The following is a 535,807-nucleotide window of genomic DNA, read 5'->3' as shown; positions in this document are numbered from 1 at the left end:
ATATATGGACCACATCTTCTTTATCCATTCATCTGTTGAAGGGGATCTCAGCTCTTTCCATAGTTTGGCTATTGCGGACATTACTGCTATGAATATTGGAGTGCATATGGCCCTTCTTTTCACTACATCTGTGTCTTTGGGGTAAATACCCAGGAGTGCAATTGCTGGGTCATAGGGTAGCTCTATTTTTAATTTTCTGAGGCACCTCCACACTGTTTTCCAAAGTGGCTGTACCAACTTGCATTCCCACCAACAGTGTAAGAGGGTTCCCCTTTCTCCACAACCTCTCCAACATTTGTTGTTTCTTGCCTTGTCAATTTTTGCCATTCTAACTGATGTAAGGTGGTATCTCAATGTGGTTTTGATTTGAATTTCCCTGATGGCTAATGATGATGAACATTTTTTCATGTGTCTGTTAGCCATTTGTATGTCTTTTAAGAAGTGTCTATTCATGTCTTCTGCCCACTTTTTGACTCGATTATTTGTTTTTTGGGTGTTGAGTTTGAGAAATTCTTTATAGATCTTGGAAATCAGCGCTTTGTCTGTAGTGTCATTTGCAAATATCTTCTCCCATTCTGTGGGTTGCCTCTTTGTTTTGTTGACTGTTTCCTTTGCTGTGCAGAAGCTTTTTATCTTGATGAAGTCCCAAAAGTTCATTTTTGCTTTTGTTTCATTTGCCTTTGGAGATGTATCCTGAAAGAAGTTGCTGTGGCCAATGTCAAAGAGGTTACTGCTTACGTTCTTCTCTAGGATTTTGATGGATTCCTGTCTCATATTGAGGTCTTTCATCCATTTTGAGTTTATCTTTGTGTATGGTGTTAGAGAATGGTCGAGTTTCATTCTTCTGCATGTGGCTGTCCAATTTTCCGAGCACCATTTATTGAAGAGACTGTCTTTTTTCCATTGCATATTTTTTCCTGCTTTGCCGAAGATATTTGACCATAGAGTTGAGGGTCCATATCTGGGCTCTCTATTCTGCTCCATTGGTCTATATGTCTGTTCTTGTGCCAGTACCATGCTGTCTTGGTGATCACTGCTTTGTAACATAGCTTGAAATTCGGCAACGTGATGCCCCCAGCTTTGTTTTTCTTTTTCAACATTTCCTTGGCGATTCGGGGTCTTTTCTGATTCCATACAAATTTTAGGATTGTTTGTTCCAGCACTTTGAAAAATGTCATTGGAATTTTGATTGGGATGGCATTGAAGGTATAGATTGCTCTGGGTAGCATAGACATTTTAACAATGTTTATTCTTTTGATCCATGAGCATGGAATATTTTTCCGTCTTTTTGTGTCCTCTTCCATTTCTTTCATGAGTGTTCTGTAGTTCCTAGAGTATAAATCCTTTACGTCTTTTGTTAGGTTTATTCTGAGGTATCTTATGGTTTTTGGTGCTATTGTAAATGGAATCGTTTCTCTAATTTCTCTTTATACAGTTGCATTGTTAGTGTATAAGAAAGTGACTGATTTTTGTGCATTGATTTTATATCCTGCCACATTACTGAATTGCTGGATGAGTTCTAGTAACTTGGGGATGGAGTCTTTTAGATTTTCCACATAAAGTATCATGTCATCTGCGAAGAGGGAGAGTTTGACTTCTTCTTTGCCAATTTGAATACCTTTTACTTCTTTTTGTTGTCTGAATGCTGTTGCTAGGACTTCTAGTACTATGTTGAACAATAGTGGTGAGAGTGGGCATCCTTGATGTGTTCCTGATCTTAAGGGAAAGGCTCTCATCTTTTCGCCATTGAGGATGGTATTCGCTGTGGGTTTTTCCTAGATGGATTTTATGAACTTGAGGAATATTCCCTCTATCCCTATACTCTGAAGAGTTTTAATCAGAAAAGGATGCTGCATTTTGTCAAATGCTTTTTCTGCATCAATTGAGAGGACCATATGGTTCTTCTCTCTCTTACTAATGTGTTCTATCACATTGATTGATTTATGAATGTTGAACCACCCTTGCATCCTGGGGATAAATCCCACTTGGTCATGGTAGATGATCCTTTTAAAGTATCATTGGATCCTATTAGCTAGGATCTTGTTGAGAATTTTGGAATCCATATTCATTAGTGATATTGGTATGAAATTCTCCTTTTTGATGGGGTCTTTGCCTGGTTTGGGGGGTAAGGTAATGCTGGACTCATAGAATGAGTCTGGAAGCTTTCCATCTGTTTCTATTTTTTGAAACAGCTTCAGTAGAATAGGTATTATTTCTTCTTTGAATGTTTGGTAGAATTCCCCAGGAATCCATCAGGCCCTGGACTCTTGTTTTTTGGGAGGTTTTTGATCACTGCTTCAATCTCGTTACTGGTTATTGGCCTATTCAGGTTGTCAATTTCTTCTTGTTTCAGTCTTGGCAGTTTATAGGTTTCCAGGAAGGCATCCATTTCTTCCAGGTTGCTTAATTTATTGGCATATAGTTGTTGATGATAATTTCTAATAATTGTTTCTATTTCCTTGGTGTTAGTCGTGATCCGTGTGTGCTCGAGAAGAATGAGTATTCTGTTGTTTTAGGGTGGAACGTTCTGTAAATATCTATGAGGTCCATCTGGTCCAGTGTGTCATTCAAAGCTCTTGTTTCTTTGTTGATTTTCTGCTTAGGTGATCTGTCTATTGCTGAGAGTGGAGTATTGAGGTCTCCTACAATTAACATTATCATCAATATGACTCTTTGTTTTGGTTAACATTTAGTTTATGTAGATGGCTGCTCCCATGTTGGGGGTGTAGATATTTACAATTGTTAGATCTTCTTGTTGGATAGATCCTTTAAGAATGATATAGTGTCCCTCTGTGTCTCTAATTATAGTCTTTAGCTTAAAATCTAATTTTTTTGATAAAAGAATTGCTACCCCAGCTTTCTTTTGAGGTCCGTGGCATGGAAGATGGATCTCCATCCCTTCACTTTCAGTCTGGATGTATCTTTAGGTTCAAAATGAGTCTCTTTTAGACAGCTTATGGATGGGTCCTGTCTTTTTATCCAATCTGGAACCCTGTGCCATTTTATGGGAGCATTTAGGCCATTCATGTTGAGAGTGATTACTGAAAGATACAAATTTATTGTCATCACGTTGCCTATGAAGTCCTTGTTTCTATAGATTGTCTCTATAAATTTCTGTTCTATATCACTCTTGGGGTCTTTCTCCTTTTATAGAACCCCCCTTAGTATTTCTTGCAGGGCTGGCTTAGTGGTCACATTTTCTTTTAGTTTCTGCTGGTCTTGGAAGCTCTGCATCTCTCCATCCATTCTAAATGACAGCCTTGCCAGATAAAGTATTCTTGGCTGCATGTTCTTCTCATTTAGTACACTGAATATGTCTTGCCAGCCATTTCTGGCTTGCCAGGTCTCTGTGGAGAGGTCTGACGTTAGTCTGATGTTCCTCCTCTGTGCGTAAGGAACCTCTTCCTCCTAACTGCCCTTAAGATGGTTTCCTTGCTTCTAAGATTTGCGAGTTTTACTATTGCATGCCAGGGCATTGGCCAGTTTTCCTTGATCTTGGTAGGGGTCCTCTCTGCCTCTAGGACACGAATGTTTGTTTCATTCCCCAGATTAAGGAAGTTCTCACCTATGATTTGCTCAAATATATCTTCTAGTCCTCTCTCTCTCTCCATCCCCTCAGGGATCCCAATAATTCTGACATTGGAATGTTTCATGGTGTCACTTATTTCTCTAATTCTGTTTTCGTGGGTTTTGAGTTGATTCTCCCTGGCCTCCTCTTTATCCTTCCTTTCTATCAATTGGTCTTCTAGATCACTAATTCATTCTTCTGCCTCGCTTACGCTAGCTGTTAGATTATCTAGATTAGATTGGATCTCATTGATAAGATTTTTAAGTTCTGCCAGTTCAGCTTTCATTTCTGCCCTTAGAGACTCTTTGTTGCTATTAATCGATTTCTCCATTCTAGCTATTGTCTTCACAACTGCTACCCTGAATTCCATTTCCGACATCTTGGTTATATCTGTATCCATTTGTAAATCTGTGGCAGAAGTCACAGTCTGAGTCTTTTCCTATTTTGGGGGTTCCTCCTCCTAGTCATTCTGTTGAGGGGTGGTTGAGGGAATGTACAGAATCCAAATTATTGACCACAACCCAAGCAGGATGCACCTGTTTTATAGGGGCCTTAGTGTTGTCGGCCTCTTGTTCTCCCAGCCTGCCTTCTGGAGGAGGGGTCTGCCACGTTGTTACTCAGGCAACCGTGTTTGGGCAGAGTTGCCCTGCCCTCTGTGGGAGGGGATGGGCTCAGTGAAAACCGGTTTTTTTGGGGCTTTTGTTCTCTGGCGGCTTTCCCTGGTGGCTATACGTGTCTCTTCCGAGAGTCAGAGCAGAAGAGATCGTTTTCAACCCTCTGCCTCAGAGCAGAGAGATTGCTGTCTGTTCTTCAGTGAGCTCTCCAGGCAACACTATCTCTGTTTCTGTCTGTGCTGCTATAAACTGCAGCGTCCTAGGTTGTGCACCCCTCAGCAGGGCTCCCAGTCCTTGCCTCCAGGTCAGGGCACGTCTCTGCCCTTTGTGCTTCTAAAACCTCCAGCTGCCCCCAGTTGGCACAGTGGTCCTGCCAGTCTGGGTTTCAGTCTGGGGGGCTGCCCTAAAGTCCTTTCCCTGCCGCTACTGGTCTGCCACTACCAGTCTGTGAGTCTGTGCCTGGTACCCAGGGCTGGAGGCTATCGCTCACAGTGGTGTAGGATCCCAGCGGCTTGGCTCCCACCCCATTCTGTTTATCTTCAGATATGTGCCCGCAGAATCTTGGCTCCCTGCTTCATACCTCAAAACCAACCGCCTGCAGTATTCTGCTTGTAGAGATCCAGATCTATCATCTTACATCCCAGGCTGATTTCGTGGCTGTTCAGAGTGGTCTGGAGGATATCCAGCTCAATCCCAGGACCGGTTGGAATAGGGTCTCCTACTCCTCTGCCATCTTTTCCTCCTGCATAGGTTTTTCATAGACATCTTTTATCAGGTTGAGGTTTCCTTCTATTCCTAGTCTGAGAATTGTTAAAATTGTAAGTATGTGTTGAATTTTGACAGTCTTTCCCATCTCCATTGTGGTGGCCATATGTTTTTCTCTTTCATTCTGTCATTGTGATTAATTACTTTGATTTTTAGTTATTGAACCAACATTGCATTTCAGGAATAAATTCCACTTAGTCTTGAAGAGATTTGCTAAATTTTGTTAAGGATTGCTTTGTGTTCATGTAATAAAAGATACTAACCTTTGATTTTCCTTTCCTGTGATATCTTGTTGAATTTTGATGTTAAGGTTATATTGGACTTATGAAGAAATTATTGGGTTTTCCTTTCCTCTCTATTTTTTAAAAGGTTTTTAAAGATTGTTATTCCTTCTTCCTTTATATATTTGGTGGAGTTGACTGGTGAAAGCATCTGAGCATGGAGTTTTCTTTGTGGTAAAGTTTTTTTATTATTGATCCAATTTTTAAAATAGATAGGACTACTTCCATTTCCTATTTCTTCTGTGTCAGTTTTAATAAGTTATGTCTTACTAGGAGATTGTCTGTTTCATCTAAGATGTTGCATTTATTAGGATAAAATTTAACCTTATTATCCTTTTAATATCTGCAGAATCTGTAACAATATCCCCACTTTCATTCCTCATGTTGGTACTTTGTGTTTTCTCTTTTTTTCCTTGATCAATCAGCCATCAGTTTATCAATCTCATTAATCTTTCAAAAAGTGATTACTGGTTTTGTCAGTTTCCTCTATTATTTGACTGTTCCTATTTAATGATTTCTGCCCATATTTTTTTTTTTCCTTTTCTGTGGTTTTAGTTTGCTTGAGATAAAGACTTAGACCATTGATTTTAAATCTTTCTTCTTTTCTAATATAAGCATTGAAAGCTATAAATTTCCCTCTAAGTACTATTTCTCCTATACCTAACAAATTTTATATATTATCATTCCATTATCATTTAGTTCAAAGTATTTTCTACTTGTGATTTATTTTTTTGACTTATGAGTTATTATTATCATAATAACTTATGAGTTATTAAGAAGTATTGTTTAGTTTTAAAATATTTGGGGGTTGTTTTTTGTTGTTGTTGTTGTTACCAATTTCTAATTTAATCCATTGTGGTAAAAATATACTTTAAGATTTCAATCTTTGAGATTTATTGAGACATTTATGGCTCAAAATATGACCTATATCTTTTTAACAATGTGTATTCTATTTTTCATTTTGGGCATAATATTGTATAAATATCTTTAAGGTGAAGGTAGTTGAAAGTGTCATTTATATCTTCATAGTCTTACAAACTTTTATCCAGTTGTCCTGTCCATTATGATAGTGGAGTATTAAGATCTCTAAGATTAACTTCTTTATTTCATTTTGTTAGGTTTTACGTTACGTATTTTTAAGCTCTGTTATTATGTTCACATACAATTACAATTCTTTTGTCTTCTGATGAAATGGTCTTTATCATTAGTTAATGTTTCTCTTTATTTCTGGCAATACTTTTTGTTTTGAAATCTATTTTCCCTGATATTATGCTTATGCTTACTGTTTGGTGTGTCTTTCTTAAAAAAAAAAAAAAAAAATTCTTTTTATTTATATTTGAAGTGCATCTCTTTTAAATAGCATAAACTTGGATCTTAATTTTTATACAAACTATTAGAGCCTTTCTAAGTCCCTCAAATTAAAACACTGAATTCAAGACCTTTGCTTATTGTACTCATGTCAATAAGTTTGTCCTGGCCTAATATTATATTCCTTCCATTCTGATCCAAACTTTTAGGTTCCTTTTTTATACATGTTGCCCCAGACTTTTTATTATATAGTCAACAAATCTTGGATTCATTTTCTGTGTTATCTCCTTATGGGTCACACTTTGAGATGACTCCTTGGGGACCTGATGGGACTTGAGTCTGGATATAGCTCTAAAAGTGATGCGTGGTTGTAGGGATAGTCTTGAGGAGGATCAGCATTGCCCTGCAAGACAAGAGATGCCATCACAGGTTCTTCAGGGAAAGGAAGACTAGGGCAGATAGGGCAGAACAGTGTGCTGCCAGTAATAGGAAAAATAAAAAATCTTGCAGAATATGAGAGTTCAACATCCTTGGCTTCATTTGAATCTATTCCTATATCACCATTCCAAATATTGGTGCCTTTATTCTTTCCAATTAATGCACTAAATTTAACATAAGAGATTCTGTGAGCTTATAAATTCAACTTGCATGGTAATTTGGCTACCCACAAGATTATACTTTGTTAAGTTTTCAGATATCTCAGCTCCAAGCTGTAAGATAAGTCACTCGTCATAGAGATCATACCTTACACAATTATGGGAAGAGTTTAAGAAATGAAGATGTGGAATGGGAAGTTAGAGGCTCACAGAAGGAGGCACTGATATGTGTAGACAAGTAAGAGCTTACAAGGGAAACTAAGAAACCAAGCATGATAGATGGCCAGAGTGGGACTGTGTAGAGAGAAACTTGTGGAGGGGGAAACTGGGAAGCCATTGCTTCCATACCGACCTCTGGGGGTCTGCTGCCAGGAGGCTGGATGTGGGCTGAGCTGGTTGTTGGCCTGCAGGACTGACAGTCCGGCAGAAGAGCTGGGTATGGAGTGAAGGAGAGTGAGGACAAGCTGGAACTTGCTAGGCACCTCTTCTGCTTATCATCATATCAAACTGCAAAGAGCTTCAGAGAGTAATGGCTGCTGCTTCACTTTCAACTCCTGAATTTCATGCTTGTTCTCTTAGCAACTTTTTGCCTTTATTTGGAACTAAATGCTCAATGGCACATGTACATACAGTTAACATTAAATTTAATCCATCAAAACCTATGATCTGAAACTTCTAGCATTCTAGGCATTACCATCTGAGTTCTTAATTTTGAATTTTATTGAGTAGATCAATGACTCTTTTTCTGTACTTCTTCCTCTTCTCTACCTCCTCCTTTCATTATGTTACAAAGAAAAAAGCTTATTTATTTTCATAGTTGCAACCCCTCCCCTCATCCCTTCATATTCTTCTTTACATAAGTGAAAACATTAACCTTCTCATTTAATGAAAATCATGGCCTCGAGGCTATGGCACTGGACAGAGGCACAGCCAGCCTTAGGAAGAGGCACAGACTGCATTGGGATTGGCTGCCTCCAGCTGGATCTGTGCACTCTAAATCTCCACAAATCAGAGCAAAATGCCTGGCCTCGTGAAATGGTATTTAAATTTGGCTACTGGGAAAGAAGGGTAAAAAGCTAACAACCGTGTCTTGGTTTCATCTTTGGGTTGGAGGATGGGGATATGGGTTTCTATGCCCCTTGGGGAACAAAGGAGCTGGGCTGGCACTTAATTTCATCATGGGATCATCTACTACGACCATCCAGGGGCCTGTGCCCGCTGGTCCCATTCCTCTGACTATATTTAGTCCATTATGAATATGGAATAACACTGAAGATGATTCACATCGACATCCCTCTGTCTAGCCTAATAACGTCAAAGTCATTAACAACAACGTAAGTTCACCCTGACAGTGTGGTTTGCAAACCTAGCTCTCCCCAGGGCCCTCCTCTGCTGTCTTGATGTCCTGGACACAAGAACCCAGCATGCATGCCCTTCCACTCCCCAATCACCTCCCTGCTCCAGCGGGGGGCGGGGGGGGGGGGGGAGAAAAAAGATATAAAGGCCACAGAGAGAAAAGAACGCTGTTGGCTATATGGACTGTGGGTAAAATGTGGAGTCAGCGGGAGGCGGGCCATCATCACAGAGAGAGAGGTGAGGGTAGAATGGGAGTTAGTCGAGAGGCCTTTTCTCATTCTCTCTGTCTCTGCCTTTCATTCTCCCTACACATCCCACCTGAGCTGCTGAGACTCCATAATCCCACTGTCACTCTCTCATCTGTCAACCTTAATGTCTTCATTATTCTTGTTTCTGGTCAGGATTTTCCAACAGAGGACTTCTCCACATAGTACCTCACATGTTACTCCACTAAGAATAACTAAGTGACTGAGTCCTCTGTTCTTTGTCTTAATAGTATTCATCTAAATAAATATGTTTTCCTCACCAGCATGGAAGCTCTGTGAGGGCAGGGACTCTGGTTTGCCCATCATTTTATAGGCCTGGAGCAGTGACCATCATATGGTGGTATTAAAGAAATAGCAGTTAAGTAAATGAATAAAAGAAGAAGAGGAATAAAGTGGACCCGTGAGGTGGGGGTGGGGAGAGAGAACTTGAGAGAGATAATTAAATATTGATTTCATTTTACGGTAGGAGAAACAGAGGTACTGAGCTGGTAAGCCATTTCATTCAGGCCTCTTGGCAGAATCCATATGTGTTGCTGCATTTTCATATTCTGGCTTTGGGGTTCCCATCCCCACCCTGAAACCACTTGTTCCTCTAAAATTAACAGGAACTATGGTATGGGCTCAACTGTGCATGCCGATCCCTGCTTGGCCTCTCTCTGGTCTGTGACAGATCGTGGCGGTCAAGTAAAACCTAGATAACTCTGGGGTGGAGGTAGAGTACCACACAGAGACAGAGTGAAATCCTGAAACCCTTTCCTTTGTTTCTGGTGTGGACTGTCATGGGGCAGTTTATCCAGGCTCTCTTCAGCTATCTTCACAGCAAAACTCCCCAGCCTAATTCTTGCAACACAAGGCTAAAATAGGTCTCCTCTCTTCAGTTTTGTTGCTTGGCATTTAACAGAGAGAAGCTCATAGTGTAGCTTTATCTACTTGTGTTGAGTTTCGCTCCTTTCCTACCTCACACCCAACACTCGTGCTCAGAAGAAGAGTCTGTTCCCCAGCCTTCCTGGCAGGGACTGAGTAGCACTCTGCCCCTTTCCCCAGCATTACTTTATCTTCCTAAACACAGAGAAATGGCTCAGGAACATGAGATCAGTTGGTCCAAGGGTTACTTGCACTCTTTTGAGAGTATAGGTGCAGGATTCCCACCTGCAACTGAAGAAAAGATTTGGGGGAAAGACTCATATAATTTCCTTCTTTGGTGCTCCCAGTGAGGACCTGAGAAGTTCCTCCCAACTGTTCAATGTTGAGGGGAAGAGAAACTTGCTGGTTTCCTTCTACTTCCTTCCTTCTATTTCATAAAGGGAGAGTGAAGAAATAAATCATTTTGTCAACTAAACTTAATAGATATTCTGTTCCAAGTTAAATTAACAAATTGGACTATTAAACAAATGTGTGTGAATACTTAGATAAAGGTATGATTTTCCCTAGGAATCAGCATGAGATCATCATGGACTCATCATGTCAAACCCCTTCTTTAGGGAAACCATATTGGCAGACTGGGTGCATGCCATAGACAGGGTGTAATTTCTTCTCACACATGCACCAAGCTCAGATGGAAGAGCAAATATGATGAATTATGGAAATAAGATTGAAGATCTTAGAACTCAACAATTTCTAAGTTCCTTTAGTATCAATAATGTTTACTAAATATTTGTTTTTTCCTGTGCTTGGTTCTCCACTCAGATTTTCAATTCAATTTTGTTATTGTTGAGGCATACTTTATATGCAGTAAATGTTCTCATTTGGTTTGATGAGTTTGGACAGATAAGTACATCCTTGTAACCAGCACCATAATGAGGATGCAGAACTTCAGTGCTTTTTTGATATTATGGTACAGAGTATTAACTATATCCTCCACCGTCTGTCAGTACCTTCCACCATGGTCCAGAGACAGAAATAAACTGGATACTTGAGATGAAAAATATTTATTTGCACATTTATATTTTAATTGTGTTAAAATACACATAACATAATATTTATCATCTTAACCATTTTTAAGGTCACAGTTTAGTAGGATCCAGTATATTCCCTCTGTTGTGCAACCAATCCCCTGTACTTTTTCAGAGATGGGAAGTAATTTTGAATAACCTTTCCTTAAGTTACTGTATTGAGTTTATTGGGCATTCTTTAAGCTCCCAATAAGCCAGATCGTAAGGGAGACACTTTGGGTAGTGATCAAGAATGTCAACTTTGAAATTACATGACCCAGCTTCAAACCCAAGTCCCACCACTTAACGTATTGTATCATCTCTAAGACACCACCAATCATAAGATACATCATTATTATTTTAAACACTACGAAGGAAAACAATGTCACCAGTTAAACTAGGAAGCAGTGCCTTAATAATCGTTCTACATGGCACCCGCCTCAGTTCTACTAATGTCTTATTGCCTTAGAATTTCTTTCTTCTTTTTCAAGGATTCTGGCCATTCTTTACAGTGCCCCCCTTGGCATGTGATAAGCAATCCTTTTGCACATATCTCAGGAATAAAGAGAAACAGCTTTAGCTATTTATGGGCATCTTCCTTTTTAGGTCTCGCAAAGGATTTGGTAGTCGTTTTGCTAGAAAATAAGGAATTGTCATTCCTTCAGCAATAAATATTTGCATCTCAAATATAAAATTTACGATCTGCTCTGTTGTCTATTTGTGTACACAACAACTTTTAATTTTATTTACAAGTCATAGACTACGCTTTTGAAAATATCTTAAACAGCTGTGAGGTACAGTCCACGTAACTCGAAGGAAGCGATAACACCATGAACGGCAATGGCCAAGGTCACAGGCGCACACAATTGCAGTTGTATTAAACTGCTACCTCGTTGCCAGCTGGTGAGACATCATGGATTGTTAAGAGGCATCCTGATTTCAGAGATGGTAAATATGAAAAAATATGCCTAGTATAATCCATGAAATACAATGCTGTCTGTGTCCTTGGGCAGGATATTTAACTTGCTTATGCCTCAGCTCTTGATCTATAAAATGAAGTTAATAATAGTGCTTGCCTCAAAGGGTACGTGTGAACATTAAATGAAACATTTAGCACAGTAAGTGATGTATAATAAGCATCCAATAAATATTATCCACTGCGATTATTAATATATCATCTTAGTTGTATCCAAGTATATCAGGTATCTGTGGCTGCATAATAAATTACCTGGAACTTGATGGCTTCAAACAATAAACACCTATTATCTCACATTTTCTGCGGATCAGGAATTTCGAGCGGCTTAGCAGGGTGGTTCTGGCTCAGAGCACCTCATGCGGTTGAAGTCAGGAAGTCAGCATGGGCTACAGTCCTGTGTAGGTTGGGCTGAGGTTGGAGAATCCACCTCCTAGAGACGAGCTCCCATGGCTGTTGGCTGGACTTTCTGACATAGCAGCGGGCTTCCCCCAGAGCCGTGGGGGATCCCACAGACGTGATCCAAGAGAGCAAGGGGGAGCTCACAGTGCGTTTTATGACCTAGTCCCTGAAACAGTACACTGTCACCTTCACTTTGTCCCGTCACTGAGTCCAGCCCACGCTCAAGGAGGGGAATTAAGGGAAGAATACTGAAGAATACTGAAGGGAAGAATACTGAAGAATTTGTACATGCAGAAGGGAAGAATACTGAAGAATTTGTAGACATGTTTTAAAACCACCACGCTGACAACTTCAGGTCAAAATAACGATCATTGGCTCCTCTTTCATCTTCTCAGTTGTTGGTTACCAACTATATTGGACAAGAAAGAGATGGCACGTTCAAATTCGGATACTTGGAGAAGGCTTTGTTACAGTGTGGGGGCAGGTGTGCAGTAACGCAGGAACCTGGGGCAGGCAGACAGAGCGGTTACTCCCATAGGCCTGAAGGATGAGGATGGGGAGTCTAGCAAAACCCATGAGGAGAGAGTCATATAGAACAGGTTCTCTGGAGAGGAGGAGTGATCTTTGGTCAAGGTACATAGCCAGCTTGAAACAACTTCACAGGGAGAAGCCAGGGGAATAGGTATCCTGACGTCACTCTCTTCTGCCAGCCTTCGGTTTCATGCTGGAGATGCCCAATTAGCTGAGGCCAGAGGCGTGTAAGCCCAGTTGGATGTACTACTTAGAGATGAGACTGCTATAGGAGGAGGCAGGGGAGAGAAAGGTGGATCCAGGATCTGGGTAAGTAAACAGGTGACATTCAGCACAATCCCTTCCCTTTCCTTCCTTAGCATCTCAAACAGAGGACTCAGTCCCATCAGCAACTTCTTCATCACGAGGAGATGTCAGGTTAATTACACTCCCCCTGAAGCTTACAACACGAGCCGCCATTGGGTTCATCATTTAAACTCCTAAGGGGAAAATGAGGAGAAAGAAAACAGTTAAGTACCCTTAAAAAACTGTTACAATCTCTGCCTCTGTGGCATCATGAGGTTTAAGTTGGAATTCATAGCAGCCTCTTCCTCCACCAATTTCTTATTCCCCTTACCCTTTGCCAGCCTCTCAGATGGACAGGGCTTTTTACTTTATGGGGATAATTAAACCTTAATTTCTTCAGAAATGGAGTTCTTGATGGCCAAGTCTTTATTTGGTTCCCACAGTATTCTATTAACCAGGATTATGGAGAAAGTGGTGCTAAAAGCAATCCAGTGAATTCCTTTTGGTCTCAGTCTGGTCTTTCTTACTGCTTCTGTACAGAAGTAACCAAATTTCTCCTGATAACTGGAATTAACCACCCCATACTGTAATCTCCCCTGCTTGATGGTTTGGAGGTAAAGGAACCCAAAATGGACAGAAGGCAGATGTAGCTTCCAATTCATCTGAAGGATCATTTGGTTCCTTGGTAGAAACTTTTCTCCATTGGGTGCTAGAATCTCCAAAAAGGTAACTGAGGTTCATAGGAACAGGAAGGAGAAATTCTTCCAGTAGGTTATTAGATATGATAGTGAGAGAGACCTCCCCCAGTTCCAGTTCTTGACTCCTGAACCCATGTATCTTGACTATGGGAAGGTGATGTTGGTTTAAAGCAGGTCTGACATCTGAAAAAGGGTAGCCCAATTGTGTAGGGTGTTATTTCTCAGCTGGGACCATAACAGAACTTTCCATAGGCCAGGTCACTGCTTTATCAAGCCAGCTGCCTCTACAAGTTGGGGAATTTGATAAAAACCACTGAATTCTGTGGTTGTAAAATATGTCATTATTTTATAAAATATGTCTACTGCCCTTGGGCACTGTTGTGTGAGATACCATCATGATGGATGAGTCATTTTTACAATTTACAAATAATGATGCTGACCGAAACACTTCAGGTAGGAAAAGCAAATGTGTGTTTATTCCTGTGAAGACACGGTACTATCTACTTTGTAATAAGCAGAATCCAGTGACACCAACCTGTAAGCTGACAGGTCCCTTCAGGGAATAGAGCCACAGAGAGGGCTCAGCACGGGTTTCTGCTGTTGGCCAATTGGTCGCTCAACCATAATGGTAGCTGGACTTGCTTTGCTGGAGAAAGGCCATGGTGTTAAGCCCACATGGAGTCTTCTTCGTGCTTCCAGGGCCACTTTGTACATGGATCCATTGAATAAGCACTAGGGTGGCTGGGGACAGAGGCTGATTGTCATCTTTAATAGGTCATTGTGCCCATGTATTTATAGGGAGTCTCCTTAGCTGTGGATGCCCTCTAGTGGGCATTTATCAGCATAATCTCTTGATTGTCTATTCTCAGAGTGCCATTTAAGTACACCTTGTCATCAGTTTTCCAATTTTGTCCTTTCCAAAGTCCTAATCAGCTGGCCAACCCATTAGCCACTGTCCATGAATCGGGAGAGATATGTAACTCAGGCTATCTTTCCTTCCATAGAAAGTGTGTGATAGAATATACTGCACACAGTTCTGCCCTGTTGTAGGATTTCCCTTAGTATTACTGTCTTTCAGAGCCACCCTTGAATGTGAATATATTGTGGCATCTGCAGAATTTTGGCTGCTTACTGTGTAGATGTGTAGATCTATTCATGAACCACACCACCAGTGTTTTTTCTTCTTCTGTTAATTGGTCACGGGGAATACCACATGAGGCCATAGAAATAGGCTGAGGAAGAGGCATTGAAACACAGCGGACAGTAACATAGTAATCTGGGTTATCCCTTTGTGCAATCACCTGTGCCTTCTTGACCATTTTGGGCTCAATCTTTCATATACAACTTCCTTCTTATAACAAAACTGATTCTGTGTATGTGTGATTTTGTGGTTCTGTAGATAACACCCAGGTCTTATGGGAAGTTCAGGTCACATAGTCACTTGGTGACCCATTGTCAGGCATTCAGTCTACACCAGTGGCAAGTCATAAGCTACTCTCAAATGCGGATTAGTTGTTGACAGATCCTACCTTGGCTTTACTCAGGGGCTACGCTGTGGTTTTCCTGTTGGGCCTTCCAGAGGCTCCATGCTGCATCTGTGTGCAGCATAGATGGTTCCTATATAAATGGGTCTTCTGGGTCATGAAGGCAGCTCGCATCATAGCTTTCATCTGTCACAGAGCCCTTTCTTCTAGGATTTACTCTAAATAGACAGACTTAAAGATTACTTGGTAAATGGGTCAGAATAGCATGCCAAGGTATGTATATGTTGTGTCCCCAAACCAAAAGGCCACTGAGGCCTTGTGTTTTGCGTTTGTGATAGGTGGTATAACAACTAGTCTGTCACTTTAAAAGGAGTATACCAACATGCTCTGGACCACTAGTGGACCCTGAGATACTTCCAATTGTGGCAAGACTTTGAACCTTTGTGGGGTTTAACTCTCACCCTTTGGCATGCATATGTCTTACTAGAGCATCTAGGAAGTTTATTATTCCATGACTAACAGTTCTGAACAGCAGAATGTTATTAAATGACATTGATGCTGAACAATTGTGTTGCAATGTTCTATAGGGTATCGGAGCAGTTATGACAGACCAAGACACTTGGAACTCTGAGCAAACACTGTAAAAGTATATTAACACTGCCACACAAATGCAAACTGCTGCAGATTATTCTTACCAATTGAAATGTAAATAAAGCATTTGCCAAGTCAATAGCTGGGCATCTGACCTCAGGGATGGTGGTTCCTTTGCTCTAGTGAATGTAGTTCCTCTAGAGTTGCAACTACAATTGGAGTAACAACATAATTACGTGTCCATTAATCTATTGCCATTCTTTATTACCCATCTGGGTTTTGCACCAGACACATAGGTAAGTTTATCAAGGATTTGGAAGGAATTTTCAACTGTGCATTTCCCAAGTCTTTGACAGAGCTCCTATTCTCTGCAGTTTCCCTAAGTTTATGGTACTGATTTTGTTTTACTATTTTGGTAGGTGTGGAAAGAGGTCAGTTGCAAGGGCTTCTTCTTGGTCCTTCTTAACAGAAAAGCCTTACTTCAAGGGATGGTAATAATGTACAGAATATGCTTTTTACCTAGTATTTCTATTTCTTTAATCCAGTCTGGGACCAGTGGAACAACCCCAGATGAGTCTGCATGGGCCCATTGTAAGATGAGCTGGGCCAAGACTCCATCTATTATCTGATCTCTACTATAATATAAAGAGCTTAGGCCAAGACCCCAACTACCTTCTTACTTCTGTAAGTCCCTACTTGGCAAGTGCACCACAATGGTATTTTGAGTCTCTGGACATCAGCATTAGTTCAGAGCCAGTATCTAATAACCCCAGGAAATTGATTATTTCCCCTGTTCCAATATACGATTACCCTGGTAAATGGCCTCAGATCCCCGTGATGAAAGTTTTATGGTTTACAAGTTACATGGTATACACATATGGCTGTATTACAGGGTCCAAACTCAAAGGGATCTAGCTTCCTCCTCAGTCAAGGGACTCTGAGTCTGGGAACCAGCTTAATTCTGGGAACTGGTTAAAGGATTGGGAATCCCCATTATAGCAACTTAGGTTAGATTTCTGTACATCAGACCTAAAACATTTCTCTTGTATATGTCAAGCAACCTCAGTGGACAGCTTATCTATATTACATCTAGGGACCCTGTGATTAATCACCATTGCACATTAAAACACTCTGATTATTATTTTGTCATTGTGGACTGTGATAGTAATTGCCCTTCTCGTCTCTGATAATTAAGTGATACCACCTGGCCTATACCAGTGCAAGGATCCCATTGGTGCCATTTAGATCAGGGAACCCAGATCTATTGCATTAACCCCTACCAGTTTCCCTAGACTGTAGAGGACAGCCACCACAAGAGCCTGCAGCAGGGCTGGTGCCCCATTCCCCAATGCATTTCTTAATTCCTTGCTGAAGGGAGTGTTTTTTGGGCCTTCCTCCTTGGAGGTGGGAGGACAGGGAGAAGTATATTTAGGGAATATCTGAGCAGAGTGCATATAATGGATCCATTCCCCTATTCCCATTTCCTGAGCCTTCAGACTGCTCTGCAGAATTTAGTGAAGTCCTGCCATTTTGATCTTTTTAATTCAAGGCTATGGTTAATGATAGGTTTTGAGTAGCCAAAACACTAAACCCCCAATTTGGGGAAGGTGTACCTAGGTCAGTGAAAGCAGCTTGTTTGAATCCAATATTTATTCCTCCTTGTCTAATGCCCTTATAATTCATCCTTGAGCTTGCCCTACTCCAGTTTGGGGAGGTCTCATAATTACTTTTATGTATAGGCTCCTCCTCATGGAGCAGTGCTTCTATCTCTGTAACAGAAGTAGCCCTTACTCTTGGGCTGGAGGCAGTAAGAGCTGCTGGTGGGGTGGCCTGAGGAGGATTGGCATCAGCTGGAGAGTAAGTGCCCCAGGTGCAGTCACTGGAAGACTTTTATCCAGAGAAGGGCGAGTTAGAGGAGAAAATGGAGGGAGAGGGGAGCGGGGATGGGGTGGGGGGACTGCTTCCTCTGACAAGAGAGATTGAGGGATTTTAGCAGTCCAAAGTTCTCAGCCCCATCTATGTCTTTCCAAACATTCACATCCCACATCTCATGGTTCCATTCCTCTCCACAGGGCTCTTCACATGGCCTGGAGGCAGTTCATTGGCACTGAAACATTTCAAACTTTACAAGACAGTGTTAGGGCCTGATCCCCAGCCATATTTGCCTTCCAACTATTGGAGGTGGGGGACTCTTTAAAGCTGACATGGCAGCCTTCCAATTGCATACAGTGTTCTCAACTACATAGTCACAGTTTTTAACTGCATTTCCCTAGATTTGCACTCTAGGGCAGTACACACAAATTGGTGCCAACAGAATTCTTCATTCCCTTCACTAAAGTCTACACCAGCCCTAGTCTTCCCTATCTCGTTCAATGTTACTAGTACCCACCCAGTGGCTCAACCCCAAATGGAAGGTTTCTCTCCTTCCTCATCTGCATACCCCACCTCTTAGTATGGATTGGCGTGACTCCACCTATCTTGAAAATATGCTCCTGTCCACTTTATTACCTCTGTTGCTACAACTCTAGTCTCAGCCACCCTGTCTCTTGTCAGTCTCCTAACTGGTCCTCTTGCTTTCACTCCTGACGACTTATTCTCCACCCAGAACTCTGAGTGATCCTTAAAAAAATACAAGTGGAATGGTATTCCTCTGCTGTTTAAAAACTCTCCAATGCCTTTCTATCATTCTACCGTTAAAACGAGGAATAATCTTTTTATCTTGTTTAAAAGCCACACATGCTCTGGTACTTGCTTATTTCTCTGTTTTCCTCTATTACTACTCTCCCTAGATCACTATGTTTTAGCCACACGGGTCTTTTAATTCCTTGAACATGCCGGCTTCCTCCATCTTTGAACTTTTGTCCCAGCTGGTCCCTCTGCCTGGATTATTTTTCCTTCTGATCTTTGAAGAGCTGGCTCCTTGTCATTCAGATTTCAGCTGAAATGTCTTCTCCTCAGAGACCTCTGCATAGCGCTTTTACCAGCTAACATTCTGTTAATTACTCCCTTATTTTTCTGCCTATTTATCCTCTCCCTTTAAAATAGAAGCATGTTCACTAATCTGTCTCTACATCTAGAACCAGGCACAGAGTAGTAAGTAATAATTGAATAAATATTTGTTGAATTTCGCTAATAGGATTTCATGTAAGGGAAGCCATGGAGCACATGAGCCATTAACTAAACCCTAGGGGGCTATGTAGATGCCATAAATAAAAGGATATATTATGTCTAAAGAACTTGATTTTTTTTTTAAGATTTTATTTATTTATTTGAGAGAGCGTGAGAGTGTGGTGGGGGGGAGCAGAGGGAGAGGGAGAAGCAGGCAGGAGCTGGGCCCGGGGATCAATCCCAGAACTCCGGGATCATGACCTGAACCACCGGGACACCCCACCTTGTGTTCTTTGAAATACTCAGGTTATTCATGACAGAAGAAAACCAACAGCAGGCATATAGGAAATTATTTACTTATGAGAGACTGAATATACACATGGAAAATGACAAGACTATATGACCCCCAATCTGCAGCAAGAAGTACAGGAAGGCAGCCTATTACCTGCAGTAACCAATCCAGGAGGCCAACCCACTATGTATAGAACCAGTCCAGGAAGCCACTTAATAACTCCTATAGCAGGTGGTCCCAAATAGCCAGGGCTTGATTAATGGAGAGCTTTCCCCAGTTTTGCCTCCATTTCCAGCTTTGGACCAACTGGAGAAAGCCAAATATGCACCCAAACCAATGACCTAGAGTGCCTCTCTTCTAGTTAGCTTGCTTACAGCTCCCGCCATCCCAACAGCCTCCGTTCAGGACATACCTGAAGCCTTCCCTTTTCTTCCCACTATAAAAGCGTTCCCACTTTTCTGCCTATATTTGAGTCTCTGCTGAACGCTTGTGATGGTGGCTGACTCCCTTGCTATACCAAGCTCTGAATAAATAGCCTTTGCTTATTCTCTTATAGGTGCTCTTTGTTTATTTTCACAAATACGCCAACATATCTAATACCTAGGTAATTTGGGATAATGAAAGGATTCAGCATGAATTTTCCAGATAATTTTGCTGCATCGACCAGACCTCTGAGATTTGAGATGGACTTTTGAATTTAAATGCTGTGTATAGCACACCATTTAATGCCAGAATAGTCTAATGAGGTTGCCCCGTATTGTGTGATGTACATCCCCGGGAGTATTGACTTGCTAGATCATTATGCAGTCACATTGCCTTCTCTCTTCAAAAACAGAACAGGAAAAATGGGGAAAAGAGGTTGAGTTTGAAAATAGTATAAAGTTCCCTTTCTTCAAGAAATGTCTAGCAAATTAAATATATATAATTATGTATGGTTATTTATCTTTAATGGATGTTTCTGCCACAGAATTATAAGGGAAACTACCTTGCTGTTGTGGTTGCCTGTTTGGGTACTGCGAGCTGGAAAGAAATTGCTTTATTCAAACCATTAATGAAATGTCACTGTCAATCCACCTCTAACTACATCATGTGCGTTTTATTCTTTGTGTTAAAAATAAAGAAATAAAGAAGAAAATATTTTCAGATACCATCTTATTCTCGTAGAAGAGAGCTGTGTTCTAACCCCAAGCTTTATACTTATTTCCTGCTTATTTATAAATTTCACCATTAAAAAAATCAAACATCCAAATTTAAGAACATAAAAAATATCATCATGAAGAATTTTCCCGTTGTATATTATTATTTCCAGTCACATCCTCTAATTTTTCTGATGACTTAGTGAAATGTTTTCCCTCCCTTTCTCTCTCTCTTATCCCCTCCCTCCCTTCCTTCCTTTCTTCCCTCCTTCCCTTCTTTATTTCTGTTGTTTTTATTTTTGCAAGGACAGAAGCAGAGTCTCTAAGTTACCTTTTCTCCCCGTGACCCTACACTTTCTTACTCAGGCCCCTGATATGTGTATGCTTAACCCAGATTTTGAAAACAACATATTCTTAAGAGACCATAATAGGTTAATAATGGCCCTCAACTCCTGATGTGGTCCTAGGATAGAAGATGAGGAGTAATATGAAGCGTATTTGATAAAAATTGCTCTGGGTTTCCTATGGCATCACAGGCTTGGCTAAGATAGGACTAGGCGGCGTGTTTAATGGAATCCTTAATACTAAAGATGTAGTATTTCTCCTGGATAACTTGGAATCACAGCAGCCACATTCTAGTCAGTCCTGGCTCCCTCAAATTTCCCAGCTCCCTCAGGAAGATACTTGGACAAAACTAAATCAAGACAACTAATGCTTTTCGCAAGCAATTGTATTGCTGGGGTAAGAGGTTACCTGCTATAGGTGAGTGCCATGACTCAAACTTTTGAGCCCGGTTTTTGACACCTCTGGTCAAGGTTGGATCTGATCAGCCTGTTGTAGGAGGGAGGATGGTGCTGGAGGGAACACAGAATTGGAAGCAAAAAAAGGGTCAACAGTGGCATCTTTATTGCAGACTTTCATTTATTTCATTATATTGGACGGGGGAAGAAAGGGATTACAGGGACATGTCTTGGCCCCTAGACCCAGAAGCAGAGATTAAGTGGACCTGACAGTATCTCTCTTACTGGGCACAGTGAACTGCTTGGGAGGTGGGTGAAGTCATGGGTGGAATGCGGGACCTGGAGTCCCCTTATTACGGAGTTTAGTTTTGTGTCTGGCAAGACTCTCAACTGCCTTTGGCATTTAGAAGCACCAATAGCAGGACCTAGGGCTCTGGCAATTAGCCATCTTTGGAACTTAAGCACCAATGGCATTGAGACACTTTGCACTTTGGCAAACTGGCTCACGTGCCCGCAGCTATGGTGTTAACTAGCATGCCTTGAATACTCGCCTTGGTGCGCAGCAAGCACAATGCAAAGGGCAGTATATATGTTATTTCCTTTAGTCTTTGATACAACTTGACAAGGGGGATACAAACAATATCTTTCTTTTGCAAAGGATGAAACTGAGGCTCGGGGAGCTTAGAGGCTGCCCATCCAGCGTGTGTGAGGTGGGGATCGAAGATGTACTTGATGCATAACTTACAGGTCTACATCCATGATATCAGTTTCCCTACTATCTGGGAGAAATAAGCCCACCAAACTACCCCCTCTCTCTTCTTCCTTTTGTGCTGGCTTATCGAAAACAATTTCCCTGGCTCTAAGAAGAAATGAGAGCATTTCTCAGCTTTCTGGATGGGACTAAAGCAAAATGGGGTCCACGTCTGACTCAGCACTGGGGTCTGGGGTTCGTAGTTATGCCATCACACATGTCCCAATTCTTGGATTTTGGACTCAATTACATATATATTTTTTTCTTCTGGGGTCAAAAGATAAAAATGCCTGGCCTGTCACCCATTTTATGTCCCTTCCCTTTTCCCAGTCCCCGATTCATCTTTTCCTAATGATCACCAACTGTTAGGTAGTCCGGTGATTCATTTGGTACCCTTTCCATTTATTTTCATAATATATGATGTGCTCCTGCTCATGTTCACTCCTCTCCAGCCCTTGTCGTCATAGCTCCCTACCTCCCCCACCCCAATTTTGGAACAATCATCTCTAGCCATTAACCGACTTAACAAATCTTTCTGTCAGTGGGGTACTTTATGGAAATTGAAAACTAATTAACGTTTATCTCAGCGGCTAATCACATAAAATCTACTGCCTTCCTATCTCAGGTTCTAAAATAATGATTGCCCGTGAATTGAGCAAGGAAGATCTTGATGAGTCCTGACAGGGCGCAAGCTGAGATGAGAGGAAACCGGTAGGTTTCAGCCTCTTCCACTAATGAGGACCACAGGGGCCACGGCAGCGAGAGCCTCTGGGAAGGGGTGGCTTCTCCGCTCGGACAGTCAGTAACCCAGACACACAGCTTGCGTCTGTGCACGCAGCATACACAGAGGAATATCAAACCCCCAAAAGTTGTTGATTTTAACATTTAAAAATAATCCTCTTGTAAAAAAATACTTAACCATTTATTCATCTATTCATTCATTCCATAAGCATTTATGTATTACCTATGCTAGGCATTTTTTTGTTCTATGTACTGGCAACTAACATGTGATCTTGTGTCAAAATTTAAGTTATAAGCCCCAGACAGTCAACAGAGGGAAGGAAAGGGATGTCCAGGGACATGTCTTCAGCAGAAAACAATCAAATAGAAAGAAGGAAAGAAACTGGTTCTCTTTCAATTTGGGAAACAGAGTTAAGCCATGTTTTCTGAGTCAGCCTGGTTTCTTTACTGCAGGACTTCTCTGAGACCTTAATATGTTAATATGTGTTGTTAATTGTGTGTGTGTATGTTTGTGTATGTCTGTGATATTTACCATATAGGATCAAGTTTCTTAGAATGTATTTTAGGCAATTGTGGCTTACAGTGAAATCCTTTAAGCAAAAGAATTAAGATGTTTATGTGGTGGTGGGGCCTTGGGAAGGACACTATTAAAAGGATGGTGGCAGATGTTGAGCTGGCCTGGAGATCGTGTGGCATGGGGACTGCGATCACATGGTCATCACTCACAGGACTGCCGCTGGTCCATCGCTGTCCGAGAACAAATTCGAAACCAACACCCCTCCTCTGGGCTGATGCATCCTGGGGCAGTCAAGGCTTCAGCCCCTACGCCCTCCCCACTGGGTGCCCTTGGGCAGAATGCAGCTCACACAATGGAATGTGGGTACCTAGTCTGGAAACCAGGGCTCTCCTTCATGCTGACCTTAACTGAACTTCTCAAAGCCACATTTCGGTCTTCCAAACAGTAAATCAACTATCAACGCAGAATCACAGCAGAATCAACTGGCAAGTTGTTGAAAATCAGGATTTCAGGCTCATCCCCAGACCCACTGAATCAGAGACACCGAGTGGATCCCTGGAGTGTGTGTTTTTTTTTTTTTTTTCTTAAAGATTTTATTTATCTATTATTTGAGAGAGAGAGGGAAAGAGCACGAGTGGGGGGAGGGGCACAGGGAGAGGGAGAATCTCAAGCAGACTTCCTGCTGGGCATGGAGCCCAACGTGAGGCTTGATCCCAAGACCCTGAGATCATGACCTGAGCTGAAATCAAGAGTCAGATGCTTAACTGACTGAGCCAGCCAGGTGCCCCTGGAGTGTGTATTTCTGACAAGCATTCCAGGTTGTTCTGGAATGCTTGGGCAGCCACTTTGGGGAACATGTGTGAGAAGAGCCACCTTGATTACATTTAACTGGCAGGAGAGAGAGCAATTTTGACCTGAAACTGAGGCATTCTGTTTTGTCTTAATAACAGGAGGTAGATGGAAAGTTTCGATGAGAAATAGAATAGAACCACTATAATTAAAACTTACTACCTAAAATTAATTTAATTAGGTTTGTTAATTAAGCTGTCTACCTGTGCATTATCTATTAGAATTTCATTTACATCACTAAAGTACTTTCTATTCTAATAAAGTGCATGCTTAAAACAGATGGGTGCTTCCAAGGGATGATATTAGAGGGGTTAGCTGGTCCAAAGTTCAGAGTCTCCAGCAGCTCCATCCCCCAGGTCCCCTTGGGCTGTGGTAGGAGAAGGGGCCCTAGCTGGATACAAACACCCTGAGTGGATTTACTGTAGCTGAGTGAGATGCAACCAAATATCTTACAGAAAAATAAAACAAATAATGGTTTAAAAAAGCAACTTGCCTTCATTTTGTCAAAGGCAAATTTGTTGGAATTCAACTCTTATTAATACTAAACCCATCAAATCATGTGAATAACCTTCACAAAGTTCATGGCGTATAGTTAGTGCTGGGTAGATAGAAGCTTCTCAAGTATAGGCAGAGCATCACATTTACTTTGGGACCTCCCTGAACCTAGCATTCATTAAACAAATGCATTCTATTTATCTTTTACTCAGCACATAACAGGTGATTTGTAAGTATTTGTGGCATTAATAAACATTTTATTTTTAAAAATATTTCAAAATATTTTTTTCAAGTGGTTTAAATTGGTTGATGTGAAAGTCCAGTCGCAGGCTTTGCAAGATCTATTTTGGATAAAGTTCTTGTAGTTACAGGGAACATAAACTTCACTGAAATAAGAAATCCGGGGTGACTTGAGCAGGAAACATGGCGGGGTCTCAGGAGGTCTGGAAGCAGGAATTGGAACATCCCCAGGTGCTCTGGCTTTTTGCTTCTCTCTCTCTCTCTCTCTCTCTCTCTCTCTCCCTCTCCCTCTCCCTCTCACTTCCTCTCTCCCTCTCACTTCCTCTCTCCCTCTCTCTCTCTCTCTCTCTCCCTCCCCCTCTGTCCAGACAGCTTTATGGGCTTTGCTCTTTGACCTTTGACAAACATGGTTTCCCAAGGGCTCCCAAATTTATATGTCCTCAGTTCAAATGGATACATCAAATGAGTCTCTCAATCCCAACTCCAGATTCTCAGGGGAGAGAGTCTGATTGGCTCATTTTGAATCAGCATCTCACTCAAAGTCAAATCATCCATAGCTATACATGGGGGAAAGAAGGGCATGCCATACAAACATGGCCAACTAGACTCACACGTGTTGTACATTCTCAGATAAGAGGGGTATGAGTGGGGAGGGTCTCTGTAAAGTCATCTGCTATAACATCCCTGTACCATGTCCCTTGTAATCTGTACCCACTGCCACCCTGCTCCATTTTTAGGGAGTCTTCATGCTTTGCCATTATAAGGGGAATTTGTCAAACATAATAGTTGTGTCAATTAAATTTTAGTAAATGGGACATGACATTTGGATTCTGCAGAGAGTGAGTCATTTCAAGGGATCTTGTGTGAGTACTTTTAAATTGAGAAACAGCATTCGTTTATATGTTCTCTCAGGGAAGGTTTGTGCTGTTTAGATTTTCTGAAGGCAAGAACACCAACACTGGATTCACATTACTCCTTTTCGTGCACTTCATTTTCCTCACAGAACCAAACACAGCATTTGAATAGAGCACTTAGGGGAAGTAACACCATGATGAGTAGGATTTCCACTCAACAGAAAAAAAATCATTTCACTAAATCAAGAACAGACATTTCTAAAGACCAAGATGGTATTAACATCCTAAAGATAAATATTTCAAAGTGGTTAAAATTATATTATTGTTAAGTTTGGATAAAGGACAAAATAATTATGATATATGTGAATCTCAAAAAAAAAGTCAACATGTCATACTTATTATGATCCCAACTATGTAAAATATACATTTTTTGGTAAGAAGAACCACCAAAATACTAAAAGGAGTTATGCATATGAATAACTATATAAAGGCTATTCACATGTTTTTCCATATATCTTCCTATATTTTCAAAGTGACATAGCTTACTTTTTTACTGGGGGTTGATGTAGTCTTTATTTAGTTAGTTATTGTAGTTGTTGTTGTTTTTTTAACAATAGGCTTTATTTTGGATTTCAGCAATTTTCCCAGTCCTGTCCTTTTCTATCCCAAGATCCGATCCAGGATACAGTGTTTCACTTAGTGGTCATGGGTCCTTAGTCTCTCCAAGCTGTAACAAATTCTCATTCATTCCTGTGTTTAATGGCCTCAGCATTTTTTAAGAGCACTGGTCAGGTATTCTGTAGAATGTTCCTGCATTTGGGTTTGTCTGATGTTTAGATCGGATTTACATTTTTTTTTTAAAAAAAGACTTTAGTTCTTTGAGGAGTTTTAGATTTACAGAAAAATCGAGCTGGGAGTACCAACAGCTCCTGCATGCACCTCTCCCCTGGTGCCCTCAACAGAAAATACTTCTACAGACTCAAGAGCTGGTGGAACCTTGTGGATTATGGAATTCCAAGCCATTGACTTCACTGATGAGAATATAAGGCTCAGGACACTGAAGCAATTTGTCCAAGGTTACACGGTAGTGGCCCTACTTACAAAACACCCATTTTTGGTCTGTTTTTCAACTACTTCTAAGTTAATTCTCTGTAACCTAAGGGATGGCTTTGTCATAAAAGTGTTAAACTCAGAAAATTTTGTACAGCGCTTTTTTTTAAAACTTATTTTAATTACAGAACTTGGAGACCACCTTGCCTTAAGTTTCTCTCAGAAACAATGCACACTGACAGTCATTCTTCCAGCAGAGGCAAGGAGAGCCAGCATCTGGTTTTAAATCTGGTTAGCACAATAGAATGAAGACCCTGCCGAACGCATCTAGAACGTCACTGTTTACACAGTCTACCAGGGCCTTCGGGATGGCTTTTTTTCTTCCTACTTTTTTGGGGGAGGATCAAGAGACAGACATCTTCTGAGCAGAGCATCTTTGTCTTGGACAGTGGTTTTCAAAATTGCCAGGAACTCAAGGGGTACTTGGCAAGTGAAGTTCAGCTTTAGGTTGTCTGCGAAATTATTGTCTCTGTGGTTTTTCCATGGTTTTGTGTGAATGTTACTTCTGCACCCGATGTCTTTCTCCTTGTTTGGTCTGCAAGCTGTGCCCTCTGCCTCTTGCCCTAACAGAGCACTGTTCCCAGGGACTGTCAAGGAAATGGCCAGAACTCAGGCATCACAGGTACGACAGCTTCGAGATGCAAATCTTACTACATTTTCCTTACCGTGGCCCAGATGAAAAGCAACAGCGAGATGCCTCAAGTTTTCCTTGGCTCAAAACCCTGATCTTCCTAGAATATAACAGCAGAAAGAAAAATCACGAGCTCAGGTTACAATCAGAGGAATGTTTGGTTCCCAGCCCACACTTGGTTCGGTGCAAGATCTTGCAGACACTTCGGCTCTCTGACTTCTCCCCCGACGGGTGCCAACCTTCCACCTCCGCGAGCAGTCCTCAAGGCCACACAGACCCAGTGTGATGCTGGGTTCACCACCAGGGCACCGTGCATTGTTGCTGGCACCCCAGCTGCCATCAGCCCTCTGGGAACCACAAAAGAAAACATAATTTCCCTCAAAGGACCACCCCTCTTTGAGCCCCAACATCAGGGTTTCTTTTATGCATCCACGCGTACAAGACTTCTTCCCTTCGTCAGCTAAAGACTATAGCGAGTTCACTTTTGAGGGGGTGCCTCACCCTTCCCTGACTGTCTCTCGCTCAGCATATTCATATTATTCTCAAGTGAAGAGGGCTCGTTCACATTCCAGCACACTCATACCCTCTTCCCTACCCTGGCAGGGAGGTAAGCATCACCTTCCTTTTTTGGTTGACAAGCCCCTAAGCTCCAGATGTATTTTTTGTACTTTCTGCCTTTTTTGGTGAACTGAGAAACCACTCAAAAACAAGACTTTGGTATTCTGCTGTGATGTTGGAGAGTTCCTATATTCTGTAAGCAAATCAGACCCTGACTGTATGCTCCTGAAAGTCCCTCATTTCAGTAGGTTTGGAAACCCCCGTAGACAGAAAAGAGATCTTGAGTGTGGGTTCTTTTTTTTCTTTTTTTTTAAGATTTTATTTATTTATTTGACAGAGAGAGACACAGCGAGAGAGGGAAAACAAGCAGGGAGAGTGGGAGAAGGAGAAGCAGGTTTCCTGCTGAGCAGGGAGCCTGATGTGGGGCTCGATCCCAGGACCCTGGGACGATGACCTGAGCTGAAGGCAGACGCTTAATGACTCAGCCACCCAGGCACCCCTTGAGTGTGGGTTCTAATGAAAAAAACTTACCATTCCTAACTCAGTTTCCCCTTTAAATTGAACATAATTATTTTTGTGTAGGCAGAGCCTGCTCTGGGGACCTCTTGCCTCTTTTTCTGGATCTTTTGCCTATCTCCTGCTGTCCATTGTTTTGTTTAAATGATACCAAACATTTGGATAGTTAGCTGGATTTTTCAGTTCTGCACCCAGATGTTTGGAATCCTGTGGACATTGTCAAAGGTTTGTTTATTGTCATCCAGTCTGTAATCATGCTGGGTCTGCAGAATCTTCATCTTCCAGATGAAAATTGAAAAAGTCAGTCAGTCATCCAGATGCTTCCAAATGTCTGGGTGTTTGTCATTGCCAAAGAACATCTGGATGGCTGCAATTGTTTTTTCCAGTTTTTATTCATTTCTTTGGCACAGACACAGTCTGGGGTTTAGTTGCTCTGGATACAGTACAATAAATAGCCTTAATGGGATGGGTAGATATTTAACAGAGATATAGTCACTGGGCTTCTCTAGTTAAAATGCCAGTCTTTGGTCTGTACAATTGGAAAACCATCTGCACCTGAGAAAGTATCCCAGGGAAGTGACATGGGGCCCCCACCCCACCCCAGTGTTCTCTCTAGAGGCCTGCCAGCATCGGGGGAGTTAGGATACTGTGCACCATCTATTTATATGCAGAGAGCCTCCAAGGCTGGAGATACAGCTCGGGGAAAGAGAAAGAGAAAACAGACCTTGGCACCATTTACAGCCCAAACATAAAGCCCGAAAACAACCACCCATTGTAAATAGAAGCAGCTATCTAAAGAAATCTTGGGAAAATGGTTTGCCTTTTGGGAAAACTTTTAAATGAAGGTGCTGGATTAGAAGGTCACCAAGTTCTCTTCCAGCTCTGACAGCTTCTTGTTTTATAAAACCTCTGTGCCCATTGCACAAAGGAGGGAAAGCTACAGGATGCAGAGTGGGTGGGTGGTAAGGGTTATGACCTTCAGGGTCAGGAAGACCCCATTCACATCCTGGTGCTGCCCCGCCCTGCCCCATGAATGCAGGCAAACTCCTAGTTTCTCTGAACCTTGCTTTTCTTGCATTTCCAAGCGTAATAATTTGGAGCACTGTTGTAAGGATTAAATAAGACAATGTATTTGAAGAGCTTGCATAGTGCCTGCTGTACCACAAAACTCTAGGAAAGTAAACTCAAGGTAGAGTTAAGATTCATCCTTTAATTAATGTCTAGAGTAAGTCTGGAATTCAGAAAAGGGGCCTGGCTGGAATCATAAACAAGGAGTCAAATGGAAAACACCAGAAGAAAGGGTAGAGAGTGAGGAGCAGAGGTGGAGGCTCAGAGCCTAAGATACTCCGATATGAAAGGTAGGGAGGAGAAGGGTCAGCCGGTGAGGTGAGGGTGGGGGGACCGTGGGAAGTGAGGTGTCCTGGAAATCAAGAGATAGAAGAGTTTTTGGGAAACATGGAGTGACTTTCTGGGTCTCACACTGATAATTGGTCAGTGAGCAAAGACAGGGAGTTGTGTTAGCATAATGGAGGTTGTCTTAGTTGGGTTCCTTCAGAAGCAAGCCCAGAAACAAAGATTCAAGTGTTAGTCGTTTGTTGAAGAGGTGATGGTGGGGGTGTAGGGAAGAGAGACAAGGAAGAGAAGACAGCCAGCGGCATGGGGGCAACTGATGAGGAGCAGTTCCTTTACCACTAGGGGAACTGGAAGCCAGTGGAAAACCACACCTCAGCGGGTGGCTCCACGGCAGGGAGCTGTTTACACATCAAACCTTCCCTCACTGGTTGAACTCTGCCAAATTCCAGAGGACAGGGTCTTTCCCACAGCCTCATGAAGGGAGGCTGTGTTTCCCCTCCCATCCCATGTACCCCAGAACCAGGGTGGGAACAGGTGTCCTGCTCACCACCGCCAGACCTGTCATTTCTCCCTGCCTCTCCAAGTCACAGTTTCCATGTTCTGAAAGACATCTCGACATTTTCCATCGTATCATTCATTCATTTCTCTGCAGCATCTATTCTGCTTTTTTTCTCCAAAAGGAATTTCAATCCCGAGTTTTTGTTTTCAGTTCTGTTGGACTCATTGCTTATCTCATTTATGTCTGTTTTCACCTCTGGTCATTGCTTTTCCCCAGTTCTGCACCCTATCACCTCAGCCTTCAGTCTCTTCTGTTCCTATTTCTCAGAGGCCATCCCTTCTAGACCTCGATTAAGGATGCCAAGCAGTTTGTGAACAGTTGCCTCCATATGCAACAAATGGCTAATTTCAGAGAAATGATCTCATTCTGGGTCTTCTGGAGGCTTTTCCCTTGCTCTGACGTATTTGTTCTCAGTCCCATTTCTGGTTATTTCTCCTTAGTAATTTTTGAATAAAGCAGCATCTTTGTCCACATTTGTTGCTTGTAGTGAAGGCATCGTTTTGGCTCACATCTTGGCTTACATGCTTCATCTCCCTTTCACTTACACCACTGAAGGGGCAGTAGACGGGCTCCTAATTTATTTCTCAGTCTCTGGACAAGTTTCAGTCAGTGCACCTCTACTCTCCTGCTTTAGTGTCTAGTATGGAGAGGCCACGTGGTACCTTACAATCTATTACTGACGGTGCGTCTGGCTACCAGGACTCTAGTAGTCTCTTCCACCTACAGCTTTGCCTTATGTCTAACTCAGCTCTTTCCTAGGATTTCGGCCCCTTGCCTGAATGAGAATGGTCTGCCTGCATTGGTAATGGTCCAACTAGGGAAGAAATGATGTTGAAGGAAAGATATCTTCCCACGTAGACTCACACCAACAGGGAGGAACTGACTGTCCAGTGTTTAGCTGGTGACAGGAGATATCTATATGGGAAAGGGTTGTAAAGCTTTAACTTGTCCTTGTTCAGGAAGCCTCTGGTCCACGAAGTGAGGCCAGGTTATGCCGTACACCAAAGTCCAGTCAGGGTTTTCTCCATCCACATCTGTTGGTGTTACTATTAGTAGCAATTACTCCCCGTTTCCAGCGTTGGGGGCGTCTGCCATTCTGGTTTTTCACGATGTCACTTTGTTTTTCCTGAATCCTCTGTGACACTTTAGGAACGAGGTGAGAGAGGCTGATTTGGGGCTGCTAAGTAGATTCACTCTGGATCAGCAGTTCCTACCCTTTGGGGATGGAAAAGGCCTGGTGGCTGAGGGTCTCCTGAGGGATAGCATGCTGGGGAGGAGAGTCAGGGTTGCAGCTGGACATATCTGCACCCTGGGTTTGAAGACCAGCTGCCATTTTATACCTGCATGGTCTCTTGTCTGTTAAATTGGGCTAATAATGTTGACTTCGGAGGTTTGTAAAAGAGTTTGATAAAACAGTGAAACAATTGTTAAAATGTGAAACATCTAACCCAATACATGACTCATTATTATGACTCACATGGCACGTTGCAGAGGTTCTTGTAACCGGTGTTAAGGAGCATAAGAAACCAGACCACCTAAGTTATACCACTAATAACTAACTTTCTATTGCATCTTTATAAAGTCTGTTTTTTAATCTATATATTTTTCACTGACTTTTCATAAGAACCTTGTGAAGCAGGGAATATTGCCTTCACCTGATCTTACAAAATGAGCCGTAGAGAAGTGAAGTGAATTCTTCAGTAGCACTTGCTAATTTAGAGCCGGGCCTTGCACCCAAGTTCCCTGCTTTGCAAACCTGGGGCTTTCAACACGACCCCTCAGATTTGACAAAGCATTGGTCGGGCACCTGTCTAAACAGCCCCATTCCCAGAGAAGAACTTCTGCCCCACTGCATGCTGGAAAAGCAGACAAGCTTTCCTGAGGTTCGTCTCGAGGACCTAAGAGAAGCATCTCCTCTGCTCTTAATCCCACCCATCTCAGCCATACACGTGAAGGCACAGCTACGTGAGATGTTTTATAAGGTGTCATTTGTGCCTCTTGTAAGAAAAGCTTTCCAGTGAACACACTTAAGGTACCACGATTTGTTCTATTATTAATGGAGACTGAGCAGCAACTTTACCCCATGGCAACGTTGTCACTTGGATCATTTATGTCTTATTTTTAGACTAAAAGTAAATTCACAAGCAACTGAGAAAAATGAATAACTGCTTTAACAAAAAATTTACCATCTTACAAATAGAGCTACAACTGAAAGTGTATAGGCAGGGCCGGAGAGAATTCTCGGTCTTTTGGATTTTGTCTCTGCTTTTTTAGATAGAAGATACACCCAAACTGTAGCCTTCCCTTTACTTGGAGTGGGAAGGGAAGAAAGGGGTCAAAAGGAAAACTTTCTCCCACCAATTCTGATGTTTGCTGACATAATACAGAGGGACTGAGAACAGTGAGTAAATTCACACTTAGTCATTGTTTCTTTTCCATGGACGTTTACAGGGACAAGGGCCTTTGGGCATTTTTGAATTAAGGGCCTATAAAAACAGAATTGTGTGGACATTTTCTCAAAGAAGTGCCTGTACATTTGTTATCGAATAATTCAAAGGTATTTGAACTTTCCCATTCAGTTTATAAACGGTCTTGATTTTATTTGCCCTTCTAAGCCTTGTAAAAGCTACTGTGATGCTGCCCACAAGGCAGAAAAGTCGTGCTCAGCTGTGGCTGGTACAGAGAACGTATGAGCAACAGCACCAGAGAAGTAGAAATCTTCTCCAGAGGAAATGCAAGTATATGATGAAACCAAGAGATGAAAACAGGGCAAGAAGAACCAGAGTCTAAAGACCTAACAAATCTTGACCTTCTGACTCAAGTCCCAAATGGACAAATGGGACTATATCAAAATAAGAAGCTTCTGCACAATATAGGAAATAATCAGCAGAGTGAAAAGGCAACCTACAGAATGGAAGGCATGTGTCTGATGGAGGGCTACTATCCAAAATACAAAAGGACCTCCTACACCTCAGTAGCAAAACAAGAACAACAACAAAACAATTAAAACATGGGCAAAGGACTTGCAAATACATTTCTCTAAAAAAGCCATACGGTGGTCAATAGGGACATGAAAGGATGCTCACCATCACTCATGACCAGGGAAATGCAAATCAGAGCCACAACGAGATATCACCTCACCCCTGTTAGGATGGCTGGGATCAAAAAGACTAGAAATAACAGGGGTTGGTGAGGATGTGCAGCAAAGGGAACCCTTGTGCGCTATTGGTGGGAACGTAAAATGGTGCATCCACTATAAGAAAACAGTATGGAGGTTCCAGAAATATCACTTCTGAGTATCCAAAAGAAACAAAATCACTGTCTCGAAGAGAAATCAGCTCCCATGTTCATTGCAGTATTATTCAAAATAGCCAAGATATAAAAATAACTTAAATGTTCACGGGCAGATGAAGGGACAAAGAAAATGTGGTACATATGTACAATAGAATATCACTGACCTTGAAAAAAAGAGGAAATCCTGCCATATGTGGCAACGTGGATGAACCTGAAGGATATTACGCTAAGAGAAAAAAGCCTGTCACCAAAGGGCAAATACTTATATGAGATCTCTAAAATAGTCGAAGTCATAGAGACAGCAAGTCTGATGGTGGTTGCCATTGCTGCTCAGTGGACATAAAATGTCAGTTATAAAAGATGAATTAGTTCTAGAGGCCTATTGTATGACATTGTGCCTGTAGTTAATAAAATTGTACTGTGAACGTAAAAATTTGCTAAGAGTAAATCTCACGTGTCCCACAATTTTTAAAAAAGAAGAAAAAAAAGCTTTCATGTGCAAAACACCTAGAGATCTTGTTAAAAAGAACAAAGAATTGCAAAAATGAAAAAAAAATCAATTGATCATAGACATGGACTTTTTTTTACCTTCCTCAATTCCATTTCATCAATCTGTATTTCTATTCTTATGTCAATACCACACTGTTTTGATTACTGTAGCTTTGTTTGAAATTTTGAAATCAGAAAGCAGGAGTCCTTCCTTCTTCCAACTATCAGCTTTCCTGGGTCACTTGCAGAGACTTCCTTTGCCTGAATAATGTTTCTTGTCTGGGAACTGTATCCTGATCCCTGAAGCATGATAACTCTTCAGTGGTCCCCAGGGTCTTCAGTTAAAATCCAAACTCCTTAATATGGTTTCAAAGATAATTTTCAGCTTTCACGTTCATGAAATCACAACTGCACCACAAGAAGAATGCAAAACAAGCAATTCCAGTTCAGTATGATGAGTGCTGTCAAGGTTGAAGCAGTAGGTGCTATGGGAACACATAGACAACATTCCTAACCCAATTTTGAGTAGTCAGGGAAGGGCTGCCTAGAGGAGCTGACATCTAAGAAGACACACAGAGAGGCACCTGGGTGGCTCAGTTGGTTAAGTGTCCAACTTTTCATTTCAGCTCAGGTCATGATCTCAGAGTCCTGAGATCAAGCCCTTTGTCAGGCTCCACACTGGACATGGAGCCTGCTTGAGATTCTCTCTCTCCCTCTGCCCCTCCCACTGCTTGTGTTGTTGTTGTTGTTATTTTTTTCTTTCTCTCTCAAAATAAAAAATAAAAAAATAAGATGACACACAGAGAAAGAGTGGGCCTAACCTAGGTAAAGAGGCATGAAGTATAGAAAGTTGTTATTTGCTCCTCCCCACTGCATGCCCTTCTTCCGACTGTCTGAAAATAGCTCATTAGCAGAGATCAGGTGGTATAACTTCCTGATACCAAGCAGGAGCACAGTAAGTACTGATTGTTTCATGTAAGAACATTTATGGAATTTAATTAATCTGCAAATACTCAGGGCTAATTGTAGTTTTTATAGGCAGCCTGAACTCTCAGTCCTCCTACACAGAGCTTTCCCTCTGCTGAGAACCGAGACCAGATCAGGGGAGAAAACATGAATATCCACATTATATGGATTTAAGCCAGAGAAGAACTTTTGGGGGCCCTATAAAGCCAATCCTGTCATTGCATGAATATGAAAGCTGAAGCCTAGAAAGGTTCTGTGACTCATCCCCAGCCAAAGGAGTGATATTTAGCAGAACAGGAATGAAAATATCAATCTCCTAACCCCCAGTGTCACCATCTGTGCACACAGCTGTGTGGCCTTTTCAGGCCAGGTCATAGGAACACTCGTCATAGGACAACTAATGAAGTCTGCCCACTGACTCACCATATAGGCACCAGACCTCAGATGATTTGAGAAAATGGGAAAACTAAATGTGCCTTTTCTTATAGGTAATAATCTCCCTCCCGGCAAGACTGGGCTGGCACCACCATGAAGGCAGCCTGCTGAGCTGGGCTTTGTAAGGCCCAACGCTTTCTTCCATGACTTCCAACAGGGCCAGCAGACCGTACTTTATATAATAAGCGGATTATTTAAAAGAGATTATTGGAAAGGAAAGCCTACTGTCAGGCATTTTGTGTAGCCTAAAAGATGTTTATTCAAAGAGCTCTGCAGTACTGTCTTTAGTGAATAAAAGCAGTGATTGGGCCAAAAGTCTTTTAATCTTTTTCCTCTCACTGAGATTTTATGAGTGTGTTGATAGCATAAATGGTCACTTTTCCATTTCTTTGCTTTTGGTGAGCCTGGATTCTTGGCTGGCAAATGTGGAAGGAAGGAGGACCAGAATAAGCTGAGCGTTCACTATCTGCCAGGTACCTCCTGCTCAATAACATCACATCACATCACAATACATCACATCACATCACATCACATCACATCACATCACATCACATCACATCACATCACATCACATCATATCACATCACATCTCTACTGATATTTCCACAAGGTCTGAGCTTTACTTTACAGATAAAGCTTCTGAGGTTCAGGGAGATTGTGTGACTTCACCAAGGCAGAAGGCAAGTTTGGCAGGCTCTACATTGAAACCTTGGTCTGTGTGATGTCCAAGCTGGAGGCAGACTCTGTAGCCCTTTGGGTCACCTGGACCCCCTCACAGTTTGTTTAAAACAAAGTACAGTTCCACTTTGGTCCTATTTGTTACCACTGCACAAAATTGTAAATGATGCGATCCTAAGAGGGAGTTTAAATAGAATAGAGAAACCTGGCTCCAGGGGCTCCTTCTTACCTTTTAGAAGAACCACCTCTAGACTGTAGGCTATCAGTGTTTTCTTCACCGGGGATATCATGGGTGGCTGCAGTAACTCACTTGCTCAGTCTCCCAGGACTTTTTTTTAATGTAAAGTTCCCAAAACAAAGGGGTTTACTCAGCAATATTTAAATATAGAGAGGGAGAAATACAGACTATTTCTTAAAGATGGCACCCCAGATTGAGAAGTGGGCAAAGCCGGCCAATCAACTGACCAGAGACTGATCCATTTTGAGGTTTCCATTCTTTAACCAACTCGGCTACTTTCTTTTTATGACCTAGGCTAACTGACGAGGAGTTTACCTTATAAGCATGACCTGAAAAGAAGTCGTATGGGACAACTCATCCAGGGTTATGGTCAACCAGTCAACAAGAATGGATTAGGAGTCTGCTATGTATCAGGCATTGTCTAGGGACTAGAGAAACAGCAGTGGTAGAATATCTGACCCAACAAATTGACATTCTAGAGGGTGGAAATAGATTATGTAAACCCATAAATACACAAAATATAATTTTGGATACTGTTAAGTGCTGTGGAGAAACTAAAATGGAACAATGTGACGTGGAATGACCAAGGAAGATGTAGGGTGGGGGTAGGACTACAGTGCGTGGGGTGGTTGGGGACGTCCTCTTTGACAAGATGATACCTAAGTGATGTGTAGAGGCAGCCATGCAAACATCTGTGAAAAAAGAAGCATTTCAAACCGAAGGAGTAACTAGTACAAAGGCCCTGAGAAGAATAGAATCTTGGTGTATTTGGGGGGCAGAGAGAGAATTGGCATGGTGGGGGTACCCAGTGAGTGTGGGAGAGTAGAGAGTGGCAAGGGGGGAAATAGGCACAGATGGTTTGACCTTGTTCTGTAGGCATAGAAAGTGTGACAAACACCTTTGGTTCTTTCCCCTCTTTATGATCCCCTGCCTTTTCAGAAATAGAACTACAAATGTACTCTGGGAAGGTATGCTTTTTTCCCCTTCTCCAGTAAATGAATCATGATTGACTAGGACATTTCTACTTACCAGTGATAACTTAGGGCTAGTCATGTAACTCAGTTTGGGATCTAACTTTAGAGCATTGGTGAAAGATTCTCCTCCCTCCTAATAAAATAAAGCCTTCTCTGTCCTTCCTACTCTGCAAAATTGTTATGTGAGGATGTGATACTTGGAGCCACAGCAGCCATCTTGCACCCATGAGGTGAGATAACACTGAATCGCTGAAGATTACAGATCAAAAAGATGGAAGAGATTATGGAGTTCTAGAACCAACCTTGGAGCCACTGACCTTTGGCATTATTAAGGGGTAAAATATAAAATTACTTTCTGTTGGGTATTTGTGACTCTGAGTTAAAAGTATTCTAATTAATATAGTTGGAATATTGGACTTTATTGTTATAATGAAAAGACATTGAAGATTTTTAAGCAGAGTAGGATTATACTTTGATTTATGGTTTAAGAGATTTCTCTGGATGCTGTTTGGAGAATGGACCAGAATGGAAAGTAGGAAGCACAATTAAGAACCTACTACAGTAGTTCAGGATTGGATAGGGCCATGATATGGAGATGGAGGAGAATATTTGGATTGGGGATGTACTGTGGAGATAATATTTGCAGGACTTGTTGATGCGTTGGTTTAGATGTAAAATATGAGGGAGAAAAGGATTAGAGGATGCCTCCTGGATTTCTGTCCTGAGGAAATGATAGGTGATAATGGTATTTATGGAGATGGAGAAGAGTTAGAGAGAGTATGGAGTCAACGGTTCTATTTGATCAAATTAATTTTTGGTTGTTTATTAAAAACTCAAGTGGACATGAAGACATTGTCCAGTAGACAAGTGTACCTACAAGTCTAGAGCTCAGGGGAAAGGTTTGGGATAGAGACATAATTTGGAGTCATCAGCATTTAGGGGGTACTGGATAAAATCACCTGGGAAGAGCATAGATAGAAGTGAAAAGGACCAATGGCAGAGCCTGGAGGCACTTTAATGTTTGGAAGTATGGCAGAGGATGCCGAGGGAGCAAAGGAAAAGGCTAGCGAGGAACACTGGCAAGGAATGGACAGTGAAGTAGGAAGTAAACCAGATAAGGGTGCTATTACCATACCCCAGACAAAAGTAGTTCAATAATGTGGGAATATCAAGTGTAGCTAAGAGCAATGAGGGCAGAACATTGGTCATTTGCTTTGGGAAGATCTAAGTCCATGTTTTTTGATCTTTAATGAGCATAGAGATTATCTGGGGCATCTTATTAAACTCATATTCTGTGGCTGGGCTCAAATTCTGTTTCTGCTGCTGGGTGATGCTGAAGCAACTGGTCCTTAGATCACACTTGAATTTCAAGGATCTAGGTCATCGGAGACCTTGACAAGAAGTAAATTTCCAGTGGATGATGGAAAGGCATATTGGAGAGAGAGGGGGGTTTAGGGAGTGGAGACAGAATGTGGACAATTGTCAAAGATACAAAAGGTCTCTCTCTCTCTTTCTCTCTCTGGCTGGCTGCTTGTTTCATTTGCATCTATGTGTGCCTGCACAAATTCATCCTTCTGCTTATCAGCCCATAAGATGATTGCTATGATCCTTGAGAGAAGATCAGATTTGCCCTGCACAGCCCAGTGACCAGTCCCCAGGCTAGATCCTGGAGTGACCCTGGCACTAGAGAGGCAGAGCACATGACCTTCAAGCTGCCACAACCTTTGTGTGTTTGCCACACAGCTGAAGGCCTCACAGAGCCACTCATCAGACTGCTAATCATGACATTCCTTTCCAGAGGCCCTCCCAACACAGTCTTTTCTTTGTGATGGGATATTCTAGGGAAAATGCTACATATAAATATGTTATTTGTAAACTATACATTTTTTGTTACAAGACTATCTTATGGGCTTTTTTTTTTTTTTCTTATAAAGGACATTCTACCACCCACATGTCCCCAAGGTTACCAGGATTCTCATGTTGGACTGCTCAGGTTCAAAATCCAGCTCCAACATTAATTAGCTAGGTAAGCTTGAGCAGATTATTTAACTCCCCTAAATTTCCATTTCCTCACTCATGACGGATAAAAGTACTCAGCAGCTTTGTTGAGAGAATTAAACAAGGTAATAAATATAAGTACCTAGCATAACACCTAGCGCATAGTAAAAGCTTCATAATTTTTGTGTAGTATTACATAATTTAATGCATAAGGCAGAAATTGGACCTTTATTAACTATCAAATTATGTTGACTTTACAATGGTTTTATAGAATGATTAACAAGGAAATGTTTATGATGAATAAAATATCATTTTATCTCCAAATTAGGAAATGTAAAAAAGAATTATGTGTGGTAAGCAAAATACCACTGAACAGCACAATAATTTCAGACATTGCTTTATTTTTTAAAAAGACATTGTTCGTTCTGCTATCTGGCATTCAGAGTCAAGTTCCTGCTCTGCCCTCCTCCTTCCACCTCAGAATCATAGGACTTGGAAGGCAAGCTATCTCTGAGACTGACCTATCTGAGGACCTCTATACAAACACAGAAACAGGGCTCCCCCATTTGGGCAGCTCACCCAGAAACAAGGCTCCCTGATTTGGGCAGCTCACATAAGGTCCCACTGTCCACAAATAAGTGAAAGAATTCGAGTTTAAATAAAGGTCTCCAGATCCTTTCACCAATGTTCTGGGATCAGATGAGTGAAGAGATTAGCGGGGGAAATATTTGGGGTTAAATAATTCAGAATACTTCTATGGCAGCAGCCCGAGATGTGAAGGGGCAGTCTGCACTCCACAAGCAGGAAGACACTCAGAAGCAAGGCCAGCAAGAGTGCCCCCCTCCTGGTATCTGAACTGCACATCCCTGTTGCCCATCCCTGTTGGTTCTGATCTGATGCCCTGCTCGTGGCACTGCCCCCAGGGGGGGGGGTGGTCTACTGGGGTGTCTGGGGTCTCACCTTTCCTGACCTCAGGAGTTGAGGCTGGGCATATTTGACTCACTTACACCTGTTAGACCGATATCCAGATAAACAACTTCAAATAGGATCAACTGAGAACTGCTGTATTTTGACGTTTGTTTGAATATTATCTTGATGACCTTGGGCAGGATGGCAAGTGGCTTTCATTTTGTGGGCTAACTCCAAATAATTGGTGAAGGCTGACTAGAATGTTCTGATGACAGTGGTCTGGGCTGTGCCTTACCTTAAAGGAAAGAGTAAAAACAGGATAAGCATTGTAACCAGTTAGAAAGTTCTGCCATGGGCAATGGAGTTGGGGCTTAGGGCTCACGTCTGCCTCTTTCCAGTCTCTGAATGGCTGACTGGGCATTTTCTGGGACCGGCTTTCTAGATGTCCTTGGAGATTGGAAGTTTTTCTCGGATCCTCAAGTAAGAAACTTTATGCCTCTCCACCTTCAGGGGGATCACACCAAATTTAGAGATTTTGAGAAGGTTCTAAAGAGAGGAAGGACATTAAAATTTGCTGAAGGCTTACTGTGTCCTACATACTTTCATGTATGTGACCTTTATTAAGTATTAAAAGAAAATACGTGTGGGGAGGGAGTGGTTTGCCCTGACTCTGAAGCAGAGCCTGCTGACAAGGGTCAAATGTCCCAGCTGTTGGAAGAAAGAGAGCTAGGGGTCAGGGAGCCTACAGGCCCTGATATTTTTGATGTCACATTGTCATGGTTAAGTGTCAGAGAAGCAGAGAGGCAACACCGAATAATGAGAGGAAATAATGGGAAGTCCATTAGCATATTTTGTAAAAACTAATAACAGACTTTTCCTCAGTGTTGCACAGTGCCTTGAGATCCCCAGCTCTGCCTTGGGTAGCTCATGTCCCCCATCACCCATTTCCCAGCTCTGGTGGGTGGCTCTGGAACTCCTATGGGTGGAGACCTCATCCCATTTGAGAACACGCCCAAGGGGGGGTCCAGGGCTCTAGGGACTTGGGTCCAGGTTTTAGTTCTACACGTCTGATTGAAAAACATTAGGTACCTCCTAAAACCTAAAGCCATTTTCATTTCCCAAAACTGAGAAACGTTCGCTCCATTATATACTTTAAAGGTTGCAATGACTCTCTACTAAAAGTGCTGGGAACTTCCTCAAAAATGGTGTATACCTGGAAGATGAAACTTCACTTTTCTGACCAGGTTACCCCAGGTTTATTCTCTTGCGGATAATGAGGCCCTATGAATTTGAATAATGTAAATTTCATGTGCACCTGCTTGCGGGGGCCACTGTCCCCAACATGCATGCGCGCGCGCGGACGCACTCGTATTTCTGGCACCTGCCAGAGATAGTTCCTGTGTATCCCGGGAGTAAATCCAGTCGGCTACCGTGGGCTCTCCTCCCGCAGTGAGCGTCGCCGCCTCCACTAGGCAGTGCTGATGTTCCACCACACTCGGCAACCTGCTGCCTCAGCTGGTGCTGCTACCTTTGCCAGGGAGACTGCTTGCTCTCCGGCTGGATGCCCCATCTCCTGCCATTGGTTCCGCTACTTCCTATAAGGTCCCACAGGTCCCTACCAGACCCTTCTGCCTCCCATGCATCACCGGTGTGTCTCCTCTCATCTCCAGCCAGACCCGGAAATCTGCCAGGAATTTTAATTAAGTTCTTCGGGTAACATATCTGCACAGTGGGTTTTGGTTAAATCAGGACACTATCTCCCTCAGTGCCCTTTACTGAAATGGGAAGGGGAATATTAGATTCACTCATCTATTTATTTGTTCGGTCCGAAATTCAATTCACTGGGCCTCCTCTGTGTTCATTGCGCTGGGTGCCAGGCCACTGTCATAATACTGCTCCTCTCCTGCGGTGCCACCTCTGATGACCACAATGTCCACCACCGTGCCCCGGGCTCCTGCTAGACTCCATACACCATGAGGGGTGCCTCATTTACCCTGTTTTATTCAATCCTCAGAACAGCAGGGTCCGGGGGCCAATTCCATCCCGATATTGCAGCTGAGAAAGATAAACCTTGTGAGATCGAGGGATCTGTTCAAGGTTTTCCACTAGTGACAAGTACCAGAGTCAAGGGTTGAACCCAAGCCTTTCTGCTGCCAAAGCAGATGAAAAGTCACTACCCTCCAGTGTCACGCAGTCTTGTTCCTTCTGATATGAACACACTGGGATGCCATAGAAACATGAATGCATTACAGTGCACATACAAACAAACACAGGTAGGAATATTTTGTGACTTTGTGGATCTCAGAAATGAGTGGAACACCTATCATGGTGGACACTCACATGTGTTCTGTAAGTCACGCTGACTCCATGGGTTCTCTGATGCAGTCTCTCCTGCTTTGTGCACCCCCCCCGCCCCCGCCCGGCCCCAGCCCTGTCTCAGGGTAGTGCTCCTGTGGAGGGTGAATATCTGGCCCTGGGTATTCTGCAGTGATCTGGAGAGCAGAAAGAGCTGCTTTCCCCCTCCCACTCACACAGTTGGGCGTCTCTCTTCCTGAGCTCAGCAGGGGAAAACTGGAGTGCTTCTAGAAAATGCCACCCTAGCTGCACCATGGGGTGCTACAGAGCAGTTTCACATATATGGTACAAACCGAGGGCACAGCGCTGTTCTGGACCGGATGGGGCTTCCCCAATTCTCCTATTTGTTGAATAAGTCCTTTTTACTTAAAAGATACCTCAAATAGGAAGCGTCCTAGTTGGAACATAGTGATTTGGGAAACACTTTGGTAAAGTACTCGCAAGACCCTGCTCTCGAGTGACTCAGTTTCAAGGAAGTGCTGAGGATGAGTCATTATCAAATTAAATGGCAGACCTCAGTGTGTCCACTCTTCGAATAAACCACATTTATTACCTTACGAAAGTGACATTTTCCTTGACGCTAAAACCATAACATTCTAAAGAAATAATTGTCCGTGACATTGTTTGTCACAGGCATGGCGAAGTCATTCCCAGGCATTAAATTCGAGTGATGTCTTTGATGATGATTATCCTCATAAAAAGAAGGACTGGGCTTTGTTATTATGGAGGGAGAGGAGGAGAAAGGGTGCTTCCCAGGATCCCTCTCTTGCAAGAACTGAGATTGGAATCTGAACACGTAGGCTACAGTGTACAGAGACTTATTCCAAGATCCCCAGTCCATCCTGTTGAGATGGGCACCAAGGAATGTCCCCTGTTCCCTGGGGAAGGAACGATCCTGAGCTTACCTTTACTCTGGGGAACTAGAATGGGAAAAACATCAACAACAAATACAAGTCAAGCTACACAGACAATGTGCTTTTCTTTATCCGTTGTCTCCCAGAAGCCCCAGGGTAAGCAAGGAAATGGTACTGTTGACCATCTGTGTGACATCGAAGTTTACAGTCTCTTCACATGAATTGACCCACTGTATCTTCCAATAGCCCTGTGAATTAGGAATTAATATTCGCATCTTATAGACAAAAAAAGTGAAGCTCAAGAAGGGAGTTGAATCCAGTATTTTATAAAATCACAGGTTTCTGGACTATGAGGTGTAGATGGCATCTAAGAAACAATCTAGCTGGAACTCTTGTTCAAATTAGTTTAACATAACTTGATTCCATTGGATCAAAACCCTGCATGTATTACCTGGCTGTGCTGAGCACTGGGTCAGACATGGGGTATAAAACATGGGAATTGGTCCTGGTGTCTGTCCTTGAAGAGTGTATCTCCTGTCGGGGGAAACAGCATGGGAAACAGGTACCTCTCATACCGTGAAGTAAGTGATGCCCAGAAGGGGTGTGTGTGATGCAGTCTGGGGGAGGGGGCAGGACTTTGCTGGGGAGGACAGCCCAGGAGGGAGCTTTGAGCTGAACTCTGAAGGAGGAGGAGGAGGGTCTCTTCTGGAGGACCAGCGGGTGAAGAACCTTGTTGGGCAGCAGGGCAGGGCTACGCAGGTGAAGGGCACAGCACGGGCAGAGGACAGAGGGCTGCCACAGAAAGTTGGCAGTTCTCTGTGGCTAGAACATAGTGCTGTAGGAGAAAGGTAAGGAAGTTGGAAAGAGAAATTATGATTAGAACCGGAAGGACTTTGGAGCACCCAGGTGACTCAGTCAGTTAAGCGTTGCCTTTGGCTCAGGTCATGATCCCAGGGTCCTGGGATTGAGCCCCGCATCGGGCTCCCTGCTCAGTGGGAGGCCTGCTTCTCCCTCTCCCTCTGCTCCTCCCCCTGCTTGTGCACATGCACGCATGTGTGCACACGCTCTCTTTCTAATAAATAAAATCTTAAAAAAAAAAAAAAACCTGAAGGACTTTAAGGACCATGTTAAGTAAGATTTGCTCCTATAGGAAATAGAAACTCATCAAATATTTTAAATACAGGAGTTTCATAATAGTGACCACGATAATAGGTAATATTTATTGAGCATTTTCTATAGGCCAGGCACTTTGCTCGGCACTTTATAAGCAGTATCTCGGTTCATCTTCTCGAATACACTTTGAGGTAGGAGCACCTACAATGCCCATTTTATTGATGTGGACACTAAGATGAGTAGCCTTTTGTGGTGGGGCCAGATCTCCAGCGATGACAGGCTCTGGCGGCAGTGTTTGTGAGAAGGGTTACTAAAAGCAGTGTGCAAAGTGGGTGTCGGTGGAGAAAGGGGTTATCCTGCACAGACAAGTGTGAATTAGGCCCCCTGGCAATGCCCTTGGTTTCTGAGCTGTAGAGGGAAAGGCTCCTCTCCTTCGGTGCTGGCTTCATTCCCCAGGAAGCCCAGGGAGGAGTGTGGCCCTGACCACCCAGGCCACTGGCTGCTGCATCCTGCATGTCCCCCTCCACCAACACACACACATTTGCACTTTTCCTTGGTGACAGCTCTGAGATCCATCCCTGTGGCCCAAAGGTCGTTGGTCAAATCAAAGCTGTTCATCCCAGGAAGTGAAGGACAAGCAGGGTGGGGAGCTACCTGTGGTCCAGGATAGGCTGGGGAAGGCAGGATGAGCGGAGACCTCCATCCCATTAGCACCTCCCAGAACGGTCCCTGGAAACGCTCCGATTCCATGCCAATTAAATGTGGGTAATATAATTGTGATTGCATTGGTTAAAGAGAAGAAAATGGCTGAACTGTAAATCAGTTTATTGAAATGCATTTTTGTGAGAGCAGAATATAGGCATATCATTAGCTTGTAAATGTGTCTAATAAGCCTGTCTTCACTAATATGCCAAAAAGAGCCTAATTAACTTTTTTTTTTTCCTCCAGTTAGGCAGTAGTGTGAGAGTCCCTGATCACATTTCCACACTATCTTTTTAGCATCAGCAAAGCGGCACTAAAACAGCCCCTGTGACATCTATAAAAATGCTAGTTTATAATTAGGACGATCTTGGCTTGAACAATAATGTCGCAATTTGTAGTGATGGCTTCTGTTTCTCTTTAATTTTAACGTATTAGCCTACAATGCTCTGGAGATTTCTACGCAGACCAGCCTGTTGCTGTTTCCAAAACTGCTGGCATTCTGTGCTTTAGCTTAAGCAAAGAGAAGCAGCTACAATTTGGTAGGGTGGTTTTTGTTTTTAATGAATGCAAGAGCAGAAGGAAGACTGAGGAGAAAAGCGGAGGACAGTGTCACCATTTATGCTTAACTCATCATCTGGACGTGAGGACCATGTCTTGGAGACAATGTTGATGAGAACCAGACCCAGAAACCACAAACAACAGAATCCTGGTGTCTTCCGATGGTCTCCAACGCGGGGGTTGTCATCCTCTTTCCATCAGAGTCCTGGAAGCCTACAAAAGTCTGACATGGGCTCCACAAACAGAATTTGGGAAGGATGACCATGTTCCTCTTTCAGTCCTGTAAGTCTTCCTGGACTCCACTGCATGCTGAAACAAAGTGCCAACATCACGGTCAGGACCACATCACTGATGCCCGCAATGGCTCTCTCAGGTCCAGGACACAATCGCCCCTGTTGCCTGAAGTTAGGGTTCTCAATCCTGGAAGAGAGGGGGCCCCCGATAGGCTTCAGGAGGTGTTTGAATACCCAGAAATAGAATGTAATTCTGACGAACATCAGAATTACCTGCAAGAGATTTTACCCATACCTAACACTTGGGTTTCACCATTGAAGAATCTGATTCAGGAGATCTTGGGTGAGATTAGGTGATCTGTACTAAAAAAAAAAAACAAAAACAAAAACAAAAAAACCAGATAATTTTGATCATTTAACTGGGGAAATTTTCACAACTTTTCTCAGAGCCTCAAATAAATGTGTGACTCCTCAGAAGAATAAGAACTACTGGCCTAAAGTCTGGCATTCCAGGCATGCTCCTTCATCTGGCCTCCTCTTCGGTCCAACCCTGTTCTCCTACTGGGGATTGAGGGACCCAGTGACCAGAACCACTCTTGCCTGCCTGAGTTCTCAACCAATTGAGAAATAAGACAAATGAGGCAGAAGGGAGATGAACAGATTACCTTTATTTCCTAAGTGGCTGATAGTGAAGAATGTGACATATAGACTCAAGCTAGTGGACTTGTCAATACTAAAACCCTAGGTTCTACCCACTCAGTCTCAAGCAGTGTTGGACTGGGGTAGGCATCCCCCACCCACTGAAGCAGAAGGTGCCCCTGAAAACTTAGGACACCGAGGAGTGGAGTGGTACCCATGTTTCCCCTGAACAGCTGGCTCCTGAGGGGGAGAAAGGCCAGGGGCTGGAAAGCACGTTTAGGTTCTCTCCTATATATCCCTAGGGCAGCACAAGTGAGGGGACAAGGGAAAGTAGGACTTTTCTCCAACAGAACCCCCTCTAACAGGACGGAAGCATCCAGAACTGTCTCTACTTACTCCTTGACTAACATTTCCCATTTTTCTCCAAAATGCCATGTATTTTCCTGCCTCTGTATCCTTTTCACACCACTTATCCTACCTGAGGTGCCGTTCCAATCATCATCGTTCATCTGAATTTCATTTGTCCTTAAAAGCCAGACAGAGTTTGATTTCCTCAGTTGAATGTTCTCTGCTTCCCTGGGTAAGCTTTCCCTGTGCCAACGGTGCACCTGTTCTGAGCTTCCACGGCAGTCGCCCTTAGCCTGATTGACCATCAGAGTTACCTGGGGGAGACTTTACCCATAAGAGCCTGGGTCTTGCTGGTGGAGTATCTGGTTCCCTAGATCTTGGGTGGAGTTTAGGAATCTGCATTATTTAAAAAGTCCTCCTACATAATTCTGATAATCCTCCTGGTCTAGAAAACACCATCCAGTCATTATTTGATGACCCATTTGGTGCTCACATCCTGTGTATGAGAGGGCGTGTTTCTCATAAAACAGAGGGGCCGCAAGTGAACATGTAGTGTACAGAGGAGCACAGGTAGGATGAGCATTGTGGTTAAGGATCTTAAACACTTGGGTGAGACAACACTTGGGTTGTGAAGAAGTATTGGGAACGTTTTCTACCACTCTGCCCCCTCTCTGCAGCTGAAATCACCTCAGGGATCAGGGGGCACAAGAAAATTATTTGACCATTATCTGTAAAATGAGTATCATAATAATACCCTTGCAGAGTTGTTGGGTAGATTAAGGGAACAAAGTATATAAAGTGTATAAAGCACCTAGAATAGTGCCCAGAATAGAAATGATAATTAATAAATAATACCTAAAATTATTTTTAAAGACACAGTGAATACAACTTAGAATATGACCATAATTCAGATTCATTTATGTACCTGTAATACTTTTCTGTGGGAAAGATACAGGATGAGTAATCACAAAAGCATATATGAATAGGAGAATTGACACTGATATTCTTATTTTGTTTATGTATTGTTTTTCCTGATTTCCATTCATTTTTTGTCCGTGTTTTGCCTTTGCTCTTTGAGCATATTTAAAACAGTTGTTTTAAAGTCTTTGTCTAGTACATTCAATGCCTCTGCTTCTTTAGGAATGGTTTCTGCCAATTTCTTTTCTTCCTTTGACTGGGCCATGTTTCCCTATTTTGTAAAGCTTGTGATTTTTTGTTGTTGTTACTGACATCTGGGCACTTGAAATAACAGCCACCTCTCTGAGTCTTTGCAGACTGGCTCTATGGTGGGGCAGTCCTTTGCTGATTAGCTGGTTGTGCTCTGAGGCTGGGGACCAGCCCAAAGGGAAAGCTTAAAGTCTTCTCAGGTCTGTTCTAAACATGTGTCTTAACTGGGCCCGTGTGTGGCTCTTTCAACCCCCTGTCCACATGGCTGCTTTTGCATCTCCTAATTTCCCAAAGGTCTCACCTCAGCCTCTCCTTGGGCCTGAGATGGTTTATTGCTTGTCTCTACTGTAGTGTCCTGCCACGGGCTCTGTAGGTCTATAGTCCCCTGCAGCTTTCATGAGTTACCCACCACGTCTCCTCAGCAGAGATCCACCTGAGGGAGGACAGAAGCCAGTCCTTCATGTAGCCCCCAGCCAGGTTAGAACATCACAGATAAGGTCTGTTCTGCTCCCTCCAGTTTGAGGGAGGGAATTGGAAACTGGGTCACCACCTCCTCCACACTGAGGAGAGGGTGGGACAAGGGCAAGGAAAAAATGCCACAAAACTTCCTATCAGTTTGAATGTGGCTTTTCTTGATTGGAAGTTCCCTTGGTTGGGGTGTCTGGGTGGCACAGTCCATTAAGTGTGTGTCTTTGGCTCAGGTCATGATCCTGGGGTCCTGGGATTGAGTCCCGCATGGGGCTCCCTGCTTGGTGGGGAGCCTGCTTCTCCCTCTCCCTCTGCTGCTCCCCCTTCTTATGCTCTCTCCCTCTCTCTCTCTCAAATAAATAAATAAAATCTTTAACAAAAAAGAAGAAGAAGGAGGAGGAGGAGAAGGAGAAGAAGGAGAAAGAAGTTGCCTTGGTTGATGTGGACTTTTGACTGTCTTCCAGAATTCCTGTAAGGTTATCTTAGCCAGTTTCCATTGCTTTTTGATGTTTCCCTGGAAGAACAAGGGATTAGAGGACTCTAGCCCATCATCTTTGTATCAGACTTTGTGGCCATCCCTTAAAGTGTGCTCTCCTAAGACTTTCAGGATGTTACCACTATTTTTCTGACAAGTTCAGGATCACAAAAGTAACATTTTAAAGAATAAAAAAAATATCGAATTGTTAGAACAGGGATGGACTTCAAAAACCATCGTTCCCAAATTCTTCATTATTTTTGTGAGGAAGCGAAGGCCTCCCCTGGAAAGAAGGAACTTTGCTGCAGTCCCAGTCAGACCCAGCTTTTCTAGCTCAGTGGCCACTGCGATCTGCTTAAGAGATACACATGCGCCAGGAAAGTGTTCAGCCAGCAGGATTTAAGCCACACCTGCCACTGTCCCCTCCTCCTGCTTTGGCTCCGCCCCCTTACAGAGGCCCTTCTCTGTTGCAGGTTGCAGACCCCATTGCTAGGTCTCCATGTTGGTGTGCTGATAGGAGGTGCAGAGCTCTCTGTCTCTCTGCAGGTATTGCCTCTAGAAGCCTCCCCAACACCTGTCCAAGAGTGCTGCTGGCCCCAGGGAAGACAGAGTGACGAGTGGTCCACACTCTGATCTCAGGATGCTCACCCATTATTATGTGATTGCTCTTGCTATCAGGCTCAGAGATTTGGGATCTGCCTAGAACCTGGGACAGGCTCCTCTATAAAGCTGTTCAGGCCACCTAAAAATGACTTTAAGGACATTTTTCATTGGCAACTATTCTCCTCCAAAATTATATATTAGATACCCTGCGTGGTGTTCATTTATCTTATTACTACTGGTAGGGTGGTAGTACCAGCAGTAATGGTTCTTAGCTACGCAGTGAAATCTTTGAGTCCCCGTTTTGTAAATGTTTTGTGGATCACTAGTCCTTTGGGAAGCTTACAAGAGCTCCCATGGAAAACGTACATACAAATAAACACACGATTATCCATGCAATTTGCAGGGGCTTCACGAGCCTCCTGAAGTCCAGACATCGGATTCAGAAACCACGTAGGCAGAAGGCTGGCCTCGGGAGTCAGTGGGGCCTTGATGGTATCATTAGCTTATTTGCTGTGCTGGTTTGGATAAGCCAATTTTTCTGGCTTCTATTTACTCATCTGTCCAAATGAGAATGGACAGTGTATTCATAGTTGGAGAGAACAAAGTTAAGAGCAGAAGGCCATGCCTGGTGCCATCTCGGCCACTGGAGTGGGCAGATGTGGCGATACCCAGGAAAGGGAGGAACAGAACCTCTTTGGGGGAGGGATGCAAGGGGATCCTGCGAGAGGGACAGGTGACATGCAATAGGCTGGCATTACAGAGGTCCACCCAAAGGAATAGGTTGGAGGTGGGGGGATGGACAGGTCTCAACAGGCAGGATACTCTGGGAGCAGACAATTTCATAGTTCCTGGCAGGAACTGTCAGCACCAGGGACGTTTGGATGAAGGTAGCAGGAACTGCATCCTCAGACTGGGATCAGGGGCAGAAGTGCAGTCCCTGGGAAGTTAAGTCAGAGTAACAGTCCAAGAGCAAGTGGAATGTGGGCAGATCCTAGAAGAAACACTCAGGGACAAGAACCAAGAGCCATCTAGCCACAAATGGGGGGCTCAGGACTGGGGCTGAGACATGAAACAAACTGTCCGTTCATAGAACTGGACAGATGAAGGACAGACACAGGTAATTGACAAAGAAAGAATATAATTAATCAGTACAGATATAAAAATGTTAAACCTCAATAGTAATAAAATAATTGCAAGTTAAAACAACACGAGATACCATGTTTCACTTATCAAGATAGCAGTGATTTTTTTTTAAAGCCAAAAAACAACTAGGTTAGGGAGTAGGGAAATGGGTATACACACTGAATGCTGGGCAATTTGATTGGTATAATCTCTCCAAATTTGAAAAAAAAAGTATGTCAAGAAGATATGCACATATTTTGGTCCAGTGTTTTCACCGTGATAAATTTATACTAAGGAAATATTTAAGAAAATGCACACCATTTAGCTATAAGAATGCTAACTACAGAGAAGTCAGATGTGCAATGATAAGTAACTAGTTAATACATCACACAATATCCACATATTGGCATACAGTGAACAACTGTAATTGATGGTGTTATTGGCATAGGAAGATGTTCATGACACATTGCTAAATACAAGAAAATATCTGGTTCCAAATATGTGCATTTGGTGTGTTCTTGACACATAGTATACTCAAAAATGTGATTTTTTTTCAAAAAAAATTTTTATTTGAGTACAGTTGACACAAAATGTTACATTAGTTTTGGGTGTACAAGACAGTGATTCAGTTTCTCTGTACATTATGAAAAATGTGATTCATTGATATGATACATCTCTAACAAGGAGAACACATGTCAAAATATCCATAGTTATTATCTGGGGTTAGTGAATACTGAGAGATTTTCTCTTTTTTCTTTTTTTCTTTCTTTTTCTTTTTCTCCTCTTCCTCCTCCTCCTCCTTCTTCCTCTTCTTCTTCTCCTCCTCCTTCTTCTTCCTCATCTCTTTTCCTCCAATGAACATTGTACTATTTGTATAACATACAGAAAGTGGAAGTTACTTATAAAAAGTGGAAATCACTAACTAGATGCCTCCTTTACCAGAGGTCTTTGTAATACTACTTAGCATGCCCTGATCCACAAGTCAGGCTTAGATGACGTCCCTAAGGCCTGGCTACAGGCCACCAGGCCCAGGTGTAGAGAAGGCGGGTCTATGCTTCTCCCATCCTCATTCCCTCCCCACACCCTCACACTCTGCCCAAAACGAGGTCACTATCAGGCCAGTAGCCAGATCCCAAATGCTCCTGGAACACCCAACCTCACTGGAAAGAGCTTCTCTCAAGCTCCTATTTACTAATTACGCAACTATCAAGTAAAAACCTCCAGCAAGATGGCTAATAGGTCCTTATTGCATGCTGCGTTATCCCCAATATCTGCAGCACAGGGCTTGGCACATAACAGACACTTGATAAACATTTGAGTAACTGATACAGCATAACTCTTACAAAATGTTTGGAAAAGAGAGGAAAGGAAATAGAATTCGATTCTATGAGTACATTTGGTAGGCCAGACGCTATTCTAGGAATTTTTTATGACTCTTAATAGTCAGTACAGCATGAATGTCAGCGACACAAATGGAAACTCAAGATGCCTTGGGTTTGAATCCTAGTTCTGCTTACTAACTCTGTGGCTGCACCACCCGAGACACCCTTAAGTGACAACGAGCAGAAGAATCTCCACTGAGCCCTATCAACTCACAGAACTGTAGGAAATAATAAAATGATTGTGTAAGGCCCCAAATTTGGGCGTGGATTATCACACAATAGATAACAAAAACCCAGAACAATTGTTTTTACCTTTTAGATAAATTACAATCATGCCTATAAAACAGATGGAGCATAATAATTGCTCAGTACATGTCCATTAATTGTGTAGTCTTTGCAAACAGTTCTGTAAGGGAGGCATCACCAGCACCTGCTTCCGTGATGGGAAACCTGCACCAGAAAACCGAAGGCAGGGTTAGAGACAGGATTCAAGGAGCAGTGTCACTTCAATTGCAAAAACCTACCTTCCCCTTAGTTCACGGCTGTGTCTCTAGTGGAGAAGTGGCAACTTGCCCCGAAGTCTTAGGAAATCTACAACCAATTTTTGCATATCCAGTCCCCTTAGTGATACCCAGCGAGGGAAACGAGGATGAGTGTGTGTGTGGCGGGAGGACCCGTTGCTGCCTGGTCTCCCGCGCACGCGGATTTCAGCTGGGGAAACGCACCCCAGGAGTGGCTGCCCCCGGAAGCCACCACGCTCTCTCTCCTAATGCAATGTAGTGAAGGAAGTTAAGCTACAAATGAATGAGAATAGGGATGGAATATTTTCTAAAGATAACGCTTCCTGCATCTCCACAGCACTCTAACGAACACCATCAGCCGGCAGAATGGGAACAGCAGTGTAAGTGCCACTCCGTGCTAATTACATTTAAATGTAAATCTAAAGGCACCGGGCTCAAACAAGTCATTTTTAATAACACCTTATCCTGGGCTATTAAAATTTTTATTTGTCACCATCTAATTGATTTGTGTCTGTTTCAGTTATTTGTTTACTTTATGCTAGTCGCTTTCCTGGGCCAGTGGGAACAGGTGGCCAGCAACCTTCATCTCTTCCTCTACTGATGTTTGTCCCCATCAGTGTCTGCCATCCCAAATATCTGACACTGGACCTTGTCAAAGTACCACTGCCCCTTGGACAACTTGGGTTTGAATGGCGTGGGTCCACTTATACATGGATTTTTTTCGATACATACAGTGCAGTATTGTAAATGGATTTTCTCTTCCTTATGATTGTCTTCACATTTTCTTTCCTCTAGCTTGCTTTATTGGAAGAATACAGTATATAATACGTATAACATAAGAAATATGTGCTAATCAATTGTTGATGTTATTGGTAAGGCTTCTGGTCAGCAGTAGACTATAAGTAGTTAAATTTTTGGAGGAAGTCAAAAGTTATATGGGGACTTTTGACTGTGCTGGGGAGGTCGGCGCCCCTAACCCCTGCATTGTTCAAGGGTCAATTGTAGTGCACTCTGCCTGCTCCCTGACCTTGGGGTCATGCTGATTAATTCCTCAGTCCTTACAACCCAGCTCCGAAGTCAGCCCAGGGAGGCTTCCCCACCCAACCCTACTGCCCTTCCATACTCACTACTCAATAGGATCACTGGATCCTAGTCATTTTGCCTTTTAGGGTCTATCACCCAACTTGTGTATATGTATGTTTTGTCTCATTTGGCATCTACAAGCTCTTCAGGGCAAAGTCGTGCTTACTATCTTTCAGGTCAGCTGTTTTTCATAATGGGCAACACACACACATACACACACACACGCCCTATAGCAATATTCTGAGCCCTAGTTCCTCTCATCCAGATTCGCCCATCATATGTTCCCCCCCCCCCAATTCTCTCAAGTCTCCTCCAAGGGGCCAAGTGTGATGATGGTGTAGTTAATGACATGAAGGGGTGCTAATGTGTGAGTTCTCTTACATGACCTTTCCCAGATAACAATATGCTCTAAATTAAGTAAAAATGCATGTATCTCCTTAAGATGAGAACTGAGTTCATGGAGGAAGGAAGGAGCAGAGGAAGAGGGTAGATCCTTTGAGACAGGGAGACCTTTCTGGACCCTCAAATCATATCCGGAAGCCAGTTGCCTATTGTGCCCAGCCTTTGAATGCCAGGTTTGCAGCAACTCTGTTTTGTAGACCTGATGGGGGCTGACATTGTAATTGGGGCCTTTAGGGCCCCCCAACCCACCTGCTAGATAATAATAAGCAGAGGGGATGTGGTACCCAGAGATGCAGGGCTTTGGGACAAATCTAGGACAAAGGCAGCAGTAGGGGTAGAGAGGGGCATGCCCCCCTCCCATACCCCAGTTGCATGCATGTCCCCTCCTCACCCTCCCCCACACCATCCTTCAAGCTCAGCCAACATGCTCATGCCTTTGAATGCCTCCATCTCAGGGCATGATATATTTTCCACAGCAGTACGAATCAGAGTAGACATGGCTTCCAAAGAGCCAAAGGGAATGGCATTCACCCATCACTGCAGGGACAGGCACCGGAGGCTCCAGCAGTTGACAATATGTTTGTAACAGATCACTGGGCAATTTTCCAGTCTGATACTTCCACTCTGCCTGTGTCCTCCAAAGCACAAGGTATCAGGGAAGTTGGCAGTCTAGTGTGATGAAGGCTTTGAAACACAACCCCCAACACACACCGCGGCTGGAAGTCATCCAAGCCCTAGTACCCTGTAGGATTCATGTGCAAGTCTCTGAGCCCCAGGTTAATTGTACCAGACAATGGCCCTGACCCATCAGTACAAAAGGAAGGCTGGCAGGCTCACAAGTGTCTGTTCATTTAACTCACCCTTCTCAGTGTCAGGGTACTTACATGGGCATGTGCATAGGTGGTAAGCACAGGAATACGTGTGCTGGTGCCTATTCACACAGGTGTACCTACACAAATAGCCACACGCACACATACACATAGATTCACGCACATAAACACGCATGCACGCACACACACACACAATGCAAAGGAGGTAAATCATCCATTGGGCTGGCTCTTGAGTCAAGCCAACTGGACTTGGCCTTCTCAGCCTGCTCCCAGAGCCAGAGAGCACAGCTCTGCAGTGCTCTGAGTAGGACGCACCTTCTGGCTCCTGACAGCTACCTGAGTCTGAACACCTCTCCCCAGCACAGCCTGGCCACTTCACTTTGAAAATCAGCAAGTCTGCATGCCAGCCATGAAACAGAAGGCTTTCCACGGCCACCTGACCTGTGTCCAGGATACCACTGACTCCTCCTCCCACTGTGAGGGCGGCCCAGAGGCCCCACCCTGGCTCCCCTGGTCTTGCAGCTCTGTCTCCTGCCACGTGACTCTCCCGCCCCCCCAACTTCCAGTGGTGGCTTGGCTGAGGAGCATCTGTCCACTCTTGCAACCCCCCCCATTACTCCGGGTGGAGGTCTAGCTGGCAGAGCTTGGTGATGATGCTGATGCCCGCTTACCACACCCCTGAGGGCTTCCAGCCGTACCGTAACCGAGTGTAGGCGGGAGAGCGAGGACACAGAGAAACCACTCTGGGTCGAATTGCTACATTTTCTCATTCGGTCCTCCCAGGCCAGGGTGCTAGCTTTTATCGGACCCATTTTACAGATGGAAAAATCCGAGGCCCTGAGAAGTTGGGCCATCAATTCGAAGCTTTCTGGCCACAAAGTTCCACGTGTCAGAATTAGGGCCCAGATCCCTTGACTGCAAGGACGGTTTCCTTTGATTTCATTCTTCCACGTGTGTGTAGACAGCAGAGAAGCCTCTATTTCTCCTCCAAAACTCACAAACGAAGCCCCGAGGAACAGGAAAGGTGGTAAATAATACATGTATGCATTCAAATACATGGCATTTTCTTTCACTCTCTGGTTCCAAAAACCCAAGAAGGACACCAGATGTCAGTTGTGCCGAATGGACCCGTACTTAACACAGTGATGCGTGCGTAGATGAAGACGGGCTTCCACCAAACTTTCTGATGTAGTTTGGAGCCACGGCAGAGCTGAGATCCCAGGGAAATCCACTGGCGCCGCATCTAAGCAGAGACAGTGCCTGTAGGGAAGGAAGAAATGCAGAAACATGCTCACCTGGGGTGGACACATCCGGCCACCGGTAACAAGGATTCTGCTGCACCAGCGGACAAATCGGTGACCAGGAGCAGGGCTGCGGCAGGTGGGAGCGCGTGACGCCCCCTAGCGGCTACGGAAATCGGACCCGTCAGCCCTCCTTGCAGCCTCCTTCTCTGCAGCATACCTCACCCGGCACTCACAGAAAAGACCAGAAGAGCCCAGAGGAGTGTGTGTTGTGCTGCAGACAGTGGGGAGAGAAAAAGCAGCCACGGGGAGGGACAAGAAACTCACCGAGATTGTTCTCTTTTATTTCCACATAGAGCAAAAACTTTCATCTTTGGGGAGAAAGGCAATACACACTCTGGCCTTAGGACATTAGCAAACACTCATTTCAGCTGGGAAGGGGGAACAAAGAGGAAAATCCTACTCCTGGAGGGAATCCTGACAGACACCACCTTTAGTAAAACGATGGAGGCTACATCACTAGTAATACGTATTGCCACCTGGTGCCCTCTGATAGGATGCCCTAAGGGGACACCTCACCTCTGTGGCATCCTGCTGATAATGCTTCATCTCAGTCTAATTGTGAAGAAATATTGCACAAATCCAGTTGAGGGACATTCTATAAAGTAGCTAACCAGTGACCTTCAAGAGTGTCAAGGTCGTGAAAGGGAAGGAAAGACTGAGTCACTGGCACAGATTGAAGGAGACAAGGAGACATGATAATTAAATACGGTATGGATTGGACCTGGATTGGACCCTAGAAGGGGTCCTGGATTGGACCCTAGAAGGGGAAAAAAGGACATTAGTGGAGAAACTGTTGAAATATGAAAAAATTCTGTTTTAGTTAATAATATTGCAGTAAGGTTAAATTTCATAGATTTTATAAATGTCTAAGATGCTAATGTGAGGGGAAGCTGGGTGAAGGGCCTATGAGAACTCTCTATAGTGTATTTTGGAATCCTGCTGTAAAGCTAAAATATTATTTCACATTTTAAAAACAACTATTAAAACACACATGTGGGGCGCCTGGGTGGCTCAGTTGGTTAAGCGACTGCCTTCGGCTCAGGTCATGATCCTAGAGTCCCTGGATCGAGTCCCGCATCAGGCTCCCTGCTCGGCAGGGAGTCTGCTTCTCCCTCTGACCCTCCCCCCTCTCATGTGCTCTCTCTCTCATTCTCTCTCTCTCAAATAAATAAATAAAATCTTAAAAACAAAACAAAAAACAAAACAAAAAACAAAAAAAAACACACATGTGAGGTGGATTTTACTTTACCACTGATTGCCATTAGGATTCCAGAAACCTGTGATTTGATTCTGATTGTTCTTTAAGTACTGACTATAACATGCTGGTTTTCTATATCTCTATCCATATCTCTGTCCCCCTAAGACTCTGACAATTATGTCATTGTCTGTAAACAAACACATAATTTTACCAGTACACGTTCCAAAGAATCTTGCATTGACTTTTTCCAAATAAATGCTATCTTTTGCAAACTTGAGTTTCCTCCAATGTGTATGCTTTAGAAATTTTACTTTTCACATATCAGACCCCGTCAGTTAATGAGTAGCTACCAAAGTGAACATACTATGTACTTTCACACCTCAGTGCCTCGTTCTCACTATTTCCGTAGCTGAAATGGCCTCGCTCCTCTTCTCCATGAGTCCTTCTTGTCATTCAAGAAGCAGCGCAAATGACCTACTATCCTCCTATTGTGCTTCCAGAGTGTGATCACCTTCATGGCTGTGATACTCAAGACATTGAAAGGCTGGCACATCATAGGCATTGACCTGTCAGAACTGACATGGCCATCAGCCTACAGCTTGGTCACCCTGGTACCTACTTGTTGAATATCAGCTCTTCCTTTCTGGTTGCACATTCCATTGAGCCTTGCGATCTAGATAGTGTTTGAAAAGGTATGTCTAACTCTGCCCATTGAACTATAAAATCACTAGGAGTAGCTTCTTTATCTTTGTGTACCCGCAAGATTTAGCACAGTGCCTTTCCCCTAACACTGGTTCTGAGGACCCAGAGAGGCTTAGTGATGGAGCCAGAATTTGAACCCCTGTCATTAACTCCAGTGACTGCAAATTCTATACTCTTTGTGATATGCCTCTCCTATATGCTGTGCTTGTTAGGATGTGCTTGACTCCAAGAAACAGAATACCAGTCAACCATAGCTTTGACAATGAAGAAATGCGATTCTCTCACTTCACAAAATTTTGGAGATGATAATACCAGGTTTATTGCAGAGGATCAACGTATCATCAAGAACCCAGGCTCACTCTGTCTCTCTTCTCTGCCATCCTCAATGTGTTGCTTTTTGCCCTTTAGGCTTATTGCCTGATGGGGACAAGATGACTCCAGATACCACCATCACACATGATGGCATCTCACACAGAGAAAGAAAAGGTGAAGAGAAGAAAATCCTTGCACCCCAAGAGACCTTTCTTTATGCCTCACTATTCAGAAGAAGTTCATATACATAACCCTAGGCCAATCACTGGCAATAAGAAGTGGTATGTCTATGACTAGCTTAGACCAATCTAGTTCCTTCCCTGAACTTGGAGAAGGGTCCTACATTCCCAGAGCATATTGTAATCTGTGTCACATCTGGGCAAACTTGGGGTTCCATTAGGAAGAAGGAAGAGGAGAATGACTGTTGGATAGGCAACTAGCATCTGTCACATACACTAACTTGAGTTTTTCTTTATTTCTTATATGCATTTATACTGCCCCTTTAATTATATTCATTATGTTCCTGATAGCAAGAATCAAGTCTTAGACTTATTTTGCATTCTCCAGAAAGCCTGGTCCAGAGATGAGCTCTATAAATATTTGTTGGTCAGTTGGAGGAAAAATTTAAAAAAACAACCACAACCCAATGTTAAAGAGGTGAAGACCGCATCATTCACCATGTCTCCATATTTCCATGCTAGCTTTTCATGGGTCCCTTTGGTACACTTGCAGAAGATGCCAAGCTGGAAGAAGGGCACCAGGACTTCTGTGTGGCAATATTCAGTTCATTGGCTGGGCATGCACACATGCCAAATTATACACCAGGCAGACATTGGGACACCTGCTTTGACAAAGCATGTCTATTATGGGATTTGTGTAACTACTAATGCCAGCAGCAGAGTTCTCCACATTCATCATGTTGTGTCTCATTTCCATATTTTTGCTCATGCTACCCCCCACTTCCTGCAATGCCTTCTGCTCTCCCACTACTCTTTCGCCTGGCTGAATCCCTCCAGGAGTCTTTCTTCCCAGATTCTTCCCATCAGGTGGGATTTGGAGGCTCCTCTTCTGTGGTCCTGGGTGGTTATCCTCATAATTGCACATAATACTATTATATGTTATGTATTTATGATAGTATTTACAATTTACTGAGTGCTTCTTATCTTTAAGGCTTGTGATAAATGTTTTAAATATATGATCCCAATCAGGAAAAACCCTGTGATGCATTAGGGGGCTTACATTCTGGTTTGAAGTATAGACGATCAAATAATGACAGAATTAAAGGTATAGTTACAAACCCTGAAAAATGCTATGAAGGAAAACATACAGGGCCATGAAAATATCTAAGAGGGCAAGCAGACTTAGTCCATCACAAAGAAACAACATTTAAATGAAGAGCAACAGACTAAATGAACATTAGCCAAGTCAAGGGAAGAGGGAGTTGGAGCAGAGAGCAGAGCACCTGTAAGGCCCTGCCCCGGGAGGGAGCATGACAGAGAAAAGGAGAAAAAGGTCCATGTGAGTGCCATAGAGAGTGAAGGAAAGAGTGTTCAAGGCGAAGCTGGAATGACCAGTCCACATAGACCCTAGTAGGCTATACAAAGGGTATTGTGTTTTTCGTCTAAAAGCCACTGGGATGGTGTTCATTTTAACTAGTCTTGGAGAGAGTGACTGTGGGGGGCAGGGTGGCCAGGAATCACCTGGTTGGGTTTCTGTCCAAAGAAATGATTCAGGCTGCAGTGTAAAGACCTCATAGAAGATGAGGCAGATGGGGTGTGGAAAGAAGGGCTAAGGAGCTACTTCACTGGTTCAGGAGAGAGATGGCAGGGGCTTAGACTAAGGTAGGGGGCCATGGAAGTGGAGCAAAATAGATGGATTCAAACTGTATTCGTTTTCCATTGCTGTTGTAATAAGTGAGCACACCTAGTGGCTTCAGACAACACACATTGAGTATGCAGCAGTGGGTCAGAAGTCCTGGCACAGAAGAGCTCCACTGGGCTCTCCACTCAAGGCCTCCTAAGGCTAAAGTCATGATCCAGCCAGCCAAGCTCTTATCTAGTGACTCTGAGGCTGACTCTGCTTCCAAACTCACTTCAGGTTGTTGACAAAACTGAGTTCCTTGCAGTTGTAGGACTGTGGCTTCTATTTCCTTGACACATGACCCCCTTCATCTTTAAGCCAATGATAGTGCATCAAATTTTCCTCATGCTTGGAATCTCCAACGTCCTTTCTGCTGCATTTATCTGTTTTTTACCACATAATATAAGCATAGGCATGACATCAGAGGTCAAAGGCCATGGGCACCAAAATTCTGCCTACCACAGAAGCTTACTAAAGAGATAAAATCAACAGTTCTTGGAAATGGATTAGAAGGGACAAGAATTATACTCTTCTTCCAGGCAGACAGATAAGAGTGGAGAGAAGTTAGCCCCCTATCAGGTGACAGGTGACTATTATTTGTTAGCTAGTACCATCAGATGTTTTGCATGTCTGGCACCTAATCGTGAGTGACGAGACCTGGGTCAGAGGAAGAGTGGCCTGAGCAATAGTCCCAGCCCCGTGGGTCTTGGAGCAAGCCAGTCTACCTCTGGGGGGCTTGGTTTCCTAATTTGTAAAAGGAAGGAATTGAACCAGAGTGTCCCTTCCAACTGCAAATCTCTAACACTGAGTTAATCATGTTCATTTGTCTTTTCTTCCTGCTACTTGATTGGGAATGGGCCAGGTGTGAGGAGGAGGTGCCATGGAACTGCCTGCAAATGCTGAATTCATCATGTCTTTTCATAGAGTGTAATGCCAACAGATGTTTCTGAGTCAGAATAAAAGGTTAAATATTTTAATAAAAAAGACACATGTTGAAGGTGATTTGGGTTTCTGTTAAACTCCCCCATACCCACCATTTTTTCCTCACATGCAAATGAACTGGAAGCTTATTAATGAGATAAGAGGCTGAAGCCTAATTAGCAACAGGACTGGGGAAGCTTCTATTTGCTGATTCAGCAAACTAACTGGATAATTACTGTAGCTGGACTTTGGCAGCTTCTAGAAAAGCTTATTAATGGAGCTCTCAGAAATTGCCTTGATTATGGCCTCTCAACCTAAGGGCTTAATCCAGGCCATAGACATTTTATGGTTATTCTGTGCAGGGAATCACTGTCTTCCATCATCGTTAGTGGGCAAGCAGAATGCAAACCATCTCCTGCTAGGTCAAAGCTTTATCAACTTGGAGACCCACGGGGACTCTGTATCTGCTGCTGACCCAGTCTTTCCTTGAGCCCCATCTTCATTTGCTCCATGGCTCTAAGAGATATACCTGATGATACTTTTCACATTCATTGCCTTTTTGAGACTAGGAGGTCTAGTATTTTAGATATTAATTTTTAGTTTTTAAAAAACCCATTTATATGGTTGTTAGCATGGCAGGCACAGTTCTAACTTATGCTTATGAAGCCTCATTTAATCCTCACAAAAATGCTATGGGGTACATGTTATTAATATCTTCACCTTACAGATAAGGAAATGGAGGCACAAGGTGACTCACCTAAAGTCACAGAGCCAGTATATGAACCCAAGAAATTTGGCTCTGAGATCCAGACTCTTAGCCACGTCCCGATGATAGCTTTGTAGCTTGACATGGGAATAGTTAAGAGGAAAAACTGAACAACAGGAAGAACTGGGCTCCCAAATTCAGGCTGGCCATCTCAAATAGTGGTTTCAAAACCAGAATATTAACTATTTTGTTAGAATTATTTAATGCCATTTGACTTTTCTCAGATCTTGTTTTCTTATTAAACGCTCATTTCTCTGTTTATGACTTCAAACATGGGTTAACCAAATTGCTTTCAAATTACAATTATTTTGCCTGGTTTTTGAAGTTCAAAGTTAACTGGCTCCAACTTACTGGTCTTGTCTTAGTTTGTATTACCAAAACTGTTCCCTTGAGCTACTGCTTCAACCTGGGGTGCCCAGGTTCTCATCCAATTGAAGGCCTTAGCCCAGGTTACTTATACTAATCTCTACTCCACTGAAACATTTGTCCCTTTGTCCTGGTTTTTCTGCTTTCCACTGAGTTTAATTTCTTAATCTCCTGCTCTGTTCTCTGCACCACTGAGCTGAAGGTTAGAAGTACAGAGAAAAACAGGACATGGTTCTTGCTCTTATATAGCCTAATGAAGAAAATAGACCCCATCTTTAAAATAAATCTATAGGGGCACCTGGGTGGCTCAGTCGTTAAGCGTCTGCCTTTGGCTCAGGTCATGATCCCAGGGTCCTGGGATCGAGCCCCGCATCGGGCTCCCTGCTTGGCGGGAAGCCTGCTTCTCCCTCTCCCACTCCCCCTACTTGTGTTCCCTCTCTCACTGTGTCTCTCTCTGTCAAATAAATAAATAAAATCTTTAAAAAATAATAAAAAAAATAAAAATAAAAAAATAAAAATAAAATAAAATAAATCTATATAATATGGTGTGTGGAGAGAGACATAAACCTGGAGTTCTCTGAAAGATTAGAGGTTGAGATGAGTCTTGAAAGATAAGTAAGAGTTAGGAAGATAAGAGAGAGGGCAAGTGAACACAGGGGGTGGTGCCAGCTGAGAATGGTGTATACAGGGAAATACAAGCAGTGGGATGTGGAAAGTGACACGGAAGGGAGCCACTGTGAGAACTGAGACTGGGGAGATGGTAAGCCCACATCATGGAAGATCTTGCATGTCCTGATCATGTGCGGGGGCTTATTCTGTAGTTGATGCAGACATCTTAAAAGGCATTGAGCAGGGTTGTGAATAGGCCTCTAACTGCAGGATGTGGAATGGATTTAATGGATTGAGACTGGAGACAGGGAGACCAGTTGAGCTGTTTTTGCAGAGATACTACTTGTAAATGACATCTGGTTTGCAGCCCCAATGTCTTTGGATTGCAACATTCCATCAAAATAGCTATTAACTCATCAAAAACAAAGACTGGTAGACCACATAATGACAGAATTTTTGAGGACTCTTTACTGACTAAAAGTACAAGGGGCTGGATTAAGAAATTTCACATCACATGAAAGAGATCCCCATAAGAAAGGGTGGGAAGATGCTTCTTACCTCTGGGCCAGGGGTCTCACTGATCCCCACAGTCCTCTTCAGGGTTTTATTTTTCTTCTCCTTCTTGGGAGTTATACTTCTTGGAAGAGTTGTGTTAACATGCTGTTACCTTTTTCTCAACTTCCCGTTCTTCAAACCATCATAACATGACTTCTGCCCTCATGCTCCACCAAAACAGTCCTCATCAAGGCCACTAGTGACGTCCCCGTTACCAAATCCAAGGGACTCTTCTTTGTCCTTATCTTACTTAAACTCCCAGAAGCATTTGACCCAGTCAACACCACTCTCCTTCTCTGGTGACTTTCACGAAACCCTTCTTTCTTGGGTTACCTCCTCCTTCACTCAGAAAATGATAGGACTTCCACAAGGCTCCATGCTAGGCTCTTTTCTCTTCATTCTCTTCCAAGATCTCAGGCTTTCCCATGGTTGAAATAACATTTTTTCAATGATCGTGGTTCTCAAATGTACCTCTTCAGCCCAGATAACTCCTCTGAGCACCAGACTCATCCCCAATATCTCCACTTGAAGGTCTGTCTCACACCTTAAACATTACATATCTGAAATGGAGCTCTTGATTTATGACTTCTACCCCAACATGTATATGCCTGCTGAGTACTCGAATACTTGAGCCGAAAATCCCCTTGAGTCCTTACCCGTGCATTAATCAGCAATTGCATGTGGGGAAGCTGCTCAAAGGCTGGAGATAGAACTCCTCAAAAGGATTGGGGGAATGATCCCTGGTGCTCACACAGGGCTGGGAATTATGTCTGTTCCCACCAGCCAGGGTGAGAAGCCTCATCATTTACAGGGCATTGCGTAGAGTGCTCAAAGGGTTTTGCCTCAGTAGAGGGGAAAATTAACCTTACACAAAACACCCTAGGCTATTGCACTAAGTAATCAAATTACAGATAAAGGAAAACAGCTTAAAACCAAAAGCTGAAAGGAGCAAACTATTTCCAAGCAACTAAAACAGAATCCCAAAACAATGCTCAAGGATAGTTATAGGAATACAAAAATATCCAGTATCCAACAAGGCAAAATTCATGTCTGATATCCAATGAAAAATTACCAGGCATGCCAAGAAGCAGGAAAATACTACCCACAATGAGGAGAAAAATTGACCAGTTGAAATTGACCCAGAATGACACAAATAGAATTCATGGACAAGGACATTAATAATGCAGCTGTGACTGTATTCTATATGTTCAAGAACCTTGAGAAGAAAAACATATTGAGTAAAATATAAAATAGGAGATATAAAGCACACTAGATGGGTTTAATGGCAGATTATGCAGAGCAAAAGAATAATGAACTTGAAGACTGCAATAAAAACTTCCAGAAATAAAACACTGATGGAAAAAAAAGACTAAAAAGAAAAAGAGAGGAGGAAGAAGAAAAGAGATGTGGAGAGACTTCAAGCAGCCTAGTAAACAGGCAGTCAGAGTCTCTGAGAGAGCAGGGAACAGAAAAACAATATATTTAAGGAAATAATAACTAACACTTCTTTAAAAATTTGATGAAAACCATAAGGCCACAGATCCATAGAACGGAATACTACACAGAAATAGTAATGAACTACAGATACATGTGGTAATGTAGATGAATTTCAAAATAATTATGCTGAGTTAAAGAAGACAGAGCCCCTTACTTTCAGCCCCCAAAAAAGAAAGAACATACTGCATGACTATGAGCATACATTATATGTATGACGAACATTCTGTATGGGAACATACTGTATGTATCTATAAAATTCTAGAAAATGCTAACTAATCTATAATGACAGAAGGGAGATCAGTGGTTGTCTGGGTAACCAGGGGTGGGAGTAAGGGATTACTAAGGGGCATGAGGAAGCTCTGGGGATGATGGATGTGTTTATTATCTTGACTGCAGTGGTGGTTTCACAAGTGTGTATCAATTTCAAAACTTATAAAATTGCCATTTTAAATACTGTAGTTTATTGTATATTAATTATGATTCCATAAAGCTGTTTTTAAAGAAAACTTGATTGATCACCCTTGGTGAAATTTTGTGAACCACTCATTATTTTGCAAGTTAGTGAATAAAGGGGAAAGAAATGAAGGGAATAAAATGAACACTATGTCCTTCCTTTCCTGTATGAACTGTACCACTGGGTATCCAAATGATAGATGGAGGGAAATTTCTCATATAGACGTTTCCCAGCTTGAAACAATGACAGAGGAATGAAAGAATTGAAATTTACCATTTTCTAATCCCTAATGATGAATGGGTCTAGGCATTGATAATCAATGACTGCTAAGTCATTGACCAAAAAAAAGTGAGGACCAGACATTATGTGCTACCTTATGTTAGAATACAATATCACCTATGAATTAGTCTTGCCAAAAAAAAAAATTATACCTACATATCCAACAACTGAATCATGGGAGACATAGAGGACAGGAGAACATGTTAAAAGATACCAAGGAGGCGCAATAGGCAAAATCTAGTCTGTGGGAAGCCCTACAGGACAAGCCATTGAAGTCTTCAACAAATAAATTACAAGGGGAAAAAACAGATCAAGAGAATTTATAGATTAAAAGAAACTTAGGGGCGCCTGGGTGGCTCAGTTGGTTAAGCATCCAACTCTTGATATCAGCTCGGGGCTTGATCTCAAGGTCATGATTCAGTCCCTACATTGGGCTCCACACTGGGCATGGAGCCTATTAAAAAAACAAAAATACTTAAGAGGCATTTCAACTAATTGCAATGTATACAACTTATTTGCATCTTGATTTAAATAATATGTAAGAAAGTGATACAATTGATATAAAACTGATTAAAATTGAAAGTTGGGACACTGGGTATTAGAGGGGATGAAATAATTAACATCAATATTTTAGCTAAGAAAATATTATCTTTAAGACATTCATATATTTTATTTTAAGAGTTATATACTCAAATATTTGCAGATGAAATAATATGAAGCCTGGAATTTGCTTCAAAAGAATATGGGGCTGGGTAGTGGGCAAATGTATAGATAAAATAAGATTTGCCACAAGTTCATAATTGTTAAAGCTGGAGGATGCATATGAGAGAGCTTATTACATTATTCAATGCATATAACTAAAATTTTTCATAATAATTTTTTAAAACAATTTTATCTTGGAAACCTGAGCTTTATTTTTTGTTTCACAAAGCTAAAGAAAACTACTTTAAATAATGTGGAATGACAAGACCTAATGAAAAAAATGGAAAGTTAAAAAAAATTTGTTTTTAATTAGATACACAACTAGTTTCAAGGATAGTAATGGCACCTGGATAAAGGAGAGAAACCTGCTTGTTTATACCCCAGGACGGAAATTAGGGTATTTGTTTATACCCAAACTGAACAAATCTGACACTGCGAGAAACCACAGACTTCCTTACCAGCATGGTTGGCAGAAACCCCTGCCTCAGCGGGGTGCGCGCATCCAGATTCTTGGATGTTCATCAAGACCAGATTGAGTCTTTAGGGCTTCACCCATCACCAAGCAGAAGGATGTTTCATTGCTTTCCCCATCACATATGTCACTGAAGATTAGGATTTCCTAGTTAAAATCTTACCGAGGTAGTTGTTGGGAGCACACCTCATTTACTTAAGGCCAACGAATAGATCAACCTCAGAACCATAACACATTTCCCTTTCCAACAAAGGGATGCCAGTCTTCCATGTTGTTGGTTCTCGGCACGCAATATAGCTTCAGGAGCCTGTACATCTCTTCAGCATATTTTTGCATAGTACTAAGCCTCCTGACCAGCTTTGAGTTCAAAATCTCTGCCGGGATAATACCGTGCAATACAGGCCAGTGGGTGACTGCTCTGGAAAAAGAGTTGTTCTCAGAATCCCCTAGGAGAGTCAGTCCCACAGGAAGAAGGGTTTAAATAACTTTTTGTCTCTTTCAATGTCATTCTGCTGTAGTCAGGATATGCCAGGGATACTCGACCCTGGATCTGAATTAGAATCACCACTTGTGGATCTGGCAAATATACTGATGAATGGACCCACTTCTAGAGACTCTCATTATCGGTGTGAAGCAGCCTCAGGCATCAGTACTTTTTTTAATGGTTGTCCAGATGATTCAGATGTTCAGTAAAGGCTGAGTATCCCTGATTAGAAGGCCTCAGCTAATAGCAATGAGGATGTGACGCCCCGCAAACAGAGTTTCTGAATGTTTATCATATGCCTCCTCATGAAGTCGTGTGGGGGACAAAGGAAGACAACAGGAATGGCCTTAAACATACCAGATGTTTTACCTGAACTAAACTTGATCTGTGTTTTCCACTTTTACATCCTCCGATCAGTTCAACAGGCAGAGGGCTCTGTGGTCCAGCTCCTCCATCCACTTTAGTCTATTCCTGCAACTCTAGCATTCATGGATGCTGATGGCAAGTGTAAACAGCACAGAAATGGGAGTCAAGGAGATAGGCTCTAGCCCTAGCTTGGCCATTATCTTGTTGAGTAAACTGTCTGAACCAGAATGCACCCTCAGGCACCCTCTCTCTACCTGTGGGCATGGCCAATCACCCTGTAACCCATAGTGGTGGTGGTGGTGGTCATCTCAAGGAATTGTTGACCTGTACTTGGCACCTGTGTGCTTTGTTTTGATGTGTCCCAGCTTCCCATTTCATCCCATGGCCTTAAAGTTCATCTTTGTTGTTTTACCTAACCCCTAGGGACTTTAGCTTAATTCAGTTCTTATCTTAGTTTTACTACAGACTCTGCCTTTCAGGTTTCCCCAGGCTCAGATCAATCCAACCTCACTCCTGACACAGCTCATCCTATTAGAATACCTGTCCCCCATCTATAGTCTTCATCCTCACCCCTGCCCTGAGATTGGCCCCCTAGGCTACCACTCTTCCAGGAATTCTGGGCTTCACTGGAGAAAACCTAGTATAGAAAGTCAGTGGGCTTTGGTGTTGTCAAAAATTTTTAAATTTAATTTATTTAAATTAAATTAATTAACATATAGTGTATTATTAGTTTCAGAGGTAGATTTCAGGGATTCATCAGTTGCATATAACACCCAGTGCTCATTACATCACGTGCCCTCCTTAATGTCCATCACCCAGTTACCCCATCCCCCCACCCAACTCTCCTCCAGCAATCCTTGGTTTGTTTCCTATAGTTAAGAATCTCTTATGGTTTGGGGCACCTGGGTGGCTCAGTCATTAAACGTCTGCCTTCGGCTCAGGTCATGATCCCACGGTCCTGGGATCGAGCCCCACATCGGGCTCCCTGCTCAGTGGGAAGTCTGCTTCTCCCTCTCCCACTACCCCTGCTTGTGTTCCCTCTCTCACTGTGTCTCTCTCTGTCAAATAAATAAATAAAATCTTTAAAAAAAAAAAGAATCTCTTATGGTTTGTCTCCCTCTCTGATTTCATCTTATTTTATTTTTCCCTCCCTTCCCCTATGTTCATCTGTTTTGTTTCTTAAATTCCACATATGAGTGAAATCATATGGTATTTGTCTTTCTTTGATTGACTTATTTCACTTAGCATAATTCCCCCTAGTCTCATCCATGTCGTTTGTTGCAAATGATCCTTCATATTTTTTGATGGCTGAGTAATATTCCATTGTATATATATATATATATACCACATCTTCTTTATCCATTCATCTGTCGATGGACACCTGGGCTCTTTTCATAGTTTGGCTGTTATGGACATTGCTGCTATAAACGTTGGGGTGCAGGTGCCCCTTCAGATCACTACGTTTGTATCCTTTGGATAAATACCTACGACCTGGATTGTAGGGTAGCTCTATTTTCAACTTTTTGAGGAACCTCCATACTGTTTTCCAGAGTGGCTGCACCAGCTTGCATTCCCACCAACAGTGTAGGAGGGTTCCCCTTTCTCCGCATCCTCACTAACATCTGTCATTTCCTGACTTGTTAGTTTTAGCCATTCTGACTGGTGTGAGGTGGTATCTCATTGAGGTTTTGATTTGTATTTCCCTGATGCCGAGTGACGTTGAGCACTTTTTCATGCGTCTATTGGCCATTTGGATGTCTTCTTTGGAGAAGTGTCTGTTCATGTCTTCTGCCCATTTCTTGACTGGATTATTTGGTTTTTGGGAGTTGAGTTTGATAAGTTCTTTATAGATTTTGGATCTTAGCCCTTTATCTGATAAGACATTTTGGTGTTGGCCAAATTTTGATTTGAATCCCTACTCCCTGCTTACTAACTCTGTGACCTTTCTTAAGCTCTGTGGACCTCTGTAAATTGTGCCTGATGATATTTATGCATTAGAAATATTGCAGGGGATAAATTAGATGATGTCTGTAACATACCTATCACACAATAGGCAATACATACCGTCGTATTGTCTTTCGCTCCAAATCCAAGCTTCATTGTCTACTCCATGAAAATGGAGATGGGCCCTTTAAATATTCCCCCTTTGTCAGCCGGCACATGGGGTAAAGCTTTGTCAGTGGAGGATGCTAGAAGGACACTGGTAGAGGATGGAGTTTTTCTTCCTAGTTCTTTGTGCTTTCTTGGCAATAGCTTAGAGCAAATGCTGCTTCCTCAGTGCCTGATTCCTGCAGCGTGTTCTGCAGGCCAGATTCCTGCAGCACGCCCCCCCTTCCAGCACCCAGCTTCTACAGCATGCATGGCAATCCCGGCATCCAGAGGCCACGCACAGGCAGCCCCTCCAGTGCCTGACTCCTGCAGCATGGACAGATTCTTCTGAGCCTGGTTCCTGTGGCAAATGGCTTCTCCAGCGCCTAGCTTCACAACATGCCTCACGGCCAGTGGCTTACTCTAACACCCCCACTCAAGCATCTTCCTAAAACAGCACACTGGCAAGGCACCTCCCATCATAGGTTTCCCTGGCTTTTCCTTTGTGGGATTTTTCAGCAAGTGCTGAGGCACAGGACTTCCCCATCAACAGCTTTCCCTGGCACCTGAAGGACAGATTCCTAGCATAGTCCACCTGCCTGACACCTCAGTGACTTTTTCATCGTCTCTTACCCTCTCTGGATCTCAGCTGCAGGGTAGGGGAGAAGGGCATCTTTCTTGAGCACTCTACATCAGCCTCGGTGTAATGGCTGTTCCTTCTATCTGCCATCTGATAGGCCTTAGAGAGCTCTTTGCTTCTTACTAGCCAATCCCCCGTTACTACAATCCCCTGTTATAGTTCATAGTAGATTTTCCCTGTTCAGGTTATTGTGTGAGTTCTATCTCCTGACTGATACAGGCACTCAATTCATATTAGGGAAGCCCTAGACTGAAGAGATTGGCCTACATAATCTCTTGTATTCCCTTTCCAGTTCTGAGACTTAAAAAAAATTTATTCCATAACTGGTGTTTCCTCTTATGATAATAAAAAGTATAGTGCATACATTATGAATTGATATCTGACACCTGATATGGACCCATATTAGGACATGGCCAGACTCAGGCCCTAGCAAGAGTCCTTTGGTGATCCGTATCTCCTGTCTGAGGACCTTTGTTCTGCACTATCACACTCTCCTATCTTGCCATCTGAAGTATTATTAGAGAAGAGATTCTATCAAGGAGTGTGTTCTTTTCTGGAATGTCCCTCCGTATGATTTCATGGGAAGGGGTGGATTAGTTGAGAGATGAGATTGTTTTTCTCTGGAAAACAAAATGTTCTTAGGACCTCAGGAAAATTTAATGGAAAATTGTCTACATTAGTGATTGCTTAGAGAAACAGAACAAGAATGAATAAAGTTTGGATAACAAAGGTCGAAGTGTTAATTGTACTACTAAGCTGGTAGTCATTTTAATTTCCTGCCAATGGGATATTGTTGAGAAATTTGACTTAAAATTAAAGGCAGCCCCTTTCACAATGAGTCACTGGTAATTGGTGCCTTTGAAAAGACTGAACAGGACTTATGACTTGAGGTTTCTTTCTTAATTTGCATTTTTAATTAGATGGGATCTCCAAGGGTTTCTGAGCCTTTTCTCTTTTTGCCTTTTGCATTGCCTTTTTTGGATTGTTGCTCTGCAATTAGAATTTGTAACAAATGAGTCGCTGGCACATAAATGTCAACTCTGAGGTAAAATATTGTTACTGAAGGACTTAGCAGGGTTCTGACCATTACTTTTTAAATGAAAGCACTTTTCAAAAGGTTAGCACATTCCTTCGATGAGAGAGACATCAGTGGGGCTGGAAGAAGGGATGTCTGGATTGAACTCTGGTTCAAGTTCTTCCTATGAACTGTTTTCTCCATGTATATTTGAGTAATTTCTGAAACATCGCATGCACTCCCACTTCAGAGAACATTTCCTTCTTGTTCAAGAGCCTGTGTAGAATCAAGCGGACAAAGTTAACAATCCAGAAGAAGGGAGGTGGACTCAGTAATTCTTCAAAGAGCCTTCTGGCCAAATGGTGCGCATCTGGCCAAATCTCGTTTTACAAAATGGACTGTAGGAAAATAACCACGGGGCCAACATCTAACCAGCCGCAAACCAGTAGACTGTATTGGATCATCACTAAATCCTTTTATCCAAACTCCCGACTTCCATTCATTCCTTCACATTCCCAGAGCCGGTGTTCTCTGTCCGGGGCTGGCAGACAGGGTAAGGCGGTCCAGCTATCAGAAGTCTAGCAAAGGTACAGTCAGACCTCCAAGAGGATGTGAAATGCACGACAGACACAGGCAAGGCAGGGCATACGTCTGCCGTTCCAGGCACAGATCATCGAAGCTATTTTTAAAGGCTTCTAAAGAAGAGGATTCTGTAAACTCCCATGACAACCTATCTAGCACACTGCCAGGAACCACTTCCTCATATCTAGCCTAAGCCCCTCATTCTAGGGGTAAGCCATTATTCTCCGGTTCTGCTCTCAGCTCAGAGAGAAAGCAGCTGCTCCCCATCCTGCTTAGGTGCGCCTTTTATAGACTTCAAGACAGTGTCTGCCTTCTGTCTCCTTGTGACAGGAAAGAAACTGGGGCTGCCAACGAAGATAACAATAATAATTTTCACTTGGAGATGGAATTATTATTGCTATGGTTACTAAAATTTTTTTCCAAAGGGAAAAAAGGCATTTATTCAGCACTCTGCCTCTGAGAAGAACAAAGTGCTAATAAACCCTGGTTTGTCTGCTTTGTGGATTACTCAGAAACATCAAACGGGAACTGCCCGAAATATGTCCTGCTGCCATTTGGACTCTGGTGGAGAACTTGATGAAAAGCAGTCCTTCCCTCCATTTCTGAGCAAAAGTTCAATGCTGAAACCAAATAGAATCTCCCAGTTTATTAAATCAGGGTAATTTCAAGAGGGGCTTTGCAGGAAGAAACAAGTCGAGTGTGACTTAGAAGTTACTATTGTCATTAAGAGAAAAGGGTTTGAACAGCTTTCTTTTTTTCTTTCTTTCTTTTATTTTTTTTAACTGAAGAAACCCCTGGAGAAGTCACAAAATGGTCAGGACAGGCCTATGTGCAGTTAACTGCCTGGTCTCGTGCTTTGAAAAACGCCCGTCGTAACTCACTATCTTCCCTAAACCTATCCCCTGGTGGCCAGCCAAGGGCCCACGATTCTCCCATTTGTCATTTCTCTAGGTTTAGGCAGGAAAGTTCAAAATTAAAGTAAAATTGTCTTCTGGGACAAATAAAACATGTAGCCATTATCAGTACTTGACTCTTGGGCTCAAATTAGGTTGTTGGGTTAGTTCTAGGCAAGAGCAGAGTTCTCAGAGAATGGATCAGGACAACCGTGAGCTGTCTGGGCTGAGGGATTGGGGAAGAGGAAGGGCTGAGTTAATGCCCTGGGGACACTGGCCTCAAGATGGAAAGTTTGCTGGGGGCAGGGGTGTGGGAGGGAACAGGGAGGGCCACTGGAAACACACTTACCAACTTCTCAATCTTCATGGCACTCTATATAGAGAGACCACACCCGTTAAAACACCATACCTTCTTTTTTTTGGTAAACCCAATTAAATTCAATAAGCATACATATTGGGGTGCCTGGTTGGCTCAGGAGGTTAAGCGTCTGACTCTTGATTTCAGCTCAGGTCACAATTGCAGGGTCGTGATATTGAGCCCCGAGTCGGGCTCTGGGCTGTAGCAAATATTTTTTGCAAATGATAAAATATATTCTTACACATTTATTCATGATTTAAAAAAAAATGACTTGTGGCTTGAACAATTAAAAGTTAATATGGAAAAAAATAAAAGTTAATATGGAATGCATTAATAAAGAATTAGAAACTGAGTCTAGTTGTACAGAACCCCAGTTGTTACCATATTAAAGATATGTATTTGTTCAGCTTTTTATTTTATCACTTTTTAAATCTTCCCTGAAGTATGACATAAAAATAGAGAAGCATACATAAGACAGAGCTAGATGTTTTATAAAGTAAATACATCATGTAACCAGCACCCAGATGGACAAACAGGACATTCCAAACATCCCAGAAAACTCCCCTGTTTCCTCCCAGTTACTACCTCACTGCGTGTGACAACTTCCCTGGCTTCCAGTAGTAGAAGTGATGTTTCCATTATATTTTATATAACTGGCATAATACTGTATATATTCTTTTTTGGGTTTTTTTGGGGGGATCTGGCCTTTCTTGCTCTCAGTGTATTTGTGAGATTCATCAGTATTCTATGTATGTTTATGAATCATTTATTTTCATTGCTAATTAACATTGTGTGAACAGACAATATATTTATCATTCTATTATTAATAGACATCAAGGTAGTGTCCAGATTGGAGTTTTAAAAATATTGCTTTGAACATTCTATTATATGACATTCGATGAACAAATGTACTGATTTCTGTTGGTAAATACTCAGGAGTAGAATTCTCTGGTCGTGGGGAGTGCATATGTTCAGCTTTTCAATTTCCATTAAAAAAAAAGGCCTAGTAGGATTTTGAGTGCAACTTCATTAAATCTATAGATTAATTTGGGAAAATTGACATATGCTGCATTCTCCAATCTGTGAATATAGTACACTCCTCCATTTAATTCATTTCTCTTAGTAATATTTAGTTTTCAGTGGAGTGGTCTTGTATATCTTTCACTAGATTTATTTGTAAGTATTTGATATGTTTTGATGTTACATATTATAATTTTTTATTTTATCATTTTTGTTGCCAGCATACAATTAATTCTTTTATATTGGCCTTGTATCTGCAACTTAGCTGAATTCATTTATACTTCTAATAATTTGTTGACTATTTTTTATTTTCTAGATAAACAATCATGTCATCTATGAAAAATAAGAGTTTTCTTTCTTTCAATACGTATGATTTTTTTTTTTTTTTGAAAGAGAGAGAAAGAGCACGCACATGGAGAGGGGCAGAGGGAGAGGGAGAGAGAGAATTTTAAGCAGGCTCCACACCCAGTGTGGATCCCAACATGGGACTCAATCTCACAACTCAGAGATCATGACCTAGGCCAAAATCAAGAGTTGGACGCTTAACCGACTAAGCCACCCTGGTGCCCCACTATGTATGCTTTTTATTTCTTTCTCTGGACTTATTACTATGACTAAAAACTACATCAGAATTTTGAATAAAAGTGAGGCTAGCAGGAATTTTTGCTTCATCTCCAAACTCAAGAATTAAGTTTTCAATATTGTATTATTAGCATATTATTTGCTGTGGTTTTTTGTGGATTATATTTATCACATTAAGGAAGTTCCATTCTGTTCTTCCTTTGCTGTGAGTTTTTCATGAATATTATTGGATTTTGCCAAATGATTTCTCTGCATCTATCAAGATGATGTTTTCTCCCATTATATGGTAATATTTTCTCCCTTTTTCCATTAATGTTGTCAATTGTACTAATTAGTTTTCTAATGTTAAACTACCCTTCCATATCTAAAATAATCCCATTTGGTTATATTAATCCCCTTTTTATATTTCACTGTATCCTATCTGCTAATATTTTCTAAAAGAATCTTGAATCTATATTTATGAGAGATTGGGTTATAGATTTTCTTCCTTGAAATGCCACAGTCAAATTTTAGAATCAGGTTATGCTGATCTCTAAAAAGATTAGGAAGTGTTCCCTCATTCTCTGTTTCCTGGATGTATTTGTACAACAGTGGTATTATTTCTTTCTAAAACTTTTGGACAAATACTTTTCTTGTCTGAAGAATCAGGCATTTTCATGTTGGGTGGGTTTTTATTATTATTATTATTATTGTTGTTGTTTTCCAAGTTAGGTTGTTTTTATTTATACCAGGTATCCATTTGGTGTAGGAGTAGTGGATGCTTTTGGAGTGTTTCTTTAACTTTCAATGAACCTCTTTTCTTCTGGACTAGTGAAAGTTCTACCTCCAAGAAACTGGGACTGAGAATTGACCCCACTTTGGGGGCCATAAAGTCAGGAGTAGGGAGTAGGCATCATGTCTCCTACTGTGTGGCCTAAAGAAGCAGAGGGGAGTGGCCTGCAGAAAGACAGAGGGAAGCAGACGCACAGGAAAGAACAGGGACAAGGGACAGAGAGCAATTCCAGATGACTTTCTGGTTCTTGGGTTCAGCTTGTTCCAGAGGCTCTGAGGTCTGGGTTCTGTGAGACCTAACTGTACCTCGTGGTAGATTCCCCTTTCCTGCATAAGCTAGCTCTAGTGGGTGTTGTTACTTGTCACCTAAAGAACATTAGCAAATACAGTTGCAGATACCTGAATTAGTCAGTTAGGAGAAAGCATTATTGGCACATTCTCATCACAGAGGTAGTCAATCAGTTAGGGTTAGGTATTGCTACATACAATAGGCCAACAAAAGCACCTTAGCCAAAATAAGATAGAACCTATTTCTCTTTTGGATAAAACAAGTTTAGAGGCAGGAAGTTCAGGGCTGATACGACAGGTCTTCAGTTTTCAGGAAACTAGAATCCTTCATCTTTCTTCTTTGATACATTTGGCTCAAAATCCATCCCCCCCAAACCCCCCCCCACACACACACACACCCTGAGATTGCCTCGTGGTTCAATTTGGCTGCTGAAGCCCTGGCCTTCATGTTCAAGTATCAGGTCTAAAAATGGAGGAAAGACAGAAGGGCAGAAAGGAGCTCCCGGCTCTCTCTCTCTTTTATGGTGCTCCCACAGAAGTTCCTCTGAGCAGTTCCATTTACATCTCAATTGCCAAAATTTAGCCAACTGGCCACTCCTTGTTCATAGAGGGTACTGAAAATGTCTTTTACTTGGCACATTGCTAGTCCCAAAGATTTAGGGGTTTCCTTAGAAAGAAGAATGAGAAAATGAAGGATGGGTATAGAACTAAAGTCCCTGAAAGTCACATGGTGCATTTATCATATCCACAAGAATATATCTAAAAGCACACGAATCTGCTCAAGTTAGCTGAACTGATGGTCTATCAAAATTCTCTACAGCAAGTGCCATTAAGCAGGCAGAGGCAAGAGACCACCAATCAGATCCACGGCCACTATCCCTCAGGAAGGGGATGAGGGAAGCACAGGCATGAGGTGATAAAAATTTCCTCCCTTGTTCATAACCCAGCCGTTGTTTTAAGGGGCTTAAATTTCCCATCAGCATCATAAATTTCCTTTGAGATATCCAATATCTCTCCTGCTTCCTCCTGTAGAGATGGTGCATATTGTGTCTCCCAGGAAGCATGCAAAATGGGTTAGTTGGCAAACATCTAAAATAAGTTCTCTGGAGGCTCTTTTAGTCTGTTAGTCTTTTTAGACAGACACAGTGTCTGTATGAGGCAATCTGCAGACAAAATGCATCCTTTTGCAACTGAGCAAGAAGTCCAAGTATCTGGAAGGGTCTCTCCAGAGCCCCCATGTGTGCTAAGCAAAAGCACAAAGGTGAAAAGAGCAGAGGGAACTGGAAGAAGATGAGGAAAGAGTAGAGAAAGAGGGTCACACTCTCGAAAGTGAGTGCCATATTTTTTTAATGTCAGATCCTTGCCTGCAAACTGCTGGCAATAAAAAGAAGATACCAGCTCACCTTGGGACGTGCAGATACTTCTGAATTTATGAGAAAGGACATCTGTGGAGCATGAACAAAATACATTGAAGGCAGAACAACTTTCAGAAGTTCTCTAGACGGGGAATTGAAATTTCACCTGGCTCACAGTGGGGGCTTTCTACACCTTGTTCAGCCTCTTGAAAGGCCCTCACCCCAACTCCACCACTGCTCTTTGTTCACGGTGTGAAACCACTCAGGCCTGGGGAGAAGGAAACTGTTTCCTCACTCACCCAATTTGCCCCTTAATCACTGGGATGCTTTCTGGAGCGGTGCTGTGGGCCATAGGGTTGATCCGCAGCATTTCTTGTTACCAGATTTAAGTTGGGATGTATTTTCCCTTGTATCACAACACGTGCCCCGTCATGGGTTTCCGGAGGTCATGGTGAACATTATTTGTGAAATATGCATAATCTTAATTACATTTCAGGAAAACCTCAGGACTTCTCAGAAGCAGACATGAATTTTGGAAAAGAGAAGTAGTTGCAATTTTATCTTCTAGCAAAGTGTCAAAACTCAGTATAATGGATAAAAGCGTAGGCTCTGGGGTCAGAATACGTGGACTCAAATCCTAACTCAACCACTTAGCTGCTATGGGCCTTTAGACATGATATTTGGCTTCTCTGGGTCTCTGTTAACACGTAGTAGTATTAATGCAAGCGTTCAAAGCAGAACTCCTAAAACAATGCTAAACCTCTATAAATATCAGCTATTATCATGAATTATCAGGACATCATTTGCTACTCAACAAGGTCACTTGTCCAAAGGGGATGGGGAAAGAAGTCTCCTGTGCCTGTTCAGTATTAGCTTTCTCAATGCTCTCTCTGATTTCGGGAACACTAATACTGAACAGGCAAAGGAGACCTCTTCCTCCAACACATTTGGACAGTGATACACATTTAATCCACATATTCTTTAGTTATTGTTAAGAATTCTTGGGTAGAACTCCCTGTTTTTGATGAGTACTCACACTACTGATAGCCCCTTTCTCTTATTAGAGAAAATGTAAAGCTAAATCTTTATTTAAAAGATAGTAACAGTGTTATGGGCTGAAAGTTTGTGTCTCAAAGGTCATAGGTTGCAGCTTAATTCCCAAGGTGATGGTACTAGGAGGTGGAGTCTTGGGGAGGTCATGAGGTCATGAGGGGGGGCGCCTCACGAATGGGATCAATGTCCTCATAGAAGAGGCCTCAGGTACCTCTCTTGTCCCTTCTGCCTTGTGAAGTCACAGTAAGAAGACAGCCATCTGTACACCAGGAAGCAGGCTCACAGTAGACACTGACTCTGTCGGCACCTTGATCTTGGACTTTCCAGCCTCCAGAACTGTGAGAAATAAATGCTGACTGTTTCAGTATATGGTATCTTTTTATAGAAGCCTGAACAGACCAAGACAAACAATTACCTTTAAGGGCCCATCGGATTCTCTCAACTTCCTCTGTCTCTGACACCCTTGGCTGTGGCAGTGGACACACTGGTCTCATGCCCTACCTGCTAGAGCAGCTTCTCACACTTGTTCATGCCCAGAGTACTCTATGCTGCTCCCTTTCACCTCCTGCCTCTGGGCTTCTTTGTTAACCCCCCAATAAGATGAACCTATATCTAATGGGAGAAGGGAGCCAGCGGATGGATTCTTCTCCTTTCCTCCACCTGGATGGAGTAGCCTAAGAAGCCACTATTCATCTGGTAGCTCAGGAGATGGTCCTGAGAGACCCAGTGGTCACTTCTACTTGACACCAACAGCAAGATGGCTTGGAAACATGCCCTCGAACTGCCTCCTCCTTCTTCCCTGTCTCTTCCCCATTTCCCCTCCCTTCTACTTCCCTAAGATGACACTCCTAATAAAGCGGTAGGCTTTTGCCCTTAGGCTTTTGCCTCATACTCTGCTTTCTGGGGGAACCAGGCTATAACAAAATCTATAGTTTTTAATTATAAGTAAGATCAGTTCTTTTTAAAACTACGCTCATTTATTTTGCATGTTTGCATATTAGAAGCTCCTATCTTGTGTGATGCATTGATTCTTTAGAGTGGTTTGAATCTTGATACCAAGAGGTTTCTTCCTTGAAGTTCCAGAGATTCTTTAAAAATATTTCTTCTTTGCAGAAGATGAAGAAATCTTAGATATAGAGCCACTTCATTGAGATAACACAGACTAAGGATCTGAGATGGTCATCTCCAGTCTTGGCCAAGAGCTATCATCCCTAAACCCACCCCAAATTCCTAACATACTTTCAGGGTTCCTTGTCATAGAGACCTCATCACTCTGCTCTGCCAAGCATCTAACAGTTTCAGATCCACTTCTGCAAATGACATTAGGTATTCTTACCTTCTTTACTGCCCTTAAGTTAATAGGCTAACCTACATTTCTTTAATCTCACTACAGTGGCATTGCTCTGCCCCCTACCCTCACTCCTTGCAACTAATTCCAGGACCCCCCCCATCTACTATCACTGCCTTCAGTATTTACACACTTATTTATACATACTGAGTGTGACATGTAATGTGATATGATATGAATTTGACTAAGGTGTATTAAGATAAAGCCTTAGCTCAATATTATTCACCAGGAAGCTATTATTGAATTATGTTTATGACTGTATGGCTATATGACAAAATAATACCTACTAAAAGACCCAGCACGTTTAAATAGCTCTTTACTTTCTCCTCTTTCTCCCCTGCTGACTTAAGCCCTTTCCCCAATTTTTCCTCCTTCAGAGTGGTTAATTCTTGAGAAAGAGAGCACCCCTATTTCTACTGTCTCTGGATTGTTCTGCCTTTCCTTTAGTGATGGTAAAAAATTTATGATGATGTCGGAGACTAGTTTGAAGTATTCACCTACCACCTTCCTTGGTAAATAGTCCTACCACCTTTATCCCTCCCTGACTCAGATAGCTGTGAAGTATTCTTTACTCACCACCCAGGATGCAGAAGTGCAAGGGAAAAGGGGGAAAAAAAGTTCAAGTTTGGCTTTTGTTCTCTTAAATAGACCTTTGTTATGGACTGAATGTTTGTGTCCTCAGACATTGAAATCCTAACTCCGAATGTGGGGGTATTAGGAGGTGGGGGCTTTTGGGGGTGATTAGATTATGAGGACAGAGCCCTCTTGAATGGGATTAGTCCCTTATAAAAGAGACCCGGGAGACCTCCCTTGCTCCTTCTGCCCTGTGATGATAGTCTATGCACAAGGAGGTAGGCTCTCACCTACAGTCCAGGATCTGCCAGGACTTTGATCTAAGAATTTCTAGCTTCCAGACTGTGAGAAATAAATTTTTGTTGTTTATCAGCCACCCAGACTATGGTAGTTTGCTATAGAAGCCTGAACAAATGAAGACATACTTTTCAAACTCATTATTTTGGCGGGGGGGGGGGGAGAGAAAATGTAGAATGTTTTGAGTTCCAGAAAACTGGCTTTTGAGTAATAAAAAGTAAGATTCTTAAGGATATAGGAAATAAAAATTGGGGCACCTGGGTGGCTCAGTCGTTAAGCGTCTGCCTTTGGCTCAGGTCATGATCCCAGGGTCCTGGGATAGAGCCCTGCATCGGGCTCCCTGCTCGGCGGGAAGCCTGCTTTTCCCTCTCCCTCTGCCCCTGCTCGTGTTCCCTCTCTAGCTGTCTCTCTCTCTGTCAAATAAATAAAAAACAAACAAAACAAGAAAAGGAAATAAAAATTATGTCATATAAATGGACTTAGAAGACATATGGAGCCCATTTTCTCTCATATGGGAGATCTAATTTCCCTGGGAAGACAGAGGAGAGCCAGAGAGGAGAAGGATAGAACTGGACATTGCTATGCATCCCTAAGAAGGGTCTCTGCATCCCAGTCTCCCCTACTCCCACTCCTCAGGATATAAAGTCACACCCCTGAAAAGTTTTCTTGAAGTGCCCTTGTGCCATAACAGCAGAAGAAATGGTAGCATGTCTTCTCTAAGAGGAGACTCTGCAGTCATCCTATCAATTTTCCTGTGATCTCATAGTACTTCTGGAGAATAATCAATGCTGTCTTAAGATGCTAATTGAGAGGGTCTTTGAGGTACCTGAGAGAGTCAGCAGACCTGAAGAAGCCTCATGGTTGGGTTCTGAGAAGGCTGTGGTTTGCCTTCTGTGGACTAATGACAAGATCAAACATCACCATGGATGCCAGGGGAGGTTATGGATGCCATGGACTAGGTGAGTGGCCTGAGGAATCATAGCCACTATATGTATTAATTGGGATTATTAAAAAGGAGTGTGCTTCAAAGGCTCATGATGGGTTGAAGAGCTACTAAGTGCCCAAGATCGTCATTCTCACCGAATGTTGAAACTTTAGCAGACCTACCTTGGAGTTGGAGGCTAAGTCTCTTAGTTCCTTGGAGCCCCCTCAATGGTATGTGACCCACACCCACCATTTACAGCCAGCACCATTATAGCAGTAGGTGGAAAAGTCACTGGCCTCAAGGCATTTAGAATCCCCTGTTTAGCTGCTCACCTTTCCGTTGCCAGAAGACATTGTGCTCTCTCTCCATGGTGCCTTTCTTCAGCTTATTCTTCTGTAAAAGGAGACAATAATATTTGCATCCTATTTATAGAAAGATGGAAATAAATTAGGTGAACATATGGGCTCTAATGGACTCTGAGTTCTTTGGGAAAAGTTGCTGACCAAGGACAATGCACTTTTTTTTAAACTGACCATTCTACATAGTCAGTTATTCAAAGCCACTGTGTCCTTTCTTTTCTTTTTTTTTTTTTTCTACAAGATGTCATGTCATGTCTTTGCAACACTTCCTGTGAACAGGAGGGCTCATCAATTTCAACCTAAAGCTATTAAAATGTTACTTTGTTAGCAATAATTAAGGTGTGCAGCCAGGGCTCCCTATAGATCACACTTGGAGTCAGGGTCATATTTTTCTCCTATTGCACCCCAGGTGTCTTAAATTGTCAGGTAGTCAGGGGAGGAAGGGTAAGCTGGGAGCCGGGCAGGCAAGGAGAAAGGAAGGAAGATGCTTGCCTTACAAATAAAGGTGGAAACAACAAATGAAATCTTTTTCTATGAGCCAACCTTCTCATAAGAGTTTTTAAAAATATTTCCTCAGATTTAAGCTGTTGAAATGCTTCCAATAAAAATTTGATCAAAAACATTTTCTAATTAGATTTTTTCAATCATCAAAGGCATTCACTAAAATTTCCCTTTGACTTTGGCTGACAAAATATCTGACAGGCTATGAATTCTATAGCATGAGATCAAGACACATCATGTCCTCTACACCATCTTTTCTTTGTGGTCTCATTTTCCTTCTTAATCTTATTTCCCTCCTCAGAATGGATATTCAGCTGTGCAAGAAAACTCTATTTATTTGCTCTTTCTATGCTCTTGGCCACACCACCCCACCCCATCTTCTGACATTCCAGCAAAATCATAGTCTCTTGGAAGTTAGTCAAAGTGATTTTCCTGTAGAAAAATTAGCTTGCACAAAATTTTAAGGACATAGGTATGGAAAGGAAGGCTAATGGAAATTTGGAACTCAAGCTATGGGGAAGTATTAGAAGCAAAAGAGACTGGAACTTTGAAACCTGATAAATAGAGCTAGCTAATATGGGTGAAAATATGTTCTTATGTTTCTGTTACTCATTCCCCCTGGGTGCATAAGGACTTTAGAGTATTTATCACACTGTGCATTGGAGAGGTTATTGATTATGAAAGATATCTGGATCCCACTTTTATGAACCGATGGTCTAGAAGTTTGATGCAGTGGAAAGAGCTTCAAATTGGAGATGAGAGACCTGGGTTTTATTAATTATGTGACTTTGACCTCAATATCTAAAAACTTCCTTTCCTTCATCTGTCAAATGGAGACACCTCCCACCTCAGAGAGTTTTTATGAGAATGAAATGAGATAACATATGTAAATGAGCATTATAGACCATAAAGTGCTACACCAACATTATTTTTGCTAAGTTCTTTAGTAGATTGAATTCTTGACCCCAATTCTTCACCCTTCCTTGGATCCATGACCGTGGTCATGTATCTCGCTTTGGCAATGGAATGTGGGCAGACCCTATATCAGTGGCCAGTTCCTCATCTAAGCCCTAAGAGATGTCACACGTTTCTGTTCCCCTTCTTGTGCCTCTGCCATTGTCCTGGCTAGCTGACTGGTCCAAGAAGGATGAGAGATCTAATCTGCAAATGAGAGCAATGGTTCTTGAACTTTAGCATCAGAATCACCTGCAAAGTTCATTAATACAGAGATTGCTGGGACCTACCCCTAGAGATTCTGATTGAGTAGCTCTGGGGTGGGGTCCAATAATTTGCATTTTTAATAAATTCTCAGGTGATGCTGTTGCTGCTGGTTCAGTTATTCCCAGAACTGTCTTTCTTCATTCCTTTTATCCTTCTTTCCATCCTTTATTTCTTCCTCCCTTTCTACCCCGCTTCCAGTATGTACATCATCCTGGCATCACAGGTCATATTATGTTCTAAAACAGACCAACAAGAGCAATTTCATCCCATCAATGACTGGTGCAGCTGCATTTAAAATTCACTCTCAAACCTGTTTCTGAAGAACAGAACAACTGAGCCCAGCCTGTATCAGCCAACTTCCAGACAGCCTGAGCAAGTGCGAGCAAAATAAATGCTTATTGTCATCCACAATTTTGTGGTTGTTACACAGCAATAGCTGACCAATGTAAGTAATTGCTCAGACAGATTATAAATTAAGGAATATATGTTTGTCTTCTCAGTAACACAGCTTCTCAAAGAGAGGTAAGTGGCAGCTCCTGAATTATGAGGAGCCTGCAGGACTGTCTTTAAAATGCCATGTGTTGGTGATCTTTCCCAGGGAACAATCCTTCACCCCAACATTTCTCATGTTTTCCCACTCCATTCTGCTCCCTACTTTATTTCTCTGCTCTCTATAAATGTTCCTGGAAACTCATGAAATGTGCTTCAGTAGCAGGTCTGAAGGTGAACTCTAAATGCAGCCATGCCAGCTACCAATGGAATGAACTTGTCCTGTTGGTCTATTTTAGAACACATTGTGACCTACAAAACAAAGGTGATGTACACATTGGGAGGGAGAGAGGAAGGAGGAATTTGCAGGGCCCCCTGGAGTCTGATGAACTCTCTCTGTTCAATGACCCACGGATGCAATTTTTACAGACCTCCCTGATTTATGCTTGGGGGACAGGAGAGCCAATGGGACTGCACCTGCTACTCTAGGCTCCATCCTGTGTTTGAGGTACTGTTTGCCCAGTGTGCACATGTAGCAGATAATATTTCCCTCCAAATTATCAGCTCCTCAAGGGGGGAGATCTTTGTTTTGTTCACCGACATAACTCAAAAACCTACAGAAATGCCTGGTACACAGTAGGCGTTCAATAAATATTTGTTGAATTGAAAATGAATTGAATTGCCCTGAGGCCATGTGATGGACAATTTCCGGGAGCAACAGGTTGCTGGGCAGATGGACCATCCCTGCTGTCCTCACCAAGCTGGTCACACTAGTTCTCAGTTCCCAGTACCTAGCCCCTGCAGTAGGGCAACACCCAATCACAAGAGCCGTATATTCCATTTACTATATCCAGCTACTTCTTTTTCTCTTAAATCCTTTTTATTAACTCGATCATTTCCCACTCAGCTTCATTTCCTTTAAGTCCATGCCCTTCCATTGTTCCTTACCATAAAACCATTATCACTTGGCAGTTCTGGAGTTTTTTACTGTTTATAGAGTATTCTGTTTGCCCTTTACAATAACAGTGGAATGGAGATGGCATTGGAATTTTACACCTTTCGAAACTGAGGCACAGAGAAGGGGAGTAATTTGTAGGACAGAGCTGAGACTTGAATTCCCTGAGAGGACCCTTCTCCCTACTGCTCCACGATGCCTGGAAGATGTTTGGCACCTTTCTGGGCCAGTGTTAGATGCAGGCAGCGAGTCTGATAAAGCCTATCTAGGTGTCTTGGCCTATGATGCAGAATGCTAACTACTGTGGTACATTAGGGCGACAAGGAATTGTCATGCTTCTAGAAGACTCTGCAGCCTGCAAAGCACCTTCGAGCACACAGTCCCCTTTGATAGTGAAGGACTGTCCCTGGTTCAGGTGATGGCTTTCTTGGCAGATTCCCTGCCGTTCTGGAAGGGAAAAAAAAGCACCCATAGCATCGCAGTGATAAATAATGTTCTATCGGTGCAGCACTTTCCCAGGGCAGCAGCTGTGGCCCTAAAGAAGCAAAGATGAACCTCTGGGTCCCAAACTGAAGTCTGGAAGGGGGGTGCCCAAAAACGGAGCCAGAGTAAGGATCAAGAGGCAGCAAGAATGGGGACATCTCACCACCACGGAGGCAAATGCTGACGGGAGCGTGCACAGTAAAATATTTTACTACGAAGCAGAATTACTCCAAAGACTGATGGGCCCGCTTGCGAGGCCCACTCACATTTATGAAGGTCATAAGTTACAGACGCCCAGCCAGCTCACAGGAGTGCAGCCGGCACCTTTTATGGGTGAACCTTCCTGCAGTATATTAAACTCTCCAGGAAACAGACAAGGGGTTTATGGCAAACGATAACTTTAATGCTTAGAAACCATTCGGTGATTTTGGGAGGATTATTAGTAACAAGGGCAAGATGCTGAGTTGTTTCCAGGCACCAGGCCCTGGCTCTCCTGCCTGCTCACACCAAGCCCCCTCTCCCTGCATCCCAGCCAGAAACATGGACCCTGAGTCCCACCTGCGCTGAACAGGACTGTGCGGAGGACAGACTCTTATGGGGTGAAAATAATTCTATCCCAAAGAGAAGAAAGTGCCTGTGGGGATCTTTAGGTTGCAGCGAAGACTGTCGTTGGAAACCCATCAAGGACAGGGGGACAGGAGACATCTAACATCACTGCAACTCGTTACAGGTAATAAAGGGGGTACCTGTATGAAGTTACCCGCTCACTTGGAGGAAGTCATAAAAAGGACCAGGCTAGGGTCATCTTGAATGCTTTGCTCTACATGATTTAGAGGAATCTGAGAGGGTCCTCCCCACCAAAGTCTGATCACGCCGACTTGGTTTATTCCCTGCCCTGCTCATGAAGCCGTGGAGCTGGAGCCGATGGGCACCATCAGCCCGCGGAGGGGTTGCTGGAAGCTGGACCAGCAGATCTGAGTGAGGAGGAGTCTGCAAAAGCATCCAGTACAGCAGCTCAGAGGGGCAGCTGCCCCTGCCTGTGGCATCCCTCCCGGGGTCGGGGTCGGCAGGGGCTAGAGCACTGGACTAGGAGTCAGGTGTTATGGGTTTGAAATCACATCCTGGGACTGCAGACATGTCATGGCAACTCTCTTGACCTCCGTTCTACTGTTTGTAAAAGAGATGGATAAGATGCTCCCTGGAGTCCTTTGTCTTCATCATCTCTGACTGGGGGTTCTTGCCTGGGCTCCGGCTGAACATGCCCTGGAGGCACTCGGATGGTGTTTAGTTTTCCAAGTGGTATTTAGACTTTTTTGTTTTCCCCATGGACCTGCTCTTAAAAAGCACGCTCAGATCATTCTTAGGGACTGAGCATCAAATTTCTGCATCACAGGAGGGGAAGGGACAGAAAGGGGAAACGCAGAAAGTGCCCTGTAGTGAGAATACAGGTCCTGGATTCTAGAGCTCATGGAGCCATGAACCGGCCGTGCATCCCTTCCCACGCTGAACTCCCATTTCCTCCTCTATACACTGAATAGCACCAGATAACAACTGCTTCCATTTATGACTGCTTGCTATGGACCAGCCACTGTTCTGAGTGCTTCACAGGTGCAAATTCAGTTCTATGGGATAGAGATTCTCATTATACCTATTTTACAGGTAGGGAAATCAAGGCACATAGAGGTTAATAACTTGCCCAAGGTCTTACGACGAGTAAGAGGCAGAGCTAAGATTTAAAATTCAAGCAGCCTTGCTTCAGGATCCCACATTATGCAGCTGTGATTTTTTTCAAGCTGAATAAAAGTTCTAAGAAAACAATATTGTTCTTCATCAGTATCTGTAGATTCTCTTTTAAAGCAGTAGCAAAGGTGGCTGCCTTTGCGAGAGATCAAAAGGCAAGGCAGCATCGGAAAGTGTCTTTTAACAGAAAGTTAAAAATATAAATGGAGAAGATCTGTTTATATCTTTTTCTTTCAGAAATTCCTTTTTCCTGCCTCCCACCATGTAAAAGGAAACATTACACTTTCTGCTCTCATGACTAAGGTGACAAGGGTTCTAGAAGAACCTTTCAAGATTCTCAGGAACATTCAGATGGGGGCCGTTTCACCTAACTCAGACCATATGGAGGCAAGCAGGTCCTCTGCTCTAGCTCAGCAGTTCACGAGCACTTGTGTGTTTATGTATCATCTACAAAGCTTCTAAAATGTTCGGGTTCTGTATCTTCTTCTAGGGATGCTGATTTAATTGTTATGGGGCAAGTCCCAGGATGCTGTCTTTGTATCAAATGCCAGCGGAGGTAGTTGGAGACCATGACTTTCTGAGAAACACTGTTCTAAGGTATCTCCAGGTATTTTAGGAGACTATTTGGGGAGTTAGGGACAGATTAATGGGGATAGAGCATCTCCCTGTCTTTGAAGACCTCACCGTCCAGTTAGAAACCCCAACACAGAGCATGTTACAATGCAAGGTGGCCTGGGACATTCCACCTTCCCCCAGGCTGTGACCCTTTTGATCCCATCCACATGACTCAAGCTCCATCTCTAGCACCCTGGGACATGGGCCCATCTCTGGTTCCTGGAGTCCATAACTGGTTGCTGCCTCTCTGCTCTCATGACCTTCAGCTCTCAGCACTGTCCCGGGCCTCCCCTGCAGCTCCAGGACTGGGGTGCCTGATGTCTACAGAGAGTCAGTGGAGGGGCAGACATGAAGCCCACTCTACTCCCTTTCCTGCATGTGAGTGCAGGCTACAAGGGCCACTGCAAAGCCATTTGTACCCCGAGGGGCAACCTGTAGCCAAGGTGGGTGCTTCCTGGTCACCTCTGCTTAGGGAAGGAGTCAGGCAGATGATGACTTGTTTCTTTCTCTGATTTATGAAGAAGTTGTCCTTCCAGTTGCTTACAGAAACTTGAGTGTTCCTTCTTGCTTTCCTCCACTGCATGTAACTCACACATGAATGACACGCCCACTGTGCGGTACAGATCCTCCCTCACCTGGCATCTGAACCACACACCTGTGCCCACAGGAAGCCATCACAGTTTCCACACGGATCTGACTGTGGCTGGTTTGTGGTTAGCTCTAAGGGCGTCTCTTCTCCCATTATGCCTTCCTGTCTGTCTGTCTTTAGTTTCAGATCCACCATTCCTTGAGGGCAGGTGCTGATATCTATAAACCTCATTGTGTAATGCTCACTCAGGTTCGCGTGGATGTGGGCGTGGGACACAGACATTGCTCCCAGGTGAGGCTCATTTGATGCTTACTTAGGCCTGTGAATCCACCTGGTATATGTTGAAGTGTCTTGAAGCAAGTCACAGACGTGGGAATGGCTTTACTGTGTTGGACATCCTATCATTTCACCTTAGTTTTGGCTGTTGGCTTGGAAGTTGTGCTAGTTCATGGGATTTTTCACACTGGGCTCCTGAAAGCTTTGGGATCCTCCCAAGGTCCCTCCTCTGCCCCACTGGCCCCACCCCAGCTCCCAAGAGGAGGCAGGGTGAAGGGGGTCTCGTGCAGAGACTGACCAGGGCTCGAAGACCCTCCAATCCAGGCAACTCGCCTTTCACCTGTTCACCCACACCTGCTTTCCAAAGCTTTTCTTGAGGAAAAGTTTTTGATGCTTTTAGGAATGTTTGAAAATCACTTAACTTTTCACAGTATCTTTGATGTAAATAATCCAACAGGGTGTTGTCGTTCCTACTGTTCTGCTACCCAAAAGGTTTGCTTGGTATTCACTAAATCCTTGCCAAAAATATTTAACCAAATGGGGCTAAGCCCATCACCAGAGACTTCATGTAAGTTAATAAAAGTGAAAGGACAGGTGAAGTACTAAGTGCATAGATAAATATTGCCTATGATGAACATTATAATTATTATTAGAAACTGTCCTCCATTATTAGTATTAGTCCCAGAATGTGTATTTTTGACTAGAGTTTTTCAATAAATTCATATACCTGAATTCCCAGCCAATTCACATGTCTTCGTCTTGCTTACAAGGATATAATTTTAAAAACTGTCAAATGTCTTGCTTTTTGAAACAGACATATACAGTATTCTGATCTGTCGGTTTAATAATCATAGTAAAATAAGGACAAGAATTCAGGGTGTATAAATCCATGCTGATCCCAGAGATCACTCCTTTCTTTTTTAAGTACTCATCATTGGCAAATTCTCTATTTGATAATCTTCCTTAACAGGACACATCTATTTTATTAGTGTGCAGTTTCCAGTTGAATCTGTTTTTTTCCTTACCAAAAACTTGAATTGGATTTTATTCTTTCCTACCTCATATTTTGTATGGTTTCTCAAAGATCTTTATTCTGTGTGGAGTAGATCTTTATTCTATGTGGAAGCTGACTATTTTTTTTAAGATTTTATTTATTAACTTTAGAGAGGAGAGAGAGAGCAAGCACAGAGGGAGAGGGAGAAGCAGACCCCCACTGAGCAGGGAGCCCGATCCGTGGTCGATCCCAGGACCCTAGGATCATGACCTGAGCCAAGGCAGACCCTTACCAACTAAGCCAGCCAGGCGCCCCAGAAGCTGCCTATTTTCTATCAAAAGGAGAACAAAGTCCTCTCACATGGACCTAGGCACTGGGACTCCTGTAGAGAGCTGAACTGTTCTACCATCTGCACAACCGATTTGGGCTTTCCTTTCGGCTTTGAGGATCCTCATCCTTGAAGAACAATAGGGGAGTAAATGAAGAGTTAGAAATTGTGTTTCATCTTTGATCAGGTGTAAAGGAAGGTTTGTCAGGGTCCAAGTGTCCTGCAATTGACCCATGACCACACAGAATGAGACCAGTGAAGTATCTCTCTGAGCATCAGAGGAAAACTTCATCATCCTCACAAATGTGGGAGAAGGAGCTCCTTAAATTCTGATATGTCATCTTTCCTGGAATATTTTGTTTCAAAAAAATGTATGATTCTTTCATCTCGTGCAAAATTGCACGTGTTCCTATAGAGGCAGAGGCAGAAGCAATCCTTGGACTTTTCGTTTCAATATGCCTGAATGATCTCTCTCAGAAAAGGCGTTCTAGTATCTAAGCCTAAATTCCTGTTACTAGAGCTTTAGGTTTATGCCTTCTTGTTCCTTCTTCCGTGAGTTGGGGGACAGCTCACAAAAACTAATACTCTTACGTGATATGAATCTGCTTCATCTAAAGCGACAATAGATACTGGCAATCTGCTGGGTGCTAAGAATTGTGCCAGACACAGTGGGATGAGCGTGGCCATCGGATCAGATGGTGCTGCCTTTAAATCCAGAGTTGGGCTCATAACCGATGCTTAGCCCTGGACAAATGATCCGCTCCTTGCAATCTAAGTTTCTTCATCTGTCAAAACGGGACTTTTAAATTCTATTATACCTATTTCACAGGACTATTTTTTTATCAAAGGAATATGGTGTGAAAATAGTCTTTCTCAAACTTTGCTGCACACTGGAATCACCTGGGAATCTTAAAATGCTGATGGCTAGCTCCCACCTCTGAACATAGTGAATTAATTAGTACAGGGCATTAAGAGTTTTAAAGCTTCCCCAGGTGATTCTAATGTGCAACAAAGTTTGGGAACCACAGCCTTAAAGTACTAGACACAGAGCAGGCATCTGTTAAATATGGACTTCTTCTTTCCTTTCTCTTTAAAGAAAGAGCATCTAACAGCTTCCCAGAATACACAAGCTGGGTGTTCTATTTTCTTGATTGAACGGGATGGGTCATTCTGGTTGGAATTGATGGCTTGAACAAGGCAATGCCCTTGACCTCTTGGGGCTGACATTCTCATGGAGCACCTTTTCATGTAAATATTACTTCCAGAGTCATCCCTCAAGTTTAGGCTTTTGAGTTTCCCAAAGAGCTGCAGACCTTGCTCCTTTCTTAAGTCAGAATGTGCTCCTCTCTTCAATCCCCCTTCTCTGCTCTCCCCTCCTCCCCCCCACCTCCAGTAAACACACCTCTGGCTAATACCTATTTCTAGCTTCCAAGTCCCTCAGACCGGGGAGAGCTACTATCAGGAGGAAGAGGCACTTACCAACAGTCTGTCACAGTGGAGAGCCTGCACCTGCCCCTGACTCTTGGGGTAATTCGCTATTTCTGATTGTCATTGACCTGCAGCATCTCATGAAGTTGCTTCTGGGACAAATCCTCCCTAATTTATGTAGGTAGGTGCATAGGAAAGATCTGAGTGGCTTCCTCTCCAATACCAAATTGCTTTCTGGAAGGTCCTTTTGCCATTGTCTTAACTGGACCCAAGTTAGGGATGGTGACTTCTAAAACCCAGGCCACAGGGCAGGTGGATGGTGCCAGAGATGGCAGATGCTGGCATTCCACTGGACTTCAAGCTCCAAGACAGCTCCGATGCAGTGGTTCTCGGTAGAAGTAGGAAGGATTACCTGGAAACTTTTCAAAAACATTCCAAATCCTCCACCCCCATTTTATTATATTCTGGTTGGCTGAAGGGGAATCCTAGTATGTGTATTTGGGCAGAGAAAATGCTTCTCCACCTAATCAGTCATTGCAGCAGCGACTTCATTATCACCACATAATTAAGAATTACAGATTTAGTGATGAAATATACCTGTCTCTATAAGCAGTTCTTTCAAGTGTCAGTTTGATCATTAGAGTCACAGGTGAAGCTTTTACAGAATACAGATTCCCAGGTCCTGCTCTACCTCTGCTAAATCAGAATCTTTTCAAATAGTGCGAGAAATCTATAATTTGACAAAAGGCTCAGAGGTGTTTGTGGAATCAGCCAGGGCTAACAACCACTGACACGGTGAGTAGGAACTTGGAATCTGGACTCAAATGTGGAATAAATCTTTATAGAGGTAGCAACATCCAACCTAGCTCTTAAACTAACGTCTTGGATGCCCAGAAATAATAATTGAAGGTCGCCATAACTGAGCACCTATTCTAAGTAAGTAATGCACAGGAGTTTTGTACATATTATTTCATCCTGTTTTCACGATCATCAATGTTATATTGAAGTTCAGAGACATTAAGGCTGCATGAAGCAGAATCCATGCTGAGACCCTGGTCTAATTCTAAAACTCATGCCTATTTCCCACCACGTTCTGCCCTATCCCATGAGGGGTGACTAGATGAATTGCCAATATTACAGCCCTTTCTTGGGCCTTAGTCTCAAATGAACAGTCAGCTGCCACCTCCTACAGACACCTGAAATTAATACCCACTTAATCATGTGCACACAGATGAGAACAGAACCAATTTCATGTAAAGGCCTGTGCCGGAGCTTTTGGGTGGCCAAAAATGATCAGATGTCCTCTGAATTTTAAGTTTTAAGCACCCATTTTCTTGCGAGAATGTATGGAGCCTTAGACCCAGGCTGGTTAGAAAGGGCTGGTGTGTCCAGAGTTTAAGGGGTGAGATTTAAAGTTGGAAGAAGGTGGCATTAGGAAGGATTCTAGTGTGGAGCAAACTGCTTGCTCACCCACCCGTGCTTTTTTCCCTAGACAGTGTTTCATAAAGTAGACAATCTTAATGGCCTTGAGCGGCATTTTACGATTAACCACAGGTCCCACGTATTGGTCTACACATGAAAGTAGACATTTGGTGTTAAGATCCCTAGAGGGGACAGATACTGTCAGGGAGGCAGATGCTAAAGTCAGAGAGCCAACTAAGGGAGGAGGCCAGGAGCAGGCGAGGCCCCTGGGCCTGTAAGTTAAAGAAGCTGCTCCAGGGAGGAAACGACACTGGGCTTGGCTGGGTGTGATGAGCTCTGGGCTCATGGGCCATGGTTGGAGATAGAAGGCTGTTAGGGGCCATTGAAGCACAGTGGGCAAATTGTGAGAACTTTTAGTCACTGCAAATGACCCGTCCGCTCTGGATACTGTAATCAACCCATACCCCAACTTAGAGAATCTCCTGGTTTCCAGGTGTAGGCAGAAGAAGAAGGTGTGGAGGGGTGGCTCAGATGGTTAAGCATCTGCCTTCAGCTCAGGTCATGATCCCAGGGTCCTGGGATTGAGCCCCGCATTGGGCTCCCTGCTCGGTGAGGAGCCTGCTTCTCCCCCTCCCTCTAGTGTTCCTCCTGCTTGTGCTCTCTCGCTCTCTCTGTCAAATAAATAAATAAAATCTTCTTAAAAAAAAAGAAGAAGAAGAAGAAAGTGTGGATCCACAGCTCTACCTGTCTCTGCCATATGCACCTGCACAGGGACACATGAGCACGCGCATGCGCACACACACACACACCACCTCCCTCACCCAGCCGCTACTTTTAGGACGTGCCCTCATCTCCAGATTTTAAGATCCCTAAGGAACCCTGATGTGAGTGAAGATTCAGTACCTCTTTAGCCAAAGCCAAAGCTGGAGTCACGTGATGTTTGCCATGACCAGTGGTTTCATCGGGGAGTTTAGGAACAGATGAATGAGAGTCCAAGGGTAAAGGACACATCTTCAGGGAGGCAGCTGTCTGTTCAGAGATGCAGGCAGGCAGCAAGTCCTTCCAACAAAGGACATTCCTCCCTTTTAGCTCATTCCTGGTGCTGTCATTGATCCAGAAACTGAGTCTTAACGGCTCATTTGCTGAGAAGTACATCTTCCCTTGATTGGGTAAACGGTGCCCACTAATACAGTGAGACATTCACAGGGAATGTGTCGCCTCACATTGCTTTACCTGTTAAAAGGCCCTTACTTCATTTTAATTAAAAATAGTGAGCACCTATAGCTGGGAACATGCCATCGAGTTTACTTGTCCTGAAGAGAGCAGGTTCACAGACTTGATAACAGATTGGGAGCAGTGGTGGGATGAAGGGGAAAAAAGTGGTTCAGATAATGTCCTGAGTTAGGCAATAGAGGCGTGTGGTTATAAGGTGGCATATTGTGCTGGTCGAAACTGATTTTCCAGGAGGACACTCACTCTCTTATTGACCCTCTTCTTCCCCACCTGGATCTTTCATCTCCACCTTCCACTGCCTTCCTTCCACCCCTGCTGGCCCCTTAGCAATCTGACCCTTCCTCCTCATTCTGCTCACTGTCTCCTTATAGTTCCCACCATTAGTGCTGTCACTAGTAATAATACCTCAGGCTTGTGTGGACGGCATCCCCAAATTCCTCAAAACACCTCTACGTAGATCATCTCATTTTTCTCTGCAAAACAACCCTCCTCTTTCACCAAAAAGTCACATCCACAGCCTTGCTTTGAAAAGATAAAACACAAAGACTGGTTTTTGGCTGCTTCATTTGTGTGTTTCTTTCTGTTCATTGTTCTAGAGTCTCAGTATATCTGCCTTATCGTTGCTTATTTTAGATCCTGCATGACTTACTGACCTAGTGCACAGCATGCCCGAAGCAGCAAGAGCTGAGAGGGCCAGAGCCTAGTGATGATGTTCCTCGCCAAGGGGTGGAGTTAACTGTCCCAGAAACTTCCTGACAATGGAAGTAGCTCCCTAAGGAGGCGGTGCCTCCCTCACCACTGGAGTTGTTCAAACAGCAACAGGATGGCTCTTGTAACTACTGCAGAGTAAACTGGTGGTTAAAGTAGGGGGTGAGATGGAAATCCCACATACTTCCTGTCAACTCCTCTGATTTGCCTGTTACAAGAAAGACAGGGCTTCATTAAAGCCGATCTCACCCACAAGAAGTTTTCCAGCAAAGATTCTCTGAGGATCATATTTTAAGTGAAGCCTTCTGTGTATTTAAATTCTGATAGGCCCTCCCTCCTCCCTTCAAAGCAGCGTTGAGTAGAATTCTTCAGACTTTTCCTCCCATTAACATGACACAGTGCCCACCAGGTCTTAGAGCAAACACCCTATTCACAGCTTTTGAAGGAATAGGGCTGAACTCCTCAGCCAGAAGCTACTGAGGCAGGAGAATCAACTTGCTCTTCATGCCCTTGGGCTGGTTTCTTCTCCCTCCTGCCTTTCTTTTTAAATCTCCTGTGGCATTTTAAAAATGATTCCTCAGCATCCTCCCAGGCTTCTCCCCCAAGCATGATTTGATCTCAGAGAATGCAGACCATTTCAATGTTAGCCTAAGGAAGCATTTCCCTAAGTGAGATTAGAGCAACACTTACTCCTAATAGGTACTTCAGGGAAACAGGTCCTTGTGTTCAGTATTGCTGTTTGTCCTCTTTGGAAACCTTCAGTGGGTATTAGCATGTTGAAAGTTTTGAGAAATCCTGCACAAAGAAACCTGTTTCACTTGTTAATCCAGAGTTCCCCAAACTTATTTGATATGGAAACCCTTTCCTAGAACATTCATTTTGGAGGGGAAGAGGAGAACTGACCCCTGGAAAATGAGTTGGCACCAGAAATACCTGCCAAATGTGGCATGAAGAGGGCAAAAAGGTCCTCAAATCATTCATGATCAGAGGGATATAGGGTTGTTTTCTGGAATATGCACTGTTTGGATTGATTTGTGCCTTGGTGCCCACTTCCGCCTCCAGCCATATTGACACAAATGTTGGGTCTTTCAACACCAGCAAGTCCCTGGCACCTCCCTTGGGAATCATCTTTGATGCATGCTGTTGACTTGGCTCCAAGTCACCATCTGGAGCAAGACGACCTTCAGCTTCAGGGCTGTGACCAGGTCGTGTCTGCAGTTTCCTCCAAGAGTAAGTGTATTTCATCCTCCAGCACCAGGGCACAGGTCCTGCAGCACCTGGAAGAGAATGATAATTCTATCATGGCCATGGGATGTTCCCAGTAATTCGGTTGGCAGGAGCGAGGGGCCCAGAGGCTCTCTTCACAAATCTCTAAGTCAACTGGCCATGCAGATGCAGGAGCAGCACCAGCTGTTTCAGAGGCAAAGGCCATTCATCTTCTGCCTTTTATTCTTTTGTTTCTGGGAACGTGCAAGAGTTGATGTCTCTGCCACAAGGCATTACCTGCCCAGGCACTCAACTAAGGTTTCGCGGGGGACTATAGAATGTGCTAGGTGCTTTCAGAAGGCTTCCACATGGAGGGCCAGGTTCTTTTATGCAAAGGGCTTAGGATCATGAGGGTTCTGTCTTAAAACAGCTCACGGAACGCAAAATTCCTGTTCTGCAGTTTGTGTTGGCACTACTCGATACAAACTAGGTATTTCCAGTGCCCAGCACTGTTCTCAGAACTGAAGGAGGTCCAGAAAAAGGTACAAGCTGATGGATCTGACCTTCTGGTTAAAAAGTGCTCATAATACCTAGGAAGGCTTAAGAAGGGAGCACTAATTACCCCCCCTCCCCAATAATCTCCATTCTCCCCTGAACACTCCAAATAACCATGAGATCAGCTGGAAAAGAAATCTTGCCTGTTTAAAATGGCTCTGCTTCTCCACGTGGATGTTTAATAGATACCACACACTCACCATGCCCAAAACTCAACTTCTGATCTTCATTCCCAGCCTGTGCATTCCCAGCCTTCCTCATCACAGTTGAAAGTAACTCTATCCTTCTGGAGACAAAAGTTGTGGAGCCATTCCTGAGTCAAGTCTGACTGTTCTCTGTTGGCAGGTGCATTGGCTCTGCTTCCAGAAACAGCCAGAATCTCGTACCCTTGACCTGTTACACCCTTATGTAGGTCACCTTCCTCTTTTACCCCATTTACTGCCACTGTAGCCTCCTGACAGGTCCCCAGTTTCTGATTTTACCCATCTGCAGTCTATCCTCAACCTAGTGGCAGGAGTGATTCTTAAAATTTTAAGTCAGAAATTTTAAGTGTCATTCCTCTGTTCAGAGCACTTCACTGTCATCCCCTCTTACTCAGAGCATAAGCCAGAGTCCTTTGGTCATCTACATGGTTCTCCATGGGCTCCCCCATTGCCTCCTGATCTCATTCCCTACCACATTCCTCTTTCCTTCTGCTCCAACCATATTTTTCCAAAATCCCCAAGCATGAACTTCCTCAGTACTTAGTAATTGTTCACTGTCACTTTTACCTGGAGACTTCTTTTCTCAAACTATCTGCATGGGTCAACCCCTTACCTTGCACAGGTCTTTGCTTAAGGCTCTCTGACCACCCTGACATAAAGCACTCACAATCTCCTTCCACTGCTTTATTTTTCTAGCACTTACCACCGTCTGCCATAGTTTATAGTTTCCTTTTATGATCTTTCCCACACCCACTAGCATCTAAGTTCTTCAAAGACTGTTTGCCTGTTTGATTCACTGTTTCATGGACTAGGGACAGACACATGGAAGGCGCTCAACAAGTAGACCACCCCCAAGGCAGGGGCTACATATATTATCTCATTCAATCTTCATTCCTCTGTTAAAGGTGAGGCACTTATCAGATTTAGAACTTAACTAATCAGATTTAGAACTCAACCTACCCACCTCCTAAATCCATGTCCCCAAACACTCCACAGTTCCCCTGTGAATCCCCCAGGGCAACCAGAGCTATCGGGATTCAAAGGAAGAGAAATGGGTTGTCACTGAGGGGGGCCTGGGAAAGATTCACCCATGAACTAGAATTTGATGTGGACCTTGGCAGATGACACATTTCTATTAGGTAGAAAGAGGGTGGCATTCCAAGCAAGAAAAGTATGAGGGCACAGAAGCAGAATAACTCAAGATTTGTTCACCCAAGAGTGACTTAGAGTGGGTAAGCTGCTTGTCCCAGGTTGCCCAGGACATTACTGGTTCTGCACCAAAGATCCTACGTTCTGGTAACGCCCTCAGTCCTAGGCAAACTGGGATTGTGGGTCACTCTATGGGACAAATGTATCTGTTTTAATAGAATGGAGTGTTTGTGCACATTGTTGAGGAAATGTTGAGAGTAACAGCAAAAAATGAATTTTGAGGCTGGGGGAGAGTTTGGAGTTCATGGTGCAGGTAAGGGGCAGCCTCTGGAAGTTTTTGAGTAGAGGCCATTGTGTGGAAACAGAACAAGCCCACATAAAACAGGAAAAGGCAATTTGAGCCTAATAGTGGCAAATAAAATATAGCATTGCATGGGGGTAGACCATGGATGCCAGAGTAGCTCATAGCAGAGGAAGGCTGATCAAATCTAGACTCATTTTTCCCAAGTTCTTTCACATAGCTGCTCCTTCTTGAAACTGGCACTTTTTCTTCTCCTTATAGTTCTTCAATCCGTGCTAACATCTGTTGCCAACGTGAGCTCCTGGGAGTGGATGGAGATTGTCACCCCCCATGCCTTGCATCCAAAAAGAACTTAGGGACACAGGGAAAGCCTGTCTTGGCTCCGTTTCACATTTTCCCATCCCCTAAAACTTCATCTCCTCCAGCATGGACCCACAAGCTGCTTTTCTCTAGAGTGTCAGGGCTTGTGATCAAGATCCTCTAGGATCCCTACACATTTTGCCTCTATATTAGCACTTTTCATCATGTCTTTTGGGAGTCTTACACTTACTAATTTAGTGGAAAGTCCTTATTGAAAGAAAAGTATGAGTGCAGTGCCCATGCGTATTTAAATAGATGAGAAAGAAGTACCAGGGAGCCTATAAGTGCCCTTAATCCTTGGAGATATCCAGGATCATCTATGAAAATTGCACCAAAGGTAGTGATGTTGGATAAAAACCACCAAAATAAGTGCATGTGATAGTTTCTTCCTCACTGTGGTGTGTTTAATATCAAGTACAACAGTCTTGCCATCAGAGGTCCTCAGCACTTCATGAACCAAACGGAATGGGAAGTAAGGCCTCCAGCAAACTATGCTCAAATGAGATAAACACACTAGGGTTCTGGGTTGAGCTGAAAATTGCCCTCTGCTCCCACAGATATTCTGGCAGGAAGATCGCGTGCGCACGTGCACACACACACACACACACACCCCTGTTTCTTGTTGTTCTATTTCCAGAATAAATGAAGAGTTTTGTCTTAAAAATACAAGTTCCCCAGAAGTAACTGGCTTCGGTGCCTAGGAAATTGTTTTCAGTTCTTTTCAGGAGTAAAGCCAGGTTTTGCCCAAAGGTCAGAAAGCTCAACCTTCCTAGCTGTACCTCAGAGCCTCAGAGTGAGTTTTCTGGATGAGTCGAAGACAGTGCCCTGCAACTGCAGCTGGAAGGAGGCTCTTCCGGTGGAGCCATGGTCTGCACGATGAAATAGGTAGAAATCAGCCAAACTCACCCTCAATCACACGGTGCTTTTTTGAGTCAATAAGGATGGAGACAGAGAAAAGAGTCTCTGGTGTTCTATTTGACTACATCAGCAGTGTCAGAGTAGGCCACTGCACCCTTCTTTCCTCTTTCTTGCACATTCTCCTCATTTCAATGTTAATTTAGATTTAGATGAAGTTGAATTCTGGATACCTCAGTTATTACCGGTGTGAACTGTGTAGGGGCCAAGGGGAGGCTGTCCCCAGATGTTCCACTTTGGTATATTGATTATTTTGAATTTAAAGTTACAAAATAATTCTTAAAGTAAGAAACAGCCAGTGTAAGAGGAACACTCTTACCTGCCTTTGTCTCCAGAAAACAGGAAATAAATCTCCTGTGGAAAAGGTGTCTTCCCTGCACCAGGAGGAAAAGAGACATCCTTATCACCAGAGACAAAGAGCTCAGAGCTGAGAAGGCTATATAAAAAAACCTTGTTACTTTTACTAATTTACCAAATTCTGTTTAGAATTCCTTACTAACTGAAGCTCCCAAACATATGTTTGCTTTGTCCTGTCAATGTCTCACAGATTTATTTTTTCTTTGTCTAAAATGCATTGAAACTGTCTTGGTCATTCCTTTGGGTCTCGATTTTATTATTGGTCCTCTGTGCATATGCAATTAAACTGTATTTTTTTTCTCCTGTCAGTCTGTCTCATGCAACTTCATTATTAGACCACCTAGAAGAATCTTGAAGGGTAGAGGAAATTTTTTCTTTTCCAACAACTGGATATTTCATTTAACTTATAAGCTTAAGTTTATTTGTCTGTAAAACAGGGGAACTCCTTTCTTGGTAATCTGAAAGTTGCCATAGGGTTGTTGCAAGAAGTTACCAACAAAGTGCTTAGCACAGTAAGAGGTCATATACAGTAAGAGGTAAAACAAGGTAGCTGGAGTTATTATGCCTTCAGCACTTTCTCCATTTTCTTGCTTCCTCTACTCCTTCTTCTCCTGCTGACTCATTTCATACCCCAACTTCAACTTCCAACCCTGGGAGGGCAAATTAATGCCTGTTTTCACCTACCATTGATTGATTTGTTAGATGGGCTGCCCCACAGAAAAATTCTTAGGAGCTTAACTGGATTTGAAATTTAAAACTCTCTCATATTCATGTGTAGCTTAGACATTGCTTCAATCTGACTAGTTCAAAAAACATTTTTTTTTTTAAAAGATGGATATATGTTTAAAAAGCTCACAAGTTCTCTTGGGCACCAAATGGCTCTTTGGAAAGAATCCTGTGACAAGTTAAGTGTAAATGAACCAGAAACATAGAGATTAAATTCCTCCTGAAATACTCTTGGGTATGGAAATTAAGGAAAAAGCAATTGCAAGATGTCTCCCGTTTTGCAGACCTGCATTCAGCTGGCTTCCCTTAAGGATGCCTGCTGAGCTGTGGGAAGAGCTGGCTGGCTCAATCTGGCCTCCAGGGTACCTCCAGAGCCATGGGGTTACTTTCTCCCGGGCGGGGCAGCCGAGGTGATTTGATGGGGGTAACTTTCATTCCAGTCGCTCTTCCGGCAAAGCTCCTCTCTGGGGACCTCAGATGGCACCTTTCACCATTGTTAAATTCACTTAAGATAAAAGCGACACCAGGCAAATGACAAGGGAAGAGCCATTAAGGGATGAGCATAAGCAGTGACTGACAGGCAGGCTCTGCTGAACACTCAGCTGCCAGCCCAGCCTCCACTGGAATCACTCCTGAATGCCTGCCCAGCCAGCGCTTGACAGATACAGGATGCAATCCAAGCTGGTGGGCCCAGCCTTTGTTTCCCAGAGCTTCAGCCTCCCAAGTCCCTTCATCCACACCCACCAGCCCTCTGACCCAGGGACAGCACCAGCGACCACATTGAGAGGAGATGCTTGCCTGGTGAAGGTGAGAGCCTACCCTCTGTCTTCCCTCAGGTGGGTGCCTACAGTTGGTGGGCCATAGAGTGTGGACAAGGAATCCACTCATACTGCAGTTAGGAGAGATGAAGACTGAACTCAGCCAACTAGGAGAACACATACTCTGTCAAGCCTCTCTTTCCTCCAGTTGTTTTTTGGTCTTAATTTAAAGTCATGTTGGCTGTGTTGATCTTTTCTTGGGATTGTGTACAAGGGGACCCATTGGGGCTCTCCGCTAGGAGATGCTCACCACCCAGTATCCCAGGAGTCCTGCAGCACTGAGTCTTATTGACTTGCTTGCTTAATACTTTTTATTAAGGCGATTTATTGGGAAATATTTGAAAAATACAAAAAATTAAAAATCCACAAAGAAAAAGAAAAATAGCAATCATTCAGAAAACCCACGATTGTTAACATTGTTGCAAGGTTTTTGCTCTTCTGTGCTTTCCTTTTCTCATCTATAAAATGAAGACAAGTACAACACCTACCTCATGGAATTGTGAGCATTCATAAGTTAAAAACATGAAGCAGTCAGAAGAGGGCCTAGGGCGCTGTAAAGACTCAACGAAATAGTAATTGTTGTTATCAGGCTATGATTTTCACCAACCCTGATTGCAATTGCACTTCCAATAGATCAGTGGTTCTCTGCCTGGGGAGATTTGCCCCCAGAGGACATTTGACAATATCTGGAGACATTTTTCTTCACAAAGTAGGGGAGGGGTTATTACTGGCATCCCATGAGTAGAGGTCAGGGATGCTACCAAACATCCTGCAATGCACAGGATGGTCTCCACAACAAAGAATGATCTGATCTCAATTGTCAGTAGTGCTGAAGTTGAGAAACCTTGATCAGGTTAAGCACATATTGTGACAGATCCCAGCCCCTGCTTGCTCACCTTGAACTTCAGCTCTCCTTCAGGGAATGTCATAGTCTTTTCTGGGGGTCCTGGGTGATGGGGTCTTACATATGCTTAGGAACATGCCTCTCCCCCACTCCAGCCTCCTTTCCACATGTACTGCTGCCCTCCATGACATGGATGCGCACCGCTATACTCTGCAGGTGCCATCCTGAGCAGAGTCGGAGGCTGGGGATATGGTGGGCCCGCGGCCTTATCCCAAATCTCTGAAGTCTTGTTACCTAGATCCCAAAGTGGCCTCATGGATGCCCAGAGGCTGGCGTTTTTACTAACACAGCCTTCAGCTCCTTTCCCTCACTTTTCTCTCAGTTAAGTCTCAAAACCAGACTCTCCACCTGAGTTTTGGAGCAGAGCCCATGTCACTGAAATCATTCTCATCTCCTTTTCCTTCCTTCTCCTTGGGTATCTCCATCCCCCAAACATCTTTCCCTTCCATCAGCCCAAAAGATAAAGATCTCATACATGTCACAGAAGTCTTATCAGCTCATGCAAACAGATTCTCAGGGGCAGTAAGCCAAGGAGGTACATATTTCAGCAATACTTGCTAGTACACACAAGCTTACAGATACATAACTTTTTATTTTTTTATTTATTTTTTTTAAAGATTTTATTTATTTGACAGAGAGACACAGCGAGAGAGGGAACACAAGCAGGGGGAGTGGGAGAGGGAGAAGCAGACTCCCCGCAGAGCAGGGCCGAAGCAGACCTGAGCCGAAGGCAGACGCTTAACGACTGAGCCACCCAGGCGCCCCGATACATAACTTTTTAAATCAAAGTTGTGATTTTACCATTTCCTTGTTCCTTAATATTGAAAATGAGAAGATAGTGCTGCACTGAATAGCGTTATAAAGCAGCTTTGTACTCTTGTCCACTGATTTTCTTAGGATAAATTTCTAGAATATAACTTAAGGGTTGTGAAAGAAAGGATTTAGGAACTTTGTCTTAGGCAACAACATCTGCCTGTCATAAACACATCAGAATAGCCATCTAATACCCAGCATGGCTGGGAAAGTGAAGTACTTAGTCATTGGAAAGTTCTAGTTAGTGAAGAATTCCCCCCCCCCACCCGCACTAATATCATATGTGGAAAGATTCTTTCTAAATAATATACCTGACACTAAATGACACAGAACAAAATTCCCTTAATAATTCAATAATGATCCCTTAATAATTCAAAGGGCACTCATATTGTTTCAAGGTCATTAATACAACCTCATTTCTCACTGTAGAGTTTCATATGATGTATGTAGAAGCTCTTTGTAAGTGGCAAACACACACACACACAAAGAAATATGAAGGTTTATTATTTCAGTTTTTAAATGGGGAAAATCTGTATTGACCAGATTCACCAAGAAATGACATACCTTGGAAACTTCTATTTTGGATAAGTTTCTGACATCAATTTGTTTATCTGTCATTTACCCCTTCCTCATCAAAGCAAAATAAAGAATATGTAAACATTCCTTTTGCTTCAGGTTTTGTATTATATTCCAGATGAATATGTTTTACCATAATCTCGGTATCTCAAAACATTTTTCAGTCATAAATTCTTCCCTGTCTGCTCCCAATAATAAAAATAGGATAAAAAAAGTACTTTCTACTACCTGTGCCTTCATTAAGTGAGGAATCTACAAGTAAGCCCAGTATTTCCCTTATCTATCTCTTGTAGCCATGAACTTGGGCAAGTCAATTATCCTTTCTGGAATATGTTTTCTTCATAGATAATGAAAAGACAGTGATTTCTAAGACCTAAAACTTCTGTGATTTTATGATTTAGCTTGCTCCTTCTGAAGGATTTGAAATTCTGTTCTCTAATTTTCTTGAAAAAAAATCTTGAGCTAAATAAAAACAATTTTCTTGGAAAACAGGATGTTGAAGGCAATTTTGCCAGCATCTTGGAATGTTGGCCAAAGCCCCAAAGCTGAGAACAATGGATGAGAAGTAACTCCCCATTTTAAAGAGAGGAACTAGAAGCATACTACCAAAATGTGCTCAAAGGAAACAGGACCTGCCCAGCACCCATCAGCCCCATCAATGCCCAGCAGTAAATATAAGACCAGTCTAGAGATTCAAATGGATGACTGAAGAGATTCATCGAAAGGTTTTTAGACTAGCAGGGAGGACTGTGATATCTCTTTTCTCCATTTACTTTCCTTTTCAAGGGTGCCTTCCTCCAAATCAAGTGATGGGGACTCAAGAGAAATACTCACAGAGGTTGAGAGTGCATGTGAGAAGCACAGAAGGGTCTCTCACTGCCCCCACTGGATATTTAGGGTCTCTCACTGCCCCCACACCTATATTCAGCTCCAGGGCCGAAGGAGGGAGATGGGGTGAAAGAGTCCTTCTTTGAGATTCTATGTGAAACTCACGACTGGCGCCTGGTTCTCCCCCTTAAGTTCAGGAGATGAGACCAGCTGCAGCCATGCACAATGGTAGGGTAAGGAAAAAGAACAACAGTGAGGAGCTACATATATTAACACCCTTTGGGCTGGCAAGGATGAGCAAGTTTCCTATGGCCAAGTGGATCCTGTGGGAAGTCCCTGGGCTTCAGTTACCATTCAAGAAGGCGCCCTGTTGGGGCAAAAGTTTTTCAGCAGTAAGAGGTAGGAGGTGAACAACCTGACAGCCAAGATTAGCCGAGAGAGGATTATAGTGGTACCAGTGACATAAAAGTCTTCCCCTCTTCATCTAATCACCCTTCCCCCTACTCAGACCTCAGGATATGCAGAAGGCAAAGTGGGAAGGTGGCGGACAAAGAACAAAAGAGCCTATCATGCATTTTCCTCAACTGTAGGTGCTTGATGAACAGGCACGGGTTAAAGAGAGGAAAGAAGTTATGGACTGGATCTGAGATTAAAGTTTCTTTTTTAAAAGATTTTATTTATTTATTTGACAGAGATAGAGAGCACAAGTAGGCAGAGCGGCAGGAAGAGGGAGAGGGAGAAGCAGGCTCCCCGCTGAGCAGGGAGCACGACGTGGGGCTCGATCCCAGGACCCTGGGATCATGACCTGAGCCGAAGGCAGCCGCTTAACCGACTGAGCCACCCAGGCGCCTTGAGATTAAAGTTTTAATGTTAGACTGGATTGGACCTTTTCCTTTAAGGGGAGCAATAATTAGACCCTATTTATAGCAGAAAGTAAACAAATACTCCAGGATCTGCCTAAGATTCTACGAAGGGTTGGGAAAAGGAGGTATAACTAAGCAAATGTCATGAGTGGTGGACTCCAGCTGAGTCAACATGAAAATACCGTCAATATGTCTGGGAATAACTGTGTGTTCAAGGACCACTATGTTTTGTTTGTGTGTTTTTATAGCTGAGAAAACCGAGACATGGACAATGATCCTTTAACCAAGACTCTGCTTCACCTATCCTAACAGTGTGTGGTTGTTTTTTTTCAAAACACATTTTTCTCTTCTATGGCCTTCTTTATTTTCACAACCACAATATTGCTCTAAAGCAATAATTCTATAGTAACAGCAAAAATCAGTAAATGTCATTTCTTCATCAGATATATAGAGGAAGGTTTAAGACAAGGTAGTGAAAAAAATCTGTCTATAATAATGTTATATTTTAACCACAGAATTGTTACTTTCAGTGACTTCCTTCTTGAGATTTAACAAACAAGCAATGACTGTTCCTTATTTAGTTATACCTATATAAGCTACGTAGAAAAAAATCTATACTTTTCAGAGAAATTATGTTATAAAATTGGGTTCATGGAAAGTTATGGCCTTTGAAGATAGACAGACTTGAGTTAAATTCCTGGCTCTACCACTTACTGACTATGTGACCTAGGGAAAACCATTTGGTCTTTCTGGACTTCCACTTCCTCATATGTAAAGGGGGACTATTAATATTTATTTCATTCAATTGTAATGATTAAATGAAATCACATATACCACGCATTAACCCAAAGAACACGGACAATAAATTTGTTTCCTGCCCTTCCTCTGCTCCTTAGTCCTAAACACAAGTTTGCCTAATTTTATTTATTCTAGTTTGATTGATTGATTGATTTTTACATATATTTATTTTTACATATATATGTATTATATATGTATATATGTACACACACCTATATTCTACTTACATGGATTTTCAATAATTACAAATGTAATTTGTAATCTTCATTACAAGTCAAAGAGAAGCATAATAAAATGTTTAATGACCTCACCACCCCCAATCCCAGCCTCTTGAAATACCGAATGTTAGTAGTTTTGAGGGACACTCTTCCATACTCTTCTCTTTGCTCATACAAACATCCTTTACACATCACTCTGAAAATTCCTTTTTTCCCTTAAAAATATATATTTGGGACACATCTCAGGTCAATACATGTAATTCATGTTTATTCTTTGGTGTAGCTATATAATATCCCAGAGCCTGCTGACCGTATTTTAACTTCTTTTCATTGACATTTTGGTTGCTTCCAACTTTTTCAACCATAATGCTGCCATGATGATTACCCACATAGGGGAATCATGCCCACTGAGGTTTTCATTTACAGAATCTGTAATCCCTATTGAGGAACTGCTGAGGCAGTGTACATTTTTTTTTAGGAATATGTACATTTTTTTTTGAGGGAGTGAGAGAGTGAGTGTGGGCATGTGCTCGTGAGTGCAGAGGGAGAGAGAGAAATCTTAAGCAGGCTCCACACCCAGTGCAGAGCCCACATGGGGCTTGATCTCACGACCCTGAGATCCTGACCTGAGCCAAAATTGAGTCAGACGCTTAACTGACTGAGCCACCCAGGCACCCCAGGAGTGTGTATATTTTAATGTTAATAGGTATTGACCTATATTGTAAATGTATTGCATAAGTTCATTATATGAGAACAAAACAAAACCAACAAATGACTCAAAGAAACAAAATTCAGTGAATTCTATAAAGCAAAGGCAACTTTCTATGTACCAAGCCTTTAATTTACTTGTTTGGTAAATTAAATTGCTTTTTCTTTGAGAAAAAGAAAACTTTCCATACCAGAATGGGTGTGGTGAAGGGCTCAAGGGAAGTTTAATAATGCATTGTCAATTTAGTGTCCAAGGCAGAGCTCTGGTCCTCTGAATCATTTCATTTCCTCTGGCCATCAGCTCTTGTGAGTGGGATGTGAGCTACTTGCTGCACTGGAAACTGCTCCTGATGTCACCATGCTAGCTCTTCCCATTTAGAACAAATCCAATCTCTGGGTCACTAGAAAGTCACATGTCACATGTCACAGACTGTCAGCTTTTGTCTCCCATCACTCCTTATTACTTAAGGGTGTTGGCTGAGATCCCAACATCTTTATTTCTTAGGGGGTTGGAAGCCCGGGCAGCTTCTGTACCTCTCTCTCTTCTTTCTTCCATATATTCCCTATATTCCCTATATCCCTCTACTGGGTCATAGGCTTTTAGGAAGTTCTTGCTCAGAATTCTCTGATCTTTGGAGATCTGGATTCCAATACTGATAACATTAATACCACTGGGATTAATGCGGAAAAAAAAAAAACCCTATCTATGTCTGCATCCAACTCTCGGCAGAATATAATATGGGCTGGAGGGGAGGAGCAAGATGGCGGAAGGGGAGGAGCAAGATGGCGGAAGAGTAGGAGACCTAATTTTCGTCTGGTCCCAGGAATTCAGCTAGATAGGGATCAAACCATTCTGAATACCTACGAACTCAACAGGAGATTGAAGAAAAGAATAACAGCAACTCTCTGAACAGAAAAGCGACCACTTTCTGGAAGGTAGGACATGCGGAGAAGTGAATCCAAGGTGCTATTTGGGAAGATAGACCGCAGGGAGAGGGAGCCTCCTCAGCCACTACCGACAAGTGATAGAGCAGTGGAGCACAAAATCGGAACCCTCACTGGGACAGTGTGGTCTCAGGACCCTCGGGGTCACAGAAAGACCGGGGTGCCCGAGTGCGGCAGAGCTCCCAGGTATCAGAGCAGGGAAGCCGGCTGCAGAGACAGAGCCGAGGAGTGGGCTCTCAGGTCGGGGTTGCCATAAACCATGATCCCCGGCATAGTTGGGCCACTGCTCTTCCAGCAGGGACCCAACAAGCGGCAGATCCAGGCAGACTCCCCTTCCTCCCCTGGGAGGAGCAGCGCAGGAGCGCACTGCAGGGATCTGCTGGGTTTGGAGACTCCACACAGGGTCGTGTGCCAGAGACAGAAATGCTTGGTCACAGGCCGGGTGAGCACGAAGTGCGGCCGGAGACCAGGGAGATGGGAGTGATTGACTGCTTTTCTCTGGGGGCTCACTGAGAAGTGGGGCGCCGAGTTCTCGGCTCCTCTGGGGTGGAGATTGGGAGGCCGCCATTTTCACTTTCGTCCTCCAAAACTGTATGGAAAGCTCACAGGGAACAAAAGCTCCCAAGAGCAAACCCCAGCAGATTACTTAGCCGGACCGGCAAGGGCGGGGCAATTCCGCCTCTGGCAAAGACATTTGGGAACCAAGGCAACAGGCCCCTCCCCCAGAAGATCAGCAAGAACAGCCAGCCAAGACCAAGTTTACCGATCAATGAGAATGGCAGAACTCTAGCGCTAGGGGAGTACTGCACATAGAATTCATGGCTTTTTTCCCATGATTCTTTAGTCTTTCAAAGTTAATTTTTTTAACTTTTTTATTTTTTCTTTTTCTATTTTTTAAAATTTTTCTTCTTTCCTTTTTCAACCAACATATTATTTTATCAATTCCTTTTTTAAAATCATTTTTAATTATCACTTTTACAGTCATATTCTGTCCCTTCATTGTATTTAATTATATTTTTGTATATATATAAGTTATTCTTTCTTTAAAATTTTGGGATACAGTTTCTTCTAACAGACCAAAATATACCCTAAATCTAGTGTATGCTTTGTTCTAGTCTCCCGCTTGATCGCATTCTCTCCTTTTTTTTTTTTTTTTAATTTTTCTTCTTTCTTTTTTCAACCAACTTCTTATCAATTCCTTTTTTAAAGTCTTTTTTAATTTTCATCTTTACAGTCATATTTCATCCCTTCATCGTATTTACCCTTATTTTTGTATATATATGTATATATGTCTTTCTTTCTTTAAAATATTAGGAAGCAGTTTCTTCTAACAGACTAAAATACACCCAAATCTAGTGTGTGGCTCTGTTCTATTCAGCAGCCTGATCATATTCTTTTCTTTTTTTTTCCCCTTTCTTTCCCCCCAGTTTCGGGTCTCTTCTGATTTGTTTAGTGTATATTTTTCTGGGATTATTGTTACCCTTTTAGCATTTTGTTCTCTCATTCATCTGTTCTTCTCTGGACAAAATGACAAAATGGAAAAATTCACCTCAAAAAAAAGAACAAGAGGCAGTACCAACTGCCAGGGACCTAATCAACGTGGACATTAGTAAGATGTCAGAACCAGAGTTCAGAATGACGATTATAAAGATACTAGCTGGGCTTGAAAAAAGCATAGAAGATACTAGAGAATCCCTTTCTGGAAAAATAAAAGAACTAAAATCTAACCAAGTTGAAATCAAAAAGGCTATTAATGAGGTGCAATCAAAAATGGAGGCTCTAACTGCTAGGATAAATGAGGCAGGAGAGAGAATTAGTGATATAGAAGACCAAATGATGGAGAATAAAGAAGCTGAGAAAAAGAGAGATAAACAACTACTGGATCATGAGGGGAGAATTCGAGAGATAAGCGATACTGTAAGATGAAACAATATTAGAATAATTGGGATCCCAAAAGAAGAAGAAAGAGAGAGGGGGGCAGAAGGTATATTGGAGCAAATTATAGTGGAGAACTTCCCTAATTTGGGGAAGGAAACAGGCATCAAAATCCAGGAGGCACAGAGAACCGCCCCCTCAAAATCAATAAAAATAGGTCAACACCCGACCTCTAATAGTAAAACTTACAAGTCTCAGAGACTAAGAGAAAATTCTGAAAGCAGGTCAGAACAAGAGATCTGTAACCTACAATGGTAGAAACATTAGATTGGCAACAGACCTATCCACAGAGACCTGGCAGGCCAGAAAGGACTGGCAGGATATATTCAGGGCACTAAACGAGAAAAATATGCAGCCAAGAACACTATATCCAGCTAGGCTGTCATTGAAAATAGAAGGAGAGATAAATATCTTCCAGGACAAACAAAAACTAAAAGAATTTGCAAACACGAAACCAGCCCTACAAGAAATATTGAAAGGGGTCTTCTAAGCAAAGAGAGAGCCTAAAAGTAACATAGACCAGAAAGGAACACAGACAATGTACAGTAACAGTTACCTTATAGGCAATACAATGGCCCTGAATTCATATCTTTCAATAGTTACCCTGAATGTAAATGGGCTAAGTGCCCCAATCAAAAGACACAGGGTATCAGATTGGATAAAAAAGCAAGACCCATTGATATGCTGTCTGCAAGAGACTCATTTTAGACCCAAAGACACCTCCAGATTTAAAGTGAGGGGGTGGAAAACCATTTACCATGCTAATGGACATCAAAAGAAAGCTGCGGTGGCAATCCTTATAGCAGACAAATTAGATTTTAAACCAAAGACTATAATAAGAGATGAGGAAGGACACTATATCATACTTAGAGGGTCTATCCAACAAGAAGATCTAACAATTGTAAATATCTATGCCCCTAACATGGGAGCAGCCAATTATATAAGCCAATTAATAACAAAATCCAAGAAACACATTGACAATAATACAATAATAGTAGTGGACTTTAACACCCCCCTCACTGAAATGGACAGATCATCTAAGCAAAAGATCAACAAGGAAATAAAGGCTTTAAATGACACACTGGACCAGACAGACCTCACAGATATATTCAGAAAATTCCATCCCAAAGCAACAGAATACACATTCTTCTCTAGTGCCCATGGAACATTCTCCAGAATAGATCACATCCTGGGTCACAAATCAGGTCTCAACCAGTACCAAAAGATTGGGATCATTCCCTGCATATTTTCAGACCACAATGCTTTGAAACTAGAACTCAATCACAAGAGGAAAGTTGGAAAGAATTCAAATACATGGATACTAAAGAGCATCCTACTAAAGAATGATGGGTCAACCAGGAAATTAAAGAAGAATTTAAAAAATTCATGGAAACAAATGAAAATGAAAACACAACTGTTCAAAATCTTTGGATGCAGCAAAGGCGGTCCTAAGAGGAAAGTATATAGCAATACAAGCCTTTCTCAAGAAACAAGAAAGGTCTCAAATACACAACCTAACCCTATACCTAAAGAAGCTGGAGAAAGAACAGCAAATAAAGCCTAAACCCAGCAGGAGAAGAGAAATAATAAAGATCAGAGCAGAAATCAATGAAATAGAAACAAAAAGAACAGTAGGACAGATCAACAAAATTAGGAGGTGGTTCTTTGAAAGAATTAACAAGATTGATAAACCCCCAGCCAGACTTATCAAAAAGAAAAGAGAAAGGACCCAAATAAATAAAATCATGAATGAAAGAGGAGAGATCACAACCAACACCAAAGAAATACAAACAATTATACGAACATATTATGAGCAACTATATGCCAGCAAATTAGACAATCTGGAAGAAATGGATGCATTCCTAGAGACATATAAACTATCAAACTGAACCAGGAAGAAATAGAAAACCTGAACAGACCCATAACCAGTAAGGAAATTGAAAAAATCTCCCAACAGGAGCCCAGGGCCAGATGGCTTCCCAGGGGAATTCTACCAAACATTTAAAGAAGAATTAATACCTATTCTTCTGAAACTGTTCCAAAAAATAGAAATGGAAGGAAAACTTCCAAACTCATTTTATGAGGCCAGCATTACCTTGATCCCCAAACCAGACAGAGACCCCACCAAAAAGGAGAATTACAGACCAATATCCCTGATGAACATGGAAGCAAAAATTCTCACCAAAATACTATCCAATAGGATCCAACAGTACATTAAAAGAATTATTTGCCACGACCAAGTGGGATTTATTCCTGGGCTGCAAGGTTGGTTCAACATCCACAAATCAATCAATGTAATACAATACATTAATAAAAGAAAGAACAAGAACCATATAATCCTCTCAATAGATGCAGAAAAAGCATTTGACAAAGTACAGCATCATTTCTTGATTAAAACTCTTTACAGTATAGGAATAGAGGGTACATACCTCAATATCATAAAAGCCATCTATGAAAAACCTACAGCGAATATCATTCTTAATGGGAAAAACTGAAAGCTTTTCCCCTAAGGTCAGGAACACAGCACGGATGTCCACTATCACCGTGCTGTGTTCCTGTAGTACTAGAAGTCCTAGCCTCAGCATCAGACAACAAAAAGAAATCAAAGTCATCTGAATCGGCAAAGAAGAAGTCAAATTCTCACTCTTTGCAGATGATACGATACTTTATGTGGAAAACCCAAAAGACTCCACCCCAAAACTGCTAGAACTCATACAGGAATTCAGTAAAGTGGCAGGATATAAAATCAATGCACAGAAATCAGTGGCATTCCTATACACCAAAAACAAGACAGAAGAAAGAGAAATTAAGGAGTCGATCCCATTTACAATTGCACCCAAAACCATAAGACCTAGGCATAAATCTAACCAAAGAGGCAAAGAATCTGTACTCAGAAAACTATAGAATACTCATGAAAGAAATTGAGGAAGACACAAAGAAATGGAAAACATTCCATGCTCATGGATTGGAAGAACAAATATTGTGAAAATGTCTATGCTACCTAGAGCAATCTACACATTTAATGCAATCCCTATTAAAATACCATCAATTTTTTTCAAAGAAATGGAACAAATCATCCTAAAATTTGTATGGAACCAGAAAAGACCCCGAATAGCCAGAGGAATGTTGAAAAAGAAAAGCAAAGCTGTTGGCATTACAATTCCAGAGTTCAAGCTCTATTATAAAGCTGTAGTCATCAAGACAGTGTGGTACTGGCACAAAAACAGACACATAGATCAATGGAACAGAATAGAGAGCCCAGAAATGGACCCTCAGCTCTATGGTCAACTCATCTTTGACAAAGCAGGAAAGAATGTCCAATGGAAAAAAGACAGTCTCTTCAACAAATGGTGTTGGCAAAATTGGACAGTCACATGCAGAAGAATGAAACTGGACCATTTCCTTACACCATGCACAAAAATAGACTCAAAATGGTTGAAAGACCTCAATGTGAGACAGGAGTCCATCAAAATCCTTGAGGAGAATACAGACAACAACCTCTTTGACCTCAGCTGCAGCAACTTCTTCCTAGAAGCATTGCCAAAGGCAAGGGAAGCAAGGGCAAAAATGAACTATTGGGACTTCATCAAGATAGAAAGCTTTTGCACAGCAAAGGAAACAGTCAAGAAAACCAAAAGACAACCGACAGAATGGGAGAAGATATTTGCAAATGAGGTATCAGATAAAGGGCTAGTATCCAAAATCTATAAAGAACTTATCAAACTCAACACCCAAAGAACAAATAATCCAATCAAGGAATGGACAGAAGACATGTACAGACATTTCTGCAAAGAAGACATCCAAATGGCCAACAGGCACATGAAAAAGTGCTCAATATCGCTCGGCATCAGGGAAATCCAAATCAAAACCTCAATGAGATACCACCTCACACCAGTCAGAATGGCTAAAACTAACAAGTCAGGAAACAACAGATGTTGGCAAGGATGCAGAGAAAGGGGAACCCTCCTACACTGTTGGTGGGAATGCAAGCTGGTGCAGCCACTCTGGAAAACAGTATGGAGGTTCCTCAAAAAGCTGAAAATAGAGCTACCCTATGACCCCGCAATTGCACTACTGGGTATTTACCCCAAAGATACAAATGTACTGATCTGAAGGGGCACGTGCACCCCAATGTTTATAGCAGCAATGTCCACAATAGCCAAACTATGGAAAGAGCCTAGATGTCCAACAACAGATGAATGGATAAAGAAGATGTGGTATAGATATAGATATAGATATAGATATAGATATAGATATAGATATAGATATACAATGGAATATTATGCAGCCATAAAAAACGAAATCTTGCCATTTGCAACGACATGGATGGAACTAGAAGGTATTATGCTAAGCGAAATAAGTCAATCAGAGAAAGACAGTTATCATATGATCTCACTGATACAAGGAATTTTGAAACAAGATAGAGGATCATAGGGGAATGGAGGGAAAAATGAAACAAGACGAAACCAGAGAGGGAGACAAACCATAAGAGACTCTTAATCTCAGGAAATTGAGGGTTGCTGGAGTGGTGGGGGGTGGGAGGGATGGCGTGGCTGGATGATGGACATTGGGGAGGGTATGTGCTATGGTGAATGCTGTGTATTGTGTAAGACTGATGAATCACAGACCTGTACCCTTGAAACAAATAATACATTATATGTTTAAAAAAATGCAGATTCTAATCCAAAAAAAAAAAAGAATATAATATGGGCTTAGCCATGGAAGTTGGGCCTTCATGTTTGAAAGAATCATAAAACCATTGTCCTCTCTGACTTCCTGCAAGCATAAGGATCTAATATCTGGGAAGTGATTTCTTCTTAGTTTTCTTCCTTTAGAATAATAATAATTTCAATTACATTATAATAATTATAATTACTATATTTTATATAATTTATATTATATAATAATAATATTAATCATTTCATTTCATGAATGCTTCCGATGTACCAATTTCTTTGTGAAGCACTTCTTGTACTTTAATCCTTACAACAGGGGCGCCTGGGTGGCTCAGTTGTTAAGCATCTGCCTTCAGCTCGGGTCATGATGCCCGGGTCCTGGGATCGAGCCCCGCATCGGGTTCCCTGCTCGGCAGGAGGCTTGCTTCTCCCTCTCCCACTCCCCCTGCTTGTGTTCCCTCTCTCGCTGTCTCTCTTACTGTCAAATAAATAAATAAAATCTTTAAAAAAAATAATCCTTACAACAACCATTTTGGATGAGGAAAATCATATTTAAGAATGTAAGGTAACTTTGGAAATGTATCACAACTATAAATGGTAGAGTTGAATTTGAACCTAGAACCGTCTTCCTGTGAAACCCATGTTCTAATCTAACCGCCACATTATGGTATTAAAAGTCCTGAATAGAACTAATGTAGGTAGAACAAGGTGGCACTGGGTTTCCCAATTACCCTGACCAGGAACGTCATGAGGAGAAGTTTCTTTTATATGCATAATTGGGTAAAAGTGTTGCATGTTATGTATGATAGTGTGGACAATATTTATCACGTAACTTCTACTACTGAATAATCAAAGTCATTAAAAAGATCAAAATATTTTTATGCTAAAACAATGATGACCTTATTTCTCTATTTATGAGGAACATCAGTGGCATAGGTTCTTGGGATCAGAGATATTTAGTACTCAAAAGTAGAAGAGACTTGAGCGGTCTTTTTTACCCTTTTACTCGATTCTTAATTTTTCTATTCCACATCCTTGAAATATGTCCTAGATCATCTGGTGGGGACACACTAGCAATGGCGATATCATTTTCACATGACAGAGAAGAAGAACCAGACAAGTAGACAACTACAATCAAATTTGATGAATGCTCTGAAAGAGCTGTGTACAAGTTACGAGGGAGTGTAAAAAAGGCACCCGGCTTGGAGGGAAGGCGATTCAGAGAAAGGTTTCTGAGCGAATATGACAGTGTGTTGGTTCTTAAATGAAAGAAGCAAGTCTGACAAATGGGAGGGATGGTAGGGGAGTGAACAGAGATAGCTCAGATAGCTGGAAGTGAGCAAAAGCAACAAATACTTAGCAAGCATGGGAATCGTGCTACAGGTATCTTAGTGTGGCTGGAGCATGGACTGTGGTTGGAAGAGTGTTGACAGATAAGGTGAAGCCCAGACTGGAAAAGTGTATCCCATGCTAATGAGTTTGGATTTTATTCTGAAGAGGGAAAGGGAGTCATTGAATGTTTTAAGGGAAAACGAAGATTTTAAAATGAACACTAGAGGGCGCCATTGGGGGCTGTAGGTTAGAGGATGAGCCCAGGATCTGGATGAGGAAGCTAGGGCAGAGCTGGACAAAGATTAGCAATGACAGGGGACAGACAGCAGTGGATTCCATCTTATTTAGTACCTAGGGTTGAAAGAATTTGGTGATAACGTGGGTGTGGCAGAGGTCTAGAGTGGGAGAAGTAGAGAACGATGTCCAGGTTTCTAGCTTGGGTAGCTCCGTATGTGGGAAAAAGGACATCCAGTTCCATCCCAGCATTGGTAAGCTCTTGGTGTAAAGCAATTCTTCTGGTATTGAACTACTGTTCTTTAATATTCTTTGCGTTGCTCTTAATCTGACCTCCATCGTTACAAAGAGCAATGGCCGTTACTTTGTAGATGCAAGTAAATAGAGATTCCTACTTGATAAACTGTTTAATAAATCAAATCTTATTATCTGTCCCTGAATATATGCATCTTTATATTATGTATTTATGTTTTATTTATATTTATTAATATATAATTATATGTATGTTTCTTTGAACTTCTAGGAAAACAAGAATTAAATCATTCCAAGGGTTCATTCCCCCAGTTATGCTTAATATCTGAAAAACAAGGTTATGTTCTGAGTTTTCATAAGGAATAAGTAAATAAAAGTTCAGCGAGCACATACACTGAGAGGCAGTGGATAAATTGTGAAAGAAGTAATCGAGCCCCATCTTTCCCTTTACCCACTGGCCTTTTCATGGCCAGGTGTTATATGTATTGCCGTTTATTCCACTGTAATGACTAGGGGGCTGACTGCATCTCTGCTTCCTGTTTCACAAAAACCCTTGGGATGAGAGAATCAAATATAAATTTGCGGAAGGTCACAAATATCAGCAGTATTCAGCTACCCAAGTCCAACCTAATGACATTCATTTAAATCTGGGATGTCAATGATGCCATTCACCCTCGATGACAGCTATACTGCTTTTTTCTTTTTCCCATCCAGACTTTTTTTCAAAGGGAGGATATCTTTTGGCTTGGTCAGCTACTAAACTTCACTCGAGGAAGATGCATGAAGAATGAAGTGGTTTTGTATAGAGACACAGTTTGTGAAGGTTTTACCAATTCCTGGCTGGGCCAGCATGCCTCTCGCTTATGAAACTGTGGGACCTCAAACTGCACGGTCTTTTCTTTCTTCCCAGCAGATCTTTACTCATGTAGCAAAGTCCCGGCCTTGTCTTATTTTAATAAGAGTAAGGGCCGGTATTTCTCATTCTTCTATTGAGCCAGTGTCAGTTTTTTTTTCAAATATATGAGAAAATACTGTGTTTATTAAATACAATCCTGTTAAATTAAAAACTGCTGTAAAACATCACCCAAGGATGTAGACTTGGGTAGACAGTGGAGTAATAATATTTTCATTTAGCTCCTCTGCCTTGAAATCTGCTAATCCATTGAAATTAATTTTGAAAAAATGAAAGAATAAAAAGGAGAGTAAGCTTCCTCTTTAATGAAATAAGAAAACTTCACAAACCCAAACCACAAAGTATAAACCACATCCACCTAATAATATTAAGTCTGGGATAAGCTATTGGGAAATGGGGAAGCCAAATACATGACTTCTTAAAACATGAGTAATTTACAGATGTCCCTAAGCCACCTCGCCAAGGAAGCCTCCCTGTGGACCCTGGGTGAAGGAGGGAGAGCAGCTAATTGACAGATTGCAACATGAAATGTCTGTGAGTTAATCAAGAATCCTCTCCCATTTTTCTTTTGGAGAACCCAAGTGTTTTACAGATTTATAAGCACCCCGCTAAAGATCTTAACCTTTTGTCTGTAATACAGATGGAACACCTTCTTCCAGAACCTTTAGTTTATTTAAATTTTGCATATCGTTTATTCGGTTTTGATGTTGCTTTTATTGGGAGTGGGGAGAGAGCAAAGGATACATAGCCAGATGTATTCTTTCCCTACCTTTGGTGGTATGTTTAGAAAATCTTATCCATCCTGATATTTTTACCGAAAGGTTAGTTCTTCTGAAATTTATCTTGAAGTTTTTCTTTCCCAACAAATGTACTATTTAACCCAACAGTGAATAAACCAGCCCTTCCACTGTCTCCTTTATCCCATATTAACTTCTATATACTCGTGTCTGTTTTTTACTTTTGAACTTAGTTTTGTAGCTCTTTAAAATGGCGGTGCCAGACTAGGGACTGTTAATGAATAATTATTAAATCTGGCGGATGTTGAAAATGGCATTATGCTTGGGTAAAAAGTAAAGGTGGATACTAAATTATTTAGGGGTGTCTGAAATGTCCTTTAACAAAATTAAAAGCGGTTAAAAATAAAGCAAGTATAGAAAAAAAAATGGATAGCCATTGAAGCTGGATGATGAACAATGTTGTACTCTGTTCTTGTGGGCATATTTGGAAATGCTCATAATAAAATCTTAAAAAAAAGAGATTAGGTTGACCCTGTATGGCAGCCATCTTGGATTCTCTGTGCTCTCCAATAACGGAAGACCTGCTCTTTTTACCTCCATCTCTGTTATAGCCTCTCATCCGACTTTGCCCTTTTTCTCAGCTATGGTAGCCAGGAATCCCCTGGTTTCACCTTTCTTGCTCTGGCCTCTAGGCAAACTGCTGCTGATGCCCACAATTCAATGGCTTGGGCCGGCTGGTGTGAGGTCAGCTGCTGCCTCGTGGGCTGTCCCCCCAGAGAAAAAAAAGGAGAAATTTCTGGAAGTCCCTGCTTGGCCACTTTCCCGCAATTGTCCCACCACCCCTACCCTTCACCCCCACTTCATGGTCAGACACAGACATAAAGGTATCCTTTCAAATATTCTTTATTACTTTTCTCCACTTATTTGGAGAAAACAAGAAACTGATTTTCTATGAATCATAATTTTGTGCCCTCTTGTGAATATACGTAGTCCATACTTCAGTTATCCTTCTGCCCTCTCCTTCAAGTTTCCCAAAACAAAATTACACCCCTGTAAGAGTTCTGATGAGTCTGTAGAATTTACTAAGGAAATTCCTAGGGCAGAACATTGCACTAGAAATATGTCCAAGTGGAACACGTTGCTTCTCCCAAGTGTACCTTCCAGTCCACCAACCACCAACGTCTCCTCTTCCTTCCTTCCCTCTTATTATCCTAATTTAACAGATGGCAAATAAGGAAACATCATAAAATGGTAAAACTCAAGTGATGATAGATCAGAACTTTCACATAATAACACCAAGATCATTTCTTTCTCCAGGCCTTTTGCAAACTGCTTTGCATGCATTTTCATTTAATCCCCTAAAATACTCCATGTCGTATATATTATTATGTCACCACTTTACAGAGGTAGAAACTGAAGACCCGGGAACATGAATAAAATTGCCCAAGGCCACGCAACTCATCAGTGTCAGGGCAGAGACTCAAACTCAGGTCTGTCCAAATGCAAAGCCCATGCTATTGAAGGCCACCTAACACTGCTTCACAACTCCTCATGTATTCAGGACTCACATCAATATTAAACACTCTTCATCCCCAGCTAGACCTCTCCCTTGCTGCTGGGTGAGTGACTGTGCTGTTAGTCACCATTGTGGAAAGAAACCTTTGTGACAGTTAGTGGTCTCCATGCACATAGGAGACTCAAAATAAAGCAGAAAAGCCTATTTGCATAAGTACAATCTGCTCAAATGTCAGCAAGCACAAGGTAGCAAGAAATCTGTAGACAAGGCAAAGGAGGATAAGGCATCGCCACTTGCCTCCCGCCCATCCTTGTCCCTGCAGCCTCCGTCCTGGACCCTGGGACCTGCCAGGGACTGCATCCTGTCAGACAAGCCCCGACCAGACAAACACTGTCATCTGACTTGAGCAGACTGTTCTGGTCCAAACCAGCTCCCGGTGCAAGCTTGATACCCAATCATGAGTGGAATTTGGTTTGACCCCTATAGCCTCATACGTCAGGATGTGACATCCCAGGTGTCAGCTGCAACGCCGAGCACGCAGAGCGGGAGGTAGATGCCATACCCGGCAGCGGGACCGGCCTCCTGCCTCGGTGGGGGGAGTGGGGCTCACCAGCTGAGTGTCAGGGAGGCTGGGTACCATGGGGTCTGAAATGCCGCTGCTGGAATGTTCCCTGTGCTTAAGCATTATACTCTTCTCCTGAACTCTGAGTTGTTCGGTGTGAATTTGGATATCAGCTAGCGTTTTCCCTGGCCGGAAGAACCCCAGGGTGGAAGCGTGTAGACACGAGGGCACAGAAGACAGGACAATTCACAGTTTTGCCTAGGACTGCCCCTAAAGCGGAGACAGAAACGAACACTGACTGAGCATTCAGTCCTGAATTAGGAGCTCCGTCTGAATTATGTGTATTTCTCTTCTCCTGAGGCAGGGAGAGCAGCGACAGGTGCACCCACTGAGTTCTCGCTGCTGGGCCTTCTCTCTCCTGTCTGGCACCCCAGAAATGGGAAGGAGTGGTCAGATAATAGAGTCAAATCAGCCCATCCACTTGCCAAGCCCCCAAGGTCCTGTGACAGCTGCAAGGCTCCTGTTCCTCACAGACATCCTGTGGCCCCCCTGGGGCTGCACAGGGTCCTCACGATGAACCAGGCAGGAGCTTTCAGTGGCGCGAGGGCAGGATCTCACCCCCGTGGTGCTGAGGCTGATGCTGGGTGGAGGTTGATGATGGCCGCCCGACAAGATGGCGATGCTTGCAGGGACCTCCTGCTCATCTTTGCCAACACTGCTCACAACGATGTAAGTGGCATCATACAGTGCTGGGTTCCCAGCCTGGGGATTTTTAATTTTTAAAAACATTGAGGCCTGTCATATAAGTGCCAGTGTTTTATTTTGCTGAGCACATACATAAACCACCCCCAATTATTACAACTATAATTTCATAAAGAAGGGACCTCTGTGAGAAATGTAGGAAAGACATCATCTCATCATTAAAGACGGGCTTTTTCAAGGAAGGAAGTTGGTGAGCTATGTTGACCTATGTCTAGATTTCATATTTTGTTACAGATGTATGAAAATATTCCCAACTGCACGATCCTTAGACAGACGTGTAAGCACCTCTGATTCAGGTGGAATAACCCTGGACTGAGGTTCAAGGGTAACTGGGTCAACCCTTGTCCTCACTACTGACTGTCTATGTGGCCCTGAGCAGGTGGCACCATCTCCCTTGTACTTAGCTTTCTGCCCCAAGGGATGGAACAACAGCACCCATGTCAGAGGGCCACTGTGACGATTAAATGAATAATGGGAACTCATCTGTGAAGTCAGGAATTAGATGAAATGAGCTTTGAGATCCCTTCCGACTCCCCATGACTCCAGGAAAGCAGCCCAGGCCTCCTCCAGCATGTGCCTCAGAGAGAAAGTACATTCTCAGAGTGAGAGTGAACCTCAGAATGAAAGTAGCCCCTAAATCCTGGGGCAGATCAAATTTGGGGTGAATCCTGGCAAATTCTCAGCCCCAGTTTCACCCATGGTCTTTTCCCCGGTCTTATTCATACATAAATGAGAGCAGCAAACACTTCTGTTTGTTGCTTTGGCAGAAGTGGGGCCCCGGAGGTCCCCATGGTGGGTTGACCACCTCAGGAAGCTGGTCAGGGTCAGGAGATAAAATGTAAGGGCATGAAAAATTAAATAACAAAAGAATTCAACCCAGACCATATAATTGGCCCTAAGTTCACCATTTCAGGACCCCTAAATCCTATTCCTGCTCACTTCCAGACCGCGACATTCTCAAGAGCATCAAATCTCAAGCTAATGCGTGGGAAGAAGGTGGGCACAGGGCACATGTTGTGTGCCATGCTCATGCCCGGGAGTGGGAAGGAGGAGGCAGGGGGATGTCTTTGCTTCTCCCTCCACTGTCTTTCCACCTCTGCCTGCCTCAGGCCCCATCCACCTGAGACCCACTAGGAGCAAGAGGCCCCACACTCTTCCTGTTTGTCAAGGGGGCGGTAGCCTCTGACTTATGCTCGCTTGCTCTCCCTTACATGAGGGGAGCTTTACACGTTAGGTGAATGAGGCCAGATACAGCTTAGGCAGGAGACACATTTTCCAAAGTTCAAAGAATGATTTAAAAGCACTATAGGCTCATTGCACCGAGCACTGGGCTGGATGCAGGTGCGTTGGTGGCACCTGCATTTGCCTAACTATTGGACTTCATCCTGTCTCCGGACCCCATCGTCACAAAACCTGGCCCAAGTCCAGCCTCATCTATACAGAGCGTATTTACAGATAGTCCTGCCAGCCCCAGGAGGTTCTGGAAGGCTGACCATCACATGTAGAAGACTGCGTGTGTGTGTGTGTGTGTGTGTGTGTTCATAGAACCCATCAAGGAAGAGTGAGGGCAATCTGGATGCAGCTTGCAAAAGGACCCCAAGTATCAGCATGTTATCAGATAATGTTGTAAAAGTCATCTTCCAAAGTCAAAGTTCAACTGAAGGTTAGTATGCCCAAGGGAAGTGGCATTAGAAGCTCTCACTAAGAAAGAAAGCCTGAGCCAAGCTCACTTCACATCCTCACCACTAACGTCCCCCAAACCCTTCACCAGCCCAAGGAAGCTGCATGCAACAGTTCCAGTGATTGGAAATACGGGTGAAGCATCCCAGGGATGCCTGTGGAAATGGGAGAGGACAGCAGTGGAGGTTTGAAACAGATAACGGACCTGGACAATGTTTCGTAGCTGCCAACATCAGCTTTCCCATCTGTTCTTTTGAGGTGGCACATCTAAGGGGGCAGGAGGCAGGTTTCCGAGCTCTTGCCTTACCCGGGGTTTCTCCTTTTTTATTATTTGCACATGTGAACCAGAAGCTTTCAAACAAACTCAGCAAGTTTTATTGCCTTTTTCTGAACAACAGAGATAGTTTCTGTAAGAGCCATCATATGTAAATGGCATCCAAAGAGTCATCCGTACAACAATAGAATAAAATAATAAAAAGGATGAACTAGTTCATGTGGTGTACAACCCATGGTCCCCTCCCCCATCTCGCGCTTCCCCCCTTTTTCCCCAAGAAGAACTGACTCTTAAAACACTGCAGGTCTCAATAGGAAAATTGCTGAAGAGGCAAGAGCAAAGTTTAATAGGGTCTGCTCTGTGTTGGATCACCTCTCCTCCTGGAGAACACCCAATACTGGAAAGAGTGACAGGTCGTGTAAAAAGAGAAGGGGAAGGCCAAGGGTGAGCATCCCGGGACAGTGAAACTCCTCCACCAGAGCAGGGAGGGCTCTGCCAGGAGCTGCCAGGGCTGAATTGTAGCAGAAAACCCCCCTCTCCTGGGGTGGATGTGGGGGACAGGCCGAGAAGTGGCTTTGGGCAGGTTTGTCATAAGCCAGAAAAGGATGTGTGTCACACAGAAACTGAGCTGGGGCTTATCTCTCAGGCATTGCCCAGAGCACTATATTAGGCAGGGTTCTCCAGAGAAACAGAACCGGTAGGAGGGATGTGTGTGTGTGTGCCTGTGTGTGTGTGTACGTGTACATGTGTATGCGTGTGTATATGTACACGAATCCCATGTTTGAGGGTGTGGTGACCAGAACCACTGACTGCTAACTGTATTCTTCCCCATTCCAACTGGTAAGAGCAGCACTATCTAACCAGGGTCTGCTTTCCTTACTTGCTGGTCTTTTGTCACAAAGAGCCCAACATGCCCAGAAGCAGCTGCAGCTTAGAGCTCAGTGGGACTTGCTCCATCTCTTGGAGGAAGACTTCCTTCTTCGTGAACCAAACTTCCAGACCCACAGAGACCAGAAGTATGGGAAAGGAGGACACAACCCCCCCCCCCCCCACCACCACCACATAGGTCACTGGGAGTCATGGAAGTATGGTCACTTCGACTTCTACCTCTTGGTCTCGGATTCACGTATTCTACATACCAGGGACCCAGCACCATATCATGACCATTGATTTAGGATGTACAGTGTGTTCTGGAAAATGGAGCCCTATCATTGCAAGGTATCATCTCCAATTTGGTGCTGTTTTCAGAAATCCATTTTATCATGTCTCTCATGCTAGTAGCATCTGGAGGCTGTTGAATATCATACGAAAAGTAGACCCCAGGGTCATGTGCTTACTGCCACCCCTCCTTTGCTATGAAGTGGGTTTCTTGGTCCAATGCAACATTATGTAGAATCCTGTGTCGACAGATTTTAGAAGTTGTCAAAGAGTGGTACTAGCTAAGGCCTTGAAGGCAAGAAAGACAAACCCAAATGTGGGATATCTGTGGATTCCAGTCAAGTTGAATTTTTGCCTGTTATGGAGTGGAAGGGATCCCAGGTTGTCAAGTGCTACCAGATGGTTGATGTGTCTCCTTGGGATGGTGCCATTTGGGGGGAGGTTGGAGAGGAGTTCAGTTTGGTCAATGTTGCTGCATAGACATTTGACAATGGCAATATCTAGATCAAGCCTGGTGGATGGAAGCTCATGCATGTTCCCTGCTACCATGAGCATTCCATTTATGGGCCCATTGTGCCAACACTGGGGTGGCCAATGAGATAAACAAGCTGATATCAACCTTCTCAGTCATTCTGTCTAATTGGCTATTTAGTGCTTCTTCTGTGGTGGATCCCTTCTGGTAATCATTGAAGAAGGCTGCTTCCACTCCCAAAGTCCATCCACATATGTCTTCCAAGATCTCCTTATCTCTGATCTTAAATCTTTCTTCTTCCAGGCTCCTGAACACTAGCCATGCCATTCACCACTGCCCATGGGTCTCTATGTACTTTACTTCACTCCTTTTTCCACACAAAGCAGAGGAAGAGAAATTTCAGAGACTTGTAGTAGGTCTTCCTCATTACAATAACTCTTACCCCACAGACCAAGAAACTGTGTGAGGTTTCTATCAACTACCAAGTATATGCATTCCAATTATTTATTTAGGGGCTGAGGAAATTACCAAGGGTGGGTTCATGGACCCAGCAAATGCAGTAAGACCCAGACCTAGGACCTCTACTCTAATGATAAGTCCGTGATATTTGTCTCAGTCCCAGACATCAACATCAGCTTTAGATCTGTGTCTAACAGCCTTCAAATGCTTTAGTAGTCTTTCTCCAGCATATGCTTATCTGAGTAGAGCCAAGGACCTTTTGGGGAAGAAATGGGAGAATCATTACCATATATACGTACTATAATATTCGAGCACTCTTTCCACCTGGGCCTCCAGCCTTTTCTTCTGTCAGTGGGTTCTGGGTCTGAAAAATGACTCACATCTGGAAGCTGGATATTAGACTTTGACTTTTAGTTGGGGTGGCTGTGCTCAGCCTCCTGATCACGTATCCTTGGTTTCTTTGATTGTATAGATTCAGTGACATTCTTATTGGCTATCTCTCTATCTTGCCCCTAGAGATATCATGTTTTACCAACCATCTCCATGGTGTTCTAAGTGTGCAATCTCTCTGGCTGTATTCCAACTTGTCACTCATTAGAATAATTATACCGAGGGTCAGTGAGATGTGGTTATCCAGCTTCTAGGAGATCTTTAGGCATGAGCAGTTCACTACCTCCTGAGACAGCTTATATCATCATTACACATCCAGTTTTGTGGAAATCCTTTCTTATGAAGCAGAAATATGCTTCCTGGAATTTCTAGCCCTGTGACCACACCTTTAGCTATTTGAGAGAGCTACCATGCAAATCCTCCTTTTTTTATTAATTTCCCCCACAGTGGCTAATTCCTCTTGCTTCTAGACTAATCTAAACAAAGTCAGGCCTTCACATTACCAAGGGGATCAGAATGCTCAGCCCAGATTATCTGGAGGGGAAGAGAACACTGAAGTGTGGCAAAGTTATAGTAAAATTGTAATGAAAACAGATACCATGTGTGGAGTGTTTACTAGTGCCAGGCTCTGTGCAAAGCATATCATCCCCACGACAACCAGTCATGTATGCAACAAATATTTATTAAGCACCTAAGTCATTCTAGAAACTGGAGATACAGCAGTAAAGAATACAAAACACCCTGCCCTTATAGAGCTTACATTCTAGAGGTAGGAAACAAGCAATAAATAAGATAATTAAGTGCTATATATAGTATGTTAGGTGTTAAGTGTTAAGGAGAATAATAAAATGAGGAAAGAAGACAGGAAATGCCAGATGGTTTGCAAGTGTAGGTGTCACGTTCAAGGAAAGTCTCACTAAAAAAGTAAATGGAGTGAAGCTCTGGAGGAGGTAAAATCATGACCTCTGTGGATAACTGGATAATGGTAGACCATTCCAAAGAGAAGGAGGGATAAAGGCAAAGACCCTGAGGTAGGTATTATAATGTCCATTGTACAGATGGTCCAGTGACTTGCCCAACAGAACACTGCTTGAATGTGGGGCCAGGATTCACACTCAAGTCTACCTGACTTCAGAGCTAGTATATCTTAATACACCTGCTCGGTGATGGAGTGGGAGCAACCTTAGACAATCCAGAAACGCTCTCTGTTACAGATGGTGACACAAAAGCCTACAGGAGGGAAGCAATGTGCTCAGACGAACACATGCAGACGATGGCTGAGCTGAGGCGGGAGTGCTGTCATTTCTGCTCCACCATCCCTGCCTCCAGGATCCAGACATTTACTCTCTGGCCAGAGAAATCCTTCCCAAACCAATTACTGGACTTGGTAAACTTTATCAATGTATTTTACTGAGAGGCATTTTAAAGCATCTTTCCTGACCCATCTACCCAGATGATGTCTCCGAGCTCTGATTTCTCTCCGTGGCAGTGGGTTAGTAACAGAGCACAGACTGTGGAGCTAGACACATCTGCACTTGAAAACAAGCCCCACACTTTTCTCGCCACGTGACCTTGAGCAAGTTATTAAACATCTCTGACTCCCAGCATCATCATCCGTAGAACAAGGATAAGAATGCCTCTCAGGGATGTGGTGGGGACTAGATAATCTAACACACATACAGCACAGTGCACCTTGACTGGCATGTGGGAGATGCCCTAAATGTGTTCATGGTCTTCTCCCCATGGAGTCCGTTGCATTTTTGCATGCACAACTCTCGCTTTCTTAATGTGTCATAATTTTATTGAGGGTGGAGAAGTTGTCTTCTATAGCTAGGTACTCACCACATTTTATATTATATGGCGGTGCATAGTAAATGCTTACAAGTGATTATTTGATTCCTGGATTGGTGGAGAAGAGAAAGAAGAGTGATTATTGCTTTGGGATTCTGTTGATGCGACAGCCATCTACTCGCAACATCTGCTAGCCTGCTGCTCACCAGAGATGTTCCGGCTGATACGTCTGGCCAGCGTGGATCCTCTCACTCCTTCAAAAGTCAGTATGTGTCATTCGGGAAGACAGACCACTTTCCACATAGAGGAAGACATTTCTTCAGTCAAGAGAAGAGGGGTAGCTGTCACCACCAGGACATCCAAACGATCAGTAGGTTCTTGCAATTTCCTGGTAAGAAGGCAAAATTCCAGTTTAACTCACAACTTTCAACATCCTCTGTCCACAAATCTTTCATCAGGACTGCTATCAAAGAGTCAAATTGACCGATTTTGGTTTTTATTTCTTTTGCCCACCCTCTGGCAAGATCTCAACGAGCAGCTAACTAGCTGAAAATAGGAGGAGAAGGAAAAGGCCCAGACCTAGATGATGCAGGAAATGGCTCATCGGCCATCAAAAATGGAAGTTACTTTTTCATTCGTATAACGTGGGGAAAAAAATTCTCCGTGATAAGTATTAGGAGGAGTTCGGTGAAGTAACTGTTTATAATTTCTTCTTAAGGAAAACACATGGGTCATTTGTGTAGCCCTTTCTCGTACATTAGCTTGTTAAATCCTCATAACAACCCTGTGAAAATTATTGTTACCCGTCTTTTACAGATGAAGCATTGATCAATTGCAAACGCAGAGCTTGAATCTATGGGGTCTTACTTTGAGTCCAGTGGTTTCCCTCTGCACCTCATTTTTATGTTTCCATCTAAAGACAATTGATAAAGGATATTCTTTTCTGACCCTATTATATGTCAATGAAGGTTGAGAGGGAGCATGACCAAACTGTCTCCTCTTTTAATGAATCTATGTATGCATAGAACCTGGCTTTAATAACAAAAGTATTTTCAGAGAATGAAAATAGTTTTGGGGGCACCCAGCTGGCTCAGTCCTTGGCATGTGTGACTCTTGATCATGGGGTTGTGAGTTCGAGCCCCACATCAGGTGTCAAGATTGCTTAAAAACAAGATCTTTAAAAAATAGTCTTTTCAAAAGTTAATAATGTTTCTAAAGTTTAATTTGTACCTGTCTCTGAATAGCTGATAACACCCCACAGACATGAAGCTTTATCCCCAGTCACTACAGGAGGGGACGAAGGGCGTCCATGTTTGACTTGGTGGCCGGGGGATCAAGAGGAGAGAAAGAACATCTAGCCAAGTTGAGAAAAGAACAAACGTTTTAACATCTGAACTCATTTGTTGTCCAAGCTCAGCCTGACAAACTTTTTGCAATAAATCCACCTATTGATGAATTGCCAAAACATTAATTACAAAAATATATATGCACACAGTGAGAAGACTATCAGAAAATGAGTATTACTGTCTTAGTGTAATAGAATTATAATATTTTCCCACTTTTACATTTTGTGCAAAGATTTCGTGTTATTTTATACAAGGAAGATAAAGCAAGAATTATATTCTTTTTACTGGATGCTATGAGGGTGTCCATTTGCTCAGGGCTAGGCCACTTCTTTCCATCAAATTCCCAATATAACAATTGATTGAACTGATGCTCTTGGGGGACGCACTGATAGCATCTTCTCAGTGACATATTATGCATGGAGTCAGCACCCCACCCCGGTGAGCAGTGGTGGCCTCAACTTCCTCTTAGCACATCTCATAATGAGCACAGAGGGAGAACTTGATTTGGGGAGACTTCTCTTAGAACAGCTTCTCTAGCAAGGTTTTTTTCCTTTTATCTTTATCTTAAGGGCTTGGACGGTTTTTTAAAATCAATTATCTCAGTGAATATACCCAATTCACTAACTTGTAATTTCCCACGGAGTTCACTAGTGTTTATAATTCCCCATTTAGCTTTGAATGCTAGAACTTAAGGGAGAAAAGACAGTTAAACTTTCTTGTCTGCAGATAAAGAAACTGAGACTTACAGAATGTACTTCTTTTTTTTTTTTTTTTTAAAGATTTTATTTATTTATTTGAGACAGAGGGAATGAGAGAGGGAGAGCACATGAGAGGGGGGAGGGTCAGAGGGAGAAGCAGGCTCCTTGCTGAGCAGGGAGCCTGATGCGGGACTCGATCCCAGGACCCCAGGATCATGACCTGAGCCGAAGGCAGTCGCTTAACCAACTGAGCCACCCAGGCGCCCCAGAATGTACTTCTAAATTTAAAATAAGTATGGGAGCACCTGGGTGGCGCAGTCAGTTGGGCAACCGACTCTTGATCATGACTCAGGTCATGATCTCACGGTCATGGGATCGAGCCCCATGTCGGACTTTGTACTCAACGGGGAGTCTGCTTGAAGATTCTCTCTCCCTCTCCCTCTGCCCCACCCACTCGTGCTCTCTTTCTCTCTCTAAAATAAATAAATAAATCTTGAAATTTAAAGTAAGTATGTATCTTATAGCACAGCATATATGTTATTTTTCCAATTATAATTCTAGGCTGCTTTATAAAATAAGTACAGCTGTTCTTCTCCTTGATATCACTGGCCTCCTCAATGGTAACATTCATTAGTTCAGTAGAAAGTACTCCAGCCCTTAGTGTTGAGGGCTTAAGAATGAACTTGATTTATAGAAATTCCATATCTTATAGTGAGAGGTAGACACTATGCTTGTATGAACATACACCTGGACAACTGTAATAATAGGTTTATATTTCGCTCGTTTTCTCACAGGACGATGTTATCCCATGATTTGGAAAAATCTGAAACAGAATCTACCAAATCAAAAGAAAAGGGAGTTATCCCTGTTCCATCTGGGGGAATCCCAAGGCTTGGATAAGGCTGATGTCCACCCCCAGATTTCTGCTAATTCAAGGTAGGCATAAGGGAGGTGTGGCCAAGAGGGCTGTTTGCCATGGTCTGTGCCTCTCAGCCTCATAGAGACTCCTTAAATTTTATCTTACACCATTTCAAGGCCAATGTAAAATTTAACCCCTTCTTCAGAATTAGCAGCCACCATCATGAGGAAAAGTATCCATTCCCAGTATTTGAAAGTGTAATATCTTTTGCAGGAGAATTCTGGGCAGCCAAGGTTGGGAGGAATCACATCACCCAGTATCCAGGACTCCGCTATCTGTTCCTTTCTAGGCTCCCTTTTTGTCTCCCTTCTTCCACTTCTCCTCCTTCCTTTCTGTTATCCTGAGAGCTCCAAGTTCACCTCCCTGTAGAATAAAGACCTGCATCACCCTCCCCCCTAAGACTTCACGCCCACCTTATAATGTTGATACATTAAAATTGACACTTATTTTTCTCCAAGAGATCATTCTCTCTTTAGTGGCTTCTTTTAAGCTTATAAACATTTCCTCCATTTTAACACTGACAAAATGCAAGCTCCTGAACTGGGCACAGGGGGAGGCAGGGCAAGGCATAAGCAAGGCGCAGTCAGGTAGAGATCGCCAATAGGAATATGCTGTGGAAAACAATTTGGCAGCATCTCCAAAAGTTAAACATAGAGTTACCATAGGACCCGGCGGTTCCATTCCTAGGTATATACCCAAGAGAAATGAAAACATGTATGGACACGGAAACTTACCTGTACATGAATGTTTATAGCAAGATTATAATAAAAGCCAAAAGGTGGAAGTAACTCAAATTCCCATCAGCAGGTGAATGGATAAACATAATGTGGTATAACCATGTACTGGAATATTATTCAGCCATGAAAACGAACAAAGCATGGATACATGGTATCATATAGATGGACCTCAAAATATTGCTAAGTGAAAGAAGCCAAACACAAAAGCACACCTTTAATAGTCTATATCCATAATAGGCAAATCCATAGAGACAGAAAGCAGATTGGAGGTTAGCAGGTGGATGGGAGGTATGGGGAATGATTGGTTATTGAGTATGGGGTGTCTTTGTGGGATGGTGAAAATGTTTGAAACTCGGGAGAGCTGCTTATTGTACAACATTGTGAGTCCTCTAAATAACCCTGAATTGTGTACTTTAAAATGCTTAATTGTATCATATGTGAATTCCAATCAATATTTTAGTACACCCCCCAAAAAAAGAAAGAAGAAAAAGGAGGAGGAGGAGAAGGAGGAGGAGGAGAAGAAGAATAAGAAGAAGGGAAGGAGGAGGAGGAGGAGGAGAAGGGAGTCATGAAAAGGAGGGAAAGTGATGAGAACTTTCCAGGCTCTCATGGGGGATGAGCAGGTGGGATGCCTGGAGTTGCCTTCACTTTCTGACAAGGTGCACAGTGAGCCCTGTATTTAGGCAGCATGAGTTCATTGCTTTGGAAGCCTGGGCTCTAGCCCTGGATCTGCCAATTATCATCTGTGTGACTTTGAGAAAATCAGTCAATCTCTCTGGTCCTCAGCCTCAGCCGTCAGAGAAGGGGGGTTGGACTAAACAATCTTTAAATCATTTGGATTGCATAGAATAGACTCTTGTTATTTATTTGAGGCAGAAAAGGAATGAATCGGAAAGATATCAATTGGCTCAGAAAACTTTAGGAAGTGTAGATAATCAGTCCTGGCAGAAGACAGAACCAGGGCAGCGTGGCGGGCAAGGCTGAAGGTGGAGGCTGGTGGTGGTGGGAGGTTCCGAAGTTTAGGGGGCAGGTCTCCTTGAAGTACTGTTCCTAAAGTAAATGAGCTCCTGGCACTTTCACCTTGCGTCTTTCTACTCAAGACCTGGAGTTCTAGGATGGAGGCTAATGGCATAGGGTGGATCCATGTGTGCAAATCTCACCTAGGATAGCAGCCAATTTAATTACAGCTTCAATAAGACTGTCCAGAATGGTGGAGAGGCTGTTAGCAAGGAGCAGACACTGGGAAGTAAATAGTATTGTCTTTTAGGACTTTTCCTCCTCCCTCTTCCTTCCTTCCTTCCTTCCTTCCTTCCTTCCTTCCTTCCTTCCTTCCTTCCTTCCTTCCTTCTTTCCTTCCTTCCTTTTTCTTGAGGGCTCTTTGCAAATATCAATTGGCTTTTATACAATAGAGAATTTCGATTTTAGCAAACAAGGGTGAGCTGTTCTCTCCCAGAAAAATCCTCACTTCTCTCCAGACTCCCAGGAAGACGGGCTCACGGAGTGGGGAAAAGGAAAGGTTTGCCCTGGCTGCAGCTGGGTATTGGCAGGACCAGAGCCAGAGAGGGCTGCGAGTCCTGAGCTCGGAGCAGATGGCCAGGAGAACAGACTACCAAAGACCCCCAGGTACCGCTGCTAGTCTGGGGGGTTTCATTTCAAAGTGTTCCCATTAACACATTTTCTTGGCTTTAGTGTTATGGCTGCTGGGATGAGTGGCTTTTTTCCTTTTCCAAACTGTCCTTATCAGTAATGCAACAATAGCTAATTTAATTAGCTGACCTGAAAGGCAGCTAATTTGGTTTTGCTAGCTGCTCCCTGGTACGTACAGAGCTGATAAGCATACTTCCCTCCAGACAAACAGTGGGCGTTGGGAGGGGCTGAGAGAGTGATGGTGGCCCCTCCAAAGTCTGTCCTACACCTATGGGATTTAGCACTTGACCAAAGGCAAGTTATTCTTGAGTCAGTATTCCCCAAGGGCCTGTCAAATTTGTCAGAAAGAGATAAAATAGACAACCAGGAAATTGCAAAGGCAAGGTGCCCAGGATGAGAGTGCCGGGGAAAACGTTCCCCTTAGCAGAAAGAACTCTTGGCCAAACGATCTGGATCTCAGCCACTGACTGCCCTTCCCCAAGTCATTCCACCTCTGCATCTCAGCTACTGATGCATAATAACCATCATCACTGCCCTACTTCCTTCACCCGCATGTTGGAGAATGCCAACAATCTGATGTAGAGGACAGCTCTTTGACACATGCAAAGGACGACACCAATGAGATGGTTTTGATCGTTAGCACACGATCACTGAGTCTCCTCTTTGCTTCTCAAGGGCAGGGACCAAATACCATTCCTCTTTGTGACCCTAGCACTTTACATGGAGTCTATGCATAGAAGATGCTCAACATGTGTTTGTTGACCGAATGATAGAAAAATAGGAGTATGAGGAGATGTGAAGCAATGGTTTAAGGTAGGAAGAGGTCAGCACACAGCTAAAAAAAAATCATAAAAACAAGCCTTCTTTTCAGTTCAGTATCTTAACCTTTTCCATCCTTAACAAAAACGTTTTAGGAAGACACCATTGTTTATGCCAGCTTTGTATTTAATGCAATGAAGTAGCTCTTCTATCCCACCTGCACCTCTGCCCAGCATCCACCACCCGAAGTTCTTCCAGTGCTTCTGCCCCAACTAGCAGGTAAAGGACCACACCCAGGGCAGTCTTTTATGTTCACTTTGGGGTCCTTTTCCCTGCCATCCAATGGGATACAGATTAGAGTTTGTATCTATTCGCAGGGAATAAATAGTGTATGCTGAAAAAAGTTTTGAAAAAGTTGGCAATAGGAAAGATCTATATGATATATTGTCCATTCCCGTGACTTTAATATGCTTTCTGATACTGTATTTGGCCAACCTTATTTTCACCTTCATGACCACTGTGTTGACCATCTACTTCCATTCCACACACTGTCCCAGGGAGACCTCATCCACTCCTGTGGCTTCATCCACATCCTAAATGTTGACGACGCACACGCCTTTCTCTTCAACCTTGACCTCACACCGGAGGTCAGGATCCAGAAACACAACTAGTCATTGGAAGTGTCCACCTGGATCTCCTATTACACCTCGGATGCAAGATGCCAAAAATTGCCCTCATCACCGATTTTATAAAATCTGTGCATCTTAATTCTCTGTCTTCGTGAGTGGCTCACAGTTCCCAAAGCCAGAACCCTGATCTTTCCTTCATGCCTCCTTCCAGGTACACACACAGTCCATTGACTCTGCCTTCTAAATATCCCTGGAATCCAGGCCTTTCTTAACACTGAAATTTATTTGTATCTTTCATTCTGTATCACCTACTCCAGACAAGACTATCTCAAAAGCAGAGATTCTGTGCCTATCAGACAAGTAAGAAACACTCATTCATCTGAACTGAATTAAAATGTCCCTCCTTCTATTAGACCAAATTCCAGATCCTTAGTGAATATCTGTTACTGTGCTTAATGTAACTGAGTTTCTCTATTCTACTGTAACAGGTATTCCAGTGGGCTCTACATTGACAGCCCATCCTCAAACTTGGGGTGAGTACATCCTGCTCAGCTGGGACCATGCAGCTACATTGCACACTCAGTGATGGGGCTACCCTCTGGGCTGGCTTTAAACCTGAGGCTCGAACATAGAACACGTGGTAGTTTTTCCAGCATTTCTGGTAAAGACAGCACCGGCTCTGGCTGCCATAGTCTCTTCTTTATGGATTCCTTGTCTTTGACTCACTTACAGGGAAACCTAGAATCAGGTGCAGATCACCATTCACAATTTCAAATTACAAGTATATGCCTAAGTATTTGAAGCATTTGGTATCCCTTAATGATAATTGGTGTCCTGACTACCATTTTGTTCTTCCATTAGCCATTTTTCCGATTTTTATTTAGTTACCGATAGGGTCTTCGTATCTAGTTATTTTTTTTCCTAAAATGTGAACCTTCAGGGGTGCCTGGGTGGCTCAGTCTGTTAAGCATCCGACTTTTGGTTTCAGCTCAGGTCATGATCTCAGGGCTGTGAGATGGAGCCCGGCGTGGGCAGGGAGTCTGCTGGAGGTTCTCTCTCTCTTTCCCTCTGTCCCCCCACTCATGCTCTCTCTCTGTCTCTCAAAAATAAATAAATCTTTTTAAAAAAATGTGAATCCTTAGTGTTAGTGGATGATGTCATTGCAGACCAAAAGGCAGCCAGATCCTAATGGAAAATAACACAAGGTCTTGAGCCGGACTGCCTCAGTTCAAACTCTGATTCTACCACCTACTATCTGTGAGATAGAAAATGACCACATCTCTTATCTCTCTCGGTTTCCTCATCTCTAAGTGGGCATAACAAAGTACTCACATACTTCACAGGTTTCTTGTGAGGATTACAAGAGCTAATTTACATGTCACAGTTGGTCTTCTTGCCTGCTATTATCCTCTTACTTGATATTGAAAACCTAAGAGGTGTCAAAGGGATTTGGATGAAAATATTGTTTCTATCATTAAAAATTTCAATTTGAATTGAAACAACAAGTGCTTACCATGTACAGATCCTGTGCTAACCACTTTGCCTATACTACCCCATCTAACCCTCACATGGACTCCACAATGGTGTGTTTGTTACACCCATTTCACAGACGAGAAAACTGAGCCATGGAGAGGTTAAGAGACTTCACCCTTGACACACAGACAGTGACAGAACTGGAATTTGAACTCTGGACTGAATCCAAGGCTAAAATTAAATTAAATACCTATGAGTTATTCAAAGTCTTTATGCCTCTGTAAATAAAACAAAGGAAAAGAAAACACTTGGATGAATCTCAAAATAATTATGCTGAGTGAAAGAAACCAGACCCACAGAAAAGAGCATATACTGCATGATTCCATTTATATAAAACCCTAGGAGATGCAAAAGTACAATAGTGACAGAAAACAGATCAGTGTTCCCCAGGGAGGGTATCAGGCAAGGAGGGGTGGGAAGGATGGACTACGAAGAAGGAAACTTTTGGAGGAGATGGATATGTTCATCATCTTCATTGCAGTGATGGCGTCACTGATGCTTATGTATGTCAAAACTAACCAAATTGTATACTTCAACTATGTGCAGTTTATTTTATGTCACTTATGCTCAGTAAAGCTATTTCTTAAAAAAAATCAAACACTTGAGCGACTTTTATGCCCTCAAAATCTGACACATTAAACAAAAGGTAATTAATCATTAATAAGAACATAGCCCAGTGACGGGCCAAAAAGAAGCAAATCCCCAAGCATCAGGACCTCTGAGTTCGCCCAGTATAACAAGATTACCACCACTTCGTCATTGACCAACCTGGTGCTCATCTCTTCCCCTTTGAATAGCCGTCTGACTTTTGGGGAGTTACTTACCCAAATCTTCATGTCCTTACTTAAGGGGAGGACATTAGAGGCAATAAATCCTGTGTCACAGGGCCCCCGTGAGAATTCAATGAGATGCTCTGCGTGAACCCCTCAGTGGAGTACTTGGCTCAGGGTAACCTTTTATCAAGGTCTGCTGCCAGTTGGGAAGGGGCAGGAAAGGTTTGCAGCCCCCGGGGCATCAGGTCCACAGCTAGGGGCGAGGAGGAGCAATTATCCTGGGTGTGGCCTCAAAGGAGCTCGGATGTGTGCCCTGAGAGGCCCCAGCGTTTGGGGGCTGTGACCAATCAATGGGTCAAGCTTTCTCTGATTCCCTGGGCGACTCTCCCCATCTTCCGGATCCTCCCGTTGGCCAGAATGCAAAAAAGGAAGCGCCACCACTGGGGTCAGGCTTTCTGCTTTTCTACAGAAAACAGTAACGCATTCTGCTTTATTCCACTCCTCTATTACCTTAATGTGCTGGCCTGGAGGATAAATGAGATAATAAACAGAGCACTGAGCACAGTGTCTGGGTCACAGGAGGCAATAAATGCTAATTCCCTGCCCCCATCCCTCTTGGAGAGGAGCCCTGACTTCTCAGAAATGCAAATCTGCTGGCACTCACCGGAGTCCACTTTCCCTGTCACTGCACGGGAGCCTTGTCCTCCCCCCTCCCCCCCTAGCCGGCCAGCAGCCCTCTCCTCTGCTAATTGTCCCACAGAGGCCAGAGGAGAAGGCAGCCACTTGCGAGGAGGCCCGAGCCCCCCAGCAGAAGAGCCCGTGCTCATTATTGAGCTCTGTGAGCCCAGACCTCATTCATCTTCACAGACGTTGCTGCGCCATCCATTTTAAACGACATAGAAGCCGACCTGTTTATCAAGATCAGCATACTACTATATTATTATGATTATTTAGCATTTGCATAACACTATATTTGCAAAGTGCTTAATAATAATTTATTTAATGCTTCGTCTAACTACTCACTAATGGAAATTCGAGGGGTTGTCCTGAGTTCACTGACCTCCAGTCTGGAGACACCTTAGGCCATTTCCAAGAGCTCGCCCAAGTGCCCGCTGTAAAATATTTTCATGAAAAGCCATCTGGCATATATACATATATATATATTTTTCCTTTTTGGCATTTGTCATGCATCTATTGAGACAATACTCCTACTTTACGAGGAATAAAAATAAGCATTACTATTATTATGAAGTTACCAAAGTCCTATCCCTCCAGAACAGATAGGGAACCTACAAGAGCAAATTCGAGTTGTGTGGCAGACATAGATGTGCGCCATTTGCTCACATATCCCTACAAGGAAGGGCTCACTGCCCGGCTCTGAGGCCGGGGGTTGGCTGGTCGTCTCTGGAGGTTAGGTCCTTCAGGGTCCACACAGACAGTGACTGAGCATGGCCGTGGTCCACAGTTTGGCCATTTCTGCCCCATGTGGGGCTCATTCATAGGGTGATCTTTGTTCCAGAGCTCCCCATTGGGTTGGCTAAAATGTTTTCGGGTCTACATCATTATTTGCTTCTTCTCTGCCTAATCACGTGTCCTTCCACTTTTTCCTTCACAGATGTAATCCTCTGATAAACACTTTGCAGTCTTAACTTTACCTCAGCAACTGCTTCCCAGAGAACCCAGCCAGCATAAACTCTGACAAGACGCCATGCCATTTGAGGCCAGTGTGTCTGGACGGAGATTTTTTTTCACTAATATATTGGGGTGGATGGTTTGAATTCTCTCAAAGGTCTTTCTATTCCTTCCATTCTGTGATGCCTGTGAATGCCTATGGAATAGGATATGGTATAAATTCTGAGTGTTTAGTCTCTACATAAGGGAGTTTTGTGGTGAAAGAGGGTTTTGAGGAAAAAGCTCACTGCTCCGGAGCCCCCCACTTTCCTACCAACAACAATCTGTAATGGTTCTACCTCTGTCAAAATGTTCGTAGAAAGAGGATTATGAGTATGGATTGATATGTGTGAAAATTATACAGTAAGAAGTTATGTGTATGTGTAAAATAATACATTTAACATGTAATACACAACAATGCACATATATTCAAAAATATCATAAGTGATCTAATACATATACATAAAAAAATCAGTCAAGACAGGGATTTCACAGCAGAAAAAAAATGGGTAGAGCTGTCTCACTGATAGATGGGGGAAGAGAGGACTATACTCCAAGAGGACTATACACCTAATACCTGAGTCTTCTGTCAAACTACATTCAATAGGAGTAAGAAAAAACCCAGGTGATCCTCCAGAGAGAAAAGTTTCTTGGACAGTGCACACCTCAGAATTCTGGGGGATGCAGCCCTCCCCGCTGCTTACCAGCTGCTTGGACTTATCATCCCCAGGGATTTTGTCTGCAAGCCAAGAATCAGAACAGAAGATGTGGTCCCTCTCCTTTCTGTCCCAATCTTTTGTTTTTAAACAAACTTTAAAGAAAGTCTGGTCTGTGTCTTTTTTGTCAGTGGTCTCAAATCAGAGATGTCTGCAACATTAAAAAAAAAAAAAAAACTGTTAAGAAACTTAGGGTTTGGGGCACCTGGGTGGCTCAGTCGGTTGGGTGTCTGCCTTTGGCTCGGGTTGTGATCTTGGGGTCCTGGGATCGAGTCCTGCATCGGGCTCCCTGCTCTGCCTCTGCCCCTCCCCCAGATTTGTTCTCCCTCTCTGTCTCTCTCTTTCTCTCTCTCAAATAAATAAAATATTTTTAAAAACTCAGCATTTTGCAATTAAAAGCCAACAAAAATTTATTTATTTCTGTAATTAAAAAAAAAGAAGCTGTCATCAGAAGGCCCATGCAGGTCGTCATTGGCCATTAGCTCTGAGAGTCACAGATGTAAATGGAAGTTTATAATTTAAGAGGTTGTACGGGCTAAGATTTCAAAGTCTGTTCCGTGAGGTCTTGTGTAAATTCAGGGAGGATGTACAAGTCCTCAGGACGGGTCCGTGGGACTTTGGGGAGAGTACCAGGAAGGGTATCTTTGGCTCTCCTTTGCCGCTGCTCTCAGAGGCCTGGTTAAAGAAGGTCGAACCCCCCGACTCCCAACTAAGAAGGTTCAGCAACGTTCTGGGCAAGACTGTAGCCTCAGTCCTTAAGCAACTGTTTCGGAGCATGTAGTAAATAAAGGAAGCCGGGGCTCTCGGAGGCCGGCATGCATCTACCCACTCCGAACCGCGCCGCGCTCCATCCTTTACCGTTCGGGAAGGAGGCTCAGGGAACTGCACAGAATCACCGTAACAGCGTTTCTTCGCAACAGTGGGCCAAGTGCCCCCTGCTGTTCCTCAGGATCAGGTGGCACCGTGGGAAGTCGCGTGCTAGGCGAGGGGAAGGAATCATGATGAAGGAAGCAAGCCCCGGCCTGAAGAGCTGTCGTGCTGGCGACGAGGCCGGGGCCCGGCCTGCTCCAAATGTACTGAGCTGGACCAAGGTAGCACAGCGGAGCGGGGCTGTGCGTGGCCTTCGGGGTCAGACAGCGTGGGGTTCGAATCCTGATTCTACCTCAGCCCGGCTGTGCGTCCCCGTGATGAGGGAGCAGAAGGCTCGCTGAGGACAAAGCAGAGGCTGGTGCCCTACCCCCGCCCCCCACCCGCAATGTGGGGTGTGTGTGACATTCCTCAGGCACTCCGGGCTGCCCGAAAGGAAAAACAAATGGTTAACTGATAGACATCACAGTCCTGCAGGACAGGAGTCTCCCTCAGTTTACTTACAAAAGCCTTAGCAATAGCTTCCGGAAGGAAATGTAAATAAAATTGAGTTTCTTCTGAACCTAAAGCCCACTGACAAGGACGTGTGATAGGAGGAATGTAACATCCCTCCAGGAAACTCCCAACTGTCTTCATGTTAGTGCCTCATTAGAGGGGAAAACAGCCTTGGCTTGACAATCACCAGGCCTCCAGGATCCTGAGAGTCTTTGGCATATGACAGTCCTTCTGGACACCCCCTTTTGTCCTCACCTCCCCAGCTTCCAAGTATATAACCAGCCACCCCTCACAGCCGCAGGGCAGCAGCTCTTGCTGCCCCAGGGTCCTGTCCCCGCTTTAATAAAATCACCTTTTTTGCACCAGAGGTGTCTTAAGAATTCTTTCTTGGTCGTCGGCTCTGGACCTCACTTATATTCTAAAACTTCATCACGCAGACAAGCACTTACCCTTTCTTAGTCACAGGGTGCTTAACTACCACCCGGGGATAGCACGCACCTCAGAGCTGAAGTGAGGGCAGAGCGAAGTAATGTGCTGTGTGGAGCACAAGGTCTGTCGGAGAAATACTCCAAGATGGCAGCTCTTTGTCGTGCAGTCAACGCGTCGCCTGTGAGTAATGAGCTCATATGTTGGATGACAAAATCAGAATCCAGGAAGGTCTCACCAGGCTGGACTCAAGGGCCAAATCTAATAGGTCGGCCTTTAACAAGGATGAATGTAAAAGCACGGCAGTTAGGTGTGGACGGCAAGCTGCCCTCAGGCCCAGTGGGGAGACAGGGCTCACGGACAGCACACCTGGACGACGCCGGGGGCCATCACCTGCCACAGAGCAAATGCAGTCTTCAGCACCTTAAAGGCAAGGCCACTGTCTGGAAACAAAGGGAGAAATAGCGCCGGGTATCCGTGGCCCCTGTCTGGGTGTTCGTAGCAGCTTTCCAAAGACAGAATCGGGATAGTGAGGGGGCCTAAACTCCATCAGAGCGAAGAGCACCGGAGGCAAAGGAAGACCAGGAGGCTCAGGACGAGGGTCCACAAACGGCAAAGCAGTCACAGGCCAGATGATGAATTAGGGCCCTTGGGACACCGATTCCCGGCTCCTTCCCTGCTTGAAGGTGCTCAGCCGGGGGCTAGGACAAGGGTGGAATTGGTAGGGGAGGCTGGTAGGCAATACATAACAATGATACATCTGACCATTAACACTGTCCCCACGTGGGAAGGGAGTGGAGGCCAATCTCCAGGAATGTCCCGGCTGAGGCAGCAGGATCGTCCCTGAAGGATGCCCCTAGAGCAGAGCTCCACGCACAGCCCCTGTGCCCCAGAAACCATTTGCACAATCCTGTAAGTATGTGCCGACGGGCATTCTTCTCTAGGGAGAGGCTTCGTGGCCTTCTTCAGATCCTTTATGGAACCTGAAACTCCCCAAACTATTCAGATGCACTGAGCTGGTGTATCACTTGCATTCAATATTCATGGAACAGCTAGTGTATGTTCCTAGGCTAAGTATGGAGGACAGAGACAAGGAGGCTGTTGTCTCCGTCCTTGTAAAGGCAAACTTCAAGTCTGGTGTGTTCTTTCCAACACACAAGTATAAAAATTCCCTCATCCGTGCTGTTGGGGATGGTATCCAGTAGAGCAGCAAGGAGAGAGTGGTTTATTCTGCTTGCGAGGAGCTTCCTTCCAACCCTGAGATTCGGGGATTCTGGAACAGGCCGTAGCAAAAGGCCCACTGGCCTCCTTCGCCACTCTGTCAGTAGAAGTTATGCTCACAGACTCGCCAGGGACACCAGGGGCTGGATGTGGCAAAACAGCAGACGTCCTGGTAGCCCCTGAGAGGCCCAAGGAATCTCCTATCTATCTGCAAACCTGACCTTCCCACCACGATCCATCCCATCTGTGTATGATGCGGCAGGCCCTCTAGGATGTCCTAAGATGAGAGGCCATGAAACCTGTAGGAATACGTTCTTGGTCAGCTCATGAAAACCCAAAACTCTCGGTGCCTGTGAGCGCACATTAAACTGCCAACCTGCTTTACCTTTATTTACCTACTACGTAATGCCTGCTTTATTGGGCCAATAAATTGGAGGCAATAATATCCACCCATCAAAATCTTACCTGGCTTCGAAGGCCTGGCTGTCACCCTGCCTCCTTCAGAGGTCTCCCCAGGCCCTCTGCCTCCTGAGAGCACTCTGTTCTCTGAACCCCTGTAGCTCCCACTGTGTCCCTCTCCTTAGGCACCGACTGTTCACCACTTTGTACTGCTATTCAGCTGGTCCTCTGAGTACATTTTGTCTTGTTTTAGACTAGACAAGTTCTTGCCTGACAAGATCATCAGCTCTCCAGGGAGGGAGAACCTGTCTTCTGTCCTTCTTCTTTGTCTTCCACTGAGCTTTTCCTAGGGCAGAGCACGTCAGAGGGGCTCAAGTAAATCGGATGGAATAATGATAATAATAATTATAAAACCAGAGTGTTGAAGATAATCAACTTGATCTGGTTGATAAGCATTTGGGAAAGGAGGTTGGAGGTGGGATTTAAGACCCCCACAGAGAGGTAGATCAATCTTCTATACCTCTGATCAGTCCCTGCACCTGAACTAAATAGGAAATAGGGAGCAACGTCCTTCCGGTCTCTCATTGTGACCTTCCAGAGGAACGCTGACCAAGGAAGGCCCTGGAGATGGGCCCTTGCAATGCTAACAAAGAGTTCCCCTGATTTACTTTTAAATTTAACTAGAATCACAGAACGTTAGAGCTGGAGAAAAATAGTAGAATTCAAAAGTATAAACTCCTCATTTTACAGGTGATGAAGGTTGACGGAAGTAATTTTCAGGTGAGAATTATTTAAGTTACTTGGCAATAGAGCTTGCTAGGAGCAAAACTGAGACTTGGACCCCAGATCACCTGAGTTCCAGATATGTGCTCCTCTAACTAAACCCTCCAGAGCTTCTTCCTGTCTGCCCAAATAGAAGCTATGGTCCCGGCAATGGCCTCCGGGCCCCTTAGTTCCTCCACCCACCGCTGTCCTCTTGTCCCTCCCCTCCAGGCATGCTGGCCTCTGTGCTGTTCCTTGAAGCACCAGGCATGCTTCTGCCTCAGGACCTTTGAACATGCTGTCACTGCCTACTTTGCTTGTGTCCCACGTATCCACATGGCTTGCTGCCTCACCTTTTCTCAGTCTTGTTCACAGGTCACCTTCTTACAGAGGCCTTCCGTGGCCATCCCAGCAAAGATCACATGTTCCTCCAGCCTGCCCCAGACAAACATTCACTCTCTTCCTCCTCTGCTAGCCTTTTGTTTTAGCCTTGACCGCTAACATTCTCAATATGTTCCTTATTTATTTCGTGTAGGCCTCTCTCCTTTATTAGAATGTGTGCTCACAAGGTGGAGGGTTTTGGTTGGCTTTGTTCATTATCGATCTCCAGGACTTAACACAAGGCCTGGTACATGGAAGGTGTCTAGTGAATTCTCATAAACTAAGTGATGGCAGTGCTCACCAGGACAAAAAAAAAAGAAGCGAGAGCTCAGGAGTTTCATTCAGGTGACTCTCAGGGACACGAAAGCCAGGGGCTGGATAGTAGCCATATTCTAGTTCTCTAGTTTTTCCGAGAAACCTGCCAGAGCCACAGAGAGCCAAACTGGGGAAGTTAGCTTGCCTTCCCCTGTCTGTAGGAGCTGTCCAGCCTTCCTGACAAGCAGGACAGAAGGAGGCAGATGGATCTCATGGGGTTTTAACAATGGATTTAGAATTGTGGTCTTCGGGTTTTTCAGTGGACCACCCTGCCAACTGTCATATAGCATCTAACTAAACCTCCACAAACATATAGAGTGTCTGGGGCTGTTTGGGGTTAGGGGGCGCGTGGGTGGCTCAGTTGGTGAAGCATCTGCCTTCAGCTCAGGTCATGATCCCAGGGTCCTGGGATCGAGCCCTGCTTCGGGCTCCCTGCTCAGCCAGGAGTCTGCTTGTCCCTCTGCTCATGCTCGCTTTCTTTCTTTCTTTTTTTCTTTCTTTCTTTATATCGCTCAAATAAATAAATAAAATCTTTATAAAAACAAAGAAAGCCAACATTCAAACGGCCAGAGGCCGATTAGCCAGTGGCCAGGAGGACCCTTCTCATGCCCCAACGGCACTAGGAGACCCGAGGTCCTAGGAGAGGGCGTGGGATGCAGAGCCAGAACGATCACGGTCAGGAGCTCCCCGCGCCAGCAGCGCCTTCCCCTCTCAGTCTCAAGGTCATAACCAGCTCTTAGATGGACTCAAGCCTCTGAGTCATGATCCACACCTGCTCCTGACTGGACATCCCTGGGGGAGGAGGCATTCCAGGCCCACAGAATCCCAGGGCCTCTGATGTGAGCCCACATCATTGACTCCCAGCCACTGTGGATTCGTTAAGGGCCAAGGAAACCCAGGACAGAATTCATACTCAGTGACCTAATTCCAGCCATTTCCAAACATAAAGTCAAAATGTCATAGGGTTCTTCCTTTGGCTCCACCCACCCCTCTCCCACCTTGTTTGCAAATCAGCTAGGTTTCAGAGCACAAGGCTTTTCGCTCTCGAAGGTGGGGTTCTTGCCTGCGGGGTAACCACTGGGACTCAGGTCCAAGCACCTGCTCAGAGCAGGAAAAGCCTGAACCCTTAACCATGAACCCTTAACCTGAATCCTTAATCACTGGCCCTCCCAGCCTTCCACCCGGTGATGCAGATCAGCTTGGTCTCAAGCCCTTCTGGAACCTGAGGCTCCACCGAGGGAAGGAAGGACCCCTCGGTGCAGACTGTTCCCTAGCTGTGAACATGGCCTCCCTCACAAGTCCGCTCTGGTTCTGGCTGAACTGGAAACCAGGACACCATCAGCCGCCTTCTTAAGCATCTGTGGGACAGGCTTAGCAATCTGAAGCTGGCTGCAAGCTTCCTCTCTCCTTTCTTTCTCCAGATTCTCTTCCTCCAACACAAATGCTGGGGGCCCACCTGAGACCTAACATTTGTCTGTTTTGAGAATAGATGAGTACTTATTAGAATTAAACAGCTGGGGGCTCTGTGATATTTAGACGGGCATTAGGAGGAGTGTACGAGAAGAAGCTAATGCTGGGTCTTTTTTTTCTGTAAACCAGCCTGGGCTTAGTTACTGAGGGGATTTCTGGGGTCTCCTGTGAGAGCCAGATACAGTTAATTTCTTGCAAAAGCTGCGGGCTGGGCCGCGCTGATATTGCAGTGTTATTTAGAATAGAAAGGTCAGGCCTGAGATTGAATAATCATTGACAAGAACTCCACGGGGGATACGGAGCAGTTGGTGAGCAGTGACTGAAACCGAGCCTGGCTCCTCCCCCCTTTTCTTCCTTCCAGGTATCTGGCTGATCCTGGGTTTGCTTATTATTCTTTCTGCAAAATGCTTTCCGCATGCTCAGAGCTAATGGGCAAGGTGAGGTGGGACAGGGAGAGGGGAAGCTTTCAGGCCACATTCAAGATGGGACACTCCACGTCACCCATTTGGTAAGCCTGCTCCGGGGCCACCGCTGGCCCATTTTGTCCCCAACAGGGCATTTTTTTTTTCCTGCATGGTCTCCGAGATAGAATCTGCATGGCCCAATTTTGTAGCCTGTCCTGGGTGTGACGTCAGATCCCGTGCACCACAAAGGCTCAAGGGCAGTGGGATGGATGGAGCACGTGCTACGTGTCATGTGTGTGCTGTGCCCTCTGCATAGAGGGTCTCGTTAATCCCGGCGACCCTGAGATCCCTGCTGTACAATGAAGCAAAAGGCTCAGAAGGCTCAGAGAGGTTGAAGAACTTGCTCAAGATCTCCCAGCTCCTAAGCAGCAGGACAAAGGTTTTAAACAGGGGGCTCTCTGTGCCACGTGGTCTCCTAAATTTCCAAATCTCCACTGTTCCCTGAATGCTGTTCTCCTTCTCTTTAATGCGGTCACCCTAGAGGAGTTCTCAGAAACCCCGGTGTTCAATAAAAGTTTCTCTCTTGTTGAAAACCATCAGCAGCCACTATTTCAGAGGACAGACCCCACAAACTGGATGGCACAGGGTTGTGTCTGGGTGGAAAAGAGAAGAAATAGGCCATGGGATTTCCGAGGCCCCTTTTGAATCTCAGATGTCATGCAATTTATTTATTTAATTATTTTTTTAAGATTTTATTTATTTGTCAGAGAGAGAGAGAGAGAGCACAAGCAGGGGGAACGGCAGGCAGAGGGAGAAGCAGGCTCCCTGCTGAGCAAGGAGCCCAATGCGGGGCTCCATCCCAGGACCCTGGGATCATGACATGAGCCGAAGGCAGACGCTTAACTGACTGAGCCACCCACCAGTTGTCCCTATTTATTTTCAAATTAGATTAATTTCTTAGACGTGTGGCCTTGGAACAATTCTTCAAAGCATAGTCATCTTGCTTAATTTGTGACCTTTCAGGGCACAGATATTAAAATACTCAATGCATGATCTACCAGCTATCGACTGAATTAGCATCCAGTTATGGTTAAAGTTATTCTGAGGGTCACGACTGGAGCCAGGTGAGGGTGAGTGTGCATGGTTCTTGTTAGAGTAAGGGAAGGTCTATGGCTGTAAGGTCAGGATCAGGGTTAGATCTCTGGATAGCTCATAATCTAGGTAAGACTATCAGTAGTGAAGGTCACTCGAAGATGACTTCCTGGCACAAAAGCTTTGGGCCACAGCTTGTCTGATGCTGCCCTGCATTGTCACAGAATGTTCTGGCATCTGATGACCCTTCCTGTGCTCTCTGAGACTCCACGGCTGGATGATATGGAGAAATCATGGATAACAGGCTGTGTGATAGAAGGAGCTAGAACAGCCTCTTCCCTAGGGGGTTGCCCACCAGGAGGTGTGAGACATAGTAGGAATGTGATTAGACAATCCACTTTACCATGAGTTATACAAATTCACCTTCTTCACTGAGATGCAGTTTGATCTTAAACCAGTTGTCAAGCTAGTTATGGAATAATGAATAGAAATATCTATCCGGTATTTATACATTTTAAAATCTTGATGAAAAAATATGGGTTTTTAAGGGGCAAAATCTGGTGGCTGGTATTTGGACTAGAAGCTCGAAGTCCTGAGTTTGGTCTCTGGATTGGACTCCTCTTTGTCCTGAAAAGCTGAGGAAGTTTTGTGCCTCGAGGGCACTTCCAGAAAGCTCAGGGACTTGCCATGCTTGATAGTCTGTTTAAAAGGTCCAAGTTGTCCAGTGAAGCAAAGACATCTGCTCTCTTTTCCCTCCATCCCCTCCTGAGCTCCCCATCCCACACCCACCCAGGACTGCCTCTTTCATCCCATCTGCACCTGAACTCCGGAAATGAGACAAGATGATAGACAAGGAGAGCAGTTTCAAGACTATGTTCTGGAAGAAAAAGAAAGAGGTGGTGTGGCCGTGTGGTCGATGGCTCAGATGCCACCAAAGTTCAACCTGGCATCTTCACTTAGCAGGTTGGGACCCTTGGGAAAGTTGCTCAACCTCTCTGAGCTTCACTTTAGCCACTTGGTCACATGGACATGAGCACCTGCGCCTGCTTGTTGAGAAAACTGAGGAAGGGACTATGTGCAGAACCCTTAGAACCCTGCCTAGTCCAGCATACCCACAGCAAGGTGGAGACGGGTCTTTTCTTGCCTGCTCGGCCTTGGCGCCTTCAAAGCGCCTTCTCCAGTGTTGAGCACCCTGGCGCGCATGAGAACTAGTTGTGGGTGGGGGATGGTGGTGATTTCCTCCCCAGCTGATTTCACGTGGGAACTGCAGGCTCCTAGGATCTAGCCCTGACCCTTTTTCTGGACATGGTTCTAGAAGCATCTGGAGACGTGCCTTTGAGGTGGCTTTGGGGAAGTAGGAAGCCATTCATTCACGCAGTAAATACTGGAAGGGAGACTCCTATGAGCCAGCGCTACCCTGGCAACTCACTCCACCGCCCCGCATCTCAGTTTTGAGATGGGACCCATGACACCTGTCCTGTCGCCCTCACGGGACTGTCGGGAGGCCCCAAAGGAATGTGTCAGCACAGCATATAAAATGCTAGACAAACTGGCGGTGCCAACGTTATAACCATGATGACTGTCACTCTCCCCAGGGTCATGGCCTGCTGTCAGATGGCAGTCCGTCCAGGGTAGAGCGGCCCTAGATCAGACAGATGACCTCGGGGACGTGCGTTCCATGGCACCATATGGCATCCTCTGTGCCTTTGATTTATCAATGCAGATCCCTCCCCATGCAACACCGTAAAGGTGGGTTAGGTGACACCTTTATTGCCTGGCACAGTATGGAGCAGGGATGATCTTATGCATGCAAGGACGAGGTGCGGAGGCTCACGTCTGCCTTCTCAGCACATGGTTCTTCGGCTAGGAAAGGCCCCAGGTGCTGTCCAGAAGAACGGGGCCACTCCAGCTGCTGCCGGGATAGGTCAGGCTGAGCCCAGGTCAATAGCGGCACGACCAAGGCCAAGCCAGGGGCCATGTGTTTCCCCCCCATCCGCCTCCCCTCCCCCACTTTGCTCCAGTGGCTGCCATCCCGAAGTTTATAGGTATCATTACCTATGAAAAATCTGTTCCATCTGAAGACGGTCGGGATTGGGGATGGGTGGCAGATTGCAATTTAATGATCAGATTAAAATATGCTAAAGCAAACAAATAAATAAATAAAGAGCCCAGCAGCCTGGAGTACCACAATTCATTCTGCGGGCAACAGAGGCTGGGGCTCCAGAGACCAGCTCGTAATTCACCCCGCAGGCAGGTTTAGGAGCCTGGTACTGTATGACCACAAGGAGAAACAACTCTCCCAGAAAGATTTACACCCAATGGCACTGGAGGCTGAAGGGCTGGGGCCCGGGAGAGGAGAGAGAACGGGGAACCTGGCAGGTCCTGGTGCTCATGATGGACCAGGAGTGGTGCCAAGCCTCCTCATGTCAACCACAGTGACCCACATCTTTCCTCCTCTTACAAGTATTTCCCACTGTCCACGACTCACCACCCTCGGGCCAACTCTACCCTAAGGCAGTTAAACATAATTTGATAATACCACAGATCCTACCGTAATGTAGGGTCCTGTGTCTACTTCTGTGTCTTACCGGACTGTGATCTCAGGAGGGACGAGAATGGAAATTATTTATCTTCTTACCCCTACATTTCGGCACAGAGTTGCTACTCAATAGGTAAATGTTGGAAAGGCCAGTGAAGAAACTCTTCCTCTATCAGAGCCTACATTCCTCATTGAGAGGCTGCTTTGTGGGCACTCTGGAGTAGGGACAAGGAGTGGGATGAATGCGACACCCAGGTCCCACGGGGTCCTCCCTGGTGGACCTCTCCTTGCTCTCTCTAGCCTGCGTTCAGGTATGGTACCTGCCGGCTTCCCTGCTCTGAAGCAACCTTTGTACCTACTTTCTCCTGCCTAGAACTCTCTCCTCACCCATCATTATATATTCAACTGATCTTTCAGATTGCAGCTTGAGAGGTAATTCCTCAAGAAGGCATGGTTGACCCCCTTGGCCAGTTCAGTTTTCTTTGGTGTAGACTCTCACAGGATCACAAGTCTTTTATTCATAGAACATAGCCAGCTGCCGATTAGGCCATCCGTGTGAGTCATGGATCAGTGTTGGACACCCCCACTAGCCTGTCAGCACCGAGAGGAGCGACCAGGTATTTTCACTTTTGCTCGTCGCCCCCAGCACGAAGAACAACGCCTGGCACATGGTAGGCTCTCAGGAAACTTCTGTTGATGGGAGGGGCAGCACCAGCCTTCAGGATGGCGTCACCCTCCGTGAAAGGGACATCACTGAAGCCCCCACCCCACCCTATTAGTCCCTGCCCCGTCACCCTTTGCTCTCCCTGGAAACGTCTACAGTCAGTACTGCAACAGGAGCCCATGGAACTGGTGTGTGAAACTGATGAGGGCAGCCCCCCCCGGGGCCCCGCATGGCTGTGGACCGCTCTTGTGTCTGAAGGGAAGAGAAAAAGGGGGAGGAGATCTGAGGTAATCATTCATTTCCCCGCTATGGGGAAAATTTTGTTGTTGTTGTTCACACTCAGCAAATGACGCTCTTGTACCAATAACAAATGTCAAATGCTCTGCCTGGGACTTGGGGGAGACAGAACATTAGCAAAGAAGGAGCAATTCAGTGAAAAGGACAGAATTTCTGTTTAAGGACTGAGAAGTCAAGTAACAAATGTCACCAAGAGACTCCAGGGGGACAGCTTTGCATCAACAACCAGTACTATGAAAAAAAAATAAATACATTCACAGCTACTTCTAATCATCTTGCAGTGCCCCCTTCTGGAATCGTCCATGGGCTCTCCTTCTCTCCCTCTGACAGGACCCTGCTCTCGGCACTGTGGCATCTGCGGGCAGCTATCCTGGCGGGACGGAGCCCCGGGGAGACAGCCAGGGAAGTGTGGGGGCAGCCCGTGAGAACCTGCCTTGTGACTCCCTAAACGGCACTGCATAAGGACACCACATCGCAGAGCATGGTGGTTTGGCTTCCAGTCAGTTTGCTCACCTCTTCACTTGGCGACATGAACCAAACTGTGTGGTTCATGTGGGAGTAGCTGTTTTTCCATACTAGATTGCGATTGGGATAATGTCTGATTTGCCTTTTTATTCCCACTGAGTATAAATGTTTGTCGACTGACTAACATTGAGGTGTTTTCAGTTTAGAAGGAGGCAGAGGTAAACGAAAGCTTGCAACAGGATAGGCTCGGGGCTCCGGGAGCGGCATACACAGAGTGCTGTGGGCGGTCATCCTCTATGGGGACTCCGGGGAAATGGGTGACATGGGCGCCAGGGCTTGAAGTATGGGAAAGTGTGTGGCAGCGAGAAAGTCGTTCCAGGCAGAAGAAAGTGTGTGGACAGAGTCAAGTCCCAGGGAAGACAAATATGCTTTCCTTATACCGGGGTTTTCAGTAGGTCCAAGCCACTGCCACCTCTTGGCCCCAATACTGCCACCGTCTTCTGACTGGCCTCCCTGTGTTCAAACCGCGGCCCATCCCCATCTCTGCTGCCAGTGAGCATCACACAGCGACATTCATGCTATGCCACACAGCGCCGTCCCCTGCCCCATAGCCTCTGACGTCTCCAGGCTCACTCACAGGAATAGCCAAAGTCCCCAGCAGGCTCCACAGGAGACTCTCTGTTCTGCCCTCCTTCCCCCGTAATTTTCAGACCACAACTCCTCGTAGTCTTGCCCTCACTCTCTCTCCGACTCAGCCACCTTGGGCTCCTTGCAATTCCTCAAACTTGGTGGGTGTGCTCCTGCCTCAGGGCCTTTGCAAGCGCTGTTCCCCTGCCTGGAACAGCCTTCTCAGATACTCTAACGGTCTGCTCCCTCCCCTCCTGCAGACAGTCCTCCAGGCCACCCTGTCTGGACTCACAAGAGCACTTCGGTCCTTTCTTCCTTTCCCCCAGCACAATCACCACCTTGCTCACTTACTCTGTTTACTGTCTCTCACCCCTCCCACGGGGACCTAAGCACCCTGACCATAGGGGTTTCGGTCAACGTTGGGTCCCGTTCCTAGACCAGACCCTGGCACAGCAGGGCGAGTGTCTGTCCAGGACTTGGTGAATGAAAGAATACATGAATGGGTGGCTGCAAAGAAGTATGTGTCCAAGCCAACGCCAGGCCTGTTAGAGCTTAAAAATAATTAGGATTCTTTAAATATTAAAGTCACAGACATGACATTCACAAGTGAGGCCTGCAGAGCTCACTGAAACAAAAGTGTGAGGTCATTGCAAGTTTGTCTTCCCACCTGCTCCATCCTTTCTTTGAGACTTTGTTTCTCTTTGCAGCCGCCTGCCTGTTTTGACTTCTTCCTTCCCAAATGCCAGAGATGTCACTTTGGGGCGGGGGGAAGGATAGGACATGCCTTTCATGTCTTAGCGGAATGGCTCCCCCCACCCACCCCGCCCACTGCTCTTTATATTTCTGCTTGGTCCTCTCCCTCCTTCTGTCTTCCTTCTCCTTTTCCCTCCTCCCATTCTCTCCCTTCTCCATCCCCTCTACCTCCTCCTACCTCTTCTCTCTTCCCTTTACTTTCCTCTGTCCTTCCTCGTTTCCTCTCTCCACCCCTTTTCCTTCCGTCTTTCCTCCCTCCCTCCCTTCTGCTCCTCAGGGTCTGAGCCCCTGCTGGCTGTAGGACAGGGTGCCTCCCTCTCTGTGTGAGATCCCCCCCAAAGTTCTCACCCAGAGAGAAGATATTTAGTAACAATTCAAGGCCGGGCCAAGGATTCACGGGAGGGGTTTGGAGGAACAGAGGAGTCCAGGAAGCAGAAAGGCTTCAGAGAAGAAGATGGACACCTGCTCAAAGAACGAGTGTGTGAGTGGGTCTGTGACTGCGGCCGGGGCCATCATCCACGGCAGCTGACGTCACAACATCAGGAGCGAAGTTTGCAACAAGGCTGAAAGAAGGGAATAAGCTTGGAATTCTGGGAGTGCTGTTAGACGACCGTGGGCAAGAGCCAACCGTTCTTTTATGAACTTGTAGGAAAAAGGAAGAGAGATCAGGGAAGGCCCTCCGAAGTCAGAATATTTCTTTTCCATCATTCTAACGTTGTTTCTTTACCTCTACGAAGCAACCTAACTTCACATACATATTTTTTTTAAGAAAGCCATTGCTAAGTGATCTTAGTGATCTTGTTCACTGGCGTATTCCCAGCACTCGGCTGCCAAGAAGTATTGGTTGAATTGAATGGACTTGAATTCCTGTACGACTGGAGGAAGGGAGAATAACTACATTCCGGGCTTGGGAAGGCTTTAAATCAACATCATCATTGCTTCTGGGTGTTAGGGATTCCTGCCTAGCATCTTTGCGCCTCTCCTGGAAGCTAGATGATTTAAAATAATTGGTTCATATGGTTCCTCCCCAGCTTCTTGAGCTGCCTATTGTTCTTCCCCTTGATGGGATTAGTTGCTTGAAGTGGTCCAATTGCAAGCATGTTTTCATTTTAATCCATATCTGTTCCCATAAGCCCAGCCTAATTCCATTTCCCCCTGGGTTAGGGCTTTGTTACCGGACATCATAATTTTAAATTCTTGCCCAAGCTTATAAATTGATGAACACAGGGCATATTCATCAACAAGGGCCTGGAGATTTGGGTTGTTTTTTGTTTAATCATTTGTCTTATTGAAAAAGTCTTCCCAGTATAGTCCCACCAGGGGTCGAGATCCTCGTGAAGGACAGAGCAGCGCCCCAGCACATAGGAGGTGGTCAGGGCATGCTCGCTCGCTGAAGAAACACAAGGATGTTCACGAGCTGGCAAGTGTCTGCAATGCCCCAAGCAGTAAGCCCTGGGAGAGGAGCCCAGGGGACTTGCGGAATCCCCAGCAGGGGTTCTGCTGTTGGCAGAAAGGAGGTATTGGCCATGCACGGCAAGTCCCAGGGATGAAATCGTGCTGAATAAAGTGGTCATGTGTGCAGAGGCAGGACTGCGGACCCAGCAGTGGGAGAACTGAGTTTCTGTCACTGAAGCTCAAGAGGCAGTGACTTGACCAGGATAAACTTGGGTGCAGGAGACAAAGGGTTAATGGGATTCATGAGCCCTGGTCTTTTGTTCTCTGGAACCAGGTGCAGAAGGCCCAATCTGAGCTTCCAGGCTATGTGGACACGCAGGAAATCATGGCCTTCCAGGGCTCTCTCCTCACTGGTCTGTCCTCTGGACATGCCTGGAGGCTGATTCGGGCCAGGCCTGCACAGATGGGCCTTTGTCTTCAGTTTGAGGTGAGACCTGGGAGGTCTGCTCCCTTCTCTGAGAGTTGCCCAGCGGCCTGCTTTTGTACCGCAACTTGGCATCTCTTGGGCCATTCATAGAAATGCATCGTTCTTTTTTTTCAGTTTTATTGAGATACAATTGATATATGGCCCCGTGTCGTTTTATGGTGTGCAGCGTAATGACTTGGCTTACATATATTGTGAAATGATTTTCATGATACATTTCGTTAACACCCATCATCTCATAGATACCAAAGAGGGAGAGGGAGAGAGAGAAAGAGAGAGAGAGAGAGAGAAATGATTTTTTCTTTGTGATGAGAACTTTTAAAATCTACTCTCTTAGCAACTTCCACATACACCAATAGCGGTGTAAACCGTGGTCGTCTTATGGTACGTTTCCTGATTCCCATTCAGCACCTGCTCTGGGTATTGATTAAGAAGTAGCTGGAAACCCCCAACCTTCAACGTAAGTTAGATGGGGCTAGAAGACTGACAGAGAGGGTCACACCGTGTTGGAGCCATTCAAGTAAGACATTAGAGACACGTCACATCCTTTCCTCCTAAGCTGAAACGGCCTTGGTGGTGAGAAGCCTAGAAAAGGAGCTCGAGGAGAGAACAGGAATTTAAAGAAAGTATGTGGCCGTATAAAGGCAGACTTCAGTGACTTCACAGATCTGTCCAAGATCAACTCAGCTTATCTGCTTCTAAGCCTCAGCTTTGTGACGGCTTTCAAGAATCCTAATGTCTCTTCAGGTAGCAACAGTGGAGAAGTGATGGAGAAATGACTGAGCAATTTCCTCGGGAAGTGTACGATCTTAGCATCCCAGGTAGACGGGTATCAAAAAGAAAGAAAAGAAGGAAACGAAAATCTACATAGCTAACAGTTCTTGACAGTGGAACAAGGGGAAAAAGAGGACATCCTGTTATGAGTTCAGAGAAGGAGATGCACCCAGAAGGATATGTGAGGACAATAAATAATACGGCTAATAAACACATTTGTAGCACTAGTCAGTGCTAGCCAGGCATTGTTCTAAGTAGTAACTCATTTAATCCTCCTGATGACCCTGTGAGAAAGGTATTAATTATCTCCATTTTATAGACGAGGAAACTGAAGCATAGAGAGGTTAAGCAGTTCTCCAAGGTCACATAGCTGGTAAGTAGTTGTAGTGTAATGGGAAATGTATTTGTTCTTTGTCCTTGGATCCTGGCACGGAGCTCCTAAAACCTTTGGAAATTCCTGAGTGATAAAGGTGATGGAGCATCTTTTGTTTGTGGGCCCCCAGAAATCTTCAGGATGGAGGCTGATCCAGGAAAAGACCAAGCCTTGATTACAAACTCGAACCTTTCAGCCCCACATCCCAGCCTCCAGGGAGGGCAGTGGGCTGGAGATTGAGTTAATCATCAATGGTTGATGATTTAACCAATCATCCCATGTACTAAAACCACCCCGAGGACCTCCAAACCACAGGGTTTGGGGAGTTTCCGAGTTGGCCAATGCATCCACGTGCTGGGAAGATGGCACACTCCAACTCCATAGGGACAGAGGATCGGCACTCAGGACACTTCTAGCCTTCATCCCATGTGTCTCTTCATCTGGATGTTCATTTGTACCTTTTATAATAAACCAGTAAGTATAAAGTGGCTTCCTGAATTCCGTGTGTTGTTCTGGCAAATTATCAAACCAGAGATGGGGATTGTGGAAAATTTCAACTTATGACTGGTCAGTCAGAAGCATGGGTGACCGGTTACCTGCACCTGGCGTCCGAACTGAGGGCAGGCTTGAGCCTTCACACCTGTGGAGTCTGACACCCTGGGTAGTTAGTGTCAGAATTGAATTGTAGGACACCTAGCTGGTGTTGGAATGTTGGAGAATTGGTCGGTGTGAGAAAAATTCTCTTACGTAGCTTCAGAATGAATCTGACAGTTGCAGAGCTAGGATTTGAGTCTACATAGCTGGACTTTTAAGATCTCAGTGAGCACACTGTATGTATTCCTCACACCAAAGGTTCCAGGAAGGACCCTTTGAGAGCAGCACATGGGGAACCGGTACTGGAAGCAATCTGAGATGTCCCTGTGGATAACTTTAAAGGTCTCACTAGATGATAAAAGAAAATGTGGATGCATCTGAAAGGGAAAATCAAGAAGATCGTTGTTAAATGCTTCAAAAACAATTAGCGGGGCGCCTGGGTGGCTCAGCCAATTAAGCGACTGCCTTCAGCTCAGGTCATGATCCCAGGGTCCTGGGATCGAGTCCCGCATTGGGCTCCCTGCTCTGCGGGGAGCTTGCTTCTTCCTCTCCCACTCCCCCTGCTTGTGTTCCCTCTCTCACTGTGTCTCTCTCTGTCAAATAAATAAATAAAATCTTTAAAAAAAAAAAAAACAATTAGCGAATTTCAGCATTGCAGCTACTGTGTGTAGGGGCTCTGACAGGTCCTGTGCTCTGAGGGTGGGCCCAGAGAGAGCGCTCTAAGGGAGGGCTGGGGGCGGGGGTAGGGGGATCGCACCATAGCAGAGGAGGCTGTCAGGAACTAACAGTGGCTGAATGTGGGTGATGGCAAGACACCTTCCGTAGGGACTCAACCCAAGGAATGAAAGCGGAGCAGCATCCATCTGAACAATGGAAGCCTTGGACAGACCCAGAATTTCTGAAAGACTTTTCAAAATAGAATTTAGAAAAGTAATGGGAAGAAAACGAATGTTTGGGCTGAACAGACATTTATGGAGCCCTCCATAAGACAGGGAAGGGACGTCACTGGGCAAAAGGCAGGGCAGACAATTTTAACTTTACTGGCTCCACTTTAAAGGGATTTGGGGGAAATAGGAGAGAAACATTAGGGCAAGCCTCAAAAGAGATCTCAGGACAGACAGGCAAGGTTAGTGGGGAGCAGTGATGGGGCAGACCTCAGCCTGTGTTTGGCAGCTGGACTCTGGCTCAGCTGAGACAAAGGAAGAGCTCAGACGGCATCCTGAGCTGGAGAACGTCCAGAGAAGGAAGAGCAGAAGTCACAGTGGCACAAGGATCCACATATCTGGGATTAGGAACACAGGGCATAACAGAAAGTGGAAATGGAGATACATCTTTAATAGGTCTATGAATGCCACGGGGAAGAAGGGAGCCCCGAGTAAGCCTGTGGACAGGAGGGCACCCGTTTTACATTTCTGAATTTTTCACAAAGACATGAATATTTCAAAGGTCATTCTCTGAGAGAGGAGGCAGAATGCAGAGATTGGATTGTTTTCCCCCAGGACACAGGGAGCAGCGTGCAAGATTAACCTCTTGGTGGTGGCTTTTCTCAGCACTACAGATACTACCAATCAACTGGCATCGTAAGGACTGAACTAGAGATTTTCTTCCCGCTCTTTCATGTGTTTGCTGTCTTCTGCATCCTCCCTGAACGATCACGTCTCTGGTGTGGCCATTCATTAGTGATCGCCACGTAATACTATGATCTGGGTTCTGGGGACTCGATTTGGACTAGAAGCCTGGGCTTTGCTTGTGGATTATAAATTCTGTGGGGCAGGCTGCTGATGAGCTATGGTTCCTATGCCTCCGAAAGTGAACTTTTAGAAAAAGCGGGGTCCTGGAGGGAGGCAAGGTTGGATTAAGTGCACCTTGGAGGGACCCAAACAGTAACGGCCGTTCCTATGGACCGTCGCTGCTATAGAAGGAAGGAAGGTCTCCACTCTACTTCTGGCTGACAGTGGACACAGAGGAAGTCCAGGAAGGCAGAGCTGTAGACTAGCATTTGAATTTTAATTTATGAGAGAGGAGGATTTTATGTTGAACTTTAATTTCTCCCTGGATACATATCAATGGGAGATTTATATTCAAAGGTACCACAGCACTTGGTGCTTTTTATGCTATCAGGAGGTGCTCATCGACTATTTTGGTGAGTTACCCTGGACAATGTGGCTGAATATCGTGGGAGAGAGTGAATCGTGGCTGGGGTACAGTGTAACGTGGATGTTAATGCATGAACCCCCCTGCCCTATCCAGGGGCATTGAGAAGCTCTAGCTAAGCGATATTTTGCATGGGTCCCAGGAGGATACATGAAGACGGTGGATCTCCAAAGCACGTGGCCCTGGACAATGTCACTGTCACAAGCCTTTACAGCAACTCTTCGCCCATGCCCACACTGCCCAGAATGGCCTCGGAGGTCTGCCCAAGGCTAGCAGCCAGAGACTGCATCTCACAGGAAACCCTCTGCTGTCTTTATTCGTATGCTGTTGTAGCTTTAATGCAAGGCATGAGAGCAAAACCCCCAGAGCAGGGCCTCAGTCCTCGCTCCAGGCCTCCAGTTCTGAGATCCAGGCTAAAACACCCTCCTGGACACACTGCATCATTTCTTAACACTGAGCTCCAGAGGCACTCCCTATGCTGGATGTTTCCAGAAACTGTCTTGTGGATAACAAATGGTGCTCAGAACATTGGCATTTGCTGCATGTCTTTTTTTTTTTTTTTAATTGGGCAAGTGGCAGAAGTCTATGAGGATAAGGACGCAGAAGCCAGTGGGGGGCAGGCAGAGGGCAGTGAGCTTTTCAGATTTTGTGATTTTAAGGCTTCAGACCTGTAATCTTCAAAGTGACTGCTGGCCACCAGACTTGACCCTTCCAGCCAGCAACGGCCATGGGGCCACCTCCCGAAGGTGGGAACAGGTTGTCTTCCCCACTGCAGAGTAACAAAGCCAAATCTGGGAGGTTGACTGGAAATGTTTTTACTGGGAGTGTGCCTAGTGCAGTGAAACAAGCAGGTGGGTTTGTCTTTTGCTCTCACTTATCCATTTGGTCACTAGCTGTGACACAGATGACCAACTGTCCAAAAAGTTGGGGTGTGGTATTATTGCCAGGAAGTGGCTGGCTAGCCAGGGACCACTCTTCCACCCCTTGCACTTAAGAATACGGTGGAAGGGAGGTCTCGGCCAAAAGCTTCGAGAAGCGGTGGGCCTTCTTCCTACTTTCCCTTCTGCCATCTAGATGCAGGAGCCACAGAGCGGAAGGAGCTGGGTCCCGGAATCACTGCACTGAGAAGAGGCACCCCGACCAGGAACACTGGCCTTAGGCTATTGCCTCAGTAAGAAATAGACTGTATTGAATGTGAGGCATCTCACGTGTTTGGTCTGTTTGTTACAACAGTTTAATATCACTCCAAGTAGTAAACTAGGGGGGAGAATCAGGTCCACAGTTTTTCGTGCAACTGGAAAAGGAAATAGTCTGAGGCTGCCCGGCATGCACACACCTCCAAGTGTGTTCCAACATCCAGGCTTGAAGAGGGACCACGGGGCCTCCATTTCGGCTGCTGGCGATGTTCTCCAAGTCAACAGGAGCAGAGAGCCTTATGCCACTGAGGCTATTGGGCTCTTAGCTTGTCCACTAATAACAATGATCATTTGATCCTCATTGACGCTCCATCCCTTTGATCTATCTTCTATTGATTAGAATCACAGTCGGGATGAGAGGGTGAGTGATTAGTTCATTCAATACATCAATACATGCCTGCCTCACTGGGGCTCTGGAGACTTAGGGCATGGAAATGAGAACACAGTCCACGTGATGTCCCTGGAGGGGTGACACGTCAATTGCCAGATCAGTTCCATCCTGTGCATGGGTGGGAAGATGGTGTTCATGGCTGGGACACTAAACACCATAACAGACCATAAACCCAAAGGTCAGGGGCACAGTATGAGTGCAAAGAATGGGGGGGGGGAGATGCTCACATGGGATGATAGACGTAACACATGGTAGGTGTGCAGATCTATAGGAGTAACATCTCGCATACCTCTGAAAGCCTACAACGGAGTATTATTCATAACCCAGAGTCCTTCCTCTGAACCATTATCTTCGGTACCAGGATTTTCCTTATGACCAAATCCCAAAAGACAAAAGAGAAGCAAAGGGGAACCACTGGGCAAACAGCTGTGACTTAAAAAGTTAGTATTTATTATGGAAAAATCTCCCTGGTATTTTTTTTTTTTTTTTGGTTAACTGGTGCCTGGTGGGTGGTAGCCAGTCATTGGCAAGCACACAAGATGGGGTGCTCTGCCTGCCTTCAGTGCAGCCAATAATTGCCCATAAAAGGTCCCCCCTACTTCTTCCCTTCCTCTCTTCGGACTTCATGGGTAAGGTCGGAGGCTTGTGAGGTCATTCGCCACCCTCCCCACCACCCCCCGCCCAGGTATGTAGGCTTTACAGTGATTAGGGTCACAGTTTAAACCATAATCCACACTAACACAGCCCCAGTTTGGGGGGAAGCCAAGGTTGCCAGCATGTGAGAGAAGAAATTTACACAAAATACAAGTATATATCTATTTTTTGCAACAAAAGAAACTATTTATTTGGAATATGCATTACCAGTACAAATTAGGAGACTGTAAAGCCTACAGCATGTTAGCATCATTAGAGAACACAAAAGTTCAGTTGGAATCAAAAGGGACAGAAGCCCCTGCTCTCACAGAAGCAGAAAAGCTTAAACTTTCAAAACCAAAACAGAGCAGAACTTTGCAGGTTTATACTCTGAGTAAGAACAGGGGAGGGGAGCGGGAGAATAAAACCAACAACCGAAGGAAAGCACTTCAAAATAATTGGAAAAAAAGGAATTAATAAGAGAGAAAAGGGGGAAAACATTGAATGTTTTATTCGTTTTAACAAAAGGAAAAAAAAAAGTTTACAAAAAATAAAAGAGTCCAGAAAGCTTTGAGCTGGGTGTTGAAACCATAAAGGTGATGTGAAAAGCTCGTCATTATTTTGACGACTCAGGAGCAGGCGAGCAGGTGTCTGGGGCAGGAACACCTGCGGCGCACTATTCCACGGTCCCGCATCTTTGCCTTCACTTCTCTTGCTTATGTTCTAGGGGCTTTCTGGACACTTAATCATTTGTTGAATGAAAGATGTTTAAAATAAGTTTCTTCCAGAGAATACTGCTTTCTTTTCTCCTATGACTAATAAAAACATTCCAAATCAAGCCAGTTTAACCATTTGCTTTTCAGTAGCCAGAAGGTAATTAAGAGGTATGCTGTCACGGCATCAAACTCCACCTCTCAGCATTAAAAGGAGAGCACTGAGTCAGGCTCAGGTTCTCGACTCTTCATCCAAAATTGGGACTCAAGGGATCAGCAGGCCGACTGACCCCAGGGATGGCCTCCCGGATCTAGTCTAGGTAGCCCGTGGCCCATCACACCAGGACTTCTGTGGGATGCTTCTGGAAGAAAAAAAATCCTTGCTAGTTGTAAGAGGGCTCCTGGAATGTTGTTATTAATCAAGAAGAAAGAAAAGAAAGCACTTTGTCGTGACATTCACAGTCAACAAAGGCAAAAAGGGTCTCCCTACCTTATCAAAGATCTCCTGGGCCGATTCCTTGAACTTTTAAAGGGCCAAAAGGAGAAAACCCAGGTCCCTGATGGTGTTTTTTCTCAGGGACTGCCCCACACTCCGGAAATGCAGGTGAGTGATGGGACATCCGCATGGGCTTCATCTTTGTCTTTGAGGTCAACTGAATTCTGGAGTGAAGTAGAAGTACAAGGAAACTGCCTACTCTACAAATGTCATTTTTTTCACATCACCTCGTATACATATGTAAGGAATAAAAACAGCAAGATCATAATCCTGACAATTAAAAAAAAAGCCCCCCCAATAAAACAACCAAAAATAACACACAACATAATTTTTTTTTTTATATTTTAAAGAGCAGGAATAAAGAAAGAAAAGAATTTATTTCTGGGTCTCAAAGTTAATAAACATAACGTGTTAGGTTGTACCTATTATGCTCACTATCCCAACCTTTTTTTTTTTTTTTTAGTTTACAAAATGAATTACTGTCACTTTTAAACATTGTGAAACAGGAAATGAATGTGCACAACTCGACACTTTTCTAGCATTCTTGAACTAATTCACAAATGCAAGAAAATAAAAGAAAAATGGGGGAAATGATTAATGTAGGTAGTTTGGTGTTAAAAACGAACGCAGGAATGATGCGTATTGTCACAGAAATAAGAGGGGGAGCCCCCCCATCCTGTTTTGCGTGCTATGAGGGTCATTTTTAAAATTTTTATTATAAACACTATTAAATTCAGACCGCTTTTTTGGTTTTTTTTTTTTCTTTATCTGAATATACAAGAACATTCATTATCAAATGTTCATCATCAATACTACAAAGAACGAGACACAAGTCGCAAGAAACAATGGAAAATGTTAATAAAGCTGAAAGAATCGTTGAGTATTTTTTTGTATTTTTTTTGTTTTTTTTTTAAATTTGAGTTTCTGTAGTTTCATCTTTTTTTGGTATCGAAGTCAGGTTTTTCTGGGCAGAAAAATAAAACTCAGAAGGAAAAGGGGGGGAAGGTATGTGAGAGAAGGCAACCAGCAAATAAAGAACCACCACCACAGCAAAATTAAAAAAAAAAAAAATGTAAGGAAGGTGCCACTTGGCAAAAGTACTGTGTCAATTCCACGCCAGGGGGAGGAGTTAGGGGTGAAAAAGAGGTTGAGATGGAGAGTTACAAGGTGGGCAATCCCAAGGGCTAGTATTACTCAGGGGAAATTGGCTGCCAGGGACAACGGAACACTCCCACTCCCATTAGTAAATGCAGGAGTCCTGGGGCACATTTTGGTTTCTGTAGGATTGACCTAATATGAACTCCCAGGGAGCTGTATTTCCAGAGGCACGCTCTTTCCATCCCCTTCCTTCTGCGGCCAGAGTTCCCATGCTTTGCTTACTGTCGGGGGATCTGGTGGCTGCCATGTTGGACGTGACGGTGGGCATGGGGGTAGGTGGTGGGAAACTGTGGAACAGAGAGGTCTGAGCAGGGAAGATGCTGGGCAAGGTGAGAATCAGTGCAAACTCCTGTGGGGAGAGAAACTGTCTGCAAATGTAGCTCTGCTCTGATCTGTTTCAACAACTTAAAATGGCAATCATTCCACCCAAATCTGCAATCATTCTTCCTGTTGCCAAGAGAACCCTTCCGGGTCTCTTCTGTACTTTGCGTAGTCAGGCATGAGATCCAGCCGTACTCCTGCGTGGGTAGTGCAGACCCCTGACACTGAACAAGGTTCTCCACCGGCTCCAGGACTATGGAGTTGTCACAAGATGGCTCCTGCCAGGAAGTCCCTCGACCGAGCTCTGTTCTGACTGGGGCACAGGTCAGTAGACACAGTCTTTCCACTGCTCTTAGTCATCAAGGCATAATTCCATCTTGCCAAAGATTTACTTTTTGCCTTTCCTTCAAATTCACACACCTTCCAGTTTCTTAGGTAACCCCTCTCCCCAACACGCACACAGGAGCAATTTCTATTCATTGCTGTAGCGCCATGCACAATGTCCATGACCTCGTTAGCGGGCCATCCTTACCCCTCAGGGTCTTCTCTCTCTTCATCCAAAATTGGGACTCAAGGGATCAGCAGGCCTCTCAAGCAGAGTAGATGTGACAAGGGGCTAAGTACTTACAAGGCCACGTACTGGATTCAAGTACAAACTAAGAGAACCGGGTCCTATTTTCCTAGTGTGGAGACTTATCTCTAGTCTGTGAAACCAAACAGACCAAAACCAACAAAAAAGCAACAACAATAGCCCTTCTTCTCTTTGTCGTCATGGCAATGACACCAGGGTCCTGATGGTAACCAGAAGTTGGAACAGGAAAACCGTATATTGCCCCTCCATGGCACAAACCAATTTATCTCAGGGATGACACTTCCTCTGACTTCCCATTTACAGATGGGATAGGAATGAAATCAATTCCTTCAGTCTCTCACAAGCCTCTTGGTAAGCCAGGCATCATAATCCCCATTTTACAGAAGAAGAAAACGAGGCACCGAGAGATCTGACCACCTCCCACTTATAGTCAGGTTACAGAGCCACCATCTTTATCACTGGTGCAGTTGGCTAAGAAGAATGTAAGCTCAGGTGACACTACAGAATAGCTTTCTAGTAGTACTCTCCTCTCGGATATTCCCAGGAAATGAAAGTCACTGTGACAGTTTCCCTGAAAACATCACCTCCTCTTTCCCCATCACTCTCAGGTCTTCAGATTAAGCTAGCAAAATCTGCCTAAGCCGTGTCCTTCTCCAGCCCCTCCAGAACAAGAATGTGGTGCCATGATAACACTTTGGATAATTAATGCAACGCCCCTCATATAAAAACAAAAACCAGAACAGAACCAAATCCATTACAGACATTGTAAGTACTGTGTGTGGCTCCCTGAGCGCTCCAGACGTGGTGGCAACAGGAACAGCGTGGGCGGCCAACCTGGCCTCCTCCATCATGATCAAGTCCCATGTATGTCGTTCTGGTGTGTGGCCATGCTGGGGGGCTGCAGGTCCTGGAAGCCCCAGGCACATACTGTGTCTGTGTCAGTGACCTTCACTCAGAGTTGCTAATTCCCTCTCCTGGGCTCACGAGGCAAATTGCTACCGTCGCTAATGTGGGTCTTTGCAGGTGGCACATGACTGATGGGGAGGAAATGAATGAGGCCGCGCATGTGCTGACATGCGCCTGGGTGTGCACGCGCACGTGTGTGTGTGTGTGAGAAGGTTTAGTTGAAGGGTTGCAGGATAAGAACCTTCCACTCCTTAGTGGTTCATTCATCACCATGCCCACTCAGATCTGGCTTTGCAGTAGGTTCAGGACATTGCTTACTACGTGTGACGTGGTCTCCAAAGACTGTGCCTCTGAAACCAAGAGCTGTTAGGAGGAGGAGGAGGAAGCCTCCAAGAATTCTGCCCTTCTTGTTGCTTACGTCCTCTCCTGCTGCTCGACTTCCTGCCTGGGGATCAACCTAGCGGACCTGAGACCGGAAAACGTGGCACCTTTAGAAGCCCAGCTACGGCAGTCCCCGGGGCACAGCTGGGGCTGGGAAGGAAGAGGAGGAAGGGTCCTAAGCAGAACCGGCCCAGGGAGGGAACAGCAAGAGGGGGCAGGGGGCCTGGAATGAGTGGGGCAACGTGGCGCATTCCTGCTAAGAGGTAGTGAGAGTAAGAAGAGAAACAAGAGAAGGGCTGCCTGTTAACAGAGGGAGCGAGGGATCCGAGTGAGGTAAATTTGGCTCCTCAAACCACCAGCATGAAAACATACAAACACGTTTATTATTTTCTTTGTATTTTCTTTCCTCTTTAAATTCCTCTAATTGTTGAAAATACCCTTCCGTGATGTCATTGAGGGCAGGGACCCAGGGAGTCTAGGACAGAGGGGGAGGGGGCAGGAAAGATGGCGGACACCAGGCTGACAGCTGGAGGCAGGGAAGGGTGGCTTCTACCCAGAAAAAAAAGGGAAGAGAGTATAAAGAAGTGTCCAGATTGGCTGAAATAGCATCCCAAAGAAGAGAAGAGAAGGAGACTCTTATTGTGTTTGCTGATTGCTTCGACCTCCAGTCTGACCGCTTCAGCGTTGGGAGAGAAACCCTCCCTCCTGGCCCTGTCCCGACTGGGGCACAGGGTCAGCCGGGATGCGATTGCTGGGAGATCAGTTGGAGGTATCAGAGTGAACACTGCCAGGGCCTTCTGTAGGGGAGGTCACTGATGAAGGGGTAGTAGCATCCTGCCAACCTCCATTAGCCTAGAAGGGAAAAAGGGAGACAAGTCAGTCCTCTGAGATCGGGTGGCCATTTTGAGCAGACAATGACAACAAGGCAACTTGTGTAATGGGCCTAGCACAGTGCCTGGCACATGGGGACACTCCTCAGCGGGGCAGCTGATCTTGTGGTTGATAATACACCCTCCACCCTCAGATGAGTATGGGTCCTCCCACTGAGCCTTTGGACACAAGGTGAATACCTCCCACTTCTCAAAGATACTTTGAGTCAGTCCAAGCCTTCAGATGATCACTGTGTGGGCTCTCGTGGAGTGACAGGTCAAGGGAACCCAAGTTCCAGTTCTGAGTCTGGCAAGGACTAGCTGTTGACTCTGGTGAAGCACTTCCCCCTCTTTGGCCTTGGGTTCCCCTTCAGAAAAATAAAAAGGTTATCCAAATGTCTTCTAAGGCCTTTCCCTGCATGTTCCGTATGTTACGGGATTCCAGGCACCTGTTCTGTGCAAGGTTCTGTACTACTTGCTCCTGGGTATATAACGATGAGTGAGAGACAGCTCATGTCCTCAAGGAGGGGGATAAGACATGCATATGAATGAACTATAATTCAAGGCAGGGCCTGATAATGGTACAGCCCCACTGTTATGACAGTTCAGATGAAGGCAATATCCCATCTTGGTGGAGCATCAGGGAAGAGGTACTCTTTGAGGTGAGCCTTGAAAAGTACAGAGGGTGATTCAGGTGAATCAAACAGGTGAAACAGATGTGGACTAAGGACTGGTCTGCATAAATATATCTAGAGAGGTGGTGAGCTAGGAAGCTGTAAGTATGATTTACGTTTATAGACCATTTTTCTAAGATTCTGAACCCAGAAGCATCCAAACAATGGGACTGTTCTAAAAGGATCTGTTTTAATGAACACTCCTGGCCAAAAATATCCCAACATTAAAATAGTTGAAGAATGATTTGTTGGGAGTGGTTAACTCATGAAACATAATTCATGATTGTTTATGTATTTGAAAGCATCGAAACAGAAGTGTGCTAAAATGCCTTTTTTCCCCTAATTGCTGTGTTCCTTTGAAGTTAATATACCTCACCTCTGAAAGTGTTCATGTTGAACAGAGCAGGTCTTAGGCATTCCTGGTAAATTATTTTCTACTGTACTCTCCACTCATTTTATTCCCTGAAACACTTGGGGTGCAGGGGGCAGGTACTATTATTGCCATCTCGGAGGGACCACAGCTTGTACTCTAGCATAAGCCATGCTACTGAGGAGCATGCTTGACACCTAAGTGCTGGCAAACCTGTGTTCATGTTTCATGAACAACTGCGAGAGAGAAAAGCAGACTTCTGGCTTATGACTGAGACACACAGGCTTCTGAACCTCTGAATCTGGGCTCCTTTTTCTCTGCCCTTCTCATCCACTTGGCTTTTTTTTTTTCCCCACTGGCTCACCCAAATGATGCTCTAATTTCCGCAGGAAAGCCAGGCGCTGAATTCATAGCAGCTCTTAACCAGTTACCTCTGCATGAGGATAGATTTTTTCCCCCACACCTCACTAAAGAGCAGGTCTGGATACCAAGAGCACAAAGGGTCATCCTGGGCAATGCCAAGGGCATTCCACCTCAATCGGGGACCCATGAATAATTGCTCAAAATTCCAACGCTCCATCTCCTGAGGTAGTCAGGTAGCTCCTTCTGCCCCCTCTCCCTGCCCAGCACATTTCTCCTGCTGTTGGTGAGGGATCAGAAGGGGACCAATGAGGGGGAAATGGGAATTCTTTCTTTGCTATCTTTCTGGGGCCATGACTCTGTAGTATGATCAGAATCAAGAACAGAATTAATTCCGTGTCCTAATGCAGGCTGATCACAGGGGTGACAGGCGCTTAGTTTCCTTTCCCAACCAAGAACATGTATTCTGGTGCCATTTTAGGCAGATGGGGAAGAGCCATTATATTTATTTTACCCCAAAGAAAATCCCGATTGAGGACAGACAGGTATCAGAATGCTAACAGCTGTTGTTAGTCTTTGAGTTGGTAGGATTATGGGTGTCGTACATTGTGTGTTTCATGCTTTTTCTCTTGTCCAAATATTATATCGCATATATAATTGCAAATATTCTATTCAAAAATATTGTATGAGCTTATCTTTTGTAATCAGAAAAGATAAGCGACATGACGGGATTTTCTTTGGGACAGATGAGTCAGTAAGTAAATAGCCAGTTATGTGGGTGTGTGTGTGTGTTTGTTGAGTGGTAGAGGTTTTTAGGAAAACCTGACAGAGGTTCCTTGAGTGTCATGATGTGGAGAGTAAAGTGCTGGTACAAGAGGAAAAAACTCACGTATCTTAGGATCGACCCGGTGGGAGACAAGGAGATGCGGAAGATCAGGGAGGCAGTCGGCGTCCGAGGCATGGGACGCACCACAGAGGAGTTTCCCGACCTTGCTCGTAAGGCACCACTATTACCATTATTTAGCCATGCTCCAATTTCATTAAAATAACAATAAGTGGTGCCCCAAAATAAAGCCATTAGTCAAGAAAATGAGCCCTGTGGCGTCTCATTAGGAGGGACCCAGCAAGGCATTCTACACGGACCAGAAGTTTCCGGGAGACTCCTTTTGACTCGTGTCTGAGATGAAATAACTCAAACAGGAGACATCTGAGAAAGTTTTGTCTTCTCAGACCAGTGCACACGATGCCACAGGGTACAGGGAACTCACAGATGGCAGAGACAGGAATTAGTTCAAGCTGATATCAAAACTGGCATTTTAATTATGCTAGTTGGCCTGGTGAAGGAGAATACAGAAAAACTTCTACTAAAAACAAATAACGTATGGTGACTAACATAACATAATAAAATAAAAAAAAAAAAACAAAATCAATCTCTTTGGCTGCCTTTTTTTCCAGTCCCACTCTACCCCGCCCCCCCGCCAACAGATTGGGTGACCAACCGTCCCAGCGTGCCCAGGACCCCACCCCACCCCTTGTTAACACTGAAATCCCATACTCCCATAACCCCTGCCTGCCCCCCCCAGAGCCAGGAACACTGAGAGGGCTGCTCATCCTCCCCCCAGGATACCCCAGCAACGAGCCCCTGCTTCTTGCCACATTCAGGACACTGTGGCCTCCGGATTTCAAGTCAGAGGACAACCAGCCCTTTCTGGAACACGCATGCCCAACACTGGCACCGGCTGAAGGATCCCTTTCTCTGGAGGCACTTTAGACCCTGGCCAAGGTCTGCTGCCCCTTCCTTGCTGCTCACACCTCACGACTGGAAACTGCGAGCACGCCCCACAGAACCGGGTTTCCCGTACATCACTCTGGCCACTTCAGCTCTACGGTGCTGGCTTTAACGTAAGCCGTTGGGAGGCTGCTGCGTCTTGGGAAACGGCTGACCTCGCTTACTGGCCTTAACCCTGGGGAGCTATTCCTTCCCTCTTCCTGCCTGCGGGTGCATATTAAGTGGGAAACTCCGCCTTTGTCTGTTTATTTATCTCTCAGGTGGGAGCAGGGAGCGTAGGGGATGGTCTCATTAGCAACCGCGTAGGGGTGGCAAATAAGACTCGTTTTTATTTTTCTTCCGCACCCCAACTTCTGCCTTCACTCTCTGATGCAAAGTCCCCGTTATAACAGACATGCTCACTCCAAGATGCTGACACTGGAAACGCCCAGGAGGCCTTACAGGGGTGGGAAGGTGAATTCTGCAAAACCACGTGTGTCCCTATTATCTCCACAAACATCCCTAATGGAAGAGCGTTTACATTTGCACCTAGTCCTACAGGTAATTCTGTGGCCTGCAGATGCTGGAAGCGAGACCTGATCTCACATTTAATTCTACCAGAGGAAGCCTAAGCCGGCGGCAGGCTCTTCCTGGGACGTCAGGGAGGAGGCGGCTAACAGAATATAAAATTAGGATAACATGCAGCCGGTTTCCCAGATAAGAAAACCTGGACTTCCCAACACAAATCCAAGAAAGGTATCTGAGAACAAAGTATCTCAGAATGAAAACAACGATGTACATCCTACCCGAATGAATTTGGCACCTAACTGATGTACACCCAACGTTGCTGGGACCACCTCTAACGGGCAAGGCACGGCTTCCTGGTGGAGGAGGCACAGCGAGCCCTGTGACGCCAGGGATGGAGCACTGGTGGATGGGGGCAGCCACATGGCTTCTCCTGACCAAACACGAGAACCGGGAACCGCACCTGAAGCCCTGACTTCTCTCTCCTCGGCCACCTTCCTGAGCGCGAACAGGGGCCACCCGCCTCTCCCTCGCCACGGAGGACGCAGTGGTGTGGCGGTTGCTGGGCTGAGAGCCGCCGGTCCCATCCTCCGCTCCTTCCTGCTCTCCCTCTGAGCTTCCCTTAGCAGCACAAAGTTGATGCAGAGAATTCATCACCTGATGTGACAGCCCAAGCGAGCCTGGCACTAAGAAACTCTCATTTGCAACCCAGAAATGCGCTGAGGTGCCACAAACTGGCTGATGTCAGCACCGAGTAGAGCTAGATCTGCATACGGGCCAGATGCCATTATCAGAGCTGCCTTAGCGCGGGTGAGGACGCGTACGTGCTCCAGGCCTTGGTGGGGCCGGCCGGGAAGAAGCACAAAGAAACATGCATGCACCCACTCTCCCTCGCCAGGCGCGCGCACGCACACACACACACACACACGCACACCCAGTACTGATCGGGGGAGCCGTCAGCTCACCCAGTGCGGTCGCATCCTAGATCCACCACTTTTCCAGGAAGATGGAAGAACTAGGTTTTCCTGATATGCACATACTTTCAACATTATACAGCGAGTGTTTACCAAAAGATGCTCAGGGGCAAAACGATGCTGTTGGAAAGTCCCCTCAGGACAAAAAATTCAAAATCCCCCTGGGAGGTTTCACAGTGGTAAGCAGGCGCATGCCCAGGCCGACAATCTCCAGCCCTGTCTCTAGCTGCCACCAGAACCATCCTTCCAAAATGTTATTCTGATCTCCCTCTTTCACCTTCAACGGCTTTGCACCCGCCTCAAGATAAGGTTCAATGTTCTCGTCAGGCCCACAATGTCCTTGATTTTGCTCACTCCCCAACCCAACGCTCATGTTTAATACTTGAGCCACATCAGGCTACTAAGAAATTCCTCTAACAGAGCAGTCATTTCCTGCCTGCTTCTTTCTCCTTAAAGACTCCACTCATCCAATTTTGTGCCACTCACACCTTGGCTGGTTTTCAAGACTGAGGTGAAGTATTATCCTTGTGCCCCTATCTGCCCCTGACAATGTCTCTTCCTCCCACCCCCCCCTGCTCCCGCCCCCCCACCCCCCTCCATGTTCTCTGTATGCATCCGTGCCGCCATATTGCATTTGTTCCTTTGTGTGCCTGGCTCACCTACCAGACCATGACAGCAGGGCTGTGGGACTTATCTTTGTTTCCAAAGTGCCTACCACAGCGCCTGAGGCAGCACAGATTTTAATAAATATCTCTTGGGGGCACATACAAAGAAGTAAATAAATATTCAGTGGCAGTACAACAGTCGTGCTCCATTGTGGGTCTGGAGAGATCCACGGTTTCAGACCCGTGACCTCCACAAGTTCAGTCTATGTGTGAAGAGCCGTGTACACCTAGAAAATACTCAAGCCCTGAAGAGAGGCAGAGCCAAGGTTCAGGGTAACTTCTACAGCTAGGGAGTGAACTCTCCTAAGCGGGCATCAAGGAGATCTGGTACTTCAGAGCTTAACCCAAGTAAGGAAGGACGATGAATATTTACACTGTTCTGTTCCTTTACAAAAACAGTTGAAAAAACACTGCATCCTGCCTGTCGCAGCTCCGCGGCTCCGCACACCATCTCAGTAAGGAGCGTTCTCCCTGGGCCACAGGGAGGAGGAAGATATCATCAGCCCCTGCATCCGGAACGGCCTCCCGGTCGCCTCCTCAGTGGAATCACAGACATGCATGCAGCAGACGCCGTCCCTGCGTGGCCGTGGGGACTGGCCCCATCTTGCCCCTCTCCGAGGCTGACACCCACATGCAGATGCAGCTTCTACCTTGCAATCTGGGATTGGGGTTGCCAGATAAAACCTAAGACACCCCCCGAACTTTAGATAAACAACAAGGAACTTTCACACTAGTGTAAGTCGGTCACGTGCAGTGTTTTCATTGGCTAGATGTGCACAACTCTATTTGGGATTAACGTCTACACTCAACCCCTAAAATATTTTATTCTGGCTTCCTCTGGTACCATAGGCAACTCAGAATCAATGTTGCTGCGTGTCCCGCTCTGACCGTTTGCTCCTGTATCTTCGTACAGGGGCGCCTTGGCTGCGCCAAGCCTACCTCTCCCGAGTCCACGCCTGCTTCTGCGTCATTTGCTGCTCTTTCTTACGGGTCCGCTGACACTGCGAGAGTGACTTGCTCTTGCGGTGTGAATCCTGCTCTGGAACCTCAGCTCGCCCGCTGCTACCGGCCACATTTCCCTTCAGTCTGTCCCGGGCTGCTGGCTCCAGAATCCCTGTTTCCAGGGTCCCCTGACTGTTGTGGGCGTCCTCCCTGATTGCCACCTGCCACTAGGTCAGTCCCTGGTGACCTTGCAGCCAAGTCCCACCACCACATCCCTTCCTAGCCTGGCTCCGCCACAGCCCCCTGAGCGCTGAGATTTTGCTCCGAAGGTCTGTATGTGAAGAAAAACCGGCAGTGAAGCAGTCACTCCTGGTAGAGGACGGATACCCTGGCCAGCCAAGGCTTCAGCAGGGCAAGCTGCTGCCAAGAAATAATAGATTTCCCACTGCCCAAGTGAGATTCCGTCTTACCCTAGAGCGAAGTCCAGCGAGAGGCTCTGTGCCTTTGCCTGTCCCTCTCCTCTGGTCTCCAGAAATCCACGTCATTGTCCATGGCCCGGCCTGAGAGTCACCTCCTTCCTTCTTCAAGACACACCATCACCCACTTCCCTACATGCCGGGACCCCAGACTTTGTGACACTTCATGCTGACATTTAACCAGGTACAGCATGCATTTATTTATTTGTTTACTTATTTATTTAAATATCTATGTGAGCACCAGGTCTTACTCACTGTCATCATTTAATTCGGAATTCCACAAATAAGTATCCAGTGTCTACCTTGTGGTAGATAAGACACCTTTTTTTTTTTTTTTGATCTGACGTCTGCTCTCTCCTGGAGCTTCCTGCCTTGTGGGAAACAAGACATTTGATAAATCATCAAAAGGACAAATGTAGATTCTAGATGGTAGTAAGGGCTAGGGGAGTACGATGGGGACCTCACTGTGGTTGGGCTTCTGGAAAGTCAGCCTAGAGGTGACCCGAAAATAGATAAGTAAACAGTGGGGTAAGGAGCCCCCTGGGCAGAAGGCGAATCCTTTCTAAAGGCTCCAAGGAGCTCCAAGAAGGCCAGAAGCAATGGGAGGAAGGAGGAGAAGAGTAGCCAGGGCAGCAAGATGGGGTCGGAGGGTGACAGGGCTCAATGGCGCCAAGGCTTCAGGCCACGTGAAGGGCTTTCATGTGGACTCTCAATGAGATGATAAATCATTCAGCCACAGACCAACGGAGGACAAGGCTCACATGTCATAGAGGGCCGCTCAGTGAAGTACTTGAGCTGAACGCATAGAGAGACGAATGCTTCGAAAGCCTCCCCTGGTGCCCTGGCCCAGGAGGACATGGCCATCTGGTGGCCGGCGCCCATCCTAACTGCACCACTGGGCAGGGACTATGCTAGTAAGTCTCTGACTTTGGTCGATGAGTATATAATGGTATATAAACCCAGTGGGAGCTCCTAGTCCTACTTCTCAGGTGAGGAAACTGGGACTCAGGAACTAGAATTTGCTGGACTCAGTCCCCGTGTGTGCCACTGCTTTTGGACATTTCAAGTTTCAAAAGGTCAGGCTGTGTGACCATGTGGGCACCACATGCAGAGCACGGCTCAGGGCTGAAGGCAGGGGACTCATGGTTGCAGTTCACCTTCAGGGAATCTTTGTGCTGTTTAGGAAGATGATAGAACCTATGAACCACAGGACTGGCCTCAGAAAAGTCTTTTAGGGGATTCTAGTATCTCCCACTCCTAAGCCTCAATTCACCTCACCAAACTTGGTTTTGGACAAGACGAACTCCCCTGGGGTTATACTTCTGAGACACCACCATGCATGGTGCCATCTTGCTAGTTGATACTAAGTTATCGTAACTGGAAATGCAGAGTCCTGCTCTAAGATCTATACAGTGAATTGGGCATTCATCCACTTGGTATGAATATGAACTCTCTCTGACCAGTCACTGTCTCGACCTCATCTGGCACGCACTCAAGCTGCTGTCCAACGGGTGACAGTCAACACCCAACCACAAGACCATCAAGGGCCGTATCGTCAGGGCACGCTGCCACCCTGCCTGTGCCCAGCACCACACAACGGAAGTACACACGTAGGTCAACTCTGAGATCAAGATCTTCTCTGGCACCTCCTTAGCGTCATCCTTTCTAATTCATCTGTGATTAAAGCCCAGAATGAATACTGCCATGTAAGGCTCTTCGGATACACAGGACGGTTTGGTAGAACCTTTCATGGCTTGCACAGGATATGAAGTAGTGTGCATTTCTAGGCTTATGGCTGGGTTGTTTTCTTATTTCTGTTAAAAGTACAAGTTGGACAGTTACACATAATGTTTCCATGTCCCACAGATTTATGGAGTCCTTAGGTGAAATGTGCATCAGGAAGTTAAAACTTAAAATTTGTTTTATTTAACTTTGCAGAGTCAAAGAAAAATAAGCTCAGCCTGATTTAGCTAAATAATAGTGCCTTAGTGCAGAAAAGTATTTATATCTGAATAAACATCCTCTACACTCAGACCTGCATAAACCAAAACACATACACACTTACACACATCCATACACAGCGTTCATAAACAGGCAAAATTTCCACAGACTTTATCATATTTACATAGAACTCATATGCATTTAGAAAATACAGCACCTAAAGAATGCGTAGACCAACACGCACACACATGCACAGACACACAGATGTTGCGTAAACTCGAAAAGAGTAGATGTATAAGACAACAGAAAAATGTATTTACGCATATGGCTAAATCTGGATAATTCAAGCAAAGGGTATTTTTTTTTTTTTTAACTCTCAGTATAAATTATCCGATTGGCTGATTCTACACAGCCCCAAATTCTTCATTTTATTTTTATAATCTCTGATTTTGCTTTGGCTTTTTTGAAAGGCTATTATTTACTCAGGGCACACACAGAGATTGTATATACACCTTAACGATGAACGGTAGCTATACACAGAACACACACACACACACACGCACACACACAGATGAAACGTGTGGTGGAGACCTTGAGGCTATTTACCATCACACAGGAAGCTAAAGCCCCTTACACTTTTCTGACCATCCAAGAGACAGCAATTACCCCAGATTATCAGACCAACAATGACATGCCGCGTAAAGAGAGACACTGAGCCAACTCTACATCCCAAAGACTGGCATATTCAAGTACACTTAGGACATTAATAGCAATTTACGTGCCATCACTGAGACAAAGCCACAAAGACTCCACTGGCAGCCTCTTATTTTGAAGCCTATTATTTGTGGGAGTTACAGGCTATAATCACAACAGAAACTTTCAAAACCCTTATCTTCCGTGACGCACCAAATCTATTTCAGAGTCATAATTGCTATGTCACCAGAGAGTTTGCTGCTTAATGCACTCAAATGCCATTTAGTGTTTGCAGGGTCATTACAGCTAACAGAAGGGGGGGCGGGGGGGGATGTGGTGGGAAGTTGCGGGGGGAATGCAGACGGAGACTGCTGAGGGGGAATATGCTAGAATGGGGCACTAATTTATTTAGGGGAGGATATTGTTGTTTTGAGAATTCCATTTAACGACAAAATGAGAGTAAGAGCTTGAAAACTATCCATGGACTTGAGAATTTAGAATTCAGGTGCCACCATCCCAGAGATCTTTTGTGGAGGCTGGGGAATGGTTTATCTTGTTCTGGGATTCTTAACCAGGTGTCAGAGTGGGTTGGTTTTTTAAAGTTTTCATTTGTTTTCCTTTCACATTGTCCCAGAAACCTCTGCAGTGGGGGATCTTCCAATGGTGCTGTGGGTTCGGGAGTCTGACCTGGCTTTTCTGTTCATGTTCTGCTATGGAGCGAGAAGGGCGGAGGGGGACGGTGCCCACGAGGTGCCAAAATTCTGCAGCCCAGAAGAATGTGCTCCCTCACAGGTGGCCAAAGAAGATACCAGGAGGCTGATACAGCAGCCAAACTACCAGAAAACATCACGTCACTCAGAAGACCATTTTCTAGACCTACGGTCCTAAGAAAGCTTGTTCATGTACGTCACCTGCTTTCTTCATCCTGGCTACAAACTAGCCAAGGACGTACTTGGCAACTCCTAAATTCCGGCACAGGGTAAATTGTCAAGGACATTTTTGATTGATTAATGTATCTCTAACGTTTTCCAAGAAAACTCTTACGTTCTGTTTTCTAGCCCTGAGTTTTTTCATAGACTAGAAATACAGAAAATGTTAAGTGAATTCAGATTGCAGGGTTAATTTTCTTTTTAAAGATCAACACCAGTATTATATATCTGCCTTTAGTTTTCCTAGGATAAAAAAATCCACCTTTCATGCTGAAGAATTTTCTACAGGAACAGACAGAATGAGACCTTTTTCCACAGGAACCCCTTCCAATGAGAAATCAGAGTTTTCTCTGCATTGTCTACATGTTGGCAAAGTGCAGGATGGAATAATAACCTTACTGTATAAAAGTTCTTAAAAAATCAACAGAAAAGATGAACATTTCAAGAATACGTATAGAAGGCTGGCAAACATATGAAAAATGTTCAATTCACTAGTAATCAAAAAGATACAAATTAAATTAAAATAAAAACAAGAGGCCATTTTATAGTTTGATAATTGACAAAGATTTAAAAACTAAGATTGTGAACTGCTGGTGGCAACCCTGTGTTCATACAAGTTTCCAGAAGATTTGTCTGCCCTACACGCAAAAGCCTTAGTCTAATTCACATCCTTTGATCTGACAATTCCATTTCTAGGAATTTATTCAAGGAAATAACAGAAAATATATGCTGAGTTTTCTGTACTATGATGTTTACCACGGTGTTTTTAATGATAGTAAAAAAAAAAAAAAAAACCAAAAAACAAGAAACAGCTTAAGCATTGCACCGCAGAGGTTGATTAAGTAAATTATGGACTTTCCCTATACCACGCTTCTGTGCAGTTATTAAAGTTATGTTTGAGAAGAATGTTTAATGATATGGAAAATATTCATAATATATTTTTAGTAAAATAAGTAGGTGACAAAATGATATGTTCGATATGATCATAGCTCTTCTACGCCCACACAAAACACACAGAATGCTAGAAGGCCGGAAAGCAAAAAGTTATCAGTAACTTCCTTCTGTTTGATTTCCCTGCATTCTCCACATTTTCTATGTTAAATATTAATTTGTAATCAGAAAATAAGAAGTAAATGTAGAAATTAGACAAAGCGTATGCGGGAAAGTCCACATCTGATTTAGGTCTTTGTCTTGTGTGTTTGAAAGGCCTTGGCCAACCTCCAGGGCTCATTGGAAAACAAACCAAGGCAATCAATGGTCAAATACAGGTCTGAGGTCTTTCTTAGACGGAGGCAACTGGGACTCTCGCCTAGGGAAGAGAAAGCAAATGATTTCAAAACTCTCTTCAAAATATAACTACCTGCGAAGAATGTTAATCAGTTGTTTTTCCCCTGCCGCAAAAAAACAAGGTCAAAGAAGGCAAAACACGCAAACAACTTAGATGAGATGCAGAGTTGCTTGAGAATCTCCTTTTTATTTTCCCTGCCCTAATGACCAATGCAGTAACTGGGTAATAACAGATTCCAAGAAAATGTCTGCTGATTGAACGAGTGAATGAGTGAGTGAATGAACTCTGGATCAAGCTCAAGGTCACAGAGACGACCTCTTCTCCAGAAAAGAGTATGGGAAAGACAAGGAAGGGCAGAGATCTCTGGTCATTTAATATCTACCCATAAAAGACTTAGGGCGTGAGTTGGTGAAGACTGTAGGTTAAGAGAGAGAGAGAAGTTGGAGGTAAAGGACACGTACCAGGTTGTGATAAATGGAAAGAAAAAGAAGAAAAAAAATCCATTGTTTTATGGGAGAGCCTTTCTGGACAACAGAAACACAAAAATGCTTATGTTTGCAGGGGTTCCAGGCAGGCAGAAAATCCAGCCAGGTCTGCTTGCTGGTTTAAAAATAAATAAGCAAAAAATAAAAGGAAAGCAAAGAAAAGAGAAAGCTCTTGACTACAGATTCAAGTAGGCTTAGTGCAAAAAGCAGACATTAAGCACCTACTATGTACCAGGCCTGAACTGAAGGTTGGGATACAAAACTAGGGGCTCTTCTGTTTAGAAACCAGGGGGCCTAGAAAGAAGGTAAAGAAAACAAGCAGCAAAGGACTCCTATTCCAACCCAGCGTGCTAAGTACTATGTAGGTGCAGTCTGCAGGACTAGGAAGTACTTCTAGGAGAAGATAATCCTGTGCTACATCTTATAAATGGAGTGGGATTATGAGATGCTTGCCCACTGCCATAGGTTCTGGGCTATGGATTCTATTGCTTGAGAATTTTAATTTTAATCACCAGGAATTGCCTCTAGGAAAGGCCAAGCTCAGTAGGACAAGATGCAGAGAGAACCGACATTTATAGCACCAGAAGCTTCCAGAACCCATGGTCTAGATGTGAAGCACCAGGCTAGGTACTTGGTGATCTTCAATAGCAAAAATCATCACAGTAGACAAGGAATGCCGATGGATACTTGCAGGTCTGTTTTGCTCACCTTTAATTTTATTGTTGCTGTTACTGTCCTGATGTCTGGTGTTTTACCCCCCTCTGAATTTTTTTTTTTTTGGGGGGGACATTTTAAAAAATGTCCTGATTGTTTTAATAAACTTGATTTAAATAAGATAATGCAAATAAAGTGCCTAGCACATGAGAAGTCAGTGTTAGTTATTAATACAATTATTAAATGTCATTTTAGCCTGTTAATTTTCTATCCTTACCGTGTTTTAATTGTTCTTTAATTTACTGCTTTATACCACTTCCTTATTTTATTACTACTTGATCTGTTTTATAATCTTTGTAAGTATGTTCTTAGCTGATGTTATTTATTTTAACCACTCACCCTAGCTTATTTTATGCTTTTAGTGTTCTCTTTAGTAATTGTGTGTCCTAATTGCTTTTAACCTTCACTTTGCCGCTTAACACGCAATTTCCTCATCCTCCTGCCATTCTTATCCTCCTGTCTGCTCCCTCGTAGTTCATTAGTATACTCTTTCTTCCTGATTCCAATTCTCTTCTTTCCCAGCTCTTTTTATCTAAATGTTTATCATGGAACTACAGTTGACACATTTCCTCGCTCTTTTATATTTAATATGTGTCACTCTTTTTTTATATTTAATTTTTTTTTTTTTTTAAAGATTGTATTTATTTATTCATTAGAGACAGAGAGAGAGAGGCAGAGGGAGAAGCAGGCTCCCAAGGAGCAGGGAGCCCGATGCGGGACTCGATCCCAGGACCCTGAGATCATGACCTGAGCCGAAGGCGGACGCTTAACCATCTGAGCCACCCAGGCGCCCTTATATTTAATTTTTAAAATTTTATTCATATTATATTATCCTTGAATTTTGTTACATTTAGTCTTTTATTTATTTTTTAAAAGATTTTATTTATTTATTTGAGAGAGAGAGAGAGTGTGGGCTGGAGGGAGAAGGAGAGAGAATCTGACGTAGACTCCATGTTGAGCGAAGAGCCTCACAATGGTGAGATCACAACCTGAGCCGAAACCAAGAGTAGATCGCTTAATCTACTGAGTCACCCAGGTGTCCCATTACATTTAGTCTTTTAATGGATTAAAAATGCCAAGTGTTCAGTGTCAACAAAGAGGAGGGACTGTCTCAGTAGAAGTCCTACCCAGCAAAGTGAGGTGGTCCCTTCTGTTGGTCTGGGAGAAACTGTGACTTCTGTGGTTGAAACCCTGGTTTCTTCAATGCTAACCTTCCCCCTAAAACCATTATTTAACATGGGTAAGCTATTAAGTTAATAAGCAAAATTTTCCTCTTCTTCCATTTTTCTGTCCCCAAATTAAAAAAAAAAAGGATTTCTCTTGACTTCACACATAGATTCCTCAGACAGTCTTACTGTGTATCTTAATGAACCACCAAATTTCTCCACGAGGGGACACCGGATCTAAAATTTCTGCCCTCTCTCATATGATCACTGGGTCCTTGGATAAGGTGGTTAACCAAACAGGACCCAACAGTGATGTGGTGTAGGCTGTATCCAGGGAAGGGCTTTCTATATAATTTTTAGATTTAATTTTGAGAAGAGAACCCACTGGTCTTAAGCATTCTATATGCCACCCCAAAAGGATACATAATGTAATAGTCATAAGTGAGTTCTCACAGTTCTTTTCCCTATCAGCCAGGCTCTAAAATATTTATTATCAGGAAACATAACGGATTCTCTTGGTGTAAGGTTCTTACCAAATCCCTTTACTTAACGTAAGAAATAGAGGTTCAAGGCTCCCTCTGGACAAAGGGAAAAACAGAGGCTTTGGAGTCAGACTTGGCTGGGTCCACATCCTGGCTCTATCCCTTTCTGGCTATTTGATCTTGAGTAAACTACTTAATTTCTGAGTCTCTGTTTTCTCAACCATAAAACGGAGAAGAGAGTGTTAACAAAAACACTGGACTAGGGGAGCCTGGGTGGCTCAGTCCCGGTTAAGTGTCCGACTCTTGATTTTGGCTCAGGTCATGATCTCATAGCTGTGAGATCAAGCCCCACATAGGACTCCGCACTCAGCAGGGAGTCTGCTAGAGATTCTCTCTCTCCCTCTGTCCCTCCCCCTGCTCACGCCTCTCTTTCTCTATCTCTCTCAAATAAATAAATCTTACAAAAAAGATTAAAAAAAAAAAAAACTGGGCGCCTGGGTGGCTCAGTCGTTAAGCATCTGCCTTCGGCTCAGGTCATGATTCCAGGGTCCTGGGATCAAGTCCCACATCGGGCTCCCTGCTCCGCGGGAAGCCTGCTTCTCCCTCTCCCACTCCCCCTGCTTGTGTTCCTGCTCTCGCTATGTCTCTCTCTGTCAAATAAATAAATAAAATCTTTAAAAAAAAAAAAAAGATTAAAAAAACACACTGGACTGTATTAGGATATACACTAAATGTACAAGTTAGTGTTCTTAGTGTGGGTATTGGTAGAAGCTCAGGTTTGCCTCAGAACTTTACACATCGAGTTGGCTGTGCCTTTGCTCTCTTACCTCTCGAAAAGGGCACAGAGGATTCAGTAGTGACAGTGGGTCTCTCTATGAATCCCAGCTCTGGCAGGAGAGGGGCCTGGTGCTTCTCTCCTTAGAACCTCACCCTCTTTGATTATCCCCTTAGTCTCGGGGTTGGCCGAAGATGGGGTTGCACACTCCCACGACAGATCACTTCTCTAAGGAGGAACAAAGTACAATTTTGGACTGGTGTGTGGCTTTGAAAAATAATAGGTTTATATAATCTGGGGGAGAAGCTTCAGAACTGGACTTTAAACTAAAGGGGACTAGAGAAGAAAAGGGAGAAAAAGACAGAAGATGGAAGAGGGGGAGATGTAGTATCTTCGAAGTGAGGAAATCCACTATAATTTTCAAATATCATTAGTGTCTATTTTTATGTATTTCAAAAGTCCTTATTATGGCAAAGGGAACATAAGTCCCTTTAAAAGCAGTTATATCAAGTCAGAACCAAAGACAAGTGTAGAATAAAGCATCTGATTCGATATGCAATGGACTTTTTTGGCTCTCAGATCGAGTGAGGGGGTGAGTGGCGGTGGGGGGCAGGGGGGGGGGGGGGGACATCCGACTGCCTAGAAAAGGACAGATTACTTTGTGGACAACTTTGTGCTCTGTCCTTCTTTTTCCTTTGTTTTTATTTTTGTAAACTACGAGAAAGGGGTAGACACAAGAAGGTGAAGGATAGTAAACTTTTCACAAGTGCATTACATTGGTCAAAACTCAAGAGAATGTACACTTAACCATCTGTATGCTTAATTGCATAAAATTTTACTTTGGAAGAGAAAGAAAACTGTAAACAAATACTGAACACTAGTCAATGACACCCATGCCAGCATGTTTAGTCAGGCAAACCTGTACTGCTATCAATTTACTTCTACAATTTACTTTGGAATGCATCAGAAAAGTAAGCTGGCTCAGCAATGGATAGAAGGACATAGATATGGGTAGACGTAGGATGAAATATGGATGCCAGAACGTAGGAGGTAGGCATAGTGGTTTCACTGTGAAATTCTCCCAACTCTTCTGTATGTTGGAAAAACTTTAAAATAAAATGTTGGAAAAAATTTTTTAGAGGTAGTATCCTTCTTGCAAAAACAAACCAAAACAACACAACGTAATTCCTTCTCTTAGGTAAGCCCTAAGCAGCATTCAAATGTGCTTCTTGCTAGAGCGAAGCTTCTCAAACCGAATGTGCTTAGAAATCACTGGGGGATCTGCTTAAAGCACAGTATCTGATTTAACAGTCTTGGTGGGGCTTGAGAGTTTGCACTGCTCACAAGCTCCCCGGTGTTGCCGATGTGGCTGGTCTGCGGCCACGCTCTGAACAGGCTAGCAGGTCAGGGGGGAGGGAACAGCTAAGCAGTGGCCACCAGCAAAGGCCCTGGGCACCTGGGAAATCTGAAACGGAGATGGGACCTCCTATAAGCTCCAAACGGTTTTTAGATGTAAAGAAAGGGTGCAAGATGAGGTCAAAGACATGTCTGGCTTCGGCTTGAAAATTATTAGGTTAGATGAATGGATGGCTGACAGAGTTGACAATTACTGCAAATAGAACCACAATAAATGTGGCATTTATATATTTATATCTTAAACCTTCCCCCATAGTCTTTCATGATTTAAAGCATTTGATTATGCTAATCTCAGTTAACTTCTTGTACACGGTTAATTTTTAATAAAGAGTTCTATTTACTTTAGGAAAGGCTGATTTAGGCAGAAAGCATGTTTCTCTGTGGTCTGTGTTAGGAAGTTTGCTCTGTTTTCACAGCGTGGTCACAGTGTCAATATGATCGTCCCACGTTTGGTGGCCCCTATGTGGCTTGGCGGGGAATCTAGAACGGCATTGTACAACATGGCAGCGACTCGCCATGTGTGGCTCTTAAAATTTCAATTAATTCAAATTAGATACAATTACAAATTTGGTTTTTCAGTCACACTAGTCACATTTCAAGTGCTCAACAGCCATGTGGGGCTAATGGTTAACTTATTGGCCAGCACTAAAATAGAACATTTCCATCAGTGTAAAAAGTTCTTTTGGACAGCATGCTTCTACAAGGAAAGACTAGTTTTTGGCACAGTTACTTGTAAAATCTCTAAAAGAATGGCAAATGTCAATCCATGTTTCTAGGCCACTCATATTTTTAGTTGATAGGAATAGGATTATATATGTAAATTCCTCTCACAATGGCCATTCCCAAAATTCTTTAAAATAGTATTAATTTGGCTATATTGGGTGGTATAGACCTTCTGTTTCGGAGAAGCAGGGACGGAATGAGCTAACTCCCAGGCTTGCTAGCATTCTGTGACTCTACCGAGTGCCAAAACCATGTCTTATTGACATCCGTGTGGCCCATGATAGATATTAGAAGGTCATCAATAAACATTTGTATAATAAAGCATTTACTCATTTATTTACTTATCTGGTCAGCTGTTCCAGACTCAAATCGGTCCCACCTTCTGCCTTATTTCTCCATCAAACTGGAGAATAGAAACACTTTGCATTTAGAGATACGGAAAAGAATTTCCCCAAACTCAAATAGAGCCAGAGGTAAGTAGAGATTGTTTTTTAAAAAGTGCCAAATTTAAAAATAACAACTGGATTTTCTAAGACAGAGGTCTAACATGTTATCTGAAAACAAGCTAAGAACATGGAACTCCTTCCCAGAAGGCAAGAAGCCATCAGCAGAAATCGATGCCAACGTTTCCCACAATTAAATTCAGCCGATTTCATTAGCTTAATATTTACTGAGGTCTAGAGGGGCCGTACCACTTTCAGGAGCAACTACAAAAACAAACTGCCCCTTTCAGGTTGTGAAATTTTTCTTTATAGAGCAGAAGGCGGCACCGACTTGAGTCTGGAACATCTGACCAGATCCTCGCCCAAGGAGAGCATGGCTGCAGGGCCAAATCTGGGCCCAACTGGGCAGGGTGCTATAAAGTACCAATACCAGTGAAAACAGCACGATGTACAATTGTCATCTCACAGATGGGACTCTTTTTAAGAACATAAATTTCTCTTTAATTTATAGCTTTGAATTATTACCCTTCCTGTTGTTTCCTAGAAATGGGAAAACACCATGTTTCATAAGCAGAATATGATCCTGGACGAGGCCAGCAGGAAACGGAGTCCTATTAAGGGAAAGTGATTTGTCCACAGTCACACGGGCAAAAAGCAGAAACGGAATATGCGTATGTACACGCACTGTGAATGTGATCACGTCTGGAGTGATCGCATCACTAGGTTTAAGATCAACCAAATTCTTTGTGACTACTTCTACAAAAGGATAAGAAGTCTCCACAAAGGGATATATATTCTTGTAAGCCCACGGTATGGCTTTTTGTGGTGGGAGGAAGGTAGATTTCTCCAACTACTGCTGGTTGGTCTTGAATTCCTCTCTTCTGCTGTGTAACTCACTTCCAGATTCCCTCCTAAACTTCAGAGTTGATTGGCTCCCCTGTTCGAGTCTTCAAGAATAGGAAACCTGATCGCAAAGCACCGAATGAGATTGAAAACTAAAACATGTGCTGTAAAATCATGATTGGCATCAGGATTTTACATCATCTCAGGTCCAGGCTTTCCCCAACCTGACCTAGATATAAGAGGACGTTGCCTTCCTCCCCAAGGTCAAAAATACTATGGATGGCTTATTTATTGAATGGATGGATCGACAGGTGGATGGATGAATACATGAACACATGAATGCATGAGTGTATCAAGATGCCATTGGATGATGTGGCCTCATTTGTTTTCTGTACCTTGAAGGGCTTTCACCTGGCTGCTGGGGAGAAACAATGGATTACATATGAAATTACAATATTGAGATTTTTTTGCTTCTCCAACTATTGTGGGCTCAAAATGTTTTTCAGTTCTCAAATGCTGAGTTGGTATGGTATTAAGTTTTAAAAGCCTCATCAAGTAAGGAGCTAAAGGGGCTTCCTCCATTTTCTTTTGACTCTGCCATAAAGGCAAGCTAGGTTGGAAGCTTCTGAAGGCAGGAGTCCATCTACACCATTGCTGCCACCTTCAAACCCTCCAGATATTAGTTCACCATGTTCAGACCTGTCAATTCTCATCACTCCCTCTACCCCTACAGAGGGCTGTTCACAAGTCCCCAGCTGCGGCATTGGGAGGCACCTGAAGGAAGCTAACTGGGGAGCATATCTGGATATATTTTCATACCTTCAAATTTTGAATTCCACTAACAGAAGAATTAAAACTTCATATAATTAAAATGAGTTTTTAAAGATTTGCATATGAATTTTAATTATCACTCTAACTTCCCAGTCCTACAATTCCACATGTGGCAACATCTTATTAATATATACTTTAAGTGGAAGGAGTTCTCTCAGAAGTAGTTAAGAAAAAATTAAAATGATGGCACGTGGCCAAGTATTACCAAGTAACCCTTCTGATATCCAAGCACCTGCAATGTGTTCACCTCAACAGGATGCTATTTTTGTCCTAATGATTTACAGGTTATTTATTTTCTTAATAAACGTCCTTTTCCCCCCCTTTGCTTAACACAGGAGAAAAGCAAACCAAAACAAAACTACGTATGCTATGGTTTACAAAGCTAAAAGTTTCATCTCTATTTTTCTGCTCCTATAATTATCACAGAGCAACACAGACGAGATGCCTCTGTCATAAACTGACGTTAATGGCACTCTGCCTTTTCAGAGAGAACACTAACACTTTATTTCCATCTTCACTAAAACTCTTGAATAAGAAACATCTTACAGGGGTTTCTATTTATGTTTAAGATTGGCTGGAGTGAACGCACTCCCTCAACTCACATTTGAAAATAATTAAAAATAAAGTGCTTTGCCCCTGAAGAATAATGCTTTCTGCTACCACCTATCTCTGAGAATTCAACGGGAAAGGTTGGTGTAAGGAAAGCTCTTCCTCCTGCCCATTTAGGACCTCAAGATACAATGGGAGGGGAAGCAATGGTGTAGGCTAGAAGGAAGGCCAGAGGCTAAGTCTCTCAAAAGAGTTCTCTAGGGAGCGCAGTCTATGATTGAGTCTGGTGTCCCTGGAGCTGACAGTGAGAACCAAAGATTGTACTTGTAGATCTCTAGATCTAGAACTCTAGATATCCACTCTAGAACTATCCAGCTGAAAGGGAATTTACAGCTTGCTTCTCTGGTAAATTTCACAGATGAAGCAAAAATACAGTGTTGACGGGACTTTATCAAAAGAAAAGGCACAGGAAGGATTTAAGTTTCCCAGTTTCTAGTTGCCTCTACCTCCCACAAGTTTGTCCGTGGAGGTTCCAGTCCCACATCTGGTGGAGACAATGTTATATGGCTACATGGACGGTATCCCACAAACAGGTGTTGACACAGGGATTCTTTTAGGACAAGAGGAGTTCTGCAGAATTCAAAGGGATCATCCTCTTGGCAATATCACCACTACAGAGCTTTATGTATCTAATGCTGATGTGAATCGGATTCTCAGAGAATCTGCACTGGCCAAAAAGTTTAGAAACTTTTTATAAAAAGGAAGACTTGGGGCACCTGGGTGACTCAGTCAGTTGAGCATCCCATTCTTGGTTTTGGCTCAGATCATGATCTTGAGGTCATGGGATCGAGCCCCATGTCGGGCTTTGTGCTCAGCGGGGAGTCTCTACGGGATTCTCTCTCTCCCTCCCCCCCCCCACTCTCTCTCTCTCTCTCATAAATACATAAATAAAATCTTTTATAAAAAGGAAGACAAGAAACTTTTTGAATCAGAAACACGATGTATTTGTGGGTTACTAAAGCATTTAAAATAAAAATCATTTCCAGATCTTTACTACTATGTAAGATGTGGCTATTGGTTACTAAATAAATACACTTTCTAAATTCAGTGGCAACTTGTCTTCTCCTACCTAATGTATTCATCAGTCAACATGTTCTGAGCAACTAATGCAGGCATTTAGGAAATATTTAGGAAATATACGGGAGTGGAGGACACTAAGACCAATTAAGTCTGTCTGTTCACGTATCTGTAATACAAGAGAATGTGTGATAAAGCAGAGAGAAGCAGGGAAGAAGGGCTTAGGAGGATAACCTGGGCAGCCAGGAGGAACTGGCTGTTGGAGCGAAAGTATGATTTTGAGAGTGGGGAGGCATGGGGAAGGTGGCACAGGAATGAAGGACATTTACGTAGATGGCAGCCAGGTGCAAATGTAAGGGGGATGTGCGCAACCAGGTACAGATGAACTGACCATGTTGCCCAGCACCGACATTTTGCCTGGATGTCAGGGGGGTGAGGTAGAAGGGCAGGCAGATCAGGACCAGGGTGCGGGAGACTCTGAGTGTCAGACTTGGGGTCTGATCTTGCTTAGGTAGGCAACAGACAGGTGCTGGTGATTTCTGGGCAAGGAATGGCCGAATTCAGAGGGTGTGTGCAGGAGAAAGGAGACACTGAAGTCAGTAACAGTAATGAGAAAATGATCACAATGGCCAAGCCGATGAACTATTCTAGAACTAGGACAGTGGTAGTGAGAAACGAAAGAGGAGAATAAACGTGAGAGCTGAGTGATCTAAGCCTGTCTGATTGACAGGGAAGTGCAATAACCTCCCTCCATTACTCAGACCCACTCTAACCTGCAAAGTACTCTGCCCATTGTCATCTGAGAGCACAAAGGACTTACGGATGTATAATTTCATGCTTGCCGCCGCTAACGAAGGAGGTGTTTAAGACTTGCACAACTCTACATCCTTGTCCAAAGCGTATCTTTCCATCAGAAGAGAAAAAAGTGACAACCGTGTCCTAACCAATCCTCACTAGGAACTGCCTACTGTGAAAACTGCTCACACAAGAGGAGAAAAAAAGGTCAAATTAGAAAGTTATCGCTTGTAACATTTCATCCTGCATTCATGTAGAACCATTTCTGCTTTGCCAAGCCCTTTCCTACTTATTTTCTCATTTTTCCTAAAGCAGCCCTTGGGGTATTAATAAAGCGTGGGAATTACTGGCCCCATTTTATGGAAGAGAGGTATAATGCCTGCCCACGGACACACGGGACCGACCAGGCCCAGAGTCTCCCAGCTCCTCCCAACCTTCCACACCTTCACCACGTGGGCTCAGTGAAAGGCGAGGAAGTGGTCTGAACTTCATGGGATTTAAAATAGACACTGGTTGGATAAGATATGGGTGCTATGAAAACCCAGCCAGGGGAGCAGATAAAGGCTGCCCAGAAAATGTCCTCCACCGAGTGAAACACAATCCAGAGTCCAGCTGGGAATTCCATTGCTGCCTTGGGTTTATGAATTGTTTATTTTTATTTCTTGGCTCGAACCCTTCATTCCTGCCCTTGTCTCTTGTCATCTCCCTCCTTCCCCCTCTCTTTCTTCTCCTGGAAGCCAGAGCCCGGCTCCGCACATACACACACGGCCGCGTTGAACACCACTGTCTAAAAACACAGCTCGCTCTAAAAAGCTTCATCTCCTGCAGGTGGCACAATTTAAAAATTTAAAATGGACACCCAAGGAACATATCATATCACGATCAGCCTTCGAATCATTTACCCTGCTTATTAAAGACCCAGAAATAAAATAAACACAGTTCCCAGCGGAAAAGAAATGAACACACAATGAGAGATTCTTTAGAGTGGCATTTTCAAGCCCAGTTTCTGTGGTGAGCTTATGTAATCAGACGTAACTGTCTGCACACGTCTGGTTACAATCTTCCAGAAATGATTCCCAGCCCACCTGATAGCGTCAGGGGTCAGTGTTGACCCCCGCAGAGTCTGAGCGCCACCCTCTTCTGCACTATCCAATTAGGAAGCGAGGATGCCACAGAGCAGAACTGTGAGCCCATTTCCTGCCTACTCGCATAGACTTTCTGCAGCTCATATTCTCCTCCCCACACTCTGGTACTTTCCTCTTGTCTTCCACTTATACAGAGCAAAGCTTTTTCTGGAAAAATCTTTTGAGATAGAAGATGTATCTCAAAATGTCTCAGAAAACGCACAAATGCATATGTGCTTAAACTGCCCGCCGCACCCCACCCCCCCCCCCCCCCCCCCCCCGACAAGCACAGAGCAACCTCATTCATCTGGGGTCCGTTTTTAAGAACATACTTCTCCACCACAGTATCTTGTGTTTTTCTAAGCGGGCTTCCAGCAAGCCAGCCATTAACATGGTAATTATAATTAGCATAAGCACAAGAAGAGAAGAATGCCTCTGCTCTGGAAAATCCTTTCTGGAAAAGTGACAGGATTGCCCAGAGTACATTCAACAGGGTTAGCTTTGACCTCCTCCATCTCCTGCCAGACAAGGACTTGATAAATATCATACAAATTCAGAGGAGATTCTGCCTAAAAAAGGTAGAAAATAAAGCGCTCCTAATTGGCCGGGGCCTTAAAAAGTCACCAAGACACTCAGGACCTGGTACTTGACTCTTCTCTGACATCCTGACTGAGTAGCTAGCTACGCCATGTTTGAACGCTCTGATGACGCGGAATTCTTGACTTCCAGAGGCAGCCAACCCTTCTCTGGACGACTCTGACTGGGAGAAAGGCTCATCAAAGGTCGAAGTGAGAGGTGTTTCTCTGAATCTTCTACTTAGTGCTCCTATCCTTGCCCCGCTTAGATCACTCATGACGAATCCAATCTTTCTCACAAATAGCATGTCTAAAACTACTATATACCACCCACAGCTTCTCATTTATGGGCTAAGAATTCCTAATTCTTGCAACCAGTCCTCGTGATGAACCTGTTGGTATTCTGTTGATTCCTTCCAGTCTCGCCTGAGTCGTGTCTGATTTGACCAACGCAGGGTCGAAGGAGCCCTCACCTCCCCCACTGCACACACTACCTCAATTAGTATAGACTAGGATGACATTAACACGTCATGCCTGCCTTTCCTTCATCCCATCCCCAATTCATTTGAATCATAACACCAGAAACAAACAAGCACAACAAAATCATCACCATCAATCAACCGCAGTTTTCTTCTATAGTTCTGAGCCAATGGTTCTACTGGAGCCTCCTGCGACCTCTAAAAGCCCAGGAAATGACCCCTGATGTAAAGAACAGCCTCCTTTTCCAGGCTGCCTCTTGCCCTCACTTGCTGTCACCGCTGCTGAGATAGCGGACGATTGATCTGAGAAATCAAGTTGGATTGCTGTCCCAAATCTACATTCGGTTCCCCTTGTGTCTGTCTGATCGATTTCACTCTGTGCGACACAGCTTGTCGCTATGAATTTTCATGCTAGTCAGAAGCCGCCAGCGCGCCCAAGAACGAGGAGAGGGTCCCGGCGCCCCTCCCCGTCCCTTCCACGTCCCCAGCCTTGGCGTTAATTTCTTTCTGGTTTCCGTCCTTAGCCAGACTGGAGAAAGGTGCTTTTTCGGACCACAGACCTGGATGCAGTGGATCTGGGCTACCGGTTTTCCTGCCCGGGGTCCCCGGGCCCTGGCTCGTGGTGACATTTCCGACCGCTGTTGTGTCACCTGTTCAGCAGGCGCCTCTCAGCTGCACGCGAGTGGCCGCAGGTGCCGGGTGGACACTGATTGGGTGTGACAGCCCTCGACGCCAGCTGCCCGCGTGCAGCCTGCCCGTCGTCACTTGCTTGCAGGGAGAACGCCGCCGATGGCATGGCCGATACGGAAACGAGAAACTAGGGGACGGTAAAGCTAAGAGAAGTCCTACTAAGTGGCATTCCGAGCCCTACGGCTTTGAAATAATTGGTTATGAGAGAATAAAAACAAAGGGGGTGGGGGAGCCTTGTTTTCTTACACTGATGCCCTGCGGACTGTACATCTGACTGGCTGCGAGTCCGTCACTGTATCCTCCTGTCTGGCTGATAACATGGCGAAGGGTATCCACCTAAACAGATGAACAACAACAGAGAGGAGATTAGTCAGGGAGATGCAGGGGGAGGGAGGCAGAGCATCATCACGCAAGCTACCGCGTGGGCGTGCCGGACTGACACAGTCCTGGCCGAGGTATCCTTCCCGGGAGGGGGCCGCTGGGAGGAGGCCGGCTTCTCTAGCTGCCAAATCCGTTTTCCTTTCTGAGTTCAGTCAGTGAGACAGGAACACGGTCAAAGGCACCTGGGATGCCCACCACTGAAACTAACCCACAGCGCTGCAGGAGACGGCGGGGGCTGGAGGGCAGGGGGCAGTGAGAGGGGACAGAGTGAAGGAGCTCCCCCCCCGGAGAGATCACCCTACATCACTTCACCCTATGCAAGTCCAGGCTCTGTCTGGAGGGGGCTTGGGCAGCCGTCTCCCAGAGAGAGCAGTATGTGACTAACACTGTCCTTGTGAGGACTCAGGTGATGGCTAGCTGTGTGGTCGCTCGACCAGATTGACCACGGCTCCTCATACTTGTCCCCAGGCCGTGTTTCCTGAATCACTGGCCAGGTGGTTTCTTCCAGGCGTGAGGTGCTTCCTGCTGCACATGCAGGGTGGGAGACTGGGCGAATGGGGCTCAGAACTTCCTTAGCCATCTGACCCAGAGCATTCGACTTGACCCTCTCACGGCAGGCTCTGTGCTGAGACAGTAGGCTGGCTTCCTGAGATGTAGTAAAGGCAGGCTGTTCACTAATGGGCACCAAGGGTTTACACCACACGAACTGACTTCGCTTCCCAACATGGGCTCTGACTCTTGACCAGAAACCCAAGTCCCTTGACCTCAAGGATGATTGAGAAGATGAGTTTAGTCAACCTGGCCAGGTGTTTTTAAAGCTTGAAACGAAAATAGGAGATACAAAGGTATTTGCCTACTCATCAATTACCTCCTTATTTGGCAAATATGGAGTGTGGGAAACCCACAAACAAGAGGGAGACCTGCAACGTCAGACAACGGACTGAACTCCTCCTCCCTTTCCCTTCAGTGAAGAAAGAATACTCTGGTTCTATGTGCCCGATGGGCCTTGACCACCTCACCCTATGCTTGCTTCTCTCCTGCTTTCCCACTGTGGCTGACAAGCCAGAGCCAAATGCATTCACAAAGTGTGGACGAGATTCCCCATGACCATGGTTGTCTTTGGTTTGGTTTGGTTTTGTCGTTGGCAAGATTTTGTTTCTACATTTCCCTCTCTCTCTCCCCCTTTCTCTCTTCCTCTCTTTCTCTCTCTCCCTCTCTCACCCTCTCCCTTGCTCTCTCTTCCTCTCTCTCTGGACAGGACTGGCAAGTGCCAATACAACCGAGGGCTCTTGGACTCCAATGCATTCACCTGGTGGCACATTGGCTGGGTCCCTACCTGTGACTGCACGTTGGCTCCAACCTGGGCCCCTTGGTAAGAGTCCCCATTGAGTGACTGCACGCCCATGAACAAATCTCCAGAGTTTGACATGTTAAAAGAACTGGAAGAACCTGGAAAGGAAAGAGTGAGGCACCTGAATCACAGAAAGGAAAAGGCTCAACCCCTGCAACTAACAGCCAAGAGGAAGAATGACATGCAAAGCAACCCCCCCAAATAAATACTAAAATAAAAATAACATCAACAGAGTCTGGTTAGTAGCATGAAGAACAGAGCAAGCAATAAAGGGTGCATATCGCTCATGTTATGTGAAGCCACATCTTACTGCAAGTTGCCAATAGGACTGCGTCCCCTTAACGACTTCAAGCTGAGAAAGGGAGTATTTATTCGCATTTATTCTTCTCAACTTAGTCTATTTGAATTGGAAATGGTCTCCAGGACCTCTCTTTCATGCCCGCAAAATTCTAGGGGTTGCCAGGGGACCACAAGCTGAAGAATATGGGCTAGTCAATGGTACTTCCGTCACCACGATGGAGCACATGAGCTATTTGGCTGGTTTCCAAATATGCTATTGCCAACCCATCTGCCCTCACATGGGAAGCAGCCCTGGTGAGGGAGGGTGGGGAGTGCATGAAGGCAATGCCACACATTAGGGCTGGCCCCGGGGTGGGGAGTCCATTGACATTCCTGATTTCTAGAAAGAAGGTTAAGCTCCTTGCTGGGTGGCAAGCAGCCCGAGAGAGCCTCAAGGACTGCAAGAAGAATGTGAGAATGGTGACGTCTTCCCTTGCCAGCTGCTATTATGGAGGAACATGAAACAGAATAATGGCCCCGGAATTCTGAAGCATGCATGAAATATGAAATGCTAATAATAACACTTACGATAATAATAAAAGTGGGCCTCAAGAAGAGCAGTCAACCATCTGCTTTTCCCTCCCAGAGAAGAAGCCTTCTCCCACATAGTTAGCCTTCAGGCAGCACCCAGGTTGCACTGTGATAAACCCAGCCCACCCTCAGCCTCAACACAAGGGCGTGGAGAAGCTTCTTATTATTCTGAAGTCATCGTGCAGCTCAGCGCATTAGGAAAGAAAGCTCAACGTGCAGGGTTTGGTTAAAACATGACATTAGCCTAGAAAAGGAGAGACCTTAGGGACCCAGGTCAGTTCCACTCTATTTCCAACTCTGTCTTGCTCAAATTGTGCTCTTGTCCTCACATTTTGACAGCCATCATCCATGCGGGATCACCCAGCAATGATGCCCCAGCTCTGACACTTTCTTAATCTCCCAAGGTAGGGAATTGCGCTCTCCTAGAGGGCTATCTCCTGGAGCTCAAGAGAAGGCTTTTTCTGTGCCGTAGAAGAATCACTTTACTAGCAATGAATTCTGCACTCTGCCACTCTGCTCTATGCTGAACTGCTCATAGGATCCTCATACTTCAAGGAGGGAGCTATTTTGAAGAACCAAATGGTTCACTTGGGGAGATCCTCAAGGTAGGAAACATCTCTGTTTTTCTTTGTTTTGGGGATGTCCACCCACACGCAGCAACTAGCTAGCTCTTGTGCTACATAAGCTGATCCTCCACACTCTGTTGTCACGGGAAGAAGGGAATGCTTTCTTTGTGGGGGCGGGAGGGCGACTCGAGCCGGCCTGCATGTCCTATCCACATCCTTCTCAACCTTTCTTTTTATCAGAGCTACAACCTAAATAATAAGAGCCATTTTGTCATCATTCTTACAACACATGCTCACATTTAGATGGCATCAGAACCAGGAATTGTTAGCTCCAGGACCCCAAATTATAATTGTTTATATAATATCAGAACTTTTTGCCCCCTAAGAGTATTCAGTTTGATGCCCAGATACTTTCTTTCTCTCCCAAATACCATGTAGTAAACCCACACTCCTTATGCCTGGCTGATGGTTTGTTGGAAATGAGCACGCAGACTGAGAAACGGGAGAAACCCCCAAAGGGCTGCGTTGGTGCCAAGGAACATGGCATCCACGGAACCATGAAGGTATGGGATGTGCCATTTACAAGATACACACTGCAACTGACACAGATGATTTAAAAAATATATGTGCATAGATAAATTGTAAATATGTCCGGCTGCCTAACATACATAGAGATAAATATGTGCATATCAATGGCCTTCATGTACAAATGCATTTGAATCAGAGTAAATCAGGAATTGTCCCTGTGCTCTTGCCTCGGCTATTCTGGCACTTTGTTGTCTCTGTACGGCCCTGTACTACATGACCACGGCTTCCGACTCTCTGATAAGTAACTAGAAGCAGGGATGGCTCTGAGAAGAGGCCAGGGGCCACGAACACCACAAGAAAGCAGACAGAAGCCCGTGCAAAACTCGAAATAAGGAGAAGACATGTTCTTCATTGGGCACTGGAAGGGAGAAAAAACTTATCACAGAATGGACAACTTTCTGAGAAGGACGTATCCTTGACGGAGAGCGAATGGGCTGTCTTGGAGGTGCTGCGAGGTCTCAAAGAACCCCGACGGAATTACCTGGCTTGCGGAGAAGGTCCGTCAAGAACCTCAGTGGCAGGTGGCTGGAAAGTCATCAGCAATTACTGGAAGCATATTTTAAGATGTGCTCACCAGTTAAAAGGTTCTGAGTTTGGAGTGGGAAGGGAGGCAGGTGGCTCGTGTAAGCTGTCACCCAGACATCTGGGACACGTACGGAGCTAAAGCTGCACTGCACGGGAAACAACGGATCACCTCTGGATCCCAGTGCATTGGTTCCAGCAAATATGACCACGTGGAGATGTGCTAACATCCATTTTCACAAGGTCATTTCCTGAAGGCTGCATTTCTACTCTAAAGAGTCTTTAGGAGACTTCAATTTGTTCAGGGAAAAAATAAAAATAAAACAACAATTCATTTCATCATCACCCAAAAACCCCAGAATACTAATGATAAAATCTGAACTTCTATAGAGCAAGGTTTCTGGACATGGGTACTATTGACGTTTGGGGCTGGAAAAGGGCTCATCGTGGAGGAACATTCTATGTACTGCAGGATGGTGGTCAGCCACATCCCTGGCCTCTAGTCACCAGAGGCCAGTAGTACCTGCCTCCCAAAACCCTGACGACCAAATGTCTCCAAACCCTACCAAATGTCCCCTGAGGTACAAGTTCACCCTGTTGAGAACCAATGACGCAGAATAAGAGAGGCTTTACTTTTTCTTACTGAGGAACTCAAAGGGTTTAAAAGGATTGGCTTGTTATTCCTCAGAGCATTTTTATGAAGCAGATGTATGACAAGTATTGCCTTCATTTTGCAGTTTTGAAATCAAGGCTCCTGAGAGACTGGGTGGCAGCCGATCAGACTAGACTCTCAACACCATTTGGAGGCTCAAAAGATGGAGCCTCTTTGCTAGATACAACTTCATTACGTCTCCGGCTTGCTTCTCTTATCTTCCATGATTATTCCCCTTCCAAACTCCAAAAATCATTGTTACTTTCTACCCAGGACAAGGCCCAAGACAGAAAGGCTGTCTGGTTCGACGGGAAACCCCTTTAGAAGGTGCACGTGGCAAGGTTCTAGAGTTCCAATTCCGGCAGGCTGTGTTTTCATTTTCTACTTAGAAATTAAGGGAAGAAAGAGCACAGCAGAAAACATCCATGGGATACATTCTTTCACTTGGTTTAAAAAAAAAAATTCTAAGAGTTCCTATGGATTTACTAAGTGTCAGCCAACCTCCCTGGATGTGTTACCTCCTCTCTAACTGTGTGTATTATATACATAAACTTCTCTTAGGAAGCCAGAATCTGGGGGGTTTTAATATGATCATCTTCCCCCAATCCAGAAAAGTGCCAAACCTTCTATTAGGGGTGTGACAAATATGTACAAGGGCTTGCCCCTAACTAAGTAGTGCCAGAAGAAAAACTTTCATGGTCGAGCCTGCCGATGTCCTTGATACACACACACACAGAGCCAGCAAAGGAAGATTCAAAGCGGGGGAGGGAGCCTTAGCCTCAGTAAGCCTGCGATTGCTTCGCTAATCACAGAACCTAATTAAATATCAATGCCAATGCTATGCCACAGCAAACATCTGCAAGGCCCAAGCCAATTTCCTTCTTGGATGCTCAATGTTCTCCAGAAGATAACCCAACCTTCCAAAAGGGGCCCCGTTTTTCTGAGACCTTACTCCTGCTTTTCTAAGTTCATCAAAAATAGAAATGAGAATGTGTCCCTCTAGGTGACTGCAGAAGTATGGACCCAAGGTTATAACGATTGCTTCAAATGGCCCCCATTTTTGCTTCTTTTTTTTCCTGAAAACTTAATTTTCTTCTCTTCCTTCTATTCTCTCTCTTTGTTCCAGCCATTCTGCCCGACTCTGCTGGTGTCAAATATGAAGCATGCCAAGTATCTCTCTTTACATGCTTGCTCGTCCCCCACGGGTCCTCGCCCGAAGTGATTTTAATGAATTATGCTTAAGGAAATAGGAGATTAGGCATATATCAACAACTAGGAATATTCAGAAGTGACCTAAATAAAGACACTGAAGAACTGCTTGTCCACACAAAAGCCTCTAGAGGGAAGAAGATTTACTTGCCAAGTATCTTCTTTGCAATAGAAATGAGTATGTATATTTAGTAAAGCTTCTGGGAAAGAAAAAAATACCCTGCTTCAATATTAAGGATATAAAAAGTTCCCAGGTCCCAGAACTCTTAGACTTCAAACTCAGCCAAAATATATTTTCACATATTAACCTCTTATTTAAAACTTGTATCTATTTCAGTGATCCTTTATCCTTTGGAATAATCAAGGAGCTAATACGCAACATCATAAGCACCCTATGTTAAAAGTCTGAACACGTTAAAGTTCTCACTTCATCTGTGCAATGCTTTGGGTTGTGATAAGAGCAAAGGAAAATACAGAAAAGCCCGTGTATAACTTTTCTGTTAAAACGTTAATGAATGAAAATCCCACGCTATTGCACATATACAATAGTATTTTCTTTTGTCTCTACTGTAAAAAAAAAAAAAAAGCACTACAAAGGGTTCCTCTGCATATTATTTCCAACAATTTAGGCACAACTGGAAGGCTGAGCTCAAATTTTCCATAATAATTTACTTTGTGCTTAGAATAGTCACCTAAGTTTAAGCTAGCAGAAAAATTCTTTAGAAAACTGTAATCATTGACTGACATTCCAAGAGAGCCAAAATAATTCTTAAACACAGAGTGGGGGGTTAAAATGCTTACTTTTCTCTTTTTAAGTGCTTTAGAAAAGAATAAAAAGTTACGGCTTTAGTAATGAAGGGAGTGCACAGGGCCCTTCTAGGGACTAGTCATAAATCATGCTCAACCATCTGCAATGCAGATATATCAGGGACAGGAAAAAGTCATTTTGATATCTGTTTTGCATTATGACAACCTTTGCAGGAGTGGTGAGTGTGTTTTTGCTAATGTTGACAGGACTGTACTTCTTCCAAGACAAGTGAACACGTCTGCCTAGCAGCGCGATTCAACCAGTGTTGCCGGGAGTCTGAAATGCTTAATAGCTGACCAGATGGGGAAGAAGGAAACTCTCTGGTTGCTGAGCCTCTTAGCCTTTATCCTTTGTCAATCATGCCAGGAGGGGGAGAGAAGGAAATACACACACACAAACCTCAAAAAGTAAATATGCTCCTCAGAGTTACCCAACCTGGTGTGCTAGGAAAAATATATAACCAGACAATTCACTACACTGTCTTACCATGTCCATGCTTACAAAGCCCAGGCCACTCTTCATGCATGATTCCATTTAAACAAAAGAAGGCCATGGTGGTACAGCCCAGTGACTTGGGAGAACCTTGTAACAAATTAGGGCATCTAGAAGCTCACAGAAGACGTTAGAGTGTGGAGCCTTACAGGCCTCCAGTAACAATCCACCATAAGGTAGAAAGAGAATTTATTTTAGTGAACAAATAAGCTTCGGGGTCAAAGGCACTTCCCAGAAATGTTTTAGATTTTTAATCATCTTATGGTCAAACACATTTAAATTTGCGACCCTTCAAGTTGGAGGCATCCGTTTTCTTAGATGTGCATCCCACCCCCAAAATCAGTGCAGCTGGTTCATTATAATGAATAATCTGAGACCAAAATTATTTACTAAGGAAGTATTTCTGGGTTTCCCTTACCAAAAAAAAACCCCCAAAAAAGTACCAACACGCCTTCCATAGCATACAAACACTAAGGTTATCATTTATGTATTATCGACTATGTTTGTGTGTGTGTGTGTGTGTGTGTGTGGAAATTCAGAACTGGTGGTACTAGGCAAACCCCAAAATATATTATGTGTTAGCCTAAGCTCTGAAGTTAGTGATATAATGCACATTTACTAAAATAAAACCAGGGGCAGAACACATGACTAATACTATAATAGGAAGAGTGGAATCTAAATAATGTGAATTAATGACCAGCAATGTTCTTCGTAGTTTACATAAAGAAACCAACAAAATGCAACAGTGAAGAAAAACAACTCTAAACAATGTATAGCAGTCATCCCAGTCTGGCTTTGCAGACCAGAGCATTATAATGAGGAATATTCCTGCAGAGAATGTATGCTAACAGGTCACCCAAACAGTATGTGATGGGAACAGCAAAATAGACAAGGATAAAAACTTTATATGAACCAGACTAAATGCCAGAGCCCCCAAGGGCTCCAAGTATTAGATGTAGCTCACTGTCATCTTGGAAAGGAGAATGTGAAGGTCTTTTCATCAAAACCAGCCAATTTGGGTCTGTTCAACTTAAACACGTTAGCGCAAACCTCCAGACAAGCCCATCTTATAAACAGTAAAACACACTGCTCTTTGGAAATGAGCGGAAACGCCCCAAGCGGCATCGACAACAAAAAGGGACAATCAAATGCATAAGTCAACCAATCGGAAACCTAAAGAATGAAAAGAAAACCCCAATGTAGGAAAAGCAAGTACAAAAATGGAGCACGATCCCCCCAAATCAAAGAAGAAACTAACCAGCTGAGTTAGGAGTCGAGGGTGAGTTAGCTTGGCTTCCATGGGCTGACACATTGGTAGCAGTGACAGCCGTTTTGGCAGCATAAATATTGGCTTCCTCTTGAAATTTACCTATGTTCTTCTTGTACCGGATTCGCTTATTTCCAAACCAGTTTGATACCTGGAGCAGTTAAAGAGAAGAGGAGAAAGTTAACATTCCGTCCTGCACAAACATCTCAGAGGAAAAGGAAGGTACTGGGAGGGCTGGAGGCAGGCTGCACGGGCTGATCCTATTCTAATTCTGAAACATCAATGAGAAGATCTGAAGGAAGGGCACCGAGAGGGACCCTTGCACACAACGCAGTTCTCTTGCTCAATACAACACCATTTAGCAAAAACAATGCAGCAGAACATCCTACGGAGGAGCTGCTCATTTGGATTTGGATTTGGACAATTTTAGTTTAGGACAAGCATTTTAAAATTGCTTACCTCTTAAGAACACGACACCAAAATAAACATAGCATTTCAGGAGAAATGTTACTTATCAACGCTAACACTGACTTTGAGCAATCAAGAGGCACAGACTTGTAATCATCCATACAAATCCGTATCAACATACAGGTGCTCTCACTGAAGGATTAATTTCAAATTTTTAGAAGTTGAATAATTGCTAATATGGACTAGATTCTTAGCTGCAGGTACTGTGGACCTTAGGGTCAAGATAATCCGATCGGATAGTTTTCACCAAGTATTTTGAGCAAAGCTTGGTGCTATCTACAGGAGGAAAAACTGAAGCATAGCAGAGATTAGTCCTTTGAATTCCAGGCTTTAAATGTTAAAGCCAATACACAAAATAAACCTAATTTACTTTCACTTGTTAATTTATTTCCTTCATGTGGCTCACAGCAGCCGTCCTGGCTTCATTCTGCATCCCCGTTCCCTTTATACCAAGACCCCTGCCAGACACAAGGGGCGACGCAGTTAAGTTCAAGTTTTACCCCCGTCATTCCTGCCTTACGAGGAACGCTTTATACCCCATAGTCCAGATGTGATTTCAAAATAAAATGTTGTGTTTTTTTTTAATAAAATTACAAAACGAACTATGAAGCTGGTGAGGGAAGAGAGAGTTGGTAACACGTACCACAGCTGACACGTAGTTTCTCTTTACCTGAACAATGGCCGATAAAGGACGTTTTTGTAAAACCACAGTTACCTTTTAAATGCATTAGCAAAAGTTAAAAATCTTATAAGGTAAGCCCTCCTCTGCCTGTGTGGCTTACGCTACGGGAGGGAATGCCAAGCCTTTGTTATCAAAACCAAACCATACCATTGCAGTATTAGTAAACGAGAGGAGAAAAATTCAATGAGAAATTGCTTGAGTCATTGTAAATGCTGGTGCCTACAGGAGAGCAAGGCCCATTTTAGGACCACTGCATATCTAATTCCATTCCCAAACTCATGCTTTCCTTGTTATAACTTTCACTATTCGTATGACGGAGAGGAAATGAGGCAGGGAGATTTTTCTAAGGTAACTGGATGTGTTGGAAAAAAGGGGGAAAGATGAAGGTAGTTTGGGAGGACTTTAGAGAAGGAAAGAAATGCCTGAGGTCTAGTTAAATAAGCTACTTGAGAAGACGAGAAGGAACATGTTGTGGGAGTGAGTCTCTTCTCAACGAGAAGAACAGACGGGTGGGCAAGATGCTTGGTCAGTTCAGGCATTCCCTACATGGCCCACGAGGTGATACTGGATGTCCTGAGCCATGTACATAATCAGTGCTTTCATTAATTAACTTGCTGTTCATAGTCACGGAGGGTCTACCATGTGCTAGGCACTAGGGACACATAGAGGACAGACACAGTCTGAGACAGGTAATACGGAAAAAATAATCAGTTCTCTGGGGAGAGTTTGATCACATTTCAAACATGTTAAGTTTGAGGAGCCTGGGCAGAGCCATGGCAAAGTCCAGTGGGAAGGAAGACACATGAGTCAGTCTTAACTGACTGAGCCACCCAGGGACCCCAAGATGGGGGGGTAATTATTAACCAAAAAAACTGACAAAAACAACAAAAAACCCAAAAAACAAAAAAGAAAGAGACAGCCCCAAAATGGCTACAATAAAAAAAGTCCAAAATCGGGATCCCCTAGATTTGGGAACTTAAGGGAGATTTAATAAATCATGTGGTCCAACAAACCATGATTGGCAGATGGGACAACTAGGATCCAAAAAGAGGGAGTTCCCTAAAATCTCACAGTTGACTCCTGACAAAAACATGTTCCTAGACAAATGCTCTTGTTATTGTATCATATCATACTGTCTCCCAATGGGACTTGTTTGGCAACAGTGGAACAGCTCTGTTGTAGTTGGGAGGGAGTCATGTGATGGGGAAGGAAGAATGGCATGGCCTTAGCGTGGGTGAAGCAAAGCGAAAGGTGATACAGTACGTAAATATTCATTTTAATGGACAAACTATGTGCACCTGAGTTTCCATAACAAAGGAAGTGAAAGTTGCTGGAACAGGCCGGGATTCCATCTTTGATCTAGATAGAATACAGACTAACTCCAGAACAGTTCCTTCTACCTTCAATAGGGATTTAGAATTCTGAATCCCAGAATCAGAATTCAGTCTAGTGATTTAGTTCTACTTTAGAAGCAGAAGATTCCATGTATCAAATTTACTGATGGTCAGTTAGTGATACGGTTCATCCTGGAACCATTCCTCAAACAGGCAGCAAATACCAAAAACCATCAAATGTCTTTTCTTGTGGACAAGGGATCTAAAGTTGGACAAGAATGGTTAGAGACCTAGATAAAACCAGGTGACCGGAGTTTGACCACTCATGTTCTGCCTTCCTCGGGTTAAGACTGGAACAACCTTCACCTGGGTCAAAGCACCTGCGGAAGGTCTGAGTTGAAAGGGTTGGTGTTTCCAAGGTTGCTGCAAAATCCCCCACAGCCTGTTGGGGAGGCCCTGGTGAGCTCTTCATTGCACACACTCTGTGTGGAGGTCTCTATTCTGACTGGACCTAACTGAGCTTAGCTAAGCACAGGTTGATGGGATCAGCACTCTGCAGGGAGCAACGGAAGCCAGGATTCAATTCAAGGAAGTACAAATGCTCAGTGTATACAAAACAGCATCTATTTTGCTTGGAAAATGCTAAGTGAAGTTTCTTGCCACAGTAGGCTTCTTTCCCCCACTCCCCTACCTCTTTTATGGAAAGGCCAGTACATATGGTTCTCTTGCATGAGACATATTTCAGAGGAAATTTCTCTGATAGCTTTCAGAACCATCATTACTGTTCTCAGCTAGAGACCAGGGGTGGTATTTGAGGTTCAGATTAAATAAGAAGTTTTGGACAGATCCCTTGAGTAGACAAAATATAAATACATATAAATATTGCCTACTTTTCTACTTCATACTAAAGTTGAAGACTCCAGGTCGATAAAAATGTTTTATCATGTACCTTTCCACGTCAAAGGCACCTGTTATGGTTATCGCTCTTTGTGCAAAAGGGGCACCCAGTGACATTTTGTGCAACCATTCCAATGCAATCATAGTGACATGTTAAAATTCCCACACTCCATCAGTTACAGAGCGAGCACATCAAGAGAAGACATTTGAGTCCCTTTCCCTGAAAAGTTCCATTCACTGACTCTTTCCTGGGTTGGGCACAAGACGGGCTAAGGAATGGACTGTGTTTGAGAAAAATAGTATGAGAAATGCGGATAGCTTTCCAAGGACAGGCAAGAACCTTGACCCATTTCTGAAGCAACGGAGCATTCAATGGGAAGAACCCTACCCCTGTTTGTCTACTGTACTCTACTTCTGCCACTTCTGCTGGTCCCTCTCAAGTTTGTCCAGGTACTTACCTGGAAACTCTCCTACTTAAACACCTCACGTGCTTCCCTTGCCGCGTGAGGGCTTTAGCAAATGGAACCTGCAAGGCATGAAAGCTCAGTAAAGCAACACCTCTGAGACCAGAGCCAGGCTACGGGCTGAGCCTTTGGAGGGCTCCTCACCTGGGACACTGTGATGCCACACTTCTTGGCTAGCTCCTCTTTGGCTTCCTCACTGGGATAAGGGTTGCTGAGATGGGAATAGAAATATTCATTCAGGATTTCCGTCGCTTGCTTGTTGAAGTTCCGTCTCTTCCGCCTTCATAAAGAGAAAAGAAAGAACAACAAAAACAAAAAAAAGTTCACACCAAATACATATAAAGAGGGAGAGACGGGGATCTACTTCTGTGAAAAGACAAATTTTTGAGCAAAAAGTGGATTAGAGGAAATTTGCACCAAGGGGCTGGCTGCCAAAGCCGTCACTGAAAGTATCTGTATGCTATAGAACCAAGGTATGAATTCAGGTCTGCTTAACTACAAAACCCAACCTCGTTCTTACGTACAAATTGCCTCCTGGCAATTACGAAGACTCTGGAGGCTTCCATTAAAAATAAGTTATTATTTTCCCTTTATTCCATTCCCAGGTAAATGCATACAGCATTTTTTTAAAGGCATCTGGGGAAGAGGGTGTGGAAGGCACTGAAATTAGCCCCCTGGACTGTGTGACCTCCCACAGAAGGAGACAAGCAGTACTTTTCAAGCAAGAACAGCAGCTAAATGGTAAAACAAAAGCCCACAGAAATCTCTTTAATACACAGGATGCTGAAAGGAAGAGAACCACTTTTTGAATAAAAGCATTTTTGTCTTTAAAAAAAAAGTGCTAATTGAACTAATTTAAAGTGAGAATCATTTACTACCTCCTCACAGCTAAGGCCCGTAGGCAGCCGGGGGAGCTGTTTGGGGACGCCAGGCTCACAGTAGAAGCTGGTTGGCCCTCCTCAAGGCGGTGGGGACTCCATCTTTAAATTAGCTCCATTAGCACTTTGCCTTTCTTGCTTTTATCAAAAGCTTTTTCCTTATGGAAGAGATTTCCAGAACATCCTTGGTTATGCCAGGATACAGGATTTCCCGATTTAGCCCAACAGAAAGCAGGGAACAGCCTCGCTAGACAAGAAAATTCAGCTAATATTGTATTTTCAGGGTCCCACTTGGATTAATTAACACAATAAAGTACCTGATTTTACCGGATGAACACCATCTGTCCATAGGTATTAACCACATCTGTCCAGACTATGCCAAGCCCAAGTCACTTTCCCAAATCATGCTGAGTTTCTGGGTCACCCAGCATCAGAAATTGGGCAGAATGGATTAAAAAAAAAAAGCCCAACTCAAAAAATAGGTATTTGTTAAAAGTCCTTGTCTGCTGGGAATTTGGGGGAAGATAGCCAAGCGGCCAACGTGGGCTCCAGGCCAGGCTTTAGATAACCTTTGGCTTCTTCTCTACCTAAAGAAAACAGTTGTCTTAGGCCTGGGGAACTGGACCCTGAAGGCTCCCCTAATTGGGAGAACCTCGGTTCATTCATTCAGCTGTCTGCATTAGCATCACACTGTATTTTTTGGGAGTCTTCCAACTGAGCTCAAAGGAGGCCTCCCTGGAATGAGCTGATGGTACGGGGCCGGTGCCGACAAGCTATTCCTGACTCTCTTCTCACACTGCTGTGCAACATTCCCTGGGTGGTCTCATCGACTCTGATGGGCTCCCTTATCCCACTGCTCTCAGTGGCTGTCTCCACAGAGGGCCTTGGAAATCCCAAGATCAGGACTTTTCAGGACTTCAGGACACCTAGTGAAAATGAGACACTTCTGACCATACGGTTCTTTGAGCTAGACACCTGGCTTTGGCTTGAAGTGGTATCAGCTTAGTGAGTTAACATTTGTGACTTCGAGCCAATCAAAACCCTTGGGAGTTAGGTATCTGGGTGTTTAATGTTAAGGAATGTGGAGGTTGATCGAATAGTACTGGATAAACGCGGCATTTTAGGAATGAAACCTTTTGAATCAGAGTGAGTCAAGAGTGGGAGGTGTAGGCACTCCAGACACCATTGCTAAATACCAAATGCGTTCCCTCCTGCCCCGTCGACTCTCCTAAGGGTCACTGCCCGTCTACCACCACAATCCCCAGGCACTTCCAACACACTCTATCTCCAAAACTCGCATCACATTTCACCCAAACCAGCTCCATTGTCTTCCTTCCCCACATCACTATGGATGTGGTACACCGTGTCTAATTTGTTCATCCATCCATTCATTCAAATATTTGAGTACCTAGCAGGTGCCGGAACCTAGGGGTGGTTCTTAACCCGTCCTGCTGTCTTACCTTCATCAGATGAGGGGCCCCAAAGCAAATCCTGTCAGTTCTATTCTTTCAAATCCGACCCTTTTATTCCAGCCTATTGTTGCTCTATTTTTGAAATGGGTTCAGAGAAGCCACTCTCTATCATGTAATGGTCTGGCTAGTGCTGCACAGTGGTGCTTTCAGCAATAATGGGAATGTTCTAGATCTCTGCTGCCCAGTCTAGCAGCCACGAGCCCGCTTGTGGCCACGGAGCAGCTCGAATGTGGCTGGTGTAACTGGAGCGGTACATTCTGAAATTTTATTGATTTCAATGTAATTCAGTTTGCATTAATTTAAATTTAAAAATCAAATAGCCACTTACCAGACAGGGCAACTCTAGACCGATGCATTCCAGAAATACTTTCTGGAAGGCGTGAACTCACAACCCTGCCACACACCATCAAAAGCATGAAATGTCTCTCAAACCTCTTGCTTTAGTCTATTCTGTAATGCACACAATGTTTATCTTAAAAGGAAAATGATCTTCCCCTGCATATTTAAGTAAAATGGGGAAGGCACTTCATACTTATTCTGTGTTCACCCAGTTTGAGGAGCACGGGCTTTAACAGTGGGGTCCTACTGTGTCCCCTGTCCCATTCAGCTCGTCCTCAAGAGAAGCACTAGAATAATTCTCCCAGACCATGGATCTGATCATGTCACAATAATAGTAATAGTAATGATAATAATAATAAAATATAAATACAATAAATAAAATAATAAATAATATATAATGTGGTGATCCTTAATATATTAAGGAAGTACTGTGTGAATTATGGTGTGAATACCATATTCCAACCCTATCCTAAGTTTTTTTTTTTTCTTCATATTATCTTATTTATTCCTGTGCATAGGATTAGCCCCATTTTACAGACCAGAGTCCTAGGGAGGATAGGCCACTTAGCCCGCCTTACAAAGGTTGCCAGAAGTTGAACCTGAGCAGTGCAGTTTGAGAACTTAAGCTCTAAATGACGGCGTTCCCTCCTTAAACAGCTCTCACGGTTTCTGTTTCTCAGGACAAATTTGAAGTCTTCACGGGTACAGTTAAGGGTCTTCAGTGGACCTGTCCTATCCCTAGTGCCGCATCTCCCCTAGTCCTAAACGCGCTCTGCACGATTTTGTCTAGCCACATCATATGCTTGCTTCTCCATGCCCCCAAAGACACTCGTGACTTTTACACTCCCGTGCCTCTTCACACCAACCCGTGTATTTCTCTCCCACAGCATTCGCCACAGGTTCACCTAGGTCTCCCCAGCTAAACAAGTTCCTCAAAGGAAGGAGCCACATGTCCCTCATCTTTGAAACCCTAGTGCCTCACACATAGTAAGCACTCCAGCGAAGTAATGCTTGTTGATGTTGGCTTGCGTTGTTTCCCTTTGCCCATGGTAGTCTTTCTGTTTGGCAAACACCCTGCTCGCTCTGGGATCCCAAACTGTCTGCCCTCTCCCGCATTCGGCCCCCCCCTCAGGCGGCACTGGGAGAGGTACTTCACGAGGAACATGCCATTTTATGTTCACTCATCAGAGTGTCTGTTTGTCCCACACGATTATGAGCTCTTTGAAGGTAAGACCCACATTTATATGCGTTTTTTTCCCTCTTAGTTATTCTGGTGGCTAGCACAGCATCTGGCAGAGAATAAAACTCAACGAGATAAGTCAGTCTAAATACAGGCCAGTCGGCCCAGACCTTCCTGCATGTCCTTCCCTCTCGTTGCCCGCCTTCCACTTTACTACTTCATTTAATGTAATCCCTCTCTCGGGGGGGAAATGCAGAGGTGTTCTTCCAGCTGTTTATCCTCTTATTGTTGTCTCCAGCAAAATGTTACTGAACAGAATTTAAAATTATTGCTTGAAAATCATTAAGAGTGTGTGTAAGTTCTCTCTCTCTCTCTCCCTCTTTCAACTGAGAAAACTGTGTTGAGAGTCCTGACAATAACTTTACCAAGTTTGATAGCACAATGTTTGGGCCATAGCATGAGATAATAAATGTAGAATGAATGAATGAATGAATGAATGGGTGGATGGATGGATATTTTTTCTGGCACAATTAAGTCAATGTAAGGAAGAGAAAAGGATATGACTTGAATGGACACACCTGGACCAAGCGCTTAGCTGAGGACTATGGAAGGCAGAATCCTAAGAAGGTACCAGATTCCAGCCTGGCATCCCCACCCTCCCCCGAGTGTGGGTGGGGTTGTGACAAAGAAAGGATATCCGTCCTGTTAGTTTAGGGAGATTAGGTTAAAGCCTTAAAACGGTGAGATTCTCTTGCTGGCTTCCAGGAACAAAGCAAGCAGTGAAGACGCAAGCTGGCCAGGGGGAGAGAATGGCTTCTGGGAGCTGGGGACCTCAGTCCCACAACCACAAGGAACTGAATTCTGCCCACAGCGGGAATGAGCTTGGAAGAGGACCCTGGAGCCTCCGATGAGATCATGGCCTCTGCCGACACCCGGATGACAGCTTTGTGAGACTAGGGCTGAGGATCCTGTTCAACTGTGCCCAGATGCCTAAACCACAGAAACTGTTCAATAATATCTTTGTGTTGTTTTAAGCTGCTAAATTTGCGATAATCTGTTAGGTGGCAACAGAAAACGGAGACAAGGAGTATTTTGTAACAAAGTAGCACCATTCGACTCCACATGCCTGTGACATTACAATGACTAATGCTGTTACTAAGTCAAACTCCCCTTGTATTTCATTTGTCTTCCACCAAATCTTTCACTGATGAAGCCCTGCCCATCAGATACACGTGGCTTTCAGCACCGGTTTCTCTTTCTCACTGAGGTTTGTTTAGCTAGCTCTCCAACTACAGCACTGGAAGCAGTGATAGAAACTACCCCAATCACGAGGTCTGGGTAAACATTTCTTTTTTGAGCCCGGAAAGCCATTTGCTCAGCCGTCGGCTGGCATTTGGAGTTATACTCTTTCACCAATACCAAATATACCCTCAAAATAAGTGCTAGTAACAATGACAGAAGCTGAGCTGTTTTAGTTCGGAGACTTGGCTCAGAGGCGCTGAATCAAAGGTTGCAACCGAAGCAGGAAAGAGACCCTCTCGTAAGTGATTGTTCTTCTGATGCCAACTGGAACCACCTAGGCGAAGGCTGGTGGAAGTGACAGGAACCGTGTACAAAGCTCGCCCAGTTTTGAGCCTGACCTTCAACTGCACACAGCACAGTTACCTCGAGCAGAAATCCAACAAGACAAGGATTTCCGCCTCTCCCTTCTCCCCGGGTTCTCTCTGGACGAGAATCCAGTCTGGGCCCGACTTTTCTCTTTTTCAATATCTGCCCACACAAATACCAACTCCAGAATTTTAACTAGGGGAGTTTCCATGGGGATGGAAGCAACACACGCAGAGGGGCGGTGGCAGCCGAACGGTCACAGGACCTGGACAGAGGCCACCAGCCACTTGCACTCAACTGCTTTCAGGAAGCCGGGTTGGCAGCAGGTCGCGAGGCGAGGGAGATGCACGGGGGCCCTGCTTCAGGGAGACTCTGCCTCCCTACCACCTCCCCCATCACCATGCCCAGCTGGATAAAACTCTTTGTGTGAACTTTCTCTTGACTTACCCTATAGAATTCTGGTGGCCCAGAGATGCATCTCGCTAGCTGGTATTCTCAACTCATATTCCATGTGACCCAAAACACACTGAATAGAAGGGAGTTTAGGAGATGCTAGAGAGTTTTAAAGAGGTCTGTGGACTGCAATAACCACAGTTGTGAACAGAAAGAAATACAGGTTAAGCGAGCTGAATAATGCATGAGTTCGGGGGTGAACAACTTCAACAAGGAGCAGTGAATCTTTCCATCTCATTGAAAAGGGACAAAACTGTAGATCATGAAATGGCACAGGACTCTGACACACGTGAAGTTCTACTAACTGAAATCATAGCCTGGGATGATTTTTAGGAATTGAAGTAATGAATGGTGAAACCTGCATTTATAGAAGCTGGCTAATCTGAGGGCTGTCGATCGCGAAGGATGCCCACACCCTGAAAACATGTCTGCTAAATCAATGATCAAAACCTTCCTCTCGAGTATATGAAAGATAGGATTACCACCATCTTGCAGGCTGCGTATCAAAAATTAAAGAAACCAGAAGGATCTGGATAAATCCACTGGTCTAGAGAGTATGGGCCAAGAACTGATTACTGGTTCTCTGTTCTCGTTTTTATCTTTTTTTTAAGAGGACCTCTCTTTTTTTTTTTTAATTTTATTTATTTGTCAGAGAGAGAGAGAGAAAAGGCATGATTGGGGGGAGGGGCAGAAGGAGAGAGAGAAGCAGGCTCCCCACTGAGCAAGGAGCCCGATGCAGGACTCGATCCCAGGACCCTGGGATCATGACCTGAGCAGAAGACAGACACTCAACTGACTGAGCCACTCAGGTGTCCCGAGGACCTTTCTATCCAGGGTTTCTTCGACTGAATTCTGTGAACTCACAAGTGAGGTCACGAGTAGCAATGCCAGATGGAAAACATCAAACCCTGATTGAAAATTGGGCACATAGCAGACCAGCCCCTGCTCCTCCGGACCCCTGGGACCAGGTCCTATTTGTCTTTGTGCTCTGGAAACTTAGCTCAGAGGATGCCACATGGTGATCTACTTACAAATATTTGTTGAGCTGAACTCAGTGCACTCTCTACCTGTCTGTAATGCAGAAAAGTTCACAGCTCTCAAGCTGCACCATCTTTCTGGAGAACGGGGGTCACGGTGGCATCCAGTGAGCCCACCCCAGCCCAGAGCTACAAGACACACCTGTAAAAGGGGTACTGAGAGGGATGAAAATGCTGTCCTTGCTCTCACCCACCTCAGTCATCCCTGCTTCTCACTCAGATTAAGCAGCAGGGGTAAGAGAAAGCATCCTCTCTCATCACACGGTTTCCTATTTGGAGCTGTTCAAAACCACTGGCTTACGGAGTCTTGGCAGCCTCCCTCCCCAGACCCCAGAAGCTTCTGCAGGCTGCCATTCCGCTGGGCCTTTGACATGGTGAAAATGCAGCTTTTAGAGAGGGCCAGGTGTGGGTCCCAACCCTGCATCCGGGATCCCCCCAGGGGACAGGTGGCCCTGTTGGTGACTCACCGCGCATCCAGAAACCGGGAGCGCAGGATCATGACGGCCTCGCATGTGCTCTGCTTGAGCTGCATCTGGATGGAGCTGAACTTGCGGTGAATGATGCTGACCATCCGCTCGATCTCCTTTGGGGAGATGGGCCTGGTCCGGCTCTGCTCCCGCAGGAGGTTCATCACATGGGTGGTAAACTCGTTGCATGCCTGGAACGGCAGGACAGTAAACACCGGCGCGTGTGGAGGGTCCGGGCCTAGACGGAGGGCCGCGTGGACTTTTCTAGAGACTCGTACACGTGGAGACAACTCAGCTAGTCTGTGGGGGTTTTGTCACATCAGAGGGATAAAATAAATGACTGGCCTAGAGATACCTTTCATCCTGTTTACTCTAACTTTGGCCACGATTGAGATTTTTCTAAAGGGTAAAGAGAAATCTTAATCATTTTTTTTTTCATGTATTTTAATACAGTGAAAGGTTGGGACCATGAATCCTAGTATAAAATACACCCCACGACCCTTTACCCCAATGTTAACAGCCGAAGAGAGTTTGGGGTCAGATAGGGCACGAACTTCTACCTTGCTCATTATCTCTGATATATTAGAACCTCCACATGTCCAGTTTTGGGATGCGTCAACAGCCCAAAGGACGGAATCATGAAATTAAAAGCTAATTCTTCTGGGAGATTTCTCATCCACCTATTTCTCCTTTCAGTTTTATTACCAGAATTCCCTCCTCTGCTGGCCTCCTGAAGACCCACTATATCCACAACACAAATTGGAATCTGTCCTCAGAGGCCTTGTAGAAATAGCATCAACACATGATGGAGAGAATTCAGGAGCCATCCCTGCAGAAAGGAAACCTCTCCAGTTAGACCCACATACCATCAGCTCTGGAGGTGAGGTTAAAGATCGCTTTACCCCCCTCCTTATTTTCCAGGTGCGTAAACTGTGGCCCAGGCGGAGGAGGGCCTTTTTCCTAAGGCCCACAGCAAAAAGGGAGCAGTCGAGCCAGGACCTGAACACTTCTTATTGCAAGCTGGGGACTTCTGTCCTTTCCCAGAACCCAAACTTGCTCCTGTGCACACCACTGGCCTTCCTTGTGGTGACTATTACTTAACATTTGAAGTCTGCTTTCCTTAGTGGAGCCCGCAAATGGAAATATCTACTCACGGGCTAACCTACAGTAATGTTATAAGACTATATTAGATTTGTAACAGAACAGGCAAGATGGTCTTTGACAGTCAAAGAACTAGGGACTCAAAGGGCTCCAACTTAATAGCAACACCAGAAACACACTCATTAACGATAACACTGCATTTACAGCACAAAGCCTCTCCTATCTGTCAAGAATGCAGGAACAACGACACATTCACTCCTCATTTCTCTAAGAAATCCTTCGAGGTTGGTCGCCCGAAGATACCTCGGCAGACGCATCCACCGGGCTGCGTCTACACTGGGGACTGGGAGCCCTGGTCTTCGAGCCCGCCTCCATGAGTGTCTGGGCAAAGCCTTTCACCACTCGGTGCCTCATTTTATACGTTGGAGGGATTGGATTCAATCATTCCTACCCTTGAGCAAGGCCAGCAGCCGCCTTGGTCTTGTACAGTGACCTGCGGGTGACGTGAATTGTGCTCACGGACACAGTAGAGTGGGCAAGAGGGGCCTGGACGGCCTGCATACAGACGCTGTCTCTGGGACTCACTTTGCTGTGGGACCTTGGACAGTTACCTAACCTCTCTGGGACGCGTCTTCCTTATTTGTGAAACGGGGGTGGCAGCACCCACCTCAGAGGGTATGGTAAGGGTCAGAGGAGTTACTAGGTGTATGTCTGGCTGTGTGAGGGTATATCCAGCGCCAGCTTCCCTCTTGGTAAAAAGAAACAGGGTCATGATTACCTTCTTTCTCCTCTGCAGGCCCACGCTGAAGATAAACCCAGAGGTCAGGTCCATCTAGCATTCTGCTCTCCACCAAGAAAATTTCTATATAAACACCAGATCTGTATGATAAGCTTCTTCCCTGCCGACCCACCCCCCCCCACTTGTAAACAAAGGGAAGGACATAAGACGTGGCATCGAGTCGATTCTAAGAGGCCACGGGGTGGGGAGCGCAGGGCTAGGCACAGAGCGAGCATCCCGACCAGCTCCGTGGGCAAGTGCGGCCCCTCGCTGGCCTGCGCCTCCTCACCTGATGGGGGCTCCAGCAGGGGAGGGGCTGGATGTGAGGGGCATTGTCAAGTGCACTCCTCTCCGCTGGGAAGCCCCAGTGCTGGGCTAATAATAACGTGCGTCATCACAGGGAATAGAAATACTCACAATATCTGATGTTTATTCAAGACATTTTATCCTGGAGCCCTTTCTGCTCTGCCATAAACAGACAGTAGGGTCTTTTCTCCCACTGCTGAGGTGGGAACAGGCAGCTGCTGGACAGCTGCTCAGGAACACGCAACAGAGAGCGGAGACCAGTTCCAAGTCCATTTCAGACAGGACATAACGATCCAGGTTTTTCCAGGAACGACCCACACCACGTCCTCCTCAGGTCCCGCAAGCTTGCGGCTGTGGAAGCCAGGCTGCCTCTGTTAGGTCAGGCGTTCCCAATACGACAGTGATGGGGAGAGTTGGGGTGACAACTGCTAATTAAAGAGAACCCTCACAGGCTGGAATTTCTGAGACGGGAGAGGAGGGCGGGGGGCGGGGAGCCTTTGCTGTGGACAGTCGTAAAGGCAGTCATTTTCTCTGGTTAGCCCGTCTTCTTCCCTTCCTCCTTCAAACTGGATTTGGTGCCAATCTCAGCAAAGAACGCAACTGGGATTTAGGATTCCCCTAGCCATGCACCGACTAACCCAGCCCGGTTCAGCCCTACAGATTTAGCTTCACCCAGGCCCCAGCAGCATTACTTATCAAAGCTGGAGAACCCTGCAAAGCCACAAGAGCATCCGTTTTTTAAATGACACTTGGAACAAAATTGAGCCTTCTGACATCACGGTTTTATCTATTAGAAGATACCAGCTCTTAAATACCTTACTACCTCCATGATCTGCTAGAAAAGCGCTTTACCAACACCCTTTACTGTAGTAAAATAATTTCCTTCCTTTCTTTCTAATGAAAATCTCTAGAAGCTTTCTTTATTTAATAACCTCAGGGTGAAACAATGGCTGATTCAGATAGGTGGTTCTTTTTTTTTTTTTTTTTTTTAAGGGATGGGGTTGAGGAGGGCCATGATACCTAATTAGCAGAAAGCTAATTGATGGTCTAGTTACCTATCACCACCATACTAAAAATGTTTTAAAATGAAGAAAAATAACAGAGTCAACGATTAATAGCCAATTTGGCAACTTCATTCATCCAACTACTAAAGTAGAGAGCAACGTTTTTACTTTACTGAGGTATCCTGATTTTATTTTTTTATTTTTATTTTTTAAAGATTTATTTATTTTAGAGAGAGAAAGAGACAGCTTGGGGGGGGGAGGGGCAGGGGGAGAGAATCTCAAGCAGACTCTCCACTAGCATGAAACCTGGTGCAGGGCTTGATCTCATGACCTGAGCCGAATTCAAGAGTCAGATGCTTAGCCGACTGAGCTACCCAGGTGCCCCTGAGGTTCTCTGATTTTAAAAAAGCTCTCACAGGGGGGCGCCTGGGTGGCTCAGTTGGTTAAGCGACTGCCTTCGGCTCAGGTCATGATCCTGGAGTCCCTGGATCGAGTCCCGCATCGGGCTCCCTGCTCGGCAGGGAGTCTGCTTCTCCCTCTGACCCTCCGGACCCTCCCCCCTCTCATGTGCTCTCTCTCTCAGTCTCTCTCAAATAAATAAATAAAATCTTTAAAAAATATATAAATAAATAAATAAATAAATAAAAAATAAAAAATAAAAAATAAAAAAGCTCCCACAGGGAACAGTCAGAGAAAAATGAAGAAGATCTATCTCCCAGACGTACTAGCTAGGATCTTAATGGCCTAATTTCCCTACAATCCACTATTTACTATAATTAACAATATAACACTAATAAATTATGAAGTGCCCAAAGTGTATTAAATAGGATTCACTTCTTACCCAGAAAATGTCCATATAACTAAGGAAATGATTTTTTTTGTATTTTTAAGAATAAGAGATACAGACGACTACCCCCCCTCCCCCCACTTAATGTAATTTGTTCTGTACTTATGGGAGTTTTTCCTTAAGTTTCTGGTTTCCAACTTCTTTATTATTTAAAGCAGGTAGATAGCCATGAGAAGTTTCTGAAGGAGAATATTATTACCCCTAGCCTCTCTCGTCCACGGAAGTAACAGAAGACAAGCTGACTCCTTAACTGCCTACACAAGTCCACACTCTCTCTGTATGGAGTTCAACTAGTCAGGTGGTGTTCCAATAAGAGCCCTTGGACTAAGTGTCAGAAACTGGATTCCAGGGCCACCCCTGTCCCTCACTGGACGTGTGACCCACATACACAACGTAAGCCCTCTGATCTCCATCTCCTCACCTGTGTCAAAATGGAGAGGCTGACCATGCCTGTCCTGGGTACCCAACCACAAAATGACCTTGAGCAACAAGTGCAATTGGCAGAAGTTAGCAGTCAGTTCTTCTATGTTGCTGACAACCTGAGCTAAGAACAGAGCCAGTTTTCAGCAGCTACCAGGCTAACATCCATCCCAGTTAAGGGTTTAATGGGGGGGAGGGGAAGGCCACACTCTGGGCTCTTCTTGTACCCCTGGAGTGTGGTGAGAGTTAACCTGGATGGCAAGTCTAGGCTTAGTCTTGAAGGTAAGGTAGGAACAGCACTGAGTAGGCAGAACTCAAGAGGCCAGCTAGGAACCTTTATAGGAAATGTTCCCCTCTGTCTTCCCAAGCTATCCCATAGGTTAGGGCTGACTGAACTCTAACGTGATGGATCAGGTTAGGAAAACTTCAGGGATCAGTCAGCTCTCTGGGCTCAGCATCCCCTGAGACCTCGGGAAGTGTCTACATGAGCCAACACTGTGGTAAGAACGTTTGCTCTTTCCTGAGAGGGCGAAAGGCAGTGACTCACAGGTTCTACTATAAGATCACTGCTATTCTCCTCCCCTCAAACCCTCCCTACGCCTATCTGATGGCTGAGTTGCACCATGCTTGGCTGCAAGCTTCACAGCAATCCGCGCCCCCCCATAAAAGAAGGAACTTGGTAGAAATCCATTTCGAAGGTAGATAGGAGTGCAATAATGAAACTCTCTTCACTTTAAATTTTAAAATACCCATTTCTATTTTAAAATTTAAATTTTCTATTAGGTTTGCATTTGCCTTCTATCTAGACAGTCGTAAGTGGACTAGAGAGGGTCTTCTGCCTTTGCTTTTTCTCCCTCTTCTTTTGTGACTCTTAAAAAAGAATAGGAAACCAGAAAGCTAAGAATTCAAGGAAAGTAAGTTAACTGTAGAACTTCAGGATAATGTTGCATCCAACAAGGTGGTAACAAACATATCTGTCACCTATTGATGGAAGAAAGGCTGATATAAGGGACTCCTATTAAAGGAGTATTGCTCATACAGACTTGAGGAAGTAGAACTGATATGTAAAGTCCCGTGTGCGTGTGTGTATGTGTGTGGAGGGGGAGGGCCTCTTGGAGAGAGCAGCTCTGTTATAATTAGAGTACCTTACATTTATATACTGCTTTGTAATTTAAAGCCTTCCTTATGCTCTTCTTCATATGGTTTTTATGGTCCTGTGATATCCTTGACTCCAAATCTACAGCTCTTTGCCATACATCACTAGCTTTTGGGTAAGACTATGTGGACCACTGTGCCCCGCAGACCATCGGTAGAGTGTCAGGATTGGAATCCAACTTTGTTGACGACAGGGGTTCCCTGAGCCCTTCTCTACTCTTCTTATGGAGGGAGGTGAGCATCGCATTCCGTATCATATATCAAATGAACATGTTTGATTCTCACTTGAGCTGAATCTGGGTACAGCAAGTGACTTTAAGGCCAAGTTTTAGTATCTTTTCCCACTGGGTTCCATGAGTACCGGGAAGATGAGGAATCTTCCACAAATAAGGAACAAAAGAAGGCCGTACGAGTCAACCGACCTCCCTGCAGGTCAGGTGGTGACTGCTAATGACCTCTTTTACCCCATGAGACCCGGGCTACAGGCCATGGGCAAATATTCCAGAGCCCCCACTTGAACATTTCTTATATTGACTATTAATGTTTCCTGAGATCATCACTTACAATTTAAGTTTTTAAAATGCCTTTACAGCCAGTCTGCCTGGGTTTTTAATAGGGGACACTGAGGACTCGGTGGCCTCCAGTCCGGCCAGGGGCTCGGTGCAGAAATGCAGAGGCTGGCCCTTGGGGCTCTGCAAGCCCCCCGAGGCCCGTGGCTCTTCACCCTCCCTCCTAAAGGGCTGGGGTGCCCGACGTCCCCATGGCCGCGGTTACCTGCTCGTACTTCTCCAGCTCCGTGTGGTAGATCTGTCTGATCTGGGACAGCTTGGCTCTGTAGTCGGAGTGCTCCACTGAGTTGTCGGAGCCCGCGCCCCCCGAAGCCGCCGCCGCTGCTGCCGCCGCCGCCGAGCCACCACCCTTCTCGGGGCCCGCCACCCCCTCGGCCAGCAGCATGTTGTCCAGTCGCATCAGCTGGGGGTCTGTCGGCTCCTCCTCCTGGGCTCCCCGGATACTCAAGACTGCAGGGGGACACAGTAGAGGGGAGGGTTAATGGCACCCCACGCAAGCAAGTGAAGAAAACCGAAAAGCAATGTCCTACTGCTGGTACAGCGAATCACCAAGGTGCTTGCAACGTGGCAGGTGCAGAAGGGGCGAAGGACCAGGCCAGGGGGACCAGGAGGGGGAGAGAACGCAAGGAGAGGCTTGCTTTGTTCCAGAATGATGCTCCACTTATGAGAGCTACCCAGAACGGTCCAATTCATGGAGGCAGAAAGTAGAGGGGAGCGGGGCGGGGGCTGGGAGTCAGTGTTTCATGGGGACAGAGTTTCCCAAAGGCAAGAGGGATGGTGAGTGCATTTAACGTCGCTGAACTGTATCCTGGGCACTGAAAACGGGTAAAATGATAACTCGTGTCATGTAGATGTTACCGCAAGAAATTTCAGAAGTACAAAAAATTAATTATAGCGGAAGACAATTTTCACGTTCATCCCCAAACTGCCAAATTTTTAATTCAAGGCAAGACATTTCCTTCTTCGTTTCTAATTTTAGATTTTGTGAATTTGTGGTTTTACACTCATTGACTTTATACTATTTGATCGGCCTAAATTTTCAATTCCAAAATAAACTAAGCCACATAAATCCAGTCGTTTTGGACTGGAATCTTGAGACCTTTCCCCAAGACCAGCAGGGAGAGTACAGAAGTTTAAAACAGCAAGAAGATATATTATATGTCAATTATTCTTCAAGAAAAAATAAAATAAAATAAGAAAATAAAACAGCAGGAAGACAGACTGGCCATCAAGTAGGTATGTTTCTCTCTGGACACTGAGATCTCTTCATTCCAGGTGACGACTGTCCTGTTGGAAACCAGGGGGAGGCCCATTGGACAAGTTGTTTCAGGCATTCAGAGAAACCAGGTAGGATGGAGGAGGCTCAGATCAATGAAAGGGCTGCTTTTTATTAAAACACCATGGCCATTTGGGTGGGGGGAGGGGGTTGGGACTGAAAGAGATCAAGTGTTTTAGTAAAATCAGCAGAAGAGCTAGGCAGTCTCCTTTTACTACCGTCTTAAAACCTGCCATAAAATAAATCACTCATCTAAACCCAGTTTAGCTGTCAGCAGTCAAGCCTTTGTTGAGAGGGAACATGAGAAGAATTTTCAATTAAAAAAAAAAAGTGAAAAAAATTTGGGGGTAAGGTAGGAAAGGAGGGAAGTGATTCCAGGCAGAGGAAAAGGAGCCATGGATGGGGATGGGGCCATGACAGGCACTTTGTGGCCTGATGCATACATGAGTGCTGGAACAATCAGAGAATCAAGAGCTGTTTCCAGGTGGGGTGCATCTGGGGAGCCCCGGGAGGTGGTGCCTGTTCTAGCTGTCTCCTGAGCCCTAGCAGGACAGCCCCGGGGTGGGCGGGGGGGGGGGGGGGAACCGGGAAGGTGGCTATGAGCTCGATACGAGGGACGCAGAGATGTTCGGGGCATCCCATCACGTATAATACCAGCATAACCACATGCTCCTGGCTTCCGTCAGGCACGACAAGAACCAACCTCAAGCGGTGTTCAGAAGGAAATCCCAAGTCCTGTGCTGCATGGGACCCTGCAGTATGGCTTTCATGAAACAGGAGACAGTCAAATGGCCCGCTGAGCCACGTGGCTCAGGAGTGGCAGCAAGGAGCAGAGGTTTAAAGGCACCGGGGAGAAAAGCAGTGAAATGAGGATAGAGAAGGGTAGGGCAGATTCGGGGAGGGTGGCTCGCTGGGGAGGAAAGAAGGAAGCCCGCCCCTGTACACAAACACTGAACACCTCTGGACTCAGGCTCCTCTCCTCTCACACCTGAGTCTGGAATATTTTGCTGCACCAAAATAAAATCACCGTATCAGTGACGGCCTGTGGAGGTTTGTGTTGTGGGCGTCTTTCCAGTGAAATCCTTCTTTTGTAGTTCCAGGAGACGAATTGGGACATTGCCCCTTGGACTGGCCTTTGAATAACATTCAGTCCTGTTATTCTGTGCCTTGAATTCATTTACCCAAACCTCCAAAGTCCTCTGAAGAACCTATCGCCACTCACAGAGATTTCCTTAAGAAAATAATTCAATGCTCTACCCATTTCCTGAATTAGAGACCTTTCCAGCCCCTAAAAGTGCAGAAAAGAATGGGACCACCTGAGCACCTGGCGGTGGAGCCCAGAATTCCTCACCTCTACAGGTGACAGCATTTGTGTGTGGGGTCTTACGGGGGTTTCTCTACTGAATTTCATTTAGCAAGTTTTAATTGCTTTATCAACAAAAACATTTATGGGTCATTTAAAAGATTCACCTCCGGGCTATTCTTAATAAACAAACATAATTGTTCCACTTTAGATTGGTCATTAAATAAATTGTGCAAAATCCTACTCTCCAACCCACTCTACTGAATCTCTCTTTGGCCTCCAGAAGAGGCCAAAGACTCTAGGAGAGCAGTCTCCGAAGCTGACAGTGGTAATGCCTCCTAGTGGGTCCTCCTGGTCCTTCCATAACCAATCTGTCATGCACGTGAAAGATCTTATATTAATTTCTGGTCTCAACAAAGGTAGCAAAGAGAAAGAGAGCAATGTCATCCTAATGCTCAGGACTTGCCCCCCTAGGGCTAGCCTACAACCTGTCCGCCCCAGATGATGGCAAGGATCCTCAGCCCGTGTGCCCAGGACTGCCCCGCTCACTCCGTCAACTTATTCCTCCAGCAAAGTTCCATTCATTCTGAGAGAAGTAGGAGAAGCAGAAATAGGCATCCACACACCACAGTGCTGGTCCCAGTTCCCTCCAGGTACTAGGCGGGTAACCATGGGGAGGTTACTACCACCGATATTTACTTCTGAGAATATTTCCCCCTTCCAGACCCACACAGTTCACCTACACCTCTGCTCAACATTTCCTTTTCAACAATCAGTGGGATGCACAGACTATCCACACAAACTCTGCACACCTACCTAAGTAACATTTTGCTGGGCTTGAAATCTAACTGGTTTTAAATAAAATAAGGAAGAAAATTGCTAAGACTAGCAAAGGATGCTGAAAGGTATCACTGCAGGCCCCTCACCACCAAGGAAACTTTAGGACAGTCACACAGCGCAAAGCACTCACCTACACGGACTCTTCTCCCCCCGCCCAGGTATAAAGGATACATTTAGTTGAGGAGAAAAAAAAAATATGCGAGTGTTAGCACTCCACTTAGCTTTTATATCATTTTATGAATCCTATAAACAAATACTCTTCAAAAAGAAATTTAGATTTAATAAGATTTAATAAAATTGGTTTCCAAATGTGGCTAATAAGAAATTGGTATGATAGAATTCAACGCACCTTAACGTATACATTGCTTGCATTTATACTCAGAGTTCAGGACACATAAATAGGTCCCAAACCAGAGATCCGATGAAAAGAAAAGAATATAAAGATGGGGGCTGGGGGGTGGGGGAGAAGCAGTCCTCTTCAAATTACACTCTTTAAATTATACTGAAATCATTATGAAAAGAAAAAAATTCAGAGTATGTGTCAGAATGCCCCGCCATATATAATATATATAACATGTATATATGGGATATATATATCGTGTGCGTATACATACAGGAACAATATAAACAGTATAAACGAGAACATCGTCTACTTCACACAGAAGATTCTGGTTCCGATGGCCTTGGGCTGTGTCTGTGCACTTGCAGGAGGCATGGATGGACCAATAAACTGCCTGCACTTCATTTCCACCCAGAAGGATAATCCGTGTGAACCATTATAAAAACGGGTGTTGGGATTCACGGATACAGAAACTGTTCGGCGAGTCATTTAAAAAAAAAAAATCCCTCCGACATTAAATAAGTAAATGAAAAGGGTGATAGGTCTAAGCAGAACTGATGCTACCTATTTACTGCTTGAAGCCAGCACTCTGGTGTGTAGGAGACAAAATGATTATTTAAAAGCTCCTTTTTATCTCTGTGGCACCATGCAAGACTCAAATGAACCTTTCGCCAGGACACCAGAGATGTTAACACTCATCCTCCAAGATCCAATTTCAACCAGCGGAGCTGTTACCTAATCCAGCAACCATCACAAATGATCAGGTTTCTGCTTCCCTGACGGGCGCCCTGCGCTCTCCCCTCCCCCAGCTCCCCAGTCCAGCAGCTTCTCCTGAGCCAGGTTTTAAAGGGCCAAGTCCCTGGTTTACGCCCGTGTGCACAGGGTCTTAGCAGTCAGGAGTCGGGTCTGGGCACGCCCGCTGCCAGAGAATGTAATCAGGTGCAGTGGGCTCGCTATCCAGAGGGGTTGCCCCACGAGGTGCTTACCCTTCTGGTAATGACTGTCAAAGGAGGAGTCTACTCCTCACAGATCTACCCCCTCGTGTCTGAGGCCAGTCAAGGCAGGTGAGTGATTTATGTAGAAACTGTCACAGCCCTTTGAAAAGCATCCGCTGTCACATCCACCTGGCTGCCATGGCCGGCAGGGGTGTGTGTGTGTGTGTGTGTTAATTCTTTGGTCAAACTCCCAAGATAAGGAGACTGTCACAGCCCTGTCGGAGCTGCTCTCACAACTGGTCTCCTGCTGTTCCTTCTTTCTTTATCTTTCTTCAGAGAAGGAGAAAAACAAACCAAACCCAAAGGCATATTCAAGATCTTGGCAGGAGGGCTGTGGGCTGCTTGTTTTGTCTTTGCCTGAACAACACGGACCCCGAGCAGCTCCAGCCAAGGCCCACTAGAGGGCACTCTCTCTTCACCGAGGACGGGTGCTGCAGGGAGGGTCCAGCGGTTTCCAGTCCCCAGGTTAGCAGTGGGCAAGATGTCCCTGCTTGGATGCAACTTCCACTGGGGGGCAGGCGTGGGGGGAGGAGGGCAGATCTACAGAGAGGGTTGTCTTCAGACTTGGACAGTAGTCCAGGGACCCAAAGGTGGGCTGAGGGACAGAAATATTTGTAGAGATAGAGACAAGAGGGTTGTGGGGGGGGGGGGGGGATAGAGAGAATAGAGACAGACAGGTGGTTTGAGAAAGAGCACGAGGTGGTCTCCCCAAGGTGGATGCCCTCACACTCTCTGGCCAATGTCTTTGCTTGACTGGAAGGCAGGAGACTTAACCCCCAACGCAGGGTGTTCTACTGTCCATGGGCTAGTCTTCACTACCCATGACCCGGAGAACAGTCAGGAGAGAGGAACTCTCCCAGCCTCACCCCAAGACTTCTCTGCCGTCTCCCAGTGGGTCAGAGCTTTGGAGAAAAGTGTGGGACACAAATACATTGTGCCTGCCTTTTTAGAAATACAGGCAATTCCTTGCCTCCTGAAAACATCACAGTCACCCCTTTCATTTGTTCATAAAGTACTTGCATGCACTGAACTGTATCACCTTATAAAACATGAAGGCCAAACTTGATAGCAGATGATTCAAGATGACAAAGGCAAGGTAACAACAAAGTAACTTTCCCCATCAAAGCAAATGGGACACAGCCAAGACTAGAATCTAGGTCTTAGATACTTTATTCCTGACAACATTAGGATTCTGATTCTTTCACAAAGGGTGGCTAAGTGGATGTGACATCGATGCGGGGGAGGGGGTGGTGTGTGTGCACACATACAATGTCTTTCGATGCACAGAATACGAGAAGACGAGATGAGGTAGGGAAGGAAGGAAGGTCTTTCACTGACTTCTTAGTTTCTTTACATTCCTCCAACTCTGATCCTCTTCAGTTACCTCTTTCTGCCAATGGCACCGTAACAGTTTGAGCCACTGGGCCGCATGACAGAGTGCCCTCTTCCCTCTCAGCCACAGAAATCCACTTACCACAGTCCTATCCTATTTCAGATCTCAGCTCAGCACTCTCCCCCATGAAACCTAACCTAATAACAGCCCCAGATGAACTCCCTCACCTCGGAGCCACCAGAACCTGTGCTGTCTACACCGCGGCCACGGGGCATCTCAGAACACCTCAGGTCACACCTGCCAGGCTGCCAGCAAGGCTGTGAGCTCCTGAAAGGTGGTGAGGACCTGTCCTGCATCTGTGGATTCCTCAGGTGGCCTCCCGGAGCCTCCGGCACTAAGCGCCTATTCAAGCATTACTTAATATGTAAAAAGAGTGAAGGAGGGAAAGATGGGGATGGTGTGACCCAAAGCCCTCGACCTCACCTTAGGGAGGCAGTGGGTCCCCGTGTGCCCCTTCCCCTAGAGGCCAGTGATAGGCTGGACCCTGGCCAGCACGCTACTGGATAGATGGCCTTCTCCTCTGCCACCTCTGTCATACCCACCTCAAAAATCTGCCTTTTCATATCTGACAATTCCAAACAGGCAAATCTACGCAGGACCCATAGCCTGGGGGTGTCCCCAGAAAGCCAACATTCTCCATGGTGAAGGCTCCGGGTGCTGTGGAGAGTGGCGCGTGACCTACCGGTACCTGGGAAGAATTCTTGGAAGGCCTGACAGCAGCCCCCAGGGAGGGGCCGTACACAGGACGCTGACCACCAGTGAGCCCTCTGAGGAATGTTCAGACCGCGTACATTACTGACCAAGCACCTGTCAGGTGCCAGGAACCAGGTGGGTGCTGGGATTTCCAAGAAGAACCGGCCACGGGCTCTGGCTTCATGAAGCCCATGGGTTATCCTCCTCTGGGCCCTCTCACAAAGGATGCCAACAGCCTTGAGACCTGTGGTGGGCACAGAAAGTTGCCAGGGTAGGTGGCTGGCATCCAAAAACTCTCCGACACACACCTTCTTCCCCTTCCTCCAGGTTCTTTCTGTTTCCCACAAGCCCAAACACACCCACAAACCAGAAACTCTTCAGCTCGCGCTGAGAAACGACTATGACATAATTTGATTCTTCGACACCAAAGCGGGGACCGCAGTCTCGTGTGAGTGGCTTGAGGCTCAGGCTAGTGCATCCAGACGCTCTTCACTCCTAATTCGTAACCCCTTGTTGGGTTCATGGAAAAGCCTATTTTTTAAACAAGATTTTATTTATTTATTTGAGAGAGAGAGAGAGAGAGAACGGGTGGGGAGAGGGACAGAGAGAGAGAGGGAGAAGCAGGCTCCCCGCTGAGCAGGGAGCCCGATGCGGGGCTTGATCCCAGGACCCTGGAACCATGACCTGAGCCAAAGGCAGACACTTAACCGACTGAGCCCCCCAGGCACCCCGGAAAAGCTTATTTTTGTGTGTCTTTAAGAGTTTGTCTGTCAAACAAATGGAAAGGATGAACAATTCAATGCCCTGCATGTTCTAGACCAGAAGGGCTACGGGTCAGTGCTTCTGGTTAGCACGGGGAAACAGCAGCCAGGGGAGGTGAAGACCCTCCAGGCCCCGGTGCTGGAGTCTGACACTGCAGTTGGCCTGGGGCCGGCTTGTCGGATGAGAAATCCAAGCTCCTGAAATCTTCAGGTGTTGGAAACCATGCTGAGACTCCGTGCTGTCCGGGTCTTAGCCCTTCAGAAGCTCGGGGGCTTGAAGGCAGGACCCCAAGTCTGGGGTCTCTTTAAGGGCCACCATGGACTGAACTATGAAAATAAGATGTCCTGGAGGCCTTTCACCTTTCCTTTTGGGTTGTTAGGCAGGTAGGCCAAGCAAGGGGACATAAGGGCATGAGTCAATCAGCAGCAAGATTTTGAGATTCCTCAAGTACATCGTCCCACAAATACTTACTGAGCATTTCCCAAGGTGCCAGGCACAGTGCTGGGCTTCAAAAGAAAATGAGATGCACTCACTCTCTTCACACGTAGCCAACAGCCACCAAATGTGCAGAGTCTTGTGTGAGGGTTTCGGGCGGGGGTGAAAATAAAATTATATGACACTCTTGAGATGATTTTAAAGTTTGTTTGTTTTTTTGGTTTATGTTTTCGGGTTTTCTTTAGAGAAACACATCATGCCTTTCTTGTCATCTCTCTCTCTGGGCTTAAGGCTTCGGCGGCTCCGGTCACATGCATTCTCTCCTTCTCCAGCGACGCTCGGGCACCGATCCCATTCACACGTCCCCTGCTTGGCACGCCGAGCCTCCCTGGGCCAACTGGCAGAAGGGAGGCTCATGTGCCGGGCAGCAGGCTCCTGCCTTTCTGGATGGGTGCCGGCCGCCTGGGCGAGGGGCTTTGGTCCTTAATAGCTCAAGCCTGGACTGCTTCTCGGGGAACCCCTTTGCCTAAAGAGTTGCTGCCGAAGCTGGGAGGAGGACGTGACCTCACCCTGGCTTCGGCCTCAGGTGGCTATGCTTGGCGGTGTGAGGGGAGAGTTTAGTCTGTGAGGCCTGCCCCACACGTGGTCACCCATGACTTGAGAAATGGGTTTCCTCCCAAGCTGTACATAGAAAGCATGAAAAACGGGAAGCTACTGGTTGGTGGCCTGTGGTTCATTCCCCGGAGATGCAAGCTTCTCTCTACAACGGTAGTTTCTAGAAGAGGTGACCACTGAGAAAGTGAGAGAACTGTCTCAATATTCTCCTGCCTTAAGATGAGAACGTCCTGTAGCCTGGGGTCCCAAGCACATTCTCTACTCCGTTGCAAGTGCTAATATACAATAGATTTCCATATCCCCAGAATGTGTGAGGCCGGGCCCAGGGCTCTCTTCCGTGAGCTCCATAGCACAATACAAAGGAAGAACACTGGTACAAAGCCAGGTACAAGACTCCCACCCTGTGACCCAGCCTCCCTTAAGCTCAGTGTCCTTATCACCCAATAGTCAATAATAAAACCAACCACACCATAATCCTTGTTAAAGATGAAACAGGGTCATTTTTATAAAAGCACATGTCTGTGCTCAGTAACTGGTAGGTTTTCAACTGTGGGTTAAACCTAAATCAATCCCATTGAAAAAGGTCCCTTTGGGAAGAATAAGAAAGCAAGACAGATTTGGAATTAAGAGTTTGGTTTCCGTATCTCAGGAATCAGCAACCCAGAAGGAACCAGGTAAGTCAATGAGTGTACAGATACACACGCATACGCGCTCTCTACCTCACTGTCCGGGATTTCCAGGCAGGCTCATACTCACACCATCACAGGCCAAGATATCGATCCTCAGCCAACGGAATAAATTTCAAATGTCTGTCCTCATTCCCCCTCTTCATGTTCCTTTACTACTATTCTTCTCCCAAGCACATTAAGAATCCAGCTTCGTCTAAAGCCTGAAGTGTCCCCTCCACACAGAGCCCCTGACTTCAGTCTTCCTGAGTCGGGAAGCATCGAGTCTCCCTGAGCTGGTGGAGCTTGCTCGCGAAGGCTCGGTCCTTCTAGAGGCAGAAACGCCCTTCTGGGAACCACTTAGCTCTGATGCCGTCTCAACTTGTGTCCAACAAGCGAGCCTGGAAGTCATCTTTCAGATAACTGCTTCCCAATTCCATTAAAAAATATATAACCAAAGAGAGTAAAGACTCTATTCATAATCAAGGTTTGAGCAAGCATGTTTCAGTTTCAACTTTTGGGTGGGATTCAGACCTCACCACGATCATCTTTCTCCACTGGGGCATCGAGAAACCCCACACTCAAAATGTTAAAATAACCAGATGTTGCCACGTTTCTATCATGTGTGGTCTTACCATCTTGACATCATTTCACTGTCTTAGGACCACAAATGCTTTTCTGGTTCCTGGTGACAAGTGGGCTTTTCTCGCCTGTATTTACAAACTCAATCATGGCAGAACTATTTTTTTCCCTCTAACCTTCCAAACAATTTTATCAGAATTTAGTGTGAAATAAAGAACATTCTGTTCTCACACAGAATCTTTCCCAGTTTTTGAGAACCACGGAATAATTCAAAGGCAGGGTTCCTAATGCAACGTACTACTGACCTTAAGAGGCCTTTACACAGGATGGTGATGATTCAGTGTTACCCCGCTCCGTGATTATTTCCAACTCACCAGTCACAGCAGCCTAGTGCTAACAGGATGTCCTTGTCCTACTGCTGTCAGCTCCCACCTCTGCCAGATCAACGCCGTCGACAGTGGTACGCACCCCAAGGACAAACAGAACATGACATCACGGATGACAAACAGCAGATTCCAGCACGGTAGACACAGGGTCTGGAATCAAGAAACGAGGTACAACAGGGGCATCTGGGTGGCTCAGTCGGTTGGGCGTCCAAGTCTTGATTTTGGCTCAGGTCATGATCTCATGGGTCGTGGAATCAAGCCCGGCGTCGGGCTCCATGCTCGGTGGGGAGTCTGCTTGGGATTCTCTCTACCTCTCTCTCTACCCCTTTCCCTGCTTGTTCTTTCTCTCTAAAATAAATAAATAAATCTTAAAAAAAAAAAAAAAGAGGGGTGCCTGGGTGGCTCAGTTGGTTAAGCATCCAACTCTTGGTTTGGGCTCAGGTCATAAGATCAAGCCCCAGGTTGGGCTCTGAGCTCAGTGCAGAGTCTGCTTGGGATTTTCTCTTCCTCTCCCTCTGCCCCGCCCCCCACTTGTGCGCTCTTGCTCGCGTACTCTCTCAAATAAATAAATCAATTAATTAATAAAATCTTTTTTTTTCTTTTAAGAAACGAGGTACAACATTCTAGTTCACTCCATCCCTTCAGCGTCTTTCACTCAGTCCTTCTGCATTAGAAACATGATTCCTTTCACTCGATAAAGAGGATGGGAAGTTGAAGTGTGAGAGAGAAAAAGGACTAGTGTATTTACCTTGAACAGGACAAAAGAAAAGGACTCTCTGAAGCTCAGACTACTATTTCCACTGCAACTACCACAGATAACGAGATCATTTCACATAAACGTGTATGTTGACTATGGTAATATTATGTCGAGATATGAGATATGATGGAGCATGTATCCATCTCCTACATGGGGCCTGGGAGAGGGGCTACCTGGGGAAGCGCCTGGCAAAGAGTGTTGGCACAAAGAAAAAGGAACAAGTTAATCTGCCAGTTTCTTCCACTATATTCCGGGCTGTAGAAACAGAACGTTGGCTTTTAGCTGAGTTAATGGCCCCTGAGAGGAAAGACACTTTCCAGCTTCCCTTGCAGCTAGATGTGGTCATGTCTTAGGTGACAAAATTCTAGTGATAAATGAGTGGAGGTAGGATATAAAACTTCTAGAAATGTCCTTAAAAATAAGGAATGTTTCTTATCTGTTGCTCTGTTCCTTCTGTTAGCTAGAACATGAATATTATGGCTAGAGCCCTAGCAGCCACTTTGGGCCATGAATTGGCTGGGGAATGGAAGCCCTACTAGGGAGAGAACCAGATAGAAGTTATCATACTCTAGAGACCAGCCTGGATGGTCACCTTTGGACTACATGAAAACAAGGAGAAATAAATGTATATTTTGTTTAAGTTAGTTATTTTGGGGTTTTGGAGGTTTTTGTTTTGTTTTTGGCAGCCTAGCCAATCCAAGCTATTAAGAAGGAGGAGGAGGAAGAGGAGGAAGAGGAGGACGAGGAGGAAGAACTCTGCAAGGCAGAGTGATTTCATGTTGGTTAGTGTGTCAGAGAGGTAATTATAAAGGGGCAGATTGAAGAACAAGAAGCAAGTCACCAAAAAGCCCGAGTTGTTACAGGGGAGAAATTCTTCCTGCAGAAGAAGGTTTAGAACAGACAGAAAGAGGGTTGATCATTAGAGGGTCTCTCCGAGAACTGCTCTGGCTAATGAGCTGAGGTGGGAGAAGATCCAGGAAGTCTGGGGCAAAGGGGCAGGAGGGGAAGGAGGTGCCTCCTAGTCAGGGTGTTGGGGGGCCTGCAGCCTAGACTGGGGAAGACAGGGTGGGTGGGGAGGGGCGGCTGCACGTGGAGACCAGCCGAGGGCACTCAGGGAGGGTTCTGTCCCGACCAGAGGAAAGCCAAGACAGACTAAACTGTCAGCCTGGCGGCAAACATAGGAGCAGGAACAATATGCAAGACTGAAGTCTAACAAATTCCTTTTGGCTGCCGTAACTTGCCTGCCTGTGTACGGCGCGTATTGGGACCTTTCCTTACACGATAGTAAAACAATGTTTGCCTTCTAACCTGCCCGCTGAATATGTCAGTTCCAGAGGACCAGAATGGGGACGGGAGAAGAGAAAGGGAAATCCTAATGCAGCCTACTTAGAGAAGAAATCACCTCCGCTCACTCTGTTGGTAGCCCAAACGCCGCAGCTGAAGGACACCGGGTCTATTTATGGGTGCCCCAGGTCCATTTCAAAACACATGCCGATTAGCTTTCCTTTTTCCATGACCACAGACAACACCTGTGACCCCAGACAGTCATCTCACAAATGCCTACAAGGTCAGGCAGGGTCCTTCAGGGAGAGTATATGGATGATCCATCACCGCTCGTTACAAAAACCACCCCAAGCACATGCCTTGCTGCTAATGAGTCACCCGTGCCGCCCTCAGATGCACGGAGCTGCAGAATCCGCAGGCCAACAGGCTGCCTGAGAAGCAGGAGGCTTTTGCTGCTTCTTCTCGAAACTTTCCAAGTAGCCTCTGAAAGCACTAAGGCTTGAGTGACGGGGAAGATCAGATGGCAGGCTGGATGTTGTGTCTCAGGTTCTCGTCCTAGGCAAGAGGTGCTGAGTAAGAAACGCACGGGGGGAGGGGGGCGGCAGAAGGGGGATGGCACTTGAGATTATGAGCTCCAGACTGCAAAACATGCCTTCACTAGCCCAGTCCCTGGATAAAAGAGAAACATCTTCCGGGGACCAAGAAAGGTCTTGGCTTGCTGTCTTAAGGGAGGCGTAACGTCTCTGCTTTGGGGAAGCGTCCACCGACCCACCATTTTCCACCTCTGCCCTCTCAGCACCTGTGCCTGTCCTCGGGGAAGGAGACCCGGTGGCTCTGATCTCCTGGACTGATCGGATCTCCACGGCGCCTCCTTCTCTCCTCCCGACAGAGTCCAAGCGGCTAAAACCCTGAATACATAAACACCTGGTGCACAAATGGGCTTCACTCTTCTTGAACTTGAGCACAAACATTCAAATTCCATCCTGAACAGGGCTTCTCAAATGCCGATTCCAGTTTCCAGGGGGACATTTTAAGGGAGAAGTAGATTTCAAGTAAATGATTGCAACTTATCGAAAATAATGTGCTACTTAGCGTCTGCGGCAAACATCCTGGCAGGCAGCGAGGGGGAAAGAGCACTGAAGCAGATGGGAGCGATTAGGCTCTGAGTTTCAGACGAGCGTTTTGTTGGTGTCTTCACTTGCTTTTATATCCTGGTAAAAATCCGGAAGAAGGGGACAAGAGAGAAGGGTCCTCTAGCCCATCCCTGTCTCGGGGCGCTTGAGATGGAGTCCCTCCCCCCGCCCGAGCTCTCACACAGGGGGTGCCTCTTGCGGTGGGGAGGTACACTGGCCATCATGACCATCATCATCAAAAAGCATTTAGCACCGCAAGGCGCTAGCTAAATACATCAACGGTTGACAGAGAGACAGATGACAGGCTATCTTAATTTTCCTTTAAAGATCTGCCTCCCTGAGGCTGGGCCTTATTTACTGTGCTTCTTACTATATTTATCTGAAGAGGTGTCTTGTTTTCTCCTCCACTGAGTGAGCTAACATCTCTCTGACCCACAAAATAGCTGCTCTCAAGCTTACCTGGGGGCGGGTGCACCCCACCAGTTCCAGGGGAACAGGGGAAAGCCCCTAGCAAGCCGAGTCTAAGTCGAGGAGGCCACTGAGGCCCAGAGTGCTGAGCGTTCAGCAAGGGCCCTTCAGATCGGAGAGGGGACTCCAGCTGTCCCCACTTCAGTAGAGGTCTTTGCCGGGGCTCACATCCTCTGGGGTACCAGACATATGGTGATCTTAGAAGCCAAATTTGCTTTTCTCTTTCGGTGCAGCCTGCTTTCCAGAGGCACTCTGCTTGACTCTGCCAAACTGGTCATGTCCACTTATTTTTAGTGACAGCCTTGCAGCGCCATTAAAACAAAAATCTCTTAGCCTGCACAAAGTGGTACTGGCCTGCACGATTTCACCAACATTGCCACTCTGCCAAGGACCCCGGTTCATCCACTCTTCATTCAGCAAACCTACACTTGAGTACCTACTCTCTGCTAAGTCCTGTATTTCCACTGGGGAGACCCAACCAGAAGTAAGTCTGCAGAATCATGGAAGAAAGAGAAACGTTGGCTAATAACACAAAGTGAAAATGGGTAGATATGTGGACAAAGGGTCTAGGAGAACGGAGGAAGCAATGATCTTTTCTTATGTGGGAATTAAACTGTACACAGCAAAATTCATCTGCCTTTACTCTCACATGCACATTCTGGGGTATTATGAAACCCTTCATTCGGAGGAGGGAACAGACGCACAGGGGAGGCAGATGGGGCCCTGGCCACACACGGGTTATGCAGTTGACTTAGGGTTTTCCCCTACAGTTGAGCAAAGCTAGTAGCAGCCGAGGGCCCACGCCCTGACTCACTCGCAGGGCTGAACTGGGACGCCAGGGCCGGAGTTAGCGGCCAGCAATTTTCACAGGTTGGAGGCCAGCGCGAACATTCATGTTGCCTTTTGGCCGCACGTCATGTCTCTGCTCTCCTGAGCTAGCCTGAACCTAGGAAAACTCCGAACAACACATGTGGCTTATCCAGCTCCAACACCCTCTACCCTGTTCTGTCTTAAAATAAACCCCCAAGTCAAAGAACCGTTTACACATCAAAGCATCACAATTATAGTCGTGCAAACACTTTTTTTAAAAGCTCGATTTGTTTTCACTTCTTGTGACCGAATATATGGAGGTGAGATCCCAGCAGCTGTGCTGTTGTTCTGTTTGGTAATGAATGGGACCGGGTTGCTGGTGCAAGACTTTGGTTTTAAGGTTTGACATCACATGGTGGGAGATGCCTCCAATTCCAGGCTCTGTTCCCAATTTCCAAACTCTGGGTCCCCTCTCTGCCTCCATTTACTATCAGAATGGCACATGGGCTCAGACAGGTGAGAAGAAAGATGCTCTGAAGTCCTCCAGAGAAAGAGGTGCAGATACCCCTATCACATTGCTCAATGTATGTATCATGTATATTTCCTTTTCCTAGAGAAAGTAAAGGTCTGGAGCCATCTCAGCCTACTGTCCTCACCTTCAAACATTATTTTCAACAGGTGATGATGGAACAACATTAGGATGAAAACTCGCTAATTTTAAGATTTCATAAACCAACACAAACTATGTTTATGTATTTCTGTTTCCTCTTTGAGAGAGGATCCCAGAAAACCAACTCTGGTTAAAGACCTAGAGATTTCTACTTTAGGCAAACATTCAAACAATACTGCTGGTCTTAAAACTCAGGATGCCAGCAACATACAGGAGATCAGAGAGTTATTCAGCCTCTCAGTGACAAGGATGTAAAAAGTTATGAACAGAATAAAAAGCAGAAGGTTTCCCTAATTTCTCTCTGCCTTGTTGCCACTAGTACCGTTCTGTGTTTGGCAGGACCCTAGACGCTCAAAACATGGTAGTTCGGTCCCTGCTTATGTCCTGTGAGAAAAATGCTCAGGTTTGGCTCCACGGTCTGAGTCTCTGGGATGCAACATCACTATTCTCTTCTTGACTCTCAAAACATCTGAGATTCTTTCAAAGATGCTAAGGTGAATTTCAAAATGTGGTCTTCCTGGACAATTATTCTTTTGAGAGTCAAGCATTTATTCAACTCACGTGTAGAAGAAAAAAAGGCTTTGTACTTCCATATTCTGAAGACAGCATACATACTCTAGCTCACACACACACACAGAACACACGAACGCACAACCATGGATCTAGAGTAGATATCCAGTCTTAAATTTTAGCTGTGACCTAGAAGCTAAAGCCATACATACAATGATGGATACACTAAACTCATACATTTATAATCCCTTCAAATAAAGACGAGAAGATTAATCAATGCACACTGAAGACCATTTTCAGTGCTTAAATTAGGCTTAGAACTTTGTAGTTACTTTTCAGAGCTGTTTTAGTTGCCACGCCCTCTGTATGGTTCTTTGGACCTTTCCTAGAAGTACAAATTAATTCAAGTTCGGAAGAAAAAGAAATCTGTCTGGGGGTACAACCCATCCATTTGGAGAATATGCTGATATACTGGAGATAAGGATTTCCCTAGAAAAGGGAAGGGAAGGAGGAGAATGGGGGTGGGGAGTGGGGAAGAGGACTAAGAGAGGCAAAGGGAGAAGAAAAGAGGGAGATAAACTAAGTCTCGAGATGTCTGCGGGTCAAGAAGCATTACACAGACCAGATGCCCAGTGGTGAGGACATAACGCAGCGGCCCTTCTGTCTAAATCTCATGTCACAGTGTCCTTCCGAACACGCGACTTGGCTCTGCAATGTTCTGTCCTGCCTTCAGCTCACCGTGCCCTTTACATCTAAGGAATACCCATGCCCCTGGGGATGAAAGAAAAAGAAGGAAAGGTACACAAGAGGGAACGCATGTTCAGGGAGCTGTGTGAAATGATTTGTACTTGCATTCATTCTTGGGTAGGGCCCTTTTGAGTGAAATATATTAACCCGTTTATTCATTCATTCAGTTTTCAACAAGTATTTTATTTATTTGAGAGAGAGAGTGCATGAGAGCACGGGGCGGGGGGCAGGGGCAGAGGGAGAGGGAGAGAGAGTCCTAATCGGACAGGCGGGGCTCGATCCCACAACCCTGAGATCACGACCTGAGCCAAAACCAAGAGTCAGATGCTCAACCGACTGCGCCACCCAGGCACCCCTCATTCATTAAGTCAAAAACATCATTCCTTGAGCGCTAACCACATCCAGACCGTACAGGTGTACTGGGGACACAGAAATAAAAGCAAAGGGCCTGCCTTAGAGGGACGGATGGTTCCGTGGAGACAGGCAGACAAGCAGATCCTTAACGCAGAGTAGCGTGGAGGGAGTTTACTCACCAGAACGCCTCTGCTTGGGATCTTTTCACAATTAAGTGTGCCGACATTCACCCTAACTTCCCCATTCCAGCGTAGGCCACCACATACTCAAATAATACACAAGCAGGTGCCAACATTTGCCGGCGCAGAGGTTGATGAGGCCGGGGGCCAGGTGCGCACATCTACCTGTGACCACTATGGTACTCGCCTCATCCTCACGCCATTAAATCAGCAACCACTGGTGGAACTTAAACACTTACGAGCCACTATTAAGCACCAGCTCAGCTCTGCATCTGGGGACAGGACAGACCCCTGCCCTTTCCCTGGAGCGCTGCTTCAGTGGGGGCAGGGGGGCTCCCCAGAGCTCAGCCAGCATCAGTCACGCCAACTGCGCTCGGCAGACAGTCGTAACAAATACACTTCCTCCTCCATGAAGGGCCGGGGCTTGTTCGTAGGCCGCACAAGCCAAAGCTGCACGGCCGACCAGCGACGGGCTGGGAGGGAGGGACGAAGGTGGTTTCAAGGCTTTTGTGGCTTTGAAGAAAACGTCTCTGGATGCGAGAAAGCATTCAAATGGTCTCTGCAGGCGTCTTACCTTGTGGTCGGGCACTCCTGGGTCTGTGGCTGTTGACTTCCCCACACACTCAACTTTGCCCCACCGCCATCTTCCTCCCTCCCTCGGCCCCTCCAGACAACACACCACCAAGACGGTCCTACAAAGCGGCGGGGGGACGGGCAGAGTCTGGGGCAGTGACCTTTCACTCTATGATCTTTGACAGAGGGGCCTGGGGGCAAAAGTCTCAGGCTCTTAAAATCTTATCTGGTTCCTTCCGTTCACAGAGCAGAAAAGTAAATACTCGGCCAGTGGCGCAGAGGTTGAGCGCAAGGCAGCTGTAATCAAGGCTCCATTTCTCACCCCTCCTAGATCTGAGGTGAAGCCTGATACCCCGACCCCGAAGCCAGCTTACTCAGTGCAGTAAAGCACAGACTCCAACCAGCAATAATTCCACATATAAACAATTCTTGCTAGGCATGAAGCACACACCAGACAGTAATCAGCTTATCTAATAGAACAGGCCTCTTTTCCTAATGCAGAGGAAGATTAGCAGGCTTGAATTACAGCCGTGAAGTGTAATCAAGCCCTGATCGACACTGGCAAAGGATACTGTATATTCCTGCTGGGCCACGGGTTACTGGCGCAATGTGGTGTACCTACAGGGGACAAACAGGAAATGCTTGCGATGGTAATTACACTGGGAGACAGCAATTGAGAAATGGGGAAAAGCCAGTCTTATGGAAGAAACATGAGATCCTAACTGATGCCCACGTCCCGCTTCTACCGCGTCCAGCCTTCGGAAAGTCGCCAAGTGGCTGCTTTTGAGCAGATTTTTCAGGTCCGTTAAAAATGTAATATCCCCTAAATCATAACAACCCAGGGTAAACTCCTCCCTGGGTCGGCCACAGAAGCAACTTGAGCAGAGTCTGTGGCACAGAGCCCACGGCCTCTCACCACAGTGACCGCTCGGAAATCCAAGCAAATAAATGTAAGAATTCCATCCTCACCTTGAGGATGCCAAACCAACCCAAACCAGATAGGAGTTGCCTTTTCTATCTCCCCAACAGAGACTTCACATGGTACCGGAGAGCCAGCATTTGATGATATGAAAAGGTCTTCACTGAATCAATTCTGTGAGAGGGGGTACCAGCCCTTCTGAAATTTTTGAGGCTTCCCAGAGGACCTTGCTTGAAAAGGAAAGCACATTAGGTTTATTTTCTCTTGGTCTGCCGTTTCTTCACGACGGACTTTCCCGAACATCCTCTGCCCAGAAGCCCTTGTACATAAGGCAAGTCAACAACCCATTAGCCTTCTCTTCTAAAGAATAAATAATCACAGGGTCTTTGAAATGGAAATTCCTCATCTTTTGCCACCTATCTCTCTCTGCTATTCATGGTTCTTAAAGATCAAAGAATCCAAAATAGACACACTTTAGGGAACCGCCTGCCCTAACATGGGGACTACAGGGGAAAAAGGCCTTTCTGACTTCCCGGAGTGCTGGCCCTGGTTCTTGAGGCAGATCCACGGCACTGACACTGCGGACTGGCTGCTCACCTGCCCGTGGCTACCCGGGGCCCTGCCACACTTGCTTCTCTTCGGTTGAATCTCACCTCAGCTAATTCTTTCCCAGACCTGCTTTTCAATGCCTTTCCAACACCTCATTCTTTCCAGAACCCTCAGCAGGTGTCTCAAGGGGACATTATGAATCCCCTCTAGGGATAATCCACGGGTTCGGAAATGATGTGCCGGGACCACCTGCCCTACTAACCCCCTAAGCCATATACTCCCCAAAGCACTCTCTACACTTGATCACTGAGTGGACCCCTATAACAGAGACCTATTTCCATGGTCTCTGATAGGACAGGTTGAGACCAAAACTGTCAGACTCTGCAACAATCCGTAAGTTCATAAAATTCATCTTTTATAACAACTGAATAGACTACAGTAGAGTTGTGATACGCGTTAAGATACACCATGTTAGCAGTGTCTGTCTGCAGAATGTGAAGCTGAGTGGGTCACCCTGTTCTATCAGGGTGCAATCCAACTGCCAAGAGCACAAGGTAAGAGATGGGGTAATATCAAGGAGAACCGTGTGGTGCCTCTATCCAAGAGCTGGATCAGGGAAGAAAAGAGTTCTAGTCAATGAATGACATGGCTCTGAAGATCCTTGCAGAGAGAGCTTAAAATTCACTCTAAAGGGCAGCCAGAATAATCTACTATTGAGAATTGTGCCACCAACACAGAGAGGCTGAGCACCTCCACTCTTAGTGGGACAAAGTAACCATATGCAAGAAGGAGCCAAGCTCCAACACAAATTCTCTCGGTGATGAGTTAAGCTGATCTGACCTGACACTGGTTTTGATAGCCAAGGAATAGTTCAGGGCTGGAGCCCAGCACTGGGCGTGGTTGTATCTGGAAAATCAAACACTCCAGAGTACCCTGCAACACTCCTGGTCTGACTCAGCAGGCACCTCCCCCTCAGACAGGCCCAACCATTGACCTCGAGCCAGGTGTGCACTCAGGGGTTGCCTAAATGCTAAGTCCTGCCAACTCTGCTCAGACTTACAGCCAGCCCCAGAGGTCCTCGCTGGGGCCGTCCAGCTCGCCTTTCAAACCTCATTCTAGTATCTCCACTCCCACCACCCCCAAAAGCGCGCAGGGCTGTGATACTGCCCTCCTGAGGAGCAGGGTGTGCAGGGGGAGGGGAGAGGGGCCATACTCCAAGCCACAGGTCCAGTTTCTGTTACAGTTCTCCAAATTGGTATGGGATCCTGGTACCGACGGTCACTCTGCACCCCAGGGAGTTAGCACTAGGTGCAAAATGGGCCTATGCCTTTCCCTTCCAGACTTGCTGGATGTTGTTCTTTTTTTTTTTAAGATTTATTTATTTATTTGAAAGGGAGAGAGGGAGGGAGGGAGGTGGGAGAGGTGCAGAGGGAGAGGGAGAGAGTGTCCAAAGCAGACTCCGCGCTGAGAGCGGAGCCCGATGCAGGGCTCGATCCCTCAAGATCACAAGGTCCCCGAGATCACGACCTGAGCCGAAATCAAGAGTCGGACGTTTCTCCACCGACGGCACCAGCCAGGCGCCCCTGGTGTCAGTTTTACAAACACACTCTCTGCAAAGCCCTCTCAAATTTATGTTCCTAGCTGACACCTTACACCGCCGCATCAAACACACTTGTAGAGGGACTTGTCAAGAGCTGGGTACATGGGGTTGCATCTTTGGCTAGGATTTAAAATGCCTGAAAGGATTTCAAACCATATGCTCTTTTAAAAATAGACTTTTTAACATTTTTTTTTAAGATTTTATTTATTTATTTGAGAGATAGAATGAGATAGAGAGAGAGAGCATGAGACAGGGGAGGGTCAGAGGGAGAAGCAGACTCCCTGCCGAGCAGGGAGCCCGATGCGGGACTCGATCCTGGGACTCCAGGATCATGACCTGAGCCAAAGGCAGTCGCTTAACCAACTGAGCCACCCAGGCGCCCCTAAAAATAGACTTTTTAAAATAAAAAAAAAATTGCGTTGTGGAACCCCAAGGTCTAATGACAACGATTCTGGGGTGTAGTAAATCTGTTCTAAATTATACCCTGTGGTGGAAAGCGCTGCGTTAGAAGGCACGGCTGCCGAACAAATCTTTCTGTCGAATTTCCGATCCCGAGCCGAACGGGATCCTGCAGCAGACCTTGGGGGAAGAGCGATCATATCCGGTGTGTTCCTGAGGATGGAGGAGGGGTGCTGCCTGCCGGCTGGCATCGGTGGACTTTCTTCTATGCATGGGGTAGGGCCCAAACTTGAATTCAGCTCTACCTTCCCCTCCACCGATCTCAAGATCTCGGGTTTCTGCATTCCATTCTCCTTCCCTCATGTTGGCCCAGCACCCCCCCAACTCACCGGTCCGGCTGGGAGGCCCGGGCTCATCCCAGGCAGACAGGTCTGGTGGGGGCAGATGGGTAATTTTTCCTTTCAGCTTTAATGGCCGCTATTAACAATAAGTCGCCCTGCCCTCCTGATGGCTCAACTTGCAGCTTTTTCTCTGATTGCCTGTGAGTAACACTGTGTCACATGAGCTGTGTTTAACAGAGGTGTAATAAACGCCAAAGAAGAAATATTACCCAAAATAAAAACTAGTTTGTCCCTGTGTGGCCAGGATCCCATGACTCACAACAATGTTCATTTCCAGCGCAATTTCCATTTGCATTCTTTTTTTTTTTTTTTAAAGGGTCTCTGGGGGCTTTAAAAAAGCTGTTTCAGAGAAAAGACAGACTGTAGTGATCGTCAAGGGTGGGGACTTCTGCATTCCAGACAAACCAGTGCTGCGAGCAGACAACACACAGACTGACCGACAGGGGAACCCTCGGGGCAAAGGGGACAGACAGAGGCAGGTAGACAAGAAAGCTAATTACTGAATGTCTGCCTTTGGTGAAAGGCCACCTGCCCTCCTTGGTGTGGTTCAGAACACCCGCTTTGGGAACCAGGAGACAGAAATGGGGGTGGGAAAGGCTGGATACCCCTTCCCCCCAAACACACACACACCCCTGGGGCAAGAAAGATATCAAGTTCTCATTTAGTTGCAAGAAAATTCTATTTTCCTTTTGATAATAAGCAAAACAATACTTCTATGTTTTTCAAATAGTAGCTGGTCGGAGCTGTTCCAATCCTGGAGGAAAAAAGCAATAAACACTCAAATCCCCTGGCAGTCCCTTGGTTGAAGACGTTGGTCAGGGAGTATTGCAAATCCTCAAGGTTTTCGGGGAAAAGGAAGGTAGGCGGGCAGGGAGGGTGGCGAGAAGGGCCCCCAGGAATCCTGGGAGAAAAGCGTGCCCCTCCTGTGAAAGGTAGCACCTTAAGGTAACAGGGTCAAGAGGTATGTACTTTGCAATTCGCTTTGCTGCAAGGTTCAGCCAAATACAGAGGGGTGGCGGTCTTGGGAATGAACGAGTGCACAAATGCTCATTCAGAGGTCACAGACCTCCTCGCCTCCCTCCTCTACACACCTCTCACACCTGTGTCATGAACACCAGAAACTTCGTCGCACATCAGAGTGAGAGATTCAGGGGCATCAAAAGACACCGTGATACTAGGGCTTGGCTTCAGAAAGGCACGCTGCTTAAGGAGATTCTCTGAACTGGCAGCGTCCACTGGTAGAGGTGGTGACGGGCTTCAATGGTTATGGCAGTAAGAAGAGATAAAACCGGTAACTGCCTGACCAGACCGTCCAGGAGAAGACCCTGGGAAACAGTGGAGCCACATAGATGCAGAACGCCCACAGCATCGTCGACAAGACCTCTGGGCCCTGAAGCACAGCAGGAAGAGAAAAGAGAAGAGTCTAACCTGCCTTGGTCACAAAGGGGAGGAAATGTCCACGAGACTGCGAGGCGGAGGCAGCTGGGGCACAGGAGGTGACTCTGAGTGGTCGTGGGAATGTCATAATCAAGAGGTGGCTCCAGGGGAAAAAAATGCTGGTTTTCCACTGAGGTTGATGGACTTGGTCTGGCCCTCCTCAACTTGGTGACCGTGGGCAAGTCACTCTCCTTTCTTTGTAGAAAGGGAAGACGGCACTCAGAGGGTTCATCGGGTCATTTATAAAGATCTTGCTGATTAAGACATGTTTCTGGAAAACCATCCATTTTCTAAAATGACAGAGCCGGTGAGATAGCCTCTGAACAGAGACTTGGACTCCTTTTCTGCTATGGCGCTTTAAGCTCTACCAAGAACTTTCATATTATCTCATCCCCATTACCGCACCTGATCCCCACATCACTCTTCAGAAGTAGCTCACAGATATCCATCTTTCAGGAAATTGGCTCAGAGAGGCTCAACTCAGTCCAGGGTTACAACAGATCACCCAAGTCCAGTTCTTCAAAGTCCAAGCCCTCTGCCCAGTCCTGGGCTCCTGTCCTGGTACTCAGAGAAGCAAGGACGGGCTGGGTATTTGCAGGGGGACAGGCATACTGCTCTTGAGCCCATTACCTTGTTGTGAGCTGCCGTGAAAAGGTAGGGGTGCAAGCAGGTGCAGGCGAGCAGAGAGAGCGTGTGGAGATGCGCATGGGCACTGACTCTTACACCAGCTGAAGGAGGTGGGGCATCTGGCGGCAACTGGACCCAACTCCCTTTCAGTAACAGAGCACCCCTTCACCTATACGACAGTTATTCATAAATGTAGGAGTAAAAATTGGCTTAGGGTCCACATTTGGCACATGTGCCCTAGACCGCCCCAGCTTCCTGGTTGTGATGATGTAATTTTTATTTGCACAGCACACACAGTATATACCTCATCTGATTCTTACAAACAGCTTTGTAGGAGAAGACTAGCTCTGCTAATAAATGACACCGTGAGACTCTATTATGTGAGGGACAGAGAAGAGACTATGACCCACGCCTTCCCCACTTTACGTAGGAGTCTTCTGAGCCTAATGCCCTTGTTTCATACTTTCCCTCCTACAGAACACGAGTCAGAGACAGAGCCGCTCTGGTATCAAAGGGAATGTGTCTTCTTCCCAGCTCTGTAGGGGCCAGGAAATGACATGAACCCAGGGTGCAGATCCATGATTTGGGGCCAGAGTCTCAATCAACCTCTGAGATTCTTCACGATCCCCTCAAAACCTTGAGCCAGCAAATTCAATTTATTTGTGAGGGAATCAAACCACACGCACAGATGGAGGCAATGGGTCTGAAGTTTAAATCAATTTGGACAGACTCCACAATAAAAGCATCCTTATCTCACGCAAATAGGCAAACATTCAGGGTCTGGGGGCAGTGAGGCAGAGAAGAGTGGGAAAGTAGTGGAAAGCAAGTGAAGTTTCTTTTATGGAAGAGCTGATAGGCTTTTTTCAACTGTTCTTACTGGTGGGAACCATTCTACTAGGGACCACAGGGTTTTGCACAGTGGAAATGAGATGTGAGCTAGAAATCCAAATCACATTTCAGAAAACATTTCAGGGCGCAAAAGCAAAGCTCTAAAGCAGTACTCCACCTCCAAAGGACCCAGAGACTGTTAACAGCAGGGGCCCCTCCTGATGGCACGGCTCCTACAAGGTTGAGGGGCTGGATGACTTCGCAGGCTCTGTTCCTCTCTATGTCTCTGGCTTCCCTGCTGAAATCGAGATGGGAGGGTAATCTGGTGTGTGTGGGGGGGACATGGGCTTTGGATTTAGAACTCGAGTCCGTTTGCATCACTTACTGGCAGGAAGGCCGTGGGTGACATCTTGGAGCTTGTGTTTTCAACTGTAAAATAAAGTTGGCAGTACTGTGGCTTTGGTGGGCCCCTGGTACGTGGCTGGTGTGAAATAAATGTTAGGGGTTTTTTTCATGTCCCTTTTGATAATAGGATTCAAAAAAGGACAAAATTTTGGCTTAGCCTCCCCCAGAATGAGAAAAGTTGTCTTTGTTAAGCGGGCACATCTACTAATGTAAAAAAAAAAAAAAAACCCACAAAAAACAAAAAACAAAAAAACCAACCCCAAAATCTCAAACATATGGAAAAACAAAAACCAAAACCAAAAAAACACCCCCTCCTTCAGAAGATGCAGAGTTACACCACATTCTGGTTCAACAACGTGAGTCCTTCATTTGAAATCTTGTTCTATTTAAATACCCCGTGGTTTTCGCTGCAATTTCATGTTTTGTTTAATTGTCCAGAGTGGCAGATGTGATTTTTGTGTAAGTTTCTATCCCATCTGTTTTTGTGCCAGAAATACATGTGGAAGGTGCTGGGACTTCTACATAACGATGGGCCTTATCTCCACTTATAATAATAAACTTACAAACTTGAAACTGAACTAAATCTGAGCTGGGAGCGGGCACAGAAGCCCTGATGTGTGCTCCCTCTCACTTATCCATTTTCTCCTTTGCTCCAAATCAGAATTCTTCAGGAATGATTAATAAAGAGATATCATTCCTCTGGCAACGGAGAGTTAACACGTTCCTGGTACATCTCCCCAAACAGGCAGACCCAAGAAACCACCTCCATCCTGCACCCTGAACCCTGCTCCTTTCTAGCCCCCGCGTGTGCGCACGCCTCCTCCCCACTCCCTGTGTAGGGAGGCCCTGATCAGCTTCTAGGGCAGCAGGTATTCCTTTGTATCCTAAGCCAAATGTCCAAACAGGGCCGGCCTCATGGATGAGAGGCCCATGCAGTCACGCAGCGCCCCATGCTCAGAAGGACCCTGCATTTGGTTGAATGCGCTAAGGTCACCATCTTGAAATTCTTTTTTTTTTTTAAGTTTTTATTTATTTGACAAAGAGAGAGAGCACAAGCAGAGGGGAGGGGCAGAGGGAGAGGGAGAAGCAGGCTCCCCGCTGAGCAGGGAGCCCAAAGCGGGGCTCCCTCCCAGGACCCTGAACATGACCTGAGCCGAAGGCAGATGTTTAACAGGACTGAGCCACCCAGGTGCCCCACCATCTTGAAATCCGTAATAATTTTTGAATGTGGGGGTTCACATTTTTGTTTTGCACTCGGCCCCAACAAATTATATAGTCGGTCCTACCTCAGAATGTATTTTCTCATTAAAAACGATTCTGTGAATGGTGATCTGGTACAACCAAAACAAGACAAGCACACCAGACGCAAGGCACAGTTGATCTTACGACAGGTGCCTATGTCTGGGCCGGGGAACCTAGCTGCACCACACTTGCAGAAAAGGAGGGCGCCACTGTCAGGAGATCAGCATTAGAAGAGAGTGCAAAAGGCTAGAGGGCGGGGAGGCGGTAAAAGAAAAAGAAAAAGTCAGGAATACAACCCATTCAGAAACTGGAACCCACAGAAGGGGTACCAGACTCTAGAAAAGCCCTTGCTTTTAGATCCAAACTGGAATCAGGAGACTTGGGATAATGTCAAGTCTGTGCGCCCCACTAGCTGGGGGTCCGTGAGCAGATGGGGTGCTGCTTCTCCCAGCCCCGTGCCCCTCACGCATCTCCTCCGGAGCCCTTCACAGAGCACAGCGGGAGGTGGAGCGGGGCTTGGCTGGTGCTCCTCATCTGTCAAACGAGGGTGACAACAATGATGATGGTGAGGATAATAAGCACACCTCAGTGAGAGAGGCAGTGAGGATAAACAGGATAAGGAAATGCTTTGAAAACGGCGGACTGCCAGGCCAAGCACATGTTCCTTCTGTTCCACCTGCAGGATGATGACACTCTGTTTCTAGCGTCCGTGCTCAATCCAGCTAGTCCTCCAAGGTCTTCTCTCCATCCTCCATCCAGCCACACGGAGAGTGCCCTTGCAGGGCTTGGGTTCCTCGGCCCCTCCTCTGCTTCCCCACGTCTTTGAACACAGCACACAGCTCCGTAGTTACTGCTGATACCCCGCGAGTCACGGATTTCTTAGAAATCACTGAGATACCACCTCACACCAGTCAGAATGGCAAAAATCAACAAGACAGCAAACAAGAGATGTTGGCAAGGATGCGGGGAAAGGGGAACCCTCCTACACTGTTGGTGGGAATGCAAGCTGGTGCAGCCACTCTGGAAAACAGTGTGGAGGTTCCTCAAGACGTTAAAAATAGAGCTGCCCTACGACCCAGCAATTGCACTCCTGGGTATTTACCCCAAAGATACAGATGTAGTGAAGAGAAGGGCCACACGCACCCCAATGTTCATAGCAGCAATGTCCACAATAGCCAAACTGTGGAAGGAGCCGAGATGCCCTTCAACAGACAAATGGATAAAGAAGATGTGGTTCGTATATACAATGGAATATTACTCAACCATCAGAAAGGATGAATACCCGCTATTTGCATCAACATGGATGGAACTGGAGGGGATTATGCTAAGTGAAATAAGTCAAGCAGAGAAAGACAATTATCATATGGTTTCACTTATATGTGGAACATAAGGAATAGCATGGAGGACATTAGGCAAAGGAAGGGAAGAATGAAGGGGGGGAAATCGGAGGGGGAGACGAACCATGAGAGACTATGGACTCTGAGAAACAAACTGAGGGTTCTAGAAGGGAGGGTGGTGGAGGGATGGGTTAGCCCAGTGATGGGTATTAAGGAGCGCACGTTCTGCATGGAGCACTGGATGTTATACGCAAACAATGAATCACTGATGACTACATCAAAAACTAATGATGTAATGTATGGTGACTACCATAACATTAAAAAAAGAAATCGTCATGACGACCAGTTTACATGCTGTTTTCTCATTGCCAACGGGCAGTTACCCATCCAAGGGGAGGGACCACACCTTACCCTTCTTTCGTCCTCTTACAGCATTCGGGACTTTGCTAGGGGCATGGAACGGGTTCATAAATACTTTCTAATTTATTCAAACAAGGTAAGCAGAGTTTGTGAGGTCAGCACATAAAGGCGTTGCTATGATTTCACGTAACAATATTTTTTTTAAGGGGCATTTCCTACCCCCATAAAAAGAGCCTATCGGACTCACAGTGACACAAGTCTCCACGGTGCCCTAGAAACGGGATGGCTTTATCATTGGACAGACCTGAGTTAAATCCTGGTTCCTCCGCCTTTATTAGCTGTCTGACTCCAGGCGAGGTAGTTCACTTCTCAAAGCCCCGGATTGTTTCCTCATCCGCAAACTGGGGGGAACCACATTTATCTGGCAGACTTGCTATCAGGTTTAAACGAGTTAACATGTGTAAAGTCATTAGGGGCGTGCTTGGCACACAGAACGCATCCGGGAAGCGTTCACTGCTTTCTCGCAGACTCTCACTAGGTGAAATGCATCTTGAACAGTTCGGACTCCACAAGGTATTTGCTTGCTCCTTCCCCAAATCTGGTGCCAGAAGAGAGTCATCATCAGGAACCAATCACCTTTATGGATAAAGCCAATTATTCTCGTCCCCGGGCCCAAATCAGAGCAAAAGTGTCCTGTTCCCTTCCATCAGGAAAGGGCATTTAATGCCCACTCTACTGCACAGGGCAAAGGTACCCAAACACACAATACACCCAAGCCACATTTGTTATTTTTGTTTAATTTTTTGTTTAATTTTATTTAGTTATTTGAGAGAGAGAGAGCACGAGTGGGGTGAGGGGCAGAGGGAGAAGCAGGCTCCCCGCTGAGCAGGGAGCCCAACGTGGGGCTCGATCCCAGGACCCTGAGATCATCATGACCTGAGCCAAAGGCAGACACTTCACCGACTGAGCCACCCAGGCGCCCCCAAGACAAATTTTTTAAAGACAACATTTAATCTTGCTGGGCAGAGACAAAATCACGGGTGAATTAAGAGCAGAAGTGTATGTATATGTCTTTGTACTGCCTGCCAGTTCTTATCAAGACATTATCCCTGTATGCTCCTCAAACTGAGGGTTAGATCAATATCCATATACTGCTGGTGACCATATACGTAGTTCCTGGCAGAAGCAACTACGCTAGAAAGGCCAGGGTGGAGGAAGGGTATTTTAAGTCTCTAACTATACGGATATCTGTCTTTCAAGTGCTGGAAGATTCCTTCCCAAAGGAAGAAGACCAATTCACAGAAGAATTATAATCATGACAACTTGACTAACCAAAATGAAAAATAAAAAGCCTTAAATTATAAGAATAATGTCTTTACACATAATAAACAGACAGTGGTTTTCACGATGGTAAAGAAATATACTAACCCAAGCATTTCCCAAAGGACCGTGAGAAAAGGTCTTGTACCTACAACCACACTATGCATCTCAAATTACATTATATGTAGATTTGTGCACTAGTGTTGTCACGACTAATAAGTCTTTTTCCACACAGGTAGACTCCAGTTATATTGACAGATTCTAACAGGAGTTATAAAGGCAAACTAAAAGAAAAAAAATGCGGCTGGAAATGTAACAAAATAAGACAACTAAATTAGGGGACTGAACATCTGTGGTCTAAATAAAATATGTGATGGTGCTGGTTTCACCATAAAGTTTCTCCTGACATCCTGAAGAGACTAGCAGCGCTCTCTCGTGAGTAATGTGGTCATCCTTACATCACAGCAACAAAAATATTAGAGCGAGCTACACTGTCAAATACTCTATATGGATTGTGACCTAAGGAAAATCATATTAAGAGGCTAACGTGATATACCATGTGAAATATTATACACAGATACACAAACACACACAAAATGCTTTCGGTCACAAACATAAAGGTGCTCTGTTTTCATCTTATCCTTTAAAAAATATAAATAAATAAAAGATAGCCACGGGCCGTCAGCACCCGTGAGATGTGTGTACGGGCAGTGTGATTCCAAAGCCCTTGGGGCAGTTGATTCAAATGACAAAGTACAGAAGGAAGACACCCTATACTCACTCAGCTCATGGACAGGGACTTGAGAGATATTTGGGCTACAAAGCAAAAAGTACATGCCCAAGTACTTGGAAACTTTTTTTTTTTTCCCCGCCAGAAATAAAGTCAGGAGTAAAAAGCCCTCTCCACTGAGGCCATATGGAGCATATGGGTTCCTTGACCATTGGCAACAGAATAACCAAGGAGTTGATCCTATAAATCTCCGCAATCCTATAAACCATCCTTTTATGATTTCAGTGGAAGGAGCACCATGGGGGCATGTGGATTTAGCAGCTATGTTTTTTTTTTTTTAATTCTGCTAGGAGTACACCAAGTCAACTTTAAGAATTTACACCAGAGCTTGAAGGTCACTCCTATCTCCATTGATTGGCCGCCCGTGGCAAGATTAGAGTCAGACCCTTGTCAGTCCTACTGCTGCTCGCCCAAGCACACCACCTGCTCACATGTCTCCCCATGAACGCGGTTTAGTTACACCAATTTAGCAAACACTCGTGAACACAGTCAGGATTTGCCTTTGCCTTTAGCAAACAGATTCTCGGGTATAACATGACACCTATGTTCCAAATCAGCTCGAGATAATAAAAATGACTACCCAGTCTATCTTACCTGGTCAAGGGTCAACTCTCACTTCTCTTCTAAACCCAGGTGCAATGCTGTTTCAGAAACTTGCCCTTTCTCCAAGAGATCACTGAAACATTTCCACCCCGATACCTTTCCAAGGCTCTTCCTTACAACAAAGAGTGGCCATATCAGTAAGTCCTAGTCAATGGGATACAAGCAGAAGTAGAGCTAGTATTCTAGAAAGTCCTCTTAAAAAACAGTAAGTCCACTCTTCGTCCTCACCTCCATTCTGATGCCTGGAATGAGTATGGATGGCTGGCGCTTTAGCAGCCACATTGGATCATGAGTATGTCAAAAGATTACACATGTCTTATGTTTCTTGAAATGGGATGAGTGTGGTTTCTATTACCGTTGAGCCTAATCCCAACACATTCACACTGGATTTGAACTGTGATTGTGGTTAAGTTGTTTAACCTAAGTTTGTTTTCCAATCTGTAAATTAAGAAAAACAAAACACTTCTTCAGAGTTATTGTGAGGGTGAAAACAGAGACAATATATACGAAAAGTATATTGTACACTGAAAATGTACCAATATTAGTATTATTGCTACTATTTTTCAGTTTATTTCAAATTGCCAGAGAAAAGTAAGTCCATGGTTGACAAATTAAAGCTAGCCAAAAATACGAACTCCAATTTCATGTATCTGGCAAGATTTTTTTTATTGGCAGAAAGTGAGTCCAAGATAATTAGTTGTAACAAAGTGACCACAGGTTATTAAACATTTCTAATTGTTGTGTTCCTAGAAAAGTGCTGCAAAGACATTATTTTAGTTCCCTGAAAAATAGGAACAATGGCATTTCTAACTCCATTTAGGTCCCAAGTTTTTACCTCTAGCTCACCTCCTATCATGACAGAGCTGAGCTGGGACCCACGGAGGAATCCCTCTGCAGCACAGTTCAGAACCAACTCTTCAGCTACTAGGTCACCTCCAAAAAATGTTTTATCGTAAACCAATATGAAAATGAAGCACACCTTGTATTTTAAAGTATGTCGTATTTCTGAAAAATTTAACCCTCTGTTTTGGGTTACTATTCATTGTTCTCTCTCCAGTATTCCATTTGGATTCCATTTGACTGAGTAGGAAAAAGATAGGGAGGCACTGAGCTGAGAAGCATTGCAGCTTGCAAGGAAAAGAACAGACAGAGTTCCTTAAACACTGCTTCTGCTGACCTGTGCCAACTCAGGGCGTCTCAGCCCCTACTGTCCCATGGTAACACTCGTTCTTCTACATTGGTGATTTCTCCTGTAGACCCCTTCATCCTTCATCTTGAATGACTTAGAGAAAGTAGGTAGGTAGCAGGAGATACTGTAAATGTAGGCCCCCATTTAACTTCACAAGGGTAGATGCCCCAAGTGAGGATGGAAAAAATAACAAACCTACAAGAGTAATAAGGCAGAACTGGCTTCCAACAGCAGGTGAGGGACAAAGTGAAATTTTTTTTAAAGATGTACTTATTTGAGAGAAAGAGAGAGAGAGAGGGAGAGAATGGTTAGGGACGGGCAGAGGGAGAGAAAGAATCCCAAGCAGACTCCCTACTGAGCACAGAGACCCATGCCAGGCTCGATCTCACGACCCTGAGACCATGACCTAAGCCGAAATCAAGAGTTGGATGCTTAACCGACTGAGTCACCCAGGTGCCTCCACAGTGAAAATTCTTAAAAAATCATCTTCATGGAGCAACCACATAATCTCATGAAGTATCATCAATCAATCAATCAATCAATCAACATAAAAAAAAATCAATGGTTTTCCCCCATTCTTTGAAATGACTGGGAAATATGTGAACCAGTCATTCTTCTAGGTAACAGTGCATTGGCCCAACACTTAGCACTCATGCATTTGGGGTAGAGGGGGAAAAAACTTTACACTGATTCCGAATAAACACAGCCTGAGCAAACAGCCCGCTCTACTATTTACCTAAATGTTCATAACAATAATACCCCGATAAAAGAATATATTCAATGCTTATTTTTCAGACTCCCAAAACACACCAATCCCAAGTCTTGGGCATGCACCCACACACACACACACACACTTAAAATACTACTAGTGTCTGATAAATATGTGCATATAGGATTACATTCATAAGCTTGCATAAATTGCTGTACACGTGTGTTCTATTTTTATATCCTGACTTAGTGAGCTGGGTTTACATGTGTTAATGTGAAGAAAAATCCTTGTCCCTGACCACAAAGGTGTCCTTAAGTGGCACAAAGGGACAGGACAGGACTTTTAAGGGCACAGAGTGGGGAAGTGGTTTTACTGAAGGTTCTGGAATAAGTCAGGGAGCCAGAGCCAAGGAATCGATGAGAAACAGGAAGGAGCCAGAAAAAGGCAGGGTGGGGGCAGCTGCCGTCTGTCCTTCTCTGACACGGCCTTAGTCCGAGTGAGAGGAAAGAAAATCTTCAAAAAAACAATCATGACCCTTATACGCTTGGCTTCCACGTGAGTGCCACCAAGCACTCTGAGGGGAGATCTAATTGGGAACGTCCGAGGCGACAGAGGCAGTTTGAGAAATTCCTACCCATCAAGCTTTATTGTGTTATTCCAACTAAGCAGAGACAAAAAGACAAATCTCAGCTCCCTACTTTCATTTATAATTGAACCAGGTCCAGAAGGATGAAGCAGTCCCATCTGTAACACAGGCTGCATTAGCAGCCGGGAGAATGAAATATTCAAATTACTCTAGGCTACCGCGCATAATGACGGGGCTACAGAAACTGACTGGGGGGGGGGTGCGCACATGAAGAAAAGAAAGTTTTCGTGGGTTTGTTTTTTTTTTTTTTAAATTGTTGCTCTTTCGGGGCAAGAATTAACCTAAAGAAATGTTATTCTCAGACAGAGAGAAAACATGCCTGGGGGCGGGGGGGGCCGGGGGGCACTTTTAATTTATTTATTATTCTCAGAAAAGCTGGAGAAGGGACAGAGGGAAACAGAGAGGGAGGGGAAAGGAGGAGAGTGCAGGGGAGGGGAAAGGAGGGGAGGGAAGGAGGGGAGGGCAGGGAAGGGAGGGGAGGGGAGGAAGGGGGAAAGGGACTGCTACCCCCAAATTCATCAATTTAGAATCCCTCTCACTTTCAATACAGAATCCTGTGGTTCTAGTATCTTCCTTTGTGTAAACAGGGGCACTATTTGGGGGCGGGGGCGCGGGGGAAGCCTGAGCCGTTCATTCTGATACAGCTAATCAGGGCTGCTGAAACGCATGACACGGTAAGTGGCTCTAGCCCCTAGCAGTAGTCAAGATGGAGTGACAGGCTCCATTTAAGATGTCACTGCACATAATAAAGTGTAAAACTATACTTAAAATAAACGAGATAGAAACAATAAACTTGACTCAGTATTTGAACTTTCACAGACACACGGAGACTGCAGGAGAAAGCGTGTGTGCTCTGGGACTTGCAGAGGCTCCTGGTTCTCCGGTGCTTCTTCGGCTGACGTTTCTAGGAGACCCGGTCGGGCTCCAAGTGCAGGTCAAGCGGCTGTATCTTACCCTGTGAGCCGGGCATCTGACTAGCTCACAGCCCCGAACCCGAGGGGTCAGTAGCACAAGCCATTCCGAGGGCCAAGACTAGAGTCGCCGGTCTTCCCTGAAAATGCCTCGGGAAGGTCTGCGGGGGCCCTCACATCTCCTGCTTCTGGAAGGTTCTCCCAGCCCGCTTCTGTCCACCTGTGCCAGGGCCGCCTTGCTGCAGCTTGGCTTCATCTCTTCGGAAGGTTTAACACAATATTGTCAAGGCTGGTTGGCCCCAAATTGGAATGATACTTTTTTTTTTTTCCCCTCCAGGGCCTGCAATTACTGTTACATGCGGGGGTGGATTCAATGTCAAAGCAAATGTTTTCCTTATGTTTCTTTCTTTAAAAAAAAAAAAAAAAAACCATAAATGGGAGCCAGCAGACAAAGCTGAACCAGCCACCCAGGCTTCTGAGTCATCGATAGACACTGAATGTGGACTTCCTTGTGCGTTAGACTTGGGGGCTTCAGCTCAGGTGACCCCCGCCCCGAATTCTGCTAATGCCACATGTAAGGGCAGAGCCTGGAATGAACCAATGTACCCTGCTCTCATGGCACATTACTAGAACTCGAGTTCACTCACATACGCTATAATCTACTGCCTGTATATCAGTTACTCCTCTACCTTCCATCTGTTAAATTTTAAGTTACTTGAGGACACACAGCGCTGGCCTTCAAGAAAATGTTTTTATTGCAGGATAGAACATGTTAAATAAAAGCACACAAATCATAGCGGCTGGGCTTAATGACTTCTCACAAAGTGCGTGCATCAAGAAAGAGAATAGAACAGAGGGGGCGCTGGCTGGCTCAGTGGGTAGAGCATGCGACTCTTGACCTTGGAGTCATGAGTTCAAACCTCATGTTGGGCACAGAGCTTATTTAAAAAAAAATAAAATAAAATGTTTAAGGTTGTTATCATGCACAGGAAGTAAAAAGCAATGGCAATGCTGCATGACTTAAAAAAAAAAAAACAGAGAGAGAGAGCGAGAATATAATTAGCAGCCCCTGCCCCTAAAGCCCCTCACCGTTAAGGGTAACCCTACCTCCAAGGGGAACCAGTATCCATCCTGACTCCTCTCAGGCAGGGGCTTGTTTCACCTGCTTTTGAACTTAATTTTCCCTTACATTTCCTCATCACTCCATCGGGCCTGGCGCTCTCCTCATTTAGTAATTCAGCAAATATTTAGTAAGCACCTACTATGTGCCAGGCACTGAGCCAGGAGAGCCCCCAACAGGCACTCAAGACATGCTAGCGGAATCGACTGCACTAAAAGGAAAAAGAACCAGATTTTAGTTCCAAGCATCTTGGCCGTTGGCAGGAAAAGGGAGCGAGGAAAAAAAAAAAAGTAAGTCACCAAACCAGCACACTTCGAGGATGCTAAGTGTAATTCCACCTCATCGCGTGCACTTGCACCTGGCTGGTTGCTGGAGATGAAAAGAAAGGCTGTTTCATGGATTCTGAAGGTGACGGAGAGAAAAAGGAGTGAGGACAGGCAGGTTCGCACCCAGCCAGCAGCCCTGGGAGTCCCCTTCTTCCCACGCTCCGGCAGGGATGGTTAACGCACAGGACCTTTCTGTCACCTGCTTTTCCTCTGTCCTCAACTCCGCGGAGTGGAGATCAATCCCCAGCATCAGGGCACATCTAAAACCTGCCGCTTTCTGAGCCTGCCCGCAGCTTGCGATGTCCCTTTCCACCAAGCCAGGCTGCAGTCACTCAGAGTGGGAGTTTTATTAGCCATAAGCCATGACACCATGCAATGATATATTTAAGCAATAATGAACAAGAAAACAGTGCTTGTCGGAAACAACAATGGAAGTGGTAAAAATAACCAATGATGTTTTGTGAACACAAAGCCCTATGTGCAGACTGATTCTGTAAGAGGCAAAATAACATGGGCTTTGGGGGTTGGCGGGGGGGGGGGGGCAGTGCGAGTTGTAAGACCAAAGAGGAAAACTTGCTGGGGAACATAAAATACTGCATAAACGTGAGGGGGTTGTGGCTGAGGCTCCCAGTGGCCCAACTGGATGGTCTGAGTTAATGCGCTGCCCGACTAATCATCCCATGTGTCACAGAGCTCAGCTTGTCTCCAAAGCCCAACTACCTCAAAGGCCATGAAAGACCATTTTGAATTACAAACGTTATTAGCACTGTTAAGTACAGGAGTCTTTGCTCAGTCTTGTTAGATCCGAACAGACCCCAAGGTTTGCTTTGACCGGCCCCACAGCGGTGCAGAGCCTGGCCTGGGGTTGCAGACTGGCTCAGCCGGGCCCCCAGACCTCAGGGAGTTTCACTGAGTCAACACAACCTGGTGTGAGAGCAGGCTGAGTGGGAGCAGGCTGGGCTACAAAATAGGAACAGCATGATTTAGAGGTGTTTTTTTTTAAGGCTTAAACCAGCTTGGAAAAATGCCTTTTAAAACTCTTTTCTTCCTTCTCGGTCAATGCCCAATTGACTGCAGGTGGAACGTACTGACTTCACGGGCCAGCTATGTGAAATGGGTAATAGAATTTATGTGATGATAAGGGTGGGTGAGATAGCACTATTCGAGTCCCTAAACCTCTTTCAAGTAGTTTGGAAGGTGAAACATTACTTTGGGGCTGCTACTTATGTTCTTTTAATCAACCCCTCTGTATTCCCTATTTGGTCACCCTTCAGACAATAATAGAAAATATGAATCTTTAGTGAGCCCAAGAGTTGAGACTACAAAGTTAGGACCCGTTATTATGAAGTTACAATGCAGTTCACTCAGAATGTTCAGGTATTGTGTTAACTTTCTTAAAAATTACCATGCTTCACGACTTTTTTCTACTTGTACTCTTTGAAACTGAACCTCAACGTCATGGTCAAAATTTCACCATCCCCCATCAGGTTGTATCTTTGAACCCCAACGTAGTTTATATATGTCTCCCCTCCAAGAATCTGAGTCCCATGGGGGCAGTGGTGTCCTCCATCTCATTCACTGTTATATCGTTTGTTTTTGGAGCACAAGAAGGAGCTCTATAAATATTTGATGCATCTTCCTCTTGACCAAAAAAAAAAATCTAGATCAGTGAGTTTCAGAAATATGGATACATACCATCCTCACTCCACCGACTCTGAACCCCCCTACAACTCCCAGGGCATCACTGACCAAAGAGTGTCGAGCTCTTCAATGAGTTGCTACATAAATATAAAAAATTTTCTCTTCATCTAGACTTTATCTTTGACAACTGTTTGAATTATGATTTTTGTTGTATTACCACATTAGGAATTCTCTGGTTCCTAATCTCTACCCTTCCTCATTGCGCATAAGCTCATATGTCATGATAAGCCTAAACGCATATATTTATAAATAAGTATACAGACATCCAGAGTTTGTACTAAATACATTACCTTCCTCCATTTGTCTTATAAACACTGGATCTGATGAGCTGAGAAACAAACCAGGAATTCTCAAATCAGTCTTCCCCTAGTGAGTGGATTTTATGGTTCTGGTATTTTCACTACATAGGCTTCTCTATTCCAAATGACCAAAATTTGTGTGATGCTTTTTTAATTTCTGGACTAAGCATGAAATGTTAGGGTATCTTAAGAAATTCTGTGGCCAAGTGTAGTTTTTTAAATGACGGCAAAGAAAAAGTAATTATAAATATGATTGTGAGCATATGTGGATGGCATTTCTGTGTAAAAATGTGTAAATTATTTCTTTGGAAAAAAACCCCACTCTTCTAATTTTTAACATGTTTTGCAAGGCCCAAATTAAAGGGGCCTTTTTAAAAAAAAGTTGAGGTTTCCAACTGAGGCCACTGTTTTCCATAAGACTACAGAAGGGGAAAAAAAATCTATAAGCCTTTTGGTGACAGGATGTGGGTTACAGAGGGCAGCATGAGGGAGGGAAGGGGGCTAGTCTTTGTGCTCGGCCATCCCTGTGCAATGCTATTCATATAATATGACAATGATGGCTTACATCAAAAGCCACATTGCAAATAATCCCCTTCTCCATGCCATCCGAAGCAAAAGCCAGCCCCCTAAAATAAGAGGCAACGTGCCAACGATGATAGCCCTGGTCTACCAGCTAGCTCGGTGCAGAGGGGAACACGGGGCAAATTTTCTTCTGAATTGGGTTTTACAATGAATGTTGACTGGCACCGGGAGACTACCTTGGGCCCCCAGAGCCTTCTTAAAGCCCTGGCAGCCTGCCAGGGGAGCTCCAACTTTGCAGTCCAGAGAGAGCCCTGTTGGCAGCTTGTCAGGAGCCAGGGAGTTACATGGCGCCCTGGGGGTAATAATATTTTCCAGAACGCTCAAGCTAATAGTCCCATGATGGGCGATTCGAAGGACTGTAGGTATGCTCTTCCCTGTCCTCGGTGTGGGAATCTCATCCATCTCTGCAGAGAGCCGGAACGCACACTCCGCTGACCTTCATGGCAGAGTTGGGGACATGATCCTTTGTCCACCGCTGAGGGTGCTCCGCTCAAGCCAAGTCTGGCTCTGACTTATTGTCACGTTCTGAATTCATTTAAGAAGAGAACGTTGTACGTGCTACCTATAGGCGTTCCGGCACCTAGTGCATTTTCCTATCTTCTTTTTTTAAAAATCCCACAATGACGTGGCCATAAATACATGTTAAGAATCCATACCGGTGTAGGGGGATGTCCAGGTGACGCACCGGTTTCTCCCTAGATCAATGAATTGGAATCTTCTGTTGTTTGTCTGAGGTCAGCTACAGAAGCTGAGAGTTGATTGGCTTTTGTTCTTCCACCAAAGGTCCAAGGAGAAAGAAGGTGCGGTTAGTGAGTCTCTCCAAATGCACCCTTAGCTCCTTACATTTTAATCTCTTCATGTCTCTCCATTGAGATGGTTTTTAATTCTTAGCATCCCAGTCGATATTACATAGAAATTTGCAGGGCTCTCTGTTTACATTTTGTGGATGAAAAAGATAAAGACAGAGAAATCGAGTTCAGCCTCACAAGCATTCGGATAACAGAGACCCACTGTGCCACGGAACCTTCTGGGTGAGCTGAACGACTTCGGGAACTGCAGGAGGACGCACCTATCACAAAAAATGATGGAGTCGAACACGCTTCCAAAAGCCAATTTGTATCACCCTAATATGTATATCTCTCTCTCACACACCCACCCCTCTATTTGTTTTAGAACAATACACTGAATTTAGTCACCCTGTTGAAAAGGAGGGTAGCCATTTCTCTTTACACAATGACTTTTTTTTTTCCAGGCCCTGCAAGGCAACTGCGTGGAAACTCACATACACAGGTTGATGCCAGTTTTACGTGTTGAAACAAACCAGTCACTCTTTCTCCTGCTAAGCAGTTAAATTAGAGAGTATTCAATTAATAACAGCTGAATATTCTGTCACATTTAGGAAGATGTATGGTAAGACAAGCAAGTTGTGATGTATCTGACAGAAATGATAAAGGTTCTCCCGACACAGTCTGGCAGATACTTGGCTCCTACCGCGGCTCTTTCTCATGTTCTAAAACGTCAGCAGCACAGACCCAAGATCCAGCACCGGCTTCAAGAAAAGAAACACTCCAAAGTGAATCAGGGAAGCCCCTGCCAAGTTCTCGAAAGGTGTCCAGGCTCTGCTTTTCCCCTGTGAACCACAGACCCGTGCTCCTGTCCACAAGCGAGGCGGGAACTCAGGTAGCAGGACACAGCAGGTGCACGGACACCTGGGCACACCGGTGGGGCCCAAGCACGACATTCCCCCCCCCCACCTGCCCAGTGCAGCCTTGCCAAGACACGCACTTGCCCAAGCCCACGCTTCGAATGGCCGTGCAAAAATGCTTTTATTTGTTCCGCCCTCAAGGAAGACAAGGAATGCGGACCCCTTCTTCCTGGCCACACTAAACAGAAATCTGTCCTCTCGGGGGCCTTTCAAGGCTACTCGGCCTCTTCGCAGGGTAAGGACGCAACTGTTCAGACTGGATTTATGCCTGCTCCCAGCATTGGGAGCCTTTCTCCACATTCCTCAGCAAACTGCTCGGGCCCAAATTTTAAAGGAAAGACAAGAGACCACAGTAAAATTGCTAACATACGGGGAGTAACAGAGCAATGCGTGACACAGTCAGCCAGCCACAGTGGCCTGGGGTGGGGGGTGGGGGGTGCAGGGGGAGGGGGACCCACGCTCATTTCCGAGAACCAACGGGTCAAAACCACACGCCGGCTGTGTCCCTCCCAGACGCGGCTGGCAAAACCACATGGGGGCCAACGTGGTCATGTAGGATGCGATTTCCACTCCTGGGGAGACTGCAACATCAGTCTCACACACTGGGGGCCGAGGTACCAGGAGCAAATGCAAAGCACATGAGTCTAAGAAAGTCCTGCTACAAAACGCTGCAGAAACCACCACCATCAAACCAAACCAAAGAACAAGGAGAATTCAAAGAACCCTACTTCTGTACCGTGACAGGATCGGCTCCTTCATCTAGAGGCTTTTTTAAAAACGAAGGCGAAGAGTTGCTGATTGAACTTGAGAGAAATTCTTTTCACAACGGAACCACCTAAGAAAACTCAGAACCCCGTGCCGTGCACTTCTCAAAAATTACGAAAAGAATATTACGAAAGAATCAGAAGACACAAAAAAAGTATAGACGATATTGTGCGCTTTTTAACAACTCTTCTCTTGCAGCATATATGGGATTCATGTCATTTTCACTGTCCTCTGACCAACCCCGTCAGCGAAAAATGTGCAAAACACAAACTTCCTCACCTCTGCTATTAAGAAATCAAATTCATCTCTGAAAGCCTTTCAAGTTCTATTCTTTCAAAATTTTCATGCCACACACACACACACACACACACACACACACAACACACACGATCACCCCCTTTCAAGGTGGCTGAGAAACTGATACTAACCCCAAGGATGCTATAGACTTTTCCCAAGTGCAGGAAACATTTATGTCACCGCAGACAGGCCTCCCCCTCCTTGCCCCAGTGACAGGGGCCGAACCCTCATGCCTGGAGCACATCAACTAATTCACTACACTGCTCGCCAGGTCAGAATTGCCCCTTCAATTCTTCCATGGTCCACAGAATTATTATTATTGCAACTTTCCCATCTACTTTATTGGCAAATGCCTTGGATTAATAAAGCCCTCGTGGTGTTTATGAGCAGAAGATCACTTTATTCCCCTAATACGCCCAATGACACTGTGGGGCAACAAGCCCCACCACTTAATTAGATTATATAACTGTCAGGAGTTGGTGAGATTTTGAATTTATATTTCAATTAATATTTAATAGAGCTTAATTAACAATCCCCCCCTCTCATCCTTCCATATTCTGCATTCTCCCCTATGTCTTATTTCTCAGATCTTGTTCCAGAATGGTAATGTGGCTCGCAGTACTGGGTAAGGTGGCCCTATACACCAGAGGCCGTCGTCCTTAGAAACGCCCTGGCTGTGGCACCTGCAGAGGAAATCATGGGGAGAGGCCTTTCTTAAGAGCGAGTTCTCTGTCCACCAGAATATCCAAGCACTGAGGGCGTGGAACAAAATCCTGGGGTGTGCTAAATGGATGTGCTGACTGCCGACACCTCTAACATGCTCATTTCCTGGGGAGTCACTTTGAAAGCTCCACGGCATTTGAAAGGAAATCATACTGGTGTTTTCCCCAAAGCCATGGATCCCACAAAGGTAGAGATCATCAGTTTTTAGAACCAGTGGTTCTCGGACGCCTGGGCGGCTCAGTCGGTTAAGCGTCTGTCTTGAGCTCAGGTCATGATCCCAGGGTCCAGTTGGGCTCTGTGCTCAGTGGGGAGTCTGCTTCTCCTTCTCCCTCTGCCCCTCCCCCAGCTCATGCTCTGTCTTGCTCTCTCTCGCAAAAATAAATTTAAAAAATCTTAAAACACAAACAGTGGTTCTCAAACCTGTTGGGCTTGGGACCCCTCTACATTCTTAAAAAGTATTAAGGACTCCAAAGAGTATTAGGAATTTGAAACTAAAAAACTTGAAGTGTTTATCAATCCATTTTAAAACAAGAATAAGCCCATTACACGTTAACATAGTTTCATGAAAAATACTATTTTTGAAATAAAAAATTAATGAGGTGTGTTTTACATTTCTGCATATCTTTTTTTAAAGATTTTATCTATCTATCTGTCTATTTATTTATTTAGAGAGTGGAGGGAGAGGGAGAGAGAGAATCTCGAGCAGACTCCATGCTGAGCGTGGGGCTCAATCTCACAACCCTGAGATCACCACCTGAGCTGAAATCAAGAGTCAGACGCTTAACCGGCGAAGCCACCCAGGTGCCCCAATTTTGCAAATCTTTTTAATGTGTGACCTGATAGAAGGCGGGCAGGTTGTCCGATCTGTGCATTTAGCCCATGGCAATATCGTATACCACGGAGCCTCTAGAAAACTCCACGGCTGAGTCATCAAAGACTGAGCGTGAAAAAAGCAAGTAAAAGCATTGTTATCAAAAGAGTTTTGACCTCATGGTTCCCTGAAAGGGTTTGGGGATCCCCCAACCATCCTTTGAGAACTGTAGCCCTAGAGAATTTCAAACCCTTTTAAGGATATAACACAACAGGCCTGAAATCGTTCAATTCCCGCTATGGTCCCCCAGTCCCTACTCCGATCATCATAGCTAACTGAAAAATATATAAACCACCAGCTACCAGTTACAATGAAGACAAACCCGAATACAGGCTTTCTGCTCCAGAACTTATGGGCTAGTTCTTCTAGAACTTTCTTACCTAGGATACAAGATAAGGGACACTTAAAATTTTAAAAAAAGACACTGAAATGAAGAAGAAAAAGGAAAAGCAAAGTTTTCCCCAAGCCTCCTGCAAGCTACCACTTGTTCTAGCATCCAGACTCTCTGAAAAACAGCTGCCTGGGCCGGTGAGACCACCCCCAGGCAGTAGGCCTGGCAAGAGGAAATCATACTATTTCAGATCAACTTCACACCCCACCCACCCCCACCCCAACAAGAATAGCTGGTCCAGACATCAACTATGGGTATAGCTTTTCTTTTATGGGCTCTTTTCTTTTTTAATGCTCTTGTTTGAGAATATATTTTAGTTGCTAAGAAACTAGTTTCTTATTGTAGACTCAGTGAGAGTAAAGATAAAGCAACTGTCAAAATAGCATGTTATTTTGACAGGAGCCATATCATAACCATAAATGATACAGTTTATCTGTACATTTTTACCTTCACTAATGGGGTCTAAATACTGTATTCTCAGATATTTCATACACACACAAAGACACACACACATGCTTTTAGTAAGAAAGGCCACCACACAGTTAGCAATGAGCACTCAGGAAATACACACACACACACACACACACACACACACACACACACACCACACACACACACACCACCCAGCCCCCAAGTTGAAAGCTCCTCTTAAATACAACTTTAGAGAAGTGCAAATACTCCGTTGGCTTTAGCTCAGTGTTTACTTCATTTGAAGTTTTTTTTAAAAGAGATGAAATTGCTTTTTTAAAAGGTAATATACAGTGTCCTCTAAGCAGTAATATTTTTGCTTAAATCCTAACTTTTTATGTAAAGCAAAAAAAAAAAAAAAAAGGCATGGATATGTCTGTATTCACTCAAACCAATGTTCCTACATACTGATTCTTGGTCCATCAGATGATGGTAACCACCATCAGACAAGGCAGGCCTTCTATACTGGCCTGCTTGGTCTGTGGTTCTCCTGAACCATGTACTTGTGCTTTGAAAAGAGACAGACTAATTCCCTCCCTCCTATCCACTCATCCATCCACCCAAACATCCTCTAGCTCATGTTCTAGTAGAAAGCTTTTGGTGTGGTCAAAGGGTCCAGGCCTAGCTTATTTAGCAAAAGCAAGCTCATGTGAATGATCAAATCTACCAAAAATCTCCAGCAACTCAAACCAAACATTTCACTTTTGTTTGGCTGACAGGCAGGTTTTGGCAGAATTTGAAGGAAAAACAAAAATAGATCTTTGTCTCTCTCTGTGTCTGCCCAGGAACTCATAATAAATGCTATTCATCATTACTTTCACCTATTTCTTAGGGCAATTACCCTTAAAACTATCTAAGGAGGGGCAACTGGGAGGCTCAGTCTGTTAAGCATCCAACTCTTGGTTTTGGCTCAGATCATGATCTCAGGGTTGTGGGATCGAGCCCCCCATCAGGCTCCATACTCAGTGCAGAGTCGGCTCGAGATTCTTTCCCTCTGACCCTCCCCCTGCGTGTGCTCTCTCTCTCAAATGAATAAACAATCTTTAAAAAATGGAAATGATTTAAAAACTCTAAGGACTATTAAAGAGTTGTTGAAAATAATTATTTGAAAGTAATATAGCAACATGGGAAAACTCTATACTGTTTTGTTAGTTTAGTAAGCAAGATACTTGCGTATGTTCCAATTTTAGCTATCTAATCTATATCTCTATCTGTCCATCTAGCTATCTAATTACCAGTCTACAAATGGATCACAAGGAAAATACTAAAATATGCAATGTGTTCCTGTTTTGGGGGGACAGGACTACCAGTATTTTTTCTTTTATTTTTCCAATTTCCTGTTCTGCTTTAATATTGTCTGGATTATCACAAAGAGAAGGAAGGACATCTTAGGGCTTTAGCTATACTTGATTTTCCCTACTTTTGGTGGCTTGAAAAGTTTTCCCAGAGGGAGTGAGACCTACCCCGTAATGTCAAGGTGAGGCTAAAATCAAACCTATTATAGAGTTGTGAGTGTTTTCTTTCCAGTTTCCTCCTCATACTCCTGATCCTACTTGAAGTGGAGAAAGATTTCCTCCTGTCTTCTCCATCCCCCACCACTACCCCCCATCCCCACTCCATCCTGAGGGGCTCCCATAAGGTTAGAATGATATTTTCAAATCCTCATACAAAATGTGATGCAATGAGGCGACCTTTCTCCTCATCCAGAGTGAAGGACAGATATCATGGCTGTTTGCTCCCCAAGACCACAACCCCGCCTTCTCATCAGCTCCAAGAGAGCTTCCTCTGAATTCAGTGAAACTGCAATGTATAAACATTTCTGCCGTGAGATTTGAAATTTGTGACAGAAATTTCCAAGAAGCCAGAAGCTTCTGCAAAATAAGTGAATCACAGGGAAAAAATCTGCTCTTTTCTGACTGACCCTTCTAATGACGTATTATTTAACCTTAGATGACCGAGGTCACAGAGCCCGCCATGACCTCTTCTAATGACTATTACGCTGATCTTAGGCTACCAAGCAAGCAGGGATCAGAATTGATTAGGAGGATTTGCTGCCTCTTTCTGAAGAGTTCTTATTTCCACTTAATTATCTCTTGGCCCGTCCTCTGAAACACATGACTGCTTCTAGAAGCCAGCAAACAGGAATCAAGAAGTAGTGGAAGTCAGGTGAACCCCCCATGAACTGCCTCTCTCTCTCTGCTATCCCTGGAGAGACACACACACACACACACATCTTTGATCACACAATTATTATTTATGGTGTGATATGGTCTTCCTGTATCTTCTATTTTGAATAAAGAATTTGAACTCTTAGTGTTTGACACTTTGCATCCCAAATCCTGCTGGTCTATTTATGTAATTAGCAATGACCTTAACTTTTGCTGCCAAACAAAAATTAAAAAAAAAAAAAAAGGAATGAATGGCACCCATGCTGTTTCTCACATTGGCTAAACTTCATTTTGAAGTTAAAACGGTGGACAGACCTTTCTTCACGGGCTGTTTGGCGTATACTATTTTACTACTTGTGATCAGTGTATACATTAGGAGATGGAGTAAGAAATATTTCTGCTCTGATTTGTAAACCTTATCTTCCAGCTGTCAAGCTCCAATCTAAACAAAATTCTAAAGCTGTTTGATCCCAACATGTCTTGGAACACCATTCCTCCACAGCTATGAAGTTTGTCCTTTTCCTTGCTCTCACTACAACTCAGGTCAAGTTGAGCATCGCCAAGGTCCAGCAAATGTCTCCACTCAAAGGACGGTTAATTATCTCACAACCTCTCTACTCCTCAGACCAAGAAGAAATGGCAAACAAAATCCTGCTTTGCCTATTCTTCCTGTGGAAAGTGGCAGATACTTTCATTTCTAGTGTGCCCATGGTCATTCAAGATTCAGAGAGGTACGGTTACCTGCTTGTGGTTACACAGAGTCGAGGGCAGTTCTAAGATCTGGCAAGCAGAACACAAAATATATAAGAATGCACTATCATATTATACCCATAACAGGCCAAGAATAGAAACATGACCACACTTGTCTTTGTCCTAGCTTTTGCCCTCCCTTCTTGTACTTTCAAATATATATATATATATATATATGTAAAACACACACACACACACACACACACACACGGGTGCCACATTAACATAAGTAGGAGAGTTACAAACATAGTACTCTTTACAGTCTGGATCTGCTAAAAGGAAAAGATCATTCTCAAATTTACTAGCATTTAAATCTGGAAAAAGGCATCTGAATTTAGTGATAAGAAAGTAAAATTTAGAGTCAGCAGATCAGAATCTGAGCTGGTCCTCAGTAACTTCTGAGTTAGATGCTCCCTGCAAACTCCATCTGCTTACACCTCAGTTCCTCATCTGCAGAAAGGGAACAACAGCCTCTCAAAGACTTGGGGAGATAATAAAATGAGAAAATACAGTGATTTTCAAAAGAGTTTTGGGTTTTGTGAAACATGAAATCCTTCTTTGGGATTATTTGGAAGCACAATATGGAAACTAGACCAAGGCAGCTCTACTCCAGAAGAAAAGTGAGATCCTGTGCCAACTCACCTGCCCGCCTTACCTCATCCCCACCCCGTGTTACCACATGCATCCATGAGGAGCCCATGGAATTCTGTGCAGAAAATCTGAGAAATTGCGTGTCACAGCAATATAAAACTATTGCTGCTAACATGAGAGCTGGTAAGAAATCTACACAGGAAATACGTAGAAAAAAAGACAACTATTAACCAGAACTTTCTCAACTTACACTTAAGAGTTTGACTACCTGTTACCACTTTTACCTACAAATCCCAGCTAAGTGACCAAGACGTGTGAGTAGAGTGCTTCCCAATACTTTGCTGTCTGTTAGGAACCTCTTGCACCAAAATGTCAAGCATAGGAAAAATAATTCTGAATACTTTCGATACCTGAAAAGCTGACTTTCTTAGCTTTTCTTTGGCTCTAGGAAAAGTAGATTCAATACTTTATTTCAAAGTACTTAGGATGGTCACCTAAAAATATACATGTTATACTGTTCTATCAGAAAATAATCAGATGCTTCTCTGGGCACTGACAAGGGCCATGTGGCAACAACAGATCAGCGAGAGACTGTTTCAGTGCTGATATTTAGGATGTGCGATGGAGGGCCATTGGCAGGATCCTTCAGAAGCACGTGACTCAATAATGTCAACTCTGATTGGACTGGAAAGTAACAGTATCCAGAGAAGAAGGGAATGCAGGAATATATTAATATTAATGGCACTGGGTCATATATGCACATATGAAGGCATGCAGCAGAATCCATGAGGAGATTTCTAAAGGCTCTTGGAAAGGTCTAACCTCAGATGGTCTCTCACTCTGCTAATGTCTTTATTAGACACTTCACGGAAGGAGTAAATTGGCAGAAAATGCTTCGAACCTTTGGCCTCACCTGTGGCTGGCTGACTAAGTTTACTACTACTGACTATTGAGTTGATATTGTTACTATTACTACTCCTTTCTTTGGGTGCTTTAAATGTGGAGGATGCAGCTCAACGAGAAGATGCAAAACCACTTTACAAATTGACCACGCCGACAAGCCGTGAGGCACCTCATCTGTGGTTCTCTACGCGCTTCTCAACACATTAATTATTGCATCACTTTGGCCAAGAAACAGTATTATTAGCTCAATTTGATAAGGGCAGAAGTGTAGGTGTAGATATAACTGTTATTATGAAGATAAAATAGGATTTGTATAATAAAGGCTCGATCCTTTACAAAGCACTTTCAGCAGACAGTGTGGGATGATAAAGACACGTCCCAGGGCAGCATTGAGGGAAAGACAGAATTCAGTAATTCTAATTTCCAGGCCATTGCTCAGTCTGTGGCCCGTGCTTTCCTTCTATTTTTCACTGTAAAGTTTAAGTGTCCTGCTTTGATATTTTTCCTTGGAGAGGCAATGTGGCGCCATGGAAAGGAATATGGATCTTAATATCAGCTTTGCCATTGACTAGATATGTTGACCTTGAGCGACTTTCTTCCTCTCTCAGACTCAGTTTCTCCATCTTTAAAATGAGAATAGAAAATATTAACCTGCAAGTCTGGTGTAGATAACAAAGTATTACCATCTACGTGCGGTGTAGAGAATAAAAATATTGCCTTGTGAGCTTGGTATATTATATGGAATAGAGTCTTGCAGATGACAGGTAATCAGCCAAGATGCCATCCCTCTCTTCCCCCCACCCCGCACCCATCCCCTCCCCGTCCCCACACACCCTACCTTCTTAGATATGACACTAGACCAAATAGCTCAACTAAGATTTGGGACCCATGTGAAATTTCCAGCCATGCTGATGAATAAACTCTCCTCAGATTACCTATTTATCTCCTACCTCCTGGGTAACAGCTCCCTCAGAGTAGAGGGCATGTGTTTATTAACCCTTTCACCTCTGAGCATGCAGTGACTATGGAAGAGAGGGAGAAATTATTTACTGGGGGACTGTCATATACCAGGCCCTGTTGTAGCTACTGGGGAAGCAGAACTGAACCAGACAGATCAGGATGTTTTCCCACAGATGAGACACTACCCTTAGCCCTACAGGGTTGTTGGAAGGATCCAAGAAGGCAACGGATCTAAAAGACACTGGGTATGGAGGCTATATGATTACATCAGAACGACCATGAGTGTTACGGTTACTTCACATGAGAGCTGTGCTCAGTAACTATTTGCTCACTGGACACATACAAGGTGTTGTGGCTGGAAGTTCTTCAGTAGTAAGTACAGACGACTTGTGAGGTTTCAATCCAAACACAAAGAAGTAAAGAACTATAGAATAGAGAAGAGGGAATCTTCTAAAGTTATAAGATTAGGCTAGAAATGAGCCTAGGAAACATAATCTACTATTGAGTCAGTCACATTCGTTACTTTGAATTTCTGATTTCAACTTGGTGTCGAACATGGGTATGGTTTGCCTGTGTCTTCTGGTATTTCTGACATTCTGCCATGCCTCTCTGATGTTCTGTGACCCCCACGTCCCGGTGTTACCTTCTGGTGTATGGAACAAATGTGAAATCAAGTCATCAAGATTAATACAACAAGTCCTTACAATCCATCCCCTCAGACTTCTCGTTGCCTAGCCCATCCCCATGCTACCTTTTCCTCCTTAGAAACAAGAAATCCAATGTACTTAGAAAATATGCCCAGGCAAATGATTACATTCTCAGGCTTCCTTGAAGCTAGCAATGGTCATGGGACTAAGTTCTGAATAATAATATATATATGGGAGGTTTTAAGAAGGCTCCTTAAAGGAATAATTCAGATGAGAAGTATGCCCTTCCTAACCTTCTCCACCCTTCCTTACTTCCTGGAACATTGATGAGATGGCTAGAAATCCAGCAGTAATGCTAAATTATGAGGGGATCTTGAGGATGGAAATTCAATGCAGAATGATGGCTTTCTAAGGCCCCTGATTCTCTGACGACTCACCTCTGGAATTCTATTCCACAAGATATTATTTAAGCCACCATTTTTATTTATTTTTTTAATGTTGCCAGCAGACAGATCTAATGCTTAGTAATTCAGGGTCGCTAAACTGTCTAAGAGAATCCTGGATTTCTTTGGAATCAATTTTGGAAACATATATGAAAGATGATGCACAGCCTCACAGACACCACCTAATAAATTCCGAGGGCCTAGCACATAGGCTGTGCTGAAGTGCAGGTGGGACATATATCATTTATTTCCAACAGCAGCAGAGGGAAGTTTTCTAGCAAAAAGATCAAGATAGTGGGTAGTGAGGGTTAGGAGTGTTGGATCCTTGAGTCCTAAGGATATCTTATTAAATATAAGAGAGTGAGAGATTGAGAGAGAAAGAAGGAAAGGAAAAAGGAACAATTCAGCATGTCAGAGTCAACTGAGACGGACATTCCAGTGGGAAGGAAGTGAACAAAACAGATCAATGGAACCGTTATCAAATTTGTTATCATGGCAATAAATATGACTATTATTATGGTCATCTCATTATGATGCCATTGATTGGACGTTTGTGTGGAAGGAGGCAACAGCTCCGGTCCCACCCGGAGCGCCCCCCTGAGGTTAGCTGGCTTCTCTGACTTTGCTCCATCACTGGTCTTGGCCCCTGAGGCATCTTTTTCACTGGCTTACATGCTGCTTGGGAAAGTCGATCCTATTATTGGAGCCAAAGCTTGGTGCCACTCCTTCCGTCCAGTAAGTGGCATGCAAAGCCATGACATCTCCGCTCTGTGATGAAGTTACTCATTACCACTTCGCATTCATCACTGTCAAGTGCTCTACAGTCACTTTCAGAAGCTGTGCCTCTAGCATTTCCAAGCTGCAAGCTGGCTAGGACTATTAAGCCCCAGTCTGTAGATCTCTAAATATAAGCCCAAATTTGGTTAAAATGATTTCCATGTGGTCTTTTTTTTTTTCTTGAGTCAAGCTGCAGCTCTCTGATTTCTTTATTTTTTTTAAGTCAGTGGTTAACAAGGTTAGTTAAAAATGGACTGTTTTTACACAGCAGTTTCCTCGAGCCCATACCTGAGTTCTAATGTAGATACTGGCTTCAATATATCAGTTTTTCATTCATTCATTCACTGCTTAGCAGGAGTCTCCTACTATACTGGAAATCCATTTTTGTGATCCTCAGTGTTGAATACATGATGGATCCTCCAGTCCATAAGCAACTTGGATACCCCACAGTTGAAGGCTTTGAAGACTTTTCTCCCCCTACCTAGGATAGAACAAATATCAAGTATCTGCAGGGTTCCCTATTCCGGAGTTTCTCTACAACTGATTGCACTGTGAGTGGAAAAGGTACTTTTCTCTTCAAGACTCCCTGGAAGACTGTCTTTCAAAGATGGGTAATTTTTATTTGGCTCTTAGATGAAAACTACAACTCTCAGCTTTTCTTCTTGCCCATAAATTTGCATTTTTTCCAGATGGGATATGGTTTCGCCTAGAAAGGTTAAAGAAATTTCTACTTTAAAAGAATTAAACCACTGGCTGTTAGCTCCGAGTTTATAAGTCTCTCTTGGAATTGATGATGACATTTCTTTGCTGCTAATGTAGGTGATTTTCACACTAGTACTTCACTGTGGCTTTGGTGGTTCATAAATCAAGCATACGTGTGTATGCACACACACACACACACACACACACATGCATGCACACACACATGCTGACTACAGCCTCCTAGGATAGCAGCTTCACATCGTTGTCTTCATCTAGAGATCATAACTACAACGATGGCCAGGGGAATTATTAAAACACTCTCACCATTTATTAGAGCAGTATAGTGAAAAAGAAAAAAAAAAAACAAGAGGTTGGCTACCATCCTACTCGTGCAACCAACAGGGACCCACAGCCCATTTCTGCAGTTACTTCCTTGTACAGATATTACATTTAAATGACAGGAGCGAAAGACTCTGATCTACTACACCATCATTCTTTCACTCTTGGATCTGAAGTACATTTTACTTATAGGACACTTTCTGGCTGCTTGTTAACAGGAATTGCAATTTATAACCTTGGAAATCTGTCCAGCATCTTTTGGAATAGTAAAACCATACATCTAAATCATACGAATTCTGGATCACTAAGAAGAATTTGCCAAAATGTCCTCCTTGCCCACTGAATCCAGAGATATGTTCCTGATGGCCCACGGGGGCTTTTCTCACTCCATGTGCCTCAAACAGCCACAGAGACTACTTGGCCAACTTTTCTGCTAATGTCTTAGAAAATGTGTCTCTCGGTATACACCTGAGTAAAACTATTAATACCACATAGTAGCAAAGAAGAGGAAGAATCAGCCCTTTCCGGCACCAACACCAACACTTACACATACACAAATTACCAGCTCTTGTCAGATCTTCTCTTGTTAAATCTTTCTAGTTCTACCTGCAATATTTAATAATGGTCCAAGTCCGATGGTTTTGAAATCTTTATCCTGTATCTAGTAACAGTGATCAAATATCAATATCAATATCAATAATTTTTCCTTTTCTGCCTTCCCACAGAATTTTGCAAATATTTATGTTATGTAGCACTTAATTATGTACTAAAAAGAGCTGATTATATATCTGTTATACAAACTGTGAGTTCCTTGAGAGCAAAGATAATGAATGTCTTATCCATGCTCAGCACATAATAGATACATATTCAATATTTTGCAAATTAATTAATGAGCCCACATTTGAATCCCAAGTACCTTACACAAATCGCTGGTACATATCAAGTACTCAGTAAATATACTAATTCCATATTACATAAATTGACAAAATATTACTGGGGTCTGAGCTTTGTGGTTCTCTCCCTCCCACCCCAAATTAGTCACAAGTTTGTTTTTTCCATCCACTGGTCCTCTCTCTAACATAGTCACCTTTTTGCAATATAGCTGCTGCTACTGGTCATCAAGTTTATGACCAATTCTGAGTTCTCTGAAGACAGAACGGAGTCTTTTCCGTATTTTTCATCCTTTCCATACTATTAGAATATATTTTCTCCATCATATGGCTCAACACATAGAAAGCACACGGCATGAAATAATGGCTCAGTATGCTTTGTTGCCATGGTCACAGAGCACAGTCAACCTGTGACCCAAGGAAACTGAACCTATGGTGTTGAATCAGTGGCTAGGATGCTCTTGGCCTCCGCCAACTGGCCACAGGATTCCATCACCACCCCACTCTTCCCTAAATACCCATTCCTAGTCAGTCCTTCCCTTGGAACTTTTATTTCCTCTCCTCGTATTTACATCAAACTGTCCCTTCTTCAGATACAAAAATCTTTAAAATAGAACTTACCGCGCTTACTCTTACGTCAGAGGCCAGTAGCTACCCCATCTTTCTCCCCAAAGAAATGGAGGATTTCCATGAGGTGCAGTTACATGTATTTTAAGCTACAGAACTCTGCTCTTTGTGCCTAAAGAAATGGACCCTATAATTAAAATATAAAATGTTACTCAAATATTTCAATATAACCTATTTTGTCTGTGAGTCTCAGGTAAATGAACACTAATGTGCAAGGAAACACACACACACACACACACGCAGAGTTACTTCATAAAAGCTGCAGCAGAAACTGTGTCCAATCCCAGAAAAAAAGAGACGGCACTGTGCAACTTAAATGAAAAGGAAGAAAAAAAGGCAAGAGGGGGGAAAAAGTATAATCATCTAAACTTTTAAAGACAGCAATTTAAGCAAATTGCCATATCTGCTTTTAGAAATAAAAGGGGAAGAAAAATGCTCATTTCTTTTGAAGTAAAATTGAGTAGGTCAATGGCTGTGACAATCCTCTCAATAACCACTAACAAAAGACCAGTTTGGGTGGTTAGGGAAGCTGCTCAATAGCAGGTATTCATTGAATCTCGGAATAATTTCACTTACCACAAGCTGTGCGAGAGAACCAAGCTCTGTGTAGAATACAGCCTGCTAGGTAACACATCAGCAGCTGAGATGGAAAATAAAACCCGCAACCAAATATTTCTTGAGCTTTATCACGTGATTATTTACTCAAAAGGCAGGGAGCGGCATGTGGAGCCCACTTAAAGCTCAGGAGCAGGTGAGGAGGTTTCAGAGTACAAAGCACCTAGACGGAGTAGCATGAGTGTAAGGCCGTGACTGACATCAGGGGGACCCACGTTATTCAAGATATGTTACCTTAGATGACAGAGCGGTAGTGGGTTTTTGAACTACGGCTTCTGGGGACCAATTTCGCGTACTGAAGAATTTACTGAGCGCCTATGGTATGCGTGACATTCGTAAGCAGCATGGTTGAGTAGGAAGAGGAGAAAACATGCTCCCGGTCTGTAAGGGACCTCTACCAAAACTGATGTCACTAAAGAGACCAACCATCACCCCAGCTAGAGACAATGGAATAGTTATAAAAATACTGTCCAAACCAGACGGCACTGCAGTAAAATTTACATAAATAATAGTTGAAGGAATGAGAAATGAGGGAGCCCTTTGGAAAAGGTTTCCTGCAGAAGGTGAGAAATGGGGCCAGGGAACACAATGCATAGCAGAACCCTGTTTTCACGTTTCCATAAATAACTGCACAATTCAACTAGACCAATTAATAATTAAGACCTGTGGATTTTAGGAATGGGGGTTTTATTTTAATGTCACTTAATTTAATTTTAATTAATTAAGAGAGCATGTGGGTGGGGGAGGGGCAAAGAGAGAGGGAGAGAGAACTCCAAGCAGACTTTACACTGAGCGTGCTGAGCCCGACGCGGGGCTCCATCTCACGACCACAAGATCACAACCTGAGCAGAAATCAACAGTCGGATGCTCAACTGACTGAACCACCCAGTCGCCGCTCAAAGTTACTTAATTTTAAAAATGGAATAATACGAACTATTCATCAGAGCATAAAGACAGCTTTATAGAATACGAGAAGTCCGTATCAACTGGCCTATTTCTATCACTGTAAGTAAAATCTCATCTAATTTTTCCTTTGTGGAAAAGATGGTATGGTCTTAAGAAGAGCTAGAGGTATAACCCGCTTTGGAAAACAGTGTGGTAGTTCTTATAAAATTAAATATAAAGTTACTCTATGACTGAAGAGTGTAAGTCCTGGGTGTTTACCTAAGAGAAGGGAAAATCTTTGTCATACAAAGATCTGTGCACAAATGCTCATGGTAGCTTTATTCATAAGAACTGCACACTGGAAATGATCCAAATGTCCATCAATGGATGAATGGATAAACAAATTGTGGTATTTTCCCACAATGAAATCATGCTCAGCAACAAAAGGAACACATTTCTGAGCCAAGCACCAATGCGGGTGCATCTCAAAATACTATTTTTATAATTTTATAAGAAGCCTGACACAAAAGACTATATTCTATATAATTTCATTTATATGAAATTCTAGAAGAGAGAAACTATACCATAGTGACAGAAAGGTGATTGCCAGGGGCAAGGATGGTGTGTGTGGGGTGGGGGGGGAAGCTGTAAAAGGGACATGAGGCAACTTCTTGGGGTGACAGAAAAGTTCTCTATCTTAATTGAAGCGGTGATTGGGGGAGATCCACACATTTGTCAAAGCTCATCAAACTGTACACATAAAAATGCATTTATTTATGTAAATTATACCTCAAGTTGATTAAAAATAAAAACTAAAAAAAAGAGAAAAAAGAAGCAACATTCATACTTCAATACTGAAATACAGACTCTGACTTACTTCCTTAACTTCATCCTGCTATATTCTTGATTTAGGGGGCTGATCCACTCTACCTTTCAATAGCACTAATGTCACAAGTGATGCATGTCAATCTAACTTCAAGTAAACCATCATTCAGGGCCCTGAGAGCTTAAGAGGCCCAGGCTCACGGAAAGAGCTTTCCTCGGGGGGCTCTGCCATCAGGTGCAGAGAAAACACAGAGTGGCCACATTTCTCAGGGCTGCCCAGAGTCAAGGCCAGGGAGGTCCTGAGTCACGACTGTTGGGTAGAATCCATGTGGACACCTCCCTTTCTTCCTAGTCTCCTTGGATCTCGGTCAACGACATTACCTCCCATTTCACCTCATAAGGCTCGTGAATACCTACAGGCTGTCCTTCCTTGGAGCTGAAAACTCACAGGGGCATTCACACGGGATTCCATTCTCTGGTTTCCCCGTATGAAGCTCTGGGCTTCGCCTCAAGAGGGACAGAAGGAAACCGGACACTGAGAAACACAATGTTTTCATCCTCTCTTCCCCCTCTGATGGTCCAGCAAGCCTCTCTCCTCTCCTTCCCACTCTGCCTCACTGACTTTGTGTCTCTCTCTCCTCCATCTGTCCATCTTGTCTGCCTCATATTAGGTTGACAATTATTTTTCTGACTTTCGCTGCATTTCCTGGCTTGTGCCTTTCTTACAAACCTATGTCTTTTCTGGAGGATAATGCATATGTCATTATTCCTCATGTGGCTTTTTCCCTTCTCTTTATTCGGGTAGCAGAGGAATGGATTCCTCTCAAAGAAGGAAGATGAAAGGGGGAATTAGATTGAGACGAGAGAGCGTGGAATGAGAGAGGAAGGTGTCAATTAAAAAAATGAACCCCACCGCATCCCCCTCTTGACAGGTGGGGTGAGTGGAGCTGACAGCCGTCGCATTAGCTGGCTTTGGTGGAACCCTCATGCCTCGTGGTCCCTGAGCTCAAAAGGAGTGATTCCAGGCCTAGCGGACACACTCACACATTTTTACTTGGTGTTCCAACGCCTCCCCTGCAGCTATTTCTAATAATGGTAATTATAATGATTTGAGGCTTAAGCAGGGCAATTCCGGCCTGAAGGCAGATTGTAATGAAGTAGTCAGGGTGAAGGGAAGGGAGGGGGCAGCCGTGGAGGGGGCTGGATGGGGGCACTTTCAGGCCTTAAATAGCTTTGTCTAGTCAAGTACAACTGGGGCGGCCTCGTCTGTTGAGCCCGAAGTTGCATCCCGCAGGACATTCAGAAACCTGGAGGATTGCTTACACCCACAGACAGGCCACGCTGACTCCTGGGCAAACCAACAGCTCTGGTGTGTCACCACTGTCCCTCCCTGTGGCCCGTACCAGCCACTGCTCCCTGGGCTGTGGCTCGAAGCCCACTCGCCGTGCTCTGCCCAGCGCCTCCCATGCCCTCACCGTAGATAACACTGTCCTAAGAGCCTTGGCCCGAATCCAATTACTGCTGATATACATCTTCTCTTGACTCCGAATGGCTCTTTCTGCCATTGAAGGATACCCCGGAATGTTGAAAACTTGTCCTGATTGCAGAGTTAACGGTCATGTGGTCCTCAGCTCTGACGGAATGGCCTTAGGGGGAGCCCTGATGGGCCTCCCCAGTCATCAGTGCTACCCCACCTCTCCGCTCTGCCCTTATTAAAGTCATTCGTTCTGAAAGCTAAATGAGTATGTTTCCTCTTCAAATGCTCGAAAACAATAGCAGGCAGCCAGGATCGGATAGAACAATGCTGGCTTAATCACTATTCTCTTTCCTTCTCCCTCTTGCTCTTCAGCTTTGTTCCCGCTATCTGCGGTGAGGCCCTTACACACATCGCTGAGATTCCATACACACGGACATAAGCACACGCATATAGGCACACGTGCGTCTATAATATTTACAACAAATTTCCAAAGTGCAAAAACATACGCATTCTATACATACGTAATAACATATAGAATTTAATCTCACTGTATCTAGATTATGCATATCTGTGCAGGTTTATTTATTTATTTTTATTTTTTTTATTTTTTTTAAAGATTTTATTTATTTGAGAGAGAGAGACACAGCAAGAGAGGGAACACAAGCAGGGGGAGTGGGAGAGGGAGAAGCAGGCTTCCTGCCGAGCAGAGAGCCCGATGCGGGGCTCGATCCCAGGACCCTGGGATCATGACTTGAGCTGAAGGCAGACCTTTAATGACTGAGCCACCCAGGCGCCCCCTGTGCAGGTTTATTTTTGGCCTCTCCAAGCAATCAATAAATTCTTACGCTGCCAAGTGTTGAATGAGTATTTCTATCTAAATACTTCATTTTACAAAAGGAATATTTATCTTTTCAAATGATCGAGGCGTTGCAAAGATGGAATATATTTGTATTGTGATTGGAACAGAGATGAGCTAAAGCTACAGTGTATGTTTATAGCTTATGCAATATAATGTAAATAACTGCATAATACATATAATGAAACAAATTAAGCATTTAAATTAAATTTTAACTGGAAATGAATACTTTTGTAATAGCATTAATGAATTACAGAAGCTTTTAGAATCTCTGTTTCACTTTTCACCTAGTATCTATTGCTCTTGCTATCCAACTCAGAAAATAATGTCATGATATTATCTCTTTATTCCACGTTTCCTTACTTTAGAGATATTCCTAAAATAACTGACTTCATTGGCAAAAAGGCAGCCCCATGAATATTCCCACTCCAGGTCACAGTACCATCGTATACAATTTCATCTTTCCATCCTTCGCCCTTTACAAGCTGTCTAAGCACCTAAGTAAATACTGCCACAAGAGAAAAAATGTTCAATGTGTCAAACTTTGTTACTCTTGGTAATGGTATATTATTAATTTTATCACACGATAATTCATTAGTACATATCATCGAACACCATGTTATCCGCAGGGCCTAGTACTGTGTGTGACATACAACAGGCATTCAAAAAGTGTTGGTTAAGTCAATCCCTTATATGATAGCCATATCATATAATGGGGAAAAGATACTCAACCCCTAAACTTCAAGAATCAGTACGTGGTGGATCATGGCAAACACATCATCTGATGGTGATGACTTGTAAAGCAAAATCACATTGAAAGAGAAATTCAAATCATGAAATTAATTATTCAGACAAGAAGTAATAGGATGTATTTAAGTAATTTAGCATTGCAGTTTTTATATTTTCTGTATTTTAAACATGCAAATGAGTTGTCCCCTGACGTTGACTTTGGTCCATGATATACAAGAAATGCCTCCTTCAAACCATTACTGGTAATCGGGACCTATAATACTACACTTCTTACAACAAAATTCCAGGAGAAAATGAGAAAGGAGATAACTTCAAAATATAGAGTACTGGCATCTGATGTTATTAGTGCTGTACATAAAGTGCATGGCCACTGAAACGGCATACAACTGAATGTCCATTAAAATTACGATCTGCAGGGGCGCCTGGGTGGCTCAGTTGGTTAAGCGACTGCCTTTGGCTCAGGTCATGATCCTGGAGTCCCGGGATCGAGTCCCGCATCGGGCTCCCTGCTCGGCAGGGAGTCTGCTTCTCCCTCTGACCCTCCCCCATCTCATGCTCTCTCTCTGTCTCATTCTCTCTCTCAAATAAATAAATAAAATCTTTAAAAAAAAAAATTACGATCTGCAAATGCACAGTGAAAAATACAAGCACACATACATAACGAATCCACACTGACACGGACAACACAGCAGCACACAGTACGTGAGGACTTGCATGTGCACGATAAAGCCCAATAATCCATCAGCAAATGAGTCAACTAAAGAAAGAATCTAAGTAGAATATTTCTGTGGTCATAGCAAGAAACAAACACAAAAAAAGGGTCTATTTTTTACAGTACATTTTAATTGTGTAAAAGTTATTTTCCTTTAATTGATAATCAGGTTTCGTTAAGATTTAAAAATATTTCAAGAAAGTTAAAATCTCACTTATAATTAATTCAAGTATAAAGCTGTTTAATAGTTTTTCTTTTCTAATTTATTGAAAAACTTAATTGGATAGAGGGAAAAAAAACTCCCCTCAGTGTTTCTTCAGTCCCAAATTAAGGTTCCCAGCAGTATCCTTCTGTCAATTTGAAGACGACCTTACTTATGTACAAGCAGGTTACTCTTTATAAACAGATGGTAGCACATATTCCAGTATTCTTTTTCTGCACCAACAATGCATCTTTTGGAATTTCACAATCAGAAAAGATCTTTGAACCCGACTTTGAAATGATTCTAGTCCTGGGATTTTCTTAGATGACACGAAGACCTGCCTCACCACAACAGAAATATCCTCCTGTGTAAGAATAAAGGCGGCACTGGGAACAAGAAAGACTCTTGAAAGTTGCCCTGCTGGGTACCCAAAGATGCACATGACCCAGGGTTCCATTGTCCAGCAAGCAGGGGACACCACTGGATAATGGTGGCACTATATCTCTGTGGGATACAAGACTGAATGAGACACATGGCCTCGCATCAGGGAGTTCTTAGTCTACCTGGTGAGTCGCAAACACCCTGAGATCAATGGGATCACCCAACAAGTATGTAGAATGAAGTCCTTCTATAGTCCATCTGAGGTTGGAACTCTAGAGAAATACCAATATCTACGGGTCTGAGGGAGAAAGAGAAGCCCATTAAAGGGGAACAAAGTCATTCAGAATCATAAAAGCCAAGGGAGTACAGCTTCTGAGAAGAGGTCATGAAGAAAAGTGCTAAACACAGCCAAGGCAGAAGTCCAATAAGATGAGGACTGAAAATTACACACTACATTCAAGCAGCTGTGGGGCTTTAGTGCCATTATCTAGAACAGTCTAAGGATGGGGGCAAAGGGAAACTGAAGCAGGCTAAGAAAGATTAGAGGGAGATTTCTATCAGCAAGCATTTGAATGATATGAGGAAGGGAAAGACGATGTAGCTACTGAAAGACGGAGCCACAGGAAGGTTCCTATAACTTAGAAAGGACTTAAGAATGCCCATGAAGACACAGAAGACAAACAGAGCCAAGGATAAAGCCAAGGACCAGAAGAGAGAAGAGACTAGCATAAGGGGCACAGGTAGACGCATCACCTTCATATAAGAAGGGGAGTCTCTCACAGAGGAAGGAGAAGGGAAAGGTAGAATATGGATACATTTGGAGACAACGTGGGGGGGAGATTGTGGGATTTCGAGATTAAAGCGTTCCATTTCCTTCATGAAACAGAAAGCAATGTCATGTGCCAGGAAGTTAAGAAGGGCCCATGTTTTAACAGTCACTAGGGCAACTCGCTTCTCTGTATCTCATGGAAGCATTCACTGGCAGAGCTGAGAGCCCCGGCAAAGTTGGGGAACAGGTATTTGGGGTGGCACTAATCTCCTATCTGTGTGATGAGGTACCTGCAGTAGGCTCAACCATTCCTCTAGCCATCCCACGCCACAGAACCAGGCCCATGTGTTAGGATGGGAAGGCAGGACTCAGAAAGAAATGGATGGGCTGGTGCTGATTTCCAGTCCCCTTTTATTTTTGCTCCAATGACCTGTGGTGAACATCTCCTGTTTGGCTCCTTCACTAGGCTCACAAAGCCAGTGGGGTAATAACAGAAAAAGAAGACAAGGCTGGCTCCCACCTGCACCGGGAAGGCTGGTGCTCTGCGCCTCTCTCTGCGGGTTGACCAGGCCCTCTCCCCAACATCATCCCTGTCCGTCCGGTTGCCCCGTGTGGAGGGAAGGGCCTGGTAGTTGACGCCCTGTGAGGGCCTGAGCGCTGACCCTTCCCACACCTTTGGCCCTCCCATCCCACTGGCGAGGCTGGAAGGTCAGGAAGGTTTGTGGCAGCAGGGACCCAGGCGCCATCCACAGACCTGCAGAGCGCACGCAGGCCGCCAAGCCGTGCTCACTCCTGTGGCAGACTTCATAAGGCTCCGCTCTTTGACTGGCGTTGAGTTTATGTGAAAGTAATTAACAGTAATTAATCCTTAATTACAGTAATTAGCCAAGTCGCAGTAAATTAAACCACATCTGGAGCAGATGAGGGCTTCCGAATGGGAGGCAAAGAGAGGCGACAATCGGGGAGATGCTGAATTCATCTGACAGCATCTGATTAAGCCTACCTGTTGCTGGCAGCCTCATTTGCATGTTGTTTTTGTTTGCATTTCCCAGTAACCCTTTCAACGGCTTTCACGGTGTGGACCTCTTGGTCCCTGCTTAACTACCAGTTAGGCAGCCCCGCTGCCATGAGGCCAGGGAGCCCCTTCCCATCCAGCAGGGCGGTTGGGTTTGCTGGGGCTTTATTTATATGTTTCCCCCCCTCCCTCCGAACAAACAAAAATATAAATAGCAGGGACCTCATCAAGTGACAGGCTGAAATCAGAGGGGAAGCCAAGTGAGATTTTTTTTTTTTTTGGCTGATGAAAAGGGAAGATGATATGAGCCATTAACATGTCTGATGGGGGAAGGAAAGCAAAGAGTAGAAAGAAGGCAAAAGACACTTGCAAAAATAGGTCAAGTGGGTCATTGCTGGTAAGACGTTTCTAGAGCCTACAGAGAGGGAGTCAGCCTCCAGAAGACCTAGTGCCCATATATCAGAGTCACAGACATATGTGTACACACGCACGTGCACACACATACACACACACACACCGCATTGGCAAAAACCCACCAGTCTTGCACGTTTCTGACCTCATTCTCATGAGCGCCACCCAACCATGCATTACGTTTTTGTACATCTAAGCAAAAGAGTAAACTCAAAATCCTACCATCCAGAGACAGGTGTTGACAAATAGGAAAAGGAGAGAAAATATGACAAAATATTGACATAAATGGTTGTTCCAGTTGCTTCTTTAATACCAAGGGGGCGGAGCCAGTTGAGTTCATTTGACTTTGTGCCCTACTGCCACTCCAGACTTGACCAAGCATAGGCAAAGCAGTACATTTTCTGCATAATGAATCTTGGAGCCTGAACTGCCAGGTAGTTCAGATCCCAGTTCAGCTGCGGTAGGTAAAGTGAGGAGAACAACAAGGGCCAGAGATGTCTTTCTTCAGTAAAACATTTCATGGGGAGATGGGGTTGAACCTTTTCCAAGAGGCAGGTGAGGGCTGAGGGGAAAGGTGAGAGGAGAGAATCACCTCCTTCCTCCAAATAGTACACCTAACTAGGTCGTAAGACCCAGGTCTTCCCTCATTGATGCCATCAACTCTGGGACTAAACACTCAGGGTTATGTTCATGGAGAAGAGCAAAACAAACTGACGAGAAATGGGTTCACAGACTCCATGCTCTAGTCAGCTGATCGACCCACCATCCTCACCCTCCTGCAAACCCGGCTCGGCCTCTGCTACCCTCACAGGGTCTTACATGTGTCTTTAGATGTCCTGAAGCCCTCCGGGATGTATCTGCACAGTACTAAAGAGCTGTTACTTACCAGATGTGCAACATGAGGCAAGTCAGAAATGAAGTCTGCTTCTAAATGTGCAAAGTGAAGGGTACGGATGGTACCCACCTCATCACGTTACGGACAGGATTAAATGAGGCGATGGATGTGAAGTGCCGGCCACAGATCTTGGTGCACAGGGAAAATCTGGTGATGGTTACTTCTTTTATTTATTTATTTATTTATTTATTTATTTAGAGAGTACGCGCAAGAGAGGGGCAGGGAGGAGGGATACAGGGAGAGGAAAAGGGAGAAGAGAATCCGAAGCAGGCTCCACACTCAGTGCGGAGCCCAACGTGGGGCTCGATTCTCACGACACTGAGATCATGACCTGAGCTAAAATCAAGTCAGATGCTTAACCAATTGAGTCACCCAGGCACCCCGCTTCTTTTATTCTTGTTCTTATTACCATCTGCCCTTTGCTTATTACACTTATGTGAGAAGCAGCACAGACTCTTGAGCCAGACTGCCTGCCTACATTAACTAAATATGCAACTTATGAGCTGTGTGCCCTTAGGCAAGTTAGTTAACTTCTCTGGACCTTAGGTTCCCTAACTGTAAAAGAGGGATAATATTTATACCTGCTTCATCTGCTTCTTTAAAACAAATTGCCTAAAAAGCACTGAGAATCGCCCTAAGCAAATAGTAACTGCTATATAAATGCTGCCTATTAGTAGTAGTATTATTATTTATATATACACACATATATAAAGATGTATATGTACACCTATAACACACACATACACATATATGCAATCCCTTGAAATCCCTACATCCATATTAAAAGCATTTACATGAACTCATGAGTCCCTAGAAAGCAGGCCCAACCTATTGCTATCCTCACAGATGAAGACCCAAATATAAGTACATGGATAGACGTCTTCAGTAGGACCTTGACCATTTCATTGTGACTGAATCTATCGATAGGACATCATTTAGGGAAAATTCACTTTGAATCAACAAAGGTACTCTAATTATTTGAAGCAGACTGCCCAAAATGTATTTCCTACTTACTGTAAGAATTCAGTCACATATTTTAGTTTTGTTCTTTTAAACCTCTAACGTCAGTTAACCCCATATTCCTGAATGCTGCCTCGAAAACTCTGCCTTAAGAAGGCATGTTCCCCCCTTTATTCAGATGTCCTATCAAACGTACTACAAAAAGAAGCAGCCATTGCAAGCTGAGAAGAGTATGAACGCCTAACACGGGGCTGAGGAGCCTACCAGCAGTAACCCTACAATTATCTTGTGGTTTCCTAGAAGTTATAATGAGCTGACCCATTTGGCATATCAAATTCCTCCTGACTGGTTTTGCAGTTCTCACCCATGCAGAGACATGACTCTGTGAAGAAAAATAACAGGCCATCTAAGCTGAAATATGTTGCAGTGGGTGGAGAGAATATCGGGAAAGAGATGCATCCTGCAGTTAAAAATTACTCAGTGACTCTCAACTGGTGTAAAGTTAAAAATCAGAGGCCCTGAGCAAAAAACATGCATTTTTGAGAAAACAAACAAATCTGTAGCAGAGAGGGTCCCTCCTTCTGTTGAGTGAAGTATGTTTAGTTAACATTAATACCCGTATTTTCTGCATTTCCCCCAATTTCATTATTCAGGCCATGTCTAAATCCAGGATAGGTTATAATTCTGAATAATGGGCTATCTGCTGCCACAGGGAAATGTTATAATGATAATAAATAATTTCTGAAAATTACAAATTCCTTCTATGCTTTTGGCTTCATTTTGGAAAACAAATAAATTATTGGTTTGCCCAAGAAATGGAAACACAGCACGTGGGCTCCTTGCTCGCATCTCCAAGAACCACAGCCTGAAACGGTTCACTCATCTTAATGAGAGTCACACCCATCCTCACCAGAATGCGTAAGAATGAGCCATTTCCACTTTTCGTTCATTGGTTTCTCTTCTCATATCCTCCCAGAGGATGGAAGGAGGGCACAGATGCTGACAAATCCCACTAGGAAACATCAACGAGGTAAGAGCCTCCCTCTCCAATGAGGGACAGACCACTTTTCCCACTTGCCCCTTATAGAGCTGTATTAACTGCTAACTTGGAAGTTGGAGCAAAATCCTCTGGGGCTCAAACAAAAAGAAGACCATATACCTGCAACCAAATTCTAGCTACTGACAAAGGCAAAAAGCCCTCACGGCATGAGTGGCAGAGGCCCCCTCCTCACATGCCAAAGGAAAGTGGCCACGAGTCATCTCTGGTACACAGGACGGGACTGCTGGCTTTTGCTCCAAACCAACTCAAGACCTCACCACCACAGGACTGTGTGTGTAACAATCAATCTCTAAATCTCAGTAACAAAAATCAATAGCCACCATTGTGAGTGGATGCGGCAGGCCAGAAGACCCACCCAAGAACTCCCACCCTCTGCTCAGAAGCACTAAATGGTCATGTGCCCTGTTTGCTTTTAAAAATATGTGAGTTCTTGGGGCGCCGGTCAGTCAAGCATCGGCCTTTGGCTCAGGTATGATCCCAGGGTCCTGGGATCAAGCCCCACGTCAGGCTCCCTGCTCAGCAGGAGCCTGCTTCTCCCTCTCTGCTCTCCCTCCCTCCCCCCTCTCTCTCAAATAAATAAATAAATAAAATCTTTTAAAGTAAAAAAAAAAAAGTATGTTAGTTCTTGAAACGTGCACTTTATTAAAATGCCCGATGTCTGAATTGTATTGCTTTGAATTATAACCAAATGTAGTTTTATTAACATTACACAGGGAGTAGCAAATAAAACTGCACACGCCTAGTCCCTGACTTCTAGAACCTTCCAATTGAAACCAACAGAAATTGCAGATTTTCTGAGACTGTAAGACAGACGTTAAGTCCACACGTTAAATCCATAAATTAAATAAGTTAATTACTGAATTTTATTACATATTCGTCATGTGCATGCCAAGGGGAGACTGCAGTCTCTCACTCAGGAGTTGCTAAAGGGTCAGAATATTTATCCCTAGGGGTCTGTAACTTAATAAAGCCTAAGCTTGGTGTTAGGCTTTAGCAAAACCGTAACACCATATTGCATTGCTTGAGCACCTGACCAAAATGAAGGGATCAAAAAGAGTCGCCAGAGGGAACCCAGAAAACTAAGGGGAAGGCTTTCCCCTGCATTACGGAAGCACAAGAGAGGCTGTTGGAGGAAGCCAAAGCCAGGATGGAAGAGGATCCCCAACTCTGCGCCCATCCGAAGGGAAGCCGATAAGGTCAATGCTCCCAAGACGGGTCTCAGTTCCCTCCTCTGCCAAAAATGCACCTGCCAGCCCAGCGCAAATACCACTATAAAGACATGAACTAAGGACCACCATGAAGAATTATTTCACCGTGGGAGACACAAGGGCTGCTTTTACCAGCAAAGCGTTATTTTGTCATTACGGGTTTTAGGAAGTACTTCTCTTCCTAAAAGACTTTCTAAAGACCATTTTTATACTCCATAGACCTCTCATTTTATACCCAATAGACTTCAAACACAGTGCTAATTCAATGATGAAGTAGCCATGCTCACAATTTTATATAATTCCTGGATGTGGCTTCAACATACATCTATTCATATACCCAGATGTGACTAGGGTTGGTTTTTGTTGGGTTTTTTTGTTTGTTTGTTTTTGTTTTTTTGGTTAATTCATTGGTTCCAGCCATATTCATGGCTGAACGCCACCTGGTTAATTAAACTGATCCTATGGCAATCTACCTTAATCACTGTTTGCCTGGCTAAAATAACTGGGCTGGCAGGGTCACTGTCCAGTTATTCAGGGGATGTATAAGTAGATTCAGGAATCATGGTTCCCATTCTCTCTACACTAAGCCCATGGCAAAAAAAAGACCTCAGCTTCTGCTAACTGTAATCAACATATTCAAATCAGAGAGATCCCATTCCCTGGAGGAGACAGCTATGGGTTGACCAAAATGTTTGTATGCAAAAACAGAGATCGCAAGTAAACACTGTGCATAAACTCCAATCATTCCGTAGCAGTTTCAAATGACTTTTCATCTTTAAAAAAACAGGTTTAACTTTTAAGGCTGAAAGGGCCATACAAGAACCCATGCAGTATAACACTTTTCCAGCAACATGGCGTCCAATCACCCAGGGCAGTCAAAACTTTTCAACTGAACACAAGAGTAGGAAATTCCAGATATGCTTAGGTGGTTACATTTCATTTCCAAATCCTAGGGTTGTCAAAGGCTCCCCCTACCAAATGAAAAGTAAGACAAAGCAAATCCCATCATGGTGCCAAGCACTCTAGATGTCTTGAGCAAGTCACTTTCATTCTCTATCTTGACTTTCTTACCAAAAGATGATGGATAGCAACTTCACAGTCAGGATTTACTTGTGTAGGCAAAGTGCTTTGAAGATAGGAATCCAATATTACAGGACCATTATTTTTGCCCCAAAATGAGTTCGTTGTATGTTGGGCATCAGATGTTTCTGATTTGTGCCTCAGTCTGAGAGCGGGAGGCAGGCAATGGTCTAAGGATTGCTGGGAGCAAGCTAGAACTTTGAGATGTGTTTAGAGGGAGTCAGCCGCTCTGGCAAACCACCAGTGGCTGAAAAGTCACCTGTGGGAAAGCAGAAAGCTGCTACAGAAGTTGAGGCCATGTGAGCAAAGGCCCGTTAGGGGAAGCACGCAGATCACGAGACGGTAAAGAGAACTGATGTTGTCTGTGAGGCCCTGGGTACCCCTGGAGATTTCCCTCTGGTACAACTCCCTCCCAGTGTTTCTGGCTAAGCGTGTGAACACAGAGGCAGACCGAGCCAGCCTCTGTGTGAGGGACAAATAAACATTCTGAAGACTCAAGACTGTGAAGTCAACTGAGCCTCAATGCAACCCAAACCTTCGGGGGTTTATGCGTTATTAGTCTGTATCACGGCTTCCAATCATTTGTCCCTTTAGAACAAGAACTCTCAAAGACCTGACAAAGAGGAACGGACACTTGTGGTTCCCCATTTTGCTTCCTCACTCTCTGCAAGCCTCCACTGGGAAAAGGAGATGCCATGCTTAGGAGGCTGAAACACCAGAAGGGATTTTCTAATGAAAAGCGCAACCCGGAGATCCCTCCCTCACTAGAGTACCAGAGCATTTGTCTTTCAAAACTAAGGAGCGGTGCAGGCATCCCCTACAGATACAGTGGAGGGATCCCAGTCAACGTCTGCAGAAGGCAGGCCCGATGCCCAGCACGCGATGTCAACAGCACCAGTGATAAACAGAACCCCTGCCTCTTACACCTAGAGGGGCAAGAGAGACAAACGTCAGAGTAGCACGCAGGAAAGGTAGAGCCGTTCGGATGGGGGCAGACCAGTCCCCATCCCTGGATGAGGCCCTTGGGCTCCTGTCCCTTCACTTTGCTGCTAAGCAATGGCACCAAGAATATCTTTTCAAGCGATTGCCAGGCCAAGGGCATCTGGGAGAAAAACAAACAAACAAGATGCTAGATGGGAAACACATCATTGCTGCTGTCTAGGGGAAGTCATTCGCATTTGCTGTGTGTGTGTTTGCCTGTGTGTGCGTGTGTGTGCGTGTGCCCACCCGCGCGCACACACGCGTGCACTCACGAGACAGAAATACAAGGGACTGGATGCTCAGCAAAATGCCTAAATTTTTGGAGCTGATTTATGTCCTTGCGATCCGCACCAAAGAGTGAAGCTTCTGATGGAGCTTTCAATGGGACCCCTGCTACAAGGATACATACCCCGAAAACGTCTTGACAATCTCATTTCCGGTTGGAATAAGCTCCTTCCAGGGCCTGGGAAGGCTGAATCAAAACCCACTAAAATGCTTGGAGCTTCTGAGGTTAGTTCAAATTTCAGGCGAAAGTATGTCTTGTTTCCAGTAAACATACGTGTGCAGGTGGACAGACCAACGGGCTCACACACACCCCCAACCCGTACGCCGACTGACACCATTGGGGGACAGAAGCTGAGCTCGGTAAACACTCCCCACACTTCAGCTCCTTCCAGGCTGTGGGTGCCGGCCCTTCTTCTCATCTGATGGTTCAAATTAATTATACACTTTAATTTCATGAATTATTAATTTGATTCTGACTCGGCAGCTTATGATTATCCAGCGCTACAGACTACACAATTCCAGCTTCATTAAAACATCACCAGCTGCCTGAGAGACAGACATTAAAGAGGGGAGAGCAATAATAAAATTAAGCTTCCGGCGCATAGCAACAGAGTCTTCTTCCTTAGCCGCAGGCAGGGCTCGGCTCTGCTGCCTGGCTGGCCCCAGCAGAAAGGAAAAAGGCCTTTCAGAGAAACCCACGCCCTTCTCTAGAATGCACTTCTTGGCCGTCCACCATGCACGCAACTTCAGACAGTCAGATGGCACGATGGGGAGGAGGGGGGTGTATTCATCTGTCGATCTCTCCCTCCAGCCCCTTCCTTTTGCCCGCCACCCACACAGGTCCCACATTAACTCTTTGATCGCTGCCAATGCTCCAAGCTCAGCCGGGCTGGCCACCCCCCAGCGCCTGCCCGCCTAGCAGGCAGAGCCGGACAGAAGCCTCGAAGGAGTCAGCCAAAGATACTGCTTTGCCCTGAGTCTCTCTTCCCTCTCTTTGGCTCTTTGTATAGTCTATAGTCTGTAGGATGACTGGAAAGGGATGGGGTTTTAGTTGCAACACGTAATATGCCCAATCCAGCCAGTCACTGCACCATTCACAGACCGCATGTGCGTAATGCCTAATCTAGGGGCCTGGCGCACATCAAGGACTCAGTTGGTGCAAATTCCTGATCCATGTTCATACAATGAGGGAAATGAGGTCAGACTCTCTCAATTTCCCAGCAATGCTGATTTCTTCACCTTCATGTGCGAGATGGACTGTTCTTCCAAACCTTATGATGCCAAGCCCAGGTTGATAACCCTTTCCCAGAAATTCCGTGCTTCCTTTTAACAGGGAGCATTAGAAAATCACATGCATATCACTCAACAAGGTCACTGCCATAGGTTTTAGCTGTAACCTCCCGGAAAAACCCTACGCGGTTACTCCTCAAAGAGAAGTCCTGGGTTGACAGTCATACCCTTCTTCAAAGAATGCAGGAAACCCCTGGCTGCTAAGACAATGCCCCACCTCAGCCAGCATTCTGGAAGTTAAGTAGGGGAAGAAGGGGAGGAAGAGAAAGAGGGAGAGATCCAAGCCCCCTTTTTTTCCTTCTACCTTATCTATAAAAAGCCCAGTTAAGAATGAAGAATCCTCTGTGGATTAATATACTCCTTCAAATAAATAAAACCACAGCACTTCCCCCAGCAACTTTGTGGCAAAACAATTTGTAGAAGGAAAAGATCGGAATTTAGACATTCCATTTAGCTGCTTCAGGAACCTAAGGACCTCGAACCTTGTGGGATTTGAAATCGATGGAATTAATTAAGGGAGATGCCCAGTACTCTCCACTAAGTAATCAGCAGGTACAGTAGACCTGAAAGTCTATAAAGAAAAATGGAACAGGATGACATTGAAGGAGGCAGTAAGGATTAAAAAATGAGCATCCAAGTGGGAAAGGCACACGCCCATTGATCGCGGCATACGAGATTAAGGCTTCAGTGAGCGGCAAGAAGATCCTATAGCAGAAATGGTTACAAAGCATGAGCATAAGCACTGCAGATATGTATAATCAGTGACAGCATCACCACACAGGGGACCACCTGCCAGGGAGCCTAGAGCTGAGGGTCAGTCCAGGGGTAAAATGTAAAACTGGGCTTAAGACATTAGTACTTTATAGGATAGTATACCACCTGATACCACATCGTACCGTATTGTCTATTTCCTTCACTATCATGGAAGCTCCATGAGGACAAGGGTTTTGTCTGTTCCATTCATATTGTATCCCTAGTGCCTAGAATATAGCCTGTCATGGGGCGCCTGGGTGGCTCGGTCATTTAAGCGTCTGCCTTCGGCTCAAGTCACAATCCCGGAGTCCCCAGATCGAGCCCCACATCGGGCTCCCTGCTCAGCGGGGAGCCTGCTTCTCCCTCTGCCGTTCACCCCGCTCATGCTCTCTCTCCCAAATAAATAAAATCTTAAAAAAATATATAGCCTGTCACAAAAATATGTTCCATAAAGTCTCATTAAATGAACGGATATATGAACAAATAAATAAAACATTCTAAGTGAACATATGCACCCTGGCTAATCCCTGGGTGGGGCTAGCCATGTCCCTACAGCAGCCAGGTAGAGAAGGGAGAACCACAGGTGAGCTACTAATGAGAAATTAAACACAGCTGACCCGTGAGCAACACAGGTTTGAACTGCACAGGTCCGTTACACACAGGTTTTTTTACATTTTTTTCCTCTTTATGATTTTCTGAATAATGCTTCAATTCATTTAATGGTAAGAATACAGCGTACAATGCATACAACACACAAAGTATGTGTTCATCGACTACTGATATTATCAGTAATGTTTCGGGTCAGTAGGCTATTACGTTTTGGGGGAGTCGAAACTTCTACGTGGATTTTCAACTGTGCAGGGGGCTAGTGCCCCTAATCCCTATGTAGCTCAAGGGTCAACTGTAAAACGCTCCGCCTTCATACCTGGGGAACATTCGCGAACCTTTAGTAAATTGCTCTTTCATGCCAATGACAGCAAATGGAAAAGTGAGGGAACCCAGATAAATGTGTTGGAAGGTATTCCACAACGGGAAACAACCGTGCTCTCCTAAGAGTGCCGTAGCTCAAAGAATTCAATTGTTTTGGCTTTTAAGTCATTATGCTTCTACCTCCATTCTCTCCCAATCCTGTACAAAGCAAAAAAAAAAAAAAAACCACCACCACCAAACACTGCCACCCAATTTTACAGATGGGAGTCACAGACTTGGAGCAGTGCCCTAAAGAGAATTCTGGCCACACTGAGAATGAGGGAGAAAGTCTTAAAGACCCTCTCGCTCCCCAGTTCATAGCTATCCCAGTCAAATGCCTGCTCCAGGGCCCGAGGGGGAGAAGAACAGTGAGTCCCATATTCCCCGGTGCCCAGCTGACCTTTCTACCACAAAGCACGACCAGAAAAAGCCCGCTGCATGACAATGCCAAGAGGCAAATTCCAGAAATAGGTATAGACAGTCTGCCATGCACCTGAGAACGCTTGCAGACTCCTGGGATTGGAAGAAGCCTTTCCAGACACCCACAGCTGCCCTAGTTCGCTTGGCCATCTCCTCACTGGTCCAGGGAAGTAGAAGATGATGGCTTCCTAAGATAGCCTGACCTTCTTTTGGAAGAAGAGACCCCCTCCCCCTGCCCAGGAGGATTCCCCTAAAATTCATCTTTTGTTACAACACAGGTACGACCTCTGTTGAATATCCCTCAGAAAGGATGCCAGAGAAGCCCTAAGCCCACCGCGGCTCCTCTGGAGGGGCAGCACCTTCCCTGGACCAGAGATCGCCAAGCCAAATGAGCAATATTCCACTGGGCATCTCTGTTACCGTAACAGGGGTCTCACCACACACCAGCCCCAATACCACTCGTGCTTCCCGCTGAGGAAGACAACTAGCTGGGTCTGGGGGCAGGGGGAGCTCAAGCTTCAGTGATATTTCTCCATGTGAGCCCCCGGTTTGGGCACTGGCAGGAGGCATCCTTGAGGGGCTCCTGTTTGTGTCAGCAGATGTTAGCCTGAGAAGGAGTAGCTTTCATTTCTGTGACTTCCTCCAAAGGAAGTTAGAAGGCCCCAGGGCTCAGCTGCCTTTGTGGCCAGAACTATCCTGCGGGGAGTGAAATGGTGACTTTCAGTACAGAGTACAGGAGTCTCTCAGAGGGGTCAGCACGTTCACATAGGGATCCTTGGCACAACAGGAGCCTGAACACACAGTAAAAGATCCAGTGGTTTCTGCCATCTAGGAGCTGAGAATCCAGACAGGCTAAAGTTTCCCATGAGCCCAGATATCTAAAAATTGCCTGCTGGTGCTGGACCCACAGGACTGTTAAAAAAAAAAAAAGAAAAGAAAATTAAAATATGCAGAACAATGAAGGAAGGATTTTCTGAAACAGAAAACACAATCTTTCATTGTTTGCCCTGCCTTTATAATAAAAACACAGCGTTGGACCTGTTTGGACATGGGGACTTTCCGGTTTCCATGGGAGGCTGGACATTTTGCATTCAATACAAATTAGTTCCTCAAAATCAGAATCAATTGTCATAAAATGTAGGGAAGTGTTTTCCCATGGGGCAAGCATTTGTGGTACAACTGGAAATGTTCAACTTGATTATAATGCTTCACGAAAAGGTCAGCGTGGGATTTCAGAGCTTTACCTTGAGGATGTTGGCTGTGTTTGCGGGCAGGGTGAACTGGGGAGAGTCGGTCTGCCCAGGCTAGCATGTCCACATCACTCTGATCACATGTCACAGGGCCAGCAGCCGACCGTGTGCTTCAGAAAACAAACACATGCGTACACACGCACACGCACACACACAGCTGGACACATGCATACCCCTATGTACTTTCAGGAGCCAAAACACTTCCAGATGCGAAGACAGAAAGAGCGGGCCGCCACTGGCATGCTCACTGGACAGGACAAGAACAATGTTACTATAAAGCACCGGACCTCCGCTCCGTGAGACACGGCACCAAATCACCTGGGCATCGTTTGTGCATTTCACGAATGCACAGGTCTGGGCCTCCCCACATCCTGAGACTCTGATCCAGGACATGTACAATTTTCACAAGGTCTCCAGGTAATTCTAATACACACCATACAGCTACTCCCTGGTTTTCCTGTAAATACTCTATTTACAACTCCAATGAACAGCCTAAAGCTTGCAGATACTCAGGCCAAGTGAAAACGGCTAGCACTCCCAGATGTCCAGGTTCTGGTCGAATGTTCGTCACGGAATTGCATCGCCTTTGGAATCAGGGCTACATATGTGACATTTTAGTGCAGACATCAAACCTAGCTTCCCAACCTTCCCTCTCCCAGACGGAAGAATTTCCCCTAACCCCACCTCCGATTTAAACCTGCATGAGAGGGAGGGCAGAGAAAAACAGCTCAGCGTGGTGTCGCTTGCTCAGGGGGGCACCACCCTGCCTGTTTTTGCCTCTCACACACCAGCATGCCTGTGCGGGTCTCCTTTGCAGCTCGTGGTAGCCCCCAGCTCGTTCGGTTTATCAGATCTGACGGGGTCACTGGCCGGGAGCAAGGCTGAGTAGAATTCTGAAACATTTTCGTTATCAACCAAAAGGTTGTCATTCAGCCAGTTCCTGAGGGTCAGCCCCTCCTCTTTCAGTAAATCCAAGTGCGAGTCCACGCCAAGGGAGTGGGGGTTGACCACAGAGACTGGGAACACAGGACTACAGGCTCGGTTTCAAAAAGACCTAACCTCTGTCTCCCTTGCAATTGACATTTTTACACTTCAACCTCTGAAATTCTGAAACAGACTGCTCTCTCCAAACAAGTCCCTGCCACAAAGAGAAGAGCGTGTGGCTATCTCCACCCTCTTTCTATAAAGTCCAGATGATCAGAGAAGTCAAAAGCATGGCGGGGTCTCCGGCAAGGGCCAGCCAGGTAACCCCTGTCTTCAGCTTTGATTCCACAGAGTAGCAGAGGTGGGCTTAGCTCATCCCCGATGCCTGAGCGATGCAAGGTTTGGCTGCTCGAGTGGTCCTAAGTCAATGTTACATGGACACTCATCATGTGATGACAACTAGAACCTACACAATCATTTTCAAGACCACGTTTGTCACCCAAATCCTAAATACTACTGGTTGTCAAATATTCCTCTTAGACCCACACGTACCAGAGTTAGTCCTACAGAAGCAGCATCCAAAATGATGAAGGTCACCACATCTTGACCTCTCAGAGTTCCCGAATGGGATCCAACTGGGAGCTTCAATGGGCAGCAGCTGATTTTCACCCCAAGCACAGCTGTCTTTATGGGGGTTAGGGGTGACATCCTTTTGCAGAAAACAATCTAGATTCTCCAAAATTACCTCGAACAGGCTCAAGGCCAACACAAGATATTTTTCTTTTTTTTTTTTTTAAGATTTTATTTATTTATTTGACAGAGAAAGAGAGAGCACAAGCAGGGGGAGCAGGAGAGAGGGAAGCAGACTCCCTGCTGAGCAAGGAGCCTGATGCGGGACTCGATCCCAGAACCCTGGGATCATGACCTGAGCCGAAGGCAGACGCTTAACCGACCGAGCCACCCAGGCGCCCCACAAGATATTTTTCTAATCTCTAAGTTTAAAGTACAAAAAAAAAAAAAAAAGGTAAAACATGCTATTAATGGCAAATTCACATTTTTATTAAAGTATCATAGCTCAGGAATCAGATTTAACTCCATGACTTAAGTATTATGCATCCTTGGGCAAAGTTTTTAACTATTATGAACCATTCAGAACTATTTGGGGAAGGGGGATACTGTTACCTATCTTGGTATTTTTTTGAGGATTAAATAAAACAACACATACGGTGTCTGACACATAATAAGTGCTAAATAGATTGCTAATAAGTTAAGTCATCTACATTCTGATTCTTAATGGAGATTAATCTTCTCCTAAGGTTATACTAGGTACTGTTAGTGATGGACAAGAACTGGATAGGAGCAGGTATTATTAATTCCAACTTAGTGCTCTGAAACCACAGTCTCCCCCTAGTGGAAGCCTATTAATTTTGTTTGTTTTTGAGCTGATGGGCTCAGCCAAGGCACACCTGTTTCCAGGCAGGGCTCGATGAAATAAATGCTTCATTTTGTTTCTCCGTCAGAAATGGGGCCCTAGTCCATGCAGGGGATATGTCTAGAGAGCGTTTGTTCTAACTTTCTGGAGCCAACACACACCTGCCCAAGTAGCTGGGATGATGTACTCCCACTATCCTGAGCTACTAAGAGTCCCAGCTGCTGCTGGAAGTGTTTTTAGATGCATTATTTATTTGAACACCTGCCTGACAGAGCTCAGTCTTGGAAGGGAGGTGCCACGGGGACACCCAAGGATTCCTTCCCAATATGGCTGCACTCGCTGGTCGGGATTCATCCTGTGGCCATGAAGGGCCTTCCTCTGCCCCAAGTCTGGTTCTGAATGCACCACAAACCAGGTGGATAAAAGTCTTCGAAGAAACACATCCCATGCCCTGGTCTTAAACAGAGGCTCTCAAGAAACCTAGAGCCAAAGCCATGCCTGTGCAGGTCAGATCTAGAGCATCGTCCCCTGGCAGCTACGAACACGTCCATCACCCTCAGCTGTCCTTCCCACGGTGGCACACCCCTAACCAGTACCATGTCCTTTAGTTTTTACCAAAAGGGCAACTGAGATATAGCAAGAGTTGCTACAAAACGGTCACCCTCTTTCCCATCTTTCTGCCTTTATTTATTTGGTTATTCTCAAATGCAAGGCCCATTCCTCCACCTTCCGCTGACTTCCATCCTACCCATTTTTCAGTCAGAGCCCCAGCTCCCTTCCCCACCACCACCACCCTGCAACTTAACCATTCTCCACCTCCAAAACCCAGTATCATCTGCATCATAACATTTCATATTTTAACTCTGTTCCACACAGAGCTGTCACGCCGACAGTGTCTTTAGGTCTTAGAAGAAAGGAATTGTGTCTGTTTTGTCTTTTTTTTTTACTTTTCCTCTTTAACCGTTTGTATCTCAGTAGCAGGCACGTACCAGGTGCTGAATGTCAGTCTGAAGACTGCCTGAAAGCCCCTCGCGAAGCCACACGGCGACCCACCATGATAAACGTGTTTACAGGAAAAATTCTTGCCACCGGCCCTTAGGGTGGGTTCACCGGGTCACGCTTCCTCTGCACATCCTGCCTTGGGCCAAATTGCCTAATTTTTCAAAATTTAGTCTTCCTATTCCGTTCAAGGGGGTAAGGATCTTATTATTTATGTAACTCACAGGCGTCTTAAGGGACTGAATGGTTAAGGAAGGTTCTAAGATGCCGGGATGGATGATGCTGCCTCTCGGGCCGGGCACCGCTGCCTGGCACAGACCAGCGATGGGTGTGTTCAGAGGCCCGCGCAGAAAAGCACGCTCCTTGGCGGTCACCACACACACCATCTTCATCTGATCTGAAACATCTTGTTGGCGTAATTCAGAAGCAGAATGTCTTTATATTTAATGACCCAAATATGCCAGTCACGTGCCTCAGAAAAGCAAGTTCGTTTCAAAAGAACTGCGATTTTGTTATCACCCCCCCCCCCCCCCCCCCCCCCAAATAACCCCTCTGCCTTGCATTCTGACCCTCTGAACGGCTGCCTTGGGAAGCCCAGGTGGACCATCAGCCTTTGTGCATAGTCCTCTCAGGGTGAGGAGGAGAGAAGCCTGGGATACAAAGGGCCCTGGCGGTGGGAGGTAAGGTCCAAAGATAAAGGTTTTTAACCGACTGACAGAATGTATGCTTTGAGGGGAAAAGTGTATCCTGGCCAGGATTTCTGAGTCAGAGGAATCAACTCAGATAATTCACAGACTTGCAATCCAGCTTCTTGCTTCCAAGGCGTGGGCTTGGGAAGCCAAAGCAGACCTACCTACATTTAACTCATCCATGTACCAAGTACCTACTTGGATCCAGGTGTTATTTAGACACTAGGAAACAGCAGGAAGCAAGTTAAAGAAGGTCCCTTCCACCACCGGGAAAAATTGAAAGAGGATTCTTGGACAACTAAGAAGGTGCGGGACCCTGGCTACTGAGAACCTCAAAGTCAACTAACCCTCAGGAGCATGGGCTTCATGAACAACCAACCACAAGGCAAACAAACAACAACAAGATTCCCTGATTATAATCAGGCCGCTGAGGTCCTGAGAGGTCTTCCGTCAGAACCGCCGAAGACCTCATCACCATTTTTCACTGTTTCTCCTGAAAGAGATTTAAGAAGTGAATGGCTGGGAATGTGCGCCCAACTTAGAAAAATCATTTAATGAAAGAGTCATCACTCAAGAAGTCCAATTAAAAGTGATATTCACTCATTCAAATGTTCTGTAGTCAACATCTATTGAGCAGGTCCACGTGCGGAGGTGGGCGCCTTGGGAAAGGTAGAGATGGATAGCACAGTCCCAGCTCTTGAGGAACTTAAAAATCAATTGGGGAATTAACGATCCTCATTTTATAGATGAGTACACAGTGGCATGGACAGTCAAGGGATTTGTTTTAAATTCTTCATCCCACAACTAAATCATCCTATAAAGTCATCATAAAGATGAAAAAGCGCAGAACTAGAAGGTAGGATCTCCTCCTCATCCCTAGTTGGAGTGCCACCCCCCCCAATGTTCAGACTCAGGGGACAGGTCCAGTCCCCTCTCTGGGGCTTCAATTTCGTCATCTACACAAGGAGGTGGTTCTTTACAGTGGGTCCCTCCAGCTCTAAGATTCTATGACTCTAATACTTGTGACCAATAATGTTTGGTGGTTAGAACTAAAGGATTCAATCTCTTGACAGATTTTAGTGAGAACTGTTACTCTGCTCACTTAAAGTCCTACCGAAAGGAATATGGAAGCCATTCCATTCCATGGGCACTCTTGTATTTTTTCTTAGAAGACGCTTAGCCCTAAGTGGGATTCTCTTCTGTGGACTTTCTAGCTGGTATTCTGCCATCTTAGCAATAGTGGCAAAGAAAGCTGCAGCCCTTCCCTACACCTCCCTGCAGCCCCTGCTAATTGCCTATAACACAGGGTAATAAGTGTTTGCAAGAGCTATGTTGCTCCCTGTAAGAATCACTGCTCCAAAGATAATGTAACCAGTCTATGTGCGATGTGACAAATGGGGATGTGGACTACGTGTAAAGAACTCTTAATTAAAGGTTTAATAGACAGTGAGAGGATTGAACTGGATCATATGTAAGGTCTCTTCCAGATTTAGATTTTTAGATTATACTACTATGAATTCGGTGATGATAATGTAAAAGATTCCTTTATACTGAACTCACCAGGGACCCTGAAACATTAACCCAAATCATTTATATTCCATTTATGGGTACTAACCTCCAAAAAGGAGAATAAGAATTGGTGTAGAAAAACCTCTGTTTGGATTTTTAAAAACAGACTGTTGAATAATTTCATGACATTTCCAACCCTCCCCAGAGATTTTTCTCTCAACTTGGGGGACGTCCCCCAAATTGCCAATCAGCTGGCCATTTTGCACCACGTGAGCTGTAAACCATATATATGGAGATCTAAATGACAGAAGGATTGGATTTGTTTATATTTAATTTTTCCCTTCCTGCCCCCACATATCATTTGTCCTTAACACCCGTATTTTTTTGGTTGTAGAGGCACAGGTGGTTCCCATTTCAGGCTGTATGAACGGGTCCTGCTATTCAGAGATTAATGAATAAAGGGAGCCTTGTAAATAGATTTGCATGATAATGGTAATAATGCTCTCTGCTGCCTTCTGTGCTTACTTCAATCTGTGTGCCCCTGAACACGCCTCCCTCCCCCATGCACGGGTTCCCCCCTTGCCCCTCTTTCCCGCCACCTGACTCTACTCTACTCACTCAGTCTCAGGCAGACAAAAGTGAGTCGGGAATCGGGCAGCTGCAGAGAGAGCAGGGAGAGGACAGGAAGAAAGGGGAGAAGAGAGACGGAGACAGACAGACAGATGGAAGCAGAGTAGAGAGCAAAATGCCTACTGCTCTTTAGGATAGCAAGGTTTCTGCAGAACAAACAGAGAAAATACCAGACTGCCATCGTCCAGGGCAAACAATACCTTCAAACTTCCCTTCTCTTTATGACGTCTGTCCCAGCTTCCCATCACATGCTTGACGACCTCACATATATCTTTTTATATATGATAAATATATAAAAACATAACTGTTCTAGCACCACACACATTTTAAGGCCCAGATGTAACTTGTTTCGGAGACTGGGTCTAGAAGCAAAAGCTACCTGATTTGGCTTCTATCTATCCCTGTACAGGGACAAGTTCAAAGGGGCCTCTCCTTGAAGGCTACACCACGAGGCAGGAACCTGGACCTCTCCAAAAACTTCAAAGTTCCTCCCTGGGGACCGAGGACCAGTTATCAAGCCAAGATGTCATGGGGCCTCAGGTTACATCCTTCCTCACTCAATGTCCTCTCTCCGCACTTGCGGGCCTGCCTGTGTTCCCCGTGCCCCAGCCCACCGTGTGGTCTCTAAGCCTGTGTGAGGAGGATGAATTGGGCAGGGAATGTCATTCTGGAGTGATGCCATGAAGATGAAGATGCCCAGGCAAAGTGGATTAAGACAGAAAGCAAAAGTCAGTCCCTACAGCAGGAGAGAACGTGGCAAGCGCCCAGGACCTATGCCTGCCGGGCCGGATGGAGACTCCAACAGCGGGAAGATGCTGAGCCAAGCAGGCATCGGGGCCCACACACCAGGCCAGGAAACAGAATCCCTTCCCTTTCTTTGTCTCCTAAGACCTGCACGTGTTTTCCCTCATTTGAAGGGAGCCCGGAGCACTGGAAGCCAGGCTGACCCTCTGCCTCTCATGTTGATTAACACCCCACGGGGGCACGCATTACTACCCACCCCGCCTCCTTCCTCTGCGCCTTCTGATATCAACCGGGAAAAGGGAATCTAAAAATAAAGCCGGGGCCAGAGTGTGTACCACTCGATTGGGCTCCTGTGCTCACAGATCTGCTTATTTTGGCCTATCTCTCCCCAGCGATAAGGCTGCTAACAGCCTGTTATCAGCCAGTTGGTGAAAATGTGCTCCAGCCTGATTAGGCCTCAGTCTTTGCCAAGGTTATAAACAGCCGTTATCGTTTTCCCGAACAGAATAATCCGGACAGTATCAGCTCAGAAACATATGGGCCACACAGAGAAGACAGCCGCTGACGGACACTTCATTTTAATTGTAACGAGTGGGTAGCAGCGGCCTGCAGACGGCAGGCAGACAGCACCCCGATTGGCAGCAGGGTTGGGGGGTGCGTGCACGCGTGTGCATTTTTTTTTTCCCCCAAATCCCTTCCTCCTTCCCTGGTCTCCAACGCCTAAACCGCTTTGATATTCTGGGTGGCATAATGAACTGGACCCTACCCCAGATGCTACCAGTCACCAAGCAGGACCCTCCCCTAAAAGGCAGATGGGACCTTTCTGATGCTCTCATGGAAAAGAAAAGAAAAGAAAGAAAAAGAAAAACAGCAAAGAGGAACAGGGAAACCAATACAGCTATCTCTGCTCTTCAGCCCCCCGTTCCATTTTAGGAACCTATCTGCTCACCGCACCCGGATCTCATCCCCATGGCCAAGGGTGTTCGGAGACAAGCCCCCCCCCCCCAGTGAGCACAGGGTCCAGCAGGGATCAGACTTGCAGCACACACCGGCTGGACATTTACAACGGGGCCTTTACATTGTGTCCCTCACCTTTTCACAGACAAACATCTACATCAAGCATGAGAACGCTCATGGGGGACAAGCCTGTGCTTGTGGGGATTTTGTGTCCTGAAAGCCATTTCCCAAACCGGGTTTCTCCCCATGCTCTCTTGTGCCAGACTTGTTTCTCAGGCTTGTCACAGAAAGTCAACTCTCTGGCGCGTCGCAGGGGAGGGAGGCGGCAGAACACAAAGAAAATCGCGCCGGTCAAAGTTCTGCTGAAAGTGTTCATCCCTCTGCCTCCAGGTCAGCAGACGTCTCAGGGGCTGACAGCGCAGCCCTGGGTCACCGCCGTTGGCACATGGCCCACAGCCACCCTGTCCTTTCAGGAGCTGATGCAATTTGCAATTTCCCCTCCTGTGTCCACAGAAGCGAGTGGAAGGAAAGGGGCTGAGGAGCAGGGAGGAAGGGCCCAGGGCAAGACGGTGCAAGGCGAGCACGCTTCCCTGCAGCCGGCAGCAGACCGGCCTGCCGCCATCACCGCTGTGGCCCGCGGGCTCCCACCTGGCGGGCCAGATGGGGCCAGAACAGCACGTGCAGTTCCGAGGAGAAGCACCGGCGCCCCCACCGTGGACTCAGCCGTCACTGTCCACTCTCCCGTTCACTGGAAGAAACTGACTATCTTCAACCTGGCTTTCCTTTTCTTCCCTTCTCCCACTTTCGTCCTTATCCCCCGCACACGTGTCTCCCCTGTCACCATGGCAAGTCACACCACCAGTGCCCACACTCCATCAGTTCAACAGCCCTGGAGAAGTCCCCAGGTTCGACTCAACTTCTGCTGGCCTTCTAATGAGGAAGAAAGCAGAGAACTGAAATGAGAAAAAGGAAAAAAGTTAAGGAAACCCCAAAGAAGTTCTTTCCTACCCACAGCGGTGCCTCTCTTTTCTTGACGTCAGTTTCTCATTTTGCAGAGAAAGAATGGCGTGGCTTTGCCCAGGAAGAAACAGAGCAACAGCCGATATTTATGGGGCGCTGGTGAACACGCCAGGCACTAGCCAGAGCATCCTACAGACACCTGCTGACTGAATCCTCAAAACGAGGCTGATTCACACCCAGGTGACCGGCTCCCTGGCCGGCACTGTGGAGACCTGCTCACAGCCAGGGTACACCCTTTCCTGGTGTTGTCTGGGGTCTGAGAGTAGCACCTGCCCCGCACACTCCTCCGTGGATTTATGGGGGCTCACGAGAAGCCCACCCCCAGGACTGACTGGTGTTTCACTATCAAGTGAAAATTGAGTCCGTGATAATGTTCCTGTAATAATATCAAATTCAGAGAGAGAGGAAGAGAGAAAGAGAGAGAAGTCCTGCAGCCAGCTGAAATGAGCCTGAGGCACACTTTTGTTTTAATTCTTTTTTTCATGGCTTTTCAACACCTGCTCTCACCCTTCCACTCACCCTCCAAACTAGGGCTTAGTAGGTTGCCTTGCAGTACCCCCAAGAGACCGACCAGCAGATCCATGCAAGCACCTGCAGTGGGTGGTCCGTGTGCGACGTCTTGGTGGTCGTCAGCTCCGTGCCCCCAGACCAAGTTTCAAGGTCACAACGGTCTTCCCCTCATTACCATCAGAATCTGAAAATGCCCTGGAAACATGAGAATCCCCCTCTGAACTCATGAGCTGGCTCAGCGGTAGTTTATTCAACTTAAAGTGGGTTTTTTTCCCTTTCTATTTTTGTTTACTTATTCTTTCTGTTTCAATGGACCCAGCTTTGTTCTGCTACAATTTGGGGCTAACGAGACTAGAGGATTTCCTGCAACAAGCAGCTGGGCCTATTTCTCTGGTGGGTCTGCTTGCCATTTTGTCCACAAGCCCCCCCTTCCCCTACAAAGCTTCCATTTTCGTAGAAAGAAGGCTAGCTCTCTCCGTGTCAACAATGGGGGCAGATGGAGCCTTCAGGGTAGTAGATTTTCACAAAGGGAACCACAAAAAGTTGGGTGAGATGCAGCCATCCTGTCTCTGCTGAATGGCTGCCACCGCGGCGGGTCCAGCCTTCACAGGCCATCGACGGCACCACTGCTGTTGTCAATGTGCTCGGGTGTCCCCGTGACTGGGAGCCCCCGAAGGACCAGGGTCCTGTCTTCCTCCAGTCTGTACCCCCAGCACCTAGCACGGGACCTGGCATCGGTGGGTGTTCAAGGCCAAGTTCTTTGGAGACAGCCTTGATTCAAAAGCTGGCTCCAGGGGCGTTAGGCTCAGTCAGCTGAGCGTCCGACTCTTGATTTCGGCTCAGGTCATGACCTCGGGGTCGTGAGATGGAGACCCGTGTCAGGCTCCACGCCGAGTGGGGAGTCCGCTGGAGATTTCCCTTCTCCCTCTGCCCCTCCCCCCTGCTCTCTCACTCTGTCTAAAATCAATCGATCGATCAATTAATCAATCTTCAAATTAGCCTCAGTTTCTCCATCTCTAAAATGAGGATAAGGTAGCTGTGCCATTATTTGCTATGATTACATATGTTAAAAGCACTTAGACCAGAGCCTGATAAACAGTTCTTCTTTATGGATGACTCTCCCCCCACATGCACCCATACTGCCCCTTCCAGAGCTACTCTGGTGGTCAACCCACGATGACCAAAGACAGGGCTATAGCCAGGAACCCTGGTTCCAGTCCCTGCTGTGCCCGAGCTCCAAAGGCCACTGCGTCATCAGCCTGCCCTGCTTCTGTGGCCGGTGCTTGGCTGGGGTCACCCTGCCTCGCCTGACTGACTCGCAGGTTGGCGAGGAGACAGCATGACCTACCAGATGTGGACCCGTGTGGAAAAGCGAAATCCAGACGATCGAATCTGCTGCCAAGTCGTGCTCCGGCAAAGCAATTCAAAGTCTCGCACTCGGCGGACCTCGCTCCACGCGCACTGCCCCCCCCGCCGGCGCCTGCAGTTCTCTGGGGCTCTGCCAGTGCTCCGGCCTTCACTGAGGGCCTCCCATCAGGACGGTGCACGCAAAGCGCACGCTGCACCTGCAGTCCTTACTGGGAGCTCTGCTGGCAGTTAAACCACCTGCAGGCCTAACACCCAGACAAGCTCCCTCTGCCCATGACGCGCGTTCAGCAGGAGCCTGGCCTCCCCTCTGGGAGCAGCACATTCTCTTGTTCGCATGTCCTACGGTCCCTCGAGGCCCCAGAGTTCTTACGGGTTTTCTCCATTTTCCCAAAAAGGCGTCTTAGTTTGGAGACTCTTAAACCATTTGCATTCCTAAGACAGGCGCTTAGGCATAAAATTCATTTCAGCACGGGGGTCTTGCTCTTTTCTTTCCTTCTCCTCACTGGGAAGCCGAGTGAATGCATAAACAGCTCTGGTGGTTTTAGCATCCAGGCCTCACATGAGACAGGATTACAGGGGATCTGTGCTCTCGTGCACGCGCACGTGCGCACACTCTCACACTCATGCTCACACTGTCTCACACACACGTGCTCGCACTCCCCACACTCTCACACACACTCGCTCACACATGGCCAGAGTCTCTCACACACACTCTGTCTCTAACACACACTCACATTCCCCCCACACTCTCACATTCACACTATCACACACACTCATTCTCTCACACACACAGTCTCAGTCATTCTCTCACATGCTCACACCATCTCTCACACACTATCTCTCACATACACACATTCCCCCCACACTCACACATACTTTCACACCGTCACACACTCATGCTCTCACACACATGCTTATTCTTTTACAATCTCTCACATACACACTCTGCTGCACACACTCATTCTCTCTCAAACATACCACTATTACATACACACTCACATTCCCACACTGTTTCACACACAGTCTCACACACACATTCCCACACATTCAGTCTCACACACACACACTCATACACTATTACGCCCACTTGTATCCTCACAGTCTCTCCCACACACTCACACTCACACACTCATTCTCTCTCTCCCACACACACTCGCACATCCGTACACACCTGCACAAGAGTGTGAGTCTCATTAGCCACAGTGTGGTTCTCATCTCTTGCATCTCGGGACCCGCCCTGCCCCCGGCTCAGTCAGCACTCTCTCTCCTGGCCTCCTGCGGGGGGACAGTGCCAAATAAAATAACAAAATATTCATTTGGTGAGGCACGTTAAAACCCTGGGAAGATTTAAGCCTGGGCTTCATGTCACAGCCGCTCCCTCCTGTAATCTGTATTCCAATCTCAGTGTCAGCAGAGCTGTGATCAGAATACCCAAGGTCTCATAAAAGATTCAGGGCTTACCACTTCCCTGACATTTGCTGTTTCATGTTGTTCCTGCTCCTTCCCTCTCAGCCTTGAAGAGTCCACAGCCCCTGGCGACCCCCCGCTGCAGGTGGCGACCTGGCCGAGGACGTCCAGTAACTCGGAACAAGCACGGGACCGAACTCTACCTGGGAGCTTAACTGTGCCTGGGGTTCCTGTCTCCTTTAGCGGCTTCTTTCACCTGGTTAGAGTTTTTCTAAGATTGCAATCTGCCGCCTCCCCCGTGGTACCTGGAAACAGGACTTAGGAATCCAGAGGTTAGCGGGACCTGATGAAGACTCCCCTCTTCACCAGGAGTGCTTTGTTGGGGGGGGGGGGTTGTGTACACCTGACTCAGTGTGTCTACATCTTCAGGCTCTCATTACGACTTACATCAGAGACTGTATGCACGATTTAACTCCACGAAGTGTGGATGCGATCATTTGTAGGGATGGGAGCCCACCAAATAGGGGCCAAGCACCTTCTCTGATGGCCAAGTTCAAAGACAGGCACATTACTCATGTGTGACTCCACAGTGTCATTCACAATGGGTACCACACGGGTATGGGTATTAGTAGTTTAAAAACTCAAGCAAGGTGTATTAAGATTTAAGGAAACCAGATGTAACTAGAGGGGTGATGGTGAAGACATCCTTTGACTTGCTGAGAGATCACCAGAGGTGTCTTACCAAGACCCACCAGTGTTCCAATTGTATGATCTGCTTTCCAATCATATAGTTCATATCCAGCGTATCAGAACAACATTTAGTGACTCAGTGAGTTATCCCATACTTCTTAGGGATGTCACACATCTTCACAAAAGAAAATCTCTGATGCACCCATAAGGGCCCAATGACTTGGAGAGATGGCAAGAGGAGGAGAAAAGACACATTGCCTCATGGCGAACATCACCAACCACCCAAGGCCACAGCGACAGAAAAGATCAGTGGCTCCCCAAAATAATATCAGAAGCAAGACTTTTCCAGGTACCCCTCACTAAGTCCCAAGTGTCTAACAGTTTTAAAAAGAAGGGGGAAAAAAGCAAACGTAGAATTCCAAAATGCGAGCGATAAAAAACCAAAAGGCCTGTTAAAACGTACTCTCTTTTGAAAACATATTGTCTTAATTATTCTGTAAATGCTATAGCCATTAGGCAAATTAACACAAAATCCCAGATCAAAGTGCCATTCGAGGGTAGGTACTTACACAACATTAGGTGGCAGGAAGGTGAACAGGTGCTATAAACAACTTCTTTGAATGTTTTTAATGTATCCACTAATAAAACCTTCTGAAGAGGTTAAAAAAAATTCTCAAACACAAATTGAAAATTAAAGGCAAGTTGATGGAACCTCAAAATTAAACATGTCAAGTGAGAAAATTATAATCAAAGTGTCTCTGTACTTCTGAAAACCTTTGCTGTGAGGGCACATAATACGAACATGTCTATGTATATATACATATGGTTCTGCATATGCATATTCAAAATCAAAGAGGCTAACATATATAAGTGGTGAATCATAAGACAATACAGAAAGAATATGCACTCCAGACTCAGAGATGGACATACCTGTAAACACATGCCCTCGGACTTAGGCAAGCAAACAGGACATTTCCTGTTATACAGCAATGTGGTCCTGAGAAATTATATGTCATATTTTAAAGACTGAGTTATGTTATAATCTTTGGGTAACACACTATTTAAGAGAAGTCCATAGTTAGATATTTCTGAAAGTAAATAAGCCTATCCTTTTTTTTTTTAAGAATTTATTTATTTGACAGAGAGAGACACAGTGAGAGAAGGAACACAAGCAGGGGGAGTGGGAGAGGGAGAAGCAGGCTTCCCGCGGAGCAGGGAGCCCGATGCGGGGCTCGATCCCAGGACCCTGGGATCATGATCTGAGCCGAAGGCAGACGCTTAACCACTGAGCCACTCAGGCGCCCTAAATAAGCCCATCCTTTACCATATCCGGTAACTATAGTTTTTTTAATTACTAGATACAACCCACATCATTTACTGTTTTACAGTAAAAAATTTTTTCAAAGACATATGATAATATTGTATAAATGAGTGCTTCTTAACAAGGGATGATTATGCCCCCGGGGGGCATCTGGCAGCATCTGGAGACATTTTTGGTTGTCCCCACGGAATAACGGGGATGCCGGCTACCATGGTAAGGAACAGAGATGCAGCTGAACACCTTACAGCACACAGCACAGCCCCCTCAACAAAGACTTTTCCAGCCTAAAAAGTCTAGGGTGCAGAGAGTCAGAAACCATGATACAGATTATCACAAACACTGCAAAATTCCTTAAGTCATGTCCCTAAAAGGAAAGAAATGAAAAATGAGAAGCTGAAAAACATAAAAGGGAACTCTTTTTAGTAGCGCGTTGATTACTTGAATGTATAGCTGCTTTGGGGGGACGCCACGATATATGACCTCACCTAAAATATGCTCTGAAAACCCACCACCTGCACTCATGTTATAGCCCTCCACCGAGAAATGCTGGGAAATCAGCAAGGATCTGACAAAAAAAAAAACCCGAGACATCCTTCAGTGAACAGAGGAGTATTCTGACCAACTGTGTTAAAATCAAATAAAGTAAGATATAACAAAAGCTAACTTTTTAGCCAGCGAAAAATAAACACGTCTGGTACTTGGAGTCCTACATGTGTGTATCCATCCAATTCTGTAGCTTCTAAGCTCTGAATCCCAGTAATATAATAACATTATTTTTGAGATCGGTTAAGGTATAAAATGTGCGTACTCTCAGTCTTTAATATTAATAAGTCTTGTAACTAGCAGTTTCTCGTAGCTCCGAATTCTTGAGCACAACTAGAAAGGGCACTTATCCTGAAAAATCTAATAAATTTACAGTTTTATATACTTCCTTCAATTGTAAAAGTCTTGTTCAATAAACTTTAAAATGCCGCTATAGACCAATAACACAGACAGTATAAACCCAGCCCTGGGAAAGCTGTGCAACCAGAAATTGTTCCCCTTTCTGCTAGAGCAATAAAGTTTTATATGTTTGAACTGACTGTAAAAAGGTTTGAATGTTGGCAACTGGGGAATAATCTGTCTTCTTTATAGTTATTATCATATTTCCCACAAGACCCCTTGGTCTGTGTCAATCCTTCTTGTATATGACACCTTTGTACTGTCAGCGAAAGCAAGACTACTTTACTTTTTTTTTTTAACTATAGGACTTGTATCTGTTTTCCTTCAGATTACAGCTAACAGGAATAAATTATTTCTGACAAGCATCTATTGCAGCGTTTTACCAAATAAAGCTGGTTGTGAGCTGCTTTTTCCAAGAGCAAGGGGGGGAGCCTCCTCCCCTTCTCTTTCTCTCAACTGATTCAAATGCAATTCAGGGATGGTTAAATTGGAGGAAATGCCAATAAAAAGAGATTTGTAGGGAAGTTGCTCTGAATGCCAGAGCCCACCGTAACAAGGTGGTTGGGTCCTCATGGGTACTGTTGGATCTGTGTGGAGAAGAGGTTTAGGAAAGGTCAGAGGACGAACCATCCCTTTTCCTTCCCGAACTGTCTTGGGTCTGAGAGCATCTGTGCTTCTCGGTTCAGACAGGAAGCCGAGTGCAGCCAGCAGAAGCTGCTGTGACCAGCCAGAGAGATGCCCAACTTGTCACCTGTAGGCCTGGGCTCCTGGCTAACAGGTCATCTCTGCTGGAATGAGTTTAGGCTCGTGATAATCAGCAAAGACCCTGTGTGTGTGTGTGTGTCTGTGTGTGTGTGTCTGTGTGTGTGTGTCTGTGCGTCTATGTATGTGTGTGTCTGTTTGTCCATGTGTTTGTATCTGAACGTGTGTGTGTCTATGTGTGTTTCTGTAGTTCTGTGTGTATGTGAGTCTGTCTGTCTGTGGGTGTCTCTGTGTCTGTGTGTGTGTGTGTGTCTGTATTTGTGTGTCTGTGTGTGTGTTTGTCTAGGTGTCTCTGTGTCTGTCTGTCTGTCTGTATCTGGATGTCTGTCTATGTGTGTGTCCGGATGTCTGTGTGTGTCCTTCTCTCTCCCTCCCCCAGTCCCACCATTACAACTCAACTCCAATGATACAAACCTACACCAAGGAATCCACCACATGCACAATCCAGCTGCCCTAGAGACATCTCTCTGTCACACCTCTACACCATCACCCTGAAGTTCCCTGCCTTCCCACATTTATAATCACACAGTGCGAAAGGTCAGAGAGGAACAAGGATCTTTGCAAACACCACGTTTTTCAAACATCAGAAGACATTATATGGTTGGACATCAGTGGAAATGAGGCAGTAAGTTAATTACCTCTGCACTCTGGCGTAGACGAAGTCCCTCCAAGAGACCATGAGGATGGCCTGTCACTTGAACACAGGTGTACACATATTCACATACACACACGCAATATATACCCATGTGAGTGCACACGCTCACTCTCAAACACAACTCAGCCAACTCTGAGTGAAGAGGGCACTCCAGTATGGAAGTTCTGGTGTGGACGGGTAAACGCCCAAAGGCATCAGCAACTCTACCAGAAGGAGGCAGTGCACGTGACATGGAGTAAATACAGTCACATCTCCGTGATCTTGGAAAACCTGGAGCTTGGGAGCACGTTCATGTCAGTGAATGTGAGTCCAGGACATCCTCTTACTTTCCCTTCATGATCCCCATCTCCATGAATGTTCAGGCAACATTAGCATGGGCTCCCCTGGCCCAGTTCAAACCTCAGACATTCTGACCCGTGTCCAATAAATAGACACTAAAAGTATCAGGACAGTAGCCACCTCAGACTACCAGGAGGCACCAGGAGGAACAAGGGGCACCGTGCTCCCTCCGACCGCCCCTCCCTGGAACTGCTACAAACTAGAGTTTTTAACAAAGGTGTAGGTACATGTGTCTTAATAACCCTTCAACAACAGTTGTCTATAGGAAAATTCTGGATCCATAATACCAGTTCTTCAGTCTCTTCAAAATAGGTTCTTTTTTTTAAGGTTTATTTACTTGACACACAGAGAGAGAGCACAGCAGAGGGAGAGGGAGAAGCAGTCTCCACGTGGAGCAAGGATCCTGATGTGGGGCTCGATCCCAGGACCCTGATGATCATGACCTGAGCTGAAGGTAGACGCTTAACCGACTGAGCCACCCAGGTGTCCCCAAAATAGGTTCTTGATGTAGGTCAAAAGTTCTTGGGTTGGGGTCGTATGTCATAGGGGCATTCATAAAAGGACAAGAGATGCTCTTTTTAAATGTGGGGGCATATACCACACATGCAGAGCTCAGTGAAACAAGATGAAATGCCTTACACATGTGCACGCCATCCTTGGGCAGGACCCATGCTAATCTTCTCTGTGTTGTTCTCATTTTTTATATGTGCTGGTGAAGTGAGTGCCGAGGCTGCATTGAAAATGCTCTCACAGGGCAGTGGACCGTCAGCTTCAAGGCCAGGAAGCAAGCCACCACCACGGTGGAATGGGAGATGGGTGGAGGTAGAGGTATTTCCCAAGGAGTAAGGTATGCACGGCAGCCATCTACTTCATGGGAGGTATTTATGAAATGCAGATTCCGAGGCCAGACAGCAAACCTGTGGACGCAGGGCCTGGGACTCTGCATTTTATAAGTAGCCCAGCTTATTCTAGAAGCTGACTGGTCTCGCAGTTCCCACCCAAATCGCGTTCCCTTTCTCCAATACGAAGGGCCTCAGTACACCCCCTTCTGAGGGACCAGGGGGTGAAACTGATGGCACCATGAACTGTGCCTTTTGAGACAGAAAAGAAAGGATTGAGCAAAATAGGTGATCAACAAGGGAAAAGAACTGCCCTGGAAGTTTTACCTCGTTCTGCCTTTCCCCTGAACTCTGCTCTCCCTCCATACCCTCCCATTTTATGCATCCTAGTGGGGTCTGGATGCAGAGAGCCAGTCTCCCGGAAAGGCCCAGAGTTGGATCTCCCCTCTTGCTTCATCACTGTCGTTCTTGTACACTTCAAACCAAACCAGGGGTTTGTACCTCGCTGGGTCTGAAAATGTAGCCTCCCTCATGAAGCCAAATGGAGCTGGCTTTTAGAGGGACATATGTGAAGAGAGTATCTGGGACTACAGAGACACTCAGGAAGATACCATGACAGGCTCCAGCCTTTAGAACAAGCAAGAGGCAGAAGGATCCCACCTGCCCAAGGCAGACTCACACTGAGAGGGTCTGGTGGTGGTAGTCCTCAGCTTATAGACTCTATCCAAATAGGATTACAGGTGGAACTCCCTCAAAATATAAATGGAGCACAAAAGGCAGACCGGCGGGCATCGGGCATTATTGCTACTATTTCTGCTTTTCAAGGATCACGATCACCACTGACGCCACGACTGCTGTAACTCACAAGTTCTGGAGTCGGCCAGGTGTCAGGTTCGGGTCTAAACCCTTCAGATGCACCAGCGCATTTCATCCTCAGAGCTACTCTTAACCCTAACGCACGACTGTATTATTTACCGAGAGACAAGATCCTGTCACCGGCTGGGACTATTCTTCACGTCCACCCAACATCCATTCCGGTTCCATTCGAGGCTGGATATAAGGGTGTCTGAGCACATAAAGTAGACAAGGGCAGGAAGAGCACTTTTCTGTCAAAAACTGTCCAATAAGCTAAAGAAATAGCAAGAGAGCTTATATACTAGGTGATCTGTGACAGCAAAAGATACCTCAGATAATGCTTCTTTCTAGAAGGAACTGGGAATCTGGTGAGGGAGACTGGAAATAGGCAGAAGAAAGCTATACATGACAAATCAATAGAGGAGAGGGTAGTGTAATACCAGTTATAAGAAAACAAATATATATATATATATATATACAGGACATAGCCCTTTTCTCAGGAAACTTTTACTATCCTTCATAAGACAAGATACTCTCATGTGAAACAATCAGAGAAACACCAGAAAACTGTGAAGAGCTACCTGTTGCACAGAGTCGTACAAATCTGAGGAATCAGGAGAAAGGAAAATTCACTACAGGCTGTGGTTGTTGAGAAAAGTACGAAGCAGCAAAGTGCAAAGGACAGACAGAGACCGGATATGCACAGAGGACAAACAGGAGAAAGCATCCCAGGAGGGGCAGGGGAAAGCAGGGCTTCCCACTTGCCTGGCAGGTCTGGACCCAGGAGTGGGGACAGGATCCAGAGAAAAGGAAACAGGAAGGTCAGACTGGCCCCTCACCTTGCTGGTGGTCGCCCTATGGCGGCCTGAGACCCAGAGCAGAGTCCAGACTGTGGCAGACCATGCCAGCCTACGTCCTTCTAGAAGGAACCTCGGTCCTTCTGCTCCTGTGAAAATACTAAGGACCTTCGAAATCATGACAATCAATCAAACAAACAAACAAAAAACAAAAAAACAAAACCCAGGATGTGGACCATCACGATAAAGACAGGGCCCTCAGTGGCAGGGTCTCATAGGCAGCAGTTAGATCTCGGAGGATGAGGATGGGCTGAGAACATCTTAGATGGGAGAGCTCCAGGGGAAAATCCAACAGCTGCGGGGAGGTGGGGTCAGTGCTCCAGCAGGAAGCGCTTTCCGAACCAAATCAAGGCCAATGACGGACATTCCCTATGAGTCCTTCTCACTCCCAAATTTGGTGGTTCTGTGAAAACTTTGAACAGGAGAGGAGGAATGCCCCAGCTCGAGGGTGATAGTGGTCCCCTGGGTCCCCCTGACCCAGTGCCAACAATATAAACATCCCACCAGGGCGGTGTCCTTGACCATGTGACCACCACTTTACCATCAGCCCAGAACAGCACTGCCTGGGGTTAAAGCATGTGCAGCTGCTGGCTTGAAAACATTATTTCTTGGGTGAAGTTCTTCACCTTATCACTTAATGCCTGGTTATTGTTCCGTTACTAACAACAGAAATAATGGTAATAGTCTGGTATTTGCACAATGTCTTATAGCCTGCCAACGCTTTCATAAGCGTGATTATGTTTACTCCTGATAATAAATGTATCCATGTTATAGATGAGGAAACTGACACCCACAGACTACATGACTCACTCAGGGCCACCCAGCAGGTAGATGGGGGCCCTATCGACTGAGTCCTCATAATTGACCAAATGCTCGTCATACACAGGACACAAAGCTGGCCACCATCAGGACGCAAAAGTGGGTGGGAAAGGTCACAGGAACCCAGTGCAAAGGAAAAGCATCTTGCTCGCTGAACCCGAACACCTTTCAGTTCACTTCCCTCCAGCTGCCTGGCGGGGGGTCCCTCCCATCATCCGGTCTGATGCAGGGTCCCCACCTGACACACTCACCTCCCAGCAGGCGCCATGCTTGACAAGGAGTGATAGAGATGACCCTCTCTGCCCCTCTCCTCCCCACCTTACAGCAAAGCCAGCACCTTCTGGTCAACGCACAACCGGCTAGGCGCTGACTACATAAAGTAGCAGAGCATCTTCGGGGGTCACCCAGGGAGCCAAGTACCACGAATTTCCTTCTCTCCCAAGTAACGGAAGTGCGCCTTCCCCGTGGGTCTCTGGTGGAGAAACCAGCAGAGCCCCCCCACCCCCCGCCCCCGGCTCCTTTCCCCTGGCAATCAGGGCCTGTTTGCACGGCCACGGGGATCCCCAGCCGCGCCCCCTCCCCGGGAGCTGCCGAGGCTCGGTGATGTGCAGGCAGCTCCCCCAGCGTCATTAAGAACACGCTCGTCTCCGCCGCTCCGAGCCCGCCGGCTCCCCCGCCTGAAGGAAAGCCACCCACGTGCTCCCGCAGATGGACCCGCGAGAGGCCCCGGAACCCACAAAGGGAAGCCGGCGTGCCAAGGGTTAAGCGCACCCTGTAATAAGCATCTCTGTTCCGGCATGTTGCGAAAGCCCATTACCTCCCGCCACATTACCTCATTCATTTCTTATATGCGGATGGTTTATTTTCCCATGAGCACCCTGGCTCTCAGTATTAAGTCCCCTCCTTCGCCTCTATTTCTCTATCCATCACATTTAACACTCTGACAGTAACAGTCTATAATGTTTCTATTCTACAAAACCGCTCTGTCAACTCCGGGCTTCCAGAGCAGCAACTGAGGAAAATAAATAACATCAACGCCAGGGACGACAGCATCACAGCTCCCTTTCTGCTGGGCGTTTTTATTTTATATGATTCTACAAAGGCAGAGAAGAAGAAAAAAACAAAAATAAAATAAAGGGGCTCAGGGAGGCAGAAGCCAAGAAGAGAAGAATTTCCTTCTCATCCAACAGACACCCCCATAGACCTGAAGGGACAGTCACAGCACTTCCCTTGCAGACAAAGAAGTGATCTCTCCTCTCTCCTCTCGAATCCCGAGCGCCCCCCTTCCATTTCCATGGTGGTTCGCGAAGGGACTGATGTTGACCGCACTGCACGCCCTCTACCTGCCATGGCAGAAGCAGAGCAACACAGGGCCCAGCCCTGTCATCTTTCCTGGAGCGAGAAGGGGTAGAGGCGGTCCCGTGACCCCCGCAACCTCTATTCTGGGGGAGACACCCAGGGAGCCGCAACTCTGGAACCCCAGAGCAGGCAGCAAGGCGAGGAAGCATTACACCGAGAAATAAATCACTCCGGAAGGCTGCTTCGTGTCCACGTTCTGGGGGGCTACCAAAACCGTGTGTATTTTCATCATTCTGGATGTCAATCATTTAAAAGCATGTATATTTCCATCTAGCTTCTTCAAAAGATATCCACATAGATAGGTAGATGGATAATCCTGAACATAATTTGGCTTCCTCTTCGTGACCTGAATCATTTATCATTATGAATGCCAATTACCACCCAGACCCACGGCTAGGTGGGAGTCAGCCGGTCTATTGTACATAAACTCCATCTGCTGGGCTCTGTAAGTTCTCTCCTCTCCTTCGTACAGTTTCACTGCCTCCTGGAGTTTCCTCTTCTTCAGAGGCGTGTTATAGTAAAGAGCATGGCTGTGGTACCAGATCATGGAAGCCAGACCTGACTCTTGGCCTTGGAACCTTGTTTCCGAGCCCCTCTGTGCTGTGCCCTCGCGGGGAAAGTGGGGACAAACATGTTACCTCGCTCCCGGTGGGGTGGGGATTACCTGAGTTAGTATCTGTAACCGTTTCAGATCTACAGTTAGCAGCTGCTAACCATGCTCAGTAAATATTAGCGATTACCATGCAGGTATGGTAAGATCAGACCAAGCTGGAAAACCAGACCACCATACAGCTGGAATCATGTCTGAAATACGATCCAAGAGGTTTGGGGGGTGGCCTTTGGGCACTCTGATGACTCAACTGCCCAGTCCACGGTGCCTTCTACGCTAACATCCTGGCTCCCCGTTATTTTGGACAGACGGGCGAGGCTGCCAACATGGAGCTCTGAATGGTGAGCTGTAACTATCCGAGAGATCATTGGGGATAAGGAAAGAATGAAGAGACAGGGGGCGAAACGGGAAAAACAACTAAAGGCCTTCCACTGAACACTGCCAAACGCAATCCTGTAATTCCTTCTATTCGACAACAAGAAGAGGCACACTGTAGAAAATGCTTTGATGAGTATGAAATACTCTGTGTATTACTGTTTTTACCGACAGGACCATTATTATCATTCAACTGTGCACCCGAGAGCAGTTAACAAGTACTTCTAACCTTAAGGGCATTCTTGCTTGCCCTTGTCGGCTACCCAAGGGGCCACCGGCTTTCTTTGCTCCATCTCAGTCTGTGGCAGAATGGGGAAAAGGATAGGCTCAGGGCCCAGCCCTCCTGATAATGGGTACCCTGGGAATTCACCCCCACCGATTTCCCAGGCCTGCTCCCCACCAAGGGAAGGTCAGAACCCCATATGTCTATGCAAAGCTTCAGAATAATGCCTGCCTTCCAACTGAAGGGGCAAATGTGAGAAGAAGTTAAGACCAAATGGGATACAGCATGTCTGATGCCCAGAGGCAAGGAGGAACCGGTTCCTGATACTTCATTTCTTGTCTAGTTCAATTCCAAATATCACAAACAATCTAACTTACTGAGGCAAAGATCACTTCTGCTTTTATGACTTTTTATTTGGGGGCGTGGGGGTGGGAGAGTAGATGTAAAGGCCATCATCAGACTAAGTGACATTATTTCATTATTTTAAATGGTCACATTTCATTGGTGCTGTTGATAGGACTCCTTGACACTTGAATTTTTCTATTTTGGTAACAGAATGGCAAAGGTGACCTCACAGCACCAAAGATGGCCCCTAGGGAAAGAGTAAGCTGAGCCTTTCATAGAATTTCTTTCCAACAAATCAAGACCGAGAACGCCTATGGATAAAGAAGGCACTGGAGGGAAAATGCATAGGTAGGCACAGCTCCTACATTCAAAAGTTTATAATTCAATGAAGAGGGAGGGACATATGAACAACTGGCTAAAATTAGGAGACGAATAAGTAGAAAATACATGCTAATTAAAGCTACAGGCATTTTTGTTATAGGAACATGGTAAAAGGGGTGATTACCTTAAATGGGAGTCTTAGGAGAGCTTTCAGATTTTCATAGAAAGAGAGAGATTTGGGAGGCTGCGGAGCTTTCAGTTGTTAAGGGCTCAAGCTGTCAAAGTCATTCAACCTAGGTTCAAACCCCTACTCTGCCAATTCCAACCTGGGTAATTAGGGCAAGTTACTTAAGCCCTCTGAGCTCAGTTTACTGGTCAATATAGTGGGGACAATGATAGTATTTACCTTATAGGCTTTGCAGGGAGGGTTAAATAGAATAATGAACATAAACAACACAGTGCCTGGTATACCACCCCTAAATTAATATTAGCTATTATTATCATAATACTTCCCAAACCCTATGAAGTAGGTGATATTACCATCTCCACTTTTAGTACTGAGAAAACAGACATGAGAGAAGTTAGGTAACCCGCCTAATGTCACACAGTAGATGGAGGATTCGGGACACAAACCCAAGTCAGTCTGACTCCAAAATCAAAGTTCTTTCTCACTATATTTGACTCTGGTCCACAAAAAATTCGGGCTCCTCCCAGAAAGGAGGTGCAAGATCTAGAAGGCAAAGTCTTGGAAATCACAGGAAAATAGAGCATGATTCTCACAGATCACACATTGTCTCTGGAGAGACAAAATCGAATGAATGTCAAACACATACCCAATAAGAAAATCAACAATGCACAGAAGCCAGCACCATATTCTATGAAACTGAAAGATCGACCACGATCTGAAATGAACAAAAGCCTACCAGGTATTCCAATTCCATCCCTTTCCCAATTGCCTTGTTCTTATTAATGCCGATCCCATTCTCCCAGTAACACCTGAGACACAGACACATAGGTAAAGAGATGGAAGACAACTTAGAGTCCAGTTTAAACTTGCACACAGTGCAGCAAACGCCTCAAGGGCAATCCTGGCAAAGCCTCATTTCCCACAGCTACATGATAAAGTGGGCACCTATGACCACATCCTCCGGCTATTTGGGGCCACTTATATCGTTAAATACTTTTTCATTGTAGTAAGTCATCTCCCATCTCAAACTTTTTGTGGAATCCAAATTAATCGATGAATTAAATGAATTAAATCGATGAATTAAATTAAATATTCTTGACTCCTACCTTTCCTTGAACTTCCATATTTAGATGGTCACCATACATTGTTAATCTTTCTTTTGAAATAGTCTGAGACTTTTCATTCCCAAAATACCATTCATCTACCTAGACCCCAGGTCCTCTTGTCTCCTGGCTGACATCCCTGCCTTCAATCCCTCTCCAGTCTAGTATACATCCTGCACATTTTTATCAGAATAAAAGTCCTTAACTCTGGTTTCAGTATGTGTCATCTGTGCTCAAATAACCACAGGGTCTCCACTTTCTTTTTTTTTTTTTTTTTTTTAAGATTTATTTATTTGAGAGAGAGCACAAGCAGAAGGGGCAGAGGGAGAAGGAGAGAGAGAATCTCAAGCAGACTCCCCACTGAGCAATGAGACTGATACGGGGCTCAATCCCACAACCCTGAGATCATGACCTGAGCCAAAACCAAGAGTCAGATACTCAACTGACTGCGCCACCCAGGCACCCCCACAGGGTCTCCACTTCTTGCCCGGAGCCCTCTGCTAGACCTTCAATGCCACACCATCAACGCCAACCACTTTACCTGTTACATCCTACTCATACTTCCCAATATGTATTTTCCAACTTGGTCTAAGCAACCATTTCATAGGACTCTCCCAACAAAGAGACCATGCACACAGAAACAGGTGGATATACGTTTTATGTCACATGTCTGGGGCCATTAACCACTCATGGATGAGCTAGGGCTCACTCCTCAGACTCCCTGTCCCGGGCTCTCTGAGTCCATCAAGATATGATATGGTACTAAAGTTGCCTACCTCTGGAGAATGTTGGGACTAATGGAGAAGATGTACCCATGTGACTCCCTAGTTCATACAGTGAATGATTATGGAGCACCTACTAAATGCCCAAGCCTATCCTCAACAATTGGAAGAATATAGAAAGGCATTTACCTCCTTACAGTCCAATGGGAAAATAAACATGTAAAAAATAAAATTACAAAGGCTGGGTAATATATGTTACAATGAAGGAATATATAAGGCAAAATGAATAGAAAGAAGAAGGAAAATCTAGAACTGAGTCAGAGTACATGGACAAGGCCTCTGCTAGGATTTGAATGATTAGCTGTGGTTTACTTCAGGGATGGCAGGTCCAGGGAATCCCTGGTGGGGGAGACAATCTTCAAAGGTGTAAGAAAAAAAGTGGCAAGTGTTAGGTATTGTAGGGAACTCCACGTATTTGTAGCCTACCACGAGATAGAAGAAAATGATAGGAAATAGCCCTGGTGAGGTAGACAAGGGCTAGATCATGAGACTCGTGGACTTATGCCAAGGCCTTGTTCATCCTGCAGATTTGAATGCTGTGTCTAGGACGCACGCTCAATGATGCTCAGATTCAGGGCCGACTCCAGCGTGTGTGCCCAGAGAAATGCCCATTTCCCAGCTACTTCTCTTCCATTCAGGAAAGCATACAGGAATTCAAGTGAGTGAAAGCGACATTTGAATGTTGATCATTTGAATTGCTGAAAATTTTATTTACTTTTTATTTATTTAATTTTTTTTAAAGATTTTACTTATCTATTTGTCTGAGAGAGAGAGAGAGCGAGCGAGCATGAGCAAGGAGAGCAGCAGGCAGAGGGAGAGGGAGAAGCAGGCTCCCCGCGGAGCAGGGAGCTTGATGCAGGACTCGATCCCAGGACCCTGGGATCATGACCTGAGCTGAAGGCAGACGCTTAACCGACTGAGCCACCCAGGCGTCCCGAATTAGTTAAAAATTTTAAATAATTTGCGAATCTCAGGTCCTAGCCTATTATGAGTATCAAAATTCCTTGTGACATACTTCACAACTGTAGTTTCGGGGCTGTCGATTTTGACACTGGGACTGCCAGTGAAGAATTCTCAATAGGGGTGTGGCAAACAGGTTTGCATGTTAGGAGTGTCATGGTGGGCCTCAGAGAGGATGAACAGCTGTAAGATATTAGGGGCAGAGATACCAGCTAGGAGGTCAACGTAGCTGTCTGGGTGAAAGATGGTGAGCGCCTGACCCAGGAATGTGGCAGATGCGGGGAGGAGAGGCTATGAGACATAGTTAGGGTGTGTTTACCTTGGTATTCCCTCACCTGGCACCAAGCCTGGGATAAAGTGTTCAATAAATGCCTGCTTCTAGAATCAACACAGATTGTCCAGTGATTAGATGAGAGGTGGGGAAGAGGGATGCTGCAGGCTGGAAGAAGTTAAGAGTCTGGCGTAAACATGAGCTCTCTGGATTGGGCAGATGAAAGAGAGAAAGCACACAGGAAGAGAAAACTGATGCAGACAGGGAGGTTCAGAAGGTCTGCTCTGGATGTGAAGGGCTGGAGGGCCCGGTTGAACATGGGCAGAGAGATGCCTGCCAGGCAGTTCTATGTGCACATCTGAAATAGAATCAACCAGGGCTGAAAATACAGGGTTTAGTAATTTACCATTTATTCAATAAATATTTACTGGATATCTGCTTTGGTTCAGACATTGTGTTGTTCCCTGGTGAGGCAGAGGTTGCCAGGAAAGATAAGGCCCCTGTCTGCAGTGAGACTACAAGCAGATACATTCGTGAGCTGTGAGTATTGAGGGGATAAATGAAGTCCTGAGAAATGGTGGGGAATATTTCAGTGATGAGACAAGAGACAGGCACTATTGAAGTTAACTGAGAAGTCCCAACCAAAGAACTATGGAACAGGTAGGATAAAATGGAAATCAAGGGGGGTAGAAGTTTCACAAGAGAAAAGTCATGGGTATTGAATACAGCAAGAGTCTAGAACTGGAAAGAGTGTACATTGGATTTGTCAACTGGGAGATTCCATCTGGAGAGGCAGAAATCTCACTTCAGCAGAAGCAAAGAAGCTTCTAGAAGTTATTGAAGGAAGTTGGAAATCTCAGAATCAACAGACAGGGTAGCTGTGACGTCTGGAATAGCCCCAGAAAGCTTCATGGAGGTGGGACCTGGGTCAGGAAGTGCAGAAGATACAATGGACCGTTTTAGATGAAATCCAAACAGAATGTGACCCATATAAAGGCTGGGCTGGGAGGACACCGTCCTAACTCTTCTGGAGGGCAAACGGGCATAAGATACCTCTGCTGAGCAACAGGTTGCTAAAAGGAAGGCATTATGGTGTCTGGGGCAGTAGACGCTCTCATGGAGTCTATGGACAGATCCATTCTTCACCAGCTGTGTGATGCTCGGGGGACAGCCTTGCCATGAACTAGCTGGGCCTGAGAGCTGCAAACAGAACAGCAGACACACTAAGTGAGAACACACTAGAATGGCCAATGGCACCCTCCTTCAGGCTTTTCTGATACCTTAGGATACATCTTGCTACGGGATACACGAATTACCCAGAGATGAAGCACAGGTGCTCAGGGACCCAGGTCAGAGTTCTAGCAGCTTGTGGCTGAGACACTGAGGGTGGGTCCCAGAAGGAGCTGGGTGGTGCCCCTTGCTGCCCAGGTGCTCACTGCCTCCGTAACTCTTGCTGCAAAGCCAACGCTGAACGATATTTCCGCTTCCCACCTTTTCTCGTAAAAGCGAAAATCCCCTTCGGATTTCTTTCAGTTAGCAAAAACAGATACTAACGTATTTCTTTCCTAAAAGCGAAGTGGCTCAATGTGAATTTTTAAAAAGTGCACCTGTACCTCCCTGGTTCCTCGGCAGGCACCCAGGGGACAGCAGGGCCACCTGAAGGACCAGGTGAAAGCTACCTGTTGGAGGTCTCCTCCCTTCCCCAGCAGTATGAACTGCAGGGCCGGTTCAGAGATGCCTTTTTTTCTAACTCCAAGCCACATCTGCCCCTGGGAGTTTAACTCTGCCATGTCCACAGCGGCAGTGGGAGGGTCCCTACCCAACGTCCCTCCCTCCTGCGTAGAGACCTCAGTATACACACAGTTACACTGCAAAGCAAGGTCCCAGGGAAGGCGTCACTCACACAGGCAGCCCTCTGGGGATCAGCACAGCTGGGCCAAGGCTCACAGAAGCCACATGCTGTGGTAGAAAGAACCCAATCTGGGTTTAGTCTTGACTCTACAACTTACTAACTCTATGACCTTGCATACTTAACCTCTCTGTGCCTTGGTTTCCTTATGTGAAATTAGTACCTAATAAAAATACCCACCCCCTTCACAGGCACAGTTGCTATGAAGATTAGGTAAGCTGATGCTCCTGAAACTTTTTTTGGTTTTAATATTTATTATTTTTAAATAGGTAATGTGTTTACAGTATAAAAATACATCCGTAATATGTGTGTTATGATTCCCATATACTGCTGGGTCTTGCTCCCTTTCTTGTCTCCATACCCCTACTCGCCCCTCACGCCTGGCCTCTACAGGTAATCATTTTTACTCTTTGCTTCTTTATTTCCTCAGTGTTTCTTGAAAGGATTGTTTCAAATGTAAAGCGCTATATAAATTAGTGATCATTGCTGTAATGGGAAAGAAGGTGGTGAGGAGTAGGATGGGGATGGATGGTTGTGCTGTCTACAAGGAGCCCCATTGCCTCCAAGGAAACCTGCCTCAGTATTACCATGGTTCACACTGATCCCCTTCATCCACCCTTCCACTCATCCATCCATCCATCCATCCATCCCTCCATCATCCACTCATCCATCCATCTATCCATCCATCCATCCATCCCTCCCTCCCTCCCTCCATCATCCACTCATCCATCCAAGCAATATTTGTTAGTGCCACCTATACTCAAGGCTAAGTGACAGCATAATTCTAGGATTACTAAGATTAATAAGTGCATCCATAGCACTTTTGAGTTCATACCATCCATCCTCTTTTATACTTATTCTCACCCTCATGCTAGTTTTCTGTCTGGGTATAGCAGCCTATGGCCAGTGACCATACACCAAGTAAACTTTTTATATTTCCCCTAGCATATGGTGTGGCACACACAAATGTATACAGCAGATGTTCAAACAGACTTGAGCTGGTCATGGACAAAAAGTCCCACTGGATGGTGGTACAACAGTCAGGCAGGCATTCTGGGGTCCAGCAGCCTTTCTGTCAGCTGTGGGAAAATCCAAGATGGCCTGCAGGCCCTGGAGGGAAGGGTCTGCCTCAGCCTCAGATTGTGGCCAGATGAGATTGAGAGGATGGGTCCTCACTCGGGGAGCAGAAGTGACAGAGCGGGAAAAACAAAAGGACAGCAGCTAAGAACAGCTTCCAACATGGCGACATGATCAAGGAGAGAAAACTACTCCTCAGAAGGAGGTGTTGTGGTCAGCTGTTCTCTGCCATGAATTGTGCTGTGGCAGGACACGATATTCCAGTCACTCCTGCCCCTGCCCCCAACACTCAAAATACCTCCTCTTTTTTTGGTTTTGTTTTTAAGATTTAACAACTCTCAATCACTTCATAGCACATCCTCGGACCGTCCTTCAGGCTCCTCTGCATATTTAAGGAGTCCTCCTCATTTTGCCACCAAATGACTTTATGACCTTGAATTATGATGTCATGTCATGTCATGTCTCTGTGTCTCCACTGCTCTATCTATGGAATGGGGGCGACCACTCCGAGTCTCCCTGCATTGTCAGGTGCTGATGAGAACCCCCTGTGTCAACGCACACTGAATACAAGTGTGCTCTAAGAAGAAAGGCTATTCAAAATGTCCATCGACAGATGAATGGATAAAGAAGATGTGGTATATATATACAATGGAATATTATGCAGCCATCAAAAGGAATGAGATCTTGCCATTTGCAACGACGTGGATGGAACTGGAGGGTGTTATGCTGAGCGAAATAAGTCAATCAGAGAAAGACATGTATCATATGACCTCACTGATATGAGGAATTCTTAATCTCAGGAAACAAACTGAGGGTTGCTGGAGTGGGGGGTGGGGTGGGAGGGATAGGGTAACTGGGTGATAGACATTGGGGAGGGTATGTGCTATGGTGAGCGCTGTGAATTGTGCAAGACTGTTGAATCTCAGATCTGTACCTCTGAAACAAATAATACATTATATGTTAAGAAAAAAAAAAAGAAGAAGATAGCAGGAGGGGAAGAATGAAGGGGGGGAAATCGGAGGGGGAGACGAACCATGAGAGACGATGGACTCTGAAAAACAAACTGAGGGTTCTAGAGGGGAGGGGGTGGGGGGATGGGTTAGCCTGGTGATGGGTATTAGGGAGGGCACGTTCTGCATGGAGCACTGGGTGTTATACGCAAACAATGAATCATGGAACACTACATCAAAAACTAATGATGTAATGTACGGTGATTAACATAACAATAAAAAATTTTAAAAAAAGAAGAAGAAAGGCTATTGGTGTTAGAATAAGTACTGCCTCTACTCCGGGGGGAGAGGCATTATTTTTAAATGAAGAATTTTTAAGGTAAGGACCAACTAACTAATCACACACACACACACACACACACGAGCCATTTCACAGTCTTTTTTTTTTTTTTTTTCTTTTCTGATCTTCCAACCCTAGAGAGACCTTTCTGGTCTCTTCTCATAGTAGGCCTGACAACTGCTTCCAAAGAATATAATTTTAAAGGTTAATTCCCAATCCAAGCTTAGAGTCCTTTCTAGTCCTCCGCCAGCAACCTTTTTATATCTGTCTGTCTGATGTGCCCTCTTTCCCAGAGACCCACGCCCCCCCCTCCCAGCCCCCGCCCGCACCCAGGGTGGTGGCAATGATAACCAATAATGAAAACCTGCAGCCTGCAGACACTGGAGCGAGCGGGTGCACGGAGGGGAGGCCGAGGAGGAGCCGGTCAGGATGCATGTAATCAGAAGGGTTATCTAATGCTAGTCTCATTCTAATTGAGTCAGTACCATATGTCACCCTGCAATAACATCGCAAGCAGCATGCAACTGAATACATATTTAATTCACATAATGGGTACAGCAGTAGAAGTAATCAAGGCAGTTTGCCATAAGCCATAAAGAAATGTAGCTTGTTCCTATCAAGAAACATTTGGCACTTAGGGAGAGAACTCTATCACCAGTGAGAGGGCAACTGTATGACTGTGAAAGCTCATGGGGGGAGGGGGAGGCATGGCTGTGGGGAGCGGGGGCATGGGGAGAAAGAGATGAGGAGAGGGAGCAAGAAACCAACAAATGAAAACACCAAAGAGATTAAAGCCGGAACATCGATTCCCCGCGAATGAAAATCAATGAAGGAATATTGTCAGTGGATCGTTGGCCATCTCAATATAATTAACAGTAATGGATTTATTGGCACTAGCTTAATGATTTAACGTTACACGTGCCCCCAGAATTTCCTGTGCTGTCATGGGTCCTTCTCGTTCCCTCCTGGCCCCATCCACGTCCCAGGAAATGGATGGGGCTATGGAGGGTTAAAAAAAATTTTTTTTTTCTCATCTCTTCATCTGGATTGGCATCTGACAGAAAGCTGCTCGCCCATTCCCTCATTTCCTCCCTCAAGGAGATGATTAATACAGCTGGGCAATGCTCATCAGTATCTTTGGACAGATCAACTGGAGTTTTCATTAAACCCATATTAATGTCCTAGATACACAGCTGTGGACAGGTTATTCTAAAAAAAAAAAAAAAAAGGAGAAGGAGAAAGAGAGAAAGAAAGAAAGGAGAGGAAAGGAAAGAAAAAACCCTCCACTTGGGCTAACTATTCGCCTGGAATTAACAGAAACCCGGCCCCTTCCCTCATTAGGGCTTCTTCCACCAACATGTTTTGATGTATATTTCATGAGGATAAACAAACATTCATTTCACTTTGGGAAGGTGTTTGCTGTAATGTATTGTCAGCCTAGCCAGCAATGAGGGGACATTAATTTCAATTCTGGTGTTTAAACACTTTGGCGAGTCCCAATTACTCATTCCCCAGCTCGATATCAGGAGCCCTGGAGGAAGGTCGCTGGCTCTCTATGCGGCCCCTGGTGCCGGCGGGGGCACGGCTCCACCCTCCAGGGGGCACAGCTCTTCCCAAGTGGGGAGAGCAGGACGGAGGGGAGATGGATTGTCACCGCACCAATCCTCGGTCAGACCGCGACCAGAGGGCCCACTTCAGGGAAGACCCAGCCCTGCGCTACTGCAATTTCGTGAGAGGCTGGGTGTGTGCCCGAGTTCGAAAAGGAAAAGGAAGTCAGATCCTATTTTTTTTTCCTGGTCCAAATCTGCAGATGCCAACCATTTCATGGAGAAGAGCAAAGCCTTGATATCTAGAAAGGTAAATACCAGGACAAGAATGGGAGAATGGAGAGGGCCATGGGTCATGGATGAAGGCCTTAAAAATGGATGCAGACACGTGGTCCTTTTGCAGCCGGAGGGGCTCTTGGTGACGGCTTCTGCCCACCCACCCCCCAACCCTGTCAGAAACATCTGCGGCAGCCTTCCTTCCATCCTGCAAAGGATCAGGGATAGAGAGCTCCTACACCCATGAGAAAATGTGTGCACGAGCTTTGCAAAGCTAGAGGACTCAACACATTTCTTTTTATTATTATTATTTATTATTATTATTATTTATAATTCATTTCTACCTCCATTTCTGATAGCACCTGCAAGTTTAGTGAAAAGTTCCTTAGCAAAGTGCCACACCTCTCTTTAAGCTGCCAGTAACCTGCGCGCACACTCAGACACACCAGAGAATCTCTCTACTCATGGGAGCCGGCTAGTGAAGACCACCAAACAAAAAAACTTCCTTTTTAATAACGTGAAGAGCTACCCTCAGGTCTGTCTGAACAGTTACTTCCGGTTAATGATAAACTAAAGGCAGGTGTACTTGTGTTTCAAAGACACAGCCGTGGGGCGCCTGGGTGGCTTAGTCGGTGAAGTGTCCGACTCTTGATCTCAGCTCAGGTCATGATCTTCGGGTCGTGAGATCGGGCCTGTGATGGGCTCCCCGCTGGGTGTGGGGCCTGCTTGGGATTCTCTCTCCCCCTCTCCACCTCCCCTCCAAAAAATAAAGGAAGTGTCAGCTTGTGTGTTAAAAAAAAAAATAAGATACAGATGTAAGGTTGAAAAAAATGAAGACGAAGAGATGACATGACATACATGTGTCCTGGCAGGAGTAGGAGAAGCAGGGACAGGCAGGCATTCCCCAAAGTCTGTGCCTGGGGGAACACCGGAAGTCAGAAAGGGGAAGAGCCCAGGGCCCGGGTGGCACCTTGGGGATATCACAACACACAGGGTCTCAAACACGTGCCCACAGCAGGACCCAGCTGGGGAGAGTTAGTGAGAGCTGAAAAACACGAAACCAATAAGGGCAAAGAAAAACCCACCTGGTTCTTATCAAAGTTACTTTTTCCTTAAGTGAGTGCTAAGTCCACAAGTTTCTCCCTACAGAAGTTTTTTTAAAAAGAACACAGCACAAAGTACCAGAAACCAAGGCTGGGTATGGTTCCTAGATGACTCTCCACCGCATATTGCCAATAAGACGTACAACGTGTTCTTAAAACCTGGCACGAGCTTTTGGCTTGGTTCCGAGGTGCCCTGAAAATCCCTGTCAGCACATAAGCGGGGCTGATACACAGTTAGGTACCAACACGTGGGGACCACTGATTTAGACCCTGAAATGCTTCTACGCTGGCTGATCAACGGCTACACCTTAACCGACCTTGCCGTCTCCCGGGGCCACTCTCTCTCTGCTCCGTCTCTCCCCCGTGCTTTCCGAGAACCCAGCAGCTCCAGGGTTAATACCCAGCACACAGAAAGTAGTCTTCAAGGGCGTGCTCCAGCACCATGGCCCTGTCCATCCTGCCTGGCCCGTGTCCGCGCCATCCTGCTTGTCATTCAGCAGCCTGAACACACTTCTGCAGCCAGGCTGAGGAACTGGCAAGGCCTCCCTAATGGGTTCAACACACTTCTCCGAGGCTGAGGACGTAGCTGGCCTGTGGCCAGGGGACCAGGGAAGTTAAGTGGCATCCTGATCTCACTCACTGACTCCCCTCTGTGAACCCAAGGAAACATCACCATTCCTTTCTGCCTTGTGACATCTTCATGCGCACTTCCTTCCAATCATTCTGGGGCAGCCAAGGCAAGTATGTGGCCCAGGTGTTCCTGATGCTACCTCTGTGGCGTCTCACCTGCCCTGTTCCCATCAGACGAGCCAGGGAAGCTGCCCAAGAAGCCAGATCAGACAGGTCTGGCACAACAGAAGAGCCTGGTAAGATCTGGATCGCTGGCAGAGAGGAGAGGCTGGGAAATCGGCAGACTGTCGGAGATCAAGAAGACTGGTGAAGAACGCACCCTCGCAGGCTCCAGGGGACCTACCACTGTCAGCTTTAAAAAGTGTAATAGGACTCACGATAATAATAAGGAGCATCCTTTAGCGAACGCCTGCCTACAAGGTGAGGGCTCTGCCCATACCCTCCAAACCAATCCTCATAGGTCCCCTGCCCTGTAGGTAGCTTTCCCCTTTACCAGCGAATAAAGAGAGATCTGGGGAGGTTACACCGCATGCCAACGCAATCCACAGTAAGTGGTTAACGCAGGATTCAAACTCAAACCAGACTGGCTCCCTAGTCCAGGCTCTTCCCAGTGGGTGGTGCTGCCCTCTGTGACCCTCCATGCGATGGGCACCTAATGGGATCCACTCAGAAGGCTTCAAGAAGCCATGGTCTGAGGTGTTCTCCTGCACGAGGGAAGGCGCCCTGTGTAGACAGGATGCGCATAGGCTTTGGACTCTTACTCTTTGGACTCTCTGAGCTCCCATCCAGGCTTCAATCTCTCACCCCCGTGCAAGTGTGGGAATGTTACGCAGGTCCCGATTCCCCATCTGGAAAATGGAAATAATGCCTACCTCCTAGAACTGTTGTGATAACAGCGAAAACGTGTATCAAAGTCCTAGCATTGTTCCTGGTACAGAACCAATGAGTAGTAATTCTCCTCTGGTCTCCAGAACCCCCTTCCCTTCGCAGGGAAGCTGGAAACACTTCTCCATTATTTCATGCCTCTATGAGGTAGGAGGGAAGAAAGAGCAGAGCATGGGGTCCAGGAGGGGAGGAGAGCCTGCTGGCTTTAGTTGTTCCCTGGGGGAAAGTTGGCTTTGCCTCCTTCCAGGAAGCATGAAGGTGCCCCTAATTTGTAGGTGAGATAAGACCTTCCCGTTCCGGAACACTGTGATAAGCTGCTGCAACGCTATTTTCATGAGCTAAAAGTACATTTTTCATGAAAATAGAACTAAAGCTAACAACAACAATAATAACACAGAGAGATCTAGAAAAAGCCATCCCCATCTCCCAGGAATAGCCATGACAGTGGAAGCCTTCAAGAAGTGGGCTGCAGAAGAGTCTGAATCACACTGGAAGATTCTGCCAATGCCTTTGGGTTCTTAGACATCCCTTAACAGACAGAGCTAGAATCCGGATTCAGAGAACGAGGCTCAAGCCTTGATCCTAGCATGGAACAGCCTTCCTTGACGAAGTCACTCAACCTCTCCAGGACTCAGTTTCCCGACCGGTACCTGGCTCTAGTAATTTATGTCGAACTCCTGGTGCCAAGGGGATGATTGCCACAATATACCTGTAAGTGCGTTTTTATTTCTTACTCAAGCTCGACACATGAGACTAAGTGGTTCTTAACCACAAATGCTATATAAAGTTTATTTACTTTCTGTATGATAGGTAAGACGACATATGTATAAGAACAAAAAAGTTCCATTATTGAGCCCAATGCCTCAAATCTCTTTTGCCAATATAAGAAGGACCCTATCTCAGGAAGCTCATAGGAAAAGCACCCCCTTCCCATTTTAAGTGACTTCTGGATACGTGAGGCAGTAATTCTCTTTCCATATTTATTATCCTTAGGAAGTAACATCTATATACATTATACCAGAGAAGCAGGTCTATGAATCTAGGACATGTAAAGAAACATTTAAATACAGTCTTCTCAACCCAAGGGCTGGGGTCAGAGAAGTATCCTTGTCTGCCTTGACCAGACAGGATCCTTCTTTCTAGCGTCTGTCCATTCTGGTTTCCAATAATTTTAAAGCATTTTTTTAAACCTGCTTCTCAAAACTTAGGGCAAGCACTAAAGCATATATTTCCTTTGTTCTCCCTCAATTTTTCAGAATTCATAAAGCATAAGAGAGATCAAAGAATAAAGACAGTTCTTTTATTTCTGCAATACTTTCACAAAGTATCAAGAAACAGGGAAAACATGATGAAAATGCTATCTGCCAGAGATAGGTAGATCTATCTATAGAATCATCTACAAAAAGCAAAAAGTACGCTTGAGCTTGAGGAATTCACAAGGATATTCATAAGGCTGTTTTAAATGTAAGTCTAGCTGTTAGATATTCTGCACATAAACAACAGAAAAGAAATCTTAAGAATAACTATAAATCTTAAAGTGATCCCCCCATCGATACTAAAAAGAAGAAAATGGTGCACGGTACAACACAAGCACATATCAAAAGCAAAACTTCATTTTACTATCACAGTGAGTTTGCAGACCAGGTTCAGCAGCCCTTAATTAGCTTACTCAGTGATGGATCCAAGCTAACCGCGTGTGTGTGTGTGTGTGTGTGTGTGCGCGCGCGCGCACGCGCACACCAGCAGGTGGGGTGGTGATTCCTGATACATTAAGCAAGATGATAGAGCAGAAAAGCTTTGATTTGATTCACACAATCTGGGTTTGAATGCAAATTCTACTCCCACCTATGCAACCCCAAGCAAAGCACTGAGCCTCTCCACTTCGGCTCTCCCATTTGTAACACACAGAAGATAATGACATGAACCCTGCTTGTCTCATTTGTTGTGTGAGTCAAGATAACAGAGGTGAAGCAATGTAGCCAGTTAGAAGGAGCACTGGCTTTGGAATCACAGGACCAGGCTTAAAAGTCTTATTTCAGGGGCACCTGGCTGGCTCTGTCAGTAGAACATGGGACTCTCGATCTCAGGGTTGTGAGTTCGAGCCCCAGGTTGGATGTAGAGATGACTTAGAAATAAAATCTTTGAGAAAAAAAAGTCTTACTTTGGACACTTTCTATAGGAAGCCAGGCAAATTCCTTGAAATGCTGGGTTTCCTCTTCTATAGAACAGGGCTCTCTCTTCTGCCTCAGGATACCCTGATGGCACTCAAGTGACAGAACACCTGATGGGACATCTGGAAGCTGCACACCACTCCACAGATGCTAATCGGGGTCATGCAAGTGTAAGTTATTACCATCCGCTTACTGATTTATATCTGGCAACCAAAAGGTGACGAGGGTCGTAGAATCACCACTCCCTTAGAGGCTTTCCTCCTGCTTTTACGCTCTTCCCCAGGACAGGCGTAGTGAACAGCTCTCCACGTTGGAAGGCTCACAGCCTGGCTTCTGAGCAGAACTGAAGTATGGGAACACAGCAGCAGGAAGAACAAGCCTCGAGCCCCTGAGCTGCTCTGTCCTTGCAGGAATCCCACCAGTGAGGAAGGCAGGTGTGAGGTGAGCAGAAAAGGAAAGGGAAGAACTTCTTTCCTCCCATTCAAGTGGTTTCCCAGTGAGGGGCTGCTGTCCATGGTGGCCCCCGCCCGGCAGCCACCCCGGCGTTTACGCCCTAGAGCACCCCCTTCTGATGCCCCAGCCTCCAATTCCACCTGCAGCATGAGGAAGGAGGGGGCTCCCTAATAGTAGCAGGAAAATGCATATGGGACGTGGTTATCCTTAACACACACGATTAGTTTTGCTTTTTTTGTTTTATATCCAACTTTGAGAATTGATAGAAAACAGCAGCTATGAAGTGACTAGAAGTCATCATTCCGAAAATAAAAGTTCCTTGAGGTCAGGCTTTTTTTCTTCCCCTGCTTTGTTTACTAATGTCTTCCAAGCACTGAGAACAGTGCCTGGCAGCTAGGAGATGCTCAATAAATATTTATTAAATGAACAGATGATAAATGGACAGACAGATGGGCAGACAGAGGGGAGGATGGATGGATGAATGAGGTCCTTCCTGTGGGTCCAGGAAGAGCGGTACCAAAACCGTTCTATTTCTAACCACCTGCAAAGACAGTGAGTGATCCCAAAATGCAATTTATGAGCCATTTTCTCACCAATTCAGAATAACAAGAAGGGCCAGTTTGAACTAGGGATGACTGTCTAAGAGAGTATGTTCATAGAAAAGTCAGATGATTTCTTCCCATTTCTTTTCATTGGGCTTACAACATCCATGGTGGAGCATATCTGTTTTAATAAATCTCTAAGAAAGAAATACTGTCCTTGTATGGAAGTGACATATTAACACATTTTTATTGAGCATCTACATTATATACCAGGAAAATATGTGAACGCACTCTTTTGTTTGCCTGGACACTTAAAACATTCCCCCAAAGTCTTCCTAATAGTATTAATTTATTTAACAAGTCTCTTTATTTCTGAGTCAGTATTTTTACCAGCAAAGACAAAGGTACATCTGAGTTCCTCAGGAAAAAAGATCAAAACTTTGTGAATAGCAGAGTTTAAATGAATGCATCTCTTGCCAATTTGGTTTTTGTTGACTTTGGGTTTTTTTTTTCCTATCCTTGGCTACACCTCATGGTTCATTTCGTTACTTCTTCTTTGTCCTTAAAGCTCTTTGTCACCCGTCTTGCAACCAAGCGCTGGCTTCATGCAATCACTGAGTTTCTGTCTGCCTGTTCCCAGCCTGCTGAGGAAAATCACACAACCAAGTCTTCACTTGTATTCTACATACTGGTCTGGAACGAAACCTAGCAAGCTGCTGAAGGTGCCGAAGCTGGAGTTCTCCCCTCACAGGCGTTGAGCCTTGATGAGCGACTGTAATGTATCTATGTACAGCTCTGTCTCTAAGAGGCAGCTATAATTAACTCCACAATTAATATTTTATTTTATTACGATTTTTTAAAGTTTTATTTATTTAAGTGATCTCTACACCAAACGTGGGGCTCAAACTCACAACCCCAAGATCAAGAGTCGCATGCACTATTGACTAAGCCAGCCACACCCCTACAATTAATATGTTAAATCATCTAAGTCAAAAGATTTGGGGCACCTGGGTGGCTCAATTGGTTGAGCATCCGACTCTTGGTTTTGTCTCAGGTCGTGATCTCAGGGTCATGGGACTGAGCCCCGCATCGGGCTCTGTGCTCAGTGAGGAGTCTGCTTGAGATCCTCTCCCTCTCTCTCTCTCTCTGCCCCTTCCCCTGCTCATGTGCTCTTTCTCTCTCTAAATAAGATAAAAAATAAAATAAAACAAAGTCAAAAGATTTATTTTAAATGCCTAACTTTTCAACTTCTTTCTCATTTATATACCTTCTGATTTTTATTCCCTATAGTTAAAATATACACATGTATGTATGTGTGTGGGTATGTGCATACACATGCGTGGACACACATGTGAACACGCACATGGGGACACACACACACACACACACACACACACACACTTCATTTTCTATTCCCTGAGCATGAAGGAAAAGAACACAACCAGTTTTCTTTTTCCTAGTTCTCAGGTTGTAAGAGAAAAGGTTTAAATTTTTTAAAGTGCCGGGCCCGCACATAGCAGGTGCTCCACAAATGTCTGTGGAAGGGTAGAAGAAGCACAAAGAGAGTGTAAGTAACATATAGAAACTCGAGGAATAGAGTGTTCAACTTAGGGAAGAGAAGATGAAGGGATAAAAACAGTGGTCCTTCAGGGGCGCCTGGGTTGCTCAGTCAGTTAAGTGTCTGCCTTCGGCTCAGGTCATAATCCCAGCGTCCTGGGATTGAGCCCCACGTCGGGCTCCCTGCTCAGCGGGGAGTCTGCTTCTCCCTCTGCCTGCCCTCCCCCGTTCATGCTCTCTCTCTCTCTCTGTCAAATAAATAAATAAATAAAATCTTAAAAAAAAAAAAAAAAAAAGACAGTGGTCTTCAAATTATTTGAGCGGCTGTCGTGCAGAGGAGCAAAGGATTTGTTTGACACAATGTCCAAGGGGAGACCTCAGAGAGATGAGCTTAAAGTTTCACTGAGGGAGATTCAGTCCATCAGGAGAAAACACAGCCTGTGTGATGTGCATAATATCCTAACAACTTTCAGTTAAGTAATAATTATCTCGAAGACTCCTTAATTTGAGACGGAAGAATTCTGTGCTCTTGCTACCGACCTCTAGGAGGATTCAGGCAAAATCTAGCCGACATTAGCCAGTCCTATGGCAACTGGTTGTACTGGGAAGTCCACTCCTTGGGTAGGAGTTTAAAATTGGATCTCTTCTGACTCTGTATTTCTAAAACTGTTCATGTCCTCTCTTCCAGGTAACCCCCAAACAAGCTTAATTTGCTTAAAAAAAAAAGCAAATGAATATAATAAATGCTTGTTTTATGAGCTTCTAAATATAATTTTTTAGTAATTAATTTCTAGTTCCTTATGGAATATGCATTGGACCCTCTGCCTGAGAACAGGCTTTCCTTCTGCATTGGGGAAACCATCCAGGTCCTCCCCACCACCAACATACACACAGACAGGTAGGGGCCAGATCTCCACATGCGATGAAGTAACGCATCTGCTCTACTCTGAGGTCTCATTCCCACCAGGAAGGAAGAAACCACTAATTGATTTCACATCATCACTGGTATTTCCAATGACACATTCCTTGCCCAACTAAGATCAGATCAGTTTGTGTGTGTGTGTGTGTGTGTGTTTTTAAGCATGAGCTTGGAGTCAGAAGACCTAATTTGTGAAATCCATCCCATTATTTCCTTCCTCTGGGCCTCAGATTTGCCATCTTTAAGATGGGGTGAGATCTGTGTCTGTCCCAAGAACCTACTTCACAGAGTTGGTTACGCAGATCAAATGAGAACACGAACGTTAATGGAAACCCTCTAGTGCTATTAGTCACAGGTGGGGGAGTGTTTTTCAGGCAAATCTTGAAAATAGCTACAAAAGTAGCAGTAAATTTCATCTTTTAATTACTTAGACAATAATTACATGAATATAGGCAGTCTGCTTGACTTTTTCTTAAAAGGCAATGTGAGGTCTCAGATCCAATGATTTTCAATTTTCTTCTAGAGGCTGACAATCTGATGAGCTCATAACATGACCTTAAAAATAAAAAAGGTCCCAAAGGACTGCCAACTATTAGTGAAAACCAAGATGACCGCATACACCGTGTCCCATCACGCACTTCTGAAGGAGCCCTTCGACTACCTCCTACCTCTACATGTCTCCTACCAAGGTCCCTAAGTCCTAGCAGTGACCACCTGCCTCTCCAGTGGCCACCGCACTAGACTGGCTCCCTGCTTGCCTCATGAGTCATTTTCTCCCTTTCAAAGTGCCCACAGAGTTCGACAAGGGCTTCTGAGTCCTCCTTCTCCTCACCATCATCTCCTGCCTGGGTATCATTCATCAACCGAATAAAAAGCCCAGCCCAGGAAACAAAACATTTGATGTGGTTAATTAAGAGCATGGAAGCCATGTAATCTTTAGGGGGAGGATGAGGAGTGGGAGGAAACCCTATGGAAGCTTTTTATAGTTATTGGCAAGCCAGTTTCTCAAAACATTGGTCTGGGCGCAAGAAGATACACGAAGAATGTGATGTAGTTTATTTCTCCCCCAGACTACGTGAAGACAGTTCCCTTACCATTGACTCAATTTCTTTGCCATTTTAGATAAATCTAAATTAAAATGACCTTAGCGCTCCTTCTATCTTCAGATAGGTACCCCCCCCCCCGGAGTCTGGAAGACAGCAAGTCCTAATCAACAGAGGACATCAGCAGCAAAAACAGTTGTCTGTAACACTGGCCCTGCAGACCAGACTCAAGGGAGGGGCCTGTGGAGATGGTACCCTTAACTTTGGTCTCCTTAGCGCTGTGTTGGTAGTAGTAAAGACTGCAGAAAAGGAAACAATCTCTGGCTGATAAAGTATCTCCCACTGGTTGAGCTCAGAGGCAACTGAAAAGAAGAGCGCCACCTCTAGGGGGCCACCCAGCCAGACCACCAGGGGTTAAGGGAACTAATGTCCTGGATTAGAACTAATCAGAACCCACCCTATAGAGAAGACACAGAAACCCGTCCTCTTCCTTGGAGGCCCTCTGCCCTCCTCCCAACAAGTGCCAGACAACCAGGTTGCTTTAATGCCCCTTTTCACCCCAAAAAACCATGAGTGTTGAGAAGAATCACCCCTTCAACAACCCACAACCCCCATCTCCCACTTTCTGACAACACACTCGATCACAGGAATCTTCTTTAAGAAATAGTTATTTTGCTCCAATAGTTATTAGTGTATACATCAGCTAATGAAAACCAACAGATTACAAAACATAGCTTAACGTACGGCAAGGATTAAAGTCCGCTTCCCCCTAGATGGCCTGTGGCAGAGGGGTGACTGTCCTGGGATTTTTCACTCAAGGCCCTGGCCACCAGCTCACGTTCTCAACCAGGAGCGTGAAGAAGGCCAACAGCTTTGCTCATCAAAAATGCAATTTCCCATACACGAAGGCAATATCACAAAACTATTTTCTTTCATTGCCAAACGAATTGTGTTTGGTAATCTGAAAGCATCATAAATTGTAGTCACAGACCCAAAAAGGATCATGCCTTAGATACAGGCTGTGATGCCCAGAGAGCACCGGGTGGGTATCAGTGGGCTGGCTGCTGCCGGGACACGGGCAAAGGGGTGCAGATCCTGGGAGCTGAGTCCATAATCTCACCTTCGGGTCTGCCTCCTGGATTGCTCTGTATGTTTCACGAGCCCATTTCCTCACCCTCTAGAAACAGACGCATCCATGTGCGGTAAACAACTTCACTGGTTAACTCCCCTTTCACTCACACTTCCCCTGTAAGAAAGCCGCAGAGCTTCCCCACTATCAACCACATCTAGCCTGCAAGCCTGCCTTGAATGAATGCATGCTGGAATGGAAAGAGCACGCCTTCACACAGACGTAGGTGTTATCCATCATCACGTATACTTTCTATAAAATGGGCCAGTACTACTGAGTGGATAGGGCTGTTGGTGAATTAAAGGACAAAATACATATGTGAACTACCTACTTTAAATTCTCTTTGTCTCCTTTCCATAATCTGACCCTATTCATCTTATCTGTCTTAGTCTATTCGAGCTGCTATAACGAAAATACCGTAGACTGGTAGCCATCAGTCTACAAACAAGAGAAATTTACTTCTTACCCTTCTGGAGGCTGAGAAGTCCCAGATCAGGGTGCCAGGGGATTTGGTGTCTGGGGAGAGCCTGCTTCCTGGTTCACAGATGGATGGCCATCTTTCCATTCTGTCCTCACATAGCAGAAGGGGCAAGGGAACTCGCTGGGGTCCCTTTTATAAAGGTACTAATTCCATCCACGGGGGCCCCACCCTCATGACCTCATCTCCTCTCAAAGGTCCCACCTCCAAATACCATCACACTGACGATTAGGTTTCAACAGATGACCTTTGGGGGGCACAGACACTCCGTCTACAGCGTCATCTTAATCCACGGCTATGCTAACCCAAATCCTCCACAACACGCAGGCCCACTTCCTAGCTGTCACTCCCTTCCCATGCAGAAGTAATTCCTAACTCCAATAACCTCCTGAGAGCTGGCAACTGCCTCCCCCCACGACCCCTGTGCCTCCCCCCATTACCTCATCCCACCCCACCCCCTCTCGACGAAGCCGACTCTAATTGCCACGAACTCGAAGCCACTGCTTTTGTCTCTGAAATATCACTGTACTTTTAATCCATGACATCTAATTACAACTTCCCTGAACATTATCGTCTGCAGTTTATGTATTGTAGTCTTCTCTCCTGAACACTGGAGGCTCCGCTAAGGCAGGTATCACTTCTTAAGACCTCACAGAACCTTAAAGACTGTCAGTAAATGGTGCAAATGAATGCACTTTGTAAATATAAGGCAGTATACGCATGGAAGATATTCTTCTTGCCATAAACCATGAAGGCTTGGCTACTGATTCATGGTGAGACCTTCGCAGTACCTTCCAGCTGGGCAAGGGGTAGACACTAGGCCAAGAATCCTGATGGGTGTGACAGTGATCAGAGAAGCCTGACACGACAGTCTTCTGCAAAAGCAAAAAAACCACCCAGGCCATCAGTGCTATGAGGAGAGAGGACTCTGAGGCAGCAAGACCCTTTAAAGGCAGACCTCAACCCCCGGCTTAAGGTCAAGGTTTAAGCTTTGAGAAAAAGAACTCTCAGCAGCTAAGAAGCGAGTCAGGCACGGCTCTTTGAAAACAACAACAATGCTAACACATATGAAACAGGACAGTTAAAAACAAAACAAAACAAAACAAAACAAAACAAAACAAAAAACCTCACCATCACGTAGCTGGCCAATTGAGGGGCCAGGCTTTGAACTCAGGCAGCTCCACTCCAGAGGCTATCCTCTTAAAACCCTTCACTATAACCCATTTCAAGACCTGGTGTCAGAGCCCCAAAGTCCTTGAAATATCCCAGCACCCAGGGCAGCCATGCTCCAGGGCCTGAGATTCTAGATCCTCTGATGCTCAGGAACCATCTGCTTTCAGCAGGGTGCTCTAATTTCCACCTTCATATATATACCTCTTCGTCTTGCCTTCTTGGTTTGACCTTTGGGCCCACCTGAATTTGATTTTCATTTCATATTTTTGTTCGTCCTTGATTCCATTCTCTGTTGGTCTAGAGCCAACCCTACTCTACTTTGACGATAAAAATCCAGTACCTCAAGGGATCTGCTTGTTCAGGAAGGAATCTGAAAGCAGAGAAGGCATTTCAAGTGGAAACCCAGGCAGTCGGCGGCGCAAATACAACATGGTTATAAAAACACTTCATGGGCCCACGGAGGCCCTGGTTTATCACAGGCAATACAGAGAATGACCTGTGGCAGCACAGAGAATGCAAAACCTCTCCTTTTCCTTCTTGCTCCCCTCTGCGCAGCGAGCGACTGTGATCCGGCCTTCCTCTATCAAGGTGGGCTCAAGAACTGCGGTGAGGAGACTGAGTCTGCAGACTGCATCAGTTCATGCCAAATGGAAACAGCACAGCCCTACCAGCAAGGCATGAAGGGGCGGGGGGCGGGGGGGGGTCCAACTGAGCGAGAAGGGGTGAGAGATCGCCGGACTCCAAGTGCAGAAATGGAAGGAGACTTGGCATACAGACTACACCAAACATGGCCCGCACAAAGTCCAAAACCTAGTGTTCTGGACTGAACGTCTGTGTCTCTCCAAAAGGCACATGTTGGAGCCCTAATCCCCAATGTGATGGTAGTAGGAGGTAGGCCTTTGGGAGGTCATTAGGTTTAGATGAGGTCATGAAGGCGGAGCCCCTCACAATGGGTGAGTGCCCTTATTCCAAGAGGAAGGAACACCAGAGCTTCTCTCTACCACTTAAGGATACAAGGTAAAGGCGGCCATCTGCAAGCCAGGAAGGGGGCTCTCACACAGAACGGAATCAACTGGCACCCCGATCTCAAGCTTCCCAGCCTCCAGAACTGGGAGAAATAGATGTCTGTTGTTTACGCCACCTGCTTTATGGCATTGTGTTATGGCAGCCCGAGCAGACGAATATACCCAATCTGACGAAATGTGGAAATTTCATGTCCAATCCACACCAGGGTCTGCTTAAAAGGTTTCATCCAAGCAGGTCCGGTGGGAGATAAACACAGGAAGACCGCAGTTAGTCTTTAGTGTCTGACGGGGGTCCTGGAGTTCATTCATAATGATATGAGTAATACCAAGTGAAAGGATCTTGCAACTACAAGGGCAGAACATGAAAGGAAAAGCCAGTCAAGTGCATGAACCCCTCATCATGATGGGCAGCTGGATGCATGGCATACAACAGAACAGCTTCTGATGCCCTCATCGGAGGGGAAAGCCCATTCGCCAAAGCTGGTTCTGGCTGGCTCGGTCTCCGTCAAGCTCGGCGTGAGGGTGGTGGACAATCAAGCAGAGACTGCTCTCTCCCCCAGGGGGGAGCTTGGAAAGCAGAGAATGATGGCTATTACTATTAATACTTGGTAAGTGAATGGTAAAAGGAAGGAATGTCCTATTCTCTTCAGTGCTAAGGGTTGTATGCCAGAGGTAGAAAAAAGACCCAGAAGAGAACCTTTACTTCTTTTCCATTTCTATGAATGAAATGGTTTTATGATTTTTTTCATGAACACTTCTGGGGGAGAGATCTGTAGACATCACCTATCAGCCCAGGACGAGGAATTCAGCCCTGGATGGTTGTCCTGGCCCTGACCTCTACCAGCCGTGTGACATTAAATAAGCCATTCTAGACCTCTAAACCTCGGCATCCTCATCTTAACACGGAGATAATTGTATTTCCCTCGCCAATCTCCCTGGGGTGTTTTGAAGATCAAGTAGGAATACAGAACCCATAAAGTACCATGCAAAGAAAGGGGTTACTTTCACGGGTACCAGAAAATCCTAACACCATCCCCTCAAGTCTAAAGACCCTTTTGGTAGGGTGAGCCTGTGACTTCTTCAACCAACCACCCGGGATGACCTTTGGTCTCTGTTCCCCTAGGATCAGTGGTCTCCAAGGCTCAACTGATTCAGACTTGTGTTTCTTCATTTTCTCAGTTTGTTAGAGTTAGTAGTTTTGCTCCCCTGAAGCTATGGCACACTGGGTGGCTTCGAAATTCTGGCAGCATCTGTAAAAATTTCTGCCTATTTAGTTGGCATCAAGTTCTTAATGGTACTTAGTGGTTCAGAATTAATTTCTCCACCACAGAATTATCCAGGACATTCCACGCCTATTTATAGCTTTCTCAGGCCTCCTTGACTGCTGGCTTTTACTCCAAGTCCCTAGGCTATGTCTTTTAACAGGAAAAAGGGTTTTGGTGGCAATTACCAAGGCCTAGCATTCCAACTTAGCAAAGAAATGATGACCTTAGCAGAGCAGAGCAAAGTCAAGGACGAGGGAAGAAAACTATTTGCATACCTCAGCCACAGAATCAACTGGAATGGTACTGCAAACACAAAGACACTAAGGCTCTCTGATCTAGAGTTCAACTTCTCATTCCCCCTGGTTCATGCGTTAAGTCATGACCCCACGAAACCTAGACTTGATACAATGAAAGTGGATCTGCTTCTAGAAATAAGCATTTCAGGGACACAAAACAATGCCATCTCATGTAAAGGTAGGAAGCCCCAACCTTAATGAACTTGAGAAGCAGAGGTGATGCTGACCGGTGACGGACAGGTTCAAGGTAAATAAAACCTGCCACGTGTTGAAAGGTCAACTGGATGGGGAAATCGGCTCATTGTTGGAATCCACAGATGCCCATGTCTTATTTTCAGCTCAGGTCACTGCGTCACTGTGCCCGTTTCCCAGTGTCTCCTCCTGAGACCTTTGCAAACCGAATGTCTGTCACTTCGCCCCCTAGTGGTTGGTGTGGCACATTTTAGGATCAGTATGGAATCACACCACATTCCCTTAAGAATGCCAACCAGTTGGGAAGTTTAGGGCGGAAAGAAATGCTGTCTCTACAGAGTCTCCAATGCCAAAATATAAGCAGATGCATAGGAGCTTAATGTCCTCAGGCAACTTAAAAATGTCAGCAACTTTTCCAGAAAAAAAAAAAATGCCAGAGAGGCTGGGCTGACAAAAGTATAGAGAAGTGCTGGCCCTTAGAGCTTGGGTTCCCTGGAAGACAGCTGTACCCCCCTTTTTGGGGATTCGCAGCCCTGCTCTGACCTTCTGAGGATAGCACTGATTACTTATTTGCAGCCTTCCATTATTGTAGCTGATGAACACTCTAGTGACCTCAAGTGAGGTATGCCACCCCCTTTTCCCCCCTTTTCAACCTTAATACAAAGTGTGTCGTATACTATGATTACTTTCACAGCATTTATCTGTCCGGTTAATGTGTGTGTATTGTAATAATTTGTTGGGGTCCAAAGAGGTTTGCTGGAATTCTTCAAAGAACGACTGTGGATAAGAACCCAATTTATTACATACACATGCACACCCACATCTGAGGGAGTACAGTGCTTTGGTGTCGCCCCTTTCCGTCAAGTACAATTGTAGCTTTAAGACAGAGGGGAGAAATTAGACAGAAAATAAAAAAGAAAGAGAGAGAGAGAAAAAAAAAGAATGACATTTCCCCCTGCCTTTGAAGTGCCTGAGCATTTACCAGATGAACTGGGAAAAGGACAAACCATAGGTAGCCCAAAAGCCAGGACTGAGTGCCTGAGGATGCTCCCCAGATAAGAACAAAAACAGAAGTCTCTATGTGCTTCTGTGTGGGTCCACATTTGCGAATATCACATGTACACACACAAGAGGCACAGGCTTGCTTCTGCACATCTATGTGCCGCAGAGACGTATGTTCGCAGAGATGAGGCAAATATCTCTTTACAGATACAATTCAGCAGGTAGAGGAATGCTGATCGGCAGCAGCTTAAGAAGAAGGGGGAGAAAATCCCGTGGAAATCATTAATACTCCAGGAACCTCTAAGACTCAACCTGAATGCAGACACTTAAGCTCTCAGCTTTGCCATTAAAGCTGGGGCCTAAATTATTGATCTCTTGCCTTTATCAGCATAACAGTCACGTCCCAGTATCGAGATCTAAGTACACTGCAGTCCCTCTGCTGTAGCCACTGAAATAATTAGGAGAAATTCTCATTAAAGGAGAGTGAAAGGTTCAGAGACGGAGGCAGAGCAAAGGGTCCGGGAGGGTGTTTAATGTCTTCCGCGGGGTCGAGAGATCACTGGGATCAAATCCCCGAGCAGTGCCCACAGATGACAGCTTATCAAAAGGAGGAAGTATAAACAATTCACACATGCAGTGGCCCTCTGTGGTGTGTGGAGTCACACACAGGCTGCAGAGGAATCGCCGTCCCTGTTCACGGGGGTGGGGGGGCGGGGGGGCTGGGGGGGCTGGATGGCAGGGCTGGAGACTTGGTGTGTCAACAGGGGAATCGATCGGAGAGCGCAGAAAAGAAAAAGGAAGAAAAAAAAGAAAAACAGAGTGAGAAAAATACATGAAAAATAAATAAAAAGAAACATATTAATAATGGAATATCCACTGCGGACTCTCTTCAATTTAATTTATTCATTCTTTGAAAGTACAAGGGGGTCTGGGGAAGAAAGGAAAGGTAAGGCATATGGGCAAGCCAGCACTTTCTGATGAGCTCCCAGCTGGGCTGGCAGAGCCACCAGGATAATATATACCGTGGATTCAGACACCCACACTCACAGAAAACCTTTTACTCCCCGGTGGCGATGGCGAGCAGCTTTCCATTGATTCGAATGCAGATTTAACCAGCTTCTCCTACCCTCCCCCACCACTTACAAAAAGGAAAAAAAAAAAAAAATCAGCCTTTCACACATGTTCCCAGAAATGGCCCAGACTTATAAGGAGGGAGCGAAGGACGGAGAACAGCCTTTCAGAAACGGTACTGGCTGAGGGACAGGGTTACAACAGGGGAAATTAAACATGAAGGAGGCGGCAAAGCAGCGAAGGGAAAGGGCAGATGAATGTAAGCCTGTCGAGCAGCTCCAGGCAGGCACGGAGGCCGCCAGGTGAGCCAGCGCACGCACACGCATGCTCGCACCCCCGAAGCTGGCCCATATTGAACGTCAGCGCGCAGTCATTTAAAAGAAAAATTCCATCTCACACGGCTAATCAGAATTGTTAGAGAGACCATTACCACAAACACTGGGAACATCTGAAATTGATTATTTTTACTTCATTCCGTTAATGAAATCCTCCAGCGACCAAGCACTAGCCCTGGACAAATTTCTACATAATGAAAAGAAAAAGCAAGAGTAGAACTTCACTGACTTTAAAAAAAGAGAGAGAGCGAGCGAGAGAGAGAGAGAATCTATCTGTGGATGTGAAATATATATGTATTTACTTTGTGATTTCTGTTGGTTCAGAATAATTGAGCCGGGCGGAATCTGTTCCCACCATTTTGTGCAAGGGAGATATTAGCATGGACCTCACATCCCATAAGGAGCACCACATCATTAAATGTCTTGGGCTGGCGCATAGGGAAGAGAAATGCGGGATGTCACCGGCTGATAGGGAAGAAGACTTGATGTTATTTATTAGGGAACACTTACCAGAAACTGCATTTTCTCCATTTGCATTAGATACGGCACCGCTGCCTTTGCAAAGTGCACACAGGCGTGCGGACACAGGCAGACAGAGAACACTCCTTGGGATCCTCCTCCCCCCCCCCACCCCGTGCTTTGTTTCCTGTCCCCTCCATCCCACCCGCACCCAGGCCGCGGTTTCCAGGCCGCCTTGCCCCGTCACTTGCTGCCCCTCTCTCTGCCGTGCTCCCCACCTCGTTTTTCTGTCCCAGAGTGGCTTTGTGGCTCGGAAAGCCCCAGTCCCTCCCGCGCCCTCCACGCGTCAATATATGCTGTTTCAACCCCATCTTCCTTTCAATCCTGACCCCGATGCCTTCAGCCGGCTGGCTATTGAGATGTCAGGACGCGTACAAGGAAAGGCCATCACGGCAGTGCCCGTAGGTGGATTTCCCCTAAATTCATGAATTCCGGGAGTCGCATGGGGTGGGGGAGCAGAGGGGGACAGCTGACACATATTTTTTAATGAGAGTAAGGGGAAAACAGAGTTCAAGGTTCCAGTGGAAGTGCTGAAATTTCCCACCAGGGGATTCTCCTGGAAAGGACTGTGTGGAAGCATAATTGCCACCCGCCTCCCCCCACTGGGCCCCCAGGTTCCTCCCCAGCATTTCTCCGCGTGGCACTCATCAAAACAATCCGGAAATTTGCTTGAAAGATGCAAGCCTCAGGCCATCAGCTCTAAAAGAGGTCCTAGGCTATTTCCCCTGGATCTCCCCGAGGGTATGTTAGGGTAAGGGAAGAAAACCAAATAAGCCTTTGCTGTCTCGGCAGCTCTCAGGAGTCCATGCCTGGGGCCTCCGTCACTTGAGGGCAGAGTCGGGCTTCCTCTCCGACTGTCCACTACTTCTTGCCCTCGTACTCTCGAAGCAGTCAGAGGGGCAAGAAGAATTCTCTCCAGCCCCTCCGGGGAAGAGCAAGCTGGCCGTCCCATTTCCAAACCGGCAGCAGCTTTAGAACTCAGCAGGGAAAGGCTTCCAGAGGTCCACCCCGGAGGGGCCAGGACAAGCCCCCAAACGGGCACACCCACAGCAAAAGCCAGCAGGGAGACCGGCAGTATCCAGGGCTGGGAGCATGTGCGGGGGTGGGAACAGTGGATTCCCCAAGAATACGGGGATCTGTTTCGTGAACTCAGAAGAGGGCAGCAGGGTAGACCCCCAGGCAGAAGGTCAGAGAGGCGGTGCATCTACTCCACAGAACCCAACTTCTGGAAAGGCCTCCTCGAGCTTGAACTCCATCCCTACTTGAGACTACTTCCAGGGAGAAGGAGAAGGGAGGAGAAGGATTTCTGTGAAACAAGTTTTGCTCACCTGCCAACAGCCACATCTACTAGGAGAGCCTGCCCTGCCCCCCATGTCCTCTGTGCATTGATTAGGGGGCACCCCTCGCCCCGATCCCTTGTCACCGACTCCCTAATGCAGCGGCCTCTCCCCCACCCAAAGAAAGTGGCCGAGTGTAATTATGCAGAAAGCACCACTGGAGCTATATCAATAAGACAGACGTCTGTTGTATCATTCTCTCTCAGTAAGGCATTTCTTCTCCCCAATTGCTCATATAGAATCATAGCCTAATAGCATCCCATTAACATAATTGCCAACACAACTAGTGTTCCGTGTCTCAGAGCCATTTACTTACTTTACCATAAAGAATACCAAAACAGCCCTAAAATCACAAAGAAGAGGAAAGAAGATGGGTGGGTGTTGGGGAAGGCGAGAGGAAAATTGTACCCCTTTTATATTCCCTTTGCTCCCCGGAATGGGGTTCCGAGATGATAAACACAGGAGTGCCTCTCTCATCTGCGGGAATCGTAACACAGAGCCTTCCTACCAGACTCCCAAGCAGACGTGTGCTAAAATCTAAACGGATTCTGCCAGGCGAAATGAAATTCCCATTATTTTTAATTAATCCTTAATTAAAATATATTACTCCGCAGATTCCGCAAATCTCTCTTAATATGCAAATGCGGCCCATTCAAGGATATTTACATATCATTAATTAAAACGGCACATTCTTTCAGTCTAACAAGCTGAGGGGCTGTGGATGCTGCCACGTTGGCGCGAGGAGCAGGTCCTGGCAGTGCCAAGCTCATCTGATAAAAAGACGTCAAGTGTTGGCCGCGCTGGGGGAAGGTAAGGCAGAGGGGGGAAGAGTACATTATCCTTTGACACTCTGTCGCACAAGGACTTCAAATATTATCTTGGGGCCATGGCCAAGTGATGCTGGCAGGGCTCGGAGGCTCCCTGTTATCTACACCTACCTAAAGACCACCTCGGGACCCAGCCTTTGGCCGGGAGGCTGTGCGTTTCTCACTCGGGCAACCCTGAGTCTTGGTGGAGGCGGGCTGGGTGCAGGGGTGCTGGCGTGGGAGAGGAGAGAGGATGGGTACACACCTGGCTGCTTTTTCGCTACAGAGGTGAAACCTTTCTGAGCCTCAAAGGCAACCACCTGCCCCATCAAGACATGATCAGGTTTGGTGGGAAAAGAAAACCGGACACAGTACACCAGTCCCTTTATCAACTGCCTAGGTTCACAACAAAGGGCTCCTAGGGAAGAACGAGTCTCTCGGTGGGGGCTCTGTGCTCGATTTCACAAGAATCCAAGTTCAAGACCACGGAGCAAAGGGTTGACTGTTGGGAACAGATGATAGGAGGTGGTGATGATGACACAGTTCTTGACCAAAAAACGTGAAGGAGGAGGAGCTCCCCTAGGAGGAGCAAGTGGAAGCGGACATCCATCACCACTTCTGCAGACAAGCCCTATCAATCAGGGACAGATCTGCGAACAGCATTCCACCCACCCTCAGTGCGGGGGACATGAGGAGCCATTTACATCCAGCCAGAAGGACAGCCTGCTGGCCTCAAAGTCTTTCACTGTCTGGACAGGCCAGGAAACCAAATGCGGGGAGCGCAGACTGCATTTACAGTAAGCCTTGTTGTCTGGAGACCTCTGGGAGCCCTCACAGACGAGGACCCCACTCCGTGGACATGGGGCTGCCTGCAGCCACCTGGGCCCTCTCCCAGGCTAATGACTCGCTCTCACAAAAGTCCTTCAATCTGTGTCTCAGCAAACTTACGCTGACGATATCCCATAGCATGTGGTCATTTTAAGAGCTGAAACCAAGAATATGAACTCTTTGAATACCAAGGGTCTAGCCTTGCTTCAGTGAAAAACTACTTATCGGTTTATGATGGAGGTCTTGTCCGTAAGATGCCTGCAGCCTGAGATGGTTACCCACGGGGTCTGAGACACAGCTCACTGACCGTGACCCAACACTCCTGTCTTGGCCCAAATGTCTTCTGTTTCTTTGTACTCTGCAGTCCCAGCAGAGTCAGAGTTACTGCTCTGCCAATATTTATTTTTTCAGATTACAAACTTCTACAAGGCAAAGACCTTAGCTCAAACATTTGCATTTCTTTTTTCTTAGCTCGCTGCCATGTAAGGACAGAAACTAAATACACACACACACACTGGATGATCAAAATGAGCAGTAAGAGAAAGGGACGGTCGCAAGGCCAAGGGTTCATGAAAATGGAGCAGTGGGCCTGAAAAAGCCTCCAGGGGCAGCGTCAGTCTGGGTGGAGAGTAAGGAATCGCCTAGAGTGCTAGAACCATCTCAAGACAGACGGGAGCGCAGGCTCTGTTCTGTGGGTGTGGCCTAGTGCTTAAAAGAAAATCCAGGTTCAAACCTCAGGTCTACCCAGGACAAGCTGTGTGACCAAGCCTGGTTATATAAAATCTCCAAATCTCAGTTTATTCATCTGAGAAAAGCAGGATCAATGTCTTCCTTTACAGAGTTCTGTGGGTGTGGGGGTGGGGGGAACCTGGGTGGCTCAGACAATTAAGCGACTAACTCCTGGTGTTGGCTCAGTTGATGATCTCATGGTCATGGGATGGAGCCCCACGTCAGGTTCCTCGCTCAGCATAGAGCCTGCTTCAGATTCTCTCTCTCCCCCCCCCCACTGCCTCTCCCCCTGCTCATGCTCGTGCACGCACTCTCTCTCTCTTAAATAAATAAATAAAATCTTAAAAAAAAAAATAGAGTTCTGTGAAGAAGATTCAGTGAAATAACCTATAATAAGGCCCTTAGCACATAATCAGGACTCACAAGAGGTAGTGATTATTAAGTTATTACTTATTGCTACTTTTTGGGGGGACAGGACCTTAATCCGAATTCCCCTCAATTTTATTTTTTAAAGTTTTTTTTAAAGATTTTATCTATAGGGCGTCTGGGTGGCTCAGTCGGTTAAGCGTCTGCCTTTGGCTCAGGTCATGATCTCAGGGTCCTGAGACCGAGCCCCACATCAGGATCCCTGCTCAGCAGCGAGGCTGCTTCTCCCTCTCCCTCTGCCCCTTCCCTCTGCTCGTGTTCTCTCTTGCTCTCAAATAAATAAACAAATAATCTTAAAAAAAAAAAAAAATCCAGGGACTCTCAGGAATCTTCTTCCTCATCCCTATCCCTCATCCTCTATCTCTTTCAGCCCCTCTCCCCAGCATTACTAACTGATAGTCTCTGAAACCAGTCAAGGGACATTTCTATTATTGGAATAGCAATAACGCAAGCCCCACAGTTCTACTGAGCTTATCAAGCTGCAGAGTATCTGCTCCATCAGCCAGAATCTGTTATCAGGCGTCTTCGAGCAGCTATCATCATTTCATTTTTCTTTCTCAGACTAATCTGAGAAACGAACACACGAGTACATTATAACAACATAAGCATTAGCTAAATACATCATGGAATCTCTGAAACCTTAGGCATATTTATATACAAAAGCATCGAATAAGAATAATGATAATAATGGACCTAAGTCCCCTTTTAGCATTCAGAATGTGTCCACTGAATGCAGAAATGAACAGAGCCTCCTCTCCTTCCATCCAGCCTTTGAAGGTATTGGGAGGAAGAGCTGAGCTGCCACGGGCAGCCAAGAAGGCCACAGAAGGGAGCCACCAAGTTAGACGTACGCCCCAAGAAGACGGCCCCCAGTGACCTCCTCTAAGGGTGAGGCATTCACGGGACAGTGAACGGCACCCCAGAAGCACATTCCAGAGCTCCCCGATGCCATCCATCCAGTCTGGTGCACCCCTCCCCTCCTAGAGTGGCTCCAAACTGAGCATCCCATGCCTTACGTTTTACTGTTGTCAAATGTCTTTGAGACATTACAATTTTGATCATTTCCTACATTAGGAGTCCACCCTCCCAGGCCAAACCACAAGACTTAAAACCCCAGACACCCTTGCAGCTAGATGCAGGCAGATAAAATGGGTCCCACCAATCTGATGAAGCTTAGATCTGAAAGAGCAGCAGCTGAACTCAGAAGACTGGGTCTTTTGGTAACCACGATGACAAGGCATGTGGATCTTCGGGAGCAGAAGTGGCCGAATCACTGGCAGGAGCAGGGGCAGGGCTGGCCCAGTGCAGGAGCCTCCCTAGTGCCACGGGGTGCAGCGGACGCCATCCTGAAGCTGGCCAACAGCGCAGAATGGCACCAGGACCTGTCTCTTGTGATGGGGGTTCAACTCTAGCCAGAAACCCTAATGCATGGTGCTGGTCAATGTCGTGACCCATGTCGGCACCACTGCTACCTGAACACATGACTAGAGGGACAGGCTCCACCTATAAGAGAAGACACAGAGCCTTAAAAGGACCCCCGGACAAGGTTCCCCAGCTGGCTAATGTCCGATCCTCATAAGGAAAGACTTCCACATGTGAAAGGAGGGAAACTTACACTTTCTGAGCTCCCTGACCTCAGTTCATTTACTTCAGTTGAGACATCTATGACCTTCTCACTGACAGACAGCTACCTCCCTTGCTTACGTGGATTAATATGAGTAATTCAATATATTCACCACATGCAAAGTGGCTGCCAGTTTCTGACTGACAAAGCAAGCATTTTTCCTCATTCAGGATTTACCTGTCACAAACGGGGAGGCTGCCTGAAACCCCTTAACAAAATCATCAGGTACCATTCGGCAGGTGCTTGGATTCGCGCACACAGGACCACCGTCTCTGACTTTAACACTTGGCTTCTGGTTAGAGTAATTAACTGACACATCATCTGATTAGTCACAGCTGCACTATGAAAGGTGGCCTAGGGTTCACCCCAACTTACCTGGCAATTGATATTTTACTTAAGGCGCCAACACTCTTCACCATACTTTGCTAATGTAATTATTTGCATAGGACTATGATGGATAGGATATCATACCAAGAGCAATACATTGAGGAGCGCTCAAAAAGTGTTTGATGATCTCATAAATGTTTTAATTGCAATGACAGACAGGTGCAATCATCTCATTAAATGTAAGTATCTTTGATATGGCTTTACTTTTAAAGAACACACAGCGTGTCGATGATAAGTATCTTTACGTTCTGAGCCTAGATCAGGCAAGCTACGGGCCAGAGCCCAAAGCACGTAATGTTGAACAGGTTCCACGATTCGTGAACGGTAACGTATTATTACACCAGATCATGTTGTATCCATGGGGAGAGGTGCCCCACTAAGATACCTTCTGCTCTGACCAAATCTCAAGATAAAAGACTTACTGGGGGAAAAAAAAAAAGCACAGTTTACCATTTTGCTTAAGTCATCCCTTTGGCTGACACATGTGCGCCGTGTTCAGAGACATCTGAAAGTTACAAAGCTGGGCGGGACATATTTGCACAAGTCATGCGCGTGTTAGCACCAATGCAATTCTCTGACATCACAGTCCATTTTAAAACATTTGTGTTGTAGAGATGTAGTTCTTTGTAGTAACACAATCATAAAATAAGGGAGGGAGACGGTTCTAACCCAGGAGTTAGAAAAACTCGTTCTAATCCAAATCCTGCACATTAACCACTTCCTGGCGAAAGAAAAATCAATATACGTGCGTGTTCATAGATATGTATAATCCAGAGTGATAAACCTTCACATCACAAGAAGGTAACAACAGGGGAGAAAGAGGGATCATCATAACCAAGGAACCGAACTCCAGGAGATTGTGGGAAGCCCAGCACAGCGTGGGAACAAAGGCATCCCACTGCCAAGAGGCTGTGCAGACACTTTATTTATTTATTTTTTTAAAGATTTTATTTATTTGTTTGACAGAGAGAGACACAGCCAGAGAGGGAACACAAGCAGGGGGAGTGGGAGAGGGAGAAGCAGGCTTCCCACCGAGCAGGGAGCCCGACGTGGGACTCGATCCCAGGACTCCGGGATCATGACCTGAGCTGAAGGCAGATGCTTAACGACTGAGCCACCCAGGCGCCTCTGTGCAGACACTTTAATCCAGGGAAGCTCCAAGTCCCCACTCCCACCCTGTGGCTCCAAGCTTGCCACAAGTGTCTCCTCAGTGCCCCCTCTGACCCCGAGCCATCATGCAGGACGCCAAACCACCACATTTGACTGTGGGAACTCGGGATTGACCTGGTAGAGAAGGCAGTGCAGAGCATGCATCCGGGCCTTCCGGGGACTTCAAGGGATTCTGTCAGCATCCTATGAACTCTACCTAAACCATGTCTCCGAGAAGGCTGAATCATGTCTGGTCAGGCTGAACATTCCAAAAACAGACTGAGGAGGTATTTCCAAAAAAAAAAAAAAAAAGGCTCTTTCTTCAAGTCTGAAAGGAATTGATTTAATAGAATTTAGAGAGTATTTAAGAAGAAACCATTCAGAAAATCGATGCTCTCTCTGAGAGTATATATTTTTTTTAGGTCTTCAGGCTACCCCCCACCCCCAACCTTAACTCTATAACCAACCTCTCCACCTCTGCTTGAAAATATGAAATAAATAAAAAGCTGATACAACTTTTAACTTCCACTGAGGTGGTAATGCTTACATGCACATTCGTACCAAAAATAAAATCACAAAGATCAATAGAAGAGACTGGCTTACGGTGAAATTGCTAGTGGTCGCTAGGCCACACTGCGGGAACGGTCTCGGGCTCGCCCTATGGACGTGGAGAGCCCTTGGACATGAACCACAGGTAACGTTAACCCTCATGCCAGGTGGGGCGTCCTTCAGACACCAGGGAGAGGGGGAACTCTGCTGGGTCCATGCACAGATGCTCAAAACACACGCACCCCTTTCCTTTCTGACCACTATGGATGCTGAAGAATTAAAACATAAACAAATGGCAGTGGGGGTTCAACTTACAAAGAATTCAGTCCAGGGGCGCCTGGGTGGTTCAGTCGGTTAAGCGTCTGCCTTCGGCTCAGGTCATGATCCCAGGGTCCTGGGATCGAGCCCCGCATCGGGCTCCCTGCTCTGTGAGGAGCCTGCTTCTCCCTCTGCTTCCCCCCTGCTCATGCTCTCTCTCTCTCTCTCTCAAGTAAATAAATAAAATCTTGGAAAAAAAAAAAAAAAGACTTCAGTCCAGTGAGGAAGAGTTGGTGGATGCAGAGAAAACCAGACAAGAGATTTTCTTCTCTTGGCTGCTCCCAGCCTGCGTACTTGAGCACGGTGAACAGGCACCACAACCCGCCATGTGTCTGCCTCCAAACCCGCTCGGCTAGGGCGGTGTGGTGATGAGCTGGCCGCCCTCCCCGGCAGAAGCACAGGAGAGAGATTCCTGAAGACCCCTGGCTCCACAGGTAAGGCAGGTCATGCTTGGACTACATAGAATTTGTGGGGGAGGAACTCGTAAATCCTAGAAAGGGAATGAGTCGTATCAACAGTTGATGCCTTATTGGTTTAGAGGCACAGACCGCAATCTGTATTATTGTTAGAAATACAATACTACACTAAAAAAAAATACGCATCCTGGGCTTGGGTTTTCGAAGCTCAATGACTGGCGGCCAATGCGCTGAAGAGCTTCAGGGGAGGGTAATGTGCGTAGGAGCAGCACTGTTTTGTTAACCAAGAAAAGAAAGCAATGGGAGCAGGCGTCACTACAACCACTGAGTGTGACCTCTAGACGAAACCACTTCCTTCTTCCTCTGCGGCTGGGGCTTACGGCTGACTCTGCCTTTGTCTAGCTGATAGGGTGACGAGGAGCAACAAGTCCTTCCCTCCACCCCAGCAGGAGTCCTGGATCTCCCGCCAACCCCTCAGAACAGGCAGGTGTTTTGAGTCTTCTCAGCTCTGCCACGTCAGTGCAGCTGAGAGGCCTCAGCCTCCTGGCAGCTGCATTTCGAGCCCGGTGTAAGTGCCCCAAAGCTCCAGGCCCCAGCATGTCCCATATAGGCCAGGTCCCCAAAGGCCTCAGTGCAAAGCCCAAACCAGTATTTCAGGCTTAGACAACATTCCCTTATATATTACAGCCAGGTGCAATCCTTCCCCAGTTTGCTTACACCTCCTTTTCTCCCAGAACTCCTCTGCTCACTCAGAGAACCTTGTCCTTATCCTCATACACCCTGGAAAACGTGATCGGTTCCGGGCCCCTGCTCACTCTCCTCTGGGAAGCCGATTCCCACCCTCACCTCCTCCACCAGTCAAGGTTTTAGGTTACAAACAGCAGGAATGCACTCTGGCTCACCTACCGAGGGAAGGACTTTAATGGACAGATATGCAGTGCCTCATAGAATCAACAGGAAGCCTGGAGAACCAAACTCAGAAAAGGAAAAAAAAAAAAGAAAGAAAAGCACAGGCAGCCGAGAACAGGGCCAGAGTGCGGTCGCAGGAAGTCAGGAGCCAGGCAGGGTGCTGCTGGCTTTGGGACAGCATCCCGCCACGGCCCCCTCTGTCGCCCTGGCTCTCTGCTCACCTCCCTGCCAAATTCAAGGGCTGGGCACCTATTTCCAATCAGCCAAGTGCTAGGTGCTCATGCCCCCGTTGCCAGGGAGAGGGGGAAGCTGAGATTGGCGGGAGCCCCTCAAATGGCAAGAGGACGTTCTTCGCAGACTCATCTCCTGCTAGCTCGGTACAAACCCAACTTCCCTTGACTCACTCAAAGGATCCTGGTGGTTGGGCAAATAGCTTGGGAAGATACAGCACACGCTCACTGCTGCAGAAGGTGCTCTGGGGACACAAGGGAAGTCTCGCCCATGGGTGCTGTTCTCCGGGAACTCGGGCCTAACTACCAAGGAGGGCAGTATTCCCGAGGAGGAGGTGGCAGAGAAATGCATGGCCCAGGCCTGAAGCTGAGAGAGAAAAGGTCGCTGGCTGCCCTCCACGTGCCCCCCCACCCCCCCAGGAATGAGGATGCGGGATCCCAAATCTTCCTGCGACTGGACCTTTGCCCCCTCCCCCCCTTCCAGCCGAGATGGCATGAACCAGTGTGTCGCTTCAAGTCTGGGCACATTCCCAGGCTGTGATTTCCAGAACATCATTTCCAACTACTCGGGAAAGAAAGACTTCCTCTCCGTGCCCATGTCACGCTGTTCCCGAGGAGGAGGAAGGAAGTGGCGACGGAAGGCACACTTGGTGAGAGCCTCCTCTTCACCATGCGCTGTGCTGCATGAGGGATCGCCATGGCTGCCATTAGTCTTCCCAATCCCCCGGGGTGAGGGTTCTAGAAATCCACGGGTCTACGATCGAGCCACATGATGACTCTGCGCTGGGGCAAGTTACTCAAGCTCTTTGTCCTTTGTTTCCTCCGCTATAAAATGAGCAGAAGAGCTCCTACTTTAGAGGGCTGTGGTGAGTCTTCGAATGGACAATGCATGCAAAGTGATGACGACAGTCCGTGTTATGCAGGTGCCTCATAAACACCGCCTATTAGTATTATAAGGTAGCTATTAAAATCCCCATTTTACAGATCAATAGCCCGACGTTGGAGAGGTGAAGTGGCCCATCCAAGGTCCTAAAGCTGGCTCTTATCTGTAGACATGCAGCAGAACTGGGACGACTCAAAACCCGGTGCTATTTCTATGACACCATGCTGTGTACTTACTTCTGTACTATCAAACCTGCAGGGATATCGAGCTGCTATCCAGGGCAAACGCTGTGGTTCCAGCACAGGCATGATCTGTCCGAATAGGTCTCCAGTATTTCATCTCTAGTAATACCCGTACTTATTTCGGTCCTTCTTATGCAAGAACTGAAATTCCCAGAAACCCCTATGACCACAGCGGACACAGTTTTCAAGTGGCTGACCCACACACCAGACTGACGTGGACCTTAAGAAATGACAGCACTTTCCTGGTGTTTGGGTACGGGGTCACTTTGACAAGTGCACTAAATCACGGCCACATGACTGGGCTGTAAGGTGGAGGTGGTTTTGTGTTTGTTTTTCTACCCTTGTTCTCCTTCTTTTTGTTCTTCCTTTTTTTTCTTTCTTTTTAATACTTGAGAAATAACCACAACTCCTGAATGCCATCGTGGTTCCAAGAGAAAGGGGACCGACTTTTGAATTTGAGGTGTCCCCACCTGCCCCACCCCCACCTGCCATCCATCACTCTCCCCCCTCGTCCCCGAGAATCTGCCTGACGTGAGGGCACAAGTATCAGCAGCCATGACACCAAAGCCACCAGGATGACGAAATGGCGAGTCATCTGGAAGAGGCACCTGGACTTTGTTTACCTCTGTCCATCACCTTTCCTTCCCAAACAGCACGCAGGTTACACGGGCTGAAACCGCAACAGTCAATAAAGCCACACAGATCAGGGTGAGTAAAGGAAAGGCAGTAAGACAGCAAATCTAACTCAGGAAGGAAAAAGCGCATTTCTTTCCTTGACCACCCTATCAAGGTAAAAGCAAGCCTCCTTTCCACTCGAGTGGACCAAAAAAAGAAACCAGAGGTACACATGGATCACCTAGCATTGCACAGAATGGTGCGATATAAATGTACTTCACCATCCCACGTTCCCTGGTTCAGGACCAACTGAGTTATTATTAGCATCTTGTATGGATTTCTCATCTCATTGCTGCCCTCATAACACAGGTATCATGGAAAATGCTAGAATTATGAGATTATTGTTTTATTTCTGATAGTGAGGTAAACTTTACCTCACACAGTACATAAGCGTTCACTGTTGTTTTGATTTTATTGCTTCGATTAATCCTAGCTTTAATACATCAGTGATAATACGAGGTTTGGTTTACTGTATTATTATTGTCTACTGTCGAGATAAAAGTCTCCCAATTACATGACAGACAGCAGATGTCCCCACCTTCTGAACAGACACCAATGCATGACACATTTCCCAAGTCCTAAAAATGTTTAACTAGAGCAGGTAGAACTACCCAAGTCACTGAAGAAAGGGCTCCACTCTGATGTCCCTCAATTGCCACACATTTCAGAAGCTTGTCTCTTGGAGTCAACTATTGTTTATCATCTCTACATACGCTCTTGGTATTTTTCCACCCTGTGGAAAACAGCACCAATACACTCCCCATTGTATCGTTTTGCTTACCAAGCAGCAGCTGATTTGTGTAGTGAGACTAGAATATGTTGTCTTAACATCACTGCATTAGTCAAATACCCCCCATCAGGTGATTTTTTTTTCCATTCTTAACACAGGCTTGGTGTCATACAAATAATGCCCAGTTCACCCATTCATAAACTCACACTTGGGCAAAACACGTTATCACCTACCTGATAAAGGATACACATACAATATAGCATATTACACATAACATACGAAAACTAATATCATAGTACAATGGTAAGCCATTTCTAGAACATGAGGACACCAGCAGGAGAACTGGTATCTACGAACCTCATGCACAATTAGTCATATTACAAGAATTTCCTGAACATTTTGGCATTTTTCTGTCCTTCTACTTTCCATTTCACATGGAGCAGGGTTTTTTCCTTCATTTCCTCAGTGTCCATCACTCAATCTTACATTGACACAGCAAATCCTCCAGTGGCCTCAAATGGCATGCCATGTTGCCGCCAAATTCTAGACAGTTTTCTCCTCATAATTTATCCAAGACGAAGGGAATAAACGTGTTGTGGTCCCATACAAATCTGAGAGCCTACTTAGTCTTGAAATGCTAATGAAGAAGTATTTTTTTATAATTTAGTTTCAGGGAAATGAAAACACTCAGCATTACCGGCTTATTGATCTAAATTAGCTCAGATGAGATGGACTATTATTTTTTAAAAATTTTCTAACTCTGCAACGGTTTGGATCCATTAGAAGAGCACAGATTCTATAGGCAAATATAACTGGGACAAAAATTTCCAAGAGACATATGAAGCTTTTGTCCATTCTGAATTACTATTTACTTGAGAAAGGTTATTAACTAGTCAACTATAACAGATTTCATCAGGACATCACTGCTTCTGCTGCTGCATTCCTCAGTCTGCGTATCTGCCTAAGCTACCTGGCCACAGGTACTTAATTACGTATGTGTTAGGCCAACATATATGTGACATTTCTCCCCATTCAGGATCTCTACTGATAGATCCTAAAAGTTATTCATTTTAGTAAGCAGCCCACTTTCTGCTCAGTTAATCAGATAATGAGAGCATCTTATTTTGACTCTCTTAAAAAAATATGTCTAAAATATTTAAGAATATACCATGTTAATTCCACTCTCTATCTGCAGTCACTGAAGGCTAAATATTCATATATGATCCATACCAGTCAAAGTGGTGTAGGCTATAATGGTGAATAGTTATACCACCTTCCTGTTCCATGTACCTACTGATTCCAAAGGCAGCCACTGCCCCATTTGTCATTTAAGTCCCTGTCAAGTCCTTCAACTGCACTAGACCCTAACCATATGGCAGCAGTTTCATTATAAAAGCAACCTTCCCATGCCATGTAAAAAGCCTATTCACTAAGGATTAGAGCAATTACATCACACAACTGTATACAGTGTTTTATAACTCTAAAGCCCAATGCAAACAAATAAACAAAACGAAAACAGATGACCTCCATCAAGGAGGTGAACTGGAACTCCAGACCAGCAAACACAAAAATGGGGTCGACTGCAAGAAGAAAACTCACTGATCGTTATCAGAGATAGCCATGCTGTCTTGATCATCCCAATGGGTCAACACCCAAGGTAACTCATTCTCTAGGAGGTTAAAAGTGGTCCCAACACCCATGTGCCTCATCAATTCTATTTATTCAACATTGGACTTTTCTATTCCAGAAGCCAGACCGTACCCCATAGCATGGTGCCCTGCAGAAGACAGGTGCCCAAGAAAGAAAGATGTCAGAGATGGGGGGGGGGGGGTATGCTGAATTAATGAATAACTCCTTTTGGCTATTTTCCGTAAAACCAGTTCTTGCCCTGAGTTATCCTCGCCAAGATGCTGTCCGTGACATGAGCTACATGCCAGGGACCCTGCTTAAGATTCGGTTACCTGCCATGGTTCTTGCACTGACCCATAATAACAGAGTCCTTCCTGAACAAGCCTCTCTAATGCCATATAACTGAATATCTCGTGGATTTTTGTGTGCAGGGTACAGAGAAAGTAGGACTGCTAATGTGCTACTCCACACCTCTACTCTCAGACCATTCTCTCCCGATTTAGATCCATGAGAAAGTATAAACATCACTGGGGAAAGTTTAAAGAAGGAAAGAATTTAAATTCCAGTATTTCTGGCTTTACTTGTCCCCATCTCTACAAACCCTTCTGGATCTGCACTGCTCCAATGGGCTCAGCAAGGCTGGGACAGTGGGTTATTAACAAGTGTAAGTCGATGAAACCTGAGAACTCGTGTCTTACCCTGACGTCAACTCTAACCAGAGTACAAAAGACTGTGGGCCGCTTTTCTGTCGGTACATGTGGCAATTCCCTGGAAACACACACACACCCCTTACCTGTTTGATTCAAGGCAACAGTGCTGGGCTATGTCAGGGAACCTGAACTTTCTTGTGATTCTAAGTTGCCAAACAATCTGACAAAGTTTTCCAGGTTGTCCCTATAGCTAGATCTCTCCCATTCGCTGTATTTAAAGAATATCTGCCAGCAATTTCTAGTTCCAATCAGTGATACCCTTGACTTCACTCTACTATTTGGAAAGGAAATGGCAGAAGTTTCTCCAAAATAAAGTTCCACTTTAATCTTGAGAGAAGGAGCAGCAGAATTCTAAAATCAACCAACACAAAGGGATAAAATGCCAAAGAAGGGAGGGCATCATTGTTCTGTTGCCACGTTTATGGTCATTAACAGCAAAGGACAACGAACCAGGCAATGAACTCCAAGCAAAGAGGAAAATAAGTCGCAAGCCATTAAAGCACCAATTGGTGGGCCAAGGTTTGAGAAATGTGGCCATGAAGTCTGTGTGCTGTGGATCTCTGCTCTCCCATCCCTCTCACCAGGCAGCACGGCCCTGCGAATGAATTCAGGGGAGCCAGGCCGAGGTGACCACCCTGTGCTCCAAAACTATTTTTGAAAATCTGTGTCTTAAGCATCAAATTATTTCCAAACAATTTTTTTCTTAAGAAAAATCCCAAGTGAGACTGGATGAACAAATTATGGTACATTCATACAACAGACTACCCACTTGGCAATAAAAAGGAACAAACTATTGATCCAAGCAATAACATGTAAAAATCCCCCAAAAATTATGATGAGCAAAAGCTAGGTACTCAAGGACAGTTAACCTTTTAACAATGTGGGGGTTAGGAGATCCAACCCTTCACATAGTCGAAGAGCCATGCATTAAGTGTTTTTTTTTTTTAATTCCCATTTAGTTAACATACAGTATTATATTTAGTTTCAGGTGTACAATATAGTGATTCAACAATTCTATACATTACTCGGTGCTCATCAGGATACGTGTACTCTTCATCCCCATCACCTATTTCCTGCATCCCCCCACCTACCTCCCCTCTGGTCACCTTCTGCTTGTTCTCTATTAGTTAAGAATCTGGTTTTTTGGTTTATCCCTTTTTTCTTTGTTCGTTTGTTTTGTTTCTTTAATCCCACATATGACTGAAACCATATGGTATTTGTCTTTCTCTGACTTATCTCACTTAGCAACATACTCTCTAGATCCATCCATGTAGTTGCAAATGACAAGATTCCATTCTTTTTTATGGCTTAGTAATATTCCAGTGTGTGTGTGTGTGTGTGTGTGTGTGTGTGTGTGTGTCTGTCTGTCTGTCTGTATACACCACATTTTCTGTATCCATCTATTGATGGATACTTGGGCTGCTTCCATAATTTGGCTATTTTAAATAATGCTGCAATAAACATAAGGGTACATGTATTTTTTCAAATTAGTGTTTTCATATTATTTGGGTAAATACCCAGTAATGGGATTACTGGATCATATGGTAAGTCTATTTTTAATTTCTTGAGGAACCTCCATCCTGTTTTCCACAGTGCCAGTTTGCATTCCCACCAATAGCGAATGAAGGTTCCTTTTTCGCCACATCCTCACCAACACTTATTGTTTCTTGTGTTGTTGATTTTTGCCACCACTAACTTTTTTGACTCCTCCAAAACTCAATGACTAATAGCCTACTGTTAAGCGGAAGCCTAACCAGAACATAAACGTTGATTAACACCTAGTTTGTATGTTATATGTATTATATACTGTGTTCTTACAATAAAGGGAGCAACAGAAAATTTTTTGAAGAAAATCGTAAGGAAGAGAAAATACATTTACAGCACTGACTGTATTTATTGAAAAAAACTTCATAAAAGTGGACCTGCACACTCAAACCCGAGTTATTCAAAGATCAACTGTATATATACTACATGATTCCATTAATACCAAGTACAAGAACTGGCAAAATTAATCTCTGATGATAAATATTAGAACAGTGGTTATCTGGGGTGGAGGCTGGGGGTAAACTGAGGTACAAAGGGCAAAAGGAAACTTTCCAGGGTGATGGAAGAGTGCTGGTTACATGGTAAACTGGGTGTTGGTTACACGGGTAAATTCACTTGTCAAAACACATCCAAGTGTATACTTAAGTTCTATTCATTTTACTGTATATAAATTTATTTCAATTTTTAAAATTCATCACCAATCTCCTCCCACCTTTGACTACATCTAGGAAGTTTTGTGGTATAAGGGAAAAAAACATGAAATTCTGGAAAGAGAAGACCTACGCTATAACCCCTGTCACCTTCTAGCTCTACCATCTTGAACGAGTAAGGTAGCATCTCCACACATTTACCCATCTGTAAAATGGGAGAACTCTATTAATGGTCATTCAAACAAAATACTCCAATGATAAAATGCCAGTAACATATAGAAAAATGCTATAAATTGTATAATGTCATATATCAAAGAGATGAAGGAAATATTCTTCCCTAGACTGGAGTGGGCGTGGGGAAGGGGAATGTACCCGAGAGTGCCTCCACGGGATTATTTTAATGTATGTGATGGTTTTCTCTTTCCACCATTTTGTTTTTTTTAAAGCAGGTTCCACCCCCAGTATAGGGCTTGAACTCACGACCCTGAGATCAAGAGTCGAGTGCTCTACCAACTGAGCCAGCCAGGTGCCCCTCTTTCCACCATTTTAAAACATGGATTTCTGCAGCTGATCAGAGCCACTAAACCAGGAGTGCTCACTTGGCCTCTACTCTTACACACACATGCACACACCCTCCATAAACTCTGTTCTCACTCAGTGCCCAATCTGCATAAACCATGAGGATAAATCTATCAGGCAAAAAGAAAAAGGCGACAAACCTCAGCCAAGGCCAAGGTGCAAAACCCCACACCACGCAGGGTAGGTCATTCGGTCCCGCCGAGAGTCCCGGATGTCACCTTGCTTAAAGTGGACTTGGTCCCAGGAAGTCACCCATTTGCGGCACTCCTCTCGTTTCGACTCTCCCCACCTGCTCTTTTTGGAGGGCTGTTTGTGTGCTCCCCACACCGCCCTCTTCCCCTGCTCCGCCGTTCTCTCCCGCACTTTCTCTTTCTCTCTAGGCTGGGTTTAATTTGACACCTTGAGCTTTGGTAACGAGGTGGGGAGCAAAGCAGCCACAGTGGAATTCATTAGGCTCAACACTGCAGGGCCCGCTCTCTGTGCGTTAATGACATCGGAGGGTAGGGAAACGAGACAGCCACCACGCGAGATGAAATAAACATGAGGACTGTCAGCAGTGACAGCCTAAGCAAAGGGGACAAAATGAGCCAGGTAGAGACCTTTCCCCGTCCACACAATGCAAACCGACAGCTTGCAAAGCCCCCTTCCCCGCAGCCACCCCCCCTTACCCAAAGCTGAAGAGTGAGTAAGAGGTGGGGGGAGGAGGAAGCATGGATGGGAGAGAAGGAAAGAAAATACAATTAAATTATCATTGTTTTAACGTACAAATTTCATTTATCAGTTTAATGTTGGCGCAAACCAAATTCATCACCCTCCTTCAGAGAGGAGCATAGGGAGGCTGGGAGCGGGTTTGCGCTGTGCTATGCTTGGAGGGTTCTTTCCTCCCTCCTCCCCGCCTTAAGCTCTCTCGGCTGATTTTTTTTTTTTTCCTGAGCAGCATCATCCGTGCCACCCCCCCACCTCCAACCACTATAACTCTGTCTCTCCCTGTTGCTAAAGGCAGCCCTGGAAGGAGGAAAAGAAGGGAGAAGGAAAGCAGAGGTGGTGAGTAAGGGCTAGAGATGCTGGCTCCTGGAGAGGGGGGGTGGCAGGAGGGTGACAAAGAAAACTCAGGCAGCACGCACTAGACCACAGAACAGAACAGCATGGGCTACCTCCAGACAGGGTAAAGCTCTGAATGCGTGCCCACCGAGAACCCAGCTACCAGCTATCAAAAGGGTCGACTGGCAAGGAAGGTCTTAGGGACTCGATGGCCTTCTCTTCTCCACACAATGCAGAAGGAATGCACTGGCTCTCATCAAGCTAAGTCACAGGCCTCTTCTTTGACTAGAAATAATCCTGTCTGCACAGGGGCAAAGGGAAAGCCCCCCTCTGCTGCACTTGCCCAGGGGAAAGGTGACTTCCCCATCTTCAAAGAGGGCAGACTCCATACGGTTGGCCACAGCGTGAAGCCCAGGTCTGGGATCTGTGGTGCTACATTTTCCCTAATTTCATCTGCAGATCTCCCAGCCAGAGCAGCCCTTCCCAGAAACCTTCCCCTCTTTCCTAGCCTTTTTCAGAGACTGGACGTAAGTGAGCCAGAGCCTATCCTTTAAAGTCAAATATCACTGTTTTCTTTGGCCGTGGACTTCTCCAGCAAGGTTTTCAAAGAACCCCCAAAGCTAGCAATATTATTATGAGAAGGGAAAAGAAAACCATCATACTTTTATTAAGCAGCATTAAAGGGTAAAGATGTGAAGGCCGAATCAATGACAGAATCCACACTTAGAAGAGACCCAACATGGGTCAGTCTGAGTGGCTTGAGTGAAAGTTTGCCCTATCAAACCCCTGGCAGGGTGGGTGGTGGGGCCAAAAAAAAAAAAGCTAGCTTGCCAACCTGCTCCAGGGATGTGAAGGATGCGGGGGGCCAGGTGTGGAGAGTGGGGGCTCCTGACGCACAAACCTAGCTGGTCATCATGTAGGAAGCCATGGGGCCATGACTCCAAGTCACAGCTATGAACAGCTGATACCAGAAAACGACCTGTTTCACATAATAGATCTGGGGTATCACAAAATAGAGGCCATGACAGTTTTGTCAAACACATCAAGGGTTTAAGGCCCAGAGACTCCCACGGAAAGTTGTGTCTACATTCAACACTGACAAAACCTTAATTTCCTCCTTGGAAAGCAGTTCACAGCTTCTTCCCTAGATGGTGTGAAAAGAGATGGGGTGGCACCTTATATGAAGCATTATAATCCCTGAATGAAAGCAATCCATTAATAAAAGCGCTGGGGAAGAGCTTTACACTTAAGAGACTAATTTTGTTTTAAGCTAGAAAAATAGGATTATAGAACATTTTGTTAAGGGAAGGAGACACACACAGTCCATTTGTTTTGGAAGGCAGTAAGTGGACTGACTGAGTACATGGTTCTGGGAGAGGACTGAACTACATGGGAAGGCCGGCGTTAGCACGGGCCCCCTGAAGATGGGTCCAGGAGTCCATCCTGAACACAAAGGTAACACCGTGCAGGCCTGCCAGATCAAAACAAGAGAAGCAGAGGGCTTAAGTAATGTCAAGGACACCAATGCATGTCCACATTTGAACTGCCCCACCATTTTGTTTCTTGGCCAAGGTCTAATTTCAAGCTTGCCCATGGCTAGAGGCCCCAGTGCATTTGCATGTTTTCATTACACTACATTGCCTTGCTTGGTCTCAAAGGTAATCCCTTCAGAAGCTACTTTCTCCCCTCATATTCCCTCACCTATCTGAAGGAAGAAAGTCAAAGGCCTTCCCCCCAAGAGAAGGCACCAATGGGACGAATTAACAAGTCCTGTGTCATCTTGAGAGACAGCAGTGGAAAGAGGGGGGTGTGTTTAGAGAGACATAAACAAGTTTGATCCCCTTCTCCACTATATCCAAGTTTGGGGACCCAGGGCAAATTATTTCGCCTCTCCAGGCCTCAGTTTCCTCCTCTGAAAAATGGGAGTATAACACCAACCTTTGAGCTACACACAACTTACATATATATTGTAAGTGTCCTAGGCCTACAACGGGGCCTGGCATGTGGTGGATGCTTTCAGGGGGAGCCAGGCAGCTGAGGAAGGGTCCAAAGTCGTGGCTGTGACAGTTCTGAAGTTCCCCAGAAAATGAGCTACGTGAGCCAAAGGAACCACACTTAACTACCAGAATAATCTATAGCTTGATAACATCAAAGCAGAGTTGAAATTCCCTCCCCCCACTGTTTATCAGAGAAGCACTTCAAGCCATGCCCCCAGCACTCAGCCCTTCCTTGCCTTTCTCTGGCTCCTCTCCACCTCCCCGCCTCCTCTAGTCAACCTCCACCAGGTCACCGGAGCAGCTCCAACAACCCTGGGGTGCTCAGCGAAAACCCAAATGCTCCGCAACAGCCCCCCCGCCCCCCCCCGGAGGTTGATTTCATTGTTCCGGGATGGAGCCCAGGCCTTGGTGGTATTTTGTAAAAGTTCCCCAGGTGACTTTAATGTGCAGCCAGGGTTGAAAACCACTCTGTAGCAAATATACTTGTTACTTAAAGGTTTATGCATAACATTAAAAAAACATTTTTATTACCATAATGACTTACTGGGCGGGAGTGTTAGGCCTCTCACCTAAAAAGGTAAGTGGTGCAGCCTCCAGGAGCGATCACCCCTGGGAGGGGTTTGGGAGGTCAACTAGGCGGCCTCCATTGTCTGGAGGAGGCTCAGATAGGTGCGATGACTTTCTCTGAAACCACAACTGACTGGCCGGGCTGAAGGGTTCCCCCCACTTAGAGCCCCGGGTCTTCCTGACCTTCCTCCTCCAGCTCCCGCTCTGAGGTCTGGAGGGCTGACACCCATTCTCTCCTTCTTCTCCTTCCTCTTTTCCCATCCTTCCCAGTGCTTCCTCCACCACTGGCCTTGTTTCCAATCTTTAATGCTAAACATTATCAGCTTGAAATGCTCCATCTAGCGTCTGGAGCTTTGAGAGGAAAGGTGCCATGAAAATCTTAATAAACAAATAAATAATTCATACTAAGTATTGGTCTATTCTCTGCACCACTGGATTTCAAACATTTCTTAGAAACGGACTCTTACCCATAAAGTCAAGCAAATAAAAATCATGAAACAGAAGCGCAGGGGTCCACATTGGGGTGAGGGTCCAGAGCCCCATGGGCTCACCCCACTGCCGGGAGGGCAGCCCCGGGCCACCCTCATACCCCTCCTGGGGCCCTGTGGAGGGCAAGGACCGAAGATGACCACAGCCCAGGATGCCCAGCTGGGTTGTGCCTTTATGATGGACAGCCCAAAGAATAGCTTCATGACATGACACATCCTCCTCCCCCAAAAATAACCAGAAAAAGAAGTCATTTGTTGTAAAACAAGTACACCTCTGTGAAAATTGCATGTGTTGCGATTGGGTTGTGAGAAAAATACAGAAACGTGGCCATGGTCAGATCTGCTCAATCCACTCAATCCTGAAATGGGACTGAAGTCCCCCAAGACCATGAGGAAAAAAACCTCTCTCCACTCAGCAAGCAGGGAAAGCTCCCTATCATTTGTGCATGTGCGCGTGCATTTGGACCCTATTTGTTTTCTCCCCTAAAGACATGGGGTCTCCAAGCCCTGTTTCTCTTCGGGAGCAAGGAGTAATGGAGACCGGTTTGGGCCACATTTCCAACCCGGAAGCATCCACAGGTCTCTGGAGGCCAAGAGTGCCTGCCTCCTTCTGGTGATTTCTACAGAAGAAACTCTAAAACCCCCCTTCAGCTTGATTCCTTAACTTATGTGGCTGCCAATGACAAGCTTTCCCACTGCCGATCTAACTACTGAGGCAGCAACAACTACTAATTCAGTGGCTCAATTTGCCAAAAACATCAGACTGATGATTTGAAATGATTTTCATAATATAGATGAGGTGAGGATTACAACAGATTTTTCTTTCTTTGCTTGCTTATTCCTTTTTTTTAAGAGTTATTTATTTATTTTATAAAAGAGAGGACAGAGGAAGAGAATCTCAAGCAGACGCTGCGCTGCACACAGAGCCAGATGCGGGACTCGATCTCATGACCATGAGATCATGACCTGAGTGAAAATCAGGAGTTGGACACTTAACGGACGGCACCACCCACACGCCCCACGTATTCTTATTTCTTTAACCACCCCATGCTACTGAATCCATTTCCCCTTCATTCTGCTCCAAAGAAACTCTGGCTCACATAAAGATTGGGTCTGCACCCCTAACAGGCTGTCAAGGAAAAAAGGCAGAGACAGAAAAATGAAATCTCTTCAGATTTGCATTTTGTGCTGCCGGTCAGAGCACCTTCCTTTGGCCCTCATCACGCTATTTGCAGGTGAGACACCCGAGGCCAACCAAGGTTAAGTGACTTCCCCAAGGTCACACAGTCTATGATCCCGGAAGCTCGGGTCATAGACTCAAGACTTCTACTTCTTTTTTTCTTTTCTTTTAATTTGGGGCTTGAACTCACGACCCTGAGATCAAGATCTGAGAGATCAAGAGTCTGACGCTTAACTGACTGAGCCACCCAGGCGCCCCCAAGCCTTCTACTTCTAAACGCAACACTCCACAGGCCACACAATTCCTCCAATTCCAAGCCTCCATTATTAACCTGAAGTCAGAATCACTGCAGAACTGTAATTCACAGGGTCCTGTGACCACAGTGGCATCATTTCTCCCCCGTATTATCTTACCATCACCCCCAATTTCTCCGCTGACAAATCCATGTGTTCACTGCAAGTGCCATATGTATCTCTGTGGACGTGTTGGCAAGAATAATGGGCCATGAACTATTTTCAAAGGGCCACTTACTTTGTCCTTAAGATTTCAGACCCAAGTCCTCTGCCATTATCTGCCTCCCAACTCTTACTCCAAATTCTTTTTGATCACCCCCCCCAATACTGTTTAGCCCTAAGTCCCCCCTTCCCTCCTGCCTTAAAATCAAACATCCATGGAGTTTGTTCAGATTCCCTATTCATCAAGGAAATGAATTCCATATGCATAATTCATTTCTTTTGTGAACTTTTTCCCCTGCAGGGAGTTAATGCTCCCCAGTGCATTGGGAACAGAGGCCGTGGCAGAAGGGACAAGTGAGCAAGGGGGCAAAAAAAATGCCTTCCCCGTGTTGCTGGGACAGATAGGGGCCAAAAGGTCTGGCCTCTGCTGGCTGACACCTAGAGCTCCACAATTTTATCTCGCAAAAAGGAAGGGGGACCCTGTACTGCTTATTAGGGGACAATGGGCTTCGCCTTCAAGGGCGAGCAGCCCGGGGAGCCTGGAGGCCTTATTTCCAAGCCCAGTGGCTGCCGGTCGCCTAGAGAGAAAGAATGGATAGGGCCCTCCCACTCCTCCATGTCTCTGCTCATATTAAAAACCCAAAACTAAACAAAGAGATATACACCGTGCCCAATGCACCATGTTGAACAGCTGTTGCATTTGGAGAAAAAGCAGTCCCTAGTCCAAAGTCAGATTTGAAAAACGGCTTTATTAAGAGAAAGATTTACTGTAGATGAACTCCAAGACTGGAAAGAGGGGGAGCAGCTGAGAAAGACAGATCTGCCAGACGGGGGGCCCAACTGACTCCACTGGCTGATGTTACCTTTTGGCACGTTTCTCTGACCCCCATGACATCCTGGAAGTTGCAGGGCCTTCGGTTATTAACTCTTTAATGACAGCCTAGAGCCCCGAAGTTCAGAGCTGGCTTGACAAATGGCACAAAAGATTTTAAGGCCAAGATGGAGTGGATATTCCAGCACGGTTTCTTTCAGGGAATTCGTGTTAACCTAACATCTTACTTAAATTTTTAAAAATACATCTTTCTTTTCACTTATTTGCTTCTGCCTTCCTCCATCTCCGTAGACAAAGGGGAAGGGGCCGAGAATCATTTTAGATTTGGGAATTCTTGTGCCTCGTAGTTGAGGATCTGCATCTTGGGAAAGGCCAATTCACTACCTCAACTGCCTAGAATCAGCACAATTTTGTATGCAGCTCCAACCCCGAAGAAGAAGAAGCTGTTTCATCAGTAATAATAAAATTTCACTTGTTGTTTACTTCTTCCAGTGTGTGGTCCGATATGGGCGAGATAGGACAAAACCAGTGAACTAGTAGGAAACAGAGCTGGATCCACTGATAAACTGAAAGCAACAGAAATCTTAACTGTGATTCCTGTAGGATTAACTTGTAAAGACAAATAAAACCATCAATGGCTTTCATCTAATGTATGAAAACCAGAAAGCAGCTAGCCAGCTTTATTTTCGCATCCACTGGAAGCACCATGCCAAAATAAGCTCTCCATATAGAAGCGAGGGAGAGCAACAATAGATATGTGAGTTATAAAGTAAAGCACTCCATAGTGTCCGGGGACTAGAGACAGTGCCTTGCCCTTGGCCTCACAGAGCTTATGGTCTATTTAGGAAAGAAAGAAGCGTGAAAGGAATTCTAAAGTTAAAGTAAAGTAAATCTGAAGAATATATAAATACGTAAGTGAGCCAAACTACTCCAACAGGCGGCAGGGAATCCCAGGGACACCTACATGAGAGCCATCAGACCATGGACATTTTGTGCAAAGGCTCTCAAGTTGGATGGACATGTGTTTGAATCCCAGTGATGCCCCTGGCCGGCTATGTGATTTTTGACACGAATTTAACCTCTCAAATCTCATCTGTCAACTATACCCCATAATTGTGCTTCTTCATAGGATGTTTGTAAGAATTTATTTAGATTCAAGTGTATAAAATAACTTGGTAGCACGCCCAATCACGTATGTAAATAATATATGCAATAAATACCCAATAAATTATAAACTTCAAAAGGCACGAGCCCATTGAGCCATTGGAAACCAACATGGTGATGCATGACAGGTAAGCTGGTTTGGCATGATGTCTGAAGTAGCCATATACCTGCTTCTTGTATGGATTGGCTACAAGGGGAGTCAAAGAGAATAAAGGAACCCACGCCCTCCACCGAAGACCAAGCTTTTCCATCCCACTCTGGAGGGTCTACGTCTGCACCTTGCCCTTCGTTTCCGCTAGGTGGACCCTCCACCTCCGCGCTGTCTTTCCCCACGATACCAGTCAGCATCTCTCTCCCTCCTCTACTAAATCTGGACAGTAAGTAGTATCGCCCTGTCACGGGGGTAGGGAGAGCTTCTGCAACGCCCCATTTAACTGCTCTGTGCTCCTTTCTTCGGGCTTCATTAGCATATTTCAGCAGTGCCTTGATGGATGAAGATAGATGGGGGAACATCATCCTTGGTGAAATCACTGTTTCATCAAGGTTAAACCAGCCTCGAGCTTCGCCACCTCCCTTTGTTTGGCTAGGTCTCTAATAACAAAATTAACGGCAGAATTAATGCCCAGGAGGCTCCCAGTGAAATACACTGATGCTTCCAGAATGAAGCTTTATCCTGGACCTCCCAGTTTATAATCCATCAATCAGTTGCTTCCATACTTTATTTTAAAGTAAAACATCACCTCCATCACAGCAGAAGCCCGCCTCCCCATCCTTTCCTCTGGACCAGCTGGGCTGGGAAAAGGCTAAGGAGGAGACTCAGAGCCATCACAGAGACACCAATCAGAGTAGAGGAGAAGGTAGGTCCTCCCTCTACCACCAGACGGTGAGCTCCTTGAGGGCAGCTCACTTTCGCCAGATTTTCTGCTAACACCTCATCACGTCTACTGTTGTCTGAGCCAAGTGGCACCTGTCCACTGCATCCTTGCTGATACTGAAGGAACCTACTGGAGTCCATAAATGCCCACCGAGCACTCACCACTTGGGAAGACTTCACGAAACAAGGGTGCAGTGCCAGTCCTCCGGCCTCGAGACTAAAAGCACCGCTCCCGACAAGCTTCCCTGTCACTCCTCAAGGATCTCACCGCCGAACCAACCCCTGTGACATACTTGGGTGGTTCTGCATGTGAAAAACATTGTGAGGCCCTCGATGCCTCAGCCTGAGCTCAAACCAGGGAATGATGCAGGTGGGAGCCAACTGAAATATCTGGGGGCCATGTTTAGTTCCATTCCCTATTGACAGTCACATCCCCTTGGGCAGGACACATCTCCTGTCTGGGATTCAGGCTGCACAAGATGGAAGCAGCCGGCCCTCAGTTCCCTCAGTCCTGACTGGTGTCACTATCGACTCCTCACGCAGTCTCTCAGCCTGATGGCAACGGGAATGTGGGACGTGCACGTGATGCCTCTGAGAGAAACAAGCGGTGCTAGGCATGGAGCTTATCACATGCAAGCAGGATCCTGCCGACCCGCACAGTCAAATAATTTCCTAACAAAATGGGGGAGGGGGGAGGGGGAGGGGAGGAAGAACATCCCAGAAGCAGCATGTACGTTACATAACGGATCAAGGTACTTTATCTCACCGGACCTCGATTTTCCAGGGGTATTTGTGAGGACCAAAGGCTTAAAACTTATCAAGTGTTCTAACTTCCTTAAAGGAAGGGTGTTAGCTGAATACCAAAAGTCACCGTGACCATGCAAAACCAAACACAGTATGTGATATGTGTCATGAGAAGGAGGCAAATCCACAAGCCTGCACCACGTGGAGGGGCTGAAACTCAGCAGACAATGAAAGCTCCTTCCTCACAGTGTTCTCTGACTCAGACTGAGAGCTGAGATTCTTGAAAGCCCCGGGGAAGAAAAGCCCCGGGGAGATACGGAAGCCTGGAAGCTGTTCCTCAGACCTGGGACCCTGGTTTCTCCCTGGGTGCCCACCCAAAGTATAGCTGAGGGAACACCACTGAGCCTTTCGTGGCAACCAAGGCTTCTGCCAAGTCTCACAGAGAGAACCACGTGGAACCACGGCACAAGAAGGCGGGTTGTTCCCACAGCAGCCAAGGGGGAGGGCAGCTGAGGAAGCGTGTCTGGTGGGGAGAAGGCCCAGTTGCTGTACTGGTCTACACTGAGTCCCTGGCTGTCCTCCTGGCCTGAGCTCGTCTCCGGGGTGCCATCGTGGGGGCCGCTGGACCCCTCTAACGACGGATAGATGGGTGAACGGACCCTGCCCACATCTCTCCCCTCCTCCCCTCTCCCTTCTCCCTCCTCCCTGCCCCCCATCCTCCAAGGAAAAGGCCAAGATGACTATCACGAGTGCACCGTGGCCCAGGGCCATGGAACGTGACAGACGCCACTCAGAGAGGAGACCACGGAAAGGACAGGTGGTGTGGAATTTTAGAACCACACTGCTTCAAGCATTCTGCCCGAAGTCCCGGAAGGCTGCTCCGAGGGGCTCTTTTTGAGGGATGGTGTCTCTCCCTGCACAGAGAACAAGAAATGGAGCAGGACGCTGGTATCCTGGAGAGGCCAGAAGGGAAAGCCAGAGAGGGTGCTGTGAGCCCAAGTCCCTCCCCCGACAGAGAAGTGATGCTATTAACGGTTGTTTGTCCAGAAGACTGTGCCCGTGTTTGCTTTCAGACCCAAGTAACCCACGAAAGGAAGTACCGACTGTCCTGCACGCTGGCGCTATCACATGCTTCCCAAGGACCTGCGCTGGGCAAGGGGCAGTCCGCTGAGCGGAGCATTTCCAGAGGGGTCAAAGCTGAACACTGCTAACCCTCAACTTACTCCAAGAAACAGGCCAACATTATCATCATCCGCGCTGGGGAAACTGAAGAATGAGCACGCTTAGCAGGTCTTCAGTGAGACAGGCAAGCCGAGGACCTACAGCCTTCCCCTCGGAGCCCGTGCCGCTCCGCGCACCAGGAGACACGCAAATCTGGACAGAGCGGAGAAGCCACACCCTGATTTCAGCCCTGCTGAGCCCCCCAGCTCTGCTAGGCTTCCAGAAGCCAGGCTGCAATCTGTCCAGAGGTCACGCACTGGTGATTCCGAAGTCTAAAATCCAAGTCTGAAGCTCCTAGAACCTTCTCACTCCACAGGGATTCCCCACACTACAGTCCATCCCCTTCCGCTTTGCCGAAGGCTTCACTTAGCTCCTCAGGCCCTAGGATTTTGGTCCACCCTGGAAGCAGTGGTCTCTAGGATCCCAAACAATGACTCTCCCTGTTCTTTACTACTGTCTCAGCATCTGTGAAATGGGAGCAGACCACCCTAACTGATGTAAGGATTGTCTAAGAAACCACAGAAAATAAATTAATACCTTCCGAGCTCCCCATGAACCGAGTGAAGCACTAAGGGAGGGCAGTTTCTAGTCTTCTCTGACCTAAATGGAGGAAAACGATGGCTCTTCCTTTGGAAGACTAAGACTTAGGACAAACCCCAAGACGGCGACGTTCGCACCGCACGAGCCTGCCTTTCTCCTCGGGTTTCCTGCTCTTTAACCGCGGGGAGGAGGGTCAGGGCAACAGCTACCTCACACCCGCTGCACGTCAGAGACACCAACACGCCTGTGCCTTCTGGAACCTTCCAACCCACTCTGTGGAGCAGCTCCGGCTCCCCCTCACACCCAAGAACACGAAGGCTCGGGTGGGACAAACGGCTTGTGCAAACCCACTGGGCGGGAGCGGGAAGGAGGACTGAACCGGGGTCACGGGAGGCCGCTCGAGCTTCGGCTACAATCCCGCTCCTGCAGACACACACCGGCCCGGCAGCACCGACGCACCCAGGAGGGTGTGAGGGAGTGAGCACACGCTCCCCTTCTCTCTCGCTGCCCGGTCATACCTCCCCGACGCGCTCGGCTCCGGGCACTCCCGGGGCTGTCTCCGCACAAGCGGCAAGAAGAGCACAGGCCCGGACGGACTCGGGAGGCCTGAGCCGCGCGAGCGTCTTTAGAAGCCGCAGGAGGCAGGTGACCTCACTGAGGAGGGTCACGTGTGAGGGGTGCGGGTCAGGGCTGGGAGGGCCGGCGAGCCAGCAGGGACCGCGCGCCGCCCTCCCTCCCGACGGCTTTGTTCCTCAGACCCCGAAGAACAATAGGGAGTCGTGCTCTGCTCCTCTGGTCTTTCTCACTACGTGTGCGTGTGCGCGCGTGCGTATGTGTGTCCTCATCAGAAAACTGACCGTTTTATATTATATTCGCACACGCGGACTGCAGAAGAGGCAGCACCCGGAGAAGTCTGGCACTTTTCTGAGCTTCCTCTTCTCTCTTAGCCGTCAACCCCCAGGGCCAGCTGCGCGCTAGAACTTCAGAGGGGAAACTGAGGAACGCTGTGTAAAAATGAGGGCTCGGCGCTAGGCGGTGCAGAGAGTGATCACTCTAGAGCATGTCCTTGTGTAGTGATCCACCCCGGTTCACTGTTTTCCTACACCTCGTTGTGCCCAGGGCAGGGGGTGACCCACAGAAGCCATCCGTATTGTCCAGCAGACCAAACAGGAAGAGGCGCAGAAATCGGCGGGAGGGGCCACGCTGCAGCTGTTGCTAGGCAGCACGATTATGCCCCTTCCCCGCTGCTTGGCAACCAGCATTTCCCATCACACACACAGCCACAGCAGCAGCACAAGGGTCTTAGGGCTTGGAGAGAAAAGGGCTGAATTTCAAAGGAGCCTCTAAGTATGAATGGATGCCCTCCACCTTCCCCGGAGACCCAGATGGCCCCCAGAGCAAGATGGCCCCACTTACTCAGGAAGTGTCCCTTTGGTGACACTTGAATTTTACCTGATGGCTGTACAAATCTTCTACTGAGTGCAGCGACATGCCAGAAAGATGGGGGAAAGAGCCTGAGTCAGCAAGAGCAAGCTCGAGCTTTGGGAGAAGAAAGCCTGTGCTCTGGGCCCCATGCCTCTGAAGAATTCATTGGTGGAATGAGCTTTTTCCCAGGATCAGCTGTGTGGCGGGCTGGGCCAGATACCTTCAACGGTGGTGTGTCTTTCTGTAGTCCCCGACCAAATGCCAGCGCAACTTGGCAAGGTTCTCTGAACTGAGGGCAAAGTCATCCCACCGTCACCCTAACGTCATTGGTCATAATCAGTCAGCTCAACAGCAGGGCCAAAGTCATCAACTTATTGTTCAAATCAAAGAGGAGCCTGCCGTATAACAGGACTCCCTCAGCCCACCTCCTCCCTTTGGGTGATAAACAGATGCCCCAAGTCCCACTGGAAGGTAGTGTCCTAGCAGGCACGTGAACTCAGAAGCCCTTGGCTTCTTCTCAACTATCTTGGGCACCATAAGACCTGCTCCGTTGTTTTCGGGCTAGACCCGCATAAGGATCATGTGAGTTCACTTTTTATTCCAATTATCTTTCAGTCCAACTTTTTAATATATTAACTGCTCTAATAGCCCCTGTAGGAGAGACCATACAGAGTTCTGTTCTGCCCACCAGGGGAAATACTCTCTTAATACCTTCAAGGGCATATGCATTCTCTTCTCTTCTGAATCTCTCCACAGGATTTTAGAAAATTCTCCAGCATCATTCCGATTCTACTCTGAATTCAGTGAGATCATCCAAAGTGATAACCTCATTGGTATTTCATTTTCTTCCCAGCCCCAGCTGGAGAATTTTTCCCCTCATTAAAATTAACGAGGTCAGTTTCCCAAGCTCAAGATACTGAGCACTCCTGTTGGTGGAGTTTTGTTTCTTAAATTGAGCTACAGTCTCTAAGTGCAAAGTTATACTAAGCGTCATTTACTTTATTGCTGCGTAATAAGAAACCAAAATGGAAGTACTAAGCCCTCCTCCTAGCACATCCTACACTTCAGCAGCCACATGCAAACACACACAAACCGCACATCCCCAACTCAGCCCATGGCTTCTCTGTATTCTGGCCACAAAAAGGAACCTCCCTGCAGTTTAGGATCCACAGTGTGGTAGAAAAAAAAAAAAAAAACAAAAAACTCGGGCCTCGTAAGTGGCCAGGGATCTAGGGTTCCAGCCAATTTGAGGAGTCACCCCGGGCATTTGACAAAGCCACAGAGTCCCCACGAAAAGTAATAGAGGGTAGACGGATCTGAGCAGAGGGGACAGGCTCGTCTCTGCAGCCAGTGAACAGGTAATTAGATATCCAAAGCTTGAGGTGGCTCTGTCCCACCAAAATTCAAGGGGACATACTACGTCACCAACTAAGAGACATACTTAACACCACATCTCCAGTGACAGGAAGGGGAGAAAACAAATAAACATAAAAAGCCAATCCCATAAATGAGGTGGAAAAGCACTCTCCCGGGCAACCATAAATACTCGTTATCTCACATTAGACACAAGCTGGACTGTCCACCTTATTCCAAGCTGGAGTAACACGCTCTCAAGACGGTCATGTAGCAAGGAGCCCAGTCCCTCTCAGACTTAGTCCTGTCCATCTTCTCCTCGGTCAGCCCAACCAGCTTTGTGTTCCCCCTCTTTTTTCTCCTGACCCTGTAGACCTGTAAAACTAAAATCGAACTATAACTTAGATCAAAAGCCAGGGGGAGGGGGGGGGATGATGCTGGGGGTTAAGAAGAAAGCCTCAGAGGGGGTCCCCACCAGCTAGGCCACCGGATTTGTCCAGGCCCAGGGAAGGGAAGGGAGCTCTCGGGTCCCACTGTTGGCTGATCAAAGTCCAATCAGAAAGTGGGGGAGGACCCCGGCCAGCCTCATGTGACCCAGCACAGACAGCCAAGTCTAGAGGGGGGCTGTGCGCGCGTGGGCAAGGTGCACCAGCATATCTTTACTGAGCGTGCCAGGGAGAGAGAGAGAGAGACGGAGAGGGAGAGGGAGACAGAAAGAGGGGGAGAGAGGAGGACAGAGAAAGAGAGAGGAGAGAGAACGAGCAAGGGAGTCTATCCGAAGCTGCATCCTAACGAACCTTAATAAGTTAATGCAGAAATCCTCCCAAGGAGTCTGGCTATAGGAGACGCTGGTCTCTCCTGAATCAAAATCTGTTATGTTGTAATATAATAGATGTAAATTAAAACAGAAAATCTATCATGCCTCTAATGTACCCTGATGGCTGAGTGTGTGGATCCGTCCGAGAAGAGGCACCAGGAGGAAGGGTGATATATGGCGAAGCTGGATGGAGGGTGAAAAGCGTGGCGAGGCGCGCGGTGGAATGGCGCAGCCCGCTCACGCTCCTCAGACCCAAGGGCAAGAGACGAATAAATGTTGATTAGTGTTGATTTTGTCCGACAAACGCCTGTCGAGTGACAGTTGGGCTAAGCTGCACTGAAAGAGAACCATTAATCTTGGTCTGGTTTAAGTAGAGTATATTAATTTGTGTCATTTTTACTAAGTCGTACTGAGAAAGGCCTCTTACTGCTTTGCATATGACTGCTTTGGTGGTTCAGCCGGGCCCCTCCCCCGCACCCCTCGCCCCCCCCACTTTCTAAAACAGATACCATGGTGGCAGAAGCAAATTCAAATGACACAGCAGGGGAGCAGGGGACTGAGAGCTCCTCTCTTGGATTAAGAAAATAAACTCCCAGGGTGTTGGCATAGCAACAGCATTTCAGATGAACTGCTATATATTCAGTGATTAATAAATTAACATTTTTTACAGTTGTTCCTCCTCTCCTCCCCACCCCCATGCGCCCCATACCCCCTCCCCACACTCACACTTCAACCTTCTCCTCGCTGCATCTCTCGCCTCCCATGAGGAGACAGAAAGAAGGCCCTGCGTATTAGCAGCCTGAGAGTTAACTCCTGTCCACGGCTGCCATCCCTAAAGACAGACGACGCGGCCTCCTGTCACCCGTGAGGCTGGGAGGACGCCGGCAGGAGGCCGTGGGGCCAGCGGGCAGACCCACACGGACCTACATTCAACATGGTGCTCGCATCACACCTCTCTCCAAGACACTGAGGGCAACCATCCCCGGCCCCAAACGTTTGGGCCTTTCCAAGTCCTGACAGGCTAGTAAACAATGAAGAGCTACACTTCCTCCCCAAAAACACATCCCCCTGAAACAAAGACACCCCCCCAAGCCACATCCAAGGGAGCCTGGACCTCCCTAGGGCACTACATGACAAGAAAGTTTGTGCCCATGGATGGTGGCCATGAACAGGAGGCTGACGCTTCCCTCTCAAGCTTACAGTCGTCCACCGGCCCCTACAACAAATTTGGGCAATCGCTATGGAATTGTGGAAGAAGAGCAGAGCAGGTATTAGGCACAGCCCTGGCCCTCTGGTTTCAACAGTAAGTCGAGTTCAAAAAGCACTCCCTTTTCAAAGCCTTCATGAAATCATATTATGCTTAAGGAGAAAGGAAGAGGGGAACGGTAAACTTTGTTTTCCACAGCTCTCACATGTACCAGTCCTTCAGCATGGCCACCTTGTGAGTCCAAGGCGAGCCCCAGCAGCTGTGGACCCAGGTCTGGTCCTGCAGGGGGCCGATGGCAGTGACCTCAGCCCTCTGGAGACACGTGACCAGGACATCCCTGAAGGAGCCTCTGGCCACATCTCCCAGCAACCCCCAAGGACAGGCTCCAGGAAGCCAAGAGGAGGAATACTCAGTGAGCAGCCCAGAAACCTCCCAAGCAGAAGGAGGAACAGATTATTGCGTACAAGTTTGCAGGAGACAGAGGGTGAGCGTTGCAGGAAGTGGAGATCTGGCCTGCAAGGTGGCGGCACTCCAGGGAGCCGGGTCACCATTATCAAAGACTGTCCCATGGGGGTTCCTTCCCCAGCGGAATGGGAGGTTAAATTATATAACCTTCTAGGCAGCTCAAGGCCACTGCGGGAAGATGAAGGAAATAAATAACAGCAACAAGAACCTACTGTGAGGCTCAACATGGGCCAGACGTGGTTTCCGGTGCTTTCTGTAGATTAGCTAGGAGGGAGATACCTACGAAGTAGACAGCACGCTTATTCTTCCTATTACATAGATTAGGATAAGCCACAAAGAGAGTTTAAATAATTATGTCTAAGTCACTTAACAGAAAAGGCAGAAGAGTTGTGATTCGAACCCTGGCAGTCAGAGTCCAGAGTCCACGCTCCTAACAACCGCACGACGATGCTCCACTCAAATTCTACCAGATCCAAGCAAACAACCCTCACCTGAACGATAGCACAATGGACCTGACGATGGAAACTCCAGGAATGAGGTGATTACAGTCTAAGGAGGGAGAGAGAACATGGCGCCGAAAAACCACCCCTCCTCCCCCAAAATCAGCCAACACCATTCAGTTGTGGACATTCTAACGGGAGTGTGGTGACGTGGACGTGGTATCAGGAAAACTGGCTGTGGGTCCTGGCTCGGCCACAAACCGCATGAACTCGAACTGAGTTAACACCCACTCTGGGTTTGGTTTCCTTCTCTGTGAAAAAACTGGTCGGGGCTCTCGAAGGTCTCTTCCAGCTCTTAACCCCACATGAGCAGGTTGAGCACCATAAAATCAATTTCCCACTTTTTACGTTGTTCCCAGAGTCACCCTCATCACATCCTTCTGTACCTCCTTTCCTGCCGTTCTACTGCCATCAAGCTGGGGGAGAACACGAGAGAGATCGCGGCTCTACCTTCTCTAGACCGTGCACATCGCGTGCGTCCACGGTGCCCACGCTATTGATTCTTTCTCGTCTACTGATCATTAGAGAGGCCTCGTTTTTAGTGTGTTGGGGTAGCTGACAGAAAACAACAGACTGAGAAAAACAAAAAACAAAAACACAAAACAAAACAACACAAAACAACAAAAAACAAAAACAAGCAGGTTTGAGCAGCGCTGAAGCCACAGTGGGCCTTCTGCCTATTCTATACCTATCATTCCTGAAATTATTCACAGATTGTGAAAACCCATTCACTCAAGGTCAGAGATGCTGGCTCTCCTCCCACTTCCATGTCCAACAGGAGAAAAGCGATACAGTGAAGCTGAGGACAGGGGCACAGCAGGTCTCACTACCCTCAACTCGGAGCCTGACTGCTTCCCCACCTCCCTCTGAAATCAGAAGATGTGAACAGTCTGATTTTAATTCCTTGGGAGAACGGGCAGCACCCCGGGCAGGGGCGGCAGGGCGGGGAGCACAACGAAGACGCAGGCGGGGAGGGCAGCGGGGACTCTAAGTGATCCTTCCTTTCTCCGTACCTGCAAGGCTCCAGGACAGCTATGTCAGTGAGGGGCCGGGAAGGCTGTGAATAAGGCAGCCATGGCAAGGCCCTACGGTTTCAGGGCAGAAGGGTATTAGGTCAGCCCCGAGTAATCATGACGATAACATAACACTATTAGTATTTGTCCAGAGAGGGGTGGTGTGAAGGGAATCACATTAAATCCAAGAGGACTCAGATAAAATGACGCCAAGGGTCAGACCGAATCTAACAAGAGCCTGTGATTTGTGGCCCTGCCACCTCTCTCATTTGCCTCTCTCCGGCTGGCGGCCCATGAAGGTGAGGGGTGGCGCTGGGCGCTGCCCAGGCTCGGCTTGCGGAACAAGGAAGTCACAGCAGCGCTCACCCAGGCCTGACTCCACTGCAGCCACGTCAGGGTTCCAGAATGGGGCGTTCCGATGCGAAAACACTCAAATGCGGATCGGCTCTGTTTCCAGGACCTTGATTTGTATGATTTTCCTTCCTATGCTACAAAAGCTGATTTATCTTCACCATTTCCCATGCATATTAATTGTTTTCCTCTTGTTCGTTTAAAGTGTATCTGATGCAAGTGTCTGTCTACAAAAACAATGTCTTGTTTATATATTATCTATTGTGGATTGTAAACAGTAATGGCAGGGACTGTCTTTTTTCTATCACACTTGTAAATATGCCCAGAGGCTAGGCAGCTTCTCCAATAAGTAAAATAAATAATGAATTAAGTAAGTGGACTTGTCACTCTCTATGTGGATTATTTATGTTTTGCACCTTATCTCGGTAAAAGGGTCAACATAAAGTGATAGCTTTTATCTTCCTTCTTTACTTAATTTTTTTTGTCCCCCTCCTTCAGCCCCCATGATTTTATTACTTGAATCGGAGAGCTATGTTTTCTGGCTTCTCTGCGTTGTTTGCATCCAAAGACATTTAAGTTTGTTCAAAAAGCACTTTGAACACTGTTACCAAAACACGGTCTCTCCCCGTGGGTTCACAAAACTTCTTGTTTTATTTTAACCAGAACTTTCATCTAGCACCTAAGCCAGATGGAGGCCTTTAAAGGGTGTCTTAAACACACACACACACACACACACACACACACACACACACATAAATGAGACAACAGTAATGTACATTACCCTGCAAGAAAAAAATGAAGCAATGTTATGTGTTACGAAGGCTAATCTCCTGCTCCCTCCTCTCTCAGCCTTGCCACCCCCAACCTCTGCCAGGTCCCTAGACCAGCTATTTCATAATCCACTCTGTCAGTGACATCATACCACCTGGAAACCTGCTGGAGGCGACAAAGGTACCTTCATAGTAAGGTGAGATTTGCTGACTCTCAGGCTTTTGCATGATGATGCCAAACACTTGTCATTCTTATTTTATTATGAGTCAAGTTGTGGAGGAAAGAATTAAGCCCATTATTTAAAAAAAAAAAAAAAAGGTCCAAAGATTGCACAAGAGAGTAAGTCACCGCCAAGTACCTCGTGAGAGCAAAATGATTCAGAGGAAAGAACGTGGGTCTTGAAATCTGAGAAACCCGAGTTTTATCACATACTAGTTTAGGAAGTTGGGCGATGTATTTATTTTCTCTGGGGCTCAGTTTCCTTATCTGTCAAGTGGGAGTAGTAACTCTTTCAAGGTCATTCAATGGACTTTACATAGATTATCTCATTTTATCTGCTTCCTAGGAGCCCAGTGAATGTGAGCTTTCTCTTCTCCCTAGTATTTAGGAAACAGAAAAATGGTATCAAATGGAGTATCACAGTGTTTCCTGGTTGGTAGATGGATTATGGCAAATTGCTAATTGCTACTGGCAGCTTATATATGAAAACAGCATAGACACTCAAGAAACGTGAGCTGCACGACATCACACCTACAAGTCAGAAAGCCCACGGGAAGATCTAAAACAGAGCATGACCTGTCTCCTAAAATGCTACATTCCCTAGGCACATAAAACACCTCACTAGGGCTTAAGGAACTCAGAAAAGAAAAACCCATTCAGTATTCTTTTTCATGTTACCCAAGAATGGATTATCCTGTCTTTCTTTCTATGCCCATGCCAAAAAAGCCTCAGACTGGAATTCTTCTCCCTAATAAAAATCACCAAGGTCAGCTACGTGGTATTCCACGAGCATCCTCCCACTGATCACAAGCACTAGCTTTTTTAATGACTTTGTAAAATGACATTAGGAAAAATGTTACATTGTTTTAGGGTTGTTTCATTCACCTTCCTAAAAAAGTGCTTTTACTGATGGCACTTCTCATATCATCTGTGGTTTTTGGCACACTCATTCACACCATGTTTCAAAAAAGAAGCAGTCAAAATATTGCCCATATAAAATCCATAAATATATGTAGCATACACACAAGCATCCCAAATGTGGTTGAGATAACAGATTACAGGAACTCCTACCTTTCATCAAGGTGTGGGCAAGCCAACCTTCTTGCTGGAGAAAGAACTGAGAAATTTGGGGGGGGGCGGTATAGCCTTACCGCATGTCAATTTTTGCCAAATGATCTCACCGCTCACTACAGCTACATCCACGTTTCACAGAAATGCGGAGGTGGCTTAATGGGAAGTTGGCCTGATAATAAAACCTTTTGAATGATTTCTCTTGTAAAGAATCAACTAATTGTGGCAAGGCTGACATCCAACTGGGGGCTTGGACATGGGGATTTCCATCCCATCGACACCATCAAACAATTGGGTGACCTCAGCAAGCCACATGCCAGTTTGTGCCTCAGTTTCCCTCAAAGTAATTGCACACAATTCGATCACTCAATTCTATGACCCCTGTAACAGTCCACACAGAGTCAAGAAGAAGGAAAGTCAGCTGGAAGGGAAACACTGAGGGACCCAGAGAGAAAAACCTAAAAAATGCATATGGGAATCTGTAGAAACTGGCCTATGAGGGAATTCCAGAAAGGGTTTCGACCTATCAAGGGCTTTCCTCAGCCTTCTGGCTGGTCACAGTACTTACTATGGTGGTCAACCACTTACACAATTTGGTATTTCCCTCGAAATGCTTAACATCTTTCCATTTTTTCTTCCAATTTCTTTTCTTTTCTTTCTTTCAATTTTTAGATCCTGAGTGTCAGCCTCTTCACTTTCCTTCGAGGACAGGTCCAAGAGACGCGGGGGATAATTAATGTAGGGACAGCCACAGCGGTCTAATACACCGAGCTGTCAGCATAAAAGAAAAAAAAGTGCCGCCGATGACCAGGGTGAGGGCCCCAGCCGCGGGCCCGGCCGAAGGTCTGAGGTCGGCCCAGACAAGCACCGGCTTCGGCAATGTTGCATGAAGATGTCATTCCACTCCACCCTCGGCAGCAATGGACTGTTGCCATGGCAACAAAGGTACTTGAGAGGGACATGAGCAAAGAGAGACTTAAAAAGAAAAAGACAATATGTGGCCTAAACAAAAATATGTGACGGTGTAAGGGGTGTTGTAAAGCTTTTATTGCCACTTGTTAAGGAAGACCTGGATAGCTCACTCGTGAGTAATAAGGCGGTCAACCCAAACTAAGGCACTAAAAATTTTACAGCACCCCACATATCATATATATCTAGATGGATGGAGAAACAGAGAGATACATATATAAAGGATCGCCACAGACGCTCACAAACACACAAGCAAAGGTTGTCACTGATTCTGCAAGTGCCATCTTCTAATAGAGTGGTTAGATTTACCAATATCCTTAATTTATCGGCTCTCAAATTCCACATCCCATCAATTCAGTTCTTAAAAGGTTCAGAAAGCTCAGCTGCGGTGAGAACAGTGGTGGTTTCCCAGGGAGTGCGGACCAGCCAGGTGTGGAAGGCTGGGATTCCCGGTTCTGGTGGTGACTCCAGAGCTAGTTTATTACTTCACAGTTGGATTAAATGCTCCCTGCCGCCATGGGGGACTCTCAAGGTGACTGGCGGGGATTTGAAGAGCGGGGACCATGGCGGCCCGGCGCAGGGGCTAAGAGATGGCCGTGGTGCACGTCTGTATCCCCTTACCTTACCCCCCAAAATAGGCTCCAGGACTATCAATTCTAAACTTAGGGACAGTCTCATCAGAAAACGATAGGCTCGAAGACCGTGCAAATTAAGGCAGACTTGTAGTAAGCCATCTTAGACTTTTCAAAACGTTTTTGTACAGTGAGTGATGACTTTTTAAAAATTTTCCCCCCAAATTTAGCTTCTTATGGGGTTTTCTCAAGATGAGGTAGACAGAACCCGGAGGGACTCGACTCCACACCGGGCTGAGAACAGATGGCCCCCCAAAGCAGGCAATGTATTACTTCTCTCTCGTCACCTGAATCTAAAACAGGTACAGAAAGATGCCTTCTTGGGGGCCCACACTCTATTTCCTGCAACTCCCACGTACCAGTTTCAAACGGACGGTCGTGACCGTAAACAGCGAGGGTAAACTCCGTGGCCTGATCTTGCCCACCTCTAAGAACTTCCCCGTGATGGGGGGGGGGGGGGGGGGGGAGGAGATCACATGGATGAAAGTGCTGCAAGCTCTTTGGAGAGGAAGTATTGATATTATTATTTCTACTGAGCCATTTCTGAAGCCCGGACATGGATGCCTGCCTGCCTGTTGAAGACAGAGTGGGTCCCATCCCCCCAACAAAAGGCCACAGTCAGTCCCTTGTGTAGCTCAGAAAATGGGAACTACTCTTGCCTCCTCCAAAGCATCTCGTCCATCACACTGGCTTCCTATCTCTTGAGACTTCCTTCAAGTGGATCATTACTGCCTTTCTCTGCTATTCTGACCCTCCTGCTCTGGAGGCTGAGGGTCCATACTCGAGGGGCCCCACAGCCAAGGTGAGCCCCGTCTCCTAACACGCTCACTGAAGCAGGAGGCCACTCTTGCTGAACTGAGCACACACAGAAGCTGCAGGTGACACGATGATCGGGTCAAGCAACTGCCAGCCACACATCTGCACCCACACATCCCAAAATCAATAGGACGTTTGGAATCACAGCAATCCGACGGCGTCCATTTTATGAAGTGTTAAATGTGCCAAGGGACTGTGTTAAAGCTCCAGCTATGAAAAGGACCTGGAAGTTATACTTCCTTTTAAAAAAAAATTAGCAAATGGTTCAATTTTCCTTTAGGGGAAAAAAGAAGGCATTTTCAATTAGGTGAGGAGAAGGACAAACGCTCCAAGAGCATTTTGCTGAAGTTCTAAGTGCTTTTGAAACCCCTCCTGTCAGAGTGTGAGTAACACAAGATTTAAGATGCCCAATTAATTTTTTCCAGCCACCAGCCAAAAGTAGATGCAGGAGGAGGTTAAAAGCTAAGTGTTTAATTAATATTAAATTTATAAGATTCTCTATCACTGAAAGCATTGTAAAATTGAAAAAGCAGTTAATTTTATGGTTGCTGTGTATTCCTCTGCTTTGATCTTTGATCTATGATATAAAATCACCAACTGTAAAGATTCACCAGCTTTATTATACCTGTTTAATGGTAAGAAGGAAGAAAGAGAGGAGGAACCTACAGACATGAGTGGGAGTGGGGCCCTGAAACTGGTCATTAGCGTTGATCAGAAAACGCTAAATGTGGAAAAACGCAGGCAACGGTCTTTGATCAAGCCCCATGCGGAGACGAGGCAAGCTCAGCTCATCCATTTTGACCCTCACTTGTCTGGAGTGTGAAGACCAGCAAACAGCAGTTGGCTAGCTCTGACTTAAGACAAAACACTGAAGAAGAAAAGATTAGGTGGCATTAGGGGAAGAATTTTCTGAAACAGAGTTGCCAAGGCTTCAATTGTTCATTGGGATAGACCACAACACTGCCTTTCTTACAGAAAGAAATCCTGAAATTAGAAAAGTGGATGTCTCGTGTGTCCGTCTCAAGCAGTCTATGTATTAATTCGTTCGACCAAGGGCTCCATCTACTCGCTCACGTGTAGAAAGCCAGGCCTCGATGAAGAACGCCCGGCCAGGGCAAAGAGCCCTCTTTAATCGATGGCATTTGCAAAAAAAGCCCTACAGATAAAGGACAACGGAACAAGAATCAGAGGCGAGAGGGGAGGAACCCGCTACTAGAAATGTTACCATCCTGAGCAAGGTTTTCCCTAGGTTTCAAAACACCCTATTTCTGCCAGTCAAGACAGATGTTTGGTCCCTCTACACCAGACCACGTCATGAATGTTTGGAGTTAAAAGGAGAGAAGAGAGCATATGCCCCTCAAATAAACTGAACATCTAAGAATGTAAGAAGAAATACTTGCCTTCACCTCCTCCTGGCCCATCATGGTGGAGGGGGCTGGTGAGCATGGGGATGAAGATGGGGGTGACAGGGTCCAGGGAGAACCCGGCCGGGGAGGTTGGAGGTAAAGAGAGCATCCCCTGCCTCCCAGAACTTTGTATCTTGTTCCCCAAAAAGAACAATAGGGGCATTTCCAACTCCTGGCCTCCTTCAATTCTGTCTCAAACCCAGAGACAAAGACCTATTATGCAGAATAGATTTTACAGAAAGGCAGAAGGAGGGTGAAGGGGGGAAGGGGATAATTCATGTGAGGTGTTTTTCCTTTTAAAAAAAAAAAAAAAATCCCATCAGGGATCTCATTATAATTTCATTATTAGTAGAAAAACCAAATAAGTGGCAAGAAAAAGAATCTCAACTTAATATTAAAGCACACACTCTCACACACACACACAAAGATGAAAGATCTTCTGAGCTTCAAAGCAGCTGCTAATTTTCCTGGCTTCAAACGACTCAGTGAGAAAGACACTGATAATGAATGTGCCTTTTCCACTGGCTCACTTATAAACTTTTTCCCTCTCCATCCCCCACCCCCAAATTTGTTCTCATTTTAAATGGAAAAAAGTATCAGGCATAATAACAGAATCCCGGGTTCATATACAATCTTCCGTCAGTGCTTTATCAAAAAAAAAAAAAAAAAAAGTAGGGTAAATGGAGAAGGAAGAAGTGCGGGATGGTGCTCATCTCAAAGAAATGGATACTGAAGCAGCGTAGTTCTGTAGTTAACTGAATCAATGGTAAAACTGGGAACCCCAGCTTCCTAAGCCTCAATGCAGGGGAGAGTCAAGGAGGGAGAGAACACCAGAAAAAAGAGCCCAAGTCTCCCAGAGCACCAACAACACAGCATTTTTTTTTTTTAAAGATTTTATTTATTTATTTGAGAGAGAATGAGATAGAGAGAGAGCATGAGAGGGGGGAGGGTCGGAGGGAGAAGCAGACTCCCTGCTGAGTAAGGAGCCCGATGCAGGACTCGATCCCAGGACTCCAGGATCATGACCTGAGCCGAAGGCAGTCGCTTAACCAACTGAGCCACCCAGGCGCCCAACACAGCATTTTTGACTTGCTGCATTCAAAAAGGCCTTCCAGGTAGGTCCCTCTTGGCATATTTCTACAAATGCAAGCGACACCCCTTACAAGGCAGGATCCTGCACCAGCAAGCATGTACCACGTGCACAACCATAGGCCGTGCCAAAACTCAGATAAAATGTGTCAGACGACACGTGGAGTGACATGTACTCTTCCTTCTTCCTTTTGAAAATCAACCCTTTAAGGGGCGCCTGGGTGGCTCAGTTGGTTAGGCGTCTGCCTTCAGCTCAGGTCTTGATGACCGGGTCCTGGGATCGAGCCCCGCACTGGGCTCCCTGCTCAGCGGGGAGTCCGCTTCTCCCTCTCCCTCTGCCCCTCTCCCCTGCTTGTGCATGCATGTGAGCTCTCTCTCTCTCTCTCTCTCTCTCAAATAAATAAATAAATAAATACAAAAAAACCTTTACTTTTTATTTATTTTTTAAAGATTGTATTTATTTGTCAGAGAGAGAGAACAAAAGCAGGGGGAGCAGGCAAGCAGAGAGAGAAGCAGGCTCCCCACCGAGCAGGGAGCCCGATGCGGGGCTCAATCCCAGGACCCTGGGATCATGACTTGAGCTGATGGCAGATGCTTAACCGACTGAGCCACCCAGGCGTTCCACAAAAAAACCTTTAAAATCAATCCTTTACGGTGGCACAGAAAAAGGCAAAGGAAGACAATCTTGAGAACTAACTTAAGTACCACTGTGGGAGGCCATTCTGTTCCCAAGCCTAGGTCCCAGTACTAAACCAGAGGCGACCACATGATGAAGCTTGAGCCAGTTAGTAAAGGAAAAGCACTTAGAACTCTATCTGACACAGAGGTAGTGCTCAATAGATAATAAAAACCAAATGAAAAGTCTACACCCTTCCACGTTCCTCAATGGTAAAAGGGCCATATTGCCCTGGAAAGAAGAGCCAAGGAAATACTACAAATATATCTCATTGCCAATAACCTGATAAAATACATTTCAGGAGGACGCAGCCAATGCACAGAACACTAACTTTCTTTGTCTCTGTAACTGCTTTACCCATCAAGAGGCTACGAACTTCAGACATGTTCGCACGGAATAGATGTTTCTGAAAGCTTTCCCTGGTGGTTAAGTGTGATACTGCAAGCCTAATTCTCCTGGGCATTTTAATCCTGGACAAAAATAAAAGAGAGCAAGTTTCCAGAACTTAAGTTCCCATAGGCCGGTGACACCTGTATGCCCAAGGCTGTAGGTCCTGGGTGGGTAGGGGTACAACACACCCTTCCAACTAAGGGGGATGTCCTACCCTATGGAAATATACTCCTAAATTTTTAATAATAGTCATAGTAGAAACAGACAACACTTTAAGGAAATTTTCACAGACATATTTTCTAGAATTAAATAGTTGTCAAAGTGAAAGTTACTTGCCTAATTTTTACAAGCAGCTTTGATGACAACAGGCTAGGCAGAGGTCTCCAACTTTTGGGACTGTGTAGTCTCCCCTTTTTAGCACCAAAAACTTGTAAGGACCTTGGGGGTGCCGGGACGGCTCTGACAGTTGAGCGTTCCATTCTTGGTTTCGGCTCAAGTTATGATCTCAGGGTCTCGGGATCAAGCCCCGAGTTGGACTCCGTGCTCTGCACGGATTCTGCTTGTCCCTCCCCCTCCGTTCCTCTTCCTGCTCTAAGTAAATAAATAAAATCTTAAAAAAAATTGTAAGGGCCACTACAAGAGAGTATATTTTTAGCTTCTACAGATGTAAGAAGATGTACCTGGACAAAAAGCCAATAGGAACTGAAAATTGCTTTTTTAAATGAATGTGCATTTTATTAACCACAACAGCATCTCATACACTCAATGAATTTTAGTAGGCATATCTATCTGTGTGTGTGTGTGTTCATGACATTCTGTTTATTGACAATGCTTTGTGTGCACATGGATTTCCCAAACCTTTTCAACAACTGTATGGCTCCCCCAGGGTCCCCAGCCCACAAATTGGGAATCACTGTCACAGAGGAAGGGAAGATTCCAACTGAAGAAATACACGCCTCTAACCAATTCTTTCATTGAGAGAAAACGACATTCAAACAGCTGAATGATTTTATACACACTACCCTTGTTTTACTCCTACCAACACTATCAAAATGTTGATGGACACAATACAGATAATTTCCCAGTTTACATGGTCTTGATTGTCGGTTTATTACACAATAAAATTTCTCTTTGGCACAAGACCCTATCTTCTATCTTCTGTGTATACATCTCCTATTACAAATTGCAAGTAAGGATATTGTGGAGAATAACATAATCAAAGTAACATTTCTAACAAAGATATATGTGTATGATCAATGACAGCAGTAGCGATTGCTTAAGAAACATCAGTAAATAATTCTCTGGACAGTCAGCCTTGTGGTTTTAGGGCAGCGGAAGGATGATAGGAAAGCAACACTACCCATCAGAAGGACTGACCCCCACGTAAATGTACCCCCGGCATTCACACCCCCAGGACCCACCTCCTCTATCTCCCTGCAGGATTTCCACTCATCCATTCTCAGCTCCTGTTGTCGGAGGCCACATGCAACTGGATTTGTCAAGCCCCCTTTTAACAACTTGTTGTCACAGTCCATTACCAAATTGCATATAGTTATATATTCCACTAATTAGGCTTCTAAAATATCATTAACATGTCTCTTGATCATTAGCATAACGTATGAGGCGTCCTCGTTAGGCACGACTCGAGTTTGTTAACGTGGTAATGAAAGGCGCAAGGCAGGCTCGGCAGGAACCAAGAAACACGGAGAGGTGGGGACCATCCGGGCCCGGATGCCAAGCCACGAAGGAATGGACAGAGGCACAGACAGACAAGGCCAAGAGGGAAGATGCAACGCGTGGGGAACAGGGAGAGAAACACACCCAAAAGAAAGCATCAGAAAGCCAACGGCTTTGGCATTTCGGTGGCTGTTTGTTCTGACATGAGGGGCAAACCCAAGGCACCCCACCCCATTTTGAGGGGATTGAAACCTGGCAAGGCTCTTAACTTGCCAAAGCAGAAGAAGCTTTGAAAATTTCCCAGACAAGAAGAAAACAAAGTACAGAAGTCTCTTCCTCTCTTCTGACCTCACACACGGTTACACACAGGTGTGCCCTGTCTCCCAAATTCCTATCCCATCTCCTCCCCAGTCGTGGTTACGGAAAAAACTGCAAGCGGTCTATTAGAATTACCTGGGGGTGACATTTTTCTATCCCTCACCAGGTCCTTTATTAACACACTGCTAGATGTCTCTATCTATCTGTACCACTGCATTAGTGATGATCATCTTTTTTTTTTTTTTAAAGATTTTATTTATTTTTCAACAGAGAGAGAGGGAACACAAGCAGGGGGAGTGGGAGAGGGAGAAGCAGGCTTCCCACTGAGCAGGGAGCCCAACACGGGGCTCGATCCCAGGACCCTGGGATCATGACCTGAGCTGAAGGCAGACACTTAACGACTGAGCCACCCAGGCGCCCCAGTGATGATCATCTTATGTGTAATGGGGCAGGTCCTACCTCCGGAGATTACAGGCATGCTAAGTGTAGAAAAAAGAGAAGGAAGAAGGGCATTATTTACAAAATGGCAACGGTGTGTATGTGCGATAAGCGTGTGTCTGTGCGTGCGTGCGTTGAGTGCACACCAGCAGTGTGCCGGACGCGTAATGTGATCTCAAACAGCCAGTTGAGCCTGGCTTTTAGATTTCATGCAAATGTTTCACCATGTGGACAAGAACAGAACAAAGTATTTGGTGAAGGCCGGTGGCAAGCATATGATGGGCAGGAATTTGGAGAAATGTGGAGAGATGAGATAAGAGCGCGTGCAAATCGAGTGCCTAAGTCATCCTGAATCAGGAAGAGCTTGGTCCAAGTGAGCTGTACCTTGGTCACAGGCTGAGGGCACCGGAGAGCAGCCTCAGAGCCACCAAGAGACCCTCACTCCTCTCCTCGCTACTATGAAACGAGATCACCGAGAACTTGGGAGTCTGAAAGGCCCCCCCAGCCTTGCAACACAGAAGCTCTCTGGGCTGATTTCTGTGGGTCTAAAATGTCATACAGATAATCTGGAAGCATCCAAAGCATTCACACGGCGTGGCACAGAGCGGAGTGTGTCCCAGTGGCTTCCCCAGAACGGCTGGGGACAGAAATCGAGATGTCTGGCAACCCAAAGTTGGGGGGGGGGGGTTGCTTGTCTTTTTAAAGATTTATTTATTTGAGAGAGAGAGAGTGCAAGTGGGGGGAGGGGCAGAAGGAGAGGGAGAATGCTCAAGTAGACTCCCCGCTGAGGGCAGAGCCTGCCTGACTCGGGGCTCGATCCCAGGACCCTGAGATCATGAGCTGAGCTGAAGTCAAGAGTAAGCTGCTTGACCGACTGAGCCACCCAGGGGGCCCTAGCAACCCAAAGTGTTAAACCAGCTATATGATGCCTTCCAATATGATGCCTTCTCCTCTGCAGCCGTCATGTCCAGCCCCACCTTGTCTCAGGGGGCAACACTTAAAGAAGAGTCTACTCAGCAATCACAAGTATAAAAGCCACTGCCCCAGCAGAAAAGCAGCCGGGTCAACCTCGATGGCACCTAAATGGAAGTTTCTCCTGCACTGTCTAGCTTCACTGACAGCCAAATATGTGGCCCTAATAGTGTATACTGCCAGGACCCAGTATGTCTATGCAACCAGGACTCACTCACATGGATGAAGAATTGGTTAGTGGCTTTTTCAGACCGGATTTGGTATGAATGATGGGGCCTTTTTCTTTGATCCAAATGTCTCATCCTTAAAGAAGATGGAAATAAAATAGTAGAAAATATCTATCCAAATGCCTATTCAAGCATTCTATGGGCAGACACAGGAGTAATCAATCCTCTCTGAGCTCTCAATGTAATTCTTGCATTTCAGAAACACAGAACCCTTTCGGGGTAGGTCCACCCATCCATCCACCCATCCATCCACCCATCCGTCCATCCATCTTTTGCTCAATGGAATTGTTGAGAAACTCCACTGGCCAAACAGGCACCTGGGATGAGAATGATTCTTAATTATGTCCAAAAAGAGGGAGTGTGCACCAAGAGGGATGGCCAAAATTCATGATTATTTCCACCCGGAAGTCCTCTGTGGATTATGGAATGGAGTGAGTGCACAGCCACTGACCTATAACATCCTCTGAAGGAGAAGAGATAGTGAACCAGTTTGCACCCAAGGCCCAGTGCCAAACAGTTCCCCAGGCAATCCTTTGCACTGCTTTTCCACATCCTTAGCAGCCAGATAAATGTCCATAATAGCTTCTGAGAACCTAATTCTCCCCCTCTGAATAGAAGAGAAAAGAAGGCAAAACATAAAGACAGGAGAAAGAGAAGGACTAGGTTTTTTGGGTTTGTTTTTCATTTTTTGGGGTTTTTTAATGAAAAAGGTGAATGAGTAAGAAAAAATGTCTTGGGCTTTCCTCCCAAAACCTGAAGTCAGTAGCTACAAATCCAATCATACGTTCCAACCACCTACCCTGCATCAGACCTGGTTTTAGGCTATGGGGATATAGCTGTGGGCAAATTCCTACTTCACCTCAGGGACTGGGGAGGTGAGGATGGGAAGAAAAAAATTCATACACTTGTTTACACAGACACACACAGACTCAAGCATATGAACTGGTAAAAGAACCTAAAATGATAAGGGTTATTTTTGAAAATATGAAATGTTATTGTTTGCATGCATACAAATAATTAGAATTAGCTAGAATTACACTAACAAAATACGGCCTCCAAAAGTGACTCATGACACTTGCTTTAATAAAAAATTTAAATAAATCTGCACCTTGGGTCTTTATGACCGTATCCAAAGTAGCTGAATACAAATGTTTCTCTGAAGTAGTTTATGCTTTTCTATAAAAATCTGCTTAGATGTTTACAGTCCTTATTTCATAGCCTTATCAATGAAACAAAAGTAAACTTCCACTGTGTCTCTCCAAGAATGATCACAAATTCAAAATCAGGAAAATCAGACTTGGCGACACCTGACCACGGATTGAAGTAAAAAGAGGTCTCCGGTCCTCTTAACACCAGAAACTGATGTAAAGAAGATGCCGCCTTCTGTTCCACCTTCACCTCTCTGCGCAGTGCTCCCCGGATGTGCTCCTCCCCCACCCTGTCTTGCTCTCCGAAAATCATGATTACACAAAACTGACTATAATCACTCTGCAGCAACAGAATGGTGGACAAAGTAGTCCGAAAAGCCACAGTTCACCAGAGCTTTCCCTGAGCCGTCCCGGGTACCCGCACTAGGACTTCTCTAGACTCTAGAAAGCATCCTGGATCTACCTTTGCATCTAAAGCAGGAGTAATTTTTTAACCTGACAAAGTGAAAAGATCCAGAGCTTGTCTTTCAGAGATTGCTTAGCTTCCCGAAATTCCATGGGAAAAAAAAAAAAAAAACACAGGTGTATCGAAGTTCATTTTCTGGGGAGAGGGCTATAGCTTTCATTGGACTATAAAGGGACACAGGAGCCAGAAGATGCAGCCTGCTCCTGCTGACAAGGGGCATATTTAAGACTGTGCACCAAGGGTTAAGATCCCGTAGGAGTTAACATTTCAAGGGGTTAGGAAGAAGGCATCCACCGCCATCTTCAAGCCAGCTGGTCCTTCAGGTCATTTTCCTCCCCTGGAGCCCTCCCCACCTATCCCCCCACCCACAGCCCCTTAACTGAATTATCCAGTAAGCCTCTGCTTGAAAGATATTGTAAATAGCTCCAACAGAGTGCACTTTGGGGCAGCTTCCAATTAGCCTTCGCTTCGCTCCTTTTTTTCCCTGCCAAGTCTGTGCAGTGAGTATCCAATACCCCGCCCTCCGCTTGGCTCTGAGTTTAGGGGCAGGGAGGAGACAAGTTTGTGATCAAGCTGCTGAATGTCAGCTCCAAGGTGTACAGATGTCCCACCTGAAAGCTGAAGAGGGGAATTAAAAGTATTTTCAAAAGGGGCGTGCCTGGCAGTGTGGTGGTGGAGGGAGCTGGTTTCCTGTGAGTGTCCTTCTTTTGTTTCTCTCCCTTTGGCCTCACCCTAACTTTCCCTGCTGCCACTTAATTATCTATGATCATTTTACCCTTTTCTCTGCTTACTGGCTGATTATCTCCCCATTTCATTTGAATCCCAGTGGAGATACATCCGAGCTAAAAAACAAAGCTGATGGCCAATTAAAAGGTAAGTGCCTTATGTTAAAAGCCAGAACATTATACTTCAATATTCATAATTAGGTAGCTTTTGAATGACTGAAGAACAATGCATGTCCATATATGGGGCTAATCAGGGCACCTATATTTTGCAATCCAAATCAGCCAACGTCTATTTAACTGATTGCTGGGAATTACCTGCTTCCTTATTGGCTGGCTGAGAGCCTCAGTACTTCATAAATATTAGAGATGTAAAAGACCATGGAGTTCCTAATGTGTTTATTTCAGTATAATGAATTTTTCAGGCAAGTGATAGGATTACTGAAGCAGAGCTTGGCAAAAAAAGGAAAAAAAGAAAAAGAAAAAAAAAAAAAAAACCCTACTGATTTTGGCAGCTCTACTATTCTTCGGAAGGAGCATCTAAATATTACTGAGGATTAGAGCATAAAGATTATTCACTTGGGTTTAATTTTTTTTAGTAAAATAAAATAAAATTTACCGTCGACTCATTTATTTTCCAAATTATCAGAACACCAAAGTTGCCCGAGAAGTTGTACAAAGCTAAACAGAAATAAAGGAAAAAGTGAGTGAAGAAGTAGGGGATCATCATCAACAGGATTCAAGTGTACTTTAGCATTCCCTCGAGAAAGTTGGGGGCTGGTGTAGACCGTCTCGAGTCCATCCAATATGATTATTCTCCCAGTAGAAAGTCAATTTAGAATCTGCTCCTAGAACTTTTAAATGATACTTTCCAGTGTTTATTAATAATGTAGCTAATTTGCGGGGGGAGGGGAACAGGGTGTGAAAGAGGTTGTTCTGTCTTATGCAGGGAGTTAAGACAACGTCACTTTACAAATTGAGAGCAATGGCAAGCCAAAGAAATGCTCAGAGTCACCAAGCAAACCCTTTCTAGAAAACAATCAAGCACTAAAATCTCTACTCCCTGCAAATGCTCTGTCCACTGGGAGGCAGCATAGGCTGTTGGAAAGAGAAATGGGCCAGAGCCCAGAGATCTGGGTTCTAGTTTCTGCTGCGTCACTGACTTGGGGTGTGGGCTGTGGCCAGCAACAGAATCCTAGTTACAAAATTAGGACAAAAAAAAGAAAATGAGACCGAAGATGTGGAAGTCCTTTGGAGGTAACGGCATCACCGGCTGAAAGGAAATTCACATGTGCACAGGTTTGGGGAACGTGGTAACTGGTCCTTTTCGCTGTTCTCCCTTGTTGTGGAAAGACAGCGTGACTACAGGGATTTAAATAGAAAAGAGCAAATGCACTTTAACACAGCATTTGCTAAAGTGTGTTTCTAAGAATCCTAGTCCAGGGAGAAGGTCCTAAGGTCAAATAAATTCTCAAAACGCAGCTCCTACCACCCCACGCCCCGTCCTGGAGATTTACAATGCGCATTAACATATTAAAGCTCCAAGAAGCCCAGTCATCAAAAGAAAGCTCTTTTAACTCACTATGGCCCAAACCTACTTGAGCGGGCAACCTTTCCTCACACACAAACACTACAACAAATACCAGCTCCAGGGAACACACTATCAACTGCTATCGTAAGCTGTTAAAACTGGCAGTCCTATCTCGTCCCCAGTTGGAGAGACAACCTTACTAAAAGACCATCCACGGTCTTGGGTGGCTGGTCAAGTGCTTTGCTCCGTTTTATCCACAATCCCCTCTTCTTCTCTCTGATCAACAACACACATTTGTGAGACAGCTGGCCAAGGTGAAAGGTTAATTCTATGGCCATGAAACTCAGCCCAGCTAAGAGACTCATAGGAGGGCTGAACCTTGTCACCTTGGCCCCATTAGCTCTAACCAACTGAGCTGACTAGCCCCAGACATTAGCCTTGGTTATAACCTCTAAGGGAAATAAAAATGGAAAGGCACCAACCCAGGGCCTATGGGCTTTAGCATATAAACCCCAGGATTTTTTTTTAATAATATTTGAGATGCAGGTATGCTATTTCGCCCATAACAGAAAAGAAATAGTCAAGAAGTAACATGGTATGACCTCTGGAGCCGGACTCCAAGTGGGTTCAAATCCCTGTTCTACCATTTAACAGCTGTATGACCTTGGGCAAATCACTTACTTGAACCTCAGTCTCAAAATCTGTAAATTAGGATAAATCTATTCCATTCCTTAAAGGATTATTTTGAGGATTATGTGAAATGATTTATGTCAATGGATTTAGTGCTTACGCCTAGCACATGAGAAGTACCAATAAATATGCGTTATTATTACCACCTTTAAAACGACCGGATCACGTCAGAAAATGCAGCCCCCTCTCACGTTAGCAGGAAGACAGTGCAATTCTGGATTTTTTTTTTTTTTCTGTTGCATAAAGTATTTTTACCTTCTAATTCATCAGAAAATAGGACTCTACTGAAAATTTCAGCCTGTGGTTGAGATGGCCTGGGTCAGGTTTTTGTCCTTGAGAACAGATTTGTAAATTAATAATTTCAGGAGCTAAAAAATATGATTCAGCTAACTGAAACTCATTACAATGGTATACTCCCAGGAATATATTTCTCAAGGGAGATACACCCAGTATAATGCTAAATAATTGCAAGGTATTAGTATTTGGCCTAACCGAGTGTTTCCCACCAACACCATAACGGATCAGTAAACCGAGTTTCCCACCTCACAGCCCAGGAGGAGAAAGGGAAGCGGGGGAGGGAGACCTAGGGGCACGGGAGGGGCAAGAAGCTTGGAGAAAGGACACAGGGCACAGAGCAAGAACAGCTTGCCTGCTGGACCAGACACTGACGCTGGTGTCAAGAACTGGCCTAGGCCTGTTCACATGCTGAATCAGCCCCAGGTTTGGAGAAGAGCCACTGCAAAGTTTACTGAGAGTCACACGGCAACAGCTCCGGAGGCCAATGCAGAAAGCAACGGAGCCAGCCTCCCGATGATCCCTGCCCCACGGTTCATGTGACCATATTCCACATGGTCCTGAGCTTGTCATCTCAGGACGCCCCAGTGAAGAGGATTTCCATGGTGACCACCTGGAAGGCACCTCTGTGACCAAACACAATAACCCTTCGCCTCCCAGACTCCTGGCTCTTAACCTCTAAGACCTTTCTGGGCAGATCCAGCCTGGGGAAGCCGGATCCCCAAGTCAGTAGGGTGTTATGGTCACTCACAGAAGGCCTGTAGGCTCTCCCTCCCACACCTTCTTCTCCCGCACGCCTCCCCTCTTGTGACAGGTCATTTGTAACTGTCTCGTGGGTCTTATTTCCTCGTGGTGGGCACAATTCAATGGTGTTCTAACTAACAGAGTCCTTGTCCAGAAAACAAAACCACACAAAAGTCAGTCTGGCTCTTCCGGGCACGTTTAGTGCTTGCTTCACGTCACCGCCTTGTCGCTCCAATCAATGGTGCCACAGTTGGCTGTTAATAAAGCTGGATAAAAACAAATTGATCACAAAAGGGTCAATTTGGTACCTAACATTTAGAAGGCTAGCGTTTGAACGCTTGTCATCTGTGGGGGAATCAACGCCCTATCAAATCAGGAATATTCCATCATAACAAACAGTCATTTGCCTGAAAGAAGGGGAAATTACTCTAGAAATACCACGTTATTGATTCATTATTTTTATATCGGGGCAGAGAAAATCAGATACAGAGGGAAAAAAAAGAATGAATTAGTTTTTTTAAAAAATTCCTTGTGGTTATTGGAAAGATTATTTCAACCACAAGTAGAAGTGGAAATAAAGTGGTCAACAAGACCAGGCTAACCCACAGATTGTTAATAAAAGGAAAAGAAATGAGCTCCAACTGAATTCTTTTTCTTATTTTAAACCACCGGTTACTCCATGCAGGAATCGCGTCCATAAGCTTTCTTTGGCTACCTGAGAAATACACAGTTTTGAAGAGTCCTCACCATGGAAGAATAAAGGGAAAAGTCGAACATGCTTACAGAGTCTAGCTGACATAAGCAAGGAAGCCAGCCTGAGCCACCAACTGGTCATACCCTACCAAACCTGCTCATCATTACCGCATGCATTCTAACGAGGCCCAATTTAGATCTGCCATTTTCATGAGCTGCTTCTACGTTGCGGAGGGTGAAGATGAAGGCAGAGCACAAGCAGCAGAACAGACTCTTCAGCAGCCAGTTGGCAAAAACCAATTATCTAGGTACCAAGCAATGTTGGAGGGGCCAGGAGTCACATGTCAATAGAATGCGAGAGATGGGGAAGTGGGAGAAGGGATGGGAGCCAGAGAGAAAGAAAGCAACAGATGAGAAAGGTCCTGCCGAAGAATAAAGAGGTGTCCAAGGGCTGACCTGATTGTGGGTCCTGCCGAAGAATAAAGAGGTGTCCAAGGGCTGACCTGATTGTGGGCCTGAAGTTGAGAAGGCAGCATGGCTAGGTACTGGAAGAACCACGGTCCTAAGATCTGCATCCCAAGCCTCCGTCATATTACAGGTCTGTGTCCTTTGGTTAAGTCACTTAATTGCTCTTTGACTCACTACGCTCATGTATATAAGAGGAGAGAGTTAGAGTAAATGGTGTCCAAAATACACTGACCCTCTCAATGCGTCCGTGTTGTGCTTTCGCATGCTTGCACACACTGGGAGGGCCCAACCACTGAAAGTCTCCAACACAGGGAATAACAGAATTGTACCTTGCTTCCTGAGTGTTACGGAGGACAGAATTGTCCTTGGTTTCTTCTGTTCTATGCTTTTGTTTGCCCCATCAGACATCCCACAGGAATATCCTAGAATGGTTATCCTTGGGAGTTCATGGAGTTTACTTACTCAACCCTACTTCTCTGGCAAGGCGAGGAGTATATACCACATCTTCCCAGGTAGGGGGGCCCACGGGGAGCACCACCACCCCAGGCTCCAGGAGGAGAGAACCTGAAGGACAGTGCAGCCTCAGCCCCCGGGGAAAGACGAGCACTAGCCAAGCACCTGCTCTGCAGTCATCCTGACTCAGACTGAGGGTTTGGTCAGAGCCTGATGTGGAGTTTGGTTTCTTTGTGTCTTCCCCCAAGGCAACCTCCACAGACGCAGACGTAAGACAAGGAAATTTATATTGCTGTCACCAAAATGTACTTATTTGTTCATTTACTTAAAATAGGGCAAGGCGGCTCAGTGGGTTAAGCACCTGACTCTTGAGCTCAGCTCAGGTCTTCATTTCAGGGTCGTGGGTTCAGGCCCCGCACTGGGCTCCACACTGGGTGTGCAGCCTACTTTAGAAATAAAACAATGTGGAGCGCTCACTCTGTAACAGGCGCTGTGTTAACTAACTGGTGGTCCTGGTCCCGGGAGGCCTCGGGGCTCTCACATACACCAGACACAGACCGCCAGGACAGCACGGATCCGTACACCATGTACGGGGACTCTCAGGAGGAGCAAGCAGACGGTAAGAACAGCTTTACTGCATTACTGGTATTGGAGCTGGTCCTTGAAGAAAGAAAAATCTGCCAGGTGGTATGAAGTTAGGGAAGGCATTCAAGGCAGAGGACACGGCGCGACAGTTGACCAAGGCTGTGACCTGCTCTGAGAATAGTGGCAAGTTCAGTGCAGTTGGTATAAAATGCTTCCCTTGACAGGCCAACAACACACGGCTTTCGTTGGCCTCAGGCGGCTTGCCCGTGGGTCTGGTAACAGAGCAGTTCAGGTCAAAAATTGGGACATGAGGCAGGGAGCAGGAACTGAGGCAGGGAGTTTCAAATGACCTGCCCAAGGTTAATCCATCCATTAATAACAGGGCCAGGCTTGGGAAGCCACGTTGGACGTGAGCTCCAGTCCTAGTAACCTCTCCCCAGGCGCTGGTAACAGCCCCCTTCAGAAAGCCAGAGGTCCTGGCTAGATGGGGACAGCAGTGGGAGAAGCCCATCACGTTCCCTGTCCCCTTCCCACCCCGCGCAGTGCGTGCTCCGAGTGAGGGCCAGCGAACTTGACACTGTAGAATCTTTGGGGCCTTTTGATTCCAAACAAATGTAAATACAGAAATGAGGCCGTTCTGAAATTTTTAGGGTACAGGTACTGTTCACGAAGAAGGCCCCGGGGAGCAGCTTGAGGGGAGGGCGCCCCCAGGCCCATCAGCTCTCCGCCAAGCGGCCGTGCCCAATGCAGCTACAGCTCAAGGCCAGCAGGGGATCCAGGGTTGCAAGGGGTGGCCGACTCCAGCCTAGGAGACAGACTCGGTCACCCAAAAGCAGACCCCAGCAGGACGGCTCTAAAGGGGCAGCTGCCAAGCCTTCTGCAAGAGCATTTCCCGACACGGAAAGGTTGGCTTAGGCACCTGGAAGTGGCAGGGCCAAGCAGAAAAAAAAAAGCCTCCCTCCTCGCTGACTCCCAGCTCCAGCTCCAGCCCCTCTTCGACCCCCACCCCCCACCTTCTTGAACTAAGAGCCCATCTATTATACCACGCCATGGTTCATTTCAGCAAAAATCAACTAGCATTCTTCTGACCTGGGGCAAAAAATTCCCTCATTGAGATCCTGAAAAATAACATTACATCATGTTGCCCGTGTCAGGTTTATAAATGGGCCAGGGGGAGGCTGGGGTGTAACCCGACACTATCAAAACACTGGCCCTCAGAGAAGAAAGGAGGCCATTGTGGCAGCCTGTCAGCTCCCCTCCGGCTGGAGGTAGAGTGGGATGCGGGAAAGTTAGTGGGAGGCCAGGCCCACTGCAGGTCCTCACTCCCTGGAGCTCCCAAGTCAGGCAGCTACCCCCTGGAACGGGGTTGTCCCCACTTCCTGTGGGGCACGTCACCCTCCTTTTTACTCTCCTGGCAGAGTGGAAGAGCGAAGTAATTTTCATTCCCATGCCTCAAAGCAAACAAGCAGTTAGGCAGAGGATGGCAAATCCAGGGGACAATTTTGTGTGTTTCTTCCCCCCCAGAGCAGGCCGGCTCACTTCTCTAAACACACAACCCAAAAGAGGCCTGATCCCAGTGATCGTGTATACCCGATAGTGACAGTTTTAATTGAAAGACAGAAATGTGAACATGGCCCAAAGCTAGAGGGGGAAAAAAAAAAGACCCCAAGAAGGGTCAAGTGAACATCTAACCATAAAGCAAGAAAGGGCTGGGGGTCGGATGGAGAGACAAGAAAAGTGACAAAAAGACCGTGGGAGGATTATAAAGCCGGGACAGATACCACCAGCCAAACGTGCTGGCACGAAGATGAAAACATTTTAATGGATAAAAGGAGAAGAAAAAGGATTTATGGTGAGAGAAAGTTCGGAAAATAGAAAGCCAGACAAATGTAAGCCAGCCTGACTGGAGACAGAATTCATTCTGCTGGGCAAACATTTAATTTGATTTTCTCTTTTCTTTCTTCCCCATCTCCCGGCTCTGGGCTTCTAAGGACAGGGGCGCATGCAAATGTGCTACCCTCCAGCCAGCCAGTCCCTGCCCGGGGTGGCCTTGGCGCCAGCCCTGTGACCCTCCAGGACCAGGGGCCTGAGATCTGTGGCCAAGCGGGGAATGCGAGGCTCAGCGCAGAGCCGATCGCTTGAGTTTCTCCTGGTGTTCTCCTCCCTTATACCAAGTTGTGGCTAATCCAATCATCGCTCCACCAGGAACTTAACCTCTTACAAAAGCTCTGCCCACCCGCCCCCAGTGCCTTCTGGGCCTAATCCACCAGCAATTAAGCAAGCAGGCCGCAGGGACCACTGGGTCCCTGGTTGCTACACTCTGCTTTTATGTGAACCTCCCCACGTTTTCTTTGGATCTCAACAGGGACCCCCTCCACTAAAGTGGAATGGTGCCCCGTGGCCCAAGTGCATTGCCCTTCAAAAGAGCTTTCCCACAGAGCCCTGGAACCAGCCCCCTCCCGGGTTCAAAGAAGGGAAGGGGAGGGGCCGTGGACCACCCTCCAACTCCCAGCCTACATTTCCCTCACAATTCCAGGCCCTCCAGGCTCTCGTTCTGCGGGAGACCGTTGTTGGCGCCAGAGTGTGCCCCATTAAGGCTAGAAGGCTGATGGCAAGCGGGGACACGGGGGGCAGGGAGGCCATGGAGGTGGAGGCCATCATCCGCCTCAGTAGGGAACCTAATGGAACAAAAGGAGACGCAGAGGCGCAGAGGGCTGGGGCCCTTCCCTGCAGGACACGGTGAACTCGGCCAAGCCTTCGGTGCACCAAGAGCCTCAGTCCCCTTCTGTCACTCTGCCAGGAAGCCTCAGCTCCGACAAGTTCCAGTCATGGGGCTTCCCTGTCTTCAGAAGATGCCCCTGCACTAACTCCCTTCTTCTCTTACTGTACCCCCCACCCCATGAACTCACTCATTACTTTTCACCAAGTAATGACGGAGTCTACCTACTCTGTTGCAATTGCTGGACTGGGTGCTGGGAACATAGTGATAAGCAAAATCGGGACGGTCTCCACCCCTAAACTCGCTTGCCTTCCTTTTCCCTTCCCCGTTTCCAAGGCTCTTGCCAAATGCAACAGAAAGGTTTTAGGTGGTTTCTTGCAATCCATGCGACTCACAGTGATTAAGGACAGAAAGGGAATTTGGAGGGATAGAAAATGGTTAACAAAGAAGCATATAGGAACATGAAAATGGGGATTTGGACCATTTCCCTCCACGTTTTTCCGACTGTAATACAGGTTGATTATCAAGAAGAAAGTACTGGTCCTTTTCAAAATGTCCAGTGTGCTGAAGCTCGGTGAGGTTACAAGGGAAAGGCCATGTCCAACCAACTCCCGCAATTTTAAGATTCAGTCTCTTACTCTGAATGTATCATTTACGCAGGAAAAAAAAAATTGTGCTGGAGAGGCCTCCTGGAAAGTGACACCTCTGTCCCTAAATTTATTTTTTAATTAATGAGTAAAGGGGAATTTATTGCTTGAAAAAATGTCTGTCTCATATCAACTTTTTCCTTGTTTTCCCCCACACAGTGGAGCTCCAAAGAGACCAAGAGCAGATGTTTTATATTTCAGGAGACAGCAGTCTCCCCCAATTCCTGAAGGATTCCTGGAATTCTTCTACTTAACAAAAATTAGCTACAGAGAAAGAATCATGAATCATGAATGGGAGCCCGTGAAACCTCTGGGAGCCAATCATTTCTTCCTGCTCCTACCACCCCAAGCGCTGCCTGGTGCCTACTTGGTTCCACAGAGAAACCTCTCGAAAAAAGCAAGGCATCAGGCTCTTCCAGTTGCCCCAAGAGCAGGGCCATGTTCTGAGATGTGAGAAGCCAAGCCCCGCACCATACTCTCAAGAGCTCGAGGTGGGAGTCAGACCTTTGTACTGCTCGCAGCTCAGCTTCAGCTTCCTTAATCATTCAAATCCTATGCATCTCTGTTACCTCATCTGTCCCATGGAGAGAGCCTATGACCTACGTCTCCAGTTGGAAAAATGCAAAGATCAAGTGAGATGTGAGTGTACTCCAAGAAGTTAAACCCTTATACAAGTGAAACGCATTTGTATTATGATCATGGACATATTGCGGGCGTTCTGTTTACAAGGACTCTGGGCCACCCAGAACTCTTCTGCACGTGTGGACAGGATTAGCAGAGGCATACAACACTGGGGTTGACCACCGCTGGGCTCTCAAAGGTTGCCCATCCCTGGTCGGCTCCCTTTTAAGGCTGTTGCAAGCTTTAACCATTCAACATTTATTCAATAAACATTTATTGAGTACCTGGCACAGGGCTTGGCACATGTTGGGTGCTCAGTAAATATTTGCTGAATAATGAATGAATGAGTGCCTAATGCAGAGATGAAAAATACATGGCAAGTTGCCACCAGTCTCTGATCCTGAACCCACACCAGAAACCATTAATGGACTAAGGCACTCTTCTCTGAAGACCTTGGACTCAGCTCAGAATTCCTAGACTTGGCAGATGAGATGAAATGCCTCTGCTATTCCTGACCTAGGCACAAAGATAAAGCACACTTTAACCCTGTTTTCATGGAGCTCACAGTAGAGGAGGCCAGAGGAAGGACCTTGGCACTTCCTGATGTGGATGAGCCTACAGTTCTCAAACTCACCTTGGCTTTGAAGATGCAACTCTTTCCAGGTGTCTCTCCTGCCTCTCTGACAATCTTTTCCTTATCCCCTCTTCTATCCTTGCCTATTTTGGTATTCTCGGGGTTCTGCCCTGGTCCTCTTCTATTCTACACAGCCTTTCTTGCATTCCTTCCCATTAACTTTCAGTTGCTATTCACATACTGATGACCCCACATCCATGTCTCCAGCCCCGCGGACCCTGGGATGGCCCTGGACTCTGGCCGTAAACATCACATGACTCGACGTCCCTGCATAGCATATGCTGCGTACCCAGCCTCCGATACGCCGCACACTCATTTTGTAGCTATGCCTTTGTATCCTTCAAGATCTACTGAAAATTCTGACGTCACTTTGGAATCCTTCCCCAAAACCTCACCGCAGAGTTAGTGAGGACATCTTCTGTAAATAAATGAGTTTATAAGACTCTAAAATTCCTCTCTCTCATCAGAGAAATGAAGTTATAATAAGGCAGTAGGAACGTTCATGCAATACATTTTATAGAAAATTCGCAAATATCATCAGTCCCCATGCACAAATAAAGCATTAACTGTCTCATGCAGTCATTAAATAAATACAGAGTCCTTGCCGTATGGCAGAGAATGTTCTAGGTGCTAGGACAGAGCAGAAAGACCAAGTCTCTGAAGTCTCTGCTATTGTAGAGCTTATCTGCAAGCCTCAAAGGAATGGCTCAGCCACACACCAAGACGCATCTTCAGCTTATAACTAAGAATTCTTTCTATTAAAATTTAATGCAGTCTTCTCTAGCAGTTCATTTTGTCTGCCAAGTCCTTTATGACTATTCTGATAAGTTATTTATTACATACGGATGCCACAGTAATAAGTGGATGGCATAAGCAAGGACAGAATGAAGAGGCCACGTCCACTCCTGATTGTTAAAGCTAACTCATTAGATCCTGTGACAAAAAGTCCTCACCACGTGTGGGCCTGAATGACAGGGCCTGGCACCAGGAGGCGCCCAGTACAGGTGCCTGGTGCGTGTACGAAGGAATGAATGAATGAATATCAGGGTGGATGGAGCCTCCGACATCAAACTGTAATCCTAAGCACACTGTGCAGTTACAATGAAATGCACACAGGTAAGAAGGCAAGCAGTGCACCACAGTGTAGACGATTTCTAGAACCTGGCTCCTCCTCAGTGTCCCATTTCTAAAATAGGATTATATGAGATCACGTACAAAGCGCTTTGCACTGTCTGGCCAACAATAGGTGCTCAAGATTACTATGCTGTGCTTTCGTAGCTATAGTCCAGTTACGAAACTGAAAAGCAGACCACACTAAACTTAAAACTCAAAGCGTACAAGCTAGGCGTCACCAGGAAGCGCTCAGAACCCAAGCTGGTGGAATATGTAGGTGTTCTCCACACAATCTGTCCTAAGTCCTCTATTTGAGAAGAAATGTCTTTCTGGCAAAGCCAACCACACCTTAGACAAACTCAGAAGTTTGTTACCTTAAAAAAAAAAAAAAAAACCCATTACCTTGAACGGTGATTATGACGCCACTTAAAAACGTGTATTATACATTGAGCTATGCAAAGACTTCTTTGGGAAACGCATAAATATTTTTGTAGCTACTTCTGAGGATCCATATTTTCATGGACAAGTTTTACACAAAGTCGGACTACCCCTAACCCAGGTGAAAACACACCAGTGCTGGGAGGGGCAGCCCCCGGGCTACATCTGGCCAGTTTCCCTCTAGGACAAAATCGCATTCTTCTTCTCCCATTTTAATTTTTAAAGCATGGGACAGAGCTGAACTTTCTGCACATTCTGTTTAACTTATGCAGTTATTCAAAATTCCTCTCTTTTGCAAGCAACCATTCTGAACTTGGCTTAGAGAGAAAGAAAGAAAGCAAACACAAAGAGAGAAAAGGAAAAATGGGGGAAAAAAAAAAAGAATAAACTCTTTTGGCCCTGCCTTAGATAGAGAAAAAAAAATTAATGCTTCTTTCCTAGTCTGGTTATTCCTCGCTCTGTTCCTAGCAGCTACTTTTAGAAAAATCTGGAGGGATGGGGGCGGAGTGGGTTGGGAAGAAGGAAGGAAAGAGATGAAGATAAGGAAGGTGGGGTAAAGAGCTGCAGAAGAGGAGGAGGAAGGAGTGCTGAAATCCGACACTCAGGAACTCGGGCCTGCAGCCTTCAGGACTGAACCCTTGCCAGCCCAGGAGGCCCTCCCTCATCGACGCCTCATACGTTCAGCCCCTAATTTACAGCCGGTGACCAGCACACATTCTACAAGTACCTTTGGGGGCCTCTAAGGACAGAAAGAAATCTGAGAGAGAAATGAGGTACCTGGAGAGCTCCCCTCAAAGGCAAGAGCCCTCTCATGCAAGTGAGCAATTTAGCACATTACGTTTTCTCCGTTTGGGACTTTGGGGGACTGGCGGGTAGAGTGGAGGACACAGAGCCAGGGGGGCCGTGGTGGGCTGCTGCAAGGGGCTGGGGTGCCAAGGAGGGAGGCAATGCACAGGTTCAGTGTCTGGGGGGCAAGTGCTGTGCAGAAGGGGGAGGCCGCATCCTCAGCTCACGGCAGAGACTCTTCCCGAACAAGCAATTAAATAAACAAGAATATCAGAAAACAAAAAATACAATGAAACCCCACGAACGCAACCATGGCCGAGTCTTTTCCTGGAGTGCTAACCTAGAGACCACATTTTCTAAAGGATGAGTAGAATGTGATAGAACCCTGAAGTTTGCCCCAAGCGGCAGAAACTGAAACCCGGGTTGGGGGGCGGGCAGGGGTCGTGGCTTGGAGGGTGGGCCCCCTCCGGGCAATCATTTCAGCAAGCCTTTCTCCTAGTCTGCTTCTCTTTAGCCCCAACGTAACTGCATGCACTATGAACAGCACAGGGCTTCACCCAGACCAGGGCCTCGGAACTGGTTAGGCAGCTTCTCTCCCAGGGCCACAATGAACAATCCATGGGCCAAAACACAGGTGGTCCTGGAGAGAAGACAGAACCCAGTTCTCCTCCAGCAGGAGAATGGGACCAGGGAGGCTAAACAGATTACCTTTTAACTAACAGCTTTACCTAAATGGATTAACAGTGAGGATTAACTTTCCGAGCCACAAACGTGGCACTACTGTTCGCAGCCAGAATTGGGAAGGAGTAAAGGGCAGAGTCTTGCCCAACTAGCTTCCTTCTCAAAGGCGCTCCCTGGAGTCTCCCCAGAATGGGCCCTGTGGAAAATGAACCCCACCAGCGACAGGGTCTCGTCTTTAGATAATCCAGCCGCAACATGTAAACCCTTACGATCTTCAAGGAAATGCAGGGAGGGCTCAGGGTGAGGCAGGTGGCGGGGATGGGGAAAGGGGGTATGCTCCACGGGGCAGGGGGGTGGCTGCCACACCAGGCATGCCCTGTCCCCCAAGACTCATGCCCCTCCACCACAATTTCAAGTCCCACATTCCCATCTCCTGCAGAAAAGAGCCGTACATGTTGACTCCAGCACGTCCGTTCTTTTCTCCCAAGCCCGTCAGCTGCGGTAAAACCCCCACCACCTTCACCGTGGGCTTTACCTGCCAGCAGATGAGGCTTCCTGCACAACCCCTCCAACCACAGGTCGAAGGCCTCAGAAAGCACTACAAAGTGACTTCTCCCCACTCTCCTTGGTGATATTGGAAACATAGAAGATTTCGTAGCTCGAAAAGTGCTGATTATTGAATAAAACATCTGCTTAAATTCACTTCTCCATTCTGGTTTTCTGAAGGCAGAGCAATCTGTGATTTTTATGAAATGCAAGCCATTCTTCAGGCTGTGAAAATCATCACCGTGGACCCATCAAAAAGCGATCCCTCTGGATTACTCCAGTCTCGGATCGACCTGGGATCCCCCCCCGCGTACACTGTGGGACTAGAAGCAAACCCGAGATGGCCAGACCACGTCAGGGATGGCGTCTGTCGCCCATGAACAGGCCCACAGCGGGTGTGCACTGGCCCAGGGCTTTAACAAGTGAAGCTACACTGCTCTAAACAGGCATGGTGGTATCCCAGTCACTGGGAAAGTGCTAGAACCCTGTTTGCTCTGTGTCGAGAGGGGGTGTACAGGTTGACGGGAGTTAAAAAGCAGTAGCATGGTTTAGGTCTTTAATACTTTCATCATTTTAGTCTAACGCTCCAGGGATGAGACATCTAGGGTTTTGGGGTTTTTTTAGGACAGTCCTGACTCACACATTCTATCCAAATTTTCCCATAAATACACTCACAATTCTCAGGCCCACCAGACTAAATTGAGATTGAGGAAGCAGGAACAGCCATACTTAAATTATTCAGCATCAGGCGAGGTCCCTCAGATCGCCAGGGTGATTAGGGTCTGTCGCACTGCCCCCAAACTGGTCACTGTAAATTAAAATTTGCTTTGGAAAAGGACGGCTCATGAGGTCTGAGTTTCATACACACACTGGCTTCAACTTTTGTTGGCTTGTTTCAAAAGAGAACAGAAGCTTTTTAAGAAAAGGGGGGAACATGGGGGATGGGGGCTGCACAAAGCCTGCTCTTTGCTCAGTAAACCAATAAGAAAAGTAAGATGAAGAAAGGACACCCGCCAGGACGTATCCCCAGCCTTCCTCAATTCCAGCGGCAGGCTCTTTAGTCCAAGTTTCCCTGGGCACTTCTACTAGAGCAGGGAGAAAAGAGACAAGTGTCCTCCCAACCTCCAGCCTCCCAACTGGATGCCCAGTTGTCCCCACCTCAGCCTGTGTCCCTCCCCCACCCTGAGAGACAGCCCCACTCCGGGCTGCTTTTGTAAGTCTTGACCCTCACAAGAAAAATGATGGGTTTGAACTATTAACCCTTCCCCAAAAAGGACTAAAATGAAGAAGAGGCCACTGACAAAATATTCACATGGGAATACTGTTAAAAAAAAAAAGGTAAGAGGCTAAACATTTGCCCGGCAGTTCCAGACTGGCCCGAAGAAAGAGAAAAGAAACAAAACTACAGGCAGGAGTAGGCGAACAGTAGGTAGAAACTGGGGTCAAGCTCAGGATCTATTAAGAAAGAATTACACAGTTTAAAGAAAACTGGCGTTCATGCTGAGGACACTGGAGAGCAAGGTTGGGGTAAAGAGTGGTGTTGGACATGAAATCTTGAGGGACAGATGGAAAGAGAAAAAAGAAATCTGTTGATTAGCCTGCTGACTCTTCTTTGCTGAAAAACCAGGAAGAAAAAGACACAGAAAATGGAGCTCTGTGTAAAGCAACACCACTTTGTCTATGGGCAGGGAGGGGTTGGTATGGACACAGACCAGGATTCAAATTCAAGCTCAGCCACATACCTGTTGAATAACCTAAGGCAAGTCACTTCACCTTTTTGAGCCTCCATTTCTTGTGTGAAAGGGGATAATGATACCTCTCCGTTTTACCTCCAGGTGGTTTTAAAGGTCAAATCTGATAACATAAATGAAATTTGCTGTAAACTCTAAGGTACTACACAAATGTCAAGCTATTTTAGGTATAAGGCTCTTTATGAAAAATGTGGCTGCCCAGGTAGCCCTTCAAACAGTCCAGAAGGATAAAAGGGGGCAGAGCGGACGGGGCTGGGGAGGGAGGATCCCGCTGCCCAGAAATGATAAAACAGATGACAAAACCAGATATGAGCAGGTTCTCCAAGGACTTCACCACATAATGAGGGCTCTGGTCATCCAACTAAAGACCACTTGGCACTAGTTCGTTCATCAGAAAAATTGGGGAATTAAACTAGCTCACCTCCAGCGGGTGACTCTTCTAGCTATAAAAGTATATGGCAGATATCTGTGAGGGCGAGAGAGGAAAGATTTCCCAGGACGCCACAGACAACGGAAGGCTAAGGCTTAGGCCCTCGACAATGTGCCTTTGACCCCACCCAACTCCAGACTATAATTCTGCTCTGGGTTCCACCACCCTGTAGGAAGGTAGGGAGGAAAAAAGAAGGGGAAAAGGAAGAGAGAAAGAGAAACATATTCTTATTCTAGTAGTCAGGTTAACCAAACAAACAAATAAATAGACAAAAACAAGGAATCCAGAATCGGGAACCCTACAGAAAAGTATGGTAACGATTCAGATCAGTTTCCTAAAAAGGCCAAGGCTTCTTAAGGGCCCAGAGTTACAAGCTACAAACTCACTCTTCTAAGGGATCACAAAGCCACAAGACCCCAAACAAAGGCCATGAAAAGGCCATTCTTGAAGTCCTAAAATGTGGAAGAAACTTAAGGAATTTGTTAAGGAAAAGTATATACCGGGTCCTGGCTTCAAGGCCACACCTTCAGAATCATCATAGTTGGGGACATCCAAACGGCTGTAATTGGTCTTCATACGGCCATACGAGGAATTTGGAAATTCTTGCTTTCTGGCCAAGAAATTTGGAAGTGTGGTAGACAATTATCTCTGCGCCCCTCCTTTATAGATACCATCATTCCAACAAGTCAAGGTCATTCTACCTCTTCAAAGAACTATGTTGTATTTTCCAAGCATCAGTGCTTGATATCACCACCCACCTTCTAAGGAGATGACCATATTCCCAGATAACCACCAACTCGGTTCCTTCCACAAAAGACAAAGAGAGGAGAGGCTCTTCCTAGCTGGCCCTTTGGGGCCACATAAACCCTTCCCAGCTGAAGAAACAAAGTAACTGGCAGTACCCAAAATGTAAACATGACTGAAAGTGGTGTTTTCAAATTGTTAATTGCAATGACCATTCCCCAGAAGAAATCTTACACTGTTGGGCAATTGATACAAAATAACATAGCAAAACAAAGACCAACAAGAACATCTATCTCAAAGCCTGGGTCCTAGAGCACGCCTTCATTAATCCCCATGATTGCCAGGAACACAACTGAAGACAAGTCATTGATCCAAGTCAAGAAACCAGCCTCACAACCCAGATGTGCAACTTACTTGCTGTGTGGGACCTGGCCAAGACACTAAACTTCTCTGAGCCCCAGATTCCTCCTGGATATATTTTTTTAATTTTAGAGAAGTTGAGTAACATAAGTGGGGGAAAAAAAAGCTTAGAGTTTAGTGTGGAAAAAAAATTAGCATGAAGCAGTAGTGGCCAAAAGAGTAACACCTTAATTCTCAAGACACTATCATGGAGTTACTGTGATCCCTATTTAATACACAAGGAAACAGAAGTTGAAAAGTTAAAGGATGTATCTAAAATCTGGATGAATCAAACAGAAGCTTCTATCCCACACACAAGTGCTCTCTGACTAGATCCAAGTTTTTCCCCGTACCATGGGCTAGGCAGGTCTGTAACGATATCACAGGGATTCTGAAAGCCATTCAAGAATGCCAATAGGTCACAGTAAAAACAGATCCTAAAGATGAACCTGCACGTCACTGAAACGAAACTACAGTTAATGTTCCCCTTGTATTTGTTCCTCGTGTCTCAGTCTAATACTAAAACTGGCCTGAAACAATGGACTTTCTTTTACTGGGAAATTCTACTTTCTATTTTTCTAATCTATGTTCAGGGTGCCATATTGGGCTCCACCAAAGCCCTAGAAATTATAACCTTTGGAGTCTTTTGTCAGCTGCATTTCCCTAGAACGTATTTTTCCTAGCCAGCCCAGGCTAGGTGTCTCTTTCTGTCATTTTTTTCTTATGAGCCCATTTGCAAGGACAGAGTCTAATTCCACGTTCTTTAGAGCACCCTTCATACTGTTGTTGATTAACACTAAATAATAATGATGTTTATAATAATGGCTGTCAATAATCATAACCATAACCATCATCACCATAAATAAGATTTCCCACTGGTGGTTTCTTGAAGCCAGTGAAGATACACTGATCATACAGGTATGGAGATCACCTCCTAAAAGCAAAGCTGAGCTGGGCGGTGACAATGAGCAAATCAATCATACGTAACATGCCAAAAGTAGTGATTAATAAATGGCTCTTCTTTAAAAAAAAAAAAAGACTCCCAGAGTCATCATCCAGCCAGGTAACTGACCTTGTTTTCCATTAAGGCTGCTCTGTCTTAGCTTCAAGAGACATCATTCATGTCATCCTCAACTGCTTTACAGCCAACTTGCCCCCACGGGACCATTACTGACAACTGCTCGACGGGCACCACCCACTTGGCTCGACAGTGCAGTTTGCCAAGGGCGCTGCGCATGGTTTCTGGGGATTTTCAGGGACAGTCATGTCCAAATGCACAGGGTAGTGAGAGGCAAGTTGTGAGCAGCAAGGACCCCACTCCACTGAAGGGAAGTCTGCACGGCAGAAATACCACGGATTTCTAGTTGCCCTAGAGCAAACACATGCTTAGCAATCAGAAAGTTTCCTCTGCTATTGGAAAGAGTAGGATGTAAGTTTGGGGACAGGCATGGCACCCTCTTAAAGCCATTTCACAGTGGGAGCCCTGTCTAAGCCCAAACTATAGAGTTTATAAGAGGGAAGATGTAAAATGATAGAAATCAAGTTCTTCTGTCTTCATATTAAAGACAGCTGAGTGCATCAGGGAGCATGGGCAGCTCAGTCAGTTCAGCGCCTGCCTCGGGCTCAGGTCGTGATCCCAGGGTCCTGGGATCGAGCCCCGCATCGGGCTCCCTGCTCTGCGGGGAGTCTGCTTCTCCCTCTCCCTCTGCCCCTCCCCCTGCTTGTGCTCTCTCGCACACACTCTCTCAAATAAAAATAAAATCTTAAAAAAAAAAAGACAGTTGAGCCCAGACAGTAGAGTGACAAGTGCTCTGCAGGCAGGCTTGTTCCATTTTTGCCACATATTAACCCTAATTCTAGGCCTCAGTGTCCTAATCTGTAAAATTTAACAGACGAGCTGTAAGTCGTCCAATAAGGTAACCACCAGCCACGTGGCACAGAGCACTTGAAATGTGGGCTAATCTGAACTGAGAGGGTCTGTAGGAGTAACATGCACATGCAATTTTGAAGACTGAGTACCAAAAAAAAAAGAAAGAAACGCAAAATCTCATTAATAATTTTTATGTTGCTTACTAAATTGAAATAATAGTCTAGATATATTGGGATATTCTTAAAATTAATTTCGCCTGTTTCTTTTTGCCTCTTTTAACATGATAATTGCAAGTTTTAAATTTTTTATTGAAATTGAGAATCTCTCTTCTCCTCGGTGCTGGAACAGATGAACTCTAAAGTCTCCCCTGCACCTTTAACACTCTGTGTTTCCCTCTGTGCTTCTGAGTGACCTTCCCATGGCAAGTTAGTAGCAGAAAGGATTTAAATTTTTTCCTTACAGAGATTCAATTTCTTTATCTCTAAAATGGGGTTAATGCCACCTTTGATGGGAGATGAAATAGGAAAGTGACTTGAAATTAATAAAGTGCTATGCACATTAGGTTATTATAATTATCACACTGTCCTATGATTTTCCAGGAGGTCCGGCCAAGAAACAGCAACCTGGAATGGCAGCGGTAAAGTAGGAAAAGTTAGGTTCTCCCAAAGGGAGAGAACATCAGCCTAACCCTTAAGCTACCAAGTGCATAGGCACGTTAGGAACCCTGAGAGAGGGCGCCTGGGTGGCTCAGTCGTTAAGCGTCTGCCTTCGGCTCAGGTCATGATCCCAGGGTCCTGGGATCGAGCCCCACATCGGGCTCCCTGCTCCGCGGGAGGCCTGCTTCTCCCTCTCCCACTCCCCCTGCTTGTGTTCCCTCTCTCGCTATCTCTCTCTCTGTCAAATAAATAAATAAAATCTTTAAAAAAAAAAAAGGAACCCTGAGAGAACCAGGAGCTGAACCTCTCACGAGCAACAGAGACCTAGGGCCAGGGGACAAATCGACAGTAAGAGGAAGTGGCTGCTCTGGGCGTGGAAAGCACCTTGGTCCCCAAAGCACAAGGCATTTTATCCCTTATGGGAGACAGGACGGCGTGCACTGATCTAGCAAAAGCTAAAAAAGAAGACAATTAGCAGTATTTTTACGAAGTAGTGGCTATCATTCATTAGTTTTTTAGCCTTCTCAACAACTTTTGGAGGTAAGCCAAATACCCTTATTTTTACAGATTAAAAACAAACAGAGAGGTTAAGTCACTTCCGTTGGTCACGCAGCTAGTAACCACAAGAGCTGGAATTCACACCCATGTCTCCCTACCTGATGAAGTCTTCCCATGGCAGGGAGAAATGGGAGAGAATGCAGGGCAGACTTGGTATTTCTAACCTTCGAGGGTGCAGCTTCATTCTTCTGAAGGAGCCCTGGAAGCTGGGGTCCACCTAACATGTGGAAAATTAAAGTGCAACCACAGCAAACCATCCCCAGTCAAAATCCAGTAAGATAATTGTGCCTGGATCTATAAATCAGTAGGTTGGGTTTCAAAAGAATGTAAGCACTGTGTGCCACAGATGCTGAGGAAGTAAGCGCTAGTTGCCAGTGTTGGGGGGGGACCTGTCATAACTGAGGCTCAAGAGAAGCCCCAGGGGGAGTCTTCGTCATCAGCAAGGTAAGTGGGGTTGGGTGGGCCAGGTTTCGGGGGGACTGGCGTCCTACAGGAGGCGGCAGACTCCACTCAGGAGCAACGATGCGGTGGGAAGGGTGGGGGAGTCCCTGACCTCTGGCTGGCCACCTACGGTCATGGATCCTGCACCGTTTTCCAAAGTATTGCATGGAGGTGCCAGGCCGATCCCTGACCCAGGCTATCCTCTGCCCCAAATGGTCCAGAGACGATCACAACTTGGACTGTCGGGCAACTGGGCAAACTGGGAGCAATGGGAGCTACTCTGTGAATCCCTAGAAACTCAGCCGAGAAGGCTGGCGTGGAGGTTTAGAAGTTAGATGAAGTGTGTCTATTCCGTTTCCTAGAACACACACTGGCTGGACGGGAAGAGCTGTATCTGGACTCTTCTATAGAAACCGGGGAACCCAGAGAGGATCTTGCGTGCTAGGATTCCCTGCCACCCGCTCTCAGAACCGCAGACGCAGAAAACGACTCTGATCGCTCGAACAAAGACCCTCCTCCCCATCTCCCTCCCGTTCCCCCGCCCCCACCCCCTTCCCCTGCCTTCCCCCAGCCACATTAACTACTCAGAAACACAGCCACTCCACTCTAGACTTACTCAGGAATCACATTCTTAGAATAACTCATCAATTATACCTGTCAACTTGCCAAAAGTGCCACAGGGGAGGTGGAAAGTCTAGACTGCATCTAACTAACTGCAGCGGCACAGCGCCCCTCTTCACAGAGGCCCCCAACTTTTTGCAAACGGCCTTTACAAGTTCATGAGAAACCAGAATGCAAGAAAACGCAGGCTCACGCCGGGAATGGAGTGTAGACCAGGTCACCAAGCCACCCTCGAGCCCGGGGGGAGAGCATGGCTCTCTCCGTCTCTCTGCTCGTAGACTAGGAAAACTGCACCAGGATGTTCCACCACAAAAAGCCTGGGTTAGAAAACGTTGAAAAGAAATGTCACCTTATTACTTAAATATGCACACAAACTCATCGTCAATAAAAGTGCTGCCAAGAAAGCAGCGCCATGACAGACATACTTTTTAATTAATTGGCAAGGATCATTAGTAATTAAAACATTTATTGGAAAGTTTATTCTCCTAAGCGGGATAAATATCCCAATCCCTATGCGCGCTACTAACATAGTTAGAAAGTCCTCTTTTTGTCAACCTGTAAAAAGGTAAGCCTTCATAGCCTACAGTGATTCGGGATCCAACTTATCCGGGATCCTAATTAATAAGGTTGTCCCTCATTTCCAAAACCCTCTGTGAACAGAGCCATCCTATAAAAACACCACTGGAAACGTGGCGTATTTCCACGATAATGCACGTAACTATCTACTAAGCTGATCTCAGGCAAGTTATTTTAATCACCCTGTGTTTCAATTTCCTCGCTTGTTAAGAAACAACGATTTCCACCTCCTAGGCTGGTTGTATAGATTACATGAGCTAATCTACATGAGCATGGATGAAATGCACATAAAACTCCATACACGTTAGAAGTGCAAGCATGCATTCAAAGTTTTCAGTTTCGCCAACCCACAACATCCCTGCAAGAAGTCCATTTTGTTCTTTATTTGGTTTATAACTTATTGAACAAATCCACAGTCAGAAGGAGAAACAGAACCCCAGGCGTCTTGACTCCTTGGATCAAACCTCCCCGCGCCCCGTTCACCCCAACAGAAAGAGCTCCTGGTTCCCCTAATCACCCACCCCAAAGGGCTGGGTGACAGCATCCCCTTCAGGAGTCGCAGAGTTCACCGTGATTCTGGAGATTTAGGGGAAGAAGAGGCAATCGGTCTGATCACGATGCCAAGCAGGATTTCACACTGTTGCCCTCCTACTTCAAGGCACCTCGCCACTCAACGTCCTCCCCACAATTCGGGAGATTGGGAGTCACAGCAGGAGTGTGTGAAGCGAGCAGGACAAGTGAGCCGGCCCAGGGCCCCCCCCTACCAGCACTAAGAAAACAGTGGGCAGCCCCTCCTGGGGCCTGGACAATCGCAGGAGGGGCCTCCTTTTGGCCTCTCCCTTCCCAGTGAGGGCCGGCTGAGGTGGTTCAGGCAGCGGTCACTGTGAGAGACCTTGGCAAAGTCACCTCACCTCCCTGCCCAGGAATCCAATCGTGGGAACAGGAATCAGAGAAGCATTGGTCAGGCCCCCTTCCCGTGGTGACAGGTGGATAATATCACCTCCACCCTAAATACCTCGCAGGGATGGGAGAGGATGGATGAGCCGGCATTACAGCCAATATTCTCCTCTCCGGCAATAAACAACTCACCTTTTGGAGGTAAACGGGCTCTTTCCAGGGCACCAGGGGATCATTTAGCACTCTGGAAGAAGTAATTTGCTCTATGGTCCTCTGGTGTCCTGGAAAGTGTAATCCACCTCCAAAAGGTGAACCCTTAACTCCCAGAGAATTTGTTTCCTCACAGTAGGATCAGAAAGCATCCGTGTTCTCTGATTCAGGAAAAAGCACCCCAGCTTCGGCTTCCGGCCTCCTCTCTGCCCCCCGCCAGCCGCGTCTGCTCACAGCTCGCCCTGCCTCTCCTCCCTCAAACAGAAACCAGATGAACCCGTCGGCAAACAACTGGGGAGCTCGCAGTGTGTGCCTGGGGAAACGAAAACAAAAATCCTTTCTGGGGCCCACCACCCTCCGGCCTCCCCTCCGAGGCGGCCTCCCCTCCAAGGCTGCAGAGGGCCCAGCCAGTTAATGGGAACAACCCTTCTCCCTTCCCCTCCCTCCCCCACGGCCCCTCGCCCGGCTGGGTCCTCAGCATTTGATTCCTGTCTGTCACTGAGTGATGAGGACAAAGGGTGAGGAGTCAGGAAAAGGTCTGCGCCACTTTGTTCGGAGTCTGGATGCGAACTTTGGATGAACTCTTCGTCAGGGAGGGGGCTGGGGAGGCGAGGGAGGCCAGCAAGGAGAAACCCGCGGCTTGAGGCTCAGGCCTCAAAAAAAAAAAAAAAAAGATCCTCTTTAAACAACAGAAAGGGGGAAAAAAAGGGGGGGGGGTTTGGAGGGTAGAGACAGCCCCCCTCAGTCCCCTTATGAAAAAAAAAGAGGGCACGGTGCGGGTAACGGGGGTGTGGGCTTAAGAAAACAGAAGGTCGGGGCACGGCTCTCAAACAAGGCTGCTGGGCCCATGCTGTGGGCTGCCAGCCAAGAGCTAGTTCTGCTTCTCCCCCCTCCAGCCGGCTCTCTTTCTCCCTCTATTTTTTTTCCCCCTGAACCAAAGGGAATTCCTAATAAAGCCACAGTAGACGCGTGGAGAGCAAAGGGAAGGGAGAAGGAACCCGGCATGGGAAAAGACAGATCAAACTCACAACTTTCTGGAAACCCCAAATTATAGACATGCACACACGCCCGTGAAATTAGAGCGACCTTCACCACATGCGTAAACCCAACTGCATGAATCCAAAAATGTTTTGTCCTGAGCCTCTGTCTTTTTCCCCCTCACCAGTGGGTCTGCATGGGTTTGTGTGTATGGCCTGGCAACTTCTGTGTGCCTTTCCCCCCTACCCTGTAGTTTTCAAAAAAAAAGGCACCATTAACATACGGTTGGAACCACTGCAAAAGCCAGTTTGTCTCCTTTGTGCTCAATAAAACCCAGCTAAAACTCTCACCTCCACTTACTATCGATTTTTCTATTGTACTCTACAGGCGTGTGTATCACACTCATCAGACTGTCTTTCATTCCGCGAACCTCTCCGACCACATCTGGACATGTGGTTTCTCAGCTCCCGGGGATGGGTATCCCTGCTTCCTTCAATTATTTTAGGCCCGCATGCAATCATGCAGTCACTTTTGGGCTGGCCTCTGCCCTTCGGTCTTTGCCTCAGAGTTTGGATTTCAGTTCCCAAAAACTCAGGTGTCCGTCCCCGCATGGAGAGCAGAGAGGTGCCGAGGGCTCCCTGCAGCCCCAGGGTTCCTGCCCCTCTCGATCTGCATCTAAGTCGTGAACTCAAGCAACCTGATGGGGGATTCACACTCCCCCCCCGCCGAGCTAGAAGAGGGGGGTTGCCACAGCACCTGGCGCTGGGGCTCCCCACCTCTCCTGGGAGCACCCCCTGATGTGATGGGTGATCCTGTTTCCCCCAAGCACGAGTGGAGGGCTGCTACATGTCACAACTCGGTGCCCGTGTCTCAAATTCACAAAAAATCTCTGTGCCAAAGACAGACGGATAGATGGGCCAACGAGATGGGCCTTCATTTACCTTCTGAGGAACTGGAATTAGTGAGTGAATCCATGTACTGAAAACTGCTATGCGTTGCATTGCTATGAATAGGAAAATAAACTCCACACATCGAATAAGCGTGCCTGATGTCTTTGCTCTAAGAAAATCGGACGCACAAAAATCAACAACGACGACAAAAAAGGCAGAAAAAAATGCCTTTGTCTTACAAAAGTAAGTATTCCCATTACAAAAAGGGCTCTGCACCCTAAATAGGAAGCCTCTGAGCCTCGCCTTGAAGAGACCTTAGTAATCACCCCTTCACTTAAAGATGAAGCCTCCAAGACCTGGAGTCGAAGCAACTTACCAAGTCACCACCGTCCTCCACGCCCCTTCGGTGTCCTCCCCACCACACACACGCTTCCAGGGAGCTAAGGAGTGTACTCAAATGGGACTCAGTTAGCAAACAGCATGCGCACACGTACACACGGGGGAAGACCGCAGCACACCTCACCTGAAGACGCAGCCGCAGCTCTAGCGTCCTGGCCTGGGTGTGAAACCGGGAGACGTGAAACAGGACACACACACAAACACAATCACACAACGAGCCGCACGCGCCCTCTCCCTTGCCACCACCGTCCTGCACTCTCCTCGGGTGTGAGGCGTGAGGCGCTGAGAGGCCGACATTCACGTTTCGTCCTCCAGACAAAATCCTGGTGGACAGTTGCCACTGTGGGCAGGAAGCTTTATTTTCAAGTCCCGTGTGTGGGTAACTGTCCCCACACCATCATCTAACTCTCAGTCACACCCTCTGTCCCACCCCCTTGGGCTCTCCAGCTCCATGTCCGCTGCGAGCCCCACCAGTTCCAGGTTCCACGAGATTTCCCAATCGATGCCATGTTCTAAATCAGCCCTCCACACGCCTGCCAGTCTGTGGCTTCTTTCTCTTCAATTCTAAGCAGGTCTGAGAAGGAAACTCGAAGTTGTGTTGTGAATTTCCGACTTATAAAGCTTCTTGTACGCATAGCTCCCTGGAGATGCACAACCACCGTGGAGGTGGACTGGGTCGGTCTAAAGGAGGTGGACCGGGTCGGTCGGTCAGCACCCACGCTACAGATGAGGAAATCACGCACGTGCTCCCCAGGAGCGTGCACGGCAGGCTCCCGTGTTACCGACCTAGCTAGTCCCCTGCATCAGGATGCTGCTCCAAATGGGCATGCATGTTTCCGTTCTGTTTTGGAAACGAAGAAGGAAACATAGACATTTTACTGAGCTCGCATCATGCACCTGGTGCCGTATTTGATGCTCGCTCTTGCAACAGGGGTAACTGTAGCATCTTCACCCAGAAGCAGCTTCCTCTCGGCCAGCAATGAAAAAGATGCACCTGCAGCTTCCACAGATAACACCTTCTGCTCCTCTTACTCCTATTTGTCTGGATACATTACAGCAGTAACTCCACGACTGTAAACTCCACGTCATTAAGAGGTGGATGCTGGGTATTTTCCACTTTGGTTTGCTGTGTGGATTAGGAAAGCGACCACCTATATTTAGGACTCTTTGAACATACAAAAAAAAAAAAAATGCTCTATAATTAGCACATCTTTGCTGTGGACATTGGAGCTATAAAACCAGATTCCCAGGTGGTTGTTCTCTCTCTTTTACTTTGTACCCCAGGAAGATGCCACTTGTTGACTATTTGGCTGAAGGAATAAACGTATGTCTATAAGCACTACTTACTCAAATGTTAAAGGAAATGGGTGAGGCTACACGCTGAAATTTGTTTTGTTTCTCAGTCGCACAAAGGAAAGGGTCCTTATTCAAGAAAAACAGTACACATGAGCATCGAATGTGAAGAACGGTTTACAGACCGAAATGCAAAAGTTTCTCAGCCAGACAGACACTGTTGTTAGCTGCCACGATGCCCAACTGAGGGTGAGTCTTGGCAACTGAAAAGGTCACAGACAAGAAAGTCTTAAACAGACTGTGGTTCTACTGATGGCGTGAAACAGCCACAGAAAAAAACCAAAGGAACTGGTTCCAGTGGCCTCCAAACCAGGCCAGGGGAAATCTTCAGAACATTCTAAGTATACCAGGGTCCCCCCCTTATTGGAGTTTCACTTTCTGAGACTTCAGTGTCCCCGAGGGTCTGGAAGCAGATGAACCTCCTTCTGATGTACAGTCAGAAGGTGTCCATAGTGATCTGACCCTACGTCCCGATGCCTACGTCATTCTCCTCGCTTGGTCTCATCACATACGCCTTTTATCAACTCGCAAGAAGGCTGAGTACAGTACAATAAGATAGTCTGAGAGACAGAGATCACATTCACATAATTTTTATTACAGTATATTGTTAGAATTATTCTTTTTATCATTAGTTACTATTGTTAATCCCTTACTGTGGTTAATTTATAAATTGAGCTCTATCATTGGTATGCATGTACAGGAAAAAACATAAGTTTTTATAGGGTTCAGTAGTAGCCAGGGTTCCAGGCATCCACTGGAGCTCTCAGAACGTGTCCCCTGTGGATAAGGGGGGGACTCGTACTGGTCCTCAAGGACCTACTACCCTCCTCAAAGCCCACAGTGAGAGTCCTTGTCTAAGACCACCCCCCCCCCCCCCCCCCCCCCCCACCCCCCCCACCCCCCGCCTAGGAGCAGGCTAAATAGCAAAGTCACTAAAGCAAATGCAGGACCCAACATGGGGTCCTGTTCTTCACTCAGAAACATTTGAATTGCACTGGGACTGGGGGAAGGATATCCCCAGGGAGTGACCCTGAAAAGTGACAGCCTAGTTTGAGATATCACAGACTCAGGACTAGGAATTTTCACTGAGGGAGGAAGGGACCGGTGGAAGGAAGGTGGGGGCAATTCTCCCTTTACTCCTCCCCAAGGACAGGTTTAAATTACCCGGGCTTAACTGGAAGGTGGGGCAGGGGGGCGAGTGTGCCCAGAGAGCCTCCTATTCAATTACTTCTCCTGCCTCAGGGTTTATAACCTCTTTCACCTTAAAAAAAATCCCACTTTTAACTTTTTGAGTTTATTTGTATTTACCATTATTATTATTATTATTATTATTATTATTATTATTATTACTATTTAATGGAGGAATCCTTTTCCAACATTTCCATTGATCTGATGGGAGGAGACCTGGACAAAAAATCAGCAGGAGCAAAGAGGTAGCTTGACTTTTGGGAGAGGGCAAAGAGAAAAGAGGAGGCTCTGCACATGGGAAAAGACAGGAGGATGTGAGGATGGGCATGAAAGAAGGTGATGGAATCTGAGCCACTGACTAAGAAGCAGCTGCCCCTCCCACCTCTGCCTCTCCCACTGGAAGGTTGTGTCTAGCCAGCTTCCTACATCTGATTATCACTTGTCTTTACACGGTTCTCATGTGTCCCGTCTCGCACACTCTCCCCCACCCCCCATCCACCCCACGATACCCCGCGCACCCTTCACGATTCCAAGTCCAAGAACATAACTCAGAAAACTCAGACTCAGAGGAGCCACCCGAGAACTCTCCCTATTCAGTAACAGGTTGATTCCAACCAGAAACCTCTTTGTCTCGGAGCACAGGATTTGGAGCACTTCATGGAGTGATCCAGTAGATGGAAGAGGTGTATCACCCTCTCTCATTCTCGGACACATCACAGAAGCCCACACATAATCTTCAGAAACGAGTATGCTCGCAACAGATAGTAGGAATTTAGCAAATTTTAAGATGCTCAGTCTGAAAATATAAGTAAGTCCAATTTAGATTGTGATGAATTACCTATGACTCCTTTTTTCCTTCTTTCCTTCAACTAATGTTTATTGAACATCATATATATCATGCACTGTGCTACGTGTGCAAAGATGAATAAAGCATGGCTCACTAGGAGTTTACCATCTGGAAGGGGAAGCTTACAATCTTAGAGAAAACTGGAATCATCGTTTTTCTGGAAACATTTGAGAGCATACTGTGGGTTCAGCACTAGGCATGTTTAGGTCACCTTCAAGGTCCTGATCAATGCTACCCTGAAGCCCTCTCTTGTTTTTCTCCCAGGGGTAAGCAACTTGAGGACAAGGTCCTGTCTTGCATCTCTCATTACAGGTACCCTCTGCTTTTCAAAAGTTTGCATTGAGCCACTTCACTTTTTTTTAAAAAAACGTTTCATTTATCTAATTGAGAGAGAGAGAGCATGGGGTGGGGAGGGAGAAGCAGACGCCCTGCTGAGCAGGGAGCCCGATGGGGGGCTCGATCCCAGGACCCTGAGATCATGAGCCAAAGGCAGATGCTTAACTGACTGAGCTCCCAGGCACCCAGAGCACTTGGCTTTCACAAAAGACCTACACTAGTACCTGTTTTTCCAAACAAAAGGAATCCAAAGAGGACTTTTGTTTTTGCAAAAAAAAAAAAAAAAAAAAGGCAAAAAGTGAAAATATCCTCCTTCAACGTTAGATTTGCAATGAGAGTTACAGAGGCAGCGTGCCCCTGGACAGCGAGGGGCGCCGCCCAGCCCCTTCCCGGGACCCACACCCAGCACCTCAGCAACAGGCCGCCAGAACTCTGACCTTGTGCCCATGAGCACCTGAGCTTTCTCTCCAGGTATTTTGTGCATCCCTTAGCAAGATGTGTCCCAAGGTATCAGAAAAGGCAAAGAGAGTCTCGGAACACTCAAAAATGTTTTCCATATAAATTAATGGTAGCTGTTTCTTTGCTTTATGCCCTTTGGCTTAAGTGTCACAGGACACTCTACTTTCAGATCGAGGGGGGAACCCGGTATGCCTAGCTTAGAAGTACCTGGTAAATGTTTTTAAATGGAGGGAAGGAAGGAAGGAAAGAAGGGAGGGAGGGAGGAAGGAAGGAAAAGACAGAGGAAGGGAAGTAAGAAGGTAAATATTCTCAGGACGCCAGGGTGGTGAAGTCAGTTAAGCCTCTGGATCTTGGTTTTGGCTCAGGTTGTGATCTCGGGGTCACGAGATCAAGCCCCGGGTGGGGCTCCGGATTCTGCTTGAGACTCTCTCTCCTCTGCCCCCCAACCCCCGCCTCTCTCTCCCCCCCACCCTCCCCCTTCCCCGCTCTAAAATAAATAAATAAATCTTAAAAAACAAAAAGAAGGTAAAAATTCTCTCTGATTAGTGTAGTAATGAACATCTAATAACAACAAAACTGGGTAAAAGCCAAATGTGGCAGTTACTTGCTCTTTTCACTCTCTATTTCACAAGTATGTCCCAAGGATCCTTTGTTTTTCCTAGTCTTTGGACTGTGTTTTCTCTGGAAGCCAGCCCCAGGAACGGTAGTGGTGGCCCTGACTCCAGCCGCCTAGGGGCAAAGGAACCACAGAGTCTCCCCGCTGAGACTGCTAGTCCCATCAGGAAGAGGGGCCCCACCGCCTGCCCCACCCCAGTAGGGGAAACCTGGGGTTCAGGGAGGTTGGGTTAATTAGCCAAGGAATAGGACCCTCTTTCCTAAAAGAGAATGGAAGTGAGAAAGCAAATCAGCAAGACCATCACCTCTGCCTGGCACAAAACTCTCAGATGCCCTCATCATTCCTGTTTTTCCCCCTGCTCCTCCGGGTTTCAAGATCCCAACACAAACTCCAAAGGGAGAAGCCAGCTATACTGAGAGTGTATCTGAAGCAATCTGATACTCCATTCCACGAAAGAGAAGAGGTTCGTGCCTCTATTACATAGCACTTACCCAGCCAAACGCAACGTACCTCTTAGGATGTAGCTATTCCCAGGAAACCATAAGCAGCCCCAAGGGCAGGGACTTTTGATTGACCCCTCTTTTTAGTAGCAAGTACTCAATAAATGTTAATAAATGGATTTATCTCCTTTTTGGATAAACAGATAAAACAGCATTTCAATTCAATAAATATGAGCTGAGTATCTGTACTGTGTTGCTGGTCATAGAAGTCCTTATCGTTATTTTCCAGAAATTCGTTAGGCTAATGAAGGAATCAGATCAAAAACCAATAATTATAATAAAATCTGGGGAGTGCTATGGGGACATTATATATAAAGGGCTATGGTAAAATATGAAATATAATATTTTGTTTATCATGTTATAAAAGACATCTATCACATCACTTAGCATCTTCATATTATGAGTGATGGGAGAAATTTTGCATTAAGTCAAATTCTGATTCATTTCAATTCTCAGTGCTTTGAAATCTGAAACCGATCCTGTTTCCCTTTTCACTTTTGCTGCCAGGAAGCAGAGAGTTAAATCTGTAACCAACTCTATAGGATCTGGACTAAATAAGGTCCTCGACTAGTTTGATCCAAAGAGGCAGAAGCTATTTCCTTACCAGCAAAAGGACTGGAAAGTCTACAGTGAGAAAGGATCCTTATGCATGCAATTTTACACACTAACATTCCTTTGCACTTTATTTTTTCTACCACAATTTTCTCTTCTGTTTTTCTCACTTATTTAGTAAATCTCTTCATTTTGCTTCTCCCTTTTGGTAAACTGCTTGAATTCATCTTTGAGATGATATAAGCAATACATAAATAAATTAAGATCCATAACGGGTCTGTTGCAAAAATAGGAGAGAATTTCATCCCTGAGTACGTAATCATCCCCAAGAAATGGAAACGTCATACAGCCATAAGGCAAATGACAGGAAGGAAATATAAGCACAGGGCCTGGGACGGGGGGGGGGGGGGGGGTGCTTATGAGTAGAGAGTGAGCTAGGGTAGTACAATTAAAGGTGGGTTTCTTTTCTTTTTTGTAAAATTTTCTTTATTAAGGTATTTCTGGCATTAAGCTGTTTTTAAACAATACACTTAAACATGGGATATGCTGAATTCTTCCTTTATTCCTCCCAATGCCTGGGGCAATGTGAAGATAACAGGCCGTGGAAAGTGTCACTGTCACCAAGACTTCACCACCACCCAGGTCCTTTATACCAGGCTCTCTGGGCCACCCCACCCCATGGGATGCAGCTGTCCCCTCCTGAAAACCGTCCACTTCTGAACACAAAGGAACTGCTCAAGGTGCCCTGCTGACCGAGTGGCTTTGCAGCTGTAGAGAGGAGACCTTCAGGTCTCACCAAGACAGGTCCCAGCTGCACCGCTTCGAATGACCGGAGTGCCCCGGGGCCTGGAGTGTGGCCACAAACGGAGGCACGACAGAAGGACGTATGACAGGACGGCAGGACCACGAAGGGTGTGCAAGAACCAGACACTGTGCCCTGCTTTATGTTCCTGTCGAAACCCCAGGCTTCTGAGAAGGAACCAGAAAAGGTGATATACACCTGAGAGGGGCAGTCAAGCTTTAGATCACCTAGGAAAATAAGTCATGGTCAACGCCTGAAAGAAATCAGGGGGATTCTAAAAAGCGAACAGGCAGAGGCCTAATAAAAATCAGGAAATAGGCCCAAGGAGAATTTTGGACTTATCTCCTTTTACGTATGCTTTACAGCCAACCACAGCCAAGACATAATTAAATTTATGTACCTGAGAAACAGGACCAGAGGTGGGGAGAGCCAAACCATTTGTTTTTTGGACAACTAAGTAGGATTCCACAGAATTTTTCTTGGAAGAATCACCATCTGAAGGGCTGTCATTCAATGGGAATGAGTATTTCTGTGGACACATCCACATTTTTCATAGAACTTCCCGAGGGGAACACCGGTCCCAACTCAGCCTCTCGTTAGTTGTGTGACTTGAAGGAAGTTCATTAAACTCTCTGTATCTGTTTCCTCACCTTAAAAATTGGGCTAATCACAGTAGCTCTGCCCGTAGTTAAGCGTTCCGTGCACACGACGTATTATTACCCGTGGACAGAAGAATTCCCTGCTCCCCAGGGAAGGAAGGAGCATCGCTTCTGCGGACATTTTCTGTTCTGCTTCATCCTGAGACAACCCAACACGACTCATCTCCCAGCCTGGGGCCCGGGGGGCCCTCTTCCCCTCAAATCACTCGGACACGGTGAACAGAAGTAGAAAGTAACAGCTTCACCATCCACACTGCCTGCCTCCCTTCCTCGGCTGACAGCCAGGACAGACAGACTGTGCGTCTGTGGGTTGTGAGAGCCAGAGAAGCCGGAGAAGCCTCCGGGGCTGGCCTGTCCCAGGAACTGGACTGAACAAGCTCCTAGACCAGTTTGATCCAAAGAGACAGGCAGCTCTTCCCTTACCAGCAGAGCAGGGGGCAGGCCACAATGAGAAAGCCATCACGGGCGTCTCCGAAACCTTAAGGAGACAGGAGGTCTAATGGCACAAGGCCTCCAAGAGCATTAAGTTAACCCAGTGTCTTCTACCAGCAGGGAGGGAGATGAAGAAAGAAGGTAGCCGTGGAGGGGAGGGGACTCATGTGAAAGAAGAATCTAACCATGAAAATTTAATTTGTTAAAATAATGACTAGGGAATGACAAATAATGCACAAATTGTCTACATGCATTTATTGAATACATAATAAATGTGTGTTTGAATATATATAACTATATATGTGCACCATGATAAAAATTAATTCCAGCTTCCAGAAGCATCACTGTTTGTCTCCCTGCTGGCAAGAACCCTGGAGCACAGAGGTAAATTTCACACTTCCGCTCGGCACTCCCTCAACACAGACCATGGAGCTTAAGCTACCCAGGTGAGCAAATGTCACAGAATGCCTATTCGGCGGGTGGTAAATTCCAGCCATCCCAGGGAAATGCCAAGTGGTCTCAGGTCACAAGTTTGGCAAATAGCAATTTGGGGGTGTGGGGGAGATCCTAGTCGGAGCAAGGAAGGGGACAAAGGAGAGAGTGAAGGGGAGAAGGCCAAGCAAATGAAATGGGTGCCAAGATTTGGGAAAGGCAAGGCCAAAAATGCAGAGACTCAGACACAGAACATTTCTCAGGCTGCCTACGTGAAACGCAGCACCTTTTGAATCCAAGAAAGCATGCTTCGACACATATGACTAGAAGGGTTCATGAGCTTTCATTCAGAATGACCTCGACAGCCACACTCCTGGTCCTAAGGAACACATTCCACCCTGAGCACAGGGGCTTTGGGAGCAAGTCAGCTGGCCACGTTACAAAGATCCTGACCATGATTCCGGCTCCTCTTTGGACCGGGAGCTCAGCTCCTTGAGGGTTAAGGGCTAGAGCTTACTTACACATTTGCATTCCTAGGTCTCGCATAATGCTTCATACAAGAAATTCCATAAATATTTGCCAAAGCAATCAATGGTCCAAAATAGGGTATAAACTCTGCAAATTTCACCATGCCCTCCAGAAGGTCTAAACTGAAAATGTCCAGCTGGCATTGAAAAACTAAACCCAGTCGGGACAGGGATTTTTAACTTTTTCACTATTCAACCCATGGGACAGAAGAGTCTTCCTCCAACATCTCCAGAACTGAGAGTGTTCAAAAATATTTGGCTGAAAAACAGTGAAGCTTCTATAACCTCCACTTACGGAGGGCAACAGTTGGAAGGTGACATGATAGGTGAGAAGATGTATTCCAATGGGATCTTGACAATACCACCAATCTTTGCATACGAATGTCCACATGGAGGCCACTAGGGAGATGCTTGTCTCTTTAAGCCTTGAGGAAGTGAATCCAGTTACCAAGATATCGCAGCCTGAACCCCCTACAAAGGGAGGAAGTCAGTCCAATGAGGTAGGAGGATGGGGGTGTCCGAATCAGGAGCAGAGGAAAATCACTGCTTGCATTCTTCATTATTACCACTGCTGGTGTTAGCGGTCATTTAGATTTTAGCTACAATGTCCTTAACAGTCGGAAGGAACACGCGGACTCTCAACCTACATACCTACATAAGGCCCTCCCATCCTCCCCCCCAGAGTTACCTGCTGTGAAATTATAATAATGGGCCTGGGAGTTGGTGGATCAGAGACTGGGCTGGTGAAATTCACAGAATTAATTCACAGCTTTTTCCAAGTAATGAGGGAATTCAACCTTTCCCACTTCTAGCTCTCCCACGACCGTTCAATGGAAAGTTTCTGGAGGGTCTATTGTAGGACCTGGTGGTTGCTCTGCGGGGCTGTAACAGAGCAATAATAGGAAAGCACAAGAATCCATTTAAGAATAATAATCACACATCAAGAACATCTTTCCTAGTGTAACTTTCTAAAAAGAAAAATAAAGTAATATGGCTTAGGCATGAGCATGATGACAGCCCCTTCCTGCCCCGGCTCCAGTAGGCCAGCGGGGGAGGTGGGGTGCTCGGGCAGCGGGGTGGGGGGCAACTCCCCAAATCAATTTTCTCTTTGCTGAAGACTCTCGCAAAAGTAAGGCAGCTGGAGGCCCCTTCAAGCATTCCTGTGAGACAAGACAAGCGGCCATATAAGAAACTAGGTATGTTTGAAGGCCCCAAACCCTCTTCAAGTGTTAAAGAAATCAGACCACGCTTAACGAAAACAAATGTCAGTGCTGTTTGAAGTACATCAAGGTTCTTTGGGTTAAAAATCTCCCCAGGGGAAGATGACGCGCTCCCTTGGAAGAGCCGAGAAATCAAGACAGGGAGGGTTTCTGCAGCAACTTCAGATTATGGCATTTGATTCATTCCAATACCATAAAGCATCAACTGGAATATTTATGGAATCGAGAGAAAACCACACAGGGCCAACTAAGAAAGAAGCTGCAAATGAACACGCGTGCGTGTGAGCGCGCGCGCACATACACACTCGGCCACGTGCTTACACGCTGCCTCGTGCGTGTCACCTCTGCATGCAAAGCCACCGCCACCGAGGTCTGCTCGCACGGGCACCAGGCACACCCAGCACTCGGAAACCGCGGCTCGGGCCCCGCTCCCCGGGGACAGGGGTCGCGCGCCCTTGAGCGCCCTCACTCCGAAGCTCCGACGCCTTGACCGCGAGCGGCCGGGCCCAGCCCGCCGGGTGCCTAATAAAGGACGCGGGGCTCCCGAGGGGGCCGTCCCCGGGGGGGGGGGGCCTCTTCCGCCCCCTGTCTCGGGGTTGGGGCAGCGAGGTCGGCGGGGCCGAGGGACGAGGCGCGCGGCGAGGGGGCTCGGGGAGAAGGGGCCGCGGAGGCTTGCCCCCCGCCCCACTCCGGGGGTCCCCCCACCCCGGCCCGGCCGCGCTCGCGCCCGAAGGGAGCCGCTCCCCCTCGCGCCCCGCGGGTGGCTCGCCGCCCGGCCTCTCCGCCGCGGCCCCGCATTTCCCTAAGTTCCCAAAGTTTTCTGCCGCGACGCAGCCCCTTAAACTCCTTCCGGACGACTCCGCCTTCCGTGCTCCACCTGGTGTGAGCGAGCGGCCCTCAGCTCCCCCTGGCCGCTCACCTGGCCGCCCTTGACCCAGCGCCCTTGACCCCGTGCTCACACGACGTGGCCGCGCGGCGGCCGCGCACCCACCCCGGCCTCGCCGTCGCCGGGGCAGCGGGGCCACCGGGACCCCCGTCGGCAGGCCGCACAAAGGGCAGCCGGGCCTGGGCCGCCGCGCTTAGTTTTGAAGTGTTTACTGATGGAAGCTGGGTGCAAGGCCCTCGAGCCTCTGCATGCAAATTCTGCAGGAAGGCATCACCGTGCACAGCCTCGCATCCGCGGAGGGCCTTTCAGAATGGAGGCAGCCTGGGCTCCTCGTTAGGGTCCCTGAGAGGCTTTCTTTGTTAGGGACAAAAGAGAAATGCAAACTTTCAATTCGATTAACAATGGTAATTATAAGGAGGATACTCCTGCAGGGACGCAGTTGGTCTCAAATCACCTACAGCCTTCAGAAAAAAGCCGCCTGGCGGCCCTCTCTCCCCGGCCTACCAGCGCGGGCCACTAGGTAAACTTATTCCTCTGACCTACTGGCAGATTCAGCCCTGTCTCAAAGCACGACAAACGCAGAACGCTTTCCGCTCACACTTAGCGGCCCACACTTAATGAAAGCCAAACATCTTTCTAAATAGCCTCACTTTCCAAAAGCCCTCCTGACAGGTAGGTGGGAAACAGACCTTATTTCGGTATTTCAGCAGAGGCCAATGGTGAACAAGTAACTCTCCACAGTCCCAAGGTGAAAACCGAAGCCAAGTTTCCCAACTTTCTGGGCTGCTCCGTATGAACTTGCAAAGGTAAACTGCCCTTCCAATCCTGCAACCACAACTCTATTTTCCAAAAGCAATTTCCAGGCTAGAATCTGATTGCTACAAATAGAAAGGATGCAAAAGAACCATTATTTGCATTCAGTCACGGAGTCAACAAGGTGGATTAAACTGGGACCGGCCTCCAACTGGCCTTGTAAATGTGATGCTAAATGCTTCAATAAAAAAAAAAAAAAAAAACACGATTTTTTTTTTCCTCTCCAGTTTGCCTTTTGCAATTCAATTTGATTGATGGAAGTGGCCTTAACACCAACCGTAGCCACTTTGGCATGAGTGTCTAGAAAAGACACCAGGAGTCAAAGGATAAATAAGAACTGCAATAATAATGAAAAAGAATTTTCTTTTCTAAATGCTCCACCTGCCTTCCATCCTATGAACCCAAGCCTTGGCAGGGATCACGCGGGGACTTGTGATCTATGGGATGTGGGGTCAGGTTCATGGCTTTCTAGAGTTGCCCATTCCATGGATGTGGAAACCTAAGATCAAGAGGTCAAATGACATTCTTAAAATAACATACTTTGGAGGCAGTCAGCAGTAGGCCTCAGAACTCCTGACTCAGGGTCCTGCAAACCTTTGTCACACCTCAGATTCCTCCATACTTGTTCATGGTATTCCAACTGCAGAAAACAAGATGGCTGCTTCCACCTGCTCATTCTATTCAAGGGAACATTTCAGATTGTGTTAAGGGAATGGAAAGGAATCATAAAACAATGAGTTATGGAAAGAAAAAAGTAAAAAATAGAAAGAGATAGTGGGGAACTACCACATCCTAGCTCCCACCAGTGGCACATTCTCTGCCAGAAAGAGATGCCTTAGATATACACCTTATTCTGGAACATGGCTTTCCATCAGGAGCCAATTTCAATTTCTACAGAAGTACTAGATCAAGTTTGAGTAGGGAACAACCATGAGTTCAAAAACTAGCCCAAAAAAGAAACAAAACCAAAGTTTATGCCAAAACAACCATTCCATGGCCAAGCTGACCAACATGGAAGGCCCCATGTAACTACTGAGTGCTTGAAGTATGGCTGGTCCACACTGAAGATGTGCTGTAAATGTAAAATACACAATGGGTTTCGAAGTCTTAGTACAAAAGAAAAAGTAAAATAGCTCATTAATAATTTTTATGTTGATCACATGTTGAAATATTTTAGCTATTTGGATTTAAAAATAGATTTCTTAAAATGAATTTCACCTGTTTCTTTTTGCTGTTTTTAAATAGCCACTGGAAAATTTAAAGCATTAAATTTAAAATTACATACATGTTTACTGAACAGCACTGTTTATGGGATTCCCTTCCTAGAGCCCTAGGACTAAAGGGGGGAGAGGAAGGTATGTTGGGATGCCTTGGGCTGAGCTTTGCCCAAGAGTCTGTTTTCCTCTCATTCAGAAAACCACTTAAAGCATTTAAATGCAGCAGGGTCAGGAAGCATTTTGGTAAGCCTCTAAAACCCCTGGACGTTGCTGGGAGAAAACCCAACCTGAAGAGACAGAGCCAAACTAATGAGAAGGGTGGTCAACACTCTGCCATGTGGTTTTGGAAAAAAAAAAAAAGAAAACAGTAGTTGGCATGTATTGAGCATACTCGCTCAACTATATGCCTTATATTATTGTGTTGTTTAGTGCCCCCAAATGACCCTACATAGTATTGTTATCTTTACAGTGGAGGTGAGGACATGGAAGCTCTGTTAAATCAAATAACATTAATGTTACACACGAAGCTAGGAACAGAATCCAGTTGGTTTTGCCTCAAAGTCCATGCTTTCTCTATCACACTAAATTGCTATTCAGAAAATCACCCAATCGTTTTTGCTAACTCCTTCCTTTCCAGGAACGGGTCACCTGAAATTCGAGTGGTAGAAATTCATTCTTCTGATTTAAATTTATCCCCCCAAAATTTAGAGTAGGTATTGATCAAAGAAAACAAAAACTACAATAGAACTAAACTAAACATGGAAAAGAGAGATCCCTGACTGGAGAAAAAGGTTGAAAGAAATGGAAGGCTGGGAGTGCTGAAGACAAACCTTGGTGTCATTTACAATATGACTTCAGACTCAGGGAAACAGTTTGGAAGTTCCTCAAAACACCAAGCACAGAGTACCCTGTGATCCAGCAAGCCACTCCTACGTATATATCCAGAGAAAGAGAAACAAACCTCCACACAAAACTCATATGCACATGTTCATAGCAGCAAAAACATACAAAACAAGCTAAATAATCCATCAACTGATGAATGGATAAACAAACTGTGGTATATCCATACAATGGAATATTATTTGGCCATAAAAAGGAATGAAGTATTGGGGTGCCTGGGTAGCACAGTCTTCAGCTCAGGCCATGATCCCAGGGCCCAGGGATTGAGCCCCGCTCAGCAGGGAGTCTGCTTTTCCCTCTCCCTCTGCCCCTCCCCCCCACATACTCTCTCTCACTCTCAAATAAATAAATAAAATCTTAAAAAAAAAAAAGGAATGAAGTATTGATGCTATGCTATAGCATAAATGAACCTGAAAATACTATGCTAAGCGAAAGAAGCTAGTAACAAACCACATGTTATATGAATTTATGTGAAATGTCCAGAATAGACAAATCCATAGAGACAGAGATTAGCAATCACAAGGGCTAGGCAAAGGGAGAAGTATGAACTGACTGGAAATAGGTACTGGGTTTTTTGGGAGGTGATAAAAAAATACCTAAATTTAGGTTCTGATGGTTGTACGATTTTGTGAATCCACGAAACCACTGAACTGTACAGTTTACATGCGTGAATTTCATGGTATATGAAATATATTTCAAGAAAACTATCAGGGGCACGGGGCTGGCTCAGTCGGTAGAGCATACAACTCTTTATCTCGGGGTCGTGAGTCTGAGTGCCATGTGGGGCACAGAGTTTACTTTAAAAAAATAAAAGATGGGGCACCCGGGTGGCTCAGCCAGTTGAGCGTCTGCCTTCGGTTCAGGTCATAATCCCAGGGTCCTGGGATCGAGCCCCACCTCACGTCGGGAATCCCTGCTCAGCAGGGAGCCTGCTTCTCCCTCTCCCTCTGCCCCTCCCCCTGCCTGTGCTGTCTCTCTCTCAAATAAATAAAATCTTAAAAAAAAAAAACTATTAAAAAAGAATAAAAGAGAATAAACCTCCTATGTATCAAGGCTGTCATTATGACAAAGATAAAATTTTTCCTAAATAAGAACCATAGTAGGAAGTCAGGAAGAGGTGGGGTTGCCCTAAACTCACTTTGTGTTACTCTTCCTACTTGGAAACTTTGTAAACTGAATGGATGGGTCTATGTGTTTTCAGAGAGAAAATATTTTTAACTATAATTACGTAATATCTCCAGTTGCTGATGCTAAGAGAACACTATCCCTAACATATGCAACTTTAGCTTTTCAGGTAGTTGTTGTCCAGTTCGGGGATAATTAAAACCCTTTGTCTTTGTTCTTACCCACTTCTTTTTGTCCCCTTTTTTTTCCAACCTAGCCCCAGCCTTTTTGGCCAGATACAGCTAATTCTCACTTTAAGAGAACAGCAAGAGAAACAAAAGAAAGCAAATCTTAAATTCAGCAATTTTTGTCTCTTTTCAGCATAGAATCACAGAGTCTTGGAATTGGCTTGGTCTTTAGGGACCATCTGGTGCAAGCCTCTCGTTTTCATGTAAGAAAACAGGGCCAGAAATAATAAAAGCTAACAGTTATTGACTGCTTATGCCAGGCACTGTAATTTACATGTATTACCTCATTTACTCCTCCCAGTGCCCCTCTAAGATAGGTATCATTGTTAGTGCCTTTTTACAGAAGAGGAAAATGAGGCACAGAGAGGTGGAGTAACTCGAATAAGGTCACAGAGCTCAAAAGCAGGAGATGTGGGATACAAACCCAGGCAGTGTGGCTTCAGAGACCAAGTCCTTAACCAGTACTATTAGAGTTTCTCCTAAATTTATTTAAGCAATTTGCCTACCATCTTACAACTCCTTAGTGGTAGGTCCCGAGCTAGGAGAGGTGCGAGGCGCCCACCCCAGGACCCGCTTCAGGACAACAGTGTCAGCGCAAGATATAGAGGAACCTACGAGCTAAACCCAAAAGGATGATTTTATTTTTTTTTACCCCTTGCAATCTTGATTTCCACCAATAATTGAGATTGAAACACAGCTGTCACTGGTGAGAAGCTCTTCCGGGAAGTCACTACTGACCTTATTCTGCCATAAAGGGAGATAGGTTTTATAATCTTATGACAGTCTATACCTGCACTTTTTTTTTTTTTTTCTGGAAATCACTCTGCCAAGTTCTGATAAGTGACATCTCCAAGATGCAGATGGAGCAAAAGATTCAACCAGAGAATTCTCCCTATGAGAGATGACCAAGCACCCAGGACATGATTACAGACTAGTGGATGTGTTGTTCCCTTGCCCTGAAAGAGTTAACACAATGACATCCTATGAAATGGAACAGGATATGAGTCCTGACATAATTTATTATAGAAAATACAGCATCTTTTATTTGGATAGCTCAGGGAGCTCAAAACGCTTTGCAAATAACTTACTAATCCTCCACGTACTTTATCAATTACTGCATTCCGTAAGCCTCAGCAACACCATCTCAGGTAAGGGGCAGGGGTGCAGCCAGGGAGGTCCTATTCCTCTTACCCAGGCACGAACGGCAGCCCATGCGGATTGGGTGCTCTCAGGGTCATACGAAAATGAAAAAGAGCTGTCTTTGGGGGCTGGACCTTGGACACTGCCTCTGTCATGTGGCTTTGGGGGTGAATTTTTTTTTATATAAAAAGGGAAAGGAATGGAAGTATATTTAGATTCACCTCACCACGTTCAAAACATAACAGCCACCACCTAAAAGGGGTTTAAAACCAAAATTAAGGCTAAGTTTTCCTAAGGCATGAATGTAAACTATGTCTCCAAAGAAGCTGGGGTTATGCTTTAAATTAAAATGAAAATGCTTTCCTATTTAAATATGTACAGTATTTAAGTTTGGGTTTGTTTGCTTGTTCAGGGGCATTTCTGTAATTTTGCCCACCATACAACCCCAAGTTCGTGGATGTCAGTAGAAGGCAAATGCACGTGGCAAGCGTGGCACCAGCAGAGAGCTGAATTGCACAGGCAGGTCAGGCCCAACAGGGAACCCACAGCCTCACTCCCCCCAACTCCCAACACCCCCTGTCCCTGGGTCCCAAGTCTCTCTGTGCATCCCTCTCATAAACCCTCTCCCCATTCCCTCAGTTTAACTTCAATCTCTCTCCTCCCCAATCCTCCCCGGCACCCTGATTGTTAGAAGAAGCGACACCAAACTTCCAATACTCTGTTCTGTTAGGTTACGCCCCCAATGTGCTTTGCACCCTCCTGCCCACCAGAATTCGTCTAACGCACTCCTAAAAATGGGTCACACAAAAGTGACCAGAGAGAAGAGATACTTCTCATCGGTTCTAGTGTAGCGCATCCATAGCCTACATCCAGATCGTGATAAAGCGGATTTCGTCCAGTCACGTGATGTCTGCCCAGCTCACTGCTGTGCCTGAATGGTAGTGTTCAAGTAAAGCTGGGCTGCAACTTCCCTCCCCTCACTCCCCCATTCCACACACACACACACACACACACACACACAACGAAAGAGAGAGAGAGAAAAGATCTAACACTTGAATTCACTGGTCAGCAAGAAAAAGTTTTTGCATTTGCCTGCCATGGATGAACTTCTGTGAAGCCACTATTTCCACTTCAACCCCAAAAGGAATCTGAGCAGAGGCAACCCTAAATTGTCTAAAGTTATTTCACTCCTGCTCAGCTCAAGGCCTCATACCATCAGAATTATTCCCCTGCTGTGCCCCTCTCCTACTTACACAAACACACTGCAGTGCCCCTCTCCTACTTACACAAACACACACACACACACACACAAATTATCCTCTAATGTTGTAAAAAAGAGAGGAGTACCAGTCCCATAATATAATTGCTGTATTACAAAGAAGTGGCAGGCAAGAATAATAAGATAAGGTGTCAAAAGTGAAATACAGTAGTAGACTAAAAAAAAAAAAGAAAAAACTCCACAGTTCTATGATGGGGGTGTTAATTGAACACAGAGAAAAAAGAAAAGAGAGAGAACAAAAGAGTGTTAAGGAAGCAAAAAAAATAATAATAATTTTTTTAACCTCCTTCAGTGATTTGATTTAACTTCAGTGCAGATAATTCACAGAGGAAAATCGGCTGAAAATGCCATAGATAGCTATTATGTTCTAAAATTAAAAACTATTCACAACAATTACAGCTATTCATTGCTATCTATAAATATTCTCCTTAGTAAATGGCACCCAATATTTTTTGTGTGTTTTCCTCATTTTTAAACCTGCATGATTTTTGACACAAAAGTAGAAAAAAAAATGAAACACTGGAAAATATAAGCAAGGTCTTTTTTAAGAAATGCAGCGTGTTTGCCTTTTTTTGTCTCCTTCTCTTCCATCCCATCAACCCTACTACCACCACATATGTAAAACTCAGCCTATTGCTAATTTGTCAGAAGACAAGGAATGGTTCCTAAAAAAAAAAAAAAAAAAAAAAACAAGAGCAAATAAGATACTGAGCAGTCCCAAACTCTATATTAAATCCCTCCGTTCCCAGAAGGAAAGAGCAGATGAAAGCCCCTTCTGAAATACACATTGTTGTGGGTCTGGACAAGCTTTTCCTTGCTGTTGTCTGAGATTTGCCGCACGAGCATTTTGCAGGCATTCTTTTTTCCTGGCATTTATTTTAAAAAAGCAAAAGGGTATCAAAATAAAAACTTACCCACACTCTGAGGCAAGAAGATACATGGTGGTGTTGTTTTTTTTTTTAATATCCTCACAGTAATTTCTGACTTAAATACCTATCAATCAACTGTAATTTAGAAGCTGCTGCCTACTTTGGGTGTTGTGCGCATGCGTTTCTTTCAAGTTCCAAAAGGTTGGTAAGACAGTCTTTGCTAGCATCCCTACTTATTTCTGAGTTTTCCAACTGAAACCATTAACAAAAACAAAAAAACTAAAGGCAGCAAATGAAGGCCATTGCCATGCTCCTCTCAGAGTCCCGTCTTCCTGACATAAAGACCTAGGTGAGCCCAATGTGTCAACTTTGCGTGAGAATGCAAACCAGCAAACGAGCCCACCCTACATCAAGTAAGCTCTACAGTGCTGGAGATGGAAGCGTGAAAATACTCATTTAAGACAAGGGGGCTTGGAAGTAACAATAGGAAAAGTCCCAGAACAATGAAGGAATGCCTAGAAACTGACCATCCAACAGATCTGGTTACCAGCTCTGTAGCAAGATGGGGGAAAAAAGCCTCCTGCAACTTTACCCTGTATGTGTCTCCGACACATCGACCGCAAGGAAGATATGCTGGCACAGGGACGGGGAGTTGGGCAAATCCTGAGGAACGGAGTAATCATGCTTTAGAATCAAAGGCTTCTCCTCCACACACCAGCCGTCGGTCCCCTACCTTTAGCACAGAACACTCAACATTCCAGGAGAGATTTCTTCCTTCCCTCACTCCTTCTAATGTACAAGTGGAAGAGAAACAAGGAGGAAGGCCCTTTTTTATTTTCTTTTTTTTTTAAACTTTCACCCATGGGTGCCCTCTAAACCCAAAACCCTGTGTGTGTGTGTGTGTGTGTGTGTGTGTGTGTGTGTGCGCGCGCGCATGCGGATTTCCCCTTTAACACAGGGGCAGGGATCCTTGCTGTTTTGAATTTCCAGGACTTGATCGACTATGTGTTAAATCTAGGATTCTAAAGACAACACACAGAACCTTAACTTAGATTTTTTTTTTTTGAATCTCCAGACATTAATTCATTAAGTGACAGAAAATTTTTAAGAAGCAAAATACACAAGCGAATGATAAATTACACCTTTCAAGTGTGATTTTGACCAATACCACTGCTTCCTATCACCATAGTTTAGCCAATATGAAAAAGGAACAAACTCTTTAACACCGGAACCGGATCTCTATTCACACCCACCCACTTTGATCTACTGCCTTAGTAGGTTTTAATTAGAAGACCAGAATTAAACACTTTGGCCACAATATACATTCAAGTGCCCTGACGGGCTTCCTTTTCAATAAAAATCTAATAAAATGTCTTCAAAAATAGAGTCGCCTTAGCCTGGATTATCAAATATGCCTTTACGTCTTGATTTCTGCATTTCATGAATCAAGATAGGCAGAAAAGCATACCCGATTAGAGACAAATTTCAACAAACCAAATATTCAAAGTAAATAAGCATCAGAGATCAAAAGAGAAAATGAGAAGGAAGAAAAAAAGGAGAGAAGAAACAAATAGACATGGACTTAGGCTTCCTGCTCTGGCTAATAGAAAAAAACAAACTAACTAAAAAGTGTGACAAACTGGAAAAGCTCTTTGATATTTGTATGCACCATTCATAAATCTCTTAAAAGGTGTTTCACAGCTAAAATAATGTAATTAACAGCTTTGAGTCTGGAAGGTCTGAACATCACTGCTCAGGTGCTTTGTCTAGAATGTTATGCACAGCACAAATAACATTCAACAAAGGAGCTGCTGACTAATTTCACATAGATTTCAAGACCCAAGTAATTACAGGTTCCATCAGTGGCCACATCTTGAAACTATTTATTTTTAAAAAGACAAACACAGAGAGCTTTCAAAAAGAAAGCCACCCTGTGTGCCCTCCCCCCTCCCCTTTTTTATGTGTAACTATCAATGTATATCAACTGGGCATGCAATCATATTTATTGTCACTTTCATTCATGTCATGCCCTTGCTTATATGGTTTAGATATGAATTATTGACTGTTACACTCCTTGTTGTAAAAAATAAATAAATAAATAGGATGGCAGGTACTTTGCACTGCTCTGAAGCGAGCGAGCAAGTCAGAGGCCAGCAGAAGCTCCCGCTTTATATAACCACCCCTCGTTCCTCATCTTTATGCCCTAGTTTCAGATTGGCTTTTCAACTCTTTCTTTTTACAAGGGAGAGATGCACCCACTTTGGAAAATTAAGGCTTAACACAAACAAACCCGAGGATGTGGCTAAATGTCCTTCCCAGAGCATCTGTTGTTTAAGAACACCTCTGATTGATGATTGCTATTTTTTAATTGTTGCTTTAAAATTTAAATGCCCTCCTGGGATGTGTTGTAAGTGTGTGAGTCCATGATATGAGGTCTAGAAAGTAGAAAAAAAAACCAACAGAATGAGGGATCTCATGGCATGATGCTCTCCTCAAACCAACGCTTCCCCCTGCTATAAAATCACAGGGCACTCAGATACCGGTAACCTGACATTGTATGGCGCTTTCCACAAAGGTATTTGACAACACTGCTGAGAACCTTTAGCCTGCTGCTTGGTACAATCACAAGAAAAAAAGGAAAGGAAACTTTAAACAGTTTAGCCCCCATGCCCAACTCCAAAAAAAATGAGGGTTTTAAATAATGGGCCAAAAAGATTTTCCTCCTGGAAACAGACTTTTACTTTCATATTTTTCCCCCAAAGGCAAACATCATTCTATAAATTTCCCTTCAGAACCTCTCTTTGGTCCCCAATTTCAAAGAGGCTGGTAACAGAGACAAGGAAAATAAACCAGTAATGCTTGATAATAACTGTCAAAGAAACTTGGTGCTTTTTCCAGGAAGCAGAGCTACTCGGGCTTCCTATTGGAAACTGCGATCAATCTTGACAGCACTTTTATGCTGAAATTTTAATATTTAAATAATGGGTTTGTCATTGCTGGTTAAGTGAGTCAATTGGCCAAAGAAAATGCTTAAATGTTGGAATCTCAGTCCTACCTGTTTTTTCTTTGATTTCACACAACACATTAAACAAGGCAGGCTTCATTCTGTGGCAGTTTAAAGCATGTTTTCTGCAAGAAAGAAACAACAACATAATAGCTTAGGTGGACTTTCGAGATCAAACTGCTGATAAAGCACAGGGGGAAAAAAAATCTGAACATTTAGCCAAAATTATATCCCAAGCATAACTCTGTGGCATGCTTCAATTGTTTTATGACTTAATATACAGAGTCCTGCCATAGAAAAAGAAATAATGTTAATTAGCAGGGATAGAGTAGGGATTTAACTACAGAACAGAACCAACCTAAATTATGCCCATTTAGGCGGAGTTAGGTGTTGTGTTGTTGTTTTTTTATAAGTAGTTCAATCAAAGTGGAATTCTTAAACCAATAATCGTACCCAGGGCAATGACTAGGGCAAAGCCAAAAGCCTGGGATAACAGTTCCTATAATCTATGCATCCACCAAAGCCTAGGAGCTGTCTGCCTCTCGCTCTGTGTGTGTGTTTTCAAATTTAATTCATCCATGTGTTCGAATTCATTCCGCAGATGCCCCTGTATTCTCATAAACACAAGATGCTTGAAAGGTCTTCTGAGTAGAACTGTCAATTTATAAAATTTCAGTCCCCAAGTTAAAGAGTATGGAAATGCATTGCCAGGGGCAAACATACCCATATGGGGAATAAATTCATTTCTCTGTGTTCACATTATGCCTCTTGTGTGCACACTGCTTATTTGCAGGTGTTGAAATTCAATTATTTACAATTAGGACCTTGCACCCATTGGGGAAAAAATAAATACAATTCTGCCTTTTGGATTAGTGATTTACCTGGTTCTTGGTGTGTGTTTGTATTCAGAATGCACTTGAGGAACCAAACAATACCTTTCCCTTGATTTTACTATGGAAGCACTTAGCAGAAGGAGATTGTTTTGGAAACAAAATCCTGATCATATCAGCTATCAGTGAAGGGAATTCTGTTTACAAACTGAAATTAATGTGCAAAGACAAATGGAAACCCCTGGCACTCCAGACACATGCAATCCTTTTTTAATTCTTGTGAAAGTTAAAAAAAAAAAAAAAATAGACACATCCTCATGAAGAACAGTAACCAGAAGTCTGGTCTATATACTGTACAGCAAAGAGCAATAAACTCAAAAATTCAAGAGTATCAAAATAAACACATGCATTGTGTCTAAAACACCAATGGTTTACTTTGTAAATAATAAATGTACATGAGAAAGGTATGGCTAAGGAAAGGAAAAACAGATGCAGTATTTGCTAAGTAGAGTTACATTGTTTAACCAAAAAGAAAGCTTAGTGGTGATTGAGTTCTCATGTGGGGTGGGAAAAAAGGTGGAAAATACTTCACTGTATCAAAGACCCCTTTGGGGCGCTTTTAAAATAGTTTTCATTAATTGTATTCTTACATAGAGGCCCAAATGGAAAAAACAAACAAAAGCAACAACAACAAAAAGCCCCACACGGCTTCACAGAAATACTGCATTTCCACAGCACATCAGTGGGGTTATGGAGAGAGAACAGATTTCCCTCTCCCAAAATTGTGTCTGATCTCTCTCAGCATCTAGGCCACTGTAAGGGGGGACCCGCCAAGCCACGGCTGTCCTCAGTTGTACAAAAAGGAATACGACTCAACATGAGAAAAGTGGTAAATCTCCAGCCTTCCCGGCCCTTTCCACTTCACAAACTTGTTATTAAACCAGTTTACTGGTCTGTCTGAGTTTATTTTTCTGGAACAATGCAATGGAGAAATCTGTTCCAATTCTAAAAGAGATAGCCAGTGGGAAAACTTCCACTTTACGATAATTACTAGCTTCTCTTCAGATAATAAAATTCAAAAAGAGCACCGATTCATTTCTGAAAACTTTCCCCCATTTAAGAAAATCAAGAATAGTTCCCGTCTTCGAACATTTCTAAGTTTTCGAGCCCACGTAAACCTCAGTACTTCTGAGTTTACATGTTGCATGTGCTTGCTGCTAAAATAAGGGTGTAATTCATAACACCCATGCTTTGTGCTGCTTCTCATTTTCTCAACTCAAATTCCTTATTTCCATAGGACAAAAATACATATAATGATGTCTTTTCCATATAACTAAGTCATTCGGGTTATAGGAATTGTGCACATATTAAAAAAAAAAAAAACTACTTCTGAGATTTAACAAAGCAGGGTAATTAACTGTAAAGACATATGTGGTCATTAGATTTTTAAAATTCTTCCTTTCGAGGTCGGCCTTGGGCAAGCTGTTAGTGGGTTGCCACTAACTCTACATTTTATTCTGAAAGAGAATTTACTGTAAAATCCTAGAGTGGAGAACTGTATACTGGGCAGTGGATTAAGTTGAGAAGCTAAACAGCTTCTTTATTCTGTTTCCTTAATAAAGATCCTCCTGTCCTATAGTACTGAAATACATGAAATTCACACATGCCTTCATTTCTATTTATTTGCATTCTAACTGGTCCTGAAAGAAGCATGGGAAAAAGAGCATGCTTGATTTTTGTCCCCCCCCACCCCTTTTTAAAGGACCATACATTCTGTGCCACGGAAGGTTGGTAAACTGACTCAAATTAAGAGACAATAAAGTTAAACTGAATATCTGTGTCGCCCAAAACTAACAAATATGTCTCAAAGCAAAATTATGTTTTCCTTCTTTCCATTAGCTTTTTTTGAAACAGAATCAAGTGAATGCAAAATATTTTTTGGATAGCTGACAAGTACTGACAAAGAATTAATCTGCTTTTTTTTTAAGGGGGCAGAAAGGGGAAAAGATAAAAATTAATTTTAGAGGGGTACGTCAAGAAAGAAAAGCAAAAGTCTCTGAATTAGGTGAGGAGTCACTAAATTTGCAAATAAAGTGTTATTGGGACATTTTATTTTGTAATGTTACGGAGTCCCTCAACAAGAAGGCATGGAATGCTGTTCAAAACTTGACAATTCTGCTCTCTCTGATACTTTTTTAAAGCAGTAAAAAGTGCCGAGGGCCGCTTTTGGATCGGTTGGCAGTATTTTCGGCGTGCCTGAGTGTTTGTGTGGACATATATGAATATCTCTATATTCACACACACACATACACACACACTCACACACATTACACACTCTCTCACACACACACACACACACACAGAGCCACATCTCGGCATGGGCGATTACACTTTCGATAACAACGCTCCTTCCAATTTTACTCCTCCGCCATGTAGTTGCTCGTCAAAATGGGAAAAGAAATAACATTTAAAAAGAAAGAGCTGTGCTGCTTCGGTTCCCATTGTTTCCCCCTGCGAGAGGGAGAAAAACAAAAAACCCCAAGAAAGGAAAAGAAAAGCCTCCATCTCACCTGGCCTGCGCCTCATCCAAACTCTGGTCTGTGATGGTCATAATTTGCTGTAAAATGTCTCCAATGTCCTGCTTCCTCCCGCCCTCCCCCTCGGTCCCTCCGGCCCCATCCTGCAAGTGCTGGGACAGGCCGGGGTGCCCGGCCATCCCGACCCCAGCATGGGAATGCATCAGCCTGGGCTGCTCGTCCATCTCCAAAGGCAACGGCAGCCCCCGGCTCTTCCTCTTCTGCTGCTCGGCTCGGCTCCTGGGCAGCACCAAGGCTTTTTATCCTTCACGCTGGCTTCAGATCCTTTTCAGGATAAACAGGGAAGGGGGAAAAAAGAAGACCAAAAGAAAAAAAAAATCCCTTTGCCTCTTTTAGAGGCTGGTGGGAGGATGGGGAGTGGGGAGGGGGAGGGGGGCGTGAAGGGGTTGCGGGGTGAGGGTGGGGATAAGGGCTGGTGGGGAAGGGTGTTGACTCCAAAAAGCAAGAAAAATAAACCACCTTCCCACTTGACGAAAAGAAATCAGAGCTGGCTTTTGGTTTTTCAGTCCGGTCTCCTTTGCCTGGCAGAAATGGGCTCCCGGCGCTTAAATCTGTGGCTTAATCCTTTTGCAAATATGCATTGATCGGGAGAAAGGAGAGGAAGGCAGGGGGATTGCAATGCAAACTTTCCCCCCCACCCCCCGCTGCCCCCCACCCCCACTCCGGGCCAGAGTGATCTCAAAGGGGGTGGGCTGTTGCAAAAGCCAGATCTCCCCCGGCCGCGGCGGCAGGCAGAGCACAGGCTCTCTCCTCCTCCGTGTCTCTGCAAACTCCGGCAGCCCCGTCAGCCTCCTGCTTTTGTTTAGCTCAGGCTCAGGACTCCAGAAACACATACAGAAAAACCACAGCCTGCGAGGAGGAGGAGGAGGAGAAGGAGGAGGAGGACGAGAAGGAGGAGAGGGGAGGGGGCGGGGAAGCCGGGAGGCGGGGGGTGGGGGGGTGGAGAAGGAGGGAGGAGGGCGCGCGGGCCCCGCCCCCCTGTCCTGATTGGCCGTCGGAGAGAAGACGGGCCCTCCTCCCCCTGCTCGCCTCCCTGCGCCTCCTCCGCGGCCTCCTTCGGCTCCTCCTCGCCCGGCGCCCTGTCAATCAGAGTTCAGAGGTGGGCCGGGAAGGAGGCCGGGCCAGTGCCAAGTCTCCGGTCCTTAAAGGTGCAACGGTACCGGGAGCTCCAGCTCAGTTAATGCCCAGTCTTGTCGCCTGCCCGGCTTAGCTGCCGTCCTTGAGGAGAATGTGGCTCCACTTCAATGCAAACGTATAATATTTACAGAAGAGAACACTGGCGGTGAGAGTCTACCCCCCACTCCTGTTTTCTTTTGCTGTAACATTGCAATTGGAAAACTGGATCCTTGTAAATCCTTAGACCTCAGGGAAACTGTTGAGAGCAAAAGTTTGTCAGCACGAAGTAGTTATGAAGCACAATCGAGCTGCTAATATAACGAACAATGATCTCTAATAAACGGCAAATGTAATAATAGATTTTTTTAAAAAATCACAGCGGAGTTCAAAGTAATACCGAACAGTGGCATTTTTGTTGCATGAAAACTAAATTATGAACTATGAAACAAAATAATGTTGAAGAAAAAAAAAGATTAATAAATAAGTCCACCAAATGAATCTAATTCAACATATCTCTCCCTTCCCCCTGGGGGAAATTAGTTATTTGGCTTAAATACTTTATAAAGAAATGCATTATCACAGTCTGGATCTAGTTTTTAATATAGTCTAATAAGCATTATTAACTGGAATAAGAAACGAACTGACGTTTATTGAATGCCTACTACGCACCAAGTAATTTACATGACTTATTTTAAGACATCTCTGTGAGCTATGGATTATGATTTTCACTTTACAGAGAGGGAACTCAGAAAGGTTAAATAACTTGTCCAAGGGCCCACAGTTTTTAAGTGTCGAAGCTGAAATTCAAATCTAAGTGTGGCTCTCTACAAAAACCTGGTGTTTCAACTATGCAACCTGCCTGGGTCTACCGGAAATGTGTGAATCACATTAGCTATGTATGCATTGCCCATGTTGTTTGTAAAGAGACTTAAAATGCTTTAAAAAGTGCTTTAAAAGATACATATTCGAACAAGGTGACTCAAATTGAAAATGGGTAGGAAAGAATGAAAAAAGATTTAAATAGAATCGGGGGAAAAACTAATAAGAAACTCCCAGCTGAAGTCCAATACTATACCTCCAAGTAGATCACAGATTTGCCTCCCATCTTTTCATCAGGCAAGATGAGAAGAGAGATCTGACTGGCTACGCAGTCACAATGGGCAAAAGATAAAAGGGCAGATGAATTACTTAGGAAAAGCCCAGAATATGTTGAAACCTAAACTGTTCTAATGTGTAGCCAGCCCTATTCCCAGATGACAGTATAGCCAAAAGAAATGTGTTGAACCACTGCAAACCTCAGTGTATCCAATCTGCAAAATGGAAGGCAAGCTTGCCAGGTGCTTTGAGATAAAATGTTATTCTTTTCATCACACCAACCTCCTTCCCAATGATTATCAAAAACGAGTTTGGCATGGGGCGCCTGGGTGGCTCAGTCTTTAAGCGACTGCCTTCGGCTCAGGTCATGATCCCAGGGTCCTGGGATCGAGCCCCGCATCGGGCTCCCTGCTCTGCGGGAAGCCTGCTTCTCCCTCTCCCGCTCCCCCTGCTTGTGTTCCCTCTCTCACTGTGTCTCTCTCTGTCAAATAAATAAATAAAATCTTAAAAAAAAAAAAACAAGTTTGGCAACATAAGGAGCCCTTATGAAAGGATTTCAAAGCAGTTCTTAATAACTTATTGGCATGAGGGCATGCAGTAAGGTGTATTAATGGTAATTATGATGCCATTACTTAATAACAATTGTTTTATTCATATACATACCCTGACTTGTAAACTGGCTTTTTAAATCAACACTAATAAAAAGTTGAGCACAAAATGATATCCTCAAATTGTATGTCAGTCACAGTGAGTATACTTACAATGATGAAATGATCCCATCTTCAAGCATGAAAAGAAGTCAACCCAGATCCTGGATGAAATCGGTATGTGAGCAAGTGATTTTAACAGAAAATCTAATAAAAGTTCACGAGGCAACGTATTGAAAAAGGTACCATCGATACCAGAAGGTCATTGTCATCTAGGAACATTCTTTTTGGGGTGATGAAAATGTTCTAAATTTACATAGGGGTGATGGTAGCTCCATTTTGTGAATATACTAAAAACCAGAAATTTCTTTGTACAAAGAATTGTACACTTTATAAGTGTGAATTTTATGGTAATGTGAATTGTATCTCAATAAAGCTTTTTTAAAATAAAAAAATTAGGAAAATGAGAAATGTCCACAATAATAATATTAATGATAGTATTTATTGAGTGCTTGGGTGCCTGACTGGCTCAGTCGGTAGAGGGTGCAATTGTTGATCTTGGGGTCATGAGTTTGAGCCCCAAATTGGGTGAAGAGATTACTTAAAAATAAAATCTTTAACAAAAAATGTATTGAGTGCTTTAGCATGATTAAGTATTACAGTTGACCCTTGAACAACATGGGTTTGAACTGAGCAGGTCCATTTATATGTGGATTTTCTTAATAAATACAGTACAGTAAAGTAAATAAATACAGTACAGTACTGTAAATGCATTTTCTCTTCTGATTTTCTTTTTTTTTAAGATTTGTTTATTTATTTTAGAAAGAGAGAGAGCACAGTGGGGGGATGGGGCAGAGGGAGAGGGAAAGAGAGAATCTCCAGCAGACTCCCCACTGAGCATGAAGCCGGCTTGATCCCACCACCCTGAGATCATGACCTGAGCCAAAATCAGGAGTTGGACATTTAATCAATGAGCCACCCAAGCGCCCCTTACTTATGAATTTCTTAATAACATTTTAATTTCTCCAGCTTACTTTATTATAAGACTATATATATGATACATATCATAATACATATACAAAATATGTGTTAATCAACTCTTATGTTATTGGTAAGGCTTCTGGTCAACAGTAGGCTATTAGTAGTTAAATTTTGGGGAAGCCAGAAGTTATATATGGATTTTCAACTGCACAGAGCATTGGCACCCCTAATCCTCATGTGTTCAAGGGTCAACTGTATACTCAACATACTTTACTAATTTAATCACCACAACTGTCTAATCTCAATACCTATGCTTTTAATTATTACTCTATAGTGTTGCCAAAATATATTTCAATATATATTTAATGCTATAGATGAGATACCATGTCCTAGACGCCTGTGAGGGATGAGAAACAGGGCAGCCCAATTACGGTGATTAGAAGAAAGCTTTGAGTGATCAGTAAAAGCATAGGTATTGAGATTGGACACTTGGGGTGATTAAATTAATAAAGTATGTTGAATATACAGTTGATCCTTGAACAATTGGCTGGGTTAGGGGCTCTTGCTCCCCGTGCAGTCAAAAATCTAGCTTTTGACTCCCCCAAAACTGAAGTACCAACAGCCGACTGTTGCCCAACATCAAATTTTTGGAGAAGAGAAGATACAATAAGGAAGAGGAATTAAGAAAGTGTCAGAAGCAAGGGAAAGGAGAGGCGATTATGAGGAATGTTTTCAAGGAAGAGCCAAAAGAACTTGATCATTGATGTTAGGTGGATTGGGGGAGGGATAAAAAATGTTTTCCAGCTTATGTGGGAAGAATTAAATGGTGTTAACAGAGTAATAATTCTCACTATAGATACAATTTCTGAGTGCTGATTGTGCTTCAGGCACTCTGTGTACATGACCACTTAATTTTAGCAATGGGGCCCTTTGTTGGAACAACTTTGTGAGATTAAAATCTCCATTTTGCAGATGAAGAAACCAAGGTGCCTGGAAGATGAATTACTTCACAAAGTATGGATTTGAAAACTCTCTTATTTGAAATGCATCACAGAGATTAAAGGAAGTTGAGAGGAAACACTTCCGTAGGTGAAATAGAATAAAAATTAGGATCTTCTATTTTCATTAAGGAACTTCTAGAAGTAGATTCTGAGGAGAAATTTACACACCTTATGCATTGGGACAAGGGATGGATAATGCTTTTGTGTACCTTCCATATCTCAATGGTGCTTCACTTGTAATAGATATTTTTAACACATATGTGTTGAAAGAGTGAAGGATGCTAGTCATCATGCTGTATTTCTTCACAATAATACCAGAAGTCCACTGAATCATGTTTCAAAGACATGAGCGATTATCAAATTTGGTCACTTAGCATAGTCATTCTCAATGTGATCTTATTCTAATGTTTACAAAGTCATCGCACCATGTTTACCTCTGTGTCAAGATTTCATTTACTCTGAGGATTCTCTTTCAAACTTCATTAGATACCCACTGGTACGTGTTCTCATCTTCATTAAGGGACAAAGAGCAGGGTGCAAGGAGCTCGGTCCATTCCCCAGCAAACCAAATGGAAAGAGATGGGCCCCCAGCCTGGTCACAGAAATAAATTCACTATCACGTGGTCTTACATCATCTAAGCAGACACTCATCTATGTATCTCTATGATTATATTTGAATTGGCCTCTAGGTTTCTGTAACTCTACTGCTTATGTGGGAACAGAAATTGTCCTCCACCCAAGAGTTCACAACCCTGGAGAGCACCTCAGCCAGTCAATGGCCCCAATTCCTCCATCCAAGGATTCTTGACTTTCTTTGTCACGTCTTCTCTTACCTCTTGTTCCTTGCTTTTCTTCAACTTTTCCACTCCCTTCTCTAGCTCCATTCCTCTTGCTCTTCTTTTTCTTCTGCCCACCCTTCTCCATCCTGCTCTCACAGAGACCTTTCACTCCCAGCTCAGTCCTGTTTCCTTGCCTCACTGGGCAGGCCCTGAAGCAGCGGGGTGGGGTGGGGGGGACCACCACCCTGCATGGGGCCCTGAAGTCATATATCAGAGCATGGAGAGCCTACAGCTGGGAATCTTAGCCAATGATCCATAAATGAGTTTCAGGAGTTCCATGAACCCTTGGAAATTATATACAAAAGTTGGTGGTATGCACTACCTGATGTTATTTTTTGGAGCAGGGTCCATTACGTTTATCAGAGTCTCCAGGGTTTCAAAACCCAAAAAAGGTAACATCTACTAGCCTTGAATTATCAAGTAGAGTAAATGGCACTTTCCTTTAAAGTAAACATATTTTTTTAACTTTACTTAAAGTAAACCTTACCCTGCATTGGTCTGGTGAAACCAGGTGGCTCTTAGCAGAGGAGATTTTGTAGGAAATATCTGCCTCTATTTCCAAAATGGAGCAAGCTACCAGATTGTCAACAGCCCATGAGTACTGACTATCGAATGATAGTCAATTTAACTGCAATGTCAGGGCTAAAGAGCTGCAGGTACCAACCCTGGAAAACAAATCAAAAGGAAAGTGTGAGATTCTGTTGTGGAACGTTGACACTGTTGCCTTGTTCAAGGCACTGGGAAATGCAGTGGTAATAAGACAAAATGGATTCCCTGAATTCATTGAATATAAACAAGCAAATAAATCCATGAGCTCAGAGACTCATAAATGCTATGAATGAAAGAAAGCAGGGTCATGTAACATGGTGTTGGGGGGGCAACATCAAATAGGGTGGTCAGAGAAGAGCTTTCTCAGAAGCTGACATGGGGGTTAATCTTGAGTGATGACAAGCCAGATATGGGTAGGTCCTGGGAAAGAGCATGGGATTGGGGCGGTGGGGGGCAGTAGGGTAGGAAGGAGGAAACAACAAATGCAAAGGGCTTGAGCTTAGATTTGAACTTGAAGGAAAGAAAACCAGAGAGATGGGAGCATAATAAGCAAAAGAAAAAGTATACAAAGGTGAAATCAGAGTGGGGAGCAGAGACCCGATAATGCATGGAATTTCAGGCCATGGTTAGGACTTGGGGTTTTATACTAGGTGCATTTGAAATCCACTGGAGCATGCTAAGCAGGGGAGTGATGATGAACATTTATTCAACAAAGATTTTTTGACAACCTACTGCATGCTAGACATTTCCTAGTCACTAGTATATATGCCAGGCCCGGCCTCCCCTGTCATGGAACTTACATTCTAGGGAAACAAGTAGATGAACACAGTAACGGAATGAAAAATTCTATAAAGAAGATGAAGTCGAAAGAAATGGCAGAAAGTGACCCGTGAGCTACTTTCCACTGAGTGGAGAAGAAATGGCCAATACAGCGGCCCTACCGGAGGAACAAATGTGCCTACAATATTTGAGAGACAGGAACCAAAGACAATGTGGCAAGATGAAGAAAGTGGTACAAAATTGAGGTTAAAAAAAAAATGTAGGTAAGGTTTAGATCAACCAAATGAGAAGGCTTTGGAAGGTTTTACACTCAATGTCTTCATCTGTTTGAGCTGCTATAGCAAATACCATAAATGGGGTGGCTTCTACAAGACAGACATTTACTTCTCTCAGTCCTGGAGCTGGAAGTTCAAGGTCAAGGCACCAGCAGAGCCCATGTCTGGTTGAGCACTTGCTTCCTGGTTTATAGACAGATGTCCTCTCATTGTATCTTCACCTGGCAGAAAGGGTGAGGAGGTTCTGTAGGGTCATTTGTAAAAATACACATCTCATCTCGTTCATGAGAGTTTCATGTTTATGACCTAACCACCTCCCAAGGCTCCATGTTTAAATCCCATCACATTGAGCATTAGGTTTCAACATCTGAATTTTGGAGGAACACAAACATTCAGTCCTAGCAGTGGAGAACAACAATATCTGACTTTTACTCTAAAAGTATAACTGGCTTCAGGGCAGAGAATGGATTGCCAGGTGGGGTGGGGATGAGTGGAAGCTGTGTAAGGAGGTACTGTGGTAGCTCAGGCCAGAAATTATGGTACCTTGGACAAGTACCAGAGTACCAGACACGGTCAAAATGATTAGATTCGGGATCTTTTTTGTAGGTAAGATCAACAGGACTCACTACAGGTTGGGATATGGAAGGGAGAGGAGGACAAGGAATTAAACTTATTTCTGGATTTTCCTTTGACTAATTAAATAAATGGTATACCACTTACTGTGGTGAAGAAAACAGCCCCTCTGAGGTAAATATAATCATTCCCATTTTACAGATGAGGAAACTAAGTTCCAACAAATATAATTCCAAAACATGTTTTATCTACCACAGCATCTTTACCAGGAGTCTGGATTACCCAGGTTTGATTGATCATTTGGAAAAAAGAACATGGATGGCAAATCAGGCAAATATTCTCACATTGTCTATATAATGCATGTGTATATGCCTGTGTGTGTGTGTGTGTGTGTGTGTATGTTCTAGCAGTCTTGCTGAGGGAGGTGCAGAAGCAACTTTCTCATTTTTTATCCCTGCCTTGATCTCCCCCATCTCTGAAAGTGGACGATAGTGGAGAAATCAGAAGACTCCAGACTTAAGACCAGTCTGTGCTGGGAATACCAGGATGAACTTTGACAAACTAAGGTTCACGGTGTAACAAAAAGTCATGGCTACTCAAATAATCGTCACATATAGTCGGAGTGCAGACAAGATTTTCAGCTACACAGACTGTGGGCACAAGGCTACACCACCAGAGTCCTAAGCACAAATACAAGATGACCAGCAGAGTCCAGTGTTTAGAGGTCACACAGCTTCGTGATCTCAGCCAAGTCAGTTCACTTATCTAAGGCCTCATTTTCACAACTTTTAAGATTTGGGTTAGGTTGGAATTAGATCATGATGAATGTTTTAATTCTTACTATTCCTCTTGGGTAGTTTCTCCCAGAATCATCTCATTTTTCCTTCTGTCCTTCCCTGCCTTGGAGGCCACTAAATGACGTCATGCTTTCCTCCAGAGTTCCTGAATCTCACAACCGTTCCAGATAGTGACCGAGTCGCCTGCTTAAATATTTCCTCTTTTCTGTCCTCCAAATCAAACTTTCTTTTGCTTGAGATTATTCCCATTCACATTTGACTAAAGCAATTTATAGTATAAATAAAACATAAGTGTAAACCCCTGACATAATTGTAGAGTCCCCAAAATGAAACTTTATTTTATGAAACTTTTTTTTAAAGATTGTATTTATTTATTTGAGAGAGGGAGAAAAGAGAGGGTGGGTGAGAGGGAGAAGCAGACTCCCCACTGAGCAGGGAGCTGCATGCAGGACTTGATCCCAGGACCCTGAGATCATGACCTGAGCTCATGACCTGAGCCCAAGGCAGACGCTCAACTAACTGAGCCACCCAGGTGCCCCGTTTTATAGAATCTTAATTGTCAATGTATCAGTTATCTATTGTGTACCAAACCATCCCAAAATTAGTGGCTTCAAATCACAACCTTTTTTTTTTTGTTTTCTTTTTACCATAACCATTCCTATTGCTCACAAATTTACAGATTGGCTGGATCATGCTTGGCCGAATTTAGTTGGACTTATTGAGACAGCTAGGAGGTTGGCTGGGACCAACCTGGTCTAAGATGGCCTCACTATAATATCTGACAGTTGCCTAGCTATGGTCTGCTGACAATAGTGGTCAGGTCTTGCATTTCTTTTTTTTCCTTCTTTTTTAAAAGATTTTATTCACTTATTTATTTGAGACAGAGAGAGAGAGAGAGCATGAGCTGGGGGTGGGGAGGGAGGGGCAAAGGGAGAGGGAGGAGCAGATTCCCTGCTGGGGAGCCTGTCCTGGGGCTGGATCCCAGAACTCTGGGATCATGACCTGAGCTGAAGGCAGACGCTTCACCAACTGAACCACCCAGGCGCCCCAGGTCTTGCATTTCTTGTCATCCATCAGTCTAGCTCAGACTTGCTTATGTGGTAGAGACAGCGTTCCAAGAGAGAAAGTGAAAGTGCACCATGTCTTGAGGCCTGAGCTTGGAACCAGCACCCATCTACAGTATTCTATTAACCATAGCAAATCCCAAGGTCAGCCCAGGTTCAAGGGTTGGGAAATTGGCACTGCCTGCACCATCTCGCGATGGTCTTGCTGCAAAGTTACATTGCAAAGGGAGAGGTGAAGGATCGGGGACATTTTTGAAGTGAAGAATTACAATGGATCCTTCACCTGGGGCATCTTGATTGTCCTTATTTAACCCTAGGTGTCCTTCACTCCTTCTCTTGTCAGTCAGTAGGTAAAACTTAGCCGACCTTCTGATTGCCCCAGTAATACTGATGCAGACCACTCTCCTCTCCTCAAATCTAGCTTTTGTAGATCAGCATTGTCTCAGCTTAAGAATCCTAAGCACTTCTCTTCTCCTATGTAAGGGAGTTGGAGGGAACCCTGGGTGGCTTAGTTGGTGAAGTGTCTGCCTTCAGCTCAGGTCATGATCTTGGGTCCTGGGATTGAGCCCCGCATCGGGCTCCTTGCTCAGCAGGGAGCCTGCTTCTCCCTCTCCTCCCCACTCATGCTCTCCCTCGCTATCTCTCTGACAAATAAATAAATAAAATCTTTAAAAAAAAAGAAAGGGAATTGGAGCAGGGAATTAAGGAAGATAATAGAAAAGCACTTGCTGCTGGAGAAAACAGGTTGCACTCTTTTTTTTTCTTAAAGACTATTTTTAAGTAAGCTCTACACCCAATGTGGGGCTTGAACTCACAAGATCAAGAGTCATATACTCTACCAAATGAACCAGCCAGGCACCCCAAACAGGTTAGACTCTTATTCTCAGGTGACCCTCCTCCCTTAGGATCATCACCTAGCCTTCTTTTCCTCCATCTTGATTTGCTTGTACATCAAAAAGATCAATAGAAACCATACCCATAAAAAAAATTCTACTTTTTATATTTAAAAGGAATATGTGGCTGGTAGGCCCAGCTAGTTGTATGCACCCAACATACATTCTTCCTTACTCACAAATCACAATTTTTTTTGACAGCAATGTACCCGGTTAGATAACTTAATCTCCCAGGCTTCCTTGCATTTAGGCGTGGTTATGTGTCATAATTCTGGGCAATGCAGTATAAGAAAACATGTCTTGGGTTGAACTTCTGGGAAAGCTATTTTTTAGTGCTAAAAATGGACAGACTTAGCATACTCATGCCTTTTGCCCTTCCCTTTATTATTTATTGCCTGAGACATAGACATAATATCTAGAGGTAAAGAGCTGTCTTTAGACCATGAGAATGAAAAATATGGATGGTGAAAGAGGCCTGGATCCTCAATGATTGCCTTGAAAACCATACTTGTCTTCGACTGCCTACCTCTGGTTTTCATTTTGAATGTGGTAAAATAATTTGCAGAAATCATTGTAATTGGTTTGCAGATACATGTACCAAATGCTATCTTAACCAATATAGGAACTAAAATGGGTCGCAAAAGTATAAACTGATGTTAACAGTATAAATGACTAGAGAAGAAATAAAGAAGCCATTTTCTCCCCAAAACACAGATATCATCAAGAGTCTGTTGCTTCTCCTTGGCTCGTCAACTCTGGTTGTGCACTGGGTGTGAGCAAGGTATGGGAATCATGTAAAAGCAAGGACAATCTTAGCTGTGTGGATAGGGAAGGAGATCTCAAGAGAAAGGAAGTAAGCCATTCTGTAGATATCCACCATACCAGAACTTTCCTCCGAATGTCACACCAACAAGCCACCTGGTAGGTGGACTGAACTCATCATTCTCCTCTTGCACTTCCTCCTTATCTGTTTCTCACCTAAGGGTATCACAACCCACCCATTCTCCTTAGTCAACAATGCTTTCTTCTTCTTCAGCCCCATGGCGACTTGACTACCAAATCCTCTAGAGTGTACCTCTTTTTTTTTTTTTTTTTTAAAGATTTTATTAATTTTTTGACAGAGAGAGACACAGCGAGAGAGGGAACACAAGCAGGGGGAGTGGGAGAGGGAGAAGCAGGCTTCCCGCAGAGCAGGGAGCCCGACGCGGGGCTCGATCCCAGAACCCTGGGATCATGACCTGAGCTGAAGGCAGACGCTTAACGACTGAGCCACCCAGGCGCCCCTAGAGTGTACCTCTTTAACTCAGACCCTTCAGTGTAACTGGATGAGGGAGACAGATGTATATAGATATTTAAAATTGCTGCTCAGAGGGTGCCTGAGTAGCTCAGTTGGTTGGGCATCTGACTCTTGGTTTCAGCTCAGGTCATGATCTCATGGGTTTGAGACTGAGTCCCACCTTGGGCTCTGCTTTCAGCAGGGAGTCTGCTTGGGACTTCCTCTCCTTCTCCCTCTGCCCCTCCCTGCTGCACATGCACACTCTCTCTCTTTCTCTCCCTCTCTCATCCTCTCTCAAATAAATAAATCTTTAAAAAATGAAAAATAAAATCACGGCTCAAGACATCTTTGTCTCTCATCTGGACAACTGCATTAATTTCCCAGTCACCAGTTGTCCCCATTCTTGTCTTCAATCTCTTCAATCTAAAATTCTGGCAAAGTCGTATTCCTAGAAGCCAAGATGTATCTGTTTCTCCTTGGCTTTAAAATATTAGGAGCTTTGAAAAAAAATATTTAGGAGCTTTGTGTTTGGATAGTGTTCAAATTCCTCTGCATGGCATATTAGGACTTTCAAAATCTACCTCCATGTTATGTCTCCAGCCTCATTTCCTATTATTGTCTCTGCACTGAATTCTGCTTCCCAAGTGTGCCTTGAACTTTCTTAAATCTATAAAGCAGTAGGTGCTCAACCAGAAGAATCTTTCTCTCTCCCTTCATCAGCTAAACCCAGCTCACATTCCTTTCTGACTTCCCCAGGCAAAATTAATTATTAATTCTTTTGGGCCTCCTGTGTACTATTTACATAAGTCTTTGTTTATGGGTGAGTATCCACCAGTGGACTGTGAGTGCCTTGAGGGGAATCAGTGCCCGAATGGCTGGCACATGGAAACATCTCAATGTATCTGAGAAAAAGGAAAGGAGGAAGAGCATTTCCATTACAGACTTTTTTCTTTTCTTTTGGCTTATTTCTTCTAATTCACATGAAGTTAAATCTGTGTCATCATATACACAGTGAAGTATTTTCAGACAATTATTTTTGGGAAAGGGATAATTCATGTTTCAGAAAGGAGCTGGACTGTAGAGACACCCAAGATCCCTTCTAGCTCCAAAATTCTATGCAAAGGTCTCTTTTTTTAATTGCTCCATCAGAATATTTTAAAATCAAAAGTTTTGTAGAATTCAATTACATAACTAAATGCCTGAAATCTTCCCTTTACTTTGTATTTATATGTAGATAAAAGCCAATTGAAATCGATGAACTTTACATTCCTGAATTAGCACTTTGGATTTCAACAAATTTCGAGGCAACATAAAATAGTTTAATGGACTAAGTAATGATGATAAAATGATAGAAAATTTTATGTTTCTCTTCATTGCATCACATTTTGTAAAGTCAATATCAAATATATAAGTTAATAGCAACTATCTTTCTTAAATCAGTATTAACTATCTACATTAGTTGGGAGTAAAGGATTGTTTTATATGACAATTCCTCAAATTAGGAGGTAACTGAGAGCAAGATGTTATTTATCAAATAGGGCAGAGAATGGAGAGGGAGAACACTCATTCTGCCTAGATCTAGTCATCCTGTCTGGGCAAATCTGGAGTGAAGTAGAGATGAGAGCCGACACACACACACACACACACACGCACACGCACACGCACATGCACACACACATGCACACACCCCACGTAGCTGCCTCCCAGGCTAAGGTGGACCTCCATCATCCTCTGCAAACAAGGAGAAGCTCGTGCTCTATAATGGAGCCTTATTTGTGAACAGGAGAACTGAAATTTGTCTTTCCTTTTCACTATGAAACAAGACCCATCAAGCTCAGTTCTGCAGGATTACAAAAAGCAAGCAGTTCTGGATTTCCACTTCTGGCTATGGCAGACCAGTTTGCATCAGACAAGTACCCCTGACAATAACAACTAAAAAGGGTTACATCTGAGAAACCTATTTGAAGGCATTTTGCAAATTAGTGAGTGAAGACTGAAGGTCCTATGACCCAGGAGGCAAGGAAAATTCAGAAAGGTAAGCCTCACTTTCAGCTCTTTTTTTTCCTTTTGAGTCATCAGCTAATTTTTAAGTAGCTGCCGAGAGGCTGAGAAACAGAATAGTGTCATCGTGCTAAAAAAATTATAGTTCAGGGCCCCTAGGAAGGAGAGTTTCTTGTATACACATCAGTGCTGCATTAGGAATAGAGATGAAGCAAAAAAAAAGCTGTTTTATAGAAGAGCTCTCACAAACCCTAACATCCATATTCTATTTAGCGCACCTATAGGATGGATTAAATTGGTCTACCCTGTCTATCTGCCTCTCAAAGTACATCCTCTCCAGAAGTATTTAACATTAATCCGAATCGCAAATTATCTCTACAGTTTTCTACATGCAACATTCATCATTATTAAAAAATTAATAGGCATTCCCATAAACAAGGCCAGATGGACAAAACCTCAGAAGAACAATCGACACATATCAGATCCACACAGGAGGTATAGATATTAAGATTTATGTACACTGATTGAAAAATATCTGTGATATCTATGTTCAAGATAAAATTGGAAAAAATATGGAGAATTTTAGTGGAGAATTGTAATTTATGAACAGAAAAATCCTAGGATTAAACAATCTAATAACGAAAGTGAAGAACGCACTACAGATGCTTTACCGGCAAAGAAGACACAGCTGAAGGGAGGACTATGAAGCAAGAGAGAGGCTAGGAAAACAGGTACAGACTGAAACACACAGACTAAAGAAGATGAAAACCGTGGGAAATCTCCTATGAGATAAATGGAGCCCAGTCACAAGGCCTAACATACATATAATTGGAGCCCTAGAAAGAGATGAGAGATAAATTTGGTCAAACATAGTATTTGGAAAGAGGTTGGCTGAAATTTTCCAAAGCTGATGAAAAATGTCAAGCCAAACATTCATTCCAAATGGGAGAAATTAAAAGAAAACCACATGTAGACACATGATGATATAACTGCTAAAAACCAATGAAAAGAAACAATTTCAAGAGCAGCCTGGGAAAATATAAACATTAGTTTCAACAATAAGATTGACAGCTAACTTCTTAATAGAAGCATTTTTTTTTAAGAGAGACAGATGTGGGGGAGGGTTGCGGGAAGGGCAGAGAGGGAGAGAGAGAATCTCCAGCAGACCCCCTGCTGAGACTGGAGCCGGTGCAGGGCTCGATTCCAGGGCCCTGAGATCATGACCTGAACAGAAAACCAAGAGTTGGACGCCCAACCAACTACACCACCCAGGTGCCCCTTAACAGAAGCATTTTAAGCCAAGAAATGGGAATGATCATTGTAAGCCACTGAAAGAAAATCAGGACTAAAGAAAGAAGGGCTATAACCAGAAACAATAGCTTTCTAGGGATATTAAGGCAAATAGAGTAGGGAATAATGATATCTTATGTTACTTTTTAGGAACTGAGTAATAGGTTGTGAGCTCCAGGAAAGCTCTTATTTTTAAGAGTGTAGCAGAACTTAAAGACTTGTAGAACAAATGAAGAATTCAGAGCATTTTAGCCTTTCTCTAGCTGCTCAACTTACTACATGTGGGTTAAACTGATCCACTCCACAGCACAAGTTAAATGACATGTTTTCAGGTGGGCCCCACTACTTTCCAGTTGTGTGATACTACTTTCCAGTTGTGTGATACAGAGAACATTATTTAACCCCTTGTATTAATTTCCTATGGCTGTGCTAACAAATTACCACAAACCAAGTGGCTTAAAACAGCAGAAATTTATTTTCTCAATTCTGGAGGGCAGACATTCAAAATCAAGGTGTCAGCACATCTGTGCTCCTTCTGAAGGATCAGGGAAGAGCCTTCTTGGACTCTGTAGTTTCTGGAGGTTGCTGACAATGCTTGGCCTTCCTTGACTTACAGCTACATCACCCCAATTTCTACCTCCCTTTTCATATGACCATCTTCACTTGGTGTGGATCTCTGTGTTTCTAAATCTCCCTCTCCAGTCATTGGATTTAGGATATTAAGCATTGGATTTAGGGTCCACCCTAATCGAGTATGACTTCATCTTAACATGATTCTATATGTAAAGACTCTACTCCCAAAAGAGTCACATTCACAGGTGCTGGGGGTAAGGACTTCAACAAATCTTTTTGGGAGCATAATCTAATGCAGTCTATCCCTGAACCTTGGTTTCTTCTTCTATAAAACAAATATTATGATATCAACCTTGAAGAACCTTGAAGGGTTATTACGAATGATAATCTATAATGCCTACGACCCTTAATAAATGGGTAATAAATTCTCAAGGCAAGTTTTAAAAACTAAGTAATATGTAAAAAAATGAGATATAAATATATATTGATAGAGTCAAGAAGGGGAAGGTGAATGACCGAAAGATCCTACTAACTACACAGTTTGATGAGATTCTGTCAATGAGGAAACTTCATTTTTCTTCAAGAAACTCTAATAGTCAAATATCAAATGGATCACTAAGAAAATATAAGGACCAAAGAGACACAATTGAAGGAATTTTTCAGCCCAATTTTCCTTCATGTTAAGGTTTGGCACATTCCTATTTGATTCTGTTCTCATCTGCCGTCAGGAAGGTGTGCTGACATTTGGCTACATTGTTACATTGCTTAATTTATCTTTGCTTGGATTTCCCCTTTTATAAAACAAGAAATTCAGATCCTGTTTCAACTAGAAGGCAAGTGAGACAAAATCCAGTAAGACTGCCTTAAATAAATAGGTGTTTAATCTTTTTTACTGTGATATTGTGATAGAATAAAAAATATGTATTTGATCTTTGGCTCAATTTCCTGGCACAGAGGTCTTGGAACCCTTGTATTTCCTGACTGATCGAGGATGATAATATCTTTCATTATAATATTTGGTCTTGGTGATCTCCATACACTCACCACGACCCCTAGTTTGTGACAAAAGATCTTCTAAGACCTTCAGAATCTCCAGAGTGATGAGTGTCTATTTGTATGCTAATGAGATGACTGGTGGCTTTGGGTCCCCAGATAGATTCAGGATGGGAGCTGGTTGCCAGAAAGATCAAGCATTATTAGAGGGTTGGAACTTTCAGCCCCACTCCTGACCTCTGCGCATGGGGAGAGGGGTTAGAAATTGAGCTAATCACCAATGGCCAATGATTTGTCACCAATGATCAATCATGCCTACCTAATGGAACTTCCATTAAAATCCTGAAAGATGGGCTTCAGAGAACTTCCAGGTAGGTGAACACATGTTGGTGCTGGGAGGGTGGTGGGCCTGGAGAGGGCATGGAAATTCTGAGCACTCCTTCCCCCAATAGCTTGCCTTATACATCTCTTCCATTTGGTTGTTCTTGAGTTGTATCCTTTGTGAAGCAAAATGTCTTCATGAGTTCTGTGAGCTATTCTGGCAAGTTGTCAAATCTGAGGAGAGGGTTGTGGGAATCCCTGATTTACAGCTGGTCAGCCATAAGTACAGGAGGCCTGGGACTGCAACTGGTGTCTAAGTGGAGGGAAGACAGTCTTGTGAGACTGAACCCTTCACCTGTGGGATCTGATACAAACACCAGGTAGATAGTGTCAGAATTGAATTAAATTGTAGGGCACCCAGCTGGTGTCAGAGATTTGGTTGGTGAGGGGAAAAAAAGTCCTCACACACTGGGTGTCAGAAATGTTCTGTGGGTAGAAACAGATTTTAGTACTTACATAGCAACAAAACCAAAGGAGAACAGTTGCTACCTTTGTGTCAGATGCTCACTGATGTCCTTAGACATCAAGGCCCTTTTGTATTTCTGCTCAACTCGTCCTTGCATTTTGGCTGTTATTATCTTGGTAACAAAACAGCTGCTAGAACTCCAGTTCTTACATCCATGTTAAGGCAGAAGGAAAGGGGGGAATCAGCAGTCCTGTCTTCCTTTATCAGTAAGATAATAACTTTCCCAGAAACTCCCGCAATGGGCTTCAGTTAATAGTATTGGCCAAAACTGGTCATGTGATAGCAGGGGAGGCCCTAGAGATCTGAAACACAATTGTCACATTGGCTAAGCAAATTATGTCCCATCTCCCAGTACATTTGACTACAAAGTCAGGGTTCTCTTAGCCAGAAAAAAAGTGTGTGTGTGTGGGGGGGAGGGGTGGGAATGCCTATGAACAGATAACTAGCAGGATCTCCCACAGTTCCCTTTTTGCTGAGGAACTGCATGTTTTTTAAACTTTAAAAAAATTTTTAAAAGATTTTATTTATTTATTTGAGAGAAGAGAGAGAGAGAGAGAAGGAGAGGGGCAGAGGGAGATGGAGAAGCAGACTCCCTGACATGGGGATCAATCCCAGGACGCCTGAGATCATGATCTGAGCAGAAGTCAGACCCTTAGCCAACTGAGCCACCCAGGCGCCCCACGAACTGTATATATATATATTTTTTTTTTTTTTAAAGATTTTTTTATTTATTTTTTGACAGAGAGAGACACAGCGAGAGAGGGAACACAAGCAGGGGGAGTGGGAGAGGGAGAAGCAGGCTTCCCGCGGAGCAGGGAGCCTGATGCGGGGCTCGATCCCAGGCCCCTGGGATCATGACCTGAGCCGAAGGCAGACGCTTAACGACTGAGCCACCCAGGCGCCCCACGAACTGTATATTTTTAAAGTTCCAAATGGTGGGCACCTTGAACCTTTTCAGGTTTCATGAGTTTTGAGCCACAATTTGGAAATACCTCAGTATCTGTAGCAACCTGGAGAGATTAATTCAAGCTCAGATTCACTAGAATCTCTGGGCCACTTGTCATGCTACTAGACTCTAATCTCTATTATCTTTAGCATCTAGCAAAGTGTCTGCCTTACAATATATTTCAATACATGTTCAATGAATGGATAAACTATAAGAATTCCTGAAAAATCTGAGATAATTAGAAGGAGGTATTGCATATTCAAATTATGTGGGAGAGGGAGAAGCAGGCCTCCCGCAGAGCGGGGAGCCTGATGTGGGGCTTGATCCCAGGACCCTGGGATCACGACCTGAGCCAAAGGCAGACGCTTAACGACTGAACCACCCAGGAGCCCCAAATAAAATCTTAAAAAAAAAAAAAAAAGATTGTGCTCCAAGAGTTTTTCTGATTAGCCAAGGAGTGATCCAAAAAAGCAGGATACTTCCTGAACTCTTACAGGACAATAATATGCAATTCCATACATGAGCATCTCTAGAAATAATTAAGGGCAGCTTACTAGTAATGGGCTATGCAACTTATTAAGGTTATTAAAATTGGTCTATATCTAGAGTTCACAGAGATATATGCTATTAAAGAGTCTGCCACCAAACTGGCAAGGTAATTCTTCCATTTGAACTCAAGCATATCTTTGCAGTTTTAACAAATTTCTGGTAGGACTCCTTGACATAAGTGCATCATGTCTTAAATGAGTTGTATTTTTTTACAGTTAATTCTTCTTCTTTTTTTATTATTCATGAGAGAGAGAGAGAGAGAGGAAGGCAGAGGGAGAAACAGGCTCTCCACAGAGCAGGGAGCCCAATGCAGGACTCAATCCCAAGACTCTGGGATCATGACCTGAGCTGAAGGCAGATGCTTAACCGACTGAGCCACCCAGGTGCCCTAATTTTTCTTTTTAAAATAATTAAAATAATATATACATAGTTTTAAATGTCAAAGTGTATTTCAAGGCTTTTAACCCCCAGCGTTAGTCCTCTTTCCCTTTTCACCAGAATCCCACTTCCCAGAAGCAGCAATAATCAGTAATGTTAGCTGTTCCTTCTGGTGTTTTTTAATATTTCCATATTTCTAAGTAGCATACCTACACTTAAATTACTGATATTTTTTTCAATTAAGACTTTATGTATTAATTTCCTATCATACTGTTATCCATTCATGGTCCCGGGCATTCACTAGGTCCTTGGAACCTGGAATCTTACATCCTTCAGTTCTGGGAATTTTTCCTGTATTATTTCTGTGAAATTGTGATTTGTAATGAGAAAAGTGTACCTGGTTTTTTGTCCCCTTCCAGGCATAGATCTCTTAAAATCCTTGGATTTTCCCAAGTGATAAGGGTGATAAAGGTGAAGTGGGTGGGGGAGAGTGAAAGGAGAGACTTGTTATTCATAACAAGCCTATATCAACCACACCTGAATTTATGTTAATGCGGCAATTTTTGGACCTCCCCTAAGGATGGAAGGGAGCTGGTTGCCAGGGAAACCATCTTTGGATTTGACAGTTGAAACTTTCAGCCCCACCTTCTACTTTTGAGGAGGGAAGAGGGGCTGGGGATTGACTTAACTGCCAATGGCCAATGATTTAATCAGTCACAGCTGCATAACGAAGCCTCTGTAGAAACCCTAACCAGTAGGGTTTGAAGAGCTTTCAGGTTGGTGAACACGTGGAGGTGTTGGGAGGGTGGTGCCCCTGAAGAGAGCATGAAATCTCTGTACCCTTCCCACATACCTTGTCATCTCTTCCCCTGGCTTAGCAGGGTTGTCTCCTTTTATAATAAGCTGGTAATCTAGTAAGTAAACTGTTTCCTGAGTTCTGTGAGCCATTCTAGCAAGTTAATCAAACCCAAGGAGGACATCATGGGAACCCTGATTTTATAACCAGTCGGTCAGAAGCACAGGTGACCATCTGAGACTTGTGATTGGCATCTGAAGTGAGAAATAGTTTGTAAGACTGAACCCTTAACTTTTGCAATCTGACGCTAACTTAAGGAAATAGAATTGAATTGAATTGTAGGACACCAGGTTGGAGTAGAGAGTTAGAGAATTAGATGGTGTGGGAAACCCTCTTCCCCTTCCCCCACTTTCGTAACCAGGAGTATTTAGTGTCGAAAGAAGAAATGGGCTTGCAACTTCTTAGATGATTTCTTCCCATCTATTCTCTTTATGAAACTTTTATTTGTTTGGTGTTTTACCTCATGGTTGAGCCTTTAAATCCACCCCTCCCCTGCCCCTTGCTGCCATTTTCTTCCAAATTAATTTTCTTTGCTTATTTGTTCATTTGTTGGCTTTACTTTTTAGGGAGATTTCTTTAACTTTTCCAAGCCTTCTATTTGACTCTTTCTATTATATTTTTAATTCCTAAGAATTCTTTCTTATTATCTATTACATTTTTTATGGTAGGATTTTCCTCCACCTTGTAAAATACCTCCTCCTATCTCTGTGAAGATATTGGGTATAACATGTATTTTAAAGTTTTTTATGTTCTATGAATGATCTTTTTCTCCAGATTTCCCTTTTATATTTGTTTACTGTGGTCTCTACTGTGTGCTAGTTGGGACTGGGGCCTTGGTCTCTCTGTTTGCATTTATAAGCAAATCACTAAGTGGTTGATTGAAAACTACGTGGGGTTGGCTCATTGACTGGTGGGTTTCAGATGATGATCAGTCCTGTCATATAGCTCTTTTGTTGGGAACTCTCAAAACCTGATTATTTTCCCCCAGCTAAAAGCTAATCCATTTTTTTTCCAGGGAATAATTTTTCAAGTTTTGTCTGGGGGATACAAGATTTTATGCCAGCATTCTGAAAGTAAAGTAGAAAAAGGAAGCTGAGGTCTTCTCATTCGGTATGCAGAACTTCTCCGAATTTTCCTTCTTTCAGAAAAGGAACGCACTTTCATTTTCCCTGTAGCTGGTGCCCTCGTCCGCTGGCCCTCATCTTCTGCTGAGAGAGGCCAGAGACTGTCACCTGTGTCTATTGTCTAGAAGATGGCTCTGGACCCTCACTGCCCTCTAAAAAAACCTTTCTGTGACGATGAAGGTGTTCTTTCATGCTGCCAGTAAGGAAGCTATTAACCTGTGACTAGTAACTGGGCTTCACATTTTATTTAACGTTAAGTAAGCACGGCCGCTATACCCCACAGTAGAGCTCTATGGACTGTAGCTTCTCCTTCTAGAGGATTTTAAACATACTTTGAACCCTACCTTCTGAATAAGAAGTACCTACCTCAGAACCTCAGAAGTTAAGTAGTACCTCTCATTCCTGAGCCTTTTCTCGCTTCTGTACTGAAAATCAACTTGCCTTTTGTGGGCCTGCGTTGATCATTCTCCTTAACATCTAAGCACATTCTGGGAGAAACCAGAAGCCTGGGTAAGACAGCGTGGATTCAGGTGTTTTCTATCCTCCATATGTTGACAAAAAACTTTTTGTCGTTCTTTGTTCACATCCTTTCCTCCCACCATCCCCTTAGAGTAGTCTTAATGTGGTTTTTGTTTTTTTTTTTTGTTTTTTAAAGATTTTATTTATTTATTTGACAGAGAGAGAGAGCACAGGTAGGCAGAGTGGCAGGCAGAGGGAGAGGGAGAAGCAGACTCCCCGCTGAGCAAGGAGCCCGATGTGGGGCTCGATCCCAGGACCATGGGATCATGACCTGAGCCGAAGGCAGACGCTTAACGGCTGAGCCACCCAGGCGCCCCAATTGATGTGGTTTTTGAAGAAAACTATGGGAAAACGAGATTGTATGTTCTCAATTGCTTTTAATCATTTATTTAAATAACTTACCCCTTTGGCTTCTGCAATATTGTGATTATTAAGAAATACCTATTTGGCCATTCAGTTGACCAAAATCTTTTTCTCATATTTATATTTGGTCTTCAGCCACAGTTCCTGGGCACAGCTTCCCCCAAACCCTTGGAATTTTCTGATTTGAGAGTGATAAAGGTGTCTTTTGTTATATAAATGAGAGTGACTTTTGGGGGCACCTGGGTGGCTCAGTCGTTAAGGGTCTGCCTTCATTCAGCTCAGGTCATGATCCCAGGGTCCTGGGATCGAGCCCCGCATCGGGCTCCCTGCTCAGTGGGAAGCCTGCTTCTCCCTCTCCCCCTCCCTCTGCTTGTGTTCCCTCTCTCGCTGTGTCTCTCTGTCAAAATAAATAAATAAAATATTAAAAAAAAATAAATGAGAGTGACTTTTGGACCCCACCCATCGGTGGGGGCTGGTTGCCAGAAGGACCAACCAAGTAATTAGAGGGTTGGAACTTTCAGTCTGACCTCTGACCTTGCAACCTCCCGACTTCCCTCCCGACCTGACCTCCCAAGAGGGGAGGGGGCTGGAAGTTGAATCAGCCAATGGCCAGTGACTTCGTCATTGACTAGGCACCAAAGCCTCCCTAAACACCCAGAAGGACCGGGTTGGGAGAGCTGGGTCGGTGGATACGCGGAGGTTCACGAGGAGTGGCGGCTGGAGAAGTCTGGAAGCTCTGCGCCCTCTCTGACCGGTGATTCTCATCCTTCAGCAAACCCTTTACTGGAAAAGGTAAGTGTTTCCGTAACTTCTCCGAGCTGCTCTAGCAAACGGAAAGGAGCTAAGGAGGAGGTGGCTGGAACCTCCAGTCGGTGGGCGTCGGGTCGGGAGCCCAGGTTGTAGGCTCTGTTGCGGCTTGTGGGCGGCGCGTGGGGTGGGCGTCGGGGTCTTGCGGGGCTGAGCCCCCAGCCCGGGATCTGATGCTCTCTCTGGGTAGAGAGTGTCGGAATTAAGTTCGATTCTCAGACACACTGCTGGCTTCTGAGACTTGCTTGGTGTTGTGTGGGGACCCCTTTTCCCCACATTGGCAGTTGGGTCCAGGCTCCCTAAAAGAGCTTCATTTTCAGCTGAATTCAGCGGCGGGTTTGGAATTTCTCCATCTGTGGCGTAGGAGGGGGCAATCTTGTGAGGAGTGGAAGGGAAGTTTGGGAGCTCGTCCTAAAGCTGAGTTTGCGTAGCAAGCAGAGGTTTCTGAGCAAGACGTATGTTTCTTGGGGGTTACTGCAAAGTATGTGCCCATGGAGGCATTCTCCAAACTATACTCCCACGATTGTTATTTTAGTATTTTTTAAATTTCTGGTTGCTGTGCATTCATGGAGTCGAAGCCACCATGCTTTGGGAATAAAAAAAAAATTATAAAATTAAATAGAAATGTTGGAGTAAGGCTTAATATTTTTAGATGAAACTCTTGTGTAGCGTGTGTGTGTGTGTGTGTGTGTGTGTGTGTGTATACCAGTGTATTTCTTACTATGGTCATATTCAAAAAAGTTTTAAAGCCACTGGGTTTAGTGAACTTTACAATGTGTAAAGATTCATATTTATATCAACTGTATTTTTGGCCTATATTTTTCTACTAATTTGACGTTAGGACATGGAAGATTGCAAAAGCAAATATGAATCGTCTAACCCTTCATTGCTAAGAAAGATGTATACATAATATTCCTCAAATTTTCTTCTGTATTGACCCTTCCTTGTTCTATTTCCCAGGCAGAACATGAGAGTAGGTGAGGTAGGTGAGCCTGACTGAAAATTTTGAGAGCAACTGAGAGCCTGGCCTGAGTAGAAACTATTCTTATAAAATTTTGGGTATGCATTCTAACATATATATTATTTTTAATACACTAGCAAAGTATATATATATACACCTATACACACATATACATATATATACCTCTTTTTATGCATTAATAGCAGAGCATACATATTGTTCTGAACTCTGTTCATTTTACTTACCTGTATATGTTTAAGATTATTTTATATCAGTGTATAGTATTGCTTCATATATACATATTTTAACGTAAGCTCTACACCCAATGTGGGGCCTGAACTCAGGTCCCTGAGATCAAGAGTCGCATGCTATCCTGACTGAGCCAGCTGGGCTCCCCAGTATTGCCTCATTTGTTAATGGCTACATAATGTTCCGTTATCAGGGTAAACCATAGCTAGTTTAACTTGGTCACCTATTGGTAGATATTTGGGTTGTATAATTTTCTCATAACAGACATAAGTTGAAATGTATAGTTTTATACACATCGTCTTACATATGTGCATTTTTTTTGTGGTATGAATTTTTAAATTTGGAATTACTGGGTCAAAAGATATTTTTAATTAGGATAGATACTGCCATAATCTATTGCCCTCCATGGAAGTTGTATCAGTTTTTAATTTCACCATCAATGTTTGAGAATTTGTTCTCCTCCCCCTCTTACTATCTCAGTGACGTTAGTCTTTATGATCTTTACCAAACTGATGGGTGAAAAAATGATATCTTAGTGTAAACCTAATTTGTAGTTTTCATATAATGAATGGACTGAGTATTATAGCTCGGATTTAAGCCATTTGTATTTCTTTTTAGTTGAATTCCTTATTAATATCCTTTGCTCATTTTCTTTTAGATTGCTATTGATTTGTAGGAGGTTTTTATACTTTGAGAAATTAAGCCTTTGTGATCTAATTTGCAAATACTTTTTCCAGTTTTTCATTTGTCTTTTGGTTTTACTTGTGGTTTTTTGCCATACAGAAAAGTTTTATATTGTCAAATTTATCAATATTTTATTTTAGGCGTTCTAGGGATTTTAGAAGAGTCTAAAAGGCTTTCATAAGGAGAGTGTAGAGCATTGCTTTCACTGTCTCTTAAAACATTTTTTTTTTTTTTTGGGCTTGTTATCCTGATATGTATTTGAGATATGGATCCAACTTAATTTTTTTCCAAGTAGATAGTTGTTCTAGATTTGTATGCATATAATAAAACAGTCTCAAAATATATAAAACAAATATTTTTAAAACTACAAGGAGAAATAAGCAAATGCACAATCTTGGGCAGAGATTTTTAACATTTTCTTAACAACTGATAGATCAGATATTTAAAAAGCCTAATAAAATGGATGAATTTCTAGCAAGACTGATCAAAAGAAAAGGAAGAAGTCACAATCACTGTGAGGAATTTTAAAAAGTGTTATCAATATAGATTCTGTAGCAACTAAAATAAGGGGATCTTGTGAATAGATTTGCCAATAATGAAGTAACAAATTTGTAGTAAATCAAATTTACTGAAGTGGCCACAGAGTGAAACTGAGCATCTGCAAAGCCCTATAACTGTCAAAAAATTGAATCTGTAATTAAACACTTTTCCACAAAATAAGTTTCAAGTTCAGAATGCTTTACTGTTGTGTTTCTGCGTAACATTTAAAGAACAAAGAACACCAGTCTCATACATACTCTTCCACAGAATTAGAAAAAAAATGTAACACGTTATAGCCACTATAACCTTGATATCAATAATCTACAAAGCTATTATGTGAAATAAAATAGATAGGCCTACCTCTTTTATCAATGTAGATGTAAAAATTCTAAACAACTTATACTGTTAACAAACCAAATCCTTCAGTATGTAAAAAGGGTACACATTACGAATGAGTTGAGTTTATTTCACTAATACAGGGTTCATATAATATTCAAATATTAATATAGTTTGACATGTCAGTGGAATAAGGGAGAAAAATGATAGTGTTAACGGAATAGATGTAGTAAAGGCATATAGTAGAATCCAACATCCATTCATGGTACAAACTTTTTATAAGCTAGGAATACCCAAGAGAGTATTCTTAATCTGGTCAAAACTGTCTATAAAAACTTACAAATAAGGGCGCCTGGGTGGCTCAGTGGTTAAGCTTCTGTCTTCAGCTCAGGTCATGGTCCCAGGATCCTGGGATCAAGTCCTGCATCCGGCTCCCTGCTCGGCGGGAAGCCTCCTTCTCCCTCTCCAACTCCCCCTGCTTGTGTTCCCTCTCTCAGTGTGTCTCTCTGTCAAATAAATAAATAAAATCTTAAAAAAAACAAAACAAAACAACCCTTACAAATAACTAGTGATGTACTATGTGCTGGCTAATTGAATTTAAATAATATAAAAAAAGAAAAAAAACTTACAAATAGCATGATTCTTCCCCCCCTGCCCCACAAACATGATTCTTAATGGTTAAGTGTTGAAAATTTTCACTTGAGATCAGGAACAAGACAAAGATCCTAATATCCAAACTTATATTCTGCTTTTCACTGTAAGTTCTATCCAGTGGCATGAGAAAAGAAAAAAAAAATGAATATTAGATGCAAGAAATAAACCTGTCATTGTTTGTAAATGGTATGTATATGTAGTAATTGCCAAAGAATTCACAGATAAATTATTAGAATTGATAGGTGAATTTGGCAAGTAGAAGCTCAAAAAACAAAAATCAAATATATTTCCCTAATCAATTATAAACAGAAACTAAAATATTTTAAAAGTTACCATTTATAATATTTAAAGTTTTGATATTTTGATATCATCAAAAAATCATTTTGATATCAAAAATATAAAAAACTGATTAACAAATCTAACCAAATATGTCTAAGATCCCTATACAGAAAATTTTAAATCCTAGTTAATGGAAATTTAGAAAGATTGTAATAGAGACATATACCATGCTTTCAGATTAGAAGATCTAATATTTGGAGATGTCGATTCCTTCTATTCTGATCTGTACAATCAATACAATTTCAATAGGATATTTTGAGGAACTTCACAAGCTGATTCTAAAATCTACATGGATACACAAAGGACCAATGAGACAAAACAATCTTGAAGAGAAAGACAGGAGGTTTTGCTTTGCCTTACATGAAATTGGTTAAACTAATTTATACAATATAGTATGGGTGCAAGGACAACCAAATAGAAAAATAGATGACACAGTACACCTAGCCAAATAGATATGAAATCTCAATTTATGAGTGTTGGCCCTCCAGAACTCTGGTGAAAGGATCGTCCTTTGCATATGTAAGCTGAGACGTTTACCTATTCATATGGGAAACTCATGAAAATCTACTTCTCACTACAATTATTCCAGGTAGACTGTGCACCTAAATGTGAAAAACAAAACAATAAAGTTACTAGAAGATAATATAGGAACATACCTTCCTAGACTTAGTGTAGGGAAAAATACTTTAAACAGGTTACAACATCTACTCCAGAAACCAATGTTGCACTGTGTGTTAACTAACAAAATTACAAACCAACAAAACTTGTTACAACAAGGGCTAATCACAAAGGAAAAGATGGGTCAATTTGACTATATTAAAATTAATAAGTTCTATTTATCAAAGAACAGTTAAGAGATTAAAAAGGCAAGCTGTTCAGTGGGCGAAGGTATTTGCAACACATAAAAGCTATTTTAAGAAAATATTTTTATTTTTTTATTTTTTTATTTTTTTTAAAGATTTTATTTATTTATTTGACAGAGAGAGACACAGTGAGAGAGGGAACACAAGCAGGGGGAGTGGGAGAGGGAGAAGCAGGCTTCCTCCCGACCAGGGAGCCCGATGCGGGGCTCGATCCCAGGACCCTGGGATCATGATTTGAGCCGAAGGCAGACGCTTAGTGACTGAGCCACCCAGGCGCCCCTTAAGAAAATATTTAAAAAATCCCTACAAATTAGTAAAAAAGAGCAGACTATCCCATATAAAAATGGTCAAGAAACTTAAACAGACATGCCACCAAATAGGATATCTAAATGGTTAGTAAACATGAAAATATGCTTAATCTTATTACTAATTGGGGAATAGAAAAGTAAAACTGCAATATGATACCGCTACATAACTTCTAGAATGTCTATAATTTAAAATACAGACAGCACCAAGTGCACTGAGGTTGTGGGGAAATTGGAACTCTCATACTTTCTTGGTGGGAGTGTCCGTTAATACACATACTTTGGGGCGCCTGGGTGGCTCAGTCATTAGGCGTCTGCCTTCGGCTCAGGTCATGATCCCAGGGTCCTGGGATCAAGTCCCACATCGGGCTCCCTGTCAGCAGGAGGCCTGCTTCTCCCTCTGCTTATGTTCCCTCTCTCACTGTGTCTCTGTCAAATAAATAAATAAAATCTTTAAAAAAATAATACACATACTTTGGAAAGCATCATTTACTAAAGCTAAATATGCACACACCATAAGATCTGGCAATTTTTAGTATATATTTAACATAGTGTATGCGTATGTGTATCAGCAGATGTACAAGAATGTTCATATCTGTGTTATACATCAGAGCCCCACATTGAAAACAATCCAAATGTCCAAACAATAGAATGGGTACATATATTGGTATTTGCATACATTGGCATGTTATGTGGTCATAAAAATTCATGCACTGCCGCTATGTACAACAACATGGCGGAGTCTCCTAAAGATAAAGTTGGTAAAAGGGATCAGATATATAGAATACCATTTATATGAAGTTCAAACTGAAAATCTCAAACTAGAGATATACTCTTAAAAATTATAAGAAAAATGAGAAGATGTGATGACCACAAAAGTTAGGATAATTGTTATCTTTAGTGGAGAGAAACGGAGTTATGATGTGAAGGGGTACATAAGGGCTTTGGGCTACTGAATCCTATTTCTTGTCTTGGGTGAGAGTTACACAGTGTTGACTTCATAAAAACATAATTAAGGGGGCGCCTGGGTGGTGCAGTCTGTTAAGCGTCCGGTGATTGGTTTCTGCTCAGGTCGTGATCTCAGGGTTGTGAGATCGAGCCCCATGTCAGCTTCTGTGCTCAGCACAGTCTGCTTAAGACTCTGTCTCCCTCTCCTTCTGCCCCACCCCTCTTCAAATAAATAAAAAAAATCTAAAAAAAAAAACCCAAACAAACCCGTAACAACTCATTAGGTCATGTTTTTGTGGTTTGTACATTTTCATGGAAATGTAATATATTTAATAGTAAAGCTATATAAAAGAGGAATGCGTTTTCCATCCTCTTTTATGTGTTACACAGTAACTAAGTCATGTATGCAACCAAAATAGAAATTTCATAAAATAATACCTTTACTATGTGTGATATACTCTGATATATCTGATTCTCTTCTATTCTCTTCCATCTCACTCCATTAAAAAAAAAAAAATGCTGGCCATAAACCACACTAAACTGATTTAATGATTTGCAATTTGAAAAATATTTGTCTTGGGGCGCCTGGGTGGCTCAGTCGGTTAAGTGTCTGTCTTTGGCTCGGGTCATGATCCCAGGGTCCTGGGATCGAGCCCCGCATTGAGCTCCCTGCTCAGCAGGGAGCCTGCTTCTCCCTCTCCCCCTCCTCTGCACTCGTTCTCTCTCTCTGTCAAATAAATAAATAAAATCTTCAAAAAAAGAAAAAAGAAAAACATTCATCTAGGCATTAAAAAACTCTTGGGATTTTTGGTGTGGCGATTGGGAATTCCACACTGGGATCAGAAATGGCCCATCTGTCTCTAGCAGGGTTGCTCACTGTCAGCACCATTGGGGTTTTGGGCTGGATAATTCTCTGTTGTGGATGGCTGTCTTGTATGTTAGAGGACACTTAGCACCGTCCCTGGTCTCTACGTACCAGATGCCATAGCACCCACATGCCTCCAGTTGTGACACCCTTGAAGGCGAAATTACCTCCGTTGAGAACCACTGTTCTAGGGGCTCTTTACTTAACTCTTTAAACTTGGCTATGCCTTTATGAAGAATCCTTGTTAGCATTTCTCAAACATTAGTGCACATTAGCATCACCCGGATATTCTGTCTGAGAAGTAGGTTAGGAATCTGCCTCTTTAACAAAGATCCCACATGATTCTGATTCAGGGGTTTCTAAGGATCATACTTTGAGAACCTTTGCCCTAAGATGACTGCAGTCTTGAATGAAAATTCCCTTGGAGCTATTAGAACACTCTGGAGAGACTAGTTTTCAAGGGACAGGTCAATGCATTGGAAGGTAATAAATATCTACTGGTAAGAAATCACGCAGACCATCCCAGATCTCTTTCTGGGGCAAATCTAGGACAAACACTAGTGAAATCACAGCAGCGGGGTCTGTTCTTTGTGTCACTGTTCTGTGACGACGTGTTTGGAGCTCTCCGGGGCAGTGCCGTGGAACTGGAGAAACTGAGTCTGACCTTGCTGAGTCCATGAATCTCCTGAAGCTCACACGGAGGAATGAAACAGTAAAGACACAGCCAAGGCATGGCAAATTTCTTCCTGCCTGATAGAGAAGCTGAAATGCCTCCCCATACTTCAGATTTTTTTTTTCATCCCAGTTAATTGTTCTTCCTAAATTGAATGATCTATTTTTGGAACTAAAAGAGATGCAGTGTAGAGAGAAAGGAACTGACAAAGCCCAAGGCAGAGAAGGGAGGCAGTCAGAGGAAAAGGGGGAATGAGAGGGGGACCCTGTCTGCATCCGTCTTCCCCACAGCAAGCGCATCAAATGCAGAGGAAGGGCATTCTCTTCCTGGGAGCAGGGCCCTGAGACACGAGGGGGCTGGAAGTTTTGCTTCAAAAATGAGGAATACGTGAAATGGGAAAAGGTAACATTCTGGGGAGAGTTGTGACCTGGAGGCCTAGGCCTTACAACGCCATTGGCTTTTACCTTAAAGCTGAACAGTGGGTGGACATGTTCTTGTCACTGAATCAGAAGATGAGAAAAACCTGCTCCTTTACCAGATTTCTTACTAGAGATTTCCTTGAAAAGCACTGTGGCCTTAGTCCTGAAAATGTGGAACTGTGTCATGGATGCGATTCCAAGACTAGCAGGTCTTCTGGTGCATTCTGTCCACACGCACACCTGATGGGGCACCTAGGCTCACAGGTGTGTGCAGTTCTCACGCGGACCTGGAAGTGACATCCACGTTTGCCAACCCTTTAGCTATTATAAAAAATGCATTTGAAAAGAGAGTCAGCAAATATCGTACCTAACTATTGGTGTGGATCTCGGTGTCTTGCATGTTGCTGCTTCTGTAAATATATTTTTTTGGTAACCCCAGTGAATTCTTCTGATCTCCTTCAGATGGAACATCATGCTCAGAGCTTTGGAGCACGCCTCCACTAGCCATTTCTGCTGCTTCTCCTCTCCAGGCATTTCGATTGCAGTTACATCTTTAAAAGACTCTCTTTTATGCTTTTAAATGTTTAGCAAAACTACAAAGCCGAACACACATCATTTTCTTCAAAACACATAAACATTTTGGCCTGCAAAAGAGATGACTCCAAAGACAGCCAGCTCAACTTTAAAATGCATGAGAAAAGCAGAGAGACCTTTCAGACTCCCATAAGATCACGCCATTCTTTTCACCCCTCAATGGCTATTTTAACAATACATGTAGTTCACTCCTGAGATGATTCAAGTAAGGGAAGGAAGGAACTGCCAACCACTGGCTACACTTGCCTTGTTCTGCCATGAGGTATCAGGAGAGGAGCTCCTTGGCTGCCCGTGGCATCAATTTTTCCCATTCTCCTGCATTTCCATCCAAGCATCCAGTGGGTAGCGCATCCATATTTTTCTGCGTGTCTGAGCATTGAATTTCCATCCACTTTAACAGGAGACTCTAACATCAGGGGGGTGGCTAATGGAGCATGGGGAGAGAACGAGAGGATCGGGGGAATGATAGCATTCAACCAGATAGGCTATGCAGATCCCTCCATGCCAGGTAATAACACAAAAGTTGTAGGATTGAAAGATCCTCGCTTTCCTCCTCACGTTTGTAAATGTACAGGCTGATCAAGTACGCCTCCATTTGATTCTAGATAGCTTCTCACAGAGGTGAGGTCCCATAGTGCAGGGACCAAAAATGTGAGTTCTGCAGCTGGCATGCCTGGGTTGAGATTTTGGCTTCATCTGGAATGGTGCAGCCTTGGGAAACTGAGTGACCTTGAGTCAATGACAACCCCTTTATGCACATTTACTCATCTGTAAAATCAGAATAATAGTAGTATGTGTCACTAGGCTATTGTGAGGATGAAATGTGTGGTTGGATGTAAAAATAGTTAGAATGGTTCCTCTCCATTAGGAAAAATAGAAGTTACGATGGTTGGTGTTACCAGTATTAGTATTATTTCTTTTATACATTCATAATCACTGACAGTGATGGGGTGGGTTGGATTCTAGCAAATTCTGGAGAGAAATATCAGCAGTCAGGGAGGGGTGCTGCCCCTATCCACAGGTATTGAGATAGCTCACACTCTGAGTAACCCTGTCAAATCCTTCCAGGACCTCTCTGGATTTTATATTTCCAGAATGATCCTGGGGAGTGTTATAAAGAGTACTCATCTGGATTTAAAGGTGGACTATTTTTTCTAGAATTGCCCTGTGACATTCTCTTTTGAGGTTTTTTTTCTTTCTGAGGAGACTTACAGGAGTAAGAAATGGAAATATTTCTGGTTATTTGAATGTGGGTTCCTTTTGGCCAGGAGTTCAGTGTTATTTTTGGTACTTCGGTTGTCAAATCTACCATTAATTGAACGATCCACTTAATCCTGTTCTTCTGGGTCTACAGGTGGTTATGGTTGCTATATTTCTGCTATTTTTTTTTTTTTAAAGATTTTATTTATTTATTTGAGAGAGAGAGACACAGAGAGAGAGGGAACATAAGCAGGGGGAGTGGGAGAGGGAGAAGCAGGCTTCCCGCCGAGCAGGGAGCCCGATGCGGGGCTCGATCCCAGGGCCCTGGGATCACGACCTGAGCCGAAGGCAGACGCTTAACGACTGAGCCACCCAGGCGCCCCTATTTCTGCTATTTTTATCCCATTTTTATTTTAGATGTAGGGAACTGAAGCTATCTCTGCCGACTAGCCCCAGCTCAGAATCTGGCCCAGGGAACTTGATGGAGTATTCTCTACAAGTGAGCGGAAGAATGAAAAGGTGGTCTTCATTCACTGAAAATGTATTTATTCATTGAATATTTACCAAGCCCCTATTATATGTGTAAGTTACTGTGTTTGCCTTTGAGAATAGAAGGTTCAAGATGGACCCGCCACCTGCCCTCCTGGGTATATTTTGGTGTGAAAAGTACGGGGGAGATATGAGTTGCTCTGTGTGTAATGAAGACGTGAGAGTGAATCTGAGTGGTCAAAGACGTTTTCCTGAAGAAGTAACGTCAAGCTGAGAGTTGAAGGATGAATAGGAGTTTATTAGATAGAGGGGAAGAGAAGAAAGAGGCAGAAGGAATAGTGTGTGTGGCCCTGAGCATGGCAGGAACACAGTGCAAGTAATGACGTGAAAGAAGGTGCGTGTAGAGAGAAGGGGAGTTGGATGTGAGACAGGGGGGAGGAAGGCAGAGACAAGCCAGGAAAGACCTCAAGCCAAGGTGAGGAGTTTGATCTTTATCCAAAAACAATGGGAAATCATGAAAGAGAGTGACATGATCAGAACTGTGTTCTTAAACACACCAACTCTTGTGGAGGAGAGTTTGGACTTTGGGAAGACATTGAGTAGACCACTGTTTTGAGGGAATTTCAAACAGTGGCCATGGCAAGGTGGATGTGCATAGAAATGGATGGAATTGAGGGACATTTAGGAGGTGAAACTGAAGAGGTATTGGTGAAGAGATGGCATGCTTAACTATGAACTGGACTTCTGGTGGCTACAGCCACAAAAATAGGGTTCACTTCAAGAGAATGCAGTTGGGTGAAGTAGGGACAGTATAGGCTCAGTTCCAAACTATTAAATTTATGAAACCCCAACGGTGGTGTTTTGTAAGTGATTAGCAACTGGCTCTCCAAAAAGGAGAAGAAGAAGAAGAAAAAATCCCCTGAATTTGTAGCATTTGCCAATTGCCATAGTGTAAAAACTCCCATCATGATAGATTTCAGCCTAGCAACATGACGGCCCTGAACGTGGAGTTGTGAAGAGAGGCCAGCTCCAGCACACCATTGACTGAGAGACATCTAGAGGGAAATGTCAAGAGGTGGATGGAGTGTAATTGTTGGATTTACAGGAGTGGTCCAGGCTCGAGTCTGGAATCATGAGTGTATATATGAGAACTCTATGGATGAGTCTGCCATGACAGGAAATAACTGAGCACTGAAACTCGAGAACCCCAAATCTCGGCATTCATTTGAGGGGAGCCAGAGGGGAAGAATAATTCCCAGAGGGTGTTCTGTCCCTTAAGCCATAAAAAGTCAGACTTTTGAGAAAGATGATTCGGTCAACAGTTACATGCTCCTGATAGACCACATAAGGTGAGGGCTGAAAATATTCCACTGGGTTTAGTGACAAAAGTCATTAGTGACTTTAATGAGAGCACTTTCCATGGAGTGCGCAGGACCGAAGTCACACAGGAATGGTGCGAAAGCAAATCTGAGACTATCATATTGAATCCATTATATTGAAAAGTATATTTGTTTGGGATGGTCCCCAAAATTGCAAGAACATACAGACTGGGGGGTCCTTGGATGGCTGTTACGGCCAGAGGGCATGATGACCAAGCAGTAGTAGAGATGCTATAAAGTGGGTTCACAACACAGACAAGGGATTGAACCGTGTGAAGAGAGAGAGAGAGAGGGAGAGAGAATGAGAGAACGTGTGTGCCTTTGTGTCATTTTCCTGTACCAGCTCTTTTTGTGGCCTTGCTACTTTTCCTTACCTTGAGTAATGGGACACTCCTTAATGAAAGGACATTCCTTTTCCTTAAGCTTGCTTCAGATCACTGCTGTTTCTTGAAATTAAACAGTCCTTGACAGGTGATATCAAGGATCAGGACTGGATGGATCCTTCTGAGCTGATGGGTCTCATGGATTGCAGCTAGAAGGACAACACAAAATGAGGTAGAGTTGACCCAAAGGTTGGGGAAAATTTGGAATCCAAGGATCAGGCCAAAAAGAGATCTAAGAGTTTAACAAACATGGTCAGTAGCAGAGATACAACTTCTGGATAAACAAGCCCTCTTGAGCTGAAAATGTTTTTGTGCCAGGACAAGCTTCTTTGCCTGCCTTATCCTCAGGTCTGCTTGGGGGCCTCCAATAAGGAGAATTAAAACAAAAACAAACCCCCAGTCTGCAGGTCTCCATTATGCTCCTCTTTGCTTCCTCTCCTCTATCTTTGTGACTGTTCTTCCTCTGAGTCTGCTTTCTTCTGCTCTGAAATGCACCCCATGTCAAGAACATATTCTCGGCTCCTTTCCTTTTCCTTCTCTTCCCTTCTCCACTTTTATACTCTCATATGTTTCCATGGCTCCCACATGGGCCTTTATGTCTTCAGTCAGAACCTCCATCCCAAACATGGTCCCTACTTTATAACGACTTGTTGATCATCTCTGTTTGGATGTCCCAGTGGCCCTTCAAACTCGGTGAGACACAAGGTGGGTAAGAATGCATATCTTGTGGAGTCAGAGTGTCTGGGTTTGTACCAGCTTTATGATTTGGGGAAAGTTATTTAACTTCTGTAAGTCTCTGTCCTCAGACCTGTGAATGGGGCTAACAGGACGTGTATCAGAGTCCTTCCAGAAAGAAGCCTCTGGAGGTAGAGTTGCTGCACGGCTGGGTTTGTTGTGAGCATGCACTAAATGAAACCGTTTCCTCTCGTGGCTCTTACTTTCTCCACCTTTATTGTTGATATTCAGTGTGCTCTCCCTCAGGTTGGTTCTTTTTCTTGATAACTTCTCCACCCTTTGATAAGTGTATATGAACATTTTGGATTCCAGTCTAACTCTGTCACTAACTGCTGTGTGACCTTGAGTGGATTACCTAAACTCTCTGGGACTTCAATTTCCCCTTCGTGATACTAGATTGTACCAGATGAACTCTGAGCGAGGGCTTTCTTAGGCCCCAAACATTTGATTTGATCTTTCTCAAATTGTAAAATTCTTGGTCATCTTTGATACTTTCCTCTCTCTCTCACCTCCTGAACCCAATTAGATTCTAAATCTTGGCAATTTTGCCTCCACAACCTCTCTCTACCTGCCTTCTCTCCACCCCTCCTCCAGCTCTCCACCTCTGCACTCTGACGCTTTATTGTAAGTTCTTGTGACTGCTTGTTGGACTATTACAGTGGCTCCCATCAGGTCTGGGACCATTAAAGTGGCTCCCTAGCCAGCTTTCCTGCTCCCTTATCATTTCTTCTTTCAGTGCATTTTATACATCGCCCATTAAACTCTCCACATCTGTACTTAATTTTTATTCTCCTGCTATGTCCTTCTTTTAAGGCTAATTCAAATAATAGTCTGTTCTTTAATATCAGCTTTTGATCATCTACTCTTGTGAAATTTATTATTCATGCTAATAAACACCATCACCACACCATTTCTCTCAGATGCTACGCTTATAAAAAAAAATCCTGTTTTTTTTTTTTTTTTTTTAAGTAGGCTCTACGCCCAGTCTGGAGCCCAACATGGGGCCCAAACTCATGACCCTGAGATCAAGACCTGAGCTGAGATCAAGAGTTGGGCGCTTAACCAACTGAGCTACCCAGGCACCCCAAAAATCCTGGTCCTTTTATCAGGGTGGTTGATGTATATAGAATTTAAACTGCTTGTAGGTATTTTTTTTTTATTTTTAGAAACCATTTTCCATACACACAAGAGTTGAATAGGCCTGGCAGTCAATTCTTTGTGAAGGCAGCTAGCTAAAATTTGTCGTTTTGGGATCTGGTATTTTTTTCAACACATAGACACAGTCATTATCTTCTTATTGCTTTATTCACCTTGTGAGTTTTGGATGCATTTCCAAGGCATATCTGTTGTATTTTCCCATAAGGACAATGCATCAATAATCAATAAATTAAGGAACAATTATCAACACGCCATCTTTGAATAATCTGCTGATTCTGTGTTATGATGTCACTTAAATATCTGAGTTGTAGTTCTGGAGACTACTTACTTGTTTTCTCTTTGACCAAGAGATTGGTCTCCTAAAAGTAATTTAAGTGGAGTCAAAATCCAATTAACTTAGCAATTCCATGAACCGTAACATCATTTTAGCAAATGATTGGAGTTAGGGTATTAGAAAACCCAAGTCATTGCTTGCTCTCTTCCATAGTAGAGAGAGAAGGATGAAACAAAGAGGAGGGAGCGGGAAAGTGGTTCTAAGCATCTATTCCTCCAGTTATTAGACAGAGTATTGGATAAGACAGCTGGAGACTGATATAGTCTTTAAGATGTCATATGATTTCTGTGCATCTGTTTCTGTCTCTAAAAGGGGAGAACAGTAATAGATAACATGCCCATGTGACTTTGGTGAGCTTTAAAGATACCTCATTCTGCAAAGTGAGAAAAATGTTGACTTTTTATATGTTATTGTGTCTAATAACAGGATACATTTTAGGATAAAATCCATTTTTCTATCATTATATTTACTCGCATAATTGCATCAGCCATACCTTGGACCAGTAAGCCATTTAGAAATGCATCTTGAAACATTTGAATCCAGATCCTTACTTATATATTTGTATGTGTGTGTACATGAATATATGTGTGATGTCATTCACATTTGTATTCACACACACACACACACACATATATATATATATATATATATATATATATATATATACACATACAGAGAGAGAGAGAGAGGCAATGCTCATTGGCAGGACTTTTTTTTTCCAACCTGCCAAAATGCCTGTCCAGGAATAAAAACACTTTTTAAATGTATGATCCTTGTTCTTGTATTATTTGTTTTGTTTTTTTCATAACTAGAATGCATTTAGAGGGCTGTATTACTTTTTTAGCACCTAAATTTTTAGTTTCTTTTTTCTTGTGAAAATCAAAACTCAGTGAACCTCTTTCATATTTTCTTACTAGATTGAATGTGGCAGAATTTTGACATAATATAGTGATATTTAGGCACTTAAGAAAAAATTCTAAAATTATTTGTTGAGTTAAGTAAATATTAAGAATAAGTATTTAATTTTGTAGTAAATTATGCAGTGAGAGGGAGCTAATATCTGGGAATAAGAGAGGTTTCTCACTTAATGTGAAAGATGCACTCTTGCAAACTTCTCTGTAAAACGTATGTATGTCACGTGAACCATACTTTCTTCACCACTCATAAAACCTGAGATCCTATGGATAAACAAATTGTCTCTAAATGTATGGGAATGTTAAATTTGTGTATCATAACTGGATGATGAGTTATTCTGAATTAATAATTTTGATAGTTGAATATCATCTATTTCGGTACGGAAACTTTAAAAAGTAGCCATTTTGTCAGAAATCTTTCAGACAAGTTACTGAGGAAGCCTGTCTTTAATTATGCAGAATTTACAGAACAGAGTGGAGCCTTTGTGACATCAGGAAAATCGCATTTACTACCCCATATGGGGGCACCTGAGTGGCTCAGTCTGTAAAGCACCCGACTCTTGATTCTGGCTCAGGTCATGATCTGGGGTCGTGGGATCAAGCCCCACATCGGGCTCCGTGCTCAGTGCGGAGTCTGCTGGAGATTCTCTCTCTCCCTCTGCCTCTCCCCCTGCTCGTGCTCTCTCTCTCTCTCTCAAATACATAAATAAATCCTTAAAAAATAATACCCGTCTGTGATTGGGATGTGAGAAATTTCACCTTCCCTGTATGGGCTTCCGCCTCAGATCTTTGCTGAGAGCGGACGGTGAGGGAAGAGGAGCTGGGAGCAGAGGACAGCAGAAAGAATCGCACAGGTTTCTCTACCGCGTTCTGTTTTAGAGCTAAGTCTTTACTTATTTATTTATTTAAAATTATTAAATTGTTACATTAAATTAGTTATTAAAATTATTTATTAGAAATGATTTATTTTGAGCACCCCTTGTAAGAAACCATGACGTGAGGCAGGATGCCAAGTTACTGTAGGACACAAGGGGTGGGGAGTTAGCAGCACCCAGAATAAGATGGTAGGTACAAACAGGGTGGTCGCTGGGGACTCCAACATGTTCTATTTCAGGATGTTGCCTCCTATGAAGAATGTGTGACTTAATGGAATAATTTCTGTGTGGAATTGTATCAAGGGAGTTTCTGGGTAGCAGAAACAACAAAGGCTCACTTGCTAAGAATGATGGGACCGTGATCGTGCTTCTTGTTGGAGGTCTACGACACATCTTTAAAAGGCTAAGATGAAGTCATGTTTATGGAGCGTGTGTATATGCCACGCTCCTTGCTTTTCTTGTCTCCTTGAACCCTCAAGACCATCCTGTAAACTAGAGATGATGTTGCACTCTCTCCGCTGCTCCCCGCCATGGCCCTGTGGGGGGCTCAGGCTCTGGATTAATGCTACCTGACCTCCCGGCTGCAGCCCCACATTCCCTGTAGCTTGATTTCTTTTCTTTTCTTTTTTTTTTTAAATACTTTATTTATTTATTCGACAGAGAGAGAGAGAGCGCGAGAGCAGGAACACAGCAGGGGGAGTGGGAGAGGGAGAAGCAGGCTTCCCGCCCAGCAGAGAACCCGATGCAGGGCTCGATCCCAGGACCCTGGGATCATGACCTGAGCCGAAGGCAGACGCTTAATGACTGAGCCACCCAGGTGCCCCTGTAGCTTGATTTCTTACAGGCACCTTGGTCCACCTTGCTCGAGCTCTGAATTCCCGTGTGGTCTCTATGGCGACCGGTCCTGTTGCCAGTACTCACACCAGAGAATGGCTCCTTCCCACTAAGTCCAGATCTTACTTCTTCTGGGCATTGCTTTACTCTGTTCAGATACATCCCATAAGGTCTGAACAGGGACTTCTGCACACTTCAGTCTGAACATATTTTATATGTTATATGTATAATATCTATAGGCGTGTATATTAATATAATTTATTATATAATAGATAAATTTGTATTATTTAAATATATAAATTATTGTAATAGAATTTCTATGTAAGTTACGTACTTTATATATAATTTTGTATATATATTATAGGTATTTCTAAAGATATATTTAAAGGCAAATTCATTATTTTGGCCAGCCTCTCTCCACTCTACTCCCCTCAATTAACTATAACAACGACTTCTTCCTTTGGGATTCCTTAATCTCTGATGACATTACTATCTACCCAGTCATCCAAGCTATCATTCTAGCATTTTCTTTGACTACCTTCTCTTCTTCATGGCTCTAACATGCCACTAGAAGCTATACATTTCATCTCTGAAATGTCACATATTGGGACTGTTGAAAATACACATGTATTTTTGCCATTTCCTTGATTAAAAATCTTCCTTACTGAGTATAGACTAGAATAAGGTAAGATACATTTTCACAATCCACCTGTAACATTTTTTCCTCATGGTCCGTGGCTGTATGCTACAAACCCTGTGCTCTGACTGTGGGTCTTAGTCAATAATCATGCCTTGTTCACTGGAGCCTCTGTGCCTTTGGACACGCTGCTCCCCTTGCCAAGATCATGCAGGTGAAATACTACCCATCTTCTAGGCTCAAATGTCACTCCTCCATGAAACTTGTGTAGGTTCTACTTTCTCTAAGACAAACTGAATTTCTGCCTCCTCTGTTTCCCTGGTAGGTTTGTTCACATCACTATTATTATATTCATGATGTTTCAAAATAATTAGATATATATGTGTCTTACCTATGGACTGGGAGCTCCTTGAAGCCAGGCACCATGTTATATTGACTTACGTGTCACCTGATTCAGTTCCTTGTTTAATACGGAAATAAACAGCAAAAGTAACTCAAAGGAGTAGTTTTATCCTATCACATAAGACAGGGCAGAAGTGGTGAGGATAATGTTGTGGATACGTGTTAAACTCACTCCTAATGCAGAAAATGTTGAAACTCTCTTGCAAAGCGCAGACATGATCTTTTCATTCACACTGAACAAATAGACACTTTAGGAGACAATTAGTCTTATGATTCCCTTGCAAGGATTAAATTTCTTTTTACTTCATTAAAAGCCAGGACACAGGGTTCATTTACACAAGTAGTTGTCCGCCCGCAACTAAAATCAAGTGTCATTTCCCCTTTAAGGTCAAACAAACAACTTGAGAGAAACTTACATGATATAAAGCACCTGGCACGGTGTGTGGCACCGAGTGGGTGTTGAACGATGACGATGACGTGTATGCGCAGAGGAAAGCAGAAGGGGGAAGAAACACAGTAGCCAAAAAGCCAGAATAGTAGGTGCTCCTGCCAAAGGAAGATCAATCAGAACTGAAGATCCAACAATTCTGAAAGGTCATGTTATTTCAATAGGAAAAATAGGGGTTAGTTTCGAAATAACTTGCCAGGACTTCTATAAAGTGAAGTCTGTCTGTAAACGTTTGTATGTCATTGTTTCCAAGCTTCATTGTTTTCACAGAAATGCCTAATGGTGAAACTGACTCTCAGTTGACTCTGGTCCAGTGGTTTTTGTGGAATATGGTCCGAGGAACCCGGAGTTCCCTGGCAGTGCCCCGGGGCCAGCGGGCGGGGTGATGGTGAAGCAGACTGGGAAGCAGAGCTGTGATCTCTGTTCTGCACCACACAACTTCCACTTTTCCTGATTTTACAGAGAAGGTTTCTGTGTCTGAGTTTGAAGAAAGTTTCCTAGCTTTAGAAAGCTCTTAAAATCCTTGGTCACCTGCTGATGTCTAATCCTTTTATTTTTATGGATGAAGACAATGAGACCCAGAAGATTCAAGTGACTTCTTTGAAGCCAAACAACTATTCGTGTATTAGCAACTCATTAGCAAACTTGTTTGTTTTTTATATTTTGTTAGTGGCTCAGTCTGGTCTGAGATGTGGGGAGCGATAGCCATGAGGGGAAGAGGTAGAGGTGAGGACCACAGGTTAAAGACTAAGTTAGGACCCTTGTGACAAGGAGTTGTGCTTTTCTGCAAAACGGGAGGACAAGTGAGAAGCTTTCTCTCCACTTCTTCCCTGCTTCTGGAACGCCGCTCTTGAACCTATGAATGGCTGCCACAGCTTTTCCTTCCCAGAATGCTCACAAGGGCTCAAACGGAACTAACTGCTTTATTATACAGATATATTTTATACATATAATATATATTACAAATATGTGTATTATATGGGGACATTTTGAAAATAAGATTTATGTAAATTTTGGATGGCCTGTAAAATGTGATTATAGAATTTGGAGAAAATTCTTTGCAGAGCAGATTCAAAAGCTCATCCAACATTGGCCTTAAAATAGATTAGATTTGCCCAAGCAAGAGACCTTTCCCCTCTATGATTCCATTACTCTATGGCTGCTGGAGGACAGGGTGTGGCTGCTACCACAGTCCCTGGAGGGAGGGGACAGGGGAGTGGCCGGAAGACCGTTAAGTCACTTGCTTACAAAAGAAAATCAAGAATTCAGTTTTGGGTGGTAGAGTGATGCATCTAAAAGCCGGGGAAAGACCACTGTGAGAACGGTGTTTGGGAGGGAAGAGAGAAGATACGGTTTAGAGGGAGGGTAGGAGGTTCTCGGACATTAAGAGGATTCCACTGGACGTTAAGAAACCAAACAAAGAGGGGCTCCTGGGTGGCTCAGTCGTTGGGTGTTTGCCTTTGGCTCGGGTCATGATCCCGGGGTACTGGGATTGAGCCCCGCATTGGGGCTCCCTGCTCGGCGGGAGGCCTGCTTCTCCCTCTCCCACTCCCCCTGCTTGTGTTCCCTCTCTTGCTGTGTCTCTCTCTGTCAGATGAATGGATGGAATCTTTAAAAAAAAAAAAAGCTTAAAAAAAAAAAAAGAAACCAAACAAAGAGGCATGAAAGGGTTCTATCTGAAATTCAAAATGAATTACAAAACGAAAGTGTAGGATTCAGGCAAACGCGAGAACATTGGAAGGAAGAGCGAACGCTGAATTCTCCAGTGGGAAATAGATGGTGAACAGCAGACGGAACAAGTCTAAGGAGACACAATTTGGATGGAATCAAACTTCCCAAAATGTTAAGATGGAAAGACAGTGCTGAATGAGATACTGAAAAGTAAGAGGAGAAAAGCCAGTGATGTCTCCGTTGAAAATTAACACAAAGGAGTATAAGCTGAGGAAGATATAGCCAAAGACATTCTAGGCAGTGTACCAGGTAATGCAGAGGGGTAAATAATGTGGTTATTAAAACTGCAAAATCCAGCTCCTCTCTTGTTTTGGGGAGGAATTAGAACGAGTTCATGCAGAATAAAGCAATTACCACACATGAGCTCGAGTTAAGGTTTCCTGCCTCCCAATGGCATGCATGGCCTTGTGCCATGAAATCAGAGTAGACAAGACTCAGGCGTGTCATTGGAATTCCAGCAAGTTGCGAACTATATCTTCTGGGCAGAATCATGAGGAATGATTTCAGCTTTAGGAATGAGTGCAGGAAGGCTTTGATTAAGCATAGGGGGGATTCTCACATTAAAAAGATCAAATTGGAAACAACTACCACAGGTGAAAAATGTCTAATTTTGTGTGTGTGTAGTGGGTGTGTGCACCTGAGTACCATCATGAAATAAAAACGGAGTGGAGCATGGAGAGTAATTTAACCATTTAAAGATACAGTTGTTTCATTAATATTTACTTTTACCTGTTTAAATATTCATGAGGCCTTGCCTTCCCTCCTTGTGTGACAGTGTTGCATTCCTGGCCACCTGCACCGGCTCAGCACAGGAAGGTCTCAGTCAGCCATTCAGGCTGGCAGGAGACTCTCAGCCAAGGGGCCCTCAGCCTGCAGTGGGCTGAAAGCAGATGATGAGTTTGTCTGTGGGCATCAGCAAGAGCGAAACAGACTCTCCCTGGGCCGGGATTATACTAGAGCAGAGTTTACAGTCCGTCCCCCTCTCCCCCCGAACACAGAGAGGAAGATTTCAGGAATATCTAAATGAATCTGGGCAAGTGAAAGCTCTCTGCCCAGGGTGCACGATGTCCCGTGGCGAGCAGGAGTCAGGATGTGAGCGCCCTGGAGTTGACCCTAGCATCATGCTTCCATCAGCCACCATGAGATGCCCTTGTTTCTAATCCTTGTTTAACAATTTGTAAAATAGGACTGGAAGGGTCTGCCTCTGAAGGAGGTGCTGGGAAGGCAGTTAGACACTCAGCCCTGCTAGTTGCCGTGGTCTTGGGCTCTCTTATACACAACACAGTGGCCGCCCAGGCTCACCTTAATCATCCATCCCATGTTCATCTCTCCTCTGAACTGGGAGCTTCTGGGAGAACTCGACTATGTTGTGTGGGTTGTGGTATTTCAAGAGTCCAGCTAGCATACTAGCCAATAGGCATAGCACCTCTTTTTTCCCAAGAGCTTAGCCTTTGGGAGGACAGGGTTGATATTAGAACATGGTATTAAAAGTAGCTGGATAGTTCTATCCGTTGTATGAATCTATAGCCAATGAGGAGGTGCTCACATGCAATGCAGGAGTGGCATTGCTGTCCATTATTAAAATCAAATGCTAGCTTTTTTTCTTTTCAATTTCTGCCAGACTGTCCTGAAACAGACATGGAGAGTGTCAGGCTGAATAATGGCTCCCCAGGCATGCCCATGTCCTAATTCCCAGAACCTGCTGTGTATATGTTACCTTACATGGCCAAAGGAACGTTGAGGGCCTGGTCAAGGTGAAGGGCCACGATGAATTGAGATTATCTGGATTATTTTGTTCAGCCCAATCTAATCACACATGTCTTGGAAAATGGAAGGGGAAGGCAAAAAAGTGGGTGGGAGAGATGCCACATGGGAAGGATCTGGCCTCCAGTTGCCTCCTTTGGAGATGGAGAAGGAGGCCACAAGGCCAGGAGTGTGAGCGGCCTCTTCAAACCAGGACCTCAGTCCTACAACCATAAGGAACTCAATTGGGTCACCAACCTGAATGAGCAGGAGTCTCCCCTAGAGGCTCTGGAAAGGACCAAGACTGCTGACACTTTCATTTTAGCCCTGTGAGACCCTACTGGACCTCTGACCTGTTGAGTTGTAAGATAATAAATGTGTGTTGTTTCACGCCGCTGCATTTGTGATAAGTTTTTAGGGCAGCAGTAGGGACCAAACACAGCATCTCTGAGGAGCAGACCGCACCTCCCGTTCAGCTTTCCGACCCTCCAAGGATTGGTAACAAGGTTGGGGCTGTGCTGAGCCATTCCCCAGCGCTCAGGATGAATCCCAAGTGCGCACAAACCGTCCTTTTCTCTCCCTGGAAAGGGGGCGCCGAGCTTTCTTTTTTTTTTTTTTTAATCACCATCTGTTTTTATCACCATCCGTTTGGGCTCCCATTTGGAGTAAGAACGCCCGAGTTTGAATTTGTATTCTTTAGTTTTCCACCAACGTCTCCAGAGCTCTGTCATGTACAAAGTGAAATCACCTAGTCGCTGTATCTTTAAAAGCCGGGGAAGTGCACAGAGCTGGGGCGGCAGTCAATACCAATTTCCACATCTGGATCAATACCCGGGATGGCTCTGTAGCGGCCGAGGGGCTCCACGCGCGCACCCGGGCAGGGGGAGGGCGGCCAGAGGAAGGGAATTGCTTTTAATGATTTCATGGCTCGGAGTATTCCCTCTCTCCCTCTTTTCTTTAAAGGAAATAAATACATAACATTAGAGACCAAAATTTACGAACCTGCCCGTCGGCCTCCGGGCCGGCTCCTTTCCCTGTCACCCAGCGTGGCACCCAGTCTAGCAGCTAGACCGATTCTGCGGGTGGGGTGACACGGATGGCAGAGGAGGAAGTGATAACCCCGTTGGCAGCGAGGCCACAATCAGCATACTCTTTATTTACAGTAGGCCTCCCCTCGAGGACGTTGTTGGCCGTTTCCTTAATTTCCAAATGGGAAAGGGGCCTGCGGCTTGCTGGCTGGCGGGCACGCGGGGACTTCCGCGCGGGGGCCGCGCGCACGCGTGGGGGGGTGGGGCACGTGGCGCCGGAGCGTGGTCTCGGGTTCCCCCACCGCAGCCCGACTCCCTCGTGGGAGGGACGGGGTGGGGGGGGGAGCTATTTTTCCATAGGCGGAGTCGGCGCTGCCAGGAGGCTGCAACAGTGATGGAAACAGCAAGCAAGTGCAGGCATCCGATGCCTTTAGCTTTGCTGGAAGCGTTCCCGGTAGGTCAGGGTCTCAACCAATTGTCCTCCTGGGAGTGGACACAGCTTTGACTCGACAGCGCCTCGCTGAGGCCGCGGCGAGCACGCGTTGCTGACGCGCCGGCCCCCCCAGCTCGCCTCGGAGGAAGGCTGACCCTCCTTCGGAGCAGGCAAACTCCGCATCCGGATGAGCCAAACAAAGGAATAAATATGTCCCCTCTGGGCCCTGACATAATGGGAAGCTTGATCCTCAGCTTGGTGAATGCCACAGCTCCAAGCGTGACCCGCTCAGTCTTGAAGGCAGATCGGATGACTTGCAGGGGTGGTTGTGCGCAACCCCCAGCTGGAGGGCCCAGAGGGTGCGGGAAGGAGTGACTTTTTCCAATAGGGATTGTGAAAATTCTCTTCCTCTTCGTTGTCATCGTCATCGCTTGTATTCTACTTCACGCTTTTACAAGGCGTCGCGGGGACAGTGGCTCCTGTCCTCCACCCCAGCAGCCCCGTGCGTTTGATCCCTTTTCCGTGGCTGAGGCTTGGAGCGGGAGTCTCATGGTTAGGGAAGGTGATCACTGAGTAGGGAATGATGGAGCCGGGGACCCAATACGCCAGTGAGTCCCTTGACCAGTGTCAGGGCGGGACGGGAGCAGGGCAGCAGAGTCATCTACGCTTTCACTCCGATGCTGTTTCCACAAATAGAAGCAGAATCATAGACTCGTCACATCCTAGCTGCCCGATTAAAAATAGGCCGGCTCTCCACGTGGACTTGAGCCACCTGCGCCTGGGTTCACTCTGTCCTTCAGCAGGGATCCCGCACCCTTACGGTGCTGTTGCCCATTCTCCTGGGGGACAGGCTAGAAGCACTAACTCAGCAGGGTGAGCCCTGCAAGGCCACACGTTCCTGAAATTATGACGGCTTTCCTTTAAGAGCCGGTAAATCCCCACTAGATTAATCTTCACTAAAATCAGATTTGAGAAAAGCACAAAATGCTGACTAACCATTGAGAAAGCCCCTGTTATTTTGCATATGGCCTCCCTGCTTCACTCAGGTTGTCAAACTGCTCACCCTCTATGTCCTTCTTCCTGATGCTGGCTTTGTGTGCACCCTCAAAACCTCCTAAATCAATTACCAGCAATTTGTTTGATTATGAAACTATAAAAACAGATATAAAAATTGCCCGTAAACCTCCCAATAAAGCACCCAACAAAACAAAATCTTCTGGCTAACAGCTAAATTAAGTGGGTTTGTTTTTTTTCTTTGCTTTTTTGTGCTTTTGTTTTTTTCATCATGTGGCTCACCTGTTAGCCTAATGAGACGTTTTCACTATAAAATGTTCACCAGAACACAGGTGATTAGCAGGGATACCCTATCACAACGCAAGGTAATTTGCTCTTCAAGGAAGACTATTCTGGCTAATCACCCCAAGCCAGCTTGAGGAAATTACCATGGTTCCAAATCCTAAGGTGCAAGTTGCAAGGAATTGCTTTTTATGTGAAAAGAGGACAAAAAAGGGTAGGTCCCCCATAGACTACCAGATAAATGTCTAGGCGGGGATATCCAAAACCTTTGTGTGAGTAATGTCATTGGGTGACCATCAGATTCAATGGTGTGGCCAAAGGGTATTTATGGGCATCCAGCTTGGGTTAGCACCAAAGACCCCCAGGAGAGAATCACATAGGATGTATTATTATCTGTCTTTCCCTCAACGATCTTACTGTGATTTTTTTTTCATAACTGATAATAATGGCTATATAGTTTAAGGCAGCTATTAAAACACCAAACTAATTTTTTTTTTTTTTTCAGAGAGAGAGAGAGAAAGAGTGGAGGAGTGAGGGGAGTGGAGGGAGGGACAGAGGGAGAGGGAGAGAATCTGAAGCAGACTTTGGGCTGAGGGGCAGAGCCCCAGGTGGGGCTCGATCTCATGACCCTGAGATCAGGACCTGAGCCTAGGACCTGAGCTGAAATCAAGAGTTGGCCGCTCAACCAGCTGAGCCACCCAGGTGCTTCACAAACGAATCATCATAAAGAAAGGCACAGCATGTTTGTAGTAGCTTAGTTAAAAAATGCCCTTTTCCTGGTGGTCTGTGAGCTTTCTCCTACTTGCCTCTGATATGAGAGAGAGAGCCACAAGAAAAGCCCACTTGTCTCCATTTCTCTCAAGAGCTGGGCGGAAGAGGCATCAGCATGCATTGATGGGCAGTTGGATCCTGTCCTCGGGAAAGGAAATGGAGCTGACGCTGGATATAGATCATGTCCTTCCAGGTTTTTCCTGTGATGCCAGTTCTAAACCCTCTTTCTTTAAGGGCCTCAGCATGGCACATTTGACTAGGGGTCACAGTCAAACTTATATTTGTTTTGTGTTTTGTTTTCACTCATTCCATGAAATTTATTGAGTGCCTACTAAATGCACCCAGTGCCATGTGCATGGCACTTAGTTAATTACATCTTGCATCATTTGGCAGATTGATTCCCTAACCACAGATTAGTTGGCTGGCATTCTGAGTTTACCCCGTTTTCCATGCAGCTGTGTGTTAGACACCCTACGTCTGTAGGATACTTCAGTTCCTTTTGTTGTGTGGTGGGAATAATAGTAACTAACAGCTGCTTCGAAGCGTGCTGGATGATTCATGTTTGAGACAAGGTAAAGCTTGTGAAGTTCAATTATTTCATTCCCAAAATGCCAATTTGAGATTGGTGGAAGTGAAATTTGTTTTTAATTTATATTGCAATAGTTAGTTACGGGTTCCTCCAGATATTTTCTTTATTTATTTATTACTGTTCTCTAATTTACTGACTGCTAGCTGGATGCCTGGGTTTCAAGACCAGAGTCATTAACTTGGATTTATTGGCCAAACTTGAGTTCTTCCCTGAAAGATTTTTAGTGGCAATGCAGAGGTAAAAATCCGAAAGGTGGATCAGCATGTTTGAGTAAGAGTTGTCAAGGGAACTGAATCGAATTTGGGTCTGAGCTTGAACTTGGCCTGCTAGCTCTAGTACTTGTTACATAGTACTCTAATGGTTTTATTTGCATTAGTGTACTTGGTTAACTTGCTTGGTTTTAGTGGCCAAAGACTGTCTCATAACCTCCCACATCTTCACCTCCCCCATGTACTAGGAACGGGCAAGAAGTACATAGATGTTTTTACCATATAATCAGCAGGTATCACCACTAAAGTTGTCTGTATCTTCATGAATTCAAAATAACCAGTTTATATTTTTCAAAGCGATTGGATGTGATAAATGGCTAACTCCCAACACCCCTGGGGCTGAGCCTCGGTGGGTGCAGGCTGGGCCATTCTAGTTAAACCCCAGCTGGCTGTGAGAGCAAGTTGAGGGAGAGGGGGTCTTGAGGCTAAGCTCCCAGTCAGTTATCTTGAAGTCACAGAGATCCCAGAGCAGGTGGGAAGATAAGCCGGTAACTGGCCTGCTCTGAGTGAGGGTCAGTCTTCTTTGGAGGTGAGCTCATGGGCTGTGGGTCAGCAGAGCGTGTTTGCTGGAGCCTCACAGACAGTCAGGAGGGTAAGGAGGTTCGTAGTAGGAGGTGAATTTGGAGCTTGGGGCAGGGAGGCCAGTGGAGGCCACACAGCAGATTTCGTGTATTGTTCTTTGTGTGATCTGCAACTCCTGGGAGGGTTTGGATCCAGAGAGCAAGGAGACAGAAGGGGCCTGTGTGGAAGTTACTGTAGGAGGGCACACGAGGGAGGTGGCAGTTTGAACTAACCGTAGCAATGACGATAAGAAGCACTCAGGTACAGGTTACATTTTGTTTGTTCGTTTGTTTATTTTTTAAGTAGGCTCCATGCGGGGCTTGAACTCAGGACCCTGAGATCAAGACCTGAGCTGAGAACAAGATTCAGACGCTTCATCGACTGAGTCACCCAGGCACCCCTCGGGTTATACTTTGAAGGTCAAGCCTCTGAGATTTACTGCTAGATTAATTTTGGGCATGAGAGAGAACAGGAAATCAGGTTTTCTCTAAGGGTTTTGAGCCACTTGATGCCATCTACTGATGGGGAAAGCTTTGGGAGGAGCTTGTTTGGAGGAGGAAGGCAGCTAGTTCAGATCTGGACATGGGAAGTTGCCAAGGCCCATCCATCTATTCAAGTAAGGCTGTCAAATGGGCAAGTAGGTGGAGAAGTCTGTTGATCGGAGGAGGGTTTGGAAGCTGTCAATATATAAATTAAGGAGCTATCAACATACAGATGGTTGACATGTACCGGACTGGGTCAGACTGGTTGGGTGCGATTGTAACTAGAAAAGAAAAAGAGGCACCAGGGGTGGGGTTTGGAGCCTTGCCAATATCAGAAGTCCAGAAGAGGAGAGGAGCCGATGAAGGACACTGAGGAGAGCAGCGTCCAAGGTCAGAAGCAAAGAGGAAAGTGGGTCATGGAAACCAAGTGAGGGAGAGTTTTCGTCAAATGTGACATGCTGAATTGTCGATTGCTCCTGATAGATAACACAGAGGAGACTGGGAATTCACCCCTGGAACTGAGCATGAGGTCAGGAACATGGACTAGGATGGCTTTCGTGGAGTGGATTCCAGAGCTAATGGGGCACGAGGGAGTGGAGAGTGCCAGGTGGACAGTTCTTTTGCAGTCTCTCTCATTGTAAAGGGGAGAAGAGAAGAAAGATGGTAGCGGGAGGTAGTTATGTGATCAAAGGAGATTTTTTTTTTTTTAAGATGTTTATATGTTGATGAGATGATTCAGTTAAGGAAAAACTGATGATACAGGAGAGAGGAAATAATGGAAGGAGCAAAATCCTTGTGTAGGAGAGAAGGGGCCTAAATCAGGGCACAGGAGGAGGGCTTGGCTCAGTCACACAGCCAATAAGTGGTACAGGTCAGATTTAAACCCAACCAGTTTGGGGTGCCTGGCTGGTTGAGCATCTGCCTTCGGCTCAGGTCATGATCCCGGGGTCCTGGGGTTGATCCCTGTGGGGGGCTCTCCACTCAGTTGGAATCCGCTTCTCCCTCTCCCTCTGCCTCTCCCCCTCCCCCCTCTTCCCACTCCCTTCCCCCTCCCCCTCTCCCCCTCTTACCCTCTCCCTCCTCCCCTTGCTCATATGCTCCCTCTCTCTCTCTGAAATAAATAAAATGTTAAAAAAAAAAAAAAACAAACCCCAGCCAGTTTGGAGGTACAGCTAACCATTCTGCATACTGCCTAGATTCATAGTTCCAAGTATTTTTAAGCAGCGAAAACTTTTTTTTCCTCAAATGCCTTACAATTCATATGTCACAGATAAACATGGTGGTAGGAGTAGGTGAGAGATGGATCAAGAGTCCACTTTGTTGCACCTGCTCCCCTCCACCTGCCAAGAGCCCTTTAAACAGCTTCTCAGATCCCCGAGACTCCAAGGGATATAGTCTGGAAAGCTGTGGCCTAGAGAATCCATTTAGGGTGAGTTCTTTGAGTCCATATAGTATAACTGGATGGTCCTTAAATCTCCTCCCTGTTGAGGACATTGGCCATGTCCCCATACACCAGCTCTGTGACAGCAGCCAAAATGGAGCGGAGGAGACGAATGAAAATGTTTGCTTCATGAGCATTCAGGATTCCCTCCCCCCACCTCCCCAAACCCCGCCCCCCCAAAAAACCCTAGGAAGTCATCTGCAAAACAGGACATCCTCAAGGAGATGGCAATCCTGTTCACAGCTCAGGTGTGTCTGCGTGAACATCTGTTTTAATAGCACATCTGTATGGGTGTCATACTTACCAGGGTGACCTAGGTTTTGTCTTAGCGAATCTAATGGATGATGCTTTCGTTCTTGTCCTGAAGCCCTCTCCCTACAGAATTAGTCAGTTGAAAGTGAAATCGTTCTGCTCGGTCCTGAAACGGTGGATCAATAAATGCTGGGTGATGCTGTGTGTGGAATCCCGGGGAGCAGCCTCAGCTAATGAAGCAGCGGATAAGTGATTTCACCAGTGTCTGAGCTCTGACGCCAGGAAGAAGCACAGGAATGCTGCCCAAAGGGCCACTTTGACAAAGAGGAGAAGTGAGGGTGGCTCCTGGTGGAGACAGCTGTGGTTGTGAAGGCAGGTGTGGGGGAGGGCTTCAAGCCACCCCAAAAATGAGAGCACCGGGCAGTGTAGGGTAGACGCTCCCACAGTCCTTGTGTCTGGGAACTGGGAGGAGTATAAAGATTACAGCGAAATTTTTGGTGAGAAATTCTTTTTGTTCATTCATTTCGTCAGTGAATACTTAACTGAGCACCTACTGTGTGTCAGGCAATTTGTTATTTACTGGGAAGTTAAACCTGACCTAGGCCTTGCCCTCAAGAAACAGTCCAGAGGCTCAGAGGGAAATGAAATTGAACGTGACAGTTACGGAACATTGGGACACACTCAAAGATGGAGATATGTATGTGGGTTATTTCTCATTCTTCATATTAATATTTCAGTCCCCATTCAGCTTAGATTAATTCCCTAAAAGGAGAACTCAAAGAGTACATATTTGGCTCAGAGTCCTTGGTATATAGGAGATGCCACGTAAGAGTTCTGGGATTGAAATTAGGTAGCACTTTTAATTGTACTCACGTGCATTATTTCATAAGTGCCTCAAAATAACCCTTTTAAGATAGATAGGCCTTCATATTATTCTCATTCTCGTTTTCTGACTGGGAGCATTACCACATCGAAAATGGATGCTTATCAGCTAATTCACATTATGTCAATAACTAAGAAGTGCATAGTGTGCGTAGCTATTCCGGAAGTCTGCATTTTAACACGGCCGATATCCTAACTCAGAGTGCTGACTCAGATCTGAAAATCAGAGAAGGCATCAGACACAAGCTAATATTTTTGTGCGTGGGGGGTGGTGGTGGTGGAAGATCGCTTGGCAACCCTCAGATTATATCCAGAAGCCTCATTGCCATGGGCGGTGCTTCATGACGCAAATAAAATCTTCACAAGAACATGCGTGCATCGGGGTCACCATGCACGTTTTACCTGTAAGCGTTCAGGTTAAGCAGTCTTTCCAAGCCCATACGGCTAGGGTGTACCTGAGATGGCACTCCAGGCAGGCTTGGTCTGATTCCAAGGATGCTGCTCCCACCCTAGCCTGGACCAAACTTAAAGAAAGCCGGTTAGATCAGTGCTAGGGATTGGATTGTGCTGAGGCTCTGGGCCTGACCACCTGATTGTTAAGAACCTTTGAAGGGCTCTAATGACCTGGGAAACAGTTGAGAAGTTAACCCCTCCTGGCGATGCTGGGCCCCCCGTCTCTTGTGTCAGGATAGGGCGTACTGGTGGCAGCATTGCACGCGAGCCCACCAACCCAAGTGCGAGTCCCAGCACCCCCACCTTCCAGCTGATTTGGTTGGGAGAATTCCTTCCTTTCCTCGTGCCCTGGTTTCCTCAACTGTAAATGCACACAGGAGGAGTAGACGCACATTCCCCAAAAGGTTCCTGGGAGGATGCAATGATTCAGTACATATATGGTGCAGCGTACAGAGCAGATGCTGTATAAGGGTTAGCTGCTGCTACCACGATTACATTTCTGCGCACTTGCCCCCCATCTCCGCCAGCCGCTTGTGCAGATATCCTCAGGGGCCGCTTAGAGTCAGATGTTCTAAAAAATGGCTGAGAGTCATAGCTAGGAATCCGGAGCCTGAGCTGTCTTTTCCCTCTCTGTCTCCAAGGCCAGCCAGCAAGAGGCAGAAATGGGAAGAGACAACCCCACCTCATTGTCTCTACCCGCATTCCTTGGTTACACACTCGGAAGCAGACGGGGGTAGCAAGTGCTTCTGAGTGGTTTCCACCACCCAGCTTCCTTTAAGGTGATGACAGCACGTCTTTTCGATCTGCTGGTGGTTCTGAGGTGACAGGAAATAGATCGTCCAGCATTTTATTTTGTCTTACGGAATCTTGTGCGTTCTTCCACATAGGGACATTTCCCTGCTCTCTTACTTCTCCAAGTTGGTCACTGATGGCCCAAGCGCTTTTCAAAGGAAGGAAGGAAATCTTTGCATGTTGTATCTGGGCCAGCCATTGTTCCAGGCACTTCACATACATGATCCCATTACATGTTTGTTACAGCTGTGAGGTGGATCTGATGGTCCGTGCTCTACCGTAAGGAAGCTGAAGCTCAGCTTATGCCCCGTCCCCACGTACGATGGCCACAGAGCAAGTAAGTAGCGGAGCTGGGATTTGAAACACTATTGGTCTGACCTCGAGGATGAGGCTTTCACTCCACTTCTTATGGACAAAATCTTTGATTACACAGAGCTAAAACAATGCAAATGTTACTGGAAGAGGTAACAGTGATGTAAGTTCATATTAGGGGATAAGGTTGCTGTCAGACCCTTCCTTAAAAACAGGCGTTGATAAGAGAGACAGCGGATAAGAGGAGATGCATGACAATAAATAACATCAAGGAAGTGAGTGTGGGGCCAGGGAGGAACAAAGTATGGAACGCATGCGTTTCCCATAGCTGCTGTAACAAATTATGATAAAAGTAGTCCCTGAAACAACAGAAATTTATTATCTTGCTGCCCAACAGGGGTGTCTCCGGGGTGGAGTCAAGGCTCAGCGGGGCCGCATTTCTTCTGCTGGTTCTAAGGCAGAGTCCATTTCCTTGCTCATGCAAGTGGCAGAATTCAGTTCCAGGGGGTTGTAGGACTGAGGTCCCCGTTTCCTTGCTGGCCTCAACTCCGAGAAGCCTCTCTCTGGTCCTTGCACAGGGCCTCCCCCTTCTCAGAACCAGCAATGGGATGTCGAATCCTTCTCATGCCATCTTCCAAGTGATTCTCCTGCATCCCATTGTCGCCTTTCCTTGATCCAGGCAGGGAAGGTTCTCCATTTTTTAAGGACTCCTGTCATTAGATTGGGTCCACCTGGATAATTCAGGAGACTGTCTCCATCTCAAGGTCCTTACCCTTAGTCCTATCTGCAAAGTCCCTTTTTCTATGTAAGGGGATAGAATCACAGGTTCTGGGAATTAGGGCATAGGCATCTTTGTGAGGAGGCATTATTCTGTCCACCACAGGAGGGGAGACTCGGGTTACCTACACACTGTGCCTTCATCATAACTTTGTCCTGGGTCTCCTGGTCTTGGGCACCAGTTTTGCTCATTTACCCACATTGTTCTCTAGAATGGATCCAAAAGTCAGGATGAGGACAAGGGAGAGGGAAGCTCTAAGCTGCTAATAGACAGATCCCAACCTACCCCCAAAGGGTTTTTGGCCTACCAGCCTTCCCAGTGTCCCTTTAAAGCAATTTGTAGTCTGTTATCCTGTATCATTAACCTAATTAGTGTAATTGCACCCAATTACGTAATCAGTGTAAATACATGAAGAATCCCATAATTAGACGATGTAATTAGGTAATTAATAGATGACGTGGGAAAAATCCATAGAAAACATTCTGAAATGGACATGGTGCCTGTATGAAGCAGGCAATTTGCTAACTTCAGCATCTTAGCCAAGTCCTTCGGCTGGGGAAGAGAGATCCACAAATTAATTAGAATCCAAACCATAAAATTCATGTTCTAAAAACTCCTGCTATCTTGTATCATGCTCTTCCACTCCCAATTTTATAAATACATGGCCAGGTTCTGTCTCTGTGTTGCTCCTGGGGAGAGGCTCTTCTCCCACAGAGGTGAGTCAATGAAAAAAATCTGGTGCGCGGTAAACCAGATTTGACACTGAGTCTATAGATAGAAGGAGACTGTTATTAAGGTCACGTCTATATGACCAAAATAACCCTTCTGGGGCAGAGGCGGAGTTGGGCTGCAAGTGGCAGAATTGCTAACAGTCTCACTAGCCGATTCTCACTGAGGCCAAGTCAGTCGGGACATTGACACCTGTTGCTTAAGCTGACCTGGCGACTCTTGGGAGTTCACTGGAGAAAGAGGTCCAGCCAACTCCGTCTTGAAATACATCTTCAGTTTATCCACTTTCTGCTTCTGTGGCTACTACCCTTGGTCCAGTGGCAGGTCTCCTACCTAATCTACTGCAGAATGGTCATGACCAATCTCCTTACATTGTTTCCCATCATCCCTCCAATCTGTTCTTAGGCAGCCAGAGTTATCTTTTTTTTTTTTTTTTTAAGGTTTTATTTATCTTGAGAGAGAGAGAGGGAGAGAGAGGAGAGGGGCAGAGGAAGAAAGAGAATCCTAAGCAGACTCTCCGCTGAGCACAGAACCCAACACAGGACTCGATCCCACGACCCTGAGATCGTGACCTGAGCTGAAATCAAGAGTCGGACGCTTAACCGACTGAGTCACCCAGGTGCCCCCAGAGTCATCGTAAGATCAATACACTTCTAAAAACTTTTTAATGTAGAAAACCCACCTTTTTTTATTTTGCAAGTACAAATACTTTAATTTTACATTTTTCTCAGCTTTATTGAGATATAATTGGTGGATAACATTGTGTCAGTTTAATTAGTAACTTCCAAGTATATAATACAGTATTGTTAACAATAGTCATATTGCTGTATATCAGATCCCCAGAACTTACTCATGTTCTTTTTTTTTTTTTAGATTATTTGTTTATTTATTTGACACAGAGAGACACAGCGGGAGAGGGAACACAAGCAGGGGGAATGGGAGAGGGGGAAGCAGGCTCCCCGCAGAGCAGGGAGCCCGATGCGGGGCCCGATCCCAGGACCCTGGGATCACGACCCGAGCTGAAGGCAGACGCCCAACAACTGAGCCACCCAGGCGCCCCAGACTTACTCATCTTCTAACTGGAAGTTTGTACTCTTTGACTGTCATCTCCTTGTTTCCCCCAAACCCTAGCTCCTGGTAACCATCAATCTAGTCCCTGTTTCTAGGAGGTTGGTTTTTATTTGTTTTTATTTAAATTTTAATTATTTAAGTTTTAAAATTTTAATTCCAGTGTAGCTAACATACAGTGCTATATTCATTTCGGGTGTACAGTATAGTGATTCAACAATTCCGTATATTACTCGGTGCTCAACAAGATAAGTGTACTCTTAATCCCCTTCACCTGTTTGCCCCCATCCCCCCCACCCATCTCCCCTCTTTCACCATCTGTTTGTTCTCTATAGTTAAGAATCTGTTTTTTGGTTTGTCTCTTTTTTTCCTTTGTTCATTTGTTTTGTTTCTTAAATTCCACATACGAGTGAAATCACATGGTATTTGTCTTTCTCTGGCTTATTTCGCTTGGCATAATAGACTCCAGCTCCATCCATGTTGTTGCAGATGGCAAGATTTCATTCTTTTTTATGGCTGAGTAGTAGTCCTGTGTCTGTGTGTGTGTATAATATATTCTTTATCCATTCATCTGTTGATGGACACTTAGGTTGCTTCCATAATTTGGCTATTGTAAATAATGTGGTAGTAAACATAGGGGCGCATATATCCTTTCAAATTACTGTTTTCATATTCTTTGGGTAAATACCCAGTAGTGCGATTACTGGATCAGAGCATAGTTCTATTTTTAATTTTTTGATGAACCTCCATACTGTCTTCCAGAGTGGCTGCACCAGCTTGCATTCCTACCAACACTGCATGAACGTTCCTCTTTCTCCACATCCTCTCCAACAGTAGAAAACCCACATCTTTGACACGGTCTACAAAATCTTATAAGGTCAGGTTTCTGCCTCTCTCTCAAGGTTTCCTTGCCACTTCTCCCCAAAAGTTCTTTCCACATTGGCTTTCTTCCATATCTTCAAAGATACTAAGTGCTTTCCCACAAGTCCTTCCTATTGCTTGGACCACGATGTCCCTTGTCTTTTAGTGGCTAAACCCATTCATTCTCTAGGCCCCTAGTTCCTTAGAGAAGCTTTCTATCATCCCTTAATTTAAAACATTTTCTCATTACAATCTCCCATAACACATTATACCTTTTCTTCCTGGCGTTCATCACAATCCGTAATTCTGCATTTATTACCTGCAATATTATTTTATGATCTGTGCCAGTCACTAGATTATAAATTTCATGCAGACAACAACCATGTTTGTTCTGTTTACCACTAAATCCCCAGTCTCTAGCACGTAGTAGAGACTCAATAAATATTTGTGGAGTAAATAATGCATTGAGGGTGGGACCTCCAAGAACCAACAAGAAGTTATCCCATCAACGGCAAGAGCCAGTCCAGGTCACAGGGTGAGAGCCTGGGATGGGGCCCCCAGCACCACAGACAAAAGCATTGAAACAGCAACTGCAGGGGAGATCATGCTTCCCTGGATGATGACCATTGTCCCCTCCTCATACCTGGAACCACGAAGACTTCCAATAAGAGAACATCTAACTTTTCCTAATTTATAATTATGTTTAGGCTTTGTCTTTTTTCCCTCTTCTTTTAATTTTAGCCTGCTTCTTAGAAAGAAACCTATGGAGACTTTGCTGCTGACAGAATGCAGACACATTGTTAAATTGGTTTTCACCTTCTGCCTTGCATTAGACATCCTAGAGAAAGACAGTGGGAGGCAGAGATGGTACACTCATCTGGTGATGTAGGTCTGGGGATGGATCAGAGGCTCCGTTATGAGCAAATGGAGCAGTCAAAAAAAAAATGGGAGGATGGATCTTTTTTGAGGGAAGAATATTGAAGTCACAAAAAGTGGTCAGCTTTTATGTTTCCAAACACTGAACCAAACCGAAGCAAGGGCTGCAGCATCAGGTTGGATTTTCACTTTTCGTTGCTGCATGTTATTGCATTTATAGTTAGTTCTCTGAGGAGCACTGATTAGCTATAATAATTTCATTCATTTGTTTATTCTTAATCATGTTTATTCTTTAATAAACATTTATTGAACACCTCCTTCTTGCTTGAGACTTTGCAAGTTGCTGGAAATGCACAGTCATCTTTCTGCCTTCTCCACAAAACCAGATCTCTGCGTCAGCCCTCAAAGAACATGAATAACCAAGAACATTTTCGAGAAGATAGATGTCTATGGCTATGCGTGGATTTGTAACTTGTGTCAGAGGATGCACATGGCAAGTCTACTGGATTAGTATGAGCGAGGCAGACAGGGTCCCCTATCTCAGAGGACCTACAGTCTGGCTGACACGTAGACTATCAAGTGAGTAATTCCAGCCAAGTGTGATGAATATTTTGCTGGGGGAAATATAAGGCGCTACGATAACACCTTTTAGAGGAATCTCACCTAGTCTAGGGCCTTAGGAAAGGCCTCCCCAAAAGATTAATATTTAAGCTGAGATTTACAAGAAAGGTAGGACTCAGTAAGGTAAAGTCCTGTGTGGTTTAAACAGTGAGTTGTGTTTTGAGAGAAGGCAGATGTCTATGCAGTGCTAGTGATGCAGGCACTGGAAAGTGTGTCCCAAGTCCTAGTGGTGGCAGGCTACGTGACATACTCATTGGACTGAATGGAAGAAGAGACATAAGGCTGATTTATCATTTCTAGGCAAAGAGTCTCTTTCCGCTGTCCCCAGCAGGAGGGAGCTCCTTGAAGACAAGGAAACTCCTATTTCTCATTTTATGCAAATAAAATATTTATACTTTATATAAATAAAATATTTGATATTTCCTAATTTACATTTCCCATATCATCTAGCGTAACATAAGGTACATAATGATGACCGATCAAATGCCGATCTCGAAGAGTTTTCCTTTTATTGGCATGCCACTTGTATCAGCCTTAGGGGAAATACGTTGAGGAGGTTTTATTGTGAGGGTCCAAACGACCCAAAGCTATGCTATGTGGTTCTTTAAGGAAGGTGAATTATAGAAGAATGATGGCGTGAGAAATTTCAAATGAGAATTATGGAGGGTTAGTTTGTCATAGTCTTGTCTTTTCCCCACCAATCTGCCTTCTCCTTGCAAATCCCCATCTCTGGGTCAGCCCTCCAAGGACTGGAGTGACCAGCACCGTTTTCACGGAGATAGCTGACCACATCTGGGTTTATTGCCTGCACCAACAGGACACAGAGGATATGTCTGTTGGATTGGGCTGACCAACCTCCACGGCATGAGGCAGTGTCAGTGGCTTCAGGGAGATGCCAACAGGCACATATATCGATCATAAATAATGTCTCAATATCCTATAATAGGCCATAAATCAAAGAGATTTCCAAATACCTTTCTCTCCGGTTTGTTACTGGCTTGGAATTTTTCTTTTTAGGGTTACTGCATGACCTGGCCCTCTTGCCCGCTGCAGTTCAAATCCTTTCCTTAACTTCTGGTTCCACAGAGTCTGGAGAGCTCATTATAACCACCTCTGGCTCCGTGCGCTTATCACTGGAGTAACTGACTGAAGAGCAGCAGAGCCTTCATGCTCTGCCCTCTGTCAGGATTCAGTAAATACTCTGGTGGCTGTGTGATGGACTGCTCTATTTTTTGCAAGTATACTGTTTCCCTCAGTTTTCACATTCAATATTTACATAACCAGAAGGAACTGTCTAGTTTGCTAAATCCAACCTCTTCGTTAGCAGGGAAACAAACTGAGGCAGGAGAGAGAAACAAATTTGTTGGCGCTCTTCCTCACCTTTGAGAAGGAGGAGTGACCCATCTGATTGGAGTTGGAAAGAATGAACTAGTCCTGCTTGGTTCAGTTCCTCCTGAGTGGGTGTCTTCTGGTTAGTTCTATCATGGCGTGGGCTTCCTCGGATACGCTTCGCCTCTGCAGGAAGGCCGGAGGAGGCTTGAAGTCGTCCATCCACCTGTGATGTGATGGGAAGGGTTAATCCTGGGATAAAATACTACACAGCCCATCGTGGCTGTGGACCAAGCCATGACCTCCAATCCAGGCTTTTATAAAGGGGGTGTTTTGATCTCTGTCCATCTAACTCCTGGGTCCCTTTCTTACTGGTTCTGAATGTAGAAGGAGAAGAATGTTATTTACTAGCTACTCCTCACCTCCCGATAATGACTCTCAGCATTGCTGACCACAATGATCCCTAAACCTACCATTATCCTGGCTTCCACCCCTGCCCTGCCTCTGCCTCTGCCTCTAACCCAGCCACTCCATGATCGCAGGGAGAGTTACAACCGAGAGTTCCCTTTCTGGAGAGTTTGATGACTTCCCAGAAGCCCCGTTGCATTCCTGATCCTCTGGAGTCCCTGACGTTCTGCATTGCTGATTCGTTCATTTTATGTCCCGTAATTGTTTTCAGAAGAACTCTTTCTTAATGTATCTATCTAATTTGGCATCATGGTGTGGAGTATCCTAGAGGAAGAAGTATGGGTTTCGTATTCAGACAGAAAGGATTTCAAATTGGAATCTCAGGAATGGGCGGCCCAGATCAGCCAGGATATGCAGGAAAAATCAACTGTGGCATCTTCATGGCGCCACACAACAAAGGTGTGTTTCTAAGTCACATGAAGTCGGTGGTGGGGACAGGCAGCTCTCTGGGACAACCGTTCTCTGTGTGGCTTCGTTCCACAGCAACACCACCTGGGAGAAGTGGCCCCCTAGAGGAAGGGGAGCTGTAGGCTTTAGCACTGGCAGCCAAATGGAGAAGTGAGTTATGCCTCTTCTCTTTACGTCTCCTTGTCCATACTGGTAACGTGGCTTTGCCTTGCTGTTGGGGGCTGAAGGGTCTTACCCCTTCATGTACCAGGAAGCAGAAGAAAGCCATAGAGAATAATTAGACTTATCCTATAAGGTCATCTTAAGAGTTAAATGGGATAGTATATGCACAACTCATGATACCTTTGGGTACTCCATAAATGTTAGTGCCCCAAAGTTCAGGGAGTAGGGAAGCATGGAGGTAGAGACTGGAAAGCCACGCTGGGAGTTCTGGGGATCCATACAAGTTAGCGCAGGAGACCTGGTTGCCCATGTATTTCCCAGAAAGTGTGAAAGCAGTAGGCGGTCTCCACTTTACCCTCTTAGCCTGGCGCTTCCCACAGGCAATACGGCACATCAGGTCCCATGTGGCTGTTTTCTTTCACGTGCATGTGCTTATGAACTCTCATTAGATGGTAAGGGGCAGGGGAAGGCAATAAAATCCTTAATATGGTCTTTGTGTCCTGGAACCATTCCGGCAGAAGATGGCCAGGGATGGCTTTGGTTTGACGAGAAACCTGATTGGATTGTCTGACTCATTAGGCAGAGGTTTACATGGATGCTGATAATTACTTTTCTCTGGTTGGAAAACGGGGACTCTGGGAAGACGTCTGCAAAAGCCTGGAATGAAAACTGGAACTCTTGATCTGATATTTGCGGCTGCTTTTGCCTAAACTTTGCATCCCATAGCTTGTTGGGGCAAACGGAGCTCTAAGTCAGCCCTGTGGGGTGCCCCTCCCCCCAGTCGGTGACTTATTTCATCACTGGCACTGGAGATACCTGTGGCTGTCTCCTCTGTCTTCAGCTCTCTGTTTCAGTGTCATTTCTGCAGAGAGGCCTTTCCTGACCTCTTTCAAAAAGGGTCTCCTATCATTCCTTCTCGGAGCCTGAAGAACACAGCAGTTAACAGCCTGGTGGCCTGCATTTGGTCTCAGCCCTGCCATTCCTAGCTTTGAGGCCTTTTCAAATTACTTAGATTTTCTGTTCCTTAATGTCCTCATCTGTAAAATGGGGATGATAATAGTACATACATCACAGGGCTGGTGAGGATTAAAATGAGTCAATGATAAATGAAATTCTTTTTTTTAAAGATTATTTATTTTAGAGAGAGAGAGAAAGAGAACACGTGAGTGGGGGGAGGGACAGCAGGAGAGGGAGAGAGAATCTCAAGCAGACTCCCCGCTGAGCATGGAGCCCAATGTGGGGCTCGATCTCATGACCCTGAGATCATGACCTGAGCTGAAATCGGATGCTTTACTGACTGAGCCATCCCGAGCGCCCCTCAAATGAAATTCTTAAAACAGTTGGTGGCCCATTGGAACACTCAGTAATGTTAACTATTTTTATTCATTTGGTACTGTTGTTGATTTCCATCCCAATGCTTATCACAGGCTATTAGTTCATTTGTGTAGTTAAGTGTCTCTCCCTCACAAGTCAGTGCCAAGAGGCAGAGACTGTCTGTCTTATTTATCAGCGCATCCTCAGTTCCTGGCCTAATGCGAGCTGCATAAACATTTGTTGAATAAATAAATGAGTAGCATATGCAGGAAGCCCTGTGAAGATGGCTACAGAGATGATCTGGACGTTGTTCTTGCCCTCTAGGAGCTTCTAGTCAGTGTCACTGGAGTGAGGAGATGAGACAGGTTAGAAGCATAACTCGATACTGGACAGAATGTAGTTGGTGTTTTGGAACATGATGCCCAAAGGGTGATGTCAGCGGGTCAGCAGAAGGAAGAAGCCAGTCTGTCACCAAATCTGGGAAGGCTTCCTATGGTCCCTAGCATTGAAACCAGGGTGAGTAACCGTTTATACAGTTTTTTAAAAGATTTTATATATTTGACAGAATGAGAGCAAGAGAGCACAAACGGGGAGCAGCAGAGGGAAAGGCAGAAGCAGGCTCCCCCCTGTGCAGAGAGTCTGATATGGGGCTCCATCCTCCAGATCATGACCTGAGCTGAAGGCAGACGCTTCACCAACTGAGCCACCCCAGTGCCCCCAATTATACATTTTGATGGTGTTGCCAGTGTATGTGTTTGGAGCAAACAGGTGAATTCAGAGCAAATCAGCCGATCTTAACATATAACTCACTGTCAAGTTTTCCTAGCCTGTTTCCCACTTCGAAAGATTCTAAACTGGGAGCATCTTCGGCTGTAGCTGAACACAGCTGGGGCAAACAGGGAGCCCACCCTTCCTCGGCAGGCTCCCTGCACACACGCTAAATCCAGTTCCAACACTCGCTTCTTCCTTGTCCAGTCTTGTGTCCTTGAGGCTGTCCTCTCTTTAGGGCTTGGGGCTCTTGGGACCCTATGAATTTGAATGTTTACTTTATCCTCTGGAATTATGAATAAGGAAAATATTTAGAACTCTAGGTCTGTTTTGAAGACAGACAGACAAACTGGCTTTTGTGAGGTTCCTTAACAGATTGTTTTTCAAAACAGAGGTCTCCCTCCCCCTGCCGCATAACTCCACGTTGCCAGAATGGTTAAAAATAACAGATATTTTTAAAGGCTGCTCAATTTGAGAGACCCTTAGAAGGTTCCAGATTCTTCACCGGTCCACCAAGAGGCCCCATGTGTCGGAAAAGAGCGCGCGCCTTGTCTCTCTCTGCATCCTGCTGTCTGTGCATCTGGGAGTAAGTCAGGGATGCTGTTGCCAGACAAGAGAGGGCACTATTTGTACCTGCACTTGGCAGGTAAAGGTGGTGACACCCAGCGAGGCTGATGCCATTTGTCCTTTGGTTGTTACTTGACTCTGTTGCCTTGACAACTGCCATGGAAGGTGAAACCTCTGGAAACGGGGAAGCTTAGAAATCTCTCATTGAGAGTGTTCATGGTTTTCTGGCTAAGCGCCCCCTGCCCCCTTTAAAAGAGCGGCTTCATTTTTCTTCACGTGGGGTGTGGGGATGCCCCTGGCTGTCCCAGTGCACAAACCACCCCCCTCCCCTCTCCCCGCAGCAGGTGGGCCGAGCACCCTTCCACGGAGAGCGCTCCAGAGGGAACCTGGACCCTAGGGAGTCTCTGAAATCACAAGCATTTAGAGGAAAATTGAAGCTCTGTGAAATTTCCATCCACCTTCCCTAAAAAAGGCACATTGTTATAAATCATTGCTCCATGAAGTCTTTTGTACTCCCTAGTTAGTACTTTCAATGTCTCCCTTTGCCTTTGTTTTTCTCTCTTGCTTCTCTGCCTGTCTGCTGGTTGTCCCTGTGACTCACAGGGAGCTGATAGTCTCTTACTTTGACACTGCTGACAAGGAAATTCTGTCCCAGAAGGAGTGGTGCCCTGATCTCAGGGAGATCCACCAGGGGGGCTAAGGGCCCCTTTGCTACCCGAGCCTCTTGTCTAGAAGATGCCTCTCAGACAAGTCTCTGATATCATGGAGATGCCTCTCAGACAAGTCTCTGATATCATGGAGATGCCTCTCAGACAAGTCTCTGATATCATGGAGAAGTCCCCCAGCACCCTGAGCCCCTGGCTGATCAGCCTTCACTTCATGTTGAAATGCACTGAAAGGCTTTCCCGCTGAGGTGCACAGTTTGAGATGGAAAGGGGTGTGAGAACTCTGGAGAGGGAGTCCAGGCCCCAGTGGTCATGTTCTTCCCGGGTTCCAGGCAAAGACAGGTAACGAGCTGAGAGGTGGGATTAGAGATGAATGCCTGGCCTGTGTGGGCGGCATTGTTGAGCAGGCAGAAGGCTCTGTAGGGAATATTGAGTCGATTAATTTATTTTGCATGCGAAGAAACTGAGACCCAGAGCGGGGAAAAGCTTATTCGAAGTCCTATAGCCCAAGTGGCACAGCCAAGATGAGACTAGGTCTTCTAGGGCTCCAGCCAGTGTCTATTTTGTTGCATTAATGGATTTTTCTGGAACAGGATCACTGTTTTAATGAAACATTAACAAGTCTGTGGATATAGAACTGTTTTGGCAGGTTCAGTACCATTGAACATTCTTTTTTTTTTTTTTTAAAGATTATTTGAGAGAGAGAGCGAGCAAGCGAGAGAGAGAGAGAGCAAGAACATGAGCAGGGGAGGGGCAGAGAGAGGGAGAGGGACAAGCAGACTCTATGCTAAGCAGGGAGCCTGATGTGGGACTCAATCCCAGGACCCCAGGATCGTGACCTGAGCCGAAGGCAGACGCTTAACTGATTGAGCCACCCAGGCGCCCCTCTACTGAATATTCTTGATGAATTAAAAAGAATTTACAAAGTCTTTGGAACAGGGCAATGTACTGAGTAACAGTCTGTGTCAATCTTAGTCTCGGTGTACAACATTCACTCACTGCCTTTCACCAAATATTTAATGAGGACCACAGTGTACAAGGCACTGGGATACGGTCAGATGAGAAAGATAATGGCTCAGCATCCCAGAAGCTTAGGGGACCTTTGTGTTGCAGACAGCATTTGGCCTGTGCTTTGAAAAACAGGTTCTGAGTGTAATTAATCTCAAGTATCCAGTCTATTTGGAACACGAGCTTCCTATAGGGAAGTGATGGCATGTAACATTAGATTTCAGAGGTTTGTATTCTTCTGTTAATAAGTTTATAGGTCTGGCCAATCAAGAAGGCGTGGCAGATATAACCGAGCTTAACTTTTTGTAAGGCTTTTGAACTCGTCCTTCACAGACTCCTCATAATAAATTGGAAAACAATCTCTACGCCAAGCAATTATTAGGTGGTCAAAAAGTAAACTGTGAGATGACGTTGATCATTGGTTGTCAATGTAGTTTTAATAAACATTAATTTCCGGGCAAATGGAAGAGGAGAGGTCAGTAAACTATAGCCGGAGAGCCAAATCCACCATCACCTATTTTGTTAATAAAGTTTTTTTTTTTTTTTTTTTTAAAGATTTTATTTATTTATTTGACAGAGAGAGAGATAGCGAGAGAGGGAACACAAGCAGGGGGAGTGGGAGAGGGAGAAGCAGGCTTCCCGCCGAGCAGGGAGCCCGATGTGGGACTCGATCCCAGGACCCTGGGATCATGACCTGAGCCGAAGGCAGACGCTTAATGACTGAGCCACCCAGGCGCCCCTTGTTAATAAAGTTTTATTGAAACCCTGCCTTGATGGTTTGTTTTGCATTGTCTGTAGCTTCTTTTGTCCTACAATGGCACAGATGAGTAGTAATTGCAACAGAGACCTTAATGCCAATAAGGCCTAAAATATTAACTATCTGGCCCTTTCTGGAAAAAGTTGGCCAACTCTTTAAAAAGAGCTGGATGATGAAGTTTATAGTACCGGCCAGTTTGTGTGAGAGGGCTTGCTGACTTACTGTCCCAGTAAAAAACCTTGGTGGGTATCCCTGAAAATCATGAAATCCAATGAAGACCAGGACAAAGTATTTAATCCAGGAGAAAAAAGTAACTGTAAAGATGAGCATCAAAAGGACTGATTTTGTGTAAGGCAGGAAAAAGATAGTTACTGAAGCTAACCAGCTGACTATAGAGCAAAGTTTCCCTGCAGATAAGTAAGAGCTATCAAATGATAACAATTACCATATTATTAGTTAACATTTATTTTTATTTTAGATTTTTTAATTTATTTCTTTATTTGAGAGAGCGAGCGAGCACGAGCAGGGGGAGGGGCAGAGGGAGAAGCAGGCTCCCCGCTGAGCAGGGAGCCCGATCCCAGGACCGTGGGATCATGAGAAGGCAGACGCTTAACTGACTGAGCCACCCAGGCGCCCTATTAGTTAGCATTTATTGAGAGCTTACTTGTATTTTGTATGTTTTGAGTGCTTCACATGTGTTAGCTCAGTTAATCCTGACACCATTCTGATTATTAGGCCCATTTTAGAGATGAAGAAACTGAGTCTGGATAAAATAATTCCCCAAGATTACACAGCAACTGGGTGATGGATCCAAGACTTGAACTTGGCCAGTATCATTCCAGAAGCCATGCTCAGAACCAGTTTGCAATATTGCCGATCTGTAATATGTTCTTATTTATTAAGCAGGCATGACTTTATGAGGATGGTAAATATACAATATAAGCAAGGGGAGTAAATAATCCATCAATAGAAGCCAACACCAAAATGTTCAAATGAGAACTAGTTTGAAATCCCTACGTCCTCAGACCAACATTTACTCCACTAATAGTTTTAGCTTAGAAGGCTAAATAGGATTTTTTTTCCTCTGTAAAATTTTCTTTGCACAGAATTCTGATTAATAGGCAAACTCTATAGCACAGCTTACCTATCCTTAGGAATTATTCCAACTTGCTAAACTCTTAAAAATAAGAAAACTTGATATTCCAAATTTGGGGGATTGGTGAATGGGAAGAGACAATCTAATTATTTAAGGAAATTCTCAACTTATTCAGTAAGGTGATAGTCCCAATAGAGTAAACAGAAAGCAACCCAGTCCATTTTCTGAAAAACCTCGCTTCTGCAGAGAATACTTACCGTTGAAGTACTCCTCCAGGTCTGTGTTGGAGACTGGCACGCGGGTTTATTGGGAAGTGCTGTTTTGTGGGAGGAAGGAGCGGGCAAATGGAGGGGTTGAGCTACCGTGTATTTGCAACTGAGGCCTCAGCCCACATCACAGGGAGCTGCTCTGGGATGACCTTAGAGAGCCTTTCAAGGAGGCTGGCCTGTGTACCCCCACCCTGCCCAGATATTAGAGAAATGCTATTCCCAGGAAGGGACATAATTTTGGGCAATGTGGTTCCCTTTGGCTGAGGACAGGGCTCAGAGAGGAGCTCAGCTGTGGGCCCTAAACAGCCATTTCTCCTTGCAATTGAGGGAATCTGTACCTCAGCCCTGAATTGGGAGACCAATTCCTCCAGTTTCTTAAACCCAATTTATTTTCCCCAATATAGACTCTGGGTTGAAAGCTGCAGGGAGGCATCAATGAAGAGTGGTTTAATTCACTTTATCAGTAGTTTATTTCAAATATCCAGTTAAAGAAAAGAACCCAAAGCCTTATAATTCTACAGTCTATGAGATGCCCATGGTCTCCCATGGTTTTCCGTCTTTAAGCCGATTCTGTCCTTCGCCCTTGGTATGTGCACATAGCATGTCCAGTGAGGGGTTTGGGGTGAGTTGGGGATGAGCTGACTAAACAGTGCTAAATGTTCAGGAAGTTTCCTGTATTGGGTATAACAATGGAGTCACTCTCCAAGGTCCTATTAGTCTCATTAAGGTTTCCCCAGAGACACATTTTACATGGGGGTGGGCTCGCTACCCTCTCTCTGCCTGGGAAGACTCGCTGTGGGTGTCTATGGGCCTGTGGGATGAAGTGAGGGCAATGAACTATATACACGGACAAGACTTCTTGATTTTTTAAAAGATTTATTTATTTTAGAGAGAGAGTGAGCATGAGTGGGAGTGGCAGAGGGAGAGGGAGAGAGAATCTCAAGCAGACTCCCTACTGAGATTGGAGTCTCAGTGTGGGCTCATTGATTTAGCCCAGTGTGGGGCTCAGTCTCATGAACCTGAGATCACCACCTGGGCCGAAACCAAGAGTTGGATGCTCAATCGACTGCTCCACCCAGGCTCCCCAAGATACCTTGCTTTTTGTCATTCCCAGAAGTTAGTTTAAGGGTCTACTTTGAATATAGTTTTAAAAAATGAATTCTCTAATGTAGATTTTTCCCGCTATAGTTTTCTCAGTCAGTTTGACCCTCTACTAAGCCTGACCTGCTGGAAGCTATAGCATGTTCTGGTTCAGGTAGATCATCAGATCTGCATAGTTTTATCTCTAACTTGGCATAGCAAGTGTGCTGGGAGAAGGACCCACCTGCACAAAGATTCAGGACAGAGGAGAACATCATCTCCCATAGACTTTGGAAACAAAGCTGTAGCATCTGTGAGTTCTCAGGCCACTTCAAGGGAGGGTGCAGGAGCTATTTAAAAGGTTCACAGATATAACAATACAGATCAGGGACAAGAAGTAAAATATTGGATCCAATTGTAATGTGGTTAGAAGAGAATGATAGGTGGAGAAAATTGCCTAGAATTTTGGTACCAACCCTCAATTTTCCCAGGAAAAAAAAGACATAAGACTGCCCCATTTTTTTCTTGCTGTGCTAGGCAATTTCACATACATGAGCTCAGTTAAATATCACAGTGAAATTACAAGTTAGATACCATTTAGCTTGTTTATAAACAAGGAAACTGGCTTACAGAGTTTTTGAGTGATTTGCCAGGTAAAGCCTAGATTTCTCCTAAACTAGCGCAAGGCTCTGTAGATTAATTGAGCAAAAAGTTGTTTAAGCTCAATTCTAGAAGGGCACAGGAGCATCCAGATATTAAAAAAGGAAATAATCTTAAGACATAATTAATTAAGACTTTTTAGGACATACTTAAGACTTTTATTCATTCTTCACATGACATTTGTTGTCCGTTAAAATCTTGATGATTTACTGTTTGGCTAGATCAGAGCAGAAATTTTACTTCATGAGTTCACTTACTTTATTTTTTTACTTTTATTTGCATTTATTTTATGAGTTCACTTATTTTAAAGATCTTTTTTTTTTAAGTAAGCTCTATACCCAACGTGGGGCTTGAACTCATGACCTTGAGACCAAGAGTCACATGCTGCACCGACTGAGCCAGCCAGGTGCCCCAAAGATCATTTTCAATGGAGTTATTTCGGCAAAGACCTATAGATCATTTTCAATTCACATTCTGGTCCTGGGAAAAGATTAAGGTCAAACATGGTGGAATGTTCCAAAGGATCTAAGATTTAGGAAACAATAGGCCATGACCATTTGCACATAAACAATGCTGAGGAAAATTATTTTCCCATGGTTTCTGTCATGGAAATGAGTTGAATCTCAGGGGTAGCCAGTTCAAGTTTAGGGCCATTTGAATGGTCCCATGTGATAGAAAGCAATAGAAAGGAGGGTAGTCAAATTGTGAGCCAACTCCACTATCTACAATAGTATCCCATTTCCTTGATGTTCTAGGTTCCATTCCTGTCTCGGGCTGACAATTTTTGCATGTTTTTGTTTTTCATGTTGGGAAGGCTACTATATCTGGAGTCAAAAATAATGGGTTCTTGCCCAGTTCTCTAGCTTATTACAGTGATGAACATCGCAAACCATAGAACTTCCATTCCATGTTGGTTTTCTCATCTTGTAATATTGACTTTCATTCTAGGTCATTGTAAGCCCCAGATGATATAATGCAGTTAAAAATTTATTGTAATTTTGAATGTACTGTGTAAATATAAAAAAAAAAATGCATTGCTAGGGCATCTTCAATCTAGTGGAATTTAGAACACAACTTCATGCACTCTGAGATCCTGAAAATATTATATTCACTTCTGCTTGGTAATTAGTTCCAATCCTTGGCAAGTTTCATAAGCAGAAACTTGTAAAACTGTTGGTGTCCATTCTTAGAGGAGGTTTCACTTCTTCCATATCTTGTAAGTGTGAAGGCATGAATCCATCCTGATGTGACCTCCTTGTAGCACTGGCCAGCGAGGCCCAGCCTCTGTGCTTTCTGCTCAGGACTTTTTTGAAAGGGATTTAACCTAAGATTTTATCCAGTGTACCAAACAGGAAGCTTCCCACAAAGCCTCTCTAGATGCTATTTTTTCTGCCTCAATTTCTCTCCTCATGACAGTCCCTCCTGTTGTCTTTTAACAGTCCAGCTTCTTTCCTCCAGGCTGCTTTCCCTGCGTAATTCCACCTGGAAACCGACCACACTGTCCTTGCAACTTGCAACAACTCCTGCTGCTGCCCACAGGATGGGCACAGGATTCTTTGTTGGTGCTGTGCTTTAGGATCTTAACAGGAACACACATTTTCTGGTATCCTCCTTTTCTTGTAAAGAATGCTCACAGGGCATTTCTAGAGGATGAAACTCTTCACCCCATTTTGTCTGTGACAGGTAGGTAGTTCCTTCGTAAGGTTGACATTGGAACCATCTGGACATTTGAGTGGGAGTCAAAAGCATTCTATCTCCTGGTTTCGCCTCCTTTCCACCTTGGTGACTCATTTTGGTCCCAACAAAAGGGCACATTTCCATTGTTGCTCACTTGAAAACCTGGGACATATTGAACTGGTGTTAGAAATTAGCCACCACGATTAACATCAGCCTATGGAAAATACCCGAGTTACAAATACCCTTCTGGAACATCATGCACGTGTGGGATGAGGATTGCATGTCTATACATATCTGGGCATCTGATCTCATTTTTTTTTTCCTGAAAATGTGACCAGCAATACTTACCTGTGCACATATTCCCATGTGCTTAGCTAATTATAGCAACTACATGGATACGAACAGGCCACAAGTTCTATCCATTTTTACCCTGAGGTTCTCTCTTTAACTCTGTTCCTTCCTCTCCATCTCAGGATTGCACATCAGAACGGAAAAGGGTGGGAGGGATCTTATTACTGAGATAAGTTTGCATCCACTTAATGTTTTTTAAGTAAACAATTTGCAAGTGCCCATGCTTTATTTTTAGTAATGGACTACTTTCAGTGAGCTTCATCATGGTTTACCTGAGTGCTGTGACATTATGGTTGAGAACTGTCAGTTTGGGGTGTGAGTGTAAATTTATAATGTTTTCCCGAACTTCCCTTTCCTCTTACCCATAGTCACGCTGGCTCTCGAACAGAGAGCAATTACAAGCTTCTCAGTGTTTGTATGGATTGCAGCCATCCATATTCTCTGCGAAGGGTATATGGAATAAAAGTGTGCATTGCAGAGGCAGTTAAGTGAGCCAGATACAGCAAACTAAGGCAGATAACGATATGGCCTCGGGCCCGACATGGCTGAAGTCATTCCTCCCTGACAAGGGTAACGGCTCTTTTGCCCTTAAGGCCCTCAGTTCCACAGGGCTCCGGGCTGTCATCCTCCTCTCCACAGAACACGTGAGGTCATTAAGAGAAATGCTGTTGCCATGCTAGGGGCCATGATCTTCCCTGCCACCAGGTTGCAGCTGACACATGGATGACATTTCTTTGGTGTCAAACCCAGGCAGAGCATTGTCCTACCTGTCCCAATATCTGTTGGAAATCAGCTCTTGGAAAGAATTTAATTGGTTCTGCCTCAATTCAGGTAAGACTGAGAGGCAAGGATAAAGTTGCAACACAAGGGCAATCCTGGATTCCAAATAACTCTGGAAGATCCCTGGATACAAAGAGCCCTGCTAGGTCGTCTGCCTGGACCGTGAATGGCTCTGGTTCAATCAGGGTGGAATGTGTGTGAGATCTATCATACTTATGTGGATCTCATAGGTATGTTTGTATCTCTGGGCATATGGAGTAAAGGTCTTGTTAATAATGAGACTATGGACATTAGAAATTTCATTTTTAAAGTTAGAACTAGTATAATGGGCACCATGTGTTGTTCCCGTTCATGGGCATGAATGTTTTTCTTCCCTCTATTCTCCCTCACTCCTCACAAGGTAGCATGTGATTCACTGGACACCTGTAGTGCGTTGATCTCCCCTTCACACGATTCTGCTAGGAATGAACACAGAGAAGAGTGCAATACTGGGGAACAAGAGTCCCTTGTACTTCCTGCATAATGCTGCACCGGGGAAGTCCTTCCTCACTTGGGCCTGGACTTTCATCAATCAGCAGGGACTGGAACCCACGTCAGTGCCACTATCACCTCTCCTACCACCGTCACTGGACCCACCACCACCACTACTACCATCACTACTACCACTATCACCACCATCCTCACCAGCACCACCAGCACCATCAGCACCAAAATCCACATCACCACCACCACCACCACCACTGCTACCATCACCACCACCATCACCATCACTACCACCATCAACACCACCATTAACCCAGCACCACCACCACCACCACCACCATCACTACCACCATCAACACCAGCACTAGCACCACCACCATCAACACCAGCACCAGCACCACCACCACCACCACTGCTGCAGCTGGAGCAATTCCCAAGATCCCCTAGAATGAATTGTTTAAAGGCACCTTTCTCTTAGAGAATTAAAGTAGGTGTAATGCTCTTTCAGGTTTCAAGAAACAGAGACACTCAGATAACCTTTGTTGACAGTAGCTTATTATAAGGATACACACATAAATACAGAAAGTCTTCTCCTGAGCACCACAGTCAAAGTTGATAAAATTGAATGTTGTTCCTCCATTACAGAATAAAGAGCAGCTCTGAGATCTAAGAATAACTCTAGTATTTGTTCCCTCGGAGTCAGTTCTTGACTGCTCCCTGACTCTTGACACTATCATTCCAAAGATAGTGTCTGCCTGTCTCTGCTTATATTCCGACTTTTGCCTTGAACTGGCTGCCTCCCTTCTCTCCTCTCCTCTCCATCATTTGGCTTTTGCTTACTCCTGTCTTCTACTGCTCCATGCCTTTGGTCTGTGGTCTCTTATGTTTGTTTCTATTTTCCTGCTCCCTGTGTAGGTGCATGTTCTTCTGCAAATTCTTTAGGAGACAGAGACATCTTACTGATTCGTTTACAGCATAAAGTGTCGCTGTTGACAGATTTCTTACACGAGGCCACTTCTCAAACACTGACCAGCCTACCAGTGACTGACTCGGAACAGGCACAATCCCTAGTCCAATGACTTGGGTCAGTGTGATGGAGACATTGATGCAAAGATTGTGCTTTATAAGTGAGGAACTGCTTTTGTCTATTTAGAATATAACTATGGGAGTGTCTTATTTCTCTAGATAAGCCATCACTATGGCTTCTCTGTTTGTGGTCTAGGGCTGCCATATTTAGCAAATAAAAGTACAGGTAACCCAGCTAAATCTGAATTTCAGATAAGCAAATACTTTTTTTTTTTTGTATAAGCGTGTCTCAATGATGGCATAGACCTGCACTCAAATCAGTAACTACTACCGCTGTCACCACCCCAGATAAAATACTGGACCCTTCCTCATGTCACACTACGCTATCTGATGATAGAAACGATGAGGAACAGATGCTTCTTGTCCTCTATCCTAGGGTCCTAAAGGCATTGCCTTAATGTTCTACTCAGCTCTCCAATCCTACCACCGCCTGCATTAACTGCTCATCAATGTGTTCAATCAAAAGGAGGCACTTCCAAGTCTGCTGAAGTAGGAGCTCCCAACCCAGCTGAAGGGAAGCAATGCATAAGGCATATAATCTTAGCTCTGGTCATCGTACAATGGCCTAGAGAGGCATCCAAGGCCAGGCAGCTCATGAGTGGCAGAACTGGGCTGAGCTCGGGTGTCCTGAAATGACCACTCTTTCCTGTACAGGATGGTACCACACGAGACATGAGCAAGTATGTGTGCACCCCTCACATAGTCATTTACTATTGCATGCTTATTCTATTTAAGAGTTTACAAACTCCTGTCTTAAGCTGCATTCTAGACAATGTTTCACAAAACAGAGAACTTGTTCACATAGATGTTATTTTTTAACTTTTTAAAATAAATGTTGATGTTTTCAGATGTTTTCCAGATAGATTTTTTCTTCAGATAGATGTTTCAGAAAGATGTTATAATTCCAACTTTGCAGGTGAAGGGAAGAAAGGCTCAGAGAGGTTCAATGAATTCCCCAAGGTTAAACAGCCAGCAGTGTGAAGATCTGTGATGCACAACCAGACCCTTTTAATCTAAATTCATTGCTTTTTTCATCACACAAAAAGGGCACTGCAGTTCTTTCACAAACAAATAGTATTATTACCATTTATTGATTACTTGCCATGTGTCCCAGGCATTGTTTAATTCTTATAAAATTCCTGTGGGGTAAGTACAGTGTTATTATTTCCATTTTTCAAATGTAAATGGAGCTCAGAACAGTGTCATGACTGAGAGGGTGGAATCAACTAGTCAGCCTCCGTGGGTTTGAATCCCAACGTCATCTGTGACCATCTCCATGACACTTAGCAAGTTCCTTAACCTTTAGGACTTCAGTTTGCTCATTTGTAAAATGCAGGTGATCATGTTATCTACCTCTAGGTTTGTTGTGAATATTCTGTGAGAAGTGGGTAAAGTGCAGAAAGCAGGTCCAGACACATGGTAGGAACAAATGTTAACTATTTTTATTATTGTGGTTATTGTTGAAAAATTTACTGGAGTTTAAAAAAGAAATCTCATCCAAGAAGTCCTGTGTGAATAAATTTATAATTTGATTTCGTCTATGCACATCCTTGTATCATTTAGGCTTTTAGGTATAGGGATTATCCATTTAAGCTTAGATCTCCTTTATGAGGCTTCTGTGAGCCCTCCCGTCTTCAAATAATTATATATTTGGCTTCCTACAATTTACTAAACTGTGTTGTTACCTATAGGGTTGTTTTATGTGTGTTAAGTACGTCTCCCCAATTAGCCTGTAATTTCTTGAGAGATGAGAACATTTCCGCCTCTTCTAAAGATTTTATTTATTTATTTGACAGAGAGAGACACAGTGAGAGAGGGAACACAAGCAGCGGGAGTGGGAGAGGGAGAAGCAGGCTTCCCGCCGAGCAGGGAGCCCGATGCGGGGCTCCATCCCAGGACCCTGGGACCATGACCTGAGCCGAAGGCAGACGCTTAACGACTGAGCCACCCAGGCGCCCCTCCGCTTCTTCTATTTCAGAGATAAATAGAAAGTTGAATTTTAGTCAATACTTTAATGTTGGGGGCATTTTTTTTTTTCAGTTGCTCATCCTCTCTTTGGTGAGTCAGCCCTCACTCACTCTTGGTCTATGTTGTTCAGCCAGGGTTGACTCTACCGTGTTTCAACTCATCTCTATCAGGTGGTGGTGGGCTTGTGACCAGGCGGGGCGGCCAAACACTGCATCTCCGCTGTGATTGGCTCAGGACAGGCATGTGACCCAAGCCCAGCCTATTAGATGCCTTCCTGAGACTTAGCCAAAACTCTTGGGAAGAGACGCTCTTTCTTCTCTGGAACGGTGAGCCCCAGAGACCACGTGAGTCTTCTTTGCCACCATGTGGTAAAAAATGGACCGCAAAGTCAAAATCAAACCCATGCAGAGGAAGAAGAGAAGGACGAGAGTGAGAGAGAAAATGGCACGGCTGAGTTCTACAGCCCAGCTGTGCGTGAGCTAGCTATGTCAGTGGACTTAGATTTTTGTTCACTTGGGATGGAAACAGTGATGGTGAATACGCTAGCATATTGACTTTAGTAGCTGCTTTTACATGGAATGTCTATAGTATCTGTTGCTTCATAGGAGTTTGGTTGGAGGGGGGGTTATCGGTGTGTGCTCACTCTTCCAATCGGGAAACACTGGCTGTTCCCTCTGAGAATTTCTCATAATAAGGACTTGGAAGACAATCACAAGCCACTTTCAATTAGGCTTCCTGGAACAGGTTTTAGTCTAATGAGGTTATTAACACATGGTGACATATCAGGGCTGCCTGATATCATCACTGAAGAAGGGATCATTTTCCCTTCTTCTCTGAGAATAGGGAGCACCTGCTGCACACAGGCCAACACCTCGTGAACTTGGGATGTAGGATGGTGTTGTAATAGACATTAATTTTCAGTCAAGGCAGGATGAATGTAAAATAAAGCTTCCGGGCGTGATTGCCTATTGGTCTCTATTAATGAAACCAGTGAAGGCTTTTCACTGAGCGAAAGAGAGCAGGGGTGCGGAACTGCCATGTCTGCATTTACGTTTTGGAAGCAGAACGAGGCAGAAGAGAACTGCTGATGTTGGTCATTAGTAGGCCCGGCTTCTGCCCCCGGTATGGCGCTAACAAGCTTTGTGATTAAAGGGATAAGTTTGTGTTGAATAACCCCTTGCCAGTTCCCCCTTGTGACCAAGGCGTGCACTGGTGAGATAACTGTCTGGAGTTAGCGGGCACCGCTCACTGTCTGTATAATCCTGGCAGCTGGACTCGGCACCATGCGCCACCCAGCTTGGCCAAACAGCCCAGAGCTCTGACAAAATGCTCAGAGGCACTTGGATGAACTCTGTCATTTTATTCTTTTATATAAATCCAGCACTGACTCTGCAAATGCCGTGTGAGCATGCCTTTGGTGTGTAACTGACAATGGTGTAATGTTTTATAAAATGATCTTTCAAGTAAGAACAATTGGTAGCAGCTCTATGGGCATTTTATTGGGGCTGCGACGGATTTACAAGGAAGCAAAGTCCGGTCTTGTGGTAGCCTTGGAAATGCCCTGCTCATGTCTCCCTTCAAAGGGACCTGCTGTGGGAACGTAGTTGAACCTCTTCCAGTTGTGGCTCCTCTGGAACCCCTATGGCATTTACTCTGACATCACACTTCCCATGGCCCACTTTTAGCTAATGGCTTGAGCAAGGTGGTGTTCTAGAACCAGACCATTCCTTCCTGGCACAGGGTTTCTCTAATGGACAGTTTTGGTCAGGAACTCTCCATTGGCACGGCCAGGGTTTTCTGAGAACTTCTCTTGTCTTCTGAAGTTCTTACCCGATTCTCCCTTGTCTTTCCCCTTTCACAGACAGAAATCATCTATCATGTCCGTTCTCATTCTCCTTGTACCCTTCACAGATGTGTAGAAAAGGGCATAGAGCTACATAGTGGTAACATTTCTACATATGTATAAGTTAGTAGAAGCCTGAAGCAGACTGTGACATGTTAAGATGAACATGGTAAATTCTAGGCAATCACTGAAGAAATAATTTAAGAAAATATCGTGAAAGGTCATTAAAAATGAAATTGCTGCATTAGAGACTATTCATGTAAAAGAAAAAATAAAGGAAAAGAGGAACAAAAAAAGGACATGGGGGTGCCTGGGTGGCTCAGTCAGTTAAGCATCTGCCTTCGGCTCAGGTCATGATCTTGGGGTCCTGGGATGGAGCCCCGCATTGGGCTCCCTGCTCACCTGGGGAGTCGGCTTCTCTCTCTGGCCCTCCCTCCCTCCTGCTCTGCTGTCTCTCACGATCACTCTCAAATAAATAAATAAAATCTTTTAAAAAGAAAGGGAATGAGACACATAAAAAAACAAAAATAAATGGCAGATGTCAATCCCGCTATACAATAATAACATGAAATGGATTAAACAACTCAACCAAAAGACAGAGATTGTCAGACTGGAATAAGAGCAACAGAAAACAACAACAAAAAGAAACAATTATAGGCTGTCTGTAGGAGGCACCCTTGAGATGCAAAGATACAAACACTGTTGTTAGTGTTTTGTAATTTTATAATTTACATCATTCAATGTTACAATGTTACAAACTCAATACATTATATTATAATTATTACTTGATATAATTTTATGACTTTTAGAGAAAGTGAGCAAAGAAAGGAAATTATTCATTTATGGTTTAGTTATGTTATCCTTCTTATTCTTCATTTATGGTTCTCTTAATTTGCTCCTCTGTATGCCACCTGTGGTCATTTCCTTAGTCCAGGGCAGCTCTGCTCTCACCCACCTCCTTTGTACAATTACTGATTGTATACATGACATTTCTGTATGGTACAGGCCCAATGGAATATTTTATATGTATGGCTTTTACATTTGCTTTTGAGATCACTTAAGAGAATAAAGGTAAAGAAATATGTATTTATATCATCATTGCTTTTTTTTTTTTTTTAAGTAATGTCTGAGTCCAACATGAGGCTTGAACTCACAACCCCCAGATCAAGAGTCGCATGCTCTACTGAATAAGCTAGCTAGGTACACTAATATTGTCTTTTATAATTACATAATTGCTTTTATCAGCAGTTTTTGCTTTCTCATGGGGATTCAAATTACTGGGGTCACATGCTTTCAGCCTCAAGGACTTCCTTTAGTATTTTCTGTAATGTGGGTCTAGCAATAAATTCTCTTAGTTTTTGTTTATCTGGAAATGTCTTTATTTAACCTTTGGATTTGAAAGATAAATTGCTGGATATAGGATTCTTGGTTCTGTTCTTTGAGTACTTTGAATATGTTATCTGCCTTCTGCCCTGCATTGTTTCTGATGGAAATTCAGTTGTTAATCTTATGGATTTCCATGTAAGTGATGAGTTATTTTTCTTTTGCTGCTTTCAAGATTTCCTCCTTGTCTTTGGATTTTAATATTTTTAATATAATGTGTCTGTTTGTGGCTTCTCTTTGAATTCATCTTACTTGAATTTTATCGAGTTACCTGGATGTACATCTTAATGTTTTTCAATAAATTTGGGGACATTCCAGCCATTATGCCCTTCAACATTTTTTTGTCTCCTTTCTCTCTGTCCTCTCCTCTCCTTCTGGTAATCCTCTTATGCATTTATTGGTGCTCTTAATGTGAAGTAGAAATGGAGTGTTCATTTTTCTTCATTCTTCTTTTCTCTGTTTTTCAGATTGCATAATCTCTATCAATCCATTATCCAGTTTACTAATTCTTTCTTTTGCCAGTTCAAATATTCTGTTGAGCCATTTTAATATATTTTAAATTTTACTTATTATACATCCAACTCTGGATTTCTTTGGGTTCCTTTTTATAATTTCACGCTCTGTTCTGACTAGTGAGGTACAAGTGAAAGATGTTGAGTTGGTCTTCTGAGAAAGCTCCTTAAAAGGGGGATAAACAAGTAGATTGAATTTTTTTCTCATTCCATCTTTTCTGTGTTCCTTGCCTTGAATGTGGCCAAAATGGCTGTAGTTCTGGCAATCACTTTGGTCCTGGAGGTGTCCTTGAAAACTGAAGCTACATACCAAGGATGGCAAAGTAGAAAGACAAAAGGAGCCTGGGTCCCTGTGATGACACTGGAGTTTGGAGCCTATACATTGGTCTTGATAGATGACAAATTTTTATCTTGCTCAAATCACACTTATTTCTTTTTTTTTTAAAGATTTTATTTATTTATTTGAGAGAGAGAGAATGAGAGAGAGCGAGTACATGAGAGGGGGGAGGGTCAGAGGGAGAAGCAGACTCCCCGCCGAGCAGGGAGCCCGATGCGGGACTCGATCCAGGGACTCCAGGATCATGACCTGAGCCGAAGGCAGTCGCTTAACCAACTGAGCCACCCAGGCGCCCTCAAATCACACTTATTTCTAATTTCTATTAATAGCTGGTGAAAATCATTCCTAACTGAGATGTCATCTATTCCACATTTTGAGATACTAAATTCTATTTACATGCCATATATATATATATATTTATACACACACACATACACACACATATATATATGTATATATATATAATGTGTATATGTTGTGAATGTCATGTTGTATTTTTCTGATTTGGTCAGGAAATTGCAACTTTCAGGACACTCTTCTCCACATAGTACATAAAAGGGCATCTAGAAATGGCGCTGAATTAGTAAATAAACACACCATATATATATATATGTGTATGTGTGTGTAAACTATGTATATATAAACTATTTATATATATAAATATAAATATATATATACATATATGTGTGTGTGTGTGTGTATAAACACTTTATTGCACTCTGAATCTGCAACCTCAAACAACTGTATATATCCATAGAGTGGTTCTTTGATCTAAGTGGAGAATGAATTCAAGGAAGAAAAATGAGATCTCCAGCTTTTCATTTTTTTTATGGTTTCATTTCATTGAAGAAGTTACTACTCACATGTCTTTGAGATCTTTAAGTAAAATTAAAGACGACCTGAAACCCTATCAGCATCACACATTCTTTTATAGCTGATTTCAGTCATGGGAGGAGGATAATACAATTAGTCCATTTGCCTTTATTGAGTACTTACTATGTGTGAGTCCATGTTCCACATGCTCTACATGTAATCCATACCACGGATTTGTATGGTATGTACTGTTATTATCCTCACGATACAGAGAAAGTTAAACAAGTTGCCCGAGGTCACACCATTAATAAATGATGAATTAGGATCCAGACTTTGGCAATCTGCTCCAGAATTTGTGCTCTTATAAACTGTACTGTTCCATATCTGGACATGATTCTGCTTTTAATCTTGGAAGCTCTTCTTGCCATACAGACATCCCTCATTTCTTTATAATACTTACTAAGAAAGCACTTTAAAGAATATTTTTATATGCCTAAATTATAGTTACACATGCAGACAATCCAACTTATCTTTTTGTTTCCCTGAGTTAGAGATGATGGGTGAGAGAAGGAACCAGTGGATTTCATTGGTACCGAACTAATATGTCCACCATTTTCAATATAAGCAGGAGTTTTGACCCATCATGTTATCAGTGTGCCGGGAGGTCTATCAAATGCCAGTTGTTACTACTAATAAAGAATCAAGGCTCATGATTGACTTCCTTTTCTATAGATTCAGGGTTCTACTATTGTAATCACCCTGCTCATCTGTGTTCCCATAAGTTTTCACCTGTTGGGGAAGAATGGGTAGACATAATTACTAGGAAACTTGCTTAAACATATCCTGTTTTATCTGTCTTGCATATTTGAATACATTAGAGAAAAGAGATTAAGAATCATTGGTCTAACCAATCAACCATATTTGTTTACCTTACAGGTTTGTTGACTGAATCAAGGGGTATGATGGTCAATTTAACATTTTTAGAATTTTAGAAGCCTATGTTGGGCTTGGCCCAATGGTGGGTATCATCTTATGGATAATTTAACCAAACCTTTAAAACCATTGCCCTTTCTCTTGATTGGATTCGGATGTTGAATTGGCCATTCAATAGGCATAAATATTATTTAACAATTGCCCTACAATATGCCTTGGGTAGGTAGGCCTTCCAAGTACACTGTTTCAATAGCCTGGGTCAGTCTTGATATGTGAAAGTGAGCATCAGAAGTACCACAAAAGCAGTGTGTGAGAAAGTATCACTGAACGGGTAAAACACTTCAGAATGAAAAGCTTTGTAGGAATGTGAGATATTATTATGGGAAACAAAACAATGGAGAATAAATAGCATTCACCTGCAGGGGATTAGTACTGCTGACATTATTGTATTCAATTCAGTAACTTGCTTTTTGAGTTGGAGAGGTGGTGGGGGAGTGGGGAATTACCAGGTGCTTGGGGGAAAAAAACCTGCACCAAGCACTGACTAATGATTTCCGGGCTGAGAGTAGATGTATTAATGACCCTTTTTATTCATGCAGAAGTTCCCAAAGAGGAGCGTAATGTTCCATTAGTAATAATTGAAAAACTCTTTCTTCGGGATTATGTCAAAACCTAAAGATGATGCTTCTGCCAAAACATTTTGGTGACAAACGTGTGAAGTATTTGACAGAAGGTGCTACTGTAGTTGAAGAGGCTTCTTGAGGAGATTCTCGGAGAATCTGGAGGAAAGAGGCTAACCTGAGACTGAGTGTCAGCATGAAATTTCTACCTAAGGTCCTGGTCTTGAAGAACTGCGAGACTCCCTGTTTCTGATAGCCTGACCCTTGTTGTGTGCCTCAGACAGGCTTGACCAATATTGGTGGAAACATAAGATGGAGACACATTGGATAGGTAGGCCTTCCCACTACGTAATTTTAACTTTTATTCTGTCTGTAGAATGGGCATCTGTATGACCTCATGAGATGGGGGGAGGGGGAGGTGGGAACGAGAGAGAGAGAGAGAGAGAGAGAAAGAGAGAGAGAAAGAGAGAAAGAAATAACATGAGCTATGATATCAGAGACCCAGTTTTAAGACCACTTGCCTTCCTGTGCCGACCTTAATTGTCCCATCCCTAGTGACATGGGTCTTCCAAGTTCTATCTCGTTTTCATTGAAACTTTTCTTCCTGACACCCATTCATGTGTCCAAGTGCTCAATACACAGCACCTCAGGGTAAGAGCTAATCTGAATGTTGCCCTGGAAGTCAGGCTAATTTAAAGAATGAATGAATAGATAAATGTAAATGTTCACTCTGATCTAGCTCTGTAGGCTCCACTATTCTGTTTTGCCTCTTTTGTTCTCTGTAGATATCTTCTTCATAGCACATATTTTACTTTATTGCTTAGCTTTGGTGTGTGCCAATAGTCTTCCTACTGGGCTGCAAGTTCCTCAAGTCCTGGGACCCTATCTTACTGCATTAATGACCTTGGCTCTGATGACTCATGTACACGTGGGCAACTGGCATAACCTTTTTGTGCCTTTGTTTCCTCATTTGAATTGGAATAAAAATAGTGAATCATTTTATCTAGTAAGTATCCAAGGAGATAAATCTTATTAAACATCTACTAACACAGTGCTTGGCATATCATAAATTTGCATTGTAAGAAGGAAGGTTAGACACTGGGTCTGAGATGGGAGGTTAAAAACTCCCAAGGAGTGGAATTATCTTGGGTTCTCCAGACTAGGGAATTACCAAGGCTGTCCCCAGATATGCTCTAGCCTCAATCCATTCTTCTGCCCTCCAGGACAACCCTAGGATTTCAACTGGGAGATTGAAAGAATCATGGTAGCATTAGTAGAATTAAGAGACGGCATGAGGAACCAGTTTGGGGTAGTTAAATGGAATTAGTGTTATGCTATTTGAGCAACATGGTCAGTGAGTTCTGCACACAAGTGACATTAGAAAACATAGACATTCAAACAGTGATTACCGAGTGCCATTAAATGCCTCCAGGTGTTATGGCATATAAAGATGGATGGAAGGGAGATTATTGCGTTCTAAAAAATTAGCATTTTAGAGTAATTTTCTTGTAAACAGGCTCATTCTGAATCATTGACACTTATTATTTCAGTGTAGTAGATTCATGGATTCCAAATTGTCCTTCAGATACATACATGTTGCTTCTGCTCTTTTGGCTTTGCATGCGTTTAGAATTATTTCTGATGGGAGTGGTAGGTTTGAATTGATCCACCCAGTTTCGCTTGTGATGACTGGCATAGATTTATGTGATAGCTGATCAAAGTTAAGACTGCACTGTGTGACCTTACAACAGAATATATATATATATATTTGGTCCTATAAATGTAACAAGATGACACTGAGGTTGAACCTGAAGATTTGCTTCAGTGTAGTGCTAGAGTCTGACCAGCTGCATTGGTACGGAGATCACTGTTGGGGACATAATTTGCAAAAAACCTAAACTTTTTCTTTATTTTCATTTTTTGAGGCATGTTTGAATATGTGTGTGTGTGTGTGTGTGTGTGTATGTGTGTGTATGTGGGAATGATTATTACAGCATGGATGGGGAAGCCAAATCCAGCCTACCACTCATTTTTGTAAATATGACTTTCTTGGAACACAGGCATAGCCATTCATTTTTGTACTGTCTATGACAATACTTTCTAATGTATAAATATATGCTCATAAAGGCAGAGTTGAGTAGCTACAGAGGGAACTTATGACCCTCTATGCCTAAAATATTTATTATTAGGCTCTTTACAAAGTTTATCAACCCCTAAACTAGAGAAAATTTAAACAAAAAACTTTCTTGCAGGTGGTTTTCCTATAGAATAAACTAAATTTTGGAATCAAGTTCCTCTAGCCTAGTATTTCAAGGTCAAATTCATTAGGGTAAAGATGTTAAACCAAACACATATTTTTGTAGAAAAAAATTAGAGGGAGTATGAGGGAAATATATCGGTGCTAAAAAATATATTGTTGCTAAAAAATGGGGATTTTTTTACTTGAAGCTGGAAGTTCAAAGGTTCCTAAAAGCCAGTGTTTACTGAGATATTTTATATTTTTAGAATTCTATGGCCAATGATGCTATTTTTTTTTTTTTTAAGATTTTTATTTATTTATTTGACAGAGAGATAGCGAGAGCAGGAACGCAAGCAGGGGGAGTGGGAGAGGGAGAAGCAGGCTTCCCGCCGAGCAGGGAGCCTGATGTGGGACTCGATCCCAGGACCCTGGGATCATGACCTGAGCCGAAGGCAGACGCTTAACGACTGAGCCACCCAGGCGCCCTAATGATGCTATTTTTAAAGTTCACTAATTTAAACAAAACCAAATGTTTGACTACTGATATTTGTATTTGACAAAGGAGTTGTATCCACGATATAGAAAGTACGGTTGTAACTCAATAATAACAATATAGATCATCTAAAAAATTGGGCCAGTGATGTGAATAGATACTTCACAAAAGAAAAGAAATGAATAGTCAATGAGCTCATGAATATATACTCAACATAATTACTTATCAGGGAAATAAAAATTAAGGTGACAGTGACCTACCAGCATGCACACATTAGAATGGCTAAAATGAAATGAACTAACAGTGTGGAAAGTTGGCAAAGATTTGAAGCAGATGGAGCTCTCATGTAGTGCTGTTGGGGATAGAAGTAGGGTAATCATTTTGAAACAGGTGGACACGTGTTTCTTATAAAGTTAAACATGCACTTACCCTATGACCCAGGTATTAGTACAGTGGAATACTATTAGCAAAAAAGGATTGAACCCGATACAGAAAACATACATGAATCTAAAATCCATTTTGCGCTGTATATGATGGCAGGCACATGTGGGTACATACTATATGATTTTATGTATTGGGAAATCTAGAAAAGACAAATCTACTGTATAGTGACAGAACGCATATCGATGGTTACCTTGAGTCAGAGACAGGAGAGTTGCCTGGAAAAGGGCACGAGGGGACTGTGTGGGGAGATCATAATATTGTGTATCTCAATTGTGATGGTGATTACACAGGTGTATAAATTTGTCAAGACTCATCAAAATGTATACTTAAAATGGGTATCCCTTTGTATGTAAATTATATCTTAAAGTTGACTTAAAAGCTCAAGTGAGAGAGAGAAGGAGGAGAGGAGGAGAAGAAGTGGATGACAGACAGAGATAGACACATAAGAGAGACAGACAGTAAACAAGGGATGGGTGGGAAGAGAGAATGTTTCATTCATTATATTTCCCAAAAGATAAGGTGAACAAACTCAAAATGAACAGTTGACTCCACCATGAAGGATTCTGAAGTTGTGTTCAATTCCACGCTGTGCAGAGCATAAATACTTACTTACCTTCTTTGGCCTTTCTATTTTGTCTTGTGCGTAACACTGCTGTGGCTTTAGTTGTATGTAGTCATCCAGTAAAAACACAGTTTCCCATTTGCAGTGGGAAGATGAGCTGGTGTGCCTGGTGCATTAAGGAGCCAAGAGCAAGAATAAGCAGCATGGGTCTTTAGTGACAGTGAGTGGAAAGTGAGGGTTGCCTTTGAAATCTTCTGCCTACCCTGTTTGGTGCTCTTTTCCCATTCCTCAGCTGATTGCTTCTTCTTTCCTAAAGGGTCCTATGCTGGATTTTTTAAAAAAAGATTTTATTTATTCATTTGAGAGAGAGAGACAGAGACACAGAGAGAGAGAGAGAGAGAGAGCATGAGTGGAGCAGGGGGAGGGCCAGAAAGGGAGAAGCAGACTCCATGCTGAGCAGGGGACCCGACTGTGGGCTCGATCCAGGGCCCTGGGATCATGACCTGAACCAAAGGCAGACGCCCAACCGACTGAGCCACCCAGGCGCCCCCAAAATGTTACTTACTCTTTACAGAAATTACATTAATATGACTTTCTTAATCCAGAGCTGGGCCCCTTAGAGGCATTGCAGACTGGCCAGAGATAGACAGTGAGCCTTCCTACACACCTACGATTAGCCCTATCGAGGCACGTGCTTCCCTCTGCTGACAATGAAGGCTGTTACCCACCCAGTATATATGAACAGTCTGGTAACAAGGAGTGGACAGGAAATATTGTTGCTTATTTATGCCCTTAGTATTTCCTGTCTTAATGGGTCCCCAACAGCTCCCAGGATGTACTCAATACTCCTTTCCTTGTGCTCTTCCAAATATTTCAAAACCATTTATACCGCATTACAGCACTTTGTGTTTTTAGTTCTAGCATGTGGGTAAATCTTGCCTGTGTATCCCCAGCCAGCGTAGGTGGGGATAAACCATTCCTCCTTTACGTTCATGTAAACCCCTCACTGTGCTCCGGGTACATGCCATCTGGCAACACCACCAGCTGCTTCCCCAAAGCATCGGCATGTGACGTCGAGCATGGATGTTCTCGGAAACTCTAGCAATACTGTGTTGTAATTTTGATGCCTTACAGTTGCTTGACCTTTTCTGTAATCCTTAGTCCCCGCCCATGGCCATGCCTTGCTCCTGCTCTATCTTATTACTTCTCTACCTCTTACCCTCCAATATATCTCTGAGCACAGCCTCTTTTCCATCCGGTTTCTCAACTCACTCACACTTTTATTTATTTATTTTTTAAAGATTTTGTTTATTTATTTATTTGAGAGAGCGAGAAAGAGAGAGAGAGAGAGAGCGCACATGAGAGGGGGGAGGGTCAGAGGGAGAAGCAGACTCCCTGCTGAGCAGGGAGCCCGATGCAGGACTTGATCCTGGAACTCCAGGATCATGACCTGAGCCGAAGGCAGTTGCTTAACCAACTGAGCCACCCAGGTGCCCCTCAACTCACTCACACTTTTAGATGGCAAGGCCTTCTACGCCTGAGCAGCTCCCGTTTTCTCCAAATCTGAGTCACTTCAAGTCTTGAGTCCTTTTCCAACCTGCACTGGCTCACACAGGATTGCATCCACTGTCTGTAGACCCTACCGTTAGCCACCTTGCTCCTTTATCTTTCTGACACACTCACGCAGCACGGACTCTAGATCAAGCCAACCATTTGCTTTTTCTCCTTCAGTGACTGTGATGATTCAAGAAAATTACACACCTTAATTAAACGATGGCTTCTATAAATTAATGGTTCCTTTCTTGAATACATAGTACTTGAATGCTTAGTAGGTACCAGACACTGTACTAGATTCTAAGCACAGAAATGTAAACAAAATGGGTGCCTAGAGTCTGTAACAGCTGGATTGCAGTGAGGAGGAGAGACAGAGAGAATACGTTGATGGCAAATGGTTTAATTCTGAGAGGCAGTCCTTCCTGTATTCCATCAGACGAGCAGACTAGAAAGGCTGGTCAGAAGGCAGTGTTGTGTCATGAAAAGAGCCTAAGCTTGAAGTCAGACCAAGATTTGAATCAAGAAGGAGGTTAAAGTTGAGGGCAGCTTGAAAGCTCTTGCAGTCAACTGGCAGTAATGAGAACCTGAACTAGAATAGTGACAAGGACACTTGAGAAGCAGGAAGTTTTATCTGCTATCACCTGACACTTTAATTTAAAAGTGAATGGCATACCAAAAGCAAGAAACATTTTTCGACTATTAGAAATGCTATGTTTACAAGATGGCAGATTTTCAGATGAAAACAGAACATGTTCTTTAAAAATTTCTAGGACAACTGCTCAGAAAATCAAAGGCAGCTGAGCAAGTACTGAGTCTCTGGTTTTTCAGAGAGTGGAACAATCTACCATTATATGGTAGATAACTGGTCCAGAGCTATAATTTAATTTATTACCATCTCAGCACAAACCACATATAACCTTCTTTAAGTGTGTCTGCAGAAACCTAGGAAACCCAGCAAAGGCTCCTTTCAGACAGCCTGGCGGTGCCTGCTGGCAGTTTGGGACCACATCTCTTTCAAAAGGTCACCAAGTGAGGGACTGTGTCCAACTCTGTGTTCAATGCAACACTGTCAGGGGGCCTCTGTGGGTGCTGGTTTCCCTATGTTGGCTGGAAAGCATAGTTAATGCCCCGCTGGGCACAGAGGGGAGTTGGATACTTCTACACTGTCCCTTCTATCCCTCTTTACTCTCAAAAGGCTTCTTTTCATCCAGGAAAATGCCTGGGAGAGAGGAGAATATACGATAGCTAGAGGCGGCCTGTGCTCTCATACTGGCTGCCAGGAGGTGTGCATTTGAGGCTAGGCATAATGATTTTTTTTTTCCAGTGGAAATGTCTGAGATTATAACAACTTGGTAAGATTTCTTACATTAAATGTCTGGGTCATATAGTCTCTCCAAACCATGCCCTTTCTCAATCTATACTAAGCCTGTCCCTCCCTCCCTCCCTCCCTCCCTCCCTTCCTTCCTTCCTTCCTTCCTTCCTCCTTCCCTCCCCTCCCTACCCCTTCCTTCCTTCCTTCCATCCCCACCTCTCCCTTCCTTCCATCCCCACCTCTCCCTTCCTTCCATCCCTCCTTCCTTCCTTCCTTCCTCCCTCCCTCTCTCCCTCCCTTCTTTCCTTCCGCCCTCTCTCCCACTCCTTCCTTCCTTCCTCCCTTTCTTCCTCCTTCCTTTCTTCTTTATATGTCTTCCCATCTACCATCCCATCTTCCTTCCTTCCTTCTTCCCTTTCTTCCTCCTTCCTTCCTTTCTTCTTTCTTTATATATCTTCCCATCCCTTTTTTCCTCTTTCCTTCCTTTCTTCTTTCTTTATATATCTTCCCATCTACCTGTGAGTAATAAAAATAAGATTATTACTGGGGTTCCTGGATGGCTCAGATGGTTAAGCATCTGCCTTCAGCTCAGGTCATGATCCCAGGGTTCTGGGATTGAGCCCCGCATTGGGCTCCCTACTCTGTAGGAAGCCTGCTTCTCCCGCTCCCCCTTCTTGTGTTCCCTTTCTGGCTGTCTCTCTCTCTGTCAAATAAATAAAATCTTAAAAAAAATAAGATTATTACAGCACTTGGACATTTGCTTTAGATCAGAACTTCCTGGCAGAAAGAATTTGAAGTAGTCTAGAATCAATCATCAATTAGACAAACAACAACAAATAAATCAAGTAAACACACACACACACACACAACTACAAAAAAGTAGTAAAGGAGTAAAAAAATAATTATTAACCCTCAAGGATGGGAAAAGGAAAAAGGAGATAATAGTAGATGGGAGAATTCAACACATTTTTGGAAGAAAGTAGAGAAGAGGTTACTTATCTTTGTGGAATGGATGAAGTTATAATGAGTGCATATAGTTGTGAACATTGATGTGAAATGAGCCAATTCACTCTGCAAATCCCTGAGGAGTTCAGCATTTGAGGCTTTCACGGAACATAGGGATGAGACATGAGACTGGAAGTAAGGTTGATTCAAAGTCTGTATACAGAGTAGCTGGATCTCCAAGTGCCCTCCCCTTCCATGAGCTAGGGGCTTCAGTGGTGTTCTTCTTCCTTCTCCTGGTAGGACAGGGTTTAGACTGTGGAGAAATTGTATATACCGGTCTCTGGGACAGCAGTGGATATAGTGGAGTGCAGAGCTGGGATGCAGGCTAAAACCAGAGGGATTAAATGAGCATTGACACAGCAAGCTGTGAGACACTTCAATTCCCTTTTCATGCTCAGATCCTGGAATGTCAGGAGCCAGAAATCTCCCCCCTGTTCTTTCTCTCTATCTGCCTCATCCTCACAGTAGCATGGAAGATTTGTCTCTGCAGAAAGGACATTCAGACACTGAGATTTGGTGGCTCTCAATGAATGACAACTTCGAGGTCCTATCATCTTCCAAAAAAACTTCTGAAAGAAAGCCCAGCCTTTGCACCCAGGACTGCGCTCACTCTTAAATATGAAAACTCAAACTGGCAGACAGTTGGGAAAAGCCTTCAAAATGGGAGAATGACTGAAATAAAAAGAAAAAAGAGAACCTAGAGTAAACCGAGACACTTTGGATGGGAAAACAAAAAAACCTTCAAGAACTATAATTGATGGCCCCAAAGAAATAAGAGAAAATACTGCTTCCAAGAAACAAAGTCAAGAATGCTACTGTAATGGACTATTCAAGAAAAATTTTTGGAAAAAAAAATAGAAATAAAGGGTTGCAATATTATAATTGGAGAATTGCTAGAAAGTAGAATAAGTCAAAGTGATGGAAAACTGGAGAGAAAAAGATAAAAGAATTAGATGTGTGGGGTGCTCAGTCAGTGGATCTGTGAGTTTGAGCCCCACGTTGGGTGTAGAGATTACTTGAACATAAAATTTAAAAAAAAAAAAGGAAAATTAGATGAATAATTCAACACTGAGGGGCGCCTGGGTGGCTCAGTCAGTTAAGCATCTGCCTTCGGCTTGGGTCATGATCCTGGGGTCCTGGGATTGAGCCCTGCATTGGGCTCCCTGCTCAGCAGGGAGTCTGCTTCTCCCTCTCCCTCTGCCTCTCTCTTTCTCAATCTCTGTCTGTCAAGTAAATAAATAAAATCTTAAAAAAAAAAATCCAACACTGACTAATGGTATTTCTAGGAAAAAAGTAGAGAAAATGGAGGGTAGTATTGCTAAAGAAATAATACAAGAAAATTTTCAAATGCTGAAGGACACATGCTTCTAAATAGAAAAGACTCTCAAAGTGTTCAGCGCAATGTAAAAATAACACATTCAGAAAGACATCTCAACATGACATTTCAAAACAACGGAGATAAAAAGATTCTAAATGCTGAGAGAGGAAAGAGAGATGAAAGAGGAGGAAAGGGAAGTGGGTGGGGGGGGAATCCAGGTTACATACCAAAAACCAAGAATCTGAATGACAGAATGTTTCAAGAGCAACCTTGGGTGTTAGAGGACACTGAGTGCTAAAAATTCTGAGGAGATTATTTCCAGACCAGAATTTTATACCTGTTTAAACTATTAATGATTGAAGATGTACAAAAACATGTTCAGAAATATAAAAATTCAGGGGCACCTGGGTGGCTCAGTCGTTAAGCATCTGCCTTCGGCTCAGGTCATAATCCCAGGGTCCTGGGATCGAGTCCCACATCAGGCTCCCTGCTCGGTGGGAAGCCTGCGTCTCCCTCTCCCACTCCCCCTGCTTATTTTGCTGCTCTCACTAGCTCTCTCTGTCAAATAAATAAATAAAATCTTTAAAAAAAGAGAAATATAAAAATTCAAGGGGCACCTGGGTGGCTCAGTCAGTTAAGCGTCTGACTCTTGATCTCAGCTCAGGTCTCCATCTCAGGGTCGTGAATACAAGCCCCATGTTGGGCTCCATGCTAGGTATGGAGTGGAGCCAACTTAAAAAAAAGAAAAGTAAAAATTAAAAAAAAACATGAACTGGAATTCCAAATAAAATTTGATTCATTCCCCACACTATATACTAGCATGAATTCCAAATGAATAATAAATGTGAAAAATAAAACTATAGACAACTAAATGAAAACAAAAAATTTCTTCATAATCTAGAAACAATATTTTTTTCACTATGCTTCATTTTATAGAAGCAATGAGGGAAAAATTTGTCAAATTTGACTATATAAATAAACAAAAATTAAAAAAAAAACCCCCACCATTTCATGACAGTAAAGGCTATAAGCTAAAGAAAAACATAAAGGAAAAACTGGAAAAATATTCACAAATTACAACACAAAGTACCCCTGCTACATAAAAAGCTTAAAAAAGAGAAACAGGTGAAAGTACAGTATAGAAAAATTGGACCAAAGGTATGAATAAAAGGTTCACAGGAGGAAAAAGGCCTTAAATATATTAAAATGTGTTCAATCTCACTTCCTATAATAAGAGAGATGCAAACAAAACAAAACAACAATAACAAAAAACATCGAGATAGCACCCCTCACCTTTTAGGTGGATAAATTCCAAGGTTTTGATAACCTGCAGGGAAATAGGTATTTGCAAATAGGTATTTGCAAATGTTGGATGGGAATACAAATTGGTACAAGTCTTATGGAGGGGGAGTGGGCAAAATCTAACAAAATGACACATGCATTTTCACTTTGACCGAATAAGGCCCTTCAAGGAACCCAAAGATACACTGGCAAAAGTATTAAGACATTCAACACAAGTATTCATTGCAATCCTTGGTAGCAGATGAGTACAAATGCCTGTCTTTTCTACCTATCAGGAGAAAAATGTCAAATATCTGTCGATATAGGACTGGTTGAATAAACTATAATACATACAGATACTAAGCTATTAGGCTTCTCAAAAAAGGAACAAGGAAATGTATATGCTACTGTGAAGTGATATATTGTTAATTGAAGAAAGGGAGGTTCACTGGAGTGTGTATAAAACTCTACTTTCCTTCTGCCTTTGGCTCAGGTCATGATCCTGGAGTCCCAGGATCAAGTCCTACATCGGGCTCCCTGCTCAGCGGAGAGTCTGCTTCTCCCTCTGACCCTCCCCCGTCTTGTGCTCTCTCACTTTCTCTCTCTCTCAAATAAATAAAATCTAGAAAAAAACCCCTCTGCTTTTAGCAAAAAAAAAAAAAAAAAAAAAAAAAGGGAGCAGTAGGAATGTATAATGTGTATAGACATTTTCCTTAAAAAAGGAAGTGAAGATATACCAAAGTTTTTTTTTAAATTTTTTTATTGTTATGTTAATCCCCATACATTACATCATTAGTTTTAGATGTAGTGTTGCATGATTCATTGTTTGTGCATAACACCCAGTGCTCCATGCAGAACGTGCCCTCCTCAATACCCATCACCAGGCTAACCCATCCTCCCACGCCCCTCCCCTCTAGAACCCTCAGTTTGTTTTTCAGAGTCCATCATCTCTCATGGTTCGTCTCCCCCTCCGATTTCCCCCCCTTCATTCTTCCCCTCCTGCTATCTTCTTCTTCTTCTTTTTTTCCTTAACATATATTGCATTATTTGTTTCAGAGGTACAGATCTGAGATTCAACAGTCTTGCACAATTCACAGCGCTTACCAGAGCACATACCCTCCCCAGTGTCTATCACCCAGTCACCCCATCCCTCCCACCCCACCCCCCACTCCAGCAACCCTCAGTTTGTTTCCTGAGATTAAGAATTCCTCATATCAGTGAGGTCATATGATACATGTCTTTCTCTGTTTGACTTATTTCGCTCAGCATAATACCCTCCAGTTCCATCCACGTCGTTGCAAATGGCAAGATCTCATTCATTTTGATGGCTGCATAATATTCCATTGTATATATATACCACATCTTCTTTATCCATTCATCTGTCGATGGACATCGTGGCTCTTTCCACAGTTTGGCTATTGTGGACATTGCTGCTATAAACATCGGGGTGCACGTACCCTTTCGGATCCCTACTTTTGTATCTTAGGGGTGAATACCCAGTAGTGCAATTGCTGGGTTGTACGGTAGCTCTATTTTCAACTTTTTGAGGAACCTCCATACTGTTTTCCAGAGTGGCTGCACCAGCTTGCATTCCCACCAACAGTGTAGGAAGGTTCCCCTTTCTCCGCATCCCCGCCAACATCTGTCATTTCCTGACTTGTTAATTTTAGCCATTCTGACTGGTGTGAGGTGGTATCTCATTGAGGTTTTGATTTGGATTTCCCTGATGCTGAGCGATGTTGAGCTCTTTTTCATGTGTCTGTTGGCCATTTGGATGTCTTCTTTGGAAAAATATCTGTTCACGTCTTCTGCCCATTTCTTGATTGGATTCTTTGTTCTTTGGGTGTTGAGTTTGATAAGTTCTTTATAGATTTTGGATACTAGCCCTTTATCTGATATGTCATTTGCAAATATCTTCTCCCATTCTGTCAGTTGTCTTTTGGTTTTGTTGCCTGTTTCCTTTGCTGTGCAAAAGCTTTTTATCTTGATGAAGTCCCAATAGTTCATTTTTGCCCTTGCTTCCCTTGCCTTTGGCGATGTTTCTAGGAAGAAGTTGCTGTGGCTGAGGTCAAAGAGGTTGCTGCCTGTGTTCTCCTTTAGGATTTTGATGGACTCCTGTCTCACATTGGGGTCTTTCAACCATTTGTAGTCTATTTTTGTGTGTGGTGTAAGGAAATGGTCCAGTTTCATTCTTCTGCCTGTGGCTATCCAATTTTCCCAACACCATTTGTTGAAGAGACTGTCTTTTTTCCATTGGACATTCTTTCCTGCTTTGTCAAAGATTAGTTGACCATAGAGTTGAGGGTCCATTTCTGGGCTCTCTATTCTGTTCCATTGATCTATGTGTCTGTTTTTGTGCTAGTACCATACTGTCTTGATGATGACAGCTTTGTAATAGAGCTGGAAGTCTGGAATTGTGATGCCGCCAGCTTTGCTTTTCTTTTTCAACATTCCTCTGGCTATTCAGGGTCTTTTCTGGTTCCATACAAATTTTAGGATTATTTGTTCCATTTCTTTGAAAAAAGTGGATGGTGTTTTGATGGGGATTGCATTGAATGTGTAGATTGCTCTAGGTAGCATTGACATCTTCACAATATTTGTTCTTCCAATCCATGAGCATGGAATGTTTTTCCATTTCTTTGTGTCTTCCTCAATTTCTTTCATGAGTATTTTATAGTTTTCTGAGTATAGATCCTTTGCCTCTTTGGTTAGATTTATGCCTAGGTATCTTATGGTTTTGGGTGCAATTGTAAATGGGATCGACTCCTTAATTTCTCTTTCTTCTGTCTTGTTGTTGGTGTATAGGAATGCCACTGACTTCTGTGCATTGATTTTATATCCTGCCACTATACTGAATTCCTGTATGAGTTCTAGCAGTTCTGGGGTGGAGCCTTTGGGGTTTTCCAGATAAAGTATCATATTATCTGCAAAGAGTGAGAATTTGACTTCTTCTTTGCCAATTTGGATGCCTTTTATTTCTTTTTGTTGTCTGATTGCTGTGGCTAGGACTTCTAATACTATGTTGAATAGCAGTGGTGATAGTGGACATCCCTGCCGCGTTCCTGACCTTAGGGGGAAAGCTCTCAGTTTTTCCCCATTGACAAAGATATTCGCTGTAGGTTTTTCATAGATGGCTTTTAGGATATTGAGGTATGTACCCTCTTGCTTATACTCTGAAGAGTTTTGATCAAGAAAGGATGCTGTACTTTGTCAAATGCTTTTTCTGCATCTATTGAGAGGATCATATGATTCTTGTTCTTTCTTTTGTTAATGTATTGTATCACGTTGATTGATTTGCAGATGTTGAACCAACCTTGCAGCCCAGGGATAAATCCCACTTGGTCGTGGTGAATAATCCTTTTAATGTACTGTTGGATCCTATT

At 44.8% G+C, this 535,807-nt stretch overlaps 1 protein-coding gene and 1 non-coding gene across 4 annotated transcripts; both read right to left on the bottom strand.

Annotated features, from left to right (window-relative positions):
• Positions 1-160,085: 160,085 nt before the first annotated feature.
• Positions 160,086-440,210, bottom strand: PBX1 (PBX homeobox 1). Of its 3 annotated transcripts, XM_032422113.1 has the most exons (10): positions 440,021-440,210; positions 439,535-439,825; positions 436,186-436,259; positions 216,475-216,719; positions 210,090-210,280; positions 202,800-202,935; positions 198,802-198,961; positions 191,822-191,934; positions 190,351-190,440; positions 160,086-165,315 (listed from the first exon to the last, which is right to left on the bottom strand). In XM_032422113.1, the coding sequence occupies exons 2-10, from the start codon at positions 439,723-439,725 to the stop codon at positions 165,223-165,225; spliced, it is 1,293 nt and encodes a 430-aa protein (XP_032278004.1). In that variant the 5' UTR covers positions 439,726-439,825; positions 440,021-440,210; the 3' UTR covers positions 160,086-165,222. The 3 variants fall into 3 exon arrangements, with proteins under 3 accessions (XP_032278004.1, XP_032278003.1, XP_032278005.1); XM_032422112.1 differs by having other exon boundaries at positions 439,535-440,210; XM_032422114.1 differs by lacking the exon at positions 191,822-191,934 and having other exon boundaries at positions 439,535-440,210.
• Positions 306,923-307,028, bottom strand: LOC116643622. Its single transcript, XR_004301585.1, has one exon. It is a non-coding gene; the product is annotated as a U6 spliceosomal RNA (small nuclear RNA).
• Positions 440,211-535,807: the final 95,597 nt, after the last annotated feature.

This window comes from Phoca vitulina, unplaced genomic scaffold (assembly GCF_004348235.1).
Source record: "Phoca vitulina isolate PV1807 unplaced genomic scaffold, GSC_HSeal_1.0 scaffold26, whole genome shotgun sequence".
In the NCBI taxonomy this organism is placed as follows: Eukaryota; Metazoa; Chordata; class Mammalia; order Carnivora; family Phocidae; genus Phoca; species Phoca vitulina.
Note: the sequence above shows the minus strand (reverse complement) of the source record. Positions and strands in the feature narration are given on the sequence as shown.

What these genes read in the sequence shown, in the direction of transcription:
- PBX1 (XM_032422112.1), bottom strand. Translation starts at nt 439,725, where the DNA reads ATGGACGAGCAGCCCAGGCTGATGCATTCCCATGCTGGGGTCGGGATG. An exon ending in TGAAATCAAAGAAAAAACAG is followed by an intron (nt 216,720 to 436,185) that starts GTAGGACTGAGA and finishes GTCCCCCTGCAG; the next exon opens with TCTTGAGTATCCGGGGAGCC. An exon ending in GAGCCAACGTGCAGTCACAG is followed by an intron (nt 190,441 to 191,821) that starts GTAGGGACCCAG and finishes TCATCTGTTTAG; the next exon opens with GTGGATACCCTTCGCCATGT.